This window comes from Bos grunniens, chromosome 14 (assembly GCF_055505025.1).
Source record: "Bos grunniens cultivar Pamir isolate PY7600 chromosome 14, Bosgru_T2T1.0, whole genome shotgun sequence".
Classification (NCBI taxonomy): domain Eukaryota; kingdom Metazoa; phylum Chordata; class Mammalia; order Artiodactyla; family Bovidae; genus Bos; species Bos grunniens.
Window position 1 is genome coordinate 72,893,651 of NC_141178.1, and position 576,716 is coordinate 73,470,366.

The 576,716-nt window shown below is 46.1% G+C and overlaps 2 protein-coding genes, 4 long non-coding RNA genes and 1 pseudogene across 49 annotated transcripts in view; 4 read left to right on the forward strand and 3 right to left on the reverse strand.

Moving 5' to 3' along the window:
* CYRIB (CYFIP related Rac1 interactor B) overlaps positions 1 to 41,159 on the reverse strand; it is a 148,486-nt gene extending 107,327 nt beyond the window's left edge. For 12 of the 33 annotated variants that reach the window (XM_086335548.1, XM_086335561.1, XM_086335523.1 and 9 more), the window contains exons 1-2: positions 40,720 to 40,796; positions 2,159 to 2,211 (exon numbers count right to left, since the gene is read on the reverse strand). Coding sequence is in view for 2 of the 33 variants with exons in the window: in XM_086335521.1 (XP_086191647.1) it covers positions 2,159 to 2,211; positions 40,955 to 41,144 (243 nt within the window). In the remaining 31 variants the exon portion in view is untranslated. Of the gene's footprint in view, positions 1 to 2,023; positions 2,212 to 8,419; positions 8,475 to 10,487; positions 10,575 to 16,610; positions 16,689 to 20,450; positions 20,562 to 40,719; positions 40,797 to 40,954 lie in introns of those variants that run through there. The other 21 variants (XM_086335554.1, XM_086335566.1, XM_086335555.1 and 18 more) reach the window with 16 other exon arrangements.
* A 26,197-nt stretch (positions 41,160 to 67,356) lies between these two features.
* ASAP1 (ArfGAP with SH3 domain, ankyrin repeat and PH domain 1) lies at positions 67,357 to 410,065 on the reverse strand. Of its 11 annotated transcripts, none has more exons than XM_086337357.1 (30): positions 409,929 to 410,065; positions 378,285 to 378,370; positions 333,547 to 333,673; positions 206,882 to 206,954; positions 176,896 to 177,041; positions 150,480 to 150,554; positions 149,945 to 149,994; positions 144,866 to 144,995; positions 143,394 to 143,479; positions 135,743 to 135,818; positions 134,235 to 134,321; positions 127,708 to 127,808; positions 126,685 to 126,754; positions 117,351 to 117,438; positions 115,226 to 115,274; positions 111,936 to 112,099; positions 110,238 to 110,371; positions 108,137 to 108,228; positions 104,657 to 104,843; positions 104,335 to 104,420; positions 102,862 to 102,977; positions 102,482 to 102,549; positions 101,213 to 101,320; positions 99,566 to 99,794; positions 89,929 to 90,099; positions 82,561 to 82,630; positions 80,181 to 80,239; positions 74,254 to 74,735; positions 72,339 to 72,461; positions 67,357 to 70,092 (listed from the first exon to the last, which is right to left on the reverse strand). In XM_086337357.1, exons 2-30 carry the CDS (start codon positions 378,341 to 378,343, stop codon positions 70,018 to 70,020), a joined length of 3,381 nt encoding a protein of 1,126 aa, XP_086193483.1. In that variant the 5' UTR covers positions 378,344 to 378,370; positions 409,929 to 410,065; the 3' UTR covers positions 67,357 to 70,017. The 11 variants fall into 11 exon arrangements, with proteins under 11 accessions (XP_086193483.1, XP_086193484.1, XP_086193490.1 ...); XM_086337358.1 differs by lacking the exon at positions 409,929 to 410,065 and adding an exon at positions 381,263 to 381,639; XM_086337364.1 differs by lacking the exon at positions 333,547 to 333,673.
* On the forward strand, positions 84,137 to 97,310 carry LOC147359674 (uncharacterized). Its single transcript, XR_015141136.1, has 2 exons — positions 84,137 to 84,228; positions 97,084 to 97,310. It is a non-coding gene; the product is annotated as an uncharacterized LOC147359674 (long non-coding RNA).
* Positions 97,486 to 130,452, forward strand: LOC147359675 (uncharacterized). Of its 2 annotated transcripts, none has more exons than XR_015141135.1 (3): positions 97,486 to 97,682; positions 99,173 to 99,299; positions 125,443 to 130,452. It is a non-coding gene; the product is annotated as an uncharacterized LOC147359675 (long non-coding RNA). The 2 variants fall into 2 exon arrangements; XR_015141134.1 differs by lacking the exon at positions 125,443 to 130,452 and adding an exon at positions 100,379 to 101,214.
* On the reverse strand, positions 362,494 to 378,274 carry LOC147359676 (uncharacterized). Its single transcript, XR_015141137.1, has 2 exons — positions 368,349 to 378,274; positions 362,494 to 366,947 (listed from the first exon to the last, which is right to left on the reverse strand). It is a non-coding gene; the product is annotated as an uncharacterized LOC147359676 (long non-coding RNA).
* Positions 410,066 to 443,851: 33,786 nt separating the features above from the next.
* Positions 443,852 to 446,392, forward strand: LOC147359677 (uncharacterized). Its single transcript, XR_015141138.1, has 2 exons — positions 443,852 to 443,941; positions 445,050 to 446,392. It is a non-coding gene; the product is annotated as an uncharacterized LOC147359677 (long non-coding RNA).
* An 80,432-nt stretch (positions 446,393 to 526,824) lies between these two features.
* LOC147359678 (small ribosomal subunit protein eS25 pseudogene) lies at positions 526,825 to 527,229 on the forward strand (annotated as a pseudogene).
* Positions 527,230 to 576,716: the final 49,487 nt, after the last annotated feature.

The window sequence follows — 576,716 nt, forward strand, 5'->3', positions numbered from 1 at the left end:
CCTCTGTCAAACATCAGCCCATTGAGGCATACTACAGTGGAAACTGAGGCTCTGCTGCCCCTTTTTACAATATGTCTGCTCTCAGTAGGATCACAAATTCTTGGAACCTCAGAAGTGGAGGAGATCTGAAGGGACAGCTGATCATTCTGTCTTCTCATGCTGCCTCTCCCCTAGTCCCTGTGCTGAGCCATAAGCAGACCCTCTCCTCCACTCCTCTACGCCTCTCCACCGTATTCCCATCTCTTTATTGCTTAGTGCTTATTCTTAATGATACTCTACAGTGTGGTAACTGCACACACAGACTCTAGGCTACACTAAAAGACAGCCAGGGGTCAAATCCCAGCTCCGTCATTAGCAGCTCTGTGACCTTGGGCAAGTGGTTTAAACTACTGCACCTTCGTTTCTTTGTAAAGCACAGATGATAATGATAACGCCTTCCTTAGATGTTTGTTCTGAGGATTCAATGCGTTAAAACAAGGACACAGAACAGCGGCTGGCACACACTAAGGACTAAGCAGACGTACACTGTTATCACTGTTTTCCAGTTCACTAAGCATCTTTCACGACATCTAGGCTGTCAGTTAACGCTTTTGTTGGATTTTAATTTCAATCACTATTTTTCACTTCTACGTGGCAGCTTTTTAAATCAACTTATTCTTTTTCCACCTTTCATTGCATTTTTGTATCCTTTTTAATCATTTAAAAATATATTGTCTATAGTCTCGGAGAAGGCAATGGCAACCCACTGCAGTACTCTTGCCTGGAAAATCCCATGGACGGAGGAGCCTGGTAGGCTGCAGTCCATGGGGTTGTGAAGAGTCGGACACGACTGAGTGACTTCACTTTCACTTTTCACTTTTATGCATTGGAGAAGGAAATGGCAACCCACTCCAGTGTTCTTGCCTGGAGAATCCCAGGGACGGGGGAGCCTGGTGGGCTGCAGTCTATGGGGTCGCACAGAGTTGGACACGACTGAAGCGACTTAGCAGCAGCAGCAGTTTATAGTCTCTTTTAGACGGTTTTTTTACTTTCAACTCAAAGTCACTCCTTTCCTAAATAGTCCATATGATTTAATTATGCACACATCTTCAGAGTTCTTTCTGCAGGAGTCTGCCAGGTCTGGGTTGTTGAAATAACCCAGTGGAGTGACTGTGTAAACACACAACACAATCCCTACTGTTGTGCTAGAGAGCCCCACAGTAGACAGTAGCCAGTTTTTATACTAATTTCTCAACTCAAGTTCTCACATCTCGTGATAATAACAATATAGATTCCACAACCACATACGGTATAGCCCCAGATTTTTCATTTCTTCCTGGTGACTTTCTCTCCACTCAAAAAAAGCTTCCTCTCTGTTTCTCCTGACAGTGGGGCTTTTCCAGTCCTTTTTCATGAAGACATGTAATGTTTAAAGCTCCTGGAAATTCATGTCTACCTTGGGCCCAAGTCTCATTTCTAGGCCCACTGTGGTCTCAAAACCTTAACTCCTAGACTCTACAGCTGCTTTGTGGATGCAAAAGCCCCATAAGTTATTGTGCCTTCAGCTCATATAACCATTTGGCTTGGATTTCTCTCCATTTTTGACACTTGGGGACTGATGAGCTCCCCTGGATATAGTTATTATTTTTCAGTCAACTCTGAAAGGGACTGTTGGCATCCCCTTTCCAAATTGGGGAACCTATGTTGGAACCTAACCCCCAACATGATGGTATTAGGAAGTGATTAGGTCACGAGGGTAGGGCCTTCATAGATGGGATTAGTACCCATCTATGGTACCTATTAGTACCCATCTATGGGATTAGTAGAAAAGAGACCTCAGAAAGTTCTCTTGCCTCTTCCACATGTGAGGTTATAGCACAAAGAAACAGGAAGTGGGCCTTCACCAGACACTGAATCTGCCAGCATCGTGATCTTGAACTTGCCAACCTCCAGAACTGTGAGAATTAAATTTCTGTTGTTTATATGCAACCCCGTCTATGGTACTCTGCTACAGCAGCCTGAACAGACTCAGACAACTCCTTACCAGTGAAGAGAACTTGGGAAAGTTACTTCTCTGAACCTCAGCTCTCGAGGGCTATTGTGAGGCTCAAGACAATTCAAATGAAGCGCTTAGTTCTGAAGCCAGGTGGCCACAATCAAATCCGGTTCTGTCACTTACCAACTTGGTAACCTTGAACAAATTACTCAAACTCCAGGGCTCAGTTTCTTCTCCTGCAAAACAGAGATATAGCAAGGATTAGGCAAGTCACAAGTCCCCAGCACACAAAAAGCCTCCAGTAAATCCTAATCACTACTGTTTTTTCCTGTACCAAGAATAATAACCCAATATAACATTTCCATCCAGTAGTATTTCAAGCCAAATAATATTTCTCCAAACCATTATATTTTACAGAAGATGTTTCACAAATGTTTTTGTCATTTAACATTCAAAACAGTCTGGTATATGACAAATAAAGAAATGAAGATATTAAAAAAAAAGGAAATGGAGATTCAGAGATATCAAGTTGTAAGAGTTCTTTATATATTCAAGTCAAGTAAACTTGCTGAAGGTTGCACAGCAAATAAAGAGAAACCCCAAATCAAACTCCTCTGATGAAGGGATACAGTTTGGCTGGACTGCACTGTCCCAGGGACATAGAGGGTGGAGCCTGGCGATCCTTTCAGACTCATAATTCTATGATAAAGGATGCTGGGACTCTGGGCTATGTCAGCAAGTCCGGGTCTCAGAAAAACACTCAGCTCAACTTGAATTTGAACTGGTCTCAGTCATTCCACCCCTGACTTGCTTTCTGCTTTAGGTATCTACACCACAGAGAAAGGAAAACAAACGTACATTACACCATCCTTGTCACCCTCAGAACTCTTACAAAAGAGATTCACACAAACTTATGAATCAAAGGGAGTTTTCATAAAACCCAAGGTAAACAATATCCCATTCGAACCCATTCACCAGCATCAAGTGTAAAGATCAGAGCAAGGTCTGCAATGTCTAGACACTCATTATTGCCTGCAACAGAAAGAGAACGCTTTTTTCTGGCTTTCATTTTGATTAAATCTTTAGCTGCCTGAGGTGTTTTCTCTTTGCTTGTCACTGGAGACTGAGACTACCGGAAGCCACTTAACCAGCCTCCCGTATTCACAAAAGATTCGGGGGCCCTGCCTAATTGTCGTGGGGGAACGTTATCAGCCGATCATGTCAACCACTCTGGCTGCGTTGCCAGCAATCCTCTCGTTCACCAGTACAGGTTTCCTTTCTGCTGTCACCTGAATGTGGTTTAAAATTCCCTTTTCAAGAATAATCACAAAACTGCTCAGTGGCCAAAGAAAAGAGCCATTTCATTTAGAACAACATAGGCATACCAAGTTTCCCTGGCGGCTCAGTGTAAAGAACCCGCCTGCCAATGCAGGAGACGCAGGTTCAATCCCTGGGTCGTGAAGATCCCCTAGAGGAGGGCATGGCAACCCACTCCGGTATCCTCACCTGAGAAATCCCATGGACAGAGGAGCCTGGTGGGCTGCAGTCCACTCGGCCGCGAGAGGCAGGTGTGACTTACAGATTGAACAACAAAGCACACTCCCAAGTTAAGGCCTCACAGGTAAGCACAAGGTCCACACTCGTGTGTGTGTTGTGTGTTTGCACTTACACACAGACGCCCAGAAGCACGGTGACAGTCCTCTCGGCTCAATTACATAAAGATTTCATTTTCTTTCTTTCTGATTCTTTGACCAGATTTACAAAGCAGAAAATAAGACAAGCTGTTTACTTGGGAACAATTTTTTAAGGTCCTGGGCAAAAGTCCTAGAAATTAGAAAAAAGTATACTAGAAATTAGAAAAAAGTATACTAACTTGCTCTCACAAAACTCTTTTTCAAGAACATGAAGATGAGGCTGGTCTTGCCATCACTTGGAGACAACCAGGAAAGAGAGTATGTCTCTCCTAGAAAGAAAGTCATCTCAAAACAAGGGTGACTTTCTCTCACTTCCTCTCTGGGGACAGAGAAAAGCTGGACTATGACTCTAGAAACCGGTCTACCACCATATCACTCTGCACACGCCTGATCTCATCTGATCTCAGAAACTGAGCTGAGTCGGGCCTGGTTAGTACTTGGATGGGAGACTCTAGAAATTGGATCTGATCTTTTCCCCTCTTTAGACTTACAGCATGGGCTCCAGTCCGTTCTTGGTCTTTCAGAGCTGTGTGACTTTGGGTAAGTCACTGAACCTTGCTGAGCTTCTGCAGCTGCTCTGTCAAGGGAGGACACTCATTCACTCAAGACCTATCTGCTGAGCTCCTTCAACGTGCCAAGCATGTGGCCATGGGATTAATTCCAATAATTAAACTGTCCCAGCCACAAAGAGCTCTCATGGATTAGTGGAATAAAGACTTCCCTGGCAGTTCAATGGTTAAGATGCTGTGCTTCCAATGAGTACAGGTGCTGGGCAATCACAGAAAAGGGTATTTAATTAATTCCACAGGGGAGGGAAAGTGCTGGGTATAAGGAAGACTTCCCCCAAGGAGGTGTTATCTAAGCTGCGAACAAAAAGACAAGTTAGAATTTGCCCAACCGAGGGGATACAAGCAAAACTGGCAGCATATGGGAAGGATCATAGGCAGGATGGCTGGTTCACAACATCAAGCACAAGAGGCAGGAAGAGAGACATCATGTATGTCGACCTGGACATGCAAGCAGCTGGACTTGCCAGGGCAATTTGCCTGGACTAGGAGGGTCAAGCATTCACAGAATCCCAGCCACCCCAATCACAAGACCCTTGGACCAAATTCCAGGACCTTGACCTAGGGTTTGGAGACGGAAATGGCAACCCAATCCAGTATTCGTGCCCAGGAAATCCCACGGACACAGGAGCCTGGTGGGCTACAGTCCATGGGATGGCAAAGAATCGGACATTACTGAGCGACTAATAACGTTCAAACATGTTCAGAGTCCCTCCCAGTCCTAAGGGCTGACCCTGTGGTCTTCTGAGACCCCAGATCCTCCTCTTGGCCTGACAGCCCTTGCACCAGCACAGCCACGTCCCTGAGTCCACTCAGGGAAATGCCAAGCCTCCCACGTGGGCCCTGTCCTTCCTCTTTCCTTTCCCTTCGGGAGTGACTCGCCAGTGACTCAAGGAGGGAGCTGTCCCCTACTTGTCATTTGTTTCTTTAAAAAAAAAAAAAGCACCCAGGACTCACTCACACAGTCATTTGCCCAACCTCCTTCTCCCACCCAGCCCCTGACCTAGCTGAAGAAATGCTGAATTATCTGTGTAGACTGTCGTCTCCAGGACACTTGAAGCTACCTGAGGGCGGACGCTCGTTTTGGTCATTCTGCTGTCCCCCGCCCCTGGCACTGACCCCTGATTCATGCCAAGCCCTCAAAAATGCATGCAGACATGAATGGGTTTAATGTCTCTGCAAAGGAGCACCCACCCAGAGCTGCCCTCAGATAGCAGCTCTGAGACCAGTGTGGAAAACCCAGAGAGGTGTCAGCTCAACACCCCTCCCCCAGGGCTCCCTAAGCCACTGCAGACGCTCAGCAAAGCCCCATTGGAAAACTAACACCCCCACCACTTGTGATACCAGTGAAGAAACTCAGGTCCGAAAGGATGATATGACTTGCCCAAGGCCTCTTAGCTAACGCAATATAATGTTTTTAAAAGGGGGACATCAGGGACTTTCCTGGTGGTCCTGTGGATAAGACTCTGAACTCCCAATGCCGGGGGCCTGGGTTCTATCCCTGCTCAGGGAACTAGATCCTGCATGCCACTACTGAAGATCCCATATGCCATAACTAAGACCCAGCACAGCCAATTATATAATTTTTTTTTTTTTTAAAGTGGGACAACGGTCTTAAACGGAAGGCTATCTAGTTGCCCCTACCAGAAACGTTGCTTATTTTAGGGGAAAATACTTGGCAGGTCTGACTAAGCAACTTCACTTTCACTTTTCACTTTCATGCATTGGAGAAGGAAATGGCAACCCACTCCACTATTCTTGCCTGGAGAATCCCAGGGACGGGGGAGCCTGGTGGGCTGCTATCTATGGGGTCGCACAGAGTCGGACACGACTGAGGTGACTTAGCAGCAGCAGCAGTGGAATCTGCCCTTACCTGACCACCAATTATATCACACTTTCACAACCCCTGGGATTCTCTAGGCAGGACTAAAGCTCCCACTGAAGCATCGACCTATTTTTGAAGATGACTAAAAAAACTTTTTTAGGGTCTGGGTATGTTCTTGGATTATGGATCACTTTTTAATTCTCTATAATGTGATCTCAGGCTATAACAATTTTTAAAGGAAAGCTGAGCTCCCTGAACACTTTTTAAAAAAATGTTTTGATATTAACTTTACTGTGACAGCAAACATAATTTTTAAGGAGGCCATTTTGACCTATATAACCCTTCCACCAAAAGAATTCCTTATAATTCCTGTGTCCTCTTATTAAAGTTTTTATTCACAGATCGATACTCTGTATCAATGTATGTATTTCATTTAAAGGAACCCAGGTGGCACTAGTGGGAAAGGGTCTGCCTGCCAATGCAGGAGACATAAGAGACGTGGGTTTGATCCTGGATTGGGAAGACCCCCTGGAGGAGGGCATGGCAACTCACTCCACTATTCCTGCCTGGAGAATCCCATGGACAGAGGAGACTAGTGGGCTGCAGTCCATGGGGTCACAAGTGACACGACTGAAGCGACTTAACACGCACGCGCCTTTTAGAGTAGAAGTTACTTAAAACAAAAACCAAACGAACAAACTTATTATGCAAATCACTGGCATGATGTTTCTGAAACCACCACAGAGCAAAACCCAGGTGACAAATGAAGTGCACCTGGAAATTCTGGGTCTGGGACATTGAGGGTAACATTTTCTAGCCTGCTTCATTCAATCATTATTCTGACACTTTCCATATCCCATTTAATACGAAACAGACAAAGGAAAACAGATGTTTGACTTGTATCCACCTGGCACAGCAAACTCCCAAAGTTTGCAATAGCTGCTTATCGCTGAAGAGTTTAAAGCAATATTTTTGTGCCAATGAAATAACATCTCAAATGGCCTAGCACAGTGGTTCTTACTCCGGCTCAACCAAAATTCACCAGGGCAGGAGGAAAATCTTTAAAAATACCGCTGCTGGGTCCCCAGCCTGCACAATTAAAACAGAACCTCTAAGGATGAAACCTTAGCACTATAGTTTTCCCAAGATCCCTAGGTGACTGTACAGCACAAACAGGACTGCAAACCACGGGCTAGGTTAGCTCATCAGTCGAAGAAAGCCCACGGGAAATCTTATCTGCGAGCGATGAAGGCGTTGTAATTAAATAAAACAGCGGATGCAAAAGTACCTGACAGGGCCTGTTACCCAGAAGACACTTAATAAATGTTAATTAAACAAAAAAATAATAATTCAAGTAATTACTCCTTCTCCTCAGTGAATTCACCTTGTAGTTTTATTGGCTTGTTTATCACTTGCTGTTTTCTCTTAGCCTTGATTCATTCCATCCCTATGTTAATAATAATAAAAATATCTATATGTTAACAAAATTATAAACATATACCCCTAATCCTGTTCAATTACAAGAGCTCTGCACTATTTCCAACAACTCTTAATCACTTATTTAATAAAACTTTCCCCTAGAACAGTGGCTAATATGTACTAAATACTCAACAAATGTTATTTATAATAAGTATTGTTATTCAGGATTCATGGTAATCTGCATAACTTAAGCTGAAGTTTTATTTATACTATTCAAAGGACTTAGTGAGAATGTAAAAATATTAGCAAGGCAATATTTTTTTAGCTTTCCTTTTTATACTGGAGAATAGCCAATTAACAATGTTGTGACAGTTTCAGGTGGACAGAAAAGGGACTCAGCCATATATATATACACACGTATCCATTCTCTCCCAAACTCCCCTCCCGTCCAGGCCACCACGTAACACTGAGCAGAGTTCCTGTGCTATACAATAGGACCTTGTTGCTTATCCATTTTAAATATGGCAGTATATGCATATGGATCCCAAACTCCCCAGGGCAATATTTAACAAACTTAAAAAAAATTTTTTTAAGCACATTCATTCTTTTTATAAATTTGTCAAAAAATATTAAATGTGATCACTGCACAGGTAACTAGCTTATCTTGCACATTCAAGGGGCCCGGGTAAAAGCTACTTGTGAGCACTCAGCAGTTTCCACAGTCACTTGGAAAAGCTAACATTGCAATTAGTTCAAAGTGCTCTCTTAATCCAACTTTTCCCTACCACTGCCTCCCTGAGCCTGTATTAGGAAGGCCATTTTTCTATATGTTCACATTACCCCTCAGTTTTAACTAAGAGAACAAAAATCTGTTTAAAAAATATATATATATATATTTCTTAATCAAGATGAGAAAGTTTTATTAAGAACATGTCCAAACCTCCTGTTGCCCTGCTTGGATGAATTAAGCCAGTCGGCATCTGTCTCCTGTTGGGCTAAGCAGAGAAGGCATTCAACAGCCAGACTGGAAGATCTATTGCGTTTGGTCCAGGATCACATTGTTAGCAGGAGACCCTTCCATGGTTTACACCTGAGCATGCCAATGTTTGCTTCCTTTCACCTTCTAACTCCAAACATCTGCCACTGCATGTTGCAAATCCGTACACACGCAAAAGTAATCATGATGTGCGCTTTTCTAGATGTACTGTTGTTGTTCAGTCACTAAATCGTGTCTGATCTTTGCAACCCCATGGACTGCAGCATGCTAGGCTGCCCTGTCCTCCACTATCTCCCGGAGTTTGCTCAAATTCATGTCCATTGAGTCGGTGACGCCATCCAACCATCTCCTCCTTTGTTGTCCCCTTCTCCTCCTGCCCTCAACCTTTTCATCATCAGGAACTTTTCCGATGAGTCAGCTCTTGGCATCAGGTGGTCAAAGTATTGGAGCTTCAGCATCATTTATATGCATATTATACATATAATAATTATTATACATATCATAACAAGTATTACTGGTCTGAATGTTTGTGTCCCCCCTCCGGGCTTCCCTGGTGGCTCAGACGGTAAAGCGTCTGCTGCAATGCGGGAGACCCGGGTTCGACTCCTGGGTCGGAAGATCCCCCGGAGAAGGAAATGGCAATCCACTCCAGCACTCTTGCCTGGAAAATCCCATGGACAGAGGAGCCTGATAGGCTACAGTCCATGGGGTCACAAAGAGTCGGACAGGACTGAGCAACTCTGTCGTGTCCTGTCCAAACTCCCATGTTGGAATCCTAACTCCCCAGTGTGATGGCTTTAGGAGGTCAGGCCTTTGAGAGGTCATGATGGTGGAGCCCTCATGAATGGGATTAGTGCCCTTGTAAGTGAGACCCCTGATAGCTCCCTCACTCATCCCATCACGTGAGCACACGATGAGAAGAGAGCCCTTGCCCAAGCACGCTGGTGCCCGGATCTCAGGTTTTCAGCCTCTGGAACAGTAAGGACTATACGGCTGCTGTTTATAAGTTCCCAGTCTGTAGCATTTTATAATAGTAGCTCTGAGAACCACAACAAAGTCAAAAGTGACCACACAAGCAAGTAATAGCTTGGTTTGCTCAATAAGAATATCATGATTGACTATCACATGCCAGACAACTCCAGAGGCATAGGGAGATGGAGATGAGGACAGAGTTCCCATCTTCAAGGATCTCAGGCTCCAAGGACAGTGTGTGAATTGGCTACTGTGACACAATGTGACTCTGACCAGGGGTGACAAGGAAATACAAAGGATAGGGTCACAGGGGCAACCCTAAATGTTTAGAATCAGAAATTAGAAAATGAAAATAAATAAGCACATAGGAGGTAAATGGTTGTGGATAACAATGTTAAGATAACTACTGCAGCTTTCATCAATTGCACTGCCCTCTCAGCTCCCATCACCTAATCTTGACAATCATATGCCACTTTGGGGACCTCCCTGGTGGTCCAGTGGCTAAGACTCCATGCTTCTAAAGCACGGGGGTGCGTGTTTGACCCCTAGTTAGGGAACTAGATTCCATATGCCACAGCTAAAGATCCTGTGTGCTGCAGCTAAGACCCAGCACAGCTAAATAAATAAACAAATATTAAACATAGGTATATATCTATCCTGTGATAAACCCTAATAGAAAAAGAATATATATATATGTATAAAGAATATATATAATCACTTTGCTGTACAGCAGAAATTAACACAACACTGTAAACCAACTATACTTCAATTAAAAAAATAAATTAAAAAGGAGGTGAAGGAGGAAGAGAAGACTTCCTGGAGCCTGAACAGCCAGACTCAGTACCATCTCAGCAAAACCGCAACCCTGTGGGTCAGCCCTAATCCTACCTTTTTCAAACTGTGCCACCGTTAAAGACATATCACAATTTACTTGAAAGCAGGACATGGGTGAAGGTAGAGAATGTTATTGGGGGTGTCTGGTCTAAATGCCTGGTTTTATAGATGGGAGAATCTGACATGCGGAAGGAAAGGAACTTGCCTGCAGTGAAGACAGCAGGATCACAGCGGAGTCAGAACCAGCTCCCAAGATTTCCGACTCCTAACTACCCAGGGCTGACTACTGAACTTCCACCCACTTCCAAACTCCTTCACCTGATTAACGAACTGCATCCAGGTGTCCGCTCTCAGCTCAGGCGCATGCCCTTTAGGGAAAGGCTTCTGGGGACATCCTACCTGGTACTCCCCTTTCTCAGGGCACTCCTCCCAGATTATGCTGCCACTTCATCAGCTAGCTTCCCCCCACCCTTGACCTTGGAGCAACTCTTTGTTCAAGTCTTGTGTCCTGGACCTGAGCACAAGCAGGAGGTCTACATGGACACAGTGCAGTGAACAAAGTGACCGATGTCTCAGGTTCTTGGGAATTTCCCAGCATTAACCAAGCAAGTCCCAAGTCCCTGAAAATCCCTCGGCAAACCAGGACAGCTGGTCACTCTATTAGTGGACACCAACAAAGTGACATGGGGCTTTCCCAGGTGGCGCTAGAGGTAAAGAGCCTGCCTGCCAATGGAGGAAACGAATATTTGATCCTTGGGTTGGGAAGATCCCCTGGAGGAGGGCATGGCAATCCACTCTAGTATTCTTGCCTGGAGAATCCCACAGACAAAGGAGCCTGGTGGGCTACAGTCCACAGGGTCGCAAAGGGTTGGATACAGGTGAAGCGACTTAGCATGCATGCAACAAAGCGAGATGGCTGGCTCACCATGTCCCCGCCTCTATCCGTCCTCAGCCACTGTGCAAGCCGGGCCCAGAGCCATGTCTCTGCCATGTGGTCACTCTAGCTCAGCACTGATAGAACTTTCTGCACTGCTGGAGATGTTCCTTATCTACACTGTCCAATACAGGAGTACCAGACCCAGGTGACTATGGAGCAGCTGAACTCTGGCTGGTGCAACCGAGTTTTTAATTCTATTTAATTTTTATTAATTTCTATTTAAATAGCCCTGTGTGGCTAGTAGCCACCATATAGAACAGTTTGTCTTTGGTTTTACATAATTGGAACTACGGTCCACCTCTGTGCACGGAATGAGCTTTAGAGTCAGAATGACCATGGTTCGAATCCTGACTCAGTCAGGTGCAAATGTGTCACAACTCCATGGGGAAGCTTGTTTCTCCCTCTGTGATCCTGACAAGTTGACTACGAGACAGTGTTCAGAAAGTGGTTGGTTCCTGGGAGAACTTATGCAAAAGGATTTCTCTGGAAGCCAATGAACCATGTTAAATGTAAAAAATGTAAAATACTATGTAAAAATGCTAGAAAAATATGATTCTGAACCCAATAGAGTGCAAGGGCATCAACTCGACCAGACTTCCAGCATCCCTGGCAGGTTCAAATTCAGATTCCAAACTGCCGGGTTTAGAATTCAACTGTGCTGATTGACAGATTCACAGATTCAACTGTGCTGCTTGACTGGTCCCAGACCTGTGACTGATTGTCACTGAGTCCCACTGGGGCAGCGGGCACTGGGTCCTGGGAGATGCTGAGACTCAGGCCATCTGAGGATGACCCTACATGGTCCAGGGGGCAAGGATCCAGGCCCTGCCCATAGCAGTGAGAAGGCAGCACCCGGAGGAAGCCCAGGTGCCCCACAGGGCTCAGGCACACCCGGGCTGGCCACTTAGTGCCCAGGGGCACAGGACACACGGGGCGCAGCCCGTATGCGGCACATGTAAGGAGAACACCACCCCCATTGCCTCATCCAAGGGCCAGGACACAGTCATGAGCTGGCGACCAGGAGCAGCTGCGAAGCCCTGGAGGTATCTGGTGTCTGGAACCTGTCCCCGGCCCTAATGAATCCACCCCCTCGGCAGGAACAGGCCGCAGGTCCCCGGAGGAGCAGGCTGTGGATCACAATCACCTGGGGAGCTTTTTAGCAACACTGTTCCTTAGATTGGGCACCGGTGTTTGCAGAAAGCTCCCAGATGACTGTGAGTCCCAGTGGCATGGCTGGGACTCGGTGTCTGTCATCTGAGGGCTTGGGAAGGTGGTTCTCATGAGGACTATCTAGGCAGTGCTAGGGGCCTTCCCAGGTGGTTCGGTGGTAAAGAATCTGCCTGCTAAGCAGTAGACATGGGTTCGATCCCTGGGTCGGCAAGATCCCTTGGAGAAGGAAATGGCAACCCACTCCAGTATTCTTGTTTGGAGGAGCCCACGGACAGAGGAGCCTGGTGGGCTACAGACCATGGGGTTGCAAAGAGTCGGACGTGACTGAGCACACATGAGCACGAGGCAGAACTAGGGCTGGGGAGAGAAGTCCCCTTGTTAACAAGTCCCTCCCTCTGGCTGCAGGGACAATAGTCAGATGGTCGGGGGACCCTGACACCACAGCTAGGCCACAAGTTGCTCGCCTCCCTCCTGCCCCAGCTGGCAGAGACCCTTCCGGCTCACCAGGTCTGAGCTGTCCCGTGTCTCGTGTGCGGCCTCGGTGAGGAGGGTCCTCCTTCCCCACTATCCCCAAGCACCCCAAGCAGAAGCCCTAATCTGTACGCCTCTCCATCCTGGTATCCCAGGCTGCACCCAGCACTGAGGAAGCCCACGACAGATGCTATTATTGTGGTTGTTACTCTCATTTCACTGAAAAGGAAACCAGAAGCTAGAGACAGTATGACTCACCCAAGGCCCCATGGTGCTGGGGCAGGGCTGGGACAGGAACTCTGGGTGCCTGGGTTCATTCCCTCTCCGATGCCCCAGGTTAGGGCTCATTGCCTCTGTGTCCACCCTCACCCACACTTTTTCTCCTCCCTCTTACAAGTCAGTATGCAGCCTCTGACCACCAGAATAAATGCTTATTAGAAGCCTCAGGCTCTGATTTATAGGATGCCACTTATCCTCAAAGGTTTCCCTGGTGGCTCAGTGGCAAAGAATCCGCCTGCCAAGGCAGCAGATGTGGGTTCTCCTGGGTCGAGAAGATTCCCCTGGAGAAGGAAATGGCAACCCACTCCAGAATTCTTGCCTGGAGAATCCACCGACAGAGGAGCCTGGGGGGCTACAGTCCATGGCGTCGCAGAGAGTCGGACATGACTTACCTGCTAAACAACAAATTATCCCCCAAACAGTCCATGAAGTCTATGAACACCCCTTGGGCAGTACACAGGGCACTGGTTTTTAGCACAGCCTTGGAGCCTGACATACTCAAATTGCCACTGAGTAGCTGGGTGATCCTGGACACATTTCTTAACCTCTAGGGGCTTGGCTTCTTCAGCTGTAAACAGGGATGATGGTATTTACCACTCAGGTTTGTGGAGAAGCTTACTGAGATCAGTCAAAGGGATAAGACGGGCTCCATGGCCGGCCAGCAGGAAGTACCAACAGCTGGTAGCTATTATTCAGGTGGCAGGCACTACCCTTCTTATCATCTGCTCCACGCTCCATTTCAGACCCACAGAAGCCTCCAAACTATGCACCCTCTCATGTCCCTTCTCTTCGCACAGGCCACCCTGGGCCGGCGGACCCAGCCCACTGCCCCGGGCCTGGCCTGTCCTCTTGGGAGCACCACCCTGGAGGACCAAGTGGCTGGATTCATCACGTCATCCCCACCCCATCCTCCCCGAGTCACCCGGAAAAAAAATAAACGAGAAGTAACTCTTTCTATTCCTCATTCCAGACTTCCTGAATTTAAATCAAATATTTGCATACTCTCCAAAGCCTATAAACCTGAATTGCTCACAGGAAAAAAAAAGAAAACTTAGGTGCAAAGAGAGTAAGTGCAGGTGGTCGTGGCCTCAACGAACCTCACAGGAAAGGGCATTTGATCTGAATAACCACACAGCCCAGCTGAGGGAACGGGGTGAGCAGGAGAAAGCTGCCATTTACAGGGCCATCTTCCTGGCCTCTCTCCGGCGACCTGCACAAAAATCAATGGTGCATTCCCTCTGTGGGCGGTCCATGGAAGCCCTGGGATGGGGGGTGGGAGTGGGGCAGGGGGCGTTGAGTGTGAGGAGGGCTGGGGGAGGCGGGCAAGTGAGCACCAGCTCCCCAGAGCCACCCCGAGAGCACTTACACAGGAAGTGTTGGGCTGCTTCACACCAGCATGGCTGCCCAGTTAAAATCCCGAAGGATTGACACAGGCTGGGAAAGAGGTGCTGTCCAGAGCCCAGCTCCCCGGCTGCCACACCCACCACCCAGAGCCCCCAGACGGGCCTCAGCTAGGAAAAGATGAATGTCAAGCACTGTGGAAACTTCCAGAAAGGACACTGGTGGCTGCCCAATGTTAAACATTCTGAGCATCAACCCTGGGCACAGTTCAGAGGCATGAAGAATTCAAATGACACTCTGAGGGATTCAGAAGAACAAGCCTTCAAAACACGTTTGCTGGAGGAAGAGAAGGAAAGACTGACTCACGGGCAGCGGCACCTGGGACAGGCCACGGACCCACAGCACCTCCCTCCCTCTGGGCCACTCACTCCATACAAGCCCAGGCACCAGAGCCTCAGAAGCCTCCCTGGTCAAACGAAAGGAAAGTCTGCCCTGACCTCCCACCCTAACCTACCCTAACCCTCACCAGGCAAAAGGGAACTTTGGGGCTCCTCCCTGCCCAGCCTCCAGCCCCTCTGGGATGGCATCACTGTCCTCGGGGGTACCCCATGACCCTCCTATCATGTGCCCGAGGGGCTGGCGTGTCACCCACACCACCCATGCTGGCGTGTCAAAGCATGGAGTCTTCCAGAACCAATGCTGCTTCAAGAACAAGCATGTGACCAAAACTGGCCAGTAAGAGTCCTCTCAAGGCTCAAGAATGGTCATGTGACCCTAACTGGCCAATAAGGACGTTCTCGAGCACTTTGACTGAAGTCACCAGGAAAGGGTATCCTTCTCCCATCACACAGGGCTATTCACATGAAAGGTTGAAAGCCTGACTTTACCTCACAGGGAGAGACCCCCCGAGAAACAAGGTGCAAGGAAGGCAAGGCAAAGAAACAGTGGGAGACAAAACCTGGCCAGCGTGATCTGGGCCCGTATCAGCCACCCGACTGTTTCACAATAAATGATCTTTTTCAAAACTAGGCCAGCTTGAGTTTGGTTTCTGTCACTTGGAACCCAGAGCATGGTCTGATACATTTCTCAGTGGGTGCACAAGAAGATGCTGGTTGCTACCAGACCCCGCTTCCTGCCCTGGCTGCCAGTTCATGCGACTCGGTGGCTTACTGATGGCATCTGGGAGGTTGGCTCTGGGCCCCACACCCTCTACTTTACGCAAAGAGGGCATCTCTCTCCCACTGAACCCCCAGACTCTGGTCTCTTGCTCTCCATCTCACAAGCTATGAACACCACCGGTTACCTGTTCTAATACATGGATCTTTCAGTGGCCCTATATGGCTTGAAGATCACGATGCAAGTCCCTCTAACGCATAAAGGGTTATGCTCATAAAGCTGCCATCCCAGGATGTGATGACATGAGTTCTCCAAACGAATCCTCCAGCCCAACCACGTACACCTATGCCGAGATCGCTCTCAACTCCAGGTTCCCAACCCCAAGACAGGAAGTGTCTCCAACCCATGCCAGCTGATTCCAAAAGCTCTTGCAGTACAAGGGTGACCCCTCATGTTCTGTAACCCACATCCTGCCCACTGAGGTCAAAGCCCCCACTCTTCACAGGGGTGAAGGCAATGTTGAAAGAACCTCATCAACACAGCCTCGTCCCCACAGAACAACTAACAGGACTCTCTCAAGAGCTTTCTAACACCCATCAAAGCCATAAAGTGGCTCTGAGTCAAGCCTTTGTCATGTAAATTAAAACTCCCCACCACCTCCCCAAATTTTTGTTGAAAAATCAGCCAGCTGTGTACATTTCATCCAAAGTCACAGGAAAAAAAAATCTACAGATAAAGCTTCTCTTGGCATGGAACACAAACTGACAGCATTTATAATTACAGAGAGTTCACTGCAAGAAAGATTTCAGAGGACGTCCAGTGCAATCTTCCCATTTTACAGAAGTGGAAACTGAGATTCCAAGAAGTGAAATGACAACCCGGGGTCACACAGACAGGAAGCAGAGGGGCCAGGACAAAACACCAGGTCCTCTGCTTTTTTTCCCCTCCAACAGTTTATAAATAATAACCTTACCTCCATGTACTCTGTTACAATACTAATTCATATACACTCACTTAAAACTGTGATCCATGGAGAAGTGCTGTATGTTTTGATATTTTCTGCTCTTTGCATCACATCTCGCTGAGTGTCTCAAAACAGGGTCTCTGTTTCCTGGCAGAGAGGCTGGAGCCCTCCAGGCCTGAGACTTGGTGTGGTTTCTCACCCTCTCCGCTGCCCGTAAACAACGCCAACAGGGTCAACACAGAGAGTAACAGCTGCTGGTTGTGCAATAAGAGGCCACCTCTACTTCCTAATGTGGCCTGGGTGAGGAGGTAGGGGGTGCGCTTTGTAAAAGTGTCTCCCCTCCCCTGGACCCAGCAAATTTGCCTGAGGACATGTTCATCACTCAGTGTGGTTTGTTTTGTTCTCCGTACATCCCGTGCATCTCTAAAGAAAACTCCTCTTGTGGGGTAACAAAGATTTCAGAAACAGCCTGGGGCTCGAATTTCTGGCAGCTCGTTTCACTCACTGTGTGACCTTAGGCAGGTCACTTCACCTCTCTGAGCCTCAGTTGCCTCGTCTTCAAAAAATGGCAGAAACATCATGCACAGAACAGAGTCGGAATCCCTTGAGCTCTACTCGAGGCCGTGGCTACTCGGCAGACCCAGGTCATCACCCTGAATTCCCAGAGCCTTTCTCCTCCTGCTGCCCGTCAACTGCTCAGCACACAGGCCACGATCATCCTCTAACTCAGCCCCGCCAACGCCACAGCATCCGCACCTGCCTCTCGTGCAGGGTCAGGCCCTAGTGTCTGCCTTCCTGCCTGGGGACTAACCACTGCTTGGTCCGAAACCCCCCAAGGTCCTGCTGGCTCCAGGGCCCAAACTCGACAACCTGGTCACCCCAAACTGGCCAAGACGCCCCACTGTCAAGTTTCTCCTCCAAGGCCTGAAAACCTCTCCCAGTCGCCATAAAATTACTCAATTTTTCCCTTGTGGGATCAGATGGAATTTAAAGTAAGTCACTGAAGTCTATACAGCCCTTCCCGCACAGAATATGGAATGCCTGCGAGACTTCCTCCCCATCTCTGCCCCCAAATCAAGCCAGTGTTCTATTCACTGCTGTCACTGAGGAAGCGGGAGGGGTCCACCTGCCCAGCAAGCCCAGACAGAACGATCAGGCTTTCCATCTGGCTCTCATCAATCCGTCCTGCTGTCCCCCACGACAGGGTCAGGGCCTCTCACCCCCCAACTCCCTCCGGGCAGACATCTATCTATAGACGGAACCCTGTGTCTGCCCCCAGTTCCATCCACCGAGTCTGGGGAGTCTAGACAGGTTCCGATGAGGGGAAACAGAACTTCCAAGCAGAAGCTGGAACGGAGTTGGTGGGGAGAGGGGGGCAAGTATGTGCTAATGTGTGGCCAATCTGCTTGGGGTAAAAAAGAAAGGCGTGGATCCACCTGCCAGTGCAGGGGACGCAGGTTCAATCCCTGGTCTGGGAATATCACACATGCTGCAGGGCAACTAAGCCCATGTGCCCCCACCATTTGAGCCCATGCTCTAGAGCCCGGGAGCCACAACTACTGAAGCCCACGTGCCCTAGAGCCAGTGCTCCGCAACAAGAGAAGTCACTGAGATGAGAAGCCCATGCGTGGCAACAGAGCAGCCCCCTCTTGCCACAATTAGAGAAAGTCCGTGTGCAGCAATGAAAACCCAGCACAGCCAAAAATAAACAAACAAAAAAGAAAGGGACCTGCAGCAACCTGGATGGACCTAGCGATTATCATACTAAGTGAAAGAGGCCAGAGAAACACAAATATCACATGATATTGCTTATATATGGACTCTAAAACAGTCGGACACGACTGAAGCGACTTAGCAGCAGCAGCAGCAGCAAACAGTGATACAGAAATAGACCCCCACACACAGAAAACAAACTTATGGTTACCAAAGGGGAAAGCAGGGGAGGAATAAATTAGGTGTTTGAGATTAACATACATACACTGCTATATACAAAATAGATAACCAACAAAGACCTACTATATAGCACAGGGAACTGGATTCAATATTTTGTAATAACCTATAAGGAGAAAGAATCTGAAAACAAATACATATAACTGAACCACTGCTGTATCCTTGAAACTAACAACACTGTAAATCAACTATAATTCAATGTAAAAAATAATAATGATAAAAGAAGAAAGGATATCGAGTTAACCCTTCAATTCACTCAGTGAATTTTCTGCCTGAACTTTCTGCCTCATTGTTTATATTAAAATATAAATATCATCAGGTCTCATCCAATGCCAAATCCCCAAATTTTTACAAATGCCCAAAACAAACCTGGTGATACAAGAATGTAGGATGGATCAAGGATCAGGAATCAGAACCACAACAGACTATTAATAATAATTTCTTGAGTAGTGGGGTTTATACTGGGAGTGGGTGGAGGAGAGTCATCATGAACTGTTGGTGGGAATGAAAAATAGTGAAATCCCTTTGGAAACCTGTTTGTCAGCTTCTCAAAAAGTTAAATATAAAAATCCACACAACCCACCAAATTCCACTCCTAGGCATCTACCCAGGAGAAATGAAAACCCACATTCACAAAGGCTAGCACACGCATGTTCATAGCAGCATTAATCCTAACAGCCCCAAACTGAAAGCAACACACACGTTCATCAGCTGGTGAGTGGAGAAATGATGTGATGTACTGCACGACAGCATATTTTTCTACAATCAAGAGGACTGAAGTACTAGCATCAACAATGTGGATGAACCTCAAAAACTTTATACCCAGTAAAAGAAGCCAGACACAAGACATCATATCTTCCATTTACACCTGCTGTTGTTGTTCACTCACTAAACCATGTCTGACTCTTTGCAACCCCATGGACTGCAGCACGCCAGGCTTTCCTGTCCTTCACTATCTCTTGGAGCTTGCTCAAATTCATGTCCATTGAGTTGGTGGTGCTATCTAACCATCTCATCCTCTGCAGCTCCCTTCTTCTTCTGCCTTCAATCTTTCCCAGCATCAGGGCCTTTTCCATTGAGTCAGTTCTTCCACTTACATAAAGTGTCCCAAAGGCAAGTTTATAGACATTTATACAGAAGTACAGGTACAAAATCCGCCCGCAATGCAGGAGATCCCAGTTCAATTCCTGGGTTGGGAAGATCTGCTGGAGAAGGGATAGGCTACCCGCTCCAGTATTCTTGGGTTTCCCTGGTGGCTCAGACGGTAAAGAATCTGCCTGCAATGTGGGAGACCTGGGTTCAATCCCTGAGTTGGGAAGATCCCCCGGAGAAGGGAACGGCTACCCACTCCAGTATTGTGGCCTGGAGAATTCCACAGACTATACAGTCCATGGGGTCGCAAAGAGTTGGACACAACTGAGTGACTTCCACAGGTACAAAAGTAGATTATTAGTTACCTGGGGTTGAGGACAAAGATTATTTGTAAAGGGACATGAAGGATCTTATCAGGGTGATGAAAGTGTTCTAAAAACTATATTATGGCCATGGCTGCACCTTTCAGTAAAATAACTAAAAAACTCACTGAAATGGGTAGACTTTAGATACATAAAATATACCACGCATTGGTTTCCTATGGCTGCTCTAACAAATTACCACAGATGTAGTAGCTTAAAATACAGACGTACTGTCTTATAATTCTGGAGACCAGAAATCCAGAATGGGCTTCGCCTGGCTGAAATCAGAACCAGGCTTTCTCCAGAAGTTCCAGTGGATTGTTCTCCCTTTCCTGGTGGCTGCGGGTACCCTGTGATTTGTAGCTTCAAACCGGCTTCAAAGCCAGCAGTGTCAGCATCTTCAAATTTCTGATTCTGACCCTCTGTTTCCATCATCAAACCTCCTTCTCCAACCCTCACCCTCCATTTTCCTCTAATAAGTCCCACCTGGATAATCTGGAAAGAGCTTCCCATCTCAAGATCCTTGGTCCCATCAGCAAAGTCCCTTTGTAAGGTAAGTATTCACAGGTCCTGGAGATTAGGACCTGGACATCTCTGATTCTAACACATACCTCAGTAGAGCTGTCACGAAAACAAATAAAAATAGCCCATGCAGGATGTGGCCAGCATGTAGGGCTCGTACAGCATGTAGGGCTCGTACAGGTGACCTTCCTAGAAACCCCACTGCTGAAGAAGCCCTCAAGAGCCCTGTCCTAGGGCAGCTCATAGGAACTGAAAGGGTCCTCACTTTGGCCTCAAATCTAAGAGGGAACGGGACAAGAGAACAATAAAGCCTGGCGAGAAGACCCGGATCATCGGTCAAGTTCTAGATGAACGAGAGGATGAAGAGGGGAGAGTGGCATAAACGCCTGTAGTTTCCACTGAGTTGACCCCCGCCCTGGTCCTCCCCACTCACTGCTGATTCTAAAGAAAAAGTTTCATGTCTGCACAAATGTGAGCGTTTTGGTGTTCTGAAATTTCCATCTCACTGATTATTTTAAGAGAACCTAAATTAAGTTAGTCCCCAGACAATCTCTGATATTGACAAGCATTTAAATCAATACATACGGAGCCATCAGAGTTGCACCCTCAGCAAATACCTGGACCAGACTGTCCTTATCAAGGTAACAGAAGGCAGCGACCAGCATGGACCCTGTGGAAGCACGTGGCAGCCTGATGCCTTCTCTCCCTTCACGCCTTACAGTGGTCACCTCTCTGCCTAGTCTTCATCAAGGTTATGGCCCTTCCCAGCATTTGAAAATGGCTTTTTCTTCCCTGTTTCTTCTACTAGGCTGTGTGCTGCCGTGTGGTTAACACAGTGTGGGCGCACGCGCGCGCACACACACACACACACACGAATGAAAAAACAGGCAAAGAATAAGACGTGTTTAAAGAAACAACAGGCTCAAGAGCTGAAATGAAAACTCCAAAGGATAAACATTTCCTCTCTTTGGTTCTGCACCCCTACGCCCTAGCACAGTGCCTCCTGGCACTCAGCACGTGCTCAGTAAATACCAGCTAAAGGGATGAACGGCCAGGAAGCCCCTGGTCGCCAGGATTAGGGACTCTTGATCTCTGCACTCCTGTGTCTACGAGCACAACGCCTGATACACAGTAGGTGGCCCAGTGTTTATACACCTGACCTGCAGAAGACTGGGTCTTCGAGGAATGGGATCGGGCTGGGTGGTGTCGACACCACAAAAAGGGAGGCAGGAGACAGGGAGCCTCCAGAGCAAGCTCACCCACCTCCCATAATAGGGGTGGGGTGCCCCACTCTGCCTCAGTGGTATCTGTCAGTCAGAGTTACTGGTTACAGACAACAGAAAAGAAAAAAAAAAGGAATTTGATGAGAAAATTAGGGGAAGCTCCCAGAATTCCAGGCAGGCTGGAAAACCAGTCTGGGATAAAGGAGCAGGGGAGACTGGGCCAAGGACATGCCAAGGGATGTCTGCTTAGGGTATTCCTGACTGTGAGGAACCTCTAACTCCCCTGCATCACTGCTGCACTCAACCTGGAATCTAAGCCACACGGCCACTCAGAGGCCACATGCCACAGCCCAAGCAGCTAAATGTGGGAAAAAGAACATCTACTCCACCTTGGTTGCTGCTGGGAGTCAAAGCTCCATTCCCCTGCAAGATTTACATCTTGGGGGTTCCCCCAGACAGGAAGGTGGGAAGGATGCTGAGATATAGAAAATACAGAAAATGCCCATAAGACACAGCAATTCACCGAACTCCTGCAGACCCACGAGGCCTGTCTCACCATAACTGGTCCACAGAGTGGACCCAGGGGCTCCCAGGGTGGAGGAAGTGAGAGAGGCCACTGACTGTCTACCCAGCCTCAGAGCCAAGTGTGAACAAAGGAAGTGTTTCTTCATTTCTCACCACAGAGAGCAAGTGTCAAGCAGAATTTCATGCATCTGCTATTGCAAAACCCCTAACAGAGCAGCACAAGGTCACTTCCAGAAACACCCCTTTCTCTCTACCCCATAAAGACATTCGGCTTCAGCTACATCCTGGGTAACTTCATTGGCATAAACTGAGATTGAGTATGTCAAGGCTGTATACTGTCACCTTGCTTATTTAACTTCTATGCAGAGTACATAATGAGAAACGCTGGGCTGGAAGAAGCACAAGCTGGAATCAAGACTGCTGGGAGAAATACCAATAACCTCAGATATGCAGATGACACCACCCTTATGGCAGAAAGTGAAGAGGAACTAAAAAGCCTCTTGATGAAAGTGAAAGAGGAGAGTGAAAAAGTTGGCTTAAAGCTCAACATTCAGAAAACGAAGATCATGGCATCTGGTCCCATCACTTCATGGGAAATAGATGGGAAACAGTGGAAACAGTGTCAGACTTTATTTTTCTGGGCTCCAAAATCACTGCAGATGGTGACTGCAGCCATGAAATTAAAAGACACTCTTTGGAAGGAAAGTTATGACCAACCTAGATAGCATATTCAAAAGCAGAGACATTATTTTGCCAACAAAGGTCCGTCTAGTCAAGGCTATGGTTTTTCCTGTGGTCATGTATGGATGTGAGAGTTGGACTGTGAAGAAAGCTGAGTGCCGAAGAATTGATGCTTTTGAACTGTGGTGTTGGAGAAGACTCTTGAGAGTCCCTTGGACTGCAAGGAGATCCAACCAGTCCATCCTAAAAGAAATCAGTCCTGGGTGTTCTTTGGAAGGACTGATGCTAAAGCTGAAACTCCAGTACTTTGGCCACCTCATGTGAAGAGTTGACTCATTGGAAAAGACTCTGAAGCTGGGAGGGATTGGGGGCAGGAGGAGAAGGGGACGACAGAGGATGAGATGGCTGGATGGCATCACTGACTCGATGGATGTGAGTTTGAGTAAACTCTGGGAGTTGTTGATGGACAGGGAGGCCTGGCATGCTGTGATTCATGGTGTCGCAAAGAGTCGGACATGACTGAGCAACTGAACTGAACTGAGGTTCATTCATTCATTTGTTTGTTCATTTATTCAGCGAACGGTTTCAAGATCCAGATGTGCCAGGCCTCCTGCTGGGTTCTAGGGTTACAGAGATGAATCAGTTATCATCCTCGGCTTCCAGAAGTTCAGCTGGCTAAAGGAAAGGATAAAAAGCAAGCAAGTTCTGCACTGGGGATGGCAAATGTATGCAGAATTAGTGATCTGAATATAAGCTAAGCTAAAGACATTTTTTTTAGCAATTGCTGGGCATCACTCCATTTATAAACACACACACACACACACACAATGAGCTACTTCCTGAGTCAGCCACTAGCCCTAGGACCTAGCCCAAGAACAAGATCTGTATGTCCAACTTTAGATCCCATTAGGAAGGGCTGCTGGCCACTTAGTTGGCTATAAATGTCCATCCTCGGACAGTCTCCATCCCTGAGTCGCGGGACAAAAGGCAGAGGCTGACACCATTACCCAGATGGCTGTGCTCTAAGGGAGATCCTAGCTCTTGGCGACAGGTGGTCCTCAGGAAGCTGGGAGATAAAGGTTGCCCTAAGTGCCCCTGCTTTACCCTCCACAAACCATAACACCAACACCTGCCCCTTGTTCTACACTTCCTGGTTATAAAACACTGTTACACTTACTTGCTCATCCATCATTCATTCTCCAAATACCTATTATGTGTGAGCTACTCTGCTTAGAGCTAGGAATCTAAAGAGTAAGAAAACACAGCCCCTACCCTTTAGGAGGCCACTTCCTCCAGGAAGCCCTCCCAGATCTCTGGCCAGGTTGTACATCCCTCACCCTAGCTCCCTGTATCACTGCCGCCTCTCTTTCCATTTCAGTTCCCCGGCTTAGATGAAAAAAGGACTCATCTACCTCCGACACCACCGTTTCCCCCCCAGGGCCTCGTATGGTGTCTGACACAGTGGAGGCAGAATAAATGCCTTGAGGAAGCCCCAGTGGGAACAGCTGAGAAGATAGAGGAGAAACTGAAACCCAGGGGGCAGGGCAAGCTGACTCTTTAGGTAAGAGTCTGGCATTATCCTTCCGCCCTTTGGTTTCTAGATCAGGAAGTCTGTCTCAGAGGGCCTGGGTGACTTGCCCAAGATTCCTGTTCATACAACTAGCAGAGCCCTTAATCGCACGCTCTTCATATCAGTTTCCAGACCGACTGGACACCCCAGGCAGCTGCTGGCTCACTTTGTCCCCAGCGGTCACAGTTTCATCTGCCCTCCTGTGACCAGCTTGTTGTTGGCACCTGCAGTACTCTTCACCCTCCCCAGAGCACTGTTCTAAGATACAAGGAGAGAGGAGTCTGTGATTAAAACAAAGAAACGGATTTCTAATGATGGAATGTCGGGTACTCATTTATTCATTACACAAATATTTACTGAACACCCACGGGACGCTCTAGAGGTGAAGAAGCAGGAGTCAACACAGGCAAAAATCGCTGCTGCCCGCTAAGGTGTGATGGTGTTACAGAAAGGTGGTGTCCCTCTGGTGAATAAATGAATGGATCAAAGGTAACCTCAGGTGATCTACTGCAGGTAATGTCAATATGATGCAAGCTGACTCAGAGCACCTGACCTGCTGGGGGACGGGGAGACCACATAATTCTTAATCCCCAGGTATCTCTACTAGCTACTAGGGGATCCCCTGTCTTACTCTTTCAACAGTCACTGTACAAATAGAATGAGCCCTCTTTGCTGGCCATTGCTGGCTTCCTAATTAAAGTCAAGGATGTGTGTTTACTCAAGGTCTATAAACACAGACCCCAAAAAAATGTTTAAGAGAAAGCAGATGAAATGTGGGTAAGGACTAGCTAATAAAATCAGGGGGAAGAATGCTGGGAGTTTTCAACCATGACCGTGATTAAACAAAACTTGCGGGGAGGATGCTCTGAGGGCCAAGGTCCAGAAATGTGTGCAGAGCCTGAGTTTCCAGGGCAAAATGTAAACCATAACTTCCTGCTGAATTAATTGGTCCCCGGTGGGAGAGTCAGACTAAGTTGCTCTGGACCACGCAGCTCTTCCTGCCTCACCCCTCCCCATCTTCTACCACGAGGTTGTCACACAGCTCGACAAGACTGCATTTAAAAGTCCTGTGGACTTGCAGCTTCACTGGGGACTGTGTGTGGGCTCAATCATGTCTGACTCTCTGCGACCCCATGGACTGCAGCTCGCCAGGCTTCTCTGTCCATGGAATTCTCCAGGCAAGAATACTGGAGTGGGTGCCATTTCCTTCTCCAAGGGATATTCCTGACCCAGGGATCGAATCTGCGTCTCTTGCGTCTCCAGCACTGGCAGGAGGATCTTTTATCACCGAGGCACCTTGGAAGCCCCAGTCTCTGTTAGATTAAAAGAGGCACTTAATAAAGCTCTGCAAGGAGATCCAACCAGTCCATTCTAAAGGAAATCAGTCCTGAATATTCATTGGAAGGACGGATGCTGAAGCTGAAGCGCCAATACTTTGGCCACCTCATGCCAAGAGTTGACTCATTGGAAAAGACCCTGACGCTGAGAAGATTGAAGGCAGGAGAAGGGGACAACAGAGGATGAGATGGTTGAATGGCATCACTGCCTCAATGGACATGAGTTTGAGCAAGTTCTGGGAGTTAGTGATGGACAGGGAAGCCGGGCGTGCTGCAGTCTATGGGGTCGCAAAGAGTTGGACAGAACTGAGCAACCGAACTGAATGAAGCTCAGAAGCTGAGACCAAGAGAATGTTCACTGTCATCTGGAGGCTTCAGTCTCATCTAACCACGACACCAGACACTGGCTAAGGTCCCTTCCAATGACAGCTGCCCACAAACCGTTCTCCTCAACCCAGGCAGGAATCAGGGATGTGGAGAAGGACCTCTCCTCTGAAATCTGGGTGCAAGTCTGGCCTGAATTTGAACATGAGTGGCAGAGATGGCCAGGAGCCCAAGGATCCCCCTGGAAAGTCGATGACATCCCAGAGATCAAAGTGGGCACAATAAGGCTGACACCCTGGGCCAGCCCGAATAAAATGCTAATGAACACGTTTCCACAGTTAAAGTCAACAATGGGAGAGTCACCGATGAGGCCCAGAAAACAGTCAATGTCTTTGATTAAGTGCTGATGAAATTCCCCATCACTGCTTTAATCTGGCTCCCCAGGGAGTTTCATTGGCTTTGAGATGTTTTCAAAGAAAACGATCTTGAATATATTAATACATGATTCCCCAAGCTACTAAACAGAAAGATGGGCCCTTCTGCCTCCACCCCTTCCCCAGGGCACACAGCAGTTTCCCAGATGAGTCCTTAGTGTCAGACAATGGCAACTTTGGCTCTTTTTCTATAAAAGATGATCTTTCTCACCAGCATTTACTCTCTGCTGGTCCAGCTCCTCTATCAGAGTCTCCGTTTATCAACGACTTCGTGCATTTGAAGCTGGAGCAAACCTCCTCGGGCTGGGACCAACCTCTCTTAAAGCTAAGGTCCTGATAAATATCAAAGTGCTCTTAGCAAACTGACTTGGTTTCCATACCAGAGCAGAGTCCATCCAGAGTCAGCTCTACACCAACCTGGATTCTCAGCCATTCTGAGTATAAATTCATTGTTTAGTTGCTAAATCTATCTGACACTTTGTGACCTCATGAACTGCAGCCTGCCAGGCTTCCCTGCCCTTCACTATCTTCTGGAGTTTGCTCAAAACTCACATCCACTGAGTCAGTGATGCCATCCAACCATCTCATTCTCTGTTGCCCCCTTTTCCTCTTACCTTCTATCTTTCCCAGCATCAGGATTCTGAGCCACTCTGAGTATAAATGATCAAGAGGAAAACACACTGAAGGATGGCTCCTAAGCTGAGCCAATCCACGCCTTTGCCTATAGCTCCTTGAGTGCTGCTGCCTTTTGCACATGCTGTTCCCTTTGTCTGAAATGCTTTTCCGAGCAGTGGCCTTTAAAATTCAAACTGTCACCTTGTCTACAAAGCCTGGCTCAGACTGTCCAGGCAGTTCAGTTCAGCATGTCCTGAGTGTGCGAGCCCGGTCCTTATATGGCTAGATGCACAGAGAAGAGGAACTTCCCCTCAACTGGCTGTAGACCCTCCCAAGATAGCATCTTCAAATCACCTCTGGCTTGAAACTTTATTTTAAAAGCTTTAATCCGCATTATTTCAGATGTTAAAAAAAAAAAAAGAATAAAACCACCTCTTGTGCCCACCACTCAGCTTAAGGAACAAAATGTGTGTGTGTGTGTGTGTGTGTGCGCGTGCGTGCGTGCATGCGCGCGCACACACTCAGTTGTGTCCGACTCTTTGCAACTCCATGGACTGTAGCCTGCTAGTTCCTCTATGGAATTTCCCAGGCAAGAATACTGGGGTGGGTTGCCATTTCCTCCTTCAGGGGATCTTTCCGACCCAGGGATCAAACTCAAGTCTTCTGCATCTCCTGAACTGGCAGGTGGATTCTTTACCACTAAGCCACCTAGGAAGCCCTAAAGGAGGGATGAGCCCTCAATAAATGCCCTTTTCATTCATTAGGTGTGTCTTCTGACTTCTGAATTCCCTGCTAGCCTGAAGTGCATCTGTGAGGAGGCCACCAACTGGAGCTTAAGAAAAGCCAGGACTAAGACTGAGTTCCAACTCTGGCCCTTCCCAGCTGTGCAGCCCCAGGCAAATCACTCAACCTCTCTGGGCTTCAGTTCTCTGGAAAAAAAAAATGCACTCATTCTACAAACACTCTTGGATTGAGGGCTACAGTGAAGCCTGACCTGCAGACCTCAAAGAGGAAAAGGTCCAGTTCTTGGGCTCGGTGATGCTTAGCGGCCACAACATGAACTCAAAGCACTCCACCGCTATAAGGTACTGTTATTAGACTTTAGCCTTTATTTTCTGTCAATAACAGCCCCTTTCTGACTTCTTTCCCTGCCTTGTTTTTTTTTTTATTTTTAAGGTTCAAGACACGGTGTTTGGTCAATGCGAAGCAGAACAGAGAGCCAGGAGGCTCATCTTTAATTCAGCGCCAACAACACTCAGCTGGGCTCAAACTTGGACGGAGGCTTTTTTCCCCAGTGTATCTACTCACAGAGGCCTGTTCCTCCAGTCAGCTCTCAACTATTCTCCCAGGGAGGGCTCAACCCAGGCTGGGAGGCTTGCGGGGGGCGTGGGGTGTGGACAGGAAAGGGAGATGGGTCGGGAGAGCAGGGCAGACCTAGGACAGACCCCTCCCCGCAGTCCAGAGAGCAGCCAGGGCCTCCTGGGAGGACAGGGTGACAGCACCCCCAGAGTGTGGCCCTCAGGAGAGGGACACAGGGAGGTGGCAGCCTGTCCCACTCCCGGCTTCCTCCTCCTAGAAGGATGCTCCATGACACCTCTGCCACAGAGAAGGGAAGCGGCATGAAGCAGCTGGCAGGGCTGCTCACACAGCAGAGGCAGAGCCCTGCGCCCAGCTGCGGGTTCCCAGTGCCTCCCGCCCTCTCGGCGGCAGACGACACCCACACCCTCAGGGAACAAAAACCTTGGTGTGGCCATGAGCTTCAGCTTTGCCCAAGGATGAAACCTTTTACTAAACCTCAGTTTGTATAGACTCTGGGAGTTGGTGATGGACAGTTGGCGTGCTGCGGTCCATGGGGTCGCAAAGAGTCGGACATGACTGAGTGACTGAACTGAACTGAACACCAGATAGGCCACCCGTTAGAAGCTGAACTACATCTCCTGGCTGATAAGGATTAAATGAGATGACAGGCCCAGGCAGAAACCTCTCCCACCACCGGCTTTTTAGCTGTTCTGTTCTAGTCCTGACTCTCGAAAGGGCGAGGATGAGGAACCAGCGTGACTCAGCTCTGCGGCTCAGGGTTCAGCGAGCAGCAGGAGCTCCTTTCATCTGGACAGAGCAGTACAACTGCCTGATTCACCTTTCGCTTCCTCTGGAAGGTACCGGGCCCAACAGGAGAAGAGAGGAGGAAGGGAGTGGAAAAAACAAGGGCTTTTCTGGACATCAACAAATAGCTGTTGGGCTTCCCTGGTGGCTCAGTGATAATCCGCCTGCCAATACGGGGTACATGGGTTCAATCCCTGATCTGGGAAGATCCCACATGCCGTGGAGCAACCAAGCCCGTGAGCCACAACAAGAGAAGCCACAGTATTGAGAAGACCAAGCACTGTACCCGGAGAGTAGCCCCCGATCGCCGCAAGTAGAGAAAATCCTGCAGCGACGAAGACTCAGCAAACCAATAAATCAAATTATGTAAAAAATAAAAATAAATTGCCATGATTGCCCAGAAAGGTTGATAAAGGAAGGACCCAGCTGGCCACTAGCAAGAAGATACACCTGCCTTCGCAGGATGACACGGCTCCCAGACATCCAGGCAGGGTGGCAGGGCATCCACTGGGTTTTCTCCTGAACGAGCTCTTAGGAACATTCCAGTCTCTGCACGTCAGCAGGTGCATCTCAGGTGCTATTTGACCTCCCCACCCCCGCTCTGACTGAGTGGCACCCCGTAACACACAGGAGAGTAAGCTCGAAGGTGGAATCAAACCCTCCCTCCTGCCCCACTTAATATGATCAGGAACAAGAAATCAGGTTCCTTTTCTTTGCATTTTAAATGTCTGAGGTCTTGAGACGAAGATCAGTTTAGCTGGAGAGAAGCATTTTTCAATCCCATCCCCAGCCATGATCCTGGAAGGGGGGAGGGTCCCTGGGGGAAGAGGGTGACGGGACATTCAAAAGGTCACACCCCTCGACTATTCCTCATTTACTTCTGAGAGGGAGAGGGCAAGGGTGAAGTCAGAAATATGCAAATTCGCTTTTCTACACTTCCTCTGCATTTCACCATTGAAACTTTGAGAAACACCACTTGGGAAAGAGAGAGTTCCACTGGGGGGAGGGAGAAGGGCCTTAAGGCGGTGGGGTCATCTCTGAAGGTCGGAGCCCCCTAGGGCCCAGGACACCCTGTCAGATCAACTCCAGGATGGGGTGCTCAACCACAGACATGGGCTTCCCTGGTGGCTCAGTAGATAAGAACTCACCTGCCAATGCAGGGGACACAGGTTCGATCCCTGCCCCGCGAAGATTCCACATGCCGTGAAGCAACTAAGCCTACAAGCCACAACTACTGAGCCCGAGTGCCTAGAGCCTGTGCTCAGCAACAAGAGAAGCCACCGCAATTAGAAGTCCATGCACCGCAAGTAGAAGAGTACCCCCCTGCTCACTGCAAACAGAGAAAAGGCCTCACAGTAACAAAAAACAAAACACTGATTCAGGCTCCACTAGGCCAGAAGTTGTGTCCTTCCCATCTACTGGGTCTCCCACACTGCAGCTGGACCCCCTAAAACTCTCCAAAGTTAACAGCACTCAAGCCGGCGAGACCCCTAGAATAATTAATTATGAACATATACGTGTAATACGTGGAGTGCCACTGGGTCAGGACATCTACACGTTCTCAATCTATCACAAGGTACAAGGGAAGCGTATCTCATGTTCATTTCATTAGCCATATTCAACTGTACTCAACAGTATATCCAACTATGCTCAAAGGCCCACAAATTTTTTTTAAGAAACTTGAATGAAAGTGTACTTTGCCTCTTTATGTGTATTTATTTTTGGAGATATTATACACTGTGTACAACTGTACACTACTGTTTGCATGATATGTTCACACACACAGATTACTGCACAGCATCACATATACAAAATCACACGTGTGCAAACGATCCTTCGGGGCAAATTCTCCTGAGAGTGTCTCCTAATTCACCACGGAGTTCTGCCTGCTGGGTTGACTCCTGGACTTCATGACTGAGATGTGACTCTTATGTTTTTTTCTCCTTTGGTGCTTTTGAGTCTTGAAGGGTGTGTCTGTCTGATAGGAACTAGCAGAAAATCAGTTTCGGGTTAGAACAGGAAACTGGGCCTCCAAGGCTGGTAAGCACTGGGAAGGCCACGGTGGCTCTGCACCGTGGCCACTTGCCAAGGACAGGCTGTCTGGTCACAAGAACTCCTTGTTGGGCCATGAGCTGGCCATGTGGGGCTTTCACCTCCCTGGTCTGATGGCTCATTCTTTCAGTGAGTGGTGCAGATGACTTCCATGTTCCTGTGCGACTCTGGGCAACTCATATCATCTCTCTGGGCCTTCACGGGCCGTCTGAACAAGTTCCCACCTTGGATGAGAATCAGAGCTTCCTACATGAGGTTACACTGTGTTGAGATAGTGACCTCCTCAGCACTTGGGGCGGGTGGCCCTGGGGTCAGCCACCTCCAGGCAAGAGATGCTTCCTCTTTCACTGCCCAACCCAGGCTTACAAATTCTGTTTTCCTGCATGGGTGGTGGCCTGAAAAAGCCCGAGAAGGATGGGACTAGGTGATCTCCAATGTCCTTTCCATCTTACACCAACTGCCCCACCCCCAGCAGTTAGAATCAGGTGGTATTCAGGCAAAAGATTCTGCTACGTGGGGGTTCCTCTAACTGGGTGACAAGGCATCAGAATTATCTGAGACTGTATGTTTTAAAATGTGGATTCCTGGACTTCCCTGGCGGTACAGTAGATAAGAATCCGACTGCCAATGCAGGCCACGGGTTTGATCCCTCATCTGGGAAGATTCCACATGCCTCGGGGCAACTGAGGCCATGTACCACAACTACTGAGCTCGCGTGCCTAGAGCCTGTGCTCTGCAACAACAGAAGCCACCTCAGCAAGAAGCCCAGGCGCTGCATCTAAGAGTAGCCCTCACTCGCTGCAACTAGAGAAAGCCCACACACAGCAACAAAGACCCAGAACAGCCATAAATAAATAAATAAATAATTTAAAAAAAAAGAAAATGTGGACTCTTGATTCTCCCACCCAGGAAGCTTAAACATACCCAATTTATAGTTAGATAAAAGAAATACTGGGGAAAAGGAAACACAGGCATAGACTATTCTGGCAAATTCACACACTGAAAATGGATGGGAGTGTGGGACTACCATGAGCAAGCAATTCATCCGGTACCCACCTTATTGTCTCAAGTCTACAATGACCCAGGCTCCAAAACCGGGGCTTTCCTTTCCTATTCGACCATCTACCCCAAAGCCTGAACCCACAGCACACTTCCTTCACCCAGATCTTTGTCTTGTGGGGGGTGCATATGGACAGAGGAATGTGCCACACGTCCCAACAGCAAATGCAACAAGAAGTGTGTTAATAGCACAAGTCAATTTCACACTGAAATTTACCAAAAATCTCACTATTCAAATAAGCCCAAGTAATCTATAATTGTAAGAGCAATTTATAAATCCTCAACTTCCTGGGCTGACAAGTTCACAGAAGGTAGCTCTCACCAGTGATGGTTGGCAGGGTGCCTAGCACAAGGCGACATTCCCTTAGAAAACCACCTCTGTCTTCCAGCAACACCAAACAGCATCCAGCCGCAGCAGCCTGCTCCCTAGAAGACAACTCCCTTTGTAGGACTTTCGTCATGCTCGAGGTACACTCAGAAGAAACAGTAGGTGGGGACTTCCCTGGTGGTCCAGTGGTTAAGAATCCCCCTGCCAACGCAGGGGACATAGGTTCAATCCCAGGTCCGGGAAGGTTTCACACGCCGAGCAACAACTAAGGCCGTGTGCCGTGACTGCTGAGCCCATCCACTACAGCGACTGAAGCCTGCTCGCCCTAGAGCCTGTGCCCCACCAGAGAAGCCAGCGCAATGAGAAGCCTGCACACGGGGCAGCCCCCCTCGCTGCAACCAGAGAAAGCCCTCACACAGCAATGAAGACCCAGCACAGCCAAAAATAATAAACAAATAAAACTTTAAAAAACAACAACAGTAGGTGACAGTGAAGCTGGCAGAGATAGTGCTTTGAATTCCAGCTCTGCCTATGATTAACCTCTAAGTGTTCTCTGTTTCCTCCTCTAGAAGGTGGAGATAATATGACCTAACTCGCAAAGTTACTGTGAAGGTAAGAACCACCACCTGCAAAGTATACATTGTCCATGCTCAATAAGGGAGAGCTGTTGTCATCACAAGGGAGACCAAAAGACCCCAAAAGCCCAAAATCACAAACCCCCCCATGTGAATTTACGGGAGCCCTGTCACCCGGGAGGTCCTTGCCTGGGCCATAAATGCCACACCAAGTGTCGGAGACGCTGTCTCGCTCCCCACCTCCCGCGCTCCCCTCCCCGCCCCTGCAATCACCCCACTGCTCCGTCCTCTGATGCCCACCCTCAAACCCAGCTAGAGAGCCTCTCCGATTCCTGAAGGACAGGGTGGGCTTGGAGGGGCTGGGTTCTGATGAGCCCAAGGAAACAATCCAAACCCTGCCTTCTTAAGCTGCTCAGGCCCTTACGGACTTGTGTGGGGTGGCCGGGGGACACAGAGCATTTATTCCCTCCATGGACCCATCCCGGGGCCCAGCACATAGTAGGTACTCACTTAGTGACCCCTGTTGAAGAGCAGGAGGGATCTGCTTTCTCCACAGTGAACTGAACACCCAATAGCTATGAAGGCATGTTCAGAAAAGACTATGAAATACCTCTCAGCTTCGGTTCACGGCCTGCTGGATCTACAGGCACCCGCTGGTTGTCCCTGGGGCCCCTCGGAGCTCAGGGAAGTGCACAGAACTAGGGTTCAGGGGAGCAGGGCAGACATTTTAGGATGTTATTGGCCAAGTTTCACTTCCTTGCTGTCTTCTGTATTTTACTTCACCTCTGGTTTTGAGCAAAGCTGGGGCCAGGCCAGCACACAAGCTGGCAGTGGAGACCTCTGCTGGGCTGCTCGCTCCTCCTCCCTGAGTCCCAGCAGATGGCAGTCCCTGAGGCTGAGACCAGACAGGGGACTTGATTCCTAAGCACCTGTGAGGTGCCAGGCCCTACGCCAGGCAGAGGCAGCCAGGCTCCCACTGAAGAGCCACAGCAAGCTGCACAACTGGCCCTGGGGTGCCGGGGCACGTGAGGCAGTTTGCAGACGACTCCACACTCAGGGAGTCGTGAGTGAACCAAGAGGTACCAGGTCGCGAGGTCCATGGCTCTTTCCCCTTTCAAAGGACACCCCCAAAGGTGCCAACCTCTCGGTTTTGCATTAAGGCACTACAGCAGTTTGAAAGTATCTTACAGAAGTACCTACCCTTGGGACTTCCCTGGCAAGTCCAGTGGCTAAGGCTCCTTGCTTCCAGTGCAGGGGGCAAAGGTTCAATCCCTGGTCAGGGAATAAGATCCCACATGCTGCACAGTACAGCCACAAGATTAAACAAAACAAAAAGAAATACTTGCCCTCCTATCAAATCCATATCCCATGGATACACCAGAAGGTTACGGTCCTGACCTGAAATCAGCACTGGACAAAGCAGTTCCTGCCCAGCTGTGACTACGTCCTTGCAGGGAGGGGGTGTCTTCTTGGAGTCTTTCTATTGATACCAGGCACTAGGCTAGCAGCTTGTCCAGACATCATCATTTAGCCCTCCAAACAACCCTGAGAGGAGGTGTTACCAGCCCAGCTCTGTCCCAGGCGGTTCTGGCTCAGCAAGGTCACACAGCTACTGCGCAGCAGGGCCAGGGCACCTCAGCTCCACAGTCCAGCAGTATTTGCTGAGTGGGCGCTGGGTTTAAATTCCAGAGAACTCCAAGTGGCCAGACAGGGCCCATCCCAGTAGACTACTTGAGCAAGTGAGCCAAGGATGGAGCTTTTCTGCTCTTGCTGCCCTAGCCTCTTCCCATCCTCACCTCCTCTGCAGGACTGTGGCACTGTTCCTCCCCATCCTGGTCTGAGGATGCTGACCGAGGAGGGGAGAGGAGGCCACGTGTCTCTGCCAGGCTGTGCGACTTCAAAGCCTTCACTTTTCCCTTGTTGGATCTTCTTTTCCACTGTGGGTTTAAGGGCTTGCTCCCCTGCCCAAGGAAGGTCAGGAACAGAGATATCTTCCGTGCCGGGGAAGGATGTCCAGCCACCACCCCCCTTGGCCTCAGAGCCCAGCACTAAGGCAGCCCCAAGGTACTCACGGGCAGATGCTCGGGAGCCAGGAGACCTGGGTTCCGGTCCTGCGTTTGCCTCTTGGGCAAGACACTTCCCCCTGCGGATCCCAGTTCCCTCATTGGTTTAATTAATAGTACGGGGCCCCTGCAACTCTGAGCACGCGGTTCCCGCAACTCTGAGCACACGGTTCCCGCTCAGTCCTTCCCAACAGCATCACGTGTGAAGGCTGCCACACTCACCCTGCCTCCCTCTCTTCCCTCCCCGACTCCCTGCTGGGCCACAGAGCACCTCCGGGTGGGAGAAGGAGGGCTCTTCTCCACACTACCTTCAGGTCCCCACCGTCTTCTTATCGTATGACTTGGGGCACGTCTGCTTCCTCCACTAACTAAGCCATCAGCTGCCGGCAGCCTCCAGGGTCACATTCCAATTCGCATTCTCAGTGTTGGTTGGGTCCCAAGTGAATGAGAGGGTAGGGACCTCCAAGCTCTCCCTACTCAAGGCGTGGTCCACAACGCTGAGCATCATGTGGGGAAGTGTCAGAAATGCAGGCTCTCTGCCCATCTGACTCTTCAAGGGAATCCTCAGTGGATTTGGAGGACTCATATACTCCAGTATGGGACGTGCTGCAAGGTTCCCCCCAGCTCCGACATGCCCCTTCCCCACAGCCCTTGATTTCACCACCTAGATGCCTCCAGACGTGTGGGCCTTAGCAGGGATCCCTAAAATGTAGCTCACTAAATGTACCAAGGGTTTCCCTGGTGGGGCCAGGGATAAAGAACCCGCCTGCCGATGCAGAAGAGCCAGGTTCCATCCCTGGGTCGAGAAGGTCCCCTGGAGGAGGAAATGGAAATCCACTCCAGTATTCTTGCCTGGAAAATCTCACAGACAGAAAGGAGCCTGGTGGCCACAATCCATAAGATCACAAAGAGCTGGACACGACTGAGCGACTAAGCACACACACAGTTACCAAAGGACATTCACCTTAGGAGCCAGCAGCTTCACCTTCGAGAAGCCAGCAGCTAACTCACAAGCAGGATCTGAAACGTGCAGCCCCCCAGGGTGACTCCTGCCAGGTGTGACCCACTGGGCCCCTGAGTCTCAAGGAAGCCCAGCGGCTTCAAAATGTTGCAGCCCCTCCCTCAGTTCTGTGTATGAGGCTACCCCCCGGCTCCCCTCCCCCCACAACTCCCAAAAGCAGATGACTGCATGGCAGCCAATATTTAACACAGAGACAAACAGACCAGCAACCCACTGGCCCCCTCGCGGGCCCTGCATCCACGCTCAGAAAATGTCCTTCCTTTATTTTCTACTCTTGACATTTACTCAACTTCAAAAGAAAAGGAATCCTTCCAAAACACACTTTCAGGTTTTATTTTTAATAAACCCTGCGATTCCTCTAATGGCTTCAGATTATCCTAAATATTTATTAAAAAAATCATTCTCAGCATCACTTCTATAAACAAACCTCCTCAGAGACTTCGATTATTTATGAATTTATGAACGCAACGTCTCCTTTCCCTGGGGCAGATGGTAACGTGTAAGCCTTTGAAAAGGAGTTGGGGGTGGAAGGAGGAAAAATCAATGGGACAGAACATCAACTCAATGAGCCCTCAGTTTACTCTCCTTGACCGGCTCTGGTACAAGGATCTCTTCATTCAGGGGAAACACCATCCTGTGGCCAGCCAACAAGTGGTTTGGGAAAGCATGAAGACTTGAATCTAGGAAGAAGCTGTAAGCCAAGGACTTGATCCCCAGTGGGAACTGAAGCCCTGTTAACAGAGGGACATGACGATGGGACTGGGGCCCAGACAGAAAGAGCCCAGGGACGGTGGGAAAGTAATTGATATATACTGAACACCTACTATGCGCTGGGAGACTCCCCAGAGCACTTCTGCATTGATCACCACAACAACCTTTCCAGGCGGCGATTATAATTCCTCATTTGAAAGATGAAGAAGGCCCAGAGAAAGAAGAAGTATCTTGCCCAAGGTCACAGAGCTAGCAAGCAGCAGAACCAGGATGGACAGCAAGACACTCAGGCCTTCAAACCCAAACCCACACTGCCTTTGAAGTAGAAAAGGATGAGAGAGAATAGAGAATGGAGTTAACCTCATGCATCCTTGGTTACAAAGTTACTATCTTCCTTTCAACCTGGTGAGGCCAATCACCCCTTTCAAGACTGTCAAAGACTTAACTCCCAAAGTTCCACAGTGCATCAGAACTTTGCCCATTGAGAATCCAGGGGTATCGAGTCTCAGATGAAATCTGGAAGGAGTGGATGCAAAGGTTATAAGATATGAAATGAGAGTCATAAACACACGGAAAGCTCACTTTATGAGAAAGAGAGAACAAAAGAATTTTTTACCCTCAGGGATGGATAAAAAAGAGGAGTCTTTACTAAGTGCCCCAGAGGAGGAGAAAAAGAATAAAATCCACCCTTCTCCCACCCCTCCCTCAATTTCCTTCTCTCCAGAAGCTCCAATTCAAGTTAAAGAAGAGAGATGGGTCTAGCCTTTGAGATGCTTATGCTCTCTCTAGTGAAGGATCATTACTGCTGCTGTTGATAATAACAATCATTAACAATGATGGCCATTTACTGGGGGCCTGGGCCGAGAGCTTCATGCACACAACTACAAAACCATCCCATTTTACAAATGAGAACACTGAGGCACTGAGCGGGAAAGAAACGTGGTGACGTGCACAGGGGCAGTAAGAGGGGACACTGAGCTATGACTCTGGATCCTGTTTAGGAGGCCAGTGAACTAGATGAGATGGGGCAGAGACGAGGAAAAGGAAGCTCCAAGAAGGTTGTGATTTGTCCAAGGCTTCAAGCCAGCGCCAAGCTAAAGTGGGTCAGTTTTAAAGCTGAATTTTTCACTGACACAACACTGTCTCCACAATGCTCGTTGCAAGATGGTTTTGCTGGAGACAGCCAAGTCCCAGACCGCTGAAGTCACAGGACAGTGGTCTCTTCAGGAGTCCCTCCTGTCACAGGCTCTAGGTCCTGAAGTAAGAACAGAGACTGGGATTCCATGATGGGGAACCAAGACGCACTGGGGAGAAACGGCCAAAGAACAATGTCAAGGTCACCTACAGGCCAGTGCGTTGACCTTAAGGTGGAGAAAGACTGAACTTCCACAAAGAGCGAAGGAGAAACCATCACTCTTTTGTTCATTCTGTCAAAAACAAAAACAAAAAAATACTGGACACCAGCATATGCCAGACAGCCTGCCAGGCACCAGGGGAACCACAAAGGCCCTTCAGGTGGGAGCACGGTCCACGGGAAAGAGAGGGGGAGCTCAGCGGATGGAAGACCGGAGTGATGACCTTGAATCTGTGGCCTCATTGGCTGAGGGTCTCGGGCCAAGTCCTATACTTTTTCTGAGTCGTAAGATGAAAATAAAATCTCTACTTCATAGGTAACTGTGGCCACTCTACTTCTTCAAAATGAACCTGTGTGAGCTTAAACTGTAGCTGGCCACTGCACAGAGGTGCCTGCTCTTGCCTCTTAAAATAACAGCCGCACTCGAGTTCATCTCCTACCCTCCAGAAGTTGGGAAAAAGAAAAAAAAAAGCATAGCTAAGGATCCTAAGAGAGATGCACACAGGCCTGTGGGAACTGAGAAATGAAGAGAAGGAATGGCTGTCAGAGAAAGCAAAATTATCTGAAAATCTCCCAAAGGACATGCAGAAACACATCCTGAATCTTTATCTGAAGGCCACTTCCAAGTACCCCTGTATAAGAACAACCTAGCCTCCTTCAGCACACATGCTTTGCCCCTCCCCATGCCTAAAGTTTAGCAAGCATCCAGATAATGTAAATTACAACCTGCCTCGCCAAGAAAACTCAGGCCAGCTGACCACTTCTGCATGCCCCACCTAGAAGAAAACCCACCACGTTTACAGGAACCCCCAGGCCTGGGAAGTCAGCCCAGCTGTCAGCACTGGCAGCCCGCCCCAGCCAGTCATCTGGCAGTGGCAATCAAAATGATGATTCCTTTTCATTTCCACCAAATGCAATCTTCCAAGAAGAGGAGAGGCTCAGAGTTTAAGTTCCTTTTCATAAGGAGTCAATATTTTCACAGGATAATCCTTCTTGGGTAGGGGGTGGATTACAAATATCCCAGGTGGCAAAACGTGGCTCTCTGGAAACTGTGGAGAGGCTGTTACGGGGCAAGGAGGCCAAAACGTGGAACCACACCTGGCCACTCATTCACTCCTCAAAATTCACATCCACCTATTCCCTGCACGGATATCTATGTGCCCCAGGCCCCCTTTCCAGGCGGTGGGGATGCAAAAATGAAAGGGGACTGACAATGACACTTCCCATCCCTGCGCCCTCGCCAGGCCAAGAAACTCACGCTCACTTGCTGGAGGCCCAACTCAGAGCAACCCGTTTTAGAGACAGGCGCCTAAGACTCAGAGAGGGCAAGCGACTTGCCCAAGGTCACACAGCTAGCAAGTGGCCAAGCAAGGAATTAAACCCAGGTACAAAGTCCTCGTGACACTCCCCGGCGGGGCCTCCTTCCCGCTCAAGCCCTCCCCCACCAGCTCCATTTCTGCGGCAGGGTGAGGATCAAAGCCCGCCCCCCTGGGCTCCAGTAAGGGAAGTCCTCGGTTCCTCTTTCCTCCCCCCCACCCACCCTGCCCCCACCTCCCCGCCACACAGGACGTACAGGTTCGAGACCCACGGTGTGTGTGCGCAGCCCCAGGAAAGCCCTGTAGGCTGCAAGGGCATCCACCCGTTAACTTCCATTAAAAAAAAAAAAAAAATGATTAAAAGATAAAGAGCACAGAAAAAGCCCTCTTTAAACACGGGCGGGTGGTTACCCCAGGAGGAAGTCTTGAAGCCAATGGAGATTTTGTTCACCCCCTCCAGTTCCTCAATTCTAAAAGACTGGCCTTCCAAGCCCACAGTGGAAGTTAGCTGGGAGAGGGGGTGCAAGGCGCCCGGGGTCAGACCCTGCGCCCTCATCTGGCTCTCAGAAGGGGTCCGCCGGGGAGCAGTCACCCCGGGTACCCCCTCCCTCCGGGCGCCGCCGAGCGCTCCCCGCAGCTGGGTGGACCCGGGCGGCGGCCCCGCGGCGTGCGCCCCTCGCGTCCGCCCTCCGCAGCCCACCCGAGGCGCATCCTCCGGGAGCCCCGTCCCCGCCCCGCGCCGAGCCCCCCACCCTCGCGGCGCCCCTACTCCTAACCGCAGGACGCCCGGCGCGGCCCGGATCGCATCCCTTCCCCTCCCCGCAACCATCACGCGCGCGCCCCGCACCCCACGCCCTCCCCGGGGGCAGGTCGGCTCGCAGGGCGCGCGCGGACCAGCCGGGCGGCCCGGGCGGCGGCGCCGGCGGAGCCCGGGACACGTACCTGGCGGCCCGGGCGAGCGGCGAGGGGAGCGCGGGCGCGGGCGCGCAGGAGCCTCGGGCGCCGCCGCCGCCGTTTCCGGGTTGGCGGGTTTCACGTCACCGCCGCAGGTTTGCGAGCGGCCCCCGCCGCGCCGGCACAGCAGCAGCAGCAGCGGCGGCGGCCCCGGCGAGCGCCAGGCGAGAAATAACTATAAAAGGAAGAGACGCGTCGAGGAGGAAGAGGAAACGCCGTTTACCTTCGAGAAGCCGAGCCGCCGGCGCTCGCACAAAAGGAGGACGCCCGCCGACGCCGCCCCGTCCCCGCCGCATCGCTGGGCCGGGCGTCAGCGCGCGCGGCGCCCCGGGACCGCCCCGCGCCGGCCCCCACCCCAAAACCCGGCGGCGGGGGCGGGGGTCCGGGCCGGGGCCCGGGGTGACCTTGGGCATGTCGCGGCAGGCGGCCGAGCGGCCGCGTGGGGGGCGCTGGGGGCCGGGGGTGGGGGGCGCTCGGCGCTATCCCGGCGGCGTAGACGTGGAAACTCCTGCTCCGGGAGGCGCGGGGATGGTCCAAGGTCACAGCCCGTGCGGCAGGGCTCCCGTTCGAACCCTGAGTGCCCCCGACCTGCGGGCCAGCCTGGTTCCTAGCCCAGGGTCTGTTACCCCCTCACCTGTCCGTGGGGAAGGATGCTGGCCTGCCCGGCCCACCTGGCATTGGGGCGGTGAAAGCCGGTGCATTCAATACACTCATTCAGCCCACAAGGCATATTCACTGAGGGCCTACTGTGTGCAGCTAGAAATCCAAGCAGATACCTCCTTGGGGGTGTCCGGCAATATGTATCTGATGTATCTGGTGCATATCTAAGTGCTAGGGAGAAAAATAAAACGGGCCAGGGGCTAGAGAGTGGGCGCCTCTGGTGCTCTCCTAAGAGGCTCTCCAAGGACTTATAGCACAGAAATTCCTAGACAAAATGCTCCTCACTGAAATTCTAGTTTTGGGTAGTATGAGAGACCCTGTCTTTTCCCTCCTCTGTAATGGCATAGAGTGATTTTTCTCCACGTAGCAGGACATGCCTAGGAAATTGAAATGCTTCTCTGCTCCCCCAGCCCTCAAACCCTATCCACGGTCTTGAAATTCAGCCACATTTCCTAGGAATACAGACAATATTCTTTAAAGTCTCTTTCCTCTGACCTCTAGCAGGGCACCAGGAATCACTCCAAAAGCTTCCACTGTCTTTTCCACCTCCGAGCTGTCTTGGATGTGCCGCAGGCAGGGGGGATGTGACCAGTCACCAGATAGTAATAGTGAGAGCTGACTTACCTGATTATCACGTGTTTATTTATGGCACCCCTTCTAAAGCCCTGTGCGGGATCTGGGTCGGAGAGGGTGTGGGGGCTGTGCTGAGATGTTAGGATTTCAGCAGGACTTCCTAGAGGCTCCTGGTCCTGGGGTGAGATGGAGGGCCCTGTGAATTTGCATCTGCAGGAAAGCATGACAGTGTATAGAGGAGACAGGGGCAGGGATGTTTACCCGGCTTGGAAGGGAGGGAACCAAAGAGGACAGCAGGAGGAGATCAGAAATCCCTTCCTAGAAGTTGTGAGAGGCATTAGAAATCCCTGGAAGACTGCCTGAGCACCCGCACTCTCATCCTTACAAGAGGGGAACAGATGCCTCGCCCGAGGTGCTGGAGCGTGGTGTGGGGAGGGGTGGAACCCTGGGTCTTGAACTATGAAAGTGAGAAGCAGCAGGGGAAGGGTTTGGACTTAGACACAGCTGAGCTGAGTTCCGTTTCTTTCTTGGCTGCCTACAAAGTGGGCATCAATTATGCTGAACATTTTGGAAATGCTGAGCAGGTGCCAAAGGCTGTGCCCATCGAATTCTCAAAACAGCCCCATGAGGTAGGTTCATCACACTCAGTGGTTTGCAAGATACTGGAGCTGAGAGAGAGGGAATTTTCTCAAGGTCAGACTAATTGGATAGTGGTGGAGCTGGGCATGAACCCAGATTACTTGGCTCGAAGCCTGCACTTAGCCACTCTGAGCCTCAGTTTGCTCCTCTGTGAAATGGGATTGACCAGAACTACTTCATTAGGGCTGGGGAGGGGGCAGTGGTTAAGTGACATAGTACATGTGTACTATGAACCTAGCAGATTAATAGGATCCAAAACAAAGCTATCACCGTTGTAGCTGTCATCGTAAGAATTGTTAAAGGCATGGGGATAGGAACTTTCCGGCACACTTGGGAACTGCAAAAAGCTCAGCATGATTGTAACATAGACTGTAAATGTGGCCAGGGCAGGGCAAGGGGTGGGGGAGCAATTTGGAAGCTGGGAAGAGTAGTTAAGGGCCTGGGGAGCCGCTGGATCACACTTCCCCTGCGCTCCACTGAATAAAGAGATGCCTGAGATGAGAGATCCAACTTATATGCATGTGTCACTGGATACAGGGAGGCTGAGAGGATGATTCTCGCCTTTGACCTTGGCTCATTCAACCAGGTCCTGAGAGATACGACAAATTCAAGCAAATGGAAACCTGGGGATAATGCCTGGGAAAAGCTCCGGCAACTCACGCTGCAGTGACCTGCTCTGTTTCTCTGGAGTATCACCCTTGACAACGGCAGGTAGAAGCCTCTGTCTGTCTGTCTGGGCTGTAGTAACCAAAAACCACAGACTTCTCAGGGTTTCAGAGGCTGGGAAGTTCAAGATAAAGATGCTGGCAGATTTGGTGTCTCGTGAGGGCCTGGTTCATAGGCGGCCTTCATCACCGTGTCCTCACGTGACAGAAGAGGGGAGGGAGCTCTCTGAGGTCTCTTTTATAAGGACACTAATCCTATTTAGGAAGGTTCTGTTCTCATGACCTAATTACCTCCCAAAGGCCCCCACCTCCCAATGCCATCACATGAGGGGTTAGGTTTCAACGTAGGAATTTTGGAGGGACACAAACATTCAGTCTGTAACACCCAGCATCCTGAAAATAGTGCTGATTTTGGAATCAGGAAGGCCTGACTACCATTTACAGCTGTGTAACCTAGGCAAGTCATTTAACTCGACTCCATTAATTTCCTTGTCTGTAAAATGGGAGTAATGACACTCATTTTCTGTTGTTGAGAAGGTTACATGAGAATGAATTCTGAATGCTCTATAAACTGTAAAACAGCAGGCACATTTTAGTTTCAATCTTTGAGTTCTGTCCTCCCATCGTGTATGCGGTCCACTCATCTTTCAAGCAAAGTATTAATAGCTTGCTCTTTCCATCATGTATGCAAAGACCCCTAAAAATATGCTTCCCCACTGAGCATCTGCTTTTTCCCAAGAGGGAATGCTCTTATGTGTAGACGGTAACAGAAGGTAGAAGTTGGGAGGCACAGGGACTCCGTTTTTGTCCTGCTGGTTAGTATTTTACAATTAACAACTTACTGACCAGAGACATATTAATACATCCTTTGTTACCCTAACGTTATTGACCAGGGTGTTTTGATATTCACTAGAATAACCAACCCCACTCCAGTACTCTTGCCTGGAAAATTCCATAGATGGAGGAGCCTGGTAGGCTGCAGTCCATGGGGTCGCTAAGAGTCGGACACGACTGAGTAACTTCACTTTCAGTTTTCACTTTCATGCGTTGGAGAAGGAAATGGCAACCCACTCCAGTGTTCTTGCCTGGAGAATCCCAGGGACGGGGGAGCCTGGTGGTCTGCCGTCTATGGGGTTGCACAGAGTCTGACACGACTGAAGCGACTTAGCAGCAGCAGAATAACCAATCGAGGGCCACAGGAGTTAGTTTCTGCAACCCGCCCCTCCACCCCAGGTCAGTACTATGTTAAGCAGATTCCCCTTGCCATTTAATACCACTGGGCATTAAAGCAAACTCAGTGACATACTGCTACTGGTTGTGAGGGTCCCCTCACTTGTAGCCACTCAGAACCAACAGACTTAAGGGGGATTCAAAGCCTGAACCCTCTAGAGGCTGCCTTCCTGGAAGGGTGAGAGGGTCACCTGGAAGAGGGCTTGCGGGTGGCTCAGGCTGCCACCTTCAGGCTGGACAATCCCCCTCAGCAGGAGGAGAGAGAGCTGGCCTTCAGAATGTAACAGGGGTTCTACCCCCTGGCATGCAGATCCAGGGCTAGTGAGGGATGGTTTCCAGGGGCCAGGAGAATGGGAGTAACTACTTAATAGGTACGGGGTTTCCTTTAGGGGTAACACATTCTGGGACTAAAATAAGGTGGTAGTTGTGCAAGAGTGAATGTGCTAAATACCACTGAATTGTTCACTTTAAAATGGTTACCTGTATGTTGTATGTCCAAACTGTATCTCAATAAAAAAAATTAAGAATTGAAACAGTATAAGAGTTTTACCTGAATTAAAAAAAAAAAGGATGGGAGGAAAACTTAGTTGGGGGATGGAGAAGGCTAGTGAGCAGCACCTTTAATATATTTTCAATATTTGAACATCGCCACGATAGAGCTGACAAATGGGCCAAGATGTCAGAATCTGGGCAACTGGACGTTGAAACTCCTTGTGAGCCAGCAGTAATTAGTATGGAATAATGAAATCTGGGTATTAATATTTTTATTATTGTTGTTATATGTTAATTTGTGTTTCTAAGTAAAGAGCCTGGCATAGTGGCACAGTGTAAAAGCTCAGGGTATTTTCCCTGCCTTTAGTTCTCACTGGTCACAGGGCCTTGGGCTAAGTACCCAGCCTCTCCTGTTTCTTTGTCCCTTAAAATGGGAAGAGGGCAGCATTTACCCCATAGGGTCGTTGTGGGGACCAGTGGGGAGCACAGGTATAATTTCACCTGGAAGATACTTAATATTGATAAATGGCTCTTACTATATGACATATTCATATTTTCCAGAGCAGGAAGCTATGGAAAAAACAGACCAAAGAATATCACAGGGCGGGGGGATACTTTAGGATGCACTGCCTAGGCTCTACAGTCCTGGAAATGGACAAACCAAAGCACACCTCCAAGACCGATCTCACACGTGCCCCTGCGCAGCACGTGGCAGGCGGCGATGAGTGACTGACGCATGCGCAGCTTGCTCTGCTCCCTCTCCGCCCCTCCCGGAGTCTGTGGACACGCGTGGCTTGTAACTGGTCCGTAGCAAAATGACAATTACCACTAAGCGCAAGACAGCAAAGTGAAAATACTGCAAACTCTCTGGGATCGTGTTGTGAGGGTGCTGGCCAGGGGAAGCTAGCCGTAACACTGCTGCTGCTGCTGCTAAATTGCTTCAGTCGTGTCCGACTCTGTGCGACCCCATAGACGGCAGCCCACCAGGCTCCCCCGTCCCTGGGATTCTCCAGGCAAGAACACTGGAGTGGGTTGCCATTTCCTTCTCCAATGCATGAAAGTGAAAAGTGAAAGGGAAGTCGCTCAGTCACGTCCAACTCTTCACTACCCATGGACTGCAGCCTACCAGGCTCCTCCATCCATGGGATTTTCCAGGAAAGAGTACTGGAGTGGGGTGCCATTGCCTTCTCCAGCCATAACACTGGAAGAGCCTAAAGCCTGGAGAAAGGCTGTGAGTGATTTAAGAGCCAGTACTGTTCAACAGTTACTTACCAGGGAATTGCTGTGTAAATGGGTCAGCTTTCATTATGCAGAAAAACTCAATTACGTGGAGGTGTGATCTTGTATCAGTGAACATATTCCCTGGGAAATCAAATGGCCCTACGTGAGAGGAAACAGAAATCTTCCCCTCTGCTCACACTGAAATAAAACCACTCTCTAGATGACTCATTTCTCAGAGCATAAAACGTCTCTCTACTCTGGTTGACAACCATAGGTGTGAGCACATACACGTGCACACACACGGGCATGTACACCTGAAGGCAAGAGTGTATTTTTGAGTTATTTTTAAGTTATGAAAGTAATAGCTGTTCACTATAGAAAAATAGAGGAAGTATAAGAAATAAAGCAAAACTTATCCATAAACTTGTCCATTCTTTAACATTTTGATGTATTATCTTTCAGTCTTTGAAAAACGCATTTTAATACAGTTGCAATCCCACTATATGCACAATCTTTGTTCACTTCTACGTAAGGCTGTTCATCCCACACAGGTTTAAACAGCAGACCGGGTGGCCACTGTCGCCCTGAATTGCACACAGGCGAGAAGGGAAGGAGCATGTGAGAGAGCAAGCACTGTTTTCCCTTCACTGCCATCTCCTCCAGGGCAGACACTATGTCTTGTTCAGCACTGAGGTCCCAGCCGTTAGGATGGTACCCGAAACATTATGGGTGCTAAATAAAGACACGCTGAATAATGAATGGATGGGTGCCTGGGGGAGATACCTTACCTGACAGGTCCAGCCACTGCCCCCTGCCCACCTGAGCAACAGGGAGTGGTGGGGACTGTGGTGAGGGGGATGTACACCCATCCTTGGGCATTTGCATTCTAGTGTTTACAAAAAAAACCCCTTTGTTCTGTCTGCAGTGGGCAACCTCTCAGAGCAGTGTTCTCCAAGGGCGGTCCTTGGATAATAGCAGCAGTATCACCTGGGAACTGATAAGGAGAAAAGTCTCCACCCCTTCCATTCCTGAGTCACAGACTCAGGAACCTGGGGATGGGGTCCAACATCCAGGGATTTAACAAGCCCTCCAGGTGACTCCACAGTAGCTAATATTTGAGAGCCACGGACTCAGAGTAGTGATTCATGGGCCTGGTGCATATTAGAATCACCCAGGCAACCTGTTTAGCCTCCAGTACCTGAGACCCAGCCTGAGACTCTGATTTAATTGATCTTGGGTGGGGCTCAGACTTCAGAATGTTCTCAGAGGTCTTCAGATGCTTTTAATGTGCAGCCAGGGCTGAGGAGCCTGATCTCAATGGCAGAGAGGCAGCGGGGGCTCTTTTATTCCTCTCAGATTCTTGCGCCTTCTCACCTGGTGTGTTTTCATCATTACTGTGAACTCAGTACTGTGATCAACCACACCGACTTTTTTTTTATTATTATTATGAAATAGTTCATGCATACAAAGCTGCATAGAGATCAATATAACAAATACCATTAGCTCTGTCATATCTTATCATTTGGTCATTGTTGTGGGCTGACTGTGTCCCCTTCAAATTCCTGTGTTGAAAAGTCCTAACCCCCAGGACCTTAGAATGTGACTGCTTGTATGTGTTGCTGCTGCTGCTGCTGCTGCTAAGTCGCTTCAGTCGTGTCCGACTATGTGCGACCCCATAGACGGCAGCCCACCAGGCTCCGCCGTCCCTGGGATTCTCCAGGCAAGAACACTGGAGTGGGTTGCCATTTCCTTCTCCAATGCGTGAAAGTGAAAAGCGACAGTGAAGTCGCTCAGTCTCGACCCCATGGACTGCAGCCTACCAGGCTCCTCCGTCCATGGGATTTTCCAGGCAAGAGTACTGGAGTGGGGTGCCATTGCCTTCTCCGGCATGTATGTGTTAGGGCCTTTAAAAAGGTGAAAGTGAAAAGTGAAAGTTGCTCAGTCATGTCCAACTCTTTGCCACTCCATGGACTACACAGTCCATGGAATTCTCCAGGCCAGAATACTGGAGTGGGTAGCCTTTTCCTTCTCCAGCGGATCTTCCCTACCCAGGGATCGAACCCAGGTCTCCTGCATTGTAGGCAGATTCTTTATCAGCTGAGCCACAAGGGAAACCCAAGAATATTGCAGTGGGTAGCCTATCCCTTTTCCAGTGGGTCTTCCTGACCCAGGAATCAAACTGGAGTCTCCTGTATTGCAGGCAGATTCTTTACCAACTGAGCTATCAGGGAAGCCCTACTACAGTTAAAACGAGGCCATTCGGGCCTAACCCACAATGACTGGAGTCCTTAGAAGAAGAGGGAATTAGGACACAGACACATACAGACGGAAGGAAGTCATCTACAAGCCAAGGGGAGAGACCTCAGATGAAACCACCCCTGCTAACAGCTTGATCTTGAACTGTGAGAAAATAAATTTTTGTTGTTTAACTACCCAGTCTATGGTATTCTGTTATGTGAGCGCTGGGAAACAAATACAGCCATATTTTCTCAGATTTTCTGGGGGGAAAAAAAATGAAACATAACAGATCTGGAGCTCCATCTCGTCGCTCCCTGGTTCCTCGTGTCTCTCCTTCCTCCTCCTCCAGGGGTAATGTGTCCTAACCTTAGTCTTTACCTTTCTCACCGGGCTCTGGAACAATGTTAGGTACAAGGATTCTGGAGCCGGAACAACTGGGTGGGAATATTGGTTCTGCTGTGTGACTTTGACACACGATCACCCTCTCTGGGGCCGAAGGGTCCTCATATGCAAACTGGAAATATGAATAGTCCCATCACCTCTGCATGCTGTTTGGAGGGTTAAATCGACTACTATTAGTGAGTGCTAAAGAATTGATGCCTTCTAATTGTGGTGTTGGAGAAGACTCTTGAACATCCCTTGGACTGCAAGGAGATCAAACCAGTAGATCCTAAAGAAAATCAACCCTGAATATTCATTGGAAGGACTGACTCGGAAGCTGAAGCTCCAATACTTTGGCCACCGGATGCGAAGAGCCGACTCATTTGAAAAGACCCTGAAGCTGGGAAAGATTGAAGGCAGGAGGAGAAGGGGATGACAGAGGATGAGATGGTTGGATGGCATCACCGACTCAATGACTTGAGTTTGGGTAAACTCCAGGAGATAGCGAAGAACAGGGAAGCCTGGCGTGCTGCAGTCCATGGCGTCACAGAGTCAGACAAGACTGAGCGACTGAGCAACGACAACAGGATGGTATCTGGCACATTAAGAGTGACATACACATGCTTGTTAAACAGAGCCACACTTTTACTATACAAACATGTATGCACCTATAAAATATGCATGAAATATTGTTTACACATGTTTTAAACTTACATAAACGGTCTCCTTGTACACATACTCTGTAACTTGGGTTTTTGTTTGAGTTTCAGTGGCACTTTTGGCGATGGCTCCATGTGAATAAAGGCTCTCTTTCACCCCCATTTAAGGGCTGTAGTCTCCCCACTCTCACTGCCTCACCCGGGGAGCTGCCTCTCTCATCCCGGCCTCTTTTCACCCACACACGGGACATTCCCGGCCTCCCCAGGGATGGAGCCCGGCCGCCCTAGTCAAGACCTCGCCTCCACTCTCCCCCTGAGGCCCAGGCTGCCTCTGAGCCAGTCCTCACACCTTCCTGCTCTAGTTTCATTTCCCCTGTGCCTGGGTTTCAGAAACCCAGCACTTCTTCCATTTCAAAGGATTTCCACAGCCAAGATCTCCCGGGAGGGATGTCACTTAACAGCCCTGTGATGAACAGAAGGCAGTGTTGTTCCCTTCCCTTTGCACATGAGGAAACTGAGTCACAGAAAGGTTGAGTGACTTGCAGAAGGTCACACAGGGAGTTAGAGACACAGTTACATCTCAGCCCAGCTCGCCAAACTCCCAGTCTTATGTTCTTTACCAAGTTTGTTAGGAAACCAATTGCACTTAATATTTATAACAATTTGGAGTTTTCTTAGTATTCCCAATTAGAAGATGAGAAAAGTTTTCCAACAGCAGGGTCCCAGAGCCACCTGCATGGGGATTCCCCTGGGGTCCTTGCTAAAAGTACAGATTCCCAGGTTACGTATTCTTGCTTAGTAGGTCTGGGCAGGCCCAGGAACCTGCATTTTTGTGGCCAGTGCCGAGTGGCTCATACTCATTCAAGTTTGGGGAACACTGGAGTCTAGAGGAAGCCTTGTCCTTTCTTTGACCCAACACTCACTGTGGCAGGCAGCTTCCAAACATCTGGGTCGAGTCCCCGGCAGCTGCCAGCTCTGAGGTGGGTGTGTCGACCATGAAGGCCAGGGTGGCGGAGGCCAAAGGCTGTGAAGCAGAGCAAGATGCCAGACCCAGTGCAGGGGCAGAGGGGGCATCTGCAATGCACCTACCCACGTGGGTGCTCAGCCCAGAGCCGGCCACGCGGACCGGGCCCTGGGGGCAGGAGAGCTGCTCCAGAGAGTCCCAGGATCACGGTCATTAGGGGTGTGGTTGCTGGGAGCCCAGTGGCTCCTGTCCATCGGCTGGGTCTCAGCCTGGTGGCAATAGGAAATATTCATGGAGCGTTTACTGCACGCCAGGCACACACCCTGTGCTTCACATACGTGGTCTCACCTTGTGGTAGGCACTGTCGTCATCTCCATTTGTCACAGGAAGAATCTGAGGCTCAGGAGTCTAAATGACTCGCCCAAGGCCACGCAGTACGCAAACGGATGCTTGCATCCGTTCTCTTAACCACAATTCAACATACCTTCAAGTCATTATTTTTTATGTCCCTGTGTTCCTGGCAAAGTGCCTGGGACTGTCAGTGCTAAATAACTGAGTAGAATGAATGAATGAATGAATGAAGCAGATATTATAGTTCACTAGTATAAACTGACTCTAGCAAACCCAAGCTGTACTTCTTTTCTTAAAAGAGCAGGCATTTTAAAAATAAGCTTATACAGTCATTTATCTTTTTTCTTGAAGTTGACTGAGCCAGAAAGAATGTACACATGCGCACACACAGTTAGTGGGAAGCATTCTGGCTATTGAGAATCCAACTCGATTTGCTTTAATAGAGAACCGTTTTAGAGACAGGATCTGGCACGCACTCCTGGAATTCTCTAGGCCTCAGTTTACTCGTCAGGAAAATGGGGGCAATCACAGCCCAGCCCCGGGGATGTGGTGAGGATTCAATGAGGAAACGAAGCTCGGGTGCTTAGTGCTGCGTGGGACCCATGAGGAGCTGACCGAGGATGTTAGTGGTTGTTGCTGTTTCATTATTGCTCTTTGAGGGGGAAACGTGAGCCGGTAAGAATCATTCTTCTGTCACATTCATGCAAAAGGAAAAGCCCCCAAAGGGTTCTAAGAAAGATCTGTAGCAATAGTTGTGGTCATGTACACAAATGAAGACAGGGAGGTAGCAAATGGCACAGAGAATCCTCGAAAGGTGAACGCCACAAGTATTTGTCCCACTGACATTTGCTTTTGACACACATTTCTTTTTAATACATTGTCATCGCTTCCCATGCCCATTTATGATGATAAGTGACCATCAAAGGATTCCTAGAGCGCCAGCTTTGCTGGATGATAGAAGTAGGGCTGTGAAATTGACTAATAAAGAGATCTTACAGTACGTGGTGCTTTCGAGTTTACAGAGGGATTTTACAGCCTTAACTGGAAAAAAAAGAGGAAAAAATATTGTTTCAGACAGTGGACAACAGCCAACAAGGACAGTGATCCCTGAGAGAGGAGAAGAGGGTTGTGCCTGTAGCCTCCGTGCCTCACTTGGGGGTCCTTTCTATCCTTCCAAGTCCAGTGGTTAAGAGTATACCTTCCAAGGTAGGTATTCGGGTTAGATCCCTGGTCGGAGAGCTAAGCCTGTGTGCCACAACTAGAGAGAAGCCCTCGTGCCGCTCCAAAGATCCTGAGGGCTGCAACTAAGACTGGATGCAGCCATAAATGAGTACATCAGTTCAGTTCAGTTCAGTTCAGTCGCTCAGTCGTGTCCGACTCTTTGCAACCCCATGGACTGCAGCACGCCAGGCTTCCCTGTTCTTCACCAACTTCCGGAGTTCACTCAGACTCATGTCCATTGAGTCAGTGATACCATCCAACCATCTCATCCTCTGTCTTCCCTTTCTCCTCCTGCCTTCGATCTTTCCCAGCATCAGGGTCTTTTTAAATGAGTCAGTTCTTTGCATCAAGTGGCCAAAGTATTGGAGTTTCCGCTTCAGCATCAGTCCTTCCAATGAATATTCGGGACTGATTTCCTGTAGGATGGACTGGTTGGATCTCCTTGCAGTCCAAGGGACTCTCAAGAGTCTTCTCCAACACCATAGTTCAAAAGCATCAGTTCTTCGACACTCAGCCTTCAGTCCAAATCTCACATCCACACATGACTACTGGAAAAACCATAGCCTTGACTAGACGGACCTTTGTTGGCAAAGTGATGTCTCTGCTTTTTAATATGCTGTCTAGGTTGGTCATAACTTTTCTTCCAAGAAGCATGTGAGATGAGTGCAATTGTGCAGTAGTTTGAGTGTTCTTTGGCATTGCCTTTCTTTGGGCATAGAATGAAAACTGACTTTTTCCAGTCCTGTGGCCACTGCTGAGTTTTCCAAATTTGCTGGCATATTGAGTGCAGCAGGTTCACAGCATCATCTTTTAGGATTTGAAATAGCTCAACTGGATTCCATCCCCTCCTTACACGCATTTACTCATTACTTATATGAGTAAATACATATATGTAATAAGTAAAGTCCAGCCCCACTGCCACAAGCCCCATTGAGTGTGTCCCTGCGGGAAAGACACCCTGTTCTGCCCTGAATTTTTATGACAACGTGTCTCTGGCATTTATCACTTTTCTACCTTGTGCTAAGGCTGCCTAAGAACACGATGGCCATGGGACTCTGACCTTCCAACACCTGCATCCCAACTCCAAACACTATGGCCTTCACAGGACGTTGTTCACGAAACATTTATGCAAAGAAGATGAATGATTCTTCCTGTGCCATTTATCCTTAAAAGAAAAAGAAAAAAAAAAAAAGCCTTTAGAAGAAAGAGTGAATTTACAATAGCCAAGACATGGAAGCAACATAAATGTCTGTTGGCAGACAAATGGATAAAAATGTGGTACACATACACAGTGGAATATTACTCAGCCATAAAATAGAAAAATGCAATTTGCAGCAACATGGATGGATCTAGAGATGATCGTACTAAGTGAGGTCAGGCAGAGAAAGGTACCATATGATATCACTTACATGTGGGATCTAAAAAATGATACAAACGAACTTACAAAATAGAAACAGACTCAGGGACACAGAAAACAAACTTATGGCTACTGAAGGAGAAAAGGAGGCATGGGAAAATTAAGAGTTTGGGATGAACATATATACACTGCGATACAAAAAACAGATAACCAATAAGGACCTACAATATGGCACAGGGAACTCTACTCAATATATTGCAATAACTTACAGTGGAAAAGAATCTGAAAAAGAATATATATATACTGAACCCCATGAACAGTGTGAAAAGGCAAAATGATAGGATACTGAAAGAGGAACTCCCCAGGTTAGTAGGTGCCCAATATGCTACTGGAGATCAGTGGAGAAATAACTCCAGAAAGAATGAAGGGATGGAGCCAAAGCAAAAACAATACCCAGCTGTGGATGTGACTGGTGATAGAAGCAAGGTCCGATGCTGTAAAGAGCAATATTGCATAGGAACCTGGAATGTCAGGTCCATGAATCAAGGCAAATTGGAAGTGGTCAAACAAGAGATGGCAAGAGTGAATGTCGACATTCTAGGAATCTCAAATGGACTGGAATGGGTGAATTTAACTCAGATGACCATTATATCTACTACTGCAGATAGGAATCCCTCAGAAGAAATGGAGTAGCCATCATGGTCAACAAAAGAGTCCTTAATGCAGTACTTTGATGCAATCTCAAAAACGACAGAATGATCTCTGTTCGTTTCCAAGGCAAACTATTCAATATCACAGTAATCCAAGCCTATGCCCCAACCAGTAACGCTGAAGAAGCTGAAGTTGAACGGTTCTTTGAAGACCTCCAAGACCTTTTAGAACTAACACCCAAAATAGATGTCCTTTTCATTATAGGGGACTGGAATGCAAAAGTAGGAAGTCAAGAAACACCTGGAGTAACAGGCAAATTTGGCCTTGGAATACGGAATGAAGCAGGGCAAAGACTAATAGAGTTTTGCCAAGAAAATGCACTGGTCATAGCAAACACCCTCTTCCAACAACACAAGAGAAGACTCTACACATGGACATCACCAGATGGTCAACACCGAAATCAGATTGATTATGTTCTTTGCAGCCAAAGATGGAGCAGCTCTATACAGTCAGCAAAAACAAGACCAGGAGCTGACTGTGGCTCAGATCATGAACTCCTTATTGCCGAATTCAGACTTGAAGAAAGTAGGGAAAACCACTAGACCATTCAGGTATGACCTAAATCAAATCCCTTATGATTATACAATGGAAGTGAGAAATAGATTTAAGGGCCTAGATCTGGTAGATAGAGTGCCTGATGAACTATGGAATGAGGTTTGTGACATCGTACAGGAGACAGGGATTAAGACCAGCCCCATGGAAAAGAAATGCAAAAAAGCAAAATGGCCTTCTGAGGAGGCCTTACAAATAGCTGTGAAAAGAAGAGAAGGGAAAAGCAAAGGAGAAAAGGAAAGATATAAGCATCTGAATGCAGAGTTCCAAAGAATAGCAAGGAGAGATAAGAAAGCCTTCTTCAGCAATCAATGCAAAGAAATAGAGGAAAACAACAGAATGGGAAAGACTAGAGACGTCTTCAAGAAAATTAGAGATACCAAGGGAACACTTCATGCAAAGATGGGCTCGATAAAGGACAGAAATGGTATGGACCTAACAGAAGCAGAAGATATTAAGAAGAGGTGGCAAGAATACACAGAAGAACTGTACAAAAAAGATCTTCACGACCCAGATAATCACAATGATGTGATCACTGACCTAGAGCCAGACATCCTGGAATGTGAAATCCAGTGGGCTTTAGAAAGCATCACTACGAACAAAGCTAGTGGAGGTGATGGAATTCCAGTTGAGCTATTCCAAATCCTGAAAGATGATGCTGTGAAAGTGCTGCACTCAATATGCCAGCAAATTTGGAAAACTCAGCAGTGGCCACAGGACTGGAAAAGGTCATTTTCATTCCAATCCCAAAGAAAGGCAATGCCAAAGAATGCTCAAACTACCGCACAATTGCACTCATCTCACACACTAGTAAAGTAATGCTCAAAATTCTCCAAGCCAGGCTTCAGCAATACATGAACCATGAACTTCCTGATGTTCAAGCTGATTTTAGAAAGGGCAGAGGAACCAGAGATCAAATTGCCAACATCCGCTGGATCATGGAAAAAGCAAGAGAGTTCCAGAAAAACATCTATTTCTGCTTTATTGACTATACCAAAGCCTTTGACTGTGTGGATCACAATAAACTGTGGAAAATTCTGAAAGAGATGGGAATACCAGACCACCTGACCTGACTCTTGAGAAATCTGTATGCAGGTCAGGAAGCAACAGTTAGAATTGGACATGGAACAACAGACTGGTTCCAAATAGGAAAAGGAGTACGTCAAGGCTGTATATTGTCACCCTGCTTATTTAACTTATATGCAGAGTACATCATGAGAAACGCTGGACTGGAAGAAGCACAAGCTGGAATCAAGATTGCCGGGAGAAATATCAATAACCTCAGATATGCAGATGACACCACCCTTATGGCAGAAAGTGAAGAGGAACTCAAAAGCCTCTTGATGAAAGTGAAAGTGGAGAGTGAAAAAGTTGGCTTAAAGCTCAACATTCCGAAAATGAAGATCATGGCATCTGGTCCCATCACTTCATAGGAAATAGATGGAGAAACAGTGGAAACAGTGTTAGACTTTATTTTTTGGGGCTCCAAAATCACTGCAGATGGTGAATGCAGCCATGAAATTAAAAGATGCTTACTCCTTGGAAGGAAAGTTATGACCAACCTAGATAGCATATTCAAAAGCAGAGACATTACTTTGCCAACAAAGATCTGTCCAGTGAAGGCTATGGTTTTTCCTGTGGTCATGTATGGATGTGAGAGTTGGATTGTGAAGAAAGCTGAGCGCCGAAGAATTGATGCTTTTGAACTGTGGTGTTGGAGAAGACTCTTGAGAGTCCCTTGGACTGCAAGGAGATCCAACCAGTCCATTCTGAAGGAGATCAGTCCTGGGATTTCTTTGGGAGGAATGATGCTAAAGCTGAAACTCCAGTACTTTGGCCACCTCATGCGAAGAGTTGACTCATTGGAAAAGACTCTGATGCTGGGAGGAATTGGGAGCAGGAGGAGAAGGGGATGACAGAGGATGAGATGGCTGGATGGCATCACTGACTCGATGGACGTGAGTCTGAGTGAACTCCTGGAGTTGGTGATGGACAGGGAGGCCTGGCGTGCTGTGATTCATGGGGTCGCAAAGAGTCGGACATGACTGAGAGACTGAACTGAACTGATCTGAAAAAGTATACATGTATACAATTGTATACAACTGAATCACTTTGGGTGATTCATACACCTGAAATGAATACAACATTCTTAGTTTAATTAACAAAGCTACACTTTAATTTAAACAATAAACAAAGTAAAAGTAAGATAAACCCATAATCACCACACTTTCCCTTGATATGATATGATTGTTTTGCTGCTGCTCCTGCTAAGTCGCTACTGTCGTGTCCGACTCTGTGCGACCCCAGAGGCGGCAGCCCACCAGGCTCCCCTGTCCCTGGGATTCTCCAGGCAAGAACACTGGAGTGGGTTTCCCTTTCCTTCTCCAATGCATGAAAGTTGGAAGTGAAAGTGAAGTCGCTCAGTCGGGTCCAACCCATAGGGACCCCACAGACTGCAGCCCACCAGGATCCTCCGTCCGTGGGATTTTCCAGGCAAGAGTACTGGAGTGGGGTGCCATTGCCTTCTCCGATAATTGTTTTACAGCTTAAAAAAGTTAATCTTTGGATACATCACCTGATCAGTACCAAGAAGAACTGCTTTTTTTCCTGCAACGCTTGTTGCTGTTTGTGGTGAGAACAGGGAAAGAACATCAGAGAAATATAGTTCATAAGAGTCACATTCTTGGCACACTGAAGATATTTCAGAAGGACGAGAAAGAGTAAAATGATTCTTTTTAACAGTTAACAGATGGGAAAAATGACATTGTTTTAACCTGAATTCCCTCTTCTTTTGATCTTAAGCCTAAAACAATTTTTTTTTTTTTTTTTTTGCTTGACACAAGATCATTTTAAACCCTGTTCAGGGCCGGCGGAGGGGGTGGTGGGGGTGGTGGATAGGTGGTTCTAATTACCCTGGGATTATCAAGCAACACTACTCATTATCAGATCACCTTATTTCAAATTCTACATGGCACTTAGTATCAGGTATTATTTATTTTCTGTTTCCTCCCACTGAGTGGACGCTTCAGGAAAGTGGGGATCACGTGTATCCTTTTCCCTGTGGTATCATGGTGCCCAGTGGGTGCCCTGTAAGTGTTTCCTGGGGCTGGGGAAGGTCTCCTGTGCTCTGAGGTCTTCCAGGAACAGCTGTTAGCATCCCATTATCAGAAAGAACCTTGCCTTTGTGAATCAGCTCCCTGTTGGTTATGCCCTGAAACATCATGTCTTAAGGGTGTTTGCATGCTCTGCAGCTGTCTTTTGTGGCTACATAGTATTTTATTGGGTGGGCGTCTGCTCTGTCACTCAGTTGTGTCTGATTCGTTGGAAACCCACGGACTGTAGCCCGCCAGGCTCCTCTGTCCATGGGATTTCCCAGGTGAAAATATTGGAGTGGGTTGCCATTTCCTCCTCTAACGAATCTTCCCGACCCAGGGATTGAATCCACGTTTCTTGTGTCTCCTGAACTGGCAGGAGGATTCTTTACCACTGCGCCACCTGGGAAGCCTGTATTTTATTGGGTGGATGTACCATAATTAACCAGAAGTGTACATTAAAAAATTTTTTTTTCTACAGGTGTATTTTTTTTTTAAAGCAGCATAGCATAGATCAGCGGCTCAGTGGTGAAGCATCAGGTACTGACGCTGAAGTTTCAATACTTTGGGCACCTGATGCAAAGAGCTGACTCGTCAGAAAAGACCCTGACACTGGGAAAGATTGAGGGCAGGAGGAGAACGGGGCAACAGAGGATGGGATGGTTGGATGGCATTGCAGACTCAATGGACATGAATTTGAGCAAACTCCAGGAGAAAGTGGAGGACACAGGGGCCTGGCATGCTGCAGTCCATGGGGTGGCAGAGCCCGACACGACTCAGGGACTGAAAAACAACGGCAACAAAGTCCAGCTGGACTCCACTTGGAGAGCAGGCACTTGTGTTTGAATACCCTCTACCAGGCCAGAAGGAAAGATGACCACTTCCTGTAATTCTGATGTCATTCTTCTCTCAGGATAACTTTGGTGGGTTGGGGTCGGGTTTTAGTGGCCCCCTTACTTACAGATGTTGTCTGAGGACTCCCTGTGAGATCAAGGCTGCAGGGAGCATGAAAGGCAGACAGGGGTGATGCCTGTTAGAAGCGTTATGTCTGGTCATCGGGCTGAGTCCTGGGACTGGCTGGAAGAGACTATGGGTATTTGCAATGGAGCAGGGCCCTGGCGGGGGCGAAAAGGGGCTGACAGTGAGAAGGACACTTCTCACTTGGCCAAATGAAGCCTCAGAGGCCGGGCCTGCATCCAGAGAAATGCTCCTTTTTGCTTTAAGAGCCACACGTTATTTTGGTTAAAAAAAAAAAAAGCTGAAATGCGTGATGGTTATTTTTCAAAGGACAGTCCGTGACCACCCACATGAAAGTCACCTAAGTGGATTTGCTAAAGTACAGAACCCTGGGCCCTACCTGCTACACCCGGACCAACCCGCTGACTCAGAATCACAGCGGTTGGGGTGTAGGGTTTTCATTTTTAACACTGAAGTGTGAGACCCACAGGGTAAGCAGACGGGAAGACAGATGGACACAGAGATGGGATAGAGAATAATGGGTGGGTTGGCAGAGGCATGGGGAACGTTGGGTACCTGCTCTGGGCTTGGCTCCCCGAGGACCTCCTGGCCCCATGGGCTTCCTGGGTGCGGGATCTGGGTGTGTTAGAGCCACAAGAATCCTGCCTGGCAGGGAGGGTTCTCCCAGCACAGGTGATGTGTTATCTTGAAATCAGCACTTCCCAGCCTGACTCATACAGGGAGTGACTTTACCATTAAAGGCCAGAGGGGCAGAGATGAGGAACTTATCCAGTTTCATTTTTGTTTTGAAACACAGCTCAACCTGGGGTGGTGTGTCCGTGACCCCTGAGTACGCCTGTCTGTTAAAGGAAGTCCGGTTGCAGAACCATCCGATCTGCCCCCCTGGGATCTGAGACCCTGCCCTTCACGCCGGCCCCTCTGCAGAGAGCAGGCTCTAGAGGCACAAACGCCCAGCTAGGCTCCGCTTTCAGGCATGAGGTGGCGGCTGCTGTGGGGGAGACTGAGAAACCTCTGTGGGGCGAAAAGTCTATTTCCTCTGGAAAGGAGAGCAAAACGGCACTTTCTTTGGTTTCAATTATCGGTCAAGTTCTTACTGGCCCAAGGAGCTGAGAAATACTTGTTTGTCTCCGATTTAATAATAATAAAAGGAAAAGTAGGGACATTAGCCCTTTCGCCCTCCCCACTATACGAAGAGGCGACAGGTTCCAGCTTCCTCTGCTAAGGACAGCTGTGAGCCATCAGGAAGGCTCAGCGGAGAGAGGGGAGAGGGGAGAGGGGAGAGGGGGCTGAGCTGGGGTTTTCGGCATCAACAGCAGGGTGAGAGAGGGAGTTACCATGTACAGAGCCCCTAACTGACACCAGACCAGGTGTAGGTCTTACACTGTATTAAAAATTGTATCAAAGTAAAACGTGCACATCATACAGGAGGGCCTATTCCAAAATGTTTCCAGTTGTCTGCTCTCAGGCCTTCTCCTGAGGGCAGCAGTAGCATCCACATTTCACCGACAAAGCCTCGGGCTCAGAGGGGCCCGCTAACCAGACCACCTTCACTTGGCTACAGGGGTTGGGGGGACAGGCAGCATCAACCCTGGGGCCAGAGAACACACTGACCACATCTGTGCTCCCGGAGGCCACAGAGACGCATACTTTAGCCTGAACAAGTGTATTACTGGAGAAAAACCCAAGGCCACTTCACACATTCAGGGGACTGGCCTGGCTTTTGAAAGGCTTTGGAGTTTGTGATTCCTGAAAGTTCCATCTTCACGAGGACAACATCCAGGTTCAAAGGAGAAGGGAAGGACAGCATGCAGAATTAGAGGAAAATTTTGCAAACCACATATCTGAGAAGAGATAAGAGACTTTAGAGTATATAAAGAACTCCTACAACTCAATGAGAAATAGACACATGATCCAATCTTAACACAGACAAAATTTCTTCTTTTTTCTTTTTTTCCCTATGTTTCGGCTGAGCTGAGCGGCATGTGGGATGTTAGTTCCCGCGCCAGGAATCAAACCTGTGCCCCCTGCAGTGGAAGCACATCATCTTAACCACTAGATCACCAGGGAAGTCCTATTAAAAAGACAAAGATTCTATATGGCCAAAGAAGACATACACGTGGCCAGTTAGCACATGAAATGATGTTCAACATCATTAGTCATCAGGAGGACGCAAATCAAAACCACAATGAGATACCATTCCACACCCACTTGGCTGGCTGTAATAAAAAAGATAGATCATAACAAGTGTTGTCAAGGATGTGGAGAAATTGGAGCCCTCATATACTGCTGGTAGGAATGCAAAACCGTGCGGTTACTTTGGAAACTAGTCTGGCAATTCCTCAGATGGTTACACACAGAGTTACCCTGTGTCCCAGAAATCCAACTCCCAGGTCTAGAGAGACGAAACCTACTAGAGAAATGAAAACATCCGTCCACACAAAAACCTACACGTGAATGTTCATAACAGCATCATTCATAATAGTCAAAGTAGTGGGAACAACCCAACCGTGCAGCAATGGAGAAACAAAATGAAGGCCAGCCACAGAGTAGAGTAGTACAGTGAAAAAGAATGAAATACCAACATATGCTCAACCCGGATAAACCTGGAAACGCAGGATACTGTTTATGACTCAGTTTATATGAAATTTCCAATAGAGACAAATCTCTACAGAGACAGGAAGTAATTTAGTGGCTGTTAGGGGTTGGAGGAAAATGGGAGTGATTACTAACAAGTACGAGGTTTCTTTATGGGTGAGGAAAAGGTTCTAAAATTGTGATGATGGTTGCACAATTCTGAAATGTACACTTAATGAGTGAAATGTATGGTATATGGATTATATTGAAATAAAGTTGTTTTTAAAAAATGCATAGGGTGGTGGGGAGGTAGATGATGGAGTTGCTAGTGTGGGGCCCTCCCCAGCGCTATTTCATCTCTGCATTTTAGCAGACTTTATTAAAAAAAAAAAAAAACTTTTGTTAACTTGGCATTCAGGGACATAAAATTGGTAGCTTGGAATCAGACTTGGTAGAAATATTTACACCATGGGAACTGGCAAATGCTACAAATAAGGGCCTTTATATATATATATATATATATATATATGTATATACGTATGTATGCTACTGCTGCTGCTAAGTCGCTTCAGTCGTGTCTGACTCTGTGCGACCCCATAGACGGCAGCCCACCGGGCTCCCCTGTCCCTGGGATTCTCCAGGCAAGAACACTGGAGTGGGTTGCCATTTCCTTCTCCAATGCATGAAAGTGAAAAGTGAAAGTGAAGTCGCTCAGTTGTGTCCGACTCTTAGCGATCCCATAGACTGCAGCCTACCAAGCTCCTCCGTCCATGGGATTTTCCAGGCAAGAGTACTGGAGTGGGGTGCCATTGCCTTCTCCGATATGTATGTGTGTGTGTGTATATATATATATATATATATATATGTATATATATAAAATGTTTTGACAGCTGTTTATGTATTTTTCAGCATCACACCAAAGACAACACACACCCATAAAAGTGCATGTATCAGAGGCAAATAGCTCAATGAATTTTCACAAACAAAAAAATCTGTATGGCTTGCACCCAGAAGAAGAAAGACTAGTATCTGTACCCCAAAGTCCCTCCCCAGGCAATGCAAGTTCCCTTCCAAGTTTCCCTTTGGGTTGCCATGATTTTGACTTGTAACCACACAGGTGACCTATTTTTGTATGTTATGTAGACTCAAAAGTGGCTTTTTTGCCTCATCATCTGTGACATTTATCCCTATTGTTCTGTATCATTGGTTCACTCTTGTTGCTCTAAACACTGTGTGAAGCTAGTCAACTTACAGAACCATTCTAAGATCCCCTGGAAAAGGAAATGGCAACTCACTCCAGTATTCTTGCCTGGGAAATTCCACGTACAGAGGAGTCTGGCAGGCTACCGTCCATGGGGTTGTAAGAGTCGGACATAACTGAGGGATTAAACCACCGCTCCTGGGAGGGACATGAGGGTAGTTTATAGGTTTTAAGTATTATAAATAGTCCTGCTATGATACTGTGGTCATGTATGGATGTGAGAGTCGGACTGTGAAGAAGGCTGAGTGCCGAAGAATTGATGCTTTTGAACTGTGGTATTGGAGAAGACTCTTGAGAGTCCCTTGGACTGCAAGGAGATCCAACCAGTCCATTCTGAAGGAGATGAGCCCTGGGATTTCTTTGGAGGGAATGATGCTGAAGCTGAAACTCCAGTACTTTGGCCACCTCATGCGAAGAGTTGACTCATTGGAAAAGACTCTGATGCTGGGAGGGATTGGGGGCAGGAGGAGAAGGGGATGACAGAGGATGAGATGGCTGGATGGCATCACTGACTCGATGGATGTGAGTCTGAGTGAACTCAGGGAGTTGGTGATGGACAGGGAGGCCTGGCGTGCTGCGATTCATGGGATTTCGGAGTCGGACACGACTGAGTGACTGAACTGATGAACACTCTAGCATGTTCTTTTGCCTGGCACATGCACAATTTCTACCTGGGAGTCTTGGGGCAAATCTGTTCTGTCCAGCTGTAGTAGACGAGACATTCAGCCAGTTTCACTTTGACTCTGCTCCCATTCTCTGCCTCCTCTGGCTCCCTTCCCTGCCCCTCTCCTTGTAAGCTGCTCACCACCTGCATCCCAGACCTTGGGCACAGACTAGACTCAGTCTCAGTTTTAGGCTGCAGACTGGACTGGGCTGGAAGGGAATGCAAGACAGCCTGGGTGCACTTGCAGGTCATCAGCTCTAGAACTTTCTAAAGCACAGCCGTAGAAAGGGACCCAGAGAGGGAAGCAGTCAACTGCTCTCCGGAGGTGAAGCAGGCCAGGGGAGTCCTGGTGTCTGGACTTCCTAAGTGGTTCCAGCTGAGCAGGAACTAAGCTTGCACATTCAACGTATCCTTGTGCATCTTTGTTCTGCAGCTTAGTACACCATAGAAAGAGGCCCGCTGTCAAGCCTCCTGTTTACTGGGTGGGAGTCGGCATATGCAGTGCAAGTGGGCAGAGCAAATGTGGACGAGCCCCCCCCACCCCAGCTCTGACCCTGGGATGGGAAGTTCTCCCTACCAAATACGACCCCTGTTTTCAACAGTGGGTGCTCTTTTACTTATTTTTGCTGGGAGGTTCCATGGGCCTGCTCATGCAAGGAATACTTGAAGGTCATCAGCTGCATGTCAGTGGGCTTCCCTGGTAGCTTGCTGCTGCTGCTGCTAAGTTGCTTCAGTCGTGTCCGACTCTGTGTGACCCCATGGACTGCAGCCTACCAGGCTTCTCCATCCATGGGATTCTCCAGGCAAGAACACTGGAGTGGGTTGCCATTTCCTTCTCCAACGCATGAAAGTGGAAAGTGAAAGTGAAATCGCTCAGTCATATCTGACTCTTAGCGACCCCATGTACTGCAGCCTACCAGGCTCCTCTATCCATGGGATTTTCCAGGCAACGGTACTGGAATGGGGTGCCATTGCCTTCTCCCCTGGTAGCTTAGACAGTAAAAATTCTGCCTGCATTGCAAGAGACCGGGGTTCTATGCCTGGGTCATGAAGATCCCCTAGAGAAGGGAATGACAACACGCTCCAGTATTCTTGACTGGAGAATCCCATGGACAGAGGAGCCTGACTGGCTATAGCCTACGGGGTCACATGTCAACAATGAGTAGATTTGTGTGGTTTCTCACTCATCTCTGAGGAAGGAGAGGTTCAAAGTCCTTGTTGGGAGGTGAGAGGGCTCTGTATCCCTAGCGATACATGGGGGCCACCTGAGGATGCTGGTTAAATGCTGATTCCTGGGCCCCCTTCAGAGACGTCCAATCTCCAGGGACAGGGCCCAGGAGTCTGATTTAAATGCTGAGGGTCCAGGTGATGCTGGCCCGGATCTCAAACCTGGGCTTGCTGGATTCTCAGGCCTGTGTGCAGATGACATGTTTGCCATTTCTCGTCCTCAAATTGGCTTAGACCTATAAAGCAAAAATTCAAATCCTGTCCGAAGAAGCGTGAAGCCAAGTAGGCGTCTTCCCTGAAGGTTTTGCAGAAGGTCATCGTTTTGGCCTTCCGAGTCTCTGACTAGGGTTTGTTGTGTAGTAAGAGTTTTGCAAAACAGCTGTGTTTATCGGAGCTCTAATTCCTGTTTCCAGGAGCTTAAGTGTTTCGGTGTTTGCACACGGGGCTGCTGTGTTCAGACAAGACACACGCGTACCCACCACTTTCTTCTCGGTCACACGCTGCAGGCACAGACATGTTTGGTGCCAGCCTGACTTCTGCAGAGCAGCTGTCCAAGGAGTAAGACACATCCCCCCCACTGCCACCCTGGGGCCCCTCCTGTCAAGGCCATCACTTCTCTGAGCTGCAAACTTCGTTGCGCTTCCTGGTTTATACTTCCCTGCGGCTGACCTGTCCCGCAAGGCTGGGTGGGCGGGCTCCGACCCCGTCTCTCTTGGGCAAAGGCAGCCAGGGGACAGAAGCAGCGGAGGCAGCACAAGGTCACAGCTGGGAGCTAACTGGGCCCGGACCTCTGGGTTTAGATCTGGCCCCGGCCCACCTCTCAAGCAAACCGATTTTTGGCAAGTTATATCTTCACCTCTGAGCATCAGTCTTCCTAAACTGTAAAATGGGGAGTACAGTTCCTCTTCAGTGGGTCTGGGATGAACATGGTTGTACTGATAAGGTACTGGACCCAGTGCCGTGGCCACAATGCTGGTTTAGCAGTTAGCATGCAGAGGGGCCTCCTGGGAAGCAGAGGGGCACGATTGCTGGGGTGGAGTGTCCCTGCTTGTGCCTTCAACACTGGTCCCTGTTTCAGCTGCTGCAGGTTCACAACACACCATCCCACCAGCCCTTGCCCCAGTTTTTTGCCTCCTCTGCTGCCCCCCACCCCCATGCCCGCCCCCTGCAATCGTCGCAGGCCTACGATGGGCACAGACTTCCTTCCTCCAGGAAAACTACTGGCTTTAAACGACCCCACGTGCTGCAGATTTGGGGAAATCAAAGATTTCCATTTGGGATGGATGAGAACATCTGGGAAGCAAAGGAGAATGGGTTGAATAACCCAATAATTATCATCCCTCCCACCCCAGCCCTGCCACACATACAGCCACATTCTGGGAGGAGGAAGACTCAAAAAACACAGCAGAGGGCACAGGGTCAGGGGAGAGGAGAAAACAGCAGGGCTGGGGAGGGAAGGCGGGGGGAGGCTGGGGCTGAAGCCAGGAAGCCTTGGGCTCACATTGCTGCCATGACTTACTGTGACCTTGGGCAAGTCACTGCAGCCTACAAGCGGATTTCCTCATCTGAACATGGACAGAGGAGGATTTCTGCCTCACAGAGGACAGACTCCACGTATGGGGAACAATGTTCCATCCACCGGTGCTGAAAGGACCCAAGGGAGAGAGCTCAGGGAGCTCGCCTGTTTCCGGGATCTCCGGGCCACTGGGGGCTCACAGAGTACTGGAGGGGCTGCTTTCAACGGGAGCCAGTCCGATGACCTCAGAGGCTGCTCCAGGTTTAAAACAATACATAACCAATGGAATTATCGCAGCATTTTGTAATTAGATGGAAAGTTGGCTGTCCCTTGGCCTAAAATAGCCAGATAACCATGCAAGCCTCTCCCAGATCCATCCTGATGGAAAGTCTCTGGCTTCTGTGGCAAAGGCCATCTTCCCCATCAGCTTGGCTTGTAGGGTTTATCTTGTCGAGGTGAGTGAACAGGCATTGAGAGCTACCAACTTTCATGAAAGGAAACAAAACAGGCGCTGGGACCAACACCATGGTCTTGGTCAGCTGTCCACTGCAGCATTTCTCTGGCTAGAATTTCATGAGGGAGACCGTCTCCCACCTGCTGGAAATCCTGAGGACGGCCCTGGAGCCAGGACTGCTCACCTGGACCCTGAAGTGGTCGGTGAGTAACCATGATGGCTGCTGCAGGGGCCTGCACCTCCCTGAGCTTCCTGGTGGGCTTGCAGCTTCCCCTGGCTTCTTGAGGGCGAGATGAGATGACACAGGTTCAGTGCTTAGACTGGGGTCTGCTCACAGCCCAGCATTATCAGTGCTGACAGCTACACAACAGAAGTGCACACATAGCCCTTGGTCCGAGTAGGGACCAAGAACCTTCAGTGTATCCACATGTAACCTTTGGGGACTTCCCTGGTGGTCCAGTGGCTAGGACTCTGCACTCCAAATGCAGGGGGCTCAGGTTCGAGCCTCGGTCAGGGAACTGGATCCCACAAGCCACAACTACAGATCCTGCCCGCCACAACGAAGATCACAGATCCCATGTGCTGCAAATAAGGCCTGGCGCAGCCAAATAAGTACAGAAATATGTATTTAAGTTATGATAAAAAATGTAACATTCATGATGTTCCAAGATGTGCAGGCTGGGTGTCTGTAGGTGGGGGGTGGGTTGGGGGTAGCGGGGTTGGGGAGGATAAAGAACTGAAATGCTAAAGGTCCATGGTTTGTTAAGCCGAGGAAAGTGATGCACATTCTTTATCTGAAGTGAATCTGAATGTAGAAGTTGCGAGACTTGTGTTATCTGTACCCACTCCCCCCGCAACCCCCCACAAAACATTGCCAAGTCAAGTTCTGATTTCCTCCAGTCAGAAGAGTCGTGAACAACTCACAAAACGGCCTGATGTCAGATGTTTGGGATCAACTGAGAATATGTTTATTTAAAAGCAATTTTAAATATTAAAAAAAGTAGAAATGAACACATACAGTACTGGAAAACAGTCACATTAAATACATGTGAAATGACGAGTGTACTGATGTCTGAGCATAACATCCAGATGGGAATTCAGAATTTAACTTGTGGCGCTGTGGGATCCCTATACAACATGTTGAAGTTCTAGGCAATAAAAAAATAAATAGCAATTGCTGTTCAACAGTAAAATAAGACACACACTATTTGCAGAACATAACGTTCCCCGCTGCGGGGGGGGCAAAGAAGAATTAGCTATTTTTCCCGTAAGGTTCCATACCTTCAAAATACTCTCTATCATGTACAAAATTGCAGATAGCGGCTCACTGAGTTTAAGAACAATACCAGATTCAAACTCAACCAAGGTCGCCAAAGATATTTATTTATATCTATTTTTCCTATGTCCCACAGTAAGCTGGGTTAGAGAAAACTCAGATTCCTGATGGAAAACAAAAACAAAACCAGGAAAAAAACAAACAAGTGTTAAAAAAAAAAAAAAAGCATCTGTGTAAAAGTTGCTCTAAAAGAGGAAAAAAGAAAAGGAATTAATTCCATGTGATTTTAGACATCGTGCTTTCGTGTTCTTTTTTTAAAAAGCCAGTTTATTTTGAGATCAGCTGAAAATACCGTAGGCCACAAAAATGAACGGTGCTTGAATGTAACTTAAGCGTAAGTGAATGAATTGGTACAGTAAATGACTTCGGGAGGTGACTTCCTGTCCTGACACCCGGCTGCTAAACCACCGAGGCTGCCGACACTGTGGGCCACGCACACCAGCACGTCGGCTGGTTCCTCGTATCTGTGTGGAGTTCATGTGTGCCGCGATGCTGAGGAAGCAGTTGCTTAAAATCACTTTCCGATAATAGCTGGTGAGATCTGCTGCAGGTTTGTCATGCAAGGTTTATTGGTTCAGTGATCACATGAGCAGAGCTAAGGTAATGCTCGCCGAGCACTGTGACTCGATTACAGAGGGCTCCCCTAAGGGTCTGGTTGGGAGCTGTGCTTCTGTGAAATGAACATTTCTCACTCGTTGCCAGGATGATCTGCTTAAAAATATTAGCTTCCTGCGCTGCTGCCAACGTAGCCGTTTAAGCAAGCGCACTGCAAGGACGACACGCGGGCCTCGGAATCCGAGAGCAGTCCCACTGACTGGGGAGCGGAGCGGTATTCTCTCCCCACATTCAGGCTGATGTAAAAGACTGAAAAACTGAGGATGGTCTTGATGGTCTGATGAAAGCGGCTGGGATGAGAAAAAAAACTGGGAGGGGCAGGGACCCCTGGCAGAAAAGCATGTTTCACAGTGCAATTCATAGCAGCGTTCAGAAACTTGGTTATGAATCGACTTGAAGATGAAGTGTCTGTTCAACAGAGCTGGGAAACTTATCTATGATTGGAGTTTACTAAAGGAAATGAAGAAAAAAAAAAAAAGAAGGCTGGTTTCAGCACCTGAATTCTACAGCGGGGGTGGGCGGGGGAAAACGGTGGGCAGAACTGATTTCTGAATTAGTCATCTTCTTGAACACTCTTTTGAAAGTTTAAATTTATCCAGAATGAAAACTAAGAAAAGAATTTAAAACGGACATGTTAGAGGTGTTAACATAGTTGAAGGATGCTAATTCATAATGTGATATGTGCATTCATACTCTTGAGGAAGCCAAATGACTGACTAGAAACAAATATTTGTTGCAACCTTATAATTTCTGCTTTAATGGCAATCAAGTTAAAAAAAAATGTACAGTTCAACTTATCCATACTATTCCTTTATAAAAGGCAGATTTCAGGTAAGCTTCTAAATGCATGCATAATGTAGAGGCTAATATTTTCTGGCAGTCCTTGGTTCTTGAAAGTTGAACTTCATCAGATGTGTCTTAAACTTCTGTGAAAATAGTCATGAAGGATATGTTATTTTTGCATAATGAGGTAATATCAGGGGCGGGCACTCATCTTCTTAAGACAGCATAAACCCACGTGTCTAAACCTGCGTGAGGCTGTGGGCACTGTAAAATGCCACCCAACGTTCTGGGTCAGTGGATACTTTGCTGAAGGAATAACACTTACACCGAACTGAGCGCTTTTCTGTAATAAATACCAAAGTCGGTTTTTGTAGCTGTAAACTGTGTACACAGATAACGACAGGCTGGTCTGTCACGGAGCGGAAAGATTCACCTGGAAGACAGTACCCACCTCTTTGCTAATGTTGCATTTTTCAGTAACACAATGGAGAATACTGTCAGGTTAGGAACAGAGAGGCAATGCTGTGCCCTTCAACGGTTGCTGGACACCATTTCTATTTGCAAAGCCAGCAGTTCCTATATTCCTGCTTGTTTGTTTGCTTGGAAAACAGCATAGAGAGAGATGTAAGTGCTAGATGCCAAGGATGGCTTTGGCAAACCAGTAAGGCGCACCGGGTCCCAAGGCTACCCTAATACTGGCGAAGGCAGAGACCATAGGGTATTTACAACACGAGCTCCGTTCCCCTCCTGAGGCGGCCCCTCCGGGAGCTTCCACTCGGCAACAGCAGCTATTTACACGGTGCGCACGGGGTCCCAGGGAGGCAGCAGTCTGGCATGATGGGTGCGGACAGTCTGAAGGCTCTGCTTTTTTGCTAGTCGGACAGGATGTGGACAAAGGACACTGGGAAGACGCCCTTCCTCTCGGGCTGCCCCTCGATGTGCCCAATCTGCAGGGAGAAAGGAGAGGCATCAGGCAGGAGGCGGCCGGTGTGTCCGAACGCCCCCGGAGCTGATGCTGATGCAGGCCCCGGGGAGACATGACGAAGGCGCCACGCACGGCGGAGCCGCCTTCACAGGGGTCGCTTCACCGGCAGGCAGCCCCGGGAGGCAGACGGTCCTGGGGCCCTCACTTTCTACTCGAAGGGACAGGGCCCCCGAGGGGGGGGTGGGCCCGCCACGGTCTCTCCCGGGCTGCAGCCTCAACCACACGCTCAACCAGGCCTCTCGGCTGCCTCTCCCGCTGGGCGACCTCGCAAAGCGTGCTAAGCCTCCCTGTCTGTAAGACAGGGCTGAAAAACCCCTGCTTCTCAGCCTGTGGGGAAACTAAACCAACGATTCTATACATAAAAAGGGCTGCAACGCACCAAGAACTTGCTTTCTGGTTGTGGTGGTGAAGAGGATGCTATGAAAGCCTGAGAGCGATGAGGGCAGATTTTACAGCTGTTTTCTTGTCTGCTGCCTAAACCTGTCAGCCATCATTACCTGCCAAGGCTCCTAATAACCTCAGTTACATGAGGATTAACTGCATCGAAGAGAACCCTATCAGAAAAAAGACCAGCGACACGCACGCTGGCTTCGGATGACCATCACGGAGAAAGATGGGCGGCCTCCTTTGCTCCCCGGGCCTGGGGCCTTGGGTGGGCCTCTGTGCACCGGTTTCCATCTGGACAGAGGGGTTAATAACAAGGCTGGGATGACCCATGTCACTGGGTCTTAGTTGGCATCACACACGTGAGTCCTCAGACATTCCTGTGAGGGAGGGTGACTCGTGCCTCCCTTTTCAGAGGGGGAAACTGAGGCTCACAGGAGGCTGCACCCAGGGCCAGAGGGTGAGTCACGCCGGGATTTCAGCGCCCGTCTCCTTGTCAGGGATCTAACCCACCAGACTTCACGACAGACAGAGAGAGGGAGGGAGGGGGCAGGCCTCTGGTTTGTCAGCCTCAGTGCTCCTGACATTTGGGGCAGGGGGTTCTTTGTGGTGGGGGCTCCCCCAAACATCACAGGATGTTCAGCAGAGGCCAGCAGCACCCACCCTGGCCAGGCCCTGACGATCAGAATGTTTCCAGATGTTGCCACACATGCCTGGAGAGCGAGACTGCCCTGGCTGAACCACTGCTGTGGCCCAAGGAGCATCCTGACGGCTGTGACCGGGATTCTGGAGTCATGGTCTGGGCCCAGGGGAGGAAAGGCGAAGGGCCATGAGTGTGCCCGTGTGTGTGTGTTTCTGGGCATCAGCAGGTCCTGGGCTCAGCGGTGAACCATGGGTCCCTTTCTCGACACAGAGGGCTGGGCCCTCTGGGCAGGATGGGGCTCTAGCTGCCAAGGAAGCAGAATTTCCACGCCCAGGGTGGGGAGTGATCGCCTCGGAGGCGTCTGCCCGCTGCCCCTCTGTCCGGCAGGGCCTGCTGGAGGCTTCCTCCCCCGACAGCTTGGACAGCCGTGGACATGTCGGGTCCCCTGCAGCCACCCAGGACCCAGGCAGCTCCCAGGCTGTGGTGGGGGGACAGGGATGCCTTTCCTTCCTGACACCTGGGCAGCAGGTTTTCATGGAAAAGGAGCTGTCATAGATGGTCTCCTTGAATCCTCCCCTGAAGTCATGTGAGGCAGGGATCCTCCTGATAGAACTTCAGGCTGGACGAAGATGGAGCCTGAGGATGTGTGGTGGGTGTGTGTGTGTGTGGAGGGGTGGGGTGATAGAGCCTGAGGATGTGTGGCGGGGATGTATGTGCACACAAGTATGTACGTGTTTGTGTACGTGTATTTCCTGGAGAAGGAAATGGCAACCCACTTCAGTATTGTTGCCTGGAAAATACCATGGACGGAGGGGCCTGGTAGGCTACAGTCCATGGGGTCGCAAAGAGTCGGACACGACTGAGCGACTTCAATGTCAATGTCAATGTGTACGTGTATGTGTGGTGATGCAGCCTGAGAACATTTGGCAGGTGTGTGTGTGTGTGTGTGTGTGTGGTGGTGGCGGTGGTGTTGAAGGGCGAGGCCTGAGCAGAGCTGGCTGGGCCAGTGTTGAATGAGTTTCAGTTTTGCATCTGCCAGAGAGTACCTGAGGCCCACAGGCTGCAGTGTGATAAGGGTACTCTCCTGAGCTGGTTTCGAAGCTAAGAGGCAGGCCAGGCACTGTGTCCTCGGGGGGCGTGTGCAGGCTGACCACGGACAGCGCCACGCAGCTGGTACGTACCCACCACTCCTGGTCCTCCTCCCCGGTGACCACGATCACCTCGCCCTCCATGAAAGTCAGCTCGTCATCGTTGTCCGCCTGGCAGTCGTAGATGGTCTTCACTCGCCTCACCTTGCTCTTCCCCTTCAAGAAAGCAGCGGGGTTTTAGCTCAAGGGACTTGAGGTTTTAGACTGAAGGGAAAGGAGGACACGATGACCCCGGGCAAGTGGCTTCACCTCGCCGAGCCTCAGTTTCTCCTTGATGAAAGGGGGGAGCGCCCCCAGCCCTGGGTGCTCTCCAGATAGAAGGGCCCCTCCGCCCAAGGCAGCAGGGGGGCCCACTGAGAGTGCGGGGGGCAGGGGGCGGGTAACCATAGATGACTTCCATCTGAGAGCAAACATCACGGGGAAGGGATCAAAATCCAGCTTCACCAGAAACAAGCGATGTGCCCGACCCCGCCCCGCCCCGTGGCAGCCTGCAAAGATGACAGCAGATTCTAAAAATGGTTTGGGGAAACATGATGTAAAGCAGACCAAACACATGCAGCATAAACACATTTCTCAGCCCCTCATGCAAAGCGCCGTGTCAGCACACGCTGCTGAAACAGAGCAGGGGAGCCCGGGGCGGGGGCGGGGGACTCCAGGCAGTTCCCCAAAACGTTTTAGTTTCTGACCCATGTTTAATGGAGCTTTTGGTTGTTAGATTTCCAGTTCTCTGCAAACAGGAAGATGGAAATAGAGAACTGACCTTCCAAAGGATGCTTCTGGCGCCTGGCTTATTAAATAATTAGGAATTAAAAAAAAGCAAGCTGTTACGCTCAAAGTCTAGGGTCAAGTGCTTTTCCTCTTGGTCCGTTGGTTTCTCCCTCACTCTCCCCGATGACCCACTTGCTTCTACAATTCCCCTCCCCGGGCTAAGCCAGAGCTGGTGGGGTCTGAGAAGCCGAGGGCTACGGCCAGTCGAGATCTGAAGTCTTTTCAGCTCTGACTCTGTGAGCAAACTGGAAGACCTATGTGCGACCACTTATAACAGGGAGGGTTAAATGAGATAATAAAACGGTGAAGTGTGCAGCAGCTCAGACTGGAATTGTGTACATCAAGGCCAAGGGTGGTGCTCAGGCTTCTGGAGAGCCCGTGAAGAGCAAGCATCCACCCATGAACATGCTTGTGGCCCCCCACCCGGGAGAGGATCTGTTCCACTATTCTCACCTTTCCTTTAGTGTTGAAGGGACACACTTCCATCACAATGTTGTTTTCTCATGGGAAGATGTGAGCAAGGCTTTTGGTCCCCCTGCTAACTGTGCTCCTTAACCCGGGGTGCTCCCACCCCTGTCAGGGTGCAGCGTGGGCAGGACAGACAGCACATGTGCATCTTCCCAGAGCTTCATTTTTCCAAAAAAAATGATTTTTTTGGGGGGGTGGGGGTGGGGAGGGAAAGGCATGTTTAAAGTAAAAAGGACATATTATAGAGTAGAAGGCATTTTGTGAAAATGAAGGGCTGGGAGACTTCAAACCAAACTCTATGTTGGTTGGTACAAGTCTCTTTGGGCTTTGTGTCCAATTCCTCCAGAAAGGTGCGGAGAAAAGCTGAGGTGTGAGGCCACTTTCCTGGGACCCTGGGAAAGGAAAGGTCTCCTGCTCAAGGACCACAGACAAGGGCGACCACTTGCTGGGCGCTGCTCACACTTCCCTGCATTTCATTGCCCATGAAGCCAGGCAGTGTTCTAGCCCCTTTCTGTGAAGGAGGAGACAGAGGTTCAGGGCCATGAGGAGGTGGCCACGGCCCCGTGGTCACAGGGCAGGCAGGTCCTGATGCCTATCTGCTGGGGTCCACAGCCCAGCCCCAACCCCAAGGCCTTGCGCCCCCCACGACACCTGACACCCGACTCCAGGCTGGCTGGGTGAGCACGTGCCTGGGTTTCTGAGCACCACTCACCGTGTTGATCTTCCTGGGCAGCGGCACGGGTGTCTCTGGCAGGGTGGGCGTGAGGTCGTTGGTGTCCTCAGACGCCTGCTTGGGGACGTTCGGGGACAGGTCCGCCAGGTGTGACTTGGGGGTGAGCTCCAGGGGTGGCTGGGCCTTGGGCGAGGCGTCTCCCGTCTGGGGTTTTGCCAGCAGCTCCCCCAGTTGTGGCTTGGGAGGCAGGTCTTTCACCTGGGGCTTGGGGGGCAAGTCTGCGAGCTGGGGCTTGGGGGGCAGGTCGCCCAGCTGTGGCTTCGGGGGCAGCTCGCCTGGCTTAGGTGGTAAGTCTCCAATGGGGGGTTTGGGAGCCAGTTCCGTGGGCTTCGGGGGCAGGTCCCCGGGTGGCGGCTTCTGCGGTAACTCTGTCAACTGGGACGACTTCTGGAAGATCTCAGGTGGGACGTTGGCTTTGTCGAGGGAGAGATGATGGCTGGTCTCTGTTTTCCTTAGTGCCACTGCGGGAGGCAACCACAGAGAGGGGTCACGGGCAGGACTGACCCTGAGCGAGCGCCCCAGGCGGTCGCAGGCCCAGACCCCACATGAATTGGCCTGCTTTTAAAAAAGGTGAAAGTTGGAAGCCTGGAGGCATCCACCTTACAATGGATGATCTTATGCCTCAGTTACGTAAGAACAGGACATCCAAACTCACTCAGAAGTGAAAAAAACAAAAACAAAACCCCACAACTATACACATAATAGATCCTCTGGAGAAGGGAATGGCAACCTACTTCAGTATTCTTGCCTCGAAAATTCCATGGACAGAGGATCCTGGTGGGCTACAGTCCATGGGGCCGCAAAGAGTTAGATGTGATTGAGTGACAAACACTCACTTTTTCATACACATAATACAGATTATAGAAAACTGAAAGGTGCAGAGTTAAAAGAAGAAGTTTTCTGTAAGTCTACTGCGTAAATTAGCCATTTAAAATATTTTGGTATAATTTCCTTCTGGACTTCTCTATGTATCTTTCATAGATAAAACATCTACTCTTATCTATATACTGATTTAGCAAGAATATTCACCACGTTTATAAACATTGTTCATTAGTACTAAGCATATACTTTTCATGCTGCATCCTATTCCGTTCTATAGCGGTATCATTCTAATTTCTCACGTTTTATATGATGTACACACTGTGTAAGAGGGAAAAAGTTTCTCCTCTTACCACTCCCACCTACCACCCCTTTGAGGTCACCTCCGTTCCTTTTTAGTGATGCCCATCCGTGTATATATGAATTATCTTTAAAAGCCAGGGACTACAACAAATACATTCAATGGGACTACAACACCTACGCTGCCTGCAACTTTGCTTCCCATTTAATATACTTGGGAGAATGTCTATTAACATGGGACTACAATACATACACTGAGAAGGAAACGGCAAGCCACTCAAGTATTCTTGCTTGCTACAGTCCATGGGGTCGCAGAGTCGGATGTGACTGAACGACTCACACTCACTCACTCACATACACACACACACACGACATACATTGTCTACAACTTTGGTTTTTCTGCATTTAAAATGCTTGGGAGAATTTCTATTAATAAGTCACTTCCTCCTCCTTCTCTTTAAAGGTTGTGTAGTACTCCATCGCTTGGAGAGTCTGCGGTCTGAACCTTCGCACAGCTCTAACCAGTGGAACTTAAGACATGTCTCCAAATTGGGCTCCACTACTTGGTTACCAGCTGTGTGACCCTGAGCAGGTTACAAACCCCCTCACCCTCCTCATCTCTAAACCACGAGCTGACATAACGCATATGCCAACAGGACGAGGTAGACTACAAACCCCCTCACCCTCCTCATCTCTAAACCACGAGCTGACATAACACATATGCCAACAGGACGAGGTAGACTCTGGGTGTGGTATCAGAATATTACGGAGCATTAGCACCGCTGCTGAGGCAAGGTTCCTTGAGGCCAGGATTCACCAAGCACACAGTGGGTGCTCAGTGAGGACACAGCTGACTGAAGCACACGGAGGAGCCAAACTAAGAACTGTATTCTAAAGACACAACGCTCAGAGAGAGACTTTTTAAATGTTTTGTTTTTTAAAAAAGAAAAGACAAACCCCAGTGTTGGAAGGTCACAGCTACCCTGCAGCTGCTCCTGCTCAGGGCCTGCCGGGCCACATCCCTTCCTAAGGAACTCAAATTTCAAGGGCACCCTGCTCACGGGCCGGCCGGTGAGCTTCGGCCAACGTGGCACAGTTCAGAGAGTGACAACAGCCCCATCAGATTCCTCTCTTGGAAGTCAAGATATTGGGGTAAACAAAGCCTGAGGCAGGTGGCGATGGGGGAACAGCCGGGGGAATCCCCTGAGGCAGCGGGGCTGAAAAGCCTAGCTCTGAGCCACACTTACGGGGGAACAGAAACCGTGAGGAAGTGCTGGGCCGCCCAAACAGGCACCTCCGGTTCTAGGAATTTATCCAGAAAAGGGATCAAAGCCAGGGCACATGCCTGTGCCAGGGTGTTCAGCATGACACTGTTTATAGTGAAAAGAAAAAAACTGTGAACCGGGTGAATGTGGAAGAGGACAGACTACTTAACACGGCCACGTATCAGATACCGGAGCACTACGCAGCCAGTACGAGTACAATTAATCTCATGGAAAGGGCTCTTGATTCACTGCACGACAAAAACCAGCTTCAGATCAGATCAGATCAGCCGCTCAGTCAGCTTAAATAGTGACATAAAAAAATCATAGGAAAAAGACTGAGAGGGCCGACTAAATTGATTTATCCTGGGTGGCGAGACTTTGGGTGGTTTGTATTTTCTTTATACTTCTTTGCATTTTTAAAATCTAGAATGAATATAGGTTAATTTTATACTACAAAGAAATATGAAAAGAGACGGTCTCCCCTCTAAAGAAGTCTCTCCTCTGACTATTTTATTTCCAAGATGATTTTGTGTTTTCCCCTCTCTAATTCAAAGTCCTTTGTGAGCTTCATTCTTAAAAAAAAAAAAAAATTATTTATTTATTTGGCTGTACCACATCTTAAGTTTCGTCATCTGATCTTAGTTGTGGCATTTAAGATTTTCCCTGACCAAAGATCGATCTTGGGCCCCCTGCGTTAGGAGTGTGAAGCATTAGCCACTGGACTACTAGCGAAGTGCCTGAGCTGCATTCTTAACTCTGATGGACAGACAAGCAAATTTCCCCCCAAAGTTGGACGACAAAGAGTACTCTGCTCGAATGAGGACATCAAGAACAAGAAAGGAGTGAGAATTCCACCCCATCCCTGGGACTTCCTTGGCGGTCCACTGGTTAAGAATCCACACTTCCACTGCAGGGGATGTGGGTTCGATCCCTGGTTGGGGAACTAGAATCCCGCACGCTGCAGGGCACAGTTGAAAAATAAGAAAAAGACCTGGGGGGTTATGGTGCATGCAGGCAAGGTTGGTTGGAAACAAACAGATTCAGCCCTTTGAACAGCAGTGTGGTACAGAGCTTAGGTGCTGAACACTCTGCCCCGGGCTTTGACCGTTCTGTTCCTGAGAAGAGGCTCTAAGGACAAAACTGAGAAGGAGGAGGAAGATGAAGAAAGAGTCCACATGCTCTTGGCTCATGTTTCCAACAAAAGGGGGCGCCAAGCAGAGAATGGCAGCTGCTTGATGACAGAATCCTAAGTGGAAAAACCCAGGATGCAGGACTGGACTTTCACTGTGATGACAGCTCGGGAAGAATGTAAGGGACCAAGGGCTGCGTCACAGCCCAACACTACGGTGACTCTGTTCAGGTGGGAGAGCCCCCTGAAGTTTCTCTACTTCTGCCCTTTAAAACTCATTAAACAAATGGCTCCATGCAGCAGTCAATCCCCAGCTGAGAAGGTTTTCACTAAGCCCTTTAAAAGAAGCCCAAAGAATCCCCCGGTGGCTCAGATGGTAAAGAATCCACCTGCAAAGCAGGAGATCTGGGTTCGATCCCTGGGTCGGGCAGATCCCCTGGAGAAGGGAATGGCAACTCACTCCAGTATTCTTGCCTGGAGAATCCCACGGACAGAGGAGCCTGACACGACTAAGCAACTAACACTTTCAAAGAATTTAAAAATAAGTGATGTTTGGGAAGGAAAATCAGTGAGGTGTGGTCAGTCCATGGGGAAGTGCCAGCAGGTGCTGGGGAGGACGGACGGGCAGGAGAAGGAGCTGCGCCCTGTCCCTCTCAGCATCACGGACGCCCTCTGCCTCTGGCTGAGGAGGCTCAGAAATACACCCGGACTCTGCTTGTTTTCTGGGCGAGACAAGGACACACTGGATGGATGGCGCAGGAGCCACTGATATAACACGGAGCACCCTAGCTCTTCTGCTGGGGAAAAACTGCAGGGCCGGGGTGGGAGAAGGCAGACCAGGGAGGAGGCTGCAGAGTCGAGACAGGAGAGGATGGTCTGGGAGACCACGGTGAGAGTGGAGACACGGGAAGATACAAGCAACGGAGAACCAACAGTGTGTGTGGATGGACGAGGGGCATGGGAGGAAGGGAGGAGCTGGGCTTCTCTCCTAGGTTTAAGATCCAATCCCCTGGACCTGGACAATATCGCCTATAACAGACAGGGATGCTGTGCAAGGAACAGGTTTGGCTGGCGGGGGTGTGTGTGTGTCTGTGTGTACCTAGACAATATTGCCTGTAACAGATAGGGACGCTGTGCAAGGAACAGGTTTGGCTGGAGGGTGTATGTGTGTGTGTGAGTGAAGGGTCTTCAAAATCTTAAGTTGAGAAGCCGTCAGACATCTGAGCAGAGACACGACAGTGGCAGGTGTGTGGGAGTTTAGATTATGGAGGGTCACTTGGACTGCGTACATGGCACAGAGGTGCCGAGCTGGGTACCCCAGGGAATGAGGGCAGATTCAGAAGAGAAGTGACTGCGAATGAGCCAATCTCTGGAGGCTGCGGACACGAGGGGCCTGCACACGAGGGGCCTGCACACGGGGGGAGGGACTGTCAGTGCCGTAAGAACAGGATGGTGTCCACAGGCCAAGTGCGGAGACAGTAACCAGCTGGGCCAAAGGCTACAGACAGGCCGAGCCTGATCACCGCTGACGGCCTCGTGGAGGGGTTTTAAGAGACACATGAATGGATCTCGGCGTGGAGAACTGGTAGCTGCGAACCTGACAGAGAGAGAGGCAGTCAGACGGCGTGTCCCTCTTGACAGAAAAGCACACTGCTGCCTGGGAAGGAGTTTTGCCAAAGCCTGAACTAGGAGCATCTGATTGGGTCTCCTGATCCAACTTCCAGTTGACAGGAAATATTCGAGGACAGAGGAACGTGTTAAATGACCACACGGGGCGCCGATCAGCAGAATCCAGCCTTTGCTAAGTACGGTCTCACCTCGTCCTCACGAAACCTGGTGGAGCAGGTGTCCTGGCCCCGCTGATGGGTGAGGAATCTCAGGCTCAGCGAAGCTTCTGAGTCCCCTGCCCGGGCCTCACAGCTAGTAAGCAGGAGAGCCAGTACCGGTTCTGAAGTCTGTCTCATATTGTTTGCAAGAGAAGAAATGGTATCTGGGGATACTAATGATGAATCTTCTGAAAAAGCATTGCTTTTTTTAAGCAAAAGTTTGGTGTTTGTTAATTACAAAACTTGAGCTTATAAATATTTTTATTCACTGAACAAATATTAAGTATACATCTCTCACATGTCAGCTGCTGCTCAAGGCCATCTGAGATAAAGCAGGGGCCAAAAGAGACAGACAGCCCCGATCCCTTGGAGGGTACAGTGACAGTATAATTACATGTAAATATGAAAGAGAGGATGAGATGGTTAGATAGCATCACCGACTAAATGGACATGAGTTTGAGCAAACTCTGGTAGATATCCAGTGAAGGACAGGGAAGCCTGGTGAGCTGCTGTCTCTGGCGTCGGAAAGAGTCAGAGAACAAACAGGATGAAAAAGAGAAATCTTACCTTTCTGAGGTAGTTTAGGAAGAACTCTTGGGCCAAGTGCAGTCTTTGCAGAACCGGTGCTAATGAATAAATAAGAATCGTTTATGATCTCAGAGCGCTATAAAATCAATAGTGAAATAGTATACAAGGAAATCATAGAAATTCACAGATTTATCTATCTAAAATTGCTTTCAACATTTCCCTAACAAAAGATTATAGTCCACTTTCCCAGATTTGAAGCTTGCCTGCATTTCCCTGAGGATTATCTTTTTATTCCCAAGTCTGCAGAATGGAGTCAAGAGGGAAAGTAACAAAACCACCACCAACCCTCTGAGTGAAAAAGCCTGATCCCTCTCCTTCTTGACACCTTTCCCTGAAGGAACAGCGCTGATGAAAGCGCTGGGCACCCTGCAGGTCCTGGGCCAAGCGCGCTGCTCCGAGGCAGCTCTTCTCATGCGACCCCATGTGTTATGCGTGTCTCCTCCACCTGCAGCACAGGAAACCAGAGCCTGTGCACCTCCAGTGACCTGTGGACGCTCCCAAGGCTGGTCAGTGGCAGAGCTGGACATGCAGGCCCAGCTCCATTGGACTCCAGAGCCCTTACTTTTTCCTTGCACCAGAGCAAACAGCTTGGGTCTCAGGCCTCCAGGCTTTCCCTGAGTTGTTCCTCTTCTTGAACCATTTGTAAATGAGCAGAGGAGAAGAGCCCCGGAAAGCAGGCCCCAGGCACAGAAGCTGCCCCATGTCATCTGGTATCAGGGACTCCCCAACGCCCCTGCCACCACCGAGATGCCAGCACTGCAGGAGACAACTCTCAGTGGGAACCTGCTCTTTCTCTTTAACAAGAGGCTGTGACTGTGCTCAGGGAACCCCAGGGGCCCTGAGGACCCAAACAGCACAGCATCCCAATGCCAAACTCATATCTGCCAAGAGCCCCTTTTATTACCTCGTTTATCCTCTGCTGTCCTCTGATGGCCTAAGAACTGACTCCACCCCTCGTCTATCCTAATTGCATTTAAAAGGACAGGAAAAGCCAAACCAGCCAAGAAGAAAACAAAGAGCTCAATAAAGAAGATGAAATGCACGTGTCTTTCATCCTGGCCCACAAATCACTCCTGGTCTGAGTGGCTCTTTCCTTGGCTCCCTCGAAATTCTAGGGCCTCTGGGCTCCTCGAGGCTAAGGCTGGTGAGATCAAGCCACCAATGAACTAGAAGGGTTTTGCCTTGAACACGTCTGGTGCGTGTTTTGGCCTCAGCATCTTCGCAGGGATGCATGTCTGCCCATCACAGACGTGAGCTCGATGCTTTCCCAGCCTGGGTACTGAGGCCAGATGCTTGGAAGCATCTCACACGGGAGACCTGGGCTGGATGCTGTGTGTGGATCTGGGCTTCTTCGCGTGCTGCGGGGGGTGGCGTGTGCACATGTATGTAAGCGTGCGTGTACATGTGGGGGCTTGATTCCCTGTAAAAACCATTAGTGGGCACTTCCTCCACGTCAGACTCCCTCCCCTGGAAGACCCGCCCTGGACCCGGGGTTGAGAGACCCCCAGGCAGTGTGTGTGGGGGGCGCTGAGCGCGAGGGGCAGGCAGTGTTCACTGTGGCGCCTGAGAACCCCCCGGATTGAGTCCCGGGGCCCCGCGTCCTCATCTGCAAACCTGAGGGCAGCAGCAACTGGGCTGCCTCACGGGCTCGTAGAGACAAAAACAGGGCGGCGGCCTCAACAAACTCTGGAAGGCAACCCCCAAGCACCAGCTGACTCCTCCTGCCTGAGCTTTTGGGTTGGGAAGCGGCTCCCTGTGTCCTCATCTGGGATCCAGTCTCCGGGGAAAACCCTCTGTGCTGGGACCGGGTATACACTGTCCAAAGAAACTCATCCGAAGCATCTCATTTCGGTGAGAGGAGAGGAGAAAGGGACGCCCCTCTGTTAGCCTAGCTTAAAGAAATCTTACAAACAGGAGACTTGGAAAGAGTCCTATTTTTATGTTTGAAAATCTCTAGGCTATTGGATCTCCTCGAGGATTATCTTTTTACTCTCAGGTCTGCAGGATGGAGCTAAAAGAGAAAGTAACAAAACAAAATGACTTCATTAAAAAATTGAAAATAAGAACTCATTCCAGCACAGACTCTGCAATCCTCAGAAAAGTGAGGTCCATTCCCGCCTGGAATCTGGAGATGGAGGTGCTGATCCCCTGAAACACCATCCGCAGACCCTGTCCGGGCCCTAGAACTGTGTGCCGAGGGGGGCCATGCAAAGAGATGGAGGCTTTCCGGTTCCCATCACGGTCAGCATCAGCTGGTGAGCAGATGGCCTTAAGTAGACGGCCCCCAAAGCCCACTTGTATAACTGTCCACGGCGACCCTAAGCGGCCCCTCAGGGGAGTCCACGCAGAGATGGCTCACCTCGACTGCTGGGACAGGCCCTCGAACTTGTTCGTGGTCTTACTGGACGATGACGGACCCACGTCGTTACCTAGGGGAAGACAGGATTAAATGGACCAACAGCTGCAGGTCACAGGGCTGCAAGAGGTCCCACACACAAACGCACTCAAGTTTCATTACTCCTTGGAGATGCCCTGAGAGCCACGTTAATAATAGCAACTGCTGTGTACTCAGCACTGACTACCAGTGAGGTACTGTGCTAAGTACCTCACAGTCATTACATCTATGAGATACATATTATTGTGTGGGTGTGCTCAGTCATGTTCAACTCTCTGCAACCCCATGGACTGTAGCCCACCAGGCTCCTCTGTCCATGGGATTTTTCTGGCAAGAATACTGGAGTGGGTTGCCATTCCTCCTCCAGGGGATGTTCCCAGGGACTGAACTCGTGTCTCCTGCACTGCAGGTGGATTCTTTACCCCCTGAGTCAGTGGGGAAGCCCAGACATAGCATTTGCCTTCCGGTTTACATAAGAAACAAAGAAGTAAAGCAGAGGCCAGGGTCAAGCAGCTGGTAAGGGTCAGAGCTGGGATGCGAAGCCAGGCAGCCCTCCTCCAGGGTCTGCAATGAACCCCTACCCTTGCCCCTCCCAGCCCAGCCCCATAACCTACAGAAGGAGAGGCTGGTTAAGTGCTCACATGGAACCTCCTGGATGGGGCTGTAACACCAGGACATCGACGCATGAAGAATAGGGCCAGGCTTCCAAATACAGATCTGGTTTAATGAGACACTCCTTCTAACCATCAGTCTATTTCCACGAGTCTGCAGCTTAACCCTGAAGGTCTTCCTAAGCAGCCTCTCACGGCATCCTCAGAGCTGAGACTTCCTTTAAGGCAAGCGTTTCTTTTCAGTGTGGTGCTCACATCTCACACTTTCAGACTTAAATGGGTCGTAACAATCAAAATGTCAAAGAAAGTTCTAGACAAGGGGAATATGCTGCTGCATCTGCTCATTCCTGCTCCAGGTAGAAAACACCCCAAATCAGTGGTTCTCACCCTATTATGCATGAGCACGAGACCACCAGGGCTGCAGGAGCCCCCGCTCTGCTCGGGGCCACCCACTCCGCTGTCTCACAGACAAGCCAACACGTCAGGGGCTGGGGTGCGACACCGCAGCTCAAACGGCCGGCATCCTCACTTCACCCTCTCCTCTGGCCACCTTCCAAAGATGCTACGTGTTTTTACGCCTCTGTGACCTTGGCGCCTGTGTTCCCACTCTCTGCAACACCTGTCCCCTCCCACTTGTGGTAAATTCCTCTGCCACCTTAGAAAAGAGTCTCTCGAAAGTCGGACTCAGTCCCTTCATCTCCCGGGCGAGCCTACAACCGTTAATCACAGAGGACGGTCAGGGTGCAGATTCTAGAGCCAGACAAGCCTGGCTCTGGAGTCCAGGTGTAGCCCCTGCCCAGCGGGCATGAGTTCTGATGACACTGCTTTTCCTACCGAGTCTCAGTTCCTGCCTGTACGAAAGAGGCATAACAGTTACTACTCCACTAGACGGCGTGAGCATCACGGGGGAGAAACCACGGAGGGTGGTGCACATCACAGAGGCGATACACGAAGGGGGATCGCTGTTCCGAGCTCTCTGATGCGATGTAATGAAAATGGTGATGATTTACTTCCTCAACAGGTGAGCGCTTTGCTGACAGGGGCTCTGCCTTGTCTGGCTCCGTGGTCCTGCTCTCCAGCCCGGTGTCTGCCCAGAGCCGCCTCCGGGTGCTGCTGAAGGAAACTGCAGCCCACAGAGCCGCTGCCACCACTTCCCTGCCCCCAGTCTGGCTTCTCCCACTCCTTGGGGGTGAGGGTGGGCCTGGGCAAGGCATCTGAGGTTGGGCAGACAGGAATCCTGCCTTTCTCAGAGCCAGGCAAAGGCCACCTGCCATGCCTGGGAAGAGAAATGTGGCTTAGCAAAATTTCCAAAAATAGGAGAGCAAGGTTGGAGGGAGGGGGAGGAGCATGAGCGTGGAAGCAGCTCAATCCTTTTCCTCTCTCTGTGCCATCTGGGAAGGACTGTGCTGCACACACAGATGTGCAGGAAGGGACGGTGGCAGACAAGATGAGGGGCAGACAATTTAAGAAGCTGTGGCCAAGGATGTCCCTGCTGGTTCAGTGGTGAGAATCTGCCTGTTAATGCAGGGGACAATGGGTTCTATCCCTGGGCCGGGAAGATCCCACATGCCTCTGGGCAACTAAGCTTTCGAACCGCAACTACTGAAGCCCTTGCGCCCCACAGCCTGTGCTCTGTGACGAGAGAAGCCACTGCAACGAGGAGACTGCACACCACAACTAGAGAGCAGCCCCCACTCACTGCAACGAGATAAAGCTCACACAGCACAGCCAGAAGTAAACAAACAAGCAACAACAAATTCTGTGGCCGAGACTCGAGGTCCCTTGGTATGGCTCGGCAGCTGTGGGCCAAGAGTGTGGAATGAGAAGAGGCGCTGCCCAGCAGGGCCTGGCACACGGGCTCCAGGAGTCTTCTGGAAGAGTGGACACTTGTATGAGCCTCGGAGTCAGAAATTGGTTCCGATCCCAGCTCTGAAGTTACTGGACCTGTGATCTTAGGCAAGTCACTAGACCTCTGTGCTTCGATCTCATCAGTTAACCCAGGACAATGACAGGCCCTATTTTATAGGACAGTTATCATGCCTTAATTAGGATTGACTGGTTTGATCTCCTTGCTGTCCAAGGGACTCTCCAGTAAATCCTAAAGGAAATTAATCCTGAATATTCATTGGAAGGACTCTGGCCACCTGATGCAAAGAGCCGACTCACTGGAAAAGATTAAGATTGAAGGCAGGAGGAGAAGAGGGTAACAGAGGGGAAGCCCGGTATGCTGCTATTTATGGGGTCGCAAGGAGTCGGACACAACTGAGTGAATGAACAACAAACGATGACTTAATACAATAACGTATGAACAAATGTACAGGACCTGATACCTGGCAAATAATTATACATGGTAGTAGCCATTATTATTTCTAGAACTGCATGTAAAATGGGGTTGGGTGGCAGGGGCAGCTGACTTGAGACGATATTGGGAAATCTAAGAAAAAGAAAGAATCAGGACGTATCTGCCCAAAGGCTCTTTTACAAGTCAATGCTACTTCCAATAAGTAGATGTGGGCGCCTCAGATCAGGCATTTCAAATACTGACTCTATCACCTGGAAGTTCTGGCCTTGAGATAGGAGAAGTGAATCAATTTTTGGTATAGCTTTTCATTCATTATCTATCCATTATCTATTCTCCATTAAAAAAAAAAGGAAGCTTGGGGAGGATGGGGGCCTGGGAAGTAGGGGACAAAAAAGCAAGTGTATAGAACTTTTTAAGTCCTGGAAGGCAAAGACAAGGAATTAATTAAAGTAATTCCCAGAGGTCACTTAGGCAAGAACTGGAGGATCAGAACTCGGGCTTCTGGCAAGTTCACTCAGTTCATGTTACGGTTCCCCGGGTTGTGGCCCTGTAAACACTTCTGTGAATACTGGACAGCGGTCCCAGGGGAGGCTGATCACAGGTAGCAATTACAAGGATCTCAAGTTCAAGAAGAGGTTTAATATTATGGCCACCATCAACTGGATAACTGGCTGCGCTATCTTCTGTGGTCTCGCCTGTAAGAACCTCAGTGTCAAATCCTTGGTCTATTTTCAGCCTCTGCATGTGACCCTGTGCTATATGCCTTTAGTGAAGACACCACACTCCTGGACTTCATTTTACTTTGCTACCTTTATTTTCCCTTTGTCCTCATTTCCTTACTAATTTTTGTGTTAAAATGCGTTGGTCTTTTAGAGAGTAGGTTATAAGCAACTTATTTTATCTCCGAAGGTGAGTTTAACGACAAGCCACCTTAGAAATCAACAGTCCCTGCAAAAACCTGATTCTGCCCACAGGCCTGGCTGTCTTCTGATCAAAATCCTGCCTTCACCATCTCCCCGGTGAAGGCTGAACTCATCACTGTGGCGGGACTGCAGTCACGTGACGTCTGGGCTACCTGGGTACTCTGGATGCTGTGGATCTAGTGGGGAGAGAGCCCAGGGCACCTCCCCAAAGATCAGGGCTCCATGCTGCAGGGACGGGGCGGAACAGCCTGGTGGAAGGTGCCCACCTGCTAGGGCACCTTCTCCCTAACTCCATTCACAGGTAAAGGAACAACTGCTGAGACAGGAGAATGGCCACAGGGATCATCGAACCGTTACGAGCAGAACTTAGCAGAGTACCGAGGGGGTGAGGGCCACGGGCTCTCCCAGCCACAGGGGATCCCCTCTTACCAGCTGAGAGGGCCTGGGCCGCGCACTGAACCTTTCTGAATCTGTGTCCTTACAGTCAAGCTCCCCATGTCCTACTCTGTGAAACTGTGGCAAAGAATCCAATAAGGGCTATTAACTAGCCCCGATTTACAGCTGGAGAAACTGAGGTAGGAAATGAACCAAATATAACTGCTGAAAGCCACAGGGCTACAGGTGGTAGAGACGGATCAGAACACAGGCAGTGTGACACAGGTCCCCACTGGAGCTCCAGAGACAGAAAAAGCTCGTGCCTTCATAAAGCGTTCATACCATGCTAAGAAAGGCAGAGCAGTAAACAGAACCACTCTGTAATAATCCCTACACCAGAAGGGGCAGAGGGTGGGCAGGTGGGGCCTGGCGAGGGCTCAGGGGCTGTGCTACCCACTCCTCATGCCCACCACCCCCTAGCCCTCGGACAGCCCAGAAGCCCTCACCCTCGGGGGCTGGGAGGAGAAGGGGACTTTAGGGGAACATAAGCGCGCTGGTTATTGATGCTTTCCAACTGTGAGATGGTTGGGGTATCACCGACTCAATGGACATGAGTTTGAGTGAACTCCGGGAGATAGCGAAGGACAGGGAAGCCTGGCGTGCTGCAGTCCATGGGGTCACTGAGTCAGACACGACTGAATTACAACAACAACAAAGAGCACTGAAAGATGGGTTCCTGGGGGGAGACTGCGGGCACTGGGAATCTGACACCCCATGTGCTTTATTAACAAGAGTCTGGCCCCTGCCTTCAGCTTCTAGACCACGGCGTCAGCGGGAGACAGGCAGAGATAAAACCTGTGGGGACGACAACATAAAGCATGTGGTGGGCTAGAGTTAAAAGTCGCTTCAGCGTGCCTGGCGAGAGGCCTGTCACTGACCTGAGCCTACATGTGTCTGCAAGAAGGTCTCCCCTATGTGCACACCAACCACCTCAAAGAGCCAGCCCGACAGTCACGGAATGACCACCTGGGGTTGTCTGCGACGTGGACAGTCGTCACTTTTGCACGGACAGGTTCTGCCTTTGTGCCTGGAGGTGGGTGGTAGGCGAGTGGCTCTGGCTGGTGGTGGTGGGTGGGGAGGGCAGACGACTGCTCGTGGCCCAAAGTGTTCAAAGCTCAAAGGCTCCCGCTGACCGTCCAGGACACTGACTCTGTCTCATAAAGGGGGAACCTTGCTTCCTAGTGAAAAATGCCCCTCGTCCCCAACAAAACCACCAAAACCAAACAAGATGAACGGCAGCTGCGAGTCCTGCTGCTCAGTCAGGTGGAAGGAACCTAAGAAAGAGATGATTCTTCAGCTAGAAAACAGAAATGTGGTAAATTTGAACTGCAGACCAATGGAGCAAGGCCTGATAAACTTCACGGAGAAATAAAAGAAAACCTGAAGGAACAACAGGATGGAAGCTTAATGAGATTCGCAAAGAAGGTTAATCAGAGATTCGTGGTAGGAACACTTGCAGGAAACTTGTGACCATCAGTGGGACGCTGTCTGGGGCAAAGTCCTTTTGCACGAACCCTGGGGACTCCCGAAGGCCTTGGGTGGGGTCTCGGTCAGCCTCAGGGACCTGTGTGGAGCTGATGGGTGCCTGGGCTGTGCCCTCCAAGGCTCCCCCGGCTCGTCTCACTGAGAACTGATTACTCAACACTCGCTGCGAAGTCCCCGAGAAGCCTCCCCATGCAGCTGGACGCCCCGGTCCAGCATTTCCACAGCATTTGCTCACAGGGCAGCATGGTGGTGAAGAGCACACTGCACATGCTTTCCCACTCATCTCCAACCTGGAGCGCGTGTGTGCAGAGGCCCAAACCCAGGCATGAAGCGAGCAGAGTGGAAGGCTGAGCAGACAGCCCACCCGCGCTGCGGCACTCCAAGCCACGTGTGGCTCAAGCGTGTGCCAGTCTGCAGATGGCAGCATGGCTGTTCCCCAAAGCTCCCCAAGTTCGAACACCTAATGCCTTTAATGATGGCCTTTCCTGGGGGTTCAGTAGGTAACGAGACCACCTGTAATGCGGGAGACCTGGGTTTGATCCCTGGGTTGGAAAGATCCCCTGAGGAGGAAATGGCAACCCACTCCAGTATTCTTGCCTGGAAAATTCCATGGACAGAGGAGCCTGGTGGGCTACAGCCCATGGGGTCACAAAGAGTTGAACACAACTTGGAGACTAACTCCCAACTCACCAATGCCTTTAAAAGCATTCAGCTGAGTTCCCTATCGGTTGCAATGACAAACAAAAAACAAGCCACAAGGCGGCACGCTGGGAGGGGAAGGGGGGACCTGTAAACCAGCAGAGCCAGGGCCCCAGGGGACCCCTGGCTCTTGACCCAAGTTGGTGGCAGGCTGACATACTAAAAAGGCAGATGGAGCTGGAAACAGCGCTCCTCGTGGATGGAAATGTGCTATCCGCCACCAGCTGTCACAGAGATGGTAAACTGCTGACGGACTCTGGGTGGGTTTCTTTATTCTCCAGCGATTACTGAGCACCTACTGCATTCTGGCTCGATTCTAGGCTCCGTGAACACAGAAGAGAACAAGACAGACAAGGGCCCTGCTCTCATGGAGACCAAAACACCAAACACAAACAAAACATTCTTGTGTCAGCGGAGATCCGGGGCCTGGAGGGAAACAGGGGGATGGGGGCTCCCTTAGAACAGACAGACGAAAGGGAGCCAGGCTTTCAAGCCCACAACAGAGCTGCAGGGAGGAGGCGGCCCCAGGAGGCAAAGAGCCTGGAGGACCCAGAAGTGAAAGCAGATCAGTGAGGCTGAGAGCAGGGGAAAGGGGGCTGGGAGAGACACGAGCCTGACCACAGAGGCCCTGGTGGGTGTCTGGTGCTCAAGAAACGCTCAGCACCTTATCATTATTAAGCTTTCTAAGTGGTGATAGAAATATTTTCCCAAACGTTTCTTGGTCATCAGAGGCTGCGCAATAACGCGTGTCTAAGCCCTGGCCCAGCATGGGTGTGGTCTCCTCCGTCTGCTGAGCGTGCCAAGTGCCCACTGCCCCCCGAGCCCCGTGTGCGGCCCGACCCCGGGCAGCGTGGGCCCTGACTTGAGGATGACTTACCCCAAGGAACTGCGCCTTTGTTTGGGGGCCCGTGAGGTAGTGGGCTGGGAGGGTCAGACAGGGTTCTCTTGTGTCCGGGTGGTGGGGGAGGAGGCCGCTTCTTGGACAGGGTGGAGCTGCCACTAGAGGTCTGGGTGCTTAGAGGGAGTGTTGAAGGTGGGCCAGGTGGACCTGGAAAGGAATCGAATGGGGCAGGAAGGTTAATCCCGGTCTCGCAGACAGAACAGCCCATATGCGGTTACTCCCGAGCACAGAATGGGTTATGACACAGGGAGACGGAAGCAGGAGGCTGGGGACGGCCCAGTCCATCCACCCGGTAACCCACAAAAAGGGTTTTAAAAAATTGCTGGTAAAAAAAATTAAAAAGGAGAATGCGTGCTGTTAAGAAACAAAATGTCAGTCAACATGGAATGCTCCTGGGTTGACAACCTCATTTGGGTGCAATGGGAAAAACACACATTTCACACCAATAAGTGCCCTGGAACCACTGCGAAACCTGTGCTGGGGAAGACACCCAGCACTGCCAGGAGCCTCAACAGAGAGGAGAGCAAAGAGCAGACGCAACCTCCAAGCGGCCTCAGACCAGGGTTTTCTCGGCACTGCAACTCTTTCCTCTAGTCAGCAAACTTTGCCAGAAGTTTTTTTTCTCTTTTCTGATGACTTTTATAAATAAACGCTCTAATGTAAAGGGTTACTTAGAAAGAAGGGAAGTTCAAAAACATTTTTTCCCCCTCCAATTCTGACCTGTTCTAGAAATCACAAAGGTGAAAGTGTTATTCACTCAGTTGTGTCCTCTGCAACCCTGTGGACTGTAGCCCGCCAACTCCTCTGTCCATGGGATTCTCCAGGCAAGAATACTGGAGTGGGTTGCCATTTCTTTCTCCAGGGGATCTTCCTCACCCAGGGATTGAACTCAGGTCTCCTTCACTGCAGGCAGATTCTTTATCATCTGAGCCACCAGGGAAGACCCAGAAATCATAAACCATCTATTATACTGGAAGCCTGAATGCATTATATAAGCTTCATTAATTTCTAAAGGTTTAAAAAAATTTTTTTAAACACCCTAATTTTATTTTTTAAATTGGAGTATAATTGTTTCACAATGTTGTGTTAGTTTCTGCTGTACAACAATATGAATCACCTATATGTATACATATATCCCCTCCCTCTTGAGTCAATACGTTTTTTAAAAGATTCTATTTTCTCTAGAGGTAATGACAGGATAGCAATAATGATACTAATATTACACACACACACACACACACAAACCATTACTACCATTTCTAATGTTTTTAGAAAAAAAAAGGGAGTTTTAAGTATATATGCTATTAAACTTATTTCAAGTGACACTGAAGTGGCTGGTGTGTGCCTGGGGACCTGGGTGACGCTGGGCACCTTGACAAACCTCTCTTCATGATTATTAACAGATATATGATTTAACTAGACAACAGTTTCCGCAAACATTGAAAGAAGAAGAAAAGGAAGAAATGAAAAAAGCTAGGGACACTGCCACCCCAAATGTTTAAGGCAGGAGGGTGGGTACCTGGTGCCCCAGAAAGGCTCCAAAAGAGCCTTCTACATTCTGTGTATTAAAAGAGAAGCTTAATTACTGCTGGCCTCCTTCCTTGGAAAACAAGCTCTGCTGTATCCCATGATCAATTATGGTCAGTACCAACACAGACTTAAACCCCTGTTTCTAAGAGATAGTCTTGTCTTGAAGTAAATACTGCTCAGCTCAGGAAGACAGTCATTTGCTTTAGGATGAGATGGCCCTGGCTGTAGCATTCATTCTCAGTCCTACTGACAGATATGTGATGGAAGCCTGTTACCCCAGAGCAATGCCTAATTATGACACCAGTCACTGCCCTTTCAGAAACGATTTTATTTTTGCAACAATAAAGGCATTGTTACTTTAGCCTTGTGTTTGCATAGGGCTTCTTAGTTTTTGAAATATGTTCCTACATGGTGTTCCCCTCAATTTTCATAACAACTCTGTGAGGCATGTGGGTCAGGTATTGTTCTTGTTGCTAAGTTGTATCTGACTCTTTTGCGACCCCATGGACTGTAGCCCACCAGGCTCCTCTGTCCTTGGGACTCTCCAGGCAAGAATACTGGTGTCGCCATTTCCTTCTCCAGGGGATCTTCCCAATCCCGGGATTGAACTCGCGTTTCCTGCACTGACAAGTGGATTCTTTACCACTGAGCCACCTGGGAAGCCTGGGGTCAGGTATTCCTGGCCCCATTTTGCAGCCAGGAAAGTGGAGCTGGGAATGGTGTGATAAAGGTTAGGTAGCCGAGAGGAGCTGGGCTGGACCATGATGCAGGTCTCTGGGGCTGGCGAGGGCTCGCCCTGTCCTAAAAGCCAGGCCAGCATTTTCTGGGCTTGGCACACGTTGATGCAAACGGCAACAACAAAGCTCGGTACTAGGAAGTGTAACTTTCCTCTTGGAAATAGGAAAATAGATAATAGACAATGGTGAGATTCTCCGGCAGGTTCGTCTTTAGCGCCACCTTGGGACTGCTTGATGTACCGCATCTGAAAGGCCATTCAATGGGTTCCAAATCCTGCCTGGAAACACAGACGGCCAATGGGGCGATGTCTCTGGGCAGAGCGGTCTGTAAACGTGATTTTAGCAGACAGCAAACCAGAGCAGTCCTGCAACCAACCACAAACCAAGCAAAGTCAAGGTTTCTGAATCATCATGTTAAAAATGTAGGGGTTCGTGTTCCCTTCATCACATCAACACAGCCTTGCCTCACTTTCTTCGCGTCAGCTGCCGCAGTCTCTAATTATTCCTTTTCTGCTTACTTGTCACGGCCTCCCTCCCCACCATGCTGCAGGTTCTATCGAGGTCAGGCTTTTCTTTGGCCTGGTAAGCTGAATTTAATAATGCAGTGTCGAATAAATGGATGAATAAACTGCTACTTCTCTTGTTTTAAGGCTAGTGATCCTTAAGGAAGATAGAATGTCTCCCTTAGGGAGACACAGCAGAAACCAGGGGGAGAGGGGACCTAGTGAGAGAAGTTCAAAGAGAAACATTCAGTACTGTAATCTACCTTCACAAAAAATTTTACACACACCCAGACCCACCTACCGTTCTGGAACAGAAGCCACAGAAAGGAAGGTGCCACTGAATCTTCTGACTGGTAGGTCATGAGTTAAAGAAAGGCGAAAAACATTGTATCAGACCCCACAGAAGCACACAAAATTTTTTTAAGTTTTAAAGAGCTCAAAAGATGTCAGAAATGAGTAACTTGTCTTTAGGCACTGAAAATGATGTTTCAAGTGAAATAAACCTGAGGACTGGCTCAGTCAGGAAAGAAGCAATTCTTGCTGGGTAAAGAAAGCTAAAACAGGGACTTCCCCTGGTGGTCCAGTGGCTAAGACTCCACACTCCCAGTGCAGGAGGCCTGGGTTCGATCCCTGGTCAGGGAACTAGATCCCACACGCCACAATTAAGACCCAGTGCAGCCAAATAAATAAATAAAATATATATTAAAAAAGAAAGAAAGCTAAAACAAAAGAGAATAGGAAAGAGTAGACACAGCATCAAACATACTCAAAAGGGAGGCACGATTAACAGGTGGGGAGGGGAGGGACTTGGGCAGCCAAGTTCCTCCCCTGAACTCTGCCGGGGCCTGTGGGAATAGGCAGAAAACACCCTAAACCACAGTGCCCGCTAATATCGGCTATTATGTCAAATTATCCACCAACACTTTTCTTAAAAATATGGGTCTAGGCTTACAAGGTTGCTATAAATAACACTGAGGTTACATTATTAGAAAGTCTTTCTACGAGGAGGCAGGGTGTACCGCAGCTCTTACTGGGGGTTCACGTGGCTGGGCTGTGGTCCTGCATTGCTAACAGCCTCTTGGGTCACTCATCTGTTGGACACTCTTCCCATGCCTTCAACTCGAGCAGCCTCACTGGACACCCCTTGAACTGTGCTGCTGAGAGCATCTCCTGGTCATCAGCTTGGGGAGGCCCCTCACAGAGTGCGACACGTGGCCAAAGCTTGGGAAGCTCACGAGCCTGACGATGCTGTACACATCCTGAGATGCTGTACATCTCAGAAGCTATGATCCCTCCACCTCAGCATCTATGAAGGGTCATCTCCAGTGTAATCTTATCCAGAAGCCTGCTCTAACCCTCCTTTGCCCTGGAGCAACTGTGGCTATGAATATTTCTGCACACACAGGCTGACTGGCACTGCACACTCTCTACCCAGCATTAGACCCGCACTGTCTCCGCATTCCTAGGCTGGAAACGTCTTCAGGGCAAGGGCCACGCTGTCCTTCTCTCTCTCAGCACCCGGCACGTTCTGGGCACAGCCTATGGACATAATTCACGGTATAAGTCGGGAGGATCCTTCTTCAGTGTCCTTGCATCTTTGAAAGGAAAGTGAAAGTCACTCAGTCGTGTCCGACTCTTTGTGAACCCATGGACTATACAGTCCATGGAATTCTCTAGGCCAGAATACTGGAGTGGGTAGCCCTTCCTTTCTCTGAGGGATCTTCCCTACCCAGGGATCGAACCCAGGTCTCCTGCATTGCAGGTGGATTCTTTACCAGCTGAGCCACAAGGGAAGCCCAAGGATACTGGAATGAGTAGCCTATCCCTTCTCCAGGGGATCTTCCCGATCCAGGAATCAAGCTGGGGTTGCTCCTCCATGACAGGCGGATTCTTTACCAACTGAGCTATCAGGGAAGCCCTTGTACCTTTGGTTCTTAATAAAACAGAGGACCCAGAGGCCTCCCATGCTGGGAAACCAAAGGTACACCTCTGATTTCAATTTAAAGAAAAACCCAGAAGATTACTTTAAAAATTAACCTGACAGTTTGGGGCAGAAAACTGTCTGTAGAAGTATAATATATATATTCTAACATGCCATATTAAGTGTTAATGACAGGAGCTAATGACAGAGTTATACAGACAACTCTGGACAACATGAACGAAAAATTTAGCATTTTCTTCTTTTTAAATTTAGCATTGTCTAATGGTTTTCACTGGACATGGAACCACAGACTGGTTCCAAATAGGAAAAGGAGTACGTCAAGGCTGTATATTGTCACCCTGCTTATTTAACTTATTATGCAGAGTACATCATGAGAAACGCTGGGCTGGAAGCAGCACAAGCTGGAATCAGGATTGCCGGGAGAAATATCAATAACCTCAGATATGTAGATGACACCACCCTTATGGGACAAAGTGAAGAAGAACTAAAAAGCCTCTTGATGAAAGTGAAAGAGGAGAGTGAAAAAGTTGGCTTAAAGCTCAACATTCAGAAAACGAAGATCATGGCATCTGGTCCCATCACTTCATGGCAAATAGATGGGGAAACAGTGGAAACAGTGACAGACTTTATATTTTGGGGCTCCAAAATCACGGCAGATGGTGATTGCAGCCATGAAATTAAAAGATGCTTACTCCTTGGAAGGAAAGCTATGACCAACCTAGACAGCATATTAAAAAGCAGAGACATTACTTTGCCAACAAAGGTCCATCTAGTCAAGGCTATGGTTTTTCCAGTAGTCACGTATGGATGTGAGAACTGAACTATAAAGAAAGCTGAGTGTGGAAGAATTGATGCATTTGAACTGTGATGTTAGAGAAGACTCTTGAGAGTCCCCTGGACTGCAAGGAGATCCAACCAGTCCATCCTAAAGGAGATCAGTCCTGAGCGTTCATTGGAAGGACTGATGTTTAAGCTGAAACTCCAATACTTTGGCCACCTGATGCGAAGAGCTGACTCATTTGAAAAGACCCTGATGCTGGGAAAGATTGAGGGCAGGAAGAGAAGGGGACGACAGAGGATGAGATGGTTGGATGGCATCACCGACTCAATAGACATGAGTTTGGGTAAACTCAGGGAGTTGGTGATGGACGGGGAGGCCTGGTGTGCTGCGGTTCATGGGGATGCAAAGAGTTGGACATGACTGAGCGAATGAACTGAACAGTTTTCACAGTACAGAGCCTGAGAGAGAGGAGAGATTACATCACTCAAAACATAGGTAAAGATGTAGTAACTTTACTTAGAGAAGAACTGTGTGTGTACAAGGAAGAAGCTACAGACACCTCCTCGCTCAGAAGGGGAAACAGAGGCAGAGTGTGGTGGAGGGAGCGTGTGGAGAAACCATGGTGGGTCAGCCATGGAGCCGGTGGGGTCCCAACACGGCGGAGTGACGCTGTTAAGGACCCAGCATCATAGAACACATGAGAGCTGTTCACGTGTCCTTCAACCTCCTTCCGGGAATATTAAGAGAAAAGAGCCAAACTCAAGGGGCTCAGGGTTGGCTCCTGAACGCTTACTCATACATACTTCTGGGCAAGACACACAGCAAGGACTTCTTTCCATGCCCTGGCAGTCAGGAGGCTGGCTGGACAGCCTGCGCCAGTGACCACGGCCAAGGGCGGAAGTGACAGAAGTGTTCTTGGCCAGTGCAAGGTGACACATGTGATGCTTTAAAGAAGAGTGAGAGAGACTGAAAAAAAAAAAAACAGGCCCCCAAATCTCCCATCTCACAATGCCCACCCGCAACCAAAACCTAGAAAATTCAACTGGAATGAAGGACATTATTATCCAGTATTAAAATCAAGCCATTCAAGTTGCTATCTTCCAATGAGATTAAAAAAAAAAAAAAATCCCAGGAAACTTAAGAGTCATCAGCATATGAATCATGTCCCTCTGGGGCGGGGCGGGGGTGGGATGGGGGACATCTCCTAGGCTCCCTGACTCACACTCTGAGGGTGGTCGGCTACCTTCAGACCCCGGGGAGGACAGGTCTCCTCCCTGGCCACCCCTCTTTGTTGCCACAGACCTCAAAAGAGAGTCAGAGAAATGGTGTATAAAAGGCTTACACAACTGAGTGTGGGCATAAACATTCTGCAGGCCAACTATCTATCACATTCAGCAGGTCAACTGTCTATCACGGCCCCAGGACATCTGGGTTAGTTTTCTGAGTATCCCCTCCTTGCTCTGGCCACATACTTCTGGGATGTGCTCTCATTGATTCCGCTGTTGTTTATTCATGCAACAAGCGCTGACGGAGCACACCTGTGCGGGGGATGCAGGGATGGCTCACTCACGGCATCCCTGCAGGAGCGGAGGGGAGAGTGGAAGGGAGACTTCTTTCAGCCTTTCTTCAAACCTGCAGCGGCACCCACAGCTGCCCCAATGGCCAGCTCACCCTTCTCGTCCACTGGAGCCCTTCCCAGGACCCAGGACACTTGCAGAACCGAACACCTGCAGCAGGACCAAATAGGCTGCCATGCTACGTACTCAATGCCCACGCCGTGCCAGTCACTTTGCAAATATGACTTCACGCTCTAAGCAAGGACCCCGCCAGAAGCCCAATCCTGATTTTTCAGATGAAGAGCCTGAATCTCGGCAAGGTGAGCTGAATGTCAGAAGGAACCGGGTGGGACAGGGTTAGCACTTGAGAACGCCATGCAAACACAATCGCTTTCCTTCCTACATGTAAGGGCATGTAAACCAAGCTGACCACAGGAAGCATCTCCTGTTTCAAATCCCTTCTGCAAGTCATGGGTGGGCCGGGCTTCTTGTGTCTCACCAGCTCGGAATCTGATGTCCTGCTGTGAACAGCCTGGAAAAACACTTCTGATTTTAGCAGGGAGGGATGTCTACGTTCGAATATTGGATTTTCGGGGGGCAGGGGGGTGAGCAGTCTATCCTCAGCTGAGCCTGGCTGCCGTGCCCATCTCTCAGCACTTGTTTCAGCAGCTGGATCACTAAGTAAGTCTGGTCTTTGTCTTCTGGGCCTTTGGTGAAGAGCTAATGAGAAATTTATTCAAGGTGGCAACAGATACATACTCTGGTATTCAGTCAGTGTATTTTATGGGTTTCTGCATCCCCTTGAGATAAAATTACAGAAAGGGGTACAGGGAGGTGAAGGGGGCCTCCTGGCTCCTAGGACTCTGGTGTCATTTCCTCCTGTAGATCTCTCCAAGATTCTCAATGACCTGGAGGATCTGAGAGGTTATGATCACTTTTTCTTTCGTAAGCACAATTAGGTCCTCTTTAGCATGAAGAGAGGAATGCTGCTCTGAGCAGACTGCTACCCCGATGGCAAACACCGTCACCCAGAAGTGAGCGGCAACACAGCCTTCTTATAGAACACCTGTGCCCTGACCAGCTAGTGATGTAAAAGGTGCGTTCCAGCATAATGCGTGGGACTAAGAACCACGCCAGCGGGTTAATAAGCCTCTGGCTTCCATGTGCTGTTGCTGCTCTGGTCACGGGTTATCTCTGATGGGTACCGTTCATGCCCAAGTCTTATTTTAACTTCCTCCGCTATTTTATAATCTCGGAGGCCATTTGGGGTCTAAGAACACTGCTCCCATTTATAACACTATTTCAATGGAGAATAAGCTCTGAAAAAACACTGTTTTGAATAAAGCTCACATTCCCCAGAAAATAGCCCCAGTGTGACTTCAACAGGCGTGCCATTGTGCCCGGGGAGCCCCTGAACCTGCGTGAGCACAAGCCAAGCACACAGCGCGAATCCTGCACTGGGATTTGCTGGCTGAGGCCAGACCCGAAGCTCCAGCTCTGGGTACCTCTCGGATTTCCCCCGGGTGGTGCTTAGTCGCATCCAACTCCTTGTGATTCCATGGACTGTGGCCTGCCAGGCTCCTCCGTCCACGGGATGTCCCAGGCAAGAATACTGGGGTGCGTTGCTGTTCATTCTCCAGTGGATCTTCCCGACCCAGGGATTGAATCTGGGTCTCCTGCACTGGCGGGTGGATTCTTTTACTACTGAGCCACCTGGGAAGCTCCCCGGCCCTGGGCAGGGTGACTCCTTAATGTGACCACTTCTGCTTCTCAACTTGTCCCCATGTAGGTGGGAATACATGGACTTTCTGGGCAGGGTGTTCTATGGATTAGAGAAACAGGAGTGGGGGTCTGTGGACTGTCACTCCCAGCACAATAACCCTCCTCTGGTAAAGTCCTGCCCCGGTTGGCATCTCACGGTAAAACCACTCCTCATCAGAGAGCACGGGAATGTGGGTTGGGGTCACACAGCACCTGGGTGAGGATCCCAATCACCAAGAACCTCAGAGCAATGACTCAGCCTCCTTGAACCACAGACCCCTGTCTGCCTATTGCCACCAGCTGTCCTTTGCACCTCATTCTGTGAGTGTGGAAAAAGAAGTTCTGGGTTTAGGGCCACTCATAAAGCAAGAGCTTCGTAAGTATTAACTATCACTGTTATTACATTTTAGTGTCAGTAGGAAAGAAACTTCTCAAAGAAGAACGGAAATCCCACCCCGCACTACACAGGAAAGAGCACTGGTTTTGTGACCCTGGATGGAACCTCCACTCCGCCACTTACCAGCTGCACAACCTTGGGTGAGTCACTCTAGCTCTGTTTCCTGTACAATGGGCACAAAAGCACGGACCTCATGGGAGGCTGTGAGGTTCACACAAGATGAGGCATGAGGCATGCCCGTAACACTATTTCTCGGCTGTAATGCAGCAGAGGGCAGGGTCCCTATTTCAAGCTGTGCTGACGTCACAGCCCTGCTGCTCACGCTTACCCCGAGATTCTGACCTCAAAGCTGGGTAGGTTCCCAGCTCTGAGGATGGAGTCACACGGCCCTTCCCAAGGCTCGTACCTTTCGTGGCGTTTCTGGGAGGCAGCGGGGGCGCCTCTGCGATCGGTGACGTGGGTGAGTCTGTGCTTGTGGAGACGAAGATCTGGTTGGTGAAGGCGCCGTAGGAGAGTCGTTGCTTGTCCCTTGGCGTGCTGAAGCCCGGCAGTGAGAGCTTGTCCTGGGGGGAGATGCTGGAGGAGTGGCAGAAGCTCTGCGGTCGGGGGGAGCGCTCCTTCTTGATGGGGCTCGGCTGGCAAGCGAAACAACAGTGCAGGCGGGGGTCAACCGGTAATCAGGGTGCCCGGGGGACGCGGGCAGGGCAGGCTTAGGAGGGGGTGCGGGGACGCGGGCAGGGCAGGCTTGGGAGCAGGTGGGGTTCCCGTGTTCTGCGCATCTGGAGTCAGCCACACGAAAACTTAAAGAGTCGTGACACAGCACAAGCAAAACATCTAGAAAGTTCACGTCTGACTCCTGTCATCACCGGGGTCCCCCTAGGGACATGCCTTTGAGGGGTCACAGTATTCAGAAGCAACTTTTAATTTTGTAGTGGGGGTATACTCGATTAACAACCTTGTGATAGTTTTGAGAAAAGAGCAGAGGGACTCACATATATACATGTATCCATTCTCCCTTAAACTCCCTCCCATCCAGGCTGTCACATAACACTGAGCAGAGTTCCCTGTGCTCTACAGTAGGTTCTTGTTGGTAATCAATTTTAAATACAGCAGCATGTACATGTCCATTCCAAACTCCCTAACTGTCCCTTCCCCCATCCCTCCTTTCTGTTAACAACCATAAATTCGCTAAATCTCACAGATTTAACCTTATCCACAGATACTGCCCCTGTGCAGGACACGTTCCCCAGCGTTTGGATGGTGAGGCCCCGTCTGTAATCTACGCTAACTGTTCGTTCCCACTCAGCAGTTTGATGTCCAAGCTGTCCACTACCCTCCGCCCTTTCCTTCTGCATCCTCTTGGGAGGGAACCTCACTCATGCCTGTGGCCGTAACTGCCAGCTAATGTTGATGACTCATTAACATCAACTTAAAAAATTAATGCTTTTGAACTGTGGTGCTGGAGAAGACTCTTGAGAGTCCCTTGGACTGCAAGGAGATCCAACCAGTCCATCCTAAAGGAGATCAATCCTGAATATTCATTGGAAGGACTGATGCTGAAGCTCCAATACTTTGGCCACCTGATGCGAAGAGCCAACTCATTAGAAAAGACTCTGATGCTGGGAAAGATTGAAGGCAGGAAGAGAAGGGGGTGACAGAGGATGAGATGGTTGGATGGCATCACTGACTTGGTGGGCATGAGTTTGAGCAAGCTCCAGGAGATGGTGAAGGACAGGGAAGCCTGGCATGGTGCAGTCCATGGGGTCCCAAAGAGTTGGATACAACTGAGCAACTGAATGACAAATGCTGATGACTCAGGCCTGCACGCCTAAGCCCAACCTCTCCGATTCCAGACACTTCCAACCCCCGGTAACAGCAACAGCAGCCATGCAACCTCCAGATTTAGAACCTCAGTGGTGCAGAGTCACCTGGTCCCGCACGGGTAAATCAGGTTACGAGGCCAAAATCAGCCTCACAAAGAATGGCTCTTATCTGCACGGGGACAGAACCCGGGAGCAGCGCCTAGGAACCCCGGGGCATCATTTCCACTCACTTTGTCATCCAGGTCGTCATCGCTCTCATCCATCTCCTCCTGTCGAAGATTCCACTCATATTCCACGTGGACGTGTGGATTGAACTTTCCAGATTTAGCTTGGGAAAGCTGAAAATGACAGCAGTTTTAATTTAAAGGCGAGGCACCCTGACATTATATAAACGTCAAGTAGCTTCCACCTCATTCCTGGTTTCAGATTAATCACCAGTAGCTGCGATGTAGGCAAGACTCTGATTATACAAATGGGACAGACTGCCACAGGACAGACCTGAGAGGGATTGCCAAGAATTACAAGCAGAGCCTTTCTAATCTGGATGACTTCTCTTCAAAATGAAAAGTTTTCTTAACATCATGAACATGCGTCTCAAGAATTTACAACTGTAAATTCTTGGCTGGAGGGCAAAACTGGAGTTAGAAAAGTTTGAAAGGTCTGCCTCTAAGGTCAGATGGCCCCAGTTCCACGCAGGGTACACTTTCTCAGTCATAAAATAGGGCAGGGGTGACTCAACTTCCTCAAAGGATTCTTACAAAAAATAAAGAAGGACAACTGCGGGGCCTGGACATTTGGCAGAAACTCCAGGGAGCATCACTTACCTTCCTGTCGTACCCTTTTCTGTGGGTAAGGGACTCAAGCTCTATGTAAAGGCCCAGAGGTCTAAGCAAGAACCAGTGGGGCTGGGGGTGAGTGTGTACATAGAATGGGCAGGGCAGGGCACTGAACACGCTGGGGATCATTATACTTTGCGCTTTACTTGCCCTATTATTTCATTTTATTTTTGGGGACAGCCTGCATAATCTTAGTTCCCCAACCGGGGACTGCACCCGGGCCCCCTGCAGTGGAAGTGTGGCGTCTTGACCGCTGGACTGCTAGGGAAGTCCTCAAATAATTACTTAGTATTAAGCTACAGAGAAAGACTAATGGCCTGGCAAAGAAGAAAAAGCAGCACTTTGGGACAACTTGTAGGTCACCCCAAAAACCCCCAAACAACAAAAATATCCCCAGCACCTCAATCCACACCTCTGGCTGGTAACAAGACCTCTCAGATGCCTTTTAGCTGCTACACTGTAACTGCACGGAAAAGATGTGGATGAAGAATTGATCACTTCACTGTGTTTTAAAATCTAGCCTTAGTGCTGGCCTGAATTTCTTTAGCCTATGTCCCCCACCTCACCTCCTCCTCAAAAAATCTGCTTCTCTAATTCCCAGTCTCGGTTTCTGAGAATGCCCTTTTAAGGCAGAGGGTCTAACCCGTTTCCCACTCTGCTTACCAGGTCTTCACACTGAGTGGCTTTCAGTCTCTTTGCTATGTCCAGGGCGGTCTCTCCAGCCTGATTAACTGAAACAGGGGGAATACATTTGCATGATTATCTAAGATGCATCTTGAAAAGGCAAAGAACAAGACTCAAGAGTACAACGGAATGGGCATGTCTCAGTTGCAGCAGACTGAATGCTCTTACAGTGGTTATTCTTTCTCCCTTTTTAAAAAAATGTATTTTATTTTTTGGCTGCACTGCATAGCATGTGGGATCTTAATTCCCAACCAAGGATGGAAACTTCACCCCCTGCATTGGAAGCATGGAGTTTTAACCGCTGCACCTCCAGTGAAGCCCCTCGCCGTGGCTGTGAAGAGGCACTTGGCCATACTTACCGACGTCCACAGTGGGCTTGCTCCTGAGCAGCAGCTTCAAACACTCTGGTTTACTGTACATACTACAGTAGTGCAGGGCCGTGTTCCCCAGGGCCGTCTGCTTATCCAGGTTCCCACTGAACAATGAAAGCATTCGGAAAACAAATGACTTGCTCTGTAACTTAGAACTACAGATGAACCACTTTTACCCATGCTAACGACTGAGTCAAATTTGAGACCTTCTTCTTAGAGGCAGGGAAGACGATGTTGTTTCCAGCATGACACCTGAATTTATAAGCAGCGTAATGACAACAACAGCCAGCACTTTTGGAGCGCCTACTGTGTTTAGGACAGACACACGTCTCTTACACCTATCAGCTCACTTAATCTTCACAACCATCTTATGGGGTGGGTATATTATCAACTTTATTTTTCAGACAAAAACAGTTACAGAGGATAAAGTCCTCGAGATTACCAAGACACAGATGATGGAGTAGGGATCTGAACATAGGCAGTGTTTCTGGAGCCAATGGTATGAACCACTACACTGAACCACCTCTATGGAAGAGGCTGGGAGTTACAATCTGCCTTGAAGAACAAAGACACCATTCTTTGAATGTGGGTTCAAATCCCCTATTTTGATTACTTTCCTTTGAATGAGCTCCAGTTCCTCTTCCTAATGTGTGGATTACAGAACTACCCAAAAAAGAATTCAAAAAACCCAAACCTCCTGCGCTCAATATTGTTCTCCTTGCTGCTGCTGCTAAGTTGCTTCAGTTGTGTCCGACTCTGTGTGACCCCATAGACGGCAGCCCTCCAGGCTCCTCCATCCCTGGGATTCTCCAGGCAAGAATACTGGAGTGGGTTGCCATTTCCTTCTCCAATGCATGAAAGTGAAAAGTGAAAGTGAAGTCGCTCAGTCATGCCCGACTCTTAGCAACCCCATGGACTACAGCCTACCAGGCTCCTCTATCCATGGGATTTTCCAGGCAAGAGTACTGGAGTGGGGTGCCATTGCCTTCTCTGATTGTTCTCCTTAGTATGTCCTAAATTTGAATTAGCAATTGAGTCAGCCACACATACTGAAGTTACAAACAATAAAAACTCACAGAGCTGTTTTACTTGTGCTATTAAGTCTCTGCTCTTTCAGCCTCCCTTAAGTAGCAGGTTTTGGACACAGAGAAAGGATTTTATAGTTATCTAGGCCAAGGGTTGGCCAACTATAGGCCATGGGCCATATCTGGCCCTCTGCTTGTTTTTGTAAATAAAGTTTTATTAGAACATGGCCATGCTCACTTGTTTACATACTGATCATGGCAGTTTTCACACTATGATGGCAACACTGAATGGCTGTGACAGACACCTCATGGCCTGCAAAGCCTATAAGAGTATCTGGCTCTTTACAGAAAAAAATTGCCGAATCCTGATCCAGGCCACCAAGAGGGCTGTTTATGTCAACTCACAATGCACATTCAGAGAAAACTAAAACTGTACCAGTTTTGTACAAGGAAGTCCACCAAATGGAGAGATGTCTGGTCTGCGGTTCGGACTGCAAGATGAAGGGCTGTCTCCCCAAGCTCCTAAAGGGAAAGAACAAATATAAATAGGGTGATGAGATGTCCTGGTTTGCCTAGACAGGCTTCGTTTATGTCCAGTTGCCCAAAAGTAGTTATTAACAGCAGCCCCTTTCAGTCTCAAATTGTCCTGATTTAAACATGGTCACTTAATGTGTCACCTCACTCTGTGTTGTTATGACGTCCTCTTTTAAACTGGCTTTCCACATCCCTCCTCATCCTGATTTTGGGGAGGCTGTTACCTGTCCGGGTTCCAGCAGCGGTTCCATTAGCTCCACCCCCTCTGCATAGACTTGAATTAGTGCAAGTAAATCCCTGGATTTGATGGCCTCAAGCAATTCGTTCAGTTTAGCTGATGAAGATGAACAGGTCTTCCGTGAAAACCTATGATCTACATACTTTGCAGTGATATATTCCTTCCGTACGGTCCTAAAATAGACCAAAACAAAATGAACTGAGATTTTTTTATTTTTCAAGAGCTAAGAAAAGATTTAAATTTTTTCTGACAAACAGTTCCGCAAAGAGTTATTTTAGTTAAGACACACTTCTCTTCAACATTCCAGCTGACTAGGTTTAAATCAAGTTGACTGCGGCAGAGACAGAATGAAGAAACTGATAGGAAACTGAGGCTCCGCGTGGCTGTCGCTGAAGCCCCTCCCACAGGCCAAGTGCGGAGTTCCAGGGGGACAGATGGTGGTCCTTCCTGCTGTGGACAACATGCCCAGAGCCTAGGTGGGCCTGGCGCAGCATTTCTCCTTCTCATCGGACCTATTCCTCCTCTGCTTCAGTTCAAATGGTTCTGAGCCTGCCTCCCTAGCTGCAGGAGTGAGTCTATGACCTAAGTGCCCAAATGGCCACCTTTGGGGAAAGGGTGATGTTGACATTGGCTCAGAGGAAAGGTCAGACAAGAGTCAGGAGAGTGAGCTAGGGTCCAGGTGATGCTGTCTGACATCCTGGATACAGACGTGCCTGAACTCACCCTTTGAGTTTCCCTATTACATGAGCCCATAAAGTAAAACACAAAGAATGGATCTGGAGTTCCAATCTTAGTCCTACAGCATATCAGCTACGTAACTTTGGTCAAACTACTTAATCTTCAGTTTTTGTTTATTTCATCTGAAAATGAGGATAGTAATTCACCAGTGTATTTTGAATTAAAGAACATACAGTACCTAATAGGTGCTTTCCACTTTCCAAGAGGGCTCTAATTCATGGAGTCTGGCTCCTGAGTCTACATGAGAGATTCAGAGAACCACGAGCTCTCAGAAGGGGAAGGCAGGGCCAATGCTGCCTCTCATGTGAGCAGTAGGAAACAAAAATCCATGCTCTTACAAAATTTATCCTAAAGTAACACCTTCAAGGTTTGGGTCATGTAAACACTTAAAAAATGCTGGTGCGAGCAAGACTGGGCCATGTACAAGCTGAGCATTTACTGTTACCACATTCGTGAAGTAATCCTGGACTGTATTTGGTTGTGGTTGTCTTGTAATCAAACTAGCTTCTGAAAGCCCTGTTTCTCAGTGCAATTTGAGCTCATTAGTGTGGAAAAAAGACATGCAAGCAGTTTTTGTGGTAGGATGATGGTCGGTTAAACCACACGCCCCTCAGATTAGCTTAGGATATTATACATGCCCCCAGCATCCTTGACTTCTCTTCTCTGACACTTAAACCACAACTATGAGTAAACAAGCTATTGTTTAATTGTCTGGTTAGTACCCAGGTGTCCCAAGGACAGGATTTATACCTAGTTTTGTGCTTTTCCAGATCCCCAGCATCTAACATAATACGAGGCGCAGACTAAACATACAGTATGCGTTTGTTGAATTCAAAGAAAAGACAACTGCCAAAAGGCCTTCTGGAAGATTGCATTTCATAATTTCAGACTGAAAAAGCACGTTCATCGAATGTGCACCATGGTAACTTTAGTGCTTTGCAAATTTGGTGCCTGAATAACCAACCACCCGGGAAGGGCTGGCAAAACATTGAGGATGGTGTCTGTGTCTCTGATCCCTTGAGTGGGAATTAAACCTCTTTTCTCCTATTTATCCACAGGATTTAGAATTTTAAAGTTTAAAGTCAACGTAAAGCCTTTTGAATAGGTTTCAAGAGTCACATGACTCAATAATGAGTTAGGGGGTCTCATGACTCAGGGGGTCTCGTGTCCACGCCCACCCCAGAGGAAGGACTTTTATTAGTTTCCTGGGTATTTGCCAGTGTTTCTTTAAGCAGACCCAAGTGAAAATAAATGTATATGTTTATGTGCGTCCTTCATTGTCCAAATCAATTTGGAGTCCAGACAGAATAGCGAGAGTTCAAAACTGAGGGATTAATCATTGTCCAAATCAATTTGGAGTCCAGACAGAATAGCGAGAGTTCAAAACTGAGGGATTAATCAGGAGATGTGCCCACAGTTCGGTTCCTGAGTTTGGAGAGGGATTCTGGGTTGGGGTTTAAGGTGTGCCTATATGCACTTCCTCCCATGCCCTTACCCTTCCCTGCTCCAAAGGCAGCATGCTCTGAAGGCTGCTCTGTACCCTGATGGTTTCACTTGACAGTCATTCTGGAGATGATCCCCGACCAGGACAGGAGAGGCTCCTGTATTCCTTTTTACATTTATAAGGTGTTCCGCTGTGTGGCCACACTACAGACTATGTCTGTGTGTTGTTCAGTCATATCCGGCTGTTTGCGACCCCACGGACTGCAGCACACCAGGCTTCCCTGTCCTTAACTATTTCCTGGAGCTTACTCAAACTCATGTCCATTGCGTCGGTGATGCCATCCAACCATCTCATTCTCTGTTGCCCCGTTCTCCTGCCCTCAGTCTTCCCAGCATCAGGGTCTTTTCCAGTGAGTCAGCTCTTCCCATCAGGTGGCCACAGTATTGGAGCTCCGGCTTCAGTGTCAGTCCTTCCAATGAATATTCAGGGCTGATTTCCTTTAGGATGGACTGATTTGATCTTCCTGCAGTCCAAGGGATTCTTAGGTAGACATCTGCTTTGTTCCTAATCTTTCTCTAATACAGAACGGGAACAACCTCCCAGAAGGGCAGGTGCTGAGTCAGGGTAAATAAATCTACAATTATGATAAACATGTCTAATTTGCCTCTTGTGGCTGGTGTTCCATTTGTACTCCCACCAACAACACACGAGCAGAGATGCCTGTTTTCCCACAGTCTGGCTGAGCGGGCCGTTAAGCACCTGGATTGTTGCCAATCTGATAGGAATCTCGCATTGCTTTAGTTTGTCTCTTATTTACCACAATATGTGATGATTAAGCATTAATTGTCCTTATGAAGATTTATCCTCCACAGAGCAGCTACAATTACTTAGGGAAAGGTGATGGCAAAAATAGTTGGTGCATTCCAGAAATGGGCTTCCCAGGTGGCTCAGTGGTGAAGAACCCGCCTGCCAATGCAGGAGACCTGGGTTCAATCCTGGGTTGCGAAGATTCCCCTGGAGGAGGAAATGGCAACCCACTCCAGTATTCTTGCCTGGAGAATCCCACGGACAAAGGAGCCTGGCGGGCTACAGTCCATGGGGTCACAAAGAGTCGGACACGATTGAAGCCACTGAACAACAATTTCAGAAGTACTGTGCTCTGTTTTTTCCTCATAATGAGTTTTCCTCTGGTGGGGAAGAATGCCATAGCCACGAAGAAGTTTGGGGAAGGGTAGAAGAACAATTATAGAACAGTAAAGAATTCAGTATATTAGAAATACTTACATATCACTTGAAGGGGTGGGTTTTGGTGAGGGACTGGGTAAATTTGCTTCCATAATATCATTAAAACTATTGTTTCCTACATTCTTGGCCAGCTGTAACATAAACAAAATGCAGCAGAGTAAACGCATTACTACTAGTTTAGGAGTTTACTATTACTTGCTTTGGAGATTTCTGAATATATTATTTTCCTTCAATTGATTCAGAATACAGACCATTCATCCACCTGGTCAAGAGATAATTTACTGGGCATATACTACGTGCCAGACAGTGAGCTTCTGAGTGCCGTTCTGGAATATAGAGTGTTCCCTTTCATGGGAGATAATGGACTGGTGGAACCATGGATAAGAAAACTAATGATTTTCACAAACACAATGTGATAAATGTTTAACTAGAATACGATGTGGTCCCACACACAGACACAGAGACACACACACACACACACACACACACAGTCTGAGATTAAACAGCAGGTTCCATATTTGAATCTCATATGAATGAGGTTAAATGCTATTGCTTAAAGCAAAAACTTTTCAATTACCATCATGACTCATTTTTAGATAAAGCAGATTTACTCTTATTAGCCAGAGAAGAGTGTAAGATTCCTTTATATTTGGGGTACAAATTAAGATGCTACAGGTAATTAATGAAGAGGCCTCAGGAAAAATTTTGCTTCTAGGTTCAAGACCATTCCAAGAAAATTTTTCCTGAAGGGCTTTTGGTCATTCAGACAATTTAGGGATCGATGCGAAGAAACATTCATGTGATCAGTCTCTTGGGCTTCCCTGGTGGCTCAGAAGGTAAAGAATCTGCCTGCAATGTAAGATACCCAGGTTTGATCCCTGGGTCAGGAAGGTCCCCTGGAGACGGGAATGGCTACCACTCCAGTATTCTTGCCTGGAGAATTTCCATGGACAGAGGAGTCTGGTGGGCTAAAGTCCATGGTATCACAAAGAGGCGGACACGACTGAGCAACTAACACTTTAACTTTTCACGACGCTTCCAAGAAAATGTGTTCTTCAGGACAAATTTGGTCATTTGGTCACTTGGATAACCTGGGGATAGATGTGAAGAAACATCCAGGCAATCAGGTCTCTGGGGTTTACTGTATTTAAGTGTCTAGGATTTGGACTCTTCCTATTTTGAGTTGTCAAACTGGGTTTCATTCACCCAAGTCAAGGAGAGGGACTGGCACCACTTTCACATTAAAGGATGCTGCAGGCATTAGGTCTGAGTTTCTTCTCTATAATGCTGAAGTGAATAGGGAGCCGTGTATAAGTACCATATTTTCTAAATCAAGGGGCTCATGCAACACAAGACAGACCATTGTTGCTTAATGACTGCTTAGACTTCAGGTTTTCAGGGCCCCAGGCTCCCTCAGGTTCTGCTCAAGAGTCTTTCCTGTCTGAGAAGAAGCCCTGTTTCACTTCAAACCCTCTAAAGATTCTCTCATAGGCACCAGGTTCCAAATAGGCAAGATGGTGCTGATGACCATAAGGCATTATAGGAGACTCTGAATGGGCCTTTTCCCCCTATTATTTGGTGAACTGTGGGACCAATTTAATTTGGACTTGATGAGGGTGTCCTTTCTGTACCATAAAGCTAAGCACCACAACTGCACACAATTTTTTCCCTCCACCTGAAGAAGTTATGGGTTAAGGAGTGGTTGGTTTATGACAGTGGCTAATAGGCCATTCCTAATTCATATGCACTTTTACAAACAGAAAAAAACAGAGAACTCTTTAGCCATTATTTTTAATAATGTAAGCCACTAGATAAAGTGAACACATGAGTCTGACATCTAACTCCCTTTACTGTTATGACAGTGAATCATATAAACACTAATTCTAAAAGAAAAAAAAAAAAGCAACTTTGAAACAGGCTATCCCAGAGGCAAAGAGCTAGTTTTTGCAAGCTAATTATAGAAATGCATGATTCGCCAGTTCTTCAGGAAACAGAAACAGTCAGTGTTACATACCTCAAAATTTACATTTTAAATATCTATGCAAACTCACTGAACTCAGAATTAAATTCTTTGTACTCAGCAGAAACCAAAACACCCAATGCAATATATTAAATGTATTCATGACAGGTCGCTACTTACCAAGAGTTCAGAAGTTCCTAATTTGTCTAGTTCCAAAGACTGGATGCGAGAAATATGAACCCCCATTTCTCTATGGATGCCGGAACATTCTATACAGGTCAAGATACCCAAGTTGGTGGACAGCCAGGTGGGTTCTGTGGAGAGGATTTTGAAGACATGATATCTAATTTAGTGTGCCAATTACAGAGGAAGCTCCAACAGTAGTAAAATTTTTAAAATATATAAGGGAAAGATTTAGATGGAAGGTAGCAGCTATTTTTAAAACTAACAGCTTGTCAGAGAGCAAATTTTCTTTAAGACAAATTTGAAAAATAACTCTTCAATACTGAGCTGAAAACAAAATTCAGTGCCTGGTTTTTGTGAAAATGTGAGGCCTACTATGAAACACCCTGATAAAGGACTTCTCAGTACAGCTCACAAGGGACTGGGTTCTGCGGCCATCGTTAACCCGCACACTTGGTTAACTAGCCTTGACCTGTTATCCTAGGTATGGCTTCTTCGCAAGCACCTCTTGGTGTAAGACAGCTTCTACAGCCCCCAAGTGCCCTAGAACAACGGAACGAATACTTCTGTTACCCAAATCTTGAGGGTTCTCTGTCTGCGGCAAGCTTCTATTTACTGCTCCTCTGCCATCCTGACACTGTGTGAGGCAGCGTCACACACGTGCACAAAAGTAGAAAATCCGAGGCTTGCCTCTGAGGGGCTTATGGCCTGTTGTATAGAAGAGTCCATTTGAACTAGTAAACGATTTAAAAAGTCGGCCATAATGCTTAAGAACGGGTTTGCAGGCGGATGTTCTGAGCCCTACCAGATGTGTGACCTCAGGTTGAGTCACTCAAGTTCTCCAGTCCCTCAGATTTGTCATCTGTGAAATGGGGATAAGATCAGTTATCCTACCCGGAGACCTTCTGTGAGGACTGAGTAAGAAAAGACCAGCAAAACAACTGCCACAATCCTTACTATAATGTAAGCACTGGATACATGTTAGCTAATGTGAATATGCTTTCCAGGTGGTGCTAAAGAACCCACCTACCAATGCAGGAGACCTAAGAGATGTGAGTTTGATCCCTGGGTCAAGAAGATCCCCTGGAGGAGGGCATGGCAACCCACTCCAGTATTCTTCCTTGGAGAATCCCATGGACAAGGAGCCTGGTGGGCTATAGTTCATAGGGTCGCGGAGTTGGACACGACTGAGCGACTAAGCACGCACACAGTGTCAATATGGAAACAACACAGATGCCATCTGAGAACACCCGTGTGATACAGAGGTTGGGGAAGTTTTACAGAACACAAAGGAAGGACAGAGAGGCACCGTGTGCCAGCCAGTTTTGGAGACACCATTCCACTGCTTCCTCGCGGCAGCTGAACTTCGTTCGTCATCCTACTTTTCAGACGACGAAACTGAAGATGAGACTAGCTGGGGACCGGGCATGAGGTGGTCCAGACTGTGAGGAGTGGGCTGGTGATTCGAACCCAGGGTGACGGACTCCACGTCCATAATGCTGATCTAACTGGGCCTTCCAGGACAGGGGGCATCTTGGCAGGTGCTGTTTAGGGAGAACAAGGCGGTGCTGGGGGGGATGTCCCAGATGGAGCGGACAGCACGGGTGACCGCACTTGGAGGTGGGAACCATTCAGGTTGGGAGTATGTGCTGGGTGTGCGAACGACGCGCTCACTTACAGCCCTAGCCAGAATACCTGCCGAGCCGCAGTCGCAGCAGACGTCGTTGCCCGGGAGCCGCTGCACGTCCTCGATGATGGCCTTCGTCAGCTCCTCCAGGCTGCTCTCCCCGGCGCTCTGCTCCCCCCGGAAGGCCATGGTGAGGGCCTCCTCTTTGCTGTTCGTCAGCACCGAGATCCACCTGCCGCCAGAACAGGAGGAAGGAGACGTGAGTGCCTGGCTGGCCGCTGCGTTCTCCTTCCCCTGCAAACAACTCAGATCTTCATCTAGAACTCAAGCAGTAACAGGAGGGAAAATGAAAGAAATTAAACCTGGAAGAAAGAGTCAGAGATTGGAAAACAACAGACAGGAGAAAAGCGCGCAAGGTGAGATGAGATGGTGAACATCAGTGACCAGAGGCTTGTGTGAACACACGTGCTGTGCGTTCAGTCATGTCCGGCTCTCTGCGACCCCATGGACTGTAGCCCGCCAGGCTCCTCTGTCCATGGGATTTTCCAGGCACGAATACTGGAGTGTGTTGCCACTTCCTTCTCCAGGGGATCTTCCTGACCCAGGGATTGAAGACGCATCTCTTGTACCTCCTGTGTTGGCAGGCAGATTCTTCACCACTAATACCACCTGGGAAACCCATGATACCTGTATTTACATGCAGCCAGAATAAAGGGAGGAAGAGGACTCAGCATGGGTTCAACCCAGTGAAAGGATAAGAAAGCACAGGTGAGAAAGGAACAGGAGGCAGGAAAGAGGGCTTAGCAAAAGGCATTGTTTTTGGAAGTCCATATCAGCAGGGGCACTTAAAAGTGACAATGAAGGAATATTTCATTTTCCACGAAAATTCATGTTTACAAAAAAGGTACACTGACATGGAAACATGCTGATGTTTGTTATATGAAAGGAAAAGTGCAAGCTATTAAAATATACATACAGCATGACCATAATATGGACCCAACAAAATAACTCTTCACTACCAGTCTATGCATAAAACAGCCTAAATACACAACAGGGTTGATTAGCAGAGTATGAAATAACCACAAAGTGGACTAGTTACTCAAATACGAAAATTTAAGTTTCCAACTAATTTTTGGATGACACTGGGGAAATGCTCGCAATATAATGCTTTGTGAAATAAACAGGAAAAAAAAAGTTATATAATCTCAAATTTAAATGTATTCGTGAATTGTATATTTTGTGGGGAAAAGGCTAGAAAAAAAATTCACCAAAATGTGAATACTGGATGTCTCTTGAGTGATTTTTCTGTAGGAAAAAGAACCAGATGGAATGCCTTAACTCTTACTTCTCAGTAATTATCCAAATCTGTAAGGAGTTATATTTCTTTCAGGAATGAGAGGGGGAAAAAAGCCAAATTAATACCACTCTCAATAAAGAACACAGAGATCCAGAACTGTGTCTTGAAGGATGTGTGCACTTGAAGCAAAGTCCATCTACAAGAGCTTTGGAAGGAGTGACAGAGCCAGCAGTGACAGTTAAAAACCACAGCGCCTGGTGTAGGTGAACTGCGAGTCACAGCTTTGACTCTAGGTGGTGCTCACCTCACCATGTCCTGAGAAACAGGATTGTGTAGCTCAGCTTTTCCTCTGTGATGCAGAAAACCCAACTGTTCAGACAAAACCAACAGTCCAGGGACGGGGTAGGCAATTACTACCTTGTAAGTTAAAAAATACTTTTTCTATCATGTAGTCTCAAGTTAGAAACTAGAAATTATTCTGTTAAAAACAATGTAAGGATCTGGGTTCCATAGGGCAGGTCCCTGTGCATTTTATTAGCAGTAGTATTGATAATGCTGGAGTCTCTATACTGCTTTCCTTAGGCATTTTGGTATTTTGGCTATCTGATATTACCAGTATCTACTATGTGCCAAGTACTTACAATTTTTGAAATATAATCCTCCAATAAGCCTCTGAGTTAGGGTTTACAATGCTTTAAAGAGACAGAGGCCTAGAGAGATTCAGTGACTTGCCCAGAGCCCTACAGTGGGACTGACGTCAGACTGGGATGAGAAAACAGCTCTGCTGACCCCCTTTTTCAGAGTTCCTCCTGTTATGCCACATTTGCCTCTTTACTTGAGAACTCATGACAAATTAAATAAATAAAAAAGTTTGTCATGATGATCCAAAAATATACATTTAAAGGACAATTCATTTTCTGGAAGAATAAAGCAAATGTGGTAGAATAGCTTCATTTTAAAAGGGTTGAGAATCAAAGCAACTATTTCTGAAAATTCTTCAAAAACCTTTAAAATTGTTTTAAAGTAACCGGCACATAAAAAAGTATTAAAAAGTAAAATAGTGCATAATTGTGTTTTAATACTTTAAAAGCCACTTTGAGTTTATAGGAGTAAAAAAAAAATTGGCACTGTATGAGAGGATTTAGGAAATGGCAACCCACTCTGGTAATCTTGCCTGGGAAATCCCATGGACAGAGGAGCCTGGTGGGCTACAGTTCATGGGGTCACAATGAGTTGGACACAACTCAGCAACTAAACCACCACCACCACCACACATTTCATCTCAAGTCTCAAAATTCTGCAAGCGAGGCCTGTAACCCTCTCAGGGACAAGAAAGCCGGGGTGGGATGACCTTACCAAGATCCAAAAGCCACTAACAGGCAGACTGTGGACTAGAAATCAAGTCTGCCTGACCTCAAACATTCAGCTGCTCTTCAGCTGGACCTGCCTCCTTCCTTGGTGGGCCGATAAAGGATTTCTCTGCTCAGTTCACTGGATGCTTTCACATGAGACAACAGCTCAATGAGGCAGTGGAACTTCCTCTGTGTAACTTGGAGAAAAATGTGTGACTTGAAGGATGCCAGAATCTCCTCCATCAAAATCAAGTCTGCCATCACAACTACTGGAACCCAGAGAGAATCCCAAATGGAGCCACTCCCCCATACATGAATTACTCCAGCGCTGAGTAAAGCCCTCCAAGTGCAGATGGTGGGATTAGAAATGCAGAAGGCGCAGTCCTTGTCCTCAGGAGCTCCAGGTCTCCAGAGGGCTGAGACTGAGCCAGGGGACCCAGAGGGGTGTGAAGAGGCCTGCGGGGAGGGAGCAAAACCTCTCGGGCAGTGAGGCTTGAGCAGAACCTTGAAGGGGACACCTGAGTTGACTGAGCACCCCAGACTAAAAGAAGAGACCCATGGGAAAGCCCAGGGCTGACAGCTAAGCAGGGGAAACCCACCAGGACTGGTTCTTAGTAATAAAAAGAACACTTTTAAGTATACTATACAGAAGAGATAAAGGTGCTTTTTTCAGTTTAAGGCCTGGTGCCGTGATTTCAAAACTACTTACGCTACATAATCCTGCTCATCTTCGGCCTGAAAGTGATACGTCCTGTTATCTGAAATACAAAAAAAGAGAAAAAAAAAAGCAAAATCTTAGAAAGCAGCATGCTTCAGGTATTAATACAGATTTTAAAAGTTCCTGAGGAGCACACACTGAAAGCAGGATTCTGGTATTCTTTTTGCACCTTTTTGTTTCAGCAGTTACACGATTCACTCTGTCAATACTGCTTTTCTGAAGAGAAACAGGAATACAGAAGGTAACTGCAAACACCACCCAATGCCTAAGCATTGCTTTTGAAAAACAAGTGGGAAGGGGGATGGGTCCCACCTGGTCAAGCAGATAATTTTTTCTTTTTCACCACGCCACCCGGCATGTGGGATCTTAGTTCCCCTACCTAGGATCAAACCCGCGCCCCCTGCATTGGAAGTCTGGAGTCTTAACCACTGGACTTCTGGGGAAGTCCCTCAAGTAGATCTTAGAAATCAGAGAGTGCTAGCTGCCATAGTATTAGTATTTCACTTTCCTTTTCCAATTTGCCTTTCACTGGTTTTTCTTTTTAAAGAATTTCTTTTTGTAAGAATTCATAACTCACAGGGCAGCCCTGATGTTCAGACAAGTCCTGCCCGAGGTTGCTCTCTGGTTAAATCAGGCTTCAGGAAGGGAGGGTTCAAGCCCTGCTGGAGGGTCATCCTCCAAGGTGTGACCCACGTAAGGAGGGGGCAGCTGGACCTGGGCAGTGTGGGCAGGGTGTGCATGAAGGAAACTCTTCCTTAGAATATGGGATTTACTCGGATGCTTCCATACACTGAGGTCCAACTACCACTGTCTTATCCGCTTCCCTTTCTAGGCAGTCACTCACTCAGTGACTGCTCCAGGCTAGGCGCCCCCACCTCCTGCGAGAGAGGCGGTGCGTGTGCCCAAGTACACCACACAGGTGCTGGAACCCAAGCGCCCCGGCTGAACCCCAACTTTACTACTGAGGCTTTATGTTAAGTCGCTGGACCTTCCTGAGTCTCAGTCTTTTCTTCTGTGAAACAGGAAAATGACAAGGTTTTTGAGAGGATTACCCATCATGGACATAAAGCACCCAGCACATATTGTGGCTGGAGTCACTCAGTTGTGTCTGACTCTTTGCTACCCTGTGGACTGCAGCACGCCAGGCTTCCCCGTCCGTCATTATTTCCCGGAGTTTACGCAAACTCATGTCCATTGAGTCGGTGATGTCATCCAACCATCGCATCCTCTGTTGCCCCCTTCTCCTGCCCTCGGTCTTTCCCAGCATCGGCTCTCTGCATCAGGTGGCCAAAGTACTAAAGTACCAGGGGCACCCATGAAAGCACAGGGAGCCAGCCTAGAGGAAAACAATCTCCTTTCCCTCCAAAGACTATGAGGACACAGGCTATCAGTTGAGGGGGTAGATGGGCCAAAAGCATGCTCCGACCCATGGAGGACAGAGCACAGGGTCATTGATTTAGGACGTCAGAAGGCAGTTCTTGGCAGCAGGGAAATGACTTCTCCTTTCAGAGAGATTCTGCAGGGGTAAAACTCTGGAGCTGGGCAGACATAGCAGCACGCCTCACTGTCAAGTCCATGTCCGTGCTTCTGTTTTCTTATTTTTTAACTGAAATTTTATTTTCTGACCACATTGCATAGCATGTGGGATCTTAGTTCCCCGACTAGGGAATGAACCTGCACCCCGTGATTTGGAAGTGCAAAGTCTTAACCACTGGACCACCAGGGAAGTCTCCCGTCTGCGCTTCCGTCAGAGTCATCCCGCGACTTTTTAAAAGAGACCTATGTCTGGGCATCACATCAAAGACCGATTCAGCACACATAGGAGAACAAGGGGAACGTGCTCAGGGAAATCCCTCCCAGGGGATAAAGCTCATGGTCAAGAGCTGGCCTGGTTTACTGTACATATCTAGATTCTCCTCCACTGCAGGTCGCTTATGCCTTCCTACCCCAGGTGAGTTCTGTGTAGGGAGACCCAGGCTCCTCCCAGAGCAGTGTGCCCAGCATACACCTCCTCTCAAGGAGCCCTGCTTGGGAAACACATGACTTCCGACCCAAAGAACGGGAATGGACAGGTGGCAGGATCCACAGTAACTGACCCGGGAGAAAAAGGACTCACGTGATATCAGGTCGAAAGACTTCTTGTCCTCGGCATTCGGCTTCACCTGGCAAGTGAGAAGGTTCAGCTTGGCTGGCTGTCTGTTGGACTGGACATGACAGAAAACAGAGAAGTTAAACGCAACACAGCCCGCCACCCCCGCTGGCCCCGTGCCCGTGGGCCAGGTCAGGAGTTCATCATACCTTCGATAAGGTCTAATTCACCCTACTGGAATCTTAATCTCATTAAACAAGAAGGAAAAAAAAAGTTAGGCGGCCTACTCAATGGCTTTTAACTGTGCGTAAGTGTCCCAGTGGTTAATGAGGATGGAACCAAGATAATTCATCTCTCTTTCAATGACCAGTGGGTATAACCCAAGGAACTGTGACTTTCTGGAATCTACACGTACACGAGCGCAGAGTTGACACTTGAATCACTTACTGTGAAACACAGCTGAGTGTAGTTTCTTTATCCACTCACAATGACCCCAGTCACCAGTCACTGCAAATCCCATGTCCCAGGTAGCCACAAATTTTAGTTGCCACACAAAATTCATTTTACTTCTCCCCAAAAGTACAAGGACAGTTACCACCCATGAGACTTTGCTTAACCAACCCCAAAATCTGGAGGAAAATATAATGAAGATTTCCTATCACTTCCTGGCCAGTCTCTTGGTCACGCATATATTAATAATTCACACAGACTCTGGAGCGTCTAGACAGTCATGCTAATGTAGGCTTTGCCTTAAAAGAGTCTTGCCACATGATCACTCTGCTCAGAGCTCCTTCCAGCCCTCCTGCCCGCATCTGTCCGTGGTCACACTCTGGTCAATGATGAATGCCAGTTTCTGGAAGGAGCAGACCAAGGGGTGAAGGGCCTGAGTGCCTGGGCCTGGCTGTGCTTCAGTAGAAGCCTGCAAAAGTCAGGTCTGCAAGCCCACCCCAGCTGAAGGTCATCATGCTGACAACCTCCACGCCAGGAGCATGACCACCCAACCAACTTGAGTCTTTAGGGAAAAGAGGGAGAGGAAGTAGAAAGGGGGCCCCTCAGTGGCGTATTATGATCAAGAATACTTCAGACGCACACTGTGCCTCTCATTCTCAATAATGGCTACCAGACACTTAATTTCCGTTTCAACAACTTCTGAGACCTGCCTCTGTGGTTTCAAGGATATCAGACACAGAAAGGATATTAGATACCCTATGTCCTGAGTTTATCCGTTCCAAAGCAAGCTCTCTGTGGGCAGGAAGTGAGAAGACAACCAGGGATTTCATGTTCTTTGTGGGCACATGTGACTTAGGCATAGAAACCAGAAGTCAAGTCCTGTACAGGGCGGTTTTGCCTAAGAAGAAACAGTGCCCTGTACTACAGACTGACTGCCAAACCCAGAATAGGGAGGCAAGGAGGTTGTGGGTCTGCAAATTTTTCTTAGAACAGATCTGGGGTTTGGGTTGCTAAAGGCCTCAAGTCTCCAAAACCGGCGGCTACAACCACAAACTTTGGCTGGGTCCACCGTAAAAGGAATTGCTAGTCCTCATCCTTTTGCGTGTTGGTAAAATTGCTGGATTTCCCATATGAATGACAAAGACATCTGACAGGCTGAAAAGATAGTGAGCCCAGTTAATGGTGAGACTGCAGACTACCACGTTCCAATGTGGCAGCCACATTCTGAAGGAGGATACAGAAAAGCTTAGGGAAGATCAAGGGATGATTAAAGGAGTGGAAAATGGGGACTTTGAAGCGGGTTTAAAGGCATCATTTGGTTGGAGCAAAGAGGCTGGGGTGTGACTTAACCGTCTGCCGGGACGTGAAGGGTTGTCACTGGGGAAGGTTGGGCAGCTGTTTTCCATTTGTACAGACGGAGGAGAAAGGCCCTCCAATTGTAGAAGGGCTGAGCCAGACACGAGGAAGAACTTCCCAGGCTTACATGATTATGTGTAATAAGGGGTTGCAAGTTTCTTAACCTAAATAGAGAAAGCTCTTCAAAGACATTAAGAATTTTTGAGACACCATTCATATTTGAATGTGGCAGAGGGTTAACTGGATTTCTTTTTCCTTCCCAAATCTTCGTGACTCTACTGTTTATGAACCACCTCACCAGCAGACACAACCAAGCAACACAGACAAAATTTTTAAAAAGGAAAACATACTCAGTTAAGTGTCAACTGATTCTGGAAAATTAAATAGCACCATGCTTTCATTTCAAAGCATGGGCTACCTCAAAGTATGTTATCTGGAAGCTTCTGAGGACGAGGGCTTTGTGCAGTGTACATCATTCCATGACTGACCCACAACTTCAAAGACAAGATGACACGTGATCCTCATTCCCGTGTTAGCCTGTCCAGTCTGCTGAACTGACAGCTGCCATGTCGACATGAACTTCACTTGACAGACAGGTCATGCCTGCAGTGTTCTTCCTCTAAATGCTAGTGGGACAAGTGACCTACCACTCCAAGGGCGAATCTGGAGAGCAGAGAACACAGTTTTTGAGACGTGACCAGTCACGAGCCCAGGAACACCAGGAAGTGGAGTGAGACGCTGAACCAGAGTCTATGGACCAAGGGACCAGAAGGCTTGGAATCATGACAGTCATCACTGGAACGCCAGGTTTGTGTAACTTCCTCAAATTTCAAAGTCCTTTCTAGACCTTTAGCACTAATGTACAGGTTGGAAGGAAAGTTATAACCAACCTAGACAACATATTAAAAAGCAGAGACATTACTTTGCCAACAAAGGTCTGTCTAGTCAAGGCTATGGTTTTTCCTGTGGTCATGTATGGATGTGAGAGTTGGACTGTGAAGAAAGCTGAGCGCTGAAGAATTGATGCTTTTGAACTGTGGTGTTGGAGAAGACTCTTGAGAGTCCCTTGGACTGCAAGGAGATCCAACCAGTCCATTCTAAAGGAGATCAGCCCTGGGTGTTCTTTGGAAGGACTGATGCTAAAGCTGAAACTTCAATACTTTGGCCACCTCATGCGAAGGGTTGACTCATTGGAAAAGACCCTGATGCTGGGAGGGATTAGGGGCAGGAGGAGTAAGGGACGACAGAGGATGAGATGGCTGGATGGCATCACCAACTCAATGGACATGAGTTTGGGTAAACTCCGGGAGTTGGTGATGGACAGGGATGCCTGGCGTGCTGCGATTCATGGGATCGCAAAGAGTCGGACACGACTGAGCGACTGAACTGAACTGACAGCTATACTGATTAGGGAAGGTATAATCTCTCCTGCCAGTTCAGCAGACTAAAATCACAGACTAAATGACCTGCCCTGGGCTACAACGTTGATGAACAGTTTAGGAAATGCTTTCATACTGTTTATGTTACAGGAAAGCAAAAAAAGCCCCAAAAAAGCCAAAAACAGAAAGGACACAAAGGAAATGTATATTTATTGAGTCCTCACCGTTGATGACTCCTACCACGCTTGGAATAAAAGCCCCAGTCTGGGTTAGGACCCCCGTGGGCCACCTTCAGACTCCTTCTGATTTCGGATCCTGCCACTTGGCCTGCGGCTCCCCCTGCTGGCAGCGAGCAGCACTGGCCTCCCCCCTACACCTCTGGGCCGACTCCCTACAGCTCCTCCCACCAGCAAGTCCAGCAAGTCCCCGGAGAGAGGGGTGGTCCTGTCCTGACCTCCCTCCCTGGACTTCCTACTCCTTCACACTCCACTGTACTGCCTTCTGGGCTCTTCTCACTCCCCTTTACTGCTTGTCTTTCTTCCCACAAAGAGCACACATCTTTCTGATTTGTTCACTAAAATGTCTGGCATGCAGCAGGCACTCAATAAATATTTACCAAATGAATGAATGCATTTCTCAGCCTTACGCGTACCTATCTCATGTACCCACCTGCGAGGGGACTATTTTTAGTTTCTTTTACTAACTAAGGTGAAGAAACAGGCACAGAGAGCTTAACTGGCGTCCCTAAAATCTCCTAGTAAACGAGCAGCACAGAGCCTGGCGTTCATCCCTTCCGCTTCCACGGGAAGGAGCACCAGGGAACCAGCCACGTGCCCCCCAGTCCTGCCCCGGCGGCAGCCCGAAGCCACAGTCCACGAGAACACCTCCTCTGAGAAGAGTAAGGGCTAGAAATAAACAGAGCAAAGGCGCCAAATATGAACTTCTATTCTGGTATCTTCTCAGGTCATTTAGATTTTATAATTGATGCAAAGAGAAATTTTAGAACCCTATTTGAAACACCTCTTCACTTAATGCATTTGACAAAATACTGCAGAAGCCTCAAGCCCATCTAAGCACATACAAAGGGCAGGCGGTCTGTGCCACCCAGCAGATACGGGAAACAGACCCGACCAAGGACCGAGGACATGCCCAGCGCCCAGAGCCTGAGCTCAGGAGGGCATTGGGACTTCTGCAAGGTTCCAGGGGCGGCCTGGTCCCTGGGCGAGGACCGAGGGGGAGAGGCGCGGGTGCAGGCCCCTGGGAGTGAGAGGGACAAGGCTAAAGGTGATAAGGAAGTTAACACGGAGGGCACTGCAGCTGGAGCGGAGGACTTGCGCACGTTCCCGGGAGCGTGGCAGTTACACTGATGGGACCCCCTGGCAGAACCGACCAGCCCACCGACATCTAGGGAGATGGCTGGGGGAGGAGTCGAGAGAGTAAGACTGGAGAGCGATGACAGGGCCCGAATCAAAGTGATGGTCTTGGTGCTGATGGCTGGGGACTCAAGTTACTGCTGAAAAGAGACTTTTCATTATTCCCAAAGATCCCTCTATGTAGCAGGTGGCTCTCCCAGGGCCCGCATTTGAACGATGCGGGGGGGGCGGTCCTGCGCCCCTGTAGGCTCTGCTGAACAGCAAATTTAAAAAGCTCCAAGTGCCCCCACCCCAACATCGTTACGATGTCTTTCAAAAATGAAGACTGTTCCAGCTCTGTTCCCTGAAAAACTTTGAGGCTTGTCCTTTTACAGCTTTTACTGTTCCTTAAAAGAACGCATATTTCTGGAAGAAACACTGGGAGACAGAGATAGTACAAAGCAGAAACTGAACATTACTTGTTAACCCTACTTAAACCCAGGGACACTCATGGCTAATACCTGAGTTTAACAAGATATGCGTGTGTGTGAAAAGTCTGTTTTTAGAAAAACATGGGTTGGTTCCATCTGTATATATTGTTTTGCAAACTGCTTTTTCCAGTTAACATTATTCACATAAGTGTTCACTTTTGCATATGTGCACACACACACACGTGGCAAAGCTGCTCGCAGGATTCTGAACATGTTTCCACTCGGTAAGCTCTTGACACATTCCCTGCACAGAAGTGATGAAGACATCACCCCTCTGACATAAACGCTCTGCCACTCTAAACAGAAGATGCCCTTCAGCTAGGAAAGTCATCACAAATGTGTGCAGAAACAGAATGAATCTGCATCTCCTAAAAGAAAACAAACACCACACATTTGTCCGTCACAGCTCGGCATGCACTGCGGTGAAGAGTTTTTGCTGGAAGTGTGAAGTTGTTAGTGCAGGCGTATTTCTGTTAGCAGAAAACAGCTGCTACTGGAATTAGTATCCAGAAATGAAATTATTTCCCCCCATCATTCAGCTGGATTGCTCACTGCACAAACAAGTGAACAAGTATTAATTACTTGGAAAATAAGGCTGACCCAGCCAGGCTCAGGCTGCTGGGTAGAAAGAGGTAAAAATAAAATAATAGAGCTCTCTTCATTTCCTAGGCGAATGCTTACTAACACAGCTGTTTAGATCTTTACACTCATTTCAATTTTTGTTCAATATTTATTTAGACACCTACCATGCCTTAGAGGGACACATATGTTTGGTACACCATCAACAACCACACAAATCCTGGATAAGAAGTTAGGCATGCACTGAACACCTACCACTGAAGAGAGATCTTAACTCCAAAAATTTAGTACATTAAAACTTCTGGCTTTTGCAAAGTATTTTGGTTTTTTTGGGGGCAAGGTAGCGGTTTTCATTTATTGAGCACCTAAACCTTATCTCCTGCATTTGCAGGTGGATTCTTTACCACTGAGTCACTTGGGAAGTTAGAAGGGAATAAGATATCTTAATAAGCAAATTATACAAATTTGACATCAGAGAAAACGGAGGCTCTAAAGCCTTGAGTAACTTATCCAAGGTCCTACAGCTTGTTTCAGGAGTTGGTTCAGTTCAGTTCAGTCGCTCAGTCGTGTCGGACTCTTTGCGACCCCATGAATCGCAGCACGCCAGGCCTCCCTGTCCATCACCAACTCCCGGAGTTCACTCAGACTCAGTCCATCGAGTCAGTGATGCCATCCAGCCATCTCACCCTCTGTCGTCCCCTTCTCCTCCTGCCCCCAGTCCCTCCCAGCATCAGAGTCTTTTCCAGTGAGTCAACTCTTCGCATTAGTGGCCAAAGCACTGGAGTTTCAGCTTCAGCATCAGTCCTTCAGGAGTTGGAGCCCAGGTCTAATCAGCTCCAGGATTTGCCCTTTTATAATTCACAGTGCTGCGTCTGATCTCGTGGGGAGAGGAAAATGGTCTCTTCCTGCAGTGACAACAGGGACAAAGATGTGGAAGTGGGCAGGGTCCAGGCTGGCCTCCACAGAGGCCAATCACACAAACCAGGTTATTGAACACTCTGCAAGGTGGGGAGCAACCTGTTGTGAGCGGGCTTTCAGAGCCTCTGTTGAAGTCCTGAAGCTGAATGTTATCTTCCGGGCTCTGGACAAGATGGAGAACAAGATTCCCTGGAAAATGTCTGTGGGTCTAAAGAGCCCAAGGATAGGGACAGAGAATCAAATTCTTGCTCTAGTGTGATGCCTGGAGGTGCCAGATGTGTTGTCCACTTCTAACAGGAAGAAATGAAATTCCTATGAGAGGACAGGTGCCTCAGATGAGCTTCATCAAGTCCTTCCAGGAAGAAACAGCAGTACAAAGGAATTCCAGTAAGTGAGATTAAACACGAGATGTTAACACATGAGGGAAGAAGATGATCGTAACAGCAATAATGATAGCTGACATTTACTGAGGGCTACTTCCAACTCCCATTGTGTTCTAATTACTTGGAATCAATGAACTCACTTAATCTTTACATATACCTATGAATTGGGCACTACTATGAGGAATTTAGTGTTATTTTGACTCAAATCATGGCAGTCTGGGCCCACAGTGATGGGTGACGTCACCCCAATCAGATTTTTTAAAACTTTTTTTTTTTGGTTACACCACGTGGCATGTGGGATGTTAGTTCCCTGACCAGGGAACCCATGCCCCCTGCATTGGAAGCTCGGAGCCTTAACCACCAGCAAAGATGAGTAATCATTTAAGTTTACCAGACATTTGGCTTCCCTGGTGACTCAGATGGTAAATATAAATCTGCCTGAAATGTGGGAGATGTGGGTTCAATCCCAGGATTGGGAAGATCCCCTGGAGAAGGGAATGGCAACCCATTCCAGTATTCCTGCCTGGAGAATCCCAGAGACATAGCCTGACAGGCTACAGTCCATGGAATCGCAAAGAGTCAGACACGACTGAGTGACACTTACCGTGGTCCAGGTTCTATAAAGCTTTAAATGAATCATCTAACTCTCGTGACACTGAAAGGCAGGTACTGTTAATATCCCAGTTGACAAGTGAGGAGTAAAGTATCTTAACAAAAGCTGGCATCAGAGGAAAGGACTATTATGTAGTAGAAAGAGCACAGGCACTGGGAACTCAGAGGTGAACAGGACACTAGCTTCTTATACTTTTGAAATTAATTTCTCAGGATTATTATGGTCAAGGGGTACTTCACATATAATCCTTATATTTTCTTTCTTCAATATCTTGTTCTATTGTATTATATACTGATAATGCAATGCTTATGCTAAAAAACCAAAGTAAAAGCAAACAATACAAAGATACAGAAATTTATTTATAATAGTCTAGTGGCTTAACATAAACAGTTTTATCCTTAAGCTTTATGCTAACATTTGCCATAGATTTGTCACAATTGGCGTTTTGAAATGAAAACATCTCATGCTGCACTGAACAGATACTAGACACGATCAATATTACTGTGACAGCTGATTCAGAGGTTTTCACTGAATTTGATTCCCCAAGTGCTGCATTACTTTGAATAGTAAACTAAAAAAAAAAATTGTCTTTGAACAGGTATGTGCGAAGCAGTGAAATTGTAGAAGAAATCTCGGGATGTGTGCAGGTATACAGAAAATGGATTTTTTCCAAAACAGTCAGCTGGAGAGACGAACGGTCCCTGGAGCAGAACGCGAGTGTGTGGTCAAGCCAACAGGCCATGGCTCGCCAATCTAAACACATACTTGACCCTCTCCCAAGTCAACCTGGTAAGAAGAACCTGCCAAAGTGACTGGGCCTTTCCAGCATGAGGAATTCCCCTGTCTTAATTAAGGGGTCCCAAACAAAGACCCTGTATTTCCTGACCGAAAAAAGCTGTTTTGTCCACTTTTCAAAAGGTCACTGAATTCCGCATGTTTTCTCAGGAAACTGCTGGCCCTGATTTTCAACCTGTTTCTAAGGAATCAGAGGTGTTTGCAAAGTCTGGAGAAGCCAGCTAAAACTGGCCACAGAGATCTTTCTGTGGGGGCAGGTTATGTGATTACAAAGCGATGTAACTGGCAGTAAAAACAGTGTGGCCTGAAGCCAGTGAAAAGTAGGGACCAGGTTAACACAAACCAGTGGGAGGTGGTCAGAGGTTAGGTGGAGAGGACCCACTTCCCCTGGCCTGCTCCGGGCGCAGGAGAGGTGGACTCACGATTTCCAATGTTTGCAGCAGGGCAGGCTGCCTGTCAACAGATTTCAGTACCTGCAGGGATGTCCGAGGATGAGGTAGCACAAATAGCAACTTCTCTTTGGTACTAGCTGGTAACACAAATACCAACTGCTATTACCTGTGGCCCACACACAGCATGGTGCCTCATTCAATCGCACCAGCACCTCTGGCAGTTAACTGCTTTTCTCCAGGCAAATGGTGAACCTGGCATTCAGAAAACTTTAGGTTTTCCAAATATGTGTGAAGTTACACAGATTTCTGAAAAAAGAGCCAGCTGTTGATATAATTTGGGTAGCATCTAGATGTGTTCAAACTTCAGAACAGCCAATAATATTTTCCCAGAGATGAGATGAAAAAAGTAAGGAACACCCGATTCGGTTTCGAGGGAGCAGAAGGCAAAGTTCTGGTGGAGCAGGAGAACCAGGCAGGACGAAGAAGGACAGACTTCCTTCGTGAAGGAATCTCCTAAACCCTCTGACTGAACCCCACATGTTAAACACACGGGGGCAGAGTTTCAGGCTGGTTACAACATGCGCTTGCTTTCCGGGCCACGTGGCCAGAAGGCATCGCAGACACAAGGGTGGTGAACAAGCAGATACACTTACCGTGGCGTGGGAGATGGTCAGGATCCCGTTCTTGACGGAGCACTTCCTTCTCTGCCACACTTTCCGGATCCTGAGGATGGAGCCAAACACGACCCGATACAGCACCCGCTTCATGCAGCTGTGCGGTGTCATGCTTGACCATCATCACAAAAACCCCCCACCAAACCCCACACAAGCCAGGGTCTGGGCTGCCGTTTATTACCCCAGGGGGAGGGGAACGCAGACTAGCAGGCACACAGGGAGGCACCAGAGCACTGGTTTCTTCCCGCTCTGGCCGCACCTCACAGCATGTGGAACTTCCCTGAGCAGGGACTGAACCTGTGTCCCCTGCAGTGGAAGCACAGAGTCTTAACCACTGGCCGCCAGGGAAGCCCAGAGCACTGCTGTTGATAGTGAAAACGGGAGACGACAACAGAAATCTGATAGCAGGAGAACGGATAAATGATTACAGGCATTTAAAAAGAATAACACAACTACGATATGTGCGGACCTACGCAGATTTCTGAAGCATACTGTTGGTTGAAAAAGCAAGCTGTTTTAAGATACTTTGGGTATCATCTAGAATAGTTAAAATTTCAGACCTATAAAACAGCATTCTACATTTTCTATACATATATGTATAAACGTATTTCCTTATTGTCTGTCTTACATACATATTTATTGTATGTAAGCTCTGTAACGATAAGGACTTTCTTTGGTTCAGAGCTATATCCCCAGTGTCCACAACAGGGCCTGGCATGTAGGACTCCCAGAAGGTATCTGCTGAACTCACAAGGACCCTGCCTTCCTCAAACCACACATTACAAGTCACAGGTGCCATCTGTGGACATAGACCAGTTACCACTACTTCTAAAGACAGCAGGTTAACTCTCAGACTTGCCTGAGGGAAGCATCGTTCGAAGCTGGTGCACGGGAGACTGTAAGTGCGTCTCCCTGCCTGAGAGGCGGGGGCAGGTCCCTAGGTTACTAGCCCCTGGGAGGATGCTGAGCACACAGGGGACCCCGGGCTGGCTGTGGACGTACCCGTCACTCTTCTTCAGCAGGTAGCCCTTCTTCTCGCTGCCGTATTCCTTGTTGCCCTGCAGCTGGTGCATGCTGTAGCCTCCCTGCCGGCTCTGGGAATCCTAGAGAGGAGACGTCATGGATTAGACTCATGCTGGAGACAATTTTCCACTCCTTGACTCTAGTCTGCCACGGAGCCTTGGTCTGTTGGTCTGGAGCTAAGAGAATTGTGGACTTTTGAGAGCTGCCAGGTCCTTGATCATATACTAGCGGAGGAAACTGGGCAGGTGAGCAATTGCCAGACAAGCCTGAGCTGAGGGCTGGGGTCCGGGTCTCCTATTCCTAGTCCGGAAGCCAGCTCTACCTCAGAGACACTGCAGCAGCAAGCTGTTCTAGGACTCAAACCAGTCTACGCTGGCAGCAGAGGCGAGTGCAGAGAGGGCTAGGGGAAGCGAGGTGGGCACCCAGCAAAGCTCATACACCCCGAGAGTTCCTCCTCCGGGCACTCTGCCCCTCCTTCACCTTTTCTGCTAAAACATCCCCAACAAAAAGCACCCCTTCTCAGCGAGGGACAAAGAACTGCAATAAAACTCTTGTTTTGCAACTAACGAGTCCTCTGTAAGAATACACCTATACCCACGCTTTGCATTTAAAAGGATGACTCGGTGGCAGGGAAAAGCGTATGACATGGTGACAGGACAACACAGATGCAGACAAGCTCGGTTTAACATCCACGAGTGCGTCCTCCTCATTTCTAAAGACTGCACTGTGGAAAGGTAAGAAAAGAACCCACAACGCTGAATGGTAGACGGGCACATGGGGCGTTAGACACAGACAGTACGGTCTGACAAAAAGCATCGACTTACTCTCCTAGACTTCGATCAGGAAGGGCAAAAGCAAGAGGGAAAAAAAGGCAGAACATTTGAAAATACAGTTAATTTCATTGATAGTCTTATTGTTTATAGGCTAAGCAGTTTTCACAACACAGAGAGACAACATCACTGCAAAGGTAATTAACATCGGGTATCTCTCACACTTCAGAGTCATGATAAACTTTGCGTGGCAGGATAATAAAACATCTTCATCAAGTTTCATTTCAGGTCACTTGAGAACAGAGGGAAAAGAAAGCTGGATAGAAGAGGAAGTACACGCTTCACCAAGATTGAAGGGCTGACAAACCTCAACATGTTTATGTGTAAAAAAACCCAGTTCTTTACTTACAAAGTCTAAAGAAAACAGCAAGTGGTAGGAAGACCCTTTGTTTTCCTACAATTTATGTGAAGTGAAGAGAATTTAATAAAAATAACAATAAACAGCTCAGAAGCAAGCCCTGAAATGTGATGGAGAAGAGGCAGGAGGCTGAGGCACATTTACTGATGATCGCCCACGGCCTCTCCCTGGCCTTCAAGATCCCCTGGACCAACAGCGTGTGCTTGGCGAGTGCTTGGTGAATGTCAGTAACAGCTGCAGGGAAATCTGTAGGGCTATTGCATACACACCATGAGTTCACTGTTCAAAAGCACGCCCCAGATGCTCCCTAAAATCCAGGTGCCGCAAACGTGCTGATGACGCTGGCTGGGATACAGCCTGTCCTGGAACTGGATGCTCACCCTTGGCCCCCGCTGTCCTGCTCTCTAGTGTGGGTAACTGAGAGCTGACTGCACGCTGTACCGGGCTTAGACTAAAGAGGTTACAAACTCTGCTTGGTTTGTTTATTTTATTTTTTTATTGGACATGCAGCTTGTGGAGTTTAGTTCCCCAACCAGGGATCGAACCTATGCCCCCTCCATTGGGAGCTCAGAGTCTTAACCACTGGACCACCAGGGAAGTCCTTGCTTGTTTTCTTAATCTGAGTCATTTCTTTAACTGGCCAGATTCCCTCCAGCTGAAATGTATCATTGGACAGTTTTAATCATCTGGGGAAGGGTGGAGCCTAGGAATGTTGAAAAATTCCCCTCCAGGTTTACTTTCAACCAGGGTCTACAGCCTTGGACTCAGGAGCTGTGACCGAGGGGCCGAACCTCATACCAAACAGGCAAGAGTCTGCCTCCTCCAGTGCCTCCAGGGACACCCCAATGCAACGGTGGGGACACCCCCAATGCAACGAGGGGGACACCTGGGGTTTTTTTTCAAGGAGGCAGCAGTGTGTCCACAATACCAGTCAAGAAATACAAGGACAGAAGATCAGATCAGATGGTAGAGACTTGAGCTACTGAGACAAAATTCACAGGCTGGGATAAATGAAACCCACAGAATTCCTGCCTTAACCCAGTGAAATCCCAGGGAAATCACGTAACTACGGAACATTACTTAACAGGTATCTTTGCCACATCTACACCTCCCCACAACATTAAAAACAAACTCTAACATCTCCTTGATATAGATTCTTATTAAAAGAATAACTATCTTCCTTGGACCCATTTTCAATGAACTTCTCTTTATCTGCTCACATAATTCCTAGTCTGTCTGAATGCTTTAAAAACTATTCCTCTTTCACCTTAACTGGCCTGCTAACATTTAAGATAAAGGTCCAAGTTTAAAAAAGTAAAAGTACTTTTTAAAAAAAATAAGGATTCAGATGGTGATAATTGATGAAAACTATTGTATTCTGTAAACTTACTACTAAGACATTCCTTACATATATTTTTACTAGCCTAAATTAACTTTAAATTCTGAATAACAAGCAGATTGAGTATTCTTTGCTTTGTATCAGACAAACATGGTTTTAAAGGTGAATAAAGTGGCTGAAGCCTAGGCTTTGACCCCAGAAGTCTGTTTCATTAAACCAAGCAGGAAGGAAGTGATGAGTCAGAAGTAGCATCAACAATCCTAAACTAACTACTGAGTTTTATGACCTAAGAAAGTCACACAAATGATTATGATATTGAGAAATGATGGTTCAGCATAGCACTCCAGATAAACAAAAAGAGGATTCTATCTTTCAAGAAAGTAAATCTTGGAGAATTGTTAACACTTAATAACAAAACAATCTGGAAAAAGGAAAGGCCACCCACTCCAGTATTCTGGCCTGAAGAATTCATGGACACAGGAGCCTGGCAGGCTGCAGTTCATGGGGTCGCAAAGAATCGGACACAACTGAGTGACTCTCACACACACAGTAACTAAACAAAGCACAACTGAAGGCATGAAATAGGCTCTGAATCTTCTAACAGCAGAACGGGAACCAATATGTGCAGAGGAAAGAGAGATGCAAATGAGAAACTCATTCAGGCAAGCGATTTAAAACTAAACTTAAAAAGAAAACCTTGGAGAAATTCCATGATGTGACTGAAGAGATATAAACTATAGAATGATAAACTATGGTGGTACTTTTTTAGTTCAATTTCCCATTCTCTATTAGCAGTACAAATTAGCTTACTTTCTTATTAGAAAACCTTATTAACATATAAGATGCATTACTAAGGAGCAGAATCTTACATCCTCTAAAACTGCAAGCAATTACACCCTCATTGACTTAATGGCTTATAATTGTTTCTGGCATCCAATTTAAAACTAAACCTCTATTTATAGAAGCTTCAAATTTCTAATGTAAGGTATGAATGGAGTGGGCAGAGGAGTTCTTTTGTTTCATCTTACTAAATATTTACTAGTTGTTTTGGGGTGCCAGGCAACGTACCAGACACTGTGAAAGGAGAGATGAGCAAAATACAAAGTTTGCAAAGTAAGATGGGTTACTGAGACAGACTCAAAGAAAAAGGTGGAGTTTGGGGAACAATTTATGAATAGCATCATTAAAAATCAAATATTTTCAACCCTGAAAATAGTATTAAGGCAAACAGTCCTTTTACAAAGTTCAGTTCAGTTCAGTCCAATGCTCAGTCATGTCCGACTATTTGCGACCCCATGAATCGCAGCACGCCAGGCCTCCCTGTCCATCACCAACTCCCGGAGTTCACTCAAACTCACGTCCATCGAGTTGGTGATGCCATCTGGCCATCTCATCCTCTGTCGTCCCCTTCTCCTCCTGCCCCCAATCCCTCCTACCATCAGAGTCTTTTCCAATGAGTCAACTCTTCACATGAGGTGGCCAAAGTACTGGAGTTTCAGCTTTAGCATCATTCCTTCCAAAGAACACCCAGGGCTGATCTCCTTTAGAATGGACTGGTTGGATCTCCTTGCAGTCCAAGGGACTCTCAAGAGTCTTCTCCAACACCACAGTTCAAAAGCATCAATTCTTCGGTGCTCAGCTTTACAAAGTTAGACTATTATAAAAACCTAACTAATTTCCTGAAACATTTGCCAAAAGTCAATAAAGAATTGTGACAAGGAAAAAATGAGTGTACCAAAAATCCACAGATCCTATTTAGAGTTCAAATTCTTGAAGCTTCCTTTAATGGAGTCAGGTTGAAGCCGGTGGGGGTGAGAAGGCTGAATGATCTGATGGGTGACTTTAATTTCTCAAGTCCTTATTTTAGATTACCTTCCACTCTTCCCAAACTGGAGTGTAAGAACTCTCTGGTAGACAGTCTTTTACCAAGTCATTAAAAATCATTACTTTCTAAACATATATTGTGATAGGAGATGATAAACACCATGAGAATGGGACAGCCATGTTACGAAAAGTCAACTTTACTTGTAAAATACTCTGGACATGGTGTTAATGAAAACTTATTTATTAATTTGGGGTGGAATTAAAATAAACCATGTGGATTTCCTCATGCGTATGAGAGGCTTAGATGCAACTATGCTGTTTAACTAGTGTGAGCAGAATAGTCTTTATGCAAAACAAAAAGGGACTGTAATAGTCTTTTTTTCTTTTTTCTCCCAAGAAAGCTTCCAAGCACAGGAAAGAGGTAATCCGTGTGACAAAACAAAGGTAGGAAGTGCTTAAGTATACAACTGCCAGCTGAAAACCGTGTCGTTTTCTCCCCAGACAGAGACCTAGCTCTTACCTCTCCAGTTGGGTATTTCTAGGGCTCTTACGCTGAAAAGTAAGAAGAAGCTACGGGAGACAGCTTCTCCCAGGGCCAGCAATAAGCGTGGTCTGAGGCCTCAGAGCACAGGTGCAGACGCTGCAGAGACTGGATGAGCTGGGTATGAGCCCACACGCCTCCCAGCCCCTTGGTGCCTCCTCCCAGGGATCAGCAGGTGCTCAGAGCAGGGCTACAGGCTCCACTCGCTGCGTGAACACCCAGGATTTATATAAAAACTGGATTTGAGGAGGCAGGAGGGTAGAGGGTGAGAGTCATTCAGTCAAGGGAACCTTCAAGGTTGCTTTAAGATTAGTGGTGCTGGTGCATGCTTGAGGGGGGTTGCTCTGTTCCTGTTTTGGACTCCTTGAACCCCTTTTGGAAACTTTAGGAATTTACAGAGGGTTAGTTTGCAACATTTAAAAAAAAACCGGGGGTGGGGGGGGGTGGGGGGGGTTGGGGGGTGGGGGACGGACACTTCCCCCAGTGGTCCAGTGGTTAAGACTGCCTTTCTCTGCAGGAAGGGTGGGTCCAGTCCTTGGTTGGGGAACTAAGATTCCCACATGATGCACGGTGCAGCCAAAAATTAAACAAACAAAAATCAGCTTGCAATTGTGAGATAATACAGAGAGGAACTGAAACTATAAAAAAGTGCTGTATTTTGTGTGATTTTGATTAAGTATTGCACTTAAACTGAATCCATAGTAATTTTATAACATAAGCACTACGTTCTCCCATGCGGTGAATGGTGCTCACTACTCCATGTGCCCTTCACATGAAGTCCCTTCCCTTCAGTTGCACCCCAGGTCCTCCACAACCATGTCTGGGTTTTTGCCTCAGAAGCAGCATGTCTCACTCCTCCACCCATCCTGCCCCAAGCTGTAGGTGGGCTGCGGACTCCGCCTGAGTCTTTCTGGCTTCTTCTCTTTTCTGGCACGGCCCCTCCCAATCTCTTACAGCCTCCATACTGCTGTAGGTCTGATCGCTGGTCCACACGGCTGACTATTACCTACTAGGCAATGAGCTCCTTGATGGAAGGGACCCAAGTTCAGTGCCTAGAACAGTTGTTGGCACACGGTAAGTATTCATTAAATGCTTGACCAAACAAATGAACAGATAAGACTAGTAATTAAGGATGTGTATTGCATTCATTTAACACTTAACCATTCACTGTATACTGTTTCAGCCCGCAAGGACAACCTCACATTAATTTTTCTAACTGTGGGGACAAAAGCTCTGCATCAAAATAAGTTCTCTATTTTTCTGGTAGAATGAGACAGGTTCCTCTTAGCTGCCTGGAATGGGGGTGTGATCATCAATGCTTACTCTTTAAAGCCTGGGGGGATGCTCTTCTGAAGCACACCTCTTTAAGCCAGGATGGCAAACCTGGTCATGGAACTGGGCACATCGTTTTTTGTTTTTTTTTTACAAGGAGGGAATGGGAACTTAGAGGCTGTTTCTACTGTGTTTTAGATGACAGCTGTATCTTGGGTCTCATCTATCCCCACCACCACCATGACCACCCTGGCAGGAAGCCCTCCCTATGCTTGTTCTGCAGATCAGGATACAAGGCCCCACTCAGAGGTTAGCCCTGCTGGAAACACAGAGACCACCTACTTCTTTCTGATCGAGTTGGAGCGAGGACTTTATTAGGTCTCGGAGTGCGGTCAGCTGTTTCTTTTCTTCGTCCTGGGTCTGTTTGATCTATGAGAGAAAAACATTTCTTCTATCACTCATCTCTCATACATTTATGAGCAGAGTTTAACTCATCCAAATAGATACCACTCATCAAACAATTATACAGTTGATTTCCTTATTAAAGTCCTTCGCATGGTCTCATTTTTGACAGGCATGATTTTCTCTTCTTCTTAAACTACCAGTGAGGTTGGAAATTAGTGAATAATGCAACATGCTTCCTTATTATGTAGTATGTCTAGGCTAGACAATTAACTCAGAAGGACTATTTTAAACAAAGGTAAGAAGTAACACTGAGTCATTTGAGTTTTTCAAAGGGTGGAAATACCATGATGTGACTGAATGGGCCAGAAGACAACCCTCAGAATGACCGGAATCCCAGAGCTAACGCATGGACGAAAGTTTACAAAGTTTACACAAGGGCAAGGGACTGGTGCTGTTTTCCTTTCTTCTTTTCTTTTTCTTTGGTGCTGCTTTTCCTAATTACTTGGAATTTTAACTGCAACCTGAGCCATGTTAGCTTATTCAAGAAAAATCAGAAAAAATTCACAGCTGTGTATTTTTGAAGTTCTATCAGAATATCATTTGTAACACTAAAACCTTATTTGAATACATGCAGTTACACTCCTAAACACATACTTTCTTTTTTAAATTTGAAAGTGAATGTTCATTTCCCTCCCCAAACTTTCTCCTTTTTATTTCGTATTGGGGTACAGCCGATTCACAATGCTGCAGTAATTTCAGGTGAACAGCAAAGGGACTCAGCCATACGTATGCCAGTATCCATTCTCCCCCAAAATCCCCTCCCATCCAGGCTGCCGCATAACACTGGGTAGAGTTCCATGTGCTGTACATTAGGTCCTCGTATATACTTTTAATATTATTCATCGCCAACTGGTTCATGAAGAACAAATTTGAGATTTCTACATAAGCATTTAGTTTTTTTCTCAAAAAAGTTTTCCTCTTGATTTTCTTCTTATAAAGGCAAAACATAGACAGTAGGGGGAAAGAAAGGGGAGGAAATATAAAACAAGCAAGCAAGAAAAAAAATCATAAATATCTGCTTATTCAGAGACAGTCACTTAGCTGCTTTCGTCCCAGGATAAAAATTTCTTTTTGTCTTTCTGCAACTGCTGACGAAAGGGCACTCGTGTGATGATAGCCACTCAGAACCAATGGCCATCCCCCTGCTCCCTGCCCTACCCTGCTCTTCCTATGTCCCAGAAACATACTCTGGAATATCTGACCAGGGATGATGTCTCTGAGTTAAACTGGAGGGGAAAAACAAGTTTATCGGCCTTAGGTTTGTGCTGACACATCACTTCACCCTGTCTTCTTTTCTTTAGCACTCTTAGAATACAGATTACAAACTTACTGTTATTTACCCACAAAAGCAAAGTTAAAGTGTATGCATTTTATAAAGAACTTACATTATACAAATCAGCAGCCAGCTTTTCAATGTACTGTTTCAATTTATCAGCTGTTTTCAAACCATCTTGAAAGAAACTACAATGGAAAACAGAGATTTACCAGCGGTTTTAAAGAAAACAATATGAACCATAGTTACCTGAAAAATCTGAATTTCCATAGGTACACATTTACTCTACCCATATATCTATACAAAACTAATTTCAGTATTTTATAAAGATGTACTGACAAATTATAGGCAGGAAGATTCTTTACTGGCTGAGCTACGAGGGGAGCCCAAGTTACAGGCACCATTTGACCTATGCTAGCAGCTGTCACATGGATACTGCAAGCAACAGCTATAGTCCCAACACTCTCATTCATACGAAGTACATTTCTTCATGGTTGTGCCAAATTTGAATTCAAAAGAGACAGACACATAAACCAGTGGAGTAAATGAAGCTGAACTGGACATTAAGGACAGCAGTAAAGGGCAGAGGACAGTCAGCAAGGGTTCTGTTTCCCAAGATCTCTGTGTCCCAACATATTTGAAACAAAGGCTGTCGAATCAGTGGTACCAATGAATTCGGAACGCTTTCAGTTCATGAAGACTCACCAGCCACATTTCAAGTGCTCAGTCATCACGTGTGGCTGGTGTATACCAGGTGAGACAGGAAAGAATATCAGCACTTCCATCACTTCAGTATGGCAGAAACCAACATAATATCGTAAAGCAATTATCTTTCAATTAAAAATAAATTTAAAGAAAGTTCTACTGGACAGTGCTGCTCCAGGTGAAGAAGAAGCAAACTGAGATCTGAACAGCCTGCAAGGAATGTTATAAAACATACATTTTTTATGGAGAAAGAGGGATGGTTTCAGTTTGAGATGGTACTGATAAAAATGTGAAGTTCTTTACCAGCAGTGAAGGTGGGCTGGAAGGAGGGATAATCCCTACCAGTCAAAAGGCTGAAGACAGACCCAGGCGGTTTATGTGCCTACAGTTAAATTCTTCTGAACATGACTAGACTAAGAAAAGTCCACACAAGGAGGAATGATTTTAATCTACAGTACGATCCAATGTTTGTAAACCAAACAAATCACATACGTAAATCCAGTAAATTTCTGAGTAAGGAGATTACGAGTCCCCTTCCCCTGCCCCAATTTTTTCCCCAATAGCTCCATTTTCTAAATATTTTCTTAAGATCATACATTACTTGGGCAAAATAAAATCAAAGAATCAACACAGCCTAGGAGGACGAGGCTGAGCTAAGTCCCTCTCAGATGATTACTTTTAGGGCCAACTTCTGGTTTTCGGTGGGAAGCGGGGATGCTGGTGGGGGTAGGGGAGCTGCTGGGGGCGGGGGGTGGAGGCCACAGGGGAACAACACAAATGCAGCCCCCGACAGTCCTCGTGACACCGGGTGGCCAGCACTGCGGTCATCAGAGCCCCCTGAGCCCCCGCCCATCCACGATCCACGGGGCCGCCTGCTGGCTGGGGCTCACAGCCGCAACCTCCACCGAGGCCCCGCCTCCCGGTGCCCCTCTTCCCTCTCTCTGACCTGGTTCCCTTTCAGGGGAAACGCCTGGCCTTAGGAGTAAAAAGCATATGGTATTTTGCTCCAAACCTCACCGCATGTATAATAACCTGGGGCGGGTTACTGCCCTTGGCTGACCACGAGCATGCTTAGCTCCACCTGTGGACGCTTTCTGAACTTCAAAGGGCATGGGATGAGCCACACCGATGAGCGTTCTGCTGGCTGGAGGGGGAAACACGAGTGTCAGCTCTGATGACCCATCACTCACCCTGGACGTGGATGCTTTCCCTACAGAAGCGGAAATTGCCGAGTGACATCCCACTTGTCCCTTGGCCAATTTCTCTGTAAGTTACTGAAATAATTTGGAAAATAGGTGATGATGTAATAATAATAATAATGGCAGCTAATGTGTAATTGGGTACTCAGTGCCAATCACTCACCATTATGCATAATTCATGAAATATCCCTTTTTAAAGGTCTCTTTACAATCTAACAAAATAGGTAATTATTATCATTAACCTGTAAGACAGATAAAGAAACAGGCTCAGAGAGGTCAACTGGGTTGTCTAGGGTCATCGAGTCATTAAGTGCCGAGTTTGGATTTAAGTATCCGTTTTCCCATCTCTGGAGCATAGGTAATTAAAGCACAAGGCTGCTCTGGGCCCAAATCTTTGCTCTCCCACTGAATAACAGCATAATCTCCAGAGCCCTGCGCCTTGATGTCCTTATACAGGAAATGAACAGAATGGCATAGACCCTGGAGAGTCCTCATGAGCACCAAGATAAACTGCCAGGTACAGAGAAACAGCTCAATGCATGATGGCCACAGGCCAGCAAAATGGGCTTCTTCATTTTTCTGACCTTAGGGACACAGCAGGACTGGTTCATTTTTTTAAATAAGTAGCTTGAAAGCAATAGGACCACATTTTAAAGATACTGGGTGTGAGAAAAAGGTAAGCTGCCAACTGATGGGTGGAATGACCCCTGCATTTACACTGAGGAGCTAAGACACACCTCCAGAGGCTGGGAGAAAGCACAGAAGTGCCCAACACCGTCACCCATCCATCAGGCAAGACACATCCTCCTTAGAACAGCTCGGAACCTTCTTGATCCTGAGAGTCGCCATGTACTTCACTTCTGTCTTAAGTCACTCTAAGCAGTGACCGGGAAGGAAAATATTTTGTTCTTCCTTTTAACTTAAAAGAAAGAGAGAGCAGAAGGTCTCCCTGATACTCCTTTATCACATGTATTGCTTGGCTTAGGAAGAGGTATTGCTTGGCCAAAAGCTGAAAGATTCACAGAGCATTATTTTCCTAAGTTAGGACTCCCTGGAATAGCAGATAGTACGGTTCTATAAAACAAACTATAAAGCAAAAATTTTCAAAAACCACCCTCTCACAATCCAACCACCAGTCCCTTAGGAAAGCCTGATTTCCAGGCTTCAGGTTTGGCTTAAGTCAGGTATTGATTCCCAGCTGTCTAGGTAATGGGGACATTTTCTCCCAGATTTATTCTGTGTGTCCTGTGGTATTTAAGAAACTTGAAGGCACAGGGGCAGTGTAAGTACTAATTAACTGCAAACACACCTTGACAGTTCAGATCAAAGCGACGGTGGAGAGTGGTAGACTGGATTTGCACACAGAGATTCTTAAAAATACAGACGTCCAATTCCAGGCTTACAAATCAGAACTTCTGCACACTGAAAGCATGCGCTCTGAGTGAGAGGCCTAGGTTCAAGAGTTGGCTCTGCCATCTTCCAACTGTTAAGTTTCAAGAATCTTTGTTTCTGTTTTGTTGGGGGTTTTTTTCCCATTAAAAAAAAGTAAGATAAAATTCATGTAACATAAAATGATACAATCATTTTAAAATGTATAGTTACTGTTGTGCAACCACTACCTAATTCCAGAACATTTCCATCACTCCAAAAAGAACACTGTACCCGTGAACAGTGACCCCCAATTTCTATCTTCCTCTATCCCCTAACAAACAACAATCTGCCTTCTGCCTCAAAGGACTTGCCTTGTCTGGACATTTCACTTAAATGCAATCACATCATATGTAATCTTTTGCATCTGGCTTCTTTCACTTAAAGTAACAATTTTTTAAGAAAATTGAAGTACAGTTGATTTGCAATATTGCTACTTCCATGCATACAGCAAAGCAATGCAGTTATACATACAAAATCTTTTTCAGATCTACTCTGAGTTCCTTAAATGACATGATAGAAAAAAAAAAAAACGACATGATAGAGTTTGCACCCTACTTCTTAAACCTGGGCTGAACTTGTGTCTAACTGCCTAACTGAACACATCACAAGGGAACAGTGCCATAGTGGAAGCTGAGAAGTCAATCTTGCATGTCTCAACTCTTCCTCTTTCAGTAATCTGAACCAATATGAAAACAAACCCAGGCCAAAAGGAGTTGGGCTAAGACAGCCTGTCCTCTCTTGCAATCAGCTAGCTGGGTGTTCCAGTAACACTGCAGCCTCTCTCGGTGTCTCAGCTAAGACTACTTGCTGCTGAAACCCCCTTGGGCACGGATGACCCTCCTGGTGGCTCAGTGAGGCTGCCCTTTTATGTCTGGCTTGGACGTCATCTCTGGAACGTGCTGTCCTGCAGCCCGTCTCCCTGGCTTACTCCGTTGCACTGGCGGCCACACCCCTTTGCCACTGCTGCTTTTAATTATGGTCCTGGCCACTGAGTGTGGTGAGGCATCACACTGGGGTTCTGATTTGCTCTTCTCAAATGACTAATGATAGTGAGCATTTAATCATGGGCTTTCTGGCCATTTGTGTATCTTTTTTGGAGAACTGGATATCTGAATTCTTGGTCTATTTTTAAACTGCGCTTTCTGTTTGTCATTGAGTTGTAACAGTTCTTTATACATTCTGGACACTAGACACTTATCTGATAAACAATTTGCAAATATTTTCTCCCCTTCTGTGGGTTGTCTTCTCACTTTCTTAACAGTATCCTTTCACTCACAAGTTTTTAACTTCAAAATCCATTTTTTTTCTGAGGGTCCATGTGCTTTTTTTCTGTTTTGACACATATTAATTGAGCATCTATTAAATAAATGACTGTGCCTTTGGGCAAGTTACTGATCTTTTCTGAACTACAATTTCCTGATTGCTTTTTATAAATGCTAGCTGTTATTATCTGTAAGATGAAAGATGATAAAGTAATGTGCGTAAGTGCTCTTGAGTCTGCAGACCTTAATGATACTTGCCACTGCTAAGGGGTGGCTAAGCAGTAGAATAATACATTTGTCTTGGAAACAGCATGTTACTGACAATGTTCATGCTGGCAAGTGAGGAGTAATCGGTGTGGGCGAGCTGAAATGAGGGACATGAGTTCTTTTCTGCTCCCTTTATTTTTCCACGGCAGCAGCTGCATGCCTGCCAGGTACAAGCACTACGACGAGAGATTATCAGAGCAAATTCCTTTTGGAGCTCCACCTGACTTTATGTTAAAAAAATCATTTTGAGAACCGGAATCAGGTTCTCAGAATATGCAATTTCTCTTTTTAGGTCTAAGTAGAATGCTTTACAGGTCCACTCTACATCTGTTAAGGGTTTGGGGAGATTGAATCAGGAAGGAGGAAGAAGAGTCCTCGAAAGAAAGCTCCACTGGTCTCTCGCTGTAATGGCATCGGTGAGGCTCCCCCTGGGGTGGCCAGGGTCGGATTACAACATAGCCCAGTTCTACTGCTGGATGGCTTTGAATTGCTCTCCCTGCAGGGAGGTGTTCAGTGTGTAGGGTTTCCTCCCGCTGATCTTTCTCCGCCCTGGGGTAGACGCTTCCACCAGGCTCCAGTGTCCAAATGCCAGCCTTCCTCCAAGTCCAAGTCCCCCCACCGCCTTCAAGGAGCCCTCAGCAGTCTCTGTAGCCAGAAGTCTGTCCTCCTCTTGATTCTCTGTGTTATCAGTCACTTTCCAGCCATGTGATGATTCTTGATGGACCTGACTTACTTCCTGCATCACACAATGAACTCCCAAGGGTGGAAGCCTTGTTACGTCGCTGCATCCTATAACCTAGCAAAGTCCCTGGCTTCTGCTAGGAGACTGATAAATATTTGTGGAAGGAAAAAAATACAAGAATCAAGGGAAGATGCTCTCCTTTTCACCTTTACCAACAAAGGCTAATATATCTGTAGTTTACAAAACATCTTATTTTTGGAAAACTCATGTTTGTTTAAGTTAAATCCTTCTACATGACTTACAGATTTTTGAGATCGAAAGAGATTTCTAAAATCAGGTGAAATCAGACTTGCTGCTCAATTGCTGTAATTGAGAGACAGCGCCAAAGCCTAACCACTGGACTACCAGGGAGCATCTCAAATATTGTGACAGAGAAGACAGAGAGATTCACTGATTTCTGCACAAGTTTCAAAGGAAGATCTGTGTTGAGGAAAACTAAAACTGATGAAAGATGAAAGACTCCCCCTAAACTAAAATCAGGGAGCACCACTACACATTTCAAAGTTTCTTAAGCACCCTGCTGTGGTAAGAAGGCAAGGGTTAGTCTGGGTCTTCAACATGAGGCTTCTGCAGGTCAAATTATCTTACAAACATGGAACTGTGTCCATTTCACTGTATTATTCTTATATCTGAAACTTTCATAGAAGGTAGAATTTACTTTGAAAGGAGGAAAAGAGTAAAATTGAATTTATGTAAATAACAAGTTGATAACAAATCTTCCTGAACAGAAACAATCCTGCATAATAAAAATGATTCTTAATTCCACTTAGAATCACCTGAGCAGCAAACAGGCACAGTGTAGCAGGCATATGTATTTTCTCACTTAATTCTCTCATCTTCCCAAGATCCGAGGTGGGTCTACTGTGAACCTTAACCCCACCTGACCTGATGAGGATACTGCGGTTTAGGGAAGTGCCTGACAAGGATCACATGGTTAACAGAGCCTGGATCTGAAGTCCCCTATCTGCCCCACTCAAGCCTGGTGCTTTTCCCATCATGTTAATGCTGCCTCCCTTGAATGTTTCCATTGAACACAAAGGTTTTCCTAGGTATGATATTATAAAAAAGAATACAAGAGATGACCAAAGGAAATTACAAAATTTAACTTCTTGGAGAGTCAGCATCTCATCTAGTATAATACTAATGACTTTTAGTCCAATTATAGACTACTGTTTATATGTAGTCTACATATAAGTAAGTATGAGAGCTGCCTGGGCCATTTTGGAATGTCCATGCACTATTTCTCTCTAAATTCCACAGATTTAGTACAGACTTGAATAGTAATCGGTACATTTTCAGACAGAAATTCTACCATAAAACCCAAGAAAGCTAACCCAGAAAGTAAAGGAGACATGATGAAGCCAACGTGGTACCACAAGCATAATACAAGGGTGGCCCCACACCACAGGCCACAGCGGGGCCCGTGTGGACAACCGTGTCTCCCCAAAACACAGCAGCAGCTACACAGGAACTCAAGTATGAACACCAAGTACCGCAAGCGTCCAGCGTATTCACTTAATTTAAAAATGAAGTCGCTCAGTCGTGTCCGACTCTTTGCGACCCCATGGACTGTAGCCCACCAGGCTCGTCCGTCCGTGGAATTTTCCAGGCAAGAATACTGGAGTGGGTTGCTATTTCCTTCTCCAGGGGATTTCCCCGACCCCGGGATCAAACCCGGGTCTCCTGCATTGCAGGCAGATGCTTTACTGTCTGAGCCACTAGGGAAGCCCTTAGATTGGATGATGTAAAAAATGAAACAAAAACAGCCCCACGTAGGAATATTGTACAAATGACCCAGTAACAGGTAAGATGCCAAGTTAAGTGGGGGAGGGAGGTTACTAGAAAGGCCTCTTTAGTGACAAAGTGACACAGCCACCGTGCATTTGTCACGACAGCTCCACGGGCTGTCAAGGCCAATGCCAGAATCTGTAAGACGGCATTTAGAGAGGCCGAACAATTGCCCTTAATTCGAGTGACTGATTTACAGAAAACACGGAAGGCGGAAGACAAAACCATTTCTCAGCATCTGGCCATAGAAGGTCACGATAACAACTATGCACAGGGAAAAATGAAGGCCAGAAAAGAAAGAAGAAGCAAGCTGACCACGCGACGGAGCCTTATGTGGGCTGATGATTACGGCTGCAAGAGTCCACTTACTTGCACTGTGCGTGATAATACTTTATCAGGTTCTGCAGCAGATCCACACCCTTTTTGGTCTTGATTTCATTAACTTTAATGAGATACTGTGGAAATAAAACAGAATTGGACATTGGTCATTACAGAGAAGGCTCTCTGGAATGGGTTTGGTTGCCAGATCACTGATTGTGAGTCTGCAGGAGGCGAGGCTGCAGCCAGACAGTGTGAGCTGACTTAGAGAATGCTGATCCAACAGTCACAAGTGTGCAACACAAACTGATTAGCGTGTTAGCATTTTATAAATGCTTAAGATTAGTTTACTAGACAGGCGGAAACCAAACACAGCAAAACATTCTGGAATAATGGATTATCCCACCCCCCACCCCGGTTAGTGGATCTCAAACTCATTGTTCACGTGGACAAAACCTGAAAGACGGACTGAAGGACAAACGGCATTCTCCTTAAGGAAACTGCTGTAAGATACTCAAACATTCAGACCAAAGAGGTAAATTGGAAAGTACTTTAGGTACTAAAAAGGGAAAGGAAAAAAAAATAATAATGCCCTTGGTTGCTGAGTCGCTTCAGTCGTGTCTGACTCTCTGCGGCCCCATGGACCATGACGGCCCGCCAGACTCCTGTGTCCATGGGATTCTCCAGGCAAGAACACAGGAGTGGGTTGCCATCTATGCGCTAAACATGACTGGCTCTGATTTTCACAACTGGCCAAGATTTTCTGTTGATGTTGTTTGCTTCTTGCTCACTTGTTTATGGTGTGAAAATGCTCATGAACAGATAAGCTCCCAGAAGGAGCTGAAGGCTGATGAGGGGGGTCAGAACAGAAATTAAAAAAAAAAAAATTAAGGAAGAAAAACTTGAAACTGAGAAAATTCTATCTACTTTAATATTTTCTGAAAACTGCCAAAAAAAAAAAAATTCCATTACTCAGTATCAGAATGAGTTGGTCTCTAGGTCAAGGAATGCCAGTGTTCAATGGGAACCCAGTTTGAGAACCACTGCTCTACATCTACGGTAACATGCTTTTCATTGCATTTCCCCCCCACGAATTCAGACTTTCCTAAGACTACTTCATTTCAGTTTCCATTCAAACTGGACACAGGGTTAAAAACAAAACAAAACAAAAAACCATGCTGTACAACCTGTACTAGTTAAACTTAATATTCACCAGTGTTACCTCTCACCCCGTTCTTTTTTTTTTTTCCACACTCACTCACAAGCAATATTAAAGTTCTCACCAAAGAATCCCGTTTTGGCTTAAAGAGCCCCCTAGGACCCGGGCTCAAAATATGAGACAACAGTGAGACGGCGGATCCCAAAAGGCTTGGAGAAAAGTGGAGATTAGAGAGTCCTTGAGAAACAGTCCCCTCCTGTGATCATCAAACCACAGCCCGCGCTTAAGCATAAGGACGGCTGACCAGCAGGAAAGGCGAGCGGGAACCGCACCCGAGGTGCAGGGCGCGCTCGGCCGTCCTTACCTCGCACATCTGGAGCTGGAAGAGGCGCCGCTCCTTCTCCATTTCCTCCGCGATCTCGGCGCCGGTGATCTCCGTGCGGATCATCCCGTGCTGCTTGGCGTGCTCCCTCTTCTCCTTCTCAATTTTGGTACTGTAACCGAAGCAGACGCCAGCATTTAAAAACCAGAAACCCACACTCCTGTCCTTAAGGACAGCCACTGACTGTTTCTTCATTACTGGAAGAGGCAGGGACTCTTAAACGGACAGCATCGATCGAAAGTTGAAAATCTTAAGTTCAAAGAAGAGTCAACACATTGTATGGATTTCCGAGGTCACTGCCTACATTTTAACTTTGATCTCACCCTTGAGAGGGTTCATGTAAGTTCTCTTCCATGCTGGCTGGCAGCAAGTCACTGTGACAGTCTACTTTTTCTGCACTAAAGCACTTTACATGATGCAAAAGAAATCAGGAGGTTGGAGGCCTCAGGCATATCTTGATTATTAATAGACTATAAGACTTGAGAGTTATTTCAAGAGTATATAATGGGTCTTTGGAGGCATGCACAAAAGTTAGCCAAAGGTAATATTCAATACTTCTCTAAACATAGGTTGTTTTTCACTCTCTAATGATGTTTTAGTTATTTAACCACCTGTCAATGGATTGTACACAGTCAAGATTTAGGAGAAATCCAAATCTCTTCTTTGGAATGCTGTGAAAATGTTCTTCAGTTGGGAGAGGGCCAGGAGGGAGCCAAGGAAATAAGCACAGAGAAAGCACATTAAACCAAGAGTACCTGAGGGGGATGCTTGGCTACAGCAGATAATATTTTGGTATCGATACCAATGGCCACAGCTCTTTTTCCAAAAATCCATTTAATCTGAAAGCCGACTTCTAATTTTTTTTTTTCTAACTCAGACTTTCTTAATGACTGCTTCATTTCAGTTTTCATTCAACTGGTGGTGGTTTAGTCGCTAAGTCATGTCTGACTCTTGTGACCCAATGGATTGTAGCCTGCCAGGCTCCTCTGTCCCTGGGATTCTCCAGGCAAAAATACTGGAGTGGGTTGCCATTTCCTTCTCTAGGGAATCTTCCCGATTCAGGAATCAAACCTGGGCCTCCTGCACTGCAGGATTCATTCAACTGGACACACGGTTTAAAAAAAAAAAATGCTATATACCTCAACCAGTAAAACTTAATATTCACCAGTATTATCTCTCACCAAAAATTTTTTCCCCACATTCACTCACAAGCGACATTAAAGTTCTCACTAAAGAGAGCCTATCATTTACAGTTGTGAAAGCAAAGACTGACCTAGCCTTTGAGTTTTCTTTTAAATTGCGGTGGTGGGAAATCAAACCCCAAGAAAGCCAATATCTTTGCCAACATACAACACAGTAGAAAAACTGAGCCATCAACTCAATGAAAAACTTACAAACTGGGCTGAGATTCACTGTAATACCCCAGGGTCTGGCATACCTAAGCAACTCTTCCATCATGCACCTCTCCAGGGGATCTTCCCAACCCAGGGTTAGAACCCCAGTCTCCTGCATCGCAGGCAGATTCTTCACCAGCTGAGCCACAAGGGAAGCCCAAGAACACTGGAGTGGGTAGCCTATCCCTTCTCCAGCGGATCTTCCCGACCCAGGAATCAAACCAGGGTCTCATGCATTGCAGGCTGATTCTTTACCAATCGAGCTATCAGGAAAGCCATCAGGGAAGAGGAGGTGTGCTCACAAAATACTGGGCCTACCATGGCAAGGAAATAGGTCTACCCACTAGGGGGAGCCCCAGGGTGAGAGCCGATCTGCTGACATCTCTTTAGTCACTCAGTTGTGTCCGACTCTTGTGACCCCATGGACTGTAGCCCACCAGGGTCCTTTGCCCATGGGATTCCAGGCAAGAGTACTGGAGTGGGTTGCCATTTTCTTCTCCAGGGGATCTTCCCGATCCAGGAATCGAACTCATGTCTCCTGCATTGCAGGCAAATTCTTTACCAACTGAGCTATGAAGGAAGCCCCTCTGCTGACATAGGGGGCCCTGGAAGGATGTCTCCAGGAGGGCAAAGGAACTGACAGAGAATTTAATGATAATTGATATATCATCGCCATAATAATATACATCATGCATTTGCTCAGCAGCAACATTAATAGGTATTGGACATCTGCTGGGACAATAAGAATTCACAATAGATTCATGTACAACTAAGTACATGAATAAATGAGGCAATTGCTTCATTAAGAAAAAGCAAAAAAAAGAGAGTGGGAATTCAATCATAGCATACCTTCAGACTGACAATACATATTTATTTAATACCTGAGCCCTCTGTAAGACATATCAATAAATGGCCAGTCAGCAAACAAAGAGGTGATTCACTGGTGATCACAGAGATGAAAAATAAAAACACAATTAAGATGGACAATCTCAAATACTACTGAAGATGCGGAACAATGAGAACTTCCATACAACGATGGTGTAGTAAAAATGGGGCGACCACTTTGGAAACCTATTTGGGAGTTTTAAAAATGAAATTAAACATTCATTTACCCAGTAACTCAACAATTCCCTCACTAGATATTTATCTAAGACAAATGAATCCACATTTGGACAAACGTATCCACAAAAAGACCAATGCATGAATGTTCAGGGCTTTCCAGGTGGCGCTAGAGGTAAAGAACTGGGCTGTTGATGCAGGAGACGCAGGAGATGTGGGTTCCATCCCTGGGTCAGGAAGATCTACTGGAGAAGGAAATGACAACTCACTCCAGTATTCTTGCCTGGAGAATCCCATGGACAGCCTGAGCACATATGCATGTTCAACAATGCATATTTATACTCATGAAAATGTAATCACTGACAACTGGCTTAAAACACAAATCACTGTATTTATCTTATTGTACGAATGAGGAGGGGGTGGGGTGGAAGAGTGATGGGGATGGTTGCACAAGGGTGAGAAATCCTCACCTATCACGGCAACACAATACAGATGACCCAAGAACGAACAGCAGGAGAAGCCTGAGGGGTGTGGGGAGAACTCAGGAGGCCTGCCCTCCTTGTAAGGACTCAGTTCTAATTCCTTTCTGCTGTGTGCAGACGCCCTTGGGCCTGGCAGTCCTGTGAGCACTCAAGACCCACCTGCACAGGGCAAGACACGCGGGCCCGATGCCATGGCCCACGGCCTTCACTTACCCCGGCTGGCCATTTCAGGAACCCTTCAGTTCTCAGCACCATTTGTCACTGTCACAGCACATCAGAAGCATTCCTTAGGCAGCAAATCCTCAATGATGTGCGTATTATATAAGCAGTTACAGAAGTGGTTTCGGGGAAAACATTTTAATCCTGAATTTGTTTTTCTTTGGCTTGTGTTTTCACTTTACTGTTATTGCTGCCTACAGAAATGCTTTTATTCTCTCATGTTTATAGTTATCTAAGTTTATAGCCAAGACGTTTATTAAATGCTTTTAAATACATTTCTCCTCCCACCCCACCCCACCCCACGGCCTGGTGTTATAAATATCTCAGAGTACTAATAAGAATCACTACGGATGGTGACTGCAGCCTTGAAATTAAAAGACAATTGCTCCTTGGAAGAAAAGCTATGACCAACTTAGACAGTGTATTAAAGACAGAGACATCATTGCCAAGAAAGGTCCATCAAGTCAAAGCTATAGTGTCTCCAGTAGTCATGTCCAGATGTGAGAGTTGGACCATAAAGAAAGCTGAGCACTGAAGAACTGATGCTTTCGAAATGTGGTACTGAAGAAGACTCTTGAGAGTCCCTTGGACAGCAAGGAGATCAAACCAGTCAATCCTAAAGGAAATCAACCCTGAATATTCATTGGAAAGACTGATGCTGAAGCTTAATACTTTGGCCACCTGACGCGAAGAACTGACTCACTGGAAAAGACCCTGATGCTGGGAAAGACTGAGGGCAGAAGGAGAAGGGGCAACAGAGGAGGAGAGGGCTGGATGGCATCACCAACTTGATGGACATGAATTTGAGCAAACTCAGGGACACAGTGAAGGACAAGGAAGCCTGGCGTGTTGCTGTCCATGGGGTCACAAAGAGTTGGACACGACTGAGCGAATGAACAACAAATAATAAGAAAGGGATGTGGAAGAACGACCCATATAGTATGAGGATGAGCCAGGTCCACACTGAGGTCTGACAGGCAGCGTATCCCTGGTCCCATGTGATCACCCCAGCATGCAGGCCTCTGGCTGCAGCCATGCTATGCTATTCAGGGGTCACAGAGACTAGAGAGGAAGCCACACTTACTGGTCTTAGGACCTTCCGAAACCCCTTAGCCTTTCTAAGCTTCAGTTTCCTGATCCACAAACAGGCAGTCCAATGCACACTGAGAGGGGTGCTGTGAGGAGGTCATGCGTGCAAAGCATTTTGCTCAGGCCCTGGTGAACAGACGGACGTTACAGTTGTTTTGTTGCCAAGTCGTGTCTGACTCTTTGCAACCCTGTGGACCGTAGCCCACCAGGCTCCTCTGTCCATGGGATTCTCCAGGCAAGAATACTGGAGTGGGTTGCCATTTCCTTCTCCAGGAGATCTTCTTGACCCAGGGAAAGAACCCATGTCCCCTACATTGGCAGGCAGGATTCTTCACCATGGAGCCACAACACAAACAGTAGCTGTCTTTTTATTTCTGAGTTGCCATGTTATCCAGAAATGGGTAAATGGTCTCTGCTGCTGCTGCTGCTAAGTCGCTTCAGTCGTGTCCGACTCTGTGCGACCCCACAGACGGCAGCCCACCAGGCTCCCCCGTCCCTGGGATTCTCCAGGCAAGAACACTGGAGTGGGCTATAGTTATGCACTAACCATAATGAAAAAAAAACTACCAGCCACGGATGCCAAAATAATCGAGAATGAAAGTACATCTCACTCTAGACGACCAGCATGGGAGGTGAAACCACTTCTAATCAGGTCAGCATACTCAGCCTCACGGCCCTTACAAGGATTGACCTGGCAGGGTTTTTCTCCTGAAGGAATTAGTTCAAGACTCTGTCCTTATTTTAGTTATTCTTTTTCTTAGAACACTTAAAACAGTAACAACAACAAAAAAAGAAACAGTTAAAAAAAACACACTTACAACTTCGTCTCATAATCTTTCCAAGCTTTGTCAAATGGTTTCTTGAGATCCTTAGACAAGAGAAAATAAAATTGAGATTAAACGTGCTTTTGCTTCGAGGTGAATAATTTTCGAATCACATCTTAGCAGAAACAATTTCCGTTACAGGACACTGGAAACTTTACACAGGATGCTTTCAGGCACACCACGTGACTTATTACAGCCAAGAAAGCTAAGAAAGTTGTAGCGCGAGTGTTCCCAGTCAAAACCACGAGGCAGTACCTGGTGGTTCTGAGAGGTGGGTCCACTGGGGTGGAGCCCAGACTCAGCACAGACCACCCCCCGCCCGCCAATCTTCCCGACAGCATCTCATCTTGTTTCTCGGTCGATAAACTCTGTGAGTCAGTGTGTTTCTTCTAATGACCGCCTTCCAACAACACTTTTCATGCTGAAAAGTTCAGAGTGCCTTTCAGACACCAGTGCCACTAGGATCTTCAAAGACAAACCAGATTGATCCTTTGAAGCTGAAGTGAAAATCGAATTTCGGAACACTCACGCCTTTGACTCCCTTCAGGTCTCCTTTCAACAAGGAATCCAAGGTGAAGATCACATTGTGGCTCAGGCCCTGGAGCTGAAAAGCAAAGACGGGAGACGGTTAAAGACGGGAGCGCACAGGGAACCGCAAAGCCAGCTGACGCTCGGTGAGCGCCCTCGCTCCCACTCAGGTACAGACGCGATGAAATGAGGGCAGAGACCTTGATCGCCCTGCTTGCAACTGCATCCTCAGTGTCAGCGCCCAGGTTCTGTAGAAAAAGAAAGCTGTTCAGGAGTTCCTTGGTGGCGCAGTGGGAAGAATCTGTCTTGGAATACAGGACACGGGTTTGCTGCCTGGTCTGGGAAGATTCCCACACTTGCAGAGCAGCTAAGCCTGCTCACTGCAACTACCGAGCCCGTGCTCTAGAGTGCACGAGCCACACTACTGAGCCCACGGGCTGCAACAGCTTAAGCCTCTGCGCCAGAAAAGAGAAGTCACTGCAACGAGAGGCCCGCACAGCACGATGAAGAGTAGCTCCCGCTCAGTGCAACTAGAGAAAGCCCACGTGCAGCAGCAAAGACCCACCACAGCCAAAAAATAAACAGATCTGTGCGTTTAACGGTAGGTAAATTTAATCCCAATTTTAAAGAAATAATGTAGTCTCCTAGCCATCTAATTTACTGAAGTGATGTAAAAGTTGCTCAGTTGTGTCCGACTCTTTGCAACCCCATGTATAGTCCATGGAATTCTCCAGGCCAGAATACTGGAGTGGGGAGCCTCTCCCTTCTCTGGGGATCTTCCCAACCCAAGGATTGAACACAGGTCCCCCGCATTGCAGGCGGATTCTTTACTGGCTGAGTCACAAGGGAAGCCCTAATTTACTACTTTTTAATAATCCACCTGCTGATGCATGGGACACAGGTTGGATCCTTGGCCCAGAAAGATTCCCACATATGCCACAGAGCCACTAAGCCCAGGCAACACAGCTATTGAGCCTGTGCTCGAGAGCCCACCAGCCCCACTACTGAGCCCACGGGCTGCAACAACTTAATTAAACCCCTGCACCTGGAGCCTAGGCTCCACAGCAAGAGAAGCCACCGCAATAAGCCCGCACACCTCAACTGCAGAGTAGCCCCTCCTCGCCGCAACTGGAGAAAGCCCGTGTGCTGCCATGAAGACCCAGCATAACCAAAAATAAATAAATTAAAAAAAAAAAAGCAAACAAAAAAGAAAACTACTTAGCGAGTGCAACCTACAGCTGGAGGAGGGGTTTTCAGTGTTCTGGGGCAGTGGCCTGGGTCTCCTTGATTTTAGGGTGGAGCAGAGAGAAGTCCAGAGAGGAGAGAGGGGGAGGACTGTAACCAGCTGGGGAGCAGGGGGTGGGAAACCAAGGGGAGGACGGTCTAGTGTGCACCCAGTCAGGAGAGCCAGCGCTGACGAGAGTTTATGATACAGTCTGTCTTCAAGGAGACCCAGGCATCTTGGGGAAGCCAGTTTCAGCAGCGTGCAACCAAGACGCCAGGGACCCACAGCCCTGGTTTCACGTGTGGAGGCCATGGCTTCCCTCATTTTAGAGGTCATTTGGTTCACGTTCAAGTGTACTCACTTGTCAGGTCGCCCACCCACCCTTCCATAAATCATTGACCAAGTACCTATTCCATGACACCTGCGATGCCGGGCTGAGACAGGGGTGCCGTGATGTTTAAAACGCCGCCTGCCTCTAGAGAGCTCGCACCTGGGGGGCAGGCACAGTCAGCAGCAGCCAGCCTTACCAGAGGATGATGCCACGTGTTCACCAGCAGCGGAGGGAGAAACCGGTGTGTGAAGGAGCAAGGCTGACGATTACAGGCTCTGTGTGGGACCCTCTTAACCACATCTCTAAGGCGAGGATGTTACAACCTGTTGCGGGTGGCTGCTGTGACGATGCAGTGAGTTCACCCACGGGGAAAGTGCTAGTGTGTTCCCTGATACTTGGGAAAAGCTGAAGATGTGTTTACTTTGGAAATCCTATAGGATGTTAAATACAAATGAGGGTAATGTGGTGCTGAAGCTGAAACGTCAATCCTTTGGCCACTTGTGCGAAGAACTGACTCGTTGGAAAAGACCCTGATGCTGGGAAAGACTGAAGGCAGGAGGAGAAGGAGACAACAGAGAATGAGATGGTTGGATGGCATAACCGACTTGACGGACATGAGTCTGAGCAAGCTCCGGGAGCTGGTGATGGACAGGGAGGCCTGGTGTGCTGCAGTACATGGGGTTGCAAAGAAATGACTGAGCCACTGAACTGAACTGAACTGAAGGCAATGTGGGAGCAGAGGCGGAAGGGCAGGGCGGAGAGGTCTTCTCTCCTGCCTGAACACCTCCCTAGCTTTGGCCTGAAGTTCTCATCCAAGGTTTCCTGCAGCAATAAGTCACTCCGCGTCCTGCCCTCTCTGACCACCAGTGTGACACACGAGGAGTTTCCCACCACTAGAGGGCTTGGACCAGAAACAACCAACTCTCTTTTTTACTTCAAAGACAAAGAGACTCCTACCAAGACCATCTCACCATCAACCATGCAGAGGAACAGCTGGGCTGGCAGGCCAGATGCACAGTCCGGGGGGGATCTGGGGTGCTGGATCTCAGGGCGTGGGGTGAAAACGACCTCAGATATTATAACGGTTTATGGCTTTCCAAAGGGTCACAGTATGTAAACTGAAACAGAATGACAGTATTCGAATTTCATGGGGGAAGCTATTAGGAAAGAAGCAAGCTTCCCTGGTGGTACAGTCTATAAGAACCCGCTGCCAATGCAGGATACACGGTTTGATCCCTGGTCCAGGAGGATTCCACATACTGCAGAGAACCAACCCCTTGTGCTATTAACTACTGAGCCCAACACGCTGCAACTACTGAAGGCCACAACCCCTAGAGCCTGGGCTCGACGCTGCGGTGAGAAGCTGGCACACCGCAACTGGAGAGCAGCCTGCCCCGGGCGCTCTTCACAACTAGAGAAAAGCCCATACAGCAACAAAGACCCAGCACAGACAAGAATAAGTAAGTAACATTATTAAAAAAAAAATAATAATAAAATGCTCCCTGGGATGGAGGCTTGCAGGTAATAATGAAAAAAAAAAAAAGAAAGGTGACAAACACTGGCCTTGGATCTGAGACGGGGAAAAATAAAGATTAAGAGGATTCACTCTCTGTCCTGGACAGAAAGCTAGAATAATATTTTGTCCTGAGTCCTCAACAATCTCATTCCTGGGCCACAAGCGCCCTGCATCCCGCTACCCTGTGGTCTTGGCACTTGGGGTCACGTCCACCTTGTGTGGACGGTGCTAAGTGAGGTAGGGACCTCCATTGATCAAGGCAGAACCTACCTATCCCGTTTGTGAAGGTCCTTGCATTACTTTCTTCTCAGCCTTTACCACCCTAACCATTTATACGCGTATCTGTTTCCTTATGTGTTTTGCTGTGTTCCCAACTTGAATGTGGGCTTCCCTGGTTGCTCAGACGGTAAAGAATCCGCCTGCAATGTGGAAGACCTGGGTTTGATCCCTAGGTTGGGAAGCTCCCCTGCAGGAGGGCATGGCAACCCGCTCCAGTATCCTTACCTGGAGAATTCCCATGAACAGAGGAGCCTGGCAGGGTATAGTCCATGGGGTCACAAAGAGTCAGACATGACTGAGCGACTAAGCACCATTTGAATGCAAACTCTGAGAGTGTGGTCTGCGTGTTCACTGCTATGTTTCCAGAATTTAGAACACTGCCTGGTACCCAGCAGCTACTCACCAAATATTTTCAGAATGAAGGAATCACAAAGTCACTTGTGTACAAGGTTCTTCTCTATAGGAATGTTCAGACTGATGGCAAGTTTAGTATTTATTGGAATTCCCTGGTGGCTCAGACGGTGAAGCATCTACCTACAATGCGGGAGACCCGGCTTCAATCCCTGGGTTGGGAGGATCTCCTGGAGAAGGCAATGGCACCCCACTCCAGTATTCTTGCCTGGGAAATCCCATGGATGGAGGAACCTGGTAGGCCTCAGTCCATGGGGTTGCAAAGAGTCAGACGTGAATGAGTGACTTCACTCACTTCACTTAGTATTTATCAGTAGAGGACCAGTTAATAAATTATGGGAAGTTCTATACAATAGCCATAAAGATGAGAAAGTTTTTTTATGTCTGACTTTGGAAATGCCTCCAAGATAAACTGTTTTGTGATAAAAGCAAAGTTAAAAACAGTATTCGTGGTGTATGAGGATTTGTACAAAAAGAGGGAAGAAAATACAGCTACGCTCAAATCATGTCAGAGAGGGCACAGACTACACTGCTGACGGCCCCTCCCAGGGGCGGGCACGGGTTGGAAGAGAAGCCTTTACTGTGCACCTTCTGCGTCTGGGGGAGGTGAGGAGAGGGATACCCTGGATGGTGCTATTGATCCAAAAAAGGCAAAAATTCTAAAACAGAACATGGAGAGACAGTGATTATCAACCATTTTGAACCATGAGTCCCACATCAAGGCTTTCACCAAGGCCTCTTGTCCTTCGGGAAATAAAAGCAGGAAAAAACAAAAAATATGCAAATGTCCTTGCCGCTTTGGCCTGAAGGCTGTGTTACAAATAACAATGAGAGTCATGAAACTCTGTGGTTTGTACTGAATTTGAGGGCTGTTTGGAAGGAAAAGTCCCTCAGAAGCCAGGTACTGACCACACAACGAACGCCAGCCCCACGCTTCGGCCCGTCATCGTGCTGAGGCACGGGCAAGTGCGGTGGACTGTAGTTTGCAGTGATGGAAACCCCAAGGCTGAAGAATTTCTTTGTGGTTATCTGCACACGTACTCTTGGGGGCTGATAAGAAACCAAGAAGGCAAAAATACCACATATTGTGAATTCAGAATCTTTCCAGTGATGAGCCTACGAAAAGGCCATAGGAAAAAAAAAAATTTAAATGTACACAAACTCTTATTTCCTGGGAAAAAGTTGGTTCATTTACAGAAACTGGCAAAGGAGATTGTGTGAATAGTAACTATTTATTTTTATAAAGATAGGGAGAGAAGTCAAAGAGAGAGCAGAGCAATCTCAAGAGAAGGAAACTTTTAGGACATATTTGGGCAAAACTAAACTTCCTTCCTGGGATTTCCCTGGTGGTCCAATGGTTAAGACTCTGAATTTCCACTGCAAGTGGGTGTGGGTTTGATCCCTGGAAGGGAAACTAAGATCCCACCTGCCACCTGCTGCAGCAAAAAAAAAAAAAAAAAAAAAAATTAAAATAAATAAATACGTTCATGACAGAAATTTAAAAAGAACAATTTCCTTCCTTGGCCATCTCAAACAAGAACACCTACTCTCAGATATTTTAAGGCGTTGCTTCTGTGACAGAGATGGATCAGGTCGCTTCACAGTTGTAGGATTCTGTCATTTTCCTTTTTTTTTTTTTTGCTTATTTCCCAGCTCTTTCAGGAATCCTTTTCATGGCCTTGGCAAACTTTTCATTGCAAACGGATATATAACAAAAGCACCCCATGGGCAACGCAATCAACGTGACACAGTAATAATATGGTGGACAGACTTCTGGTATCACCTTCATAAGCCTCAGGGTTTTAAAAGAAGCCTTTCAAATCCATCATATAACCACTTCCTATTTATTTTACTGAGGTCCTATTGATTACTCCACTCCCATTTACTCCCAACCCATTTCCTTTATCAATAAAGTTGAACTAACATAAGCTCTTTGTGATTCAAGATTACACAAGGTAGAAGGGCAAGTTTTTAAAAGTACATCTTTTCCATTTTATTAAGCGCATAACACACTAAAGCCCCTTTCAGGAGTGATGTTCAGTTGTGGTAAATACTTGTGCTTTCCAAACAAACTGTTGTTTGTTTCCTTCCTTACAAAAGGGCAATTTCCCCTGTGAGCACACATATCGAGCCCACCAAGGAATCCGGGGTAAATCAGACAGGGAGTGGCTGAGGGCTACCATTCTGCACAATGATGCAAAAGTAATTTGTTTAAGCACATAAACTCTGATTAATATTGGCTTTGAGAAAAACATTTTGCCTGCAACTGCTTAAATGCTACCAGACGTTATACAAACTGCCCTTGTAATTCCAGCCACTAGAAAAGGCTTCATGAACGGTTTTCCTGGGTATAAAAACACACACACCTCCATGCCCTTAGTTTTTCTTTATCCCTGTAGAGCTTTGCTAGGAAATGATCTTGTTATCTGTTTGCTGATTACTGCCTATCTTTTCTAGAAGGTATGCTTCCTAAGGGGAGGCGGCTCCTCTGTTTTGTTCACTAACTGATCAGATCCCAACACAGGAGCCGAGCGGCAGCTGTAGGTCTTCAGGCTCCAAGGCAGCTGCTGGCTGGCCGGTGTGGGCCTGGCGATGGGGTGGGGCAGTGACTCAGCAGCACAGCTCTGCAGACGGTACCCCCAGGACACCTACAGCACACCTACAGCACCGACCTGCACATGCGACTCTGTCAACTAACGAGGACGTAATCCACTTGCTTTGTCATCCTGCATTACTTCTAACAACCCCTCTTCACTGCCCACTGGTTTCTCTTTCTCTTTCCCCTCTGCAGATAGAAACAGTTCCTCTGAAAGTAAGGCTAATGCGAATCTGCTGACTTGCTCAGCACATTGGAAAATCCAATTAAAGTAATGAGCCAGCTCCCAGCCGGTCTGCCGAGGTTCCCTGGTATAAATTAGGTCTTCTGGCTCGTGTGTTAACTCCTTCCTGCCCCGCAGAGTGACTCACCACCGTGAAGCTGTTTTACCCTGGTGCCCGGGCATCAGGCCGTCTTCCAGGGCGTTTAAGATCCGGAGGAAAGAATTCTTGGCAGGAGCCGCAAGGCATGAAGCCATGCATCACTCCTGGCCTGTGGCTTTGGGAGACCGCCTGACTTGCTGACTTGGCTCCCTGATTTGAAAATGGGATTCCTGGCGCCTTCCTCTACGAGCCCGAGCCAGTGTGCGGGGACCAGGGCCTGACGCCAACGAAATTCTTGCTTCACTGCAGACACACAGGGTTGCCTGCTTCATTGGCGGCTCCTGAGAACCATGCAAGGTGTGTTCAAACACTCTATTAAGTGGAGGCATCAAACCACAAACCAGGTCTGGCACTAAAGGTAATGAACTGCTTACCTCACTGTCTTCTTAGAGGTATCAGAATGCTTTGAAAACTACGGTATACTATATACGTGAATGAACAGTTGTTATCAGCTATTACTAACCTATTAAGCTAAGGGAACGATTGAGGGCAGAAGGAGAGGAGGATGAAAGAAGAGGACAGGGCTGGATGGCATTACCGATGCCATGAACTTGGGCAAACTCTGGGAGATGGTGAGGGACAGGGAAGCCTGGCATGCTGCTGTCCATGGGGTGGTGAAGAGTTGGACACAACTTGGCGACTGAACAACAACAAAAGCATATTGAAAAGCAGAGACATTACTTTGCCAACAAAGGTCCGTCTAGTCAAGGCTATGGTTTTTCCTGTGGTCATGTATGGATGTGAGAGTTGGACTGTGAAGAAGGCTGAGCGCCAAAGAATTGATGCTTTTGAATTGTGGTGTTGGAGAAGACTCCTGAGAGTCCCTTGGACTGCAAGGAGATCCACCCAGTCCATTCTGAGGGAATCAGCCCTGGGATTTCTTTGGAGGGAACGATGCTAAAGCTGAAACTCCAGTACTTTGGCCACCTCATGCGAAGAGTTGACTCACTGGAAAAGACTGATGCTGGGAGGGATTGGGGGCAGGAGGAGAAGGGGACGACAGAGGATGAGATGGCTGGATGGCATCACTGACTCGATTGACGTGAGTCTTAATGAACTCCGGGAGTTGGTGATGGACAGGGAGGCCTGGCGTGCTGCGATTCATGGGGTTGCAAAGAGTCGAACATGACTGAGTGACTGAACTGAACTGAAGCTTTATTTTATTTGGTTACATATGCATTAAGGGGAAACAGATTCTGCTCAGAGGTCAAGGGGTGAGAGGTAATGATGCTTCTTCATCCACTGCTCAGGGCTTTGCAAGTGCAACCCTCACAGCCACCAGAGTGCCCTGTGCGCACACAGTCAACCGGGGGACGTGCACTTGGCCAGGCTGCACTCGGGCAAGGCATTCAAGGCCACTCCACATGCTGCCAAGGGGGCGTGACATGCAGACACTGCCTGCAATGCATGCAAAATGCCTGGCACAACACAGACTCTTAATATTAAAATGTAACCCCGTTTATTTTCTTAGAATTCTTTACACATGAAAAGCTCAGCAGTAATGGTGGAAAAAAATCTAATGATAGCATTTCAGATCCTGAAATAGGTCTTCTGAGGCTCGAGGAGTGGAGGGGAGACTCCCAAGTGTCCTTCGGATTATACCACTCTTTCCTTTGGTAAGTTTCAGAGTGGTTCCCCTGCTTCATCCTCCTATAAAACTGCAGGATAATGTACCCCGTTATACCCTGCTCTAACCTAGGCAGCCTGAAAGAGTTATTAAAATGACAGATGGCATTGTGTTTAATAGATGTTATCTAAAATTACTGGGGCTTGCCCAGGTGGTGCAGTGGTAAAGAACCTGCCTGCCAGTGCAGGTGACACAAGAGACCCAGGTTCAATCCCTGGGTCGGAAGATCCCCTGGAGGAGGAAATGGCAACCCACTCCAGTATTCTTGCCTGGAGAATTCCATGGACAGAGGAGCCTGGAGTTATTGCTTTAGAGGAGTCTAAAGTTATTGCTTGAGACAACTCTCTTAAGATGAGTCTTGGTCTCACCCAATTAATGAGGAAACAGGCTGAGAGAGGTTAAGCCACCTGCCCAAGGTCAAATGGTAAGTAAAGGGGTCGGTCAGCATATTAATGAAGGTTCTCACTGACTCCAAAGGCTGTTCCCTAGTGCTCTGCCACGCTGTCAGACTGAGATTTTAAAGTGCTTATCAGACCACATCAACCTCTTCCCAGTAGCTGGCTTCACGTGCCCCCTCCCAGTGCAGGTCTGGCCCCCACACATGTCCTAGGCTCCCCCACCAGGTCCCACAAGCCTACGACCACTCCAGGCCTCCTCCGTTTCTTGACCCATCACGTTCTCTCCTCCGGGCACCTGCTGGGCCTTCTGTCGGGACCACTCTTCCCTCTGGCTGCTGGCGAAGCGGGCTTCCAATGTCCAGGCCACTTCCTCAGGGAGGTCCTGACCGGTCTAGTTCTAGACTGATCGCTTCTCCCTAATCTCCCATTACTCTCAACCAGCAGAACAGGTTCTCTTTCAGGAGAGTCTGCATTTTAGAGTCGGTTGTTTGTGTTTTTTCACTTTCTGGAGCAAAGCTTCTTGAGGACAAGGGGCTCTGACTGTTTTGTCAACCACTGTGTTACATCAAGTCCTCAGCACAGACACAATATATATACGCCGAGTAAAATGCTTGTTGACTGAGTAAACGGATGAAAAAATGAGTTTGAACCCAGGCTCCCTGCATTGGGAGCATGGAGTCTTAGCCACTGGGCCACCAGGGAAGTCCCTGGGCAGCTCTGCTTTAGGGAGCTGTAGGCTTCTTATGAAACAAAGGTTCTTAGGCTACCATATTTTACAAAACAGGAAAACATTTTCAAAGTATATAAATAAATGAAGAATGGAGTTATAAAACAGCACTACAGTATGACAGAAATGGTATGGACCTAACAGAAGCAGAAGATATTAAGAAGAGGTGGCAAGAATACACAGAAGAACTGTACAAAAAAGATCTTCACGACCCAGATAATCACAATGATGTGATCACTGACCTAGAGCCAGACATCCTGGAATATGAAGTCAAGTGGGCCTTAGAAAGCATCACTATGAACAAAGCTAGTGGAGGTGATGGAATTCCAGTTGAGCTATTTCAAATCCTGAAAGATGATGCTGTGAAAGTGCTGCACTCAATATGCCAGCAAATTTGGAAAACTCAGCAGTGGCCACAGGACTGGAAAAGGTCAGTTTTCATTCCAATCCCAAAGAAAGGCAATGCCAAAGAATGCTCAAACTACTGCACAACTGCACTCATCTCACACGCTAGTCAAGTAATGCTCAAAATTCTCCAAGCCAGGCTTCAGCAATATGTGAACCGTTAACTTCCTGATGTTCAAGCTGGTTTTAGAAAAGGCAGAGGAGCCAGAGATCAAATTGGCAACATCTGCTGGATCATGGAAAAAGCAAGAGAGTTCCAGGAAAACATCTATTTTTGCTTTATTGACTATGCCAAAGCCTTTGACTGTGTGGATCACAACAAACTGTGGAAAATTCTGAAAGAGATGGGAATACCAGACCACCTGATCTGCCTCTTGAGAAATTTGTATGCAGGTCAGGAAGCGACAGTTAGAACTGGACATGGAACAACAGACTGGTTCCAAATAGGAAAAGGAGTACGTCAAGGCTGTATATTGTCACCCTGTTTATTTTACTTATACACAGAGTACATCATGAGAAACGCTGGACTGGAAGAAACTCAAGCTGGAATCAAGATTGCTGGGAGAAATCTCAATAACCTCAGATATGCAGATGACACCACCCTTATGGCAGAAAGTGAAGAGGAACTCAAAAGCCTCTTGATGAAAGTGAAAGAGGAGAGTGAAAAAGTTGGCTTAAAGCTCAACATTCAGAAAACGAAGATCATGGCATCCAGTCCCATCACTTCATGGGAAATAGATGGGGAAACAGTGGAAACAGTGTCAGACTTTATTTTTCTGGGCTCCAAAATCACTGCAGATGGTGACTGTAGCCATGAAATTAAAAGATGCTTACTTCTTGGAAGGAAAGTTATGACCAACCTAGATAGCATATTGAAAAGCAGAGACATTACTTTGCCAACAAAGGTTCGTCTAGTCAAGGCTATGGTTTTTCCTGTGGTCATGTATGGATGTGAGAGTTGGACTGTGAGGAAGGCTGAGCGCCAAAGAATTGATGCTTTTGAACTGTGGTGTTGGAGAAGACTCTTGAGAGTCCCTTGGACTGCAAGGAGATCCAACCAGTCCATTCTGAAGGAGATCAGCCCTGGGATTTCTTTGGAAGGAATGATGCTAAAGCTGAAACTCCAGTACTTTGGCCACCTGATACGAAGAGTTGACTCATTGGAAAAGACTCTGATGCTGGGAGGGATTGGGGACAGGAGGAGAAGGGGACGATAGAGGATGAGATGGCTGGATGGCATCACTGATTTGATGGACGTGAGTCTCAGTGAACTCCGGGAGATGGTGATGGACAGGGAGGCCTGGCGTCCTGCAATTCATGGGGTCTCAAAGAGTCAGACACGACTGAGGACTGATCTGATCTGATCTGACAGTATGAGCCCAGTATTGTTTAAGTATTGTATGATACGTAAAAGGCAAAAGAAGAAGGGGACGGCAGAGGATGAGATGATTAGATAGCCGCTGACTCAACCGACATGAATCTGAGCAAATTCCAGTAGCGAAGGACAGGGGAGCCTGGAATGCTGCAATTCATGAGGTTGCAAAGAGGTGGACACGACTCTAGCAAATGAACAACAACAATTGTATGATAAGAACTAGTCACAGGAAAACAAGGCGTATGTACAGACAGAAAAAAATGTCAGAAGCTAGCTTGCTAGCTAGTTCCCAACCCCTTAATGGTAGACTGTAAAGTAATTGGTCATTTTTATTTTACTCTTTTTCCCCCTGCATTTTCCAGGTTATCAACAATGAACTGGCTATTACTTTTACATAGGCTGTTATTAAAAAGAAATTTGACACAGAACCACAAGAGGGTGATATAATCACCCAGAAGCGTATTTCTCATTTACCTTACTTATTATTATAAGATAGAAAGCAGGTGGTGTGTATAAAAGTAAAAATAATTAATAAGACAGTGGATTTGGATGAAAAATGTTGCATCTTCTCTATAACACTAGGGAGGGCTTCCCTGATGGGTCACTGGTAAAGAATCTGCCTACAGTGGGTCGCAAAGATCCCCTGGAGAAGGAAATGGCAACCCACTCCAGTATTCTTGCCTGGGAAATCCCACAGGTTACAGTCCACGGGGTTGCAAAGAGCTGAACACGACTTAGCGACTAAACAGTGACAACAACATAACACTAGGGAACCTGGGCTCTCTGCCCAGGACAGCAATTCTTCCTAGTGGTTCCCAACGTGCAGTCCTCGGACCAACAGTGTCAGACCAAGTGGGAACCTGTTAGAAACAAAATCTCCAATCTTATTAATCAGACTCGGGGGCAAGAGGGGACCAACGACCCGCTTTTAAGCAAGCTTTCTTGGGAAGATCAACGCAAGGGCAAGTTTGGGCCCCGCGGCCTTAGCTGTTCAGAGTAGAAGGAAAACCAAAGTTCTGTTAGAGAAGAAAGCCCTACAGCCAGAGAGTGGGAAGCACTCTCCTAAGGCCTAAGGCATAATTCCTATGAAGAAAGAACAGAGGTGAGTGAGAGGTGAGGAGAACCAAATTCCCACTTTAAGCTAAAGGGACTGGGAACGAGCAAGTCTGAATTTAAGCGGAAAGTACAGTTTTACTGAAATTTTTGCAGAGAAAACTGGGTATGTGTAGGAGTGTCAGGGAATAAGAGAACACCTTAACGTAAAATAATGCAATTATATTTTGTCTAATTCAATTTAAGTATATGACGGGTTAGATTTAACACCATTTCCTACATCAACAGTGAAACTGAAAGCACGATTTTCCTTTGTACATGTGGCCCCTTTCCTTTGCATTATGTGATTTCATCTGAGGATAATAACAAGAAAAGGGAGGGGAGGGCAGCTAAGATTTGTAAGATCGAGATACATGAGAAAGCAAAAGAAAAAAGCCTGTATAGGTACGCCTTGGTTTCAAAGAGTCAGGCCGACCCTAAGGGCTTCTTTATTGTGCTTGAGATGATTAATCAGTTAGTTGCTTGAGATGATTAATCAGTTAGTTCGTGGTCACCCTTCAGACCTTTAATTTCATTTCCATGCATGCCACCTATAACCTGCTACGTTTAAACTAGAACAAAACCATAATGAAACTGACATCGAATCACATTTTCCTTGCCTTCCTTGAACATCTTTATCACACATTACGGGACATGTTTTACAACAAACTTTTACTTAGGAAGAACCTTGTCAAGGCAATTTAAGACAGGGCTCACCACGTACTGGGAGGACAAGGCGATGCCACTCAGCAGACAGGTTCTGTCTTCATTTACCTGGTCAGAAAACAGGCATCTGCTGCTCTCTTTGCCTAGACCACCATGCTCTCTCGGCTTGGTCCACATCTCATACGTTTTAAGACTCACTTCATTTGATCTTCAAAGAGTATTTTAGAATTCAAAGAATTTCTCTAACTCAAGGGTCCCCCAAACTCTGGGCCATGGACTGGCACCAGGCCGCACAGCAAGAGGAGAGCCACAGGCTAGCAGGTGAAGCTTCATCTGTGTTTACAGCTGCTCCCCCTGCTCATATTACCACCTGAGCTCCGCCTTCTCTCAGGTCAGCCCGGCTGACGTATTTCAAGGCCACCCTGAAGAAAAAGAACCTTCCTACACATGCCTGTGATGTTAAGCGCTGCTAAGAAACCAAATAAAAGTTTTATCTACTTGTGGGAAGCAAAAAACAGGAAGTTTTAAAAATCTGGTCCTAAACCCATATCCACCTTTCCCTATAGAATGAAGCAGCGCTTTAGTATAAACTACTAAAAGATCCTGTATAAGCAATCTCTTAAACAGAAGATGACAGTCAAGCTTAGCACAGAGGCTGGAACAGAGCGGACACTTAGTAAACGCTGGCTGAGTGGAGGCCATGCTTTTAGAAAGAGTCTTTTATTTCCTTTCTTTTTAAAGATACTGAAGTATTGGTATTTTCTAAATCTCTCGAAATATCAGGTGTATCAACCGACGCTTAGTGTTGTGTGATGTTTCTATTTAAAGAAAAGCACCTCTACAAGCCTGAGAGTAGTTTCACAAAATATTTATTAATTATTTGTGTCTCAGGTCAAGGGTCTCTCTTCTGGGAAGGCTTTCTGGGTCTCCGTGCTTTCTGGATGAATGGGTGAGGGAGGGAGGGAGTGAATAAAGGAATCTGCCTCTGGTGACCTAGCTTAGGAAACAGCAGAGCAGAGATCTGAACTCAGTTGTAACTGACTTCAAAGTCGTGCTACGCCTGCCAGCTCTCTGAACTTCCAATTTCTCAACCCAGCTGGGCAATAAGTCAATAACAGGGCCATTCACTCTGAGTGGAAGACAGAGTCAGCTACTAGTTCCAGACGAAATCAGGAGGCTTGCTTCTTCCTGTTTAAACCTCAAGGTACCACAGGCAGGGGAATTCTCTAAGATAAACAGACAACGCATAAACAAAAGAGGCTTAAAATACTCGAAAACCATTCACTGAAATGGAAGTAAGAAAGAAATTCTCGAAGAGTAGATGTGAAATGGAAAAGAAAACGAAAACCAAGAAACAGGACAGATGAAATGGACCCACTGATCCAGCAGGGGGCCTGGGGACCTGCCTGATCCTAAGATCTCAGGCAGCATTTCTCAGGGCGGGTCCATGCTGCTGCTGCTGCTGCTGCTGCTAAGTCGCTTTAGTCATGTCCAACTCTGTGCGACCCCAGAGATGGCAGCCCACCAGGCTCCCCCGTCCATGGGATTCTCCAGGCAAAAACACTGGAGTGGGTTGCCATTGCCTTCTCTGGGGCGGGTCCATGGGAAGAAGCTAATGCTTCTACAGGACAAGAAAGTCAGTGGTCAAGTAAGTTAGGAAAGCACTGGACCGGTCTCTCTCATTGCACGATGTCTCTAGCCTTTGATGTATACATGTGCCCAGTAAATCTGAAAGGGTATTAATTATGTGGTGCTTCTCAATCTAGAACTCAAGGCATAGGATTCGTGTTTCAAGGAAAACTTAGGGAAAGGTGTTTCACATTCTGATATGCCCATTTCCAGGTAAGACAGAAGCAGAAGCACCGGGCCCAGCCTGGCCACTGAGCACAAGGGCTTATGGGGTGTACACACCTCAAAGCACCCACTTGGCAGGTACCATGGAGCCTAAATCCCAGCCATGCTCCCCTCACCCATCCATCAGGGAGAAGACTGGTGGGGCTGTGCAGCACCTCTGCCCACAGGTCTGGGCTGGACGGGGTGGTCTCATCCGAGGGCCACAGAAAGTGGAGGTGAGGGGTGAATGGAGGCACCATTCAGCAGGAGTCCAAACCAGTTCAAGACAGAACATTTAATGTGAAGCAAGAAGAATGCAGATAGGAGGCCAAGCCTGGGATGGCAATGGGAATCCAGGGAGAAGGCAGAGAGGCAAAGAAGCAGGTACAAGGCAGAGACTGGCAGAATTCTCTGAGCCAAGGAAAGTTATCTGCATTTGCTTTTCACCAAGCAGCTACAGACTGGGGCTAGAGAAGGCGGTCTGGAGGCTTCTGGGACTAACACCATGCAGCCAGAGGGCTGTTGATTATCTCAAAGACAGTGTTTGCCTTACTCTTGCAACATCCGTGCCACTATTTCATTTGCTATTCTTTAAATCCATACTTTTTACTTAAATAGAAGTGCAAATGTTAGTCGCTCAGTTGTGTCCAACCCTTTGCGACCCCATGGAGGTCAGGCTCCTCTGTTCATGGGATTCTCCAGGCAAGAATACTGGAGTGGGTTGCATTCCCTTTCCCAGAGGTTCTTTCCTGACCCAGGGATCAAACCTGGGGTCTCCTGCATTGCAGGCAGATTCTTTTACTACTGAGCCACCAGGGAAGCCTTTACTTAAATAAGTTAAAAGTAAACTTTAAGTTATGTCTGTATCCTGAGAGGCAGGCAGTCCTGGGAACTGCTTAAAAGCACAGAGTGGGGAGCAGACTGCCTGGGTTTGCATGCGGACTCCACTATCCACTCGGCGCTCTGTGACTCGAGTTTCTCAGCCGTTCAGTAAGGATGATTATGGCTGCTACCTGGTGGGGTCCATGTGAGGAGCGAAGTGGGCTCTAGATGAGGCACAACACTCTCACCACATCTGAACAGTACTGCTCACCATATCCTTCGTTTGCTCTTTCTGCTCCCCGATCCCCTGTAAATGGGGCCAGGAGCACAGTTTAAAGCGAAGGACTAATCCATCAGGGAAAGCTGAGACACGGCTCCATGTGAGTCTCCAGGTTCTCTCCTCCTCTGCACAGAGGAGACAGAGCAGCCTCTCTCCGCCCTGGTCTCTGCACTGCTGTTATTGTAGCGCTGAACCCTCGGGAGACATGGGATAGGAGGGGGAAATAACGCCGCTTTGCTGTGTTAAGCGGTGCACATGTGGGAGCTAAGTTTATTACCGCAGCACATCCTTGCCTACCCTAGCTGATACCATGCAAAGTGACTAAAAAACGGTGCCTGGCATGTAGTGCCCACTCTATAAAACCCTGGTTGTCACTACTATTTGTACAGACAAAAAGTTAACCATAAAAAAAAATGAAAACTTTGCCTGCCTGAAAGCTTGGAGGATAAGATCAGATTCATCTTTATTTAAAAGAGATGATCAGAAGCAAAATGTCAGGGACATTGTAAAGCATGGGGCACAAGCAGAGACTCCCTGCTCCACGCTCAGCCCTCTGCTCTGGCAAATGAACCCCCTCTCAACAAATGCCAATTCCACCCACCTCCATCCTCTTTCTTCTTTTCCCCCTTTTCCTTCCTTCTCTCGTAGACCCCCAGCTCTAAAAACGTGTCTTTTGCGGCATCAGAATGCTGTTCTGTGAATCTCTTTCAAGTTAACACTTGACAGCCACATAACCACAAACACACACATTCTAAATGAAAAGTGTTATTCACTGCACGTAGCATTCACAAGATGGAAACCAACACTGTTTCAAATGCATTCTTTGAAATTCTTATCTAAAACATTTTTAATGTAAATCTTGAAAAAAAAAAAGAAAAACATGTTAAATTGGGCCAGAGGATATCAGGATCTCTATATATTGGATATATTTAAGACAAGGTACACCTGTACTGAATGTATAATTCAAATCCTATACACAGAATGGGAGAAGGCAATGGCACCCCACTCCAGTACTCTTGCCTGGAAAATCCCATGAACGGAGGAGCCTGGTAGGCTGCAGTCCATGGGGTTGCTAAGAGTCAGACATGACTGAGAGACTTCCCTTTCACTTTTCACTTTCCTGCATTGGAGAAGGAAATGGCAACCCACTCCAGTGTTCTTGCCTGGAGAATCCCAGGGATGGGGGAGCCTGGTGGGCTGCCGTCTATGGGGTCGCACAGAGTCGGACACGATTGAAGTGACTTAGCAGCAGCAGCATACACAGAATGATGGTTTAGTTATACAGCGAAGTACTATGGAGCCTGTGGAAGTGGATTCTGCCATTTTATTTGTCTGGTCATGGAGAGCTAACAAGCTTTAAAAGAAAGTATGCAAAATGTATGCGTAACACAAGGTTTAAAAAGCCGAAACTTACTCGGTTGGCCAGAAAGTTCATTTGAGTTTTTCCCTAACACCTTATCTGAACAAACTTTCTGGCCAACCCAATATCTGGCACAAAACCTGACCGGACCTGAATGCACGTGGTAGTTAGTCTGGACTTGAATGGAGGTGGGAATTCTCATTTATCCTACTTCATGTAACTGTTCCCCTGAGGAGTCACCAGGGGGCGTTATACAACACCGCATATAGCAAATGCACCCTGCCAACTCTCCTGGAATCTGTAGAAGTCTGAATCTGGAAAAACATCTAGCCCCAAGAGTTCTGGATAAGAGCCCATGGAGCTGTATCTCTCTCTCTCACACACACACACAAATGTGTGTATAAATTATCAGTATCTCTGTGTATAAATCTGTGAAACACTTTCAAAGGACAGACTATAATATTAGTATTCCCAGAAGTTAGAATTATGTAATGATTTTATCTTCTTATTTAGAATTTCCTGTACTTCCCTCATTTTTATAGTAAGCACATACACTTTTATAATAGAAAGCAAAAAGAAAACCTCTCCCCTTTCACTCACCCTCCCCCAAATGTCCTGTCCTGTAATGAAATGTCCTACAATACTAGTCAGTGGTGAGGCATGTCAGGACGTGAGGGGAAGTCTGGCAGATCAAAAGCTTAAGTCTTCCAATTATGGATTACCATTTTGCAAAATGATTTTTGCAAATGATTTTTTTTTTTTTTTTGGCCACACCACATAGCATGTGGGATCTTAGTTCCACAACCAGGGATCAAACCTGTGGCACTTGCAGTGGAAGGGGGGAGTTCAAACCACTGAACCGCAAGGCAATTCCCCAAATGATGAGGTTTCAAAAATGTATTATCCTGGGACTTCCCTGGCAGTCCAGTGGTTAAGACTCCGTGCTTCCAACGCAGGGGGCATGGGTTGGATCCCTGGTCGGGAACTAAGATTCCGTAGGCTGTATGGCATGGCCGAAAACAAAATAAAATAACAATTTTAAAACATATAATTCAGAGCACCCAGAGGCTACCAATTACACTGAGGATACCCAGGCTTTCAGTGCTTTTCCACGTTTTAAAAAACTTGAGAAATAATCCATTTGCTTTGAGTCTAGATGCAATCTGCACATTTCCAACTATTCTCGTTTGAAGGAGAATAAAAGGAAAATTAAAAATTAAAAAAAATCCTTAACCCAAACCACAATGCCCTGCAGTCAGAGATTGCAAACAGGAAATGCTATGCAGCTGGAGAAACCTCTGCTTTGCTTCAGTAGCTCTGAAGCAATAACTGCCCTCTAACTGATAGAAGAGGCTTGGGCTCTTATGCAAGCTCCAGAATTGTCCAGGAGGCACAGACAGTCCTGGCTGGACTGGAATCCTCCTGGGCACCTCCGACAATTTCAAAAGAGCTTCTCCATTTATTTCTATAACTGCTGATACATCGGGGCTCTTGGGATACGGTTTAAATGGTTTGCCTCTGCCCACTGAGAATCTATTTCAATCCACCAATTACTCCTTTCCTGTCCCATTTTTGTGGTTTGGTAATTAAATGGATGCAGGGCTCTGTTGACTCCTTCACTTCTTTGTCAGGATCACAGGATGATGGCCTGACGCTGGGTATAAGCACGTCCAGCACGGTTTAGCAAGTGATGACTTTACAGAAAAAAAGAAAAAGGCACACAAAAAGTCTGAACCTAATTCTGGCACTGTATATTTAATCAAATGAAAAATAAAACCGAGGAACAGCTAAAAGCTCAAGAGCACCCAGTTTTTCTTCTTTTTTTCCTTACAAGCAAGCGTTAGTTATTAATACATTAGCTCAAGGGCATTTGAAGTAGAAGGAATTGAATATGTAAAGACATAGAAGCAAAGAATAGCCAAAGTTCCAGTAACAGCAAAATAATTTGCTGTATCTGGAGCTGACTTAGATTAGGAAAGTTTTGGTTTTTTTCCTTTTTTTGTCACTTCCTCTACATTTTTTTCTTTAAAAAAAGTTATTTTTAACTTGAGGATGCTTGCTTTACAATGTTGTGTTGGCTTCTGCCATACATCAACATGAATCAACCATAAGTACGCCTTTCTGGAAGGCACCGGAAGGATGAGTTCAGAGAGACTAAACTCTTTGAATATTTCCAATAATTTCTAAAAACTGGTACTATCTACAGAGCAGGCTATGAACCAAACCTACAAAAGACACTTCGCAGGAAAGCTCACGCACTTAAAACCTCACCGCAAAGGTATTAAAAACGTCAACAAAACAGATTATGTCCATGGTTCTCTGGCCTCTGACCACCAGGAGGCAGCACTCCCGAGACACAGTCAACAGTGATGAAGGGATTCACTTCCGGGAGGACGTAGCTAATCCCTTCACCTTGTGAGAGCAGGGACCACCTAGAGGTCTTTGACTAGAGGAAAAGCTCGGATGACACAGAAACTGGTTTAGACAATTTACAAGAGTCAGAAGGAAGTAGGAAGTGGTCTATAGGAACAGCGGAGAGGCTAGAGTTTGGTTTTTGGTCTGTGCATTTGCTTTATTCTGAAATTAAAGTTATACAATGAGAGCTATATTATCGAAGATTCTCTCCAAGAATAGCTGTATTATTAAAGACTTTCCCCAACTTTCTCTCCCTGACTAACATCTGTTCATGTACATTTTAATTAATCTTACTAAATTGAAGAAAAATTTAGACTCACAAGAAGTTGCAAAAAGGCCATTTTCCTTTAAGAAAGTCCATGATGAAACAGTAGAAATGCTTGATTTTTTATTACACACCAACAAACTTTGAGTATATCTTTTTAACATTCTGTTTGATGAAACAGGAAGCATAGGATGTAAAGCACTGCCAAGGTGCGCCAAAATACGATGGCGATCTTGAGAAATGCAGTTTTTCACATTGCTAGTTGAACTAGCTGGTTTTGTCAGTTTTCTAGTGGAATACCACTTTTTTCCCATAAAAGAGTGACCGATGAACGGTGGTACTGAAACCTGGGTATTTGGCAAACATTTTTTTAAAATGAATTACCCATCACTACCAGGTAAACAAGCGGCAGCATTTGTTGCTAATGATAAAACTGGAACTTGCAGAGAAAAGTTAGAATTTTGGAAAAACTCTGCCACCACGGACTTGACAGTTTCCAGATCCTTAAAGTTATATGGTTTCAAATTCATACTGCTACTAACCTTCTTAAGGAATCATAATCTTGTTTTGCTGCTGCTGCTGCTAAGTCACTTCAGTGGTGTCCGACTCTGGGCCACCCCATAGACGGCAGCCCACCAGGCTCCCCCGTCCCTGGGATTCTCCAGGCAAGAACACTGGAGTGGGTTGCCATGTCCTTCTCCAATGCATGAAAGGGAAAAGTGCAAGTGAAGTCGTTCAGTCGTGTCTGACTCTTAGCGACTCCGTGGACTGCAGCCCACCAGGCTCCTCCGTCCATGGGATTTTCCAGGCAAGAGTGCTGGGGGTACCATCGCCTCCTCCTTGTTTTGACATAGTATCAAGGAAAAATATTGGTAATTACTTTCAAAGGGTCTTAAAATACTTTTCTCTGTAATTTTGTCTACTCCAACTAAAAAACATATCACAACAAAAGGAATTTATACATTTTTAAAAAATGCCTCAGTTTTAAATTCTAAGATAGTAAACAGGGATAGGAATATTCCACATAAACACAAACTCTTGGGTGGCCTCCATCATTTTTAACATTAGGATCCTAACACCCAAAAGTTTTAGAACTGCTAGCTAAGACTCTTCCAATATAATATATATATAATCCACTAATAAGGGAAGGCCTTCCCTGGTGGCTCAGATGATAAAGAATCGCCTGCAATGTGGGAGACCTGGGTTCAATCCCTGGGTTGGGAAGATCCCCTGGAGAAGGAAAAGGCTACTCACTCCAGTATTTTTGCCTGGAGAATCCCATGGACAGAGGAGCCTGGGGGGCTACTGTCCATGGGGTCGCACAGAGTTGGACACGACTGAGCGACTAAGCACAAGCACAATGAGGGAAACCAGAGGGAGAAGGTAGAGAAGAAAGTATCGATACTTGGCAAGCTGAAGAGAAACAGGAGCTGGATGGCAGCTGGCACAGGGCCCCGCCATGGCGTCAGATGGGCCGTTCGCATGCAGTCTACTGTGCTCGTGCTCAGTCAGTCGCGTCCTAGTCTCTGCAACTCCACGGGCTGCAGCCCACCGGGCTCCTCTGTCCGGGGGGTTCTCCAGGCAAGAACACTGCCGTTTCCTCCTCCAGGCCCGCAGTCTATAGAGGCAGCGCTACAACTGTGATAAGTCACGGAGGCAGCACTGTTGGATCACGGGCACGGGATCCTCAGTCAGGGAACTTAAGCTTAAACCCTAATTCCACTACTTTCCTGGCATATTATTTTCTGAAGATTTGATGCACTTATCTGTAAAGTGGGATATGACCACTCACAATTGCCATTACACTGGGAGCTGCCATGAAGATCAAGTGGTGGTGTAGTCAGTCATGTCTGACTCTTGCAACCCTAAGGACCATAGCCCGCCAGGCTCCTCTGTCCATGGGATTCTCCAGGCAAGAATACTGGAGTGGGTAGCCATTTCCTTCTCCAGGGGGTCTACCCAGCCTGGGAATAGAACCCAGGTCTCCTGCATTGCAGGCAGATTCTTTACCAACTGAGCTACAAGGGAAGCTCAAGAGAGAAGATGTAAACAATAATAATAAAAGCTTGTATGTGTTAAGTGAATTCCATCTGTCAGGTACTGTGCTTGGTAATTTGCCTCCAGGATCTTAATGAAGTCTCATTTCTATCAATAAACAATTAGATACCATCATTTCTTTTTACAGATAAGGAAACTAGCATTAGAGAAAAGTTAAATGATTTGCCTTAGGCTAGAAAACTGGGCTCTGGGACTCCAGGTCTGATTGTGACCAAAACCTACGTTCTTCCCACTGCTTAACTGCACAGCCTCTCGCATCCTATAATCAGAGGTAAGAGATCTTCTTATAAAAACCCTTTTCAAGAATTCCTTGGCAGTCCAGGGGTTGGGACTCATTGGTGCTTTCACTGCTGTTTGATCTCTGGTTGGCAAACTGAGATCCTGAAAGCCATGTACAGTGAAACACAAAACAAACAAACAAAAAAAGCTCTTACCTGGAGGGCAAGAGCCATAAGAAAAGCAAGCTACTTAAACCTGGCTTGGGGCGTGATCCGTATGCGGTCACAGGACCATCAGCTGCAACTGCCATCTACTCTGCAGTCCTCAGACTTCTGCTAGTCTGGCTAATAAAAGCCAGCCTCAGCTCATGTGATGCTGACACCAACATCTGTGCAGCTCCTGAGATTTTCACAATAACATTTCACTTGATCACCCTACCTCCACAATCGCTGCAAGTATGGAGAAACAAAAATTTAAATGGTGACTCAGAGAGTCACCAGCCCTTAGTGAGCTGATGTTTTTCAGAACCAACCCTACACAGAAACTCCCAAACACAATATGCTTGTCATACATGCTGCTTAAAAGGCATTAGCACAACTAATGGAAATTCTATCTAGATCTAGTGTTTGTTAAAAGCAGAATGCTAGACCTGGCCCTAAAATCTACCCTTTTTCCCCCCATAAAAGTAACTATTTAAATATAAATTATGGAAATACTCATTAAAAGCAATCTCTTAATTAGAAAATAACATTTCCCAGGGCTGACCATAGACCTCAGCACAACAGACATTTGGGTATTTGCTGGCTGAACTGAGGATAAATTTAGGAAGTCTAAAAAATGCCAAAGTATCTTCTTTCATCTTACTTTCTACTTTTATTGCTTAAGTTTTCCCGCCTTCACTAACTAGCCTAAGTGAGTAGGATTTTCAGCAATCTCCTGAGAAAAACTGGTTCCGGGGTGCTCCCTCCAAACTCATGAGGGGACTGAAGGTGCTGCAACCAACCCCTCCCTCCCCAAGGGGCTTGGCTTCCCCTGCTCCCCCTGCTCTGGGGCGTGGCCCCATCCATCTTCCCTTTCCTTTAAGACAGAAAAAGGAAAGCAGAAGCTGCTGGCTCTTGTCAGGCTGTACAAACTCCCGGGACTGACTTTATTCAATCAGAACAGTGTTTCCCTAGTAACCGGCTATGGCACACACTGATCCTTCTATCTGCTCCCTCAGTGGAAATGCCACCACCTTCTCCATCTTTTTTTTATTTGGCAGCATGGCAAGGCGTGAAGGATCTCAGTTCCCCAACCAGGCATTGAACCAGGCCATGGCACAGAAAGCCCAGAATCTTAATCACTAAGCTACCAGGGGGGCTTCCCTTGTGGCTCAGCTGGTAAAGAATCTGCCTGCCATGTGGGAGACCTGGGTTCAATCCCAGGGTTGGAAAGATCCCCTGGAGAAGGGAAAGGCTACCCACTCCAGTATTCTGGCCTGAAGAATTCCACGGACTATATAGTCCATGGGGTCACAAAGAGTCAGACACGACTGAGCAACTTTCACTTTTCCTTCAAGCTACCAAGGAGCTAGCTCCCTGCCACCACCACCTTTTTTGGGGAAATGACTTTGTTTTGTTTTAAATGAACTGAATGAAACCTTCCAGAAATTTCTTTTGATTTGTTTCTTAGACTTCTGGAAGGAGGAGGCCTGCAGCGTGGGGTATGTTTAGGGAAAGATGATGCCCAGAGCAGGAGGTGCCAGGCGGTGGGGAAAGGCTGGGAAGGACGATGAATGCAGGGCCAGCATGCAGGGTTCAAGTCTGCTAAAGGCACTGACATAATGCGCCTCAGTTTCCTCACTGGATTCAAGGTATACCCACCACCACTATGTCGTACACTGCTATGTGCGAAATCCACATGAAGCACACTGCTAGGCGCCTCAGAGTGCTCAAAAAGTATCAGTGGCAGGACTTCTCCCATGGTGTAGTTGTTCAGAAACTGCCTGCCAATGCAGGGGTCATGGGTTTGATCCCTGGTTTGGGAAGATCCCACTCGCTGCAGGGCAGCTAAGCCTGCATGCCACAGCTACTGAGCCAGCAAGTCGCGATTACTGAAGCCCATAAGCAGCAATGAAGACCTACTGCGGCCAATACAGAAAATGCACAGATCTTAAACATACATACATATATACACATGTAAATCAGTTGTCTCTGCACAGAGGTAAGCAAACGAAGACAATGACTGAATGGCAACTGATGGCATTAAATCCGCACAGGAATCTCTTCGCTGAAGGAACCTACAGGACAGGGAAGTGTGGAGATGAACCGGCCCAGGAAACGTGGACGTGATGGCTACTGACTTAAACTAAACATATTTCGTCTCCTGGAAACGAAAGGTTAGCAAGATATTCCTGGGGAAACGCCCATCTCAGGGAAAACAGAACTTCCTCCCGAGCCTGGAGCCTTTTACCAGCTATGACCAAAGGGAAATGTCAGAGTCTCGTTTCACTTCCTTTCTTCCCACCACAGCACCTCTGGGCACCACCACCTACAAAATAGCAGGCAAGGAAGAAGAAATGGGAGGCCCTATTTGAATGAGAGATTTAAATGATATATAAGAATTACAGAAATATCATGGGTTTGTCAAATAAACTCTGAAGTTTAGGAACACAAAGGCCTTATAGTCAAAATTATCCTTTCTCCAGTTTCTGAAGACGTATTTCTAGTTTCAACCTTTATTTTCTTTATGATTAGTTGTCACTGTGTAAGACTAATTCAGTGGCATGAAACTATCAATTAAAATTAAGTTGTCAGGATGACAGACACATACATATATTCATCTAGTGGGACAGGAAAAAGAAGAATTTGATTGGTCAAATTATCCAGTTAATTTACTATAGAAAGGTTGTCTTTATTTTACAGTAAAGTGTAATCATCTGTAAGGTAGCCATTTGTACCAAGTTGATTTGTGACAAGAGTCTCATGTAAGACCACAGAGGTCTGTTTGATATGAGTAACTCAGGATCAAGGCATTTTAAGCTTGAGTTCTGGGTCTTTAAAGGAGGCAAAGATGCAATGCTGAGAGCCTGGGAAGATGAAGAGGAGGAAACAGCTCCTCTGTTTCAGGAAGGAGCCAACAAAATTATGATATAGTTTTCCTTTGGCATCTTTCAACCTCCCACTGTCCCACCTCTTGGGACTTAGGAATAGAGGCTTGATTACATTAACTCATACACAGCTGAGGTGGTCATGCTAGACAGAATGAACCTTTCTCGGTATGAACGCAGTGTGAGCGTGAAGGAGGGTGGTGTGCACAGTTTGGGGCCAGCCAGACAGCACCGCCTGGGGGCCTCCCACCCTCACGCTCTGGGCTTCCCTGACGGCTCAGTAAAGAGTCTGCCTGCAACATAGGAGACACAGGTTTGATACCTGGGGTCCAGAAGATCCGATGGAAAAGGAAATGGCAACCTATTCCAGTGTTCTTGCCCGGGGAAACCCCATGGACAGAGGAGCCTGGCCGGCTATAGTCAGTCCATGGGGTTGCAAGAGTGGGACATGACTTGGTGACTAAACAACAAACCTCATACTCATGTCTGTTCCTAGGTCAGCAGCTCCAGTATCTTAGATTTTTAGGGGTTCTTCTTGTCATCATCTACTTCTGAAACCACAGATTCCCTAAACCTTAAAATCTTTTTTCTTGGGAGGATGTTAAAAGGATATGGGGAGTTGGGAGAAGTTAATTATTTGTAAATCAAGGGCTGAAATGCGTGATGGTCTTCACACAAGTGAAGGGTGACATGTATGTTTAACACAGAAATAATCACCATTCTTTCAACAAATTAAAAGGCCAAAGTCACTAACGCTTGTCTAAACAAACACAAAAGCAAACAACAGGAGAATGGGGAAGAGAGTTGAGGTTAACCAGTTTCTCTACGTTCTGTAAGTGGGGCCAGTGGTACAAATTCTAGGCGTTTCCCAAAGGCATTTTCCTTAAATGTGACTCCATATCAAGGACTAAAAAAGCTTTTTATTTTTAGTTTTCTTTTTTCGACCCCAGGATCAAGGGTTGGGGAGACGATTATCACTTTGTTCACTTTATGATCTTACTTTGATCGGGCTGCAATTTTTAAACGTTACTTGTGAAATGGCTTACCAGGTTTTTCAGCAGTGTGGACAGTTCCTTTGTAAGCGTAGAAAACTTGACAAAAGCGGTGCCAAGATCTGGGTTGTCTCGACTTAAAAAATTACTCCCAAACTTATCAAGAACTTGTGCATAGTTTTCTTCATTTTGTACATGGTCTGAAAAGAAGAAGAAAGAGGAGTCTGAGCTGTTATGTGCCACAATGACAAGTTACTCTGAACACTGGCTGATCACCAGACACTCTCAAAAAGAAAGCAAAGAAACTGGATCCATTCTTTACTGAACCTATCTAGAAGGTAGCTGGCAGAGCGCTGAGTGTTCTCACTCTATCAAAGGCAGTTTTCCCTCTTTTGTATCAGAGCACTGAGTTCATTTATACCCCCAATTAATCCAGAGATGCACCATAGGTTAAGGGGTCAAATTACCACCCCATTTTCAAGCAATTAAGAAACTATGATCATCAGGAAACAAGTCAGACCTGATTTTTCTTTCTCATACCCCAGATGCAGTCCCCTGGCCTCTACCTTTAAAAATATAACAAAAATCTGACAACATCTCACCGCTCCCATGACTATAAACCTTATCCAACACCATCCATCATCTCTTGCCTCCATCACTACAACCCTTCCTGCAAAAGCTCCTTGTTGCAGCCTCTGGTCTGTTCCCAGCATGGCACCCAGTGTGATCCTGGGGAGTTGTGCATCTGATCCCGTGAGTCTCATGGCAGACACTGTCTCTCCCCATGTTCTGAGTCCTTTCAGGCTTACAGAAAGGGGTACTGCACATCCCCATACCCTGAAGTAACCCGGCACCGACCGGGGACGTGTGAGCGCAGGTGGTGCCAGCCTCACGTGGCAGCGTTTCAGTTCCCCGTGCTCAGCTCTGCACATCTCTTTCCTTGTGCTGGAGTGCAGGGAAGCATGAATTTATATGGAGGTCCACAGCAGATGCATGGTATTTATAAAAAGAATAAATGAACACAAAACTATCTATCAAAACCATACCTTCAAAGGCTTAATTCAAATGACAGCTCTTTCTCTTTTAAGCCTCCCCTTCCTTGGCAATGATTTTTCCTTGCCCATAATGCTCTGTACCGCTACTGCAGTGTTTTCCACCACGTCACATCATATTTGTGTAACTACTGCTCTTTCCCTGCCCCCAGACCATGAGAGGCAGGGCTTCCCAGTGGCTCACCTCTGCATTGGCACCCAACACACACCACTCATGTGTCAGGGAGCTCAGCTTACGAAGCTAGGGCTCAGTAGAGGGGTGTTGACTCGGATTCGTCGATTACCCTTTCGGGAATTTAAGAAGCACTCACTCCTTAAGTCTCCTGGGTTGTTCAATAATTGAACACTAAATAATTTAAAAATATTTCACTCTCACACTCTCAATAACTGCCTGGGAGCAACAGTGTGTGTCAGCCTGGAATGGTGGATGCCCCAGAAAGAAGTCAAAATACGACCAAGGTAACAAGCATCACAGCATCCAGTGAAATGAAACGAGGCCCGAGCAGCCTTCTAATTGTCACCACATTAGAAATGCATGATGCTTAGGGTGGATGTCAGTATTTCAGGTTGAGATATTAAAAAAGATAAAATGCAGCTCTAGTTACCTCCTGCAAAGCTGCTCTGAGAAACACAAAAGAAAGGCTACACCAGCTGCAGACAAGATGCACACGCCTGGCCTCCTTCGCAAGCTGGAGCTACCCCAGTACCGTCTGTCTGAGGCCAAGGGCCTCATTTCGCCCCCGAGAAGCCCACTCTGTCTGACGTCCTTTCCTGCTCTGGAGGTCAGCAAAAAAGGGGTTCAGATACCTGTTCAACCGCTTTCAAAGGAAGGGTCTCAGAATTAAAACCTAAGGGACAAGCTTTACATGGCAGGCTTTGTGTCTGCTTGAAATTAGAACAGATTTCAAAGGATACATCGAAATCTTTAGATTATACGATACCCAGGTATCTACCAACCAGTTAAGACATAAACTATTTCAGGATGCTTCTTCTCTCCCTCACATGCTACCCAGTTCCAACCTCTTCCTCCCCTTCCTCGCCACAGCCATTATCCTGAATTTGGACTTCAGGGAGGGTTTAGGAAGTTGTATGAGAAGCTCTCAGTTTATGAGGGATGACAGATTCACCAAAAAATAAGATGGACTTGGACAAGGCAGAGAGCGAGGTCACAGGAAGTTGGCTGAGAACGTTCTCTGACCCAAATGCTTTTCACAATATTGTATTTAACCCACACCAGAACTCTGGGAAGAATTATGCTTATCAGGTAGGTGAAATAAAAAATGTGATGAGAGGCAGAAGGTAAGACTGGATAAGTTTAGGCAAGATCATGGGTCCTGTATATTTAACCCACAAATGAATGACTTCAGTTGCTCAGTCGTGTATGATTTTTGTGATCCCATGGACTGCAGCATGCCAGGCTTCCCTGTCCATTACCAGCTCCCGGAGCTTGCTCAAACTCATGTCCATTGAGTCGGTAAGGCCATAAATGATTAACCGTATATCTATCTATCTATTTATATCTATACACAGACACCCACAAGAGTGTTTGTGTATATATAATAATCACATTTATATGTGCATGCGTGCTAAGTTGCTTCAGTGTCCAACTCTTTGTGACTCTATGGACCACAGCCCGCCAGGCTCCTCTGTCCATGGGATTCTCTAGGCAAGAATACTGGAATAGGTTGCCTGCCCTCCTCCAGGGGATATTCCCAGGGGATTGACCCAGGGATCGAACCTGTCTCTCACGTCTTCTGCGTTGGCAGGCAGGTTCTTTACCAGCAGCGCCACCTGGTTTATGTCCCACATTTATAATCTATACACGTGTATATGAAATTTTACACATCTGAAAACAGAACAGCTAATTTAGTGAGCTAAATCTTAGAATACTACTACTAATTCTACTGAGGGTTTAAGTGATAGGAGTTAAATAAAAGGCGCTCAGAACAGTGCCTGGCAGGTGGCACATGCCCCTAAATTATCAGCCACTACTACCTCTATACCCATGATTAATTACAATATCGAGATGTGTTTCATATCAAATAACATAGGAATGTATGTCTCCCATGTTTCAAGTATTTTTTTAATATACTGCATTATAAAGCCAACAGCGACAATTCACCCGAAAGATTATATAACCACACACGTCCCTTTGTACAAAATTAAGGGTTTACCAAGCAGGCTTTCAACAGGCACAGAGGGCAAGGAGGCAGGATCCTGGTGGAGGCAGAAGGGAGGGACAGATTACAGAGTAGAGTAAGCAATTTGAAAGGAATGTAAACTCAGGGGCTTAGGGAAGGAGAGGGAAATGAAGGCCTTGGGCTAGGGGAGCACCGTGTAGGCATGGGTGGGACTTGGGACGCAGAGAATTGGTTCAGGACGTCTGAGAGAGCCGGATGGTCTGTTTTGAGAACTTTACTCAAGTCCCTGATGACTTTTGGAAGCTGGTAAAGTAGGGGTGGGACTTCCCTGGTGGTCCAGTGGCTAAGACTCCCGGGTTCCTGATGCACCGGACTCAGGTTCAATCCCCAGTCGGGGAACTGGATCCCACATGCTACAACTCAGACCCGGCCCAGTCAAACAAATAAATATTAAAAGTAGAGGCTGGGAGAAGCAGGTGAAAACAGAGATAGAATAAAAGGAAAGAAAAAAAAAAACAAGGTGAGCAAGAAATCTGATCCATCTCTTATGGAGACCCATGTTTTTCTAATATTTATAGGGGATTTCTGCCATTCAGGGTATAGTTGCAGAATATAAACAGCAAGCGCTATGTTACTTCTTTCAGTTCTGACGAAAGAGCAAAATAATACAGTTTTAACAACTGAACCAGAAAGGGACACTTAGTTAGGATTTCAACTGCTGGCATTACTTTGGAGAGACGACGAAGATACACTAATCCCCTGATATGTTCCACACAGCTTGAAATCACCTTTGTATATTTACTCGTTGGCTCAGCAGGTAAAGAACCAGCCTGCCAATGCAGGAGACACAGGAGGCGAGGGTTTGATCCCTGGGTCGGGAAGATCCCCTGGAGGAGGAAATACCAACTCACTCCAGTACTCGTCTGAAAAATCCCATGGACAGAGGAGTTGTGAGCTACAGTCCATGGAATGCAAAGGGCTGGACACGACTGAGCACAGTGCACACACACACATTTAAGCACCACCGCAGTATCCAGGCAGTGATTTCTTACTCCAGTTATAACAGTGATAGCTGCCGGTTTGCTGAGCGTCCTGTACGGAGCATTGCTGAGCATGCCGGTCACTGCACTGAGCACTTTACATACATTCCTTCAATCACGCTTATTAACAAGCCTATGAGATAAGTGCTGTTATCATCCTCATTGGGAAGATACTGGAAAAAAAAAAGGCCAAGGCCACACAATGCGTCAGATCAGATCAGATCAGTCGCTCAGTCGTGTCTGACCCTTTGCGACCCCATGGATCGCAGCACGCCAGGCCTCCTTGTCCATCACCAATTCCTGGAGCCCACTGAGACTCACATCCATCGAGTCAGTGATGCCATTCAGCCATCTCATCCTCTGTCATCCCCTTCTCCTCCTGCCCCCAATCCCTCCCAGCATCAGAGTCTTTTCCAATGAGTCCACTCTTCGCATGAGGTGGCCAAAGTACTGGAGTTTCAGCTTTAGCATCATTCCTTCCAAAGAAATCCCAGGGCTGATCTCCTTCAGAATGGACTGGTTGGATCTCCCTGCAGTCCAAGGGACTCTCAAGAGTCTTCTCCAACACCACACAACGCATAAGGGAACTTAAATTAGGGCTTTTTACTCTCAGAGCTGTGAGACACACTCAGGTTCAATTTTCAAGTCTATTACTGACACTTCGTGATGCACTGACCCAGCAACTTCATTTTTTCTAAACCCCATTCCCATGCTATGCAGTGGAAGTGATGACAACGGTACCAACCTCACAGGAGCACTGCAGAGATGGAGTAAGATACTGAGTGGTATACAGCAGACTCGATACATTTCTACCACGACAAGGGCAACAACAGTCATGGGGACAAACAGCAGGCTGCCTGGCCTAGGCTGGGGGCAGGGGCTTCCAACAATATTCGGAAACTGACGTCTGCACTCATGAGTTTACACTCCTAGTGGCTGGCAGTGACAGGTGCCTTGGGAATACATTAAATACAGTATTCTTTAAAATACCTTGTATTTCTCCAAGGAGGCCTTCCCTAGAATTTTCAGAAGCACAGCAATGATTAAACAGGCCTTTCTCGGCGGGGTGTCTGTCTGACTGTCACCCTGTTAGACTTTACCCACCTGGGAAACCCTCCCTGACTGGCCCACCAAGCCTACCTCTGATTCTGTCACTGTCATTTAATAACGACACAGAGAATATTCTAAAACCTATGGCAGTTGTTTTACAGATAAGAAAAGGGAAACTCAGTGGTGAAGCCAGGTGAGGAGCCAGCTTCGTCGGATTCCAGACCCCATCCTTTTCCACCAACTGGCTCAGGAAGGATGGTCACGGCTCTGGGGATACGAGTCACAAATAATTACGTGGAATCTATTATGTGAAAGACTGGATGATGAATACCAAGAAGAAAGGGGGAAAAAGATGGACCTCCTGGCCCATGACAATAATAAAATTATTATAATAACAATAATAATTGTAACAATGAATGATAGCTAATTTTTAAAAAGGTTTATTTATTAGTTTTGGCTGGGCTGGGTCTTCATTGCTGCATGTGAGAAGTCCATCGCAGTGGCTTTCTTGTTGTGGAGCATGGGTTCAGTTGCTCCACAGCATGTAGGACCTTCCCTACAGGCAATCGAATCCGTGTCCCTTGCACCGGCAGGCGGATTCTTAACTACTAGACCACTAGGGAAGTCCCCTTGTAGCTAAATTTTTTAATGACTCACTATACCAGGAACTGTGCTAGATATTTTTCCTGAGAATTTAATGCTCACAAGAACATGCTAATATTACCCCCCTTTCATATATGCAGAAGTTGGCTTAGGGAGGTTAAACAAGTCACATCAGGTGACACAGCTAGTAAGTGGTGATGACACGTGCTGACTGCAGAGCCTGAGTTATTTTTGACTGGGCAGCTTACAAGATCTTAGTTCTCCAACTAGGGACCAAACCCAGGGTCATGGCAGTAAGAGCACTGAATGCAAACCACTAGACCCCAGGGAAGTCCCCCTAGCCTTGTTCTTAACTGACAGGCTTGGCTGAGTGTTGGGGAGCCCCTGATGTTGTTGTTCAGTTACTGAGTCGTGTCCGACTCTTTGCAACTGCAGGGACTACAGGGTACCAGGCTTCCCTGTCCTTCACTATCTCCTGGAGTTTGCCCAAGTTCATGTCCATGGTGATGCCATCTGACCATCTCATCTCAGATTGCCTTCAATCCTTCCCAGCATCAGGGTCTTTTCCAATGAGTTGGCAGTTGGAACCCCTAGTTACTTTCTAATTTGAGCCAGATGTCAAGTGATGGAGGGACTGGAAAATCAAGGTCTTAGTGCGACCTATCTACAACCCTGGTCAGGTGACTAAGGCTCTTGGGGGCTTTAATTTCATCTAGAAAACAGGTCTAATGAAACCTACCCAGCCTACTCCTGGGGGCTGCCTACCAAGAGGTAAAAGATGTCATCATTAATGTGAAAGCTCTTTGGGGGAAAACAATGGCAACAGTAACAACAACAGAGGACATGAGACAACCACAGAGGATTATTTCTGTTTAACGAGTATCAGGTCTGGAAGGCACTCATCATAAACCCCTCCTGAAGAGCAGCCCCAACCTGGACCGCCACAATCTAATGCTCACAGAAGCATCACACCTGGCGGAGGGACACAGTTCTGGGTGGTGCGGTGACCTGGGTGTGAACCTCCCTCTGGTCCTGCCTGGCTGTGTGTGATCCGGGAAAAGGCACCAAAGATTTCTGGGTCTTGACTTCGTATGTGAACTGTGGTGGATGATATCCAGAAAGTACATAGCAACTCTCCATAAAAATATCTTTACTTTTACTACTTCTATTCACCCTGGGATTGAGGGCTGAAGTTCTGATGTGATGGATGTTCAAAGAGAATCCAAATATTATGGCTTTTTTTTTTTTGGAGGGCTCAAAGGTACGTAAGAGGCTCTCCTGGTGGCTCACACGGTAAAGAAGCCACCTGCAATGCAGGAGACCGGGGTTTGATCCCTGAGTTGGGAAGATCCCCTGGAGAAGGGAATGGCAACCCACTCCAGTATTCTTGCCTGGAGAATCCCATGGACAGAGGAGCCTGGCGGGCTACAGTTCGTGGGTCGCTAAGAGTCGGACACGCCTGAGTGACTGACACGACAACAAAGGTAAGACAACCGAGGACCCAAGCCCAGGTCTTCCACTTTACCAGCTGCAGATCTGGGGCAATCTCTGCACCATCTCTGATGACTCTGCTTAACTGCAGTAATACCTACCTAACAGAGTTATTATGTACAATGGATGAAAAGAGTCTATAATGGGCCTCTCTCTGCCTGGTTTACACTGGCTGTTTATGAAACATGGAGATCTTAGTTCCCCCAACTAGGGATCAAACCCAGGGTCATAGCAGTGAGAGCACGGAGTCCTAACTACTAGACCCCAGGGAAGTCCCCCGAGCCTGTGCCCTTAACAGGCTCTAACTGGTGAGAGCCTAATTAATAGGCTTGGCTAAGTGTTGGAGCCCCTGATGCTGCTGTTCAGTTACTGAGTCGCATCCGACTCTTTGCACGGACTGCAGCATGCCAGGCTTCCCTGTCCTTCACCATCTCCTGGAGTTTGCCCCTTCCTCCCTTCAAAGCAAGACTCACTTCCTCAGTTTGCTGTATTCTCTTTCCTGGGAGCCTAGCTTCTCTTCCAAGATCTTTATGCACGTTATCTTCCATGCCAAGAGTCCATAGCAACGTGTGCTTGTCAGTTCATCCTTATGATATTAGAAAAAATCTTCAGGAGGACAGTTTAAGTAGAGGTATTATTGTACTATAGTTATACAACCTAGCCCAAGTTCCCAGTCCACCAAACTTCATCACAGTTCCAGGCCTGGCCTGCCTCTTTCAAGATCAAATGCAACTGTGACCTCCTAAGCAAGCTTGTCATTCCTTCTCAATCTCTTGCAACACCCAGGTTCCTAGCCTTGTATAATCTGTTGTTATGCAACCAGTTCCCAGTGCTGAGACTGACATATAAGTTAGTGCTCAGTGTCTATAATGAATTCTCCTGGAACAAGTCTTCCTTCTTCCTTCAAAAGAAGACTCAGCATGGGCCATGTGCCAGGGGTGAAAAAACAATGAACTATAACTACAATAAAAAAAAAAAGCTATGTAATACATGTCATAAATTATAGTGCTGGCATAGAGGGGGAAGCAATAAATTTTTTTATACTATTCTACACATACCTGGTAGCACAAATCATACTTGCACAAAATTAATTCCATTTGTTTTTAAAATTCCATTTGTTATTAAAAATAATCCATACTATAGAGATGTACGAAGATAAAAAATTATTATTTCTTTCCTCTTCTTCAATCTTCTCCTTGAAACAAGCCAAGTTAATAATCTGTAAACTTTTTTTTACACATAAAAGTATACACACACATATAGATTTTCTCCTCTTTCTTAATTCACTCAAAAAAAAAAATGTGGTATTACATAAGACTCCATGGCTTGCTTTTTCCCTACTGAATAAAGATTGAGAAATTCAATACAATTAAATCTAATTATTTTAATTGTGATAATCTATAATAAACCCTATCATAATTCATATCTATCATGAAAAGACTGTTTTGCCTAAGGGGTGGCAATTTTTTGTAATACTTGTCATGGATATTTTTTTTCCCATTTGTCTTTTCACTTTTCAGTGGTGCCCGTGGCCGTGAACTTTTGAAATTTCATGTAGTCAAATACACTCGTTTCTAAAAAATATTTATTTATTTCGTTGCACCGGGTCTTCATTGCGGCATGTGGGATCTTTAGCTGAGACATGCTAACTCTTAGTTGCAGCACGTGGGATCCAGTTCCTGATCTGGGAACCCTGCGTGGGGAGCACAGTCTTAGCCTCTGGGCCACCAGGGAAGTCCCAAACATATCAGTCTTTACTCAAAAGACTTTAGAGTTTCCTGCGTTGCTTCTACTCCGTAACCCTTCTAATGTTCAGCACTTTTTCCAAACATCTAAGTCTTTAATCCAGTGCAATGTTATTTGTTCATTCAGCAGGAAGAAGGGTTCTAATATTATTTAAATTATGTCCTAAACCTTCTAGTATTTAATTTAGTTTTCTTTTTAATATTTAAACAGTCATCATCAATGGATGCATTCATATGGCACATGCAAGAGTTCTAATTTTATTTCCTTTTTGTTGTATGAAAATATATTACTATTTAACATAGCCGGTTGTAGATACCCATTCAATATCTGATAAATGAACACATGGCAGAACTTGAATGGAGCAGATCAGGCTTCGTAAGAGATGGTACCTGAGCAGCAACCTAAAGAATATATAGTTAACAAACTGATTTAGGGTAAAGTACGCTTCAGGTAAGAGATAACAGCCTACTGCCAAGGCACCATCAAGTACCCAGGGGTTAAAAGAGACTGCCAAGGCATCATCAAGTACCCAGGGGTTAAAAGAGACTAACAGGGGGCCTTGGGTCTCTCTAGAGCTCCTGTCTCTGGTCTAGAACCAGGCATGCTAAATTTAAAAGCACTGCCTTCCACTCCCATTCATTATCACGCGGGCTCAGATCTCTTTTGCCATACCAATCCATGAAGCCAGCAAACCTACCCTGTGACCCCGAAAACAACCTGTTTTAATTTCAGAAGACAGCATGTGACAGGGGGATGAGTTCTGGACTTAAGAGTCTGTATTCTGAGACACAACATCCACTTGATTCTGAGCAGTTATTTCACATCCCTGGGCCTCCGTTTCCCCATCTGTTCCCAGCCCCTGCACTGGTTACGAGGAAAGGCACCATTCTTGGAGACAGAAAAGCCCTGTGTACATTTCGTTTTTTTGGTAAATTGCCTTTCTCCATACCACTTTGGGTGAGTCACCCGCTGCCTTTTCAAGGTCATTTTGAATTTGGATCGGTTCTTTCCACGTTCTAGCCGAGCTTCTGCAGAATCTGCCCGAGCCCCGGGGGTGTTATCTGGAAACGCAGCGTGCAGACTCCAGTTTCCAGAGCGCTGACAAACCCATTAACTCATGGAGCCCCGAGAAAAGATGCCCGCAGACTTCCACAGGGCTATTACTCAGCATTTAAACGGCACTTGAGCATCACTCCATTATAGCAGAAGCAGAAATGTTCTGTCTTCCGGCTCCATTATTCAGGCTTGCTAACTGCCAGATCAAATACACATCTCTCCCTGGTTTGCTGATGGCTCCTGAGGTAATTTTAGATCTGGCCCCTGAAAAACCTAGAAAGGAGACGAGCAAATTCCTCTCCTACTCAAGTCTCCCACAGCAGGAGTGCCCATCACCCAGCAGAGCCAAGTTTTCTCATAAAAAGATGTACTTTAAAAAAATGGCTTAAAAAAATATACATGGTTTCATATTTCACTAAAAACGTCCATCAAGCACCCACACTGAGATACAAAGATTATTTAGGTCATTATGTCTGTGCCTCGGGTGCATCTTGTGGCCTTAGCGGTTCCTAGCTTTAGCTTCCTGGTTAATAAATTATGTGGAATTTCTGCTCTGTGATGACCAAGAGGGATGGGATGGGAGGGGGGTGAGATGGAAGCTCCTCAGGGAGGGGATATATGTATACTTAAGAGTTGATTCAGGCTGTTGTACAGCAGAGACTAAAACATCACTGTTAAGAAATTATACTCCAATTAAAATAAATATATAAAAATTTTAAAAGTTTTTAGAAATTCAGAAGACCCATTTTTGTCAGATTATAAAGGGATCTATGACTTCAGAATTTCAGAACCACAGAGGAAATATTCAGTTCAGTTCAGTCGCTCAGTCATGTCCGTCTCTTTGAGACCTCATGGACTGCAGCACGCCAGGCTTCCCTGTCCATCACCATCTCCCGGAGTTCACTGAGACTCACGTCCATCAAATCGGTGATGCCATCCAGCCATCTCATCCTCTATCGTCCCCTTCTCCTCTTGCCCCCAATCCCTCCCAGCATCAGAGTCTTTTCCAATGAGTCAACTCTTCGTATCAGGTGGCCAAAGTACTGGAGTTTCAGCTTTAGCATCATTCCTTCCAAAGAAATCCCAGGGCTGATCTCCTTCAGAATGGACGGGTTGGATCTCCTTGCAGTCCAAGGGACTCTCAAGAGTCTTCTCCAACACCACAGTTCAAAAGCATCAATTCTTCGGCGCTCAGCCTTCCTCACAGTCCAACTCTCACATCCATACATGACCACAGGAAAAACCATAGCCTTGACTAGACGAACCTTTGTTGGCAAAGTAATGTCTCTGCTTTTCAATATGCTATCTAGGTTGGTCATAACTTTCCTTCCAAGGAGTAAGCATCTTTTAATTTCATGGCTACAGTCACCATCTGCAGTGATTTTGGAGCCCAGAAAAATAAAGTCTGACACTGTTTCCACTGTTTCCCCATCTATTTCCCATGAAGTGGTGGGACCGGATGCCATGATCTTCGTTTTCTGAATGTTGAGCTTTAAGCCAACTTTTTCACTCTCCACTTTCACTTTCATCAAGAGGCTTTTGAGTTCCTCTTCACTTTCTGCCATAAGGGTGGTGTCATCTGCATATCTGAGGTTATTGATATTTCTCCCAGCAATCTTGATTCCAGCTTGTGCTTCATATAGCATTTCTCATGATGTACTCTGCATATAAGTTAAATAAGCTTATATTAAGTTGACAATATACAGCCTTGACGTACTCCTTTTTCTATTTGGAACCAGTCTTTTGTTCCATTTCCAGTTCTAACTGTTGCTTCCTGACCTGCATACAGATTTCTCAAGAGGCAGGTCAGGTGGTCTGGTATTCCCATCTCTTGAAGAATTCTCCACAGTTTATTGTGATCCACACAGTCAAAGGCTTTGGCATAGTCAATAAAGCAGAAATAGATGCTTTTCTGGAACTCTCTTGCTTTTTCCATGATCCAGTGGATGTTGGCAATTTGATCTCTGGTTCCTCTGCCTTTTCCAAAACCAGCTTGAACATCTGGAAGTTCACGGTTCACGTATTGCTGAAGCCTGGCTTGGAGAATTTTGAGCATTACTTGACTGGCATGTGAGATGAGTGCAATTGTGTGGTAGTTTGAGCATTCTTTGGCATTGCCTTTCTTTGGGATTGGAATGAAAACTCACCTTTTCCAGCCCTGTGGCCACTGCTGAGTTTTCCAAATTTGCTGATATATTGAGTATAGCAACTTTCACAGCATCATCTTTTAGGAGTTGAAATAGCTCTACTGGAATTCCATCACCTCCACTAGCTTTGTTTGTTGTGATGCTTCCTAAGGCCCACTTGACTTCACATTCCAGGATGTCTGGCTCTAGGTGAGTGATCACACCGTCGTGATTATCTGGGTCGTGAAGATCTTTTTTTGTACAGTTCTTCTGTGTATTCTTACCACCTCTTCTTAATATCCTCTGCTTCTGTTAGGTCCATACCGTTTCTATCCTTTATTGAGCCCATCTTTGCATGAAATGTTCCCTTGGTATCTCTAATTTTCTTGACGAGACCTCCAGTCTTTCCCATTCTATGGAAATGTTAGCAGAATCTAAAGACAAATCTTCTTGCCCTCAACAAGGACAGAGTCCAGTGCATTCAGGGGAGGACGTCAGCACACACACGAAAGTGGTCAGGAGGGCTAGGCTGGATTCCTTGATTGTTACTTAGTTTACTTTTTGGCTGTGCCGGGTCTTTGTTGTGGTGCAGGCTTTTCTCTAGCTGTGGCGAGCCAGGGCTACTTTCCAGTTGCCGTGTGCAGGCTTCTCCCTGTGCTGGCTTCTTTTGTTGAGGGCATGGGCTCTAGGGCGTGTGGGCTTCAGCAGCTGCAGCTCCCAGGCTCTAGAGCAGAGGCTCAGTAGTTGTGGCACACGGGTTCAGCTGCTCCAAGGCATACAGGATCTTCTCAGGGATCAAACCCGTGTCTCCTGCACTGGCAGGCAAATTCTTTACCAGTGAGCCACCAGGGAAGCCTGGACTCTGGTTTTGGTCACTGGGGAAAGGCATTCCTTTCTGGCCCTCATGGCTCCCCTTAGGGTAGGTACTGCGCATTCTAGGTGGCAAAAGAATCTTCATCTCACTTTATAACCACTTCCCTGGTGGTTCAGTTGGTAAAGAATCCGCCTTCAATGTAAGAGACCCAGGTTTGATCCCTGGGTTGGGAAGACCGCCTAAAGAAGGGCATGGCAACCCACTCCAGTATTCTTGCCTAGAGAATCCCATGGGCAGAGGAGCCTGGCAGGCTACAGTCCATGGGATTGCAAGGAGTTGGACACAACTGAGTGACTAACACTTTCACTTTCAACTCATAAACAGACATGGTAGGGATCATCTTCTCTGTTTCATAGATAATAAAATGAGGTCCTGAGAAATGAAGGGATTTGCTAAGAAATGTGCAGCTACGGCTAGCCCAGGCACATCCCAGCTCTTCTGCACTGGGGTCACCGTTTCCACTAGTCACTGTGCCTGCAGCCCAGCAGCAACACAGCAAAACAGGTCTCTCCATCTCAGAACTCCTGGAACAGACATCACCCTGAGGGCAGACAAGTAGGAAGAGGGCTGTCGAACTGCAGCAGGTACCACCTAACTGTGCTGTTTGGGACTGAGAATACACAAAGCAAAATGGGGTGTGACAAGAAACACGGCTGAGCAGTACTTTCTTCTGTTAGTTAATCCGAATTTCCTACTGCAAATGTTTTAATCCGCATTACACTTCCATATGGGGGGAAAAAATCAAATAGAAAATGTCACTCAAGAAAAAGTCAGCCCCAGGCATTCCAAAGAAGCAGCCCCCTGCAATTCTCCACGCAGAGAACGTGTATGTTAGATGAATTATCTGAGACGTGGAAGAATACCATTCTGCCATCGGTGAACGCAAGCGATATCATCCTCACAAAGTCATCCTCTGACAGCGCCTGAGCGTTCTGTCTCATGGGACTGATTATCAATGAAAGACACTTCAGGATCAATAGCAACTTGCTTGATTTCCATACCCAAACAGAGGATCAGAAAAATCAATGTGGTGTCTCATGGGACTGGTTATCAATGAAAGACACTTCAGGATCAATAGCAACTTGCTTGATTTCCATACTCAAACAGAGAATCAGAAAAATCGATGCGGAGTTATCTTTCCGGGGTAAAGACTCAACTGGAAAGTCCCTCCAGTCCTGGGAACAGACACTTTAGGATTCTTGTCTGCTCCCAAACCACATACGGCACTCAACACACGGCCGACTGCTTTCTGGAGGTTATCGCAGAGCATGGCTGCCTTACGATGGTGTATATCATGAAGAACCATGATAGAGCTGCTTCACATGTGATATGCCAGGTGGTTGGGAGAGCATGTGTGAAAAAAGAGAGAGTGTAAGCACACCAGGGGAAAGTACCATACACAGAAACAAAACCAGAGACCCTGGCTTTCCTCCAGAGAAGTGAAACATCTTCATACAGAAAAAACAATCCGAATTTGATGAGATATAAACCATCCAAGAGCATGATCGAATGCAGTTTGAAACAAGCAGTAAGGTACAGGCAGGCTACAGAATCTTAACTGCAGTGGTCAGCGAGGGTTGTTCAAAGGAGAAAGGTGGTCCTGAAAAAAGAACTACAGACCTAGAGATGGTCCTGCTGAGTGAAGTCAGTCAGACAGAGAAGGAGAGATACCATGTGACATCCCTTACATGCGGAAATGATACTAGTAAACTTATTCACAAAACAGAAACAGAATCACAGAGAATGAACTTAGGGTTACTGGGTAAGGGTGAGAGGTGGGGGAGAACAGGGCAAGGGGATAGTCATGGAGTTTGGGATCCACATGTATGCACAGGTCTATTTAAACTGGATGATCAACAAGGACCTGCGGCAGAGCATAGGGAGCTCTGCTCAGTGTTATGTGGTGGCCTGGATGGGAGGGGAGTTGGGGGGGAATGGACGCATGTATGTGTATGGCTGAGTCCTTTTGCTGTCCACCTGAAACTATCACAACACTGTTAACCGGCTATATTCCAATATAAAACAAAAAGTTAAAAAAAAAATCTACAGATAGCTACTGACCTGAATATTTAAACAGTGAGAAGGGTCAGTGAAAAGGACAGAACATCACAAATGGGGTTATATATCTGTAACTTTAACTGATAGGATTTAATTTAGCAGATGTGAAAGAAGAGAGAGAGAGACAGAGAGAGAGCGAGCGAGCCCCCATTCTACTCAATGAGCGCATGTCCCTGGGGCAGGAAGACATGTCAACCTGCTCTCTACCTGCTGGCAGAGGGCCTCTCTCCCTGGGCTAAGGGTGACTGGCTTAAAGACCATGTGTCTTTAAATACCAGGGCTCCTAAAGGACTGCCAACGCCACGTAAAAACACAGGAGTTCTATTTTAAGTGTACTTTATAGACCATCCAAGCATATTCAAAGCTTGCTTTGACTCCACGGGTTACTTTCCATCCAGGCAGACTTTATTATTTTTTTTTTTTTCTAATTTTATTTTATTTTTAAACTTTACATAATTGTATTAGTTTTGCCAAATATCAAAATGAATCCGCCACAGGTATACATGTGTTCCCCATCCTGAACCCTCCTCCCTCCTCCCTCTCCATACCATCCCTCTGGGTCGTCCCAGTGCACCAGCCCCAAGCATCCAGCATCGTGCATCGAACCTGGACTGGCAACTCGTTTCTTACATGATATTTTACATGTTTCAATGCCATTCTCCCAAATCTTCCCACCCTCTCCCTCTCCCACAGAGTCCATAAGACTGTTCTATACATCGGTGTCTCTTTTGCTGTCTCGTATACAGGGTTATTGTTACCATCTTTCTAAATTCCATATATATGCGTTAGTATACTGTATTTATGTTTTTCCTTCTGGCTTACTTCACTCTGTATAATAGGTTCCAGTTTCATCCACTTCATTAGAACTGATTCAAATGTATTCTTTTTAATGGCTGAGTAATACTCCATTGTGTATATGTACCACAGCTTTCTTATCCATTCATCTGCTGATGGACATCTAGGTTGCTTCCATGTCCTGGCTATTATAAACAGTGCTGCGATGAACATTGGGGTACACGTGTCTCTTTCCCTTCTGGTTTCCTCAGTGTGTATGCCCAGCAGTGGGATTGCTGGATCATAAGGCAGTTCTATTTCCAGTTTTTTAAGGAATCTCTACACTGTTCTCCATAGTGGCTGTACTAGTTTGCATTCCCACCAACAGTGCAAGAGGGTTCCCTTTTCTCCACACCCTCTCCAGCATTTATTATTTGTAGACTTTTGGATCGCAGCCATTCTGACTGGTGTGAAATGGTACCTCATAGTGGTTTTGATTTGCATTTCTCTGATAATGAGTGATGTTGAGCATCTTTTCATGTGTTTGTTAGCCATCTGTATGTCTTCTTTGGAGAAATGTCTATTTAGTTCTTTGGCCCATTTTTTGATTGGGTCGTTTATTTTTCTGGAGTTGAGCTGTAGGAGTTGCTTGTATATTTTTGAGATTAGTTGTTTGTCGGTTGCTTCATTTGCTATTATTTTCTCCCATTCTGAAGGCTGTCTTTTCACCTTGCTAATAGTTTCCTTTGATGTGCAGAAGCTTTTAAGGTTAATTAGGTCCCATTTGTTTATTTTTGCTTTTATTTCCAATATTCTGGGAGGTGGGTCATAGAGGATCCTGCTGTGATCTATGTCGGAGAGTGTTTTGCCTATGTTCTCCTCTAGGAGTTTTATAGTTTCTGGTCTTACGTTTAGATCTTTAATCCATTTTGAGTTTATTTTTGTGTATGGTGTTAGAAAGTGGTCTAGTTTCATTCTTTTACAAGTGGTTGACCAGATTTCCCAGCACCACTTGTTAAAGAGACTGTCTTTAATCCATTGTACATTCTTGCCTCCTTTGTCAAAGATAAGGTGTCCCAGGCAGACTTTAAAATCTAACCTCAAGTCAAGTGTGACTGTAGATAAATATATTTTACTTCACAATAAACTAAGTTTAAGAGAGCAGACATCGCTACTTATCCTGTTCATCCTATTACTCACTCATCTCGCTGGTACTTAACAGTTCTGACTGAACAAATGAAATGCCAACTTTCAACTCCACTAACCTCAGTTGAAGGTATACCTCTCAAGTCACTTGTCATACACTGGCATGTATTTATTATTTATTGATTTAAGTTGAATTGCCTTAAAACATGGAGAAGGCAATGGCACCCCACTCCAGTACTTTTGCCTAGAAAATCCCATGGACGGAGGAGCCTGGTAGGCTGCAATCCAATGGGGTCGCTGGAGTTGGACATGACTGAGCGACTTCATTTTCACTTTTCACCTTCATGCATTGGAGAAGGGGATGGCAACCCACTCCAGTGTTCTTGCCTGGAGAATCCCAGGGACGGGAAGCCTGGTGAGCTGCCGTCTATGGGTCGCACAGAGTTGGACACGACTGAAGCGACTTAGCAGTAGCAGCAGTCTTAAAACATAGTAACTGCCTGTGAGCCAAGAGTGTTCTGGCAATTCTTTCCAGCTTTAAGTTCAATAAGGTCTTAATAAATGAATTAGTCATATATGATAATAAATTAATTAGTCATATACAATAATAAATGAATTAGTCATATATATTAAAAAAATTTTTTTGGCTACACTGTACCTCTGCTGCTGCTGGTGGGGCTTTTCTCTGGCTGTGGCGCAGTGCGCAGGCCTCTCATGGAGGCCTCTCTTGCTGTGGAGCACAGGCTCTAGGCTCATGGGCTTCAGCCGCTGCAGCTCCTGGGCTCTAGAGCCACAGGCTCAATAGCCGTAGCGCACATGCTTAGTGGTTCCACAGCATGTGGGATCCTCCTGGACCGGGACTGAATGTGTCTCTCCTGCACTGGCAGGCGGACTCTCCACCACTGGGCCAGCAGGGAAACCTTCTCATGAATGATTCTAATAATTAAAGGCCTGCAGTTGCTAACTTGACAGAGTAACTTCTGCCAGGCGAATGCTCCTTTCATTAACAATGATACCCGATGGACAATATATAAAAATAACAACAATGGACAAAATATAAAAATAACAACTGTTTGAAGTCACTGGAAAGTACACAAAGACATGAAGAAAGAGGCAGGGATGCCACCCTTTGAGGAAGGGAAATGCTCTGGGAAAGACCATCTGTTTCTGGCTTTTCTCCTGAGGACAGACCTCAGTCTATGCTGGGCAAGGAGAACAGAACTTCTGCAGAAAGTGCATTTTACTGAGATACGGTGTCAGAGGTCAGAGTTCAGGATTGCGTCAGCAGCTGGAAATTGAATGGCGGGGGTGGGGGGGATCTTAGAAAGGAGGAAGTCAGAGAAAGGAGAGCCCGCATGTCTGTGTACACCCTCCCTTCAAATCCTTGGCTGACCCTGCACTGCACATGTATGACTGATACTTTAAGGAGCCCTGTGGAGGACAACATCTGAGAGCTGAGCAGGTTTCAGAGACTTCCTTAGATTGAGTAAGGCATGGAATTCAGGTCCCACAAAGTCAGCAGGGCATGGTCAGCACTGTGGGTGAAGGCCCAGAGGACTGTACCTTTGGAGTACGGACCATGTAGCAGGACAAAGAGCTGCATCCTAGGACCGTGAGCAAAACTAAAACAAACTCACCCTGAAAAAGCTTTTCACAGGGTCAAGGTGATGGCTGTTGTTCAGCTGCTGAGTCATGTCTGAGTTTTTGTGACCCCACGGACTGTAGCACACCAGGGTTCCCTGTCTTTCACTATCTCGAAGAGTTTGCTCAAACTCATGCCTGTTGAGTCAAGGTGATGGTGATCACCAGCAATTCAACTGTGTACTAAAATAAACACACTTCTTAGAAAGGTAACTATCCAGAGTCTCTACAACATGTACTTCACTATGTCTACTTTGCAAACAGAAACTACTGGACATGCAAAGAAACAGAAGCTACGCAGCTAAAGTCAACAGAGAAAAAGTCAAGAGGAGCAGAACCACAGATAACCTAGATGTTGGATTTAGTACGAAATAATTTCAAAAATAAATAGTACAGGACCTCCTTGCTGGTACAGTGGATAAAAATCCACCTGCCAATGCAGGGGACATAGGTTCGACCCCTGGTCAAGGAAGACTGTACATGCCATAGAGCAACTAAGCCTGTGCACCACAGCGACTGAGTCTGTGCTCCAGATGCTGTGCACCACAGCGACTGAGCCTGCGTGCCCAACTGCTGAAGCCCGCGCACACAGCCTGTGCTCCGCAACAAGAGAAGTCGCCACACGCAGATGCCCATGCGCTGCAACAAAGGTTAACCGCCACTCACTGCCACTACAGGAAGCCCAGACGTAGCAATGAAGACCCAGCACAACCAAAAATAAATAAATATTACAAATACACTCAAGAATGTATAGGAAACGTTGGATAAAATGGGTGAAAAGATGAAGAATTACAGAGGAGATAAAAAATTCTAAAGAAGGACTAAATGGAAATTCAAGAACTAAAAATTACAATACTCAAATAAAAAAATTCATTGGGTGAGACTAATAGCAGACCAGATGCTGCAGAAGACAGAAGCAGTCAACTTGAAGACAGGTAAGTAGACATTATCCAAACTGAAGCACAAAAAATATAAAGACTAAAACTGAACAAGCTGAGTCAGTCTGAACAAGCTGACCTGTGGGGACGATATCTAACATAAAAGTAACTGGAGTCTCAGAAAGATAAAAGAATATAAGAATAAACAAACAATTTGAAGAAATACAGGCTAAAAGTTTTCTAGCTTTGATTAGTTTTTTTTTGGCAATTAACTGCAATTATAATAATTATCACTGATTATTATGTCCTGGGCTTCCCTGGTGGCTCACAGGGTAAAGAATCTGCCTGCAAAGCAGGAGACCTGGGTTCAATCCCTGGGTCGGGAAGATCCCCTGGAGAATGGCAACCCACTCCAGTATTCTTGTCTGGAAAATCCTATGGACAGAGGAGCCTGGCAGGACTCCTAGGAGGCTGCTACAGTCCATGGGGTCAAAGAGTTGGATTTGACTGAGCAGCTAACACACACCATGTCCTAGCATCAAGACTAAGTAGTTTATATATATTATTTCCCAATTTTCACAAAATAGGCATTGCTGCCCCATTTTCAGAATAAGAAAACTGAGGACTGAAATGGGGTGGAGGGCGAGGTGAAGGGTCTTGCACACATCGCCACGGTCGCAGATCTAAAATGACAAACTAGGTTTGTCCGGACTTTCCCTCGGCTATTTCAGAAAGCCTCGAGTTGATAAGGATGAAGGCAATCAACACCATCACCACTGGTTCTGAATCATATGTGTTATTCTTTACGACAGTCCAGTGAGGCAGAAATATTATTCCCTTTTACAGAAATGAAGACCCAATTGCTTAAGGTGTTCTCTGTGCACAGGTTTCTCACCACCAATCAGAGGCTAAATCAGTATTTGATCCCAAACCTGTCTGAACTAACCCACCATACATTAATGATGGTGTGCAGGAGGCACGTTTAATCTCTGTAAGAGAATATATGAATATACTGGTCTAAGTGCCCTGTTGTTCATATGCCAGTTAGGCTAATTACAAAGGACACAGTAGTAATAGGAGTGAAATTGGGGAATACTTTGTGGGTAACCCTCAATTCCAGCTCTAGTCTGAAGGAATAAAACTGCTCTCCTTTTTAAGTGACCCATCTAGCACTTCCAAGTTACAGGATTACTGCTTCTTTTTCTTGTCTGCCTGTCTCCACAGGTGAGGCACCCCAGGATGGCGTGCCCATGAGTTCTGCACCCCACTGAATGAATCCTCAGTGTGCTATCCTGGGTCGGCAGTCATTCACCTCTGACAGCTAATAGTCTTGGCGATTCTGCGTCGGCAGCTCCGGGATGATAAAGAAATAAGTTTCAGACTTGTAGCTACTGACAAGCTGTGCGAGTAATTTAAGCCAGGTTTAAATTTAAACTTACTAGCTGTGCCAGTAATTTAAACCAGGTCCCTTCACCCCTAAATCGGGGATGACAGTGTCTTTCATGCAGGACCGTTGAGATGATCAAGCGGCAACAGGCACCTGGCCTGTAGCAGGCACTCAATAAATGGCAGTTGTAATTTATCACTTCTATCAAACTTGGACCATGAAGGTACAGAAACTTTTTTTTTTTAATAGTCACCTTTAACGGAATGTTTTTCTTGTTCATCTCAAGGCTTTTTCAAAAAACCCGAACTACAGGTTATGGAGTAAGTGTTCCCAATTTCATTTAACATGAGTTAATTTCTCATGAAGCATGCTCCCATAAGTTGTAAGCAAACATTATAAAATATTAACTCATTTTAAAGTTGAGACCATTCATTCCAGATCAGCAAAATGGAGGAAGTGCATACACATATACACACATACCCCAGATAGCTTCTGATTTCAAGTAACAAGAGTGTTTGAGCCAATGGCTTGAATACAAAAACCGTCAGTCCCCAAAGAGCCTTGAGCTGTAAGGTTATTTTGGAAAGAGACTTCAATTTTCTAAAGGCAGCTTAAAAAAACTCCTCTGGTTTTATCCCTACATAATTTGAGCAATAATACCCTCTCCCAGATAATTGTACTCCCTTTTAGAAAAGCCTGCTTCCTTGATCATTCTGAAGGAATCCGTTATTTTGCTTTCATTTTTTAAGGAGTAATGATGGGGGGACCTCCCTGGTAAGACACCACACTCCTTAGTAGGGGGCCCGGGTTCGATCCCTGGTCAGGGAACTAGAGCTCACACGCCGTGATTAAAAGATCCCCCGTGCAGCCAAATAAATAAATGACAATAAAATATTGTTTTAAAAGAAGAAGAAGTAATGATGGACTCACAAGAATTCAAAATGCCTTGAAGGCCCAAAGTAATTTGTTTAAACTTTGCTCAAATCACTGCAACTACCACCAAGAGCTATTTGCGGTTTTTCTGTCTAGGGCCTTCTATTCCTGAGGGCCTAGTTTTGTTTATTTATAGGTTTACTTTCATTCAAAAAATTTCTTTAATCAGATTATCGGCCACCAATTTGGAAAACGGCAAAAAGAGAAAATATTCTAAACACAGACGATGTTCGCTGTATACCTCTTGACATTCTTTCCATTAAAATTCTAATCTATTTTTATCTCTATCTATTCTTAAGAAAACTTTCTCCCCACAGAAAACCACAGGATTAAAAATATCATTACAATTAAGACTCTAAACTTAATTATCGACTCTACTTACAATTAACTTCACGCTGTCCCTTTAAATTTGAGAAAATGTTAACTAAAAAAAAATAGCTGAAATGAAGTTGGAAATTACTTGGATATAAAGATTTACTTCCTATCCACTGATGAATTTAGCACTTTAGCTTTAAAATCTTAGATTTCCTCATATATGACCAGCTATTTCTTAAAACAGATAAATTATCAAAATGAAAATCTGGGGTGAACATCACATTTTAATTTTGCTTTAAACAATACAAGTGTTCTTGTAAAACCACTCACTATGCAACTGTAACTGAAAATGAAAGGGGGAATAAAAGAGGAAGCAATAAGAAAGCAAAGTGTTTCCTTTCCTGACTGAAAAAAGCTGGGAACTACTCATGACCATCCAGCTGTATTTCAGAAATAATACTTCCCTATCATATGCTTGTAATCAAATGACATACCACTGTCACTTTTTTATTCACTCAAATACAAGGATTTGAGAAGCCGAATTTTCAGACTAACGACGTCACAGAGACTTCTAGTGGATACCGTGTGTTACTAATAAGCTAAAATGTACTCCAAATATATCTTGGCATGAATTTTAAGGAAGCCACCATATAACAATAAAACACACATTTTGATTTGTGATTCATTATTTTTTAATCACAGAAAAAGACCTAGTAGCAGGAATATCCTGGGTTTTTCCTGCCAAGGAGAAGCGTACATGTGCGTGTGTTTAAATAACACATCTGTTAAAAAAAAAAAAAAATGAACCAGTTCAACTCAACTAAGTCATGTGATAGAAAAACAAATTTGGTACACCCACGCTCACAGTGACCACATGACTCTTCCACTTTATACAAGAACAATGTGCACCACTTTCATCTCCAGCAGCCTGAGATGTAGTACGCGCTTCCTTCTCTAGAGACACACACTGACTTACACTGGACCCACCACGTGCACACACATGCTGGTGCTCGCAGGGGCAGAAATCCTGCGACATCAGCCCCACCCCAACTCTTCTGACCTCAGGGGGCACTCAAAAGACCAAGAGCAGGAGTCAGTCAGAGCTGCGGTCACCTGAAGGTTCAGGGCTAGCAAATGTGCTTCAGTGGTGCTTTTTGGTGGGATAAAAAAAAAAAGCCTCAGGCCTGCTTGAGTGTCCTCACAGCATGGCGGCTGGTTTCCTCCAAAACAAAAGAAGAAGTGGGGGACCTAGGTGGAAGCCATCTCTTTCATGAACTGGCCTTGGAAATCACATGGCATCACTTCTATTACACTCTCTTCAATACAGGAGAGTTCTAAGTCTGGCATATGTTCAAGGCAAAGAGAATCAGACTCTATCTTTTGAAAGGAAAAAAACCCCAAAGAACTGCAACATCCTTCAAAACCTCTACGATGTTCAAGAAAATACTTGCTATTTTAAACATGTATTAGTGGGAGAGAGAGGGAAAGAACACATTCACCAGGTAAAACTTTCTAAATGACAATGTATTTCACAGTTCAATACTGTTAAGACTTCAAAACTTAGAACCAACATAGAAGAATTGAACAGCTTGGCAATTTCCCCCTTGATCCAAGTAGTTTGCAGAATTCAGTTTTTTGTTTTTTAAAATCTCCTCATACACAGCAGGGACAAGTAAGAGAGAGAGAGAGAGACAAATTCCTAAAGCCATTTCAAACTAAACTGCTTACAGGGAGATGATTTGTTTTTCCATTTAAAGGTCTCTTATTAATTTATAATACTGATAAAGCTTACATGCAAAAAATAATAGATACCTCTTAGCGTAAGTCCTCTCACCATTCTCAACCATCTTTCAAATCATTTTGGGGAGGTGGGTGGTTAAGTATTCTCAAACCAGAAATACAGAAATGCTTCTTAAAAGTTCCAAAGAACATCAGATGGGTTTTGTGTCACTTAAGCACTGTGAGAAACCAAGAAAATTATGAAAACACACTGGGAAACAGACACGAGGGCTCAGCCTCTTGTGGCTTCTCTGGAAGAGACCAGAAGCCCTTGGACAGGAACGGCCTGGATTCCACTGAGTATGGCTCATGGGAAGATGTGCAACATCACTGTTTTACTCATCTCGCTGTTTTTTAAGAATTAAATGTCACAGGGCTGCCCACACAAGCTGACAAAAAAAATCCTAAATATGCTGTAATCATTGGTGACTGTAGAAACCCTATCAGGCCCCTGCAGTGGCTGAGATCTGAGTTTATCCCCACATTTCCAGGCCACAGGGATGATGATAACTGCTATTGTGGCCCCTATCTGAGAGGCACCAAAGTCACCCCATGGGTTACACTGCTGTGAGGTTAAATTTGATGGATTCATTCATGAATATTCACGATCAGTGAATATTTAATGGCCACTGACAGAGCATTTCCTGGGGACCCATCCGGCTGATAAGCAGCAATTCATCCCGTGCTTGTTGAGCCCCTGCCAAGTGTCAGGTCGACGACACACATACAGTAGCTGCAAACAGACAAGCTGGAGTCGGCCAGGCTCCCCTCCCAGTCCTTGCCAGTTGTGACCTCCTGGACAAGACAGCATAGCCCTTCACACTTTCCATCATTTATAAAATGGAGATAATAGGAGACCTACCTCAAAGGCTTGATGGGCTTCACTTAGTATGGCATGAGCACCCAGTATATGCCAAGTCCTCCAGAGGTATTCCCCAAGCACCCTCTTCGAATGACATGAGGTTTCCTTTTTGTATCCTGCAAGCTTTCCTTTAGTACTTGCCAGTTTCTAAGTACTTTCCAGCTTGAGGATCTGATATTAACATCTCTCTCTCCCCCACCGGACTGTCAAATTATCATCAAGGCAGACATTCTGTCTGATTTATTCAATATACCCAACATCCCAAACAGCATATAATAGGGGCCCAATAAATATTTGATAAGCTAATAAACTATGTTGGCAAATTCGCAAAATACAAACATGAAAGAAACAATACTGGCCTGCCAACAAGGAGTTCCTAGGCCACCGATGCAGTTCTCAATTCTGGTTGCATTTAGAATCATCTGGGGAGTAATACTGCTGTAAGCCCAATACTTGGCCCCTACTGTGGAATGACTCTTGGAGGGTGGACCTATGGGAATCTCTGTTGTTGTGTTTTAAAAGAGTTGTTCAGGTGATCTTTTTAAAAAATTATTTGTTTTTGGCTGCGCTGGGTCTTTGATGCTGCACAAGGGCTTTCTCCAGTCTTGGCAAGCGTGGGTTACTCCTCAGTTGCAATGTGCCAGCTTCTCATTGAGGTGGCTTCTCTTGTTGCAGAGCATGGCTTCTAGGACATAAGTCATAGCACGTGGACTCAGGAGTTGTGGTGCACGGGCTTAGCTGCTCTGCGGCATGTGGGATCTTCCCGGACCAGGGATGGAACCCGTGTCTCCTGTATTGGCAGGCGGACTCTTTACCACTGAGCCACTAGGGGGAAACCCTTCTTCAGATGATTTTAATGAAAAGGAAGGATTGACACTCATTGGTCTAATGCTTGAAAGACTGAGTGACAGTTACCATACAGTTTGAGGTATGTTCTCCCAGGGATGATGGAGGTGTCTTGTCTCTGCACCATCTAATATTGTAGCTGCTTGTCACACGTGACTACTGAGGACTCAGTGTGGCCACTGACAGTGAGGGCCTGAACTGAATTTTAATTTAAATTGAAAAAGTTATGTGTGACCTGGAGCTCTTCTATTAACCAGGGCAGAAGACATATGACAGCCCGGAATCCAGGTGACAGGACTCAAAGCTCAGTGAGCTGTGGTCCCACCCACAGGACAGCATCACTGGTAAGTGGAAGTGGAGACCAGACTCAGCACTCACTCCACAACCCCACACCTTCCACACACACAGGACAATCTCTCCTACTGCCATGCCCGGGACGGCTGGGACCAAGCTCAAGAGCCGCTGTGTGAGCTGCAGAATGGTGTGGTCATTGTGCAAAACGAGGCGATGTGTCTTGGGTAAGGACTCTTGGAGAGGAAAGAGTTGCAAGGAGCCCCCAGCAAAGAAACGACATGGCAGCACCTCAGAGATGTAAATCAGAAGTCTCCCTTTATGAGTCACAGCGTAAGCCGTTAACATTACGGAGAACTGACATGCATTCTTGAGGTAGACAATGGCTCATTACATTCGTTATAAAATCAGACTGGTTCCACATTACTGGTAGAAAGGCCGAATTAATATAGAGAAGGCATCCATGCTATTGACCTACCTGTCATTTTTCCTCGCCTATTGTGTGTTAGCCAGGCACTACACGGCAGGCAGTATGTTAGGGACCTTAAATATTCCCTCATTTTGCCCGTACAAGACTCTGTAAATTAGATGTTATTTTCTCATTTTATGGTGAGGTAATTTAAAACTCTTCATGGAAGTTAAGTCATTTACTTGACTTTGACAAGCAGGAGTAAAGCTACAATTGAAACTTAGATCTATGTTACACCTAAGATTGTTTTTTTATAAAGTTTGTCTCATATTCTATTATATACTCAACAGATATGAGACTGTCCAACAAACCTCCATTTATTTTCTGTTTTATCAAATCATAGTCAATGCTTCAATGAACCTACTTGTATATAAAGCATAATACACACACATACATGTAGAAAAGTACATATATCCTAAGTGAGCATTTCATGAATTATCAAAAAGTAGATTTAACTATGGATTTGATCGACCAATCCATAGTTTCTTTCTTTTTTTTTTTTTTATTTCTAAGGCTAGAGAAAGGACCTGACATTTTACTCCCCCCGCCCCCACCTCCCCCCCCCGGCCCCCCGCCCCAGAACTCCGATTGCTTTTGAGTATTACTCAGAACAAAGGTGGGGGCAGGGAGGTAATTGTTTGCTCTCTTGCAAGGTCACAAAATTTTTTTTCAAGACTAGTTTTATTTTTCTTGCCAATTAACTAAGAAATAAAACTGTTTGACCCATGGAATTGATTCAGACAGAAAGCCAGATTGCCTGACCCTTCCAGTTTGCAGTTTTCCCAACACATCGACTTTGGCCCTGGGGACAACACCCCTGGGGAGCGGCACATTTTCAAAGCCACCCTCCCAGGGGCCCCAGGCCTGGTGCTCTGAGCTTCCTCTGAGAGCCCCAGCTGGTCCGGGAAAGTGGGGGATATTAAGGCGCGCAGAGGAAGAAGGGCACCGCAAGAGCTGGCGAAGGCCTCCACAGTGCTCCAGGTAGACGGTCGTGTCCTTAGAAGTTGTTTCCTTTCCTTTCTTTCTTTCTTTCTTTTTTTTTTTTTTTTTTTCCTTTTCTTTTCCTAACGCCTCTCTCTCTTCCTTGGGGATTGGCTAATCTGGAACGAAATCGTTCCTCTAGGGATCATTTAGACCCGGGGAGTGGCCCCTCTGGAGCGAGCCTGCCTCCCCGAGCAGCCCTCCTCATCCCTGGAGGGGGGCTGGCTCCCCCAATCCATAGTTTCTTACAGAAAAACCTAAATGACCTTATTGGCCAACCCAAGAATACACTCCAAATCAAGAAACAGAACAATGCCAGCACCTCAGAAGCCCCCTAGGCAACCTGCTAGTTATTTATCCCATCCTCCACCACAGAGCTAATATCTGTAAAGGGCCTACCACCTCATGGGAGTCCATCAGATGCAAGCTAAGAGAGAAGTTACAAATTATGTGTATAATCTAGGCCAAGACTTAAAGTACCACTTGGTCACTACATAACTGGACAAATACCATTTATTTACTTTAATTAGAAGTTAGCGTTTTATTGGACATAAAGAAATTAGAGACAGGTCTCAAAGAACCAGGGTACAAAATCTGTTAATTAGGATTATAGAGTGCCCTAGGCTTGGGGCTTTAAGGGTGACAAGTGACTGATTCTCGGCTCTGATAAGGTGAGGAGGACCAGGAAGTATCTGAGGGCTGAGCTCTGCCTGGTTCCACGTTCCTTTCAGTCCCATGATTTTACCGAAATAAGGAGCATAAATTTAAATAAAATATAAAACGAATAAAATATAAATGTGTCATACTTAACTAAACTCCCAAGAAGTGGCAGACCTTTTACAGATGTGAACTACTTAAATCCCTTCAACAATCCTGTAATAGCACCATCCCTGCTTTATAGAGAAGATGACGGAGGTTCACAAAGTGACCTGGAGGTCACGAGGCCAGTCAGGGTTAGAGCAAGGATGCAAACCCACCTCCACTGGACCTCAGAGCCCTGCCCAGTCCAAACACCCAGCTGCCTTCCCCTCCCAGGTGTTCTCTTCTGTTACAGACAACTGACTTCTTAGAGACATGACCTCCGGGAAAGCCAGCTGATGACTGAAGTAACAATAACAAAAGATGGGAGTCACAGACCTAGAAACTCCTTTCACGTCTCCAAGCCTCTCTCCCCCCCTGGAACCTACTGTTTCATGTGGACACCTACTGTTTATCTTCATTCAGTTTGTTCTTTCTTATCCACTGACAACATACTTTTCTCTACAAGATGACAAAGTCTCTGACCAAGTAAGTAAAGTAAGTTAGTCGCTCAGTTGTGCCCGACTCTTTGCAACCCCATGGACTGCAGCCCACCGGGCTCCCCTGTCCATGAGATTTTACAGGCAAGGATACTAGAGTGGGTAGCCTTTCCTTTCTCCAGGGAATCTTCTGAACCCAGGGATCAAACCCAGTTCTCCTGCACTGCAGGCAGATTCTTTAGCAGCTGAGCCACAAGGGAAGCCCATTTGCTGACACAGGTTACCTGGTCTGCCCTGAGCCACAAGCAAAGCAGGTTGTGGCAGGCTGTGCCCAGGTGTCCACTTAGCCTTGTACCCCACATCCCCTCTAACTCTCACCCCATGTGTGTCACCAATTGGTAGTGGTGGTGGTGTTCAGTCACTAATTCGTGTCTAACTCTTTGTGACCCCATGGATTGTGTAGCCCACCAGGCTCCTCTGCCCATGGGATTTCCCAGGCAAGAATACTGGAGGGGGCTGCCATTTCCCTTTCCAGGGGATCTTCCCAACCCAGGGGTTGAACCCGAATCTCCTGCATTGCAGACAGACTCTTTACCACTGAGCCACCTGGGAAGCCTGTCACCAATATTGATTTTCAAATGTGTACAAGTACGCTTCAGATGGAAAGATCCTCGTTTAACTGAATTACAGCCTGACCAACCACACAAAGAGATTTTATATGTCGCTTGTGGCAATATTACCTATAACGTTACTAAGTTTTTCAATGTATAATAAAACCTACTGCAATTAATGGGCTTCCCAGGTGGCGCTAGTGGTAAAGAACCCGACTGCCAATGCAGGAGACATAAGAGACATGGGTTCTATTCCTGGATCAGGAGGATCCCTGGAGGAGGGCATGGCAACCCACTGCAGTATCCCTGCCTGGAGAATTCCCTGGACAGAGGAGCCTGGTGGGCTACAGTGCATAGGGTTGCAAAGAGTTGGACATGACTGAAGCAACTTAGCATTGCAATTAATGTTTTTTCTTCTTTTTTCTCGGGAAGCAGTAACAGGCTTGGACTGACAGAAGAACTGAATTTCTTTGACTTACTTGGTTTTTCATTTGTAGAAAGTCTTTCATAAACTTAGCACCTAACAAATAATAGAAAAACTTGGGTCTTCTGCATTGCAGGTGGCTCCTTTACCATCTGAGCCATCAGGGAAGTCCAAGACTATATCTATAAATATATAGAATTGGTGCTGCCCGTGTTGGTAAGTACTTACCTTGACCGGAATTATATATTGCTTTTACAGACTTCTTAACTTTCTGTAAGGCTGTTCTATCTTGGTCTAGAGCCTAAAAGAGAAAAATGGGGAGAGAAAATGTTGGAAAACTTGGTAAGTTTAAAAAAGAAAAGAAGAAGAAAAACTCATTCATAGCCGCATTTGTTGTGCTAAGCACTGCAGCAACAGCAAACCTGCACATTTATCTAATGGCAAACGTTTCAGAGCCATGATTTGCCCAGGATTCAAGCAGTTTTGAGATAAGGGCAGTTATTCCATAAGCCTCAACACTGGGTGAAGTGGATAACTTGGTAGTCAGTTGGTAACTGTGCTAAGTTATGCACAGGAAAGAAAACAGAAGACACCTAATAAATCTTGAGATTTGATTCCTTCACTTGGAAAGCTTATAACTTGGGAAGTCAGAAAGTCAAACACGTGACATGTTCCCAGAGGATAAAGCACGTCGTCAAATGGTAACTTCAGCCAGAAAGAAAACATTTAAGGGGGTGTAATAAATAAGAGTGGCCCCGAAGCGCTTCTCAAACTTTTAACTTGAGGATTATTTTCAGTGTTAAAAATTTTTTTGATGACATAATGCTGTTATTTCAAAAATTCCACTTATTAAAAATCACAACATGGAAAATGTTACCATGATGCTGGTAATGCTTACACATGATTTCTTAGGTGATGAATCAACACATCTCCAGCCATCTACCTGTATTACGGAGGGGGTTGGGGGTGGGGTATGCTGGGGGACCGTCACTCCTGATTCTTAATCCAAGTGCTGGATACACAATTGTGTTTCACTTGAAAACTCATCACACTGTGCACGTAGGATGTGCACACTTTCCTATGTGCATATACACTTCAAAAGCAAGTCAGTATAAGATAACACTCACAGCATGCTGACTTAAAGTTATTAGAACAACTTCAAGCCCCTCTCTGCTCTCCCAAGGGTCTAGGATCCATTCACAGGCTAGGAACCCCTGGATGGTTATGTGAAGATGTGAAGGGCAGGAGCAACAGCAGCCATCATCATAAACGCATTTGTATAAAGTTTAAGAACATTACATGTGCACTCATGCCTATTACATCAGCTAAGCCTTAAGACACCAGATGAGTGAACTGAGGCCCACAGAGGATAGGACCTTCCTCACTGCAGGAAGGCGCCAGGTGATGGCAGCGGGCACCTACTATTCCGCTTCTGCAAGACGGGTTTTCCTGCCGCTCTGAACGTGGGGTTCAAGGGGCCCTGCTGCCTTCCTCCGGCTCCTGCTCTCTGGGTGAACATGGTGAATGCCCGCCTCAGTCCCGCCTAGGATTTCTGGGCTTGGGAACAGGGATCGTAACATTCAGCCCCTTTCTGATGATGCATGCCTGGGGGATGCCACGGCTTTTGTGGTGGTAGAATCTGGCCAGACAGGATGATGCTAACAGAGACAAGCACCAGAAACAAGAGGTGGAGGAGGCAGTCCTTGCATGCAGCTGTCCTCAAGGGTGTGCGCCGCTAACCTTCCTGAGGACTGAGGACAGGAGACAGTAAACTCCCTTCAGTCCTCAGCCAGCTGAAGCTGAGACTGTCACTTGCAGCCACGCGTCCTAAACAACACAAGACCTGAAGTTCACCGAGCACTTCCTACACCTGCTGTAAGCCTGGTGGAGAAGACACACCCAGCACGTAAGACTCTCTGAGTCCATCTTCAACAACAAAAAACCAGCATCTGTATTTTTCAGGTAAGGAAATGCGATAGGCCATCACTAAACATTTGTAAGAAGGGAGGAAAATATTAACTTGCCCAAAGTCACAGAGTCAGAAAGTGCTAAAGGTCACATTTCACACAAATGGCTCTTGAACCCCAAATCTAATGGGATACTGGGATAAAAATCAGGCTGCAGGTCAAAGGCTATTTCTGCCACACCCATCACTTACTTCCCACCTCCACAACTTTGTCACAACCACATCCCACCTGTACTCCCTTTTTTTGTATTCTTTTTAAATCAATGTTTTTCTTTAGGTCCATTCCCCCTCCCCTTTTTTCCCCATTCACATCTTTAAAAAAAAAAATGGACACTGTAAAGAGCTAGATCACTCACCATTAACAGAAGATACCCTAAAAATGATGTAGTACCTCTAACTACACAAAATGCTCACCTATTTACTACCTCGAATCATCTCATCTAACACCAGGGACACCACACATCACACTTAGGAAACCGTGTTTTACGACTTAGTTGCAGAGAAGAGACGAAGCCTGAGTTATTTCAAAGATCTGAGATTTGTACTTTAAAAAGGGAAGATAACTAACATTTTAATAAATGTGTAGTCACACAGGGGGCTGAGGTTTACACAGATTATTCCTCTCAATTCTTACAAGAACGCTCTGAGGTAAGTGCTAGTACTGGATTCATTTTATAGATGAGTAAATAGAGGCTTAGAAAGTGGAACTTGCCCAGGTGGCAGAGTAGGGATTTGAATCCAGGTCTTCACGGTAAAACACCACCCCCTAATCACTAACCAGTTCTGTGTTCCAGTGATATCCTTGAGGAACTGAAACTGAAAGCAGTCTCATCTTGAGCAGGGAATGTCCACCAGTTTGCAGAGGCAAATCTGAGTTAAGATAGTTAGGTTGCTGGTAAGAGTGGGAAGGGAAGACATTAATGAAAATAAGTGCAAGTAAGAACTCATTTTAAGAGATGGGATCCAAAGGGTTTATCCTTTGATGAACTGCTTTTGTGGTGAGGATATTTTAAAAAATAATTCTAATAACAGCCATCATTTATTTTTTTAATATATATATTGAGCATGCGTGCTAGGCTGCTTCAGTCGTGTCTGACTCTTTGCAACCCTCAGGACTGTAGCCCACCAGGTTCCTCCAACCATGGGATTTTTCAGGCAAGAATATTGGACTGGAATGCCAAGCTGTCCTCCAGGGGATCTTCCTAACCCAAGGATAGAACCTGAGTCTCCTTTGGCTCCTGCATTGCAGGCAGATTCTTTACCGCTGAGCCACCAGGGAAGTCCTTATATCCATTATTACTGCCATCTTTTTTCCCTGATGAAAACTCCTGCTTTATTTTGGAGAAGTCAAACAGCTTGCCAGGTGTCACATATCAGGTAAGAGAAAACACAGCTTATGCTTTTTCAAACAAGCCACCTAAAAATCCACTGTGGATGGCATGCTCATGTTTCTCCTGATTTTTTAATAACTTTAGAGAAAGAACAAAAGATCTCCTTCTGGAAGAAAATACACTATTGGCTTAGCTCTGGGGAGTGATAACCACTGAAGAATGATTCTACTCATGGAGAAATTAATGAGTGGACTTTAATGTCCACGCACAGAGTTAATGACTCCCAATAAGCAAAGGGCTGGGGAAGACTTCAGCCGTAACATTTTATGAGGCCAGTTATCTGCTTCCTTTCTGCAGGAGGGAAAGTCTCAGAAATTTATGTTGGATTCTTACCAACTTGTCTATAAACTAATAGGATGTAAAGTTCACATACTTACTTTTAAAGGTTATTAATGATATCCACAGCCACCATTGCATCTAGGTGACACTTCTCTTTTTACACTCTCCTATTTGGCCACCAGCAAAAGGCAGCCAAGTAAAATGCACTTTTAAGAGCTCCGTGTTGAAGACAGCCGGGAACGCTGTCCTTCAATCAAACAAGGCTCCCTCCAGAAATAACACATGTCTAAATGTGCTAGAGAGTACCATCCCCTCGGCCACCAGATGAGCAACACTCAGCAGTGACATCTTTTAAAATGTCCTGTGTGTAAAACTAAATAAAGCGGAGAGAAAAGTGGCAGATGAATGGGGCTTCACAACTGTCCTCTCTCTCAACCCATTAAAAGTATGTTAAAATACGTGCCTGTGTTCCAAGTATGTATCTGAAGGTGAACAACTAGAAAAAGTGTATGTGTTTGTGAGAGAAGGAGAGAGGGAGCGGGGAGGAGGATGAATGAACCAAGGCAGGAATCCAGGAGAACAGGCTGATCTCTAATAATGCAATAACACCTTCCCCATTTAAGAATTCCGCAAGACAGCAACTCCGCCTTCTCTGCATTACTGAAGAGCAGGGGCATTAACCTCAAAAAGTACTCTCATCTTTATATGGAGACATCTTATTTCATGCACAGTCCTAACAAATGTGGGCATCTGAACACACAGAGAAGGTAAAGGCTGTTGCAAACTAGCGAGAAGCTGCTGGAGAAACCATACCACAAAAGCTAGCAACCTGAGGGTTCAGAAGGAGTCTACAAACTGGATATGAGAATGAAAAAGAATTCTTTAAGAATCAAGGGGTTATTTGGGGTAGAACATGGAGCCTTTCGTACCCCTCTGGGCCAAGCCGCATCCCTGGGTCACAACAGTGCAAACAACACATGCTCTTGAAGATGCACAGGAATCCAGCCATGCCTGTTCCCCTCCATTTAGGGCATTTGTACCGGCTGATCTGTCTGTCTGGAACGTTCCCCCCTGAGCTCTTCAGGTAAGGGTTCTGTTTACCTAGGCCTCAGGTTAACAGCCCCTCCTGCAACCTCCCTAGTGGTCCAGTGGCTAAGACTGCATGCTCTCAATGCAGGGGACTGGGTTCCATCCCTGGTCAGGGAACTAGATGTCACATGCCCCAACTAAGACCTGGCACAGCCAAATTAAAAAAAAAAAAAAAAAAAAAGCTCCTCCTCTGGGAGACCTTCTATGATCCACCTAAAGCAGCGTATCTGCTCTCCGCCACCATTCACTCTCACACACTTCACACTGGATACTCAACAGTGCTACACACCCCTGAAATGATACTGGTCGTGACCTGTATGGAACTTTTCTCCCTCCACCGGGAGAAGGAAAGCCCTATGGACGTGGGCCCTATGGAACCTCTTCACGGCTGAATTCCCAGATCTGGCGTCCAGCTGAGCAGAAGCTCAAAAACCCTTATGAAACGAAGTTACAAATATGAATCAATGAACCCCTCATTATTCTCAGCTCCCCAAATAGCAATGTACGCAATGCAAGGCTTGCCTTGAAAATGGCTGAATAGAATTTTGAACTGAGAAAACACTGCCCTCTGCAATTCCTCCCCTGATGGTTTTGAACAGCTGACGTCTAAAAGTACGTATGTGTTAAATGTGTGAGTGTATATATGTGTTTGTGTGTGTGTGTATATGCGTGTGTCACACGTACATGTATAAGGAGTATGACCACACCGTACCTCGAGTAGCGGTTTAAAACGACAGGCAGAGGGAAGGCGCCAAGATGGCGGAGGAGTAGGACGGGGAAAACACTTTCTCCCCCACAACTTCATCAAAAGAGCATTTAAACGTCGAGTTAATTCCACAAAACAACTTCTGAATGCCGGCAGAGGACATCAGGCACCCAGAAAAGCAACCCAACTCCTCGAAAGGAGGTAGGAAAAAATATTAAAGACAATAAAAGAGACAAAAGAGGGAGGGACGGAGTTCCGTCCCGGGAAGGGAGTCTTAAAAAGAGAGAAGTTTCCAAACACCAGGAAACCTTCTCACTGCCGAATCCGTGCTGAGCTTTGGAAGCACAGAGGACAACATAACAGGGAGAAAAAATAAATAAACAATTAAAACTCCCAGATTGCGAGCCCTACAGTAACTCCTCCAGCGGAGAAGCAGCGCAGACGCCTGCATCCGCCATTAGCAAGCGGGGGCTGGGCAGGGAGGCGCGGCGCGGGCTGCATCGCTGAGAGTAAGAATCTGGCCTGAATACCCTGAGCACTATCTGAGTGAAATAATTTGGGCTAGCAAACCAGACTGTGGGATATCTACCATGCGAAAAGCCAGCCCTAACCTAAGACACCGCCAGCCCGCGCACGGAACAAAGGACTAAACAGAGGTAGCCGGCTGCAAACCTTCCCCCTCCGGTGACAGGCAGCCAGAGCCGGAAGGGGGCAATCGCAGCCCCAGAGAGACATTATCTATAAAACTGGCTTCTTTGCTAACTAAAACTTATTGGGGGTCTGGACGGTCAACATCTGCCTGAGAAGGTGCGCCGGTTTTACACCCAGATAACCAAGTGGCGGGGAGGCGATAAGTCGCAGCATTGGCGCTCGCCAAACACCTCATCACCTGAGCTGCTCGGACCTGGGAAGAGCACAAAACACAGCCCCAACTGAGTCTGCGCCTCTGAGGACTACCTGAGTGCCTGAACCTGAGCGGCTTGGACCTGGGAGGTGCATGCAACCCAGGGCCAGCCTCGGATTGTTCCCGGCGGAACAACCTAGAGCCTGAGCAGTGTGGGCAGGGAGGCTACACGCGCCGTGAGCGGGGGCAGACCCAGTGTGGCTGAGGCACTGCGAGCGCACGCCAGTGTCATTTGTTTGCAGCATCCCTCCCTCCCTCCCCATAGCGCGACTGAACAAAGAGAAGAAATACAGCTCCACCCACCAGAACACCGACACAAGCTTCCCTAACCAGGAAACCTTGACAAGCCACCTCTACATACCCACATACAGCGAGGAAACGCCACAATAAAGAGAACTCCACAAACTGCCAGAATACAGAAAGGACTCCCAAACTCAGCAATTTAAACAAGATGAAGAGACAGAGGAATACCCAGCAGATAAAGGAACAGGATAAATGCCCACCAAACCAAACAAAAGAGGAAGAGATAGGGAATCTACCTGATAAAGAATTCCAAATAATGATAGTGAAATTGATCCAAAATCTTGAAATTAAAATGGAATCACAGATAAATAGCCTGGAGACAAGGATTGAGAAGATGCAAGAAAGGTTTAACAAGGACCTAGAAGAAATAAAAAAGAGTCAATATATAATGAATAATGCAATAAATGAAATTAAAAACACTCTGGAGGCAACAAATAGTAGAATAACAGAGGCAGAAGATAGGATTAGTGAATTAGAAGATAGAATGGTAGAAATAAATGAATCAGAGAGGATAAAAGAAAAACGAATTAAAAGAAATGAGGACAATCTCAGAGACCTCCAGGACAATATTAAACGCTACAACATTCGAATCATAGGGGTTCCAGAAGAAGAAGACAAAAAGAAAGACCATGAGAAAATACTTGAGGAGATAATAGTTGAAAACTTCCCTAAAATGGGGAAGGAAATAATCACCCAAGTTCAAGAAACCCAGAGAGTCCCAAACAGGATAAACCCAAGGAGAAACACCCCAAGACACATATTAATCAAATTAACAAAGATCAAACACAAAGAACAAATATTAAAAGCAGCAAGGGAAAAACAACAAATAACACACAAGGGAATTCCCATAAGGATAACAGCTGATCTTTCAATAGAAACTCTTCAAGCCAGGAGGGAATGGCAAGACATACTTAAAATGACGAAAGAAAATAACCTACAGCCCAGATTATTGTATCCAGCAAGGATCTCATTCAAGTATGAAGGAGAAATCAAAAGCTTTTCAGACAAGCAAAAGCTGAGAGAATTCTGCACCACCAAACCAGCTCTCCAACAAATACTAAAGGATATTCTCTAGACAGGAAACACAAAAATGGTGTATAAACTCGAACCCAAAACAATAAAGTAAATGGCAACGGGATTATACTTATTAGTAATTACCTTAAACGTAAATGGGTTGAATGCCCCAACCAAAAGACAAAGACTGGCTGAATGGATACAAAAACAAGACCCCTACATATGTTGTCTACAAGAGACCCACCTCAAAACAGGGGACACATACAGACTGAAAGTGAAGGGCTGGAAAAAGATTTTCCATGCAAATTGGGACCAAAAGAAAGCAGGAGTCACAATACTCGTATCAGATAAATTAGACTTTAAAACAAAGGCTGTGAAAAGAGACAAAGAAGGTCACTACATAATGATCAAAGGATCAATCCAAGAAGAAGATATAACAATTATAAATATATATCCACCCAACATGGGAGCACCACAGTATGTAAGACAAATCCTAACAAGTATGAAAGGAGAAATTAACAATAACACAATAATAGTGGGAGACTTTAATACCCCACTCACACTTATGGATAGATCAACTAAACAGAAAATTAACAAGGAAAAAAAAAAAAACATGTATCTATAAAGTTCACTAAAGCAAAGCACAGTAAAATGAGGTATGGCAATAAAAGGCATTAAATTTATCAAAAAAAAAATAAATAAAGTGCTGAAAAATTAAAAAAAAAAAAATAAAACGACAGGCAGAGCTTACACATTTTCAGTTAGTTTGTATCTCAAGATAGTTATTCTGGCAACTGTTAAAAACATTTTATTGGAATACAGTACACCTACGTTAAATGAGCAATGCCAATACGACTGCTAATACTCATTAAGATTTTTCTCTTTCAGAATTACTTTTTAAGTCCAGGGCACCTTCTTTTCAATATACTCAAGTGGGAAAAAATGTGTCTTATTTTAGGTAGATGTGATTTTTGAAAATAAAGCACAAGTCTTTGGTGCTAAGTCTTACGCGTATACTTACAGAGAAAGCAAACAGTGGGTAACAACTGCATAGAATTCTTACAGACATGCCTGGGAAGACATCAATCACACCTCCCACCCTCTAGGGATGCTGAACGTTAAGTAGATTAAAGTACCTGGATGTGGCTGGCACAAAGCCTTGCACGGAGCAGGTGCTCAAAAGCTGCTAGCATCATTACCCTCACCTCTGGAGGTGCTTCCAAGAGAGAAATTTCTGAAACACTTGGAGCGGCGACAGCACAGCGGTTCTGAAACAAGCACTCCCACTAGCAAAGTGGTTTCTTCAATGAAAAGAATTTTTACTCAGTTGGGGGAAAAAAAGGAGTGTTTCCGTTTTATTATTTTAATAGTCCTATTCAGGGAGGTAATTTCAGAAACGCATTTCAACAGATGCATTTGTCCCATGAGCACCACAAGGTAAAAGCTCTTCTTCTGTGCACCTGGCTTAAGAGGGAAATCAAAGGGAGACGATGCTGGCCAGATTTTGGTTCAAAGCCCAGATGCTTCATCCTTCACCTTGCTGAGCAACCCCACTGCCTTTCTGGGAGAAGGGAGATGCCTAATTAATTCTCATCAACTTTCTGAGAATGAAATGGTGATGGAGGCTCGCGTGCAGCCTCCTAGCCAAGTCGATACATTCGTTATCCATCACAAGACCCCACAGCCTAGAATGCACATGTGTAGCTAGCTGTAGTGTGGACCAGGCGTGGGCCCAGAAAGTGAGCCAGCGTGACGATGAAGGGAGAGGACCATGCCATTTCCCCATCAAAGGGCTGGGGCATCTGAGCACAAAGAGGAGGCACGGGCTATGGCAAATGAGAGACAGCCTGCTGGAGAGACCACACCGACAGAAGCCGGGAACCCGAGGGTTCGGAAAGATTATTCAAACTGCACATGAGAACGGAAAAAAAAAAAAAAATTTCTTTAAGAAGCAAGAGGCCACTTGGAGTAGGACACAGAAACTTTTGCACCCCTCTGGGCCGAGGGGCATCCCTGGGTCACAGTGGAGTGCCAACAACAGATGCTCTCAGAGATGCACAGGAATCCAGCCATGCCCATTCCCCCACTCAGGGCATTTGTACCTGCTGATCTGTCTGCCTGGACCTCTCCTCCCTAAGCTCTTCAGGTGAGGGTTCATCTAGGCCTCTGGTTGACAGTCTCAGGTTAATGCAACTGAATCTCTGTTCTGAGGATCAATCCTGGGTTTTTATGTCACTGGCTCACTTGTTCATCCATTAGCTGTGGCTGGCTCAGAGTGGTCCCTCCTCTGGGCCAGGCACTGCCTCTGCCTCTGCTTCCCCAGCTGCACGTCCCCCCTCTTCTACCTGGTACAGCAGAACAACAATAAAAGCCTTCACTAGGACAGGTGGGACGCTTGGGACTGTGTTAGACAAGACATGAAGGAAGTTATTCATAAAGTAGGAATCCTCCCTATCCTGGGATGTTGGCTACACTTTCCAAATTATACTATCCTTTACCTTGAATTTTAGGGGTTTAGTACCTCTGTCTCTTCCTCTACTTGTCAACTGAAAGTGCTCCAATAATACTACTTGTATTTGTTTCTTTCTTTGCACAGAAGGCGATGAGTAAGAACTTGCTCCGTTGAATGAAAGGAAAATACACACGGAAGGAAGAAAGGATGAATCTACTGGTCCAATACTTTGGCCGCCTGATGCGAAGAGCTGACTCACTGGAAATGACCCTGATGCAGGGCAAGATTGACGGCAGGAGGAGAAGGGGACGAGAGAGGATGAGACGGTTGGATGGCATCACTGACTCGAAAGACATGAGTTTGAGCAAGCTCCAGGAGTTGGTGATGACAGGGAGGCCTGGCGTGCTGCAGTCCATGGGGTCACAAAGAGTCAGACACGACCGAGTGACTGAACTGAACTGAACCAAGAGTAAAACCGAAGTCCTCATCACTGTCAGCCAGGCCCTGTGAGGTCCAGGGCCGGTGCCCTCTGACTGTTCCCACACTCTCCACTTGTGTCTAAGTCACATCCGCAGTGTTTCGGAACCCGTAAGCGTGAATCCACCCAAGAGCTTCTGCAACTGCTAACATCTCTGCTGAGATCCTTTTCTCCAAACTCTTCCCCGGATGTAAAGGGGCGTGGCCTGCTCGCTCTCTCCTTTTTTCTTGTGCATTCACCTCAAATGCTGGAAGCACAGCCCCTACTAACCTGAGGAGTGGAAGTTATGGGGGCGCTGAGAGGCACCCTGTGGTTCAGCTACACATCAGCGCAGAAGAGCAGCTCACATGAAAGGAAGAGGGAGAGATGTTATCATTTCTTAGTTTCAAGATTAACATGAGTTGAATGAGGCTGCTACACAAGGGGAAACGATCAACCTAAAATAAAACGTGATTTGCATAATGCAGCTCAAAAAGGGAAAGCTGACAGGTCATCCCCAAAGGTTTTAAGCTCTTTGCTCTATTATAGACTATAAAAGTGTCCTTAAGATTCAGATTCTCCTTTGTTTATACAGATTTCAATCAGAAACTTCTGTCCTCTACTCTACCTGTAGCTGAATGGCTGCACCAAAGGGAATCAGACTCACAGGCAGCAGAGAATTGCGGGTGCTGAGGACTAAGGGTTTGGACCCCACTTCACAGCTCAGATATGCAGCAAAGATCAATGTATCACCTTAAAAGCAAGTTGTTGTTCAGTCACTAAGTCGTGTCCAACTCTTTGCGACCCCATGGACTGCAGCCTGCCAGGCTCCTCTGACCTCCTCTATCTCCTGGAGTTTGCTGTAACTCATGTCTGTTGAGTTGGTGATGCCATATACCTTCAGCAATACCTCCTGATGGATTCTAAGGATTTATGCCATGAAGGAAAACAGCAGCAACCTATCAACTTTCCAGGCCAAAGAAAAGACACTGCATAAAACTGTGGCTCACCAAAGTTCCCTTTCCTGTGTACACATCTTGAGGAAGGAGACTATGCAAGGTCCAGAGCGGGGGCTCAATAAATATGAGTCAGCTGAATCTGCCTCTATCCTGAAAGCATCTAAAAGTAAAGGCATACAGAACAGCACTGGAACTCACAGAATGCTACTTTTCTCAAGTGCTGTTTATTTTAAAAAGCTAAGTGTTTCATACAACCTTGCACTGTCCTAATCAAGACTCTCTTTGCTGAACCACTAAACCGACTCTTGCACTGCTGTGGGGACCAGCGGAGTGAACGACCCCTTTAAGACCCTTAAAGCCATATAATAAGACCCTACCTGACTCGAAGCACTAAGCCCAGTCTTGCTTTGCCCCGTGAGGCTGGGTCTCTACACCTAATGGCTCAATTCCCTCTGGTCCCACACCATGCGGCACTGTTACCACGGGGCCCCCAGTTCCACAGGGTCACCAACATTCCAGCATTCAAGCCCTTGTTGGTGAGTGCAGTCTTTGCCTCTGGTGCGTTATCTGGGCCCTGGAAGAAGCAGGGCCTGGCTGCAGAGCCATCGAGAAACGGATGCTGTGGTGAAGAGCTTGGAGGGCCCAGCCCTTGATGACTTCTGCTGGCTCCATTGGGACCTGCTCAAGCAAGTTGTCCTGAAGTGCCCCTGCCCTCCTCCCACGCTGCCACCACAGGGAGTGTTTCCTTCTTGCCTCCTCGGCCTCTAACAGTCCTTAGAGACGTTTTTCTTTTAAAGAGATTTTTTTTTTTTTTTTTTTACAAAATTACTTATTTATTTCTGGCTGTGTGGTGTCTTTGTTGCTGTGCATGGGCTTTCTCTAGTTGCAGTGAGCGGAGGCCGTTCTCCAGGGCGGTGCGTGGGCTTCTCGCTGCGGTGGCGCCTCTTGCTGGGGAGCATGGGCTCTAGGGTGCTCGGGCTTCAGTAGTTGAGGCAAGCAGGCTCCAGAGCACACGCTCAGTAGTTGTGCTGCACGGGCTTAGTTGCTGCTCGGTGTGTGGGATCTTCCCAGACCAAGGATCAAACCTGTGATCCCTGAGTAGGCAGGTGGATTCTTAACCACTGAGTCACCAGGGAAGTCTTCCTTAGAGGCTTAGATCGGCCCAGTCTCACCTTCCTTCTCCCAACACTGAGGATGAGGTTGATAAAAAAAATAGGAACGTGTTCTTATTTAATCCTCACAGTAACGGATCAGGACGTCTCTGTCGCCCACATTTTACCGAGGAGACTAAAGCGCAGGATCAAGTCAGAGACGCAGTCAAGGTTTGAGCCCGGGTTTTCCCGACCTGCAAGCCCATATTCGTGAGCTTCGTGTTCTCCAAGCTGCCAGCCTGACAAACTGGGTCCAGAGGAAACTTTAAAAGACAAGATCAGCCAAGGGTTCGGTAAGCAGCCCACAAGACAAACAACTTTCGAAACCTTCTCCTTCCCACGTGAGGGACGCTCTTGGGAGAAGCCAAAGAGGAACTGAGATCAACGTTTAGCTTGACAACCTGAAGTCTCTCTTTACAGGGGGGAGGGGACAAAAGCAAAGTGGGAGGAGGTCAGCCTGCAGCTCGATAGTCACCTGGCTGTCCCCACACCCACCTGCCACTTCACGTGGGCCCATCTGCTAACCAAGCACTGTGCTGGGTGTGGTGGTGATGAGTCAGCCACAGAGATGGTTTCCTCGTGGCTTCAGGGGCACCTGGAGGACTGCAGTGCAGCCTTCGTGGACTTCACTGAGAGCCATGCTGGATACTGGGCATGACTTGCACTAAAACTGATCACTGACATGTGTGCCTCCAAGGAGGAAAACAGGTTAAAGAGCAATAACTAATCACAACAGCACATGGAGATGCACAGGCTTGTGAAAGCTTCCAGGTTCACCTTAAAATATCAGAGACTGAAAAACATTACTAAGAGTGACTGGCAGAAAAACCCTCGAAAAGAATTGGTGTGCTTATCCTTGGGGTCAGTGAGGGAATCAGGAGCTTAAGAAGAGGGAGTTTCTCCACCTGGTACTTCTAATCTGCCTCTGGTCTGTGGAGAGGTCACTTTAGTCCCTGCTGAGCAGTGTGAGAGGGACAGAGAGGACTATCCAGAGATCAGGCGCGGCAATCCACAAACACCTACCCCTCTCAACAGCCAACATCCACACTCGACGTGGGAACACCAGGCAAAGACCAGACAGTGCTCTTCTTCAAAGAGGGAGAGAAAGGGAACAGCAAGGTGCAAACCAACGTTCCTCAGAGGAGAGATGCTGCGGTCTAGAAGCGCCAAGGAGGCCAGGTGGCCGGACCACGTGCACACGTGGAGGATAAAGAGATGGACGGGGGCCAGATCACGCGGGGAGGAGAGGCCACGGAAAGAGTTCAGTTTTATTCTGATGGCAAAGGTAAGTCAAGAGTGGGGCTGCTGGGGTTTTACAAGAAAGAAGGTGGCGATTACTCCTGAACTTTGGAAAAATGACTCTGGATGATGTGCTGGGAATGGGAGGGACAGGAGCAAGACTGGAAAGGAAAGAGCCGATCAGCTGGGTCTCACACAGACAGAACTTTTAAGTATTTCTCGTGTGGCTGGATCCACTTCCTCCTCTAGGATCACACTTCATATTTAAAGCTTCCTCCAGAAGTAGCCTTCCCCCACTGACACCCACTTAGGAACTCGCATTTAAGGCTTCCTCTTTTTCTCCTCCCCACTCCACACCCACTCACGACCTCAGTGGAGGGCATCGAGATGCCCAGTTGGACTCAGGAGACCACAAAACCCGGCCAGGCCCACCTCTGCAGCAGTCCTTAAACCCCATCCCCTTGGCGCCAGCCTGACTTCAGGACTGCATCATGTCCGGGGCAGAGGGAGGAGTTATTATAAACTGAATCCGATCATGGCACTCTTGCTTTAAAACTTAGAATAATGAGCAGGCTGAGTCTTTCAATGACTTTGAAATCCCTCTTTGCCTTACTCCAAGGGCTTCCGCAGGCTCCCTTCTGCAGCACGATGACCTGCTCTCTCCGATCTCTCACCCGACATTCCTGGCAGTCCAGGTCCATGGTGCTCAGTCATACGTAGCACTTGTCTGGCCTCTGTTTGACTCTGGAGATGCCAACTCCACTAGCTACAGCTCTTGTCCTCAATAATACTTTTGCCTTTTCTTCTCCATCTTAACATGCTACAAACACAGGCTCAACCTTTATGCTTGAGTTTTATCATCTCTTCTTTGAAACCTGTCCCTTCCTGCTGAGAACGAATCTCTCTGCAGTGCTGTGAGAGCACTTATCATAAGGACTTCTTCCTTACATTTCCATCTCCAACAAATGGAGCTATGAATCTTTCAAGACGCTACACACATACTCATTGCCTTTCCCTACTACAGAGCCAGCTTCCTGCCCTAGGAATGCACGGGACCTGGAGACCAAGATGTTCACAGTGCACAGATGGGACCCCACCCAGACCCAGCTAGGGTTACCTGGCAGCTCACTCTGACCCCACTCTCAGACCTCTCAGGCTCCCTGCTTCCTGACCTGTAAACCTGGAAGGCTCTAATTTTCTGAAAACAAACCATTTTCAAGTCCTAGGGACCATACTGCTTCAACTCTCTTAGCATATTAGGTTTTGTTTTAAAGGAAAAACACCTTAATTTTTTTAACACCTTAATTTTTTAAAAGGGAGCGACCCTAGGAAGGACCTTACATTTAAGGCCTCTATGCGATTAAAAAGACCAACCATGGCTTTGGTCTCAGATTCTAATTCCAGTCATTTCTGTGTCACTTTTTTATATTCTCTGTCCTCCAAGAAATGTTTAGAAAAGTTCATTTTGAATTCTGTATTCAAAGACTCTATCGATCATATAAAATAAACATACTTAGTGCCTATTTAAAAAATAATTTACTTATTTATTGGCTGTGCTGGGTCTTTGTTGCTGTGGGGACTCTCTCGTTGGGGTGAACAGGCTTCTCCTTGCGGTGGCTTCTCTTATGACTTTTTAAAGATGAAGGAACTGATTCAGAGCAAGTGTCCAGGGCCAAAAGTCTGGGAAATGGCAAAACCAGGCTTTCCACCTTGGAAAGTCTAACCCCCAATGTCTGTGTTCTTTCTGCCACATCAGACTGCCTCTCCAGTTAAAAGACATGTTTTATGCTGCTTCTTATGATGCTCGGGTATATCGCACACTAACCTTTCTATAGGTGGCTCAGGGGCCCAGCTTCTGAGAAAAGAAGTTCTAAGGGAGACAAGCTCTAAGCCACTGGTGACGTTCCCAGCTTAGCTGAGTTTAGAACTCTTGTGTCCTCTCCCAAAGAAACCTCAGAGCTGCTGACCGTAGATCCGGCCATTGCTAAAGAATGGTTTTTACAAAGAAAGACTGGCCTGATTTGACAGTGGAGATCAAGAAACCCCAACTCCACGTCTGCACAAAGATGACATTGCAAGTGAAGGACCACTTCTTGTGAACAAACAATGACATGGATTCGAGTGGCATTTCCCAGACTGAGGTCCGTAGAAAACTATTTCTGAGATGCTGGTAAGTATCCTGGGGGAAAAAAGAGGCCGCAAATCTGGAAAACACTGTGTGCTAATTACCATGTGCTAATTAACTATACCTTTCTTTTGGATACCCAAGGCACACAAGAATATCAAAAGCTGGGATATTTTTTTGTGTGGGTCTTATTAGTAAACCCATTTTATTACAAAAATTCACTTCAAAATTTGAAATTATTAACAATGATAATTATACAACACCACAAAACTGTGTGGAGAAAAGCATCCTGGGATAGAGTAGAGCTCTAATGATTAAGTCCAGTAGAACACTGTCCTTTATTAGAAATGTAGCACACAACGCAGTGCTTTGAGCCACGCAGCAGTCTACTCACCAACACGCCACAGGTGTAGCTGATGGCCACAATGGACTGAAACTGAGTTTGAAGACACACCTTTCGGGACTTGCCAGGTCAACCCTGGAGTGGAAGACTGGGACACTTTAAGGAAAATGGTTAACTTTATAACCCAGCAACTCTCCATGAAAATAACTTAATTAAAATCAGAAATTTTTGTGCACACTTAACAGAGTATACTTATTGGGACGTCAATACAGAAAACTCCATATTAAACAACAGCAAAAAAAAAACTAACAAAAGTTAAGCCTCAAAAAATACACTATGTATATGAAGTAAGAGGTCTAAAAACAGATGCTATTAGGGAAAAGCCAAGGAAAAAAAACCAAGATTAAAACCAGACTGAAACAGAAAACCCATGATAAAAGAACTAAGAAGGAAAAACAATCTCAACAACAAGAAGAGGAAAAACCATTGACGTCCGCAGGACATAATTACTATATGGAATTCTTATTTTGCTGCTATTGTGATGCAGAAGACTGAGGACAAAAGACATTAACATAAGAAACTAAAAACAGTAAACCTGTGCAAAGGACTTCAATCACACTGATAACTTAAATTCCAAGTAAAAGTGAAGGGTTTTTCTATCCTTATAAAGATGTTAAAAAAAAAAAAAAGAAACAATAATAGAAACAATGAAAGGATAGCCTTCAGAGAAACAGTCCCAGTTGATAACCAGGACAAAGTGTATTATTCCAAGTCACAAAACTGCTCTTACACTTGACATAGCAACTCCATTCCTAACAATTCCTATCAAAACGACCACCATCCCCTCAAGAACGAATGAAAAGAAGATAGTATAAAACTCATCACCAGGTTTAGAAACTAGAAATAACCTAAGTCTAACAACTGGGAAACGACAAAGTAAAATATGAAACAAAGAGAAGGGCTTATATGGTCACTGAAAAGTATGTCTGTGACAATTAGAAAGAATAAAGGATAAGGTGTACCATTTATTGATGTCTATTGTGTGAGATGTGTAATTCCATTATTTACAATGTAAAATTGCAGATATTATAAAGAAGTGAATTATCTAGAAATATAAAGTTTAGAAAGGTTCATAGAGAGGTTTAAAAGCTTTTGTTACCTTGGACTGCTATGATTAGGAGCTTTCTTTTAAAATAACTTTAGTTGTGCAGTATCATAAGGCTGATGCAGTACTTCAAATTCTCCTAAGCCTTTTAACAGTCTTATAATACATTCAGTGTCTGCTTTTCCGTCAGCAATTGCAAGAGATCCAACAAGATGCTAACTTTGATCGAAAACGAGGGAGAAATAGTACACACTCTCAGTAATTTCCTTGTTGCCTTGAAAACTGTACATTTAAAAAATTAGTAGAATATTGTGTTTCAAGAGCTCCTGTCTGGGGCCGAAAAGAAAACTGTAATCATAGCAATTACCTTGTGAACCTCTAATTTCTGTTGTAGTTCTAAAGTTCGGAGGAGCATACCCACCCACAAGCACCATGGCTCTTTCATCTTGAAGCAATTTCAGTTCCATTCTTAGGAAAATAATAATTATAGGTACAACAAGGTATTTAAAGACCAAAAAAAAAAAAGTCACAAAAACACCATTTTCCATGTTATAACATAATGAGAGTTCATTAAAAGAATTAAAACTTAGACTGCAAAGGAGTTTCCTGAGTCATGTCTTTTCAGGATCCTGATAATTTATCAGGAACCTACCTCATAAAAGAACACGAGTTTTCACTGGTGAACAGATTAAGAACCACGGAGTTACTTAGCCTTTTAAATTCCTACCAGTTCTGAGGTTCTATAATGACCTACTAAACCATGGGCTTGGGTCTTGATCCAATGATTCAAGACGCGCTGGTGCTGATTTAGTCATTTAGACTTTGTTGTTGTTCAGTCGCTCAGTCGTGTCTGACTCTTTGCAACCCCATGGACTGCAGCACCCCAGGATTCCCTGTCCTTCACTATCTCCCAGAGCTTGCTCAAACTCATGTCCATTGAGTCAGTGATGCCATCCAACCATTTCAGCCTCTGTTGTCCCCTTCTCCTCCTGCCTTCAATCTTTCCCAGCATCAGGGTCTTTTAGGCTTAATCACATAATTTTATGTAAAGTGGAGACTGCCGACTAAGTGCTGGGAAACATGGTGGTTAAGAGGACAGAATTTCAAGCCATATGGCCTGGAGTCAAATTCTAGCTCCATTACTTACTGACTATATGATCTAGGCCAGCTACTCAATCCAGGTGTGCCTCAGTTTCCCCACCAGTGATCCACCTTGCAGAGTTACGTGGATTGAGTAACCATGTAGATGAAGTGTTCAGAATGGTGCTTGAAGCAGAAGCAATATCAACAAATGTTAGCTAGAATTTGCAAGTGTGGATACTTGGGTTTATTTTTTCTAAGGTTCCTAAGAGTTATGCAGTTAGCAAGAGTAATTTTTACACTGCTGGTGGTGCTACTACAGAAACTTCCCTGGTGGTGCAGTGGTAAAGAATCTTCCTGTCGATGCAGGAGATATGGTTACAATCCCTGATCCAGATCCCACATGCCAAGGATCGACTAAGCTCGTGTACCACACTACCGAGCCTGTGCTCTAGAGCCAGGGAGCTGCAACAAGAGAAACCACCGCAATGAGAAGCCCGTGTTCTGCAACTGCTTGCTGCCACTTGAGAAAAGCCCGAGCAGCAACGAAGATCCAGCACAGCCAAAAATAAATTTTATTAAAAAAAGGAAAAGGAGGAAAAGAAAAGAGAGAGGCTGATGTAAAACCTTCCACTCAGGCCATTTCTTTAGATCGGTGACCTCCCTACAACGCACACACAAGTGTCCACTTTGGTATGGGGGGAAAAACAGAACTCTTGTACTATTTTATGGTAGATAATTATACAGTATTAGTACAAAAGAGTATGTATAGATGTATATACACATACATGCATATGGCATGCACGCATTAAAAGGTTTTACAAATGAGATGGACAGAAGTTTGGAACCCGCTGCTCTGTTAATGGACATGAAGATTTTACTTCTCTTAAGTAGGAACCGTGTGGCCCAGGGCTGTCTGCTGTCTGCACATGGAGAGAAGACAGCACTGTTCAATGCTTAAAAGGACGTTGCCAGAAATGCCAATGGGTTTCTCACAAGTAGGGTCAACCAATCTAATAGCTTAGAACTTGGAGGGGCAGCAATGGGTACTAGTTTGATTTCAAAATAAAAGAATACCCTTTTATCCAGTTTCTTGTCACTTTTACTGTCTTGCATCTGATTTCTCCAGCTGCCCAAATATTATCACAATCTTTCCTAAGGGAATGAATGAAGGCTCAGGGACAGCCTAGACAGACTAGGGGAATTTTTCTAAACTCATCTGGGTAATAAAAGGAGTCTTAAAACTCAAGTCTCCCAAATCAGAATACAGTGTTAAAAAATGATTCTGTTCACAAGTGTTCTGTATATTTACAAGTGCGTGAAAGTGGATGCTTCTTCCTGGTCTTCTGCTTCCTACCACAAGGCACTCAGGAAAAAGGTTTAGTGGCCAAAAAAAAAAAAAAAAAAATCAGAAAAATCTGCTTTTATTTTTAATGTAATACTGAGTAAATTGGAAATACAAATTCAAAACTTTAATTGTGCAACTGTAAAACACTATTTTCTTTTTTCTTGACTTGTGATCGTTATTCATGATTTATGATTTCTATGTAACTCATCGACATTCCATACAACCTGTATTCTGCTTTTTTCACTTAATACTATACTGCAAATACTGCTTTTTCCTGCACGAGCACAGCCATTACTACTTCGGCATTCCATCACTCTCACATACATCTACATATCGCATATCATCTACACAGTGCTCTTGTTGAAAGCCAACTTACTGGCCGGCTTTTTCACTTTTTGTAAATAAAGGTATTTAAGACTCAACGTTCCAGCATGGCTGTCAAATAATCAAGTTGTTTTTAATAAGGATAATTTTAAGTTGTGTATGTTTTAAACATGCTCATGAAGTACTAGCAGGCACTAATGATATCTTTTAGTATCTGAATAATTCTCATGCCCCCAAGGCACAACACTCAAAAAAGGTCTTTAAGTTTCTGACTTCTAAAAAGCTGTCACATACCAGAAACGTCATAAAGATCTAACTAATCCTCTTGCAAATTACAAATGAGTGCAATTTAGGATAGTGGTTAACTCAAAAAGCACAGGCCTCTTAAAAGGGGGCAGTGGCTAATGCGGAATGCTCCCCATTCTAACCACCCCTCCCGCCAAATAAACCCTTTATTTGAAAGGGTTTAAGTCACCCTTTCAAATAAAGCTCCCTCTGAATGGCCAGTTCGGATGGAAGTCTTATTATAAGGAGAATGTGCACAGATCCCAGGACCCTCTGATTCAATATTCCTTGAGGAAAACAGGGCTGAGGTAACATAATTTGCTCTGAACTATAAACGAATATTATGCTCCACTGGCAGCTGTTTCCATAAAAGTAAATCTTTCTGTTTACGGGAGTTGAAGTTTTCTATAAATCAAACCGTTGATATTAAACCTTATTCCCTCAAAGATGTACACATTAACATTTCAGAGACCCTTTTCTCAACAGGCCTCCAGTCTTGTTGTTACCTTTATCGGAGAGTCCTTTTGTAATGGAAATGACACCCTCCCACACTCACAACCAGCTTATCTGAAATGAAGAAGCATCTATGGAACACTTGGAAAACAACTTCAATCTCCAGGCTATGAATGCATTACTTTGACAAACATCTGGTGGGAACAATATCCCAGAGTTGGGGAATACAGAGACGGTCCCTGACCTCAGGGATCGTGAAGGATTACTCCAATCATGTTTATTAGGTAGCTGGATGTAAAATGTTTTGAACCATGAATGCTTCCCTATAATATAACATTTGGGGATAAGCATGCCACCGCAAAAATGTATTTACCCAGAAGGGAAGTATGTAGTAAATTTTAGAAAATGTTTAAGGAAAAAATATAGCTTGAAGCCAGGAATGAAAAAAAACATTCACTCTCCTTGATAAATACATATTGAAGCTTTTATTAAATCACATTTTGTGGACTGAGTTATCTTGTAAAGGGAGAGGACAAATTTCCCTTGAATGATTCTTTAATATGCTGCTGGGAATAAACTTAAAGGGATACTAATGATTTAAGAAGTGGTTTCCATTTCAAATACCAACACTAAAACACACACACACACACACACAAGAAACTGGAGTGCTAAGGCTCTAAGAAAGCATCAGCTTATCAGTAATTTCATAAAAACGAAGATGTTTTCCAAATGTCTGTGCTGATTGTTCGGGAAAGCAACATGTTCAAAGGCCACTTCTTGGGGAGCCTGAGTGATCCCAGGGCAGTAACTATAATAGGCCCCCTCAAGGAAAGCCCCCCCATCCCTTTTAAATACATTCTGGCTGCGATCGTGACCCTTAGTACAGCGCAGAGTGGCGTTTTACTCTCTAGGTGCTCTAGAGATCCTCCAAATGACTTCACTTCTCGAAACCCAACAAACAGTGTCCTTCTGATCCAACGATGAGGCGTGCCATCAACTCACGACTGGTCCAGCCCAGACCCCCTCACACCACAACATTGACGAACAGCTCAGCTGGCGTCTCACACAGCCCAGCTTTGGGGGAATGGCACTTCAGGATGAATATTTATTTCATTCCATGAGCTTTCGTTTGATGGGTAGACGTGTGGAGAAACGCATGGTTTTAGAGCTTTCACGTAGTTAGAATATGCTTAAATCAGCGAACTATTCACTTAGATCAGCATTTCCCGAAAGTCATGCCTGACTAGTCCAATCAATGCTTTGAGAAAGGGGGGGACTGGTTCAAAACTGGGAAAGGAGTATGTCAAGCCTATATATTGCCATCCTGCTTACTTAACTTATATGCAGAATACATCATGCAAAATGCCAGGCTGGATGAATCACAAGCTGGAATCAAGACTGCTGGGAGAAATATAAAAAACCTCTATGATACCACTCTAATTGCAGAAAGTGAAGAGGAACTAAAGCGGCTCTTGATGAGGGTGAAAGAGGAGAGTGATAAAACCGGCTTGAAGCTCAATGTTCAAAAAACTAACATCATGGCATCCAGCCCCATCATTTCATGGCAAGCAGATGGAAACAATGGGAACAGTGACAGATGTTATTTTTTTAGAATCCAAAATCACTGCAGACAGTGACTGCAGCCATGAAATTAAAAGATACTTGCTCCTTGGAAGGACAGCTATGACAAACCTAGACAGTACATTAAAAAGCAAAGACATCACTGCTGAGAAAAGGTCTATCAAAATTATGGTTTTTTTCCAGTAGTCATGTGCAGATGTGAGAATTGGACCATAAAGATGGCTGAGTGTCAAAGAATTGATGCTTTCAAGCTGTGGTGTTGGAGAAGACTCTTGAGAGTTCCTTGGACTGCAAGGAGCTCAAACCAATCAATCTTAATGGAAATCAACCCGGAATATTTATTGGAAGGACTGATGCTGAAGCTCCAATACTTTGGCCACCTGATGCAAAGAGCCGACTCACTGGGAAAAGACCCTGATGCTGGGGAAGATTTGAAGGCAAAAGGAGAAGGGGGCGGCAGAGGATGAGATGGTTAGGTAGTATCACCAATGTGATGGACATGAATTTGAGCAAACTCCGAGAGATAGTGGAGGACAGAGGAGCCTGATGGGCTATATTCATGGGGTCACAGAGTTGGGCATGACTTCGAGACACAACAACAACAACAGCCAGCAGGTCTGGGAAATGCTTCACACTATTCCTTCTTTTGAAGATCCACAGAGCGTGGATCTATTAAATGTTCATGAGGTTCCTGTTTCTTTAACTTTGGTTAATACAGTATTCCCCAAACTCATTGGCCTCACAAAAACACACTTACTTCCTCCATCCTTTCAGAACTAGTTCTCCACATGATACACTTTGGGCTACACACTCTTGGACCGTAATATTTCAAGAAAAAAAAAAATCTGTTCTAATTTATATCAGAGAAAGCAAATAGGTAGCTCAGAGTCTAAATTCAACTTGCAAAATATCATTTGTAAACTTTTGAATATAGCTTCCACACGTTTTTAAAAGTTCAGTCGCTCAGTCATGTCTGACTCTTTGTGACCCCACGGACTGTAGCACCCCAGGCTTCCCTGTCCATCACCAATTCCTGGAGCTCAAACTCATGTACATCAAGCTGGTGATGCCATAGAATCGGTTTTAAAACCTGGGAGATTTAAGATAAAAATTCCAAAGTCCAACCTTCCCTATAAAATGCCTTGGTGGAGCTGAAGGCACCTTTCCCCAGGAATGCCCATCAGGAGGAGGGCCAGTCTATGGTCTCCAGCTGCCACTGAATCACCAGGTCTGTGCCAGTCACGCAGGCCTGGCCCCGGTTTCACAAGGGGTCCTATGAATCCTACCCGTGTTCTGGGCAATGGCTCCATGATGAAGGCATCAGGGCATGCTTGGGATGCAGGAAGAGAAGGTCACTGCTGACCTGCCCATCCCGCCAGTCCACCTCCCTTACGAAGGTTTGCCGAGGACGATGCCTGTTTATACCCACTGCCTTGGCATAACAAGTAACAGAACCACCCTCACCCTCGTCTCATTCTGGATACAGTACACAGCCAACGGAGCTGTGAAGTCCTCCCAGACACTCACCTCCACCTCCTCAAGTCCCATGGATGCATTTTACCACTTGAGTCTTCCCTTCAGTATTTCCCAATTGCTTCACGTGAGCCTTACAGAAATCAGATAGACATCAGAGCCCAGGTGAGTTGGGTCTGATTCCAAGGCTCTGCCGCTGAATGGCTTTGTTGCGTATAGACAAGTCCTCTAATGCCTCTTGATTAAGACCCGCATCACCCTATTTCAGATTTCACGGGAAGATCAGGGATGCAGCAAGTGCGTGATAAACAGCAGGGGTTCAATAACTAGTACTTTTAGTTCTGAGAATATAACTCCCTGGAATTATGTCATTCAAATCCAATGGTTTTGGGTTCTCATGGTAGATACTATACATAATATATGATTGCTGACTGATCTGATTTCTTCCTCAAAAAAAAAAAAAGCATCAAGAACTGCCATTGTGTCAATTCTCATGTTTCTTTAATTTTGCCAAGTTGGGGTTAACTGATATGGGAACATTTTACTTATTTGTCCCCATCAATTTCAAAAATAAATTCCAGAAGGGCATCTGTCCATTTACTTATGGAAAAATTTTTTTTTAAATGTTTTGAATGCTAGGAGGAAGAAGAAGAAAGAAAAAAATTTTCCCCACAGAGTACGGTTCACAAAATTCATGTCCTGAGTTGATTTAAGAACTAACAATCTGCCTGTAATTTAGAGAAATGAAGTGATGACTCATGCACTAAGATGAACTGGCTTTTTTTTTTTTCTCCTCTATGCCTTGGGATTACTAAATATCAGAGAACTTTCCCTGGGGATTTTTCCCCCAAGTCTTTATTTGTTCCCAAAGAGCTTCAAACATTCTCCTGTTTTCCACTCCTTTTAAATTTGTCTCCTTTCAATCCAGCTAATAACTGAAGCCATTTCTCATGCGTTCTCACCATAGAAAGAAAATCTCACAGTGGACGCTTCAATGTTTAAAATTCACTTTCAACCCTTGCCAGACCTCTTTTGTGAGACAACACGGGGACTGCCCTGGATGCAAGGCCTCCCCTGCCCTCTGGACTTTTCTCTCCGAGTCTGACACTAATATTCAAGAAGTAGATGGGACAAAACAAAACGAAAGAGAGCAGGGCTCAGATCCAGAAAGTGCCTCTTTTGGGCTGGCTATGACTATACAAAAATTTTCAAGCAAAATTAGCATAAATTAGAAGTGCTGTTTTTACAGTCGAACCTAACGAACCATCATTATCTTGTCATGCTCGCTTGCTAATTAGCGATGCCACATTGCCTCACATCACATTTAGTTTCTTACAATGGACAGGGACAGGGAGGCGGGGTGGGACATATCTGCATTACCACGTCTTCTCCTGAGAAACATATGATGGAAGGCTGGATTAGAGATGAATGCAGCAGACGTCACACAGGGCAAGAGTTCCAAGACAAGTGACTTGCATGTATTCGGCTACTTCTTGGGTGAGGCTTAAGAAATATCAAGGCTTTCAAATTAATTTCATTTATCTCTTAGCCATCGGCTCTACTATAAAAAACACCTTAACTAGTGATTCTGCTCTTCTCAAAACATTTTTGGGATAATAAATAATGGATATGTTACAATTCCCTTTTTTTTTTGAAAGGGAAGAAAAAAGGCCAACCAACATCATTCATTTATATGTTGTCCAGTTATAGGAAAAAACCCAAGAATCCATATTTTCCTTTTCAGTCAGTAGGTGTTCCGAATGTTTCTTGTTATTTCTGTGACACTAAAAGGTCTTTACACTCAAGTGTAATGATGACTTAATTACATCAGTAAAATCGGAGAGTGTGTGCCCTCTGCCACAGGAACAGATCCCGTAGTAACAGTCTCTTCCTGCCAATTCACTGACCACTCTTTGTTCCAAATGGGCTGTCCCTCTCGCTAGGCTACTAGGGCAGGGGCGCTGGGGGAGCAGGCGTTAGTCTGCTTCCTGTGCCTTCGCGGCAGTTCATCTCGGTGTGTTAGTCACTCTGCAATCCCATGGACTGTAGCCCGCCAGACTCCTCTATCCAAGGAATTCTCCAGGCAAGAATACTGGAGACAGCTGCCAATTCCTTCTCCAGGGATCTTTGTGACCCAGGGATGGAACCGGTTCTCCTGCATTGCAGGTGGATTCTTTACCATCTGAATCCTAAGGGAGGATTCAGGGCCTGAACCTCAGGGAGGCCTTGAGGTTCAGCTAAACTCTGTGCTAGAAATGTTTCCGCCATTTTTCTCTATTTCTAACAGTCAAAAAAGCTCACCCCATTTCACAGAACTGTAGAGCTCGGACTTAAGAGATTACGTATTTTCTGTACTGCCAAAGTTTTATTTTTTAAATTGAAGGACAGTTAATTTACAATGTTGTGTTAGTTACAAGAGTATAGCAAAGTGATTCAGCTACACATGTATATGTACATATATTCTTTTTTCAGATGCTTTTCCATAATAGGTTATTATATGATAGGGAGTATAATTCCCTGTGCTATTCAGTAGGTTCTGGTTGTTCACCTATTTTATCTAGAGTAGTGTGGGTATGTTTGTCCCAAACTCTTAATTTATCCCCAAACCCACTCTAGTATTTTTGCCTGGAGAATCCCATGCACAGAGGAGCCGGTGGGCTACAGTCCATGGGGTCGCAAAGAGTCAGAGAAGACGGAGCAACTAAGCACAGCACCGCCACATTTTATTTTAAAACAGAGGCAAACCCTGTAATCCTGAGACATTAAACGGCTTGCCCAAGTTCACAGAGGACAGTTTAGTACCAGGAATAAGCCCACGTCTGTCTCCTACTCCTGGGGCTTTTCCCTCTACCAAGGTGCAATTGGAGTTCCAGACTGGCCCTAGGATGGGACTCGTGGTCCTCAGCTGGGAAACCTGGTGGTGTGAGAGCAGTCACTGGGATGACCCCATGGTTGTAGGAAACATGGGCCAAATAGGCCTCTGAGGGGTTCCCCTGGGTCTCTGTGCGCTAAACCCCGCTGTCTCCTCCAACCAGTGGGCTGGACCGTAAGTAGAGGTATGCCAGGGCAACCCCCCACCCCAAACTGGACGAACACGGAGTCTCTCTCCAAGGCACTGAAGATTTGTTGGGGGGGAACAGACTTTTACATTAAGACAAACTATATCGTGGAGCATGAAGGCAAATTTGCTTTTTCCCCGTCAAGATAAAACACAGCACTTCCAGGAAATGTCCAGATCTTGCAGGGTCTCCCACTCCTCAAGGAACCTCAGCAGAAACATACTCCACAATGACTCAATTATATGCATTCAGAAAGTGTAGGAGTAGCAGAGGAATTACTAGTTAGAAGTATCAGAGTGTCATGACTTCCCTGGCGGTCCAGTGGGTAGCACTCTGTGCTTCCACTGCATGGGGCACAGGTTTGCTTGCTGGTCAGGGAACTAAGATGCCACACACCACGTGGCATGGCCCCCCCCCCAAAAAAGTGTGCATGCTTCTACCCTCATCAACCCACTGTGAGGAGGCCGGGCCATGGAAACCAAGGAAGACATTAAAGAATCTGCTAATCCCTCAGATCCTGCACCCTTGCTTATTCCAAGATCTCAGCAGCTCACAACAGAGTCTGGCATTTATAAAATCTCTGTGTGTGTGTATAGGCATAAGTGTGCTCATGACATCATAGCCCATAAATGTAAGGCAACCGCTTTATCTGGTGCTCGAATGAACGGAGTATACTGAAAGGAAAATGTGTGACTGTCGATGTGCTGGCCACAAACAGAATCCTCCTAAGAAATTCTCAAGGGTATTCCTCCCTTTATGCCTCTTTCTCCTAGATAATGATAAACCAGCATAAAATTCAACCCTTCTTCCAGGAGGTAAGCTTGAGAAGGACCAGGAGAAAGGGGCGTAGACGGGCGAGATGCCTGAGAAATCCTGGGATGGGTTCTATGCCAGCAGTGGGGGCTGGAGTAGGTTTGGAGGATCCTGGATGTGTGGAATCCTTAACTGATTGTGTGGGGAAAAACTGCCAAGAAAACCTATACTTTGGTCTGAATCAGAGGCTGGTAAGTCCTCAGGCAGACGTACCTAAGGTGCCCATATATTATAGTTGATGTGGAGTAAGACTCTCTGATACACAATAAAACCTCAGAGGTTCACCTAAACGGTGTTATGTGGAGGTGGCCAGGGGACCTTGGGTGGGGAGATGCTGGAGTGGGCATGATTATAGTCAGGGCATCGCCTTCTCTTCCCCTTTCATATTTTTCCATTCTTTCTTAGTTCCAGGACTATTCATAGTTGACTCCCAGCAACTATCACAATTCTCACTATTGTGTGCACACAGCAAACAACTGCGGAATGAATAAATAAATATGGTTACCAGGCATAGCAGGAAAAGACAAATGCATCTGACAGTAAACGCAAAAACATAAAAGACTGTGTACTCCAAAAATAAAAGTAACTGTTAGATATGGACAATATAAACTTTGCATACTTTTTCATTAACTAACAATCACCATGTGATTAAAACAAAATGCGTGTCATAGACTGTCATGTTCCCAGTGTTGCTTTAAAAGAAAAAAGTCCATGTAGGATCATTGATAGGGTACAGAAGGTTTATTCACTGTCCACTTCAGTAAACATTTGGGATGAAAATTAATACTTTATTAAATATGAAGAAAGTAGTCTTTGAATGTGAGTTGGAATTCTGAGCTTCTTAAATCCTTTCAACTGATATTCAGACTGTAAGAATGCCTCTTTTCCCATGATCCTTGTTGAGATAAAGACAATCACAAAATTTTGAAAATATTTATACAAAAGGCTCCATTGCAATTCCCCCAAATGGCTCTAGGAGAACAGACCTCAAAATACAAGTCTATCTTCAGATGTATTATTAAATACTTCACATTTTTAACTTCTGCAGAATGATAAACAGAGAGGCCTGTTCCATGACCCAAAAAGCCAGGATTTCCTTGAATGACACGTTAATGAAAAATGCAAACCAGTGGGAGTCTTGACTCATTGTACAGAGTCTGTTACATTCCAACCAAAGGCCTGTCTTGTGTCAAGAGGGAAGAAATAGCTCCTGAAACCAAAAGTTATCGTTAACCTTTGCCTTGAGAATATTTCCGTTTTTGTGTAATACGGAAACACAGAAAATGATTCTCAAAAATACTTAACACGTTTATTAACATGGCACTGACTTGGTATATAGTGTCTGATTACATGTGGTGATCACAACAACTACCTTCAAAGAGCCCCAACTCAAAGATCAGGAAAGACACAGCCAGGTTCCATGGCAAGGGACCACACTTTTCTTCTAGCCAGCACTAACTAGGCCAGGGAAGGTAGCTTGACCAAGGGCTTCCCAGGAACTGATGATGTGGCTGGAGAGAAGACAGAGGAGCTGGACTAGTCAGAGCTGACCCCCTAAGGAACTTGCAAAAGGGAAAAGGTGACAGAGGAGAAGCCACGATGGACCGGGCACAGGTTATCTTAATGAAGAAACACAGACTCCAACTAAGCAGCAGGTAACAGAGATACAAGACACAAAAAGCAGGAGCAAGTCCAGACCAGGAGGAGAAGGAAAACACAGACGCAATAAAGGAGACATCACAGAGAGATCAAGAGGTGGTCTGGAACGAACGCTGCCCCCCATCACTACTTCTGAGTGAGTTTAAATGAGCCTCTGCTCTTTCGAGAGCCCAACGGAAATGAAGCTCTTTGTTCTTTCTCTCAGAACAACCCCACCAAGTGAGAAGTATTAACCTCTGTAGGCCACGAAGTTGTTAAACTGCAAGATCAGAGAATCAAGTTCAGCAGTGTTTTGCTCCAGATCCTTGAGTGTATTCCCCAAGCTCTAGGCATCCTGGAAGAATAATTACCCATTTTGAGTGCTAGGAACCAGGCACATAGAGACACTAGGTAAAAATCATCAATCTTTTTTTTTTTTTAAACAGCCTAGGAAAACAGGCATTCGTCATGATCTCACAGGTGAGGAAGCTGAGGTTCAGAGAGGCCAAGCACCTCGTTTGCAGTCACACAGGCCAGAAAGAGCAGTCCCGTGATCCCACTCGTGTTGCAGACACTGACAACTGGGAGATTCTGGGCCTTGTTAAAACTGGTGAGAAGAGGAAAACCAGCCCAGACTGCAAAAAGCAGAGGGCTCTTAGTCATGACGTGACAGGTGTAAAGGTGAACAGATGGACAAACATGCTCAAGGGCTCCCCCAGCCGTGGGGAGAGGAGACGATGAGACAGGAGGGCGACCAGGCTGTGCTGAACCTCAAGGCAAATTGAATCAGGGATGCTGGCCAAGCTGCATGATTAAACAACAGAAGCTCTTACTAAACTGTGAGAGCAAACTGCTGATGCTCCATCTCATAGGCTGGCTCCTTCTACCTTTCACCTGGCAGAAGACGCTGCAGGGTCTACCAAACTCGTGATCACCAGCACCCTGCCAGGGAGACACAGTTCTCAAGCCAGCCAGGCCCTCTCAGCTCCTCAGTGGGCAAAGCAAGGCTGCCTGGGGCCCCCTGCACTGGCTGGTGAAAGACCAGCAAGACGCGGTGAAATGGGCAGAAAACCCCCTTTGATCTCCCTGCCTTTGCAGTGGCTCACTATTCTTTTTTTGGCCAGGGCATGTGGGATTTTAGTTCCTCGACCAGGGGTCAAACCTGTGCCCCCTGCATAGGAGCATGAAGTCCAAACCCCTGGATCACCAGTGAAGTCCCCAGTGTCTCTCTTTGCAGAGCAGGCAAACAATGGTTATCTAAACCACTTTAAAAAAGAACTATAATAACTGTATTCCTGAATTGCTATTCAGCTATTCATGCACACCAGTATTTCCCTTCACGTAGGAACTGATTAAGTGCTTAGTATGTGCTAAGCCATGTATATGCTAAGCCATGTGCTTGGGCCTCCATGTGAGTACAAACGAGAGGGAAAATCCCTGTTGTTTGTCTGAAGCTTATGTAGTACTGTGCACCAACTAGACTTTGACAGAAATGCATACGAAAGGAAATATTCTATTGAAAAGAAAAAAAAAATTATTTTTTTTTTTTTTAAAAGAGAGAAAGGATAGAAACACGCCGGGCAGTGACAATGCCGGAGCAGCAGGAGTGAGCCGTAAGCGACATGAGGTGGACCCTGTGCTCAAAGGGCTCTGGAAGCTCTGGAGGGAGGTCAGGAGGGAGGTCCCGGACAGGGCAGTGTCTCCGGGCTTTGAAGAGTCAGCGTTCTCCAGGCATCAGGGGAAAGATGTTTTAACAAGGAGGGCGAGCAGAGGCAAGGAGAAGTGACATGGACCAGAATCCCTGATGTGCAAGGGGAGTATTAAAAGACGAGGGGCTCTTTCAAAGAATATGACGGCTTCTCTGGTGGCTCAGATGGTAAAGAATCCACTTGCAATGCAGGAGAACCCGGGTTCAATCCCAGGGTCGGGAAGATTTCCTGGAGAAGGGAATGGCAACCCAGTCTGGTATTCTTGCCTGGAGGAGTCCATGGACAGAGGAGCCTGGTGAGCAACAGTCCATAGGGTCCCAAAGAGTCAGACACAACTGAGTGACTAACACACTTCAAGGAATATTGTGATTGGGGCCAAGGAGCTGGCCCTTTCTCAAGGCCACATAAAGCCACAGGCGGTTTTCAGTACGATCTGTGACAGGGTCGAGTCTTGTTTTCTTCAGGGCACCCCAGAGCACCCGGCACCGGGTGACTGACAAGAGACATCCCTAAACATTTCTGGAAGTGAACGATCAAGTAAGGCATCCGAATTTGGGAGGGAGATCCCCTGACTCTCCCCAACGCAAAATAGGAAAGCAAAGGCGGCCTTTTGACAGCCTATAGTAAAAATGAGAAAAAAAAAAGGTGTTATGAACTATAGACAGATGTGAAAAAGTACTAAACAGATCCTCCAAAAATTAAAAAAGAAAAATTTAACAAGGGAATGATTAAACATATACGGGTAAAGAGAATTAGTGAACTGGAAGATACAGAGCTGATGAAATTATCCTAAGAAGGTAGCACACAAAAAAGTATTAATAGGATATTAATTTAAAAAAAGACAATGTATTAGTAGGATATTAAGAGACATGGAAGACAGAATGGGAAGGCCCAATGCTAATCTAATAAAGCTCTAGTAGGAGAGAACAGTGGGAAAGAGTGGAGAGATCAACGTTATATTCTGAAAAGCTCAAAGAACTATGGTTGTTAGCTTTCCGAAACGTCATCTCTTACCAACCACTGCTTAAGCACATCCCGCAGGTACCAAGGACGAGGGGAGCCAGTATTAGGGCACAAAACAAGTACAGCCAGCCACTTGCACATATTCTGTTTGACTAAGTAAGCCCTTGTTAAGCCAGTGGAGAGCACCGAACCTATTGCTAAACCAACGCCTACATTAACCCTAGTATCAGCTCCTAGGGCTACTGGAATTCAATGAGAAAGAGAGTTAATAAGAGCAACAGTGCTGAAGTAATTCATGGACCTTGAAGAATTGGGAAATAAAAGGTATGTTACATGATACTAACAGCTAAGACTTACTGAGTACTTAGTCTATAAAAAACACTGTGCTGAGCACTTTCGATGGAGGACCAGATTAAACTCCCACAATAACCCACCGGGATGGGGATAATTAGATTAATACAACGGTTTACAGATGAGCAAGGCTGAGCGCCCTCCCCAGAGACACACAGCAGCTAAAGGGGAGCTGGAAGTAAAACCCAGACCGTCTAATTCCAGAGTTGGGCGATGAACTGTTCTCACGCCTAGGCAGAACCCCCTCTCCCTTGATAAAAATCTAATCTGCAATTATTAAATGAATAACATGTTGAAGGCACTCACCTACCCCATCCTTACAAAAACAGTGAGGTCAGGGTGGAACCTCCTATGCCCTTTGGATAGGACACATTTCCTTCATAAGAGCAGTGATATTAGCTGCGACCGATACATTTTTTCCTTGGGAAAGCCTTCTCCTAAAGGGTCAGCTAGAGGGGAGGGTGGGAGAGGCCTTCTCTCTAGGGAGAAACTCGGGAAGAAGCTGATGGAATCTTGCTTCCGAAAACCACGACGCATCTTTGTGGCTACATGACAGTTTGACAAAGCAACATGGCAGCGCAAGATCCCAAAGACGGTGCCCATTCCTTCTGCCCAAGGATCTCACTTCTGGGAAGGCTTCCCAAGGAGCTCACTCAATGGGAAAAGTGGCTAACAACTCAAGTGGATCACTGTGTGCACGGTCTCTGCCCAAAGGCAGGCAACCTCTGGAGACTCAACAGCACAGAAATTTTAGTAAATTAAGGAATATCTATATGATGCCATCGATGAAAGACAGGACAAGATGGTTGGATGGCATCACTGACTCAATGGACATGAGTTTGAGCAAACTCTGGGAGATGGTGAAGGACAGGGACGCCCGGCGGTCAGGAAGTCCATGGGGCCCGCAAAGAGTCGGACATAACTGAGCGACTGAACAATGACAACAAATATGACGGTATTATTATGGGGCCCTTAAAATTAGAGAAGGCAACACTCCAGAACAGTATGTGTGCCGTTATAGTTTCATAAGTAAAACAGCAAGATTCAAAGCAGCAACTGTTTAAAGCCAAGTGGTGGGTGTTTAGTCACTAAGTCATGTCTGACTCTTGTGACCCCATGGACTGTAGCCCACCAGGCTCCTCTGTCCACGGGATTTTCCAGGCAAGAACACTGGAGTGGGTTGCCATTCCCTTCTCCACGGGATCTTCCCAACCCAGGGATCGAACCCAGATCTCCTGCATTGCAGGCAGATACTGTTACCGCTGAGCCACCTGGAAAGCCCTTAAAGCAATGTATGAAGCAACAAAGACTGAATAGCAATAACCAAAACCGTTAGGTTAGGGTGGTGGAATGGTGGGTGATCGTTACTCTCCAAATATTTTTTAAATGTGCCATTGTTCCAACGTGTACTATTTTGGGGAGGCATTCAGGTGTCTTGATAATGTTCCAGTTCAATAACCCTTTGCACTCTCCACAAAATTATACTACCGTTCATTAAACTAAAGATTTTCCACTGAGGCACCCCTACTCCCCACGGTTTTGTTAGCTTCCGTTACACAGGACAAGAGCAATATCGGATTAGCGCGTACGATTCAAGAAGCCTGAGGGAGGGGGACAGCAGAGAGGAGGAACGGTCAGAGGCGCTCAAACCACTAACAAAAAAAGCACTGTGGCTCATACATAACACCATTATTGGCCTCCGTGAGGCATTATCGGTCCAATAATACATTTCTGTTTCAGACTTTTTTAAAAAGTGTACTTGAAACCAGAACAGGCCTTGAATTTCAAACACACAGAACTAAAGGAATGCCGCAGAGGGAGAATTAGGGTCAGCTGGACTCGGCCTTTTGTCTGGGATGCATTCTTCAGACTCGGGAAAGAGGCTGAGTTGGGTTTAGCTGTGGATGATTTGAAAGTAAGATCCGAAGTTTGCAGAATTACCCACACAGCAGGAGTTAGAAAGCTCAGTGCAGATTTCTGCGATATGGCTCCCAAATAAACCAGCCATTGTGTGACCCGAGTGTACCTCTAGCTGCAAGGAAGTGGACAACAAACTGTTACCAGGATGTCCTGGGAATACAGGTAGTGACACGTTCCACAGGCTGTTTACACGTGCTCGGAGGGTCAACAGCAGGAAAGAGAGAATGTCAGACACGCCACACTGCAGCTTAGGTAATACGTGCCATCCCCATTACGGCAAGATGTTGGCTTCGTGTAGAATACATAAGTTTTTGACAACTGTGCATGACTGGCTCTCTCCTCCTCGGGCACCAGGGAAACCGACTTCCTCACTGAAGCCAGGTCTCCACCCAGAGGGTGTGTGGCAGCCTCAGGGGCACCATCAGCTAGGTCAACTGTCTTGATACTAGAGGTAGGGGCTGCTGGCTATAAGACCTCTGCATCCATGTTGGGGAAGGGCTAGTTTTAATTGCTACCGTCATCTGGTCTCCAGATTAGGTAAGTAGGCCAAGTGTGAGTTTCAAGTACCTAAGAATCACCATATTTGGCAGGCATTACTGCAAAGTAAAAGAAGCTATCAGACATCTAGAACAAAAGGCCTAAATTAAGTCACTCCGCTATTTGGACCTACGTTTCCCCTCCAATAACAAACTTCTTTTCCCCCCCAAATCTAAGGATCAAACTAAATTCATTTCATAACCCACAAATACATTCTGTTCTGCAGTTTGACTAGCATATTTCTATAAAGTCCCTTGCATTTTCGATGGGCCTGATTCACACATTCACTCTGTCCCATCTTTGGTCTCTAACACAGAATCGACTCTGTATGTAAAAAGGAAGGAAATAAATTCTCTTGTTAAAAATGGTAACTGGGTAACTCATTGTACAAAGTTCTTCTACACTTGGAGCTTTTCATTTTGATGAACGTTTGCTTAATGTGGGTAAAAATATTCTTTCAACTCAAACACAGATGATGACATAAAAATTAAACAGACTGGCCAGATCTTCACCCTCATATTGTTTTGGGAGAAGACAATTTGGTCCTAACCTAACAATCTGAATTTGGTGGGAAAAAAAACACAAAACAACCACTTTTCAAAACATAGAGGTACCTTAGGAAGGTAATTTTTGTCCTACTTGCTAGGGAAGAAAACAACGCTTAAAGAGGGGCTACAGGCTTTTCTCCAGTGTCTCTACCTTTAAAATCCATTTTCCTGGTCTGCTCAGATTAGCTTCTCCTATAATCTTTGCCTAGGAGTCATTTATCTCATGGTTGCAGATGAGTCACCAGCACAGAAAGTGAGTGCTCAACAATGTGCCTGGTCAAACAAATCGCTGTCTCCTCCATAGACACCCAACCCCTGGGCAGCGGTTTGGGAATCACGCTGACCGCCAGGAGGACCTGCTCTTCCTAGTCCCAGCGGCACCCTCGCCGGTCAGCAAAGACGGCTGTGGGCAGCTCATCCTTGCCCTGTGTGAGTAACAAATCTCCCTCATTCCCCGGCTTCTCGTTTGTCCGGTCAGGGTGGGGCTGCTCTGAAGACTTATTCAGGAGGATCCACGGCCAGCATACCCAGTGCTAAGGGGGGGCAATTCACCCGGGATGCAACTTCAGACTCACTCTGCTCTTTTCAAAAAAATAAAAAATAAAAGTTATCACAATGTGCCTGGAAGACACTGTTCTCTTGTATGGCACAGAACTCCAAGGTATTTGTTCTTCTTTGCCAGGAAATTTTACCCTGCAGCATTTTGGTCAAAAGAATACTTAACCACCTCAAGGAGAAGTAAAGGGAACCCAAACCAGTAACATGCCTTCCTCTGCTGTGTGCAGAGCTCAGATGTTATCCACCAACTCCAGATTTTAGCTTCCAACCCACCTACCAACCCACATCTGCGTATTTCTTGCTCGTCCCCTTCTGAATCCTTCATAAATATGATAAGAAGTTTTAAAAATGGAACTAAACAAGCTATACACTATTAGGTTGATCACTCGTTGAGCTAAACTTGCTCATTATCAAGATTTTATGTTCTTAGGGAATGAGCCCCCAGGGTCACATTTTCACGTGATTATATCCACTCCTGAATTACTAAATTAAGGTTATCATTCTCCTGCCTCCTGTTTACAAATCTGTGCTACTTCTGAGTTCCGGGCTTTTCCCACTTTTTTATTTATAAATGCATAAAACCTTTGTAGGAATAAACACTGCATGTCTTTAGATAGGAAGAAGGGGAAAAAGTTAAGAATTACTAAGTTACTAATACGTCAGAGGAGTAAGGGGCTTCCCAGGTGGCACTAGGGATAAAGAACCCACCTGCCAATGCAGGAGACTCAGGAGATGCGGGTTCAATTCCTGGGTCAGGAAGACCCCTGGAGGAGGGCACGGCAACCCACTCCAGTATTCTTGCCTGGAGAATCTCATAGACAGAGGAGCCTGGTGGGTCTATGGGGTCACAAAGACTCAGACACGACTGAAGCAGCTTAGCAGCAGCAGATGAGTTGATCCTTAATTATCCAATTATTTGAGGTCTAACTTTTCATTCTTTCTGTTGTCGTCCATGGCTTGTTTTGATTGGCTCGCAGTAGGTACATGCTTGGGGGTTTTGGAATGGCCGTATTCTCATTAAGTTTATTATGCAACTACTTGATTCATTTCAGAAAAAGACAACAATAAAAACAAAGACTTCTCCTCCCAAGGCACAGATTCAGACCTTCGGTCATACAATGATCCGTGTTAGCCTTAGAGTTGATTCCAGACAGGGATTCATATTCAGCCAAGATCTGTTAAACTCACCACCCTCTTCCTACCCTCAATCCTATGACAAGCGCTCTACATGAACATTCAATCCCTAAATAGTCCTTCCTATGAAGTATTCATGCTCAATTTGTTATACAGTAAAGAAATGGAATTAGAAAAATTAATGTGGTAAAAGTCATCTTAAATTTAAATGTCACTTTTCCACTTGTTTTCTTGGCCTGTTTATTTTTTTCTTCTGTCTCCAGCATTCAGAAACTGCAACTAAATTATGGTGCCCACTTCTATAACAAATCTGCTTGTGCTTCAACAATGCACACATTTTAGAAGGCGCATCGTGAAACCTTTACACCATACCAGAGGGATGTAAAGACAGAACTGAAATAATGGTACTACATCATGCCGTTACTTAAAATCATGTACACAGGGTGGCAGGGTTAGGAAGGGAAGAAAACCTTCCTAGGCCAGAGTTCTAAAAATTGGTTCTCCAAACTGAAACGTTTTAGCACATCTCAGATCTTACTACCTTACACAAAATGAATGATGTCAAGGCAAAAAACAGTAAGTAAGCAAAAGAGATTTGCACAAACGCTAAAGGAACCCCCATACTCCTAAAGGATAAATTAGAAGAGGGGGGACTGAGCAGCTTTTTCTTTGAAAATGTGAAATTTTCAAGTTTTGAGAGATATCAGATGAAAATGCATTTACTGCATGTTCCCGAGGCATGTGTTTGGTCTGTTCCTTTAAATTGTTTTCTACCTGAGGAATATTATCACACACCGCTAGAGCGGACCCAGTTTTGTTTCTTTTGTAAAAACCAGGATACAAAATCCTAGGGCCAGAAAGAAAAACTCATTACAGTGAAGTTTTAAAATGTGCTAGAAGTGAAAAAAAACTCAGAAAGGAGAAACACTATCATTTCTCTTTTTTAGAATATTGTAAGTAACTGATGGCATGTTTTTTCTAGGATCTTTGTTTTGCTGGATCCCTGCATATTAAGTGGAAAGTGAGAAACGCTTTTTTTTTAATATGCTGAGCTCAGTGCTGGTGCCGAGCGACAAGCATGCAAAGAGTCACTTCCAAAATTAAGCTCAAAACAAAGATGGGCTAAAGGAGAAAGATACAATCCTACCACTGACTCACCAGCAGGATCAGTATCTAGTTTCTTGAAAAGAGGGAAGTTCACTTTACTGCTGTAACCTTCATGCATCTATTCAAAATTAATACAGAGGTCTATATTTTAAATCTCTTTCCTTTTTGAAGAAGAGGGGAAACATCAAAAGCGATTTAAAAACCTTGAAATTCAAAGGCACCTGCCTCTCCAGGTTTGGCACCCCAGAAGAAGCAGGGGCAGAGTGGGGGAGAAGAGGGCAGGGGACTTCAGGGGGAGGACTGCCCATGTCCAGAACACTGGTTTAGCAGCCGCATCACCTGGGGAAACCGACTGCAAACGGGAAGCCCGGCTCTTGACACCAGGCGCCTGGACCAAGGAGGAGCAGACAGGACCTGGGAGTGTGCTTCCTCGCCAGCACCCTGGGGACCCTGATGGAGGCTGTCCACGACCGCACCTGGAGAAAACCCTGCAGTCACACCTGAGACAGCAATCTCAGGAGGACGAGAGAGTGGTTTTCACTGGGCTGTGGTGGTCCTCAGGTGTGCTGTTAAAGGTCCCCACGTGATTCCAGTACCCAGCCCGGGTTGAGCAGGAGGCGTGTGGATGAAACCTATTGATCCCGCCTGCTGTGACCACAAAGCTCATTATTCTCACCCCCAAGACTTGCTCAAAATCCCCAGAACCCTGCAGAGGATGAAGGAGTCGGGGGACGCCCCCCAGAGCCTAGGCCTTAGAGTGAAGAGCTCTGAGTTCTAATCTTAGCTCAGCCACTAACTGGCTTTGAGCTCTCCGAGTGTTTCTTACAGGACCACTACTGTATCAAACCCACTTAATATCCTCATCACAGGCTTTGATCTATTTTGGTCCTCAGTTTCCCCATCTGTAAAAGAGGAAATGTTTGCAGTAAGATCCCTTGAGGGTACAAAATTCTGTAATTGGCAATACTGTAAGCATGATCAACTTTTTTTTCTTCTCACGCTAATGAGTGCCTGCCTGTTTGTACCGCTTCCCCTGCGGGAAGAACCACACCAAACGGCAGGGCTCGAGATGATCACAGGATGACAGACTGTGTTACCAGGAGGAGGGTGACCAAGGCAGGGAAGAGGGGCCTGGCTGGTATCTTCTGAGTACTTTCAGAGAGGTCAAGTCTTCACTTATACTATACATGGGAGCATTTTACTCTGGGGGGCAGTCATGCAAAAATGGAGAGGTTATATTCTTTTCATTGCTAGAGAGAAGATAATAGCTGGCTGATAGAGAACTAGGCTGAAGAGTCAGGGAGCCGAGGTTTCTGGTCTGAACCCTTGAACCGCATCCATCACTCAATCTATCCTGGACTGTCACTTACCCAAATATCCTAAATGGAAAAGAGAGAAAGGGACGCTTAATCCCCCAACCTGTGCCCAAGAGTATAATTTGACAGGGCAACGTCTCTTTATTCTACTTTCTAGCATTCATTGTCAGGGATGTACCTTAGGCATTAACACCTGATGAGATATGATTTCATTCAAGTCTGATCAATAAAAGCCCATCTCCTCAGGAATAAGAGGAGTGAATGGCAAGGTATAGTTGGGTCTCGGTATCTGCAGGCTCCACATCCAAGGACACAGGGGTCCGAGAGTGCTACTCGAGCATCTGTGGGTTTGGGGATCCTCGCGGGGGGGCAGGTCTGGGAACCACCACCCCCGGGCCGAGTACTGAGGGGCAACTGCACCTCCTTTCCGCAGCAGAGTACTGGGCACAGAGCAGACATGTGCACTGACGTGACCGGAGGAGCCACGTGCTTCCTCAAGCTTCTTCAGTGCTGCCAGCACAGGGCCTGACTGGTTGGAGCTACCACTCCTGTCAGACTAACCCCCTCCACCCACACTTGCAGGTGGAACTGAAGAATGAGTCTGGCTCACTACCCACAACTTGGGACAGAGACCGCTGGGTGAGGGAGCACAGGCTCATAAGACTACGCACAGCATCACCTCACAGCCCTGCCTGTGACTGTGGAGCCCGTGGGTGAGGCGGGTTTCAGACTCTGTCCACCTCCCCTACCCGGGTCTGTGAAGCAGCAAGGGACATCCATCCTTATCACCTTGAGGCTTTAGAGAGCGCGAAATCAGAGGGCACACAGAGCACTCAGAAGACAAGCAACGGATAGCAGCTCCCTTTTTCCCAAGAGCTCTGAAACCCACCGCCAGGTGGTTTCCAAGGACGGGGTTATCTTCCTGGCTCCAGCAGAAGGAAATAAATGGGTGAACAATGCAGGGCCGTGGAAGGCTTTCTGCAGGTCATCCAGAGCTGCAGAAAACCCACTAACTCACTTATCAAAGATTCCTGGAAGGCAGCAGTAATTGCTTTGGGCGGCTATCCACTTAGGCACATTCAGACTGATGACCGCAGGGTCAATATTGCTCTCTCAGTTACAGCCCCCTGAGAACCTCCTGGCCTGCGAGCGTGCAAAAGCTCTCCTCCTGGCCAGCACAGGAGCTGAAGAGCACTTCCAAACAGGGGAACGCACAGAGCTAAGAGCTTGCTCTGAGAAGTAAAAGGCTTACTAAAGCAGCCTTATCAGAGACCAAAGGGACCTATTTTGTTTGCTCTTTTTGTTCTAACTTTGCAACGGAAAGGGCCCCTGGACACGGTTTATATTCCTCACGAAGACTAGAACAGCAGACCTGAAGAACCAACTAACCAACAAGCCGGAAGTAACAAAAGCCTCACTGCAGAAGTAAATGTCCTGACAATGTCTGGACCTCAGCAGAGCCACCAAGGATACGAGATGCTAAGAGAGTGATCAAGGGAAGAGAGGCGAGCTTCTCTGAAGGAAAGCAAATGAGGAAGACTCAGACCCAGAACCTTCCATGAACCAATGGATGCTCTGCACTGAAAAAAAGATATAGAAAGAACCCCGAGGGCCTGGCTTCCAGGTCTGGTGTTGCTGAGATTAAAAAGGTATGGTGCCCCCAGGCATAACAAACCTCTAGAGCCAGCTCCTCATTTGTTTAAATTTAAAAAAGAAAAAACAACAGGAGAGAGAGGATGAAAGGGTACCAACGTCCAGTTTTAAGATAAGTTCTGGGGATTTAAGGTCCAGCAAGGTGTCTACAGTTGATAACACTGTACTGTCTATTTGAAAGTTTCTAAGAGAGTAGACTTCAAAGGTTCTCACCACACAACTATAATTCTGTGAGATGGTGAATGTACTAACTAACCTTACTGAGGTAAGCCCCTTGCAATACATACATACACAAAATCACTATGCTATCCACCTAAACTTAAATAATGTTATAAGTCAATTCCATCTCAATAAAGCGGAGGACAAAAAAAGTCATAGACAAGAGGGATGTGTGTGGCACATTAGTGCTCCGTTTTAACAATATTTGTGTCAGTTTATAAAGTGATTCCGTGTACATTCCACTTTACTAGCCCATTTTATAAAGGAGGAAGGGGAGCCTCAGTAAGGTTCAATGACTCAACCCCAATCACACTGCTGACGGGTGGCTGGGCTGGGGCTGGAACTCATAACTCTTGATTCAAATTCCAATTTTTTTTTTTTTGTCTTACACCCAATCGTGCCTTACAAAGGCAAGTCTGCTAGGACACCCACGGTCTGAGTAACCAGCAGGTCCCCTGAGGAAGAAGGAGCCGCAGGAGTGGCCAGGTGGGTCCTCCGTGAACAGGAGCCCGGCCGCGGCTCTGAATCTCTGCTGTGAACATCTGACCTAAATTCTCACCAAACAGGGAGAGCTGTGAATTGCAGGCTCAGCCTAAACTGAGAAAAATAAAGAATACGGCACCCAATCATGTGACCTGAAATAGGAAACACACGCACTCACAAAGAAGCTCTGCGGCTGCAGGAGGCAGACCAGTGGAGCGGAGGCACTGGCTGGAGCAGAGAATGCGGAGGGCGGTTCTCCAACGATGCCGGCAGTATCCGTGGCAGGGAGGGAACCTGAGGGCCTGCGGGCCCTGCCTGCTGCCAGGGGAGGCGAGTGCCAGGCGGAGGCGCACCCTCCCAGTTTCTGCAAGGGCACCTCGGCTCTCTCTGGGAGACCCTGCCCTGCATCCTAGGCCCGGCCCTGCCCACATGCGCATCACCTGTGAGTGCTTTTAACCATACACACCTGGGCCCTGGGTCAGACCTTCCAGAATCTGAGAGGGAACAACAGGTGCTCCAGCAGAGGGCCACAGGCCATGAAAGTGAAAGTTGCTCAGTCGTGTCCGACTCTTTGCGACCCCATGAATTATACAGTCCAGAGAATTCTCCAGGCCGGAACACTGGAGTGCGTAGCCGTTCCCTTCTCCCCGAGATCTTCCCAACCCAGGGATCAAACCCATGTCTCCTGCATTGCGGGCAGACTCTTCACCAGCTGAGCCACAAGGGAAGCCCAAGAATACTGGAGTGGGTAGCTATCCCTTCCCCAGGGGATCTTCCTGACCCAAGAATTGAACCGGGGTCTGCTGCATTGCAGGCAGATTCTTTACCAGCTGAGCTAGCAGGGAAGCCCTCCACACAGGCCATAGTGTCTGGAATAAGACTGAGGAGGGGCCTTCTCTGGGGGCTCGGTGGTAAAGAATCCACTTGCCAATGCAGGACACACAGGTGGAATCCCTGGTCCGAGAAGATTCCAGAGGCCCAGGAGCAGCTGAGCCCGGAGTGCCACAACCATTGAGCCTGTGCCCTACAGCCCGGAAGCCCCTGCCCTACAGCCAGCGCCGGCAACGGGAAAGGCCACTGCAGTAACAGGCCTGTGTACCGCAACTGGAGAAAAAGCCCGCTTAGCAATGAAGACCCAGCACAGCTGGAAAAAAAAAACGCTGAGGAGGAGAAAGCAGGGGTGAAACAGGGTTGAGGGCAGGAGGGCCTGAACTTCTGTCTCACCTGGTCTGGCCGTTCACCTCCACAGTACTCCCCTGCGATAACCACTTTGCCACAAGGATGTAAGAAATGAGCGAGACGACTTCCAGAGGCAACAGAAAAACACCAGGGGATTCCTTGGCGGTCCAGTGGTTAGGACATGATGCTTTCACTGCCAGGGTGCGGGCTCGACCCTTGATCAGGGAACTAAGATCCCACAGGCTCAGGTTCCCTGGCGTGGCTCCTCACTGCCCCTCCCCGCAAAAAAACGCCCCCAAATAAAAACAATAACCCACCAATGACCCTAAGCCACGCCAACTCTCCACGTCCAATGAGTTTAAAACAAAAAAGATCCAACAGCTACAGTTGAGTTGAAGTGAAAGAACCAGAAAACTCATTACAATGCAACAAAAACAAGTTCAAAGTATCAATTCCATGTTTGCCACAAGGAAAAAAAATGTTTGGACAACCCCATCTTGTTAGTCCAACAAAAATTAAAAAAAAGATGCAAACAGAAAGTAAGCAGCATGACACTCGGTGTTCTCATGACAGATGTCTGAGATGAGGGTCACAGTGCTCAGAATCCACTAGCCAAGACAGAGAGTCTGGAGGGTGAGCATAAAGGAAGGACAGATACAGAAACAGTTCTGCATCTGTATCTGAAGAGTAAATGCTTCAGCGAACATGGTAAACAGGCAGCCATTAGCCCCACTTTGGGAATGATTTCTGTGAGATTTCTCACAGGAGTTTCTGCATGTGTCTGCTGCCTGAGACAACGAGTGGGCCTGTCGAGCACGGCGGTACCCAGACTGCCCGGAACCAACAGGCAGAGAGAGGGAAGGACAGGTGGGAAGCCCGCCCCGCAGGGCGGAGCTCAGAAAGGCGAGGAAACGCGCTCTTAGCAACAAGAGCGAGAAATCTTGAGCAGACTGCTTCTCGGAGAGGTGCCAAGAGAAGAGAACGCCTGAGTGTGTGGGAAACCCACCCCCCCACACACAATTAAAAGGGCCGTGTTAACACGTGTACATCAGCACCAACGTCCTAAGACTGTGCACGGGTTCCTGACGTCCTCCCAGGGTTTGAAGGAGAGGGTCCTGAGGGAACAAGCACCGTTAAGTAATTACTAGGCAGAGGGACGCATGTCGGGCGCTGCGCTCACACAGGCATCTCCAAGAGTATTTTCTCAGCCCAGGTCTTTAGGACAGATCTAACCACACAGAGCTGTAGTCACATCCCACATTCTAGACATATTTTATTATTTTAGGTGGTGTGGCAGATAGAAGCCACCATTCCTGTGCTAAATGGAAAAGGAAAACAGGGCCCTCGCCAAAAAACAAACTGAATTTTTTTGCTGACATCAACAGTGTCAGGGGAGAAACAAAGAAATAAACCAGAGACTCGTTGGCTTCTGTTTCATCAGAAACACATAAAGACAGTATCTGCCAATGAGAAAATATTCCTCTTTCTCTGCAAGTCTTCCATGCAAATCAATGTTTCTTTTTCCTTCTTTTGTTTTTTCTTTCTTTTTCTTTTCTTGAATACATACCATCGGGTCTTGTAGCTAGGGAGCACACTTATCAGATCAAGACACATGACAGAAGAGATGAGTGATAAAGGACAAAAATATCCCCAACAATTCCTAGGATATTTGATCCATATGTATCAAATATCTGTGTTAAACCACACAGGATGGGAACGCAAGAGAGTCAGCCATTGCTTCTGAGTCCGCCAGCATCCTCTCACTTAGCTCAGTCCCAAGCTGGGTCAGAACCAGAACTCAAACCCACGTCTTTTATTGTTGTTGTTTAGTCACTAAGTTGTGTCCAACTCTTCGCAACCCCGTGGACTGCAGCACACCAGGCTTCCCTGTCCTTCACTATCTCCTGGACCTTGCCCAAACTCATGTCCTTTGAGTCGGTGATGCCATCCAACCATCTCATCCTCTGTTGCCCCCTTCTCCTCTTGCCCTCAGTCTTTCCCAGCATCAGAGTCTTTTCCAACGGGTCGGCTCTTTTCATCAGGCTCTTTTATCTCATAAAGTCTCTTCATAAAAGCCCCCACAATCGGCCTTTGGCATGTTTACAAAAGCCCTTCCTCCTCCATTAGTTGATTCAAAACAACCCTCTGAGACATACAAGACAGGAACCTGCAAACCCTTCTCACAGATGAGACAGCTGAAGTGAGAGGAGTTCTAGAAGGTCACCCAGCTCTTAAGGAGTGGAACAGATACAGGTTTCTGACTCAGTCTACCTGCTTGTCAAGTAAAAACAAAACCCCCAAAACTGCAGCACTTGATCCCCAGTGAGACTGAGAGAGAAAAGAAAGTTAACAGAAGAGCATAAATCCTACACCTTCCTCTGAACTCTGTGGTTGCATTTTTAGCTCAGAAATACATGGGGGAGGCAGAGGAAATTATTCTCTTCTCATGTAAGGTCTGAATCATACACCCAGTGTTAGGGGTTTTGAAGTTACCCACACCTTCTGCCACAAGCCACTTCTCGGAGCCATGGACACAACTGGGGATGTGAGAACCTGGCTGACACTGCACAGAATGTTAACGGCAGGTGTCAGAAATCCACTTCTGCGGAAATATTTAACCATGTTTTTAAGTGGGGGCTGGGGAGCCCCTTCCATGGGAACAAATTTTCAAAGCAGCATGATGTGGTGAAAACAGAGCTGCTTTTGCAACTGCACCTATGGGCTTCTCCAGCCTGGCTGCTTGCCAGTTGTGTGCTCTTGGGCAGGGAACTGACCTCTTGATTTTAGCTCCCTCATCTGTAAAACAAATAGATTTGACCGGATGATTCCTAGATGGTGAAAAGTGAAGTAGCTCAGTCGTGTCTGACTCTTTGCAACCCCGTGGACTGTAGCCTACCAGGCTCTTCCCTCCATGGGATTCTCCAGGCAAGAATATTGGAGTGGGTTGCCATTTCCTTCTCCAGGGGATCTTCCCAACCCAGGGATCCAACCTGGGTCTCCCGCATTGCAGGCAGACGCTTTAACCTCTTAACCACCAGGGAAGCCCTCCTAGATGGTGCTCAACTCTAAAAATATTCTATCATTTCTGTAAGAGAGATCAGATGGAGGAAGATATGAAGTAGGAGAGAGAGAAAGGAAAAAAACAGAAGTGAGAGCAGAGAAAAAAGAGTGTATGGTGGGAAGTGGGGAGCTGATCCCCTGAGCTGTCTGGGGCCTCCTCCCCTAAGAGGGATCCTACTTTGTGTGGAATCCAATGCCCCCGTGAACCAATAACCAACATAAAACCCAAGGCTGAAAAAGAGGAGATGGGAAATAACTTATCAGTGAACATCAACTATGTACCAGATTTAGAAACCTGAGTTTGTGTCTCAGTTCAGTAACTTTCCACCGTTAAAAAACGGCACTTGTGTGTGCCTTGGTCATTAAAAAGACATACAGGGACTTGCCTGGCAGTCCAGGGGTTAGGACTTCGCCGCCTAAGGCAAGCCATGCAGGCTCAATCCCTGGTCCTGGAACTAAGGTCCTACATTCCTCGCCCCTCCCAAAACAACATAAAACAGAAACAATATTGTAACAAATTCAACAGCTTTTAAAATGGTCCACATTAAAAGAAAAAAAAGAGAGAGAGACACAGAGCTGATGCTCTTGCCTTTGTTTTGCTCAGGAGGAAACCAAGAGTCAAAGGGATTGAGGGGCCTTAAAAAAAAATCATCAGGCCAGTGAGTAGCACAGATAAACTTGGAAAAAGCAATGATCTCATCCGTGCCCTCTCGAATTCTCCTTAGTGTTCCCTTTCTACCTTCTGTACTCATCTATGGATGTCAGAAGAATCCAGCAGAGAACTGGTAACTGACCTCCGGCCCAGAGAACAAGATTAGGAAAGTGGTATGCTGTATAATCAATTGTGATTGTACTCCACCCACCCCGAACTGTGGGCATTGTGTGCAAATAGTCTAACTGAGATAGTGGTACTGGCTTCTTTTGACAACTAAGTCTTCACAAGTCAGCACTGCTCCTGGAAGGAGTTTTGGGCATCCAGTCAACCATGATAGACGGGAATCAATCATGCCAGCACTTTCAGTATCTGGACTGAAACTTTTCTCAGAGCATGATCCATGCAATGTAATTCTGTCACACTAATAAACTCGTCCAGCTTTGGGCCAGAGATATTTATCCAAGCCAATAAAAGGCAGCAGAAAAGCGAGAGAAGAGGTATATAAATACTCATCAGAGATTCTGCTTGAATAAAATAACAGAAATGATTCAGTTACTTAAAATTCAGAAGGGTTATTTATTCAGAGCTGGGAAGAGTACCAAAAGTGTATTTAACTTTCTACATTAGAATTCAACGACTTTTCAATTTCCACTGAAATTTAAAAAGAAACGAGGAAATGCAGGTTTGTCGGTCAGTCCCCTGCTGCTGGGTGTTAATAGCATCGTTCCATTTAAAGTCACCCAGTATACATGTGCTCTAACAGCCGCTGGTGTGTCTAAGAATGAGTGAATGAATACTTGCATTTAGAGAATCACTTTTTCCAAGTAACATATGGTGGTGGAGGTTTAGCTGCTAAGTCATGTCCGACTCCTGCGACCCCATGGACTGTAGCCCAACAGGCTTCTTTGTCTATGGCATTTCCCAGGCAAGAATACAGGAGTGGGTTGCCATTTCCTTGCCCAGGGGATCTTCCCAACATAAAACAACACATTACTTTTTTAAATAACAAAAAGGTTTAGACTATGTCTCTGTGTGTATATATATATATATATATATATATACATGAAAATACCTCATTTTTGGTGGCAGTGTTGGTCAGTAGAAGAGAACAGAGGCTTAGGGTCAGACAGTCTGGGTCTGTAAGATTTTGTCTACGTTAATTCATCTTGATGGACTCAATGACCTCATTTGTAAAACCAGAAATGATATGTACCTCAAGAGGTCACGTAAGCAAGCCCACCACTCAATAAAAGGAAGTGACCAGTCTTAGGGATCTACAAGTCAACAGAAACAGCATTTCTCTACTAATTATGGCTTTTCTCTCTGCTTCAAGTTTTTACAAATCTCTTTATGGTCAATCCCATTACTGTTTATGGGTTGGTTCCCGCCCCCCCACCCCCCCATAGAAAGACAGATATATGCTTATTAACTGAATTAAAAAATTTACAACAGGGTTGGGGACTTGTCTGGTTCTTGATTTCTTAATTATGCCAGACCCTTCTGAGAAGAGGGGCTTCTATCTCGGGGTGGAGACTATGGATCTACAACCAATGTACTGGTTTAGTTTTTCAGGCTGGAAGATGTAGCATAAGTTTAAAAATAGAGGTTTTTTTTTTTTTTTTAAGCAACTTGATTTATTCTGTTCTGAGACACAACTGTATGATGACATGTAGGGAACCCAGCAATCAAGATACACAGTCCTGGCAAACATCAACTCATTCTGCATCACACGTGTGTGTTCCACATTTTGCAGTAGAGCTTAACTACAATCCAATCTGATTTGATCACGCCGTCAAAGTATCTGAGACCCTGCAATTACGGTGTTCCAGGGATTCAATAATGTATCTGACAAATAATCATTTCTTTACTTAATTCACCAAATAGGGGAAAAAGGAGAAACACAAACAAAAGGGTATTGTGACTCCGTAATTTTCAGGTATCTTAGTCAAAACTACACACCTCATTTGTATTTGTATATTAATCCTTCCTTTTTGAAAAAAAAAAAAGGCTTATTTTCACTCTATTTGCAAAAACAACGGAATTAAAATCTTTAAAAAATCCCATCGGAAACTGCTTAAGGTCTATCCAGTGCAATGAAACTGGTGTCTTAGGCACGCTTCATGGATATCCATTATCAATCCTGACTTGTGAATGTAATTATAGGAACACTTAATAAGATCCCTATTTGGCAAATTGAAAGGCTAAATACTTCAAGTGTCTTTCCATTTTCTGTAATACAAATGGTTATCAAAGAGAAAAAAGCCTACTCCCAAAAGGGACCACATGAGGACTTACAGAAAGAGGCAAAAAAGACCCATAAACAAGTTGGGAAAAAATGAAACACATTCACATATGCTCCCTTTACCAATTATTTCCTTAGTTGTCTGTCTTGTTTTAGGTGCTAAGAATAGAAAAAATAAGTAAGCACGCTCCCTGACCTCAAGAAGTCCACAGACAGAAAAGGAAGTGCTCAATAAATCCAACAGAGATACATCTAAATTGGACCAGGGAATTTGCTGTGGAAGCTGATGCCACAACCAATGCTTAAAGGCTAGAAAAAAGACACATCCCTTCCCCTCTTTGTCTCTAACTAGGGCTCACCCTCCATGGCTCTTTGCTCTGCCTTGTCCCAGAGGTGCTGAGATGTATTGCATGGAACCTGTGTAGGATCGCATTAGTGTATCGAGGATTTGAGATGCTGCAAAAGCCAGGTAGGGTAGATTAAATAAGAAAAAAATATTCTGCCCTGTGTACATCAACCATGGCATTCAAGCTAAAATATCGAAACCAATTACTGATCTGGTAGAAGAGTTACCCATCAGAGTATGGACCCTCTTGGGGAAATTAGATTTGGTGGGAAAAAAGCCCATGCATCCTACTCTCATGAAAATCACACAAATAACAATTTGAAGAAACAGAGAGGAGAGGGGTAACGATGATACAGGCTAGAAACCAAAGGACCACAAAGACAAATGCGTACCAGAGCCAAGGTAATAATGTTAATGAGAGAAGCAAGTTTGGTTAGTTTTACACGGAGGGGGCATGACTATGGCAAACCAGTAACATTTGCCATTAAAAAAAAAAAAAAAAAGCAGCCACTAATTAAGCAGCTTTAGCTGGCTTTTGCCATATGAGAGAGTTCAGTATTATAGGATTCTCTGGTTTTTCAAAACAAGCCAGAAATCCAATACTTATGTGAAATTTCCCGACACTTAAAAGTTAGCAACTAAGTCAAATTTGGTGGAAACACAAAACATCTGTGGGCTGGACGCGGCAAGAGGGCCACCAGTTCATGAGCTCTGCGGTAACTACAGTCGGTGAGAAGACGACCACACCCAGGCAGGCTGGATGGTAGAGACCTCTGTGCGGAGAACGTGGAGCCTGGGATTAGCTTTAAAGGATGCAGACGCTGGAGAGGAGTTGAGAGGCCGTGTCAAGGCAAGGAGGTGTAGGGACAGTGCTTGAGGACACTGGCCTGCTAAGGACAGACAGTCCTGGGGGCGACCGGGCACAGGAGGAACAGTCGGACGGCAAGGCCCTTAAAACCAGGCCGAGGAATTCAGACCTACTCTGGTGGGCCAAGCAGAATTACTGTCAGTAGCTGCCTCAACAGAAGAGCGTGATAAACTCCCACAAAGACAAAAGGCCTTAAAAAAATGGTGTCACGTCTCAGGAGAAACCCATGTTTGGACAAAAAGCAAAAGTTTTCACGAACACATTAGTGTTAGGAGCTTCAGGTTAGGCAATCAGAGACTCGAGTGATGTAGGAAGTCCCCAGAAACCGCAGAGCACTGGTCTGGACAGCCCCGAGGGATGACTATTTCACTGGCTGTATCGACAGCAACCTCGTGGAGGATCGAGTGTGACCAGGATGGCTCTGTTAGACCCACCTCCATCACATCCTCCCTAATTCCCAGTTCACTGACATGGAAGGCAGAGGGTCTCATGGACAGGATCCCTCCCCAGAAAAAGACTGTAGTGGCCAGTTGTATGTGCAGTGTTTCTTAAGAGTTCTTAAGAGTTTGGGGGCCCTAAAGAATGTCTTTAAAAAAACATGTTTTTTGTTTTTTTTTTCCCTTCAGAACCGTAGTGATCATAATCCAAGATCTCAAAACACTGGAGCAGTGAGAGTAGACGAAGGAAAATTGGGCAAATAAGCATCCCAAAATAGCCAGACCCCCCAAAACTGTATCTATATTGGATTCAACTGATCATACAGTAATTCAGTCCACCGGGCATGAGGCTCAACTGAAGGCCAGAAAGACAGAAACGGGAGCCAGATTTTCAGTAAAGGTGATGGGGAGCCCAAGAAAGATGTTAGGTAAGATGACCTGTATTTTATATTATTGTTGTTGTTCAGTCGCTAAATCGTGTCTGACTCTGCAACCCTATGGGCTGCAGCAGACCAGTCTCTTCTGTCATTCACTATCTCCTGGAGTTTGCTCAAAAATTCAAGTCCACTGAGTTGGTGATGCTGTCTAATCATCTCATCCTCTGTCATCCCCTTCTCCTTTTGCCTTCAATCTTTCACAGGATCAGGGTCTTTTCCAATGAGTCAGCCTTTCGCAGCAGGTGGCTAAAGTTATCTTATGTATTTTAAGAACAGCAATAAACTGGAGGGGACGAGCCAAGGTGTAGCTAGGATCTATGAAGATAAGCGTCACCTCTAGACAAGATGAACGACTTCCTTTGGTTATGTCTGGGAACCAGTGACAATGAACCATGGCGACCCCATGAAGACTGAGAATTAAGTTGTGGTCCTGGGAGGGAAGTAGGGAGGGAGGGAGGGATAATGGAGCAATGTAGTTTATGTATCTCAGCAACCACTGGCCGTGCATGACCGCTCTGCAAGGGATAAGGCATCGTTCCTGGTGTCCCCTCCCCCGATACAGAAGATGTTACCTCCTAGAAGGTACTGAAACTGATCAATCCTTTCTCCTCCCTTTACCCACCTGTCCTGTGCAGGGGGCTGCCCACGAAGACTGGTCCTAATGCCTGTGAAAGAGGAATGGGAAAACCTCCCATCCCACACTCTACTCATGACCCATCAAAGTACAGACCAGTCTCTAACAGTGATGGTCCTAGTGGTTCCTTAACAGCTGAGCCATCCTTGACTATAAGATTTGGAGGGGGTTACTTCAGGGAACACGAGATCGAAAAGAAAAGGAGGGTTTGGCAATCCATACTCACTTTCCGACAGGAAGCAAGATGGGAAAGGATTAGCAGAATAAAAACTAGGACATACCATTAACGACACTGAATAGCCTACCCTCCTCATGCAACTTTCAGAAACACACACAAGGAGACAGAATACTCACAGTTTTGAACCATTAAGTCTTAAAAAACAAAACAAAACAAAATCCTGTTTCAGTGCCACCACTAGCCAGGACAGACTTTCATGAATGAAGAGAATTTTATGTACGCTGGCCCAAACAAAATGATCTTATCATTAGAATCATGTCTGGTGGTCTAAATAAGATGAAGGAAAATGTAATTATAATCATATCTGCCTATTCGAGAGTCACCTTCTAAAAAAAAATTTTTGTTTTAGTTGCTGAATCAGAAACAGTCATCGTGTGTGTAGCAGCGAAAATACCCAGCCAATCGCAACCCTGACATCCGTGGCCAACTAAACAGACACAACAGGTTGGCTTTGTTTTTCTGAAAGTTCTGGGAAGGGGTCCATGATTAGTGTCACTCTGGCATTCAAATACAGTTGGAATAAAGCTGATAGCAGTTTTTGTGTTCCATAGGCAATAGCCAGACTTTCTTTAAAAACATGAAATGTTTATGTGGATCACAGTGGAAGGCTTGCTTCCTTTAGTCTCTGCTGTAACTTTATGATGTTTTTCAGCCGTACAGTGATCCATATATTGACTAGAAATAAACAAAAACAAAACAGGCAGTCAAGGCCTTAGAGGCACAGATGTAATAATGAACTCAATAACTACTGGAAATCAGAAGATAACTGCTTGCTAATGACAGGATTCTGAAAATTCTGCTCTTTGTAGCCACCATTTCTGAGGACCTACTGTGTGCCAAGCACGGACCTGGCAGGCGACGTGTGTTACCTCTCTGAATGCTCATGAGAAATCTGCCGGGTCAATTACCATCTTGATTTTCCAGAGGAGAAAAATAAACTCAGAGAAGCACAGGTCTCACGTATCAAAGGGCAGAGCAAGCTCCTGAAACCAGGACACCCGAGGTACAGCACCCTACCTGTCCTAGGACACTAACCGTGAGCTTTTGTGAAAATGGTTTTGTTCTTTTTTTTCTATAAACTGAGGTACAGTTGAGTGAAAATGGGACAGTAATCAAAAGTTACTACAAAGCGGTTGACAAAGCTATTCTCAATTAACTAAAAACAAAGCTGGCTGAGGTTTCATTTCTCTGATGTCTATCTCATCGTGTGTGTGAGATTCTATTTCTGGTCACAGGCCAAGCCCATCACTTTTGTTTCATATTAAAAAAAAAAAAGTAGCGTTCACAAAATCTGGGAGTCACGGCAGGCAACTCTTTCATGTACTGATGGTGTCTGGAGGCCAGAATTCCTGAGGTTTTAATCCTGCTTGAACAAGACACTTATCGCTGCATGCTGCGTTTCCTTCCTCAGGAAAATGAAGCTTGCTGTGCAGACTTCAGTCAAAGCCCGCAGAGCATGAAGAAGGCTTGCTTGATACACAGTAAGTATGTGCACAGGTCAGCTTCTGGCACCTTCAGGCTCCTATTTACACGTGGACTGAGCAGGTGATCGCATTGACAGCATCAGACTTCCCGAGCTTGAAAACCTGCTGAGAGCTATCTAAGCAAATGCACAAATGAGCAGACAGCCTTAATGGCTGTGTCCTCACTGTCATGAAACAACAGGGAAGCAAAAGTCCGTGCCCTTGGGGAACGTTAACTCTGGCACCAATGAAGGAGCAAGATGAGAGACTGACAGAGGGAAGACACAGCTCAGGAGAGCGTGGGCCTTCAAGCTGAAGGCATGGGTGACAGAGGAGGAAGGGCTGTGGGAAGTGGGGCGGGGAGAGGGTGCAGCGTGAGCCTGGAGGGAGCCCCTGAAGGGCGCTGCTCGGAGAAGGGCCGCGAGTGTGTTCCTGGTGAGGGGACCCCAAGGAACCCAACAGAAACAGAGACGAGTGCAGCCTGAGGGACATCAGAGGCTAATGAGCAGAATTATTTGATTCCAACTGAACAAAGCTCAATTGCATAGGCACTCAGAGGTCAGGGACTGACCCATAGATCTTTCCTTGTCTATTTCTTGCCTGAGGCCTAGTGCTTGGCAGGGAAATACTGGCTGGTGGATGGAAGTATAGAGGGATGGAACGACCAGTTGAAGGATGCTGGGGAATAATCGACAATATGGGGCTGGTGAGGGCACTTCCGATGAGCAGGAGCTTGAACAGACAGAATGAGTGCCAGTGGAGAGGGTGACATAAACCCACTCATTCGGGCATACCCTTTGATGAATCTTATCTAATCCGTCCGTCCACCCATCTGTCTGCATATCTGTCTTTGAGAAGGGAGGCCAAATGATTTGGCGGGGAGGGCTCGCTGGGCTAATTCTCCCACCCCAGGGGAAACAGTTTGATGGAGATATAAACTCTGAGGACCAGAGACTGGAAGCCCAGATCTGTGGGCAAATCTCACCATCCAGAGGGCTCCATTGACGCTAAATGGCTCTCCTGCTAATTAATGCAAATATAGTAAATTTACCTCCTCAACCAAGCTGGAAACTGTTTGAGACATTTTATCAGTGGCTTTTTTTCTGATTAAACTTGGACTTTTCATCTATTTTTAATCTTTCTGGTTGTAGTATCTGACCTCAAGAGCACCATTCCTTACCTTGGTTCCCCAGAACTGACTCCTCAGAAATAATGCCCTTCTTTTGCAACAGCTGCTGTAGAAAAGCACCCCTCATTTATTATTATTTTATTATTTTATAATAATAAATAATAATAAAATATATAATACATAAATAATAAATAAATAATATTAAATAATTAAATAAAAGGGGATGTTTTTAAGAGGACACAGAGCCCCTCTGCCAGGTCTGACCTCCCTGCCCATGCTTAACAGGAAACACTTTGCCTGCAGCTGCAGTCTCCTGTAGCCCTATACTTACCAGCTCAGCCGGCTCTTACAAACTGGGCACCCTGACGTTCTGAAGTCTGCTCTGTGCGTCAAACAAACAGATATGCATTAACCACCTTCATCTAGAGATCCCAGGTTGCCCTTTCAACCCAGGTTTTTTAGGATTTCATGGGACAGCTGAGGAAGCCTTGCTGGAAACAGGAGTTTGCCTGAGTCTGGGCTAGGGGAGGCCCTTGTATAGCCTCATCCTCTACAGGGTGTGTGCCTGATTTCATAAAGAACCCCCTAACTCTTTCCAGACATTCCTCATTCCAATGGTGGTCCTTTCTCCCAGGCTACAAGACTTTTCAATCCCAAACCCCTTGCTGGTCTGTGCCTTGGGACAATTTCCTTGCAGGTGCTTTGAACCACAAAACTTTCATATGCACACACAGGACGCTACTTCTTCCTTTCCTTGTACCAGGAAGACATGATCAATTTTAGTGGAATCAAATACACAGAGCTTCCCAGGTGGCTCAGTGGTAAAGAATCCGCCTGCCAATACAGGAGACACAAGAGACGTGGGTTTGATCCCTAGGTCGGGAAGATCCCCCAAAGGCAGAAATGGCAACCCTCTCCAGTATTCCTGCCTGGAAAATCCCACCGACAGAGGAACCTCGTAGTCTATAGTCCATGGGGCCGCTAAAGAGCTGGATATGATAAAGCGGGTGCGCGCACACACATGAAATACACTATTCTTCCTTTGCTGTGATGCGCTTCTAGGCTGGTGACATCTGGCCTGGGGTCAAGGGAAGACTACAAGGGCTCCCGACACATTCAAGGCATCCTTCTACAGAAGACCTGCACAAGTAGGAGCCACTTATCTTCTAAAACCAGTGAACGCTTTGCAGGCTGAGGAAGAGAAAAGAAGAGTTGCCAAGCTACCATTTCAGGAATCCAGTTATCCTGACTTTTCCCATGGGGCTGGCTTCTGCCGCAACTAAAAATGAACCTCGGGTTCTTGGATATATTCACATACCCTTCCAGCCAAAAAAACGAGGCAGACTGGTATGTAAGTGGAAACATTACAGAGTGCTCTTAGAATGTGAATATCAAATTCTCCTATTGAAAAAACTCAAGAGATGAAACCAGGATTGACACTCAAAGACAAATTCTGGAGGCAGAAATAGACAATTGCTAGTGTATATATTCCAAGTGGATGAATTTCAGAAAAAATAATTTCCTAAGACCTCAGCCAACAGTTTCTGGTTCGTCGGCTCCCTCGTGCCTGCGCCCATCCCCACTGAGGGGCTGACTATCCTCATTAAGAGAAAAGGGCTGCAGACAGTCACCTTCTGCCACTTCCCCTCGATGTCCTCGAGAAAGAAAAACGGAAGACGTGAGATGGTAATGCCCACGGGGCAAAAATGCTGATTAGCTTCCAGTTGCCCTCAGGCTCCCAGGGATTACAGAGATGAGGGGAGGAGGGAGCAGAAAGAGGGGAGAAAGGGGAGGTAAGGCTGACAAATGAGACATAGACAGTGGAGGAATAAATAAATAAATGCTGTGAATCAGTGGCGTGAACAAATGAGTATGTTGCATACACTCTGAAAAAGCAGTCAGAGCCTCCTCCCACCATTTAGTTATTAGGAGGTAAAATTCACCCCGACTTGTATCTTCAGACATGAGTTAATTCATTAGATCCCAAGGCACTATAGTCAGAGTCCCCCAAACGGTGGAAAAGCCTGGTAAATCCTGAACTTCCCAGAATCACTTGTTACATTCCACTGCTTACAAGAGGACCCTGAGAAGACAATGTGCAAGCATTTCACGTAAGTGCAGCTCAAGTCCATGCCTGTTTATTCACTGTAATGGACCAGATCACCCTCAAGCCCAAGTGAATCCCCCTCTCTTCCTTAAAATGCTTTCCCAAAAGCCGCTGAAAAGAAGCCAAACTAAAAATTTGAGTTTTATCTCCCACCCATACACTTCCTGCCCCCAACATGCCAGATGCTCTTAAAAATCCTTAAAAAGCAGAAAATGGGGGTGGGGTGGGGTGGGTGAAAACCGCATCTAGATCATGCATGCACGCATTCATACATTCAACATGTGAAAACTATAATGTTAGTTGCTCAGCCGTGTCCGCCTCTTTGCAACTCTGTGGATTATGGCCTGCCAGGCTTCCAGGATCACAGGATTTCCTAGGTAAGAATACTGGAGTGGACAGCCATGCCCTCCTTCAGGGGATTTTCTTGACCCAGGGGTTGAACCTGGGTCTCCTGAATTGCAAATAGCTTCTTTACCACCTGAGCCACCACGGATGCATGAAGGGCCAAAATAAACCAGGTTCTGGGGCTATAATGGTGAATTGGGACTCTCTTGGTTCCTAAGGAGCTTATACAGGCTATCTGGGTAGATGGGTAATACGACAAGTAGTTAAGATGCAGTGATCCTTTTTGTAACAGAAGCACAAATGAAACATGAATGGTGGTGGTGGTTTAGCTGCTAAGTCATGTCCAATTCATGTAAACCCATGGACTGTACTCTGCCAGGCTCCTCCATCTGGGATTCTCCAGGCAAGAATAGTGGAGTGGGTGGCCATTTCCTTCTCCAGGGGATCTTCCCAACCCAGGGATTGAACCCAGGTTTACCCGCATTGCAGGCAGATTCTTTACCAACTGAACTATGAGGGAAGCCCAGAACGCTAATGGAGGAACCAGCAATCCGTCCCTCCCCGGAGGGAAGGTTCTACAGAGCAGGACCCCCCTGAGCTGGGCTTCACTGAAGAGTTGGAGGTGAATGGTAAGCCAAGGGGAGAGGGAAAGTGTCTTACTGTTCCTGGCTCTAAGCCAGGATAGTCACGAAACTTTCTAGAAGTCGATTCCTACAGAATTCCGTCCCTGGCCCAGATTGTTTCCCACTTAGAACTTTTTCACATTCCTTCTGCGTAAGTGCACTTACACAAAGCCATGGCCCTGATGGAGGATTTCTTGTATCTCACTATTAAAACATTATATGATTTTTAAAAAAAGCAAGGTCTGAACCGGTTGTTTTAAGACCACAGTTCAAATACTGCTAGTGATTTTACTGTGTGACTCTGGGTATGTCACATAACCTCTCTGTGCTTTTGGTTTTATTATCTACAAAGCAGAGATCTGACTATCTCACAAGAAGGCTATGTGATCAGAGAAGAGGATGGATATAAATGGGTTTTTAATGCTAGATACTATTGTTTTCATCAGTAATCCATATTTATGCAGCTCAGTCTGGAATTCTGTTGCTTAAAATACTTGGCAAGTACTAAAAAGTGAGAAAGGTGGCCCTGACTGGCAGTCCTGTGGCTGGCTCAGGTGGTAAAGAAGCTATTTGCAATTCAGGAGACCCAGGTTCAACCCCTGGGTCATTCAACAAACAACACTCTCGTTCCTAGGCTTGCGGTCTATAGAATGGCTCCGTCTTTCCCAAAGTTTGGTCCCCAGACTGCACACAAACACCTGGAGATTTTATTAAACTCCAAACTCTGATTCACTAGGTCTAGAGTGGAGACTCGGGTTCAGCGTTTCTAAGAAGCTCCCCGGTGACGTTGACGCTGCTGGCCCCCAGGTGCTTTAAAAATCAATGTGTGGCTGCCCCACTGGCTAAGAGTGGATTCAGTCACCCAGCTGAAGTAGCTCTTTAATTGCTAGCTCTTTCCCAACTGTGAACACCCATTCCTGTTGTCGTTCAGTTGCTAAGTTGCATCTGACTCTCTGCAAGACCGTGCTGGGCTGCAGCATGCCAGGCTTCCCTGTCCTTCATAACCTCCTGGAGTGGCTCAAAGTCATGTCCATTGAGTCGGTGATGCCACCCAACCATCTCATCCTCTGTCTCCCTTTCTCCCGTTGCCTTCAATCTTTCCCAGGGTCAGGCTCTTTTCCAGTGAGTTGGCTCTTGGCGTCAGGTGGCCAAAGTACCAATTCCTACGCTCCAGTAAACCATCACTTCCTGAAACCAAACAGCCTCATGACACAGTAAATCACCCTCCAGTCACAGAGTGGTGACAAGACATCAGATTCTGCAGCAGCACGAGGTCCAATTCTGACAGCAGAGCCTGTAGTGGTAAGGACCCCACCCCCACCCCAGCACAGTCAGCCACGGAGCTGGGAGGCTTTCCAAGTCAGCTCTGCACTCCGCTCCGCAATGGTCACCACCTGACCACCACTCACCACTGGGTCACTTTCTCTGATTTTTTTTCTTGGTAGAGGAGCATGTATCTCCTGAGACTATAAACTCCCCCGGGATGATAAATGCCCCACCTGGCACAGAGCTGTGCAGTGAGTGAAGCGGGAGTGTCCCTCACCTGGCACAGAGCTGTGCAGTGAGTGAAGCGGGAATGTCCAGCATTTAGTGGACACACACCACATCTGTGCCTTGAGTGGCCCAGGGGCTGAGGAGGGCACAGCAGACAGCTTCGCCCACCCACCCCTGAGACTGGAACCCCCGAGGAAGTGCCAGGTGCCCTCTGATCACGCTGCCCGTCACCATCTCACATCTCGATCCTCATGGTAACCACACGAAGCACGCATGAACACCCACATGCTGCAGGTGAGGACACAGGAGCAGCACAGCACAAGACGCAGTCCACACAAAGAAACGCTGCTGCTAGGCTGTCTGTTCTTCCCTCATCTATAGAGTGTGTGTGCATGCTCAGGGTCAGAGCTTTGCAACCCCGTGCACTGGAGCCCACCAGGCTCCTCTGTCCATGGGATTCTCCAGGCAAGAACACTGGAGTGGGTTGCCATGCCCTCCTCCAGGCGATCTTCCCAACCCAGAGACTGAACCCGAGTGTCTTAAGTCTCCTGCATCCTGCATTGGCAGGCAGATTCTTTAACCACAAGCACCACCTGGGAAGCCCCCAATTACAGAGAGTATCTCCATCCAACGACCAAAACCCAACAGCCTACTGCCCACTGCAAGAGTTCTGTGACCTGGAACTAGTGCCCAGAAAGGCAGCGCCGTTCCTCCTGGGGCCTCTGTCATCTCCTTGACCCACCTGGGCATCCCTCACACAGAGAGAAACATGCAAGAGCTGGACAGAGCTGGGTTTGCATCCCAAGCCCACACCACATGTCAGCTGGGTGGTGCTGCTAACCCTTTCTGCACCTCCACCAGGCAGGTAGCAACTGCAGCTTCCTGCGAAGTTGAAAGGAAGACACGAGACAGTGTGTTTAAAGTGAGCTGAATGTATTTAAAGGCACTGTGGACGTCCACAAAGCCAACGTCTCTTCTCCCGTATGAGGGCCGCCTTCTTGCTGCTTCTAGGGGAACAGTGTTAAGAGTTCCATGTCCTACTTGGCTAATGAGAACAGAGAATTACTTGAACACGACTCAAGTCAGCAAAAGGCCAACTCCAGCTGCCATTGAAAGTCACAGTCCAATTACCGAGGCAAATTACAAGTGACTCTCTGGTTTATCTTGGAGGAGAATAGAAGCCTTTAAAAAGATGATGAGATGCCTTCTTTGTAAAACTAACATATTTGGAAGTCAAAAAGATGATCAAATCCAATTTAAAGGCATGTGGACAGGGCGTAGCATATAACAGACAGGGGAATATTAAAAATGTCCTAAATTTTCTCCCAGATGGATTTAAAGTCCTGAAGGTAACTTTTTTTGTTGTTGCTGCAAATACTGTATCACAATGATTACCCAAGAAGGACTGTGGAAAAAGCAGTGGTTCCCAAATCAGACAGAATTCTGTCTGATTATGTTTTGGGACATACTAGACTTGTGACCCTGGACAAGCTACACAAAAATCCTTAGCGTCACCTCCCTCAGCTAAAATAAATAAATAAACAAAATAACAATATATGCCCTGTAGTCACTGAGAAATTAAAGTGAGATAAAGTCTACAAAGGGCTTCCCAGGTGGCTCAGTGGTAAAGAATCCACCTGCCAATGCAGGAGATGCAAGTCCTATCCCTCAAGAGTAGCAAACGGCAACCCATTCTAATATTCTTGCCTGGGAAATCCCATGGACAGAGGAGCCTGGGCGTCCACGTGGTCACAAAGGAGCCGGACACGACTGAGTAACTAGTTACTGTGACTGATCCCTGGGAGCAGAAAGGCTTTCCTAACAAACCGTAAGCTGGCAGACGTACATGAGGTGCGCTTGATGCTGGGTTATCATTTGTGCTGCCACTGGCTTCAGAAGGTTCCTAAAAATATCCTGAAGCTGTGACCCAAGAAGAATTTTTTTTTTTTAATTTTAAATCAGCCCTTAACTAGGTGTCATGGAGATTTCAGGAACATTTTGGACCAATTCCCAGCTGTGCTACATTTCAAAGTTAAATATATTAAGTTTAAGAGCTGCTGCTGCTGCTGCTAAGTCGCTTCAATCATATCCAACTCTGTGCGACCCCATAGATGGCAGCCCACCAGGCTCCTCCGTCCCTGGGATTCTCCAGGCAAGAACACTGGAGTGGGTTGCCATTTCCTTCTCCAATGCATGGAAATGAAAAGTGAAAGGGAAGTCGCTCAGTCATGTCCGACTCTTCGCGACCCCATGGACTGCAGCCCACCAGACTCCTCCATCCATGGGATTTTCCAGGCAAGAGTACTGGAGTGGGGTGCCACTGCCTTCTCCGAAGTTTAAAAGCTAGGCCCTATCAAAAAAAAAAAAAAAAAGACTTTCTTCCCCCTCCTGTCCCACTTTCACCTCCCAAAGCCCTTCCTCTTAGTTCCCCAAACACCACCAACCAAAGGCCCTGCTGGGGGCTTCCCTGGTGGGGGCTCAGTGGGGAAGAATCCGCCTGCCAGTGCAGGAGACTCGAGTTCGATTCTGGATCTGGGAAGATCGCACGTGCCGTGGAGCAACTAAGCCTGTGCACCGGGACAACTGAGCCTGGGCTCTGAAACAAGAGAAGACACCGCGGCGAGAAGCCGGAACACCGCAACTGGAGACGAGCTCCTACTCCCTGCAACTAGGGAAAAGCCCACACAGCAACGGAGACCCAGCACAACCAAAACCAAATAAATAATAATTATTATTTTTAAAAAGATACTGCTGGATTCTCCTGGAATGAGCAACAGGGCCCCCTGCTGACCTCGCAACCCCAGCCCAGAGGCGTTCCGGTGGTGCGGGGGCCCTCCTCTCTCCTCAGAAGGATCTTCACAACCCAGGGATGCCAGATATAAAAGGTTTTGCACCTGGACGCTCCTCTGCTTAAAAACCAGGTGTCTTGGTTCCCGAGAGGCACCCTCAGCTCTGGGAACACCTCACTCAACACTGTGTCATTCTCACGCTTCCTCCAGGGCGAAATTCTAGCATGAATCCTCTGCATTATTTAAACTTGGTATTTCCACCCTCACTTTCCTCTTTTTTCCTTCTGCCAAGTCTTTGTCACTCTAGCTGAGCAGAAGCTAGGCTGATCACATCCTGCACTACATTTCCTTGTCCTGGCCTCGAATATTAACCACCTGCCATTCTAGGATCCCGCATCTAGGAAGGATTCAAGGCTCTGTACCACCAAGTCCAGTCCTCCTTCTTCTTCCTTTTTAACCTTTCATTGTAATCAGTCATGTGTCTCTTCTGAGCATACAAATACTTAAAAAAAAAAAAAATTTGAGTTAGCTTCCAAAGCAGCAACAACTTGCTCCCACATATGCTCTATCTGCTCCTCTGCTTCGGGCCCTTGTGACTAAGGCTGGAGCCCCCTCCCAGGCCAGGGGTCTTATTTAATCTCCACAGTCACACAGCTTTGAAGGTTAAGTGACACGGTTCAGGGAGGGTGAGAAAGACACCCTCCTCAGGGAGAAGACAGAGCTCAGATCGACCTTCTGGAAGGGTGGAAACAGGAGTCCATCAGGGTAATGACTCGAGGGCAGCTGGTGGTAAACAGGCGTGTGCTGGCTGGATTACAGTTTGGGCAAATGCAGTGAAGACAGGACAGCAATAATCCAGTGTCAACAGAGTCACCACTTACTGAACATCATCTATGTCGCAGGCACGGTGCTGGCTTTCTTCACATCTATTGTATTTTAGAGTCTGTGTTCTCATTAGCTTTAGTGCATGATCAGTCCGACTCTTTGCAACCCCCTCGAATGCAGCCTGCCAGGCTCCTCTGTCCATGGGATTCCCCAGGCAACAATACCGGAGTGGGTTGCCATGCCCTTCTCCAGGGGATCTTCCTGACCCAGGGATCGAACCCCATGACTCCAGTGTCTCCGGCACTCTTTACCACTAGTACCATCGGGGAAGCCCAATTAATTAAATATCACTGTCCCTATTTCACCCAAGAAAAAGCTGCCTAGCGGACAAGTGGCAGAGGTGGGATTCTAGCCAGTCTGACTCCCAAACCTGGGCTATCTGTGACAGAAACGCAGTGGGACCACCTCTCAGCACAACAAAGCCCAAGAGAAGCCCAGGGGCCTGCCACTCTTTGCCGCTCATCAAGTGGCTTCAGAAAGGGGAACCCAGGATCTAAGTTCACTGCTGTCAGAAATGAAGACATCACAGAGTGAAAATGAAAAAGAAAAGCAGGGCTGGAGGATAACATTCACACTGTTCTTTACAGAAGAGCTTGTGGTCTTCAAAGAAGGTGACACCCAAGACCAGCCTTGATTTATCCACCTGTCACACACTGCAGTCCACTCAGCTGAGAGTGAGTGAGAGGAACACTGTCAAAGAGACACATTTCTGCAGTTAAACTGGGGGGACAGCTGTCAGCCCCCCAAATCACCTGACTGGGAGCTAAGACAGCTGGGTTTTAGTCCCAGTTCTATCTAGGAGTTTAAGCAAGTCATTTTTCTTCTCTGGGTGCCACATATTCACAGGTAAACAGGGGGGTGGGATGGGTGGGGGTGGGATGCACTGGACTTCAAGGATTCATTCCACTCTAACATTCTTGGACTCTGAGATTCTAAATAAGTGACAAAGACCTGGTTGATGAGTATCTCTACTGCCTAGGCAACCCGACACTTTAGCTCAAGGATCGAGAGACCAAGAGAAGGGCAGGGAATCTGTAAACAGGCTGCATCCATGAAGATGCTTCCATCAGTAGGAAGCTTATGAGCATCTTTCGACATGTAGAACCCTGATGAAATCACATGGTAACAGGCGGGCAGGACAAGCCCCCTGTTCAGGACCGGACATCATTTTTGTTCCCAGAAGGAAGTCACGGATTAGATATTGCTTGGGGCTCTGTCTCTCCAGCCCTGACCATCCCATTTCACGTTCCTGGTCAGACCACCAACAGCTCTTGTTGGGTCATCGCTAGCAGTCTATAAACACTTGTTACCCTTCATTTTCTTTTCCCCAGTGGCTCAGCGGGAAGTAAAGGATCTTCCTACAATGCAGGAGAGGCAAGAGATGGGGGTTTGACCCCTGAGTTGGGAAGATCTCCTGGAGGAGGAAATGGCAACCCATTCCAGTATTTCTTGCCTGAACAATCCCACGGACGGAGGAGCCTGGAGGACTAGAGTCCAAAGGGTCACAAAGAGTTGAACACGACTGAGTGGACGTGATGATGGCCCTTCGTCTAGCCCTGCCTTCTCCAATCCACTGCCCACACTCTGGTAGGAGTGGTCCCTGTAAAAGGCAGAGAGAGCACGCCAATGCCCTGCTGCCAGCCTAGAGCCTTTCTGCCGCTCTCAGGACAAGCCCCGCTGGCTTCCCATGCTCATTACCACCCTGTCTCCCATCAAGCTCCAGCTGTAACGGGCATGATTTCTCAAAAGCCACTGCCTTCCACCTCTACGCTTCAGGTCCCAGCTGAGGGGTCACTCCTCTGGAAAACCTCCCGTGACCCTCTGTGGACCAGGTGGGTCCTGCTCTGGACTCCAGACCACCTGCCTGCTCCCCATCACGGCACTGACAACATTTCACTGTGAATTCCTGTTTACTCGTTCGCACCCCGCCCCCACCAGACTATCGGTGTTAAGGGGGCAGAAACCACATCTGTCTTGCAATCAGCACCTAGCAGAGTGCCTGGCACACACAGCAAACTTTAGAAACAAACACACAGAAATCTGCTGGTGAAATGAAGGGTTTTGTAATGGTGCGCTGTGGAAGGTGGAGAACAAGGGCAGGCTAAATGGAGAGGAGAGCCTGAAAGCGGGGTAGGGGCCGGCCAGGAGCCCAGGAGGAGACATCTGTGCCTCTGCACGTCTGCCCAGAGGCTAGGGGAGGTTGTGAGTGAGGGCAGCGGCAGTCGCGCACTGCGCTCTGGCAGATGTGCCCAGGCTGCACTCTGCGGAGCCCAGGGACGCTGTCGGTTGTGTTTCCAGCGTTCGGACGTGCCGGCAGTGAGAACATTGTTTCAGGGCTGCATGTCTGCATGGAGGACTGAGGATGTAAGAGTGGGTCACGAGTAAACTCAGCCATGCTAGTCACCGACGGCAGGAGCAAACGTGTCTGCTGCCCTCTCTGCTGTGCGCCAGCTCTGTCTGGCATGACTGCCCCCCTCCCTCTCCTTTTTAGAAGATGCCGATCCAGACAGGACATGGCTAGAAAACAACTGATGGATGGGGTTTGGCTACTATACTATTTAAACAGACACTGCGGGCACTCCTCAGAAATTGTGACAAGATAGAAAGGCAGACTGAATGTGGCACTTCACGAGCGAAGGGCAAATGCAAAATGACTCAGGTTTTAAAGAGATAGTAATCAAGAAGCTGGAAACTGGGGGAACTTCCCAGAGCTGAGCTGAAGAAGCTCAGATGGGCAGGAACAATTGCAGCAGCAACAACGGAGTTCAAAGGAAAACAAGCTCCTATTTTAAAAACACATTTAGAAACATTACATTTCAAGACCAGAAATGATGCACTTCAAAGAAATAAACAGGAGAAAGAGCTTTCATACAAATCTTTGTTGGTGGAACAGAAAACCACCAAAAGACAGGGTGGATTGGGAAATGGGCCACATAAGCAGGAGGTGGAAGTTAATTAAAGGAGGAGTCAGGCAGTCCCTTGAAAAACAATGTAACCAAAACAAAAAATGAAAAACAGACAAGCACATACAGTATCTTGGCAAAATAAAGAGAGAATTCACACACACACACACACAGCCACGTGTCAATACATAATGGCTACAAGTTCTAAACAATTCACACACACACACACATGCACATCACACACACACACACACACACACACATGCATGTCAATACAGAAGGGCTACAGATTCCCAGAAAAATCTGTGATCAGATCCTGCAAATAGGCAAACAACAGATGTGGCTTTGTCCTTAATTAATTGTGGGAACTGAAAATCAAGCCAACTTAGGACATCTAAGTAAATTCATCCCATTGTATGTTTCTCCTTTTAAAGGAAAGGATAAAATTTTCACATTATTCCCTAATCTTCATAATTACTTTTGGTCCAGTTTTTAGAAGTAGGTGATATGAAAACACTGCAGAAGTGCTCAGTTTTAGCAGCACCTTAGCATCACCTGGGAGCTTTAAACTCCTGCCACCTAGCACCTTCCCCTGGAGGTTCGGATTTAACTGGTCCAGGGTGTGGCCTGGGATGTTTAATAGTTCCCAGCACTATTACATGAGAACCACAGTCATAGTATTTCCCAGATTCACATGGCAAGTTCTCAATTTCTGGAACAGATAATCAAGTAGAAGGAATTCAAACTCGACTATTCTATAAGAAAGTCTCTTAATTCCTAAAAAGAAAACGTCTTTTCCTGTCTTACTATCCCCTTTCTCAACAACTGGTTTCCTAAAATCAAAGGCCACCACTGGATCAGCTCCTTTGGCCACGAAAGGGACGAGGAGACAACGTCCAGTCCTTTATGCCCCATCTGGTCCAGGTTTCAGCAGGAGAGCATCTCTCAGAAAGTGATGCTCCACCTCTAAGAAGGGGGCCGCCTGCACTTAAGGGCTGGCAGGGGCCCTCCCTCCTTGCCGTCCTATGTCTGGAAAGCACGTCGTGCTATCGCTAAATCAAAACCCTGTCTGACAAATCTATAACGGGGCTTCTAAGTGGAGAAATTCATTCCCTGTGATGCATCTGAGGAGATGATGCCAAAAAGCCCATTAGTTCAGATGAGGGGACCAGATGAGAGAACCAGCATAAACACAGGACATGACAAGAAAGAACCATTTACATCTTACCCAGACCCTCCTAATGGTAAGTGGCTCGAGTAATTAACGAAGCTACCTTACTCCACCTCCTATAATAACTACGGAGTGACATGTACCAATGCCGGCTCTTGGAGAAGATCCCAGTCTTTCAATATGTATACCAAGCATGGCGCCTTCCTTTATTCCACCCACAAACAAAATACTGTGTTCTGCACAACCACGGCAATTCCAGTGTGACTTTAAGCCACATACCTTGCTGCTCCTTCCCTGTTATCTAAGTAGCACTGTATACACATTTCCATTATTAAATAGAAATGAATGATGAACTGTGTTTTAGAATTGATTCTCTAAGAAACCAAGGACTTCTTTCTATTGTGTTCACTGCTATAGCCTGAGTTCCTATAAAAGTGCCCAGAGCATAGTTGGCACTCGATAGAGAGTTGCTGGATGAAGGAAAAAGCATTTGCTATACTGAGTGGTCACTGAGATTGATGTGAGTCACCCCTCCTGCCCCGCAACTCCAGGGCAGGAGCAGCTTAAAGTGTTTTTTCTTGCTCTGTTTCCCTCTTTATTTGATTAAATCGGTATTACATGTCCATTATGAAAAAATCATCTTTAAACTCCAGCATCCAGAGATAACTAACATGCAACTTGTAGTGCATCTTTCCAAAGTTTTCTTTTTAGATAAAATGAAAAGATTGCTCCTCCCTGTGTTGTTTTATAACCTGCTATTTTCCACTTCACATAGCATGACTATTTTCCCATACCAATAGGTATGCATATGTACTGCTGTTTATTGTATTCTGTTGATGTTGTTGTGTGTGCGTGCGTGCTCAGTTGTGTCTGACTCTTCGTCACTCCATGGACTGTAGCCCACCAGGATCCTTTGTCCATGGAATTTTCCAGGCAAGAGATACTGGAGTGGGTTGCCACTTCCTTCTCCAGGGGATCTTCCCAACCAAGGGATCAAACCTGCGTCTCTTGTGTCTCCTGCACTAGCAGGCGGACTCTTTGCCACTTGCGCCACCTTGGGGAGCTCATTCCATTGACAGGCTTCACTAAACTGACATGTACAAGTCTCTGTTTTTGCCATTCTAAACAAAGCCTGCATATAGGATAAAATTTACCAAGTAGGATGTCTGGGTCAGAGTTGCACGAAGACATCCATGAAGGCAGAGGTTACCCAACACCCAGAGTCTGCTTCTCGGTAAGTATTCAAATACTGACTGATTACTCTCCAAGCTCCAGGAGTTGACATTCCAAAAGGAGAAGAAAGGCATATAAACAAACAAGCCGGCCATGGCGGTCTAAGGTGACGTACAACGCGCATGCACGAAACAAGCCGGCCATGGCGGTCTAAGGTGACGTACAACGCGCATGCACGCACAAACTGACACAGGCACCAAAGACGTGAAAAGCCACGTATACCTTTTCACGTTAATCAGTTCGAAGACCCTATACCAACCTTATTTAAGAAAATTCTCTCAGTTTTGGAGGAAAATTCTCTAAATGATGGAAAACAACGAGGGCTGCTAGAAATGTATAGTTTAGAGAGGGGGTGGGGTGGGATGCGTCTCTGTGTGTTGGGGGTGGGCAGGAGAGGGCTCACTTTCCCCAGACACAGGACATGTACCACTAGGAACGGCCATCTCCCAGGCTGAAAGAGAAATGCTGAAAAATGAACAGACAGCAATCCCAAACAAACGAAAACGCTGGCTTTAAGACCAACACTGCCAGCTGTTCTTCACGCAAACAGGAAGCGCAGATCGGGAGGGCAGGCCTCTACCGGGCACTGAAAAGAACAACCAACTTCTTTATCCAGATCCGCTGCCATCTGCCACAGGGACCAGACCCGCGGCCACAGGAAGAAGCCAGGAGACGGCAGCCAAGCCCGGAGACAGACGCCACCTGGGAGGTGGGGGCGGGGGTCTAATGCCTCATCTCTTTATTCAGCGATGGTTCTCGGGAGAAGACAGGGCTTGGGTCCCGGGACTAGGAAGCGCTGAGTCACTGGAGGACACCATCACTGCGCCTTTATCTTCTGGGGCAACCACATCAAAGGGGAGAAAACCAGGAAGAAAGAAAGGGCCAGACACAACTGCATAGAAACTTCTCGGAGGCCGGAGGCCACCGCGACTTCATCTTTGTTGCTTCTACAACACTGAGTGAAGTGAAAGTGTTAAGTTGCTCAGTCGTGTCCAACTCTTCATGACTTCATGCACTGTAGCCCACCAGGCTCCTCTGTCTATGGGATTCTCCAGGGAAGAATACTAGAGTGGGTTGCCATTCCCTTCTCCCTGGAATCTTCCTGACCCAGGGATTGAACCCAGGTCTCCTGCATTGTAGGCAGATTCTTTACTGTCTGAGCTACCAGGGAAGCCAAAAAGAAAAAAAAAAAAAAACTAATAAAAGTGTCCATGGAATTCTCCAGGCAAGAATACTGGAGTGGGTAGCCATTCCCTTCTCCAGGGGATCTTCATCCAGGGATGCAGCCTGGGTCTCCTGTATCCCAGGCAGATTCTCTACCATCTGAGCCACCAGAGAAGTCCACTGAGAAACCAAGTATGCACTTAGAAGACTTCCACTGAACTGAAGTGAAAAGGTGACAAGAAACTTAAGTCACCAAGGAAACAAAGGAAGAGTATTTGGGTTAAAAACAGAAGAAGCCATACATAATGCAGAAGGAAGATCCCAAAGATACCTAACACGCTGGCGCCAGAGTCAGACTCCGACTGAGTTAGAAGCTGCAGGTCAGAATCCCGGCTTCAGCTCACTCACTGGCAGGATGACCAGAGGCACTAACGTCTCTTAGCTGGTTTTACAGCACATCTGGCTCCTGGGGTTGCTGTAGGCCCGAGATTCTCAAAGTACGGGCTAAAGCAAAACTAAACACGTATGCTGGTTGCAAATCAACTGTATTTCAATAAAATACATTAAAAGAGAGAGAGAGAGGAGGTAAGCTCATCAAGCACACTGTTGGCCTGTTTTTCCTTGTTTTATCCAGTGATACTCCTACCACATTGTAGGCACTTCACAACGGAGTCAGTCACTCATTCTTATAATGAACCCAATAATTAACCATTCCCACTGTATAAGTGAGAAACTAAAGACCAGACAAATTACACTAGCTTTAAGTCACAATTAGCAAGTGAGCCTCGAGTGACATTAAGACTCCACCGTGCAAACGAACTTCACTGTGACCTGTTTCAGAGGTCCCCACGTCACCCTAAGAGAGGAAACGTGGGGGTCAAGTGCCGAGAACTCTGTATCCAGTCGCTCCCCTCCATAGCTATTCCAAAGCATTTTACTGGCTATTTGAGGTCCTCATACTTACATGGGTCTCCTCCATCTATTCATCATTTCTTCCCAGATGACGTTTCTGCAAGACCCTATGCCTACAGCATTAACACTGCCAGGGGAAGCTGTGACTTGTCATGATTTTAAGCAGGACTCTGAGGTCAGAAAAACCTGGTGCCAAGATCCATTCGGCCACCGACGGACTATGAGAACTCCAACAAGGTTAGCCTGGTTAAGCCTGAGGTGTCTCACCTGAGGAACAGCAATGATAACACCAACCTTATGGGGACTTTGGGAGGACTCAGAATTAGGTATAGAAACTGCAGGGAGTCCAGCAAGCAGCAATCACTTCCTGTGTGTTAACTTTCTCTTTTTCCTTTAAGCTTTTATTGTAAGTATTATTTAGCAAGTAATTCACTCAGAGATCTGTTGACTTCTACTAATGCAAGTCACTATAAATCCTAAGCAACTCCTTTCGACCAGTCATTTGGTTAATGGCTTTTTTTTTTTAATGCCCTCTCCCCACATTGACAGTCCCTTTAGCTTTTGATAAATCTTTTTTTCTTTTTTTTTCCCCCAGCCACAAAATCAATTCTGAAGCAAAGAGGAAACCATATCCATTGTCATTAGCACAAAATCCCCAAGGAGTCACGTGATCAACTGGTCAAAGGTCTGAGCTGAGCTGGTCCTACATCTCCTCTTTTTGCCATGTGAGACCAGGGGGTGGCGGCCAGGAGTAACCTCAGGGTATGAGGAGGAGCAAACCCAGCTCTTGGCACAAGATTAAACTAGGAGATGTAAGAATGAAGGGAAGAGGCTGGGAAGCTAGTTCATCCTTATATTTAGGGTACGCTCTCGAAGTAAATCTGATGGCACTCACAACGCACCAACCATTCAGAGTAAGACTTAGTTCTATTTTTCACCTCTGTTTTACCTCTACAGTAGTTATTCTCCTCCAATTAAAAATGTAATTCTTTCAGGGCAGAGACCACTGAGCCAAACAACAGGAGAAACATGGAATTCGCTACATCCAGCCTCCCTTGTCCAGAGCCTCTGCCTGAGCTGCTCCCATGGCCTTGGGCTCTGAGGTCCGGCCAGCTCTTTTCAGGTTGACTACTTCTCACACCAGGGTTGCAGCTCAAACGTCATTTCCTCACAGCATCCCTGAGTGATCTTACTAAGCCCTCCCACACCTGCTCTCTATCAAAGTCACCTGACTTGCTTTCTTTAAGGCTGTGATCACTACCTGAACTTATCTTTCTATCTGTTTGCTTTGTCTGCCTGCCTACAAAACATACTCTGAGAAGACAGGGCTTTTGCTTGTGTTTTTCCACTGCTCTAGTCCCCTGCACCTAGGACAGTTACTATCACATAGCAGTAACTGCTTGCCCGCTTCCCTGGTGGCTCAGACGGTAAAGAATCTGCCTGCCATGCGGGAGACTGGGGTGCAATCCTTTTGTTGGGAAGAGCCTCTAAAGAAGGAAATGGCTACCCACTCCAGAATTCTTGCCTGGGAAACCCCATGGACAGAGGAGCCTGGTGGACTACAGTCACAGTTGGAGACAACTGAACGGCTAACGCTTACCTGCTGCTGCTGCTGCTAAGTCGCTTCAGTCGTGTCTGACTCTGTGCGACCCCATAGATGGCAGCCCACCAGGCTCCCCGGTCCCTGGGATTCTCCAGGCAAGAACACTGGAGTGGGTTGCCATTTCCTTCTCCAACGCATGAAAGTGAAAATTGAAAGGGAAGTTGCTCAGTCATGTCCGACTCTTAGCGATCCCATGGACTGCAGCCTACCAGGCTCCTCTGTCCATGGGATTTTCCAGGCAAGAGTACTGGAGTGGGGTGCCATTGAATATTCCTTGAATAAACAAATATAGTGAATATTCTCAAGAAAAAGTATTTAACTAATTGAAGGTCACAAATTTTATCTGATCCCTTGACAAAAAGTAGACAGTCCCCAAATGGGGGCTGTTGACCAATGCCATGTACAACCCACAGCAATGGCCCAGCACACTTAGGTATAAGCCACGCCAAACAGACCAGAGATGTCTGCTCCTGCCTTCAGTGGTTCAAAGGGGCCTAGAAGTCCTGTGCAAACTCATACAAGTCTTATCTGTCACCTGCCTCTGGCTCTTCTCTTACTTCCTTTTTCTCCCCAGTACCCAACTTTCTCTCCATGAGAAAGAAATACATACACACATGTGTGGGCTTCCAGGTGGCACCAGGGCAGAAGACGTAAGAGATGAGAGTTCGATCCCTTGGTCAGGAAGATCTCCTGGAGGATGGAATGGCAACCCACTCCAGTATTGTTGCCTGGAGAATCCCAGGGACAAAGAAGCCTGGCAGGCTACAGTCCATAGGCTCGCAAAGAGTTGGACACAACTGAAGCGACTTAGCACGCACGCACACATACATATGTGTATACTGTTCGACAACTTAAATGTTTCCCTCTCATTTTTAATCTTTTTTTAAAAGTTAATTAACTGGCTGCACTAGCCCAAAGGCACAAAGGAGTGAGGAAGACGGACATGAAACCTAGTGTTTCTGGCTCTAAAATGCTCACTCCTTTCTACTACAGTAAGCTGCCATTCCAAACACATAAAGTGGATTTTTTAACATCAATATTCAAATACACTTGAGAGAAATAACATTTGCACAGCTTCAGTGAGTAGCTTCCTCTCTCAAAAGCTGTCTCCATTTCCTGACACAGAATTAATTTAGGAAATGTTCACATTTTAAATCTGTAACTCAATTTGCTCCTGGCAATACAGTCTTGAATTTATATAACACTCTCACAAGTTCCATTAATAATTACAGAAATATTTTATACACATATAAAATACCTGGATTTTATATATGTATAAAACTACCCATCTTAATGATAAGTTTTATAAGTCATAGCTTCAAAATTCTACTGCAAACTTAAAATATATTCCCAAGCTAAGATTTTCCCAATTCAAAATGTAAGATATTAGAGTGTATTCTCCAACTGGATTATGAAAAATAGATTCTCAAGTCCATTCTGAACTCAAAAATAATCCATGTTATGATCAAAACGAGAAGTGTGAATATAGGCAAACCCAAAGCATGAAATGAACTATCCAATAAAAAAATGTAAATCAAACAGGCTAAAATCAAGCTGTACATTTATGACACTGTATGTGTCTACATACAAAAATAATTCCACCCTTCAGTGTAAGATACAAATATTCTTTTAAAAATTATTGTAGGACATTAATCAAAAATTCACTGAGTGCAAGATCTTTTAATAAAACAAAACTCCACAGTCAAGTTTATTTGTGAACATTAGCATCAGGAGGAAGAAAACCCCAAACATGGATAATTCAGAAGTCCTTTTTGGAATCTTTTCAGCAACAGATTTAGTTTTTTCAACATGCTCTGTTTTTTGACGGTGTGCTAAAGCTCTGGGATTATCCAGTCGAGGAGCGCCCGCTGTTTAATAAACACAGGGCTTCTTTGGGATACGGTCCTTACTTTGAAGAAGTTCAGTCTTGAGGGGGTAGAGTGGTGGGTACAGAGAGAGACAAGTATCATTTCAGCAGAATACACCCTGATTCACAAGTGCAGGGGTGCTAGGAATGAGACGGCAGTGTCAGCCCAGCCCAGTTCAACAGAGGCGTGGGGGTGGCCAGCGAAGCGTGAGGGGTCGCCTCTCGGCCTGGCCCCTCTTAGTCAGGAGACCTGATCAGGAGCACAATGTGAGAGGGCTGGCAGGAACGAACACGCCCCGGCGAAGCACAGGTGTGTGTGTACCGGCTGCTGGGGATGAGGGGACAGGGGCAGGTCTGTGGGGGACAGGGCTCAGCCAGGAGGGCCTGAGGGCTGCGCTCTCACCAGTGAGCCCCGAGGGGCCACTCTATGTGGACAGGGCCAAGGTCAGCAAGACAGACATTGGGTGCTTGTGGCAATACCAGACACCTCGCCGATGACTTGGAGAAAGGTGGGAAAACTCAAGCCAAACCGACTTTGGCGCTAAATGAAAGAAAAAGAGAAAGTGAAGTCGCTCAGTCGTGTCGACTCCTTAAGAACAGATTTGTGCTCAGTTGCTCAGTCGTGTCTGACTCTTTGCAACCCTATGGACTGTAATCCGCCTGGCTCCTCTGTCCATGGGATTTTTCAGGCAAGAATACTGGAGTGGGTTGCCATTTCCTTCTCCGGGGATCTGCACAACCCATGGATCAAACCCACGTCTCTTGTGTCTCCTACACTGGCAGGTGGATTCTTTACCAGTGCACCACTTGGAAAGACCCCATAAGAACAGATTTAGGTTTCTTTTAAGGCCAGTGAATCTGAAGCACCCCATGGATGCATGGCCAAGTCCACAAAAATAGAAGACGTAACCAACCTCAACTGCCCAGTTTCCATGGTGGAGGGTCCCAATTCTACACCACCTACTGGCTATAATGACCCTTTAAGTTCTTTGCCTCAGATTCCTCATCTGCAGAATGAGGATGATGTCATCTGCCATTGTGGGGTTTTCTAGAAGGGAATGTGGGAATGATTAAATGATAGAATAAATATGAAAGGACCTTATAAAATCTAGTTCTCCACAAATGAAAGGAATAACTTATTGCAGGCTCAGCTGACAGTATTACAGAACATAAAATTATCAAAAGGGAGACGAAGCTTCAATGTATTAATTAAAATGAAGAGGACTGTTTTAATTAAAAAAGACAGATTAGCCCATACAAAGGAACCACTTATTTTTAATAGCATAAAACCACCTCTCAACCTCTCCTTGACCCCAGGAGTCATCAAACAAATTCTAGGCCAGACAGGGGTGAACAGTGTAAACTTCACAGTGATGGATGTGTCACGAACAGAATTAAACCACAAAGCCAATTAAGTCAGGAAAGCAGTGATACAACCAGACAGAGGTTCAGAGGAGCATCTCTGAAAGATTTCATTAGCTAAACCACAAAGTCCTACTGAAAAGCACACCAGCAATCTAGCTAAAAATGGGTCACTTTATTTATAGATTCCATAACCAAATCATATATCCTCAAAAAAAAAAAACCAGCCTCTGAAAACTCTCTTGAATAGGTATGTTAAACAGGGCAGCTCCATACCTACTGAAGGAAATAAGGCAATGATTTATTTAAACTGTAAATAAACAGGCTTCACACAGTGCCAGCAGAGTGTGGAGATTACGCTCTCCGGGGGAACACACCGTACTAGTTTGGGGCTGACACCAAACTCAGCGGGCTCCTGTTTCCTTGAACAGGTTGCTGCTAAAGTCCATCGTGAAGGAGGCAGTTTTGCTAGACTCAGTAGATGCTCCTATTGTGGGGAGGACAGTCATTCTGTGAAAATACTGTCTAGGGCAGACTGTCAGAAACTGTAGGAGGGGAGCGAACTGCAAGCCTGGGAAATGCAGCCTCTTCAACTGTTCAGACAAGTGACAAGTGCGATTTGCTGAAATGCCAGCTGCAGTGAGTGATCTGAGTGGTGGAGGCGGTGGGAGGATGTTTAAATTCTGTTCCCCTTATTTTGCTCTATTTTCAAGTTTTACCAATGGCCATATTTTGTAAAATTAACAAGAAATAGCCACTTAGATGGAGATTTTGCAAAATACAGAAAAAGTAAGACTAAAACAGCAATGGCCAATTCCACCATCCATCTGCTTTATATGTCTCTCTAGTCTTTCAATGAATATGCTTTATTTTTTTCATGTGTTACACCATTATTTTTAAAGGGAGGGCAAAATAAATAAATATATATATATATTATATGTTACTTATAATTACAGAAAGCAAACTAACAGAACATTGTAAGTCAACTACACATCAATAAAAATAAACACAAAAAGCACAATTGTTAGGCCAGATGATCATAAACCATGTTAGACAGTTAAAATTCTATTAGAAACATTCAAAGAAACCAATACTCCAGCTAACAATGGCAATATTTGAAACCATAGTAATTTCAGTCAGTTCAGTCAGTTCAGTCGCTCAGTCATGTCTGACTCTTTGCGACCCCATGAATCGCAGCACGCCAGGCCTCCCTGTCCATCACCAACTCCTGGAGTTCACTCAAACTCACGTCCATCGAGTCGGTGATGCCATCCAGCCACCTCATCCTCTGTCGTCCCCTTCTCCTCCTGCCCCCAATCCCTCCCAGCATCAGAGTCTTTTCCAATGAGTCAACTCTTCGGTAATTTACATGACTAATTAAAAATTGCTGTTAATTATACTAAAAACAAAACAAAACTAAAAGCATGCATGCTCAGTTGTGTCCGACTCTTTCTGACTCCACAGACTGTAGCCCGCCAGGCTCCTCTCTCCATGGGATTTCCTGGGCAAGAATACTGGAGTGGGCTACATTTCCTTCTCCAGGGGATCTTCCCGACCCAGGGATGGAACCCACATCTTCCGCATCTCCTGCATTGGCAGGCGGATTCTTTACAGCTGAGCCACCTGGGAAGCCCTTACTACGTGTACTCCTTCCCTCTATAAGAGGAGATCTGAACTCAGCCTGGAATATGTATGAGCGAGTACATTCTTGCTTATTGACCTCATAAAATTTTAAATGACTGCCACCCACTGTTAAAGATGGAAGGGACGTGTCTATAGGTCCCTGCAGCTCAGCCCCTCACATTGGACTTGATGGCGCCTTTGAAAAGGAGCTTGAACATGACCCAGACCAGAACTAAACTTCATCTCACACACCCGAACAGAATATGACATGGTTAAAAGGAGGAGGCAGAGGAACACACCTGGGATTCTGGCTTAAAAAGAAACACCGCCGTCTGCACCAATTCCCAGGGGCTCTCCTGTCCAAGAACATCCTCTGCATAGAGACATTTGTCCTGGTTGATCACACTGAACACTGTTTTAGTCCAGGAGGTCCCGTGTATACACGCTTAGAGGCCTGAAGGGCAGGTAAAATGGCTTATAAAAGGACCAGTGGGCTCTCACCAGTTCTTTTCACATGTTAATATTTCAAAGAGACCAGCACCCATAAAACACCTGGCCCAAGTCCTGGCACCCAGCAACGCCACCAGTAAGTGGAAGCAGGTATTGATGTATCGATCTGTACCTCAACCTGTATCTTACAGACGAACCCAGCATTTTCTAAAATGACTGTCAGTTGCTCACGTGAGGTTGATACTAGTGATCACGTCAGACCATCTCTTCTGATTGCTTCTTCTCAGCCGTGGTGCTGAAGGTTTCGCTTAACCATGCTGCGGTTCCAGCTACCAACCTGGAGCCACTCAACACCAGATTGAGACAGCAAAACATCACCAGCGTGCAGTATACACTCAGGACGGAATACAATGACTACTTATCATTTCTTACTTTACACTAGTGATCCTTGGGCATCTGTTTAACTTCACTAAGCCTCAGTTTCCTCATCTACAAAATGGGCATAAACGACACGTATGTACTCACTTTAGGACTTCCTTGTAGCTCAGACGGTAAAGAAACTGCCTGCAACACAGGAGACCCAGGTTTGATCCCTAGGTCAGGAAGATCCGCTGGAAAAGGGAATGGCAACCCACTCCAGTATTCTTGCCTGGAGAATTCCATGGACAGAGGACCCTGTTACAGTCCGTGAGGTTGCAAAGAGTCGGACACAGCTAGCGACTAACACTACACTGCTCAATGAAAACACACACAAGTCCAAAACGCTTTGCACAGGGGCAGGCATGAAAACAGCGCCCCCCAAGAAGTGAGGCATTGCTCCAGCACAGGCAGCCTCCTTAACTAACCTTGTTCCCTAGGAATTTACAGCCATGTGCTAGAAAAGCCTGCCAGTGCAGGAAATGCAAGAGATGCGAATTGGATCCCTGGGTAGGGAAGATCCCCTGGAGGAGCCTGGTGGACTACAGTCCATGAGATTGCAAAGAGCTGGACATGACTGAGCACGCAAGTATGCTAGGAAACACAGGTTCGCTAATAGGATGGAGAGAAACCACAGTCATCTGCCGAGCTACCAAGGAACACCCGTGTGAGAGACCGGCGGCCACAGCTTTCGGCACACATGCTGCCGGGGGTGATGCTTTTTCCAGCCAGACGTCACCATGCACATGAGGGCACCCCACTGATCTGACACCTCCGCCCTTCTCCCGCTCCAAGGGGAGGTGAAGCTGAAGGTGCAGGCGTGGTGAGGAACCACCCTCCTTCTGCTCTGCTCCTCCAGCACTGCTGGGAAGATGCATACATCCCCAAGCTGTGTCAGGAAGTCTCCATGCCCACAAGAGAAGCCAGGTCACCGAACACAAGCCTTGCCAGCTATAAAGATGGTCTGTTTGGCCCCCATTCATTTTATTAACAATTTAGCCCAAAATTTTTGTAGGAGAGAACCCACTTACTGGGCCTCCTCCTGTCTCAACAAATGTGTCATCCCTTCCTCGTAGTTCACAAGATTATTGCTCATACTCATTCTGGAAAATCAGAATAAAACCAAATACTCTAGCTGACAGCCATGTTGGCAGTTTTAATTTTTAATCTCTAAACTGAGTATCAGTTATAAGGAAGTCTGGAGCCAAAGATGGAGAATGGATTAAGGAGCAGCATGAGGTACAAACATTCAGTATATAAAACACTTTTCCCTTATATCTTGGTCCGTGTGTGTATGTGCGTGAATATGAGTGTATGTAGGTGTGTGTGCATGTATGTGTGTATGTGTATGTATATATATGTGTGTGTGCATGTGTGTGTATGTGTATGTGTATGAAATAAACAGAGCTCCAGAACATTAGCTCAGAATCAGCCAGTCTAGTTCCCCAACTCAACACATGAGAAAACTGTTTCAGAAACATTAATGTATCAGAGGTCACAGTGAAAAGTGTCAGTCGCTCAGTACCATGGACTGTGGGCCACCAGGCTCCTCTGACCATGGAATTCTCCAGGCAAGAATACCGGAGTGGGTAGCCATTCCCTCCCTTCTCCAGAGATCTTCCTGACCCAGGGATGGAACCTGGGTCTCCTGCACGGTTGGCGGATTCTTTACTGTCTGAGCCACCAGGGTTTCACAGAGCTTTTGTCAAAACAGAAAAGCTTAAACCACAATCTGTTCGATCCACCAGTTTTACGGATGAAGAGACCAAGGCCCAGCAAAGTGGACAGCACAGCAGGAAGTGCAGACTGTGGGTTCTTGAGTCCAGCACATCACTCCGTCTTTCTAGTTCTGTCTTGCTTGAGAAGCGGACACAGTGACACGGCACCTCATCTTGCCAACCGCCCTGATGTATCTTCCTAGACTTTCAGGGACTAGAAGAGAGAGTTAGTCTGTCTTTAGACGTTCTGGGAGGCCAACAACCCTGGAGCTCACTTGCCAAATGGCTCACCCCACCAATGGCAGGCATCAAGTTCAGATGATTAAAGGAGGCTACCCTCTGCTGCTAGACCTCTGGCGCTCCGAGGAAGTACCAGGGCCTTTTTGGTCCCTGTGAAAAAGGGGGTGGCCTTTTCCTTGCCAAGAATAAACAGGTGTTAATTACTGGAGGCACCTTCGGGGTCACTCTGGAGTTGCCACTGCATAGCAGGGCACAATAGGTCAACGTGTGAGCTTGAGGAAGACCCTCCCTCTCTGAGGCCCTCAATTAGATGATCGTTAAAGCTCCTTTCTGAAATGAAAATGCTTTTTTATATTGTGAAAGCAAGGACAGGAACTTGGGTACAATGTGACCTTCATACACCAGTATCTAACTTGAATTCTGCACGGAAACACGCCCTTGTCTTCTGCTTCTGGCTTAGATTGAACAGGTCTGTTTTTACCTTTATTTCAGAAAATATAAAGATACTAAATGAGTTTGGTCTTAGCCACATAGCTGAATATTGCCTCAATTGTGCATGTGTCTGCGTGTGTGATTAGCCAGTAACTCGATCTGTAGGTGCCCAATTTCTGCTACCTCCCACTGCTTCCCCAAAGCACTGTTAGACATACATATCATGGAGATAAATAGTCGGCGGTTCTGGACCAATGCACCTGAAATAAACTCCAAGAAAGTTTATTTCACTCAAAGACAGCAGCTCTCACAAGGCTGGAATACTAATGTGAACCAAAAGAAAGAATAAAGCCTTGGTTAACGAAACAAAATAGCCCAGGCGGCAAAGCTAACACCCCGGGGTGAGAATGGTGCATGAGAGCGGCCAGCATGGAGGCGCCTCACACTCGCCTGCGCTCTGTTCCTCCTGAGAGCTGCTAAACCAAAAGACATATTAGATTAAAAAACTGACGACACCTGAGCCAGCTGGTTGGTCTTAGCATATGCGAGACAGAGACACGGAGAAAGAACAGGGCAAGCATTACACGCCTCTTGATGCAAGTCCACAGCATCACTCCAGAGGACTCTGATCCCACTCCACTCCCCCAAAAAAGGGGGAAAAAAAAAATCAAAATTGAATCTCATTAGCCTGCTAGATCAGTGGAATACATTAAACACCACGGGGATTACAATCAGCAAAACCCCAGCAAAGAATGTGGCGAGTTCTATAGGACAAATGAACAATTGCTTTAACAAATTAATTATTAAGGGAAAAAAGGTGGGTGGGGGAGCCCAACCAAAACGACTGTCTGGCTCTTATTTGAATGCAGATTTAAACAAACCAACATTTGAGACCTCTGCTGCTGCTGCTAAGTCGCTTCAGTCGTGTCTGACTCTGTGCGACCCCATAGACGGCAGCCCACCAGGCTCCCCCGTCCCTGGGATTCTCCAGGCAAGAGTACTGGAGTGGGTTGCCATTTCCTTCTCCAGTGCATGAAAGTGAAAAGTGAAAATGAAATCCCTCAGTCGTGCCCGACTGCTAGCGACCCCATGGACTGCAGCCCGCCAGGCTCCTCCGCCCATGGGATTTTCCAAGCAAGAATACTGGAGTGGGTTGCCATTGCCTTCTCCATTGAGACCTCTGAGGAAAATGTAAACACCGACTGAAGCCCTACTGATACTGAGGCACTACTGTGCTTGCTTGTTTGTTTTGCCACTTGGCATGTGGGATCTTAGTTCCCCAACCAGGGACTGAACCCGGGCCAAGGCGGTGAAAAACGCCGAGTCCTAACCACCGAACCGCCAGCCAATTCCCTACGGTTAATTTTTTCAGTGAGATAATAGTATTGTGGTTATTATTTTTATTATTCTTTTTTAAGAGTGTACTGAACTGCTAACAACAAAAGGCCATGGTTGGGGGAGGCCACGGCAGGAAGGCAGCAATGAAACGAGAGGCCATAAGCTGATCCTTGTTGAAGCTGGATGTTGAGTACAAGGGAACTCATTATCCCCTCTGCCTTTTCTGGGTTTCCTGACATTTTCCAGAATAAAAAGTTTAAGAAAAAAAAATGATAGACATAGGTGCAGATATGCGAGTTCCGTCAAAATTACAAAGGAAATGAAAGGCACAGGCCATCAGTAAGTCTCCCTAACCCCATCCTTTCTCTTTTTTTTAAACATTCAGCTGTTTGCTGTTTCAGGACTTTAGGACTCAATCCTTCTAAATGGTCTGCTGAGCCCTGTGAAGCGACTGTTTCAACGCTAAATAAGCTCCCTGTAAGTTCCGCTTTGCTGATTTCAAAGAGTGGTGCCTCGAGCCTCGGTAGCATCTGGTAAGAAATACAAGTTCCCAGGCCCTATCTCAGACCTCCTGAGATGCACGAACTCTGGGGGGTGAGGCCCACAAGGTGTCCCAACAAGTCTTCTAGGCGATTCTGATGAACAGTCAAGTCTGACCCGACATCAGAGTAACAAACCAGACAACGAGGGGAAGAGGAGGGCTGAGTACCAACCACTTAAGTGCCAAGCTGATGCCCAATCAGTAAAAAAACCCTAGAGCCTACAGGGCATGCTTAAGTAATTCTGGTGGGTCCCCAAATAAAATATAGCCTCTATACCCATCCACTACCACCTTCATCAAAATAAAAAAACTTAAAAAACTGTAAAGGTCTACTTCCTATTGTCACTTTTGGGACCCTCAGTCCAATGAGATCACATGTAAACTTAACCCTCTTTCCAAATCTCATCCTTTTAGAAAGGAAACTGCTGTTTTGCTTTGTAATTACTGATCAGAGAAGAAGGCCGTTTTAAAGCAGTGAAAAGGGAAAGTGTTAGTCACTCTGTTGTGTCTGACTCTCTGCGACCCCATGGACTGTAGCCCACCAGGCTCCTCTGTCCATGGCAAGAATACTGGAGTAGGTTGCCATTCCCTTCTCCAGGGGATCTTCCCAACCCAGGGATCTAAGCTGGGTCTCCTGCTTTGGAGGTGGATTCCTTACCATCTGAGCCACCAGGGAAGCCCTGCCTTCAAGCAAACTGGCTGTAGGTTAACTGCAGAATTACACTTCTTATTAGTGTTAGTCACTCAGTCATGTCCGACTCTTTGCAACCCCATGGACTGTAGCCTGCCAGGCTCCTCCATCCATAGGATTTTCCAGGCAAGAACACGGGAGTGGTGGTATTCTCCAGTGACAGCCAAACTGCCCAATGGTGGAGCTGCAGTTCGAAAATGGGAAACTCTGTTTAGGTGGCAGATGGCAAAATCAACATCCTCACAGAAAACCTGAGGTTTCAATTAAAGAAAAAAAAAAAAAAATCACTGCTTAAAACTACCAACCCCAGAATCTTCAGGCTCATGAATTTTTATCTTGAACAATGTCCTCACACTGAGTAGACTGAACACTTGTGGCTCGATGCTACTGGCTGTAGAATTTGCAAAGGGAAGGACGGGAACCTTCGCATGTGGAGCCACCCCCATCTGCAGTGAATGCTCTGGGTAGAAAAGGCCACTGTTCAGAGAAGAGTCGTGGGCAAGGCTCTTTCACCCTGGTCAGAAAGGTGGGTTTGCTCCCCACACTCAACACACCATACACCCACTCTACCGAGTGGGCAGGGCAGCCAGGCTGCGACATACTTGCCTTTATTTTTAGTTGGAGAATAACCGCTTTACGATGTTGTGTTGCCTTCTGCCATACAACAACGTGAGTCGGCTTTAAGTATTCATGTGTCCCCTCCCTCTCACCCCATCCTACCCCTCGAGGTTGTCACAGAGCAGCCGGGGTGCTCCCTGTGCTACACAGCAGCTTCCCATTAGCTATCGATTTGGCACATGATAACATACATACGCCAAAGCTACTCTCAATTCGCCCCACCCTCTTCTCCCCATGCTGGGTCCACAAGTCTGGTTCTTTATGTCTGTCTCTATTCCTGCCCTGCAAATAGGTTCATCAGTGCCAGTTAGCTTTTATTTATCATCACCTTTTAGGAGGCTCTCACAACACTCTGAAAAGATGAAGAGCAAGGAGAAGAAGGCAGAATGCGTCGCCGGTCCTGGTGCTGAGTTCCTGGTGTGGCCACGCGCTACGCTGGCGCCATTTCACAGATGAGAACAAGAAACTCTGCACAGGTAACAAAAGCATTTCAGAACAGTATGTTTTGACCTTAACCATACAATGGCAAGGTCGAGGCTCAGAGATAGGAAGTGGTGAGCCCAGGATGCAGAGCTGGTACCCACGCCGGGAACCACACACACACAGGCCTGCCCGGTCCCGACGCCTGGGCCAGCTCTCTGCACGACAGCAAGCTGCCGCCCACAGGCACCTGTGAGCCTGGGACCTGCCTAAACCTGCATGGCCCAGCCAGGATGGAGCTGCTAGGTCGTCAACCTGCCCCCACCAGTGTGCAAGGAAGGGGCTGAGCCACAGAAGATACCAAACTTTACCAGTCGGAGACGCGTTTAGATGCGGTCGGGATGTGCAGACAACTGTTTCAGCCACAGCAGATCGACTAACTAGATGCTGCTCAGGCTGAGAATTAGCATTCGCTTGCTTCCTCTGAAGCTGAATGCTTGAAAAGGAAGGTGGATGACCTGGCTTCCAACCTCAGGTCTTCCACAAGTGTCATAATTGGGTGACCTCAGAGCCTAGGTTTTCTGATGGTAAACAACTGACAAGTCATATCTGCTCCATCACAGCTTTCTTTATTATGAGGATCAGAGGAGAAACTGTGTTAAGGAACTTTGTAAACCACAAAGTAGTACAGAAATGGAAAGGATTAATGTGACGTACCAGCTGGGCGGGTAAGACTTTCACCAGGAAGGTACTGGGCAGTCCCTAATGATGCTAATGACAGCGGTCATGCTTGTCTTTGGGATAAAAAACAAGAAACAAAACCAAAAAATGGGCCCACTCCACAGAATGGCTACTCCTTTGGCACACAAGCAAGAGAGATCGTGTGAAGTCAGTCTCAGGCTCCGTTCGGGATCAGAGCTGAGACCTGGGAACAGAAAGGTGAAGCTGGGTCGCATGAGGCAAGAGCTGGGAGCTGCAGGCCATGGCAGGGCCAAGTCTCAAGCCAGGACTCCCCACAAATCCTGTCTATAATGAAGACAGAGCTGCAAACAAGGGGAAGGAAGAAGTCCTATAGGTGAGCAGAGGATGAAGTAGAAGCTCTTCTTCCTCTCTTATGGGAGATGAAGGCCCTCACAGTCAAGGCGAGCCAAGAAAACGGGTTTCCCTGTGCATGGGCAGCCCGCAGCGGAACACCTTCTTTAGCAGGGCACCCACCTCCACCTCCCAAGTTCAATGGGACGAACGTGCCTCCCACCAGCAGGTGGCCTACCTAACTGGAACTTTCAGTGGACCGCCTGTTACTGCATGTGGACACTCAAAAACCTCAGAAACGCAATACAGAGACCACAATGATTTCACTCACACTTTTGCCTATCCAGGCTTCCCTAGTGGCTCAGCTGGTAAAGAATCCACCTGCAATGTGGGAGACTTGGGTTCGATCCCTGGGTTGGGAAGATCCCCTGGAGAAGGAAAAGGCTACCCACTCCTTTATTCTGGCCTGGAGAATTCCATGGACTGTACAGTCCATGGGGTTGCAAAGAGTCAGACACAGCTGAATGACTTTCACTTTCACCTTCTGCCTAGCCACCATTCTCATTCTCCCTAACGTCCACCTGCCAGCTTCCCTTTCTTGGCAATTCAGCTACCATCCGAGCCCGAGACATAAACCCCCCTCACCTGGTCCCTCCTTTTCATTCTTATCTGGTTTAACGCCTCACCTCCCCACTGGCTTTAATCAATCGATTCCAAGTGTCCCTGGGGTCTCTTCCTTGCTGAGCATCAATTCTACATCTTTTCCACGGCTGGAGAGAAGGCACTTCTGCCTTTTCACTTCCCTTCCTTAAGATCTATTCTTCAGGCACACCAGTCCTTTTACAACCATGTTCCCATCCACAAGTCCACCTGTGGCCAGTGTCACACCAGCGCCACCCCATGATCTCCTCTTTGGAGGTTCATGCCCACCATCTCACTCGCCTGAGCTCCAGGACACTAACACTTTAGTAACAACACCCCAACATCACTCTTAGCCATGTCAAGACCCATGAACGTGACGCTCAACCCTGACTTCTTCCCTGCAATGCTACACTCAGCTTCATCTCCCCTTCACCCCAAATCCTGGCTGTGGGACAGACATGGCTGACTCCCATTCTCCTCTTCGCCTTAGCACCAGAAACCCAGTTTTCAGCAGGTATTTTGCCATTGGGAATAAAAGACTTCCATTTCCCAGTCTTTCTTGCAGCCAGCTGCAGCCCATTAAGCTGTACTGGTATGTGGGTTCTGGAAGAGAAATGACTCCGTGGGGTGGAGGGGCAACTTTTCCTTTCTTCTTTAGCATCACATCTCAGAAAGGAGAGCTGGAGCGCCAGCATCTATCGCGAGCCAGGAGGTGGACTTAAGGATGGAAAAAGGTGAGGCAGAGAAAAGGAGACGGCACCATGGGCCTGGCACTCCAGGCTCACGTCCAGACTCCTTACAGGTGGGAGAGAAACTACCATACTTAAGCCTCTCTTGTTTTTGCTTTTTTCCTATTACATACAGCTCAACCAACTCCTTACTATTACAAGCCAATGATCAAATAATGGCAAACAATGAACTAGCTGGGGACAGGGTCTCCAAAATGAAGAGGGGTCCAGAGAGAGTGAAGGTCAATGTTTCCTAGGCTTTTTATCAGTATAGGATGCCCTACTGAACGCTCCTGTCCCCACTATCATGTGCTACGTTATACTACACCTTCAGACTTCATTCATTTTATCTATAATATAACCTTTTTAGAAAGCATCACAAACATGTTAAAAAGAAAAAAATAAATCTCAAAAAAATTTTTTTCAAAAGAATAACAAATGAGAGTTTGTTTTATTCTTCACTCATACCACATCATTACAGGCTTAAGAAGACTCTTGAGGGTCTCTTGGACATCAAGGAGATCAAACCAGTCAACTCTAAAGGAAACAAACCCTGACTGTTCATTGGAAGGATTGATGCTGAAGCTGAAGCTGAAGCTCCAATACTTTGGCCACCTGATGTGAAGAGCCGACTCATTGGAAAAGACCCTGATGCTGGGAAAGATTGAGGGCAGGAGGAGAAGGGGATGTCAGAGGATAAGACGGCTGGATGGCATCACTGAATCAATGGACATGAGCTTGAGCAAACTCCGGGAGATGGTGAAGGACAGGGAAGCTTGGTGTGCTGCAGTCCATGGTGTCGAAGAGTCAGACACAACTTAGTGACTGAACAACCACCACCATATAGTCAAAATGGTCCTGTAAACCCCACTTCTCAGCGAAAATCTGGCAAGAGGGGATGACCCTAGCAGGGGGAAAAATATCTCCAAAGAAAAAGAAAGTGAAAGTGTTAGTCGCTCAGTTGTGTCCAGCTCTTTGCGACCCCATGAACAGGCTCCTCTGTTCATGGGCTTCTCCAGGCAACAATACTGGAGTGGGTTGCCATTTCCTTCTCCAGGGGATCTTCCCGACCCAGGAATCGAACCTGGGTCTCCTGCCTTGTAGGCAGATTCTTTACCATCTGAGCCACCAGGGAAGAGAAAATATCTCCATGATAAACCCAAAAGCCATAATGGACCCTCAGCTTCAGCCAAGAGTCGGGCACGACTCAGCAACTGAACTGAACTGAACTGAGGGTTTCAGCTACTGTAGGAAAAGGGCTCAACTCCGGTTTTCTGCTCCCGAGTTTCTGGGATTCCACCAGGGAGTTAATTCAGAGGAAGGAGTGAAGGGCTTGGACAGATTCTGTGAACCAGAACACCCCCACTCTACCCGAAGGCTTTTCAGTCTCCTCCCCAAACGGAAAAGTCCATCACCTGAGCCTCCACCAGAACCCGCCGGAGTCCTAGCCTGACACCGCCCGTTTCCAGCACTTTACCCGGATGCCAGCTAACCTCCCTGTGAGCTCTGAGGCCTGGGGCTCTGTGGACACCGGCTAACCTCACTGTGAGCTCTGAGGCCTGGGGCTGTGTGGCCCAGCCTGTTTGTGTTACCGGAGCTGAGAGTGCCAGGAGCGCGGCCCAAGTTCAACAAACGGTCACCGATAATGGATAAAAGTAAAGTGACTCGGTGAGCCAGCAGGGAGCTGTCGCCTGCTCCTGAAACCCTAGCCCCCTATCCTGCACACATCGCCCCTGCGTCTCCCACGGAAGCTGCCGACTCGGGTCACAGAGGCAAAGAGACACGCGTGGGATGGGGGGCGGGGTAGAGGGGAGAACCCAGGAAGGGCTGGTGAAGAAACAGTTGCTGCACTATTACTTTTACAGAAGCGGCTAAAAATCAGGAACAGGAAACGGTTTGCAAATGCGTGTGCAGAAAGCACCCTCTGACAGGACGGAAAGGGAGAGCGCTGAGGGGCCCGATGGGATTGTGGAACAGGGAGCACCTGCGGAGACGGGAGGTGGGGATGGGCGGTTAGGATGCTTTCAGGAGAAGTGTGTGGATACCAGGGCGAGCATCTCCCACACCGCCCCTTCCATCCTCACAGCAACACCGGGAGCCCAGCTGAGGGTCGCTGACAGGACAGGAAAACGTTCAGCGTTCCCTCTGACCATGACATACATCCAGGTTAATCCTCCCAACAGCCTGGCAAAGGGGGGCTGTCATCTCCTCTTACAGACACGGCAAGTGGTCTCCCAAGGTCTTAAAACTGACACGTGATCACAAGGGGGAAAATTTTTTTTTGGTAATTATGTAAGGGGGATAATGTTAGCAAACCTTACTGTGGTGATCATTCTGCAATGCACACAGTCTTGAATCAGTATGCTGTATACCTGAGACCAATATAAGGCCACAAGTTATATACCTTCAATTAAAAAAACAAAACAAAACTGGTGAGAGTTGAGGTTCAGCCCATGTTTGTTAAACTTCAAACAAGGACCAAACACAAAAAAAAGAAACCTTTTCTCTCCATCGTGGAAATAAGACATTAAGTCAAACCAACTAGAGGGAGAAAGGTTAATAGAAAAAAGAACAGATGAGCAGGTCAGAACAGGGGGGCCACCCAAGTTTCCTGGTCTCTCTGGGGCAACATAGGCCGGGGAATCGGGAAGGAAACACACCAAGCCATTCTCAAACCTAAAAGGGGAATAAAAAGCTGAGCCTTCCAATGTATCTGAATGGAAATTCTAAGAAAATGAACACAATTTATTAGGACTTAAGAGCAGTTACTCCTACAATCAGCTTGGCTGTCAGTCTTCCGAAGTGGTTTTACAATTTCATTTCCTCTGTAGCAACTGCCATGGTTGCTTGAAGAAGCAACGGCACAGGAGCCCAGGACCCTAGTGAAGGATGCCTAGGCTCCGCCAAGAAAGCCCTGCAGCCAGAAAGAGAGCTGTTTGCTCGTCTAAGTCACTGTCGTGTGGGATCACGTAGCCAGAAGCAGCCCCCAGTTGCTGCTAATTTTAAGAGAACCATTTCTGTCCTAAAAAAAAAAAAAAGAAGGAAGGAAGGAAGGAAAAGTATGTTGAGAAAGATCCCTGGCACTCCCAGAGTATGGTCTTAAGAGAGTGAGTGAAAGTGAAAGTCGCTCAGTCGTGTCCGACTCTTCGCGACCCCATGGAACTCTCCAGGACAGAATACTGGAGTGGGGAGCTGTTCCCTTCTCCAGGGGATCTTCCCAACCCAGGGATCGAACCCACGTCTCCTGCACTGCAGGCAGATTCTTTACCAGCTGAGCCACCAGGGAAGCTCCAAATTTTCCAAAGGGCAGTCGCTTTCCTGTGAAAGTGTATGAGCCTCAGAGTGGAAGGGAGTGAGGACTCACGAGCCACAGAGATAGACAGCTGCGAGAGGCAATGTGACAGAAAAGACAATCAATGAACCGGAAGTTCAAGCCCCACATCAGCCAACTGGGACGGAAACTCTGGGACTCCAGTGTCTACAAGACAAAGAGCGATGAACCCAGTAGGTAGGGGGGAGGGGCTGTTTCTCTCCAACTCTTCCACAAGGTACCCCTGAGCAGAGACAGGGCATGTCCTAAAGCACTTACTCTAAGCACATAATCCTAATAAAGTCTCTATTTTATCACCAAGACTCATGTATGTTTTGCACTCTCCTGTACATCTCCTCCATATTTCCATATACCTCTAATTTAAATATGATGGTTTAAATATAAAATGACCATCGGTCACTTAAATGGCCTGAGTTCACGCATTACCTACCACAACCTGGTCTTTGAGTAAAGCTGATGCTCCCAGAAGCTATACCACGGGTGTCCTGTAACCTCACCCCTCTCCTCCCAGGCCATCACATAAATCCCCAGAGAACACATTTCCTAGTATGAGATGCAAGGTTCTTAATAATCACAGATTTTCCTTCCTGTTATAGTTTTCCACGATAAGATGCAATGATGTATGTGCAAGTGCCGAGTTCACAAGAGACGGTCAAAAGACAGCAGCTACATCTGAACCTGACGGATCTGACTGCTTTATCAAACTAAACCTGCTTGAAAACATGCAGCCGAATGTCCTCACCCGGGAGACCCAAGTCATAAGTTGTACTGAGGACGCTGCTGCTGACACGGTTCTTCGTATGTCTAGAGTTTCTTGTTGAGAAAAATGAGCCATGGAGAAGACAAGAGAAGCAGCAAGTGAAACAGAAAAACAACAATAACAAAAATTCAATAAGACAACTGACAAAGGACAACTTACTAGGTAGGTATGTGCAGTGACAAGTTGCTTAGGACCTGAGAGATTAAAAATTCCTACTCAAGTTTAGCACCAAGAAGTCTTTCTGCAGATGAAGGTTGTGCCATGTGTGGTTAAAAAAAAAAAAAGAAAATGCTGTATCTAGCCACGATTCCTTCTTTGTCTTAGATGCAAATGATTATGGAGTTACTACAATCTGCTGAACTCAGGAGTCTGCTGCCTCCCACAGAAGTTTTCTAGTGAATCTTCTCCCAAACTGCCTTCTTTCAACCTTGCATTCTCATCTTGAGTCTGCCATACCCTTCAGGCTATAGATGACATACCTGTCTTAAATAACTAACTAATATAGATCTGGGGGCAAGGGATTGGACAGGAGAAAGTAAATATTGACCTTTCTAAAAACAATTCCTTTTGTACTTGATGAGGACTCAGCTCAAAATAAATAATGCTATCTGGATTCAGTTCAATAAATATTTATTGAGTGCTTATTATGGTCAAAGCCTTACATTAGGGACTGTGAAGAATGCACAGAACACACAGTCCTTGCCAAGGTGAGTTTACAACCTGCGAGGAGAGATAGGACACACACATAAGTAACTAATGAAGGGCAGGATGTCATCGGGCAAGAAGAGCGATACAAAGACCAGTGTGTAGGGAAAGATCATTTCCAGGCCAGGGAGACTGAGAAAGTTTCAGGGAGGACACAGCACACACCCATAGGACCAGTTCCACCCAGACTTTGTGTTACTGTGGGCGTTTGTGGGGTCCAGCTGGATGAGAAAGACTCAGAGCAGAATGAGCAACGCAAAGAAAGTATCAATGCATCTGCTGCAAAGAAGAGAGCACCCCGGTCATTAAAGACGAGTACCGCACAGAGATACAGGAGCCGGTGTCTCCTGAAGCACCAGAGTCAACTACCCCTAGCGAGGGCCTGGTAAGACCAGATGTTCTTCTGGCTCGTGTGCTTGGAGGGCAGGCCTCCCAAGGCTGAAGCAAACAGAAGCATGAATACCACCCTTTAGACACTTCATTCAGGGATGTGGGTTGAGAAAGAGGGGTGGAGACGCTTGGGGTTTTTAAATACTGGTCAGGAGAATCAAGAGTAACATACTTCTCTTGTTCCACTTTCCAGAAACCAACTAATAAGCCTTTAGAAGCTATAACTAACCTACAAGACATGGGGAAAGGCAGTACTCACTTGTCCTTGCTCTTGCAGATAAATATATGCCTTCTCAAGGCAGAGATTCCTACTTACTAGTCCCTGTACTGCTGGGTAAGAAAGTGAACACATTCCAATGCCTTGTGTAGCAGATCTGAGATTCCTACCTCGTTGCAAATGCCATGTTCAACCTCTCCTCTTTCCCTCTGGCTTCTCCCTCTACCCCTTTCTGACTCCCCAGCTCCAGCCAGGAATTGCCTCTCTCCTCCATGTGCCCTCAGCCATTTGCAGACACCGCCTATGAACTTCATCTCTGTATCAGAAATATGTGGACAGGGACTTTCCTAGTGGGCCAGTGGCTAAGACTCTGCGCTTCCACTGCAGGGGGTGCAGGTTTGATCCCTGCTTGGGGAACTAAGATCCCTCACATATAGATAAGCTTCCCTGGTGACTCAGATAGTCAAGAACCTGCCTGCAGTGCCGGAGACCCAGGTTCAATCCCTGAGTGGGGAAGATCCCCTGGAGAAGGGAATGGCCACCCACTCCAGTATTCTTGCCTGGAGAATTCCACAGACAGAGAAGCCTGGCAGGCTACAGTCCATGCGGTCACAAAGAGTCAGACATGACTCAGCGACTAACACACACATATATATACATATATAATTCTTAAAAAAAAAAAAAAAAGAGAATTATGTGGTCATCCACAGGGAAACACAGCAGATGTGTGCTAATGGGCAGTAGGTGTCTCCCCTCTAGCCTGAGGCCCCTTAAGGGCATGCTCTTGCCTTTATACCCCACAGCCTAACAAACTACCAGGCATGAAGATGACTCACCTGGATAAAACCCCAGAAACACAGGGGATCGGATGCAGGAGAGCTTCTCCCTTCTTGCTTAGAGCTGCCCGTGGTTTCCTTATAAGACTGGACCCCCATTCCCCCAGTGGCAATCCCCCTCCTGCCCTGCAAGCCAGCTCTTTTGGATGCAAACTAACAAAACGCTCTGGCTCCATCTCAGCAGAAGTAGAATCCAGCTTTGTGTAAAGAGCTGGGAGCTTTTAATCAGGAAGACTGGCCTATGAGGGCGGGGCCCTCCCGGTTCTGCAGAGATCATGACTCAGTCCCACTTCTCCTCCAGCTGTCTGTCAACTTCTGTGCTTCCAGAAACGTCAGGCTGGCTTTCCTTTTTCCAGAATGGAAGGTAAGCATCAGAGACTAGCAAGATTTCGGGCTGTGGCAGAAACAAGCAGGATGAAGGATGAAAGGACGAAGTCCATACCCAACTGGAGAGCTGGCTCCATCTGCAGAAAAGTGATTTTTAAAAAGCTAAAGGAAAGACTTCCCTGGTGGTCCAGTGGTTAAGACTTCGCCTTCCAATGCTAGGGGTGCTGGTTCGATCCTGGGCCAGAGAGCTAAGACCCCACATACCTCACATCCCCCAAAATATCACAACAGAAAACAGAAGCAATACAGTAACAAATTCAAGAAAGACTTTAAAAACAAGTCCACATCAAAACCAAAAAAAATCATCTTACAAAATAAAAAGCTGAAGGTCTTTAAAGATTAACCTAAGTCTGACCCCTCTGTCTGAGGAAGAGGAAACGGAGTCAGGGTGAGATGTGACCTGGGGAGTCGCTTGGCTGGAACACGGACCTCAGATAACCAGGGGCACCTGTGCGTGCACCCAGTGACTCCGGGGTGTTCAAGGAGAGTTAATTACATCCTATTTGACTCTACATCAATTTAGGAAGCATAATTCATAGAATCAGTTAAAACACAGGCCTCAGATTTTATGGATACCCAAACAGGGCTATGAAATGGAACTTACAACTTTATCAGTTTTATCCAGATGCACAAAGACTCACAGAACAAATGTTCGCACGGCTAACATCTTAACTGCTCAATATCCTTTTGAAAAAACATAAAGCCCCTGGCTAGTGGCAACTCGCTTCTTTGACTGGTGGCAGGAGAACGTGGGCACCTAAGCAAGAAGCACGAACAGCCTCCAGGACAGTCGGCTAGGTAACCCTGAGTTCTGCAAAAGCCAAGCAAAGGCGACCGAAACCTTGCAAAACACAGGTTAGCAGCTGAGACCACAAACCTCCAAAAGCCTGAGCGTCAGCTGCTGTCACTGGTGGCCCCGCTCTCAGGCCCTTCAGAGGTGAGGGCGTCTTTTCCTCACCCAGGCCTTCCCAGCATCTTAGGGACCAGAATTCCCGACACGCTGGGAATGGGGAGGGAGGGGGAGACCAGCAGCGCAGTGATGAACGTGCAGGCTTTCAACACTTCCTTCTCCAAAAACTCAGACAAGCTTCCAGCTGGCTCTTTCTGGGGGGCCACAACTGGTGGCTTCTTTCTAACCGTGAGGAGAATTTGACACATGAGAGAATTCTTTTCTTTCAAGTATCTGAAGGCAAGCGGAAATGCCTAGACACTGACTCAGGGAACACAGGTGTCCAGTGCTGAGGACACCTTCACATGGCACACGGCGAGGAAAGGCCGGCGAGGCACAACGCCCCCCTCGCGCAGATGCAGGTGGCTTCCCTGGTGGTTCGGGGGCAAAGAACGGCCTGCCGATGCAGGAGACACAAGAGACGTGGGTTTGGTCCTGGGTCGGGAAGATCCCCTGGAGTAGGAAACAGCAACCTACTCCAGTATTCTTGCCTGGGGAATCCCATGGACAGAGGAGCCTGGTGGGCTACACTGTCCATGTGGTCGCAAAGAGTCAGACATGACAACTATGTGACAACTACTAAACAACAACGTGAGCACAGTGAGAGGCACCTGTTCTTGGCCTCAATGCTCTGTAAGCTCAAGCACACCTTGTCTGAATGACCATTCGTTGACTAACTACTGGGCTGAGTATTTGGGGGCAAAGATGAAAGCATAGTCTCTGCTTACAGGTTCATGCTGCGGGGGGGTGAAATTCATAAACAACTACAGACCACAGAGCAAATCGAACTGTTATAACTGCACTAACTACCGCATCCTGATACACCAAGAGCCAGGAAAAGTGCCAGCAGCTACGCCAACGCTTTTCCAGCACCGTCTCACCCACTCCTTACAAAACTGCTGTTGACATCGATATTTCTGTTCTCATATTGTAGGTGACACAACTGAGGCTCAGAGACATTTGACTCCAAATCAGAATTGGTAACAGGGACTTCCCTGCTTACGCTGGAGGTCCAGTGGGTTAAGACTCTGCACTTCCAATTAAGGGGGCAAGGGTTCGAGTCCTGTTCTGGGAACTAAGATCCCACATTTGCTGGCATGGCCAAAAAAAAAAATTTAAATTTTTGAAATAAATAAAATAAAAATTTGAGACAATTAGTAACAGTAACCATGGCTGTTACAGGGCACTAAAAATGTGGAAAACTGTGCTACATGAACACAGCTCACATGGAATTTTCTCATTCCAACCTCACAACAACCCTCTAAGTAGTATCACTGACACCAATTCACCAATGAGGAATGCACAGAATTTCTTTAAGGAGCCCCAGCAAAGCTGGGTTAGGAGCCTAGGGCTTTCTGACTCGATAGCAAGTACCTGTCACCGCTACCCCCACGTCAATGAGGTGGGGCCCTCTGCGGTATCAGAAGGCTCAGGGAGGAGGTGGCATGTGACGCCGATGCCGTGGCTCCCTGCCTACCTCCCGGGGCCCATCCCTTCCTGCTGGGGACTGAGGAATGAACAGAGCCATGGCACGCCCATGCATGATGGAAAACGCAAGGGGCTTGCTTTTACAGGTCTGCCATCGTGACGGGAGGAATCCGGGCCCGCCTGCAAAATCGGAGACCTCGGCTGCCTGCAAGGGCCATGCTTCTTTCCTTCCATTCTTTCATTTTGTAAAACAGTCAACTGCACCAGGGTCCCCTATTTAAGCACAAAGAAGCTGGAACACCTGCAGCCACTTCCCACCCCAAATTAACACAGGTTTGATGCAGAGCACGAATGGACTGGCATGCACGAATGGACTGGCATGCCTGAATGGTGGTCAGCGCGACCCTGCTGAGCTCCTGTGGCTGTCTCCCCCGAAAGAGGCTGGGCCAGCCTACTGGCCCTAATCAAACTACATCAGTGGTGTTCACCTGGGGGCCCGGCAGAGGGTGGAGAAAACACCCAACGAATGTAAATGTTCCAAACCTGAACACGCTCACAACAGTCAGACGGCAAACATGCAGAAGCCGATCCTCCCATGGTAATCCCTATATCTCAAAGCAGGGCGTGAGCTGAATGCACCTCCCTACAGCACGTTATCCAGCCCTGGGACTTGGAACACGATCCCGAGGGAGAGATTCAGAGCAGAAGAGTAGTCTGTTTCTTCACGATCTCTTTCCTTCCCGAGGCACCTGAACTTGAGCCTTTTAGATGGAGGCCCATCAGAGGCACCGTGGCTGATTCTCCCTGACCCCATTGGTCTCTGCACCACCAACGGGAAGCACCATTCGCTGGGAAGACGTGGACGGATGCCCGGCAGGCGGCCCTGAGTAGCTATCTCTGCTCAGATGTAATGAGTAATTCTCCCTGTGCTCTGGTTCCACCAGGATTTGTCCTTGGACTTGAAACCGTAGCACTATTCAAAGAGTTGGTGATGACTATGGCCCTGTGCTTGGTCTGTCTTCTAACAGCTTTGCTTTGCTCAGAAAGTCAATCGTCCCCCCTGCCCCTGGCAGGCTGCTACCCCCTGAACAACGCCAGGGACCTCATGGCTCGGGCTGGGGTCTTCCTCAGTGGCTCCAGGGGCATCTCCCAGCACAGGGGTGTGGCCCACACAGCTGAAGACATCACCTTAATTACATGACTCCCAGGTGACTCTACTGAGATGGTAAAGAAGCCCACTGTGGAAGTTACCTACAATAATGAAAGTAATTTAAATGCCCACCAGCAGAGGGATGGTTGCTCAATCAAGGACATCCACATAACAGAAAACTGTGCAGCCTTTAAATAGCTGGGAAATGTCCAGAATAAGCAAATCCATGAAGAGAGAAAACATATCAGTTGAGGGACTAGCGGGCTTTGGAGGAAAATGGGGAATGACCGTTAATGGGGTTCAGGGCTTTTGTGGGGAATGGTGTGATGTGTTCAGTTGTGTCTGACTCTTTGTGACCCCATGGGCTCTAGCCTGCCAGGCTCCTCTGTCCATGGAATTTGCAGGCAAGAGCAACGGAGTGGGTTGCCATTTCCTACTCTGGGCACAAGGGGTGGGGTGGGGTGGGGCAGTGATACAGATGTTCTAAAATTGATTGTACAACTCTGAAAACGTTAAAAAAAATATTGAACTGTTTATTTTCAATGGAAGCACTATGGTATGTGAATTTCATCTCAATGAAGCTGTCATAAAAAAATTATGGTTTGGGAAACTAACAACGTAGAGAAATGCTCAATATAATGTTAAGGGGAAAAGGTAGGTTTTAAAGTAGATTATTTAATAAGATCCCGCTTTTGCAAAAACTTTAAAACAACACACACACACGTTCACAGGCTTACTGCCGTCTACTAACTCTACTTCTGCCATCACTACTGAAACTGCCTAACATTTAATGAGTGTGCAAACCATGCACCCACCACTGATAAGTTATTTTCCATGCATTTCTCACCTATCGTCACGACAGCCGGGTGAGATTGGTTCTGTGGTAGATGAGGAAATGGTCATGATGTATGGACACAAAAGACTTTGACCAAGTTCATGCAGTTGGTAGGTGGTGGTACAGAGGAGATCCAACGCCAGGAACATCAGACCAAAGACTGGATGTTCTTGACCTCTGTGCCCAACTATACAGTGGCCAACAGTCTTCAGAGTAGTGAAAGCACAGGTGACTTAACCTTGATATTATTCCTGTTATGAAAATTCCACATTAATTTTCAGACTAAGGAAAGACAAGAAATAGATGTAATTTTGACAACAAAAAAGCAAGGGGTTCCTGGACTTCCCTGGCAGTTCAGTGATTAAGACTCCTCACTCCCAATGCAGGAGGTGTGGGTTCAATCCCTGGTCAAGAAATTAAGGTCCTGCATGCCACACGGTGTGACACCCACCCCTCCCAAATAAGTAAGAGGTTCTATGCACCTACTGTCTATAATAGGCCATGGGCACAAATAGCACCTTGACCAGACAATATCATAGCAAATTATTTTCAAGAGGGAGATGTGCAGTGTTAATACAAAAAGCTGTAAAAACACTAGTAATCAGTTAAGGCTCAGTATAGACCACTAACAGTTGCAAGAGGGGAGGCCTCCTACACTAGCTGGGAATTCAGGGCACTAGGTTCCCTGACCAGATTTCTCCTAGTTGGAAAACGGCGTCTGCTTAAACCGTCCCCTTGAGGACCCTGGGGCTCTCTGAGGCCCCCGGTTTCAATTCAGGGTGGTACGTCTTTCCTCACCCCAAGCTCAGGATCGAGGGCAGGAGAGCTCTCTGGGCTGGCACTGCCCCCACTCCCACCCACGTTGCCCCTTCTCTGGGTCACACCACAATCGTTCCCCGAGTCACTTCTGGAAAGACTTCCAGCTCCATCCCTACTTGGCTTCCATCATTCTTCTCAAGACGTGGCCCCCAGCTGCGGTGCAGACGTGGCCGGGAGTCCCCCCATGGAGGACACCCCCGAGCTCCCCACACTCACTTCCTCCTTGCACGGCCGCTACCCTGTCTAGTGCAGAGCTAGGATCCAGGACCTGGGGCTCCTTCCTCCCTCTTCTGAGGGGCGCCTGTGTCCAAAGACACCACCTTACAGACATAGAAAGCAGCTGGGGCGGGTGGCTGCGAAACTGGCGCAGGGCCCCAGTGACACTGGGCCTCAGTTTGGACCCCTGTGCAAACACATTCCTACCTCATTAAATGGGGACCAAAAACTCCAGGTGTTTCCAAAATTTCAAAATTGAGCATCTTTTACATTTTAAGAAGAGCTCTGAAACAGGAACTAAATAGTTAAGCATATAAATGCGCTAATTCTTTCAATAAAAAAACGTCCACCCACCTACGATATGTGTACCTCTCCGCTGAGGCAGCCTCTGATAGCGCCATCCCGAGTTTTCCCCGGAGAAAACCCCCAGGGCAGGGTGAGCAGCCATATTTATTAATCAACTGGGACCACACAGCCCTAGTTTCTCAAACAATTTTTAAGTCAACACACCCAGCAGCCCTAAATCAACACTTCCCTCCTGTCCTGCCCCCACAGTGAGGGGTGTCTGATGCCTCAGCTACTGCCCCGGCTTGCAATGAGAGATGGTTGTAATCTAATTTCCAATTTGTCAAGCAGGACATTTTCACTGCAGCTAGACCCAGCTGGAAATGAATCCCTTCCACACACAGACCCCCAACACAACATAAAACAAAAAGACGGAGAAAGACAGAGCGGGAGATTGATGGCTTCATCTAATCAAATGGAACAGCCATGAAATAAAGCCAATACCATCACTATGGGTGTGCTGCCTGCCTCACCGAAGTCCATTCCACCCTGGGCCTTTGCTCAAAGGGTGTCCTCTGCCTGGAATGCTGTACTCATCTGTCCTTCGTGGTCCAGGTCAGAAGGGACGCTGCAAAGCTGTCTCCAGCTGGAACCAGTTGTGGCTCTGGTTGCACTCCCCGAGCCATGCGACCCAGCTTCACAGCACTGTCCACTACACTTAACTCTGCACCCTCTCCCTAGTCCCCATTCGCCTGCAAACACCTTTGGGGCAGAAATCATATGTCTAATTCATTCTGTTACCCACCCCCCCTCAGCATCCAACACAGAATGGGCACACAGCAGGTGCTCAAACAATGTGAGAAGCATATTAAACTTAGTCTGATGTTGCGGGGGTGGGGAATGCAGCTTCCCAGGTAGCTCAGTGGTAAGGAATCTACCTGCCACTGCAGGAGAATGAGGGTTTGATCAGGAAGATGCCCTGGAGCAGGAAATGACAACCCACTCCAGTATTCTTCCCAGGATAATCCCATGGACAGAGGAGCCTGGTGGGCTATATATAGTCCATGAGGTTGCAAAGAGTTGGACCCAACTGAGCACGCACACAGTCTGATGGGAGGCCTTCCCCAGCAGTTGAGATTTTTTACAGCCATAAGGAATCTGTCTTCTGGGTAAGCTTTACGATGGATCTCTGTCTCCATCCCCATATTAAATGAGTATTTATGCCTGTATGTGAGGTGGGAAAGATTACAGGATTCTAACCAATAAATCTAACAGTGTATTTTTTATCATGTGAGAATCCAGCCTATCTTTATATACAGCCCTTCTTGAGCCTATAAACTGACTCAAATAGAAAATTAAACATGAAGCCATGAAGAATATGTTGAACCCAACTTACTGTTTGTTTGGTTTGGTTTGGGGGGTCATATTTTTGATTGGGTCATATTATTTCAGGACCTCTATCTGGAATTTTTCGTGCAACTCTTGATCAAATGATCTGATTTATTGGAGTTCCCAGTGAAACTTCTTGCTTCTGCTCTGTGCTTTTATGATGCTTTCGCTGACGACACTGCCTGGGCCATCCCGGTCTCCACACCCATCACCACAGCCAGTGACTCCAATGGAAACACTCTCACTCCCTCGTGTCTTGCTGAGAAAGGAAACCCCATTTGCCCATAAACCCATCCACCCCATTTGCACCTTTGAATACTCAATTCCATTTCAAATTAAATAACCACTTTTATACTGGTTTCTGTGATGATGTAATGGTAGCTTAGCTTAAGTTGCTGTTGTTTGTACACCGTCAAAAAATAACAGAGAACTAATTTTACTTCAACACTTTAAAAATTTCATAATTCCAAATCCAAATGGAATTTAACACCAATAGCAATGCTTTTGAAAGTATTCCAGAATGCAAAAGGACTTTTCTTTCTCATATCAAAAAAAAAAAAGTTTTTCTTTCTCTTAAATAGCTGAGAATAGAAAAAAAAGCTTCCCTCTCTAGTTAATTTCATGTCAACTTACTTTCTACTTCCCTTATCACTTCTTTCAAAGTCAAAGGGTGATCTTTACTCACTCCCTCACCAGGAAGGATAAGCCCACCAACTGGCCAGTGGCTGCCCTTAATGTGAAGACAAAATTTTCATTAAAAAAAAAAAATTATATATTTCAGAAAATATTTCTTAAAAATAAAAACCCAACAAATTTATAGTGGCTAGAGAGAAATATCTCTTAAAAAGGGAAAATAAAGTGAAAGTGTCTTCACATTACAGAATGAACTGGAAATAAAAACATATGCAAAGATGCTGTGAGCATAAAACCATTCAACCTTTTATGATAACTTTTGTTAGGAGCTCTAACCAGATCGTGCTCTCAAATATCATGGGGAAATTACAACTATACATCTACAGACTCTCTTTCTATCTACCCCTCATGTCCTAAAAGCTCTCCCCCATCCAAACCCACTGGATCACTTAAAAGGTGATTTAAAAAAGAATTATAACCCCAAATACTAACTTTGATCATCTTCAGGTGATGGAATTACAGGCAACTTTCACATTCTCCTTTCTTTCTACAATAAATAGGCATGGCTCTAACAACAGTAAAGATACGGCAGGACATTCCCCATGCTGAAGCAGAACGGTTTATATCAAATGGTCACAAAAATCAAAAAATCATATTTTTTCTGATTGTCTTGATAAAATGAAGCCCCACTGCAACTTCCTGGTGGCAGGGTTTGTCATACTTTTCCTTCAAGAAGCAAGCCTCTGTTAAAATACATCTAATAGTCTGTGACAGAGTTTATTTATTTATTAGTTTTTAGTTTTTATTTTGACTGTGCAGACTTTTCATTCACGTGGGCAGGCTTTCTCTAGCTGTAGTGCAGAGGCTTCATTGCTCCGTGGCACAGGGGAGTCTTGGTTCCCCAACCCAGACAGCACAGTAAAAAGACAGAGACGTCACTTTGCCAACAAAGGTCTGTATAGTCAGAGCCATGGTTTTTCCAGTAGTCATGTATGGATGTGAAAGTTGGACCAAAAGAAGACTAGGCAAGGAAGAACTGACAGTTTCAAACTGTGGTGCTGGTGAGGACTCTTGAAGAGTCCTTTAGACTGCAAGGAGGTCAAACCAAAGTCAAATCAAACTAAAGGAAATCAACCTTAAATATTCACTGGAAGGAATGATGCTGAAGCTCCAATTCTTTGGCCACCTGATGCAAAGAGCCGACTCATTGGAAACGACCCTGATGCTGGGAAAGACTGAAAGCAAAAGGAGAAGTGAGCAGCAGAGGATGTCCCGGAAGCCATGGGGAGCTACCGAGGCCCCACATGCAAGGAGTTACCCCTGCATTTCCAGGTAACAAAAATCTGGTGTATCAAGTACACTTCTCAGGTAATGGAAAAAGAAAAGCATGTGATGAAATGCTATCATGAAACTGCAGCCCTTCATTCATCTAGTAATTACTGAAGTCTCCTAGAAGCCTCTGCTCCCAAGAGCCCCACCTGCTCTTCACTCAAAACCAGCTAGAGTTCAGGAGACCAGGTACATGGGCTCTTTCACTTTTAAACTAGAAGATGGGGAACCAAGTTCAACCAACAGTGCATGCCATAAAGCAAAGACAGTTATCTTGAGATTATTCCACAGTTCCTCAAAAATCACTCTGACAGCTTACAAATTACTTCCAGTTGTAGAATGTGACCAAAATAAACTTTTATTTAACAGCTTGGGGGGGAAACAAAACACAAAATGAATGAAAGCCCTGTTCTGTTTTGTGCATGGCGACTTCCTGTTCTTTTCTCTCTTTGGGCAGCCCTGTACCGTATCACAGAGTGCTTTTTATACTATGACAGCAACACAGATCTTCTTTCAGACTTGGGGAAAAAGTGGGCATCCTCTCACATGGCAACAGCTCACCATTTACCAAGATAAAATAGCAGGGGGATTGAGAAAAGTCATCTCATTAACAAAGTACTTTTATCATAAACAGACCTTCCCTTTAGATGATACAAATACATCCCCAGACCTTCACACCTCAGACCTGGCAGCACATTAAGCCTCTCTTCATTTCATTGCTACCTTCCCGGGGCCGTGCTCATTCCCCAAATTCTCTGATTGCACTGTTCTGTCACTGACACAAGAAGCCTCAAGATGCCTGATTTATTCCCTCCTCCCTGCAGAGTGAACTAAAGGAGGCTTCCTGCCCTTACTTCCTATTCCACCGTGAGCATCATCTCCTCCAAACTATTAATACTCTCAGCCTGGGTACTGAGAGAGTACCCTTACTCCCTTTCCTCTCATTTGAAGGCCCTGACCATCTTCATCACCAGAATGACCACTGATTGGACACCTATCATGGAGCAGACCCTCCTCCACCAGGCACTGAAAGAGACTCACTCACTTCATTCTCACTATCGTTCAGCAATGTCAGTGCATGAGTTCTGTTTCCACAAATGAAGAAACTAAGGTCCAAAGCAACTGAGGCAGAGAGGGGTGCGATACTGATGAACTGACAACAGCGCGTGCCACAGCCAGGATCCAAACCCATGTCCGCCAGACGCACACCTGCATGGTCACACTCACTTCTGCTGAGAACTGACAGGGTGAACTGCCCTATCCGTGTACATTGGAATATGGAGGGATTGTGACCCACAGCCAGGAACCAACAGTGCCTGGAGAGTACAGAGTCATCCAAGTGGAGAAAGAGATGGCAAGAGCTGGAAGTCAGATTCTGGGCTTGACTCTGCCTCTTGTGGTGATTAAGGGCACAGAGCCCTTCGGCCGAGGCTGTGCTGCCCACCCCCTCCTCCTGGTGACACCCGGGGCTCTCTGGTCAGTGAGAGACGTCAGAGGTCATCTGGGAAATGGGGCTCCTGGGAAAGCCCCGCCAGCAAGTCAGGAGTGAGCACTGTACATGTGAGCCTCAACAAGAGATCAGTAAGCCTGTTATGGCAACTTGTTTTATAACACCGCTGAGTCAGTCCCGTGATTTGCAATAAATTTTCAGGATGTTAAAAAAAAAAAAGCCAACTGCAGGCACCTGCATGATTCAGAAGTCTGATTACTAGGATACGAGGTTTCCACGTGAGATAGGGGAATGGAGGCCCAGGGTGGGGGCAGGCTACATGCCTCAGAGACCACCACGTGCTGCTGAGTCACTGCCTGGCAGGGGTGGGCCCCTGGGATGCACACATGACAAAAAGAAGCCTCAGAAACAGCCCTTTCCAAACAGGCAGGTCTCCCACTCCTGTGACCCAAGATTAATGTTTACTGAAAGGATGAATGATTAGTCGCTCCAAGGAAAAGATTCTTGCCTCACACTTAATCACAGCAGTGGACAAGAAGGTAAAGGTAAACAAAGGTGTGTGCACAGGTGTACGTGTATGTGTTTTCATGTACGTGTGTGTGTGTGGATCAGTGGTTTTCCTCCTTGCTACTCACGGTGTGGCCTCTAGACCAGCCACGGCAGCATCACTTGACAGCTTGTTAGAAATGCAAAATACTGGGCCTTTCCCAACACCAACTAAATGAAAATCAGCATTTTAACAAACTTCCCAGGTAACCTGTATGCACAGGAAACTTTGAGAGACACTGGCCTACATCTAGGAAACACATTCAAAGCAAAATGTATAAAGACAAGGCAATAAACTAAAAGAATGCCTCCAAGGTGTTTCAGTCACTTTAGTCCTGTCTGACTCTTCTCGACCCCATGGACTGTAGACCAACAGGCTCCTCTGTCTATGGGATTCTCCAGGTAGGAATACTGGAGTGGGCTGCCACCCCCTTCTCCAGGGGATCTTCCTGACACAAGGACTGAATCCCTGTCTCCTGTGTCTCTTGCATTGCAAGTGGATTCTTAACTGCTTGAGCCACTAATGCAGCCCCTGCCTCCTATGTACCAAACAGCAAAGAGTGAGGCTGGATGAACGGTGTCCACACTCATCATGTGACGTGACAGAAGGATTCAGAAAAGCTGCAAACTCTTTAGATTTTGAGAGGCGCAAGGTAAAGCCAATCAAGGGGAAACAACCATTTTTGGACAGTCCTCATTTCAATTAGTTACTAAACCAAAAAAAGAACCTATGTGTATCCTGAGTTAGCAATGCTACAGAGGTAGAGAGGCAGAAAGGGAAATTTTATTCTGCACCAGAAACAGACATCAGACACAGGAGAACAGCCGGAACAATGTTAAGGCGAGGACAATTTGAGAGGAACCATTGCTCCATCAAACAGCTCCGGGTAGAGGCAAGCAGCTCCTCCCATCTCCCAATAAGCAAACAGCTGGAGGGCTTCAGCAAGCCCCGAGCCGACAAGTGACTCTCGGGGCTGGCGGCAGAGCCTGCAGGATGCCGGGCACTGAGGATTCTAGTTCAGCCATGGGGACAGAAGGATCTCTCCCCAGTCAAGCTGCTTACTTGTGTTGGCCAAACCAACCTTCAGTGCAACATCAATAATTAAATAGCACTCGACCAAAATTAATAATGCAATAAATGGGCTATTATGGGGAGCTTCCCTCTTACTGTAAGGGGCTTGACAAAAGCCCAGTGGGGAGCTTGAAAAATGTTACCAAAGATGCTAGTATTTTTAAGCAGCTGATGCAGACACAAGATACACAGCTTTTGTGTTTATCAAAGTCCACAATTTGGCACCAGGACAGGAAAAAGTCTACAAAGTTTCTAATAAGAAACCACTGGCTCTTAAAAACAAACAAAAACAGTTATATTCTTCTGGGGCAGCAGGGGAGGGGTGGTTGGGAATCACCCACACAGAAGCCACCAGCAACTAAACATACTGGCAGCAAACTGTAACTGACAAGGCCAGCTCCTGGGAAACGGTTCAGTGGCCAGAGAGCTGCCCCTCCCCTCAAGAGGGACTCCTTGCACTGGGAGGTCAGGGGGCGCCACGGCTGTCTGCTCGCCCTTCTGGCTGCCTTGTCCAGGGGTAATGGAAGGAAAACGAAGTTCGGAGTCAGGAGAAGAGAGTTTAATAAGTTCCAGCTCTACCACTTACACTAAAGCTATCTGACTGCGCAGGGCCTAAAATTTACTCATCAAGTGACAATGACAGGGTTTCCCTGGTGGTTCAGTGGCAAAGAATCCGTCCGCCGGTGCAAAGACACAGGTTCGACTCCTGATCTGGGAAGATCCCACGTGCTATGGAGCAGCTGGGCCCGTGCACCACACTACTGAGCCTGTGTCCTAGAGCCTGGGAGCTGCAATTACTGAGTCCATGCGCCACAACTACTGAAGCCCAAGCGCCCTAGAGCCTGTGATAAACCATAGTGAGAAAGAATATTTTAAAAAAGGATGTGTGTGTGTGTATATACATACGTGTATAACTGAACCACTTTGCTGTCCAGCAGAAACGTTGTAAATCAACTATACTTCAATTAAAAAGAAAAATCTGCTGAAAGAACTCAGAATAAATAAAAAACAAACAGGCACTGAGCACTCAGTATAAATTTAAAGAAGCAAGACAGTCATTATGTAGATTTTCAGTCTAGTTCTAGCCTAGACACAGACAGGCGTGTCAATCAGTAACAAAAATGGAGGGTGCTGGGCCCTTGATGTCTGCCTTGGGCATGGGCTTGGGCGCACTGCAGAGACAGATGCTGACGCATCTCTTATCAGATGGAGGCCTTTCCCTAACGCTGCCCTCCTCCGTGGTCCACACCTCCAACACCTGCCAGAGGAAGGAGAACTTTGGGCCAGGGAAAAAGTAGGGGGACAGTCCCACAGCAAACCACCGAGAGGAAGGAGGAAGGCTCTGAAAGAGCCACCAGTGCCATTTACATCCTACCCCGCAGACAAGGCGAGAGCCGCACAGAATTCTTCCCAAGGATTCTGAAGTTCTGGGATGAAAATAGCCAGAAAAACTGCAGTGCCCGACGCCTCAGGGCTGTGGCGCTGAGTTTCTGGAGGAAAGCGCTAACTCCACAATTCCTCGTTTACTTCCATTCTGAAAGCCACCGTCGCATGGCGGCTGCCAGAGGGCCCCAGCTCCGCTGCACCTGTGCCCTTTTGTTCTCACATTCTTCACGTGTTCGTTGAAATTCCATGGATCGCAAAAGGGACGCTGTGACTCAGAAGAGAAAAGCTGAAACCACCGCATTTACAGAAACACAGGGTCCCTGGGGCAAAGGAAAGGGAGCAGGCTTGGCGGTCTGTACTGGACACACAAGTCACGTCCAGTGTCCCCTCGAGGCAAGAAAAGACCCCAGCGCGGGCTCCCTCAGACTGGGGCACACACCTCCCTCTGAGGTTCTTCCACTTGCTGGCCAGCAACCCATGCCATAACCTGCTATGGAGGGCGGTGGTTCTCCAGATCTGTCCCACCAACCACTTGCCTCTGATTCCCCACTGATAACCTATACAGCACCCTGGCTTTTCAGAAGTTAGGTCTCCAAGGGCAATAAAAATGAATCCACTCCCAAGAGATCCCCTGTTAGAAATGCTAAGTTCTGAATACTAATTAAGCATGCTGGTCCTTCCCAAACAATCAAGTCCTAACATGTCCATGATAATTAACAGAAAATAAATATTATTGCAATGGACTGAGTGTTTGCATGCTCTCAAAATTCAGATGACGAACGCCTAGCCTTCTAATGAGACAGTATTAGGGGGTGGAGCCTTTACTGGGTGGAGCCCTCACAGTGGGTCAAGTGCCTTTACAAAAGAGACCCCTCACCCCGTCTCCACGAGGACACAGCAGAAAGACAGTTGTCCGCAACCGAGAAGAGGGTTCTCACCAGAAGCCGACCATGATGACACCTGACCTCAGATTTCCAGGCTCCATAACTGTGAGAAACAAGCTTCTGTTGTTGATAAGGCAACGTGTCTAGGGTAATTTGTTTTAGCAGCCTGAACTAAGATATATTAATATAATCCTCTCAGGAAATGAGAGCTGGGTGGGCAGGGAGGTGGTAGTGGAGAGCTTTCCTTCCATCTCATGAAAATTAAAAGTACTAAAGGCTGGCGGAATCTTCTGGCTTCTCACGGAGCTGTTTTCTCGCATTTGCTTTGGTTTTGTAACAGTCTTTGAACTTTCTCCTACCCTCAACCTGACATCGCTCCTTGCACCAAGACATTCTGTCTTCTACAGAGAGTAGCCAGGGCCAGCCTTGCTAACAAGACCCTCTGATCCTGTAATCTTCTCTGCACATAAGAGGGTGAGAAACAGCTCCCCACGGGAATGGCGTTTATAACTACCATTTGCATCTAGCACTTACTACGTACCGAAGCAGACCATGAGGTGCCTAATAGCCATTATCTCATCCAGCCTCATAGCAACTCTCTCAAAACCTACTGTGCACATTTAACGGGCGAAAAAAGAGGGGCAAGGCACTGAGGGATAAGACTCTCCAGGGAGTTTATGACGCTTCACTTGCAGCCACTCACTCACCCCATGACAGCCTCATGCCATAAGGCAGCATTAATACCCCAGTGATTCAGGGAGTTTGTGCCAGGGCACAGAGAAGTCAAGTCACTTGCCCAAAACAGCATAGTTAGGAAGGAGCAATAAACAGTGCCTACCTTAATGGTTGCTGTGGGGTTTTGATGAACGGACGCAGTCAGTCGTATCTAACACAGCAAGCACTTAATAAAAACAAGCGGCTACAGTGAAAGCACCCTCATATGGGAAGTATTCCCAAAGAGGAGCCAGCAACAGCAACTGGAGATGGATGTCAGGTGGATAAAGAGGGGCTCTCCTCCAAGAACATTACCCCAAACAGCTGTGGAGTCCACAGCTGCCCCGGCTAACCTGCAGTGTCTCTGCCGACTCAACCTGGCCATGCACAAGGGCGCGGAACTTCTTCGTTCCTGCTATTAAAAGCCTGCAAAGAGCTGTGGTGGAAAACCTACTTGCTCTCCTATCAGTACCCCTCACAGTAAGACAACAGACACCGAAATTCTTTGTAAACTGTCAAGTGCTACACAAATATAAGACGCCGGGAACCTTCCTGGTGGTTAAAGGATCGTGCTGTGGAACAGATGGGGACAGATAATCTAGGTCCTGATAGAGAGCAAGTTTTAAGAATCAGCAAATGCACAGGTCCTCTCAAACAGAGCAGGGGGGCCTTGGCAATGCAACAAGAGTCGGGGGGTGGGAAAGAGGCCGGGGCAGAGGTGGCCGGCGGGGCTGCATAAGATCCAGTTCTGTCTCACCTGACGGCAGTGTGCTATCTGATTAGTTTCTAGAATTTTTAGAGTTGTTTTTCCTTCCTACCCAAACCACCTCAGGGCTCCAACACAAAACAAAATCAATTACTTCAAACATAAAACACAACACGATGAACGGTTAAGTGCTGAAATCAATAAAAGCACTAATTTAAAGAGATCTGTCCGGTTCTGGGCCCTGAAGTGGGCAGTGGCTGCAAACTTAGGGCTGGTGAGAGATCTCAATGACCCGAAAAACGTCGTGGTTGATCTCTGGGATCTCTAAGGCTCCTTCCGCCTCAAAAATGCCAAGATTTCGTGATGTCCCTTGACCTCTTACGAGTCCAAAACCTCCTCCTCATTGTCTGGTCAATCCTATACACGGTACCCTGCCCCCGTCTCTGCCTGCCACAGAGCAAGGGTCACCTTTGCCTAAATTCCTCAAGGCCCCTCAACGCGTAGACATGTGCGTGCGGTCATCTGTTCATTTTCAGCTAGCGTTCATCCTCCTGGTTCCCAGGCTTTGGAGGTTAGGAAGTCAAGAAGACCACGTCCTGTCCTCGAAACAGTAACACGAGGAGAAAAGGCTGAGCTGAGCGGACGGAGAAGGGAATGACCCCAAATAATTCCCTCTTTTCTGAGCATCCCACAGGGTCACGAGATGAGAGTGGCTGCAACGCAAAGGGGGAACTTGCCAGGGAATGAAAAGTAGGAGACACACTGACAGAGCAATTTATTCTGCAAGAGAGTCAAACAGGGCTGGGCCCTCAGGGAGCATCCGCTGCTGCTTCTGAAATAAGCACAAATTATCTCTCCCCAGGGAACCATTTATGCTGATGTGGCGAAAATCCCTCCAGCTCCCTCCTTCCTATAACCTTTCTAGGGGAAACGCATGAGCAGAAATTGAGTATCTGATGAATAATATCTGCCGTATTCATATTCTCCTTCTCAATGTAGAAAATATATATTATATACATGCATTACATAACATATATTTAAACTACAAATTTACAAATTTTCATTCCACATCTATTTTTTTAACAAGCTGTAAAGTGGTGTGACACTGAGAAGCTGAACAGACCTGCTCTGAAGTGCAGTTCTGTCATAAACCAGCTGTGTAACCTGAGAATTTATTGATCTTCTCTTAGCATCTCTTTCTTTCCTATCAAGTGCAGAAACTCATGCAGAGCTGTCTTAAGGATCAGAAACCTGTGAAGAACTTAGCACAGTACTAGGCCCAAAGAAAAGCTTAATAAATGGTGGCTGTTATAAGATTACAGCCACTCCCAAAGGCTGCTTACGTCATGGCTACGGGATGCGGAAACACCTTCAGGAGGTTACCTAGTAAATTCCTAGTTTTTTAAGATGGGGGTGTTATGGAGTGGGTGTTTTGTTTTGCTTTAACCAGGATTTAGTGCAGTGATGCCACATGTCTGTGGGGGTGCTAACAGATCAAATTAAGTCAGTAAGTCATGTGACACAACGCACCATTGCGGGAAGCAACACTAACCCCCCAACCCTAGGCTCCAGAGTATAGCATGCCCACCAACCACAGGGTGCCCGGGAATGCGCAGGACACCCCAGATGGATGCATGACTCTGGGTCACCATGTCGAGCTCCTGTCTCCATTACTCACGCTTGAGAGAGTAAGTGTGGGGAAGCACCCAGTGTCTGAGCCAAGAGGAGGTGTAACCAGGTGGCAGTCGTGGGATCCTGGGTAAGAACTGCAGCACACAGAGGGGAAAGGCAGAGACCTGGGGGCTAGACAGACCTCGGTCTGAACCTGGCTCTTTCCCTTCAGCAGTATAACCTGAGCCAGGGAACTGCCCACTGCCCAGCCTCAGGCTCCTCATTGGAATATCCAAGAATTAACTTCATCATGGATTTGTTGTAAGAATCGAATGATAAAATACACGTTAAGAGCCTGCCACCTCTCTGAGCCAATGGTTCCACGATCTGTAACATGGGGGAGCCGAGAATCCATGTTCTGAGGTTGATGCAAAGATTAAATCATGCAACACGTTTAACCTGACTGCCCAGTCCAATACTGGACATATACCTGGTAACCAGGGTTGAGGCACCAAGGGTTCATCAACAGGCTTTAGGAGATTCTTGGGAGACAGAAAGGGAAACAGGAATAGCATTTATTTATGTAATAATCTGGGCTTCCCAGGTGACACTAGTGGTAAAGAACCCACCTACCAACGCAGCGCAGGTTCGATTCTTGGATTAGGAAGATCCCCTGGAGAGGGATGGGCATGGCAACCCAGTCCAGTATTCCTGCCTGGAGAATCCCAAAGACAGAGGAGCCTGGAGGGCTATATAGTCCATGGGGTTGCAAAGAGTCAGACAGGACTGAGTGACTGAGCACACACGCATGCATGTAATCATTTATTAACAAATAGGAGAAAAGGGGGCAGCGAGAAACCATTTAAGAAACTGAGCCAACTTGGCATTTTTTCCTCAGGGTTCACTGAACTGACATACAGGAAGAGACAGGCAGCTACACGGTACAGTGCGAGGGTATCCCCGTGCCCGACACCTAAAGCTGCCTCTCAGCCACCTCCCGGTGATGCCAGGTTAGGGTGTCACACACTGCGGGGGCGCACACAGCTCCAGGAAAGGCCGGCAGCTGCCTCGTCAGGCTTTTAACACTGAAAGGGATCCTCAGCGAGACTGGCTTCCAGGAGAGTCGGACTTTGGTCCAGCAGACTTTGGTACAGAAGACCCAGGTCCTGAGCCAGGGCAGGGACGGTGCGGGGTGGGGAGGGGGACGTCCTGGGACCCCGAGGGGAAACAAGAAGGATAGAGAAGGGACCACAAACACCAGCTTCCCCTGCTGCCTGCACGCCGGGGCCAAGCCCCTGCAATTCTCTGTGCTCAGTCTTCTCATCTGTAAAATGAAGTTACTACCTCTCAAGTTCCAGATGCTCTGAGGACCCTGGAAGACACCACCAGTGAAGCACCAGCATGGAACCCAGAAGGCCGCACCCAGAGTCAACCCTGACTTGAAGTAGTCTCCACTAAGCGAAAGTCCCACTGCAAAAACATGCCCCAGAAAGCCACTGCCTAGATTCCCTGGGGAAATGGGGTCCCGACACATCCAGAGGCTCGCTCAGACAAGAAGGGGCCTCTCTGAAACCTCTGGCGCTGGGAACAGCCCAGGGACAGTCGTGGTTGGGTTTCCAGGTCAACCTGGAAAACCTTATGGACCCGTCGTGTAACAATTCACGTGACAACGTTATGGGGCTCCCAGCCCAGAGACAACTCAAGGATGTCTAAAATACAACTAAGCTTCTGAAAATAAAAAACCATGTGCCAACTCTCAGAGGGAACAACTGAGTTATTTTCGGCACCTTCTTCCCCTCGGGTTATCCAAAGGCCCAGGTGCCCCATGAGGCCCACGTGACTTTGAGAAGAGGTCCCTCTCTCCAAAACACCCTCCCCTCCTGCCCCTGCAAGCTACCTCTTGGTGAGTTGGAAACAATCCAACTAGCAAATTCACAACCATGCATACTATGAAGTACAACCATGTGTGGCAGTACTTAGGTGTGCAAAAGATACTCACTGATCCAAAGGCGTTTCTCAGCTGGAGAACAGCCTGTGACGCTAACAGGGGAAGTGCGACCGTCCAGGCAACAAGGCAGGAAGGAGGACCACCAGGGCTGGCGAGGAGTCCGACGGACTCCGTGTCTGTCGTCTACACGTCCGCCCTCTTCATAGTGAAAGCGATTTCCTGATTCCTGAAGGCATGAGGCACAGGCCTCCGCAAACATGCCTCCAGGGTAAGTGGGGACTTGGGCAGGAAGGTTCCAGAAGGCAAAGAAGTCACCGAGGGCTGACCGGGAAGAGCTGCCATTTCCTGTGACCCCTAGGACACAGGCTCTCGGCTCACCATCCACTCAGCTCTGCAGACGGCCTGGAAACACCCTCGCTCGCTTCTTCTCCTCTTCAGACTCACAGGCCCCTTCTGGAGCATCAGCACACAGGGCAGACGACAGCACACCCAAAGTCTAACCTTTCCCTCTGCAGAAACTTTTAAGTAAAGGCCTGACTCAAGGCTTGTCTCTGCGAGGAGACAAGCTCGTTCACAGACTGCCCGGGGCTCCGGGGTTGTGCGACAGGGGCATGCTTCTGGTGTGGGGGGGGGGGGGGGGGAGGGGGCGGGAGGAGGGTCTGGCTCCATGACAACCATATCAGGAACTGATGAGCACACCCAGCCTTGGACCCCATCGCTTTCCTCCTAGGACTCTACGAGCACTAGTGCAGACAGCGACAGACGCAGTCACACGTTCACCGCTCTGTCTGTGACCAGCTGTTGCTGTTGCTAAGTTGTGTCTGACTCTGTGTGACCCCATGGACTGCAGCACGCCAGGCTCCCCTGTCCTTTACTATCTCCTGAAGTTCACTCAAACTCTTGCCCATTGAGTCAGTGATGCCATCTAACCATCTCATCCTCTGTTGCCCCCTTCTCCTCCTGTCCTCAACCTTTCCCAATCTTTTCCAACAAGTCGGTTCTTCACATGAGGTGGCCAAAGCTTCAGCTTCAGCATCAGTCCTTCCAATGAGTATTCAGGGTTAATTTCCTTTAGAGCTGACTTCATTTGATCTCCTTGGAGTCCAAGCAGTTGCCTCAGAGGGTTGACTAGTCCTCTTGGGCAACTGCTGAGCCGACTATTTAAAAACACAAAGACCTCAGTTGCGGGGGGTAACTTAAGGGGAGGAGGGAAAGGTCATTAATATAATGATGCACCTCATAAACTGTTACTGAAGACCTCTTGACGATATGGGGAAAGGCTCTCAATGTGTCAAATGAAGATAAGCAGGATGCAGGTGTATCTAAAGAAAAGCCTGAAGGGACAACAGAGGCGATTCCATAACTTCTGGGGTTATGGGTGACTTTTCAATTCTTTTGTGCTCTCCCTAATAGTTCTCTACAAGGGGAGTTTAATTTCTTTTATTTGCAAAAACTACTGGGAACAAAATATGTTAAGAACAGATTGTAGTACATGTTAAATGACACCAGAGAGATAGATGTAACCAACTATCCAGACTCTGGGAAACTCAATGGGACGAACAACTCATTTCTCCCACAGATAAATTAGAGGGGGAAAAAAGAGGGACTACCCACAAAGACATTTTAAATATATGTCAGTCAGATAGAACATATGGATTGCATTTGGATCCTGATTTGAACAAATCATTAACAGAAACAAAAACAGACAGCTGGGGGAATCAGAACACCATTTAATGCTGTATCGAGAAAATGTTCATTTTTTGATACGATCCTTATATTTACTGTGGTTCACTGAAGCTGTTGCTGTTTGTCCATATCTTTTCAAGACACATACTAAAATATTTATGGAAGAAATGAAAGAATATCTGGGACTGCTTAAAAAAAAAAAAAATCAAGGGGGCAGGAGATAGAGATAAAAACAAGGCTGGCCAAAGCAGGTCTGCTGAATCTGGGTGACAGGTACGTGGAGGCTCCTACTGGCCCGCCTACTTGTGCATTTGTGTAAAAGTCACAAACCCAAAACCTAAAACAGAAACATGCCCAAAGTCAAAAGCCATTTGAAGGACGGAGCTACTAAGGAAAAAAGAGACTACAGACGCCATTTGTATGTGCATAGAGGGAGGAATCTAATAATGCAAAGTATTATGAAACTGTCCAATAAAACTGTGCTTAAAGTCAAAGGGTATTATTTACGTTAAAAATCACTTGACAAACATCCCATAGGTCGATCTGTTTAAGATGGTGAGCTATTTGGGGGGGCGCGGCGGGCGGGGAACACAACACGAGACTAGAAGGCAGAACTGACCTTGAGCTTCAGTGCACTACCTCTTCAGTCCTGCGGCCTCTGACGAGTCACTTCAACTTTCTGAGCCCCCGTTTCCTCAACTGCCAAAGAGGAAACAGTGGCTTGTTGCCTTACCAAGTACTGTGGATGAAACGAGATAATGAATGTGAAAGCGCGGTGTGAGCGGTCGTAACGGGGCACAGAACGCTGGTGAGTAAACGTACAGCCACCTGCCTCAAATCAGGACTCACTCTTCACCGTTTGTAAAGGAAAATCAGAGAGGTCAACTCTGTTTGAAAATACCAATCCTCTCGGCAATCCCTCGGATACCACACCACAAACTGCCCTGGAAGATGGATGTAAATTACCTAAATTTAAATGCCTCCCATTCTACTTAAGGAAACAAACCCAGAGTCAGGAAAAGCTTTCTTTTCCAGTGGAGGATGCAGGTCTTGTTTGTTTGCTTCCAGCACTAACCTGTCTTCTGTTTCCTGGCACTGCGCAGCTAAATCACCACAAAGTAAGGCTGGCTGGAGGTGGGGATGGTGTGGGCTACGCAGCCCCGCAGACCTGGGTGTGATTCCAGGCTCCATTTTTTATTAGCTGGGTGGTGTGAGGCTTAGAAATTGCACCTACAGTTGTTTCTGTACTGAGTACAGAGCTGGGACTCAAAGAGTCAGCGTTATCACTGTTCATGAAATTGCTAACCTACTGAAAGACTGCAGGTTGCAGACACCAAGAGGCCAGACCAAAAATTCAGCGTGGCATCCAGGTCGGCCATGTATCTGTGGCAAGACCTCCAGGAAATTTAGCAATTGAGGGTTTTTCCCAATTGCTCTATGCAGCTGGTAGGCATACAACTGAAGTCCAGACAGACGAACAAAAGTACTTAGAAAACTTACCAGATCAGCCCTCAACAATTAAAAATTAAATGTAATTTCATTATATCCTTCATTATTTCATCTAATTTTTGACTGCCTAGTAAGTGGAAAAAAAAAAGGTGGCGGGGAGGAGTAGAAGGGTATCCCTGGCCTCAAGGTACTTATAATCTACTAAAAGGAAATACATGTGTGACCATGAGTAAGTATATAATTCAATTAGCCAACTGGAGGATGAAAATGTGACTTCTGGAGCCATGCAGTTGATACGTAACCTTGTCAGGAAGCTCTTCGTGTTTATACACATGTAATTTTATTTACTTATTTCTGGCTGTGCTGGGTCTTCCTGCTGCTCTAGGGCTACTCTTCGCTGTAGCGCACGGGCTTCTCACTGTAGTGGCCTCTCTTGTGATGGAGCACGGGCTCTAGGGCCCACAGGCTTGCTTCAGTGGTTGAGGTTTCCAGGTTCGAGAGCACAGGCTCAACAGTTGTGGCACATGGACTTGGTTGCATGTGGGATCTTCCCAGACCCGGGATCAAACCCGTGTCTCCTGCATTGACAGGGGGATTCTTTACCACTGAGCCACCAGGAAAGCCCAGGGAGTTATTATTCAACTCTAACCTAAATATCACATGCTTCAGCTGAAGCTTATTTCCTGATGGTTCTATTTTATTAGCATCCCATTCACAATATAAAGCATTTTGTCTTGAGGATAAGTCTGAGGGAGAAGAGCATGGACTGACCTGAATCCTTTCTCAGCCGAGCTCATCATCTGTAAATTGGGGCAGCAGCACCCAGCCCACAGAGCTGTTGGAGGGATTAAGTGACATGATGTGTGTAAGGCAGCCAGCACAGAGCCCAGCATAGAGCAGGTGCTTAATTGTAGTGTTGGCAGATTCGGGATTTGTTCAAACTCTTTCACTCAAAACACGCAAGCCTTGGGACAGTGACAGCACTCTTTGCATTGGCATCAATTTATTTACTGGGAGGCAGCGCCTTCACTTGCATTGCTATGAAAAATATTACTATTATTAAAGCAGCAGCAGCTGCTGGGCCAGCCGTGAACGCTTATTTTGATTTGCACCTCCTGGAAATAAGGAGTATCTAATTTTATGTTAAGCGCTATTAATGTGAATAAGCATCACAGGGAAAAGGAAATGGGTTGCTTTTTTTTTTTTTTTATAAAAAAGTGATTAATGAAACATAAAGGAAGACTCCCGACATTTCAAAACAGCAAAGACACTCGAATTTTAGTTGGTATGTAAACTGGTCAGTGAAGCCACTGGATGGAAGGAAAGCTGTGGTCCTCGTCAGACCTTTAAGTGGTTTGTTATCCGACACTGGGAGGAAGTAGTCAGACCGGGACACTCCCCAGCGGCCCAGCGACTCCCAAAGGTCCTGGGTATGCACGGGAGGTGACTTCTGAGCACCATGTCATCGCTGCGGGTTGAAACGGTGGTGGGGTGTTCCTACTCTGCCCACACCCTGTGTGGAATGTTGGTCTTTCTTGACCACATCAGGAAAGCTACAACTAGGCAGCGCGGTGCCCTGACCACAGCCCTGCAGAGTGTCCCAACTGAATACAGAGCGGAGGGGTCATGGGGAGGCGAGACTTGCAGAAGGAAGAGCAGAGAAACTAACATCCCCAGGGCGCGGTGCAAGGCACGTGGCTGCCTCACTTCCCGCACCGGTTCCCCGGACCACCCTGCGAGGTCCCGACGTCTCCAACCGGCTCTCGCTCCAGTGGAGGGTGATGGGACCAGAAGACGGGATCCCAGTCCCATCCCCCTGTGTGATCCGGTATGGAGAAGATGCTTCCCTAGTCCCTAACCCTGCTCTGAGGACGACCATCACCCCTGCACTCCGTCAGGTAGCCCCACCCTCCCAACAAAGCTGACTGCACTAGCGGTGGTCTCCTGACCCCCGCTGCGCCAATCTGATCCACCCCGACCCCAGGTGTCCCCACCAGGCACAGAGACTTAGCTGGTGAGGGCACTGGAGCCAGGGATGTCCCCTCTCTATCATTTGCTCAGGAGAATATTCTCATTTCCCACCATTCTGGACCCTCATGTTCTATAAAATACCCCTGTGAGTCCTTACAATCAACCCTCACTTTGCCTGGACATGCTGTATTCTGTTTTGTAGGGGGAAGGCGGAGCCTGTTACTTCCAACAAAAGAGCCTAACATGCCTGGGTTTTTCTAGGCCTCCACTTCTTCATCCATGGAAAGCAGGAGCTGAATAGATGGTCTCCAAGAACTTTACCAGGTCTGTCAAAGGTGTGACATAGTAATACAGGACACTGGGGGAACACGGCTGTCCTCCCCCAAGTCCCTGAGCACAATGCTATACAAAGGCAAGGTACCCAGGCTCTACTGATAACAGAACGAGCTTGGAAGAACCTGTATTTTTATCCATCCAAATCACATCTGGAGGGGAAAGAGATGGTCTGCCTGGACTTGGCCAACTCTGCTTTTTGGAATAGTTGCTACATGCAATGCAATCATCTTTAGGGCTTAACCTCCCCGGGACAGGTGGCTCTGACTTTGTTTTCCTAGCTTCTGGGTGGCTAAACTGGGTGCTGTCTTAACAGAGGCACACATATTCCAGTTCTTGGGGGAAGATTATACCATGGCCTTAGCATTAAAATTCAGTTCTTACATAAGTGAACTCTAAGCGCAACGAGACCCTGGGCTGCTCAGAACGAGCTCTGGGTGGGCAGAGCCCACCGTGAACTGTTATTCTGTTAAGACCAGGCAGGGTCAAGGACGTCCAGGTCTGACCTAAGCCCTGCCCCAGAGATCATGAAAATGCATCTTACTGAGGCTGAAAAGAGGTTATGAGGCACCCAGAAATGCAAATTCAAGGATAGATCCTTTCCTTTGAAGGCGCCTGCCTCCAAACCAAAATAGAATTCCTTGTGGTCTCAGTGCTTCAAGCTGTAATCAGGAAAGCAAACAACTGAGCTGCCACGCTCTGTCCTCCTGGGGCCAAGGCAGAAATGCTTCCCCCAGTGCCTCCCCACAAACAACCCAAACCCAATACCTGCATTTATTATGGAACAGAGAAAGCGACTCGTTACTCCAAAGACCCAGTGAAAATCAGAAGGGACAAGTGCCCCAGCTTTGATGCACTGATGGAGGGCACGTGGCAGGAGGAGGTTGGGAGAAGGAAATAAAGAAGCAGTGACCCAAGGAAGCCCGGACAGCGAGGCGGTGCCCGCAGAGCCCGTGAGGCTGGCCTGGGTCCGAGGAGGCAGCGCTGGTCACTGGTCCCCTTACTTCAGAGCAGTGCCGCCAAAGGCTGTGGACATAGTAAAACTGAACGGGCACTGTATTTCAGATCAAGCTGGCTCTGACCATGACCGCCCAGTGGCCGCCTGCACCTCACCATCAGGGTCCTCCGAGGCACACAGCCGGCCCTGTCACTGACCTCACCCATCCTCTGCCGAAAGGGGTCTTGTCCTCTCCTCCTACAGGTTCAAGGGTCCAACCCAATAATACTAAACAGCGAGGATGGTGAGACAGTGAGAACTATCATTCACAGAGTACTCGCCACACCAGGCAGGGCTCCGAGCGCTTCACATACACCAACAGGTTAAAAGGCAGCACATGAAGATGCAAGAAGGTTCAGGGACTCGCCCGACACACACGAGAAGATAACAGGGCTGCAATTAACCCTGGCAAGGGAACTTTGTCCTCCTGTTGAGCCAATGTCACCTGCCGGTCCACAGTGGCGAGAACTCTGCCCGGCTCCCCACCAAGGAATGCCTCTCACCTCCTTGAGCCCCCCCCCACGGGAGGAAGGCTGACTAAGGTGGCAGGGCAGCCCCTGGCGCGCACATTTTACCAGGAGCGGAGTCACCGGATGGGTGTCGCACATGCATTCTCCCCTTTAATACTTCTTTTATTCATCAAACGAGACCGAGGCTGAGCTGCCAAGTGATCCCCATCGAGCCCATCGCTTACTCATGTTTAGATAATACATGCGGGAAAGGCCGAGGCCAAGGTCTGCCTCCAGTCCTCAAATGACTAGGTTACATAAATGGAAACCACCTCTCTGAGGCTCCTTTTGACGCCCAGACACAAACGCAAAGGTCTGCGTAGCGTCTGAACATCCAACACCACAAAGGCAGCTAATGAGAGCTTCCGAGCCCCACATCAAGGAGGGCCGCCGTGGCCTCACTGCGCACGTGATGTGAGACCTGGACTTACCAGCAGACCAGCCAGCAAGATCGAGGCTCCTTAACTCAGGCTCACTTTCCACCTCCTGCCTTAAGCACGTTCTAGGGAAGGGCGCTGGACGAGCCCTAGGCTCACTACCCCTACCCCACCACCCCGTGAATAAACAGCCTCCATAGACTTCTGGGAGAGCAGAGTGCAGAGAGCCTGGACTGGGAGTCTGGAGACGGGAACCCAAATCCTTACCCCATTTCCTTCCCATCTTTAGGCCTCGGTCCTCACCTCTGAAAACAGCAGGACTGAACCAGATCTGTGTGGGTCCTTTTCCTTCATGAGCTTTCTCCCACAGGAATACAGAACTCGAAGGTTCTGCAAGCAAACCAATCATGAGAATGAGAGAACCTTTTGCTTTCCAATTTTAGGAATCTATAACTGGCGATCCAAGTATCTGATCAGCAGGAGATAGCAGTGTGACACCACCGAGTTGACCTATTTTGGCCAAAATCAAAGACGACTGGCATGAGAAAGATGCTGAACCACGCTGTGAGAGGTGGTGTCCATTCATTCTTCTGGGCCACTGGCTACTGGACCCACATCGTGACTTTCACGGGCCCCTCAGAGACCAGGTTCCTGGGCTGGCGAGCACCAGCCTCCATTCTCTCCCAGGCCGTCAGCTCTGATGTCCAGAGTTGCCAGCAGCCGGCCCAAAGGCACGGCTGGGATGGGCAGGAAGCCAGAAGGCAGTCGGCCACGGAGCCCTGCAGCAACTCCACCCAGAGCTGCAGGTTCTTCAACCAGGGCAGCTCACGGGCAAGGACAGGTTGGGCGACAGTCCTGTAAGTCTTCCAGGGTGGAGCTGGAAACCACAGGGCCTTGTCCACTTCCGCTCAGCCCAGGCAGGGTGGCTGGCGCCATCTCTGAGGACCAAAGGCAGAGACTTCGGGAGACGTCCAAGAGGTCTCAGAAGAGAGACACAGAGCTCCCCCTTTTCTTCTCTACCCAAAACTGTCTCCTCCCTGGCACTAGATATCAAGTGAAGATAAGAAAAATAATCCGTAGATTTCTACCAGACAGAACAATAACAACAACAAACCCACAGCAGACAGGAAACACAAAAGAGTGAACTGCAGGTGAAACACAAAGGCTTTCAGATACTGAGATCTTACATTCAGAGCATTCACTACTGTGCAACTTTGGATAAGGCATTTCACCTCTCTGAGCAGTGGTTTGTTGTTTAGCTGCTAAGTCATGTCCGACTCTTTGCAACCCCATGTGCTGTACGCCTGCCAGGACCTTCTGTCCACAGAATTTTCCAGGCAAGAATACTGGAGTGGGTTCCCCTTTCCTTCTCCAGGGGATCTTCCCAACCCAGGGATCTAAGCCGTGCCTCTTGTGTCTCCTGCATTGGCAGGCGTATTCTTTACAGCTGAGCCATCTGGGAAGCCTGCACTGAGGTTTATTCATATGTAAAAGAACAATAAAAATGCTATCAGACAGGGGTTTTATTAGACGGTAAAAATGTTTCTTCATATATGTATTAAAAAGGCAAACAGCATTAGCTTAGACTAGTTCACTAACAGGTTTGAGCACTGTTTTAGAAAGAGCGTCAGTTCTGTTACAGAAAGGAAGTAGCCTTCTCTCTTTGCTTCTGCAGGCAAATGTATTCTTCATTCACTGGCCTTATCTGGTTAAGTCCAGAGAAAACTCACCCCAGGTACCTCTGCACTGAGGGTGGAGCCACAGAGCCCAGAATTCTGCACGGGACAGTGGCTTCAGGAGACTTGCTCACCTTTCGTTATTTCATCTTCAAGAGTTCAGGGACAAAGAAAGCACATTTTCTTGAACTTAAGCAATGCACAGGACCAGTCTTGGTTTTATCTAAACCTTTCCTGAGACTTATTTTTCTTTAAGATCACAACTGATCTTATCTGCCTCCTGAGAAACCTGTATGCAGGTCAAGAAGCAACCAGACATGGAACAACACACTGGTTCCATATTGGGAAAGGAGTACATCAAGGCTGTACATTATCACCCCGCTGGTTTAACTTCTATGCAGAGTACATCATGAGAAACGACGGGTTGGATGAAGCACAAGTTGAAATCAAGATTGCCAGGAGAAGTATCAATAACCTCAGATATGGCACCCCACTCCAGTACTCTTGCCTGGAAAATCCCATGGATGGAGGAGCGTGATAGGCTGCAGTCCATGGGGTCGCTAAGAGTCGGACATGACTGAGCAACTTCACTTTCACTTTTCACTTTCATGCACTGGAGAAGGAAATGGCAACCCACTCCAGTGTTCTTGCCTGGAGAATCCCAGGGCCAGGGGAGCCTGGTGGGCTGCCGTCTATGGGGTCGCACAGAGTTGGACACGACTGAAGCGACTTAGCAGCAGCATGCAAATGATACCATTCTAATGGTTGAAACTGAAGAGGAGCTAAACAGCCTCTTGATGAGGGTGAAAGAGGAGAGTGAAAAAGTTGACGTGAAACTCAACATTAATAAAAACTAAGCAAGATCATGGCATCCAGTCCCATTACTACATGGCAAATAGAAGGGGGGAGAGTGGAAGTGAGGGTTATTTTCTTGGACACCAAAATCACTGCAGACAGTGACTGCAGCTATGAAATTAAAAGATGCTTGCTCCTTGGAAGGAAAGCTATGACAAACCTAAACAGCATATTAAAAAGCAGAGACACCACTTTGCTGATGAAGGTCTGTCTAGTCAAAGCTATGATTATTTTCCAGTAGTCATGTATGGATGTGAAAGTTGGACCAAAAAGAAGGCTGAGTGCTAAAGAGTTGATGTTTTGTGCTGGAGAAGACTCTACAAAGTCCCCTGGACAGCAAGGAGATCAAACCAGTCAGTCCTAAAGGAAATCAATCCTGAACATTCACTGGAGGGGCTGATGTTGAAGCTAAAGCTCCAATACTCTGGCCACCTGATGTGAAGAGCTGACTCACTGGAAAAGACCTTGATGCTGGATATGATTGAGGGCAGGAGAAGAAGAGGACAGCAGAGGATGAGATGGTTAGATTGCATCACTGACTCAACAGACATGAATGTGAGCAAACTCCAGGAGACAGTGAAGAACAGGGGAGCCTGCTGTGCTGCAGTCCACAGGGTTGCAAAGAGTCAGGCATGACTTAGCGACTGAACAACAGCAACCACATGAAGAACTCCTTGGAACCTGAATGTGAAGATAAACCAAACCACCTAGGAACTTACGCACCTGATTCATGGTACCAAAATGAGAACAGACAATAAGAGTGAAGCCTCCTACACTTCTACAAAACACTAACCACTGAAGTATGTCTGTAGACATTTAGAATATCTATTTTAAGTCTTAACTATTTAAGGGCTTCCTAACTCCACTTAGGGGCTACCCAGGGGGCACCAGTGGTGAAGAACCCGCCTGCCAATGCAGGAGAGGCAGGTTCGATCCCTGGACTGGGAAAATTCCCTGGAGGAGGGCGTGGCAGTCCACTCCAGTATTCTTGCCTGGAGAACCCCACGGACAGAGGAGCCTGACGGGAGCCTGACAGAGGAGTCCATAGTGTTGAAAAGAGTCAGACATGACTGAAGCAACTGGGCTGCAGTAGAGTTCATCGTTAACACCACTTACTTACTAGCCATCTGATCTTGGAGACAAATCACTTCATCTCGCTAGGCCTCAGTTTTCTTCCCTATAAAATGGGGCTAACAATTGTTCCTCCTCCATAAAGCCTGTGTAAGGGTGGAGTGTCCTCAGGCATGCCGTGTGCCTTCGAAGTCCTGGTACCAAGCAGCTAGCTGCTTAATGAATGGGCAGAGCATGCCTCCTCCATCATCACCAAAGATAAAAGTGCTGGGCCAACACTACTGAATCAATAACCGAGCTGACCTTCACATATCATACTGGACTCTCCCTTTCAGCCAACACTATGTATGCACCCATCTAAGCCTCTAAATGAAGAGCCTCTTCTTTTGTCTCCCTTGATGGTGCTTGCTCCCTTCCTGGGAAAGCTCAGCCTTCTCCTACTCATTTACTCATAATTTCCAAACGGTCACGAGTAAAATGGCACACGTCAGTGTGCTTTGGTTGCTGAATAAGCAAAACACTGGCTTTTTGCTTGGAAAACACTCACACACCAGCACGAAACCTTGGCAGCCCATCCACTCTTGCCTCTCAAAAGCAGCCACTCATTCTGTGCCAGCCCCGCCATGACTTCCAGAATCATGGGGGACCCTTTGCCCCCAAAGTTGAAGCCTGGAAGTAAATTCTTTTCTTTTTTTTAACCACATATGTCTGACCCAGTTCCTAAAGTGCTCATCAGTGATAGGTTAAAATAAAAGCAGCAACATCTGCAAAGCACAGAACTCTTTGCCAAGAGGACAAACCAAAAGGGAGAGTGTGGGTTAATTTGGGGTTCCAAATTAGGAGATCTAACACAATTTTTTACGTGACATTTAGGCATGCTACTTTGGAATTCAAAGAGCAAAACAGTCCATAAATAAATAGGGAGACAATTGCTAGAACTAGAAAAATATTTTTTAAAAAATTCCAAGCTGCCCAAATTAATTCCTATTCCTGAGTTTCCACATCACCAAAAAAGTACCCAAAATTTCTCTTCCTAAGAATAACCACAAGATAACCCAAACAGCAGTCTTCAAGTTTCCACCTATTTCACTTGTGAAGCCTATGCCAACAAGAATTTGTGGTTTGCCCCAAAACGTTTCCTTATATTTTGAGGGTAATAACCTGAAGCCCCATACTTTTTTGAGAACTGAATGCTGATCCACGTAAGATATTTATAAATGTACCTCCTTCATACATATAAGCTTTAGAGGGGTGGAATTAAAAGTTCAACCATGGTAGTTATCTATCAATTAAGAAACTAAAAGGCATATTGCACATTTAGGCTAAAGGCAATCACTCTGAATCCAACCTCATGGAATTCAGTTCGAGAGTTAAAAGATGGACTTCCCTGGTGGCCCAGTGGTTAAGAATCCGCCTGTCAACACAGGGAACACAGGTTCAATCCCTGGTCCAGGAGGAGCCCACATGCCATGGAGCAACTAAACCCAAGTGTCACAACTGCCGAAGCCTGAGCACTCTAGAGCCCGTGCTCCACAACAAGAGAAGCCACACAATAGAGTAGCCCTCATTCGCCATAAGTAAGAAAGCCTGTTCACAGCCAAAAATAAATAATAATAAAATAAATTTAAAAAAATTTTTTTAAAGAGTTAAACGATGGAGACTGGGGACAACGACTTCTTGGCTAGGACTGTACTAAAGTCAGAAAAAAGTTACAAAATTATTGTGCCACTCTTGATGAAACAATCACTATTGAATTTTTGAGAACCTGAGTATTACCAACGTACTTTAACATGACACTTTTGAACTTCTAGCCTGGTTCCAATTCCTTCTCAAGTTCATAGGTGACCAGGTTGGTAATAGGACTGGGTCTGTTTTTTTACCCAACCTTGCAAAACAGCATGGCCCACCAAAAAATACATCAGCTGCATTTGCTTTTAAATTTAGTAATCTCAAACAAAGATCCAGAGCAGCTGCATATAATTTACAAACACTAACCCTATCCTCCAGTGTGGCCACACAGTATGGACATATACCCCCACAAACAGCAACACCAACTATATACTTACCCTTATCACACCCCACACAAACAGAATACAGTAACATTATCTGCATGTGCAGAAAGGAAAAGTGAACATAATTGACAGCTCCATCAGCAGGCCCTGAAGGACTTATCTAGAAGGAAAATAGCCCCTCAGTCTAAGCAATGTCACATCCTTTAGAAGCATATACAGTAGGGACAGAAAAAGGATGCAAAGTGCTGCCATATCAGCATGTTTCAATTTATCACAATTAAGTGAAGGACAGACTGGTCATAGGGTTGAATGCCTGGCAAGTTCACTTAATCCCAGACACCAAGCATCAGGCTGGTTCAACAGACAAGACCACAGAAACAAAACCACAACAAAGAAGAGAGTCATTTACCTCTGGCTTTCAAACAAACCTAGTTAGACAGTGCTTCTCCAACTGAATTTCAAAATTCAGTTCAATAACCCAACATTAACTTCAGAGAGAATCCAGAAGCAAGCTCAACTGGCATAAAATATTCAGACTCATTTGCAGCATCAGGTCGGCAAAACAGGACCCAGCACTAGCAGAAAGCTCTTCCCTCCTAAAATGTAGGACCCCAGTGCTTCTGAATATACGCATAGTTCTGCGTGTAACCTGGCCCAGAAACAAGCATCACAGCCTGCATCAAAAGTAGTCTGCTCACAGAAGCCCAAGCTTCTTAGTATTACAGAGGAGGAGCCAAGGGGGGAGCTTAGATTAGAAAGAGCTCCCCAAACCTCAAATAAACCAACCACAGAAGAATCCACCCAGGGAAAACGATCTGCCTTCCTAACTTCCTCCAGTGCTATCTTTTTTTGGGTTGAGAAGGGAGTGGCACTTTATGGCACTTACATATGGGGCAGAGTTCCAGGGCAAATATCCCGTTTTTGAGGAGGTTCAGAGGCTTCCCAGCTCCCAGGCTTGCAGATTCCTCCTTATGTACCCACTCGGCCCTATCACTAATGCACCTAAAATTTTAAAGGAAATTGCTAAGCTTTTGACGCTGTCGGAGGCACCCACAAGCTTTCCCTGGAGACCTAGATAAGAGGAGCGATTCTTTCTGCATCTCAGGCCTCCCTTCTTCCTGTCTGGCCAGGTCCTTGGGGCAGCATCGGCCTCGGGGCTCCATTCACAGCTTATGAGTGCCCTGCGGGCAGGTCCTGCTGGCGCAGCAGCCTGACTCTACCAAACCAGCCGCCCAGGGGAGCCGGGTGGGGACCAGTCTGCAGAGATAGCTCTTTCCACCCAGGGCTTGAGGACGAGAGAGGAGGAGGAATCCCGGGGTGGAGGCAGTCCCGGCCAGAGTTCCCTCTCATTCCTCTGGGGTTTTTCCACCAGTCCTAGCCGATGCAGCTCAGCCTGCCTGGCCACGCCGGGCCATGGAGAGGTGCATTAACTGACCATCTCCCAGTCCCTTGCTGGTGACCTTGGCCACGCTGCTTTGCCTCCCTCTGCCCTCAGAGGCCTGACACCATCTACTTGGCGGGTTACGAGAGGGTCAGGGTGATGTGGAAAGCGCCCAGAAGGGCTCAAGCCAGGGAGAGGACTTCCCTCTTTTTAGGGCTGTCCACAGCCTGTTCAATCCTCTCCCCACCTCCAGCCTCGGGGCGGGGAGCTGGGGGTGGGGGGGAGAAACGGAGCTGGGGGCTGCACATCCGATGTCCCCCGTCCATCACCTGGCCGCGGGGTGGGCTGGAGGGGGTCCCGCAGGGGGGTGTGGCTCCCCCAGGCCCCATACATCCCCTTCCTCCCCGGCTCGGAAATCGACGCAATCCAACGGCGAGGCAGCGGCCGCGAGCGGAGGCAGCGAGGTGTCCCGGCGAGCGGGCCGGGGTCCCCGAAGGGCTGCGCGCGGAGGGCACCGGCTCCGACCTACCTCCTCCAGCAGCGTGACGGTGTTCCTGCAGTTGTGCAGCCGCGTAGTGAAGCTGGACGTGGTGGGCGAGTTGTAGTCCTCGGTGGTCTCGGCGATGAACTCGGAGACGGAGATCTGGTCCGGCATCCTGCCGGGGAAGGGGGCGAGACACAAGCGAGGGCGGGGGGTGAGTCACGGCGCAGGCTCCCGGGGCCGCGGGCCGGCCGGCGGCTCATGAACGCCCCCCGCGCGCAGCCCGCCACCCGCCGCCCGGCTTGGCGCGGCTGCGATCCCGGCTGCAGCGGGAGAAAGCTCTGGCGGGCGAGAAAGGAGGCGGCGGCGGCCCCGATCAGCGATCGGCGCGGGGCCCTTCAAACTCCGAGCGGCGCGCGAGGCTGGGGGCTCTCGGCGACCCGCCTCCCTCTGCTCATGCCCGGCCACGGGGGAGGGGACCCGGCGCGGCGCTTCGCGGGGGACGGGGGGGCGCCCGGGGCCGGGCAAGTCGCGGCGGGCCGGCGCTGCCTGCTCACACGCTCTGACAGGCGGCAGCGCGGACACCGACTGACTGAGCACACGCTCCCGCGGGCGGGCGGGCGGCGCTGCCGCGACGGTCACGGGGACAAACAAGGAAGTGCTCTGCGCACGCGCCGTCGACCCCCTCCCTGCGGGGCCCGGCCCCGCCCACGCCGCCCCGCCCCGCCCACGCCACCGACCCCACCCACGCCGGCCCCCAGCCCCGCCCCGGACCTCCCCCGCCCACTCGCCGCCCCCGCCATCTCCGGCCAGATCCCCGCAAGCCCCGCGCGCGGCGCTCTGACTGGGTACCCCCGACAGGCAGCCCGGGCCGCGCGGTTCTCGGGGCGGCGGGTGCCCGCGTCCCCCGGGCCGCCCCCGGAGCGGATACTTGGGCGAGCTCGTTACGCGAGCGTTTCGCAAGAAGGGGGGCTAAAAAAATAAAAAGTTGTGCGCGTTCTTTTTTAGCCCCGTGTGGGAGCAGGAAGCGAAGCCGGAGAGCCGCCTCCGGCTGCGCGGGCCGCGGGCCCGGCGAGAGGGGAGCGCGGCGGCGGCCTCCGGGGCCCGGCTTGTAGCTTGCCCGCCCGCTGGCTCCGGCTCCTCACTCCCTTAGCAGGGCTCTCACGAGCCCCCGAAAGGTTTTGTGCCGTTTGCTGAAGCCGCTAAAGTGCTAAGTGAAGATATTGAAAGGGTTTTCTCTCCCCCTCCCCCCATTTTCTAATCTTTCATTTACACTGGTTTTTGTTGTTGTTGTTTTTAACCCGAAGGACAGAGGAGGGGAAGGGGTGTAAAAGGCATTTCCCGAGGTGCAAATGGTGTACAATGCTAAGTAGATGCCAAATTTCAGCGGAAAAATTACCAACAGATTGCTCATTCCTCGGCCCTGGCAGATGGCTATTTTGCTCAATCTACTTAGCCCAAAGAATCCATTTAATTTCTCACCATTGATTGCGGATCAAATTGGTTTAAAAAAAAAAAAAACTAGGCCCTTAGGAAGCGCCTGACGATTGGCTCCTATAATTGGAGCCAACTGGAGCCGGCTCATAAAGTCCCAAATTCACCAACCTGGGCAGAAGGCTAGCCCCCGGGCCTCCTCTGGGATTGAGTTCTGCGATCTTGTACGGTTATCTGTCCTCTGGTCCTTCCCTAAACCACAACAGAATGCCCACTGGCAGGGAGGGATATTGGACCCGGGAGTGATTGTCAAAGGAGAACTGCATCTTCTCGCTCACCACTGACAACTATTTACTAAGGCCCTGCTCCTGCCGCTGGAGATTCGTAAACAGACAATGCCTCTACTCTTCCATCAACAGTAGTAAGGGAAACAGACAAGCAATATACATGTAATATAAAGTGAAGTACATACAGAGTAAGCAAGTGATGCAGGAGCTATGGTTTGAGGAATGAGCAGAGAAAACCTCCTTGACAAAGTGACATCTAGAGCAGAAGAGAGAATGAAGGGACTTCCCTGGAGGACCAAGACATCCCCGCTCCAGTGCAGGGGACCTGGGTTTCATACCAGGTCAAGGAACTAGATCCGTATGGCGCAAACAAAAGAGTTCCTGGGACACAGCTAAAAAGATGTTGCAGTGGCAACAAAGATCAAAGGTCCTGTGTGCTGTAACTAAGATCTGATGCAGCCAAATAATAAAAAGAAGAAAAGAGAATGAGGGGCTGCCTCTGCAGGTATCCTGGTGGCTATGGGATCTTGGCCTTCAGTTGCCTCCCATGAAGATGAAAGAAGAGGGCGCCAGCCCCATGGTAAATGATAACAGATGAGAAGGTGCTCTGTTCACCCGAGAGCCATTGTACAAGTTCAAGGTGTTTTGTCTGCCTGTGCTGGCTGTCCTGAACGTGCACTGTGTCTCTGGGGAAGCGCTCATTAATGTCAGAAAGGCAAGCATTGCAGCTAACGAAGAGGAAGGCCTTGGTAAGGCAGCATACAGGAATAAAGACTCTGCTCTGGCAAAGTGTTGAGACATCAGCTTTGAGAGGCATCCTAAAAAACAAAGAAACAAACAGGTACATACTTTCTCCTCCTTCTACATTAAAAGTCTGCATTGGGACACACCAAAGTTGAGGTTTTGGGGAAACTGCCAGATGGCATTTAAGACCCACACCCAGAGGGCACTTGTTCACATGCTGTTACTGACAGAATATGAGATACCAGAAAAAACCTTACCTCTTTTCCCTTATACTAACTGGGTCATTCTGCATGGAGCAAATATGGCCACACTAGCTTGTGTTCATTAGTGTGAGGCTCCAAGAGCCTCAAAACCCCATGTTTATCCCCATGCAGCAGCTGAGACTCTAACACCCAGCACTTAGCCTTCCAACCACTCCAAGAAGGCCATCCTCTAGGCTGGAAATCAATTGAGACTCTGATTTTGCATTATTTCCACTTTTCTCTCTCTTCCAAGTTGTCATCAAATACCTGTCATCCCTGCTGGGCTGGTAGCTCCTTCTATCCCATATGTATGGCTTAGAGCAAACACTTGATAAATATGAGCTGTTATTAAAAAGCCTGGAGTCAGTGAATAATTGCCTCAATTCCAGGAGGCCTGGATTCCAGAGCTTTCTCTCCTAATAACTGATGCTGTCAGCTTGGGCCTTAGTGCCCTCACTTGGATAAAATAAAGGGATGCGTATGTCAAAATGACCACAGAGATACTTCCCAGCTGGAGCTGAGTCTGTGACTGCCCTCAGCTCTACAGATGCAAGGAATAAAGATTATTACAACAAGCTAAGCTAACTGCGATGGTAAACAACGGGGATTGCTTTCTTGATGGAATTCACCAGAGTCCAAACTGCTGCCATCAATTGTTGTTTCAGTTTCATTTGAAGATTATGTTATATATCTGCTCCTCCTCCCCGTCTCCCCTAGCCAAGAAAGGAATATGTGAACAATGAGATATTGTGCCCAGGTAAGTATATACCTCCTTAGACTGGTATGCAATTAGAATTTCAAAGGTTCATACCTCCATCCACCATTCCTAGGGTTCATAAGCCATAATCCTTTTAAAATTTGAAACCATGCCCCAGTGCAAACCATCTGCACCTCTCATTTTCCCAAAACACCCTGAAAACCATTCCTGGCTATCTTCTATGTATAGAGTCTGATGCAAGCAAAACTTAAACACTAGATTTCTTTGTGCAGAGCTGCTCAGAAATATTTGTTATTTAATTACTAAGTCGTGTCCAACTCTTTTGCAACCCCATGGACTGTAGGCCACTAGGCTCCTCTGTCCATGGGATTTGCCAGGCAAGAATACTGGAGTGGGTTGCCAATTCTTTCTCCAGGGGATCTTCCCAACCCAGGGATTGAACTCATGTCTCCTGCATTGGCAGGCAGATTCTTTACCACTGAGCCACCAGGGAAGCCCGCTCAGAAATACACATCATCCTTTCTGGAGCCAGGAAAAACACACACACTTACTCGTGCACACCAGTTTTGTCTAAAGCATGCATCATCTCTTTCGTCATCAACATCACCCCCATCCGATGCTGTTCTGCACCCTTGCACTCCTCAAGCCTGTTTGTTACTCTGAGTACTGCTGACAAGATAAGAATGGTCCTTACAGAATGCTTTTCTTCCCCTTGAAAAACGGGGATAAAAATAGTGGTGGCTTATTCTCCCGGTCAGCAAGGGCACTAGTGACCCCACAGGCATCAGGGAATTGGCCGAATTAGATTCCCAGTTGCAGGCTTCACTCATCTATCTGCCTAACAACCAAGGTGGTGCATTTGCAAGATAGCTGACAATGTACCAGGGGTGGGAGAGTGCGGAGGAAGTGTGAGGTCCTTTCTGGGCACAAGAAACCAGGAACTTTCCTGCTGGTGCAGTTATTAAGACACAGAGCTTCCATTGCTGGGGACACGGGTTTGATCCCTGGTCAGGGAACTAAGATCCCACATGCTGAGCACAGCCAAAAAAATAGAAGGGGGAAAAAAGAAACCAAGAAGAGCTATCGGTGCTCTGATTCACATGCCTAGAAAGTGGCCCAGGCTGACAGGATGGAATTAGAGCATTCATCAAAGGCTCCCAGCACCTTCATGGGGCAGGGCCATGGGACAGTGTGGGAAGAGAATATGCTTTGTGTTACTTGGATCTGGGTTTGAATCTCCACTTTGTCACTTATAATAATGCATTGTTGTCTCATCTGTGAAATTAGTATAGTAATAAAATGACTATGTTACAGGTTGTTAAGTGAAATAAATTGAGAAGCTGTGGATAAAGCAGTTGATGCATAGCGAATTATCAACCAATGTCAATTCCCTTTGAACTCCATTTTTATGTCAAGTATGACCATGAATACATCTCTTTTCTTTCCAGGACTCAGATCTCTCCCTAAATTAGTCACCTGGTGGAGGAAAGAAGAGAAGGAAGGGGAAGCTGCACAGTAATTCCCAAAGTCTGGGATCTCAGATTTGGGGATCGTCTTTAGAACTGTGCTTATTCTTGTAAGTATCCCTTGTGAGGTCAGATCCATCAACGATGGATTTTGGAAGTAAAGAAACAGTATCTAGAGTCAAACAGAATGAATACTAATGGGGATCAGAAGACAGCTGAGGCCATAAAAGCCTGGTTTTCATGAAACACAGTTCCTGTTCAGTTCACTTGCTCAGTTGTGTCTTTGCAACTAAACTGCAGCACACCAGGCCTCCCTGTCCATCACCATCTCCCGGAGTTCACTCAAACTCACGTCCATCGAGTCGATGATGCCATCCAGCCGTCTCATCCTCTGTCGTCCCCTTCTCCTCCTGCCCCCAATCTCTCCCAGCATCAGAGTCTTTTCCAATGAGTCAACTCTTCCCATGAGGTGGCCAAAGTACTGGAATTTCAGCTTTAGCATCATTCCTTCCAAAGAATACCCAGGGCTGATCTCCTTTAGAATGGACTGGTTGGATCTCCTTGCAGTCCAAGGGACTCTCAAGAGTCTTCTCCAACACCACAGTTCAAAAGCATCAATTTTTCGGCGCTCAGCCTTCTTCACAGTCCAACTCTCACATCCATATATGACCACTGGAAAAACCATAGCCTTGACTAGATGGTAAAGAAGGATATTCTAACCAAGGCAACTTCTAGAGGGTAGAATAGGCATTTGTTTCATAAGAGCATGAGTTATAGGATGATTCTCATGAGAAAGATTTGGCCTCACATCTCTACCATGTAGCAGCTATTAGATCTCGTTGAAGTAATTCACTTCTCTGAGTCTCAGTTTTCACATCTGCAAATTGGGGGCAATGTTAGTAACTATGTCTTAGTTCTCTGAGGATGTCATAAGCTATGGCATATAAGGTGCTTAGCAGGGTCTGAGGGATCATAAGTAGATGATACTTCTCAGGTATTATGGGAATATTGAAAGCTTGATCTGGAGATAAAAATTCGGATATTCCTTCCCCCCTAAAATTTACTGAAACCTACAATGTACCTAATGCCTTGCCAAGTATTGCATTTTGGACACAAATATCCTTCTTTAAACTTCATGACAACTTCAAAAGGTAGGTATGATTATCTTTTTTTTTTTAATAAAGATTTTTTAATATGGATAATTTTTAAAGTCTTTATTGAATTTCTTACAATACTGCTTATTTATGCTTTGGTTTTTGGCCTTGAGGCATGTAAGATCGCGGCCCCTCTTTTTCCCCTTTTCCTCCCCCACCAGGAATCGAACCTGCATTGGAGAGTTAAGTCTTAACCATTGGACTTCCAGGGAAGTCCCAAGTATGATTATCTTAAACTTACTGGAGAGAAACCCGAGGCTAGTGAGGTGTGCAAGAGTACTTTCTGAGCTTTTGTTCTGAGCCAGGCACTGCCCTGGTTATATAGGCAGTGTCTGAATTCATCCACATAACAGTTCTGATTCATCCACGTAACAGTTCTGATGTGGGAGTATTACAATAATGGAAACCAAGGGACTTCCCTGGCGGTCCAGTGGTTAAGACTCCGTGCTTCCAATGCATCAAACTTGGATTTGATCCCTGGTTGGGGGAACTAAGATCCCACATGCCATAGGGCGTGGCCGGGAAAAAAAAAAAAAAAAAAGACCCGTTAATGGAAACCAAAACACAATGAGATCTCACTGCAAGTTCATGTCCCAGCGCCCAGGAGATGAAATCCTGGGCTTTTTCTATTGCCTGCAAAAATCAAGTTCTCAACAATAATTCACAGAGTACTGCTCCATTAGATGTCCTTCTCATCAATCAAAATAAGTATTGTTTGTTCCTTATTTCACCTGATAACTTACGTATTTGTTTTCTATCATCTTAACAAAGTGCTAGAAGAAAGGAAAGCGGTGGGCGGGGGATGGGGCTGGGGGAACAGGAAGAGGGAAAGATGCGCTGGATTCCACGTGTTTTTACCATCGGGCTCACGTTGCCATATTCGACCTCAGCAGCAGACTGCTTCACTCACGTGCCTTGTATGAGTGCTTCCCAAGTACACTTATATTTTCTCAAGTAAGAAACAAACCAAAAAAAGCCTATTCTAGTCTCCAGTGAACTTAATGTAAATACTCCAAGTAAAAACCACTAGAGTGTTCCCAGTGAGTAAGGAGGAGAACATGGATTGTTTGAAGACAATCAACTACTCTCTATTCTACCCCCAACCCCACTTCCCTGGCTATTTTTTTGGTCAAGGGTAGGAAGAAGAGTCAGGTAGAGTGCTGGGGACCCAGAAGACTCAAAATCCTGGTGGATATATCAACTGAAAGGACTCAGGAATGTATTTCTGTTCTGTCCTGTAAAGGAATACTAATAACATCAACTAGTAAATACTGGGCTTGTTATATGCCCTGCATGATTCTGCACTGCTGCAGGCATACCCTCATTTCATACTCAACAGCCACCACATAGAGCAGGCACTGGTATTATCCGCATTTACCTGGGAGGAACCTGGAGCTTAGAGGTCACCTTGACAAGTAGAGGAGACTGATTGGTCTGATTTCACAGCCCGTGTGATTAGTCTCCTGACGATGGGTCCACAGCCCTTGGGTGCTCTTCTGTTAGAGCCTGTGTGTCATCTTTTTTCCTCCAGGGGAACTTGTTACAAGCCCAACTCAAAGGCAAAGTAATGGCTGGAGTGGAGTTGTTGTTGTTCAGTCGATGAATCGTGTCAGGCTCTTTGAGACCCCCATGGACTGCAGCACGCCAGGCTTCCCTGTCCTTCACTATCTCCCAGAGTTTTCTCAAACTCATGTCCATTGAGTTGGTGATACCATCCAACCATCTCATCCTCTGTCGCCCCCTTCCCCTCCTGCCCTCAAATTTTCCCAGCATCAGGGTCTTTTCCAATGAGTCAGCTCTTCACATCAGGTGGCCAAAGTATTGCAGTTTCAGCATGAATGAATATTCCAATGAATATTCAGGGCTGATTTCCAAGTGGAGAGCACTCCCATTGCCCCATTACTGCAGTTGGAATTAATCTTCACAGGGATATTTACAATACAGCCTCCCTTTATTTACCTATATATACATATAATTTTCAAAGAAGGCAATGGCACCCCACTCCAGTACTCTTGTCTGGAAAATCCCATGGAAGGAGGAGCCTGGAAGACTGCAGTCCATGGGGTTGCTGAGGGTTGGACACGACTGAGCAACTTCACTTTCACTTTTCACTTTCATGCATTGGGGAAGGAAATGGCAACCCACTCCAGTGTTCTTGCCTGGAGAATCCCAGGGACGGGGGAGCCTGGTGGGCTGCCGTCTATGGGGTCGCACAGAGTCAGACACGACTGAAGTGACTTAGCAGCAGCAGCACATATAATTTTATTCATATATATATATAATTCTATTTATCTTTGGCTGTGCTGGGTCTTTGTTGCTACACACAGGCTTTCTCTAGTTACAGAAGCTACTCTCTACTTGTGGCATACAGGCTTAGTTGCTCTGAGGCACCTGGGATCTTCCCAGACCGGGGATCGAACCCATGACCCCTGCACTGGCAGGCAGATTCTTATCCACTGAGCCACTAGGGAATTCCACAATACAGCTTCTCTCTTACTTTGTATGAAGACTGTCGGCACCATTGGGAAGGACCTAAGTACTCCCTTCATGTGGAGAGATGAGAACTTCCCCAGTGACAAACAGCTCTGCCAGTGGCAGGGCGCAGCTCAGAATTTGGTCTTCCTAATCTGCAGCCATGAAATTAAAAGATGCTTACTCCTTGGAAGGAAAGTTATGTCCAACCTGGATAGCATATTCAAAAGCAGAGACATTACTGTGCCAACAAAGGTTCATCTAGTCAAGGCTATGGTTTTTCCAGTGGCCATGCATGGATGTGAGAGTTGGACTGTGAAGAAGGCTGAGTGCTGAAGAATTGATGCTTTTGAACTGTGGTGTTGGAGAAGACTCTTGAGAGTCCCTTGGACTGCAAGGAGATCCAACCAGTCCATTCTGAAGGAGATCATCCCTGGGATTTCTTTGGAAGGAATGATGCTAAAGCTGAAATTCCAGTACTTTGGCCACCTCATGGGAAGAGCTGACTCATTGGAAAAGACTCTGATGCTGAGAGGGATTAGGGGCAGGAGGAGAAGGGGACAACAGAGGATGAGACGGCTGGATGGCATCACTGACTCGATGGACTTGAGTTTGAGTGAACTCTGGGAGATGGTGATGGACAGGGAGGCATGGCGTGCTGTGATTCATGCGGTCGCAAAGAGTCAGACATGACTGAGCGACTGAACTGAACTGAACTGAATGAGTTTCCTGCATGGCAGAACTCCCAGACTCTCCATCCCTTGGGGGAAGGGGGGTGGTACATGGTATCCTTCTTGGTATTACCCATGTCCCTGAAGACCTATGGGAGGGACAAGAGATTCCCAGAGCCCCAGGCTTGGCATTTTATAAGCACCATCTCCTGAAATCTCCCTCAATGGCCTAGTGAGGGGCCATGCTATCTGTTGAGAACTCAGATACGTGCACAATCTCCTTAAGGACTACAGTTAATAAACAGCGAATCGCTATTCACAGCTGGTCTGAATCCAAACCCTGCAGGCTTTTTCTTCCCCACAGAAGGCGCTGCCTCGTACTCGTTCCCTGTGGGCCCCCGATAAGCACGTTTTGGATTGAGCTGGCTCTTTTTTATGAGCTGCTGCTGCTGCTGCTGCTGCTAAGTTGCTTCAGTTGTGTCCGACTCTGTGCGACCCCATAGACGGCAGCCCACCAGGCTCCCCCGTCCCTGGGATTCTCCAGGCAAGAACACTGGAGTGGGTTGCCATTTCCTTCCCCAATGCATGAAAGTGAAAAGTGAAAGTGAAGTTGCTCAGTCGTGTCCGACCCTCAGCGACCCCATGGACTGCAGTCTTCCAGGCTCCTCCTTCCATGGGATTTTCCAGGCAAGAGTACTGGAGTGGGGTGCCATTGCCTTCTCCATTTTTATGAGCTACGTGTTTCCTAATATAAGTAAAACAACATTCAGTGAAGAAAAATGGTGGTGTTATATGGGGTTCCTAAAAACTTGCCACCTATAGGAGCGAGGGATTTTAAACCTTAGTTTGTTTCTGAAAAAGAAATCATCACCTGAAAAAAGAGAAACATTTAGAAAACCTTCAGGTCTCTTTTCTTTTTTTTTCTGATGCATTTGTGTTAGTTCAGTTAGGTGGCTCACACTTACTCATGCCCACTTCTGCGCTATCTCAAGGCTGACAACATGTCTTTTTTTTTATGATCCTTTTTCACAGCACCGTTTTCCAAATATTTCTGTTTCTCCAACAAGACTGAGGTCCTTGAGACTCGAGGGTTTTCCATTTGCTGTTACAGTCTCAGTGACCCAGGTGCTCAAGAGATGCTTCTTGAACAGATGGAAGGAAGAATGAATGGATGAATATTTACGATGGGGGAAGGGTGTGAGAGGAATTGGGAGAGCAGCAACTGGAATGAGGAATCCTGGTTCTTAAGAGTTTCTCCATGTATATTGTCATATGTGAAATAGATGGCCAGTCCAGGTTCGATGCATGAGACAGGGCGCTCAGGGCTGGTGCACTGGGATGACCCTGAGGGATGGGGTGGGGAAGGAGGTGGGAGGGGGGTTCAGGATGGGGGACACATGTACACCCATGGTGGATTCATGTTGATGTATGGCAAAAACCACTACAATATTGTAAAGTAATTAGCCTACAATTAAAATAAATAAAAAGAGTGGATACAAAAAAAAAGTTTCTGACATCATCATAAAGCTACCAGAGTTGGAAAGAATTTCAGGCATAATATAGTTACCAACCCTTTCATTTTTCAGATGAGGAAACAGATTCTTCAGTGGTTAAATGAATTTGCTCAGTATCCCCTGGCAGAATTGTGGGGAATTCTGAGATCCCAGGTATCCTGGTTCCCAAGGGTTGCTCCACTCCTCCACCTTACATTTCAAGGAAGGGATTAAAAGACCTTGCCTTAAGAAAAAATATGTGAAACTGCCATTTAAGAATGGATTATGATGGTCTTTGCGTCACAGTGTCAAGGAATGCCTGTAGACATTTCAGATCAGATCAGATCAGTCGCTCAGTCGTGTCCGACTCTTTGCAACCCCATGAATCGAGGCACGCCAGGCCTCCCTGTCCATCACCAACTCCCCGAGTTCACTCATACTCACGTCCATCGAGTCGATGATGCCATCCAGCCATCTCATCCTCTGTCGTCCCCTTCTCTTCCTGCCCCCAATCCCTCCCAGCATCAGAGTCTTTTCCAATGAGTCAACTCTTCCCATGAGGTGGCCAAAGTATTGGAGTTTCAGCTTTAGCATCATTCCTTCCAAAGAAATCCCAGGGCTGATCTCTTTCAGAATGGACTGGTTGGATCTCCTTGTAGTCCAAGGGACTCTCAAGAGTCTTCTCCAACACCACAGTTCAAAAGCATCAATTCTTCAGTGCTCAGCCTTCTTCACAGTCCAACTCTCACATCCATACATGATCACAGGAAAAACCATAGCCTTGACTAGACGGACCTTTGTTGGCATATTAATGTCTCTGCTTTTGAATATGCTATCTAGGTTGGTCATAACTTTCCTTCCCAGGAGTAAGCATCTTTTAATTTCATGGCTGCAGTCACCATCTGCAGTGATTTTGGAGCCCAGAAAAATAAAGTCTGACACTGTTTCCACTGTTTCCCCATCTATTTCCCATGAAGTGATGGGACCGAATGCCATGATCTTCGTTTTCTGAATGTTGAGCTTTAAGCCAACTTTTTCACTCTCCACATTCACTTTCATCAAGAGGCTTTTTAGTTCCTCTTCACTTTCTGCCATAAGGATGGTGTCATCTGTATATCTGAGGTTATTGATAGAAAGTGCTGCACTCAATATGCCAGCAAATTTGGAAAACTCAGCAGTGGCCACAGGACTAGAAAAGGTCAGTTTTCATTCCAATCCCAAAGAAAGGCAATGCCAAAGAATGTTCAAACTACCGCACAATTGCACTCATCTCACACTCCAGTAAAATAATGCTCAAAATTCTCCAAGCCAGGCTTCAGCAATATGTGAACCGTGAACTTCCTGATGTTCAAGCTGGTTTTAGAAAAGGCAGAGGAACCAGAGATCAAATTGCAACATCCTCTGGATCATGGAAAAAGCAAGAGAGTTCCAGAAAAGCATCTATTTCTGCTTTATTGACTATACCAAAGCCTTTGACTGTGTGGATCACAATAAACTGTGGAAAATTCTTCAAGAGATGGGAATACCAGACCACCTGACCTGCCTCTTGAGAAGCCTGTATGCAGGTCAGGAAGCAACAGTTAGAACTGGACATGGAACAACAGACTGGTTCCAAATAGGAAAAGGAGTTCATCAAGGCTGTATATTGTCACTCTGTTTATTTAACTTCTATGCAGAGTACATCATGAGAAACGCTGGACTGGAAGAAACACAAGCTGTAGACGTTTGCCTACCATTTAAAACTTCTAAAATTCTAACCACATAAAATTTGGCATAAGATTACTTAACTAACACTCCTAATTTTGAGCAAGGAGGCTGTGAGTACAGTCGAAGACTGGAGTGATACCCACCCCCTTTCATCACTGTCTTGCCTCTTTCTCTTCTTTCTTGCTCTCCAAAAACTAAGCTAGAAACTTGACAGCAATCAAGAACCTTCTAAGTCCGCCCCTCCCACCCCTGTGCCCTTCCTTGTGTGTTAGTCGCTGAGTTGTGTCTGACTCTTTGCGACCCTGTGGACTGTAACCCACCAGGCTCCTCTGTCCATGGGATTCTCCAGGCAACAATGCTGGAGTGAGTTACGATTTCCTTTCTTAATCGACCCTTTTTAAAAGGTTAGAAGTCACAAGAGATAAGGAGATGTTTCAGTGACCAGAACACTGGGAGTCAGTGTTGTTTTAGTAAACAACGTTCCCCTTGCCCAACCCAGGGCAGCCCTATAGGATGATCCCAGGGTAAGTGAGGTTTCTCCTCCCAAACCCACTTTACTCTCTGGGACTGACTCATTCCTTGTGGGACATTTTCAGAGATAAGACCATTGTCCCTGAGTCCCCGAGGACATTCCTCAAAGGATGCAGAAGTATTTAGGTTGGAACCCATTGGTTCAATTCCATTTGAAGTTACTGAGCAGCACTAATAATCCTTTCAGAGGTTAAGAATGTGTGAATTGGATTCAGATTGCCTGGGTTCAAATCCCAGCCCTGCCACTTAATAGGGATGGTTAACCATAGGGCTACCTAATCTCAGCTACTTAATGTGGTTTCAAAGGAAGATGTCCTTTAAAAGGTGATCTCTCTCTCTCTTCTAAGGCTGTTGTGAGATATAAATGAGATAATCTATGCAAGATGTATTGGTACACAGTAAATGATATTTGTCTTTGAAACAGGTCCTATGCTAGACTCTTGAGGGGCCAAAAGGACACATAAGATATAGCCCCTGTGCTCACACGTAGGCAGAGATACAGGTCTGCAGCACAACTGCCAAAATGCTCAAAGAACTCAAACAGGAAATACATGTGTCTTTCAGCTATGTGACCCGTGCATGTGGAGTCCAAAAAAAGGTCCTTTCATGTTTCTCTGATTTGCCCAAAACCCGGTTAGAACCACTGTTAGGAGCGGCTTTTCAAAGCTGCCTGTCATCTGAAACACTACTCAAGAAGAAGCATTTGATAAATGACAGCTGTTTGCAACTGTAGCACTGAGAGAGAACATGGCATTGCCAGAGAGGCCAGCCTCCCTTCCTCAGCCAAATCAGCTCATCTCCTTTGGTCTCACTTCCCAGGAACCCAGGGCAGACGCTCTCTGAGGTCCTAGGGCAATAACATCCTACAATTTGATGAATTCTTTTCTTATATCAGTGTTGTAACCAACCCCAAACACCAGCTCTGCCTCAAGATCTACTTGTAAGCCAAGAACAGTCTGGAGGTCATTACTTCTGGTTGGGGGCCTCTGTTATGAGCACCCTATATTATATGAATCTATCACAGTACTCAGTTGTTGCTTTTCAAAAATATGATTTCACCTGCAGTGTACTTGAACCGACCTAACAATGAGCTGTATTATAACAGAATTTTCCTGTAATTTTGTCAAATGTAGGGCATCGCTCTATTTGAAAAAAGAAAATTGCCCACCCACTGCAGAGTTTTCTTCCTAGCACGTGCTATTTGGTTAACGTCTTTCTCAAATGTGAACATTCCAAATCACACTAGGGGCTCTAATTTAAAAAAAAAAAAAAATCCAAAAAACTCTACAATTGCTGGCTAAGCTTCTGACACAAACATCTAGCTTCTGTTTCCTGTATTTTGTGTATTGTTTTTGAAAAATTAGTCTCTTTGCTCAGGTCTTAGAGACTTAGAGGTATTATACAAACTAATTTATAAAATTGCTATGTGTAAGTGGACAGCAGAGAATTCACTGTTGATTAGATGTGGAGATGATTATTTTCAATTATCTTTTGTGAGTCAACTGACTTTTTCCCTGTTCTTTGGATTTGGGAATTAACCTTCATTTAACCCCAAGAAATTTATGCATCTTGAACTCTGCAGTTCCATACAGACCTTGAGGAACACTGCCTATAATTTTTGTCTGCCCTGCACATCCTCATAACTCCGCATGATTCTCCAGACACTGGCATGCTTGTGTTGCCATATTCCCAACCAAAGGGCTGGACCAAGCTGTCCAGAATATCTCAGAGTTCTGAGCATAGCATCGATGTGTATTCTGATAGGCATTACGCTCAAGCAGGGTCAGTCAGGGAGCATATGAAAGTCTGATATGGAAGCTAGAGGCAAGAAAAATGTGCCTTTTCTCCAGGTCTAGCTCAAAGGATTTAGGAAGCCTTTAGTTACTGATGACTATCTTTGCCAGGGCTTCCCAGGTGGCGCTAGTTGTAAAGAATCCACCTGCCAATGCAGGAGACAAGAGATGCAGGTTAGATCCCTGGGTCGGGAAGATCCCCTGGAGGAGGGCATGGCAACCCCCTCCAGTATTCTTGCCTGGAGAATCCCATGGACAGAGGAGCCTGGCAGGCTACAGTTCATAGAGGAGCAAAGAGTCGAACGCAACTGAAGTGACTTAACACACATGCACCTTTGCACACATAAGAGAGCTTGCCTAAGAATGATGCTAACCAAAGATGGCAAGAGATGGAAGGAAGGAGGAGGGGGAGAGAGAAGAACCTGGTGAGATCACTTGAATCAGTGGACCCCAGAATCTCTCCTACGCCTGCTGCCAGTCCTGGACTTTCCAGGTATGTGAGCAGCTACAGTTTTTCCAGTAGTTATGTATGGCTGTGAGAGTTAGACTAGAAAGAAAGCTGAGCCCCAAAGAATTGATACTTTTGAACTGTGGTGATGGAGAAGACTTGAGAGTCCCTTGGACTGCAAGGAGATCCAACCAGTCCATCCTAAAGGAAATCAGTCCTGAATATTCATTGGGAGGACCGATGCTGAAGCTGAAACTCCAATACTTTGGCCACTTGATGTGAAGAACTGACTCATTTGAAAAGACCCTGATTCTGGGAAAGATTGAAGGTGGGAGGAGAAGGGGAAAACAGAGGATGAGATGAGAGGATGGCATCATTGACTCGATGGACATGGGTTTGGGTGGACTCCAGGAGTTGGTGATGGACAGGGAGGCCTGGTGTGCTGCAGTTCATGGGGTCACAAAGAGTCAGACATGACTGAGAGACTGAACTGACCTGAACTGATACTTCTTTTTTTCAGCCTAAGTTGGTCTGAGATGGGTTTCTACCAATAAAACCAAAAGAGCTCTGGTAGTCTTTTCCTGGTTTCCAGTACCACCTTCACAGTTAGTAGATGTGTTACCCTGGGGAAGCTCTTCACTGCCTCAGAGCCTCAGCTTCCTCATCTGTAAAATGGGGATACTGATATCCACTTCAAAAGACTATTAAAAAGAACAAATTAGGTAATACACATGAATCTGCCTGCAATGCAGGAGACTCAGTTCAATCCCTTAGACGGGAAGATCCCTTGGAGAAAGGAAAGACTATCCACTTCAGTATTCTTGGAGCCTTGCAGGCTACCATCCATGGGATCGCAAAGAGCTAGACACGACTGAGTGACTAGCTCTTACTTACTTACATAACAGAATGGGAGAAAATACTTGCAAATCATATATCTGATAAGAGTCTAGTATCCAAAATATATAAAGTCTAAAAAAAATTTTGGCTGCACTGAGTCTTTATTGCATTGCAAGGGCTTTCTTTATTTGCAGCACATGGGCTTAGTTGCCCCACACCATGTGGCATCTTAGATCCCCCACCAGGGTCGAACCTGCATCCCCTGCACTGGAAGACAGATTCTTAACCACTGAAACACCAGGGAAGTTCCCCCAAATATATACACTCTTAAAGTTCAACAGTGAAAAGACAGATAACTAATTTTTAAATGGGCAAAGGACTCAAATGAACATTTCTCCAAAAAAGATATAAAAATGGATAATATACACATGAAAAAGATGCTCAGTATCTCTCGTCATTGGGGAAATGCAAATCAAAACCACAATGAGATACCATTTCACAGCCACTAGGTGTGGCTCTTAAAAAAAAAAAAGCTGGAAGGTAACAAGAGTTGGAGAGGACATGGAGAAATTGGAACCCTCATACACTGTCAGCCATTAAAAGGTGGCTGAGACCGTGAAGAATCTGCTTGCAGTGCGGGAGACCTGAGTTCGACATACATTGTTAGTGGGAACATAAAATATCTTTGGGGAACAACCTGGCAGTTCCTCGAAAGGTTAAACATAGTGTGACCACCACCACCACCACCGTATGACCTGCCAGTCCCAATCTTCAGTATATATCAAAGAGGAATGAAAATGCACGTTCATGCAAAGACTTACATCTGTCACAGCAGCATCAGTCATAATAGTCAAATAGTGGAAACAACCTAAATTTCCAACAGATAACTGGGTAAACAAATTGTGGTACATTCATGCAATGGGATATTACTCAGCCACAAAAAGGGAAGAAAGTACTAATACTCATCCTACCACATGGATTAAACGTGAAAATACATTATGCTAAGTGAAAGACAGAAAGGATCACAATATTGATTTATATTCACAATATGATTCCATTTACACAAAATGTTCAGAACAGGCAAATCCATAGAAATAGAAAGCTTACTAATGGTTGCCAGGGTCTAGGGGAAGGGAAGAAGGAGTAATTCAGTGGATATAAGACTGGGGGAGTGATGAAAATGTTTTGGAGTTAGATCATGGTGAGGGTTATATAACTTTGTGAATACACTAAACCCACTGAATTGGACATTTTAAAAGGGTAAATTTTATGCTATGGCAATTTTTAAGATACTATGTTGATGCAGGAAGAAGGCACAACTTACTCACTTATAATAATAACAACTATAACCATTCAGTACCTACTATGTACAGGGCTTCCCAGGTGGCACAGATGGTAAAGAATCCACTTGCCAATGCAGGAGATACAAGAGATGCGAGTTCAACCCCTGGGTCAGGAAGATCTCCTGGAGGAGGAAATGGCAACCTACTCCAGAATCCTAGCCTGGAAAATTCCATGGACAGAGGAGCCTGGCAGCCTACAGTTCATGGGATTGCAAAGAGTCGGATATGACTGAGCATACACCCACACACATGTACAAGGCGATTTATGCAATGGTTTTGTTTAGACCTAATGACAACTCTAAAAAGTAGCTATTACTCTCCACGTGTTTCATGGGTAGGAAACTCAAAGAAGTGGTGCTGCAGCCAGTAAGTAGAGGAACTAAGGTTCAAACACAAGTCTGTGCGAATTCCAAGTTCAAGCTCTTTCCACTGCGTTCTTTATACAGACAGCACCCTGCTGGATGCAGCAGGGACTACCAGTTTTGTCACCTTATCCAGTCTCCCTTTCTTCAGTAACAGAGCCCCACTTGATTCAGGGGAGAAATATATTCAGCCAAAAGACTCATCTTTCAGCCTCCACTATAGCTGGTATGGTTGGCTGTGTGCCTAAATCTAACCAGTAAGATGTAAGCTGAAGTACTATGTAGGCCTTTGAGGAAATGCTTTGAAAGGAGTTACTTCTGCTAGAGGAGGACCCCTGCTATCCTACCCCTCTTTTTCCATACTGCTGCCTGGAATGCAGATGTGATGACTGACACTCCAGCAGCCATTCTGAATCATGAGATAATATGCTAGGGATGGTTAAACCAGTGAGACAGAATCAGGTTGGGTGCCTGATAATCATGGAGGCACCATCTGTCTTTGGACTATCTCCAGGCTTCTTTTGTCTCGGAGAAAGAGGTGGGGGGACCCTAATTGCTAATATTATTTGTATTTTTATTCACATGCAGCTGAAATATAATCTGAGCTTATATATTGAACCTATGAACACACTTAACCAACTAAGAATGTACAAAAACAGCTAAGCTCAGAAGTGGTCAAATTTGAAACAATCTACCAGAGTCATTTTGTCCTGTATATTAAACTCTATATTAAGAGGCATAGAGATTCTATTGAATTATTCTGAAGACAGGCACCAAGGCCTATTTTGTGGAATTATAGAATCAGTGAAGAGACCAGTCTCAATTTACCAAGTACAGGCATTACATATTATAAGTACTTAAATTCATCTCAGGAATTGCTTTAGAAACACAGCCACAGAGGAGCCAACAGGCTTCCACAGACTGGATTTCTGAAGAAGCAAATTTATTTACACAACCTTTGCACAATTTAGTTAAGAGAGAAGAGACAGAACAGATTCTAAACAGGAAATAAGATGATAAAGATCAAAGACTTCTTTGCTTTAAAATCAATGTTCTGCCTAGTCTTTCCAGAGCATTCATTTAAAATTCTAAAATTATTTTCCCTGCCAGGAAGACAAATGGTAGTGGTCTTTCACAGTTGACAAAGAATCACAGTTTTGTTGTTTATTTGTTTACAAAACACAGATGTGTTTTGTACCAGTCAATGTATTATTTGTAACCCAACAGCAGGTTGGTACAGTATTTTTGGGTCAAGAATGGGTTTTATTTGATTCTCCTTCCTTCTCATTAGGGTTCTTAAGAATTCAAACCACAATGACGCAAGTGCAGATAAAACATTTGGAGGAAGGAAAGATTTTTCCACATGGTTTTTTTCTGTAGCTTAATATATCTGATTTTTTTTACACCCTACCAGCTAGAGCTGGTAACCCACATACTCTTGATGAGGGTAAAAAGTTTTGATTTTATTTTGTTATTTTGTATCATAGGCTATGTGTCTATGTGTGCAAGTAAGAAGAGACAGAATTCAGATTAAAATTTATTGCAATCCTTTCTCCAGATTGGGTGGGTTTTTTTTTTTTTTTTTTTTTTTTACCCTTTTTCCTCTTCTATGAGTATACATGTAGGGATTCCCTGGAGGTCCAGGGGTTTAGGGCTCTGAGCTTCCACTTCCGGGTTTCAGGTTTGATCCCTGGCTTCAGCAATACGTGAACCGTGAACTTCCTGATGTTCAAGCTGGTTTTAGATAAGGCAGAGGAACCAGAGATCAAATTGCCAACATCTGCTGGATCATGGAAAAAGCAAGAGAGTTCCAGAAAAGCATCTATTTCTGCTTTATTGACTATGCCAAAGCCTTTGACTGTGTGGATCACAATAAACTGTGGAAAGTTCTTCAAGAGATGGGAATACCAGACCACCTGACCTGCCTCTTGAGAAGCCTGTATGCAGGTCAGGAAGCAACAGTTAGAACTGGACATGGAACAACAGACTGGTTCCAAATAGGAAAAGAAGTACGTCAAGGCTGTATATTATCACCCTGCTTATTTAACTTAAATGCAGAGTACATCATGAGAAACGCTGGACTGAAAGAAACACAAGCTGGAATTAAGATTGCCGAGAGAAATATCAATAACCTCAGATATGTAGACGACACCACTCTTATGGCAGAAAGTGAAGAGGAACTAAAAAGCCTCTTGATGAAAATGAAAGAGGAGAGTGAAAAAGTTGACTTAAAGCTCAACATTCAGAAAACAAAGATCATGGCACCCAGTCCCATCACTTCATGGGAAATAGACAGGGAAACAGTGGAAACAGTGTCAGACTTTATTTTTTGGGGCTCCAAAATCACGGCAGATGGTGATTGCAGCCATGAAATTAAAAGACGCTTACTCCTTGAAAGGAAAGTTATAACCAACCTAGATAGCATATTCAAAAGCAGAGACATTACTTTGCCAACAAAGGTCCATCTAGTCAAGGCTATGGTTTTTCCTGTGGTCATGTATGGATGTGAGAGTTGGACTGTGAAGAAGGCTGAGCGCTGAAGAATTGATGCTTTTGAACTGTGGTGTTGGAGAAGACTCTTGAGAGTCCCTTGGACTGCAAGGAGATCCAACCAGTCCATCCTAAAGGAGATCAGTCCTGGGTGTTCTTTGGAAGGACTGATACTAAAGCTGAAACTCCAGTATTTGGCCACCTCATGGGAAGAGTTGACTCATTGGAAAAGACTCTGATGCTGGGAGGGATTGGGGGCAGGAGGAGAAGGGGACGACAGAGGATAAGATGGCTGGATGGCATCACCGACTCGATGGACATGAGTTTGAGTGAACTCCGGGAGTTGGTGATGGACAGGGAGGCCTGGCGTACCGAGATTCATGGGGTCGCAAAGAGTCGGACATGACTGAGCGACTGAACTGAACTGAACTGAGGGGAACTAAGATCCTTTAAGCTGAGTAGTGCAGCCAAAAAAAATAAAAATAAAAATAAGAGTGTACATGTATGCATGTGAACACACACACACCATCTCTTCTAGAACACAGGCATCATGAAATAAAGTACACAGATTCCCCAGAGAGCCAAATTCATTTCCACAAAGTCCATGAACCAAAATTCATGCTTTTTCATCACAGGAATACCCCTACCCCCATTCCAAAGCTCTCACTTCACCCTGTGTCTCTCACTTTACACTCAATTCCTACAGGTTTGGTGAGCTGGTTCCTAAGCCCTCAGCAAACTGAAGGCAGCAATTATGCTGGAAAAAGTGAGAAGGGACTACAAAGAAGAAAAAAAAAAAAAACTGTAGAAATTTGCCAGCATTCACCCCCACCAAAAAGAAATTCTAAAGACATGCGCTTGCTAATGAGGGCACACCATTCCGCTCAACCGACGCCAACCTCAATAAGAGGTGATATTCAAAATGATGAACCTTTGCAATCAAGAGTTTTGAGACATGATGCTATAGTCTAGGCAGCATGCCAGGTGCGGGTCTTTTAGGAGGGTTTTCAATCAGACCAGCAAAAATGACATAAAACAAAACGTATTCGGTGCTCAAAGGCTTTGCAGAAAATGCCAGTTCCTCAAGGGAAGTATCACAGCCAATGTGAACACAGATTAGGAGTCAAAAGACGTGAGATCAAATCCTGGCACTGTTGTATACAAGCTTGTAGGACACTGTGCAGAAGACTCAAACTTCCTCATCCCTACAATGGGGTTAAAGACAGCAACATCTGAGGTGGCTGCAAATTTAAATAAGCTCCAAATTACTGGTTTCAGCTACAGGCCTTCTCTGGTGGGCACTTAGGGTCCACAGGTAGAAGAGACGGGGGCCAATGTCAGGGAGGCTTTCTGATTACTGACTAGAATCCAGTCTCAGGGCTCTCATCCCTTGGATTCTGTGGTCCTCAGGCTGTACTGTACCTTCCCTGGTTAACATTCTGTTGGCCCCTATAGGAAGGACCACAGACAGGGAAGCCCTGGAGGATTAACTGGGAAGAATGGCCCCAGGAGGTTCTGACTACAGCTGGAGGTGGGAGCAGGGGGAACAGAGAAGGAAGAAAACAGACGATGCAATTGAAAAAAAAAGGAAAGAAATGAGGTCTCTTCCCTCTGGTTTCACTGGAGAAGATTCTGAAAGGTGTAATTGGAAGAGCGGGCAAGTAGAGTGCTGCCAGCAAAAGGTGGAGAGAAAAGGAAGGGAACACCCATTACTGCCTACCTACCACCCTCAGAGCTATGCCCCCCTTGTATCTCCCTTAATTTTTCCACAACCCCGTGACACGTGATACCCATTTCACAGATAAGGAGATGGAGGCACAGAGAAGTTGAATACTTGGCCCAGGTTCTAAACGCAGGTCTGTGTGACTTCAAAGCCAGTGTTTTTGTTTGCTTTTTTTTTTTAAACATAGGCTGCCTACAGCTTCACCCTTGCTGACATAAGCTGAGAAACAAATAAATAAATGGGGAAGACAGAAATTTTCACTTCATCCAACGTCCTCGGAAAGGGTAAATAACCTGCCCCCTACCCCTGCCTCTCTGTAGTGTGAGATCAGTGTGGCATTTACTTGTTTATTAAATTTTTGAAAAAGGTCTTGTCTTCCACCTTCATATCCAAGTTCAAACAGGGCAAGAGACATGAAAAGTCTTCTGAGAAGCACTGAAAAGAATCAAGTCAGAACACAAGTCAAAACTACAACGAAGTATCACCTCACACCAGTCAGAATGGCCATCATTAAAAACTACACATAATAAATGCTGGAGAAGATGTTGAGAAAAAGGAACCCTCCTACACTGTTAGTTGGAAGGTAAATTGCTGCAGCTACTATGGAAAACAGTATGCTGCTAAGTCACTTCAGTCATGTCCGACTCTGTGCGACCCCACAGACGGCAGCCCACCAGGCTCCCCTGTCCCTGGGATTCTCCAGGCAAGAACACTGGAGTGGGTTGCCATTTCCTTCTCCAATGCGTGAAAGTGAAAAGTGAAAGTGAAGCCGCTCAGTCGTGTCTGACCCTCAGCGACCCCATGGACTGCAGCCTACCAGGCTCCTCCATCCATGAGATTTTCCAGGCAGGAGTACTGGAGTGGAGTGCCATTGCCTTCTCTGATGGAAAACAGTATGGAGGCTCCTTAAAAACTAAAAATAGAGCTACCATATGATCCTGCAATTCCACTCCTGGACATATATCTAGAAAAGATGAAAACTAATTCAAAAAGATATGTGCACCCCAATTCATAGCACCATAATTCACAATAGGCAAGACATGGAAGTAATCTCAGTGTCCATTGACAGAGAAATGGACAAAGAAGATGTGATGGATAGGTAGATGGATAAATAGATGGACAGCTGTATATACAATGGAATATTACTCAGCCATAAAAAAGAGTAAATGAAATCCTGTCACTTACAGCAACATAGATGCACCTAGAAATTATTGTATTAAGTGAAGGAAGTCAGAGAAAAACAAATGTCATATGATATCACTTATATGTAGAATCTAAAAGACAATATGAGTGAACTTATTTATAAAACAGAATCATAGACATAGAAAACAAACTTGGTTACCAAAGGGGAAAGCGGGTGGGGAAGGGATAAATTATGAGTGTGGGATTAACAGATACACACCACACCACAAAATAAACAACAAAAGTTTACTGTGTAGCACAGGGAACTATATTCAATATCTTATAGTAATCCACAATGAAAAAGAATCTAAGTCACATATATAACAAAATCAATGCTGTATACCTGAAACACAATATGGTAAATCAACCCTACTTCAATTTAAAAAAGACTTAAAAAAATCACGTTTCAGAATTGTTACCATCCTCTTCCTCACTGCAAACCTCAGAGATAACACAGATACACAGACACACAAACACACTCACGCGCTCATAATCAACAAGCAGGCACTGTGCAAGGAGTCATGTTTTTTCTTTTTTTGAACTTCTTATTTTGTATTGGGATACAGTCGACTAACAACATTGTGATGGTTTCAGGAGAACAGCAAAGGGACTCAGCCATACATACACGTGTGCGCATTCTCCCCCAAACTCCCATCCAGGCTGCCACATAACACTGAGCAGAGTTCCAGTGTTACACAATGGCGGAAGGGACCTTTTTTAACTAAAGATCATTCATCAGACACACACACACACGTGAAGTGCCGGCAGCCTGCTGGCTTCAGCGTGAGGTGCCCTAGGTGTAAGGAGGAGCCAGGAAGCCCTTCTTGATGGATCAAGAAGCCTACAGTTAACCTGGGGATGAGGGAGGCCCTCCAGGCCCACTCATTACCCATGCCCTGGACCCCTGGGGCCTGATATGCTCTGAACACAACTCGGGGTCCTTGGCCCTCTGGCTTCCAGCTGGGTTCAGCCACTGGGACAGAAGAAGGAGAAGGCGTGGGGAAGCGAGTGTCCCTACCCTCCAGGCTCCTGCCCTTCCGGCTGCCGTCTGAGCGGGGGCCAGGGGGCACACAGCCTCTTCAGCTCCGTGGCCCAGAGATAATCCTCGCTCCCCTCTTCAGACCTTCAGGGGAGCCTGGAGGCCCCACCAGCCTTTATGGTTTCTCTGCCCCTTGCCCACACTTTTCAAACAAGCATTCTATTAAACTCTGCTAGAATTATCCTATTTTGGGTTTACCATCTGCTTCCTGCTGGGAACCTGGACGGACCCAGGGAGGCAGCGTAAACAGAGGACTGTGGTGGAACGCAGCACCCAGAAGACAATACTATCTTTGGGGAAGGGCAAGTGCTCTGGGGTCTGAGGTGCATCCTGGTTCCCCCACTTCCTATCTCTGTTGAACCTGTTTCATCCTCAGCGTCCACCTCTGAAAAATGGGGTTAACACTAGCACCTACCAACTTCATAGGGCGGCAGTGAGGATCGAACGAGACAGTACAAGTAGAGAGAGGAGCTCACTGTCTCGCTCTTCATCACTGCCGACAGATACAGCAGGGATTCTCAGAGTTAACTGCAGAGTCCCGTCAACACAGTAACTGCCCAATATGTAACCACTAAACAGCTGAAGTTCCAAGATAAACAGATACGGGAAACATCAAGAAGCAACAGGGCAATCAGTGGTAAGGAGGGAATCTGGAAGGACTGCCTGGAGGAGGTGATGCAGAGAAGTAAACAGTCAGCTAGTAGGATGGCAGGCAGATGGAACAGCAGACACAAGTATGTGGGGGCCTGACACAGAATCAGATGAGGGGTGGTGCGAACAGCTGAGTGCAGCAACCATGAAGGACACGTGCGGGCAGAGTAAGAGCAGTTAGGTGGGGGTCACCGGAGAAGACTCTGGATGTCATGCCAAGGAGTCGGTTTTTGTCCTCAAAGCAAGTCAGAGTTTCTAAGCTGGCAGTGGCCAACGGGTTGGAAGCTGAGAAGGTTCAATCTGGCGACACCATTGGCCCTGCCCTGGGCATGGCAGGAGCACACAGTAGGTGATCTGCATGCTTGAAGAATGGATGCATAGCAGCGGTTGTGTAAGGCAAGATCTGGAACCTCCCTCCTCCTTCCAATACATATGCAACACACTCCAGGCAAATCGCCAGCCACGGGTCCTCCCAGGGATCTCACTGGCTCCACTGTGGCAGGATGAAAGATATATTTGATCTTTGCCCCTGGTTCCTGGCACAGAGCTCTGAAGGCCCTTGGGATATCCAGAGGGCTAAGATTTATTTATTTTTGGCTGTGCTGGGTCTTCATTGCTGCATGTGGGCTTTCTCCAGTTGTAGCAAGCAAGGGCTACTCTTCATTGCAGTGAGTGGGCTTCTCATTGCGGTGGATTCTCTTGTTGAGGAGCACGGGGTTTGGGGTGCACGGGCTTCAGTAGCTGTGGCGCAAGAGCTTAGTTGCTCCGAAGCACGTGGAATCTTCCCAGACCAGAGACTGAACCCATGTCCCCTGCATTGGCAGGTGGATTCTTATCCACTGTGCCAGTAGGGAAGTCCCTAAGAGTGTCTTTTGTATACTAATGAGATGACTCACAGGTGGGGCAAAACGGCGTCACGACAGTCACCAGAAAGACCTCCACGGAAGGGACAGGGGCTGGGGACAGGGTTCAGTCACCAACGGCCAATGATGATTAAATCAATCATGCCTGTGCAATGAAACAACTTCCAGACTGGGGGCTTCCAGGTAGGTGGGCACATCAGTGTGCCGGGCGAATCTGGGGGAGGCAAGGAAGCTGTCCCCCACACCTCACCCTCTGCATCTCTTCCATTCGACACTTTCTGAGTTACAGCCTGTATAATAAGCTGGTAACAGTGAGTAAAGTGCTTTCCTGAGTTCAGTGAGTCATTTCATGGAATTACAGAACTTGAGGAGGGCTCATGGAAACCTCGGGATGTATGGCGGCTCAATCAAGAATCCGCCGGCCAGTGCAGGGGACACGGGTTCCATCCCTGGTCAGAGAAGAGCACACACGTGGAGCGACTAGGTCCATGTGCCGTAACTACCGAAGCCCACGTGCCTAGAGCCCGTGCTCCAGGACAAAGAAACCACGGCAATGAGAAGCCTGCGCCCTGCAGCAAAGAGTAGCCCCCACTCGCCACAGCTAGAGAAAAGCTCTCACAGCAGTGAAGACCCAGCAGAGACAAAAATAAATTAAAAAATAAAATAAATAAGTAGCCCCTGGGACTTGTGACTGGCATCTGAAGTGAGGGCTGTCCTGTGGGGTCTCTGCTAATTCCAGGTATATAGTGGCAGAATTGAACTGAATTGTTGGACACGCCAGTGGATGATGGAGAACTGGAAAGCTGCCTTCAGTCAGAAGTTGTGCTAGGAAAATAGACACCACTCCCATCGACTCTCTGCTTTGTGGCATGCACGGGACACTTCCCGATGCCCTTTCGGCTGGGAGCCACGCCCGGATCCCACAGCCAGACTGACCACAGTCAGCCCTCATCTGGGCAGCTCCGTTGTCACTGACTCACCTGCTGACTCAACTGTCCCTCTGGGTGTGGCCGATGGAGGCGCTCAGGACCAGCCAGATAGCACGCCCCATGCCTGGCCCCATGTCCTCACTCTTAGCCCTCTGGCTCAGAAGTCCAGGGGCTGGAGGGACTTCCCTGGAGGTCCAGTGGCTAAGACTCTGAGCAGAGGGCCTGGGTTCGATCCCTGGTCAGGGAACTAGATCCCACATGCCGCAACTAAGAGTTCACATGTTGCAACTAAAGATTTCACATGCCGCAACTAAGACCCGATGCAACCAAATAAATATATTCTTTTAATAGAAGGAAGTCCAAGGGCTGGAGAAGACTGGCCAGGAAGCCCGTACCCCTGCCATCTGCACCCCGCCCCCCCTGCTGCACCCAGTGGGGTGCCAGACAGATGGCCCCCTTCTTCCTTCCACTGAGCTCCTGTGTGCTGAGCACCCCACATCTCAGGCTGGGTTCCCTCAGAAGCAGAGCCTGAAACAAGGATTTAAAGAAATGATCCCAGGGAACCAGGACACAAATGGAAAGGAAGCCAACAGAGGTGCATGGAAGAGCAGCCTCCAGCCGAGGGCAATGGGGCTCCAGCTCCAGTAGGGATGCCGGGGAGAGGCTGGTACACACCTCAGATGGTGCGCCCATAGCCAGGGGGCTGAGGCAATTATTCCCAAACTCTTTTCCTTACTTGGCAGGGGGCTTCTCCTGTGGGAGACCCGGGTTCGATCCCTGGTTTGGGAAGATCCCCTGGAGAAGGGCATGGCCACCCACTCCAGTATTCTTGCCTGGAGAATCCCATGGACAGAGGAGCGTGGCAGGTGACAGTCGATGGGGTCGCAAAGAGTCGGATATGACTGAGCGACTGACACTTGGATTGCTCCTGTGAAGTTAACTCCCAGCTTTGCTGGCCTGACCCACACACAGCCTGGGCCGGCAGAGAAACCTCAGGTCCTGGAGCACCCTGGGAACCTGTATGTGCCAGGGGGTCAGGGGACAGGTGCACCAACACCACTCCAGTACCCTCTGCCCGGGGAGGAGACCACCAACTAGAGGAGGTCAGTCCTCAAGTAGGGACGCATGCAAGGCCAGAGGTAGTCACAACCCAGGCAGGTAAAAGCAAGGGCTGAAGTTGCTTCTAGAGCAGTGCTGACCAACAGAGATATAATGGAATGCAACAGGATTGCATGTAGTTTTAAATTTTAGGGGACTTCGCTGGCAGTCCAGTGGTTAGGACTCTGTGTTTCTACCACAGGGGGCCCAAGTTCCATCCCTGGTCAGGGAACTAAGATCCTGAAAGTCAAATGTCACAACCAAAAAAAAAAAAAAGTTTTAAATTTTAGATTCAGTTCAGTTCAGTTCAGTCGCTCAGTCGTGTCCGACTCTTTGCGACCCCATGAATCGCAGCACGCCAGGCCTCCCTGTCCATCACCAACTCCCGGAGTTCACTCAGACTCACGTCCATCAAGTCAGTGATGCCATCCAACCATCTCATCCTGTTGTCCCCTTCTCCTCTTGCCCCCAATCCCTCCCAGCATCAGAGTCTTTTCCAATGAGTCAACTCTTCCCATGAGGTGGCCAAAGTACTGGAATTTCAGCTTTAGCATCATTCCTTCCAAAGAAATCCCAGGGATGATCTCCTTCAGAATAGACTGGTTGGATCTCCTTGCAGTCCAAGGGACTCTCAAGAGTCTTCTCCAACACCACAGTTCAAAAGCATCAATTCTTCGGCGCTCAGCTTTCTTCACAGTCCAACTCTCACATCCATACATGACCACAGGAAAAACCATAGCCTTGACTAGACGGACCTTTGTTGGCAAAGTAATGTCTCTGCTTTTGAATATGCTATCTAGGTTGGTCATAACTTTCCTTCCAAGGAGTAAGCGTCTTTTAATTTCATGGCTGCAATCACCATCTGCCGTGATTTTGGAGCCCCCAGAAATAAAGTCTGACACTGTTTCCCCATCTATTTCCCATGAAGTGATAGGACCAGATGCCATGATCTTCATTTTCTGAATGTTGAGCTTTCAGCCAACTTTTTCACTCTCCACGTTCACTTTCATCAAGAGGCTTTTTAGTTCCTCTTCACTTTCTGCCATAAGGGTGGTGTCATCTGCATATCTGAGGTTATTGATATTTCTCCCGGCAATCTTGATTCCAGCTTGTGTTTCTTCCAATCCAGCGTTTCTCATGATGTACTCTGCATATAAGTTAAATAAACAGGATGACAATATACAGCCTTGACGTACTCCTTTTCCTATTTGGAACCAGTCTGTTGTTCCATGTCCAGTTCTAACTGTCGCTTCCTGACCTGCATACTAATTTCTCAAGAGGCAGGTCAGGTGGTCTGGTATTCCCATCTCTTTCAGGATTTTCCACAGTTTCTTGTGATCCACACAGTCAAAGGCTTTGGCATAGTCAATAAAGCAGAAATAGATGCTTTTCTGGAACTCTCTTGCTTTTTCCATGATCCAGAGGATGTTGGCAATTTGGTCTCTGGTTCCTCTGCCCTTTCTAAAACCAGCTTGAACATCAGGAAGTTCACGGTTCACGTATTGCTGAAGCCTGGCTTGGAGAATTTTGAGCATTACTTTACTAGTGTGTGAGATGAGTGCAATTGGGCGGTAGTTTGAGCATTCTTTGGCATTGCCTTTCTTTGGGATTGGAATGAAAACTGACCTTTTCCAGTCCTGTGGCCAATGCTGAGTTTTCCAAATTTGCTGGCATATTGAGTGCAGCACTTTCACAGCATCATCTTTCAGGATTTGGAATAGCTCAACTGGAATTCCATCACCTCCACTAGCTTTGTTCATAGGGATGCTTTCTAAGGCCCACATGACTTCACATTCCAGGATGTCTGGCTCTAGGTGAGTGATCACACCATCGTGATTATCTGGGTCTTGAAGATCTTTTTTGTACAGTTCTTCTGTGTATTCTTGCCATCTCTTCTTAATATCTTCTGTTTCTGTTAGGTCCACACCATTTCTGTCCTTTATCGAGCCCATCTTTGCATGAAATGTTCCTTTGGTATCTCTGATTTTCTTGAAGAGATCCCTAGTCTTTCCCATTCTGTTGTTTTCCTCTATTTCTTTGCACTGATTGCTGAGGAAGGCTTTCTTATCTCTTCTTGCTCTTCTTTGGAACTCTGCATTCAAATGCTTATATCTTTCCTTTTCTCCTTTGCTTTTCACTTCTCTTCTTTTCACAGCTATTTGTAAGGCCTCCCCAGACAGCCATTTTGCTTTTTTGCATTTCTTTTCCAGGGGGATGGTCTTGATCCCTGTCTCCTGTACAATGTCACGAACCTCATTCCATAGTTCATCAGGCACTCTATCTATCAGATCTAGGCCCTTAAATCTATTTCTCACTTCCACTGTATAATCATAAGAGATTTGATTTAGGTCATACCTGAATAGTCTAGTGGTTTTCCCTACTTTCTTCAATTTAAGTCTGAATTTGGCAATAAGGAGTTCATGATCTGAGCCACAGTCAGCTCCTGGTCTTGTTTTTGCTGACTGTATAGAGCTTCTCCATCTTTGGCTGCAAAGAATATAATCAGTCTGATTTCGATGTTGACCATCTGGTGATGTCCATGTGTAGAGTCTTCTCTTGTGTTGTTGGAAGAGGGTATTTGAAATTCATTTTAATAATGTTACTTAGCCTAATATATCCAAAATATCACCGCAACATGTAAACAATAGAAATTATTAATGATGTAGTTGGCATCCTTTTTTTTTTTTTTTTTTTTCTACAAAGTCTTTGAAAACTGGTATATTTCATACTTCGGGACATCTCAGTTCAGACCAGCCACATTTCCAGTGCTTAGTAGCCTGGACTAGTAGTACACGACTAGTGGCCACCGTACTGGACATCACAGTGTTTGAAGCAAAAATGAAAAGCACCAACTCCAGGCTGGACTACGAGTTGCAACGATGGCTTGCCAAGGCATTGAGGCTAAAATCTGAGCTCCTTATGGGCTTCCCAAGTGAGGCTAGTGGTAAAGAACCCGCCTGCCAAGGTATGAGACATAAGAGATGTGGGTCCGATCCCTGAGCCAGAAAGATCCACTGGAGGAGGAAATGGCAACTCACTTCAGTATTCTGGCCTGGAGACTCCCACGGACAGAGGGGCCTGGTGGGTTACAGTTCATAGGTTTGCAAAGAGTTGAACCCTATTGAGCGACTGAGCACACATGTGCACACACACATACATAGCTGATGAATATGGCCTGGAGTCATCCCAGAAGCAAATCGGGATGTAGCTGGCTGCTGGGAGTGTGCCTGAGGTTCACGTTAAAAAGCCAAAGCAGAACAAAGACTCTAGAACACCTGCTAAGAGAGATGGTTTAAGCTTAAGCTACTGGCTGTCCCCACCTCCAGTGACCTGGTTAGTGGGGTGGCCCTTGCATTCTAGCCTCCCAGTATCCAGCGCTGTCCTTTGGTTTCCATGGTGATGACCCCTCTCCAGGTTTGTGGGTGGTCACGTGACACAGGCCTGTATGGTCCGAATATCCCAACACCTTGTCCACAGTGATTGGGGCAAGGGACCCAGGTTGAACCAATGGACACCAAGCCAGGGATTTTGCTAGCATTTCTCGGAAGACAAGCTTCGGATCTCAGATAGACTGGTAGTTGTCAGGTGCTTCTGAAAGCTGCAATGTGAGAACCTGGTCTGTGGCTCAGGAATCTAACAGTCAATTATCTTTCTGCTGATGAAGAGGCAGCGGCAAGGGAGAGCAGGGCAAGTAGCCCGCAGCCAGTCTTGTTAATGACCTGTCTGCCGTCGCTCTGTAAACCTTTACTTTCGTGGCTCAGTCAGAAACAGTCGCTTGGCAAGCACATTTTTACTTTGGAAGCTATGCTGTTGTTGCCGTGGTTATCGATTCCGAGGAAAACCTGTGTAGTTGTTTATGAGCATCAAACCCCAAATATTTGCAGAGAACCCCTCTCAGGAGCTTTTGGCACTACGATAACCCACACAAAATGTTCTACATCTCAGACTTCTTTTTTTTTTTTAAACAGAGAGAATTGTTCTCTACTCAAATCTGTAAAATGCATTAGCTCATAGTTTCCATTTTAAACCCAAATCAAATCAACTTTAATATGGACTGGGTATCTGAGGCTGCTGTTTCCCCAAAGATTATATTTGTAAGTCCTAACATTTTGGATGGCCCAGCAAGGAGAAACATGAAAACAGAGACTGAGATCCATCAGAAAAGCCCAGGTCCCATCCAACTTTCAATCACCTGTATACACATTCAAGTACCGCTTCGCCTGTGAAAGGATTCTGCAAATAACAGGCCTGGAACTGGTATTTTATGTTCACAATCAGGTTTTTTTTCTTTTGGCCACACCATGCAGCACATGGGATCCTATTAATAGTTCCCCAAGCAGGGATTGAACCTCTATGCCGTGCACTGGGAGCACGGAGTCCCAACCACTGGACCACCAGGGAACTCTCTCATGATCGGCTCAACAGGGACCAGTGGTTTGATTTCAACAATCATATATATTCAGGACTTCCCTGGTGGTACACTAGATGAGAATCCGCTTGCCAATCCAAGGGGTCATGGGTTCAATTCCTGGTCTGGGAAGATCCCATATGCCGAGGGGCAACTAAGCCTGTGAGCCACAACTACTGAGCCCGTATTCTAGAGCCCGTGCTCTGCAACGAGAGAAGCCACCGCACTGAGAAGCCTGCACACTGCAACGAAGAGTAGCCCCTGCTCACCACAACTAGAGAAAACTGATGTGCAGCAACTAAAACCCAGAACGGCCAAAAATTTTAAATAAATTAAACTTAAAAACATTTTTTTAAGTGTGTTTTTAAACAATCATATGTATTTACTGAGCATCTACTATGTACCAGGCTTTATGCCAGGCACTGGGGTAACACTTGTGGATAAGCAGCCATCAGCATCGTGCCTTGTGGTCCAGTGGGGACTGCAGACACGCAGAAGTGAACAAATAGTCCCAGAGTGTTACAGTGCTGGGAAGAAAAGCTACAAGGTGTAACCAGAAGAATAGGGTGGTGAGGAAAGATCTGTCCAAGGAAGTAGCATCCGGGCTGAGACTGCAGGATGAGAAGTCGTCATCCCTTGGAGAAGGAGAAGCTGAGGGCTTGGAGGTGCAGGGAGGGGGGTCCTGCTGGCAGACAGAGAGCATGAGTCTGAGTCCTGAGACTGGACAGCACTTGCTGAGTGTAAACAGAAAGAGGTCGGCAGCTGAAGCCTGCTGAGGGGATGGGGTGAGGGCAGACGAAACACACAGGCTAGGCAGGGGCTGGATCATGCTGGCCATTACAGGCCATGGTAAGGAACCTAGATTTCATTCAAAATAACAGGGGTGGGGAGGGGGGGGCGCAGTGGGACCACAGATGCGTTTTTCTTTTTATAATAATTTTATTTATTTATTTATTTTTGGCTGTGTTGGGTCTTCGTTGCTGCCAGGGCTTCTCTGTAGTTGCAGTGGGTGGGGCTGTTCTCTAGTTGCGGTGCACGGGCTTCTCAGTGCCGTGGCTTCTGTTGCTGCAGAGCGCAGGCTCTAGGGCACACGGCCTGCGGTAGTTGTGGCTCACCGGCTGAGTTGCTCCTTGGTATTTGGGATCTTCCCAGATCAAGGATCAAACCCGTGACTCCTGCATTGGCAGGTGGATTCCTTACCACTGAGCAACCAGGGAAGCCGCACAGATGGGTTTTAAGCAGGGGCATAGTAAGTTCGCATCTGGGAGGTGTGTGGAGAATAAGCCACGTTGGACATCCCAGGTTCGAGGTGCCTGCTAGACCTTCAAATGGAGACTTAAGTCCGGCATCTGGGATACTCAAGTCTGGAAGACAGAGGACAGGCTCAGCTGGAGGCATAATTTGGAAGCAGTCAGCATACAGATGGTCTTCACGAACGCTCTGAGGCTGGCTGGAGTAAGAATGCACCATTGAGAGGCTGGGGAGAATCAGTCATAAGTGTTGGCAAAGACATGGAGAACCAGAAACCCCTGTGCACTCTTGATGCAAAAATAAAATGGGATAGTTGCTGTGGGAAACGGTTTGGTGGCTCCTCAAGAAAACTTACATATAGAATCACCACAGGACCCAGCAAATCCACCTTCGGGTGGAATTTCATCAACCAAAAGACACCAAGCAGGGTCTCAAGACATCTGTGCAGCCACATCCACAGCAGCATTCTTCCTAACAGTCAAAAGACGGAAGCAGTCTAAGCACCCAGCAATGGACGACTGGATAAGCAACATGGGGTTTACACACATGTTAAATACAATGGAATACATGCAGCCTTTAAAAGGAAGGGAATTCTGACACATGGTACAAAACAGATGAAGCTTGAGGACATCACACCAAGTGAAAGAAGCTAGTCACAAAATGATAAACACTGTATGACTTACTTCAGTGGGATACCTAGAGTCAAAGTCACAGAAACAGAAAGTAGAATGCTGGATGCCAGGGGCTGGAGGAAGAATATAAATGGTGTGTGTGTCAGGGGACGGTGGGGTGGGGGCAGCTGCTGTTTACTGGGTACGGTTTCTGTTTTGCAAGATGAAAAGAGTTCTGGAGACAGATGGTGGTGACCGCTGCACAATGATAAGAATACTTAATACCACGGAATGATATACTTAATAATCATCAAGACGGTAAGTTTTATGTTTATGTGTATTTCAGCACAATTAAAAACATTTTAAATACACAAACAATGTTTGAAAAAGCATTCATGGGTACCAACCAGAGGAAATATATCAGCCTCATGGCTTTGGAAAAACTCTGGTTCTCCATCTATGCTGTTGCAAACTGAGGAGAAGGCATCCGGGGGCAGGAGGAAGGAGCTGCAGAAACTCCATCTAGCTGATCATCAAAGCCTCCTGGAGGGGGACTTTCCTGGAAGTCCAGTGGTTAAGACTCCATGCTTCCAGAGTAGGGGGCATAGGTTCAATCCCTGATTGGGGAACTAAGATCCCATATCCCACAAGATGTGTGGTGCAGTCAAAAAAAAAAGAAAAAAAAAAGAACCTCCTTGAGGGTCTGAGTCTATACATTCGGGGGTGGAGTCAAGGGGATCTTTAATATTACAGAGTTCTGAACAGGACCCAGACTCAGGAGCCCCAAGCTAAAGCACTTGTTGTTCAGTCACTAAGTCGTGTCCAACTCTTTCCAACCCCATGGACTGCAGCACGCCAGGCTCCCCTGTCCTTCACTATCTCCCAGAGTTTGCTCAAACTCACATTCATTGAGTCGGTGATGCCATCCAGCCATCTTGTCCTCTGTCACCCCATTCTCCTCCTGCCCTCAATCTTTCCCAGCATCAGGGTCTTTTCTAGTAAGTCGGCTCTTCACATCAGCAGCCGAAGTATTGGAGCTTCAGCTTCAGCATCAGTCCTTTCAGTGAATATTCAGGGTTGATTTCCTGTAGGATTCATCTTATATTATGCTGCTGTTCCCATCTTCTCATCTGGTTTGCAAACTTCTTAAGTGGAGTGACTGTGCCTTACATCTACCGTGAGAATCTAAATCACTTGTGGAATTTTTTTTTTTTTTTTCCAGACTATCGATGCCTGGGACCTACCACACATCAATTAAATCAGCATCTCCAGACATCTTGTGATTTTCCAAAAACTCTCAGAACAGACTCTGATGCATTCTTCTACACTGACACCTCCTGCTCTGTGGCTAACAGTGCTTCAGAGAGAGGCTCAGTTTTTGCTGAGTGACTCACAGAATCAAGTCCTTTGCATAAGACATTCAAAAGGGAAAATCTGCAGTGTTTTACTTGTTACTTATTCTAAATATTTTTCTGTGGCTATTTTTTACATAATTTAGATCACATGATCAATAATAACAATTAGCACCTCATACATGCCAGGTGCCAATCGTTTGTTTCCCATGTATTATCATCCCATTTAATTCTCAATCTTATGTCTAAAGAAGGTACTGTTATTATCTCCATTTTACACATGAGGAAACTGAGGCACAGGGAAATTCAGCCACTTCCTCAAAAATAAAATTTTCTTTTATTTACATGGTATTTACACCATGAGCATTCTCATAACCTTTAAAAAGTGATCATTATCGTCTTCTTAATGGCTATATCACTGTTTTTCATTGTTTTACCCTATTATTTTTTTCTTAATCATTTTGCCCTAATTAACTCATTTCTCACTGTAAGGCAGGTCTTTGTCTTGTTTGCCACTGTTTACCATTTTAATGGCTTCCCTGACGGCTCAGTGGTAAAGAATCCAATTGCCAGTGCAGGAGATGCAGGTTTGATCTCTGGGTTGGAAAGATCTCCTGGAGAAGGAAACGGCAACCTACTCCAGTACTCTTGCCGGGGGAATCCCATGGACAGAGGAGCCTGGCGGGCTACAGTCCATGGGGTCATGAAAGAGTCAGACATTTTAAACTATACTGCAGTGGATATTTTTGTGCTGAAGGTATTTTCTATATTTCACAAAACTTTCCTTAGGAAAGATTATGGAAAGAATTTTCTGACGGTAAATGGCATTAAACACTGAACAAAAGTCTTTATTAAGGCGATTGTGCTGAATGAGCTGGGTCAAGGCCCTCCTCTCCGGAGACGTGTTACATGCCTGACCTAACTCCTACCAGCTCACACCAAACACTTACTGCGGGCCAGGGGCTTGTGAACGCTTTACAGATCTCATCCACCTGGTCCTCACAAGACCCTGGAGGGAGGTACAGTGAAACGCCTGAGGCAGAAAAACGCCAAGAAATGAATCCAGGCTCACAGGACCAGCCAAAGCAAAGCCAGGACAGGAATGCACAGCTCCTACCCCCAGGCTGGGCCTCGCAGGCAAGGCAGGTGCTCAACGACACCCGAGAAACTACAACTAACGAGAGTGACGGGAGTGAACCCTGTCCGTCAACTCGACCACACAGGAGACGTCTCCCTCCCAGGCCAAAAATCCACACTCAGTCACTCAGAGCAACACAGGGTTCCTGCCCTAAAGGTGTAGACCCTTCAGATGCAGAGAGAAAGTAGAAAAAAAGAGGCCAATTACCTGGACCAGGACCCACTCGGAACCCTTGTAGCTGCTTTACAATTCAGGGATCCCCAGCCTGATGCTCTCAGGTAGAGCTGATATAATAACAGTAATAAAAGTGTACACTAAATGTAATGTGCTTGAATCATCCCCAAACCATCCCCCACCCCTGCCACGTGGAAAAACTGTCACCTACAAAACCTGTCCCTGGTCCCAAAAATGTTGGGGACTGCCGCATTGTTATATATATATGTGTGTGTGTTATGGATTGATATTTGCTAATGTCCCAGACCAGTGAACCAATGGATGTGGGTTTATTTGGAAATAGGATCTTTGGAGATGTAACTAAGATGTATTAATAAATTAAAGATGAAGTCATACTGGAGTACAGCGGGCTCTTATTCCCATACGACTGGTGTCCTTGTAAGAGAGAGGAAGAGAGACACAGAGGGAGAGGCGCATGGAACAACCCAGGCAGAGACGGAAGCAAAGCAGCTGCAAGACAACGAACACCAAAGACTGCCAGCCGAGCCCAGAAGCGAGAAAGAGGCAAGGAAGAAGTCTCCCCCATAGGCTTCAATATCCTGCCAATACCTTGGTTTTGGACTTCTGGCCTCCGGAAGTGTGAGACAATAATACATTTCTACTATTTTTGAGCCACCAAGTCTGTGGGACTTTTGTTATGGCAGCCCTAGGAGATAAATACAATATTTTTTAAAACTTATTCATTTATTTATGGCTGCACTGGGTCTTCCCTGCTGCACATGGGCTTTCTCTACTCATGGTGAGCAGGACTACTCTAGTTGCAGTTCTCGTTGAGGTGGCTCTTCTCTTTGCGGAGCACAGGCTCTAGGGCGCACAGGCTCAGTAGTTGTGGCTCACAGGCTCAGTTGCCCTGTGCCATGTGGGATCTTCCCAGACCAGGGGCCGAACCGGTGTCCCCTGCATTGGCAGGCAGATTCTTATCCACTGGACCACCATGGAAGTCCAATGAACACAATTTGCCTGGTCTGTTAACTCCATCAAGACAGAAACTAGGGACTTCTCTGGCAGTCCAGCAGTTAAGATTTCACCGTCCAGGGCTTCCCTGGTGGCTCAGTGGTAAAGAATCCACCTGCCAGTGCACGAGACCTGAGCAACTAAGCCCACGGGCAACAGCTACTGAATCCGTGCTCTAGAGCTGGGGAGCTGCAACTGCGGAAGCCTTATGTACCAGGGCCCGAGCTCCATAACAAGAGAGGCCACTACAGTGAGAAGCCCGCGCACCGCAACTAGAGCAGCCCCCAGAACTAGAGAAAAACTCTCGCAGCAACAAAGACCTAGCACAGCCCAAAATGAAAATTAATACACAAAGTTACTTTTTAAAAATAAAGACGTCACCTTCCAATGCAGAGGGTGTGGGTTTGATCCCTGGTCAGGGAGTTAAGATCCCACGTGCCTCATGGCCAAAAAACCAAAAGCACAAAACAAGCAATACCGTGACAAAGTCAATAAAGACTTTTTAAAGTCTTTTTGATGGTCGACATCAAAGAATCTTTTTTTTAAAAAGCTATACTTTGTTCATCTTGGAACCCCAAACATGGAAACCGTCCCCAGCTAGAAGGTACTCAGAAAGTGTTTGTTGAGGGAGCAAGAGAAAAAATTAATAAAGTATAAACTCAGGAGGAGGAGGAACTAAGTCTTTTATCTCTACGAACACATCAAAGCAAATGAGGTACTCAATAAATGTTTGAAGAATGAATAAGTGTCTTTAAATAAATAAATGATAAGCCCAGGAAGGCTCAGCAATGAGTCCTACTCATCTATTTCCCCAGGACTCGGCATAGAGTGTGGAACACAGCAGCTCCTTAATAAATTTTGGAGGGAAGGAAAGAAAAAAAATGAAGAGAACGATGGGAGCAAAGGAAAGCAGACCAGGATCATAATTTCCCAACTCTGGGTCCAGGTAGGAATTTCCTTCCTGCATGCATCTAACTGAGGAATGGCCAAGGTCATGAAATAAGCAGTTGGATTTTAAACAGCTTCAATTATATAGAAAGGGCTTTCACAGTCCTTTGAATATAATTCACCTCCCCCTCCTTGAATATATTTTTTCTAAACACTTGAATATTGTTATTCTAAAATACATTGCTTTGTCTCTCACATGAACTTGAACATTGTTTTTCTGAAACGCGCTTCCTTTTCTTTCACATCCAGAAATCATAAGGCTTCCCAACCCTTCCAACAATGTCAGAAATGCACCTCTGAGTTGAGAGGTCAGCGCTTCTGCGTTCAGCTCTGAGGACACATTTCCCGTCTCTGTGCTGGATTCAGCCTGACCCCTGCCCTGCGGCCAAAAAGGGACATCAGCTGGGCTCAGGGAAATTCAATTCAGGCTGACAGCCCTTGGCCTGAGGAGGACAGGGTGTCTGCCTCGACCTATGCAAAGGCAAAGGCGGGGAGGGAGAGACACAGAGGTTTCTCCTGGGCTTGGCTTGGAAGGGTCTAATGTTAGGTCAGTTCATTTCTACACGTGGAGAAAAATCCTGAAAATAAGGCCAAGTGATTCCCACTGCCGGCTCAGAATTCAATTACATGGTCATTTGCTACTCCGCCCTCCTGGTGCTATTTGGGGTGAAGAACAGGAACATCTTGTTCTTTATTCCTCTGGACTTGACTTTTCCCAGGGATGACAACTGCTCAGATGTGGAGCATGATTTTATTCATTCATTCCTTCATTTATTTTTTTTTAATTATTTATGTATTTGGGTACACTGGGTCTCAGCTGCGGCCAGTAGGATGTAGTTTCCTGACCAGGGATGGACCCCAGACCCCCTGTATTGGAAGTGCGCAGTTTTAGTCACTGGATCCCCAGGGAAGTTTCACTTCATTTATTTTTTATTCTATATGAATATTCATAATATATAAGAGGCCCTTGGACTCATGTCCCAGTACATATAGAGAAACTCTGCATGTGTGCATGCTAAGTCGCTTCAGTCATCTCTGAATGAATCATCTTTGTGACCCTGTGGGCTGTAGGCCACCAGGCTCCTCTGTCCACGGGATTCTCCAGGTAAGAATACTGGAGTTGGTAGCCGTGCCCTCCTATAGGGGATTTTTCCGACCCAGAGATCGAACCTACAGCTCCTGCACTGCAGGTAGATTTTTTTTTACCACTGAGTCACTGGGGAAGCCCACAGAGAATCTCTGCTCCTGGGCATTTTCCCTCTGTATACTGAACTCCACAGCTCCAGCACTTGTCTGCTCCATGAGATGCCATGTGTAGGTCAACGACTGTCACAGTGACAAACAAGGAAAAGAAAGGCTGACCCCTTCTCAGAGCCAGTTAGCAGGAAAGGCAAAGAACTGCTTGATGTGTTTTGATGTAGCCCCGACTTGGTCAGCTTAAGCACGGACATGGGGACTTTCCACCCTATCAAAGCAGTCAGTTGAGATGGAGATCACTGTTATTTTATCAGACACAGGACTGTGTGGTTGGATTAGTTTATGTGACCTTCCTGTGGCCCCAAGGCATCCCACGCTGAGCCTAAGCCAGTGGCTGTCCATCTGAATGATTTTTTAAAAATATTTATTTATTTAGGCTGCGCCAGTGCTTAGCTGTGGCACGCAGGATCTAGCTCCCGGACTAGGGATGGAACCTGGGCCCCTGCACTGGGAGCACGGAGTCTTAGCTACTGGACCACCAGGGAAGTTCCAATCTGTGTGATGTTCATCTTTCCTTTTCCTCTAGACAGAAAGCCCCATGAGCATAGGGCTGAGTTATACTGCTGCTTACACTGAGCACAGTTCCTGGCACCTAAGTAATAAGAATCTATATATGTTATATGAAGGAGCCAACAAACAAATAAATGAAAAGAAGTAACGGTGTTGAGCTTTACGTTATTGTTAAAAAAGAGCGGTGGTTTGGAATCAGGTGGGGTATTGCTTCACTCACGGTCTACCACTTATCTGCTCCATGAGATGTAGATTGAAATATACAACAAATGCATAAAATGGTCTATGTCATAAAAGTACCAGTCGAAGAATTTTGACACCCATGTAATCAGCACCCAGAGCACTCGCAGAATCTCAGAAGCTGCCTCATGCTCCCTACAGGTCACTCACTCTTCACCGACCCCCTCAAAGGTGAACCCTATCCTGCAAGATGCATGCATCTGCCATGGTATTATCCTCCCTGACTCTTATCTTCACACTGGGAATGTGAGTAATACTTACCATGCCATGAGTATAACATTTCATATATGTATGTGCAATACTTGGCAGCAACAGTCACTGTTTTAATAGTAGTAATAGTAGTAGTAACAGGACCAGTGACAGCAGATGTGATAGGAGAAGCCGTAGTTGCAAGAATAGAAGCAGCAGCAACGGTAACAACAGACATAGCAATAGTGGTAACAGAGGTAGTATTATTAAGAGTAGAAGCAGCAGTAATAGTAACAGCCAACACTCGTACAACACATGATGTTCTAGATACTGGTCCAAGTGCTGTACCTTAACTCATCTACTGCTCAAAGCAATCCTTATAAACACAGATAAAATATGATTTTACAGATAAAGAAACTGAACTTAGAGGCACAGAAGATAAATACAGATAAAAGCACAGCAGTTAAGGAGCTTTCCCAAGGTCTCAGAGAATGTCCTAAATCCAGGATTTTAATACCAGCAGTCTGGCCACAGAGTCTATCTTCTCAATAGCACTCTTTTTAATAAATACTTGCATAGCAAAGAAAGATCTGTCCTCTAATATCTGTTCTCTTCCTTTGGTCTCATAATAATCTTCAATTTTGGTAAGCAGGTAGTCTTGCAGAAGAAAGATCACATTTCCCAGCCTTCCTTTCAGTTAAGTATAGCTGAAGGACTAAATTCTGGCCAACAGAATATAAGTAGAAGCAGTAGGTGTGATACCCAGAAGCATCCTTAAAAGAAGAGGCCTGCCTGCCCACTTCAGTATTCTTACCTGGGAAATCCCATGGACAGAGGAGTCTGGCAGGCTGCAATCCATGGGGTCGCAAGACATGACTTAGAGACTAAACACCAACATGGGTTTGTCAGTTTCTGTTATGTGAGTACTCTAAGAAGCTAAATAATTAAAAAGCATTATTTGTGATTAAAAAAAAAAAAAAAAAAAGGCCTGCCTTTCTCCTTCCCTTCTTCCTGTTGGTAGATGTTATGGCTGGCACAGAAGCAGTCAAAATGGGCCATGAGGTGACCTTGGGGGGAATGGAGGCCCCCCAATGGTGGCAGAAAAACAAGAAAGGAAAAGTCTGGGCCTTTCACAGGTTGCTGTAGCAGCCCTGTAACTGAGCTTTTAGGTAAGAAATAAATATACTTCTATTTTCTATTTAAGCCAATGTTCTTTCAGATTTTACGTCATTCATAACAAAAACTAATCTTAAATAACGCACTCTTATAACAATTATAATTAATACTGAAACTGAAGAAGACTCTGCAGGATGTTCCCAGGGACAGACACACACACACACACACACACACACACAACCATGTTCCCTACCACTTGTTTCTATAAAGGCTTTAGCCTCCAAGGCCTTCCCCAAGATTCAAAGAGCAAATTTAATCAGGAAAATGGGAATATGCACAAAGAAAGCAGTGAAGTAAGACAAAATAATAATAATCTAGCCATAAGACAAAGTCAAGATCTTTAGTTCCTCCTCAAGGGCTACAGGTAACATCCTGAGCCACATCTTTGAGTTGTTTTGCAGATACTGAAACCCTCACCAGGTGGAAGACGTTAACTGCATGCTGACCACTAACATGTGTACCCCAGACTGGGGCTGGAAGCAAAAGGTTGATAGATGAGATTCCCAAAACACCACCCTGTTACCTCACCAGCAGCCAATCAGAGAACTACGCACAAACTGATCACACACCCCATGACCCTCTCCCTCACGAGTTCAGATCTCAAGCCCATTCTCCTTGCTTGGTGCCCTGCAATAAAAGCTGGACTTCCCTTCGCCACAACCTGGTGTCAACAGATTAACTTTGCCGTGTGTTGGGTGAGCAGACTCAGGTTTGATTTGGTAATTAAATCACCTAAACAGATACCTACAAAACTAATGTCACTTTCGTGTTGGATTCTTGATTTATAAAACAAAACAGAATAAAACATCATTCTATAATAGTCAAACTATGAAAATCAGCAGGCAAAGTCTCATTTATCCTAGAAGATGGTAACAGCAGTCCCCATTACTTCGTGTCTGGGTCACATGAAAGCCTCTTAAGTTGGCCTCCCTGCCTCCAGCCTCTAACTTCTCCTCCACACTCAGGGCACTCTTGTCTAATTATCCTTAAATATGACTTCCATCTTAAAAACTGGAATAATTACAATGCTCTATGCCCTTACGTTATATGAGATACTTTCTTGTAGACCTTTTTTCCTAATCTCACAAAAACCCGAAACATACATATTATTACCCAGATTTCATAGATAAGAAAAAAGAACAGAGAAAGTTCGTGACTTGCCTAAGATCACAGCAAGATGGGGGCAGAGCAAGGATTCAACCACCTGTCCAACACCCATAGTCTTTCCACCACTAGGCTGATTTCTGGGATACGCCAATCATAGCAGGTGGACCCCATGTTGATCCACCCTGGCAACCTGAAGATTCTTGGACTCTTTCAGTTTTCTCTGCTTATTCTTCATGGCTCTTCACAGACTGTCTAGTCCAATTTTTTTTATCATCCACCAACACAAACCTCCACCCACTGAAGTCAGACGCCTTAAGATTCTACCATGTGCCTCTATGCCAGGTCCCAGTAGACCCAGCTGAAAAACAGGGCAAATCATACCTCTACAAGAGGCACACTGCAAGAGGAAAAAGACAAGAGACTTGGAATCAGGAAAATTGGTTTCAAATCCAACCAGAAAGGATATGGTATACATACACAATGGAATATTCAGTTTGGTTCAGTCGCTCAGTCATGTCCGACTCTTTGAGACCCCATGAACTGCAGCACGCCAGGCCTCCCTGTCCATCACCAACTCCCAGAGCTCACTCAAACTCAGGTCCATCGAGTCGGTGATGCCATCCAGCCATCTCATCCTCTGTCGTCCCCTTCTCCTCCTGCCCCCAATCCCTCCCAGCATCAGAGTCTTTTCCAATGAGTCATTAGAAAGAAAGAAAGAAAGTGAAGTCGCTCAGTCGTGTCCGACTCTTTGCAACCCCATGGACTGTAGCCCACCAGGCTCCTCCCTCCATGAGATTCTCTAGGCAAGAATACTGGAGTGGGGTGCCATTTTCCTTCTCCAGGGGATCTTCCCGACCCAGGGATCGAACCCGGGTCTCCCGCATTCCAGGCAGATGCTTTAACCTCTGAGCCTCGGCCATAAAAAGGAACGAAATTGAGTCATCAGCTCAGATGTCAATGGACCTAGAGTCTGTCATACAGAGTAAAGTCAATCAGAAAGAGGAAAAATATCATATATTAACACATATATGTGGAATCTAGAAAAATGGACTTATTTCCGGGACAGAGAAGAGACATGTGGACACGGAAAGGAGGGAGTGGGGGGTCAGAGGCGGGGCGAGGAGCTGGGGACAAACTGAGAGCAGCACTGGCAGATATGCGTTACAATATGCAAAACAGAGAGCTAGTGGGACCTGCTGCACGGCACCGAGAGCTCAGCTCAGTGCTCCGCGATGACCTAGCAGGGTTGGAGGGAGTGCCGAGAGGGAGGGGATACACGTATACATAGAAGTGATTCACTTCGTTGTACAACAGAAACTAACACAACATTGTAAAGCAATTATACTCCAATTAAAAAAGAAAAATCCAGTCAGGCAAGTTGTCTCTCTGTGAAGTGAATGTGGTAAACCCTTCTTGGTAGGATTATCAGGTGGACTGAATGAAATAGTATCTTTAAAGAGCCACTCGGCTACACCAGCACTTATTACTGTTGACAGTGCTGTTCTGTTATCATTCCTGACTTCATTCAGGTGCCACACCACCTTTCCCACTGCACACAGGAGACACATCAAAAAGCCTGCAGTTCTACAAATGCCAAAGATCTGGTCGCCACTAACATCCACGCTCGTGGTGTCTCTTGCAGCTTCCAGGGCTTGAGTCTGGTCAAATTCTGCATTTCAACCTCCCAAAAGCATCCCTCCACATTTCCCAGGCTGGGCTCTTTGGACCACTCACCGATTCCATAGCGAATCTCTTGATGAAAAACTGGAGAGCCTGGAGGCTGAAGATCTCATGTCTCAGCCGTCACATCAGAAAATTACCTGGATGAGGGGGACGAGAACAAAGGAGACAAGAGTCATACAGCAGGGCTTAGACAGAAGACACTGTCTCAGACCAACACGTGATTTCATCTGGAGGCCAGCACCCTTGTTAGGAATATTCCCACTCCACAGTGGCCATCCAGGAATGGGAAGGAAGACAGCTGGGAAACCACTGTTTCAGCAATCCACTTTGGGGCTGACATCTCCATCAGTAAATGTGCGCAAGTGCTCTGGAATCCTTCTTGCATTCTATTTCTAGCTCTACGTTGGAGAGCAATTTACAAGTCATTAACATCTCCAGACCTGGGCTCCGAAACATGAAATTAAATTGTGCTGACAGGTACAGCAGACAGACAGACAGACAGCCACAGCTGTGTGCCCATGGGGAAGTAGAAAAGTTCCCCCAGCCAAGGCAATCAACCCCAAGAAGAAGGTAGATATATACACGAATCTCTATATTTCAGGACAACCCCTCTGAACCGGAGACAGGATTTTAATTAATTCATGCATACCAAAGCTTAATTAATTGCTGAGTGCACAGAGCACAGGAAGTCTGGGATTAAAAGTGTTACATAAGGGAACAGCTTCAATATTTTTGGAATGGAGGGGAAACAGAGGTGGGGGGTGTGAAAACAAGAGAAGTCAAAGGACCTGCTTGATTCTTCTCCAGTGATCCCTAGTTCAGAGTGGTAACTTCATCTGGGGCCAGAAACCCAGGGACACACTGGAAGCAGCATCTCCATTACTCCTATATCCAACCCAGCCCTAAGTCACGTGTCTCTTCCTAGGTATATTCTCGGCCTGTGCCTCTCCGTCTCCACCCGCACAGCCCTGGACCAGACTCCATCATTCTCAACCTGGGCGACTACACCTACAACTACCTACAACTCGTCTCCCCTCGTCACCATTTCTCCTTCTGAAATCTGATCCCCTACACTAAAGCCAGGACAATCTTTTCCTTTTTATGTTTTACTGTGCAGAATTTTATACAGACAGAACAGTAGAGATCCCCACTGCCCAGCCCCAATCACCATCGACGTATAATCAATCCTACTCCATCCACACTCTAACCCCTCCGCTCTCCACACTGTTATTTAGAAGCAAGCTCTAGACATCTTATTTCAGTCATTAACATTACAGCATGTTTGCTATATAAGGTCTTTTACAAAAATATAACAGCAATACCTTTACCACACCTAAAAAGATGATAATTCCTTGATACCACCCAATAGTCTCATAAATGTTTAATATGTTTTTTAACAACAACAGCAAAAAATCCCAGATCCGAATACAACTGGCTAATACCAGGAGCACTAGTGGTAAAGAACCTCCTTGCTAATGCAGGAGACTCTGGAGAAGCAGATTTGATCCCTGGGTAGGGAAGATCCCCTGGAGGAGGGCATGGCAACCCACTCCATTATTCTTGCCTGGAGAATCCCACGGGCAGAGGAGCCTGGTGGGCTACAGGCCATAGGCTTGCAAAGAGTTGGACACGACTGAAGCAACTTAACACAATATTCAAAATAATTTAAAACACAAATCTGATCATGTCATCTCTTCATCTACAGCTTAACATTCTTCAATGGCTTCTCAGTGCTTCCAGATAAAAATCAATCGACAGGAACTCCCCTGGTGGTCCAGTGGTTAAGAATCTGTACTTCCACTGCAGGGAGCATGGGTTCTATACCTGGTTGGGAAACTAAGATCCCACATGACATGTGGTACAGCCAAAATTGTTTTAAAATAAATAAAAGCAAAAAGAGCTCCCTAAAATAATTAAAAATATATATATATATATCATTTAACATACTCAGACTTCTACCCACCTCCTCCCTGACCTCACCTTGTCCACCCAGGCAGCTGGCGCACTGCTGTAACCACCCAACCTTCTTTCAAATCCTACAACTTGCCACAGTCCTCCAACCTCAGGTCTTTTGTGCCTGCTGTTCCCTCTGCCTGTAAGGCTTCCTCATTGACTATGCCTAGTTAACTCCTGTACTTCTTTAAATCTTACTTCCTCAGGCAAACTCTTCCTACTCCTCTAGATTAGATCACAGAATTTATCTCAGTTATTAACTCTACGTTATTCACATGAGAACTGATTAACATCTGCTTTGATAGCAAGTCATGTGAGTACACAAAGATAATGTTTGGATTTTCTGGTTGTATCACCAGACCACACAGTGGTGTCCAGCACAGTATTAACAAATATTTGTTGGATAAATGATCAAACCACGTTCTTCAACTCTAGATGCCAACGGTGATTGACTTCCTGAACTTTGAGTCATACATTTAAATTAGATGGGAATTGATAGTCTTATCCTAAAATTGATATGGAAAAGCAACAAACTCAGGAAAGCCAAAACCATCTGGAGGACTCACATTTCCCAATTTCAAAGTGTCCTACAGGACTCCCCTGGTGGTCCAGTGGTTAAGAATCCCCCTGCCAACGCAGGGGACATGGGTTTGATCCCTGGTCCAGGAAGATTACACGTGCTGTAGGGCAAATAAACCCGCGAGCCACAACTACTGAGCTCACAAGAGTCTGTATTCTGCAACAAGAGAATCCACCGCAATGAGAAGCCCAAGCACCAAAACAGAGAGTGGACCCCGCTATGAAACTAGAAAAAGTCCATGTGCATCAACAAAGACCTAGCACAGTCCAAAATAAGGAATTAAATAAAACCTACTACAAAGCGGCAAAGCGGGAATAATTAAGGCAGTGAGGTACAGGCATAGCATAAACATATACTGCCCTCCAGAATCACAGGGCATGATCTTCCATAACATTCACCTCCCGACCACAACTTAACATGCTATATGTACATGAAAAACAAGACCCTGTACTGGCATAAATGATCAGAGCCTCTCCCAGCCCACCTCTTGTCTTACCTTTCCTTTGCTTTCCTTGCTCCACTCAAGCAAACAATTAAGGCAGTGTCTAGGCTGGATCATTTCTCCTATTCTTCACTCTCAATCTGAATTTCAATTATACATCCCTGCCCTTCAGCATGTGACTCTGCAGTCCTTCCCACCGTGGTGGTTGGTGGTTCTTGTTGTTCTTTCTCACTGGATTCTAGACTGGCCCGCTGATGACTCATTTACAACAGAATTCGGACGGAAGCGACAATGTACTGCTCCCAAGTCTATCCCTTCTCTCTGCGATGCGCCACGAGGGGAGGTGGTTTCACTAGTCCTTTTCAACTGCTGCCTTTCAGTCTTGACCCTGCAGGGAACCCAATCTGAAGTCCAGCCTGAGCTAGCCAAGCCCAGCCTAGATCAGCTAGATCACAACCGACCCACAGACCCACGAGTGTGAAAATAAACACTGGCTGTCAAGCAAGTCACTGCAATTCTGAGGTTTTTGTTATTCAGCAAAACCTGACTGATACACATGGGAACACTAATTCATGGACACCAGTGAATATCAATATGACTGGAAAAAAAAGACAGCCTTGCACACAGATAGCACAGGTGTGATAACAATCAGCAAAGCCACCTCTTGAAGAAAACACACCTGCTTGGTGCCAATTTGACCCTGACAACAATCCTGCTGGGCAGACATCAGACCAGCTTTACAGACGGAAACACAGAGGCTCAGAGATATGCAACAGTATGTCCAGGACAGTGTGTTGGCAGAACTGGGATTCCAACCCAGGTTGTTGTCTGACTCACAAAGTCTAATCAGACTTTTTCTCCTTAAAAGAACTCAAAGATGCTCAGAGACCACTGTCACATGAGTCGCTGGTCCACCAATCCACCTCTGTCCTTGTCCCACTTTCTTGAATGTGTCTTCACAAAGGGCTGCAGGGACAGAGTGAAGGGTCACTGGAATTAAACTTAAATGCCTTGAGTCCCAAGCCAGCTAGGCCCCAAAACAGAGCCTTGTCCTGGTCAGTGAGCTTCTTTGGCTGTCGGGTCCCTTGTTTGTGAAATGAGGTCACTCTCCTAGCCTGGTTCAGCAGTAAAGAATCCACCTGCAATGCAGAAGGAGACACAAGAGATGTGGGTTTGATACCTGGGTCAGGAAGATCCCCTGGAGGACGGCATACTCCAGTATTCTTGCCTGCAGAATGCCCTGGACAAAGGAGCCTGGTGGGCTACAGTCCATAGGGTCGCAAAGAGTCAGACACGACTGAAGCGCCTTAGCACTCACATGCATCCTGGCCTGACCTACGTCACTAGACTGGCATGAACCCCCAGAGAGATGGTATGTGAAACTGCTTTGACACCAAAGTCAGTTCCCATCCTGCTTCCTCGACTCTGAGCTCACTCGAATTAGGTTAGCATCTACGTATAGGTCAGTGTCACACTCACGCTGCTCTGAAACCATTTATGCTTTGAGACTGATTGTTTCTTCAAACAGAGATTATTTCTTTCCAGTTATAAAGTAATCCAAGTCCATCATGAAAAATAATAAGGCATGAAAATAAAATATTTCAGTATCCCAACACCTAGAGAGAAAGAATATTTTTAAGGCTGTTTCCTTTCTGGGACTGGTTTTTGTAAGTCAAATAACTAGGGAAATATCAGCAACTTTAAAAAAAAATCCATATTCATTCATTCAAGGAATATTTGTTTTGGACCTACCACTCTTTGGCAGGGAAGACAAAGCCAAAAATAAAAAAATTCATAATCTCAAGGAACTAACATTCATTCATTTTTTTTTTTTTGGCCACAATGAACAGCTTGCAAGATCTTAGTTCCATAACCAGGGACTGAACTTGGGCCATGGCAGGGAAAGTGCTGAGTCCTAATCCCTGACCTGCTGGAGAATCCCTACCCCCTCTTTTATTTTTCATCTAATCACAAATACTTTTTTTTTTTTTTTTTCACAAATACTTTTTGATCCAGAATTCTGACTCCATTCAAAGACTGGTGCTCACTTTTTTTTCTTTTCTGTTTTTATTGACATTCTTTTTTTTTTTTAACTCCACAAATAAATGGAGCACCAACTATATGCTGGGCACTTGCTAGTAATAATAATAATGGCAATTTCCTTGCTAGACCTTGTACTCTAACAGTTTGGTTTATAACTAAAAGTTGGCCCCTTAGAACAAGCACATCTGGATTAGAACTCAGATTGTGCCTCTGTTATTTATTCTTTCATACTTCAGTTTCTTCATCTTTAAAACTGGGATAATTGAAGTTCAAGCACCAAGCCAAACAGTAACTGGTAGTAGCGGTAGTAATAGTATCATCTTGTTTAATTCACACAACCATCCTACAAGAATCTGAAACTCACAGGTTAGGGAACTTTACATGAGGTCAGGTGCTTACTACTTCCGCACCTGCAGCCCAAGTCCACTGGGGACCCCATGAGAGATGAGAACACACCTCAAAATTGCCTCCCAGGGGTAAGGAAGCTGAGATATTTATGCATAAACTCCATGCCTCCCTGGCCGAGTACAGCCAGGGAATGGCCTCAGAGAGAGATGCAAGCCGTTCCATGGAACAGGCACTGTCTGCAAGACCTTCCAGGGTGCGCTCAAGGACACAGGCTGGGAACACACAGCATCCGTAAGTAGATGCTCGATACATACGCATCAGAGAAGTGAATGAACATGTGTTATCAACCCCCTTGCTCTTCTCCATAACCTCTCATTTCCCCCTGCCACCAGTGAAGAAAGATTTAGAGCAAGTACCTGCCAGAGTGAACCAGAATTCATTACCATCAAGCATCTTAATTTTTATCCACCCACATTTCTGCTTTTTCCATTGAAATTCTATTTTGTGTCCCACAGTATGTCATTCCAGACAGCGATTACTGCACGCCAGGCAGAAACAGGGACATAAGTCATTGGGCACCTCAGCCCTTCTTTACTGCCAATCTCCAAATAGGTGTTGAGTTTTATTCAACAGAAGTGACTTCACCGATGAGGAGATTCATATCCTTTTACGGAGGATGTTGTGAACTGGAGTTGCCTGCAGCTGACTACAGTTTGGACAGTTTTCTTTGTTCCCATAACATCCAGCAAACACTTTTCCTATTTACTGATGAGACTCTTTCCTGTTTGGTAGAAATCATAGTTAGAAAACCAGGAACAGAAAGGAAATAGCCTGAGTACATATTTCTACCAATCTTCCTCTTATCTACTGGAAGCCTAGCTTGTCTATCCCCACTCAAAATGCCTTCTCCTTCAAGCAGCTTTCTCCAGAAAAGGGAACCCTCCTACACTGTTGGTGGGCATGCAAATTGGTACAGTCACTATGGAGAACACTGAGGAGGTTCCTTAAAAAACTAAAAATAGAGCTACTGTCTGAACCAGCACTCCCACTCCTGGGCATATACCTGGGGAAAACCATAGTTCAAAAAGATACGTGCACCCCAATGTTCAAAGCAGCACTGTTTACAATAGCCAGGACATGGAAGCAGCCTAAATGTCCATCAACAGAGGAATGGATAAAGAAGATGTGGTACATATATACAATGGAATATTACTCAGCCATAAAAAAGAAAGAAAGAATGCTATCTGCAGAACACGGATGGACCTAGAGATTGTCATACTGAGAGAAGTCAGTCAGACAGAGCAAGGCAACTATCATATGATATCAGTTGTAGTGGAATCTAAAAAAACAAAAGGGTAAAATGAACTTATCCACAAAACAGAAACAGAATCACAGATGTAGAAAACAAACTTATGGTTACCAGGGCTTAACAGGGTAGGGAGGGGTAAACTGAGAGATTGGGATGGACATATACACAAGACTATAAATAAGACAGATAACTAAGAACCGAAGGTATAGCACAGGGAAATCTACTGAGTACACTGTCTGGCTGGATTATAAACTCATGATGACTGTGTTCATGTCTTAGACCATGTTTCTGGGTGGGCTGCACACTAGGCCACAGTCAGGAGGCCAGGTTGGGTAGTCTGAGACCGCAGTCAAGTGGGTGCCGGGGGACAGGGATACAGAGGACAGAATAAACTCTCACAAGTGACCTAATCTGGGTGTGAACAAAATGTAGGACCTGCCTCACAAACAATGAGCAAGTGCCTACTGCATGCCATGTCCCATTGGCAAGAGCTTCCTGTAAATGACAGTCACCTGTTGGAAAATCCCTCCATTCAATTACTGAAAAAATGTTTGTTAAGCTAAGTGCCAAGGATGTAATAATGGTCAGCAAAGGTGGCACAGTGGTAAAGAATCCGCCTACCAATGCAGGAGACAAAAGAGATGAGGGTACGATCCCTAAGTCGGGACGATCTCCTGAAGGAGGAAATGCCAACCCACTCCAGTATTCTTGCCTGGAAAAGTCCATGGACAGAGGAGCCTAGTGGGCTATAAAGTCCATGGGGTTGCAAAAGAGTTGGGCATGACTGAGCAACTGAGCACGCGCGTGCACACACACACACACACACGCGCGCACACACACACACAGCAAAATAGACCCAGGCTCTGCTTAGAGCCCGTGGTTAAGAGAATCAGACCTTAACCAAACTACCTCCTGGGCAATGAGAAAAAGTGCTGGGTGCCATAGGACCCTATGCACTGCAGGTGAATAATAACTTCTCAGAATCTTAAAATGTTGCCATCCTGAGAACTGTGTGAACCTTAACATACGTGAATGCCAGGGAAACAAGCTCAGGGAGCTGAGAAGAGAACCACCGAGTAAGCTTCAGAACTGTGTGCAGAAGGCCTCATTCACCACAGTGCCTGCTCCCCACACAACGCAGAAGCAGGTCCAACTCAGTCTGTGCCACCTCAAAATTTACACATTTCCTGGGGTCCCCTGGGAAGAACTGCAAGCGCGGTGTGTGAAGTCTGCGGGTGCCTAGGGTCTGTTGTGCTACCAACTGTTTTAACAGTATGATGCAGGTCCCTGCAAACAATTGCGTGTTTACCATCAGCAAGCACACTGAGCGCAGAGCCATCTGTGTGGCTGCCCCCCGGGCTCGCTGCGTAGGAGAAGGAGCAGCAGGCAGCCCTGTGCTGGGGGAATTTCCCAAGCGCTGGAAAGAGGACAGTCTTTGGAGTAGGAAAGCTTCCATTGCAGCACTGATTCTCCCCGCTAACTGCTGTGCGACCCCAGGCCATGAGCTTCACTTCAGTGAGACTGTGTCTTCTTCTGGAAAATGCGGATGGGAGAAGACACTGATGGTGCCCTTCACACTGCGAGGGTGCCCACAAGTCCATGAATGTCCAAGTGCATCCTACGGCAAGCAGCACTGGGACCTCCTGCCGGAGAATGTGCTCTCAGTAGAAAAAGCTGGACACTGGGAAAGACTGAAGGCAGGAAGAGAAGGGGACGACAGAGGATGAGATGGTTGGATGGCAATTCCAACTCGATGGACGTGAGTTTGAGCAAACTTCAGGAGATGCTGAAGGACATGGAAGCCCGGCATGCTGCAATCCACAGGGTCACAAAGAGTCAGACATGACTGAGCAACTGGACAAGTGCCAGAGAACTACTACTCTTTAGATGTGGCCATCACACAAAGATGTAAGCAGATGTATGATGGATAAACTCCCCTCCAGTGACAACCCACAAGTAGAAAGGACGTCAGCAGCCCAGGGTCCCGACTTGCTGGCTTCTCAGCAAGGCCAGTGCCGTAGACGTGGCTCCTGCAGCTGGTCATCCTGCTGCAGGGGACAGTCAGGGGGGCCACGACCAAGGCCTGGGCTCCGTCCTGCCCAAGGAAAAGGGAATTGGGATGGAAAGGACTTTGCGTGGAAAGGTATTCATCCCCCTGCAGGAAGCCCCCACTGCCCAGTGCCCACAGGGCACCATGAAGGGCTTGCGTGGGCACCAGGCACTCTCCCACCTTCGCTTGTGCTCACGCTTCACCAGTTTCCCGCAGTGAGAAGCACAGCTGCGAAATGAGCCCCATCTTCGAGAGGAGACAACAGCTTTGACAGGTTAAATAATAACTGAAAAAATAATAACAACAGCTAGCATAATGCAGGAGACGTGGGTTCAATCCCTGGGTCAGGAAGATCTCCTGGAGGTGGAAAAGGCAATCAACTCCAGTATTCTTGCCTGGGAAATCCCATGGGCAGAGAAGGCTGGAGGGCTACAGTCCATAGGATCACAAAGAGTTCGACACAACTGCACACACAAGAAAGGGAAAAAAGACTGGATACATTTTTTTATTATTATTTTATGTGGTTAAAAAAAAACACATGACATAGAATTTACCACTTTAGCCATCTTCAAGTATATAGTTCAGCAGTGTTAAGTATATTCACATTGCTATAACAGCAGATCTCCAGAACCATCTCATTCTATAAAAATGAAACTACACGATTTATCAATAACTCCGCATACCCCCTCCCTCCAGCCCTGGGCAACCACCATTCTACTTTCTATTTCTATGAATCTGACTACTGTAGATACCTCACGTGAGTGGAACCATACAGCATTTGTCTTTTTGAGACTGGTTTATTTCACTTAGCATGACGTCCTCAAGATTCATCCATGTCACAGCATGTATCAGAATTTTCTTCCTTTTTAAGGTTCGATAATATTCCATTATATGTACATATGACATTTTGTTTATCCATTCAGCTATTGATGGCTGAATAAGGGTGAATAAGGCTGCCGTGAATATGGATGTTCAAGCATCTCTTTGGGACCTCAATTCTTTTGGATATATATATATACACCCAGAGGTGGATCTGCTGGGTCATACAGTAATTCTAGTTTTAATTTTTGAAGAACTGCCACGCTGTTTTCCACAGAGACTGCACCATCTTACAAACCCACCAACAGTGCACAAGGGTTCCAATTTCTAGGACTAGATACACAGTTGAAGAGTAAATGAGTGGTACTTTTAATAAATGAATAATATGCGTGTGTGCTCAGTCACTCAGTCATGTCCGACTCCTTGTGACCGCATGGACTGGAGCCTGCCAGGCTCCTCTGTCCATGAGATTTCCCAGGTGAGAATACTGGAATGGGGTGTCATTTCCTTCTCCAGGGCATCTTCCTGACCCAGGGATCAAGCCTGTGCCTCCTGCATTAGCAGGTGAATTCTTCACCACTGGAAAACCAAATGAATAATAGACATAGCATAATAACACAATACCTTTAAAAAAATCTTTCAGCAGTGCCGCACGGCACGTGGCATCTTAGTTCCCTGACCAGGGATCAAACCCACACCCACTGCATTAGCAGCACGTAATCTTAACCACTGGACCCCAGGGAAGTCCCAATAATACAATGAAGTGAAGTGAAGTTAAAGTCGCTCAGTCATGGCTGACTCTTTGCACCCCATGGACTATACAGTCCATGGAATCCTCCAGGCCAGAATACTGGAGTGGGTAGCCTTTCTAGGGGATCTTCCCGACCCAGGGATCGAACCCAAGTCTCCTGCATTGCAGGTGGATTCTTAACCATCTGAGCCACAAGGGAAGCCCTCAATAATACAATACTTTTCTAAAATTTATTCACTTATTTTACTTCTGGCTGTGCTGCATCTTCACTGCTACACAGGCTTTTCTCTAGCTTCATTGAGCGGGGGCTACACCCCTGGGCTCCAGAGCACAGGCTCAATAGTTGTGGTACACGGGTTGAGACATTCTGTGGCATGTGGGATTTTCCCGGATTAGGAATTGAACTTGTGTCTCCTGTATTGGCAAACAGATTCTTTAGCACTGAGCCACCAGGGAAGCCTAACACAATACTGCAGGTACATACTGGAAACCTCCCAATCCAAAGGCTAACATTGCTCCCATGATTATGTTCAATATGAGAAGTTCCTCTGGGACAGGAACCATGACTTAAATTCTCCTCTAAATCTCTGATCTTGACCCCCAAAGCCATTGTCCAGGGGCTGACACGCAGCAGGCATATGGCGGCTGCTGCTGCTAAGTCGCTTCAGTCCAACTCTGTGCAACCCTATAGACGGCAGCCCACCAGGCTCCTCCATCCCTGGGATTCTCCAGGCAAGAACACTGGAGTGGGTTGCCATTTCCTTCTCCAATGCATGAAAGTGAAAAGTGAAAGTGAAGTTGCTCAGTTGTGTCCGACTTCTAGCAACACCATGGACTGCAGCCTACCAGGCTCCTCCATCCATGGGATTTTCCAGGCAAGAGTACTGGAGTGGGGTGCCATTGCCTTCCCCTAGGCATATGGCAGTATTTGCTGAATGGTGACAGAGGGGCAGATTCAATCAAGGAATGCTTCCAGGAAGGAGATGGCATTGCAAGAGACAAAGGACAGTCTGGCAGAGAAAAGGATGAGCAGGGGTGACTGCAAAGAGAGGCCTGGCTGATTGATTTCATCTCATTCTTGAAGGCAGATGTGATTTGTGTCTAAGACTCAGTAATGCTGTCAAGACAGGATAACACAATATGCTTCATAGGTGCTCAGTGACACCTGTTGACCGAACACATGGTCAGAATAAGAGTGAAATAATCAGGAGAAGCATCAGAAAGACTTCTGTATGAGCTGCCAGAATGAGAAACTAGGGGTTCCCTTAAACTACAGGGAAGTATTCATGTGACCAACACCAGCTTTCCCTGCCACTCCACCACCTCCAGTCGAACAGGAAGCCCGAGAAGAAACTACCTCCCAGCCCAACCCTGAGGAAGCCTCGTGACCAAGAAAACCCCAATCCTCAAACTTCCGTCTGGAAATCCATCTTAGGAATTTTACTGCCTGTAAACCTAGAAGGATCAGCCAATGTCTCTAAGACTTCATTTCAAAATGAAGTTTCTCCAGAGTCAAGACTCTTTCCTTCTCCTGAGGATGTAAGTCTTCTCTATTTCATAGCTATTTGCCTCTGAGGTATGGCAAGTGACATAGCAGGATGCTGCATCTGGATGCAACTGACTCACGGCAGGCTTGAGTCCACTCCCCGCGCCCCTGAGGTCCCCACCAGTGGAGTCACCGAATCCAGGATGCCTGCCAGACTGGAAGGCCCTGGGAAAATCACCCAGGCAGGCACAACAGAGCTGTGAGCAAAGAGTCCCACCTCTACCATTACTCTCCCAGAGAAGACTTCGGGGAAACCAGGAGACCCTGTGGCTAGCACAGTGTCTGGCTTAGTCAATGTTCACTGAATGAATGAATGACCACCTAAACAAACACCCTCACACCAAGACTTGGAAGCACACTCTAATTTCCCACCAGAGTACAGCTGCCAACCGGTCAACATCAGCTAAAAGTGTCATGGAGTCCTGCAAGCCTCCTGCTTTGTCTCTGTCTCAAACATAACTCAGCTTCTCTGGTGGCTCAGTGGTAAAGACTCTGCCTGATGATGCAGAAGACGTGGGTTCGATCCCTGGGTCGGGGAAGATCCCCTAGAGAACGAAAAGGCACTCCAATATTCTTGAAAGAAGATCAAACTAGTCAATCCTAAAGGAAATCCTGAATATTCATAGGAAGGCCTGATGCTGAAGCTTCAATACTTTGTCCACCTGATGTGAAGAGCCAACTCATTGAAAAAGATCCTGATGCTGGGAAAGATTGAAGGCAATAGGCGAAGGGGGTGGCAGAGGATGAGATGGTTAGATAGCATCACTGACTCAGTGGACATGAATTTGAACAAACTCCAGGAGACAGGGAAGGACAGGGAAGCCTGACATGCTACAATCCATGGAGTTGCAAAGAGTCAGAAATGACTTAGCAACTGAACAATACAATTCTTGCCTCCAGTATTCTTGCCTGGGAAATCCCATGGACAGCAGAGTCTGGCTGGGGCTACTGGCCATGGGGTCGCAAAAGAGTCAGACATGACTTTAGGGACTAAACAACAATAAACGTAGGTCACCCTTAAGCATCATCTTCTGGGGCCTTGTGTGAACTCAACTTCTCTTAGAATCAAGGCTCCTCACCTTCCCCAACTCCCTTAAATGACAAAGAACCATGAGGACCTGAGTCTGAGGCAGGAATATTTGCAGCCCAAAGTAGCTGGGGATTTGGGCCCTTCTACCTGCTTTGGAGATAAAACCCTCTAATGGAAAGTCCATTGGCTCCTCAAAGCCTCAGAAGCAAAATGAGAAGGATAAGGCCCAGGTCTCAAAACAATTGTGTTTCCCAGGAACCAGGGAGACGGAACAGAAAGAATATCAGACGTTTCTCACTCTGGCGACATGGCAGCTGAGTGGACATGGGCACCCTTCCCCCTTGTCACACCGAAAATCTTGAGTGAGTGTGACTCCAATGGTTTAAAAGTTATAACCAACAAGGAGAGAGAGAAGAAAAGGGACGACAGGCCATGAATGAAGGCCATACTCCAGGACACATCCATGCCCAGCTGCACACACGCACACACACACACAGACACACACACAGACACACAGACACACACACACACACAGACACACACACACACACACACACACACGCTGGCCTGCAACCGAGGAATGCGTGCAGGCTGACCTGTGCGGGCACAACAGGCCGCAGGGCGGACCCAGATACCATCCGGGGCCTCACAAAGGACTCGGTGTGCTGGGCCACAGGACGTTCCAGCAGCAGCCTGTTTCCTCTGTGGAAGCGGTCCTCCTGGCCCACTCTGATACAAGAGATGGGCGGAAGGATCAGTTCCCCCTCACAGCACCGGGATTGTTGTGGAAAGCAGGCCTCTGAATCATGTAAGCCTGGAGGGCCCACGTGTGCAGAAGCCACACCTAGACTGATTTCTTGAGACAGAAAACTCAACACCTACTGGCTTTAAAAAAAAAAAGGGAAGTGGGAGATGCTGGGCTGACCAAACTGAGAAGTCCAGGAATGGCTGTAACTTCAGGCATGGCTAGATCCAGGGGCTCACGTGTGGTCAGGGCAAGGCTGGTCTCCATCTGCTGGTTCTGCCTTCCTGGAAGGGTGATGGGGGGTATTTCAGGCAGCTCTGCCCCCAGGGGGCCACTGGCCTTCAGGTCTATGTGCAGTCAGAGCTCAGCAACCCCTGCGGAAGGCCAGATCTCTTTCCCCATGGTTCTAATAAAAGTCTCAGGGTTGACTCTGACTGTGTATGCAGGCCTGAACTCGGCCCTGTGGCTAGGGGCTGGAAGACTCCACGGGCTGGGTGTTGCTCACAGGTCCATACAGGTGAAGGGCTGGGTCATGTCCACAGGACCCACATAGACTAAGGGGACGTAGGTACTCATCTGAAGGAAAGTAGGGGAGAGAGAGAGAGAAAGATAAAGAAGGAAAGAAGGAGGATAAAGAAAACAGGTGGCTCAGTGGCAGAGCCAATGCAGGGCACACGGGTTCGATCCCTGGTCAGGGAACTAAGACCCCAGACGCTGTGGGCCAACCAAGCCCGTGCACCAACTACTGAGCCTGCGCTCCACGGTCCGGGAGCCTCAACTACTGAGCCCACTTGCTGCAACTACCGAAGCCCGAGTGCTCCAGAGCCCGTGCTCCGCAGCAAGAGAAGTCCACACACCAAAACTAGAGAGTGGGCCCCGCTGGCCACAACTAGAGAAAAGCCCACGAGACAAAAAAGACCCAGAGTAGCCAAAAATAAATAAATGAAATGTAAAAAAAAAAAAAAAAAAAACAAACATGGTATAAGCCACAAATAATTTCTATTATTAAGGAATAAAACAGCAATCAACCTCAGCTTTAAATAAAACAAGAAGAATAGCAGCCGACCGAGCTTTTGTGTCTTGTCTTCTGTAATAGCTTTGATGAGATATAATTCACATACCATACAATATAGCGATTTAAAGGACACTCTTCCACGGTCTGAAACATAACTCACAGAGTTGTGGGACCATCACCCTAGTCGATTTTAGAATATTTCTGTTGCCCCCAAAAGAAACCTCACTCATCAGCAGTTACTCCCCTCCAATTCCACCTCCACCCACTCCTGGCAAAAGAACAGTGTAACTATCTGTTTCTATAGATTTGCCTATTCTGGCGATTTCATATACACAGAATCATACAAAAGGTGGTGGTGGGGGGGGGGTGGTTTGGCTTTTTGCTTTAATACTTTCATTTACTTATTGGCTGTGATAGGTCCTCATTGCTGCTCGAGTTTTTCCGCTAGTTGCAATGAGTGGGAGCAGCTCCCTAGTTGCAGTGTGCGGGCTCCTCATTGCAGTGCCCTCTCTTATTGCTGAGCGCAGGCTCGAGGACACACATGGGCTTCAGCAGCTGCTGCAGGTGGGCTCAACAGTTGCAGCTCCCAGGCTCTAGAGCACAGGCTCAACAGTTGTGGTACCTGAGCTTAGTTGCCCCAGGGCAAGTGGGATGTTCCTGGACCAGGGATGGAACCCATGTCTCTGGCATTGGCAGGTGGTTTCTTTACCACTGAGCACCAGGGAAGCCCAGTGGGTGGATTTTAAGAATTCTGTCTTTTGTCCTAAAATCTGCAAAAAAAAATCCATTTCCTGGACTCCTAGTTGAACTGAGTCTGGACTTACTCCCTGGAATCACTGTTAAGGATGTGGACCAGAGGAGGGATGACCGGGCCTGGGAGACCCTGAAGCCTGAGGTGGTTGGTATGACTGGAGATGACTCAGCAGCCAGGGCGTAAACCCTCCTGGAAGCCTGGTCCAAGCTTCTGGTCTCGCCCCTGGCACGGTATGGGGTGGAGTGGGAAAATCATGGGCTCCAGCTTATCAGATGTTCCAAAGAATCCCCAGGTAAGGGCACCATGGGGCTCCACCCAGCACCCTTCCTCATTCCTGACTTCATTCGGGATCCCCCTTCTCCCAGGAGATTCGTGTTCCTGCAGCTCCCAGGAACGGGCTCTGCTGGTTCAAAACTTTCCTGGTCACTGTAAAATGACTTTGCTGCAATAAAAATTAATTAAAGAAAAATAACACCTTTCAAACAAAAATAAAACAAAATGTGGACTCTATAAAACCTTAAAAAGAACACCTTCCCAGTACTTTGCCAGTGAGTATTCTAAAAGGCACGTGACCCAACTTGGATCAAGGAGACCTAGAGTCGGAGGCTCTTTCTCCATCTCCTAGAAGAGGTTTTGGAAATGGTGTTTCCTCCCTTCTTCTGGATGTTATAATAAAGATGTTCGAGGTGGAGGCAGCCCGTCTCATTACCAGCCTCAAGGAGAAGTCAATGCAAGATGAAGGATGGATCTGAAGACCTACAGGAAAACGAAGTGGGGCCTCCTGGAACAGACACTAATTCTGTGCTACATGTCCCTCATGCTCCACCATCCCCTTTCCCAAGTCCCAGATTGGCCTTTAGGGACTAATAATGCAAGGCCCTCTTCCCTCTGCTGCAGGATGGTTTTGGCCAACAGGGAGCCCTCAGCAGGAGACAGGAGGGAAGGGAGAGTGAGGAATCCACTCCCCCTTCTGCCCCTCTCTGGACCCACCACTGCTCCCTCTCTGGGGGCCACTGTGAACTGGCTGCCACCTTCAACCCAAGTCTGAGCTCTGGTCAGAAACCCTCCTCATGCCCTCTCTATCTTCAGGTCCCAGCATCTGTTCCCTCCCCACCCCTCAAACTGGGCATGACACAGGAGCCCCAGGGCCACATGACCTGGGCACCACACTATTCCTGGAGCTTCCCTGCACCTGCCCACACCTTCCTAAAGATCCCTTCACATGACCCACAAGCACAGCAAAGATGCTCAAAGGCAACAGTCATTACAAAATGCAAATCAGGGACTTCTGGTGGTCCAGTGGGTGAGAATCTGCCTTCCAATGCAGGGGACACAAGCTCAATCCCTGATCGGTGAACTAGGATCCCACATACCATGCCATGGGGCAACAGCACCCACAAGCCACAACTAGAGAGAAGCCCACAGACAGCAGTGAAGGTCCTGCGTGTCACAACTAAGACCCGATGCAGCTAAGTAAATAAATAATAAAACATTTTCTTAAAAAAAAAAAGGGAAAGAAAATGCAAATCAAACCACAGTGACACACCATGTGATACCCACTAGATCAGCTATCATACCAAAAAACATAAATAACAAGTCTTGGCAAGGATGTGGAGAAATGGAACCCTCTTATATTGCTAGGAGGATGTAAAATGATTCAGCCACTTTGGAAAAGCTTGGCAGGTCCTCAATAAATTTAAATACAGAGTTAACAGATGCCTCATCAATCCCATTCTAGGTATATTCCCCAGAGTTGAAACAAGGTTTTCAAACAAACATTTACAGGTGAATGTTCAGAGAGGCACTACTCACAATAGTCGTAAATTTTAAATAACCCAAATGTCTATCAACTGATGAATAGACAAATAAAATGTGGCTGGTTCATACACTGGAATATTGTTCAGTCATAAAAAGGAATGAAGTACTGATACATGCTTTGCCATGGATGAACTTCAAAATCATTATGCTAAGAAAAAAAAGCAGAAACATTACTTTGCTGACAAAGGTCTGTATAGTCAAAGCTATGGTTTTTCCACTAGTCACATATGGATGTGACAGTTGGACCACAAAGAAAGCTGAGCACTGAAGAATTGATGCTTTTGAATTGTGGTGTTGGAGAAGACTCTTGAGAGTCCCTTGGACTGCAAGGAGATCCAACCAGTCAATCCTAAAAGGAAATCAGTCCTGAATATTCATTGGAAGGACTGATACGGAAGGTGAAGCTCCATATTTTGGCCACCTGATGCGAAGAAGTGACTTATGAAAAAAGACCCTGATGCTGGCAAAGACTGAAGGCAGGAGGAGAAAGGGATGACAGAAGATGAGATGGTTGGATGGCATCACTGACTCAATGGACATGAGTTTGAGCAAGCACTGGGAAATGGCAATGGACAGGGAAGCCTGGCATGCTGCAGTCCATGGGGTCGCAAAGAGTCAGACATGACTAAGCAACTGAACTGAACTGAAGATAAAAATTTATTTATTTATTTTTTTTGGAAGATAAAAATTTAGACACATTATGCTAAGGGAAAAAAGCCAGACACAAAGGGTCACATATTGTACAATTCCACTTACCCTACCCTCACCACATATAAGGAACCAGCTCACTCCACCATGAGCAAGTGAGTAGGGGAAATTATTGCCTGTTCTAGCTCCCCGCTGCTGCAGTGAAAGTGAAAGTCACTCAGTCAACTCTTAACGACCCCATGGACTATATACAGTTCATGGAATTCTCCAGGCCAGAATAAATAAAGAAATAATAATAAATAAATACTAAATAAAGCCTTGCCTGAATTTCTTGTCTGGTCTCTTATCAATTTCTATTTATTAAGAAAGCCAAGAACCCTGGTATCACTAAGATCAGTGATCTCTGATGTTACTATGGCAAAAGATTATGACTTACTGAAGTCTCAGGTGATGGTTAGAGCTTTTTAGCAATAATGTATTTTTTAGTTAAGATATCTACATTGGCTTCTTTTAGACATAACGCCATTGCACCCTTAATAGACTATAGTGTAAACATACATTTTATTTGAACTGGGAAACCAAACAAATTGCATGACTTGATTTACAGCAATATTCACTCTATGGTAGTGAATCAAAGTTACTCAGTCATGTTCAGCTCTTTGTGATCCCATGGACTATACAGTCCATGGAATTCTGTAGGCCAGAATACTGGAGTAGGTAGCCTATCCCTTTTCCAGGGGATCTTCACAACCCAGAAATCCAACTGGGGTCTCCTGCATTGCAGGTGGATTCTTTACCACCTATGGCAGTGGCCTGGAACCAAACCAGCAACATCCCTGAGGATAAGATAAGGTGAGAATGAGGGCTGACCCCCCAGGTCAAAGCAGCTGAAAAGACCAGGCTGCCTGCTTCTTCATCTGACTGCTCAGGCAACGGAGCCAGGGACTGGAGCTGTTGACCTACTTAGTAGGAGTAGGTCATCTCCTACTAAGCAGGAGGTGACCCCGACGTGAAGTCTTGAGGAGACTCCCCTGGCAGCAGCTTGGAAGACAGATGAAGCGAAGGGCAGAGAGTTGGGAAAGGGCTGGATGGCTCAGTGAAGGTGCCGCAGAAACCTGGCCTGAGGCAGAAACTGTGGGGACACACGGAAGGGCTGGACTGGAGATGTGGGGACAGACTTCTGCAGAATCTGTTTGGCTTGGAGGAGGCGTAAGAAGGAAAGGGAGTGAGCCATGGGCAGTAAGAGCCACTTCCCTCTTCTCAAGGCTCAGATCTAGGGAAGCCGGGACACCAGGAAACCACATCACAGCTCCCCTTCCCCTTCCACATAAACGAAAACCGAAGAGCTGAAGTTGTGGGAGGGGAAAGAAGGGGGAAGAGAGGCACAGACTTGCTTCTTTCTCGCCCGTGCGCCACTGAAGCCCAGCACTGAGCATCCAGGGATGCAGAGACCAGAAGGACCAGGAGTCCGGCGAGGCTGTGGTCTTGAGAGAGACAAACATGACTCGGCCTGGTAAACAAGCCAGAAGGCTCGGTGTCCTCAATGGCTCTCCCTCTGCCCTCCCCCAATCCATCCCCAAGCCAGCCGGTGCGACTGCCTAGTATCTTCCCTCTCCACCTCCCGGGCCACTCACCGCCAGACTCCTACAAGAGCATCCTGAATAGCCTGCCCGCCTCCAGTCCTAGGCCTCACCCACCCGGTCCATTCGGTCCAAGGTACCCAGAGTTAGCTTCCCAAAAGAGCAAGGGTCACCTCACTGCCCCGCCGTAAGCTTTCAATGGCTCCTCAACAGCCTCCAAGATAAAGCCCCAGCTTTTGGATGCGGCTCCTGGCCCCTGCAGGCTCAGGGCATCCCTCCGCACACAGCGGATTCACCAAGGCCGAGTCACTCGGTTCCCAGCACAAACCATGCTGTTTGCACCATCCACCCCTCGCTGAAGTGGCTCCCTATGCCTGGAACTTCCTTCTCTTCCCGTCCCTCTTTTTCTGGCTAATTTTTGTTCATTATTTAAGATTCAGCTCAAGGGTTCCACCCTGGAGCCAAGTCTTCTTGACCCTCTGTGCAGGGTGGGGTCAGGCGTCCCCTTCGTAAGTACTCTGCTGCTGCTGCCAAGTCGCTTCAGTCGGTTCCGACTCTTTGAGACCCCAGAGACGGCAGCCCACCAGGCTCCCCCATCCCTGGGATTCTCCAGGCAAGAGTACTGGAGTGGGTTGCCATTTCCTTCTCCAATGCATGAAAGTGAAAAGAGAAAGTGAAGTCGCTCAGTCGTGTCTGACCCTCAGCGACCCCATGGACTGCAGCCTTCCAGGCTCCTCCGTCCATGGGATTTTCCAGGCAGGAGTACTGGAGTGGGGTGCCATTGCCTACTCAGTGATACCTTATTTCCCCTGGGACCACACAAACCACGCTGGCTCACATTACTGCACACGTCTGCCCCCAGTCATGAAGGACAATGCCACTGTACACCACCACAGCTGGCACACAGTAGGCACCTACTAAAGACTGAGAGTGGGGATAGGCAGGGACAATGGGAGGGGCAACAAATCTTATGGGTGCTCAATGACTAAAATGATGAATCACAACAGGAAGGATCAGGAAAGGCTTCACAGAGAAGGGACACTTGAGCCATCTTTAAAGAGCTGTATATTTGGTAGGTGAAAAAATAGCAAGACTGCCAAGGTATAAACATGTACAAGTTGGTGGTGATTTCAAATAGGGTGCTGGGCTAAGCACAGGGTTATTAGAGGAGGGTATAGCAGACCCAGAGTCACTCAAATGATATGTGACATGGCCAGACCCTTGTGTTAAGATTGGGTGTAGGGGCTAACAGAAAACTCAGCTCAAAAACAGTCTCAAGGTAAGGTGTTCAGCGTCTTGTTCCTCCCATCTTTCTGTTCAGACACACTCAACATGTTCTCCCTAAGCAAGGCCCCCTCATGGCCCCAAGATGGCTGCCATAGTGCGAAGTATCACAGGTCAGCCCTACTACATCCCATAGCAGAGGTCCCATGGTGTAGTCAAAGCCATAGTTTTTCCCGTGGTCATGTATGGATGTGAGAGTTGGACCATAAAGAAAACCGAGCACCAAAGAATTGATGCTTTTGAACTGTGGTGCTAGAGAAGACTCTTGAGAGTCCCTTAGACTGCAAGGAGATCAAACCAGTCGGTCCTAAAGGAAATCAACCCTGAATATTCATTGGGAGGACTGATGCTGAAGCTGAAGCTCCAATACTTCAGCCACTTGATTCAAAAATTGGAGAAGACCTTGATGCTGGGAAATATTGAGGGCAGAAGGAAAAGCGGGCGACAGAGGATGAGATGGTTGGATGGTATCACTGACTCAGTGGACATGAGTTTGTGTAAACTCCGGGAGATAGTGAAAGACAGGGAAGCCTGGCCTGCTGCAGTCCATGCAATCACAGAGTTGGACATGACTCAGCAACTGAACAACAATAGCAGGAGACAGGCTGTTTCTAAATGCCTCCATTTAAGATGGGAAAAACCTTTCTCCATCCCCCCCGAAAATTCGCCTGTATATTTCACAGCTAGAGTTGTGTCATGTGCCCATGCCTAAACCAATCACTGCCAAGGGGGACAAGCCCACAGAGGTTCACCACTGGGGCTGGGACTGATCTCTCTCAATGTCCCTGGAAGGTTGGGCTCCTGAAGATCAGTGTTCTGTCAGCAAAGCAAAAGGGCAAAGATGGATAAATAGCCAACAGCGTCTTCTATAACTTCTTACCTGCCTGCCCCCGAAGTACACCACTAAACCGAGTGCAACCTGCAAACATCCGGCACCTCCACCCTTCAGTGGTTCTATTTTAGGTCTGAGGAAGTAACTGTCCTAGGAGAGGAAACTGGCTCAGAGCTGTGACGGGAAGGTCTATAATCACTGCAGTCTGCTCTTCTGGATCCAGAGTTCTGTGACAGTCGGGGTAGGAAATAGCAGGGATGCCTGCGTTCCAGATAGAGACCCCGGATGCTGTGGTATTTTACCTGAGAGTTTTGCCTGTCTCCTTGAACAAATATTTGAACAAATATTTTCCTTAGGCCTCTCTTTCCTTAGGGACAAAGAGGCCTGGCATGCTGCAGTCCATGGGGTCGCAAAGAGTCAGACACGATTGCGTGACTGAGCAACAGGCCTCAACAATAAAAAAAAATAACCAGCACAGAGGCTTCCCTCGTGGCTCAGTGGTAAAGAATCCACCTGCCAATGCAGGAGTCACAGGTTCGATCCCTGGTCCAGGAAGGTCCCACATGCTGTGGAGCAACTAAACCCGTGTGCCACAACTACTGAGCCCACGTGGGGCAACTACTGACGCCCTCACACCTAGAGCCTGTGCTCAGCGACAAGAGGAGCCACTGCAAAGAGAAGCCCACGAGCCGCGGCTAGAGAGTTGCCCCCTGCTTGCCACTATGGAAAAGCCGACACAGCAATGAAGACCCAGAACAGCCAAAAAGAAATAAATAAAAAGTAATTGATTAATTAAAAATACCCAGCACATTCCTATCAGAAGGACTGTGATCCAGCTACTCTCAGCCTTGGAGACCCTTCCTCACTCCCTCCACACACTAAGAGCCCACCCACCCTGGCTCATAAATTCTTAGAGCATGTTTTCCCCAAAGGTTCCCCTTTCTGCCCCACTGGGGCACTCTCCCTTCCCTGCACACTCATGGCCATCCATGCCTATGTAGCTTTGCTGTGGTGAGGACGAACATCAGTTCAAAACTGCAAACGGTTCTACATCCTTCTCTTCTAATCAGCTATAAGATGCTCTAGACCATGGACCCTGAGTTTTCACCTTTGTCTCCCAGATGCCTAGCACACAGCAGGATATGCAGTAAAAGTGTGTGCAGGGAAGAATCTCTAAACTGAATTGGTCCTTACTTTATTCCTTCCCTTGTTGATCTTGCAAATGAGAACTCATTTTTCCTTCCCCTGCTGATCCTGCAAATGGAACCCACTCACTTTTGTTTAGAACCGATTATGTGTCTGGCACCACTTCATGTATATTAATATATGGCTTGGTTTAACACCTTTTTTTAAAAAAACCTGCAAGCTTTTTCAAAATTTACAGAAGAGGACACTGACGGTCAGAAAAGCTAAGAGAAAAGTGAAAGGCAGACTCTCCCAAGGCCACATGAGGAATTAGGGCATGGAATTCAAGTTCAAGTCTTCAGAGGCAATGGTCGAGTGTGGGCAGTGAACACGGACAGCCTCGCTTAAAATCTTGCCACTTGTAAGGTGTATGACCTTGGGGAAATTAGTCCCTGTGTGTCTGTTTCCTCCCACATAAAATGAGGAGAAAAAGAGTACCTGTTTCACAGGGTTATTACAAGCATTAAACGAACTCATAGGAAAGCTGCTTAAAGCAATGTTTGACGTGTATTAATGTACGATAAGGGCTTTCCAGATGGCACTAGTGATAAAGAATCTGCCTGCCAATGCAGGAGACATAAGAGACAAGGGTTTGATCCCTGGGTTGGGAAGATCCCTTGGAGGAGGAAATGGCAACCGACTCCAGTATTCTTGCCTGGGAAACCCCATGGACAGAGGTGCCTGGCGGGCTACAGTCCATAGGGTAAATATTAGCTGCTGTTATTGATTCCAAGTCCAGTGGTTTTCCCATTGTATCATGACAAATGCTACTACTTACATCTACCAAAGCAACCCAGGCATGAGAGTGACCTGACCAAAGGACAGAACCCACAGAGATCTTGAGCTCCATTATCCAGAGGACTATCTCAGAAAACAGCACGAAGGCAACACAATGTACAAATTCCACCCGGCAAGGGCTCCCAGCTGCAGCTCAGCCCTCATTTATGGGATCTGGGGGGGACCTCCCAGGGGAAAGAGACAGGAGCCATTCAGCCACCCCAGTGCCCAACTACTGCCCATACACCAGGGAATAGCCCCTTAGTCTCACAAGCTTTGAGGACCCGAAATGCCTGCAGCTCTTCCCTTGAAAACCCAGTGCGCACGGTGGTGAGGAGACAAGGTGGAGGCAGGCGGGGAGGGGAGTCTTCAAAACAAGGTGCAGCTGGAGGACACAGGGCCCCTTCCACCTTGAGGACAAGAAAGCCCCCATACCCTCTGAGGCTCCCTCCTCCCACATTCGTGACCTCATGCAACCCGGCAAGGAGTCGGGGTCAGGACAGAATTATTACCACCTTTTGACAGGGGTAAGGAAGGGCGCTTCCAAGAAGGTAAGTGACTGCTTGTAACAGTCACATCACAGTCAATATCTAGTCAATTTCCAGACTAGAACTCTGGACTTCTGAGCCTCAATTCATTGCTCCTTTCCATTAGTCTGTCGCCCACATCAGTTATTTGTCTTTTTCGATACATACAATTCCTTTCTCTTTCCCTCTTTCCTTAAATACCTGTTGTCTTCTCCGCACTGGGAGTTACAAAGATGAACAAGACATTTTAAGGCCCAGCTCATTCCTGCCTCCCCAAACCATTCCTCTGCAGGGTGAACATGCAGAAAGTGTTCAAAGTGCTTGCTGCTCTGAATCACATCTTTGCTACTGGTCTGATAAGGATTCTGGTTTTCTTTTCTGGAAATGGCAGTTTTTACATTTTTGTAAATGTTCTTTCTTTTCCTCATTTGCAAAAGAAGACTCAGTGTATTAAGCTGGCTGGTCTCTGCTTGGTGCCTGCAGGACAGGACAGCTGAGAATCCTCCATAAGGCCACAACCCCACAGAGATCCCAGCCTCCTTTGAAAGTGGACCAAAACGATTCCTCTCTCCAGTGCAGAGAAATGACAAGAAAGCGCATTCTGCCTCTGGGTCTGGATGGGGGAGAAAAAGGCTTCTGTGCAAACTCTGAAGCCCTAAGTATGAACGCAGAGCTCAAAGATACTGGGGTTAAAAACACGGACTGGGGTTAAAAGTCTCGGGCTCAGCAGTTACCACAGCAGCATTTCCAGGACCTAGGAAACCCTCAGAGCCTCGGCTGAAACACAAAACCAGCTCTGTAAATCCTCTTCTGCTACCCAGAAAAGGCAGGGTATGAACCACCATGCCCTTCAAATCGGAAGATGCAGGAAATGGGAAAATAGGCTCCTCCAGAATTAAACAACAGGGCAGTCTGAAAAAGAATATCAGTACGTTTTAAAGTAAAGATATGAAATAAGAATGAAGAATTCTCATGGAAGAATAAGACCCAAGGATTCAAAGCCAATGGATTGGAAAGAGAACCAGAGGGAATTTCCAGAAGTAAAATGGAGAGTCGTCAAATAGAAACTCAATGATGAGAAAATGGAAGAAACATGGCGACGCAGAAGCCAAGGCACTCGATTCCGCCTCCCTGCCCAGTGCCTGCCCTTGGCCTGTGCCCAGCACGAGGGGGCAAGAGGAGTGAGCCAGAGCCCCCACCCGCGCCCCTCCAGATGCTCAGTCTGAAGGGGAGGCAACCACACCAGCAAGCGCATTTCCATACGGGACGGCTGTGATGATGCTTGCATTTCTGCATGCCTCGTGCGGGATGCTTTTCCTCCATGATTTCGGTTCAGTACAGAAAAGTGTGAGGACGCCGGGAAGGTGGGGTCCATAGCAGACCCCAGCATCTTCTGGCTTCCTCTGGGCCATCCTGAATCAAGATCACAATCACCATGGAATGTTGCTGCTGCTGCTGCTAAGTCGCTTCAGTAGTGTCTGACTCTGTGCAACCCCATAGACGGCAGCCCACCAGGCTCCCCAATCCCTGGGATTCGTGTTGAGCCCTGTTCTATTTCCCCCCTTCAGTCTGCAAAAATCCTATTTGGAAATGTCAATACGAATAGTACAAGAACACACATGCCCTTTACCTACCTTCATTGGTGGTTAATATTTTACTCCCCTTACTTTTTTTCCCTTTTTTTTTTCCCTCTGATGTAATTTTTATGTATTCAGAAAATACATATAATTATTTTCTGAACCATTCGAGGGCAAGTTGCCTATATAATGGTCTTTTACTGGGGTGCCTTTCTGCATTTCTGATGGACTAGGTGGTTGGAATTAGCAGATGAAAACTGGTAGACACAGAATGGATAAACAATAAAGTCCTACTGTATAGCACAGGGAATGATATTTAATATCCTGTGATAAACCAAAATGGAAAAGAATATGAAAAAAGATATATATATATGTATAACTGAGTCAGAAATTAACATAACGTTTTAAAGCAACTGTATTTCAATAAGAAAAATGATTTGTATTTTAACTTTTTAACAATTAAAAGAAGACTGTAGCTGTAAGAGGGACAAATGGTTTATTCTGTTTTATTAATTTTTATTACAGTACAGTTGCTTTAAAATGTTAAGATTCTACTGCATAAGAAAATGAATCAGCGACACTTATAAATATATATCCCCTCCCTTTTAGGTTTCCCTCTCATTTAGATATCCCTCCCACTCGAAAGGATAATTATTTCATTACAAAACTACAATGAAACAGGCACCCAGTATCATCCCATAGGCAAGAGTTTTATAAAGGCAGATGCCTTGCTGGAAAAACACATGATGAGTCTTGATGAGGGAAAGACGAGCCATTCCCCAGAAACCACAAACAGGCTGGACCCTCTCCTTCTTGTCCTGCCCACGGATGCCTGGCATGGGCCTGGTTCTCGGGAAGCCTCGCGACATCTGGGGGACGCACTGACAGTCACGCTTCTTTACTCCAAGTCTAACCAGACTTCCACCTGGTATCCCTCCGTTGGAGAGACACTGCTTGCTCATTTCTGTTTTTCTAACGCTGTGCACTTTTTGCATTTCCTGACTTAGACCGGTAAAGGAAGGGGAAATGCCAAAAATACTACAAGACCAGCTAGTTGGTGGCACTTCCAAAGGGATGGGGGTCGGCAGGGGAAGAGCAGGCAGTGAGGGACCTCAGTCTCCCTGCACTTGGCATGGCGCTGGCTGGCAGAGCTGATGGGGCTCCCCTGGCACGAAGGTCTCTGGACACTGTTTCTGGGGAGTAGCTGGAACAAGAGCCCATTTCCTTCCAAATAACGGGGAAGATGTTCGCAATCTGGTCTTAATCAGCCCCTCACAGCAACGTGGCTACACGTCCCATCATGGTGCGTTTCCTTTACTCTCGGAAGATGCGGTCGCCTGCCACAGGCCACGAGGAGGCCAGGCCTTGGGATGCTTTTCCCCCTTTCGGTTCAGATATATTTGTCCTGATCAAACCACACGCCCTCTCCTGACTTGTCTTAAAGCCAATGGCCTGCTTTGGGAACAGGAATGGCTGAGGCTGGGGACAGTAACCATAGCTCAGGAACCGAGGTTTTATCTGTACAAAAGGCAACCATGTTGGGGTTCCTGCCGTCCCAGGAGATCAACCCCAGGCAATTTTAAAGAGAGGACCAAGCCCCCTCAGTCTCCACTCCTTCGTGGATGCGGGGTAGGGTGGCTGGGGGAGGGTGTTCATAGGTTGGTCAGTTTAACTGATTCATGAGGTGGGATAAAAAAAAAGTGAGTGTCCTGAGTTGCAAGTGAACAATCTGGCCTGCAGCCTGAAGGATGTGCAGCGAAATGAATCCTCAACTCCGACTCCCCACGTAAAGCCGGGCATCGACAAGACCTTGAATGGAGGAATGAATAAATCTCAGCAAGACAGTGAAACACTTGGAAGGGCGGTGAGGATACAAGTAGAGACTGACTTCCATACAGGTACCTCTATCTCAAGGAAGATGTCCCTGGCTTCCCCTCCCTCACTGGGTTAGGGGCCTTGCCCCACAGCCCCCATAACATCTTCCCCTACCAGCCTGCGAAGATGTCCACGTCCAAATCCCCAGGAATTGTGAATGTGTTGGGCTACACATGTCACCCGGCAACAGGGAACTAAGGCTAAAGATGGAAATAAGGTCACTAATCAGTTGACCTTAAAATAGGGAGATTATTCTAGGGCTTCTCAGGTGGCTCAGGGGTAAAGAATCTGCCTGCAATGCAGGAGACCTGGGTTTGACCCCTGGGTGGGGAAAATCCCCTGGAGGAGGAAATGGCAACCCATTCCAGTATTCTTGCTTGGAGAATTCTATGGACAGAGGAGCATGGTGGGCTTCAGTCCTTGGGGTTGCAAAGAGTCAGACACAACTAAGCAACTAACACTTTCATTCTAGATTATACAGGAGGGCTGCTGTAATCAAAAGGGTCCTCAAAAGTGGAAAAGAAGAGAGAACCAGAGATGGCAGCATGAGAAGGACTAGGACCAACATTGCTGGCTTTGAAGCTGGAGGAAAGGGTCAGGAGCCAAGGGATGCAGGAAGCCTCTAGAAACTGGAAAAGACGAGGGAACAGATCATTCTCTAGAGCCTCCAGAAAAAAAAGAGTTCTGCCCACAACTTGACATCAGACCCATTTCAGGCTTCTGAACTCCAGCACTAAAGGAGAACAAACTGGTGGTGTTTTAAGCCACCAAGTTTGTGGCAATTTGTTATGGCAGCAAGAAGAAACTAATACACTATTTATCATTATATAACACATACACACGCATACACTAACATGGGCTTCTCTGGTGGCTCAGATGGTGAAGAATCTGCCTGCAATTTTATTTACATGCCTATCTCTCTGCTTCTGCTCTTCGCCCCCTGTGATCCACTCTTATAAAAGTAATCTCCTTAAAATGTCAATCAGACCCCACTCCTGAGCCTATATTCATCAGTTCCTCTTTGTACTTGGTAGGGGTGATTATCCCCAGCATGATGCCCCTGCCTCCCTCTGAAACCTCACCCTCACCCCCGAGCATCCTCCCTGTCGCTCCCTTACACTCTGTCCTGTTCATCGCCCCACTTTCCTCACTTCTGGGATCACATTGAGCTCTTTCGTGCAGAGAACCCTGCATACTCTGAGCTCCCTGTGTGGAATGCCCCCTCTCCAGCAACCTCTCCGCCCAGGCCAGTTTCTTCTCGATTCTTCAGACTCTGAGAGGTCTTTCCCTGGCAAAACTAGGGCCATCCCTACTCCCCATCCCTCTTCACTTCAGTCATCATTTTGATCCCTGGTGTTTCTTTAATAACAAGCGCTAGCATCTTTCATTCATTAGAAATTACCTTCTCCTTTGTTCTGGAATGTGAGCCCCAGGAGGGCGAGGCTAGGTCTATCTTATTCATCACTGTATTGTCAGGACTTCACCCAGTGCTTAGCATGAAGCACTCAGTACAGCCTTGCTGAAAGGACTAATTAAAAGAGAAAGCACAAGGCTGACCCTGAGAGATGAGGCTGGAAATAGAAGGCCTTGAACACAGGATCCTATCCATCTCTGCGCTCCTGGCACCTCCCACAGGGGAGCCACTTAGCAAATGTGCACAAAATGAATGAAAGAATGACTCAGGTTCCAGATGAATCTGAAAAGTGATGTCCTTTCTGGGCAAGGTTCCCAAAGAAGCAGCTCCCTTTCCTCCTTGGGACTTCTTAGGAGGGGGCAGACCCAGGGCACAGTGCAAAGGCTCAATAAATGCTAGAGACACTGTCACCATCGCTGACATGGGGCCTCAGTCACACAGCCCACAGAAGACTTGCTCTCCAGCCCACGCGGACAGAGTGGCTGGGAGAGAAGCGGGAAGGAGATACACAGGAGGGAAAAACGAGAACGGGGACATGGGATCCAGTCCAAGACACTGAGAACTTGGAGGGAAAATACAGTAACGATGAGCTTCCAGGTAACACAGGCTCCTGCCTTTCCTCTAGACCTGCGGTCCCCAACCCTTTTGGCACCAGGGACTGGTTTTATGGAAGATAATCTTTCCATGGATCAGAGCGGGGGGTGGAGTTCAGAATGATTCAAGCACAATACGGATGGTCTGGGGTCCTATGAGAATCTAATGTTGCTACTGATCTGACAGGCAGAACTCAGGTGGTCATGCGAGCAAGGCCGAGCAGCTGTTAACACAGGTGTAAAACCTCTACCCTGAAACTCACCTCCTGCTGTGGGGCCTGGCTTCTAACAGGCTACGGACAGGTACATGGCCTGGGAAGGTACAAACACAGCTGCTCTAGACTTTAGCCTCCTGGGCGCAGTGTGGAGAGGCCCGCCGCCGGGAGGTGCATCCTCAAGAAGGGCGAGGGAGGGTCCTATTTGAATGTACACATTCACATGGGGGCCTGCAAGACTGTGATTGCGTTTGCAAAATCTGGCTCACTGTGGCTGGTGAGGAGTGGGGAGGTGGAGAGAATTTCAGTTTCCTTCACCAAATGGCAAGCTTTCGAAAAAGTCCTTTCTCTCCAACATCATCGCCTACTAAAAATGAAAAACCAGCCCTTTGGAGCTCTCATAGGGAGAAAAATAGATGGGCTGCCGAGCTCACAAGATACAGGGGGGCTGGAAGTCAAGCCTAGAGAACATCACAGAGTATATTATGTGCTAAGACACTGCCCTTTTCTGGACCTGGGAGTTTCTACTTCATACAAAAGAACAAAATAGAGAAAAGTCATCCCCCATAGAAGAAGCCACCCATTTTATATTTCAAACCCAATTTCTGGGGGAAAAAAAAAAATCCATTTGGTGACTGAAGCTCCAAATCCATTTAGTGACTGAATAGTACGGGTTAGGGAATTTCTTCTCTTACTCTTATCTCAAAATAAGCAGTTTGAGGTAACTGCATATCTCAGAAATAGCAGCAATAACAGATAAGACAAAACAAGAGAAGGCACTAAAAATGATGAAAGTTACAATGCCAAGAAGACATGTTTCATGGCTGACACAGGCCAGAAACTGACGGTGTAAGGAGCACTGGTCAGGGAGTCTGAGCCCTGGCCATGTGACTTTCCATAAGTCCCAGTCACCTCTTCTGGCTGCAGGAATAATTAGAAGGGGCAGCAACAACTGCTCTCAAACGTCCTGTTTCTTCCTAAACTGTTGAGATTTGCCGCTTCCAGAAGATCTGCATCTAAGATCTATCTGTTATAAGGTGAATCTCCAACTGCAAAACGGGAAAGCCCTGGGCTGCACTCTGATGGAGAGACAAAACTGGCCTCAACACTGAACTATGTTTTACAATCCCGAACATTACTCAGCAATCCGTGCCCGGCTGTCATTCCAGGATCCAATGTGCCAAGACAACCTGACCGAGTCTATGCGGAAAAAGCGGGAGAAAGTTCTTGCTCTCTCTGATTAGTGCGGGTAAAGCTGAGGTCATGCTGAGGATGGTCTGAAGTTGGCCCTCCATCCGCCTGCGCTAGTGGAAAAATTAATTATTGAAGGAAACCGCTTTAGGAATGCCCGGGAAGAACACTCGGGATGTATGAAACCGCAGAATACCAGACGCCAGAGAGTTTTTGTTTTTTGTTTGTTTGAAACTTCACGTCGCTCTCAGAAAATGCAGCAGGTCTCCAAATGGTACAAGGAGAAAAACACAAGCCACTTTCCTGGCTTCCCGGGAACAAACCCCAAGCCCCGAATGGATTTTTTTTAATTTTTCTCTTTAGTTTCGTTCGCTGTAAGCCAAATGGTCTAGGGCCTGCCTGGCAGCGCCGAGTCCCGGCCGGGGGCCGGGGGCCGGGCCGGTGGCTCCAGAAACGGCGGGGAACTTTCCTCCGCCGCGCCCGAGACAATGCCGCGGTCGGCCGGGAGGGCGCCCGATCGGCGGGGCCTGGACCCCTCTCCGGGAGGGCGCGCCAAACCCCCACGGGTGGTCCCACCCTCCCCACCCCCGCGCCTCGGGGGGCGCAGACCCTCAGCCCCCGAGACGGCCGAGCCCGGCCCTGCGAAGCCCACAGCCAGTACCCCAGCGCGAATGGAGCCAGGACCCGCCCGGCGTCCCCGTGCCGGCGCCTCTCTGCGCGGGAGCCGAGCAAGGAGGCGCCGACGAGACCCCCGTGCGGCCCCGCCGAGCCCGCCCGAGGGCCCCGCAACTCACCGGGACCGGGCGGGCCGCTGGGCATTATTCCATCGCGGGTTCGGCGGCGGCTCCCTGGCGGCGGCGCAGACGCCCGCGCCCCGGCTCCCTTCGGCCGCCCGATCGCGGCTCTCGCAGCGGAAAGCGGGAGGCGGCGGCAGCGGCGGCGGGAGCAGCCGGCGGGGCGGGAGGCGCGGGCCGGGGGCTGCCCGAGCGCAGAGAGCCCGCCCGCGGCGGCGGCGACGGCAGCGAGGCGCGGGAGCCGAGCGCGGCGCAGGAAGGGGCGGGCGACCATGTGCCGAGGGGAGGAGGCCGCAGCGACGCGCGCGGCTCGGACGATCCCGCTCGGCGGCGGAGAGCGCGGGCTCCAGGAAATCCAAACACTTCGACAGGAAATCGGAATCCTGACTAAGCATTCCCGGTCCCGGGGCCGCCCCGCGCCGGGGGCTCCCGCCTCGCTTAACCCTTGGCCCGCCGGCACGCAGGAGGGAAGTCAGGGGGCCGGTGGCTACCCGGAGCGCCGCGGCTGGACACCCGGCGGCGGACCAGCGGGGTCTCCGACCCCCCGCCTCCGGCGTGCGAGCAGGGCCAGTGTCGGGCCTCCTGCCTCTTCGGCCCCACACTCGCGCTGGCCTGCCTCCTCCCTGCTCAGATGTAGAAGGGATCGGATTTGTCCTGATAAAACCTTGGCCTTGGGAGGTGCCTTTCTAAGTCCCCCAACACCAGGAAAGGACCTTGGCCCCTCTCCCATCCTGCAGAGAATGAACTTGAAATCTCCTGGCCGGTTCCCCTATTTTTCATAAAATAAATGACTTTACCTGACTACCACCCTCCCACCCCTTTCACTGCGTCCGCGTTGCTAATTTCCACATGTTTGGCCCAGTGCCAGGAGGACAGGACCTTTCCAGGTCAGGATAGTATACCAATGGTATGGACAGTCATAGTATGAACTTTGGACTCTGACCCGGGTTGGAATCCACCCTTTGCCTTTTTTCTAACTGGGTTACCTCGGGTAAGTCGCTTAACTTCACTGAGCCTCCGATTACTGAAATGTGAAGTGAGGTGGTCATACTGCCCTCATAGGTTTGATTTGGAAACCAAATGTTTAGACCGGGCTGACACATTGTAAATGCTTGAATAAATGATAACCATGATTGTCTTTACTACAACAAGAGACATCAGAGAGGGGAGGGTTTTAATTGATGGAGTGTGTGCTGTGCGTTATCTATACCTACTTAAAAAGCCTCCAAACTTTATTTCCATCCTTATCACCTAGTGATTTTTTTTCTTTGCAGCATTTCAGAAACTGCTGTCTGCAGAGGAAAAGGTTAGCAGCTATGGCAGAATCCCTTCTGGTGAAATCTGAAACTCCGTAAACGCTACAGAATTTGGTATTTTGCTCTTAACCTGAGACTCAGGACACTGTGGGGGTTTGTTAAAAAGTCTGGAGAGGTATTAGGAAGTTTGAGAAAACCAAAGTAAATCTCCATGCAGTCGGGCCTGGACTAGGTGGGCCAGTGGGAGTGATTCATTGTGGTTTCCCACGGAAATGCCACATTTGGGGTTTTTCTACCTGGAGGATGCAACTTGGTGGTTTTGCTGTAACTGTTTCAAATTCCTTTGAAACCCAATCTGACTTTGAAGAGGGAACAACATACCCGTGAGTGAAAACCAAACTTGAAATGAGTCTGCCAGGGACTGGAAGTTGGATATCAGCTCCTGAACCCTGGTAAGGACCAGACATCAGTTTTAGACCCATTTTGTCTCTTTTCTGCAACTCCTTTATCAGTGGCCAGAAGCAGTGGGACAAGCTCCTGGTTTGGCCCTGGGAGTTCAGGGTCCTGCCCCTGGCCCTTTGCACCTGCTTTTTCTTTTTCTTCTGCCTGGAAGAATCTCTGTTCGTGGCACTCAGCTCATAGTTCAGAAGTCAAGTCCTCAAAGGGAGCTTTCCCCAACCATTGGATCTACTTGACTTTGACAATCACCTCTCCCACCCCTACCTCTCCTGCACATCACATGCCCTGTTTCGTTGCTTTATAGCCCTTGAAAAAGTGAACGTGTTAGTCGCTCAGTCATGGATAACTTTTTGCAACCTCATGTACCATAGCCCACCAGGCTTCTCAGTCCATGGAGTTCTCCAGGTGTGAACATTGGAGTGGGTAGCCATTCCCTTCTCCAGGTGACCTTCCCAACCCAGGGATCTAACCCAGATCTCCTGCATTGCAGGCAGATTCCTTACCCTCTGAGCCACCAGGAGACTTTCAAATGGGAAAGCCCAGTGTAATGGAAGAAGTGTCAGACACCTCTATTAATGGTTCAGGAAAGTTAAAACTCTAAGTAATTAAGACTGTCGGACAAGTTAACTGCAATCTCATTGATGCTGCGGCTGCTGCTGCTAAGTCACTTCAGTCGTGTCCAACTCTGTGTGACCCCATAGACGGCAGTCCTAGTTAACTGCACCCTCCTTTGTGCTCCTGTAGCACTTCCATTCATTTAAAGAATGTATCACTTTCTACACTTGCTCAGTGAGTTGCCTCCCAAGTTAGAAGGCAAACTCTGAGTTGTAGGGAAAGGAAAGGAGCCTGCATTTATTGACCACATACTTTGGGCAGGACCCTGGGCAAGGTGAATTTGAATTCATTAAAGCCATCACTAGTTAAGGGCTTCCCCTGTGGCTCAGTGGTAAAGAATCTGCCTGCCAATACAGGAACCACGGGTTTGATCTAGGAAGATTCCACATGCCTCAGAGTAACTAAGTGGGGCTACTGAGCCCGCATGCCCTAAAGCCCTTGCTGCCAAAACAAGAGAAGTTACCGCAATGAGAAGCCCACGCACCACAGTTAGAGACTAGCCTCAGCTCGCTGAAAACTAGAGAAGAAAGCCCATGCAGCACAGCCAACTAAAAAAAAAAAAAAAAAATCACCAGTTAAGTGCTCAAAAATCTTCTGGGCAATAGATTTGCAAAGATGCACTGTTCCTGCCCTCCAAGTAAATTCTCCTTAGAAAGCAGAGAAATGATTATTCTTATAGAGACATGCTCAGGGTGTCACAGGGAAGTCTTCCTGAATCAGTAGGGAGTGGGTATCTTAGTTCAGGCTTCTATAACAGAATATCATAAACTCAGTGACTTATAAGCCCACCTTTATTTCTCACAGTTCTAGAGGTTGAGAAGTCTGATGCTGACAGATTCTGTGTCTGGTGAGACCCCTCATCCTGGTTCACAGATGACCATCTTCTTACTGGGGCAAGGGGTCTCTCTGCTATTTCTATTATAAGGTCACTAATCCCATTCATGAGAACCCCACCTGCTCTCATGACCTAATCATTCCCTAAAGGCCCCACCTCCAAATAGCATCACACTGGTGGTTAGGGTTTCTCAACATATGAATTTTGGAGGGGGTTAGAAACCACTTCCAAGAAGTGGGTTCTCGTAAACTAACTTTCTAGGAAGAGGTGGAACTAATCTAGGTAGATAAGGGAACACAGGCCTGGGAGCCAGAGCAAAAAGCACAGAGCTGGTGATGCTCAGTTCTCAGTCCCTTGGACTCCGCTGTGAGTTCACCCGCAACTGCATTTTGTTGCCTCTCTCCCCCTCTCTGCCTGGGCTTTTCTCCAAGGCTGCAGAATCTTGCCCAGACCAGAAGTGCCTAACAGCCCTGGGGCAGCCTCCAACCAATCAGTGGATAAATGTCCCCATCTTCTATCTCTAAGGGGGACAGTCCTCAAGTGCTTTCAACAGAGGACTCCCAGTAGAGTTGAGTCCCACTGCCCCCAGGCATAACTTTCATCAATTCACTATGCCTTTTGTCTCTTCCAGCCTTACTCTTGGAGAAGGCAATGGCACCCCACTCCAGTGCTCTTGCCTGGAAAATCCCATGGATGGAGGAGCCTGGTGGGCTGCAGGCCATGAGGTCGCTAAGAGTCGTACATGACTGAGCGACTTCACTTTCACTTTTCACTTTTCACTTTCATGCACTGGAGAAGGAAATGGCAACCCACTCCAGTGTTCTTGCCTGGAGAATCCCAGGGACGGGGGACCCTGGTGGGCTGCCGTCTATGGGGTCCCACAGAGTCGGACGTGACTGAAGCGACTTAGCAGCAGCCTTACTCTCTCACTCCCTCATTTGTTCTGCTTGGAATAATCACCTTCCAAATAAACTTGTTGTTCAGTCACTAAGTTGTGTCCAACTCTTTGCCACTGACCCCGTGGACCGCAGCACACCAGGCTTCCCAGTCCTTTACTGTCTCCCGGAGTTTGCTCAAACTCATGTCCATTGAGTCGATGATGCCTTCCAGCCCTTTCATCGTTTGCTATCCCCTTCTCCTCCTGCCCTCAATCTTTCCCAACATCAGGGTCTTTTCCAATGAGTTAGCTCTTTGTATCAGGTGGCCACAGTATTGGAGCTAGCTGCACCCAGTTCCTTGTCTCAAGATTTCTGTCTGTGTCTGAGCAAAGACTGAGCCTGAGTGTGAGCATGTAATACATCTGGTAGCTCTACAAGGTTCTGCATGGTCTGAGGAAACTGCATGTTTGGTCATGGAAAGCAATGAGACTTGAAAGCTTTGCACCATTTTACCGTTGAGGAAACTGAGGCACAGAAATGTTGACTAGCTGGCCCAAGGTCAAACACTTGGTTCACAGAGGAGTTTTGGAGTCCAGGCTTTAACTACCATCCTCTACTTTCTTGCCTGGTGGTTAGAACTATGGGTGCAAGCTGCAGATGAATTCACCCATGGGGAATATGTAGAGTGAGAAGGCACTGGGATCAAGATTGAGCCCTGACGGACACCGTGGGCTGCAGAGGACGGGAGACCCACAAAGCAGACTGAGGCTGGGAGGGAAGGAGTGGTCCAGGAACAGAAATGGAAGGAATACCTGAGGTCAAGGGAAGAAATTGCTTCTAAAAGAAAGCAATGGCCAACCCTCTCAAATATCACAGATCAGATCAGATCAGATCAGTCGCTCAGTTGTGTCCAACTCTTTGTGACCCCATGAATCGCAGCACTCCAGGCCTCCCTGTCCATCACCAACTCCCGGAGTTCACTCAGACTCACGTCCATCGAGTCAGTGATGCCATCCAAAGAAGGAAAGCAAGTGCCTATTTCATTTGACAGTTAGAAGGCTGGTATCTTTTGCCAGAACTGCCTCAATGGAGTAGAGGGATTGGAAGCCAGATTGCAGTGGGTTGAAGAGTGAGTGGGAGACAGCAAGTATAGACGATTCTTTTCAGAAACATGGCAGTCTAGCTCGTGGGAGGCAAGGGTGGAGGATTCTTTAAGGAGAGTGGGTGAGTGAGCATCTGTGCTTGGTGGGAAGGTCCCAGGAAGGAGGGAGAGGTTGAAGGGGAAGGGCAGGGTCCCTCATGGAACAGGTCCTGAGGGTAAGCGGGTGGGAGGTGGGAGGGGATGAGCCCTGGACCCCAGGGACCACCTCGCCCACTGGAGTAGACGGCCAGAGGGAAGGGAACAGATTGCTCAGATTCCATCAGGAACTTCTCCTGGATTCCCAGGCTAGGACTTGGGTGGGCTCACACAGGTAATTCCACATGACATTCCTGCTCTGGGCGAAATGAATGCATCTCCATGTAGATGAATAAAAAGTGACTTCAGTCTCACAACTGGAAAAGAAATAGCATAAGAAGCTATTTTGGCCCAAAGTAGGTTAGTGAGGATGGAAAGGAGATGGAGCGAGGGAGGAGCTTTGGAGAGCCGGAAGAGACACAGCTTGGTGACTGATGGTTGGATGGTGGAGGGGGGGGCAGGGGGGCAGTGGTGAGAACGGCAAGGTGGGGACAATGATGCTCACCTGTGAGGAGGAGGAGGGTGGTATTTTTAACCGTGATAAAGAGCAGGGGAGGGAAGGTTTTGAGGAGGAAGATAATGAGTTCCTGTTTGTGCTTGGTGCTGGGAAGGCTGAGTGGGTGGTGCTAAGAGTTTGGTTTTGCTGGGCTGGGAGGTGGTGGGTAGGGGGGTGGGCTTGACGGTGGTGGGAAGCGAGGAGGAGGAGGAGGAGGGCGCTGCACAGTTGGTGAGTTGGGGAGGAAGCTCCTAAAAAGTTAACCCTCTTTATGAGCTTCTCCCAGTCTTGCTTCCTAGTCATAAAGCAGGGTTTCTCATCCTTGGTGCTATCAACACGTTGGACCCAACAGTTCTTTGCTGCGGGAGCTTCTCATGCATTATAGGGTGTTTAGCAGCACCCACCAAATGCGTAGCATCCTTTCAGCTCTGACGACCAAAAATGCCTCCAGACATTGCAAGATGTCCCTGGAGGGTGGACAACATTGCCCCTCATTGAGAACCGCTGCTCTTGTCCTCAGTTAACTTAAAACTCATTCTTTAAAAAGTTGCAACTTTGGATTATCTTTTACAGCAGAAGCCACTATTCCCAGCTGCAAAGTCAGATTGTCTGGGTTCAAATCCTGGTCTCAAGACCCTACTGGTTTCATTGTTGTTGTTGTTTAATGTTTTATTTTATTTTTCCTCTGTAGAATGAGTTTTTTGAGAGATTGAAAGGAAATAATCCAAGTAAAGCACTTGGCTTACTCGGTCACATGCTATTATTAGTAATGCTCGCAGTGGGGTGTAGGCATGGGGAGACCTCTACTGAGCATTTGGAAATCTGGGCTTGGAGAAATGGACATCACAGATGGATTGGGTTGGCCCAAAAGTTCATTCGGGTTTTTTCATAACATGTTAGGGAAATACCCACACACACTTTTTGACCAACCCCATATCACAGATAAGAGGTCAGTCTTGAAGCCATGGACAGCTATCAAATGGCCTGGAGAGACTGATAGGAAGAAGAAGGGAGTGGAAAGCCAAAACCCCGACTGAGCAGCTGGAGGATAAGGCATCTGTACTTCACATTTGGGTGGTCAGAAATGTAGACAGGGAAGAGGTGTGAGTTTTTCAGCCAGCCGGCGTTAAGCAACTGCCCTGAACTTTGGGTGATGAGAGGCATGACAGCTGATTACTGTACTTGGGGAGGATGGCAGTGATGTTGATGTGCCCATCGAGTGCTCATATGTCAGGTGCTATGCAGATATTAAGGCTCATTTAGTGCTCTCAGCCCTTGAAGCTCTCAGTCCTTCATTGGAAGGACTGCTGCTGAAGCTGAAGCTCCAAGACTTTGGCCATGTGAAGTGAAGAGCCGACTCAACTAGAAAAAACTCTGATGCTGGGAAAGGTTGAAGGCAGGAGGAGAAGGGGATGACAGAGGACGAGATGCTTGGATGACATCACCAACTCAATGAAGATGAGTTTGAGCAAACTCTGGAAGATAGTGAAGGACAGGGAAGCCTGGCATGCTGTAGTCCATGGGGTTGCAAAGAGTTGGACACAACTTAGTAACTGAACAACAACAATGCTCACAGGTACCACTTATTATCCCCATTTTCCAGTTGAAGAAACTGACATATAGAGAAGGAGGTGAAGGAAGGTGAATTTATCAGAAAGGTAGGAGGGGAGGAGAAAGGGCCTCTCAAGTGCAGAAAACCACGGGAGCCAAAGCAGAGCTCCACGAACCCCGTGCATCCATCAGTGTCAGGAAACCGAGTGTGAGGCAGGTGCAACGGGCTGGAGGGCAAGACACAGGGGGCCCTCACGGTGGTGAATGGTCAGCGCTGCCATGTCCAGCCACACTGGAGCCCAAGGCAAAAGGGAAAAAAAAAATCAGCCTTTACTGACCTTGTCTTTATGTAACATTTTGAAATGTTGTTCATCTTGGAATTTTTACATTAATTTTTTTAAAGGATTGCAAAAAAAAAAAAAAAAGGATTGCATTAAAATATTTTTTATCTTGATTACTGAATTTGTTGGCACCTGTCCAGATGGACTGAACAGAATGCCAGAGTCTTCCAGGCTCCTTGACCTTGCTGCTTACAAGTCAAATTCCAACCTGTGTCACTCCCCTGTTCCTGAGGCAGGAGGAAGCAAGAGTCTTAATTTCAGCCAATGGGGAGGAGGTCATTCTACAGGAAACTAAATGATTTTGGAAAAGGAAATGGACACTATGCACCAAAATCTAACAAATATCCCTTACAAGAGGTTCCCTTTTGGGCAAGCTGGAGATCCTTGGTGTGAGAAGAAAACATTCATTCTAGGGTGTGGGGATGTGCAGAGAGGAGGTAAGGAAAGAATGGAAATTGACATGCTGAATCAAGTGCTTAAGAACTGCACTGGGGCTTCCCAGGTGGCACTAGTGGTAAAGAACCACCTGCCAATGCAGGAGACATAAGAGACGTGGGTTCGATCCCTGGGTTGGGAAGATCCCCTGGAGGAGGACATGGCAACCTTCACCAGTATTACTGCCTGGAGAATCCCATGGACAGACAAGCCTGGTGGTCTACAATCCATAGGGTCACAAAGAGTCGGACACAACTGAAGCGATTGAACATACAGCCCAAGAACTGCATTGCAGGGACTTCCCAGGTCCAGTGGTTAAGGCTCTGCACTTCCAATGCAGAGGGCTTGGGTTCAGTCCCTGTTAGGGGAACTAACATCCCACATGCTGCTCAGCTCAACCAAAAAACTCCCCAAATAAACAGTTTAAATAATTTAAAAAAAATTTTTTTTTTTAAAGAACTGCACTGCAGTTAGTAGCCTGGGTTTAAATTCTGGCTCACCTACTAGCAGAGTGATTTTGCTACTTGCTTCAAGTGTTAAGCCTCAGTTTCCTGGATATAAAATGGGGATAATAAAAGTACCCATATCATAAAGTTATTAAGAAGATTAAATGGATTAAACCACACCAAATTCTTGCACATGATAAATATTCAGTGTTTTTTCCTTTTTTAATATTGTGATATCAGTGTCTTAAAAATTATTATTTTTCAAGCTCCAGAGTAATGAAAGAAAGAGACAGAATATTAACATGAAGCTTAGAGGGACTCCAGGGAGGATTTTTGTTCATTTCTTTGTTTTTCCAGCTGGGAGAGCTCTTGCAGAGAGCAGAAGAGAGGAACAGACAGAAGCATGTGGTGAGCAGTAAGTCCCCTCCCCGAGCTGGGAATAGCTGTTAAACCTTCTCAAGTTGGACTCACCAATTTGCAGAAAGGTTAATGGCTGGAGTACAGTTGCATATGTCTGGCCAGCAGCATCAGAGATAGAATCCAGGTTTCCTGATGCCCAGCGAGCTATTTCTCCTGAAAACCTGTCCCCTGTACTGTATCTAGTCTTTGTCAGTCCTGGAGCCACCCCTTGATTCCAGGGTCACAAGAATGTGAGATGTGAAGAGGTCTTCTTCATCATACAGCTAACAAAACTCTTTGCCGAAGCGGAACGTGAAAGGGTCCGGTAAGATGAACACCTGAGGGCACTCCCTCCGGAGATGCTGAACATCGGGGGAAATGCTTTCTGTCCTTAGATGATTAATTTTGAAATCTTCGTTTCCAGTTATAATGGAGCTTTATGACAAAAGTTTCAGACAAATAGGTCATTGCCACAATCTCTTAAGGAAGAAAGGAATGTTCTCTTCTGTTTTGAGTGAAGGTAATAAGGGCTTCAGAGCTTCAGGGTGGTTCAGTGGTATAGAATCCTCCTGCCAATGCAGGAGAATTGGGTTTGATCCCTGGGTTGGGAAGATCCCCTGGAGGAGGAAATGGCAACCCACTCTCCTATTCTTGCCAGGATGATCCCATGGACAGAGGAGCCTGGCAGGCTGCAGGCAGTCCATTGTTTTGCAAAGAGTTAGACTTGACTTAGCGAATAAGCAACAACAATATGGGCTTCACCCTCTCCTCCACCTGAGAATCCCAGGTGCCCCAGAGCAAACCTTCCTTGACCTTTTGGGGTGGGGTTGACTTCTCTCTATATGCCCACAGCATATGGAGATCAATGTTGAAGGAGAGTTTACTGCAGTGAACCTCACCGCTCCCCTGTAGACCTAGGGCAGCGGTGCTCTTACTCGCCTCTACACTCCCAACACCATCCATAGTGTGTGCTCAACCCATGTCTCATGAATGACTGCTTGAATACTTTACGAAACATTGCCGCTCATCAGCTATGTGAGAAAACCCACTCACTTCCTAAGTAAGTAAAATCAGTCAAGAAGATTTCCCAGCAGGCTTCTCAAGCTGGTAGAATACATTGTCCAGGTTGAAGCAGCTATGTGTGTTAATAGTAGTAACTGTGATTTTTTTGTTGTTCAGTCACTCAGTTGTGTCTGACTCTTTGCAACCCCCATGGACTGCAGCACTCCAGGATTCCCTGTTCTTCACTATCTCCTGGAATTTGCTCCAACTCATGTCCATTGAGTTGATAATGCCATCCAACCACTTCATCTTCTATTGCCCCCTTCTCTACCTGTCCTGAATCTTTCCCAGCATCAGGGTTTTTTCCAATGATGATTAATGGTGATGATAATAACCAATAATCGTTAAAATATATTGAATGATTACTGGATGCCTGGCACTGTTCTCATGATTCTAATGGTGCTTTCCAATGATTATCTCAGTCTCAAAATAAACAGGCAGTATAAGGCTGAGAAACCGAGACTTGGAGAAGTTGCACAGAGAGGATCTGTCTTTGGAATGATTCACTAATTAGACTTGTGCTCTCTGCTCTGACTGCTCTGCTCTCTGCTTAGACTTGTGCTCTTTGAGCTCCACCAGATCAAAATAGGGCATGGAGTTTGCAGACTCCAAATCTATGGAGTTTATGGTGTATCTGAGCTGCAGATTTATGCTATAAAATAACAGGTCCCTCTAGTCAGTTCCTACTGTTTTAGAAAAGGCAGAAAAATCCTCCCTCATTGGTTTTGTAAATAGTCCTTAATTGAACTCAGCATTGGTATCATTACCACCAAGTTCTGTAATTAAACAGCCTGGAGATGCTTTGCTAGGTTGCTGCTACAGAGATATTTACATATCTGTGTTATAACTCTAGGCGAGACTTTCAGCATGTAAATTGCTCATCCAGCCACAATTGTAGCTGCTGGGGAACTGCCTGGGGCCACTTTAGGGGAATGAGAAAGCTAGAGGATTCCCCCAAAGCCAGTTGTTGCCAGCCCAGAATAATAACACTAACAATTAAGAACTAACATTTGTACAGTACTTTAAAAATTACAAGACACATTCTTATTCAGTGACTTGCCTAGTTTTTAATTCCTGGGATAGTGGGAGGAGAAGACTGCTATGAGGGTTATTTTAAAGAAGACCCCCCCCACCCCGCCAATAGCACACTGTTTCATTCCACAAATATTTAGTGAGCACTTACTATGTGCTAGGAACTATACTAGGTGCTGAAATGTAATGATAAACAAAACGGACATTGTCCCTGGACTCATGAAGCTTATAGTCTAATAGGGAAGAAAGACCATGATCAAATATTATAAACATATATATGTAAAGTTACAGTGATTGCAGTGCTACCAGAGAGGCAAAAAGTACAATGTGAGCTTAAAATGAAGATATTTAACCTAATCAAGATGAGGGTAAATTTTGCCAAGCTGTGATGGGTAGGAGTCAGTGAGACAAGAAAGAGGAAAGTGTGTTCTAAACAGAGGGAACAGCATGTATAAAGGCCCCAGGGCCCAGGAGAGTGTATCAGTTAGCTTCTGCTGCATTATAAAACACCCCCGAAGCTTAGTGGCTTAAAAACCATCATTTAGCTCATAATGAGCTAAATAATTCTGTGGGTTGGCAACATGGCTAGAATCAGGTAGGCTGTTTTCCTCTGATCTCGGTTGGGTTCACTCATTCCTTGTGGTCAACTTCCAGGTCAATGAATGGCTCATCTCTATTTTATATAGTTGTTCCTTCTCTAGCAGGTGAGGCCAGGTTTGTTAACAGAGCAGCAGGGTTCTGCAAGAAGCTTCAAGAACTCTTATGGCCTAGGTTAAGAACTCACACAACCTTATTTCTGCCACATTCTATTGGCCAAAGGATCTTCAAATATGATTAATAGGATATAGGATCTTAGAAATGGAAAGAGAGTCCAGGGCAGGTAACAAAAAGTAGCTGTGTACCAAAAATCATTTGAATGAATGGAGGGATGAACACAATATGATCATCATCAGCATCTCTAGTCCTTGGAATATTGTACTCATGGTCTGGAACTAGTTTCTCTGCCTTGGGTTTTTTTTTTTTTTTTTTTTACCTTCTTGTTCCTGCCCCCTCCACAGTGAGGTCAGAGGGTTTTAGCTAAAATGTAAACTTGAATTTATAACCTCAGTGTTTGCCCAGTGCCTGCCAACATGATTGGTACATTAAAATCACCAGGAGGGGCTGTTCAAAAGAGACTCATACCCTCCACTCTAGATTCCCTGAATCAGAATTCTGGGGCTTGGAACCTAGGATCACTATTTTTTAAAAGCTATCCCAAGGAGTTAAATGCAACCAGTCCAGCTTTCAGGAGCCGCTGGCTACAAGGTTGTCCAGATTCAAAGCTTCTTTAGCCATATTGATCTCATCAGCTCAGACACTGCCTTCTTTTAAAAACATTTTCTCCCTTCCCTTCCCATAATCCCTGGAACCAATGTCTTCCTTCATGGTGTGCCCATGATATCTGATACAGGCTTTGTATTGCCTGCAATGCAGGAAGACCCTACTTCGATTCCTAGGTCGGGAAGATCTGCTGAAGAAGGGATCAGCTACCCACTCCAGTATTCTTGGGCTTCCCTTGTGGCTCAGATGTATCATACTACTATTATTCAAAAACTGTAATTAAAATTGGTTAACATATCTGCCAACTTTCCCCCTCCCCAGCCTTTCCCCCCAACTCCCATGGATCCTGTGAGGTCCCTGAAAGTCGTCATCATTGTATTAACTAACTTCAGTGCCTACCAGAGGGCCTGGTACAAAATCGATCCAATTTGGGATCAATTGATCCAATCCAGGTGATCCAAGTGTACATTGATGGCTGAATGAATAAATGAAACATGGTTGGTACATATATCATGTGTGCTTAGTCACTCAGTCGTGTCTGACTCTTTGCAACACCATGGACTGTAGCCCGCCAAGCTCCTCTGTCGATGGGATTCTCCAGGCAAGAATATTGGAGTGGGTTGCCATTTCCTTCTCCAGGGGATCTTCCTGACAGGGATCAAACCCAGGTCTCCTGCATTGCAGGCTGGTTCTTTACCATCTGAGTCACCAGGAAAGCCCTTGTACATATATTGTTTAGGTGTAAAAAGAAAGGAAATTCTAATATATGCTACACAACATGGGAGAACCTTGGACATTCTAAGTGAAATAAGACGTGACGTGAAAACAAATGCTGTATAATTCCACTTACAGAAGTACCTAGAGGAGCCAAGTTCACAGAGACAGAGAGTCAAATGGGGGTTGCCAGGGACTGGGAGAGCGGGTAATGGGGAATTATTGTTTAATGGGCCCAGAGTCTCCAGTGTACAAGACAGAAAGAGTTCTGGAGATGGATGATGTTGAGATGGATGGGGATTGTACAACAAAGTGAATATACTTAATACCACTGAAATGTACACTTTAATATGGCACCGTATTTAAGATGGTAAATCGTGTGTCATGTATATTTTATTCATACCATGATTAAAAATTAAAAGAGTTGAACCAATGAAAGTATGGACGGTCACCAGGCATCTGTTGAATGCTTGTGGAATCAGAGCATTTCCTGACATGATGACTTTGCCAGAGACCAGCTCATGGCCTCTATTATAACTTGGAGTCTTTAAGATAATGGTTCTGCACATATTCCATAAAGCCACTGATGGGTGACGGCCAGCTGAGGCGCCGCCAACCCTGCTAGCTCCCCGTCTATCTCCGCCTGGCTCCTGAGGCTTGGCCCCGCTCCCATTTTTCTTCTCCATTCCTGCCTGTGGTCTGGGTACTGCTCTCTCTCACAGACTTGGAATCGGGGTGTCTCTGCCCCTGTGGCTGTCTCTGTCCCCAGCTCCCACAGCTAACAGACCCCGCCCCAGATGGACCTGAAGGACTCCACTCCCAAATCAGGCCAGCCTCCTTGGAAGAAGGAATCAGATCAAAAGTTCTTCCTTAAATACAGCCAAGGTCTCCGTCCTTAGAGCTTTTCTTCCTGTGATTCGATTCTACCTTCTGGAACGATACAGGACAAGCCCGACTCTTTTCACAATCCAACAGCTCTTTAAACACTCAAACATAGTATTCCCAAATATTCCCAATTTTTCGAACAACAGATTTCTTTTTTTTGGCTGTACCTTGGGGCATGTGGGATCTTAGTTCCCCAACCAGGGACAAAACCCAGCACCCCCTGCATTGGAAGCATGGAGTCTTAACCACTGGACCATTAGGAAAGTCTACAAATAACAGATTTCTAGATCGTTCCCTCCACTCCTTTGCTTTTGTCTGACCCCATGGCTGTTTATTCACATCCTTTTAAAATAGGGCTCTTAGAAGTACATAAATTCTCCAGGTGGCACCTGATCAGTGCAGAAGAGAACAGGATTATTATTTCTAGGATGTGGACCCAAATTTGGAGAATCCTGAAATGAATCCAAATATCCATTATGTTTTTTAACTCAGCTATAAACCCAAAGTCAGCCTGTTTAACCACACACTTCCTACGTGGCCCAAACCTCAATCAAATTATTGCCTGACATGTCTACATGCACTACACATGGAGCGGCCATTGAGCTATTTCAACAGTTGTAATATTATTTCGTGTGTTTGGTTTAAAAGTTCATCAATTTGCACCCAGAAATGAATTCTCTAGCCCTCACCCCATTTACATTTACAGTCAGCTCTCAGATTTCACGGGCTGGTTGTCTTCACTTGTCCAAGCAAATCTCACCTCTTTCTCCTCAGAATCTGATGCAGTTATTTTTGGGTGATTTTCAAGGGGGTCTCACGTGGGCTCTGAACAGACCTCTCAGCTTCATCTCCTCCAAGCTCTCTGTGGTTGTCTTCTGCCCTTGAAGCCCTCCCACTTGGCACAAAACAGGCACCCAGACTGATATCTCCCAGAGGCCCCAGTGCTGCAAACTTGAGCCACCTTCATCTCCGCATGGCTTTCGCAAGGTCCCCTCTGCAGGGGTGTCCACAAGGAGTGCCTATGAGGGAACTCCTGTCCCCTCACTTTCCATCAGTCACCCCAAATCCAAACCCCAAACACAGGATGTAAACTGCAAATAGAAGCATCTTTAGAATTCTTTGCCATTCTGGTCTCCAACCCACACACTAAGCAAAAACAGTGTGATCACTGTGCAAACACAGCTCTGAAACCCTAGAGACAGTCTAACACTTTCCCTGGGTCCCCAGTCCCCTTTCTGTTCAGATGATAAAATTGAGATCTGACAGGGAAGGTTATTTTAGCAGAGAGACAGTGTTAAAATGCTAAAGCTAGGAATAAATCCTGATCCCCCAAGACTTCCCCACCTCAGGAAATCATACTCTCCCCATCCAAAAAAATTTCCCAACAAAGTTAAGTACCTCCACGATATTTATCTGGAATTTTCAAGATATTTCTTTAAATGTGATTCAGAAGGTATGTTTTGTGTTAAATCCAATAGGTCGTTCAATCCATGGCCCTCTCTTCACCTCAATACTTTACTGTTGTTTCCCATTGGATACAACTAGGTATCAGTTGGGAAAAGATTGATGAAATCCAGGAGTGATATTGCTAGAAAACACAAAGACTTTCTTTTTTAAAACTGTAAGTTGAACAAGTTTTTCCTTGAGGGCAAATACTAAAAAAAGATAAAGCAGGTGAATCTCACATTTTTCTGAGATAGTGAGCTAAGGTTCCTCTCCTGTTGGATTTGCTATTTTCTCTGACTGTGGCTCTGAGCCAGGCTTCTCCTTAGACTGGAAAAATCATTGCTGTCATCTGTGCCTAACTGAACTCAAGTGTAGAATGGGCTTCTGTGGTACCTCTAATGACCTCTGCGTGGAAAATAGTACCAGGAAGTCAGGTGACAGCATTGTCCCATCTGTCTCTCCCACCCTCTGTTGATTCATGTATTCATCAAGGACTTATTGAGATTCATTCATTCAACAAATGTTTACTAAGCAACCAGCTATATGCAGGCACTGTTCTTGGTGCTTAGACTATCTCAGTGAACCAAAGAAATAAACAGAAGAGACAAAAGTCTCTGTCCTTGTGAAGCTTACAAAGGGAAAAATAAGTGTAGAAAATTAGTAAATTACATAATATATTATAGGTAATGAGGTCCATGGAGCAAAAAAATAAAAAATAAAAAACCAACAAGCCAGAGGAAGGGAGATCAGAAGGAGTGGCATGGGGTGGAACCAAGGCTGACATCTGTGTGTGTGTGTGTGTGTGTATAAAATATAGACAACAAATGGACAGAGGAGCCTAGCAGGCTGTAGTCCACAGGGTTGCACAATCGAACATGACTGAAGCAACTTAGCAGGCACGCATGCATACACAACAAAATGTACCATTTTAGTAATTTTTAAGTGTACATTCACTGGAATTTAAGTATATTCATATTGTTGTGCAGCCATCACCATCATCCATCTCCAGAACTTTCCATCCCAACAAACTGGAACTCTATACCCATTAAAAACTGAAAAGTGAAAGTGTTAGTTGCTCAATCATGTCCAACTCTTTGTGACTCCATGGACTGTAGCCTGCCAGGCTCCTCTGTCCATGGAATTCTCCAGGCAAGAATACTGGAGTGGGTAGCCATTCCCCCCTCCAAGGGATCTTCCTGACCCTGGGATCGAACCTGGGATCCACCTGCATTGCAGGTGGATTCTTTCCTGTCTGAGCCTCTAGGGAAGGCCATAAAACTCCCCATTTTCTCACCATCTTCAGCCCCTGAGAACCACCATTCTACTTTCTATCTCTAAAATTTACTCCTAGTGACTAATATAAGTGGAATCACATGGAAATTGTTCCTTTGTGACTGACTTATTTCACTTAGCAAAATGTCTTTAAAGTTCATCCATACTGTAGCATGTGTCAAAATTTCATTTCTTTTTAAAGCTGAATAATACTCCATTGTGTGCATATGCCACATTTTGTTTATCCATTCATCTGTCAGCGGACGTTTGGACTGTTTCCACCTTTGGTTATTGTGAGTCATGCTGCTATGAACACGGGTACAAATATCTGGGTGAGTCCCTGTTGTCAATTCTTTTGTGTATATACCCAGAAATGGAATTGCTGGATCATATGGTAATTATACATTTAATCTTTTGAGGACGAACCATACTCTTTTCCACAGCAACTGCACCTTTTTATATTCCCATCAGCAGTGCACCAGATTCCAATTTATCCATATTCTCACCATGACTTACTGTTTTCTGTTTTGTTGTTTATAATAGCTATCCTAATGGGTGTGAAGTGATATTGAGGCTATGATTTGTACTTCCCTAATGTTTATAGATGATGAGCATATTTTCTTTTTTTTTAACCATTTATCATTATTATTATTATTTTACTTTACAATATTGTATTTGTTTTGCCATACATCAACATGGATCCGCCATGGGTGTACACGTATTCCCCATCCTGAATCCCTCTCCCACCTCCCTCCCTGTACCATCCCTCTGGGTCATCCCAGTGCACCAGCCCCAAGCTTCCTGTATCCTGCATCAAAACTGGACGGGTGATTCGTTTCTTACATGATATTATACATGTTTCAATGCCATTCTCCCAAATCATCCCACCCTCTCCCTCTCCCACAGAGTCCAAAAGACTGTTCTATACGTCTGTGTCTCTTTTGCTCTCTCGAATACAGGGCTATTGTTACCGTCTTTCTAAATTCCATATATATGCGTTAGTATACTGTATTGGTGTTTTTCTTTCTGGCTTACTTCACACTGTATAATAGCTCCAGTTTCATCCACCTCATTAGAACTGATTCAAATGTATTCTTTTTAATTGGTGAGTAATACTCCATTGTGTATATGTACCACAGCTTTCTTATCCATTCATCTGCTGATGGACATCTAGGTTGCTTCCATGTCCTGGCTATTATAAACAGTGCTGCGATGAACATTGGGGTACACATGGTTCTTTCAATTCTGGTTTCCTTGGTGTGTATGCCCAGCAGTGGGATTGCTGGGTCATAAGGCAGTTCTATTTCCAGTTTTTTAAGGAATCTCCACACTGTTCTCCATTGTGGCTGTACTAGTTTGCATTCCCACCAACAGTGTAAGACGGTTCCCTTTTCTCCACACCCTCTCCAGCCTTTACTGCTTATAGACTTTTGGATCACAGCCATTCTGACTGGTGTCAAATGGTACCTCATTGTGGTTTTGATTTGCATTTCTCTGATAATGAGTGATGTTGAGCATCTTTTCATGTGTTTGTTAGCCATCTGTATGTCTTCTTTGGAGAAATGTCTATTTAGTTCTTTGGCCCATTTTTTGACTGGGTCGCTTATTTTTCTGGAATTGAGCTGCAGGAATTGCTTGTATATTTTTGATAATAGTTGTTTGTCAGTTGCTTCATTTGCTATTATTTTCTCCCATTCTGAAGGCTATCTTTTCACCTTGCTTATAGTTTCCTTTGTTGTGCAGAAGCTTTTAATTTTAATTAGGACCCATTTGTTTATTTTTGCTTTCATTTCCAGTATTCTGGGAGGTGGGTCATAGAGGATCCTGCTGTGATTTATGTCGGAGAGTGTTTTGCCTATGTTCTCCTCTAGGAGTTTGATAGTTTCTGGTCTTACATTTAGGTCTTTAATCCATTTTGAGTTTATTTTCGTGTATGGTGTTACAAAGTGTTCTAGTTTCCTTCTTTTACAAGTGGTTGACCAGTTTTCCCAGCACCACTTGTTAAGGAGATTGTCTTTCCTCCATTGTAAATTCTTGCCTCCTTTGTCAAAGATAAGTTGTCCATAGGTGTGTGGATTTATCTTTAGGCTTTCTATTTTGTTTCATTGATCTATATTTCTGTCTTTGTGCCAGTACCATACTGTCTTAATGACTGTGGCTTTGTAGTAGAGCCTGAAGTCAAGCAGGTTGATTCCTCCAGTTCCATTCTTCTTTCTCAAGATTGCTTTGGCTATTCAAGGTTTTTTGTATTTCCATACAAATTGTGAAATTATTTGTTCTAGCTCTGTGAAAAATACCGTTGGTAACTTGATAGGGATTGCATTGAATCTATAGATTGCTTTGGGTAGTATACTTATTTTCACTATATGGATTCTTCCAATCCATGAACATGGTATATTTCTCCATCTATTAGTGTCCTCTTTTGATTTCTTTCACCAGTGTTTTATAATTTTCTATATATAGGTCTTTAATTTCTTTAGGTAGATATATTCCTAAGCATTTTATTCTTTTCATTGCAATGGTGAATGGAATTGTTTCCTTAATTTCTCTTTCTATTTTCTCATTATTAGTGTATAGGAATGCAAGGGATTTCTGTGTGTTGATTTTATATTCTCACGTGGATGTTGGCCATCTATCAGTTCAGTTCAGTTCAGTTGCTCAGTCGTGTCCGACTCTTTGCAACCCCATGAATCGCAGCACGCCAGGCTTCCCTGTCCATCACCAACTCCCGGAGTTCACTGAGACTCACATCCATCGAGTCAGTGATGCCATCCAGCCATCTCATCCTCTGTCATCCCCTTCTCCTTCTGCCCCCAATCCCTCCCAGCATCAGAGTCTTTTCCAGTGAGTCAACTCTTCGCATGAGGTGGCCAAAGTACTGGAGTTTCAGTTTTAGCATCATTCCCTCCAAAGAAATCCCAGGGCTGATCTCCTTCAGAACGGACTGGTTGGATCTCCTTGCAGTCCAAGGGACTCTCAAGAGTCTTCTCCAACACCACAGTTCAAAAGCATCAATTCTTCGGCACTCAGCCTTCTTCACAGTCCATCTCTCACATCCATACATGACCACAGGAAAAACCATAGCCTTGACTAGACGGACCTTTGTTGGCAAAGTAATGTCTCTGCTTTTGAATATGCTATCTAGGTTAGACATAACTTTCCTTCCAAGGAGTAAGCGTCTTTTAATTTCATGGCTGCAGTCACCATCTGCAGTGATTTTGGAGCCCCCCCAAACTAAAGTCTGACACTGTTTCCACTGTTTCCCCATCTATTTCCCATGAAGTGATGGGACCGGATGCCATGATCTTCATCTTCTGAATGTTGAGCTTTAAGCCAACTTTTTCACTCTCCACGTTCACTTTCATCAAGAGGCTTTTTAGTTCCTCTTCACTGTCTGCCATAAGGGTGGTGTCATCTGCATATCTGAGGTTATTGATATTTCTCCCAGCAATCTTGATTCCAGCTTGTGCTTCTTCCAGCCCAGCGTTTCTCATGATGTATTCTGCATATAAGTTAAATAAGCAGGGTTACACTATACAGCCTTGACGTACTCCTTTTCCTATTTGGAACCAGTTTGTTGTTCCAAGTCCAGTTCTAACTGTGGCCATCTATAGATCTTCTTTAAAAGTGTCACTTCTTTGGAGGAATGTTTGCCAAGTCCTTTGCCCATTTTTGAATTGGGCTTCTATTGTTTTTGGTGGTGGTGACAAGTTTTAGGAGATTTTTGTATATTATCAATTAATCCCTTATCAAATATGTTTTTTGCAAATATTTTCTCCCATTCTGTGGGATGCTGCCATTTCAAATAAGAGTAGTCAGGTTGAGCTTCATAGAGCATGTGCCTGGCTGGCAGTCCACCCCAAACCGTCCCTGGGCTGGACTGTCCTTAGGTCTAAAGGGCAAATAGTGTTAGCAGATCTTTATGGTCAGAAGTCTAAAGCCCTGATCTGCCATCTGTTTTATCAGTCATCCAGATGATATTCTTATTTCCCTCTCTCTGTGTACCTCATTTCTCTACTGGTTCTATATTCCACAGAGAAGAAAGAGGTTATTATTTCCTGACTCCCTAAGATCTCAGCAGCTGGTCTCAGTCATGAATGGGGAATAGATAAAGGCTTCTCTTGCTTCTTCTTCCCTGGTACTGCCCACCTCATTTTTGTTTTTTTCCTCCAAGCAGCATGCACAATCTTCTCCAACCAGGGATCGAACCTGTGTCCCCTACGTTGAGAGCACAGTCTTAACCACTGGACCACCAGGGAAGTCCTCACCTTGCTTCTGATTATCCACATATGCTTCATCAAACTGATGGTTAACCAAACCGGAGTCCAGAAATGGAAGAGAAGAAACATTTCCCCTCTTGCCTAAGACAGGCTGGGCATTGTGCTGGGTACATTAATGATCTCATTCGTATCCTCATAATAAGTACATTTCATTATTCAGAAAACAGAAGCTCAGAGGTGAAGCTACTTGCTCCAGGCCAGAGGGCTGCCTGTTCCAAAACATATGTGTCTTCCTTTATGACAATGGAAATTCCTTTACAAAAGGCCTTTCCTGCATTCTGATAAGGTGGCTTTGGAACCACAGTGGGAAGGGCAAGGGAGAAGGGTAACTTTTCAGGGCTCCAAGCCTGCCTCTGCCCTTCAGCCCGAGCTTCCTCTGCAGGGGGCACAGTTTCGATCCCTGGTTAGGGGAGCTAAGATCCTGCATACTGTGTGGTGCGGCCAAAAAAATATTTAAAATTATTTTTTTAAAGTGCCAGCAGAGGAGGGAACAAGATGGAGGAGGAGTAGGTGGACGTGGAGTACATCTCTCTCCATGGATACATCAGGAATACACCTTTAGACACAGAAGTGCATGCAGAACACCAGCTGAGAGTCGACAGGAGTGCCTGGCCAGAGGAAAAGAATATAGAGACCCACACAAATCTTGGTAGGAGGAAGGAACTCAGGGGGAAACAGGAGTGTTAGTAGGACTGGACCTGCCCTCGGTGGGTGGGGGAACTGAAGCAGGGGTCTGATCCCCACATCAGAGCAATTGTCTGAATCAGAGGAGAAACATTTAAGGCTGAGAGTGTAACAGCTGATCTGTGGCAGCCTAAGTGGAATGAGAATCAGACCTTGCTGCAGCCATACATACCCCAGATGGGGACTCAGGTCCCTGGGAAGGTGCAAGAGGTGGAATTTAGGGATTGTGGAGCAATCCCAGGGTGAGGACTGCTGTTGACTGCAGAGAGACAGATCAAGGGGATGTGAGGGAGGAGACTGTGGTGGGAAATGCTTGTAGAAGAAAGCTGGGCAGCCATGGAAGCAAGGCGATACTGCTGAATCACCCTTAGTGGGTGGAGCCATGAGCATAGGTCTCTCCCCACACTGCCAGCATCCACAGCTGAACAATAGAGAGGCTGGCCTACCAAACGCCTGTCGCACTAAACTACAGAGCAGGACCCCACCCAGGGTGCCCCTTTAAGTGCCTGATGTGCTGATCTACAGAGTAGGACCCCAGCCAGGGTGGTCCTTGTATGTGCCTGACACGCTGAACAAGAGAGAAGGACCCCAGGCAAGGGAGCCCTCTAAGTGCGTGAACAGGAGGAGCTTTGGAGAAAGACTGGCCAAAGAAGCCTTCTGATCGCCAGCTACAAGAGGTTCAGAAAAAGACTCTGATAGGGCCATAACTCGTGCAGTGGAGACAGTTCATGTCCCTGCACAGTTGGCACCACCAGGGTCCCCACAAGCCAAGCAGCTGCACCACCTTCATGCTCAACTCTCACTGGGGCAGAGCTGCCACAGGCAAAAAGTCTTATGTCTATGCACACAGGGTCATTTCAGTAGTGTCTGACTCTGCGACCCTGTAGACTGTGGCCTGCCAGGCTTCTCTGTCAGGGAGGGGGTGGTCTCCAGACAAGAATATTGGAGTGTATTGGCCAATACTAGTTGCCATACCCTTCTAGAGCACTATATTTCTGGCTGCCCTAGCTGCCAACTCCCCTGAGTACCTGGTGCTACCAGAACCCCTGCGACCTAAGCAGCAGCACCACCTCTGAGACACCTGGCCCTCACAGGGGCAAACCCAAGTCCTCCAGGGCAGCCTCAGGAGCAAACCCCAGTGGACAATCAGAGGTGGAAATAAAACCACAATTGAAACCCAGGGGCAGTGTGGCTAAGAAAGAAGATTCAAAACCTTCCCACCAGCTGTACAAACTGCAGATTAAATTCACACAATCAACTAGGCAGACTCTTTGTCAGTGGAATATATAAAAGGCCATTGAGAGCTCCCACAAAAGAAAATGCACTAGTTTTGATAGCTGTGTATATTGGAGGCAGGAACACATAGGAGCAGGACCGGATTAGAATCTGAACTGCTCCCACAGCAGGTCCAGAGATCAGCACAGTGTTGGAGGGCATCCTAGGGAGGTGGACAGTGACTCCCAGCAGGGGAAAGGACTCTGACAGCAGTGACTCAAGAAAAACATTTACTATACTTATGTTTTGACTTGTTCTGTAGATTCTTTCGGATTTTTTTCCCTCCCCCCACCACCCCCCGTTGTAGTTGCTGATTTTATCAGCACTATGAAATCCAATTAAGCTTTTGAGTTGTTTTTTTTTTCTCAGTCACATTTTTTGTTGTTGTTATAAACCTCTGCCTTTACATTGGGCTTTTGCAGTTCTGTGGAGTTTTCCTTTTTTTCTTTCTTCTTTTTTTAATTTTAATTTTAAAAACCTATTATTATTATTTCTACATTTATTCTTTTGTTTGCTTTTACCACTGTTCTTTTCCCCTTGCAGTTAATCTTTAATGTATATAAGTCTTCTTCATCTGCCTCTATTTAATTTTGCATATCTATTCTTTTTTCTTTTTTTCTTTCTTTCCTTTCCTCTTAACATATTTGTTAGTTTTATTTTCATTGCTTTATTCTCCACATGGCACCTTGCTTTAGTTTTGTTTTCCAGTTTGTGCTTTAGTTAGTTTTCTTCTGGTAGATATAATTTTTGGTTTCCTTCGTTCCCTGGGTCAATCTATTGTACTTTATTTTTGTTGGACTGTTTTGATTTTGATTATGGGTGTATATGTATATGTGTAAATTCAATACCCTTTTAATTCTTGTTATAAACCTCTGCCTCTACATTGGGCTTTTGCAGTTCTGTGGAGTTTTCCTCTTTTTTTCCTTTTTCTTTCTTCTTCCATTTTTTTTCCTTTTCTTGTTTTTATGATTTTAATTCTTAATTTTTTAAACCTATTATATTTTTTCTACATTTATTCCTTTGTTTGCCTTTTCTACTGTTCTTTTCCATTTGTAGTTAATCTTTAATGTATATGAATCTTCATCTATCTCTATTTAACTTTGCATATGTATTCTTTCTTTCCTTTCCTCTCAACATATTTGTTAGTTTTTTTTTCATTGCTTTATTACCCATGTGGCACCTTGCTTTAGTTTTGTTTTCCAGTTTGTGCTTTAGTTAATTTTGTCCTTAACTGATAAATATTAATTTTTGTTTTCTTTTGTTCACCAGGTCAATCTACTGTACTTTATTTTTGTTGGGCTATTTTGACTTTGCTCATGGGTGTATATGTATGTGTGTATATTCAATTATTTTAATTATTATTTGCCTGATTTTGCATCTGCCATTTGTCTGGGGTTCGCCTTTGGTTTCTTGGTTTTGGATATTTGTTTTAATCTCACTTAATGCCATAAAAAACCATGTGTGGAATCTTTGTTCCTGACCAGTAATCAAGCCCTGAGCCCGGAGGGGGAGCACTGACACCAAGACCCTAGACTACCAGAGAACTAACCCTCAGTTCAGTTCAGTTCAGTCGCTCAGTTGTGTCTGACTCTTTGCGACCCCATGAATCGCAGCATGCCAGGCCTCCCTGTCCATCACCATCTCCCAGAGTTCACTCAAACTCACATCCATTGAGTCGGTGCTGCCATCCAGCCATCTCATCCTCTGTCGTCCCCTTCTCCTCCTGCCCCCAGTCCTTCCCAGCATCAGAGTCTTTTCCAATGAGTCCACTTTTCACATGAGGTGGCTAAAGTACTGGAGTTTCAGCTTTAGCATCATTCCTTCTGAAGAACACCCAGGGCTGATCTCCTTTAGAATGGACTGGTTGGATCTCCTTGCAGTCCAAGGGACTCTCAAGAGTCTTCTCCAACACCACAGTTCAAAAGCATCAATTCTTCCAGGCTCACCTTTCTTCACAGTCCAACTCTCACATCCATACATGACCACAGGAAAAACCATAGCCTTGACTAGACGGACCTTTGTTGGCAAAGTAACGTCTTTGCTTTTGAATATGCTATCTAGGTTGGTCATAACTTTTCTTCCAAGGAGTAAGCATCTTTTAATTTCAGAAGAAACATCAGAAGACGTCTTTTAATTTGGCAGAAACCAAAAGGAAGAAAGAATTCAACCTTGAAACCTGAGAAAAGGAGACCTCAAACACAATACATTTTAAAAAGTAATGAAAAGGCAGAGAAATACTACACAAATGAAGGAACAAACTAGAAACACAGAAGTCCAAGTAAATGAAGAGGAAGTAGGCAAGCTACCCGAAAAAGAATTCAGAATAATGATAGTAAAGATGATCAAAAACCTTGACAACAAAATGGAGAAAATGCAAGAATCAATTAACAAAGACCTAAAAGAATTAAAGAATAAACATACTGAGACAAACAACACAATTACTGAAATTAAAAATACTCTAGACTTCCCTGGTGGCTCAGAAGGTAAAGTGTCTGTCTACAATGTGGGAGACGTGGGTTTGATCCCTGGGTCGGGAAGTTCCCTGGAGAAGGAAAAGGCAACCTACTCCAGTACTCTTGCCTAGAAAATCCTATGGACAGAGGAGCCTGGTGTCCATGGGGTCTCAAAGAGTCAAACATGACTGAGCAACTTCACTCAGAAGGAATCAGTAGCAGAATATTTGAAGCAGAATGAATCAATGAGATGGAAGATAAAATGGTGGAGATAACTTCTGAAGAGCAGAATAAAATAAAAAGAATTTATTTATTTTTTGATAAAAAAAGTGAGGATAGTCTCAGAGACCTCTGGGACAATATAAAACACACCAACATTTGAATTATAGGGATCCCAGAAGAAGAGAAAAAGATAGGATATGAGAAAATTTTTGAAGAGATTATAGTTGAAAATTCCCTCAACATGGAAAAGGAAATAGTCAATCAAGTCCAAGAGACACAAAAGTCCCATACAGGATAAACCCAAGAAGAAACACACCAAGTCACATACTAATCAAACTAACAAAGACTAAACACAAAGAAAGAATATTAAAAGCAGCAAGGGAGAAGCAACAAGTAACATACAAGGCAATCCCCATATGCTTAGCAGCTGATCTTTCAGCAGAAACTCTGCAGGCCAGAAGGGAATGGCAGGATATATTTAAAGTACTGAAAGGGAAAAATCTACAACCAAGTTTACTGTAGCTAGCAAGGATCTCATTCAAAATTGATGGAGAAATAAAAATCTTTTCAGACAAGCAAAAGTTAAGAGAATTCAGTACCACCAAACCATGTTAAAAGGATGTATATAGTCAAGAAAAGAAAAGAAAGAAAAGAAGAAAGTGAAGTTGCTCAGTCGTGCCCAACTCTTTGCGACCCCATGGACAGTAGCCTGCACCAAGCTCCTCCGTCCATGGGATTTTCAAGGCAAGAGTACTAGAGTGGGTTGCCATTTCCTTCTCCAGGGAATCTTCCCAACCCAGGGATTGAACCCAGGTCTCTCACATTGTAGACAGATGCTTTACCTTCTGAGCCACCAGGGAAGTCCATAGTCAAGAAATACAAGGGGAAAAAAAAAAGATCTATAAAATCAACCCCAAACATCTAAGAAAATGGCAACAGGAACATATATACCAATAATTACTTTAAACATAAATGGATTAAATGCTCCAACCAAAAGACACAGACTGGCTGAATGGATACAAAAACAACAAGACCCATATATATGCTGTCTACAAGAAACCCACTTCAGACCTCAAGACACATACAGACTGAAAGTGAGAGCATGGAAAAATATATTCCATACAAATGGGAAGCAAAAGAAAGCTGGAGTAGCAATCTTCATATTCAGACAAAATAGACCTTAAAGATTACAAGAGGTAAGGAAGGACACTACATAATGATCAAGGGATCAATCCAAGAGGAAGATGTAACAATTGTAAATATCTATGCACCTAACATAGGAGCACCTCAATACATAAGACAAACACTAACAGACGTAAAAGGAGAAATTGACAGTAAAACAATAATAGTAGGAGACTTTAACACCTTGTTCATGCCAATGGACAGATCATCAAAACAGAAAATTAATAAGGAAACACAAGTCTTAAATGATACATTAGATGAGATGGATTTCATTGATATCTTCAGGACATTCCATCCAATTGCAGAAGAATATACCTTTTTCTCAACTGCATGTGGAACATTCTCCAGGATAGACCACGTCTTGGGTCACAAATCAAACCTCAGTAAATTTAAGAAAATTGAAATTGTATCAAGCATCTTGTCTGACCACAATGCTATGAGACTAGATATCAATTATAAGGAAAAAGCCATAAGAACCACAAAAATATGGAGATTAAACAACACATTTCTAAATAACCAACAGGTTACTGAAGAAATCAAAAGGGAAATCAAAAAATTTCTTGAAACAAATGACAATGAAAACCCAACAACTCAAAACCTGTGTTATGCAGTAAAAGCAGTTCTAAGAGGGAAGTTTATAGCAATACAATCCTACCTCAAGAAACAATAAAAGCATTGAATAGACAACCTAACTACACCTAAAATGATTGGAAAAAGAAGAACAAAAAAACCCCCAAAATTAGTAGAAGGAAAGAAATAATAAAGATCCGAGCAGAAATAAATGAAAAAGAAATGAAAGAAACATTAGTAAAGATTAATAAAACTAAAAGCTGGTTCTTTGAGAAGATAAACAAAATTGACAAACCTTTAGCCAGACTCATCTAGAAAAAAAAAAGAGAAGAATCAAATCAAGAAAATTAGAAATGAAAATGGAGAGGTTACAACAGATGATGTAGAAATACAAAGGATTATAAGAGACTATTATGAACAACTATATGGCAATAAAATGGATAACCGGGAAAAAATGGACAGATTCTTATGGAAGTTTAATCTTCCAAGACTGAATCAGGAAGAAATAGAAATTATGAACAACCCAAATACAAGCACTGAAATTGAAGCTGTGATTTAAAATCTCCCAAAAAACGAAAGCCCAGGATCAGATGGCTTCGCAGGAGAATTCTATCAAACATTTAAAGAACAGCTAATGCCTATCCTTCTAAAACTGTTTCAAAAAATTGCAGAGGAAGGAACACTTCCAAATTCATTCTCTGAGGCCACCATCACCCTGATACCAAAACCAGAAAAAGACAGCACAAAAAAAGAAAACTATCTTGTTTTCAAAGATGACGTAAAAGCCAATATCACAGATGAACATAGATGCAAAAATCCTCAACAAAATTTTGCAAACAGAATTCAGCAACACATCAAAAAGCTCATACACCATGATCAAGTTGGGTTTATTCCAGGAATGAAAGGATTCTTCAATATACACAAATCAATGTGATACATCATACTAACAAATTGAAAGATAAAAGTCATATGATAATCTCAATAGATGCAGAAAAAGCCTTTGACAAAATTCAGCACCCATTTATGATTAAAACTCTTCAAAAAATGGGCATAGAAGAAATCTCAATATAGTACAGGTGATATATGATAAGCCTACAGCAAACATTATTCTCAATGGTGAAAAACTGAAAGCATTCCCCCTAAAATCAGGAACAAGACAAGGGTTTCCACTTTCTCCACTATTATTCAACATAGTTCCAGAAGTCCTAGCTACAGCAATCAGAGAAGAAAAAGAAATTAAAGGAATCCAGATCGGAAAAGAAGAAGTAAAGCTCTCACTGTTTGGAGATGACATGATACTGTATATAGAAAACCCTAAAGATAGTAGTATCAGAAAATTACTAGAGCTAATCAGTGAACTTAGTAAAATTGCAGGATACAAAATCAATACACAGGAATCACTTGTGTTTCTATATACCAACAATGAAAAATCAGAAAGAGAAATTAACAAGTTGATCCCATTCACCATTGCAACAAAAAGAATTAAATATCTAGGAATAAACTTACCTAAGGAGACAAAAGAACTGTACACAGAAAATTATTAGACACTAATCAAAGAAATTAAAGATGACATAAACAGATGGAGAGATGTTCCATGTTCCTGGGTAGAAAGAATCAATATTGTGAAAATGACTATACTACCAAATGCAATCTACAATTTCAATGAGATCCCTATCAAATCACCAATGACATTTTTCACAGAACTAGAATAAAAAATTTTACAACTAATATGGAAACACAAAAGACCCAGAATAGCCCAAAGCAATCTTGAGAAAGAAGAATGGACCTGGAGGAATCAACCTTTCTGACTTCATATTATACTACAAAGCTACAGTCATCAAGACAGTATGGTACTGGCACAAAAACAGAACTGTAGACCAATGGAACAAGATAGAAAGCCTGGAAATAAACTCATGCACCTATGGTTACCTTTTTTTTTTTATGGTTACCTTATTTTTGACAAAGGAGGCAAGAATATACAATGGGGCAAAGACAACTTCTTCAATAAATGGTTCTGGGAAAACTGGACAGCCACATGTAAAAGAATGAAATGAGAACACTTCCTACACCATACACAAAGATAAACTCAGAATGGATTAAAGACCTAAATGTAGGACCAGAAACTATAAAACTCTTAGAGGGAAACATAGGCAGCACACTTGATGACATAAATCAAAGCAAGATCCTCTATGACCCACCTCCTGGAGTAATGGAAATAAAAACAAAAATAAGCAAGTGGGACCTGATTAAGCTTAAAAGCTTTTGCACAGCAAAGGAAACTATAAGCAAAGTGAAAAGACAACCCTTAGATGGGAGAAAATAATAGCAAATGAAACAACTGACAAAGGATTAATTTCCAAAATATACAAGAAGTTCATACAACTCAATGCCAGACAAACAAATAACCCAATCAAAAAGTGGGAAAAAGACCTAAACAAACATTTCTCCAAAGAAGACATACAGATGGCTAACAAACACATGAAAAGATGCTCAACATCGCTCATTATTAGAGAAATGCAAATCAAAACTACAATGAGATATCACCTCACACCAGTCAGAATGGCCATCATCAGAAAGTCTACAAGCAATAAATGCTAGAGAGGGTGTGGAGAAAAGGGAACACTCTTGCCCTGTTGGTGGGGATGTAAATTGATACCTCCACTATCGAAGATGGTATGGGGATTCCTTAAAACACTAGGGATAAAACCACCATATGACCCAGAAATCCCACTCCTAGGCATAGGAGTGGTTTCCTGAGGAAACCAAAATTGAAAAAGACACATATATCCCATTGTTCGATGCAGCACTATTTACAATAGCTAGAACATGGAAGCAACCAAATATCCATTGACAGATGAATGGATAAGGAAGTTTTGGTACATATACACAATGGAATATTATTCAGCCATAAAAAGGAATGCATTTGAGTGAGTTCTGATGAGGTGGTTGAACCTATAACCTACTATACAGAGTGAAGTGAGCCAGAAAGAGAAAGATAAATATCATATTCTAACACATACATATGGAATCTAGAAGAATGGTACTAAGGAACTTATTTACAGGGCAGCAGTGGAGAAAGAGACATGGAGAATAGACTTATGGACATGGGTAGAGGGGAGGAGAGGGTGAGATGTATGGAAAGAGTCACATGGAAACTTACATTACCATATGTGAAATAGATAGTCAGTGGGAATTTGCTCTATGGCTCAGGAAACTCAAACAGGGGCTCTGTATCAACCTAGACAGGTGGGATGGGGAGGGAGATGGGAGGGAGGTTCAAAAGGGAGGGGATATATGTATACCTATGGCTGATTCATGTTGATGTTTGACAGAAAACAACAAAATTCTATAAAGCAATTATCCTTCAATAAAAAATAAATTAAAGAAAAAAAGTGCCAGCAGATCATGTATCTGGTGATGTGCTTTGAAACACACACAAAATCCATCAATGAATATCTACTATGGTGAAGTCTATACCAACTTCATGACAATTCAGAACACCCAAAACAAGTCAGTTCACGTGTCCATGAAAAGACAGATCTAGGCGTCATTCATCATAGCCCCAAACTAGAAATAACCCAAATGTACCTACCAAGCAGAATAGATGAAACAACATAGAAAAATCATTCAACAGAGTGTTTACTATAAAAAACAAACCAAACCAAAAAAAAAAAAAAAAACCTCCCAAGAACTATTACTGCAAGAAACCACATGGAGACATCTGAGATAAAGAGATGGAGCAAAAAAAAAAAAAAATAACCTCAAACACAAAGGAGTAGATACTGCATGTTTCCACCCATGAGAAGCTCTAAAACAGGCACAACTAATCTACAGTAATATTGTAGAAGTCACGAAAGTGATTTCCTTTTAGAGGAAACGATGGGTGATTTGGAAGGGCACACGAGGAAGCCTTCTGAGTTGTTAGAAACGTTCTGTGTGTTTAACAAGATGGTGATTACATGGGTGTAGACATACAAGGGACATGCGTGTTAAAGATTGTGCATTTGGGCATATGGGGAATCTAGAAAAATAGTGTAGATGAACTTATTTGCAAGGCAGAAATACAGACACAGATTAGAGAACAAACATATGTATACCAAGAAGGGAAGGGGGGATGAATGGGGAGGTTGGGATTGACATATACACACTGCTGTGTATAAAATATATAACTGATGAGAGCATACTATATAGCACAGGGAACTCAGTGCTCTGCAGTGACCTCAATGGGAAGGAAATCCACAAAAGAGGGGGTATATGTATGCATATGGGCTTCCCCGATAGCTCAGTTGGTAAAGAATCCACCTGCAATACAGGAGACCCCGGTTTGATTTGTGGGTTGGAAAGATCTGCTGGAGAAGGGATAGGCTACCCACTCCAGTATTCTTGGGCTTCCCTTGTGGCTCAGTCGGTATAGAATCCACTTGCAACGTGGGAGACCTGGGTTCCATCCCTGGATTGGGAAGATCCTCTGGAAAAGGGAAAGGCTACCCACTCCAGTATTCTGGCTTGGAGAATTCCATGGACTGTATACTCCATGGGGTTGCAAAGAGTAGGACGTGACTGAGCAACTTTCACTTTCTCTTTTCATGTATACATATAGCTGATACACTTTGCTGTACAGCAGAAATTATCACAGCATTGTAAAGCAACTGGCACTCCAATTTTTAAAAAGTATATATGAGGAAAAAAAATTTTTTAATTTTGCATTTAGGGACTTCCCTGGTGGTCCAGTGGTTAAGACTTTGTGCTTCCACTACAGGGGGCACAGGAATTCAATCCCGGGTTGGAGAACTAAGATCCCACATGCCATGTGGCACACCACATCCCCCACCCCCACCATAAATAAATTTTTTAGAATTGTGCCTTTAACTCTAAGTTGTATTTCAGTTCAAAAGAAAACAAACTGCAGTAGCCCAAGGAGTATCCAGGGTTGGCAGTGCTGACAGATTCACTCTAATTAGGTGACGGCCGTGACAGGCTCTTGGCTGTGTTCTCAGCGGCCCAGCCTCCCTTGGTCCCTGCCTCTGGCCAGGTTCCCTCGCCTGCCTGTGTCTCCTAGAACAGTCTGCTCTCCTGCCAGTAAAGCCTTTTGCCTTCATGTTAGCCCGAGTCTTTCACTTTGTTGGCAGCCTGAGTCCTTTCCTAGCATGTAACCTGGGTCTGGAAAAGAGGAACCAATAAAATGCTAAATAGGATTGTATTTTGTCAATTGTAAGGAGCCAAGTTACAGGAAAGACATTACTATTATTATTTTTTTTTAAAGCAAAGGAAATTGGTTTCTGAAATGCTCAGTTAGTTTGAAATCTGAGAATCATTTAAAACCATGCTTTACAAGGCTGCCTAATTGCAAAAGCTATAAACTCTCCTGGGAAAACAACCATTAAAAAAAGCATGACATTTCAGAACATAATACCAGCCAAGACGCACTAGCTCATGATGGTTATTGTAGCCCAATTGTTGTTTTCATTTAATGGGACACTTAAAAATACAATTAGGGGGCTTCCCTGGTGGCTCAGTGGTAAAGAATCTGCCTGCCAATGCAGGAGACACTGGTTTGATCCCTGATCCGGGAAGATCCCACATGCCTTGAAGCAACTAAGCCTGTACGCCACATCTATTGAGACTGTCCTCTAGAGTCTGGGAGCCACACTCCTGAGCCTGGGTGCTGCAGCTACTGAAGCCCAGGTGCCCTGTAGCCTGCGCTCTGCAACAAGAGAAGCCACGGCAATGAGAAGCCCGTGCACCAAGTCTAGAGAGCAGTCTCTGCTTGCCATATCTAGAGAAAGTCCATGAGCAATGAAAGACCCAGCACAGCCAAAAATAAATAAATTAATTTATACATAAAAAATACAGTTAGATCTGTAGACTCTGGCAGAATCAAAGCACATAATGAAATGAAGAGAGCAGGTATTTGGAAGATAATGTTATGTAAGGAAATAATTTTGGTGAACTTTATTTGAATGAGGATGATTCACAATTCTATAATTAGATATTTCAGTTTAAACATGAAATACAGTAAATTATTCAAACAGCAAACAAAGCCTCTCTCCCTGGTATTTCTCAATGAGAGATTTAATGAGACCCTGACATTGGGGTTTCATCTTCAGACCATTGGTGATTAGTTGATAGCCTGATGCTTGCAAACACTTCCTCCTCTTCGTTTGGGACATGAACTCGAGATTCCAGTTCTCCGTATCTGCTCATGCTTCCTGAGGTCTGGGTTTCCTAGAGGGCTTCTGTCCCATGGTGGCCCTTGAACTGGGAGGTTCCTGAGTGGTTGCATCTGCAGTTCACTGTGGGCACTGCTCACAGAATTGCTGGAATTATATGGGAAGAGCCTTTGGCTTCAGGACCAACTAGCTTCCATGTCAGAAACTCAGACTGAAGCTTTGTCGCTACAATTGGATGATTTAGCTCAAAGACATGGCCTCTTGTTAGTCACACCTCTGTTTTATCCCCTTATGTTGAGTGTGGGCTGGACTTAGTGACTGGCTTCCGAGGAACAGAAGTCATGGGATGTCCCTGCCATGGTTAAATTGCAAATTGTGACTTCTCTCTCTCTCTCTCTCTCTCTCTCTGGATTGCTCCAGTGAAGCCAGCTGCCGTATTATGGAGAGGCCCATGGAACAAGAAACTGAGGCAAGCTTCCTTCAGTGACCAGCAAGGAGGTAAGACGCTCATCTCAACAGCCTCCAGGGAATTGAATCCTGTCAACAGGCTCCTGTATGAGCTTGGAGGCAGATCCGTCCCAGGTGAAACTTGCAATGACAGGTTGATTGCCTCCCTGTGGGCGGTTCCTCTCCCCCCTCTCCCCCAGCCCCCAGTCTCCCTTATCTCTCTCCTCCTCCCCTTCCTCTTTCTTCTCCTCCATCTCATTTAGTCTCGTCATGTTTCATGTGGGCTTCCCTGGTGGCTCAGACAGTAAAGAATCCTCCTGCAAAGCAGGAGATGAAAGTTGGATTCCTGGGTGGGAAAGACCCCCTGGAAAAGGGAATGGCAACCCACTCCAGTATTCTTGCCTGGAGAATTCCACAGACAGAGGATCCTGGTGGGCGCCGTCCATGAGGTTGCAAAGAGTCAGACATGACTGAGTGACTAACACGTTTGGTCCACACACTTACCATGTTTCACGTAGATCAGTGATTTGCCACTTTTGTGTTTAAAGTGTTCTGTTTTCAAATAAACTAATCTGTGGGTGCAGCTCTTTGAAACTCAGCTCTCTTTAGATGTGGAGAAAAGGGAGAAGAAGGTAATAAACAACCCCCAAAAGCAAACTACCTATTATCCTGGGTGGCAACTATGAAGAAAGATAAATCAGGGAAGTGAGGATAAGACATGTTGAGAAGCATTATTGTTAAAACAGGAAGGTTAGGGAAAGCCTTAGAGAAAAAGTGACATTTGGGAAAAGACCTGGTTGTACAGGGTCTTGTAGGCCTCTGTAAGACCCTGACTTGCTGAAGGAGAAGAGATCCTGATCGCTGGAATGGGGACATGCTTCTGTTCTGGCAAAGCTTTGGCAAGCTACATTGCCTCAGTTCAGTTCAGTTCAGTTGCTCAGTTGTGTCCAACTCTTTGCAACTCCATGAACCGCAGCATGCCAGGCCTCCCTGTCCATCACCAACTCCCGGAGTTTACCCAAACTAGTGTCCATTGAGTCGGTGATGCCATCCATCTCATCCTCTGCTGTCCCTTCTCCTCCTGCCTCTGTAAGATCAGTTTCTTCATCTGAATAATAATGATTTTATGGGCTGAACTGTGTACCTCCTACATTCACAGGTTGAAGCCCTAAGCCACAGAACCTCAGAATGTGACTGTATTTGGAGACAGGGTCTTTGAAGAGGTGATTAATTTAAAGTATGGCCTTAATCCAATCTGGTGCCCTTATGAGAAGAGATTAGCATACAAGCACACACAGAGGCAAGACCCAGAGGATGTGAAGACCCAGAGTATAGTCATCTCTAAGCCAAGGAAAGTGGCCTCAGATGAAACCACCCTGCGGACACCTGATTTCAGATTTCTAGCCTCCAGTATTGTGAAGAAATAAATTTCCGTGTTATCAAATCTATAGTACTTTGTTGTGGCAGCCCTAGCAGATGGATTCATTGTTATATACCTCAAGAGCTGTGTGCTTTAAAAGAGATAACATATGCAGAAGAACATTTACTCATTTATTCTGTCCACAAAAATTTATTGAGTGCCTACTAAATGGCGCTGATGGCATCTAACACATAGAAACACAAATGCACATTGATGATTATCATGATTATTAAAACAAACAGGTTGGCAGGTGAATTTTTGTCATATCTACCTATTTTTCTTTCCAAAATGGTAACTACAGCATCTCATCCTTGGCCCAATTCATTCGGGAACATGGGGGTGATACACTTTCATGCATAATTAGGTCTCATTTCCCTCTGTTGGGCTTCCCAGATGGCTCAGTGATAAAGAATCCACCTGCCAATTTAGGTGACAAAGGAGACAAGTGTTTGATCCCTAGTTTGGGAAGATCCCCCAAAGGAGAAAACAGCAACCCACTGCAATATTCTTGCCTGGGAAATCCCATCCACAGGGGAGCCTAGCGGGCTACAGTCCATGGGGCCACAGAGAGTCAGACACAATTCAGCAGCTGAGCTTGCACACACATGGAGAGAGACATGCCACCTCTACTGATCAGTGAAGAAAAGAACCCTCTACATACCAGGACTGAAGTGTCTTCCCTAGAGGAGTCATCTGAATTCATTTGTCTTCCAATTCAACCAAATCAAATTTAGTGCCTACTAGGCACTCGACACAGTGTTGGAACTAGAGTGTAAAAGCGAATTAGACAGACTTTGCCCTTAAGGAGTTTGCTGTCTGGTGGGTGAGACACTCAAACAAACAGTGATGATACTCCCTGACAAGGGTTATCAAAGAGGCAGACAGAAATTGCTGTAGGAAAATGGCAAAGACAAAATGATTCTGTTTGGGTATGTGTGTTATGGGCCGGTGTCTGTGAATTAAGGCTATGAATGTTCCCAAGACACCACTGATTGTCTCTAATTTAATGACAGCTTTGGGTACACAATCTGAAGTACTACAACATTAAATGGTCACATCGATTATTAGATGCATTATGGAAACATTAACATTTGGAAAATAAGGCTGTTTGAACTCCCTTTCTGCTAAACCCAGGATCCCCTACAGCTGGGTGGAGAGTCTGAAAGTCTGTCCTCAGCCTAGAGGGAGCAGGGCTAGCTTAGGGGCCCAGTTCAGACCCGAGAGATCTAATGTAGGAGGGATCCACCAGCCAGGCACTAAGATATCAAAAGCCAATGCTGGAGATGGAAGATGATGGAGGAAAGAATTATTCCATCACTCTTCCCAAGAAGAATATAGCGCAGGGTTGCCAGAAATGTTTTAACAAGATGATTATGCGGGATGAGCTCCCAAAAGCTGCTCAGATTGCTAACTTCCCTCCGAGGAGCTCTGCCTGGGTTAGTGGAGGGGAGGTGTTCTGGTTTGCAAAGCCGGACCTGCCTGTCAGATTGCTGTGATCACAGAGGACAGGCTGGGGTGGCCACCAGCAAGCTTTCTTAACCATCCCGCCCCTTTCCTTTAAATAAATGCTGAATGAATATCTGTGGAAGGGGCATGAAGTGGTTTGCCTGCCTCAGGCCCCCTCTTGTTTCTATCCATCTCTGCCTAAAAGGCAGCATTCAAAAGCAACAGCCAATGCAGGCTGTGTGGAAGAAGCCGCGTTAGCCCAGAGGCTAGTGGAAACTGGGGGGAGAGAATGCAGACGTCACCAGAGCAGAGCAGGCCAGTTCGGAATGGAGGGGTGGGGGCAGGGTGGGAGGCTGGAGATGCCCCCAGACTCTGGAGCTCTGGGGGCACAGAGGTTACAGGGCTCCGGAGATGTCCCAGGGGTGGGAAGGAGCTATTCAGGGTGCTGAGGCTATTAGACCACATCTATCTTCCTGCATTAAAAAAAAATGTATTATTATTGTTTTTTGGCCATGCTGCATGGCTTGTGGGAACTTAGAGACCGAAGCTGTGTCCCCTGCAGTGGACTGCCAGATAAGTCCCTCTGTGGCTTCTTTATTTAAAAACATTTATTTAATTTTTAAAATTCTTTTCCTCTGTGGCTTCTTAATTACTAGCTGGTGGATCATCTGTTCTTTACCACCAGCTACCTCCCTCTCACTGCCATTACCAGGTGTGTGTGTGTGTGTGTGTTTGAGAGTAGAGGAACTGGTGATGACAATGGGTGGAGAAGGGAGCAAAACATGGGCCAGAAAGATCGCCCTGGTTCACAGCAACCTGGAGACGAGTCTGAGAGGCCCTGGGAATCTTGGGTGATGGACACTGTTGATCTTTGTGGCCAAGAACACAGCAGTGTGGATCCCATGGGCCTATCTGAATCTTCACTCTGGCTCTGACCCTATGTGATCTGGACAAGTTACTTAATCTCTCTGAAGTTTCAGTCTGTGATATCTGTGATGTCTGTCTCACAGGGCTGTTCAAAGAACTAAATGAGACCGTGTATTGTAAGGGGTATAGCACTGTGCCTGGCATATAGCTCATGCTTAGAGAATAGTGGGTTTTCCAGGTGGCGCTAGTGGTAAAGAACCTGTTTGCCAATGTAGGAGACGTGAAAGATGAGGCTTCAGTCCCTGGGTTGGGAAGATGCCTGCAGGAGGGCATGGCAACCCACTCCAGTACTCTTGCCTGGAGAATCCCATGGACAGAGGAGCCTGGTGGGCTACAAACTATGGGGTCACAAAAGAATCAGACACAACTGAGCGATTAAACAACAGCACACAGTACTATCTGAGTTAGACTCTGCACACCCGCCCAGATAAAGGATTGTCTTTCAAAGAATGAAGGCCCCAAAGTTTAGGGGAATGGCAGGTCTGAAACCCTAAAGCCTCTTCCAGTTGGTGGGGGTGAGAAGGTCTGTGATAAGGAGCCGCAGCTTTGGCCCAGACCTTGTGCCAGCATTTCTAAGAATTGCCCAATACATTTCTGTGTTTCTCTAGTTTCAGATGCCTATCTCCTGATTGTTCAGACAACTGTCATTGTCAGAGTCCAGAGAAGCCGAAGATGGCCAGGCTGGGGAGGCTAAGAAGGACTTCTTAGGTGAAATGTGATTTGAGTTGGGCCCTGTGACCGGGGAGCATTTGGATTCATGGGCTAGGGAGGGGTAAGGGACTTGACTTAGCCTCGCTTTGGTCTACTATAAAATGGGCATTGTTATATTATTAATATTTTACCAATTTTGCCTAAGGATTTAATGAGACTGCTGCTACTGCTGCTAAGTCACTTCAGTCGTGTCCAACTCTGTGTGACCCCATAGACGGCAGCCCTCCAGGCTCCCCCATCCCTTGGGATTCTCCAGGCAAGAACATTGGAGTGGGTTGCCATTTCCTTCTCCAATGCATGAAAGTGAAAAGTGAAAGTGAAGTTGCTCAGACATGTCTGACTCTTAGCGACCCCATGGACTGCAGCCTACCAGGCTCCTCCATTCATGGGATTTTCCAGGCAGGAGTACTGGAATGGGGTGCCATTGCCCTCTCCGAAGGATTTAATGAGACAGTATGCTGCTACTCTCTGTCATTAGGTAGGCAATAGTAGCTCCATTTTATAGTTGAGCAGACTGAAGGCTGGCACATAGCAGGTACTCAGTAAATAGTAGTAAGTCATAGCTGTCATCATTCCAGGCATTGGGATAAAATGAAAGGATGAAGATAAGATAAAACACATGGATGGAGGAGGTTCTGACTAGCTTGTTTGTAGCTGCCTCCCTAGCCCCCAGAACAGCTCTGCACATTAAAGATCCTCAGTGTAGGTTTACTCAATTAATGAAGTCCCAACTCCTCCACTCATCACTTCAGGGACTTCTTAACCTCTCTGTGTCCCAGTTTCCTCATCTGTAAAATGCCTCACTGAATTATTGATGGTAATAGAATAGAGCCTGATTCAATAAATGCTCCCTGTTTTTATTATCCCTCCCTGTTTTTATTATTTGTGGGAAGTGTCTGATTGGAAAACTTTACATCTGCTCTGTTACATGTTCATGAACTTGGGAAATGTTTTACTATCACACGTTAGAACACCCCTCCCTCTGAAGACCATGGCCTGAGAGTTGTCATATTGACCTCTTACAGGGAAGAAGGGGATGGGGGCTGGAAAGGGCTGGTGGCTAGGGTGGACCGTGGGCACTGTGTGTAACGGTTAGGGACCCTGGTTTTGTATGCTGTACTGATTGCTGTGTGACCTTGGGCACGTTATTTGACTTCTCTGAGCCTCAGTCGTGCAGCTGCAAAATGAGGATTACTATAGCATCCACTTTGGGGCCTTGGCACAGAGTACTCATGATATAGTAGTGAAAAATGCTTGGGAGGCAACAGAAGACAAGCCCTGTGCTGAACTTACTTTTAAATAAAGGCTTTCCCTCGACAAGGCCCCCGGGGGACGGCAATCACTGACAAAGGTGATTTAATTTTATGGTTGGCAGGGGAAGATGGTAGTGACCTGCAGTCATTGTTACGCTGAATTCTTCAAGACAGAGGTAAGAGATTTTGGAAAGAGATCCCTTTAACATTCCTGCTTAACCTTCCTACAAGTTGCTTTCCTGTTGGATTTGTTTACTGCCAAGATTTTTTTTTTTCCAAACTGCCTCCATGGAAAAAGGCTGACAAGATCTCCCAACAAGAAACAAATTGTTCTGCTTGCAACCCATCCAGGGATATGTTCAAGCCTTGGATGTGTGACAAGGATACTGTTGGCTTTGGCAGAGAAGGCCCTGATTGGGGACAGGTGAGGTGCAATTATGAGGCATCTGACTTCAGCAATTCAGCTCAGCCAGCCTTCTCTTGGCATCTCTGCAATGCGCTAAGCACTGGGCATGTAGAGACTGACGATGACATGGTCCCTGCTCCCAGGGAGCTCACAGTCGATGGGGACTTCCCTGGCGGTCCAGTGGTTAGAACTCCGTGCTTCTACGCAGGGGGCGCAGGTTCAATCCCTGGTTGGGGAGCTAAGATCCCACATGTGGCACAGTGCAGCCAAAAAACAAAAAAAATAAAGTCACAATAAGAATAATAATTTATTTTTCTTTTAGCTGTGCTGTGTCTTTGTCGTTGCGAGGGCTTTTCTGTAGTTTGGCAAGCGGGGGCTTCTCTCTAGTTGTGGTGTGTGGCCTTCTCATCGCAGTGGCTTCTCTTGTTGCAGAGCACAGGCTCTAGGGCTCATGGTCTCAGTAATTTTAGCCCCCCAGCTCTAGAGCACAGGCTCAATGGTTGTGGCACATGGTCTTAGCTGCTCCGCAGCATGTGGGATCTTCCCGACCCCGGGACTGAACCATGTCTCCTGCAGTGGCAGACAGATTCTTTACTACTGAGCCACCAGGGAAGCCCCTAAAATAATTTTTTAAATGCTTTTAAAATAAGGAGCTTACAGTCTGGTGGGGGGAAGGTACAGATACACTTCAAAGCCAGGAAGAACATAACGCACACAAGGACATTGGGGTAGGACCCCTTGGGTGACCACGGAGGCCAAGGAGACAGGCCGGCTTCCTCTGGTTGGGAGGGAATATTCCACCCTCTTCCTAGAAACTACAGAGCTCCACAGACCTCCCAGATTCACCTCACTGATCAGTGCGTTTCTCCCTTTCTCTGGACTTTCAGACCTCAACCTCACTCCAACTTGGCTCTGAGAAATGCCAGCCATGCCTAGCATGATGATGTATTATTGAGGTCTTTAAAGATACAGGTTCATTCATTCAGAGGACACTTATGAGGCAGGCACATGGTGGATGGACCCAGAGAGGAAGAGAGATGTAGAGGAGGATATTGCATGAACCCAGGGGGAGCTGATGAGGACCTGAACCAAGAAGATAGTGCTGCTGATGGAGATGAGAGAGGATTCAAGAGACGTGGGGTGGGGGAGGACTCCATAGGACCTGATGTGGATGAGTGCAGAGCAGTGCAGAAGTTGGGGTCTAGTCTGTGCTGAGGTTGGACTGTGCTGTCGTCAGTGTTCCCTGCCATTTAGTCCATGAGAATGGCTTCCCAGGAGATGGACAGTGTTTCTGCAGGACTGCCTGGATTCTATCAATAAAACACGCTTTTAAAGTGCTTTAGAGGCTGATTTTAGATGGTCACCTACGTGGAATTAAATGACCTTAAAACACAAGGTGAGAAAGATATAATTCCCACCTCCGCCCCACCCCATCCCCCACCGGCACGGCATTCCTTCTTGTAATAAGATGGAGAAAGATTCAGTTCAGGGTTAGTAGTTAAAACGCCTTTAGGATTTTCCCTAATCTTCCTCTTGAATAACGCATTAAGAGAATATTAGGCAAAGAGCTCTGATTGGGCAATGATATTTAGCTGAAATTCGATAACAATGTGTTTTGTCTTCACTACAGTCCTTTTTTGGAGCTACTTTTTATTTATGGAAAACACTTTCCATTTTGGGGATCAAGTTCTCTTTTCCAATACATTTATTTAAATTTTAAAAGTGAGTCAGTGTAAAGGAAAAACCTTGAGCAGATCTGGCCACAACTGCGCAGGTGTTCATTGACTCAAAGGTTGAAGGAACACACCCCCAGTCCCTCCTCCCTTGCTGCTGTGATAAAGACAGTGCCTGGAGAGATGGTTCAAAAGGGACGAGAATGGAGCACAGTATTAGCAATAGCACCACTGGGTACCAAAGGCAGATCATTCCAGCCTTATATCAAGGGATTAGATGAACAATTATTCCTGTTGTACTTGGTCTACTTTAGAAATGATCATTTTATTTTTCACTCAAATAAGCTCATGTTTCCATGTTCTCTTATTTACTTGGGGAGAATAACCTAGTCACATCAGTTTACAAATAAAGGCGAGCAGGAGAGCAGGAAGATGGGGAGAAGCACAGGTGTGATTTATTGGGACGTGGGGATTCGCTGTACTTGTATAATATTTTCCTTCTTACCAGCAACGTCACACATACCATCTGTTTGGAGCCTCTCAGCAAATGTGAGTTTGTTACTGAGGAGATGAGTAGAAACAGCTGAGACTGGGCAAATGACTTATGATCAGTAACAGCAGTGGGCACCGTGGATCAGGAACTGCCTGAGCACCACGTGGTGTGTTAACATCTCCTCCCTATGAGGCAGGGACCTATCTCTGTCACCGTCTCTAATTTACAGAGGAGGAAAGGACTTGGTCAAGGTTGCACATCTAGCAAGTCAAGATCCAGTATCTGAACCCAGGAAGTCTGGAGAAAGAGTCCATGCACTGAACGACTCTGCACCCCCAGGCGGCAATTGAAACTTAACCGGTGTCCTATATCCTGTGGGGCTTCCCAGATGGCTCAGTGGTAAAAGAATCTGCCTGCCAATGCAGGAGACACAAGAGATGTGGATTCAGTCCCTGAGTCAGGAAGATCCCCTGGAGGAGGAAACGGCAACCTGCTCCAGTGTTCTTGCCTGGGAAATCCCATGGGCAGAGAAGCCTGGTGGGCTACAATCCATGGAGTCACAAAGAATCAGACATGACTAAGCAAAGGGGCATGCATACACATTGGCTATATCCTGTGTTCTACTGACATTTATTGAGCATCTCCTGTGTTCCAGGCACTGAGCTTGGCACAAGGACTATTCAGATAACTGAGGCTCAGAGCCTACCTCTGGGAACTCAGAGTCTGAAGGAGGAGGCAGACAAACACAGACAACTCCATGTGACAAATTGCTGTGATGAAGGCAAGAACAAGATCTAGAGGAACCACAAAGGAGGGACTGATTGATCACTCAGGAAAGTTCTCGCTGAGCTGGGGTGGTTGGAGTTTACTGGTGAAGTCTCCTGGTGGATAAATGAGGGAAGTGGTGGTGTGCGGAGGGCATGTCCAGGCAGAATAAGCCACGTGTACACACGGTTGCAAAGCAAGATGAAAGTTTGGGGAACTGTGAGGGTCAGAAGAGTGGAAAGTGAGACTTCAGAGTGGTTGCCAGCAGGAGATTTGTTTGCAACATCTGGTAAAACCCAAACATCTCCCAAACCCATCCACCACTAGGTAAAAACGGGTGAGACCTCTGTGTTCCTATGGAAGCATCGTGGAACACTCCAGCAAAATACAGACCAGCTAAGACAACCTGGAGGCTGGTGGTGGAAACCTGGAAACAAAGTCACAGTCCTTAAAGCCCCTTAAACTCAAGTTCCCTTCAGCCCTGAAAAAAATCACCTCTCTGCATAGATTTCTTACAGACACCCCACAACAACATCTGTCATTTTTCCATTCCCCTAATAAGATGGTTGCATTTTGTTTTCACCTTCTCACTCCAGTACTGTTGCCTTGAAAATCCCATGGATGGAGGAACCTGGGGTCACAAAGAGTCAGACACGACTGAGTGACTTCAGTTTCTCTGCTCTTAATCACTCTCCTTTGAAGAGGGTTGGTGCAAAACAACGTGGCTGCAGCCATTCAATTATGCTGAATATAGGGGAGAAAATAACCCCCAGAACCACCTGCCAGCATAGCCCTGTGTTTCCTCAATTCTCTCTCCCCAGCAACACTCATCTTTGGAACTCATGTTCTCATACACTCATGGTCATCTAGGACAGAGTGATAAGCATGGTGCTTGGCGTGCAGGGACACGGAATTCCAAGTTTTCTTATGTATCGGTGATGACCGTCAACATCACTCAGTGCAGGTGGGGAACTGACGGAGCACCGGCAATATACAAGGATCTTTGCTGAGCGCTGGGAGCAGGCAGGAGACACCAAGATGAATTAAGTACAGGGTCAGATCAAGAAGCCTAAAGTCTGGAAAGGGAGGGAGAAACTATAAATCATGGCAGCACAGGCAGATGGTGCCCAGGACCTTAAGAGAGGCAGGGAAGGTGGTTTTGCTGTTCAAAGGAAGAAGATTGTTTCCAGTTCAGGGAATCATCAGAGGCTTCTGGAGGGTTCCAGCTACCCGGAGCCTCTCGGTTGGTCATTTACTCAGCAAACGTGTGCTTGCTCTGGGGATGTGAATACTGCCAGGTGCCAGAGACACTTAATGCTGGATAAGGAAATAAGGCTGCCCTGGTTGCTTGTGTTACAGTAGTGGGTATGTGTGTGCATGCATGCTCAGTCATGTCCAACTCCTTTGGGACTCTGTGAACTGTAGCTTGCCAGGCTCCTCTGTCCATGGGATTTTTCCTGACAAGAATACTGAAGTGGCTTGCCATTTCTTTCTCTGACCCAAGGATTGAACCTGCATCTTCTTCATTGCAGACGGCTTCTTTACTACTGAGTCACCTGGGAAGCCCATTCTACTAGTGTGAAGGGGGACAGATAAAAAGACAACTCAACCTATCAGTAGTGAATGAGGAAAATTTGAATAAAATGAGTGCTACAAAGAAAGTCAAACAGATGGATACACTAGATCATGCTTGTAACAGATGGGGCCACTTTATATTGTGTGATCAGGACAGGCCTGAAGGTTCAGAAAGAGTCAACGTTGCAAGGATTTGGAGGAACAGAGGTTGCTACCGAGGAAACTGTAAGTGCAAAGGCCCCGAGGCAGGGATGAGTGCTGGGTATGACTGGAGGGCAGAGAAGGTAGATGGGCGGAGATGAGGTTGGAGAGGCAAGCTGACTACCAGTAGGAATGTGGGTTTTACTGCAAGTGCGATGGGAAACTGGGGAAGGGCTTAGTCAGGGGATGGGCCGCTTAGTTTTGTGAAGATGAGAGGGATCTCTTTCTAGGCAGGGTGTATGTGGTAGTCATTTAGTCATGTCCAGCTCTTTGCAACCCCGTGGACTGTAGCCCACCAGGCTCCTCTGTCCATGGAATTCTCCGGGCAAGAATACTGGAATGGGTTGCCATGCGCTTTAGTGGATCTTCCCAACTCAGGGATCGAGCCCCAGTCTCCCGCATTGTAGGAAGATTTCTTACTGTTTGAACTACTTGGAAAGCCCTCTAGGCGGGGGGACAATCACAACTGGGAACTGTGAAGAGGCCATTTTAGAGAAACACTGGGAGCCAGATCAAGGAGACTCTTGAATGACTGCGGTTTGGCCTTTGGTCCTGAGAAATAGAACCGTAAAGGAATCGGTTTTTTAGATTCTGCAGATCCTGTGTCAGGCTTGAACCCATGTCCCCTGCACTGCAAGGCAGGTTCTTGACCTAGACCAGAGTGGGGAAGATGGTCCATTGGGGAAGACCCTTGGGTGAATTCTTAAATTTCTTTGTGCCTTAGCTTTATTTGTAAATGGGGGTTATACTTGTGCCTACCTTATGGAATTATTGTGCAAATTCCATGGATTAAAATGTGCAAAGCACTAAGAACATTCATTAGAACAGACGAAGCAGTCAGTAAATATTTGCTATTATTATTACAAGAAATAGGCAAATTTTGATGGTGATAGAGGAAAACTTCCACTTTTTCATGAAACACACCAGAAACCAGCTAGCATTATGGACAGAACACAAAAGGCAATACCGCAGTCGCCACTGCAAAGTAAAGCTATTTGCTCAATTCAGGACAACGCCCCCAAAGAAACCATGCAGGCTGTATTGCAGGACAAAAATGCACAACCTAAAAGTTGAGAGTTATTTTTCATCCAGACTTGATCCTGGGACACAGACTCTCAGATAGCTGAGGGACTACCTGGAGGTAAGGGAGGAGCCAGGATAGATAGGAGTTTTTGCAACAAAAACTAGGTGGTCAGAACATTGAAAGATTACTGTTAATTAAAGAAAACCAGACGTCTCAATGTAATGATTTTAGCACTTTGTATGTATGGGAAGATGGAAGAGTCAGGGTTCATTGAAATCATTCCTTTGATGTGCATCTTAGCGATCTTGGGACAGAACGCTCTTTTTCTCCATCCTGAGTCCCCTCAGGGTGCGCAGTCGAGTGGCTGCAGTGGCTGATGACTTGATGACTTGCAACAGTCATCAACAAACAGACAGCATCCTTTGTTTACTGATATGGCAGGAGACGCTATTCTTTTTTAAATTTATTTATTTGGCTATGTTGGGGTCTTAGCTGCAGCACGTGGAGTCTTTGCTGAGTCCTGTGATCTCTTCTGTGCCGCGCATGGACTCTCTTAGCTGTGGAGCACGGGCTCCAGAGTTGAAGGGCTCAGTAGTGGTGGTGTCCAGGCTTAGTTACCCCAGGGTATGTTGGGTCTCAGTTTCCTGACCAGGGAACCAACCTGAGTCCCATGTATTGCAAGGCAGACTCTTAACCACTGGACTACCAGGGAAGTGACATCTTGAGCCACACTCCCCATGCTTTAACCAGGGGCTTAATCTTGCATTGGCTGAAGTTTCACCCGAGGGGGCACTAACTCCACCGTACTCCAGTGTGGTGCCCCTGTGGATAGGAACCCCGAGTGAGTGGATCCACACACAGATCTAACAGGGTCAGAGAGGAGGCAAGAGGCACGTGGCCTGGGTTGGAGGGAACTGGAATTGGAACATGTCTTCAAGGAAAAGTTGTCCGGAATATGGGGGCCACCTCTCTGCAGTTATTGTTCCTCCAGAGTACTAGCTCCTCAAACCCTGTTTACCTTGGTCGCCCTGCACTGCAATTTTTTTGCCTCCCAAGTGCCATGACCCTGGTGAAAACTCATCGGCTGTGTTATACTGAGTCTGTCAGATCCACCGGGCTTAAAAATCAGCAGATGCTTACAATTAATCTTTGACAAAAGGGGCAAGAACACACAATGGGGAAGACAGTCTCTTAAGCAAATGGTGCTGGAAAAGTTGGACAGACAGGTGTAAATCAATGAAGCTAGAATACAGCCTCACAGCATACACAAAAATAAACTCAAAATAGCTTAAAGACTTAAATATAAAAAGAAAAGACACCATAAAACTTCTAGAAGAAAACATTGGCAAAACATTTTCTGACATAAATTGTACCAATGTTTGCTGTGGTCAGAATCCTATGGCAATAGAAGTAAAAGCGAAAATAAACAAATGGGATATAATCAAACTTAAAAGCTTTTGCATAGCAAAGGAAACCATCAGTTCAGTTCAGTTCAGTTGCTCAGTCGTGTCCGACTCTTTGCGACCCCATGAATTGCAGCACACCAGGCCTCCCTGTCCATCACCAACTTGAGGCATTCACTCAAACTCACGTCCATCGAGTCAGTGATGCCATCCAGCCATCTCATCCTCTGTCGTCCCCTTTTCCTCCTGCCCCCAATCCTTCCCAGCATCAGTCTTTTCCAGTGAGTCAACTCTTTGCATGAGGTGGCCAAACTATTAGAGTTTCAGCTTTAGCATCATTCCTTCCAAAGAAATCCCAGGGCTGATCTCCTTTAGAATGGACTGGTTGGATCTCCTTGCAGTCCAAGGGACTCTTAAGAGTCTTCTCCAACACCACAGTTCAAAAGCATCAATTCTTTGGCGCTCAGCTTTCTTCACATTCCAACTCTCACATCCATACATGACTACTGGAAAAATCATAGCCTTGACTAGACGGACCTTTGTTGGCAAAGTAATATCTCTGCTTTTCAATATGCTATCTAGGTTGGTCATAACTTTCCTTCCATGGAGTAAGCGTCTTTTAATTTCATGGCTGCAATCACCATCTGCCGTGATTTTGGAGCCCCCCAAAATAAAGTCTGACACTGTTTCCACTATTTCCCCATCTATTTCCCATGAAGTGATGGGACCAGATGCCATGATCTTCGTTTTCTGAATGTTGAGCTTTAAGCCAACTTTTTCACTCTTCACTTTCACTTTCATCAAGAGGCTTTTGAGTTCCTCTTCACTTTCTGCCATAAGGGTGGTGTCATCTGCATATCTGAAGTGATTGAGATTTCTCCCAGCAGTCTTGATTCCAGCTTGTGCTTCTTCCAGCCCAGTGTTTCTCATGAGGTATTCTGCATATAAGTTAAATAAGCAGGGTGACAATATACAGCCTTGACGGACTCCTTTTCCTATTTGGAACCAGTCTGTTGTTCCATGTCCAGTTCTAACTGTTGCTTCCTGATGTGCATACAGATTTCTCAAGAGGCAGGTCAGGTGGTCTGGTATTCCCATCTCTTGAAGAATTTTCCACAGTTTATTGTGATCCACACAGTCAAAGGCTTTGGCATAGTCAATAAAGCAGAAATAGATGTTTTTCTGGAACTCTCTTGCTTTTTCCATGATCCAGTGGATGTTGGCAATTTGATCTCTGGTTCCTCTGCCTTTTCTAAAACCAGCTTGAACATCAGGAACTTCACGGTTCACGTATTGCTGAAGCCTGGCTTAGAGAATTTTGAGCATTACTTTACTAGCGTGTTAGATGAGTGCAATTGTGCGGTAGTTTGAGCATTCTTTGGCATTGCCTTTCTTTGGAATTGGAATAAAAACTGACCTTTTCCAGTCCTGTGGCCAATGCTGAGTTTTTCAAGTTTGTTGGCATATTGCATGCAACACTTTAACAGCATCATCTTTCAGGATTTGAAATAACTCAGCTGGAATTCCATCACCTCCACTAGCTTTGTTCGTACTGATGCTTTCTAAGGCCCACTTGACTTCACATTCCAGGATGTCTGGCTCTAGGTCAGTGATCACACCATTGTGATTATCTGGGTCATGAAGATCTTTTTTGTACAGTTCTTCTGTGTATTCTTGCTACCTCTTTTTAATACCTTCTGCTTCTGTTAGATCCATACCATTTCTGTCCTTTATTGAGCCCATCTTTGCATGAAATGTTCCCTTAGTATCTCTAATTTTCTTGAAGAGATCTCTAGTCTTTCCCATTCTGTTGTTTTCCTCTATTTCTTTGCATTGATCACTGAGGAAGGCTTTCTTATCTCTTCTTGCTATTCTTTGGAACTCTGCATTCAGATGCTTATATCTTTCCTTTTCTCCTTTGCTTTTCACTTCTCTTCTTTTCACAGCTATTTGTAAGGCCTCCCCAGACAGCCATTTTGCTTTTTTGCATTTCTTTTCCATGGGGATGGTCTTGATCCCTGTCTCCTGTACAATGTCACAAACCTCCATCCATAGTTCATCAGGCACTCTATCTATCAGATCTAGTCCCTTAAATCTACTTCTCACTTCCACTGTATAATCATAAGGGATTTGATTTAGGTCATACCTGAATGGTCTAGAGGTTTTCCCTACTTTCTTCAATTTAAGTCTGAATTTGGCAATAAGGAGTTCATGATCTGAGCCACAGTCAGCTCCCGGTCTTGTTTTTGTGGACTGTATAGAGCTTCTCCATCTTTGGCTGCAAAGAATATAATCAATCTGATTTCAGTGTTGACCATCTGGTGATGTCTATGTGTAGAGTCTTCTCTTGTGTTGTTGGAAGAGGGTGTTTGTTATGACCAGTGTGTTCTCTTGGCAAAACTCTATTAGCCTTTGCCCTGCTTCATTCAGTATTCCAAGTCCAAATTTGCTTGTTACTCCAGGTATTTCTTGACTTTCTACTTTTGCATTCCAGTCCCCTATAATGAAAAGGACATCTTTTTTGGGTGTTAGTTCTAAAAGGTCTTGTAGGTCTTCATAGAACCATTCAACTTCAGCTTCTTCAGTGTTACTGGTTGGGGCATAGACTTGGATTACTGTGATATTGAATGGTTTGCCTTGGAAACGAACAGAGATCATTCTGTCGTTTTTAAGATTGCATCCAAGTACTGCATTTCGGACTCTTTTGTTGACCATGATGGCTACTCCATTTCTTCTAAGGGATTCCTGCCCACAGTAGTAGATATAATGGTCATCTGAGTTAAATTCACCCATTATAGTCCATTTTAGTTCCCTGATTCCTAGAATGTTGACATTCACTCTTGCCATCTCCTGTTTGACCACTTCCAATTTGCCTTGATTCATGGACCTAACATTCCAGGTTCCTATGCAATATTGCTCTTTACACCATTGGACCTTGCTTCTATCACCAGTCACATCCACAGCTGGGTATTCTTTCTGCTTTGGCTCCATCCCTTCATTCTTTCTGGAGTTATTTCTCCACTGATCTCCAGTAGCATATTGGGCCCCTACTGACCTGGGGAGTTCCTCTTTCAGTATCCTTTCATTTTGCCTTTTCATACTGTCCATGGGGTTCTCAAGGCAAGAATACTGAAGTGGTTTGCCATTCCCTTCTCCAGTGGACCACACTCTGTCAGATCTCTCCACCATGACCCGCCCGTCTTGGGTTGCCCCACGGGCATGGCTTAGTTTCATTGAGTTAGACAAGGCTGAGGTCCTAGTGTGATTAGATTGACTAGTTTTCTGTGAGTATGGTTTCAATGTGTCTGCCCTGTGATGCCCTCTTGCAACACCTACCATCTTATTTGGGTTTCTCTTACCTTGGACGTGGGGTATCTCTTCACGGCTGCTCCAGCAAAGCACAGCTGCTGCTCCTTACCTTGGACGAGGGGAAACCATAGACAAAACTAAAAGACAACCTATAGACTGGAAGAAAATATTTGCAAATTATGTGACTGACAAGCAGCTAATTTCCAAAATGTACAAGCAGCTCCCAGAATTCAATAAGAAAACAAACAACCCAGTTGAAAAATGGGCAGAAGATCTAAGTAGATATTTCTCCAAAGAAGGCATATGCTTTGTTGTTCGGTCGTGTTCGACTCTTTGTGACCCCATGGACTATAGCCTGCCAGGCTCCTCTGTCCATGAGGATTCTCCAGGCAAGAATACTGGAGTGGATTGCCATGCCCTCCTCCAGCGGATCTTTCCAACCCAGGGATCTAACCCAGGTCTCCCACATTGCAGGCAGATTCTTTACCATCTGAGCTACCAAGGAAGCCCAAAGAAGGCATACAGATGGCAAATAGGCACATGAAAAGATGCTCATCATCACTAAATACTAGAGAAATGCAAATCAAAATAATGAGGTATCACCTCATATTAATCAGAACAGCCATCATTAAAAAGTCTACAAATAAAAAATACTGGAGAGGGTGTGGAGAAAAGGGAACCCTCTTACAGTGTTGGTGAGAATGTAAACTGGTGCAGCCATTATGAAAAACAGTATGGAAGTTGTCTCCGTTAATTCTCAAGAATTTGGGTAATTTTTGTATCACTTTTGTATCTCCAGCACCTGGACTAATGCTTAGCCCTTGAGTAAGCTCTTAGGAAGCACTTGTTGCATATATAAAACTCTATGTTGTCGTTATTATTCCCATTTTACAGATGAGAAAATAGAGGCTCAAATGAGTAAATGACTTGCCTAGCACCATTAGGTTGTAAATGGCAGCACTAGTATTTGAAGCAAGAATCCAGTGCCCCTGCCACACTGAGGGGAAGACAGTGACCCTGTGCACCTGAGGGCCCAGCAGTGCAGGCAGGAGAAGCGAGAAGGGCATCAACCAGCTGATGGTGTTGACCTGGGCAGGGGGTCTCCTGAAAGAGGTGAGCGCTGCTTCTGAGGTTGGAGCTTTGGGAACACTGTCACAGGTGTGAGTCCTGCCTCTGCCAGGTGGGTGTGTAGGCCTAGTAGTCTAGCTCCGCCAAAAGAAGAGACATCTGTTCTAGGCCTTTTATGTGGGGTTTTTGTCCTCTGGCTCTTGAGGCCTTGGCTCCCAGAGCAGGGATTGTGGAAAATTCCTCCTGTATCCAAAGGGCAAGCAGGTACCTGCAGGAGCAGAGGGATCATAGCCAATCGCAAGAAAGCCGCCAGATGCAGGCAGAGCTGCTTTGGGTTGGACTGGCTCCCCAGGGCGTCACCCCTGCGGGCCACCTGGCCCAGTCTCCTTGCCCAGAACAGCGCGGAGGCCTGTGAGATGGGAAACCCTTTTGGTTTCAGTGGATGCAGGAAAGTGCGTCACTGCAAAGCGGGCTCCCAGGGGAGGGGAGGAACCTTTTCCTAAAGGAAGGACTTTTCAATACCCTGCTGCTCTGGTCTCCATGGAAATGGCAGCCAGACCCAAACAAGAAGTCGGCTTCCTTGGGGAAGGGAGGGCCAAATTCCCACCATCAAAGTCTCGACTATGAACTACTTTATCTCCACCAGATGCCACGGTACTGGGATCCCATTTAGGTGAGGGCAGTAACTAGGAAAGTGGGCTGTGACCTCGCTGAGCCCAGAGCAGACCAATGGGGATGGTCTAGGAACAGGATTCAGGGTATCCGGGTTGGAAGATGCTTCAGAGATCATCCAGGACCCAGGAGAGGTGTGACTTGCCCAAAATCACACGTTAAGTAGTATAGATGAGGACTAAAGTCCCTTCCACACATCATCTCAGTGACTTCTCACAAGGTCGAAAGGCACATACCACTGCCCCCTGTTTACAGACAGGGTGATGAGTCTTAGAGGGCCTGAGTATGCCAGTCAAGGTCACCAAGCTGCTAAGTAAACAAGCTGGTAAGTCCACCTAGGGCAGTAGACCCCAGGGACATAACTGCTACTGTTTTCCTTCATAGATCTGGGTCGTCTGTCTCCCTCTGGGCGTCCGCTCACCGGCCTCCCTTTCTATGCCTGGGGCGGGGGTCCTCATCCATGTGCCAAGTATCTGTCAGCTTCTGACGTTCAAGTGCACATTAGATGCCGTTTTGTTGAAGAACGTGACAGCCAGTGAGAAGCCTTAGGCCTTTTTCGAAATGGCTGTCCAGATTAATAAAATAATTATTTTGTGATTGCCCAAGGAATACCAATGCTCTTTACGAAAAGCCGAGAAAGTATGAGTAAGGAAAAAGAAGGTAGGAAAAAAAAAAAAAAACAACTCATATGTTTCCCTGCTGTTTCTTCTGGAAATTGTCCATTTATCCACTGATGATCTTAATGATTTTCTCATCAGTTTGCTTAAGAACCATATTCTCACAGTTGTGGCCAACATCTCTTTTTTTCCCCTTTCCAATTTGTTGTTTCTCAGTGCACTTTGAAAAACGTTTGTGGAAGTTGGAAGTGGTTGCCTGGACTGGGACCTCGCCCTGCAGAGACCCATTTCTGGTGTGGGAGCCACCTGACTGGCAGGGACATTGACATTGACCATAGCAAGTGTTCTCTCAGGGCTGTCAAAGCTCTTCTTGATCAGCTTGACCTGGAGAAAGCAGTCTCACCCTCGGAGACCCCCGTGAGCCAGTCAGCAATGCCGTTGCCATTTATTATCCTTTCCTGAGACAGGCAGAGCTGTGCTTGGGGGCTGAGAGCCAAGACTACAGAACCTGGAGGTTCATTCTGGTCCTGGGAATCTGTTGTGTAAGCCCTGGATGGAGTTGAAAGGAAATGGTCCTGCAACGTCTCTCTCCATGCATATGACTCCATCTGGTTCCAATGGCCGGAGAGCTGCAGTCGTTGTGATGAGGATGATTTGTGTGGCTGGAGGGCTACCAGCTGCCTAAATTCCTCACAGTTGCCTTGCTGATTTCATGCTCACCATAGGGAGTAGGCCGAATAGGTAGGGAGGAGTTTACCTTGCAGATGAGGAAGACTGAGGCTCAGCCGGACAGCACCAGGGCTGGGACTAAAGTCTGAGTTCCACTGAGCTTTCGTGATGAGGTATGAAATCCTGGGGGGCCTTTTGGGCGTGGGGACGGGGGCGATCTGAGAGCTCAGAAGAGGAGAGAGAGGAGACAGAGGCATCTCTGTGGGTCCCCAGGCTGGAGACACGGACTCCACCTACTTTGCTCATTTTCTGCATCACTTCTGCTGCTGCTGCTACTAAGTCACTTCAGTCGTGTCCAACTCTGTGCGACCCCATAGACAGCAGCCCACCAGGCTCCACCTTCCCTGGGATTCCCCAGGCAAGAACACTGGAGTGGGTTGCCATTTCCTTCTTCAATGCATGAAAGTGAAAAGTGAAAGTGAAGTCGCTCAGTAAGTGTCTGACTGTTCGTGACCCCATGGACTGCAGCCTACCAGGCTCCTCCGTCCATGGGATTTTCCAGGCAAGAGTACTGGAGTGGGGTGCCATTGCCTTCTCCTGCTCCCCTTCTGTTCCCTAGGGCCACCCTTCCCTGAGTCCCAGCTGTAAAAACAATGGTGCAGACACAGGACGACGCGGGGGAGTGGGGACACACGTATCACATGCTTAACCACCAAACCTCAGAAGCAGGCCCACTAGCTAGAACACGACAAGTTCATGATCTCTGTCACTAGCAGACAGCGGTCACAAGGCACAGCTGACGCGACCAGAAAGCAGAAAGAGATCAGGAAACATTAAAAAGGAGGCTGATGTGACTGTATACTTACAACACCCAGGGTATTCTACTAAAGAACGCTGCTAGCGATAGAATTTGGTAAGATGTCTGGGTAACAGAGTTGGTATCTTCCAAAATAAGAAACAGACAGAAAAGCATAATGGAAGAAAGAAGCCCATTTAGCTACAAAGAGATTGCATATCCAGGAAAGTAGTTATTAGGTTACGTGTAAGATGTCAGTGAATAAAATTTGAAGATGCTACTAAGAAATATATATAAACATGAATAAATGGAAAAACACATCCATAAGAAAGGAAGCTGGATATAGACATTGGGCAACTGTCTGTAAATCAATGTTTAAATTTAACATTAACCCCAGTTGAAAAATACGTTTGTTTTTTTTTTTCTCGAATTAAACATGTTAAAGTTTATATGGAAAAAGAAACAGATGAGAATCATCAAATTCTGAAAAATAAAAGGTAGTCTAGTCCTGAAAGACATTTAAAGATATTAATATTATAATTCTAAAATAAATCAAGCAGTTTGGTAATGGTGCATGAATAGACCAATAAAACAGTGTGAAAAGTACAGAAATAAATTCAAGTATTCATAGAAATTTAGTTTATGATTAAAAGGACATTTTAAATCAGTGGGAGAAAAGGAGATTATTCAATAAATGGTGTCATGTTTAGACAAATGGTAGCCATCAAAAACAAAGTTTAGATCCCTTCTTAGATTCCTATACCCAAATAAATTCCAGATGGAGCAAAGATTTAAACGGAAAACAACTCACCATAAAAGTATTAAAAGAAAACATGGAGATTTTATTTAAATAATATCCAAATGGGGAAGGACTTTGCCTTTTTAAACAGGACACAAAATCCAGAATCCATATAAGAAAAAAAGATTGGCATATATGATATCACCAAATTACAAATTTCTGCCTTGCAAAAAATGACTATGAACTCAAAAGATAAGCAACACATTTGGTTGGAAAAAAAAAGTTTTCAACGTGTGAGACTCAGACAGCTCATTTCCTTAAGGCCCGTGTAAATGCCCACAGATGAAAAAGGAAAGGACTAACAATCCGAAAGGAAAACCAAAGGACGTGTGCAGGAAGTGCTAAGTTCACGGAGAAATGGGTAACGGTGGCCTTTAATCGCAAGAAAGGGGCTTACTCTCATTGCGGAAAAAAATGTAAACTAAAACTCCTATGAGAGACCCTATACACCTATTATATTAATCTGGCAAAAAAAAGAAGATTGTTTGCTCACACATTAAGGATAAGGAACAAGCCCTCTGTTTTTGCAGCGTTGTGGGGGCGGGGGTGGTATAATATAGATAACTTCTTTGTGGGACCGTTTAGAGACTTCTCTCTAAATGAAAAAGGCCCTCAGTCCTGACCTAGCAAAATCACGTCCCAGAGCTTATCCTACACAGACATGCACACATTCACTTAGTGACATATGTGTAAGGATATTATTAGTATGAAAGGACTGGAGATAACTGCAGCGTATATCAACAGAGGGCCAGTTAAAGAAGTACCATGTGCTCTTATAGTGAAATACTCTGCAGCCTTTAAAAGCTGTGTGACAACTTTAAAATGGTATGGAAAAGTGAAAGTGTTAGCTGCTCAGTCATGTCCCACTCTTTGCGACCCCATGGACTGCAGCCCGCCAGACTCCTCTGTCCATGGGATTCTCCAGACAAAAATACTGGGGTGGGTTGCCAAGTCCTCCTCCACGGGATCTTCCTGACCCAAGGATCAAACCTGAACTATACTTTACATCACAAACTGGTTTATTCTTTCATTCACTGGTTGTTTGTTCATACATTTTTCTTTTAACAAATATTTATTAATATTAACTACTACATTTTCAGACACTGAAATAGGCATTGAAAGAACAGTAATGAGTGAAACAGATTAAAAAAATTTCTGCCATCATGTTTACAACTATATATAAAAACACAAACTGTTTAATGTGGAAACAAACAAAACTCTCATGACAGAAGGCAAATGAGTGGTTGGCAGGGCTGATGATGGGGGAAGAGACTGAATTTAGAGAAACACAGGGGTCCTTTCTGGGGTGGTAGAAATGCCATATTTCTTGATTGTGACTCGATTACACAACAATGCATTTGTTAAAACACATCAAATTTTACACTTAATAAGAGTAAATTTTAGGAGCTTCCCTGGTGGCTCAATGGTAAGAGAATCCACCTGCCAGTGCAGGAGACACGGGTTTGATTCCTGGTCGGGGAAGATCCCACATGCAACAGAGCAAATAAGCCCTGTTTGCTTCACAAACACTCCTGGGAGACTTCCCTGGAGGTCCACTGGTTAAGACTCCACGGTTCCAATGTGTGTTCAATCCCTGGTCGGTGAACTAAGACCCTACATTTAGCCACTCAGTGGGGCTAAAAAAAAAAAAAAAAAAGATGATCAGAGAGCTAGGAAGAGAATGGGGAGTGTGAGAACTATTCTATAGTGACTGCAAATGGAAATCCTGCTAACATCATCTTGAGATGAGGACAGTTTAATTTCCAAGTTTAATTGGAGGTAGCATTACCCTAACAATGGAGCAGCTTTCTATTGCTCTTCCCTTGTTTTACATACTTACGTAAATTACACAGTTCCCCATCTGCTGTTTTGGTAGGAATAGCCACATAAAGACGTTCCAACATATATACACACGTATATTTGTAGGCGCATATATTAAGCCAATTAAATAATATTTATTGAGTCTTGTACTTGTGCAAAACACAGTACATCCCAGGTGTGGGGGTTTGCCAGGATGATTGCCATATGCTAGATCCTGAGATCCAGCAGTGAGCAGAAATGGAGGGTCCCCAAACAGGTGTGTCCCCTTAATGCTGCTGCTGCTGCTGCTGCTAAGTCGCTTCAGTCGTGTCCGACTCTGTGCGACCCCATAGACGGCAGCCCACCAGGCTCCCCTGTCCCTGGGATTCTCCAGGCAAGAACACTGGAGTGGGTTGCCATTTCCTTCTCCAATGCATGAAAGTGAAAAGTGAAAGTGAAGTCGTTCAGTCATGTCCGAATCTTTGCGACCCCATGGACTGCAGCCCACCAGGCTTCTCCGTCCATGGGATTTTCCAGGCAAGAGTACTGGAGTGTGGTGCCATTGCCTTCTCCGAATGCAGGACTTAGAAAAGCTTTTATCCAACGGAGCTTTACACCTGGTAGGTGATCTACCTGGATCAGATCGTGGAGCAGAGAAAACCACCTTCCCTGAACACCTCCTGTCAAGGGATAAATAAACAAGCTCTTGTCTTGTTTAAGTCACTCATATTTGGCCTCTGCAAAGTATTAATCAGTCCTCTAATTAGTCCTTACAGACCACTGCAGAGAAAGGTGACAGTTTGAAGGATGTCCTCATTAAGTTCCACGGGATGGAGTCTTGGTTTTGCAACTGTTTACTGTGTTTGTTTAATCTCATGCCTGAGTTCTGTTCGTGACCCTCTCCCTGCCTTTGCAGGGTGTTCCAGACACACAGATGGCACATGCAAGAGGCGAGAGAGGGTGTCACTGCCTGGGAAGATAAAAAGGTTCACATCCTGGCAACCCCCTTGCTTGGCATGTGCCGCATTTCCACAAAACTTTTCCACACCCCCTCCAGTCAAAGGATACTTTTGCTCCCAACTTCCACTCATCCTTCAGGTCCCTTCCTCAGGGAAGCCCTTGCTGATCACCTCTGGGGCCACCAGTCTCTCCTTTCATCCTCCAGTGAACCGTGTTTGTTTCCTTCTTGCTTCGTTTCTGATTCTCTGTGTTTCTGGTGTCACTCACCACATATTCCCAGCACATAATGGTGGCACGTACCAGGGCTACAACAATCATTATTGCTGAAGAATTAAAATGAGAATTGAGTTAATAGGTTGAACTTTTTATATTCAACATCGTTTGCTCTGTTGCATATTTCCTCTTTTTGTTTTGCAATGATTTGACAGTATTAATTTACAAATAATGGCTTCTCTTCGCAGACACACTGGGTCCGAGAGTCTCATTTGTTATCTGGGGGATCTGGTTCATAGGATTTCCCTGGTGGCTCAGACAGTAAAGAATCTGCCTGCAGTGCAGGAGACCCAGGTTCCGTCCCTGGTTCAGGAAGATTCCGTGGAGAAGGAAATGGCAACCCACTCCAGTATTCTTGCCTGGAGAATCCCTTGGACAGAGGAGCCTGGCGGGCTATAGTCCGCGGGGTCGAAAAGCCGGACATGACTGAGTGACTAACAGTTTCTGGTTCATATCCATCTTACAGAGACCATTTTGCTCACTTGTGGCTCTTCAAGCACCTGGCGCTCGATGGCAGTAAAGGGTTACACAAATATTCCCAGCACGGCCTATCGTGTAGATGAGAATCACACCAACACAATCAACAGGGATGCAGAGGAAGATGGAAAGTGCTGAGAGCAGCAGAATAAAATTGAGGACCTGGTCAAAAGCTTTATTTACTGAGCTCTCATCTAGACCCAGGGGTGTGGGAATGAACAAGACAGAGGAGACCCCTGCCTTTACAGATTTTATTTCCTGGCAGCAAAAGACACGTTCTAATCAGGGAGATGAATGAGCAAACAGTAGTGCCAAATGTGTCAAATTATGAGAAGAAAATAGAGTGGTCTGATAGAGAGACTCAGGGAGTGATTGGGGAAGCTACTGTTGAGGATGGTCAGGGAAAGCTTCCTGGAGGAGGTGACATTTGTGCCGAGCTGTGAAGGATGAGAAGGATGAGGACTCACTGCAGAAGAGTCTGGGGAGGACAATTCCAGGCAGAAGAAACAGCCAAGTGCAAAGGACCAGAGATTGAAAAGAGCCAGCTGGTGACTTGGAGAAGACAACCTGAGACTCAGTTTTCCCGTCTGTAAAATGGTGACAGTGATACCTACCAACAGCAGGGAGTGTGGTTATTATTGTCAAGATATGATTATTCTTCAGCTCAGGAGTAGTTTCAACAAAGCAGATGCTTTCAGCTAGTCTGGGAAACAGATTAGTTAATTATATGTTGTGATTTTCAGTGGAGGATACAGTTTAGACCCTAGAATTGGTAAGGCACTGGTCTCTTACATACACATACACACACACACACGCACGCACACACACACACACACACACACACACACACCGTACTCATATGGGATTTTGGCTGTGACTGTAGGATTTCAGCTCCTCATCTTCAGTGCAGCGAGATACAGATTTTGGCATTTCAGGCTTCAGGCAAGCTTTCGGCTCCCTTTCCCCACAGTCTGTGGGAGGAGCCAGCTGTCAGCGGCACAGAAGGAGGGGGGCGAGGCTGTGGGTGGGGACCAAGCCGCTTGATTAGCATAGTCTGCTCCGCGAGGGAAGCCTCCTCCGAGTTCCTCTGCGCAGTTCCTCGGGGGAGACAAGGGAACATTTTGCAGCCAAGACTGGGTTCTTTAAGGTAGCACAGATACCAAGCCAAGGAATCGTGTGGGAGGTTGAGAGCATCACTTGTGGAGTGAGGCGAAACAGGTGTTTCTGGGGGAAACTAGAAGCAGAGGAAAGCATGCCGGCAGAATTTAGAGGGCTTTTTTGTGTTCAGGTGCTAGAACAGTGTATGGCATTGGTTCTTTAAAAAGTCTTCTACATCTCAGTTCATAGCAACACCATCCTTCCAGCTGCTCCGACCAAAACTCTGTGGTCCTCATTGGCTTTTGTCGTGGTTTCACGTCCCACACCCCATCCGTCAGGAAATCTAGTCGGTTGGACCTTCAGAATACATCCAGAACCCGACCAGACCACTCCCCTCTGCACTGCATAGCCTCTCACCAGGGTTAGTTAAAGGCTGTCCTTGAAGGTCCCCTGTTTCTGCCCTGTTTCTCTATAGTCTGATCTCAATACATGGCCAGAGAGACCCACTAAGAGCTATATAAGGTGGGGTGACCCCCCTGGACCTGTGAACTAAGCTTCAGGACCCCTTCACTTGCAACAGCCTAAGGCAGAGTTCTGGGAGGGACCCAAGCAACATCCTCAATGCTAGGTATTTTTTTAAAAAAATCTTATTTATTTAGGCTGTGCTGGGTCCTTGTTGCTATGTGGCTTTTCTCTAGTTGTGGCGAGCAGGGCTATTATAATTGCGGTGCACTGGCCTCCTTGCAGTGGCTTCCCTTGTTGCAGAGCACAGTTTCTAGGGCGTGTGGGCTTCAGTGGTTGTGGCACACATGCTTAGTTGCCCTTGGCATGAGGGATCTTTCCGGACCAGGGATCGAACTGGTATTCCTTGCATTGATAGGCAGATACTTTACCACTGAGACCCCAGGGAAGCCCTTGGTATGTTTTTGTAACATCTGTAAAAGCAAGCTTTCGACAGTAGTTAGCTAAGATTGCTGTCTCTTTCCAATTTGATTGCCTTCCCTGGCATTTTCCTCCTGATGGATAATATTGGAGTGGCTGGGAGAATCTGGAGAAACTCACAAAGACTTGGGCATCTATGAGCTGGGCATGCATTTTGTTTGCTGGGGTATATTTATGTGGTTCACAGTAACTTCCAAATATATGCCTCAGTGTAGGCATGACTTTATGAAGACTCGTTACATCCCTGAGCCAAAATAGAGGCTGAACGGTGACAGGAGCATGTCCCAGGTGCCCAGCCCCGTCGTATGCGGGCATTACATGCTCGCCTGGTTTCCTGTAGGTGCTGTAACGAAGGACCACAATATTGGTGGCTTAAAAAACAGAAATGTATTCTCTCATTATTTTGGAGGCAAAGAAGTTTGAAATCAGTATTATTGGGCCAAAGTCAAGGTCTCAGCAGGGTCAAACTTCTTTTGGAGGCTCTAGGGGAGAATCCGAATTGCTGGCAAAGGTCCATCTAGTCAAAGCTATGGTTTTTCCAGTAGTCATGTATGGATGTGAGAGTTGGACTATAAAGAAAGCTGAGCACCGAGGAACTGATGCTTTTGAACTGTGGTGTTGGAGAAGACTCTTGAGAGTCCCTTGGACTGCAAGGAGATCCAACCAGTCCATCCTAAAGGAGATCAGTCCTGAATATTCATTGGAAGGACTGATGCTGAACCTGAAACTAATACTTTGTTCACCTGATGCGAAGAACTGATTCATTGGAAAAGACCCTGATGCTGAGAAAGATTGAAGGTGAGAGGAGAAGGGGACAACAGAGGATGGGATGGTTGGATGGCATCACCGACTGGATGGACATGAGTAAAGTCCGGGAGTTGGTGATGGACAGGGAAGCACCGCGTGCTGCAGTCCATGGGTTGCAAAGAGTCGGACACGACTGAGCGACTGAGCTGACTGAGGGGAGAATCTGTTTCTTCTTTGAGCTGCTAGTGGTTGCTGGCATTCTTTGGCTTGTGGCTGCTTAACTCCAGTCTCTGCCTCCTGGTCACATTGCCTCCCCCTCTTATGGGTGAGCCTAATCTCTCTCTGCTTCTCTCTCATGAAAATACTTGTCATAGTGTGCAGGGCTCACCCAGATAATCCAGGAAAATCTCATCTCAGGATCCTTAATCACAGTCTGGTCCAATGAGATGCAGACAGATCATTGTTGTGCCTCATGGAAAATACTGTGTGTGTGTGTTTTCTAGAAAATAGTAAGGAGTGAAGATTCACAATCGAGAACTTCTTTGGCCATTTTGGCTCCCGAGGAGAGCCAACTGGAGATAAAGGCAACACACAGAAAGAAGGGCCTGGAAAGGCAGAGAGAAATGGAGCTAGAATCCTCATGACATGTTATCATGTTATGAGCTCCTGGATCACAGAGAGCCTGAAACTCCTCTCCCTTACCTCTGGTCTTTTCAGTTATGAAACCCAATAATTTCTTCTTTCTTTCAAGTTTGAATTGGGTGTCCTGTTCCTTACATCAAAAAAATTCTCATTGATATTCTCTTTAAGTTTCAATGTCTCATCTAAAAAAGGAGGCTAAAATACTCTACAGAATATGATAAAATTTTAAACAAGGTGACATATGTAACAGGTGTATGTTGGTTCCCAGTACATAGAAATTTTCCTTGTGAATGATGTCTGTTAATATTTAACAATTTATTATCATAAGTGAAGAACTAATAGAACTTATATAATAAGGCTGAGTATATTTGAATTATTGGAGGAGGAAGTGGCAACCCACTCCAGTATTCTTGCCTGGAGAATCAATCCCATGGACAGAGAAGCCTGGTGGATTACAGCCCACCGGGTCGCAAAAGAGTTGGACATGACTGAGCGACTTAGCACATATCTGGGATATGCATATTGATATCATAGAACTTCACTAGAATCCAGTTTCTCTGCTCAATCCTGAAACTCCACTGTGAGAACTCCCTGAAGCCTTTGGCATCCTGGGTGTGGTCACCTCCTTGGATGTCCCATCACTGCCCTCGGATTGAGCTGAAACCTGTCTCCACGGTTTCCACCCACTTCCTGGTTCCACTTGTTTTGGGAGTGGATCAGGGAGCAGGAGTCTAATGCTCTGTTTTACACTGTTTTTGGTTCTCCAGCAGATTCACCTTTGGAAATCTTGTGTATTTTCAATCTTCTCTGTTACATCCCCTGTCTCTGCAGGCCTTAAGGATCACACTGATTTGGGTGGGAGTCACGGGACACGTACATACAACACTGGAAGGAGTTACTTGTGCACGCTTCCGCATGCGTGCTGACATGCAGCCGTGTGTGGGATCAGGTTCCTCCCGCCTGTGCTGAGTTCCAGGAACAGTTGGCTTGCTCTCACACACTGCACACGTGTGCTGTGTACAACTTCTAGGCACTGGAATTACATCAGGAGATGTTTTCCTAATTCTTTCTTTTGGCGTCTTTGAATGAGACCCCCAGGGCAAAACTCTCCTGAGCAGACCCTCCAATGGACGACTCCTCTCAGAACATGGTGGCATGGCATGGAGCAGAGGGCGTGTGTCCAGAGGAGAGTGGCTGGTGTGTGCTTGCACACATCCGTGATGAGTCCTGGGCTGCAGGATTACCTGTTGGTGTGACAGACACAGTACTGAGTGGAAGGCAAATACAACTTGGGTGGGCAGGAGGCAGGGGCTTCCCTGGTGGCTCAGATGGTAAAGAATCTGCCTGCAATGCATGAGACCCGGGTTCCGACCTCTGGGTTGGCAAGATCCCCTGGAGAAAGGAATGGAAACCCACTCCAGTATTCTTGCCTGGACAGAGGGGTTTGGTGGACTACAGTCCACGGGGTCACAAAGAGCTGGACATGACTGAGTGACTAACACTTCTTATACAGATGGCAGAGTGTGGTCTGGGGGTTCGTGTGATGGGGAACCCAGCAAAGAGGTGGCCTTATTAGAACAAATGAGCATGTGACCACTGTGGGTGCTCGGGAGGCTTAACCATAAGATTTCATTTGTACTGTGCGCTGGCTCCCTGGGGTGGTCATAATGAATAACCACAAACTTGGTGGCTTAAGACCACAGATACTTATTCTCTTAGCTCTGGAAGCTAAAAGTCTGAAAATGAAGGTGTCAGCAGGGTCGCACTCCCACTGAGCACTCTGGGCAGGAGAATTCCTCTTCTCTTCCCAGCTTCAGCTGTTTGCTGGCGATCCTCAGTGTTCCTTGGCTGGGGGCAGCATCACTCCAGCCTCTGCCCCCTTGGTCATGTGGCATTCTTCTCCATCCCAGAGTCCAGATTTCTTTCTTCTTAGAAGGACCCCAGTCCTTGTATGAGGGGCCACTCTAATCTAGTATGAACTCCTATGAAACTTGATTACATGTACAAAGACCTTATTTCCGGGACTTCCCTGGCATTACAGTGGTTAAGACTTCACCTTCCAATGCAGGGGGAGCTGACTGCCCTGGAGGTAACCGTCAGAGGGTTTGGAGAAGTGGATGATGAAAGAAGGGTAGAATGGGGTACACAGTTGCTGTAAGGGGTAAATCACATGTTATAGACCAGGGATTAACAAACTCTTCCTGCTCAGTGCCAGATGGTAAATATTTCAGGCTTGGCAGGGCTTGTATAATCCATTACAACTATTCCTCATGTAATATTCAAATCAGTGAGGGAGGCTGTGTTTCAATAAAACTTTATCAACCCTGAAATTTGAATTTCATATGATTTTCACATGTCACAAATACTGTTTTCTTTTCCTCCCCCCTCTCCTTTCCATTTTTGAAAAATGCAAAAGCCATCCCTTAATCTGGAGGCTGTTCAAAACCAGGAGGCAGGCTGGATGTGCTGACCCCCATTCCTGGGATAGACTCCAGCTGCTGCTTGTTTGCTGATCCGTTCAAGGATATGAGAGAATGAGGTCAGAGCTCAAAACTTTCTATTTCAAACAGTGATGAGAGCAAAAGGGGACAAAGATAGCATCATGATTTCTGAGACAGGCGTTCTATCTAGTGAATCTCCTGAAGTTCTAGCATTCACGATTGCCCCATAAACACGAAAAGGACAAGACAAAGAGTTCTGCCTCAGCAACCCTGGGCCAGGTGTATAGACAAAAACACCCCTTCCGGGGCTGCTTTGCTCAGCAGCCAAGTTCCCGGTACCTCCTCAGTATCCACCTGCAGCACCTGGTGAAGGCACGATGCAGCCTCTACCTGGGACAAGAATGGGGCACCCTCCTTATTAGAAGCGCTGACTGAAACCACCCACCCTGGCCAGAGTCCACAGTAACCACTTGGATGAGTTATCTTACAACAGGAGGTCCTGGTAAGGAACATGGAGCTAACATGCTATCACCAAGGGGAAGAATTTGGGAAAGGTCAAAAGGAGAGAAGAGACTCCAGTCCATATGTCCTACCACCTCCCAGAATCCTTCTGGCTGGAATCCATCTTGGTTGAGCAATGTGTGTTCCAGAAGGACCTTGGGTCAGAATGATTGGCCAGAGACAGCCCGGAAATCAGCGTCTTCACCATAAATCCCGGGACAACTGGCAGAGCAGTTCTCCTGGTCCCTTAGCCTGCCCCTGCTGTCTGCTCAGGCGCCCCTTCCCAGTAAAGTCTCTCGCTTTGTCAGCATGTGTGTCTCCTCAGACAATTAATTTCTGAGTGTTAGACAAGAGTCCACTCTCGGACCCTGGAAAGAGTCCCCCTTCCTGCAACTCTTCATGTCATCAGTTCTCAGAAGATGGCCTGGGAAGGTGCTAGAACCCAGTCCTACATGCCCACGACCTAGAAGGAGTGATGGTGGCAGCAGCTGTTGAGAAGCTGAGGGAAGGCGGGACCTAGTGCCGTTTAGGTAGATGAGAGAGGCCTGCGGTGTGGCCTTGTGAGTGGGTGGGTGTGGAGGGTGTGGGTAAGAGTCTTCCTGCTCTTAAGCAGGTAAGCAGGAAGAGAGAATCTTTCTTTTCATTTTCCAGATCCATGCAAATCACCATCTTTTCTGGAGTGACTGCCTGGATAGTGGACACTTTGCGAGGCCCTCTGTTGAGAGGAGGGAGAGAAAAGCTAGCTCCTGCCTTCACATTCCATCTTGAGCATTAACTAGCTGTGTGACCTTGGGCAAGTTGCTGAACCTCTCTGAGCTTCTGTTTCCTAATGTTTTAAACCATAGATACCCTTTGACGGTAGGCTTGTTGAGGGGATTTAGATGGATGATGTCACATGCCTTGCACATCACAGGTTTCTGTGAATGGTGGTTAATGCACTAGTATGTCACACACTCCCAAGTTCAGGCACAGCTTTTGCTGAATGTCTCTGAAAATCTGTCCTCAAGGAAAAAATCTTTTGCTACCAAATATCCGAGTTAAATCTCTCCCTCCTTCTTAGCCTCCAGTCACCGGGGAAGGTTAAATTTGTAAATTCTCTTTGAGATTCAAAATCCACCCAGAGGTCTTTGGGTCTCCCTCCCCTACCCCATCCCTTCCTGGGGCAGACATGGGGAACTGATCAGCCATTCAAAGGCGGGACCTGCACATTTTCAACAATTGAGACGCAAAAGTGGGGGTAGGGAAAAAGAAATTAAATCCAGCAATTAAGTTCTAATTGCGCAATTACTTCACTTTCTGGCTCCATGCCAGGATTGGGAGTCTTGCTCTTCCAAATGGTGTTTTTGTGCACACTCAAGGAAGGGGAGGTGAGGAAGAGGGGGTAAAGGAGGTGCTATCTAGGGCCAGGGAAACAAAGGCTTTTATAAGTTAAGGCATCTTTTCAATAACCTGATGTTGTCATTGTTCTGAATGACAGGGTGTGAGGTGGGGTGGGGAAACTGGGAGCCTTTGTAAGAACTAAAAATCTCTGGGCTTTTCTTTAAGTAGTTGTTTTCTAGTGAGAGCCTGGGGGTACATACACTTCTACTCACATCTGGGGTGGGGGTCCTCTCTGTAGGCTGGCAGTTTCAGAGCCTTGTGGTTGACGCCAGGGCAAGGAACCATGGCACTGCTGAGGCCAGGCCATCCTGCAAGGCTTCTAAGAGCCAGGAGGGGCTTGTAACAGTCAGCCCATCCAGGAGATCCGTATTTGTGCTCTGAGAAGATATGGAGGAAAGAGAATCTGCTGCTTCAATCAGGGGATTCCATGTGCTGCTTCTTTGCTTCTCGTTCATTCACTCACTCCTTCATGCATTTACTCAGCTGCACATTCTCACTCGCTAATTCTTCAACTATTTATGGGACATCTAATTTGCACAAGGCACTCTGCTTGGCATGATGGGAGAAACAAAAAAGGTTTAAGATGGGTCCTTGCCTGCAAGGACTGCCTGACTTACACTGACTTACTGATAAGACCTTGGGGAGGGCAGCATTTTAACCTCTTAGTACCAAGTGCTAAGTCACTTCAGTCGTGTCCGACTCTGTGTGACCCCATAGACGGCAGCCCACCAGGCTCCCCCGTCCCTGGGATTCTCCAGGCAAGAACACTGGAGTGGGTTGCCATTTCCTTCTCCAATGCATGAAAGTGAAAAGTGAAAGTGAAGTCACTCAGTCGTGTTCAACTCTTAGCAACCCCATGGACTGCAGCCCACCAGGCTCCTCCGTCCATGGGATTCTCCAGGCAAGAGTACTGGAGTGGGGTGTCATTGCCTTCTCCGTTAGTACCAAGTGCTCGTCTGCAAAATGAAAATGGTAGTGAAGTATACCTTGGATAGCCTGTATAAGACAGTAAGACATGTATAAGATGATCTGGTATTTATTGAGTACCTGATGCCCTGGAGAAGGAAATGGCAACCCATTCCAGTGTTCTTGCCTGGAGAATTCCATGGACAAAGGAGCCTGGTGGGCTATGGTCCACAGGGTCACAAAGAGTCAGACAAGACTGAGCAACTAACACTACACCACTGTCTCAGGCAGCTCAGGCTGCTGTAACAGAATTGCACAGACTGGGTGGTTAAACAGCAGAAACATTTCTTACAGTTCTGGAGGCTGGGAAGCCCAAGATCAAGGTGCCGGCTGATTCCGTTTCTGGTGAAGGCACTCCTGACTTGCAGAAGTCTGCCTTTTTGTTGTGTCCTTGCGTGGCGGAATGAGAGAGTGGGCAAGCTCTCTGGTGTCTGGACTAACAAGGGTACTAATCCTATCCTGGGGGCCCCACCCTCATGACCTCATCTAACCCTAATCCCTCTCTCAAAGGCCCCACCTCCAAATACCATCACACTGGGGGTTAGGGCTTCAACAGAGGAATTTGGAGGGGACAGACATTCAGTCCGCAGCACCTGCTATGTGCCCAGGGGTTATCGCTGGCGCTTTACACAGGCTATTGTTACCCCTGTAATGTCTCTCTGAGGTACAGATCACTACCATTTTCATTTTGTGGATGAGGCACTTGATACTCAGGAGGCACTAAAATGCTTCCCTCCACAAGGTCCTACGGTAAGACAGTCTGCGAGCTCTGGAACTGAATCCCAGCTGGGTTTTGATTCAGAAGCTTGTGACCTATAGGTGACCTCAACGTAGAAGGTGATATGTGTCCCAAGGGAGATGAAGCCACACCAGGAATGATGAAAAGAGACACAGGAACATGGCTGTCACTGCTCTCTCCCTCCTCTGCACTGAAGAGACCACAAGCTAAACGGGGGAAGTGAAGAGGACCCATCACTGAGTGAGGATGATGAACTTGGCCCCTCTGGCAGGACCCCTGAACCCCAGCCAAGCAGCTGGCAAGGCAACCATGGGGTGTCCCAGGCTGGCACCAGCTGGGCCCCTGCCACGTCATATTGGGTGCCAAAATCACACTCCAGGGGGTTGCCAAAGAAGAATTGCTTGGGAGAGAAATTGTGTATTATAGGTTGCAGCCAACACAAAAAGCTCAGGAACCCCAGCTATAAAATAAATCAAAAGCAGGCGTGAGAACCGCCTGCATGGTTCAGAGGAAACTCCCAGATCAGAGTCACAGAAGGGAAGTGGAGGGGGAAGATGGACATCTCAATGCCTCCCTCCACCCGTCCCCTCCCCCTTCATCTGGCCTCCCGCTGCGTTTGCAGTCTTATCTGCTACCCCCCCCCCCCGCCCCCCGCACGTCCAGATGTATCTGATGTTCAGCCACGGAGCTGCCGCCCCATCCCCCACCTCGCCCTCCAGACTCTCTTGCTCTGCTGGTCCACCTGGTAAGCTCATTCTTCCAGGGTTTGCTCAAGAGCCACCTATCTCTTTCCTCAACTGCATCCCGCCCCAAGACAATTGATTGCTTCCCTTCCTAGGACCAGCCCCAGGGAACTGCAGTCAAGACCATGGGCTGAGCCAGACCTGGTGTGATCCCCAGCTCTGCCACTTATTCTGTGACCTTGGACCAAGGGCCTCAGTTCTCTGAGCCTCAGTCTCCTCATCAGTGCTCTGGAGCCAATACTGAGGCCTGTCTCATGGCTGTTTTTATCTCAGATGAATACTTCTGTGTACCAAGAGCTGTGCTAAGTACCAAGGACACAGTTGCAAACATCTGAGGCTTTGATGCAGTTATTTACATAAAGAACTTAGCCCTTTCCCTGGAACGTAGTAAGAATTCAATCAATTTTTATAAGAGTGGTCCTGCAGGATTTCGTATGGACCTCTGCTCTAAGATTCACTGCACTGTCTTGGCTTTCTTTCTGTACGTGGCTTATGCACAGGCTATGAGCATGCTCATGTGGGTACAGTGTCATTTTTGGCTTTTTATACCCAGTGTCTGCCCAGTTCCTGACCTGCTATAAGCTTACCATTATGTTTTATTGCCAGAAGTATGATGGAAGAGAGGGCTTCCCTGGTAGCTCAGAAGGTAAAAGAATCTGCCTGCAATGCTGGAGCCCCCCTGGAGAAGAAAATGGCCACCCACTCCAATATTCTTGCCTGGGAAAAATCCCAGGGACAGAAGAGCCTGGCTGGCTACAGTCCATGGGGTCACAAAGAGTTGGACACAACTGAGTAACTAGCACTCAATCACTCATGCTGGAAGATGGAGACCTAGCAGCTATCAGCTCTTTGGCTATAGAAATGAGGGATGCTAAACTTTCCATGAGGTTTGTCCCGGTGCCAAAAGGGTTTTTTTGTTTGTTTGTTTGGTTGGTTTTTTTAATTTTAGAAGTACTGGGACTGGAGTGAATTTTCAGGTCCTCTATTTTCCCTTTCTCCTGCTCCAGCTTTCTGAGATGGAGCACGTGAGGATCAAACCAGAACTGGGGTTTTCAGTTCCCTGCCCCAAGTGAAGCTCCAAGTGAGAGAGAGAAGAAAGAAACAGGGATAGGGTGGTGAGGGAAGGGGTGAGGAGGTGTGGGAGGGGAGAAAGGGAGGCGCTGGAAGGGGACAAGAAGGGAGGAAGATGACGATGCCCTGTGGTACCCAGGAAGCACAGGCGCCTCCAGGGGCAGAGCTCACTGGGCAGGTGATCCAAAGGGCTTCTGTCCACTCTCCGCTGTTGCCTGGTAAAGTCCCTCCTTGCCTCTCCTGGGGATGTTGGGACATCAACTCACATCAACTCACTCGGCTCCCTGATCTCACATGGCAGTGAGCCATGGAGTGAAGTGAGATCTTAATTCCCTGCCCAGGAATTGAACCTGGGGCTGGATCATCAAAAAAGCAAGAGAGTTCCAGAAAAACATCTATTTCTGCTTTATTGACTATGCCAAAGCCTTTGACTGTGTGGATCACAATAAACTGTGGGAAATTCTGAAAGAGATGGGAATACCAGACCACCTGACCTGCCTCTTGAGAAACCCATATGCAGGTCAGGAAGCAACAGTTAGAACTGGACATGGAACAACAGACTGGTTCCAAATAGGAAAAGGAGTCCGTCAAGGCTGTATATTGTCACCCTGCTTATTTAACTTATATGCAGAGTGCATCATGAGAAACGCTGGTCTGGAAGACACACAAGCTGGAATCAAGATTGCCGGGAGAAATACCAATAACCTCAGATATGCAGATGACACCACCCTTGTGGTAGAAAGTGAAGAGGAACTAAAAAGCCTCTTGATGAAAGTGAAAGAGGAGAGTGAAAAAGTTGGCTTAAAGCTCAACATTCAGAAAACGAAGATCATGGCATCCGGTCCCATCACTTCATGGGAAATAGATGGGGAAACAGTGGAAACAGTGTCAGACTTTATTTTTCTGGGCTCCAAAATCACTGCAGATGGTGACTACAGCCATGAAATTAAAAGACGCTTACTCCTTGGGAGGAAGGTTATGACCAACCTAGACAGCATATTAAAAAGCAAAGACATTACTTTGCCAACGAAGGTCCATATAGTCAAGGCTATGATTTTTCCAGTGGTCATGTATGGATGTGAAAGTTGGATTGTGAAGAAAGCTGAGCCTGGAAGAATTGATGCTTTTGAACTATGGTGTTGGAGAAGACTCTTGAGAGTCCCTTGGACTGCAAGGATATCCAACCAGTCCATTCTAAAGGAGGTCAGTCCTGGGCGTTCATTGGACGGACTGATGCTTAAGGTGAAACTCCAATACTTTGGCCACCTCATGCAAAGAGTTGACTCATTGGAAAAGACCCTGAAGCTGGGAGGGATTAGGGGCAGGAGCAGAAGGGGACAACAGAGGATGAGATGGCTGGATGGCATCACCGACTCAATGGACATGAGTTTGGGTAAACTCTTGGAGTTGTTGGTGGACAGGGAGGCCTGGCGTGCTGCAATTCATGGGGTCGCAAAGAGTTGGACACGACTGATCGACTTAATTGAACTGAGCCTAATGAGATTCCCTGGTGACTCAGCTGATAAAGAATCTGCCTGCACGCAGGAGACCCGGGTTCAATCCCTGGGTCAGGAAGATCCCCTGGAGAAGGGAAGGGAAGCTAATCCAGTATTTTTGCCTAGAGAACTTCATGGACAGAGGAGCCTGGCAGGCTATAGTCCATGGGGTTGCAAAGAGTAGGACGTGACTGAACAGTTAACACTTTCTTTCACTTTCAGCCTGGATGAGAACCAGGAATCCTAGCCCACCAGACCGGCAAGGATGGGAGGCTCGAAGCTATTTTGCCTCCTGGATCTTTGCCCCCAGTGAAAAATGCATTTATCACGGAGGCAGAAACTATAAATGCAGGTACAAAGTTATCATTAAAGAAGTAGCTAACAACAATTGGGAGAGCACACAAAGAAACTGGTTAAGATAGAAGCAAGATTCACACCCAGAGAGAAAGTGTGGGCATCCGCCTTAGTGAGGAGGAAAGAGGCAGTTAAGTCATTTCTATAGGTCAGTTCTTCTGGGTCTTTGTTTATCTTTAGCCAATTATCTGGTTTCTTTTTCCACACCTGACCTACCCTGGGACCCTCCCTCTCCCTGAGAGGCATGCACCTCTCAGCCAAGATGGATATCAAAGAGAAGGTGTCTGTGAGGAACAAGGCTCATTATGGCCTGGCATTATCCCCTGACTTTTGACCCACAAGGAGCCTTTCTGCTCATGTGTAGTGTCTCCCTAGTGCCAAAAAGCATGGCGGGGTGGAGTGGGGTGGGGAGTGGAGACCCCTTAATCCTTTACCCAAACAAGGTTTTTTTCCCCTCTTTGTCCTTGCTATGACTATTACCTTAAGGTGTTTACAAGAGACAAAGACTGGCTACTTACCCTATGTTGTTACTTCCAGTTCAGAGGGCAAACATGAAGCTGACTGTAAATATCTTAATTGGAGCCCACCTAACTCTTGTCTCAGGAAATGGAAACAGGAGGCTAGTTGTAAATGTCTAACCTGCAACCCATCTATCTCCTATGTCATCTTCACCTCCAAGCTCTCCTCCACTCTGTAGTCCATGGATATATATTAATAGATCATAGCTCTTTCTATGATAATCTAATAGCATCATTCCCCCTCTAAAGAGGTCATCAAGGCCCCCCAGCCCCCTTTGAATAAACCTGAGCTCCTTGGAATTTATGTAAGACTTTCTGGGCTCTGACTCTGGCCATCTTTTCTCTCTATTGCCACCCCAACCCCAACCCTACCAACCCAGCCTTGGACCCCGTGTTCCTGCCATTCTGATCTTCCTGTAGCTCCTTGAATGCATTACTTAGCTCTCCCTTCCCTTCTTGGCAGACATCTACTCACGTGTCAAAACTCTGTCCCAACATCACAGTCCCCTTGAATTCTTTCCTCACTCCCACCTGCATCCCTGGTCCCCTCTGTAATTATCCACTGGAACCAGTACAAACTCCCTGCATGGTGCTGGCAATACTTGAATGCTCTTCACCACGGCAGCTAACCCTTGCTAGTGTCGACAGGGTGCCAGCATTGAACTCGGGGCTTTACATCAGGATTTAACCGAGGCCTCAAAACCATCCAAGAGGTAGGTGCTGTTATTACCATATCCGTTTTGAGGTGGGGCAACTAAGGATCAGAAATGGTGATCCACTTGCTAAAGATCACAAAGCTAGTGAATTCGTAGTATACATTTGAACCCAGGTCTGTCTAATTACAAAGTCCATGCTTTTAACCACTGTTCTCTGGAGTAGAGGATTCCAGACGGTGCTCTTTTTCGTTGAGGATAAAACTTCTCTGTTCTTGAATCCCCAGGACAATGTCTAGCACCTAAGAAAATGTAACAAAAATTAGCTGAAGGACTTCCCTGGCGGTCCAGCTGTTAAGATTCTGTACTTTCACTTCTGGGGGGCATCGGTTTGGGGAACTAAGACCCCATATGCAAGATATGTGGCATGGCCACAAAAAGAAGAAAAATTAGTTGGATGAGTTGGTGATTATTATGCCTGTTTTACAGATGAGGAAACTGAAGCTCAGAATTAGTAAAAATTTTGCCCAAGGTCACCCCACTGGCAAGTCATTGATCTGGATCTGGGCCCAGGATTGCTTGGGTCCAGGTGCTGTTCATTTCACCACCTTATACTGCCCACGAGGGGTCTCTCCCTCATTCAGGAAAACTCTTAATTGGAATTTAAAAACAACATCATCAGCAGTTACAGTAATAACCATCACCACAATCTCTGAGAAATGTATTCTTAGCCCTGTGCACACACTTATCCTTCTGCTCTGCTTTTGCCTCTGCTGAAATTGACCATCAACTGGACAGAACCGAAGTGTCAGTTTTGCCACTGGCATAAAATGGCATGTTTGTTCTTTTTTTTTTTAATTGTTATTGAGGTGGGAGGGGGGTTCAGAATGGGGAACATGTGTACACCCATGGCGGACTCATGTTGATGTATGGCAAAACCAATACAATATTGTAAAGTAATTAGCCTCCAATTAAAATAAATAAATTTATATTAAAAAATTGTTATTGGAGTATAGCTGATTTACAATGTTGTGTTAGTTTCTGTTATACAGCAAAGTGTACACACACACATACACACACACACATATATATACACTGTTTTTTAGATTCTTTTCCTATATAGGTCATTATAGAGTATTGAGTGGAGTTCCCTGTGCTATATAGTAGGTCCTTATTTGTTATTTATTCTGTATGTAGCTCAAACTACCACACAATTGCACTCATCTCACATGATAGTAAAGTAATGCTCAAAATTCTCCAAGCCAGGCTTCAGCCACACATGAACTATGAACTTCCAGATGTTCAAGCTGGTTTTGGAAAAGGCAGAGGAACCAGAGATCAAATTGCCAACATCCGCTGGATCATCGAAAAAGCAAGAGAGTTCCAGAAAAACATCTATTTTTGCTTTATTGACTATGCCAAAGCCTTTGACTGTGTGGATCAAAATAAACTGTGGGAAATTCTGAAAGAGATGGGAATACCAGACCACCTGACCTGCCTCTTGAGAAACCTGTATGCAGGTCAGGAAGCAACAGTTAGAACTGGACATGGAACAACAGACTGGTTCCAAAAGGAAAAGGAGTACGTCAAGGCTGTGTATTGTCACCCTGCTTATTTAACTTATATGCAGAGTACATCATGAGAAACGCTGGGCTAGAGGAAGCAGAAGCTGGAATCAAGATTGCTGGGAGAAATATCAATAACCTCAGATACACAGATGACACCACCCTTATGACAGAAACTGAAGAGGAACTAAACAGCCTCTTGATGAAAGTGAAAGAGGAGAGTGAAAAAGTTGGCTTAAAGCTCAACATTCAGAAAATGAAGATCATGGCATCTGGTCCCATCACTTCATGGCAAATAGATGGGGAAACAGTGTAAACAGTGGCTGACTTTATTTTTCTGGGCTTCAAAATCACTGTGGATGGTGATTGCAGCCATGAAATTAAAAGGCACTTGCTCCTTGGAAGGAAAGTTATGACCAACCTAGACAGCATATTCAAAAGCAGAGGCATTACTTTGCCAACAAAGGTCTGTCTAGTCAAGGCTATGGTTTTTCCAGTGGTCATGTATGGATGTGAGAGTTGGAGTGTGAAGAAAGCTGAGCACCGAAGAATTGATGCTTTTAAACTGTGGTGTTGGAGAAGACTCTTGAGAGTCCCTTGGACTGCAAGGAGATCCAACCAGTCCATCCTAAAGGAGATCAGTCCTGGGTGTTCATTGGAAGGACTGATGTTGAAGCTGAAACTCCAATGCTTTGGCCACCTGATTCAGAGAGCTGACTCATTTGAAAAGACCCTGATGATGGGAAAGATTGAGGGCAGGAGGAGAAGGGGACAACAGAGGAGAAGGGGACGAAATAGGATGAGATGGTTGGATGGCATCACTGACACAGTGGACATGGCTTTGGGTGGACTCTGGGAGTTGGTGATGGACAGGGAGGCCTGGCGTGCTGTGGTTCATGGGGTTGCAAAGAGTCGGACACGACTGAGTGATTGAACTGAACTGAACTTTATGTAGTAGTGCATAAATGTCAATCCCAATCTCCCACTTTATCCACCCTACTCCCCAACCAGGGAGCCATGTTGAAAGGAGAAACACTGGGCCAGTTGTTGCCTTAGTGACGGGCCTTGCTTCTCCTAAGGCACTATGGAGAGTGACAATTCAAGAGGACACTGCCATTGCTTTGAATGCATCAAAGCACTTTATGGAGACAAAACTTGACATGGGTGGGTAAGGAGTGACAGCACATGGGTCTTTTGTGGCCAGTGAGCTACCTGGACAGTAGGAAGAGGGGATGATTAGGAGACAAATAATTAGCAATCTCTAATTATGTATCATGCGGTCTGCCCTGGTGGCTCAGAGGTTAAAAGCATCTGCCTGCAATGTGGGAGACCTGGGTTTGATCCCTGGGTCCAGAAGATCCCCTGGAGAAGGAAATGGCCACCCACTCCAGTATTCTTGCCTAGAGAATCCCATGGATGGAGGAACATGGTGGGCTACAGAAATCTGTAAAAACACAATAACAATAAAGAAACAGAGAAAAGAAGAGAAAGAAAATGCCCATTGATGTCCATCCAGTTAGACAGACTTTGCTGGGATGACCTTCTGGGTAGGTGGTAATAACTCAGGGGCGAGGAAGCCTTGGTCGCTTCCTCTCCCTCAATTAAATGAAAGCAAAGTAAATAAATACACCCACCCAACTACTCACTAATTCCTGAACTTCCCTTTCCCTGAAACATAGTCTATCTTTTCACTATTCGTTTATTTTTTAAACTAGTGTTGCTTAAAAAAAAAAAATTAATACGTGTTCCTTGTAAAAAAATTAAAATAGCACAGAGGGATTCAAGGAAAAAAAAGTCTCCTTCCTAGCCCAGATCCTTGTTTATTAATCCCAACATTCTTCCTTAAAGAGTCTTTGGAGGGAGCCTGGCCCTGGTGACACTTTGATTTCAGACTTTTAGCCTATAGAACTGTGAAAGAATAAATTTCTTTCTTTCTTTCTTTTTTTTTTTTTAGTTATGATTGGAATTTTTATTTTTTTTTTTTCTTTCTTTTTTTTTTTTTTACTAAATTTTATTTTATTTAACTTTACAATATTTATTGGTTTTGCCATATATCAAAATGAATCTGCCACAGGTATACATGTGTTCCCCATCCTGAACCCTCCTTTCTATTGGCTTAAGAATAGAAACTTGAGACTCAGGTCCTAAGTACCTGAGTTGTGGTAATTTGTTATAGAACCCTCAGAAACCAGTTCAAGAATTGAATATATTAACATTGATAAAGGACTTAGCACAGTGCCTGGCCTTAACAAGTATTACATGTGTTTGCTAAGCTATTTTTAATTTTATTTTAAAAATTTATTATCATTAAAAATTTTTCTTTTTTTCCTGACCAAACTACACGGCAGGTGGGATCTGAGTTCCTCAACCAAGGAACTCAGGATCAAACCCGGGCTCCCTGCATAGAAAGGGTGGAGTCTTAACCACTGGCCTGCCAAGGGAGTCCTATTATTATCATTTTTAATTGATGTATAGTTGATTTACAATGTTGTATAAATGAGTTATTGTTTAAAAACCTCATGGCAATTCCCTAAAGCACGTGTTATTTTTATTCCCATCTAACAGGATAAAACTGAGGTTTTAGCTCAAGCATGTAAATGAATAAAGTCAGCTCGCAGTTCAGTATCTCCTTTTCCTCATTTATTTGGGCTATATAATTTTTTAATAGATTTTTTTTGGACACGTACACACTGCTTCATTTAATTTTGGCTATGCTGGATCTTCCTGATGCACACCTGGGTTTCTCTAGTTGTGGGGGGGGTGGGGTGGGGGGCGTCTACTCTCCAGTCGCAGTGCACAGGCTCTAGGGTCCCCAGGCTTCAGTAGCTGCAACACAGGGACTCAGCAGCTGTGGCCCACAGGGTTTGTTGCTCAGGGATACCAGCGATTGCACCTGTGTCCCCTGCATTGGCAGACGGATTCTTATCCAGGTCCTTGTGGCACCAGGGACGTCCTGGGCTATATAATTTTTAAATGTCTCAGTCAAACATTTTCTGACACCCTTTATATATGGGTGGGGAAGTGACTGAAAGTCTGTGTTTTGTTCAGGATGGGCCAGGCTTATGCTGCTGATCCAGTATCTCAGTCTGGGTCTCATACCATGTCTGGCCACTCTCCAGAGCAGCCATCCTGCAGTGATGCTCTGATCCAGGCTGCCCCACCCAGGCGTGCCACCATCTCAACCCACGCTTTCCAATGCGGGCAGGGGGTAGGTAGGGGGGGCGGTAGGGGCGCAGGGTAGGGTGGGAGGAGAGCAAGATGCAGCTATCATTTCTACTCACAGCCCATTGGCCTGAGCTGGTCACACGGGCAGCCGCTTAAACCGCAAAGGCTGCTGGGAACTGTAGTCTTTCCACAGTTCCGTGTCTTGGAAGTGGAAAAGGAGCTAGGACTGGGAGGGTGTTTGGCTTTGGCTCGGCCACAGCCTCCAGGCGTTCAAGCCTTATTTTCTGAGGTAATTTTGCTTATATAAGTCACCATTGTGAACTTGCTTTTCACACTTGGTTTTTGCTTTTCTTTTTTAATCGTGTTCCTTCCTCTTTCCTTCTCCCTACACCCCTGCTTCTGGTTTGGAAAGTCAGAATCACTTTACCCTTGGGTTTCCCCGGATGTGAGACTGGAGGGCTGAGAAGTCCAGGAGATGAAAGGTTCTGCCTCCCGATGCAACCAAAGGAATTGCTTTTTTGAAATTACAGCTAGACCACAGTCTTGCAGAGATGAATGCTGTGAACTGTCGTAAGGGGTGGATAATTAAGGGTCCTGATTATGGGTGGACACCTATTGCCTCAGAGAGATAAATTAAGGAAACCTTGTGTACACAAGTAGCAGATTACCCTTTTTATGCCTCTAAGCAAGTGCAGTCGCATTGGTGTTTCAGGGAACGTGGCAGCGGAAGTATTTTCCCAGGGGCTGGTCCTTCATGGGTGCTGCGGTGGCGCTGGACAGTCCTGGAGCCTTTCCATGGAGCTTGGAACGTGCTGGTCAAGCATTTATTAGCCCTTGCTGTGTGCACAATGAAATAGGATGAAAGAGAAAACTACATTTACCGGAGTGCCTTTTATGGGCTGTGAATAAACACCCCAAGCTGTCTTGCTCCCATTGAGGACCATAGACTGAAGGAGAAGACCAGGTTTCTTGCTTGCCAGACCCATATTCCACATTCTCAACCCTGTTGGCCATCTTAGGTCTTGTGGCGGGGGGGAGGGGGGGGGTAGGTTTGGAAAAGACCTGTCTCCATGACATGCAAGAGAATGTGCTTGATACAATTGTTTATTAAGTAGAACAATTTCTGATCAGGAAAACCAGAGAAATTTGAGGGCAGGGATTCTGTTATTTAATTGAACATTTGAAAACTGAGCCCATAGTAGCTATTGAGTGTGTTTTTCGAGTGCAGGTATTTTCTTTTTTTTTCTTCTTCAGAATTATTTATTGAACATCTATGTTACAGGCACTGTTCTAGGTTTTGGGGATGAAAAGCTGAATGTGATGAAGAACTGCACCATCACATCCCCTTGGTCCACCTCTAATTTCAGCTGTATGTGTGGTGGACAGTCTCTTGCAAGTTTAGGCTTGCCTCAGACTGCCAGTGTCTTTCCTATGGCTCCAACTGTGGGGTTTTCTGTTTTGTTTTGTTTTTTCCAATGCTGTGGGAGCTTCTTTGTCCCCATGAACAAAAGCAGCCAAAAGTATTAACACCCATGGGAGCTGCCCTCAACAGTGAGGTGGGAGCTGGTGGATAAAGTCTGTAGCTTCCTGTTTCTCAGGAGGTGGTTCTGGGAGGCCTTCTTGTAATTTTTCACGAAGTCCCTGTGAAGTAGAGTCTTTGCTACCAAGCCACCTCTATAATGCACGCTTATATTGACTTATTTTTCTTTATGCTTCTCCCCAGCCCCTTGCTTTTGCTTCCTGGTATCACGTTCTAGAAAAAAAAATAGGCTTGCCACCCTGATCTTAGCTCTGCTTTTGGGGGAACCAAGCCCTGAAGGAGCCTACATTCTAGGGCAGTGCTGTCCAAAAGAAATACAATGTGAGCCACATGCATAATCAAAACACTTCTAGTGGCCACATCAATAAAGGTAAAGAGAACTAGGTGAAGTTGATTCTAATAGCCTATTATATTTAATCCAATATACTAGCAATACATTTCAATATGTAACAATATAAAAATTATATTTATTAATGAGATACTGTGCATTCTTTTTTTCTGTAGTAAATCTTTAAAATTCCATGTGTAATTTACACTTATGGTACATTTCAATTTGAATGCTAAAGTTTCACTGGAAATCCATGATCTGTATTTTGGTTTCATAAAATTTATAGTTGAAAAGTATTTCCCTTACGCAAGTTTTTCTAAATACACAAAGTTTTCCAATAACTAAATCAAGTTTCCATTTCTAAATTGAAGTTGACTGAAATAAAATATTCAGATCCTCAGTAGTACTAACCCCATTTTAAATGCTCAGTGGCTACATGTGGCTACTATATAGACAGGCAATAAACAAAATAAATGAGTAACACATGATTTAGTGATAAGTGCTAGGGAGAAAAATAAATTCTGGGAAGGGTGATTACTAGTATTGGAGTGATGGTTACCATCTTTAGTTAGGGTTGTCAGACTTAGCAAATAAAAATACAGGACATATGATTAGATTAGCATTTCAGATAATATTATTTTATTATTATTTTTAATTGAAGTATAGTTGATTTAAACTATTATATTATTTTCAGGTGTACAACATATTGATTCAATATTTTTATAAATTATAATCCATTTAAAGTAAAGTATTATAAAGTAATGGCTCTATTGCCCATGCTTTACAATACGTCCTTGTAGCTTATTTATTTTATACATGGTGGTTCATACCTTTTTAATTCCCTACTCCTATATTGCTTCTCCCCCTCTCGTGTCCTCACTGGTAGCCACTAGTTTGTTCTCTGTATCTGAGTTTGTTTCTGTTTTTTATACTCACTAGTTTTATTTCTTTAGATTCCACATGTAAGTGATAACATATAGTATTTGTCCTTCTCTATCTGACTTACTTCGCTAAGTGTAAATACCCTCCAGACTCATCCATGTTGCTGTAAATGGCAAAATAACATTCTTTTTTATGGCTGAGTGATATTCCATTACACACACACACACACACACACACACACACACACCACATCTTTTTTTAAAAACAAGTTTTACTTAATTTTTTGGCCATACTCTGCAGTAGAGGGGATCTTAGCTCTCCCACCAGGGATCGAACCCATGACCCCTGCCTTGGAAGGCAGAATCTTAATCACTGGACCACCAGGGAAGTCCCTACCACATCTTCTTTATCTGTTCATCTAGCAACAGAACATTTTAAAGTGTAAGTCTGCCCTGGCAAAAATGTCCCAAATGTTGCAGAGGCATTCTTTTACTAACAAGTTATTCCTTATTTATCTGAGATGCACATTTAACTGGGTGTGTCTAAATAGGTGGCCAGCAGAGACTTCACTGAGAAGGTCTCTTTGAATGTAGACCTGGGGGAGGTGAGGGTGTGAGTCACATGGGTATCTGGGAGAGCAGGTGGAAGGGACAAATGCAAGGGTCTTCAGTGTGAACATTTTTGGTTGAGCAGAGGATTGACTTGATGTCATTTGTACTTGAACAGGATCTCAGAGCTGCCACATTGGGGATGGATTGAAGGGGCCAACAGCACAAGCTGTTGCACTAATCCAGGCTAGAAGTGATGGTGGCTTGGACCAGAAGGGGCTGGATTCTGGATGTATTTTGAAGGCAGAGTTGGGTGCGTTTACTGATTGGATAGAAATGAGAGAGGTAAGTCCAGGACTCCAAGATATTTACCCTCCACCTAAGGATGGAGTTTTTATGCACAGAGATAGGGAGCATGGTTGAACATTAGGGGAGAGGCAGAGCTCAACAGTCTGTTTTGGATGCAGTAAGTTTGGAGATGCCTATTAGAAACTCAAGTAGAGATACTGAGTGGGAGTATACATGAGACATCTGGCTGGAGTTAAGTTGGGAGACAGAATTCAAAGCCATGAGCCTTGGTGAGATCTACAGGGTGTGAGTCTGAGTCAGAAAGAGGAAAGATCCATGGGCTGCACCCTGGGTCCCTTCAAAAGTATTCTAGTCTTTTCAGTAAACCCAAGAGTTGGGGCCTGTGAGCATTTCCACTTTCATGGATGGAGGATTTGAGGCTTGTAGAAGGCAAGAAATGTGCTGAAGCCTGGGGCCGAGCTGGATGAACTTTCCTATTAGTCTGTTTCCTTCTTTCCCCATCCCTTCTCTGCATACATGAGTGAGAAGGAGATTTTTATTTTTAAATAATATTCATTTATTTGGCTTCACCGGGTCTTTGTTGCGGCATGTGAACTCATACTTGTGATATGTGGGATCTCATTCCCTGACCAGCGATTGAACCCAGGCCCCCTGCATTGGGAGCATGAAATCTTCACCACTGGACCACCAGAGAAGTCCCTTTAAATGATTTTTAGATTGTTTAAATTATTTAAATGGATAGAATGTGAAAGCCTTCATTTTAATAATTTTATTTTAAAAAAGATTTTAACTGGAGAATAATTGCTTTACAGTATTGTGTTAGTTTCTGCTGTACAACTATATAAATCAGCTGTGAATGTGTAAATATATATATATCCCCTCCCTCTTGAGCCTCCCTCCCACCCACCTCTCCCCCATACTAATTTGAAAGTGTCTCATTTAGGGGTATTTAGTCCATTCACAGTGTTAGGCGACCATCTTCACTCTAGAGTCCCAGAATACTTCCATCAGCCTAAAAGGAAGCCCTGAATCCCCAGTCACTCCCGCTCCCCACTCCCCTGGCAACCACTAACCTGGTTCCTGTCTCTATGGACTTGCCTGTTCAAGGTCTTTCCTACAAATGAAATCACTCACTGTGTGTTTTTTGGTGTGTGTCATGCGTGTATCAGTACTTCTTGCCTGTTTATGGACAAACAGCGTTCCATTGCATGGATATGCCATTTTGTTTCTCCATCACGCTGTGGTGGACATTTGGGTGGTTGCCACAGCCAGAATGACTTATCAGAGGATGTTATTGTCTTCTCAGCTCCCCACAGCTCCTGATCATACTTGTGACCAAATCCACATCTGGCCTCTGCTTGCCTCCCCCTGCCTGCCCCCCTCCCGATCCCTGCCGCCCCCATCAGGGCAGCACTGGCCCCTGGGAAGCTCCTTGTGCACACCAGAAGCCCCTTCTGCACCTTCATGCTTGCTTGGTTTACAATCTTCCCCAGATATTCCCCTGCTCCAATTTCTACTAAAATGCATGTCCCCACCTACCATGTATTATAAAACTCTCCCTCCAGTTCTTTATTCTGCTTTATCTCTTCAGAGCATCTATCACAACCTGGTATTATGTTACCATCGATTTTAGGTATCATTGGGGATGGATTCCAGGATAAGTTGCAGACACTGAAATCCACAAGATTCTGAAGTCCCATCGTTCGCCCTCTGAATTGGTAGATTTGGCATCAGCAGATACAGAAGGCCAACTTTATTTATTGAGAAAAAATCCATGTATAAGTGCCCTGTGCAGTTCAAGCCCATGTTGTTTGAGGGTCAACTGGATATATAAATACATATGTATTTATATAGTTATAGTAATTATTATATTGTTTCTTCCTCCATTGAATATCTTTTTCACTAGAATAGAAGCTTTTGTTCCACATTCTGCACCACTGTGCCCTGAGGACTTAGAATAGATATTTCTTGCATGAATACTGCCAAGGTCTGAGGTTTGCTCATTTGCTGACCCCATTTTTCATTGGAGGTCCTGGGATGGAAAACGTGCCTGGGGCCTGGACACTTAGATTCCTTGTGGAGGCCTGGCCCTGAAAAGGAGGAACAGCAGAAAGAGCTTCTTCCCATCCCATCGAAGGAATTTGTAAACTAGCTACACACAAGCAACATGCAAGTAGAGAAAAATTCAAAGCTGGAGGGGGACTGACTCGGGTGGGAGGGGTGATGCAACAGAGGTTCCCATCCAGGCCGCAGTGCTCCTGGTCCAGGAAGCTAACGAGCTGGGCTGAGGCTATATTTCGGTCACTTGCCAGCTGTGTGGCCTAGAAGAAGACATTAACCCTCTCTGAGCTACCGGTTGCTTTGAGTCCCAAAGAGACAATGGGTGTGCAAATAATTTGTTCATAGTAAGCAGATCACCGCTAGTTATTTTTATTGTTTTTTATCTTAGTTTCTTCTTGATGCTGAATGGCAGAGTTTGGGTTCTTTGGGTGCAAGCAACAGAAACAGAACTCTGGCTTCCTTAATTTAAAAAGTGTTTTATGGCAAGGATACTGAGGAGTTCTCAGAAGTGGCGAAAAGCTGCAGAACCAGTCTCTCAAAGGATACAGACTATCTCAGCTCCAGGGATTTGGGTAACAGTTGGGACCATGAAACAGAGCTTCCCTGATGGCTCAGACTGTAAAGAATCTGCCTGCAATGCAGGAGGCAGGGGTTCGATCCCTGGGTTGGGAAGAACCCCTGGAGAAGGGAATGGCAAACCGCAAAAGGCTTGTTGCAGGAATCCACTCCGCCTCTATTCATGGAAGAGAGCTTCTGACTGGCTCGGCTTGGGCTCAGTGGCCACCTCTTGGGCTGGGTGAGGAAGATCTCCTTGATTGACAGGTCCACCAAGGTGGGGAGAGGTAGGGACATTTCCTCAAATGGAAACATTTTACCAGGAAAAGGAGCCATAGGTGTTGGGTAGGGAAAACAAGAGACACTGATTAAAATAACCAGAGCACAGCATTTCCTGCGTACTTGGTCTAGTGCAAGGCTGCATGGGGAGCTGAATCAAAACAAGCCTTGATGCTGAGAGTTTTTGATTTTTATTGCAGGTGGAGGGAGCCAGCCTGGGGTTTTCTGGACTTGGATATTCTTTAATCCTACAGTGTTTGGGGTCTGCCTGTGTGCTTAAAACTCCCTCTTTGCAGTTCACACAATTAATTAAGCAAGTCTGGCCTTGTATGGTTTAGGGTGAAAACAAGCTGTCAGCGACCCCGCTGCCCCGCATACCCAGTTCCTTCAGAGAGTGAGGAGTCTCTGTGGAGCTGGCTGGCTGCTGCCCACTCTCTTGTTCTTTCCCGCTCAGGAGCAGAGCAGCCCGATGTCAGAAGCCGGTTCTGAGTCATCGTCTGTGATCTCACCTTGGGACAATAGTGAACAGTTGGTGTCTTTTCTTGTTTTGGGGCGCATCCTGAGATGAAAGCGAAAGGAAGGGACGTAGGTGCATTCCCGTTTCCTTTGGGCTTTACAGATCCTTTGCCCAGATATCACTTTAAAAAGTAACTTTTATGGTTAGGAAATGAATCCAGTCTCATTATGGAGAACTTAAAAAAAAAACTCAAAGAAGAAAAGAAATCAAGTATTACCCTTTGTGCCATCACAGGCCTACCAAGCAGAGTCATCATTTGGGGCCCATCTTTCATCATTCCGTTTCAATGCACATGTATGCTGAGGCATATATAACATATGACCTTTTTTTCTAATTAATTGCCATATGGTGATTTTTCTAATTTATAGATATCAATGTTTATTATTATTATTACTATTATTAATAACCTCTGATGGCTACAGAGTCCATCGCCATTGGACCCCACTGCTTTCTCAGTTTGATTGAACAAAGGAAGAGAGGGTGCTGCTAGTTTGCATCATCAGGATGGGAAGTGAAAACTGAGGCCCAGCAGCTGATGGTTAAGAGCTTGACCTCCGCAGTAACCATGGCTAACATTTATAAAGTGCTTCCTCTGCCAGGTACTATTTTAAGCACTTTTTTAAATACTAAGTCATCTACTCCCAGCGAGAGAGGAAGCATGATGAAGAGGAAAAACCACCTCTATGTTTCTCCATTACTTTCACGCTCACGACACTTTTGACACCAGATGTGTGGGTTTTCCACCCCCAGCAATTCTCTGACGCCAGCCGGGTGCCCTCAAGTTCAGTGCAGTTCTAACCGGAGTTAGCACAGACTCTCTGTGGGTCGACGTGCTGTGTGAGTGGTTTTGGTGAGCGTGCCTTAAAGTTGCAGTTTTTAAAGAGGAATTTGAATTGAAATGTGGCTGTGGACACATGTCTTAGGTCCCTTTACAGGCAAGCTTCTTGGGAGTCTTTCTCTTCTCATCCCCCACTTCCTCCAAAACCCACCACCCTTGTGTTTCTCAGCCCCATCGCTGCTCTTGAAGCCTTACCAGCGACTTCCTTTTGATTAGACCCAGAGCCCCTTTTCTGGTCCTGGTTTCTCGACTTAGCAGAATTCACTACTGTTGACTATCCATTATTAAAATCAAAGCAAAATTAATTGTGGCAAAATACACATAACAAAATATACCATATTAACCATTTACAAGTGTATAATTCAGTAGTGTCACATATATTCGCATTGTTGGTTAACGAGTCTCCAGAGCTTTCTTCATCTTCCAAAACTGAAACTCTATACCCATGAAACAACTCCTCGTTCTCATCCTCCACCAGCCCAGGCAGCCATCATTCTGCTTTTGATCTCTCTAGAATTTGACTGCTACTCTAGCAACCTCATATAAGTGGAATCATGTAATGGTCATCTTTTTGTGACTGGCTTATTTCACTGAGCATAATATCCTCAAGGATCATCTATGTAGCAGCCTGTGTCAGAATTTCCTTCCTTTGTAACACTAAATATTATTCCTATGTGTGTATACATTGGATTTTGTTTATCCCTCTGTCCATTGATGGATTATGCTTGGGTTGCTTCCTCTTTTTGGCTATTGTGAATGCCGCTACTATGGACATGGGTGCATAGATATCTCTGAGCACTGCCTTCTTTTGAAATGTGGTTTCTTGCCCTTAGAGACAAGGTGGTGGAGTAGAAGGACTTGAGCTCACATCCTCTCCTCAATACATCAAAAATCACAACTAACTTCTGAGCAACCATTGACTAAATAGACTGGAACCTGCTGAAAAAGATACTCCACATCCAAAGACATAGAAGCCACAGTGAAACAGTAGGAGGGGTGCTTTTGCGATATAATCAAATCCCATACCCACCAGGTACGTGACCCACAAACTAGAAAATAATTTTATTGCAGAAGTTCTCCCACAGGAGTGAGAGTTCTGAGCCCCACATCAGGCTCTTCAGCCTGAGGGTTTGGCATTGGGAGGAGGAGCCCCAGAGCATTTAATTTTGAAGGCCAGAACGGCTTGAGTGCAGGAGCTACAGAGGAAACAGAGACTCCACTCTTGGAGGCACACACAAGGTTTTGTGTGCGCTGGGACCTAGTGACTCCATAGGACCTGGGCCAGACATACCTGCAGACCTTGGAGGGTCTTCTGGGGAGGTGGGGATCAGTTGTGGCTCACTGTGGGGGCAAGGACATTGCTGGTGGAGGCCCCAGAGAATATTCATTGGTGTGAGCTCTTCCAGAGGTTGCCATCTTAGCATTCAGACCTGGTCTCACCCAATAGTCTGCAGCCTCCAGCGCTGGAATGCCTCAGACCAGACAGCCAGCACGGTGGGAACACAGGCCCACCCATCAGCAGAACAGCTGCCTAAAGTTGTCCTGAGTGCATAGCCGCCTCTAAACGTACCCCATGACACGGCTCTGCCCACCACTGGGGTAAGACTCAGCTCCACCCACCAGTGGGCAGGCACCAGTCTCTCCACCAGGAAGTCTGCACAAACCCTGGACCAACCTCACCCACCAGGGGACAGACACTAGAAGCAAGAGCGACCGCACACCTGCAGCCTGACAAACAGAGACCACAAACACGGAAAGTTAGACAAGACGAGACAGCAGAGAAATGTGTTCCAGACGAAGGAACAAGATAAACTCCCAGAAGAACACCTAGGTGAAGTGGAGATAGGCAATCTGCCTGAAAAAGAATTCAGAGTAATGATGATAAAGAGGATACAAGATCTTGGAAAAAGAATGGAGGCACAGGTGGAGAAGATACAAGGAATATTTAACAAAGAACTGGAAGACTTAAAGAATGAACATAGAGAGATGAACAATACAATAATTGAAGTGAAAAATGAGTTCAGTTCAGTCGCTCAGTCGTGTCCGACTCTGCGACCCCATGAATCGCAGCACGCCAGACCTCCCTGTCCATCACCAACTCCCGGAGTTCACTCAGACTCACATCCATCGAGTCAGTGATGCCATCCAGCCATCTCATCCTCTGTTGTCCCCTTCTCCTCCTGCCCCCAATCCCTCCCAGCATCAGAGTCTTTTCCAATGAGTCAACTCTTCTCATGAGGTGGCCAAAGTACTGGAGTTTCAGCTTTAGCATCATTCCCTCCAAAGAAATCCCAGGGCTGATCTCCTTCAGAATGGACTGGTTGGATCTCCTTGCAGTCCAAGGGACTCTCAAGATTCTTCTCCAACACTACAGTTCAAAAGCATCAATTCTTCGGCACTCAGCTTTCTTCACAGTCCAACTCTCACATCCATACATGACCACTGGAAAAACCATAGCCTTGACTAGACGGACCTTTGTTGGAAAAGTAATGTCTCTGCTTTTGAATATGCTATCTAGGTTGGTCATAACTTTTCTTCCAAGGAGTAAGCGTCTTTTAATTTCATGGCTGCAGTCACCATCTGCCATGATTTTGGAGCCCCCCCAAAATAAATGTTGAGCTTTAAGCCAAAGTAAATGAGATAGAGGAACGAATAAGTGAGCTGGAAGACATAGTGGTAGAAATCATTGCTCCAGATAGAATAATGAAATGTGATTTTGTCTGTTTCTTTTTGGCTTCTGCCTCTTTGTCTTTTCATCCTGTTTTTTCCAATGAATTTGGTATCATTATTACCCTCTTTTGGGCTTCCCCGGTAGCTCAGACAGTAAAGAATCCACCTGCCAATGCAGAAGATACAAGAGATGTGTGTTCTCTCCTGGGTCAGGAAGATCCCCTGGAGAAGGGAGTAGCAACCTACTCCAATATTCTTGTCTGGAAAACCCAGTGGGCAGAGGAGCCTGCTAGGCTACAGTCCATGGGGTTGTGAAGAGTCAGACACGACTGAGTGACTAATACTTCCACTTCCATTACCCTCTTTTACATACGAGGAAACTGAGGCACAGCTTGATTAGGTCTCTTGCTCCGAGTCACATAGCTTGAAAGTAGGAGCCAGGACATACAACTCAATGTCAAAAAACCCCCTGATTTTAAAAATGGCCAGAAGCCTGGAACAGACATCTTTTCCAAAGAAATGCAGATGACCAACAGGCACATGTAAAGATGCTCAGCATCACTAATCATCAGGCAAATACAAATCAAAACAACAATGAGATATTGCCTCACACTTGTCAGAATGGCCATCATCAAAAAGAAGACAAATAACAAATGCTGGAGAGGGTGTGGAGTAAAGGGAACGCTCATACTCTGTTGGTCAGAATATAAATTAGTGCAGTCACTATGGAAAACAGTATGGAGGTTTCTCAAAAAACTAAAAGTAGAGCTACCGTATGACCCAGCAATTTCACTGTTGGGTATATATCTGAAAAAAAAAAACCAAAATCACTATAATTTGAAAAGATATGTGCACCCCCTATATATAAAGCGGAGTACTGCTGCTGCTAAGTCGCTTCAGTTGTGTCCGACTCTGTACGACCCCATAGACGGCAGCCCACCAGGCTCCTCCATCCCTGGGATTCTCCAGGCAAGAACACTGGAGTGGGTTGCCATTTCCTTCTCCAATGCATGAAAGTGAAAAGTGAAAGTGAAGTCGCTCAGTTGTGTCCGGCCCTCAGTGACCCCATGGACTGCAGCCTTCCAGGCTCCTCCGTCCATGGGATTTACCAGGCAAGAGTACTGGAGTGGGGTGCCATTGCCTTCTCCAAAACGGAGTACTACTCAGCCATAAAAAAGAACGAAATTTTGTCATTTGCAGCAACATGATTGAACTTGGAGGGCATTATGCTAGATGAAATAAATCAGACATAGAAAGACAAATACTGTATGATAGCACACGAGGAATCTGAAAAATACAATGAACTAGTGAACATAACAGAAAAGAAGCAGATTCACAGATACAGAGGACATAATGGTCATTATGTCATTACCAGTGGGGAAAGGGAAGGAGTGAGGGGGCGATATAGAGGTAGGCGAGTAAGAGGTGCAAACTATGATGTATCAAATAAGCTACGGAGTTGTGTGAAAATTGTATAAATCTTAATTATGTTGCATTGGTTCATGGTGCTTTTCAGGTCTACTCTATCCTTCACTTTTCTGTATATTCATTCTATTAATTTTTGAGAGTTTGGTATTGAAACTCCAACTAAATATATTAATTTATCTACTTAAAAAATAATTTTTATATATAGTAGAACTATAGGTAACTTTGCTCTGTATTTTCCAAGTCCGTAAATGTGTTATCATACTTTCATAATTTAAAAAAATAAGAAAGAGAAAAAAATAAAATAAGCTACAAGGATATATTGTACAACAGAAGGAACCTAGCCAATATTTTATAACTGTAAATGAGCATAATCTTTAAATATTGTCAGTCACAATATTGTACACCTGTAAGTTACATAAAATCGTATATCAAATATACTTCAACTGAAAAAACCTCTTAAACTCTTTATAAGAAGCAGGTGGGAGCTGGGATTTAAAGTCAGGCAGTCAGTCTACAGAGCTCCTGTTCTTACGATTAAGTTCTCTATTTTCTCATAATCTGTATCTCCTACCCGGTTCTCTCTCTGAATTGCTGTTGTTTAAGCCACTCAATCTATGGTATTTTGTTATGGCAGCCAGAGCTGACTAATACACATGGGTATGTCCAGGTGGCTTATTAATAACTTGGGGTGTGTTCCGAATAGTTGAGCATCAATTCTGATTCGTTGGCTCCAAGCTCTTCCAGGTATAAAATATTTTGAATATTACCCCTGCATGTAATTATATGCTAACTCCCCTTACTCACCCCACCCCTGTGACAATGATCTCTTTGAGGGCAAAAACTGTTTCTTTCTCATCTGTGTTTCCCAAGGCTCCAGTAAATGTTCATTGAATGACTGAATCCATCTTATTTTTCCTCCACAAACAAAAAGATCATTCTCTGGAAGGATATAAAGCCCTGGTATCCCTTTGTGATTTAATATCCCTGTCCTCATCCTTGCCTTGATTTTCTGGGTATGTTTCTTGGGATGATTCTGGGTAGGGCTCGCCCTAGGCAGAGGGTCCTTCCCCACCTTGAAAAAATGACCTGAGGAGCTGAAAAGTCACAGAATCTGGATGAAGGAAACTCAGATGTTATCACGCATGCAGGTGCCTGTGCTGTGTGCATTGTAATCAACTTCTGTGTAACGGTGAGAGATCTAGAAGCTTTAGAAGCTAGTGAAAGTGTTAGAGGCTCAGTCGTGTCCGACTCTTTGCAACCCCATGGACTGTATATCCCACCAGGCTCCTCTGTCCATGGAGTTCTTCAGGCAAGAATACTGGAGCGGGTTGCCATTTCCTTCTCCAGAGGATCTTCCCAACCCACGGATCGAACCCGTGTCTCTTATGTGTCCTGCATTGGCAGGTGAGTTCTTTACCACTAGCGCTACCAGGGAAGCCCATAGATGGTAGAAAAACATTTAAATATCAAAGAAAACCTTATTCTTCTAGAGAAGTGGGGTAGAGTAATAGAAGGAATACAGACTAGCATCAGAAAATCTGAGTTTGGGTCCAGGCTCCACTACTTAGAAGTGTGAGTCAGTTATTGCTGCTGCTGCTGCTACTGCTGCTAAAGTCGCTTCAGTTGTGTCCGACTCTGTGCGACCCCATAGATGGCAGCCTGCCAGGCTCCGCCATCCCTGGGATTCTCTAAGCAAGAACACTGGAGTGGGTTGCCATTTCCTTCTCCAATGCATGAAAGTGAAAAGTGAAAGTGAAGTCGCTCAGTCGTGTCTGACTCTTAGCGACCCCATGGACTGCAGCCCACCAGGCTCCTCCATCCATGGGATTTTCCAGGCAAGAGTACTGGAGTGGGGTGCCATTGCCTTCTCCGGAGTTAGTTATTACTTACTAGCTAAAATGAATTGTTTACATGAGCGTTGACTTTTTGTGTTGTGTGTTCTGTGGGTTTTGACAAATGTGTAATGACTTGTATTGACCAACACAGTATCACACAGAATAATTACTCTGCCCTAAAAACCACCGATTCTCCACCTGTTCATCCCCATCTCTCCTGCAAACCCCTGACAATCTCTGATCTTTGTGCATACACTTTGAACAAATTTATTTATTTATTTATTTTTGGTTGCACTGGGTCTTCATTGCTGTGTGAGGGCTTTTGGTAGCTACAGCAAATGGGGGCTACTTTCCAGTGGAGGTGCAAGGGCACCTCATTGTGACGGGTTCTCCTGTTGCAGAGCACGGGCTCTGGAGCAAGGGCTCAGTGGTTGTGGTGCAGGGGCTTAGGTGCTCCAAGGCATGTGGGATCTTCCTGAACCAGGGATCACACCCACATCCTTCGCACTGGCAGGCAGATTCTTAACCACTCGACCACCAGCACAGTCCCATGCGTACACTTTTAAGTGTACAACGTCCCTGCCAACTAGCAAATGCATTGTTTTGGATGCTGGAAATCTGACTTTTTGCTTTTAAGCCTCCCACCCTGGGTGAGAATGCAAAGTAAGGTCAGGAGAGTTTGTTCTTGTCTCAGGGCCATTCATTGCTTGGCCTCCTCATTATAAGGCTATAGTAGAATGACAAGTTGACCCTGCAGGGTTGTGTTAAGGATTACATATGTGAAAACTAGAAACCTCTCCAGATGTTAACCATCACTGCCGTCTCTAGTTTTGATTTGGGGTAACTCCATCAGAGAGAAGTTAGTATTTATTTTAATATGCAAAAGGGTTTGCTAAGCAAATGTAGGGACTGCAGGGGAATATTTAACTCAGAGAATGAGCTTTTGAAAAACAGTTAGCAGCTGCCATTTGTGAATTAATGTGCCACCCAACTGCGCTATTCCCCCAGGCTTAGTCCTTACCTCCTTTTCTCCTCCTGCTCTGTCATCAGCAAATGCATTTATCTTTCATGGCTTCTCCCATTTTTTGTTGGATAAATTCCAAATCTGTTTGTAATACTATCCTGTCACCTGAGTCCTGGTCAGTATCTTTGACTGTTTCTTGGAGCGTTCCACTCAATGTCCCAACTTCACATCAAATTCAGAAAGGTAAGCTCCTTTGAGGATGTAGAGAAATGGTAACACTGGTGTGTTTTTGATGGGAATGTAGAATATTGCAGCTACTATGGCAAAGAGTGGGAGAAGGCAATGGCACCCCACTCCAGTACTCTTGCCTGGAAAATCCCATGGACGGAGGAGCCTGGTAGGCTGCAGTCCATGGGGTCGCTGAGGGTCGGACACGACTGAGTGACTTCACTTTCACTTTTCACTTCCATGCATTGGAGAGGGAAATGGCAACCCACTCTAGTGGGGTTTTTTGCCTGGAGAATCCCAGGGATGGGGGAGCCTGGTGGGCTGCCGTCTATGGGGTCGCACAGAGTCGGACATGACTGAAGTGACTTAGCTTAGCTTAGCTTAGCTATGGCAAAGAATGTGACAGTTCCTCAAAGAATTAAAAATAGAGTTACCATATGATGCAGCAATTCCACATCTGGGCATACATCCACAAGAGTTGAAAGAGGGTCTTGAAGAGATATTTGCACAACCATATTCATTGCAGGGTTATTAACAATAGTCAAAAGGTGGAAGCAATTCAAATGTCCATTGGCTGATGAAGGATAAATAAATTGTAGTGTATGCGTACAACATAATATCATTCAGCCTTATGAAGGAAAGAAGGGACTTCCTTGGCAGTCCAGTGGTTAAGACTCTGTGCTTCCACTGAAGGGGGTGAGGTCTCACTCCCTGGTTGGGGAACTAAGATGCCACATGTTGCATGTGCGGCAACCCCCACCGCTCCCCCCCCAAAAAAACCAAACCCAAAGCAAAACCCAACCAGCCAATCAAAACCCTGGCTTCTGATCTCAGCAGCTCAAAAGAGACACACCCTAGCTTAGGGAGACGGGTGGAGTGGAGTGCTTACCTGGGACCTGGTGTTGCATTGCTGAGATTTAATGCCAGCTCCATGGAAGCTTGGCCAAGTTCCTTAAACTTCTCTATGTCTGTTTCCTTGTCTGTAAAGTATATATAATATACATATTTCACAAAGTTGTTGTATTAAATGAGTTAATCCACATACAGGGTTTAGAAGAATGGTTGGTATGTAGTAGGTGTTCACTAAATGTCAGCTATGTGGCCCCTCTCCTCCTGGAAGCATGTGCCTTCTCTTCTCTACCTGCCTGAGTTGTCCACGTCTTATAAGTCCCAGATGGAAATTTCTCTTCTTATTAAAACCTTTTCCGACCATCCTCTTCTTGAAACAGTCATAGTATTTTGACTATGTACATAGTACTGCTGCTGCTGCTGCTAAGTCACTTCAGTCGTGTCCGACTCTGTGTAACCCCATTGATGGCAGCCCACCAGGCTCCCCCGTCCCTGGGATTCTCCAGGCAAGAACACTGGAGTGGGTTGCCATTTCCTTCTCCAGTGCATGAAAGTGAAAAGTGAAAGTGCAGTCACTCAGTCATGTCCGACTCTTCACGACCCCATGGACTGCCAACCAGGAGCCAACCAGGCTCCTCCATCCATGGGATTTCCAGGCAAGAGTACTGGAGTGGGGTGCCATCGCCTTCTCCGTGTACAAAGTACATTGACTATTAAATGTAGCACTCATTTAATACTAACTTGTATTGTATATTACAAATAGTTATGCTACATGTATATAACCAAAATGCTTTTGAAAGCCATTGGAAAGAGATACGAAATGATTAAAATAGTGAGATCTATGAGGAGTTGGGGATGGGGGAAATGACTGCTTATGTTCTACAGGGTGGATGCTGGCCTCCCCTGAAAGCAGAGCCTGCTAAAAGGCAGCTTGTTTATTTGGGAAGTGGTTTCACCAGTGGACTCCCCTGGTGGCTTAGACAGTAAACGCGTCTGCCTACAATGCCGGAGACCTGGTTTCAATCCCTGGGTGGGGAAGATCCCCTGGAGAAGGAAATGGCAACCCATTCCAGTATTCTTGCCTGGAAAATCCCATGGACGGAGGAGCCTTGTAAGCTACAGTCCATGGGGTCGTGAAGAGTCGGACACGACGGAGCAACTTCACTTTCACAGAGTAGGAGTGAGGGAGTATGGAGAATGAAGGAGGAAAAGCTGATTTAAGAGCATTGTGATGGTTAGTTTTACTAATCAACTTGGCTAGGCTATAATGCCCAATTGCTTGTTCAAACACCAGTCTAGATGTTGCTGTAAAAGTATTCTTTAGATGTGATTATCATTTAAATCAGTAAAACAGATTACCCTCCATGTGAGTGGGCCTCATGCAATCAGTTGAAGACCTTAAGAATAAGGTCTTAAGAATAAAGACTGAAGTTTTCCAAAGCAGGAGCAACTCTGCCTCCAGAATGCAACACAGAACCCTTGGCTGGGTTTCAGTCTGTGAATTTCAGACTCAAGACTGCAATGTCAGCTCTTATCTCAATCTCTACCCTGCTGGCTTGCTCTTTAGATTTTGGACTTGCCAGCCCCTACAACTGCAGGAGCCAATTCCTTAAGTGAAACCTCCTTTTGTATATATTCTGTTGGTTCTGTTTCTCTAGGGAACCCTGACTAATACAGGCATGCTGTTGAAGTCACTGCTGTAGGCAACTCTGGCTCATCATCAGAAAGCCTCTCACATTTGTCTGCTGAGAATTTACCCCAGAAGTATTGACATTTATCCCTGGCTTTAGCCCCCAGGTTGAGGCTGCACCTGGGAGTGTTGCCTCCTTGGCATTCTGAGCTGTTGTGCAAGTTTGATGAGAAGGTTCCCATTGGTGTTTATTCGCATCAGAGAAGCTCTGGGGACCAATGCTTTGGGCTGCAGCAGAGCCCTCATGAAACCATCCAGCACAGCCTTCCTCACAAAGTGGTGGAGATGACTACTAGCCATTCCAAACTTATAGTTTCCAGTGAGATAAACTCATTGGGAATAGATTGTTGACTTTCTGGTAACTTGGGCCTGGATCCCAGAATTGCCTCTTCTTGTCCAACCAGTCCATTCTAAAGGAGATCAGCCATGGGTGTTCTTTGGAAGGAATGATACTAAAGCTGAAACTCCAGTACTTTGGCCACCTCATGCAAAGAGTTGACTCATTGGAAAAGACTCTGATGCTGGGAGGGATTGGGGGCAGGAGGAGAAGGGGACGACAGAGGATGAGATGGCTGGATGGCATCACCGACTTGATGGACGTGAGTTTGAGTGAACTCCGGGAGTTGGTGATGGACAGGGAGGCCTGGCGTACTGTGATTCATGGGGTCACAAAGAGTCAGACATGACTGAGCGACTGAACTGAACTGAACTGTCCATGTTTGGGTCTTATACCCACCCTGAATAATCCCTTTGGCCAGGGAATTAAAATTATCTGATAGACAGGTGTAGATCAGATGTCTCCCTGGATCCAGGGACTGAAGGCTGGGGGAAGTAGTTTCCCAAGGAAGTGATGAGCAGGCAAAAATCATGTCTTATACATATATAATTTTATTCATTTATTTTTTATTTTTGGTTGCACTGGTTCTTTGTTAGTCCATCCTTCCTGATCTACTCATGTAAGGAGGAGAATATCATTAATGATATTTCTTACCTTAGTAAGCTGTTCCTTCTTCCTGTGTGGTTTGCTTGTGCCATTGGGTATACTTGACAGATGGAGGCAGATACAGTGCCATTATTATTTAGTCTCAAAATGCTTTCCTCTATGGATTTGTTTAAAAGTTGTCTATTTTAGGAGTATTAAAATCTGCATTTATTAACTGTTTATATGCACCAGGTCCTGTGCTAAGTGCTTTCAGCATTACCTCACTTAACTTTCACAACATCTTCCAAATGGTCTCATTATGTTCCTTTGAGAAAACTGACATTTAGAGGAATAAGTCGAGCCAAGATTCACCTCTATTTTTGCCACTACATTAAAAAAAAAAATCTGGGTGACCCTCATATGGTTTATATGTGACCTTTTAAAATGAAAACTTTTATTCATAATTTAGGGAAAATATATGAAATAAGCATTATATGCCCCACGTCCAAGGTAAGAGAAACCCAAGTAAGACAATAGGTGTTGCGAGAGGGCATCAGAGGGCAGACACACTGAAACCATGATCACAGAAAACTAGCCAATCTGATCACATGGACCACAGCCTTGTCTAACTCAATGAAACCAAGCCATGCCACGTGGGGCCACCCAAAACAGATGGGTCATAGTGGAGAGGTCTGACAGAATGTGGTCCACTGGAGAAGGGAATGGCAAACCACTTCAGTACTCTTGCCTTGAGAACCCCATGAACAGTATGAAAAGGGAAAATGATAGGATACTGAAAGAGGAACTCCGCAGGTCGGTAGGTGCCCAGTATGCTACTTGAGATCAGGGGAGAAATAACTCCAGAAAGAATGAAGGGATGGAGTCAAAGCAAAAACAATACCCAGATGTGGATATGACTGATGATGGAAGCAAGGTCTGATGCTGTAAAGAGCAATACTGCATAGGAACCTGGAATGTTAGGTCCATGAATCAAGGCAAATTGGAAGTGGTCAAACAGGAGATGGCAAGAGTGAACGTCGACATTCTAGGAATCAGCAAACTAAAATGGACTGGAATGGGTGAATTTAACTCAGATGACCATTATATCTACTACTGTGGGCAGGAATCCCTTAGAAGAAATGGAGTAGCCATCGTGGTCAACAAAAGAGTCTGAAATGCAGTACTTGGATGCAATCTCAAAAATGACAGAATGATCTCTGTTCATTTGCAAGGCAAACCATTCAATATCACAGTAATCCAAGTCTATGCCCCAACCAGTAATGCTGAAGAAGCTGAAGTTGAATGGTTCTATGAAGACCTATAAGACCTTTTAGAACTAACACCCAAAAAAGATGTCCTTTTCATTATAGGGGACTGGAATGCAAAAGTAGGAAGTCCGGAAACACCTGGAGTAACAGGCAAATTTGGCCTTGGAGTACAGAATGAAGCAGGGCAAAGGCTAATATAGTTTTGCCAAGAAAATGCACTGCTCATAGCAAACACCCTCTTCCAACAACACAAGAGAAGACTCTACACATGGACATCACCAGATGGTCAACACTGAAATCAGATTGATTATATTCTTTGCAGCCAAAGGTGGAGAAGTCTTATACAGTCAGCAAAAACAAGACCAGGAGCTGACTATGGCTCAGATTATGAACTCCTTATTGCCAAATTCAGACTTAAATTGAAGAAAGTAGGGAAAACCTCTAGACCATTCAGGTATGACCTAAATCAAATCCCTTATGATTATACAGTGGAAGTGAGAAATAGATTTAAGGAACTAGATCTGATAGATAGAGTGCCTGATGAACTATGGATGGAGGTTTGTGACATTGTACAGGAGACAGGGATCAAGACCATCCCCATGGAAAAGAAATGCAAAAAAGCAAAATGGCTGTCTGGGGAGGCCTTACAAATAGCTGTGAAAAGAAGAGAAGCGAAAAGCAAAGGAGAAAAGGAAAGATATAAGCATCTGAATGCAGAGTTCCAAAAGAATAGCAAGGAGAGAGAAGAAAGACTTCCTCAGCGATCAATGCAAAGAAATAGAGGAAAACAACAGAATGGGGAAGACTAGAGATCTTTTCAAGAAAATGAGAGATACCAAGGGAACATTTCATGCAATGATGGGCTTGATAAAGGACAGAAATGATATGGACCTAACAGAAGCAGAAGATAATAAGAAGAGGTAGCCAGAATATACAGAAGAACTGTACAAAAAAGATCTTCACAACCCAGGGAATCATGATGGTGTGATCACTCACCTAGAGCCAGACATCCTGGAATGTGAAGTCAAGTGGGCCTTAGAAAGCATCAGTACGAACAAAGCTAGTGGAGGTGATGGAATTCCAGTTGAGCTACTTCAAATCCTGAAAGATGATGCTGTGAAAGTGCTGCACTCAATATGCCAGCAAATTTGGAAAACTCAGCAGTGGCCACAGGACTGGAAAAGGTCAGTTTTCATTCCAATCCCAAAGAAAGGCAATGCCAAAGAATGCTCAAATTACCACACAATTGCAATCATCTCACATGCTAGTAAAGTAATGCTCAAAATTCTCCAAGCCAGGCTTTCAGTAGTACGTGAACCGTGAACTTCCAGATGTTCAAACTGGTTTTAGAAAAGGCCAGAGGTCAAATTGCCAACATCCGCTGGATCATGGAAAAAGAGAGTTCCAGAAAAACATCTATTTCTGCTTTATTGACTATGCCAAAGCCTTTGACTATGTGAATCACAATAAACTGTGGAAAATTCTGAAAGAGATGGGAATACCAGACCACCTGACCTGCCTCTTGAGAAACCTGTATGCAGGTCAGGAAACAACAGTTAGAACTGGACATGGAACAACAGACTGGTTCCAAATAGGAAAAGGAGTACGTCAAGGCTGTATATTATCACCCTGCTTATTTAACTTATATGCAGAGTACAACATGAGAAACGCTGGACTGGAAGAAGCACAAACTGAAATCAAGATTGCCAGGAGAAATATCAATAACCTCAGATATGCAGATGACACCACCCTTATGGCAGAAAGTGAAGAGGAAGTAAAAAGCCTCTTGATGAGAATGAAAGAGGAGAGTGAAAAAGTTGGCTTAAAGCTCAACATACAGAAAACGAAGATCATGGCATCCGGTCCCATCACTTCATGGCAAATAGATGGGGAAACAGTGGTAACAGTGTCAGACTTTATTTTTCTGGGCTCCAAAATCACTGCAGATGGTGACTGCAGCCATGAAATTAAAAGACGCTTACTCTTTGGAAGGAAAGTTATGTCCAACCTAGATAGCATATTCAAAAGCAGAGACATTACTTTGCCAACAAAGGTCCATCTAGTCAAGGCTATGGTTTTTCCAGTGGTCATGTATGGATGTGAGAGTTGGAGTGTGAAGAAAGCTGAGCACCGAAGAATTGATGCTTTTGAACTGTGGTGTTGGAGAAGACTCTTGAGAGTCCCTTGGACTGCAAGGAGATCCAACCAGTCTGTTCTAAAGGAGATCAGTCCTGGGTGTTCATTGGAAGGACTGATGCTGAAGCTGAAACTCCAATACTTTGGCCACCTCATTCGAAGAGTTGACTCATTGGAAAAGACTCTGATGCTGGGAGGGATTGGGGGCAGGAGCAGAAGGGGATGACAGAGGATGAGATGGCTGGATTGCATCACTGACTCGATGGACATGAGTTTGGGTAAACTCCAAGAGTTGGTGATGGACAGGGAGGCCTGGCGTGCTGAGATTCATGGGGTCATAAAGAGTCGAAAACAACTGAGCGACTGAACTGAACTGAACTGAACCTTACATGTAACAGTTTGTGTTGTTAGAACTTAAATCTAGGTCCTTCAGACTTCAAGCACTACAGATTTTCCTTTTTGAATTTATTTTCAAACAATATGAAAGAGTAAATAGTGTAAAATTTTATGCCCACCCACCCCATCCCCTAGCCACCCAGCAGGCCCATCTCTGAACAGCCATCATCATTTTTATTGGTTTCCTTTTAAAGTTTATGCAAATATAAGAATTATTAATGTATAATATTTTCTTCCCTTTTACTAAAAGCTAATATGTTTAATTAATATATTTATTAAAGTGTTTATTGAAGTATAGTTGATTTATAATGTTGTGTTAATTTCTTCTGTATAGCAATGTGACTCAATTATACTTATCCATATATCCACTCTTTTTTAGATTCTTTTCCCATATAGGCCATTACAGAGTACTGAGTAGAGTTCCCTGTGCTATACCATAGGTCCTTATTATGTATCTACTTTATATATTGTTGATTTAGTCGTTCAGTCACGTCTGACTCTTTTGTGACCCTATGCACTGTAGCCCCGCCAGGCTCCTCTGTCCATGGGATTTCTCAGGCAAGAATACTGGGCGGGGGGTGGGGGTTGCCATTTCCTTGTCCAGGGAATCTTCCGGACCCAGGGATCGTGCCTGTGGCTCCTGCATTGGCAGGTGGGTCTTTACCACTGAGCCACCTGGGAAGCCCACTTTATGTACAGTAGTGTGTATATATCAGTCCAATCTCCCCATGTATCCCTCCCCTTGCCCTTAGCCTTGGTAACCATAAGTTCGTTTTCTAAATCTGTGGAAACTATTTTTGTTTTGTAGATAAGTTCTTTTGTACCTTATTTTTTAATACTGAAAGCTAATATATGTTACATGCTATTATGCATTTTTCTCTTCTCCAGGAATTTCTCACCTTAACGACATAAATTCTCTCCAGAGTTATTCATAGAGTGTCCTCATTTTTTCCCCTCATGTTTGCATAGTATTCCATCATATTGATGATTTTCCCAGTCCTCTATTGTGGATATTGAGAATTGTTGTATCTTTTGTTACTCCAATACATTGATTATATTTGTATATACCTCATTTTATACACATGCAAGTACATCTGTAGGATAAAGTGGGATTGCTAAATTATAGGCTATATGCGTTTGTAATTTGACAGATGCTGTTGAACCATCTTCCACGAGGCTTATACCAATAAGACATTCCACCAGCAAGCTTCAGAGTGTCTCTTTCTACTCAGCCTCATCAGCTGAACAGCTTGTCAACTTCAGGGTTTTCCTTATCTGATAGATTTTTTTTAAGTGGTATCTAACTGCAGTTTCAATATGCATTTTTCTTCTTATGCCTGAGATTGAGCATCTTTTCATGTGTTTAAGGTTCAATCCCTTTTCCCATGCCAGTTCTCTTAGCCATGACACCAGGCTGCCTCCCATTACCTTGACCCCCCTACACCAGGCTTCCTTAGGGGAATGAGGGTGATGTGGTAGGCAGAGCTCTGGACCAGTTTGAGGGTTCGGATCCTCATTCTGAAAAGTCTCCAGAATGAAAAGACTCTTAGGCACTAACACGGTGGCTCTTCCAGCTGTGCAGCTGGGGATGTCTAGATCCACCATCCAGGAGACCCAGTCTCTGCAATCTGCCACTGAATCTTTGTGTCTTTCTGCTTGAATACTTCCTGATAGGGAGCCCAGCTTCCTCGCAGGCACTCTATTTTGTTACTGGATAGCTTCAGTGGGAAGATCCCCTGGAGAAGGAAATGGCAACCCACTCCAGTGTTCTTGTCAGGGAAATCCCATGGACAGAGGAGCGTGGCAGGCTGTAGTCCATGGGGTCACAAAGAGTCAGACACGACTGAGCGACTAACACTTTAGTAACTTTAGTAGCTTCTATCGGGGAACTTCATTCCCTGTAGAAAATCAGGGATTGAAGTCCATTTTCAAACTAGGAATTCCAAACTGGAATCTTCTTAGTCTTTCTTCTGGAGACTTCCAGAAAGAGTTTGACCCCTTCTTTCCCCTGGAAGTGTGACCTTGAGCATATCATTGGACCTCTCTGGGCTTCAGTTTCTCTACCTGTGAGAGGACAAGTTTTGCTTCCTATTGGCCACTGTTCCTCTGTGGCATTAGCCCCACTCACGTAGAATTAATTCATAACAGAGTGGGCAGATTTATTGGAAAATCCAAAGTCAGTGTAGACTTCCAGGTTGGTGTGACTCAGTGGCTCAGGGATGGGCCTGAGACTCAGTTTCTTCCAGGCTATCTGCTTTACCTTCTGCAGAGCTTCAGCTTCAAAGCAGAGGGCAGATGCTGTCGCTGAAGAGTGAAGATGCTTTTTTCCCAGAAGCTCAAGGAATCTCTGCCTGCCCCTCATTGAACAGCACTGGTCCATCAACAACATCCCATCTCTGCACTGGTACCTGGGGCCAGGGAATGGAATGCCTGATTGGAGCTGGCACAGCAGCAGCTTTTCTGTAGTAAAGGGGCTGTGAGAGGGAGGAATGGCCATCCATTTGAAAGCAGAGATTTCTATAAAATGAAAAAAAATTATTTATTTATTTGGCTGTGCCAGGTCTTAGGTGTGGCATATGGGATCTTTAGTTGCAGCATGTGGGATCTAGTTCTCTGACCAGGGCTTGAACCCATGCCCCCTGCATCAGGAGCACAGTCTTAGCCACTGGACCCCCAGGAAAGTTTCAAGAGGTTTCTTAACAAAAGAAGCAGTGAATGCGGGCGAGGCACCCGTACGGTGCACTTTAGGGGTGTATGGTTCCCTTTCTGGTTCTAACACTTTGTGATTCTGGATGGATGAAATCCTAGATGTGATTCTGATCAAAGAGGATAATTACTTAATGCGTTTGTGCCTCTGCTTGTCTTTTCTTCCCACATCTGCTGGGCTTCCCCTCGGTGCTGAGGTGGACTGCTTGCATTTGCTCTATAAAACTCTTGCTCAAAAAACCTGCAGACCAGCTTACTCATGAGGTAACAAGACACATCGTTGTTTGTTTAACAAGAGAACATGTCCTGAAGATAGAAAAGACATTGAATTTCTTGCCGAAAGAAGAGAACTTCCTGTAAAGGCTCAGATTTGCAGTGCTGTCTGTTTGCTATTGAACGTTTCCACTTTTCAGTAGGTGGCCTTAAGGTGTGGGGAGGGGATCTGTGCTGTGCCCTCAGTAACTGCCACTGTTTATGGGAGCATACTTACTTTACCTCTCTAAGCCTCAGTTTCCTGATCTATAGAATGGGGCAGAAACTCCTCCACAGTTATAAATTCATTATTATATTGCCAGCACTTATAGCACAGTTTGTGGTACACAGAGTGCATTTGATAGGTTAAATACTTGTTAAGTAAATGAATTTTTTTTTGCATGGTTGTTATGTGGATTAAAATGGGACAATATAATAAGTATATATCAGTACACAGTAGTTCTCAGAGCAGTGTCCGACATACAGAAGGCACCAGCAGATGGTCGCCCTTGTTTCTACCATTATTATTTATTATTACCATTATTACTTGCTATTAGCATTATTATCCATTATTATACTTATAATTACCATTGTGAGGAATAGCTTGTGGGAGGGCTGATGGAATCGTCCTTCGTCATGAAAACTGCTCTTCCTGGCCCCTTGGGTGAATCTGTTCCTTTTCCGTTTGTCCTGCTGCCAAGGGACCAACCAGTGATTTCTCATCCGCACATGGGAAATCCCTGGCCTTGGAGCCTGAGCTTGCAGGCAGGGCCATAAAATGATCAGAAATCACAGTGGACTCATGCCCACCCTCCCTTCTCCAACTATGCTACCACCTCTCAGAATGCACGGGCTCCTCTGGGTCTGACTCACTTTAAATTCATTTCAAATTGGTTGGGGGTTTTCCAACTAATCTGAGCCACCTGCTTAGTCTGACCCAAATCCCTCCAGCTGAATCTAAGTTCAACCAAGAGAGAGACGCTTTTTGCCCCAGAGAGGGAAACAGCGTCAGGGAGAGGCGCGTGCTCCTGCCATGTCGCCTACCTTCTTAAGATCAGAGCAAGAGCTTATCATTTTCTTCAAGCTAGTTGCTTTCCACTTCTTTCTTGTTTCTTTTTTTCCTTTTCTTTTGGCTTCTTAAAATCAAACCCAACTTGTCACCCAGGTGCTGGGCCCAGACAGAACCAGTTTCAGGAGGAAAGAAAAGGCCACAGAGTTCCGCAAAGCTAATTGCTTTCAGGCGGGCTGGCCTGCTCATTTGTTCTCTCCACAGAGTCCTAACTGGGGCTCATTTTGGAAGCTGGCTGCAGCAAGGGAGAAGATGGGAGTGTTGGAGGAAAGGAGGGAGGGAAAGAGAGGGTGATCAGAGAGAGGAGAAAGGGAAAAATGAAGAAGGCGCCTGGTGTGGTCTCATGTAACCTGCTCCACGCCACTGAGAATTCTTGTTTCCCCCATTTCTTGCAGATGAAAGGAGCTTGCCCTAGTCTCCTAGCTAGGATGGGGTGGGGCCTCCAGCCCGGTTCTGCACATCTTCAAAACTCTTGGATGAACTCTAGTCCTGTGTCAATCCCCATGGAAAGGCTTTCATGGTCAAATAATTTTGGAAACTGTGGAATATTATCCTGCTGGCAATTCAGAGTTTGCATTAAGCAATTAGGACCCCTGAAGTGAAAGTGTTAGTGCTTAGTCATGTCTGACTCTTTGTGACCCCGAGGACTGTAACCCACCAGTCTCCTCTGTCCATGGGATTCTCCAGGCAAGAATACTGGAGTGGGTTGCCATTTCCTTCTCTAGGAGATCTTTCCGATCTGGGGATTAAAGCTGTTATGTAAATAGATAATAATAGTGCAATGTGTTCAGCTGTTTGTTAGAAGTATAGAATACTGTGGAAATTATAAGAACAGAGAAATCCGTGATCTGGGTATTTGCAAGATGGGAATAGAAGCTGGAAAGAAGTTTCAATAATAATAAAAATAGATACAAGGTCCTTTCACCTCTAGTGTCCCATTTGATCTTCAGAAAACTACTATCTGTTAGGTATGAATATTCTTCCCATTTTGCAGATGAGAAAACTGAGGTCTGAAGAAAAAGAAGCAAAACTGGTATGTGAGTCTAGAGCTTCTGATTCCAGTGTCTGTTATTCCTTTTTCACAGCCTACCCTCTCTGGGTATGTTTTTCTGGCTTGTTTTTCCTATGATCAGACAGACGTCGGCACCCACAGCCTGAATGCTTTGAGGATGTGGTTCACTCTCCCTGGCGCATCCCTGAGGAGCTAACAACCAATTAGCCATTTCATCCCATCCCTTTTCTCACCCCTGCCTGTCTCTCCTCTCAGTTTTTTCTTTAATAAAGTGGAAACAGTAATAGCAATAAAATCTCCCTCAGAGGGCTCAGAACTTAGGGAGAAAATGTGTATGACCTGGGATGGAAATTATAAAATACTACTCCAATATGGAAGATCATTGTAATTATCTCTGCTGGCACACACTCGCAAAAAACAGGCAACAATAACCAATAATAGCTACTGTGCTTTGGTAGGTTACTACGTGCCTGCTGCTCTGTCAAGCACCCTATCTACAATACCTAATTTAGTTCTCCCAGCAATCCAGCAAGGGAGGAGCCCTTGTCCTCACATTACGCATAAGGAAACCCAGACTTGGTCAGGTGAAGTCATGCAATCTGGATTTGAATCCAATGAGATATTAAAATCTGCTTTCCAGAAATCCAGGTTAAGTCAGGAGAAAAGCCTTCTGGTTCCTCCCACTGCATGCTCCCTGCCCGCCTGCCCGCCCCCACCTCTGCTATGAGCCTCCCCTCTTACCATTATTAGCCTTTGCCTGACTGTATCTGTCTTACACACCCAGGCCCCTGCTTTGCCCTTGTGCTACCAGCAGGAACACGGAACAGACCTGAGGTCGGGAGGAGGGACTTTGGTTCTTCTGGGTTCTGGGGAGCAGCTCAGAGGCTGGCCTGCCTGCCATCCCTTTTGGCTTGTGTGCCAGCCCCTCAACCTGGAGAGTGAATGCGGTCCGAGGGCCCAAGCTGAGGACGGAAAAAGACAAAGGATGCGTGGGTGGCAGCTTCCCTGGGTACGTGGCGACCAGGCATGTTTGGGGCTGGCTCGTCCCAGTCTTGAGGAGCCCAGGTGCCTGCCACTAGAGCCACCACCAGGGTCCATGTCGTGACTGTCTGTGGCTGTGTCTGAAAGCCCTAGAGACACCCTCAGAGATATTTGGAATATTTGGTTGCTCTTCAGTTGCTTCTGTTTTCTTGGAAAGCTTAGGCTGCCTGACAAGATGTGACCTGTCCATGAATGTGTACATGTACGTGTGTGCTCAGTTGCTCCGCGTGTCTGACTCTTTGCGACCCCATGGACTGTGGCCCACCAGGCTCCTCTGCCCTCGGGATTTTCCAGGCAGGAATACTGGAGTGGGTTGCCATTTCCTTGTCCAGGGACTCTTCCCCATCCAGGGATAGAACCTGTGTCCCCTTCACCTCCTGCATTGGCAGGTGGGAATATTATTTGTCAGTAAAAAGAAAGGGCTTACTGGTCCATGTTACAACATGGGTGAACCTTGAAAACATGCTGAGTGAAAGAAGCCAGTCGCACATGGCCGCGTACTGTGATTCCGTTTATATGAGATGTCCACAACAGGTGAGTCTTCCACAGACACAGAGGGTAGATTAGTAGTTGCCTGGGACTGGGTGAGATGGGGGCTTGAGGTATGGCCTTTATTTTGGGGAGTTGAAAAAATATTCCTCCATTTACTGTAATGGTTATTACGCAACTCTGTGAATATACCAAACATATTGAGTTGTATACTCTTAAGTGGGTGAACTGTATGGTATGTGAATCGTGTCTCAATAAAGGTGTTATAAAAATACAGAATGCAAGAGAGAGGTGTTGGTGGCTTGGCCGCAGAAAGTTCTTGTGCCTTGGAGCCGTTTTTGGATTAACCACCTTTCCCCAGGCTGTCCATATTTAGTTCCTCAAACCTTGTAACAGGTCGGCCTCTAACGCTGTTCTGCCTTCCTTCCTGTTTTCACAGGCTCCTCCTTAGCTCTGGGCTTCCTGGTGGCTCAGATGGTAAAGAATCTGCCAGCAATGCAGGAGACCTGGGTTTGATCCCTGGGCTGGGAAGATCCCCTGGAGGAGGAACTGACAGCCTGCTCCAGTATTCTTGCCCGAGAAATCCCATGGACAGAAGAGCCTGGTGGGCTACAGTCCGTGGGGTCGCAAAGAGTCGGACACAACTGAGTGGCTAAACACTTTCACTTCCTTGTTTCGAGCCTCTTATCTCTGTCTTTCTGTGCCCCTGGGGTTCTCAGACTCCTGTGCCGACAGTCTCCTCTGCCCAGACTTGCAGGGTTGGCTGACGTGCTCAAGATCTGCCATCTGGGTCTGTCCCTTATTTTGTTCTTGCCCCGTCTACCGGGTCCTGGCGACCTTGCCTTGCTCCCCACATCTCCATCCTGGAGCCAAAGTCCTGACAAAGGTGATACATCTCCATCTTGGCTCTGCCCCTGAACAGATCTAGCCCCGCTGTGACGCCTGACATGATCACAGCCACAGAGCTGATAAGGGGCAGAGTTGAAAGGTCATACCAAATGCCTTTGATGGCTCCCCACTGCTCACAGGATGGAGGCCAGAATCCTTAACAAAGCCCTCCACAAGCTGGTCCCTGTTCCCCTCATTTCTCACTGCTCTACCCACCAGACGCTGTGCTCTGCGAACTCCTCTTTGTTTCTCAAAAGTACCACGTTCTCTCTTGCTGCTGGGCCATCCCATGTGCTTTCCTCTTTGCTGAGACTGTTCTTCTTGACATCTGTCGGGCTTTTCAGCAAATCTTAGATCTTGACCTAGGCATTGCTCATTCTAGGAAATCCTCTCTCCCACACCCTCCAGGGCTGTCTCAGGTGTATACATCCTTTATCTCATTAATTATCATCCTCAGCTCTTAAGTTATTATCCCTTTATTTGTTTCTGCCACTAGATTGCAAGGGTGTGGAACTTGTTTTACTCATTGTGCTAGTTACTAATACCTGAGACAATAGATGCTTGCTTAATACAGGAGTGGAAAATGAAAACTGTGTCCAACACAGTATCCTAATGACTGCAGATGATGTAACTTGACTAGGATATCCGTATTACTCAGTTCAGTTCAGTCGCTCAGTTGTGTCCGACTCTTCGCGACCCCATGAATCGCAGCATGCCAGGCCTCCCTGTCCGTCACCAACTCCTGGAGTTCACTCAGACTCACGTCCATCGAGTCAGTGATGCCATCCAGCCATCTCATCCTCTGTCGTCCCCTTCTCCTCCTGCCCCCAATCCCTCCCAGCATCAGAGTCTTTTCCAATGAGTCAACTCTTCTCACGAGGTAGCCAAAGTACTGGAGTTTCAGCTTCAGCATCATTCCCTCCAAAGAAATCCCAGGGCTGATCTCTTTCAGAATGGACTGGTTGGATCTCCTTGCAGTCCAAGGGACTCTCAAGAGTCTTCTCCAACACCACAGTTCAAAAGCATCAATTCTTCGGCACTCAGCCTTCTTCACAGTCCAACTCTCACATCCATACATGACCACAGGAAAAACCATAGCCTTGACTAGACGAACCTTTGTTGGCAAAGTAATGTCTCTGCTTTTGAATATCTGTATTACTAGAAGATAGAATTTCCTCACTGTGGTTGGTCCTCCTTATAACCGGACTTTACAGGGAGATCCCAGCGACAATGTTACAATGTTATTTACTAATGTTAAACATTACAAGACTTCCCTGGTGGTCAGCAGTGGTTAGGAATCCACCCCTGGTTGGGGAGCTAAGACCCAACATGCTGTGTGGCATGGCCCTCCCCCCCTCAATTTTTTTTAAATACTGAAGAAATTTTTACAACATATTATTGCTCTTTTAAATTTTTATCCCTAGAAGAATGTTGATCTTTGGAGTGAGACAGAAATAGTTTCCAGTGCAGGCTACTCTCCATCCTGACTGTAATGATGATCCTCTTTGAGTCTCAAGTTCTGGGAAATGGGAATAATATTTTCTGCTCACAGGCTTAATTTGAGGAGAGAATGAAATAATGTAATAAAAGGACTTAGTATAAGACCTGGCACAAAATAAGTATTTTCTAAATGTTAGCCATTATTAATGGCACCCCACTCCAGTACTCTTGCCTGGAAAATCCCATGGGCAGTGGAGCCTGGTAGGCTGCAGTCCATGGGGTCGTGAAGAGTCGGACACGGCTGAGCGACTTCACTTTGACTTTTCACTTTCATGCATTGGAGAAGGAAATGGCAACCCAGTCCGGTGTTCTTGCCTGGAGAATCCCAGGGACGGGGGAGCCTGGTGGCCTGCCGTCTGTGGGGTCGCACAGAGTCGGACACGACTGAAGCGACTTAGCAGCAGCAGCCATTATTAGCATTACCACGAGGATAGTAAAAACTGCCTTGATTGGCAATGAGATGCTTGACAGATGGAAGCTGTATTAATATTACTATTATGATGAAGGAATGCTTGTGGTTTTATTCTGATGACTCTGGGAGGGGTTGGCTAGAAGCTGCTCTCTGAGGATTCAGGGAAGCGGGAGCTGTTGCTGGGAAGGTTCTTTCTTGGGTTTTCTGCTGGGAGACATTAAAGTGGACAGTTCTGGTTGGACTCAGCCTGGGAGAGCATTGAAATTGTGCATGTCTGCTCAGTTGCTCAGCCGTGTCCAGCTCTTTGCAACCCCACAGACTGTAGCCCACCAGGCTCCTCTGTTCATGGGGTTATCCCAGCAAGAATACTAGAGTGGGTTGACTTCCTACTCCAGGGGATCTTCACGACCCATGATTGAAGCCACGTCTCCTGAGTCTCCTGCATTGGCAGGTGGGTTCTTTATACTGATGTGCCACCTAGGAGAGGCAGAGCGTTGAAAGGGAGCCCTTTAAAGGTTAGGAACATTCTTGGGGCAGCTCGCTTCTTTTGGGCAAAGCGCAGCATGGTGCTCTGCAGAAACCCTTATGCAGGAGCTTGGGGATCTTTTCTTCTGGAAGCTCAAAGGGATGCAAAGACCGCCCAGGACAGCATTTGGAGTTGCAAGGGATGGAGTGAGAGTGTTTAAAAGAAACCTTTGTACTTGGAAAACACCATGTCTGTGAAGTTCTATTGAGACCTTGCAGACAAACCTTGATGACAAGCATTCGAACTGCCAGGCGGCTCAGCTGCTGAGCTGATGGCGTTTTGGCTCTGGCCTGAGACTTTTAGGGGCTGCTCTATGTACAACATGCTTCTTGGACTGAGTCTGCCCTCTCTCCCTTCCAAAGGCTAGCCTTTAGGGGTGTTTTTCTTCCCATTTAAGAACTGGGCTGTGAGCTAGGGTACAGAAGCCCAGGGGTTTGGGTGTTGGGAGCAGTAAGTCTGTTGGCAATCTGGTTTCTGCCCCTGCCTTCTGATTAAGGGTACAGTGCCTTTCATGCTGAGGCCAGTGGCTTATGACTTCTTGGAGGTGTGGTGAGACTTTTGAAGCTTAGAGTGTCCGAAGAGGGTGGATTTGGGGGCCTGGGCAGAGCCGAGCTGGAACGTTGTCTTTTACCCTGATGACTGAACAACAACAACTTTATTTTGTAGTTGTTGTATGTATTTCAAGTACACAGTCTGAAAATCCTGCCAGACAATTTTATCATTTTTGCTTTTAACTATCATACATATTTTAAAGAACCTAAGAAGAGAAAAACAGACATATAAGTAATGTGTCATTTTTCTCTGGCTGTCATTTTTCAAGACTTTTCTTTGGGCAGTTTATGATGTACCTGGATGTGGAAATCATGGATTTGAAAGCATTTTTTGTTTGGCACAAGATATATATAAGAAGGACTCTGTGCATTGAGGGTACAAGTTTTATGAATCCACATAAAACATCAAAAACTCAATTGAGTGTAATATCAAGTATCTTCTAAGAGTTATATTCCTAAGAATACAAAAGAATGAAAAATTCCATCCAATCTCAAAGTTTTAGAAATTACATTTCTTAGGCTATCATTTGGGCAGCCATAAAAAAATATCTGGGTCACTTTTTTAAAAAGGTTTTTTTGATGTGGACCATTTCTAAAGTCTGTTGAATTTGTTACAGTATTGTAACAAATTCTGTTCTACATTTTGGTTTTTGGCCACAAGGCACATGGGATCTGAGCTCACCAAATGGGATTGAACCCACAACCCCTGCATTGGAAGGCGAAGTCTCAACCACTGGACAGCCAGGGCAGTCCCTCTGAGTCACTTTTAAACAACAGATGTTTATTTCGTACAGTTCTAGTGGTTGGAAGTCCAAGATCAGGGTTCCAGCATTGTTGGGTGAGGGTTGCAGACTTCTTGTTATATCTTTACATGGTGGAAGGGGTGAGGGAGTCCTCCGGCTTCTCTTAATAAGAGCACTAATCCCAGCCATCAGGGACTTGCCCTCATGACCTAATCATCTCCCAAAGGTCTGCCTCCTAATACACTGGCCTGCCCTGTCACGTTGGGCATTAGGCATTCAGCTTATGGATTTGGGGGGTACACAAATATTCAGATCAAAACAATCACTGATTAAAAAAAATCTTAGTCTGTAGGAAGAAAGACATCTGTACATTGGGGAGGTTATGTACTATAGTGGAGCCTCATACTTTTGTAGTAAAAGAATTAGGTAATGGTGACTCAGATGGTAAAGAATCTGCCTGCAATGCAGGAGACATGGGTTCAGTCCCTGGGTCAGGGTGATCCTCTGGAGAAGGGAATGGCAACCCACTCCAGCATTCTTGCCTGGAAAATTCCATGGACAGAGGAGCCTGGTGGGCTACAATCCATGGGGTCATGAAGTTGGACACAGATGAGCGACTAACACACACACACACACACACACACACACACACACAGTGATCCCCCCAAGAATGTGGGCTAACTGATTGCTCTCCTGCTGAAGTTATGGAAGAAATGATATATTAACACTTATGGAGATTCCCTGGTGATTTAGTAGCTAGGACTCTGTGCTCTCACAGTTGAGGATATGGGTTCAAACACTGGGGGACTAAGATCTCATATGCTGTGCGGTGCAGCCAAAAAAAGAAGAAGAAATGATACTAACATTTATAAAGAAGGTCACAAGCAAGAATCTCGGCAGCTTGCTCTGTTCCACATCTCTATTAGTAGGTGAAGTCAACTGCAACAACGAAACAGGCCTCAAGCGGCCTGGGGCCCTTCCAAGTGTCAGGATGATTATGAGGGCTACAATTCAAAGGACTATGGGGCTGCAAACCAGATGACACCATCAGGGGACAGCTTGTGATGGCTCCAACCCTTGGAGGACGTATTACTGACTTTGTCCAAGACACATGTCTATTCCAATTCCTTTTCATCCTGAGCGTGAGCAGCCAAGACCACAGTGGACTCAATACCAACCCAGGCCTCCAGCCAGGAGATGATGTACATGAAGGACTTCTGAATAAGGAACTGGCTCACAAGTGAATGCTCACAGCAGAAATTAACACAATGTGGTAGATCAACTGTATTTCAATAAAGTAAAATTTAAATAAAGATAGTTATGGGACTTCCCTGGTGGCCCAGTGGTTAAGAATCTGCCTGCCAGTGCAGGGTGACATGGGTTTGATCCCTGGTCCAGGAACTGAGATCCCACATGCCTCGGAGCAACTAAGCCCATGGGTCACATTTACTGAGCCCACACTCTAGAGCCTGTGCTCTGATGAGAAGCCTGTGCATCGCCACTTGAGAGTAGCCCCTGCTTGCCACAACTAGAGAAAGCCCACACAGCAATGAAGAGCCCTTGTGCCACAAGGAAGACCCAGTGCAGCCAAAAATAAATAAAAGATCATCACCTCTCATCCTCTTTGCCATGTTTTAAGCAAGTCATAAGGGAGGAGATTGTACAAGAACTCAAGGGGGAGGGGATTGTCACCTTAGGGCATATTTACCATACCGGGTTATGAGATGATAAAGAGCTGGCTCATTGGAAAAGACCCTGATGCCAGGAAAGATTGATGGCAGGAGGAGAAGGGGGCGACAGAGGATCAGATGGTTGGATGGCATCACTGATTCAATGGGCATGAGTTTAAGCAAACTCTGGGAGATAGTGAAGGACAGGAAGTGGGGCATGCTGCCGTTCATGGGGTTGCAAACAGTTGGACACGACTGAGCAACTGAACAACAACAAACCTGAATTTCTCTATGACTCCATGGTTTACTGGATGTGTATCTTTCAGTGAGCCATTTCACTTTGCTTGATATTTCATTTCATCTTTGAATTGGAGCTAATCATTTGCTCCCTGCTCATGTCACACTGTCAACAAACTGTGACAAACCGTGACAAACTGTCAACAAGCTGTGGAAAATTCTGAAAGAGATGGGAATACCAGCCCACCTGACCTGCCTCCTGAGAAATCTGTATGCAGGTCAGGAAGCAACAGTTAGAACTGGACATGGAACAACAGACTGGTTCCAAATAGGAAAAGGAGTACATCAAGGCTGTATATTGTCACCCTGCTTATTTAACTTACATGCAGAGTGCATCATGAGAAATGCTGGGCTGGATGAAGCACAAGCTTGAATCAAGAATGCTGGGAGAAATATCAATAACCTCAGATATGCAGATGACACCGCCGTTATGGCAGAAAGTGAAGAACTAAAGAGCCTCTTGATGAAAATGAAAGAGGAGAGTGAAAAAGTTGGCTTAAAACTCAACATTCAGAAAACTAAGATCATGGCATCCAGTCCCATCACTTCATGGCAAATAGATGGGGAAACAATGGAAACAGTGAGAGATTTTATTTTTCTGGGCTCCAAAATCACTGTAGATGGCGATTGCAGCCATGAAATTAAAAGATGCTTGCTCCTTGGAAGAAAAGCTATGACCAACCTAGACAGCATATTAAAAAGCAGGGACATTACCTTGCCAACAAAGGTCTGTCTGGTCAAAGCTATGGTTTTCCAGTAGTCATGTATGGATGTGAGAGTTGGACTATAAAGAAAGCTGATGCTTTTGAACTGTGGTGTGGGAGAAGACTCTTGAGAGTGCCTTGGACTGCAAGGAGATCCAACCAGTCCATCCTAAAGAAGATCAGTCCTGGGTGTTCATTGGAAGGACTGACATTGAAGCTGAAACTCCAATACTTTGGCCACCTGATGTGAAGAACTGACTCATGCGAAAAGACCCTGATGCTGGGAAAGATTGAAGGTGGGAGGAGAAGGGGATGACAGCTGATGAGATGGTTGGATGGCATCACTGAGGTGAGGGACATGAGTTTGAGTAGGCTCTGGGAGTTGGTGATGGACAGGGAGGCCTGGCATGTTGCAGTCCAGGTTGGAAAGAGTCGGACACAACTGAGCGACTGAACTGACATGTCACACTTTCTGGGAAGATTAAATGAGATAATGTTCAGAAGCTGTAGCTATGAGATTATGATGTATTAATGAACATAAATGGATTACCCAGATGAAGCTTTTATTAGAACTAGTTATCTTCCTTGGAAGTGAACAAATGTTGGGTTGCATACATTTCTGATCTCTCTGTTGTCAGGGGCTTAAATACACTTGGATAACAAAAGAGTATGTATAATTTTATAGAGACATTTATAGTTTAATCAATTATGCTAATGGGAAATGTATATGCGAAAGTCTTGACAACTAAGAGACTCTTGAGAGTACTTTTTCAGAATTATTTAAGACATCATAAATATAGATTATATGACTTTTGCATAATATCCTGCCAGCCACAGATGCCTGCCAAATAAATGCAGGGCTGGAGTCATGCGATGAATTATGAGTCAAAAGAGCAAACTTCTGAATCTGGCGCTACCAGAGCCGCAGAACGTGTCTGTGACCCTGGGAAAGTAAGTTGACTACACGAGTGAATTGACTTCAGTTTCCTCATTTGTGAAAATGAGGAGGGTGAGTTCCAGAACCTCCGAGATGCCTTCCAGCTCAAAGATGCTCAGAACCAAAATGGCGATACCCTTTCCTGATTCAACATATTTTTAGGTTTTGGTTATAGGAAGCAGATCCAACTATCACATATCTCTCTTGTGAGTATCTGTCTGTTTACCCTGCAATTTTTTTTAAATCCAGGATAAATTTTATCCCAGTAGTTAATTGACAAAGAGGATAACAGGGACTCTAGAAAGCCTGAGTGTCAAGATAATGCGCATGCTTGTCAGTCCGTGTAAGCTGCCCAGGGTCTGTGACTTTTAGCTAAAATCCATTTAGGAGAAATCTCCCATCAAGTATTTTTTTTTAATAATTTATTTATTTTTGGCTGCGCTGGGTCCTCCTCTAGTTGCAGTGAGTGGGGGCTGCTCCTTTTTGCAGCGTGCGGGCTTCTCGTTATGGTGGCTTCTCTTGAAGTGGAGCATGGCTTTGGGCGTGCGGGCTTCAGTAGATGTAGCATGCAGGCTTCGTAGTTGTGGCCTGTGGGCTCTGGAGCTCGGGCTCAGTGTTTGTGGTACACCGGCTTGGTTGCTCTGTGTCATGTGGAATTTTCCCGGACCAAGGATCAAAATGGCGTCTTTTACATTGTTAGGCAGGTTTTTACCCACTGAGCCACCAGGGAAGTCACCCATCAAGTATTAATGTCGTATTCTTTGATACCTCAGGGGGCGGGGCGGAAAAAGAGTCCCACCAACGTAACCTATTTACTTTCTTAAAGGGCTGCATTTATGGAATTCCTCCTTTCACCAAAGTGTAGAAATACCTGCTGGTGTTTACACTGCAACTTGAATTGGAGGTTGAGTGTATATGGTGGGTGTTCTGGGGTGTTGCCTCATCTCCCTTTGGGACCAATGCATTCATTGCTCCAGGGGGTGCTGATATTGTCTGCTGATGGCTCACAGCTGGGTTCCTCCCCCCGCATTACCCTCAGCTGAAGAGAGCTGCTCAAACCTATTCCCCCTCCCTGGGGTGGGGCAACTCATTCCCAGTGACTGGTCGTTGCAAGTGTTGTAAAGTAGGAGCATAGAGGCCTGGCTCCATGGCCTCCACTTGGGGTAGCTCTCATGGTCTTTCCTGACTGCAGATTTCCCCATGAGGTTGGCTGAGAACTCTGGAAACAACATTGGCCTTTTGTCCCATGTGTTGTCATCACTGTCTCCATGGGTATTGATCCTGAATTGCTTTACCCACTAGACTAAGGTTTCCCCAAGTAGAAGGTATGTACCTCAGGTAATGTACACAGTAACCTACTGGAGACCAAAGGAGAAATTAGAACTTCTATTTATATGTTTATATCTGGAGAATGGGAGTTGCCAAAGTAGATTGGTGCTTTTTCACTTTTAGCATCCTGGGACCTTTTGCTATGAATATGTGCCCAGGTAAATAACTCTAGTTGTGTCTAACTCTTTGTGACCCTGTGAACTGCAGCACAATAGACCTCTTTGTCCCTCACCGTCTCCTAGAGTTTGCCCAAGTTCATGTCCATTGAATGGGTGATGCCATCCAGCCATCTCATCCTATGTCACCCTCTTTTCCTTTTGCCTTAAATATTCCCCCACATCAGGGTCTTTTCCAATGAGTAGGCTCTTTGCATCTGGTGGCCAAAGTATTGGAGCTCCAGCTTCAGAATCAGTCCTTCCAATGAATATTCAGGATTGATTTCCTTTAGGATTGACTGGTTTGGTTTCCTTAACTGGCTCTATAGATTATATTAAACTAGAATGAGAATCTCTCCAATGTTTCATAGTGTGACAGTGACATGGTGGTTCACCAGTCATCTGATGGGAAATCATGAACAGTCAAAAGCAAAGAAGAGTTTTGTGTTTTTCCTTTATGAAAAGCAAGTGTTCTGTGTTTACTGATGTTCCTGGGATAACATGTCTGTCAGCAGCATACTGCTCATCCAATATTAAAAAGCAAAAACCAAAAGCTGTTCAGTCTACCCTTTGATTAAAAGGGGGAAATTTGCCTTTTTGTCCAGCATCTTAGTGAGGTGGCATTGGTTGCAGATCTTATCCTAGCTTCGCTATGCCGCCCAAGAATGACAAGAAGAAAGATGCTGAAAAGTCGGCCAAGAAAGACAAATATCCAGTAAGCAAATCTGGGGGCAAGGCCAAAATGAAGAAGTGGTCCAAAGGCAGAGTTCGGGGCAAACTCAATAATCTAGTGTTGTTTAACAAAGCAACATATTACAAACTCTGTAAAGAGGTTCCCAACTATAAGCTTATACCTCCAGCTGTCATCTCTGAGAGACTGGAGATCCATGGTTCCCTGGCTAGGGCAGCCCTTCAGGAACTCCTTAGTAAAGGATTTATTAACTAGTTTCAAAGCACGGAGCTTAAGTAATTTACACCAGACACACCAAGGGTGGAGATGCATGAACAGGTCCCACCAGCTGTACATTTTGAAAAATAAAACTTTATTAAATAAAAAGGGAGAAGATTTAACAATGATTGAGAAAATAACTCCCATTTTCAAAAGAACTCATGCTCTGGGGGGAAATATTTTGAAAATGGTATTTAGAGACAATGCCATCAGTACTTGATATTTTTGGTCACTGTGTATAAAGTGTGATACTTATTTTTAAAAACCCTTTATCTATGTACTTACGCTTAGAAACAATATTTCATAATCTGTTTAATAATCTTAAATATAAAGAGGTTTGGTGGTGGTGTTGATTTAGTCACTAAGTTGTGTACGACTCTTTGCAACCCCATGGACTGTAGCCTGCCAGGCTCCTCTATCCATAGGATTTCCAAGGCAAGAATACTAAAGTGGGGTGCCATTTCCTTCTCTAGAAAAGGATCTTCCCAACCCAGGGATCTAACCCAGGTCTCCTGCACTGCAGGTGGATTCTTTACTGCTGAACCACATGGACTTTTAAATCAATTTTTGCCCTCAAATATAAAATGATGATATTAATAGAACATCTTCTAGTTAGTTTGCTGCAGGAACCACTGGTTGATCAAGAAAGATGAAATTTTACTAGTCAAATTTTACTAGCTCAAAAATCTTTGCAAAATGGGAGGCAGAATTGAAAACGAATATCATAATGTAGCCAGCATAGAAAACATTGTAGTCCATTAATTGGACTAATGAGTCTTCAGGAGCTATCCTGGTTAGCTGTAAGGATTATTGAAACCAAGTATTGAAATCTTTGAACTTAAAACCAATATGTGCCACGCTACAAAACGGAAGCAGCATTTTAAAAGCAAGAAAGTATGTTCAATCACATTCCTCTAACTAAAAATGCATCATTATTATTATTCCTTATTTTGGTGAGATTGAAATCTTTGTATCATTAATAAGAAGTGAAAGTGAAAGTGAAGTTGCTCAGTCGTGTCCGAAACTTTGCGACCCTGTGGACTGTAGCCTACTAGGTTTCTCTGTCCATGGGGTTCTCCGGGCAAGAATACTGGAGTGGGCTGCCATTTCCTTTTCCAGGGAATCTTCCCGAGCCACCAGGGAAGCCCTAATAAGAAGTAAAGCTAACTTATTCATAACTTATATACTTATATATAATAGAAATAAAAATACATGTATTGAAGCTGCCTGTTCAAACATACATATTTTTTCCTGTACACAAACAAGAAAATTTGGAATCTGCTGTGCCCTACTAAGGGATTCCCAGATGGCTCAGAGGGTAAAGAATCTACTTGCCAATGCAGGAGACTCAAGAGACTGGGTTTAATCCCTGGGTTGGTAAGATTCCCTGGAGCAGGAAATGGCAACCCACTCCAGTATTCTTGCCTGGGGAACCCCATGGGCAGAGGAGCCTGGTGGTCTATAGTCCATGGAGTCACAAAGAGTCACACATGACTGAGCACACACACAAAAAAAATGCTCTACTAAGAGCTTCCCAAATCTTTTTCAATATTCTATCTTCAATGCTTAACAAATAGTAGATGTCACTGAAATGATTAATTAGATAGAGTGGCAGGTTAAAGCAACTGATGGATGAACTGGATGGATAGATGGACATAGAGGAAGGGACACATTGATAGATGGCAGCGCTGTGCTAGTTAGTAGCAAAGGACACAAAAGCAATGTCAGTCCTGGCACATCTGCCCATGCCAGCTTACCATCCAGCCCGGGAGACAAGCATGCTCGCAGGCGATAGTCCAGCAAAAGCACAAGGTACTTGGTGATTAAAGGCCAAGTTAGGTAGAACCACATAGATGCATTAAGTTATGGTGTTTCATTCCATGAACCTGGAGCAAGCAGATCAGGGTTGAAGGCTGTCCTCTTCCACTCTCCAACTCTATATACCAACGACTGCATAGCCCTGTGAGCGTTAGTGGCACTAATCAACCCCCCATTTTGAGAAAGTAACTTTCTTACTTAAGAAATATTTTCTAGTTGCAGCTTTCATCAGTTCCGTTTTTTGGTGTGAGAGTTTTCCTTCTAAAACTATAATTACAGCTTCAAGTCTGGGAATGCCTACAGAGGACCCCTGTAAATTCTTATGGAGACATTGTAACAAAAGGAAGGAAAAAGGCCAAAAACAAAAAAACCCCAAACAACCCCCACCCCACAAATCCTCCTTAACTTAATTACTAACATCTTCATAGATTGAGCTATCTAGGAAACCCAAAGGGAACATGGACATTTCCTCAGGGATTCCCAACTTCACCGGATGTCATCTTTTATGGAGCAGGGATTGCTTAAGGCTGGGGAGATTATGGTGATTAAACAAGCCATTAGGATAAAAAAACAACTTTTATAAGAGCAAGGAAAGGATTTAACATTTTTGTGTCAGGCATCGTTCAGACAGTCATGTAGCATATATTCATTGGCACTTGGGTACTAGGCTTAGTCCTGTGTTGCTGATACAAATATAATTATGAAACGTAGAGATCAAGAAGGAACCAAACTGAAAATTCCAAAACTGAAAAATTCAACAAATAAAATTAAGAACTACATGGAAGGAATTTGGACAACTAAAGAGAGAAAGAAATGCTTCCCTGGTAGGTCAGCTGGTAAAGAATCTGCCTGCAATGCAGGAGACCCTGGTTTGATTCCTGGGTCAGAAAGTTCCCCTGGGGAAGAGATAGGCTACCCACTCCAGTATTTTGGGGCTTCCCTGGTAGCTCAGACAGTAAGAGAAATAGTAAACTTGAAGGTACCTCAGAATAAAATATTGAATGAAACAAGGGGAAGCAAAGGATGAAAAGATTAAGATTAAGAGCTATACATCAAACTGTGTGAAGGCTTCATTTATAATAAATTACAGCCTAAATAGAACCAAAGAATGGGGAGTGATATTTGAAGAAAAAATGACAGATATTTCAAAATTTATGAGACATCAAACCACAAAATCAAGAAGCCCTACAAAATGTAAAGAGGATAGCTATAAAGAAAAATATACCTAGATATCTTGTATTAATGCTGATAACAATAAAATCAAAGATTAAATCAAAGGAAGCTAGACAAAACAGAAACACTGGATGCTAGACACTAAGGAACAATAGTTTTAAAGTGCTGAAAATATAAAAATCAATCTTCCAACCAAAGTACTATACCCATGAAAAATAGCTTGTAACGATGGAGGCAAAATAGAGACATTTTCAGAAAAATTGAGAGAATGTAATACTCATACTAAAATATGAAAGAGTATTCTTCAGATAGATAGAAGGAAAATTACCCCTACTATGATTAATTAAAATTATACACACACACATACATATTTAAAATAAACCATAACAGGGACTTCCCTGGTGGTCCATTGGTTGACAGTCTGTCTGCCAGCTCAGAGGGACTAAGATCCCACATGCTGCATGTCAGCTAAGCCCATTCACCGCAACTACTAAGCCTATGCTCTTGAGCCCGTGTTCCACAGTAAGAGAAGCCACTGCACAGAGAACCCTGAACATCGCAACTAGACAGTAACTCTGGTCACTGCAACCTGAGAAAGTCCATGTGCCACAGCAGAGACCCAGCACAGCCATAAATAAATAATAAAATCAAATACACAGTAGCAATGGCTCATAAGTTAGGAAGATGTTACAGTGTTCTAAGGATTTTGCATTGGCTAGGAAATGGGTAATATTAGAGTTAGATAAATCAAGGGTGCATATTGTGATCACTAGAATAACTACTGAAATACCTATAAAATGGTATATAATGTCCATGCAAATACATGAAGATATGAAGGATATGAGATAATAAAAAAATTCTATCAATCTTGATGAAGTCAAGAGAGAAATAAAAAGAATAAAATAGGTAAATGAATAGAATGTACTTAGTAAGATGGTAATTAAAACCCAAAGCATCAGTAATCACATTAAATGTTAATAGAATAAATGTCCTGTAAAAAACATAGATTGTTAGAATGGATTTTCAAAAATTCTGGCATATGAGTCACACCTAAAACATAAGACAGAAAAACAATTATAACAAAAGAATGGTAAATGAGAAGAAAGGTGGTATGTCATATATATATATATATATATACATATATATCACACCAAACAAGCTTAAGGGCCAAGAATCGCAAGATACAAAAAAGGACACTTTGCAATAAAAATAGGTTCTTTTTGCCAGGAAGATATAACAGTTCTAAATTTCTGTATGCTTAATAAGATAGTCTCAAATAAATAAAAAGTTAAATTTGATGGACCTGCAAGGAAAAATACATGAATTTGCTGCCAGAGTGAGAGACTTCAACATATTTCTCAGTAACTAATAATAAATAGAAAAATTATAATATTTTCTGTAGAGAGAATATGAAGACAACTCAGTCTTTTCTCTAATGTGGTTGATTGAAATTTGATTTTTTAACTGATGATATTTCAGGAAGATTTCTTTCAACTTTGCAACCCACTCTTGGTAATGTCAGAGTTGGGAAGATCTCTATCAAACTTCTTTCATGTATGAGTTATAAAATTAGGAAGGATTTCCACACACTTGCTTTTGCACCTCATTTTTTCTCCACTACCCTGTATTTTTTTTGCCAGACTCTATGGAAACCAGTCATATTTGATAAGCAATGGCTGACCCTGGGTATTATTTGCATCCTGACTCTAGGTGGGTTGCCATAGTAGGCAGGAAGAGTATTTCTGTAAGTCATTCCTTTCTGCCTGAGATAACAATAATGTCACTGTACATGGAAGTGATTAGAGCCACACAAACATATCCCACTAAACTTACACTGGATAAATCTACCTCTTTTTAAAAAAAATTTATTTATTTTAATTGGAGGCTAATTACTTTACAACATTGTAATGGTTTTTGCCATACATTGACATGAATCAGCCATGAGTGTACATGTGTTCCCTATTCTGAACCCCCCTCCCACCTCCCTCCCCATCCCATCCCTGAGGGTCATCCCAGTGCACCATCCCTGAGCACCCTGTCTCGTGCATCAACCCTGGACTGGTGATCTATTTCACATATGACAATATACATGTTTCAATGCTATTCTTTCAAATCATCCCACCCTCGCCTTCTCCCAGAGTCCAAAAGTCTATTCTTTACATCTGTGTCTCTTTTGCTAACTTGCATATAGGGTCATTGTTACCATCTTCCTAAATTCCATATATATGTGTTAATATACTGTATTGGTATTTTTCTTTCTGACTTACTTCACTTTGTATAATAGGTTCCAGTTTCATCCACCTCATTAGAACTGATTCAAATGCATTCTTTTCAATAGCTGAGTAATATTCCATTGTGTATATGTACCACAGCTTTCTTATCCATTCATCTGCTGATGGACATCTAGGTTGCTTTCATGTCCTGGCTATTGTAGACAGTGCTGCGATGAATATTGGGGTACATGTGTCTCTTTCAATTCTGGTTTCCTCAGTGTGTATGCCCAGCAGTGGGATTGCTGGGTTTTATGGCAGTTCTATTTCCAGTTTTTTAAGGAATCTCCACACTGTTCTCCATAGTGGCTGTACTAGTTGGAATTCCAACCAACAGTATAAGAGGGTTCCCTTTTCTCTGTACCCTCTCTAGCATTTATTGTTTGTAGACTTTTTGATAGCAGCCATTCTGACCGGCATGGGATGGTACCTCATTGTGGTTTTGATTTGCATTTCTCTGATAATGAGTGATGCTGAGCATCTTTTCATATGTTTGTTAGCCATCTGTATGTCTTCTTTGGAGAAATGTCTATTTAGTTCTTTGGCCCATTTTTTGATTGGGTCATTTATTTTTCTGGAATTGAGCTGCAGGAGCTGCTTGTATATTTTTGAGATTAAGTCTTTGTCAGTTGCTTCATTTGCTATTATTTTATCTCATTCTGAAGGCTGTCTTTTCACCTTGATTATAGTTTCCTTTGTTGTGCAAAAGCTTTTAAGTTTAATTAGGTCCCATTTTTAAAAATTTTTTCTTTTATTTCCATTACTCTGGGAGGTGGGTCATAGAGGATTCTGCTGTGATTTATGTCAGAGAGTGTTTTGCCTATATTCTCCCCTAGGAGTTTTATAGTTTCTGGTCTTACATTTAGATCTTTAATCCATTTTGAGTTTATTTTTGTGTATGGTGTTAGAAGGTGTTCCAGTTTCATTCTTTTACAAGCAGTTGACCAGTTTTCCCAGCACCACTTGTTAAAGAGATTGTCTTTTATCCATTGTATATTCTTGCCTCCTTTGTCAAAGATAAGTTGTCCATAGGTGCAAGGATTTATCTCTGGGCTTTCTATTTTTTTCCATTGATCTATTTTTCTGTCTTTGTGCCAGTACCATACTGTCTTGATGACTGTAGCTTTGTAGTATAATCTAAAGTCAGGCAGGTTGATTCCTCCAGTTCCATTCTTCTTTCTCAAGATTGCTTTGGCTATTCGAGGTTTTTTTTGTGTTTCCATACAAATTGTGAACTCATTTGTTCTAGCTCTGTGAAAAATACCGTTGGTAGCTTGATAGGGATTGCACTGAATCTATAGATTGCTTTGGGTAGTATACTCATTTTCACTATATTGATTCTTCCGATCCATGAACATGGTATATTTCTCCATCTAATAAATCTACTTCTTAACTTGAATTCCCCAAATGATGCAACTACTCACACATCAATCAACATGAAGGAAAGTATGACAGAGAGAAGGCTAGAGTATAAACAGACAGTTCAGTTCAGTTCAGTTCAGTCACTCAGTCATGTCCGACTCTTTCCAACCCCATGAATTGCAGCACGCCAGGCCTCCCTGTCCATCACCAACTCCTGGAGTTCACTCAGACTCACATCCATTGGGTCAGTGATGCCATCCAGCCATCTCATCCTCTGTCATCCCCTTTCCCTCCTGCCCCCAATCCCTCCCAGTATCAGAGTCTTTTCCAATGAGTCAACTCTTCACATGAGGTAGCCAAAGTATTGGAGTTTCAGCTTTAGCATCATTCCTTCCAAAGAAATCCCAGGGCTGATCTCCTTCAGGATGGACTGATTGGATCTCCTTGCAGTCCAAGGAACTCTCAAGAGTCTTCTCCAACACCACAGTTCAAAAGCATCAGTTCTTCTGTGCTCAGCCTTCTTCACAGTCCAACTCTTACATCCATACATGACCACTGGAAAAACCATAGCCTTGACTAGACGAACCTTTGTTGGCAAAGTAATGTCTCTGCTTTTGAATATGCTATCTAGGTTGGTCATAACTTTCCTTCCAAGGAGTAAGCGTCTTTTAATTTCATGGCTGCAGTCACCATCTGTAGTGATTTTGGAGCCCCCAAAAATAAAGTCTGACACTGTTTCCCCATCTACTTCCCATGAAATGATGGGACCAGATGCCATGATCTTCATTTTCTGAATGTTGAGCTTTAAGCCAACGTTTTCACTCTCTACTTTCACTTTCATCAAGAGGCTTTTTAGTTCCTCTTCACTTTCTGCGATAAGGGTGGTGTCAGACAGTGGCCCCAATCAATTATGGGTAAAACATCTTACTTGGTACACTTCATAGAAGCCCATGACTATATAGATCCTTGGGCTTCCCAGGTGGTGCTAGTGGTAAAGAATATGCCTGCCACTGCAGGAGACACAAGAAATATGGGTTTGATTCTAGGTTAGGAAGATCCCCTGAAGTAGGAAATGGCACCCCACTCCAGCATTCTTACTTGGAAAATTCCCTGAGCAGAGGAGCCTGTCAGGCTATAGTCTGTGGTGTCACAAAGAGTTGGACATGACTGAGCACACACATACACATATACACATAGATCCTGAAGGTTTGCTTGATTAGTTCATAGTAAATCTGCCCTTGCCTGGCAACTGGTAGGAAGCTCAATAAATGTTTGTTGAATGAATGAAATGGGTTTCCCTTGTGGCTCAGCTGGTAAAGAATCCACTGCAACATGGGAGGCCTGGGTTTGATCCCTGGGTTGGGAAGATCCCCTGGAGAAGGAAACCGCTACCCACTCCAGTATTCTGGCCTAGAGAATTCCATGGACTGTATAGTCCACGGGATTGCAATGAGTCGGACATGACTGAGTGACTAACTTGTGTGATTCTTAAACCAACTGGAACAGATGCTCACCATAAACAACCAGTACGCCATCCCGATAAGAACCAGCTGACCATCGGGTCCTTCTCCCCAGTGACTGTTTCAGTGGAATCTTGATGTAGAGTTACTTCGGCCCAAGAAACTCAGTAATGGTTTATCCCTCATATGTATTTAAACAGTCTGGATTCAACTTGGGGCCACATCACAGAGCATGACTTGAGTTTGAACAAGTTGCATGAATCCAAATTTAGCCCCTCCAAAATTACTATCTTGGTCTTGAACAAAGCATAAAATTTGGGACAGTTAATTTAGCACTGCCAGGATTTAATGATTTAAAGTCAGATTCTCACCGGTGGTCAAAACATAGAAAACTCAGCTACCTCACTGTTAAGTTTTTTTGTATTCTCTTCCCTTTAAATCTTTGGGTCAGTCTTGCACCTTGAATAGATCTTTTACCCATCTGTGGTTTTAAACAACACACACTGGTCATTTGAAAAATACTGTCTCCATGAGTTATACAGATCTCCCAATTATTGACATTTTTTATAATATAATATCAAAGCATCACATCCATGATTATTCCCAGCATTAGGAAGTTGTTTGAAATTCTAATTTTCACTTTGAAAACTGAATTTTATAATAGACAACAAATGTTGTTTTTCTTGAAGTGACTTGCTCACTTCATTTATGTTATTTTTTAGCTTTATTGAGATATAACTGGCAAATAAAATTATAACATATTAAGTGTACAAGGTAATGACTTGATATATGAATAGAGGGTGGAAATGTTCCCACCATCCACTTAGTTAATAGGCACATCATCTCACACATTAACCTTTTTTTGTGTATGTGTGAGAATACACTTTCTACTCTCTTAGCAAATTTCAATTATATGATACAGTGTTACCATCTATAGTCACCATGCTTTACATTAGATCCTCAGACCTTATTCATTCCATAGCTGAAAGTTTGTACCCTTTCACCAACCTCTATTTCCCCTACCTTCCAACCCTAGTAAACCTTTTTTTTTCCTGCTCTGTTTCTAAAAATTTGACTTAAAAAAAATCCACATGTAAGTGATAGCATGCATTATTTGTCTTTCTCTGTCTGGCTTATTTCACTTAAGATAGTACCATGTTGATGCAAATGGCAGAATTCCCTTTTTGAAGGCTGAATAATATTCCAGTGTATGTGTGTGTGTGTGTGTGTGTGTACACACCTGCCTTCCACAAGTCTAAGATATTTTCTTATGTTTTCATTAAGAAGATTTACAGTGTAGGTTTCACATCTAGGTCTATGATTCATTTTTAATTGATGTTTTTTTATGGTATAAGACAGAGATCAAGGTTTATTTTTTACATGTGTATATTCAGTTATTCTACCACCATTTACTAAAAAGGCTTTCTTTTCCCCTTTGACTTGTACTGGTATCTTTGTCAAAACACACATCATCATATATATACATATATATGATGTATATATGTATGGTGATATATATATATATGTGTATATATACCCATTTCTAGACTCCATTCATTTCCATTGATTTCTTTGTCTACTTGTAATTAACCATTATTTAATTACTACAGCTTTATAGTAAAGTTTGAAATATGTTAATGAACATCCTCCAGCTTTGTTCTTCTTAAAATTATTTTAGCTATTCTAGGTTATTTCCATTTCCGTATATATCTTAGGTCAGTTTACTAATATTTACAGAGAAAGTCTTTCAAGATTTTGACTGGAATGTCATATAATCTATGGATCGATTTAGGGATCTATAATTAATTTAACAAAATTAAATACTTGGGTCTTTTAATACAGTATGTCTTTCTTTTTAAAATCTCTTTGTTACCTTCTTTCATTTATCTTAGCAATGTTTCATAGTTTTCAGTTTAGCAGTCTTCACATGTGTTATTAATTTATTTCTAGATATTTGTCATATTTTTTTAGTTTATCAGTGTTTTCTTATTGTTATAACTAGTACACTCATTTTTCATTAACTTCTACATCCTAAATATAAGCAGAACCCAAATGCAATATGGTTTTAACATGCTATGCAATTCATTGTAGGTGACTTTATAATTTACTTAAAGAATCTCTTACTGTTGGGAATTTTGGTTATTTAGAGAAGGAATGGCTACCCACTCCAGTATTCTTGCCTGGAGAATTCCATGGATGGAGGAGCTTGGCAGGCTACAGTCTATGGGGTTGCAAAGAGTTAGACTTGACTGAGAGACTAACACACAAATTCTATTCGCTGTTAAGTAAAACTGAGCATGGAGTATATTGAACAAGATACTGTTCTCAGCATTTTGTATTAGCTTATTTAACCCTCAGAAAAGCCAGTTTGTTAATCTCTGATTCTCTCTTTAGGATAAATCCCTAGACATGAAATTGATAGAGAAAAGGGTGTACATGTTTGCAAAGCTTTGGCAGACAAATAGAAACTTCATGCCAGGTAATTTCAGAGCAGCCAGACTAACAGTGTTGTACAGTCCACACCTTGGCATCCAGTGTGTAAGCTTCAAAACCCAGCCCACGGGGAGCACTACAATAAATCTTTGTCTAAGGGATAAAAGGATGAAAGAATGTTTAGATGAGCCACAGAAGCCAGAGGTCAGCTCAATTGGTGTGAACTTCTCTGGATTTGAGCCAGCTCTGTGTTTGTTCACCTGTCTTAATAAACTTCAAGTGAAAACCACAACCATCAAGAGAATCCATGTTGGTTAAATAATCACAAGCAGTTAATTACCTTCATCATTAGAGAAAGGGGTGATGACTTCATTATAGATTCATATCAGAGTCTCCCCTCATTTATCTGATTTCATACTCATATCCACACTGGTTTTGAAACCCTGGATCAAACTTCATTTTTCCTCAAGATGTATCCAAGACGCCAGCATGCAGCACAAAGAACATTAAGGTTCTGAAAATCTCCTGGCTTTTGACATTACAGCATCACTTTGATTTGATGGGCCCAGGAAGGTCTTGGCTGTTAACAGTGTCCCAGAACCCATGAGCCGAATAACTGGACAGACCACAGAATAGGGAAAGAAGGTCTTGGGAATCAATTACCCAAGAGTCTTTCAAATTTCTGCACATCTTGTGAACAGAGTCACAGAGGGCTCATTTTGCAGTTGTATTTCCAAAGATGTTGGTAAAGCAAATAGCCCTGGGGCACAGAGCTGGTGTCTGTCTCTGGAGCAGAAAACAGGTTTGTTTGCTGACATTTCATGTCTGTCTCCAGGGCCAATATTAGGCAGGTTTGCTTATAGCCTCTTTAAAAGATCTGACTTTCTTCAGGTCATGATTCCTCTCCTGTAACACAACCCACTATGTTTGCAAGAGTTGCCTGCCCTTCCCTGCATTGTCTGGTGGGAACTGGGCATTGGAGTCAGTACCAGTGATGAATATTGTGGCTACTATGAGTTATAAGCTGTCTTTGGTCTCTGACCAGGAGTTTTCTGTCTTCTGCCAACATCCATGAATTTTGGTAGGGTAACTCGTTAGATTTCAAGTATGTTAAAATTCCAGACCCCTCACAGTTATTTTTTTTTAATTTTATTGAAGTATAGTTGATTTATAATGTTGATTTAATTTCTATTGTACAGCAAAGTGATTCAGTCACACATACATATATATATATGTATATATACATTCTTTTTCATATTCTTTTCTATTTTCACTTATCAAAGGATATTGAATGTAGTTCCCTGTGCTATACAAGAGAATATATATATTCTCTTGTATATATATAAGAGAATCAGCTAGCTTTGTTTTTTTTTTAAGACTTATTTATTTTATTTTATTTTATTTTTTGGCTGTGGTAGGTCTTTGTTGCTGCATGCTGACTTTCTCTAGTTGCAGTGAGTGGGGGCTACTCTTCATCGTGGTGTGTGGGCTTCTCATTGCAGTGGTTTCTCTTGTTGTGGAGCATGGACTCTAAATGTTCAGGCTTAAGTAGTTGCAGCTCTTGGGCTCTATTGTCAGGCTCAGTAGTTGTAGCACACGGGTTTAATTGTTCCATGGCATGTGGGATCTTCCCAGACCACAGATAGAACTGGTGTCCCTTGCATTGTGAGGTGGATTCCTAACTGCTGAGCCACCAGGGAAGCTGTATAGTAGAATCTTGTTCATCCATTCTACATATAATAGTTTGCATTTGCTAATCCCGAACTCCCAATACATCCTTCCTGAATGCTATCTGCCACCCCACCACCTTGGTAACCACAAGTCTGTTTCCGATGTCTGTAGACCTTGCACAGTTCTTATTGCAAGGTGGGAGTCCAGAGCTGAGGGCTGGGCTGAATTCAGAATTGCTGCTGCTGTTGCTGCTGCTGCTAAATCACTTCAGTCATGTCCGACTCTGTGTGACCCCATAGACGGCAGCCCGCCCACCAGGCTCCCTCGTCCCTGAGATTCTCCAGGCAAGAACACTGGAGTGGGTTGCCATTTCCTTCTCCAATGCATGAAAGTGAAAAGTGAGAGTGAAGTCGCTCAGTCATGTCCAACTCTTAGCGACCCCATGGACTGCAGCCCACCAGACTCCTCCATCCATGAGATTTTCCAGGCGAGAGTACTAGAGTGGGTTACCACTGCCTTCTCTGTGAGAATTTCTAGTGAAGGTCAAAACAATGACACAACCTTCAGGGCTGAGTAACTTCCTGCCATTTTCCTCAGCATACAGGCACTGGGATAAACTTCAGCTTCAAACTAGTGGTCATTGCTGAGTCCTGCTATAAGGGCCAGAGGGAGACAAACGTGCATGTTAGTCACTCAGTCCTGTCTGACTCTTTGCGACCACATGGACTGTAGCCTGCAAGGCTCCTCCATCTACGGGATTCTCCAGGCAAAAATACTGGAGTGGGTTGCCATTCCCTTCTCCAGGAGATCTTCCTGACCCAGGGATTGAACTCACATCTTCTGCATTACAAGCAGATTCTTTACCAACTGAGCCACCAGGGAAGCCCTAAGGAAACAAAGGAAGAATAAAATGGAGGTAGGGGCTGCCAGACAAAAGTTAAAGACTCAATTCAGTCAGTTCTTATTGCTGGTTAACAACCTGTATTAAAACCAAAACAGTACGGTGGGGGAAATATGGTGATGGAGAGTGACAGATAAACTGTGGTACTGTTTCTCTACTCAGCTAGTCTTCACTGCATCCTCACTACGCGAAGATCAGTAAAGGCCTATTGTGCATGCTTGTTCAGGGCTACAGCAAGGGTCAGAGGATTCGATATATGATAAAGGGCTAAAGTCAAGAGGTCTGTATAATTAAAGCTATGGTTTTTCCCATAGTCATGTACAGATGTGAGAGTTGGGCCATAAAGAAGGCTGCTGCTGCTGCTGCTGCTAAGTCACTTCAGTCGTGTTCGACTCTGTGCGACCCCATAGACGGAAGCCCACCAGGCTCCCCCGTCCCTGGGATTCTCCAGGCAAGAACACTGGAGTGGGTTGCCATTTCCTTCTCCAATGCATGAAAGTGAAAAGTGAAAGTTAAGTCGCTCAGTCATATCCAACTCTTAGTGACCCCATGGACTGCAGCCTACCAGGCTTCTCCGTCCATGGGATTTTCCAGGCAAGAGTACTGGAGTGGGGTGCCACTGCCTTCTCCAAAGAAGGCTGAGTACTGAAGAATCAACACTTTTGAATTGTGGTGTTGGAGACTCTTGAGAGTCCCTTGGACTGGAGATCAAACCAGTCAATCCTAAAATAACTCAATCCTGAATATTCATTAGAAGGACTGATGCTGAAACTGAAGCTCCAATACTTTGGCCACCTGATGTGAAGAGCTGACTCATTGGAAAAGACCCTGATGCTGGGAAAGATTGAAGGCAGGAGAAGAAGGGGATGACAGAGGACAAGATGGTTAGATGGCATCACTGACTTGATAGACATGAGTTTGAGCAAGCTCTGGGAGATGGTGAAGGACAGGGAAGCCTGGTGTGTTGTAGTCCATGGGGTCACAGAGAGTCAAACAGGACTGAGCTACTGAACACCAACAAAGTCAAGAGGTGACGAAGTGAGGATGTTATTCTCTCACGCTGTCTGGTTCTCTGTTAATTAAGATAATTAAATCTAGGACTAGGCTAAAAATAATCATAGCCACCATTTGTAGGATACATTATTGTAAGCACTTTACAGTTATTATCACTTAATTCTCACAGCAAGCCCATGAGGAGGGTAATATTATTATCCTCATGTTAGGAATGAGAAATATAAGCCTGTGGGGCTCAGAACACAAAAAGAAGATGTAATTCAGTGGTGAGGTGCTGAGATAGAACCATGGAAGGACTCTGAAGAGCCTTTCCCTACTCCTACTACCTTTTTTGGGTGTCACCTTCCCAACCTCACTATCCCGACTCCATCCACTATGCACCAATAGAAAAGAGGTCGGCCACTCTTCAAAGAGCTCTTCCTGGTTCTATGCTGAATGACTCCTCACCTTTGGAGCCCTGATCGGGAAGTGGGCTTCCCTCTTCTGCTCACCTGTCTCTCCCTGTATCCTTTGAGGCTCCAAAGGCCAGAGACTGCATCTCCATAAGCAAAAGTTCAAGGAAAGCCAGAAGGAATGACAAAGCTAAGAGTAGAAGGTGAGAAAAGAATGGTTAGGGAGTGACTCCCCTGGTGGTACAGTGGTTAAGACTCCACGCTTCCACTTGCAGGGGGCCTGGGTTCGATCCCTGGACTGGGAACTAGAATAGATCCCACATGCCAAAACTGAAGGATCCCACATGGAGCAATGAAGATCCTATGTGGCTGCAGCTAAGACATAGTGCAGCCAGATAAGTAAATACTAAAGGGGAGAGAGTGGTCAGGGAAGGGCAGGGGCTCGATTCAAAAGCAGGGATGACAAAGTCAGCCAGTGGGAAAGGAGGTTCAGTGGCCAGGCCAGCATGAACAGAAGAGGCAGACGTCTGCTCCCAACCTCCCCCCTTGGAAATGGAGTTGAAGAAAGTAGCGAGTAAGCAGTGGGGGAAGAAGGCCTTTCCTCTTTCCCTGGCTTCCTGGAAGGGGGAGGAATGAAGCCGGTGGGCCCCCAGGGAGTCAAGTCCTGCTGTCATCAGAGCCCATCTGGAGCATGGAGGTCAGTTGTGCAACATGGGTGATGGGGCCACCCTGGGGCAGGGTCAGATGAAGGGTCTCCCAGCTCTGTAATTTGAGGGGCTGGGCACAGATCTGAGGAGAGAGAGGAGATGGAGAATAGGACCTTAAGAAGACCTGTCTTGAGGAACAGTGAGAAGATTAGTTTTTTGTGTCTTCTAGGAGAAGATGGAGAAGGCAATGGCACCCCACTCCAGTACTCTTGCCTGGACAAACTGAACACCCTCTATGGTGTTCAGCCTTGACGAACTGAACACCCCCTATGGTGTTCAGCCTTGACGAACTGAACACCCCCTATGGTGTTCAGCCTTGATGAACTGAACACCCCCTATGGTGTTCAGCCTTGACGAACTGAACACCAAGGCTGAACACCATAGGGGATGGTAACTCCCTCCCAAAGATGATGCCAGGAATGCTCTGAGGGATACTGACTGAAATTTCCCTTTCTGTATTTCTCCTCCTGCTGCTGCTGCTGCTAAGTCGCTTCAGTCGTGTCCGACTCTGTGCGACCCCATAGACGGCAGCCCACCAGGCTCCCCTGTCCCTGGGATTCTCCAGGCAAGAACACTGGAGTGGGTTGCCATTTCCTTCTCCAATGCATGGAAGTGAAAAGTGAAAGTGAAGTCGCTCAGTCGTGTCCGAGTCTTAGCGACCCCATGGACTGCAGCTGACCAGGCTCCTCCATCCATGGGATTTTCCAGGCAAGAATACTGGAGTGGAGTGTCACCCTGTTTATTTAACTCATACGCAGAGTACATCATGAGAAGCGCTGGGCTGGAAGAAGCACAAGCTGGAATCAAGATTGCCAGGAGAAATATCAATAACCTCAGATATGCAGATGACACCACCCTTATGGCAGAAAGTGAAGAGGAACTAAAAAGCCTCTTGATGAAAGTGAAAGTGGAGAGTGAAAAAGTTGGCTTAAAGCTCAACATTCAGAAAACAAAGATCATGGCATCCGGTCCCACCACTTCATGGCAAATAGATGGGGAAACAGTGGAAACAGTGTCAGACTTTATTTTTCTGGGCTCCAAAGTCACTACAGATGGTGACTGCAGCCATGAAATTAAAAGACGCTTACTCCTTGGAAGGAAAGTTATGACCAACCTAGATAGCATATTCAAAAGCAGAGACATTACTTTGCCAACAAAAGTTCGTCTAGTCAAGGCTATGGTTTTTCCTGTGGTCATGTATGGATGTGAGAGTTGGACTGTGAAGAAGGCTGAGTGCCGAAGAATTGATGCTTTTGAACTGTGGTGTTGGAGAAGACTCTTGAGAGTCCCTTGGACTGCAAGGAGATCCAACCAGTCCATTCTGAAGGAGATCAGCCCTGGGATTTCTTTGGAAGGAATGATGCTAAAGCTGAAACTCCAGTACTTTGGCCACCTCATGTGAAGAGTTGACTCATTGGAAAAGACTCTGATGCTGGGAGGGCTTAGGGGCAGGAGGAGAAGGGGACGACAGCGGATGAGATGGCTGGATGGCATCACTGACTCGATGCACGTGAGTCTGGGTGAACTCCGGGAGTTGGTGATGGACAGGGAGGCCTGTCGTGCTGCGATTCATGGGGTCGCAAAGAGTCGGACACGACTGAGCGACTGATCTGATGGTGTTCAGAGAATGAGGGATGATCAACATCAGCTGCGGAGGCAACTGGTTTGTATCCACATCGATACAAGTTCACATCCAGGCTGCAGCATTTCCTTTCTTTTTAAAAACTGAAGTATAGTTGATTTACAATGTTGTGTTAGTTTCTGGTGTACAGCAAAGTGACTCAGTTATGCATATATATATATAGGGCTTTCCCAATGGGTCAATGGGCAAAGAACCCACCTGAAATGTAAGAGACATAGGAGACAGGAGTTTGATCACTGGGTTGGGAAAAAACTCCTGGAGGAGGAAATGGCAAGCCACTCCAGTCTGCTTGCTTGAAAAACCCAAGTACAGAAGAGCCTGGTGGGCTACAGCCCAGAGTGTTGCAAAGAGTTGGATATGACTGAGCGACTAAGGACATACGCACACACATATCTAAGCACAAACATATTCTTTTTTGTATTCTATTCCATTGTGGTTTAATATGACTTATTATGGCTTATTACAGGGTGCTGAATATGGTTCCCTGTGCTAAACAACAGTAGGACCTTGTTGTTTATCCATTCTCTATATACAATATTTTGCATCTGCTAGTCCCAAACTCTCAATCCAACTTTCCCCTGCCCCCACTCCCCTTGACAGTCACAAGTCTCTTTTCTATGCCTGTGAATCTTTTTCTGTTTGGTGGATAAGTTCATCTGCAACATTTACAAACTGTGATTTTGGACTAATGTCTTGAGTTCTTTGAGTGTCTATTTCCTCCTGTTTTAAAAGAGAGAACATCTGTATTGCAAGTTTTTTTTTTTTTTAGAATTAGAGACCATGTAATAAAACCGAGTATTTCAAGATAGATTTTATAGGAACTTCCCTGGAAGTCCAGTGGTTAACAGTCCCTGCTTCCACTGCAAGGGGGCAGGTTCAATCCCTGGTCAGGGAACCAAGATCCCACATGCTGTGAGGTGTGGCCAATAAAAACCAAAAAAACAAAAACAAAAACATGTTTTTTATAAATGATGGCTCTAATTAACCCTAATGATACATAAAGGATCTTAGCATCAGGTGGGTTCAGGTGAGAAGATGGGAACCAGATAGTCTTTAATGTCTTTTCCAATATTCCAAGGACATGAATTGAACTTCTGATGTGACCCTGGACAGTTTGCACTGCCAACCATGCCTCGTCATGTTCATCTAACACTTGATGATGATTTTCCATATGTTTATGTCCCTTGTCATCCCACAAAGAAAAAGATATGCTGAAGGGAGGAGAAAATATAAATAAATGACTGTGACCCTGAAGTGATGGTTCTAAGGGTGACAGGTGCTGGGAGAACACTGATGCAAACACCCATCTTGGACCAGGCCAGGCGTCCAGTTGGCAGAAACTGTCTCCTCTCCCACGTCAGTGCCTGGTGCCAGTTGGCTGCGTGTTGGTGACAGAGAAAGCTCCATTTGGCTCCCTTTCAGACAAGTTGAATGAACATCATTAGAGAAATGTAAAAGGGGTGATGGGCGACTTGGATGAAGTCACAGAAAGAGCGCTGATCAAATTTGCCTCTGACTCGAAGCTGGGAGAGCGAGGTGAAATGCTGGGTGACATAATCAAGATTCTGAAAGATCTAGGCAGGAAGGAACAATGAATTGAAATTAACTGGGTCAAATTTAATAGGAAAAATCAGGGTCCTGCATCTAGATTATAAAAAGAATCAAGTTTTTGCAAACACACTGACAAAGACAGAATCTAAGATGGAAAAGATTGACTAATTGGCTCCAACAAACTATAAAACACGTGATGCCAAAAACACTATAAACAAGATGAAAAGGCACACAGTAAACTGGGAAAAATAATGACAACATATATGATCGTGGAAGCGAGTTGATATGTTTAAGAGATCTTTCAAATCGTTAAGGAGAAGAAAAATGCTCCACTCGAAAGATGAAGAATGAATGTAAACAGGCAGTTAAGAAAATAAGAAATCAAAATGGTCAGAGAGCATGTGAAAAAATGTTTACCCACAGTATTTAAAAATGCAAATAAAAATAAAAGTGGAATACTTTTTTTGCACCTACCAGATTAACAATGATTCAAAGGACCAGTGATAGATAGTGTCAGGGGGCCTCAGGAGAAGCACACAGGCTCAGCCAAGGCAGTGGAGTATAAATCAGGACAGACTTAATGGAGGCCAGATTAGTAGTATGTATAAAAAGTCTGAAAAATATCCAAATACCTTGCCCTGGGACTCCACTTTAAAGAATTTATCCTAAGAAGAGAAAAGTCAGGGAGGAAGTCAAAGATGTATACCAGGGCATAAGAGCTTCCCAGGTGGCTCAGTGGTAAAGAATCTGCCTGCCAATGGAGGAGATTCAGGTTTGATTCCTGGGTCAGGAAGATCCCCTGGAGGAGGAAATAAATGGCAACCCACTCCAGTATTCTTGCCTGGGAAATCCTGTGGGCTGAGAAGTCTGGCGGGCTACAGTCCATGGGGTCACAAAAGAGTAGGACAAGACTTAGCAACAACAATTCACAACAACATGATTTAGAAGAGAAGAAAGTTCATAACAATCCAATGTTCAACCATGGGGTATTTATAAATCAAAATGATGAAATCCTTGTAACTGTTGGGAATCACTGATGGGAGGGAACATTCCCAGTGTGTTGCTATGGCGCACAGGGAGATGGAATCCTTAGGTCCAAGGGTCCAAAAAGGGCTTGCTCCCACGTTAGCTCCTTCAGGGTATGTGTCTCCTTTGGAGAGCCAAAGACACATCCTTCTCAGCTGGCCCACCTCCAGTGACTGTTTGGAGCAGGGGTATAAACCGCATTTCCACCCAGCACAGAACATCATGGTACCCCATTTATGCTCCAGAGCCCCCCATGAGGTTGGCCCCAGTTGTGTCAAGGCTGCTGTTAGGAGATGCATACACACTTGGTGGCTCAGTCATGTCTGACTCTCTGTGACCCCATAGCCCACCAGGCTCCTCTGTCCATGGGATTTTTCAGGCAAGAAAGTGGAGTGGGTTGCCATTTCCTCCTCCAGGGGATCTTCCTGACCCAGGGGTCAAACCTGCCTCTCCTGCTTTGGCAGGGGGATTCTTCATCACTGCACTACCAGGGAAACCTGCTGTTGGGAAATAATTCTCCATAAATATTTTCATATTTTCTGCTTAGTCTAAGATTTTTCAGCAAAGAGTGCTGGCAAAATTGGTTAAAGATGACTTTTAACCAAGAATTGCTAACGTGCCCTGCAAGTTAGAGATAGTGTGTTGCTCCAATGTGATCTAGAGTTTGAGCTTCCTAAAGCCATGTTCTTACATTCTAGGGTAAAAAGCTTGGAGATGCTTTCCTTTCTCCTGCAGTGATATATATCTGTATTCTAGAGTAAAGATCTCCTTTTCTGCAGAGGAGAGGATGGGCAGATGGGCTGGCCACCCTATATAAGCTCTAGTTTCATAATTTTGGAGTTGCAACCTATGGTTCCGTCCTGATGAATGCACTGAGTAATGTCTGGCCCTCATTGCTCTGTCCTGTGGGGACTGGGGTGTGGGAAACTGGTGCTAATACGCTCTGTGACTGTAAGCAGTCTTTCTCAGGCCCATAAGAAGATGCTCTTCACCGCTGATTATTAGAGAAATGCCAATCAAACTACAGTGAGGGACCACCTCTTACCAGTCAGAATGAGTGTCATCAGAAATTCCACAAGTAATAAATGCTGGAAAGGGTATAGAGAAAAGAGAACCTACACTGTTGGTGGGAATGTCAGTTGGTGCAGCTACTACAGAGGACAGCATGGAAGTGCCTAAAAACACTAAAATTAGAGCTACCGAATGATCCAGCAATCCCACTCCTGGGCATATATGTGGAAAAAGCAAAAACTCTAATTTGAAAAGATTCATATACTCCTACGTTCATAGTAGCTCTGTTTACAGTAGCTAATACATGGATGCAATGTAAGTGCCTATCCACAGATGATGGATAAAGTGTGATATATATATACACACACACACACACACACATATATGCACACACTCACAATAGAATATTACTTAGCTGCAAAAAAAAGAATGAAATAATGCCATTTACAGCAACATGGATGGACCCAGAGAATGTCATACTGAGCAAAATAAGTCGGACAGAGAAAGACACACATACAATATCACTCATATGTGGAACCTAAAATATAGTACAAAATAATTTATCTACAAAACAGAAACAGGTTCATAGACATAGAAAATAAACTTATAGTTACCAAAGGGGAAGAAGGGGTAGGGATAAATGGGGAGTATAGGACTAATAGATGCACATGACTATATATAAAATAAATAAGCCACAAGGATTCACTGTATAGCACAGAGAACTATACTCGATATCTTAAACTATAATGGAAAAGAATTGAATAAAAAAAAATATATATAATAGAATCACTTTGCTGTACCCCTAAAACTAACGGAATATTGTAAATCCACTGTACTTCCATTTTTTAAAAAAGCAGTCTGTTCTCTCAACCAGACATTCCATGTTTCCTGCTAGAATCTCTCTCTATACATCTGCGTTCTACGTCAATATCCATCTACTAATATATGCATTCATGTTTGTATGTTGTGTGTGTATATATATATATAAACTTAGCACCTGTATTAAAGTTTGCCCTCCTCTGCTTCCTATCCCCGCACCCCCCCCCACCACACCTGCGGATCCTTGATAAACATCCTCCCCACCCGCCAAAGCTGTCTCAGTATTCCCTTCTTTTATGTGAGGCTGTGTGGAAAAAGCGACAGGATGAAGCCACAGAGTATAAGCGATGACTTTCTCCTGGCGGTGAAAATATGAATATTTGTATTTCTGTGCTTTTCTATGCTGAGTTTCCTGCTTTGAACATATATTACTTAAAAAAACAATGTTCCTGAAGTGTAGTTAATTTACAGTGGTGTGTTAATTACTGCTGTACGGCAAAGTGATTCAGTTGTACATACACATTCTTTTCCATTATGGCTTGTCACGGGATATTGATTACAGTTCCCTGTACTGAGCACGTATTACCTTTAATTACAGGGCCTGCCGGAAGGCTCTCTCCATAAGCCATGTTTAGCAGGAAGCGAAGGTTGCGGGGGACCGAGAGATAAAAGCTAACACTTACAGACTGCTGACTAGGTGGCTGGTGCTGTTTTAAGAATTCACGTTTAATTTCTCCTTATATCCTCCATTCAGTCTTTTGGGGAAGGTGTTGTGATCTTTTTCTCATCGATGGAGGAAACTGAGACTTGGGAAGGATAAATCACGTGCTCACGGTGGGGGGAGTCCAGGTGTGAACACAGGCGGCTCTGTGCTTCTGATCCTCAACCTGTCCGTGTCTTCGCTGTATTCTCAGTTACAAGTTAGGTCCGGTCAGCCTTGAACGTCTTCTCTTCATCCAAACTCCAGGCTCCTGGTTTCACGTCCAAGGCCCTGGGGACCTGCCCCTGCCTCCATCGACAGCGCCCTTTCGCATCACTTCTCCCATGCTCTGCGCCTGTCCTTCGGTTCCCGATGCCGTTTTTCACCCTCGAAGCCTCCGCCCTCACCTTTCCCGTCTCCGCGGAGGGAGCAGTCCCTCAGCTCGGAGTGTGGCTGACGGCCTCCCCCAGACCCCGTTTCCCTTCTGGAGCCGGCTGCCCGGCCGCTCTCAGCGTTCCTCTTCCTTGCTGTCCCGCCACTGTCATCCTCCCAGTTTTGTTCGCCTGTGGCTCTTGGCACCTGGTGAAGACTCCTCTGCTCTCTTGTCGCACGTGCGCTCTCGAGTCCTAGCTCTTCCTTTCCTGATAATGCCCCGCTGAGCCAGCATAAAGGAAACACCGTTCGCCACCTTGGGTTTCTCTTTCCTCCCGCTGTGTCTCCTCTTCGGCTCACTCAAAACCCTTGACTTCTGACCCTTCATGTCAGCAGATGTGTGGAGGCTTTCCCCCACACCAAGCAATTCACCAGCTGTCTGTTCTACAGTTCTGCTCAGCAATCTACCCAGAGCTAGTGTCAGAGCCCACAGGTGAGGGGTCCGGTCCTACAGGACCCGGCCCCCTTCAGATGCCACTAACAAGCCCAGGTTATCACCTGTGCTTCTGACCAACCGACTATCGATCAGAGATTCCAATCAGATTCCTCGGATGTGATTCATATGCTAGAGAGGCTCACAGTGCTCAGGGAAACACATTCACCAGTTCTTTAAAGGATGTGATGAAGGATACAGATGAGCAGCCAGATGAAGAGCAGCGTAGGTAGGCTGTGGTCTGGGAGGGTCCTGAGTACAGGATCTTCTGTCCTCATGGAGTTGGGGTGCGTCACCCTCCCAATGTGGAAGTAATCAACCTTCTGGAAACTCTCCAAACCCCAATGCTTTGGGATTTTATGGAGGTGTTCTCACAAAGGCATGATCAATCATTAACCCCACCTTCAGCCCTTCCCTCTCTGGAGGATGGGGGTGATGTGGGGCCGAAACTTCCAAGCTCCTAATCAAGGCTTGGTCTTTCTGATGACCAGCTTGCATCGCACCCAGAGTCACCTCATCAGGACAGAAGATGCTCCCAGCGTTCTTATCACTTAGGAAATGACAAGGAGCTCTGTGCCAGGAACCAGGGGGCAGAGACCAGTATCTATTCTTTATTTTTTCACAGCAAGCTATTTAATTTTCTGTGCCTCAGTTTCCTTGGCTTTCCGGGTGACTCAGTGGGTAAAGAATCCTCCTGCAATGCAGGAGACACAGGAGATGTGGGTTCAATCCTGGGGTTGGGAAGATCCCTTGGAGAACAGCATGGCATCCCATTCCAGTCTTCTTGCCTGGAGAACTCCATGGACAGAGGAGCCTGGTGGGCTACAGTCCATAGGGTCACAAAGAGTCAGACAGGACTGAAGCAATTGAGCACACATGCACACACACACGCAGGCCTCAGTTTCCATGCACCTGTAAATGATTTGTTCAGGACACTGCCTGGCACATTCTAAGATGCCCATCCATCTGTAAAGTCCGTGGCAGCGGGGACTGATCTCACGACCATGCATCAAGCTTCTAACACAGCACTTGGTGCTCACAGGTGTTTAATAAATATTTCTGGAATGAAAGAGGAATGCAGAGGCTTGATGCTCATTCATGCTTACTGAGAGCTAATGCTTCATCCTTTCGCTTGTTCAGGCAGGACCGTGCTGGGCGAAAACATTCTCTTGTTCGGAGTTTTGTGTTTCTCCAGAGAAGAGCACTGATGCAGTAAACCACCAAGGGTCTGGCCACTCCCTTTGTGGAGCGTGAGTCTCACATATGAACTTGAGCTCAGCTCGCAGTGAGCTGTCCAAGTGCATTTTCCCCCCGTTAGACTTAAATCTTTGAGGTGAGGTGGATTTGGAAAACCCTTGCATACAATTTAGGGCCTCATCATTCAAATAGGACCACCCACTCCCCATCCTCTTGCCAAAGTCAATACTTAATTCCAAAAGAGCATCAGGAACTTTGGTTTTATTTCCCAACTTCATTTTTCACGAGTGACACAGTCTTTCAGTTAAAGTACCTCTCTCACTTAGTTGTTCCCCCCAGCCATTTCCCCCTTTTAACCGTGATTTGCTTGAATTCAGAAACTGCTCCGCAAAGTGGGTGCTCCTAAATGCCTGCTAATAAATGAATTAATAGGTTAAAAGTCACTGAGCTGCTGCTGCTGCTGCTGCTAAGTCGCTTCAGTCATGTCCGACTCTTAGTGACCCCATGGACTGCAGCCCATCAGGCTCATCTATTCATGGGATTTTCCAGGCAAGAGTGCTGGAGTGGGATGCCATTGCCTTCTCCAAAAGTCACTGAGAGTAGGACCGTATTTCTCTCATTCTTGAATCCTCAGCACTCCTAGCTCAGTACAGGCATGTAGCAGCTGCTCAAGGAATTCACACAGTCAGCCATTCATCAGTCATTCCTAAGTGCACAGTAGGTCCAGGCAGTGTCCTGGGGCTATGGACAAGGTGATGAACCCCACATGCATTTACTCTGCCCTGGCAGAGTAAGAAAACTTGAATGGTTGAGTGAATGAGGAAGTGCATTGCTTTGCTGAAGTGACTGTCTTAGTTTGCAAAGCAGCAAACACCACACTCAATTCTGGTATCTCCTTGGAGCACGGCTTCTCCCAACATAAAGCCAGGGTACCAGCGGGGACTGACGGGTAGGCACAGAGCTGGATGGTTAAGCAGAAGGAGCTACAAGAAACAGACAGAGATCGAAAAGGAGCTGGGAGGGTCTGGTGTTTGCAGAGAATACAAAACAAGAACAGAAAAATCAAGAAGAATCAAAAAATTAATAGCATGGTCATGTTCACGGAGAAGCTCATTAGGGTCAGGACAAAGGGCAGGATGCCAAGATCTCATGAGGGGGAGCTGTCCGGGTGAATCCAAGACAAAGTCTGGTTGGCCACAGCCGGTGGTTTTGAACAGGCTCTCCAGCTGTGGTTGCCATCCGTTCACAATGAGACCCCATCTCTTAAAGTGGCAGTGTCCCCATTCTTCTATATGACTCTCCTTCTCCGAACTCATACTTTTCTCACCGGGAATTCCCAGATTCAAGATGTTCAGATCAGGAGCATGGGAAAGTCCTTTCCTTGGTTACCAGCTAACAGGTGAAATGTGTGGACCCTGTTGAGTCTTCCAGTTTCTGGAAACACTTGGCTGTTACCCTCACCCCAGCTGACATGCACAATGGCTGAAATAATGAAAGAAGTCTAGGTTAATGGGTCAGGAGCCAATGTCCTCGTCACCAAGGCCTGTCCCATGAATGCTCCCTTCTTGACACCCAGCAGCCCAGCCCTTTACTAGGACCCTTAGAGATGGTGCTGGACATGGCATGACTTTCTTCAGTGACCTTCCATTCTATTTGGTTGGTGGCCATTTGATATCTATTGCTAAATATTTTGAACAGCCTCCCACCTCCAAGGCAATCACATCAATTGCCTTACTTTACCGGTGATTGCTTTTGTGTCTCTCATCCAAATCCTTTTTCCAAACTGCAACCGAGTAATCTTTCTGAAATGTGAATCTCACTCCTTTGCTTAAAATACTTTGAAGTTTTTGCACTGGTGGTGGTGGTTTAATCACTTAGGCATGTCTGACACTTTGTAGCCCCATGGACTGCAGCCCACCAGGCTCCTCAGTCTGTGGAATTTTCCAGGCAAGAGTATTGGAGTAGGTTGCCATTTCCTATTCCAGGGGATCTTCCCAACCCAGGGATCAAACCTGCGTCTTGCATCTCCTGCATTGGCAGGTGGATTCTTTACCACTAGTGCCACCTAGGAAATCATCCAGACTCTTCAACCCGTCCTGCAAGACTCTTTCTGACCCAGCACTAATTGTCCTGTCTTACCTAAGACCACTGCCCCCTTCCACCTGCTACTTTATCCACAGTCAACTTCTTCCAGTTCTTCAGAGGCTCCACGGTCTCTCTCCTCTAGCTCTTAGCTCAGTCCTGGAAATTCCTGCTCCGACTGACCCTGAGCAGAGTCCCTGACCGACTCTGCTCCATTCCAGAAGCCTCAGCAATACTGAGGTGCTGTGTCCTTTGTGAGTCCTTGTGCTGCAGGATAGAAACCTTACAGAGACACTTATCACCTTCCATTCATTACATGTGTCACGTCTGTCCTCGATACTCTGTGCTCCGTGAGGACAAAGCCATGCTTCTCAGGTCCACCACTGCATTTCTACCATCTAACCGTAGTTCTAAAAATGCAGTGTAGATGAATATCTGCCACGTAAATGTTTCTCCTACTGAAACGTGAGCTCCTTGGGGTCCTGGATCTTCTAGAAGTGTCCAGCCTCTCCCCTATTGCGTGAAATATAAGTCTCTTGCATTGGCAGGCAGGTTCTTTACCACTAGCGCCACCTGGGAAGCCCCAATTAAGTGCTTCAGTTCAGTTCAGTCACTCAGTCGTGTCCGACTCTTTGCGACCCCATGAACTGCAGCACGCCAGGCCTCCCTGTCCATCACCAACTCCCGGAGTTTACTCAAACTCAGGTCCATCGAGTCGGTGATGCCATCCAGCCATCTCATCCTCTGTCGTCCCCTTCTCCTCCTGCCCCCAAGCCCTCCCAGCATCAGAGTCTTTTCCAATGAGTCAACTCGTCGTATGAGGTGGCCAAAGTACTGGAGTTTCAGCTTCAGCATCAGTCCTTCCAAAAGACACCCAGGGCTGATCTCCTTTAGAATGGACTGGTTGGATCTCCTTGCAGTGCAAGGGACTCTCAAGAGTCTTCTCCAACACCACAGTTCAAAAGCATCAATCCTTTGGTGCTCAGCTTTCTTCACAGTCCAACTCTCACATCCATACATGACCACAGGAAAAACCGTAGCCTTGACTAGACGGACCTTTGTTGGCAAAGTAATGTCTCTGCTTTTGAATATGCTATCTAGGTTGGTCATAACTTTCCTTCCAAGGAGTAAGCGTCTTTTAATTTCATGGCTGCAATCACCATCTGCCGTGATTTTGGAGCCCCCCAAAATAGTCTGACACTGTTTTCACTGTTTCCCCAGCTATTTCCCAAGAAGTGATGGGACCAGATGCCATGATCTTAGTTTTCTGAATGTTGAGCTTTAAGCCAACTTTTTCACTTTCCTCTTTCACTTTCATCAAGAGGTTTTTTAGTTCCTCTTCACTTTCTGCCATAAGGGTGGTGTCATCTGCATATCTGAGGTTATTGATATTTCTCCCTGCAATCTTGATTCCAGCTTGTGCTTCTTCCAGCCCAGTGTTTCTCATGATGTACTTTGCATATAAGTTAAATAAGCAGGGTGACAATATACAGCCTTGACGTACTCCTTTTCCTATTTGGAACCAGTCTGTTGTTCCATGTCCAGTTCTAACTGTTGCTTCATGACCTGCATACAGATTTCTCAAGAGGCAGGTCAGGTGGTCTGGTCTTCCCATTCTCTTTCAGAATTTTCCACAGTCTATTATGATTCACACAGTCAAAGGCTTTGGCATAGTCAATAAAGCAGAAATAGATGTTTTCCGAAGCTTTATTGCACCTTGGAACAGAAATAGACTGGATGCAAGAGAAGCGGGTTAATTCTTGAGAATTAACGAGAAGAGAAGGTTTCTGCGCCTTCTCTCTGTGATTTTGGGCAAGTCCTCAGAGTTCTCAACATTCTCACCTGCAAAGTAGGAGGCTAACAGCTTTGCAGAGTGAATAAAAAGGAGAATTAACACTCCTTGTGACTCTCATCTGTGCCAAAGAGTGTCCTTGGTGCTGTATGTATTTGATCTGATTGAGATAGTTCATAGGATGTCATTTTCCTGCTACAGAAATTCTGAGAGGAAGAACGACTTGCCCAAGATCACACAGAGAGAAAATATTGACCCAGGATTTCAATCAGTCTCCCCCTGACTCCAAAGCACATGTTCTTTTCCTCATCCTGAGGGTTTGAGATTCTCTCTCAGCCCAGGGCCTGGCACATGGCAGATATGTAATAATTGGTCATTAGAGATGGTTTAGGTCTCTCCTTGGACACAGATTCTAAACAAGAGGATCTTACTGGATCCCAGCTAGTCCTGTGATCTCATCATGTGGAAACAGGAGAATATGAGAGTCATGGCAAGCATGCTTCCTCTCAAGCCATTTCCCAATTCCCATCAGGTTATTTGCTTATTCCTCCAAGTACAAGGAGCCCAGTTCCCTTGCACAGGACAAGCACACCAGGGACAGGCCCCACCAGGGAGGAGATGTCTGTGCCTTTTCTTTTCTTTAAAAATATTTACATATTTGACTGTGCCCAGTCTGAGTTGCGGCATGCAAAGTCTCAGTGCAGCATGTGGGATCTAGTTCCCTGACCGGGGATCGAACCTGGGCCTCCTGCATTGGGAGCTCAGAGTCTTAGCCCCTGGGCCACTAGGGAGGTCCCTTATGTGCCTCATATTTAAACTTGGTGATCACCGAGTCTCTCTTAGCAGCAGGGAGGGGTGGGGCGTACATTCGCTACTCATTTACATAGTTAAACTATAATAACCGCCATCCACTGAGATCCTGTGCCAAATGCTGGGCTGAAACTGTCCTCACAGCACCCCTTCAACAGGCTGCGACTACAGTTACAGGGACAGAGCTGGAGAGAGTCTCCTGGCTGACAATGAAGTAAGAGCTTAAATAACTTGCTAGCTCAAAGTCCCTCAGATTGTCAGGGGTGATGCTTAGATTTGGACCCAGTTCTGTCTGCTTCAAAGCTCTTTGCACATTTTCATGAGTTTGGCGTTGAACTACAGTGCAATTACTCATTACCCAGGAGGTGTTGGGGAGCCAGAATGTTAAAGAGCAATTCTTTTCCTTTATGGAAAAGGAAACTTGCTAGAACCTCTGAGTTTAGGGCACAATTTGGGTCCTTGCAAAAAGCAGATGGATCAATCAGAAAACTCCTTCTTCCTTCCCCCAACCCAAGATCCCCTTTAATCCTTGGGTGCCCTTGTCATTTCCCCAAAGTACTGTAGTGGGAAGATTTTTATTTCTATGTTTTTTTATTGTTTACTTTTGGCTGTGCTGGGTCTTCGTTGCTGTACTCGGGCTTTCTCTGGTTGTGGCTAGCTGGGGTTACTCTCTAGTTGTGGGCTGCAGCCTTCTCATTGCAGTGACTTCACTTGTTGCAGAGAATGGGCTCTAGAGTGAGCAGGCTCAGTAGTTGTGGCTCTCAGGTGTAGCTGCTCCATGGCAGATAGAATCTTCCGAGACCAGGGATTGAACCCGTGTCCCTTGCATTCGCCACAGATTCTTACTCACTGGACCACCAGGAAAGTCCAACTGAAAAGTGGAAGTCCAAGTGGAAAGATTTTGATCCAGAGGCTCATACTTGGGGTTTGATTCTTCAGCCCTGCATTTCACTGGCTGTCTGACTCTGGGCAGACATATCAACTCTCTGAGCCTTGGTCTTCTCCTTAGAGGATTAAAGGACATAATGATTAAATGAGAAGTGGTTGGACCTCAGTGAAAGTTCAGTAATGGATAGAAATCAGGTCCAAAAAATCTAGGCTTAGAATCTGGGCAGTAGTTGTCAAATGGACAAAGTTGTTACTTGGGTTTTGTCCTACATCCAGTTTCTTTCTTTTCTTCCCTAAAAGAAAGCCACAAGCAAATACAAGGAGCAGAGAAGCAGAGCAGACCTCAGCTCTCCCTACAGGAATGCCTTGTGAGGTTATTAGCTCAGCCACTTTCCATTAACACAAATAAATCGCTCAGAAACATCTGGGCCACATTCGTCAGGAGTCCAGCTTGGAGCTGGCACTTCACTTTCAAACCCAAAGTCATCTTGAACCTCCTTTGATGCCCCTGAGGAAACAGAAGGGTTCCAGAGCCCGCCACATCCCCCTTGGCCCTATCTCTTTTTTAAGATGATTTCAGAGGCCCTTCCTTTCCTGACAATCCATTCTCACAACCCCAAAGCCTTCCTCCATCCCCTGCGGAGGAGGACTGGGGCATGTGGCTGATGAAGACTAAGGGACAGTTGTGGTGACCTTTCCAGTTCCCCCGCTGGCCTCCTGAGGCCCCTGCCAGAGAGACGTGGGCAGGAAGGAGCATCTCCAGCGTACATCAGTCCCCCAGGGGACCTGCTGGGATTAGCTGAGTCACTGTCTCAGAAGTGAAAACTTCTGAAAAGCTCAAAGAGGATAACAGCCAAGCGAAATTCAGGTGGGCTGGTAGAGAAAACCCTCTCCTGGCTGCAGGCAGCCCCCTTTCTGGCAGACTCTCAGGCCTGTGGGGTGCTGACTTGGGCTGGTGGTAGGGGCTGGAGCCTTAGGGTGCCATGGGGCCAGGCAGCAAGGCTACATTTCTAGCTTCAAAGGCTTGGGATCAGGATTGCCGAAACCTCTACCAAGGGAGGCTTCACGCTGTTTACCACCATCTTTCTCTGCTCTCAGCTCCCTAGCAGTTCTCACAGTTCATAACAATATTCATCAGCTGAGACAGTGACTCAGCTAATCCCAGCAGGTCCCCTGGGGGACTGATGTACGCTGGAGATGCTCCTTCCTGCCCACGTCTCTCTGGCAGGGGCCTCGGGAGGCCAGTGGGGGAAGTGGAAAGGTCACCACGACTGTCCCTTAGTCTTCATCAGCCACACGCCCCAATCCTCCTCCGCAGGGGATGGAGGAAGGCTTTGGGGTTGTGAGAATGGATTGTCAGGAAAGGAAGGGCCTCTGAAATCATCTTAAATGAGGTTCTAGATTAAAGATCAGAGAACTGAAGCTCATAGGCAGGGGAAGTGTTTTGTCCAAGGCCACGTGTCCGAGACTCAAAACCAGTTCTTTCGACTTTTTAGGCTTAGTATCTCATAACTCACAGGAAAGAATGGTAAAGAGATGTAAGAAATGGCTACTGGGCTTGTGCATCTATAGACTCAACTCAGGTGTTTGAAAATATCTATTCTTCTGCTTATGTTTGATCGGATATGGTGTCTGATCAATCCAATGGGTGGGAAAAAAAAATAAAAAGAGAAGCACAGTAGATGTTTTAGTACTTGTACAAGCATGTGGGCATGTGTGGGACTCACACCAGGTTAACTGATGACTACCTCGGGCTCTTTCCCCAAAGAGGGAGGAGCCTGGGCAGACCTGGGAGGTTGCGGGGAGGTTATTGAAGAGGGGCAGTGCTTGGGGCAGGGACAAAAGTCGGAGCCTAGAGGTCAATTAAGTGACTACATTCTGTTTTGGTTTTGCTGTGAAATGACGGATTTTACCTTTATTCTGGAAAGCTGCATCAGACCTGTCAAGTCCCATCATTCCAAATGTGTACTTAAGAGCACCAGCTCACAGCTGAACAGAATTAATTACCTCTCCCCAAGACATTTTCAACAGTTTGCAAACTGTTTTCTGCCTCAAACCCTTCCGCCCTCAAAGTCATCTTCTGCCTCGCTCTGCCGATTTCACACTGGCTGCCCTAGAGCACACTTCCTGTTCTATCACTTCTGTGCAATGGTTCCCGGAAGCCTAGGGAATCCAGTCTGGGTGGATATGTCTTTCTTGTTTCTGTAGCTTATGCTTCCCAACTCCCTGCCCACAGCCTCCTGGCAGAAGACAAGAATGATTGTTAAAGCTGTATGCTCACAGCTGAGTCAGTGGGAGCACCATGAGATTGAGTGAGGAGCACCCAAGGTCCCCTCCCTCCCCCATAACTAGCTCCTCTCATGATTCCCAGACCTGTGTCTCCTCCCCAAGTTCTCTATAAAGAGACAGACTTCATCAGATTCAAAAGCTGACCATGCCACCTGCACTGACCCTTCTCCCTGCTCTCAGACCCTTTCTCTTCTACCCCGAGGAACTCACCCCAGCCTTGCCTGACCTGAAGGCCCCTACTACCACCTATCCTGCCCCTCCTTCCCCTCCTGGTCCTCTTGGGCTCCCCAAGGTCAAAGGTTGCAACATGATGATCTAGTTAACTTATCCACATTGAAGATATTTAGCACAGGCAATGACCTACTTATCCGAGCCTGTAATTTACCTGAAAGCACCATCCCAGGCTAGAAGGAGGATACAGCAGTTGGAGGGCTGATGGTGGCTAGTGTCATCATCTAGGGAAGATGGGACCTTGCATTGTCTTTAAGTAAGATGTGATGGATCACCAACCCTTGCTATCCATTCTTGCTTGAAGGAGGTGATGGGCTATCATGAAAAAAAGTACTGAACTGAGAGCTGATTGACTTGGGTTCTAGGCTTGATTCTGCCACTTGCCTAGTGGTGACCTTGGGGAAGTCATTTGTCTCTTCTCCTCTTCAGAGTCCCTGTGTCTTAAAGTAGAGATGGCCAAGAGGTCCCTTAATGTTCCTTCTGGGTATGACTTCCTATGAGTCTATGGCAGACCCAGGCTCATCAGACCAACATCATGGGTGAGCTGAGATTCCATATCAAGGGAAGCTTCTGGTTGGTTCTTGAGCATCCCTGTGGTATCACCTTCTCCAGGGTCAGTAGCTGCCCTGTGACCCAGCAAAGAGCTCAGCCTCCCTCCCTTCATCCTGGCCGCATCAAAGAGACAGGAGCCAAAAATAAGTCATCTATTCCTCATAGATGATAGCAGGATCAAGTGATACAGGACTGTTGAGCCTATTGGGTCCTGATGCTGGGGCTTGGGCCCATGCAGGCACATGGCCAGCAGGCTGGCTGAACTCTGAGAGTTCTTTTCAAAACTGAAATGTAAGCTGCCTCAGACCAGAGCACGGTAGGTGGTCTCCATTCTTGAATTCTAAATGACTGAAGGTAACTGTTTTTCTTGGCCCCCTTATGATCCAGCATAATGTTATTGTGATTGGAAGCGTGATGGAGAAGGGATTTTTTTCCCCCTTTCTAATCTCCAGGAACCCTGAGAGGGTTGGGTTTGTAAATCTTAGTACTTTCAGCATCCCAGGGATGATGTGTGATGCTGTGGAGGGCAGAGAGGATTGACCCCTCTGGGTTCTGGGCTGAGTTCTCGGCCTCTGACTCCTGGTGTGACGTTGGGCAAATCATTTGCATTTTATGAGCCATGTCTTTCTTACCTGTAACAGGATGAGTTTGAGCTGGTGCTTCTCTCTGGCACCTCCAGGTCCAACATTCTGGGCCTTGGTGATTCCACAATAAAAGGTATTCGTGGAATCAACCCAGAGGATCAAATCTCCTAGTACCATTGACTGGTCCTGGGGGCTCCTTGCAATTTGGTCTCCAATTGTCTTTCCATCATCATCTCCAGTCATCTCTCCATCTACCCCTCTCATCCCACCCCATTCTCTTCAACATGGCTTCTTCTTTCATACATTTAAAAGCTGGCACCTGCAGTTGTGTCTACTCAGACTTCTATTTTAAGTCTTCTCCAATCTGTGAAACCTTTTCATCCTTCCAGCCTGGTTTCCATGTCACCTTCTCTGTGAAGTCTTCCTAATCTCCCTCTGGCTGATGGATTGATGACTGTACTCTCAGTGTTCCCAGAACTCCCAGGGAGATACGTCTACTATAACAGCATTCATGTAAAGTTCTGTGTGCAAATTAGACCCTACTGTGAGCTTCATTGTCCCCGCCTCCAACCCCTGCCACAAATTTGTACATTGAAGTACACTACCCCACTACCTTAGAATAGAACTGTGTTTCAAAATAGGGTCTTTAGAGAGGTAATTAAAGTAAAATGAAGTCATTAAGGTGGACCCTAATCCTGTATGCAAACTGTTGAAAGGTCTTGGACACAAGCAGCTACAGAGAGAAGACCATGGGAAGACATGGGTGAAGACAGCTGTCTACAAGCCAAGGAGAGGAACCTGGAACAGATTGCTCCCTTCCAGCCCTCAGAAGGCACCAAGCTTTTTATATGTTTATATATAAACCTCAGCATAGTCAGTAAGGGATCCCCCTGCAATGCAGGAGACCACAGTTCAATCCCTGGGTCAGGAAGATCCTCTGGAGAAGGAAATGACAACCTGCTCCAGTATTCTTGCCTGGGAAATCCCATGGACAGAGGAGCCTGGCGGGCTAAAGTCCATGGGGTTGCAAAGAGTCATGGGGTTGCATGACTTAGTGACTAAACTCCCAGCAGATATTTTCTAGTCCCCACTTGGTTTCTGCCCTCTACTCCTCACTCTCTCCTTCTGCTCCTGCATGCCAGCAGCACTGTGCCTGTCTCCATTTTCTTTTATTTAATTTTTAAACTATCTTGGCCCAGTTTATTTATTTACTTATTTATATGTTTTAACTTTTCTTTTTTTGGCCACTTGGCATCTGGGATTATAGTTCCTGGATCAGGGATCAAACCTGCGCCCCTTGCAGTGAAACATGGAGCCTTAACCACTGGACCGTCAAGGAAAGTCCCTCCATTTTAAGCCAGAGACCCTAAAAGCTGCTCCCCTTCTATTCTGTCCCTGCTCTGGCTCTGTCTTTATCCTCAAACATGAAGCTTTCCATTAAACCCCAAACAGAAACTTGGATATTTCCCCACAGTCAGGTCCAAGACATCTCCTGGGGCCCTTGGGTTGTTGACATTATTCCTTTTTAGCAACAGCCCTGCCTGGTTGACTTTAGAATTGATAGCACCTTTAAAACTACATAGGAGAGCCATGCCAGCCCACTCCCCATCCCAGGAGGCATGCAGGCAGTGAGATAACCCAGGATTCTTTATGGTTCCCACCTCATAAATTGCAACTCACTTGGGCCAGCGGCTAGGAAGTGAGTCTGAATGCTGATTTACAGAACAGTTGTCAAACACGGGCTGCTCGCTCATTGCCAAGGCCAAGAAAAGACCCAATCCCTGGGTGCCTTTTCCATCTTTCTCCCAGTGACAGCTCCTGCCCCAACATCAAAGGCTTGTTTCCTCTGTGGGGCCAGCAAAAACTTATCTATGCCTTTTCAGGCATGAGTCATCTGTCCGTTTATGATTGTCCTCTGGATCTCTTTTGGGAACGTGGTAATTACAGAATCTGAGATCATGGCCGTCCTTGGCATGTTCACTCCACCATCTGGTCCCCAAGATGTTCCCAAGTTACCTTTGTACCCCGCAGGCCTCTGTGAATTCACCTGAGCATCCCATAGATGCCTCCTCCCTGGCCCCCGCTGTGTCTTGGTCATTATCTCTGTCATTATCTCCTGGGATAAGCTGTTCTGTCCAGTGGCACTGAGATCATTGCGTTGGGCACCATTCCAGAAACAATGGTCATAGTAATATTTTTAGAGGAGGTTACATGATAATTGTGGAAACGGCACACAGCATTCAACAATCAGTCTTGGGATTTCAACTCTGGCTATGCCAATGATCAGCCAGACCACTGACCTAAATGTCCAGTGCCTCAGTTTCCCCATGAGCCTAATGAGCAGAGAATAATAGCCATTAAATGAAATAGCCCGTGTAATGTGCTCAGAGCAATTCATGGCATTGGCTAGATCCCTCAAACCCAGTCCATTTATTTCCCACTTCCCTTGAGCTTTTATTATAGCATCATGTTTGGAGAGAATTAAGATGCAGGTGAGATTGCTGTCTTGAGGAACCAAGGGGCAGTATTTCTCCAGCAGTCACCTCTGAAGGAGAGTCAACCTGGGAAGCAGCACGTGAAACACATACTAAGTGACACAGCCTCTGGAGTCATTTACTTCTTTTGTGTCCGTGGTGTGGGCTGGGGGTGCTGATACGGTTTCCTCTGTGTGGCTCCCTCCTTAGGTGGGACCACAGCCTTCTGTCCATACCTGGTGGACAGCTCCCAGTACCGTCAGAACCATGGAGGGTGGGGATTAAGCAGCTCCAGCCACATGGTAGTAGGGAAAAGAGCATTGGCTGTGGGGTCTCTCAGGCCTGGGCTGACTCCTCTGTGACGTCCTGTACTAGCTCTTTAGCCTTGGAAAGCCATCTCTCATTGAGCCTCAGTTTCCTCACCTACAAATGGAGGATAACAATATCTATTGTCTCCCAGATGACTCAGGTTAAAAGAAAAGGAAAATCCCGAATTGCTTAGTAATACTGGAGACATTGTATCACATAACTGAAAAAAAAAAAAAAAATCCAGAGATAGGACTTCAGGCATAGTTTGATCAGGGGCCTGACTCTACTCCTCTGCCATAATCTTAGCTCTAGTGCTGTCCTTATTCTGTGTGTTGGCTTTATCTTTAGACTGGCTTCATTCATGTAGCAAAATGCCTGTATGTTGCTCGTTTCCCATAATCAGAAAGTCTTAGCTTGGGTCAGACTATCTTTGGTAACATGACCACTGCCGGACCAACCACTGTGGCACTGGGAGCATCTTCAGTCCACTCTGAAGATGGATTAAGTACTCCTCAAATCACCTGCTAGCCAGGGAGAGATGAAATAATGTTGGGAAGACAACTGCCACGCTAACCAGAGTGGAATTTTGAGCACTAAGGAGCTGCTGAGATACTACTACGCCAGTTTTAGAGAATGATTCTGTGCTGGGCAGGCAGTATCTCATTTACTCCTCACACCCACCCAGCATCATGACATGACCAGCATCCTTGGACCAGCTTCTCTTCCAAACACTTCTGACTGCTCTGCATCTCAGATTTCCCATCACTGTCGTCCTCCTACCAACCGTGACACTATCAATGATTTAAATGGTGGCTGAATAATGACCCCCTAAAATATTCACGTTCTAATCCCAGAACCTGGGGATGTTCACTTACACAGCAAAGGAACTCTGCAGATGGGATAAAGGTTGAAGATCTTGAAATGGGGGGATTATCCTGTATTATCTGAGTGGACCCTAAATGTAAACACAATGGTCCTCATATGATGGATGCAGAGGTAGACTTAACCATGGAGGAAGAGACTGTGACGATGTGAGCAGCGATTGGATTGATGTGCTTTGTATGAAAGGAAGGGGCCACAGCCAAGAAACACTGGCCCAACTGGAGGCTGAAAAGACAAGGAAACCAATTCTCCCCTCAGAGCCTCTGGAAGAAACAAGCCTTGCTGATGTCTTTAACTTTAGCTCAGTGAAAATGATTTCATACTTCTGAATTCCAGGACTGTAAAGATAATAAAGTTTTGTTGTTTCAAGCCACTAAGTGTGTGGCAACTTGTCACAGTGGCCATAGGATGCTAATGCAAAATATAATTACATGAGCTGTCGGGTATGGAGCCAGGCACTCATCTAAGTAGTATTACTTCATTTAATTCTCACAATCCTGGCAGGTGGTGAGTATTATTATCATTCCCATTTTATAGCTGGGAAAACTCAACCAAAATGACATTATAGACTTTGCTAAAACATTCTACTCAGAAGTGAGGGGGATGTTCCTGGTATTCCAGTGGCTAAGACTCTGGCTCCCAACGCAGGGGGCCTGGGTTCGATCCCTGGTTGGGGAACTATCGAGCATGTCTCAACTAAAGATCCAGAATGCCACAACGAAAATGGAACATCCCATGTGCCACAACTAAGTCCCAGCTCAGCCAAAAAAAAAAAAAAGACGTGATGGCTTACGCCTGACACTTAGGTGTCAGAAGTGGCACGGTTTCCCGCTGCTCTCCACTGTCTCCCATGGGCTCAGCACAGGTAGCTTCGCCCTGCTCCACTCCCTCCCTCTTGCCAACTGTTCACCTGCCCTGTACTTATTCAGTAGATCAGCTTCCCATTGTTCTTAATTGATTCCCACCCCTGGCTGCCAGGCTCCTCTCCTGCCTCATAGCAAAACAAATTACCTGGCCCCTCCCTGTCTTCTTCCATCTCAGTAACTAGCCAACATTTTCTCTCCCTGATCCCAACCATCTGCCATTGAAAACAGGCACCAAAATCTGGTGATTCTTTTGGCTGGAAGTTTTATTGGCCTGGGGCTATGTTTTTAAAATTTTGAGTAGTATAATCAGGCAGGGGTAAGGCAGAGCAAGCAACCTGGAACCTGTTGTATTTCACAACCACTACAGGAAGCAAGTTCTCTTACTATCCGCATTTTACAGATGGTGACACTGAGGCCAAGAGATTCCTGGAAAGAAATTTAACCAGTAAGGGATGGAAGCTGGATCCAAACCTAGGCAGTGTGCCTTCAGAACTTGTGATCTTATCCATCACTTCCCTTTTCAGCTGCTCAGCAGTCAAGTGAAAGTGAAAGTTGTTCCTTGCTCAGTTGTGTCTGATTCTTTGGGACCCCATGGACTGTAGCCTACCAGCCTTCTCGATGGAATTCTCCAGGCAAGAATACTGGAGTAGGTCACTGTTCCCTTCTCCAGGAGATCTTCCCAACCCAGGGATCAAACCCAGGTCTCCTGCAACGCAGGCAGATTTTTACCCTCTGAGCCACCAGGTAAATCCCCTGGCCTAAAGGCAAAGTAAAGACTAATATTCTTTCTAAGAGTGCAGAGAAGGCCATCTGAACACAAGGCCTCAAAGCACACATATGTGACATATAGCAAGCACATATAGTAGCTTTTGGAACTCTGAACATGATAACTTATCTATAAAATGGAGGGAAAAATAACTACCTGATCAAATTATTATGAAGATTTATCAGATGAAGACACCACATACAGATTTCAGATCATGGTACCAGGCAGAGACTAAGTCCTCAATATTAGCTATTTTATTTTACACATATCTGGTTAAACATGATATGTCATGTTTGTTATAGGCATGCATATATGGTTATATATATTAGTGTTTATACTCACATGAATTTTTCTGCCTATCATCACATCACTTACAAATGGCTGCACAAATTTTCAAGGTGGGATGGTTTGGTTTCAACATCTTTGAAATTCATTTTGGGGGGCTCTGAGAATAAGAGTTGATACATTGGAAAAGACCCTGATGCTGGGAGGGATTGGGGGCAGGAGGAGAAGGAGACGACAGAGGATGAGATGGCTGGATGGCATCACAGACTTGATGGACATGAGTTTGAGAGAACTCCGGGAGTTGGTGATGGACAGAGAGGCCTGGCGTGCTGTGATTCATGGGGTCGCAAAGAGTCGGACACAACTGAGTGACTGAACTGAACTGAGAATAGATACACCAAAGAGCTAGGTGAAATTGTGGCACAGTGACAGGCCTTCCTGGATGCTGGTTTTGCCAACACAGGTCCATAAAGTCAAAGCTATAGTTTTTCCAGTAGTCATGAGAGTTGGACCATAAAGAAGGCTGAGCACTGTGCTGCTGGAGAAGACTCTTGAGAGTCCCTTGGAATGCAAGGAGATCCAACCAGTCAATCCTAAAGGGAATCAACCCTGAGTATTTGTTGGAGGGACTGATACTGAAGCTGAAGCTCCAATCCTTTGGCTACCTGATGTGAAGAGCCAACTCATGGGAAAAGACCCTGATGCTGGGAAAGATTGAGGGCAGGAGGAGAAGAGGGCAACAGATGAGATGATTAGATAGCATCACTGACTCAATGGACATGAGTTTGAGCAAACTCTGGGAGATAGTGAAGGACAGGGAAGCCTGATGTGCTGGAGCCCATGGGGTCACAAAGTTGGACATGACTGAGTGACTGAACAACAAAGAAAGGTGAGGGCAAAGAAAAATATCAAATATGAGAAATATGTCAAACAGGAGCTCAAGCCCAGAGCTATGGGGCAGATCCTCTAACTGGAGGTGTTGTTGTGTAATAGAAATGCTTCTTCTCTGATGGCTCTGAGCTCCGGGGCAAGGATCAGCAGAGGTTAACTGAGGGAACCATGTGCTCCAAGTAGTACCTGGTACCCATCTTGTGAATAACATAGACTCAGGAGAGGAGGCTGAAAGTGCTTTACCTGGAGTCATGGATGAGTCAGGAAGGTCTTATGGAGAAGATGGAGGGCCGTTTTGCCTTAAAGATAACGTAGTGGAGTTGAGTGATGGTGATCAGTGAAATGGAAAAGTCAGTCTCTGGGGGTTGGGATTGGGGTTGGGGTTGGGGATGAGGTCAGAGTAGACACTGGGCTGGGAATCAACAGACCAGGAGTTTGGGAGGCAGAACACGTCAGATGTAAGGAAGTGGTGAGCCCTACCCTGTGCCCCCCCACCCCCTCCAATGCTCGACTGCCCACTGTGTGGGAGCAGTCCCCGTCATGTTTTGTTGAGAAAACCACGGATTCCTTCTTGCAAACAGGACTGACAGATGCTGGGCGTGGAACTGCTTAATGAGTTTGAGTTTTGAATTTCATCCAAGGCTTTGACACTGTACTACCCAAAGCAGACAGCTCTTTGAATTCATTATGTGTTGGTTGAATGCCAATATTTTCCCCACCAAAGACTCCTTCAAATACTTTCCCACAGTAAACTGCATGTTTCAGAAGATCTTCCAATGCAGTGCATTTATTGAATTATTATTTTTGTTGTTTTTATTTGAAGTGAGTAGCTCACTAGGTGGAGCAGATAGAATTCTGGACAAAAGCAAATGGACTCTTTTAATCAGAAAACATAGGCTATCCTTGCCAATCTTTTAGAAATGGTAAAAATAGCTTAAGTATTTTATTACTTCCTTCATGATCCCTAAATTGGGAAACATTAATAAAGAAAAGCAGACACAGAGTTTAATCTTTGTTATTTCTATCTATTGACGCAGATGGATATATACATTATGTGGGTATAAAGAAATGGAGAAAGATATCTGTGATGGTTAGCTATGTCCACTTGGCTCTAGGACCCAGAGATTTAACCAAACCTAGTCTGGGTGTTTCTATGAAGGTATTTTGTACATCTGGTTAGCATCTCCAATCCGTTGACTTTAAATCAAGGAAGTTCCCCCTGAACTGTGGGTGAGTCTCATCCAACCTGTCGAAGACTGTAAGAGTGAAAACTGAGATTTCCCTGAGAAGGAGAACTTCTGCCTACAGATTATAGCATCAACTTTTGCTTGAGTTTCCAGCCTGCTGGCCTGTGTCTTATGCACATTTTAAGATCCATGAGGTCCATATGTATTTTGGACTCATGAGGCAATTAAGTTTTCTTTCTCTCTCTCTCCCCACCCCCCCCCCCCACACACACACAATCAGTTCTCTTTCTCTGCACAGTGCTGACTGGGACAATGGTCCTGACCAATAAACAAAGTCGGGCTCATTTAGAACAGTGGTACACATGCTCATCTATATGCTAATGTTCAAACATCTTATAATGAGCATGAAATACAGGTTCTTGGCAGGGAGTAGGGGGTAGTAGAGTGAGCCGCTGGGTCATTGCAGGGTAGTTGCAGGACTGTGTGCAACCAACCTCATCATTAGACCTAATTTTAAAAAATCCTGTGTGTCTCATTTATCTGTTACATAGCCAAGTATTTATTGAGTGCTTACTATGGGGTTCATGTAAATACTTGGATTTATTCCATCTTGTGGGCTTCCCTGATGGCTCAGAGTTAAAGAATCCACCTGCCAATGCAGGAGATGTGGGTTTGGTTCCTGGATCAGGAAGATCCCCTGGAGAAGGAAATGGCAACCCACTCCAGTATTCTTGCCTGGGAAATCCCATGGACAGAGGAGCCTGGCAGGCTACAGTCCATGGGGTCGTGAAAGAGTGGGGCATGACTTAATGACTAAACAACAATGACAGCAAACTCCATCTTGCAGACAGAATGAAGGACTCCCTGGGAGTCTGTATCCCATACATCACGGCGCTGTGACCAAGATAGCAGGCTATGCTGCTCACGTCCCATTACTCAATGAGATGCAGAGCCTTTGTGCTCTCATTCTGCTTTGCAAACAAACATTTTGTCCTACCCAGACACCAGCAAGCCTGTCTGCATCCACCTAAGGACAAGATAGACTACCAAGGAGACTTCCAAAAATGCTGACCAGGGAAACAGCATGTGTGCTATTTCAAAAATAATAATAAATCATTGGTTGATTGAAAATGTAATATTCAGAATAATAGAATAGCTAGAAATTTGACCAAGCATGAACAAGCCAAAGGCTCCTAATGCACTGTGAATTAATCATCAATCCATTTATTGGTGGAAGACAACCTCAACACATACATCAAAGGAAGGGCAGAATGGTCTCAGAAAGCTTAGCTAATCAGAATAAGTAAATCCATTTCAAGGTGACATTCAATTTTATGGGGGGAAAATTACATTCTCCTGGGTGCTTGGGATCCCAGGGTATTTCTAGTTCAGTATCTATACAAAGGAGGCATGCAAACCCATGGTTCGCTAAATGAAATTGAAACTTTGGTTAAAGTTCTCAACTGCTGTGCAAATTTACTTCTTTGTTCTTGACTGTCTTCCAGATAGAGCCTTCTTTGAGATCATGAAGGGCATGGAATAGGCAAATTCACCATGAACATATTTACCTTCTGGAGACTTCCCTGATGGTACAGTGGTTTAGACTCCATGCTTCCAATGCAGCAGATGTGGGTTCGATCCCTGGCCAGGGAAATAGGATTCCACATGTCACACACACAAAAAAAAATTAAAAAAAAAATACAGCTCCCAGAAGATCTGTTCAATGATTCACTCACCAAACATATAAACAAGGACTTCCCTGGTGGTTCAGTGATTAGGGCTCTGCTTCCACTGCAGGCGGCATGAGTTTGATCCCTGGTTGAGGAACCAAGGTCCTGCATGCCACATGGCCAATAAATAAAATACCATAAAAAAAAAAAAATTCACGGTCTCCTGAGAGCACGAGCCTTGAAAGGCATCCTGATGTAATCCAGACTTTCTTGAATGTTTATTGAATATTCTCTAGATGTCTATCATGCACCTTCAGGTGTAAGCACCACTGTAGTAAATGCTGGGGTTATAAAGTTAAACTGGGGGACTTCCCTCAAAGTCTGGTGAGTTAAGACTCCACGCTTCCACTGCAGGGGGTGGGAGTTCGATCCCTGCTAAGGGAACTAGGATCCCTCATGCCTCACAGGGTTGTCAACAATTTTGTTCTGAATTCAACTGGGGGAGATCTCTAGTCTTGACGAAAAGACAGAAAAGGAAGTATTTCACATAGTCATGGAAGCAAGAACTCGAGGGACCATTTGTGCTCTGAGGGCGGAAAGTCAAAGAGAGAGGGAGAAATAGTAACTGTTAATTCCAGTTCCGCCCATTAAAGGGATTTGCAGTGATGCTTGTCAGTGCTTCAGTTGGAGTGGTGAAGGAGCTGGATGTATTTCTGTGGTGGAGCTTGTCTCACGGAAACATGAGGACAAAAGAAGAGAAATCACTCCAAAAGTGAGGATCTGAGTAGACCTAAGAGAAGGCAAGGGGGCTCCCCTAGTGATTTGGTGGTAACGAATCCTCCTGCTATGCTGGAGACCCAGGTTGGATCCCTGGGTCAGGAAGATCCCCTGGAGGAGGTCATGGCAACCCACTCCAGTATTCTTGCCTGTAGAATTCCATGGACAGAGGAGCCTGGTGGGTTATATAGTCCATGGGGTCGCAAAGAATTGGACAGGACTGAGTGGCAAACACACTTTAAGAGCAGGCAAGAGTCAAGCACTCTTCAGGACTCCCCGTCTTCTGTCTCTCTCCTTTTCCTGTCTCAGCTCTGGGCTGTCTGTGCAGGAGCCTCATTCTCTCCTCAGCTGCCACAACTCCATGCAGCTGGGCAAGATGGCTGCCAGCAGTTCTAGGAAAGCATCATTCCAGCCCTGTAGCTCCTCCTCAAAGGAAAAATTGGTGCCGTGATCAGAAAACCAGAGAAAGATATTGGAAGGTGAACAACAATAACAACAAATCAAATAAAAACAAATCTCTGCCTCATTAGAGAACCAGACTTATTGAGATGTAAAGATATTAAGATGCTTGACTCTTGGTTTCTCTTCAGTAGTCCTTGAAGTCAGGCTTCCTAACATTTTCCCAACTTCATGGAACAGATAGAGTTCTGAGGTTAACTGACTAAGCTGCCCCCAGAAGGAAGTGAGTGGTTCCAGACCTCCAGGTCCCTTCCCTGCTGTTGAAGAGCCAAGAGGACCAATATCTTGACCCAAACTATTACCCACTAGTCAGGATGTTACTTTTTGCCTTTACGACTTTAAAGAAGGAAAACACTGGGCCAGTAATGGTCATTTGTTCCTTAACTCCAACATCATGATGTAGAGACAGTTGAAAGGCATCGAAGAACAGGGGAAGGGTAACACCTTGGAGGACAGAGGCTTCCTACTGGTTCAGGGCAAGAGGCAAGAGACTTGCTTCTTACAGTGGTGGTATTTGGAAACCAAGGGCAAATACTAGGCTGGATTCTTGAGCAAACACTCTGGGAAAAGCCAGAGGAACATGGTCCATGTTCCATGACCAAAGCACCTTGAAGTGAGGGGCAGGTAGGTGAAGGTAGGCAACTTGGCAAGATGAGATTAACTACCAGTGTGTCCTGGAAACAGAAGGCAGCAGTCCAATTATTATCAGCAGCAGAAATTTCTGTCTGAACCTAGACTTTAATATGTGTTTAAAAATATGTCCTAGGGGCAAGCTGAATGTATTGGAAAGGCTGTAAATAGAGTGGATGCATGGCAGATTTTTGTAAAAATAAATTAAACACTATAGACAAGTTATTTTACTTTTAATTCAGTTCAGTTCAGTTCAGTCCAGTCTCTCAGTCGTTTCTGACTCTTTGTGACCCCGTGGACTGCAGAACGCCAGGCCTCTCTGTCCATCACCAATTCCCCGAACTTACTCAAACTCATGTCCATTGAGTCGGTGATGCCATGCAACCATCTCATCCTCTGTCATTCCCTTCTCCTCCTGCTTTCAATCTTTCCTAGCATCAGGGTCTTTTCCAATGAGTCAGTTCTTCACATCAGGTGGCCAAAGTATTGGAGTTTCAGCTTCAGCATCAGTCCCACTGAATATTCAGGACTGATTTCCTTTAGGATTACTGGTTGGATCTCCTTACAGTCCAAGGGACTCTCAAGAGTCTTCTCCAACACCACAGTTCAAAAGCATCAATTCTTCAGTGCTCAGCTTTCTTTATGGTCCAACTCTCACATCTGTACGTGACTACTGGAAAAACCATAGCTTTGACTAGATGGACTTTTGTTGGCAAAGTAATGTCTCTGCTTTTTAATATGCTATCTAGGTTAGTCATAGCTTTTCTTCCAAGAAGCAAGTGTCTTTTAATTTCATGGCTGCAGTCACCATTTGAAGTAATTTTGGAGCCCCCCAAAATAAAGTCTGTTACTGTTTCCATTGTTTTCCCACCTTTTGCCATGAAGTGATGGGACCGGATGCCATAATCTTAGTTTTCCAAATGTTGAGTTTTAAGCCAGATTTTTTACTCTCTTCTTTCACTTTCATCAAGAGGCTCTTCTTTGCTTTCTGCCATAAGGGGGGGTTTCATCTGCCTATCTGAGGTTATTGTTATTTCTCCCAGCAATCTTGATTCCAAGCTTGTGCTTCATCCAGCCCAGTGCTTCTCATGATGTACTCTGCATATAAGTTAAATAAGCAGGGTGACAATATACAGCCTTGACGTACTCTTCCCGATTTGGAACCAGTCTGTTGTTCCATGTCCAGTTCTAACTGTTGCTTCCTGACCTGCATACAGATTTCTCAAAAGGCAGGTCAGGTGGTCTGGTATTCCTATCTCTTTAAGAATTTTCCACAGTTTGTTGTGACCCATACAATGTTGCTTTTGAATTGATGCTTTTGAACTGTGGTGTTGGAGAAGACTCTTGAGAGTCCCTTGGACTGCAAGGAGATCCAACCAGTCAATCCTAAAGGAAATCAGTCCTGAATATTCAGTGGAAGGACTGATGCTGAAGCTGAAGCTCCAATACTTTGGCCACCTGATGTGAAGAACTGACTCATTTGAAAAGACCCTGATGCTGGAAAGATTGAAGGTGGGAGGAGAAGGGAACTACAGAGGATGAGATGGTTGCATTGGCATCACTGACTTGATGGACATGAATTTGAGTAAGCTCTGGGAGTTGATAAAGGACAGGGAAACCTGGCATTCTGCAGTCCATGGGGTCACAAAGAGTCGGACATGACTGAGTGACTGAAATGAACTGAACCGAACTGAACACAGTCAAAGGCTTTGGCATAGTCAATAAAGCAGAAGTAGATGTTTTTCTGGAACTCTCTTGCTTTTTTGATGATCCAACGGATGTTGGCAATTTGATCTCTGGTTCCTCTACCTTTTCTAAATCCAGCTTCAACACCTGGAAATTCACAGTTCATGTACTGTTGAAGCCTGGCTTGGAGAATTTTGAGCATTACTTTGCTAGCGTGTGAGATGAGTGTAATTGCGTGGTAGTTTGAACATTCTTTGGCATTGCCTTTCTTTGGAGTTGGAAAGAAAACTGACCTTTTCCAGTCGTGTGGCCACTGCTGAGTTTTCCAAATTTGCTGGCATATTGAGTGCAATGCATTTACAGCATCATCTTTTAGGATTTGAAATAGCTCAACTGGAATTCCATCACCTCTACTAGCTTTGTTCATGGTGATGCTTCCTAAGGGCCACTTGCCTTCGCATTCCAAGATGCCTGGCTCTAGGTCAGTGATCACATCATTGAGGTTATCTAGATCATGGAGCTCTTTATTGTATAGATCTGTGTATTGTTGCCACCTCTTCTTAATATCTTCTGCTTCTGTTAGGTCCATACCATTTCCATCCTTTATTGTGCCCATCGTTGCATGAAATGTTCCCTTGGTATCTCTAATTTTCTTGAAGAGATCTCAACTTCCCCATCCTATTGTTTTCCTCTATTTCTTTGCTTTGATCGCTGAGGAAGGCTTTCTTATCTGTCCATGCTATTCTTTGGAACTCTGCATGCAAATTTTCCTTTATAAACCTCTTTTCTTCTGCCCTCTCCTCTTCTCTTTTAACTCCCTGTCTCTTCTCTCTGCTCTTCTCTTCTGTTCTCTCCTTTTCTCTTCCCTTCTCCTCTTCTCTCCTCTCTTCTCTTCTTTCTCTCTCTCTCACACACAAAGTTAATGCATGCTGTATTTCCATCCCTACAGTGGAGATTCTGGGGGTGCTGGCTAAGACTCACTAAAAAAGTATATCCAGATAGAAGATAACACGAGCTAGAAAGAATCTTAGTAATTGCCTACACCAGTCCTTTCAATTTACAGAGAAGAAAACCAGGGCCCAGGAAGGAAGATAACCTGCCCACTTCCCTAACCTGAGAGGCAGAGCTGGTCTCTAAGATTTCCAGATCAGTGCATGCACTGCTTTTTTTTTTTTTTCTGGGTGTGTGATTCTTTCCATGTCTAGAAAGTGGAAGCAGGATGTGAACCAGAGCCTGTCCATTGTGGAAGAAGGAGACATGCTTGGGATCAAATCCTAACTCCACTAGCTGTGTGAACCTTGGGCAAGCTACTTTAGTTCTCTGAGCTGAATTTCCCATAATATAAGAGATGAACTTATAGTATTGTTGTGAGGATTGAATTAGTTCAAGTAAAATCTAACATTATGTTAATAGAATGATAGTATACAAAAAATAAATCTCAATTATGAATATAGAGGCAAGAATTTGAAATAGATTTTTAGGGAATAGAATCTAGAATGTGTCAAAAGAAGACTACACGATGATCAAGCCTGGTATATTGTAGGAATGAAAGGGTGGGTCAGTGTTAGGAAACAACACATAATCCTTTACATCAAAAATTAGAGTAAAAAAAAGATCATATCAGTAGATACTGAAAATGGCATTTTGCAAATGAGATAAGAATTACATTTCTATCGCTTCTCGGCCTTTTGGCTAAGATCAAGTGTAGAATTACATTTCTAGTACAGTGCTCGACATGCAGGTTTTCAAGCGATGGTAGCTTTTGTCAAGAATCATGGAATCATGATTAATCAGCACCAGCTGGGTTATACAAAGACTTTGATCTTTATGAAGATAGCAGTTATTTCTTGGAGTATTTCCTGAGCTGGATTTCAAATATAAGCCAATCTACTTACCATGTTGAGGAAATAAACATGCTGATTTTATTAGGTTCGTCTGATCCCCACACCACCTGGTCTTCAAGCCCAAAGCTATTTTTAATCTCTGTAGGACAGTGTTCCTCCATCTTTAAAGTAGAAATGATAATGTATCTCCATTATAGGTTTGTGGGAATCAAATGAGACAGTCAGTGCACAGACTGGGCAGATTGCCTCCATGAGGCAATCAGTAAAATGTGCCCATGTCCCCTGAGAGTGGCCTTTAGTTTCAGCCTAATTTCCCTAAATAGTCATGTGAATGCCTGGGTGGCAGATCTCTAATTCAGGTGAAAATGAAAAGGCAGGCAAGCTTCTTTGGTGGAAATTACTGTGACCTACACTATCTACAGCTCTGGTGAGAGTGTCAGGTCAAATCCAAGGCGAAAGACATTTATGGGCATCTTGAGAGGAATCATCCCAGGAGAAGAAATACTGAAAGTGGAATATGTTGAAAGAGAGTTTCAGGGAAACAGCAAGAAAAGACTTTGGCTTGGGTTAGTATTGTGGGAAAGACTTAAGAAGTTATTTAAAAATCATGTCTCCTCCAGAGTGTATAACCTCAGTACTTTTCCAAGAAATGGTTAGTTTCTTATTTATTTAAAAAATTTGGAATATTTTAATACTTACAGAAAAGTAGCAAGAACAGTGTAAAGAATGCCCACATTGCTTCATCCCAGGAATCCATGCATGTTTCATCAAATGCCTTGTAGCAAAGGAATCCAGTTTAGAATCATGGTCACCTTTAGTCACACGTGTCTTTTGCCTCCTTCAAGGTGGAACAGTTCCTCAAATTCACCTTGACATTCATGACTGCAACATGTGCTTTTCTCTTTAAATATGACATTTAAAAATTGCAATTTACAGCAGTGATAATTCCATTAGTAATAAAACTTATTAGTAATGAGGTAGATGCTGGCCAAGTGCAAAATCCGTTGTAAAGTTTGACAGTGGAAAATGTACTCGCAGTATCTAGTGTTTTCTTATGATTCCTTGATTCCTTTTGGAGGATGACATTTATTTTTTAAAAGAAAACCCACTTTTTAAACACTACAGAATGTTTATTTTGTAAAATGTCCTTTAATTTGTGTTTGTCTGAAGTATCCTGACGATTGTATTCAGGCTATGCCTTTTTGGCAGGAATTTCACAGAAGTGACTCTCTGATCTTCTTGCTGCATCTCATCAAATGACATGCAGTGCTGTGTTTAACCATTACTGATGGTGTTAACTTTGATCACTCCATCAAGGTACTGGGCTTTTCCACTGTAAAGTTACCCTTTCCACTCATGTAGTTAATAAGCATTTTTGCGAGGGGATGTTTCAAGACTAATATCTTCTTCCTCATTCAGTTTCACCTGCCTTACTATTAGCCCATATTGATGGTTCTTGCCTGAATTAATTTTTACCGTGTGTGTGTGAGCTCAGTCATGCCCAACCCTTTGCCACCCCATGGACTGCCACCAGGCTCCTCTGTCTATAGAGTTTTCCAGGCGAGTTGCCATTTCCTTCTCCAGGGATCTTCCCGGCCCAGGAATTGAACCCGTACCTCTTACGTCTCC

Bases quoted from the DNA above. Each gene is read 5' to 3' on its own strand.
- ASAP1 (XM_086337357.1), bottom strand. From the start codon at position 378,343: ATGAGATCTTCAGCCTCCAGGCTCTCCAGTTTTTCATCAAGAGATTCG. The intron at 90,100-99,565 runs GTACGAGCCTTG...ATTCCTTTCCAG, and splicing joins TCCCAGAAACGCCACGAAAG to GTCCACCTGGCCCACCTTCA. The intron at 70,093-72,338 runs GTACGTACCAGC...TTCTCCCTGCAG, and splicing joins AGGAGGACCAGGAGTGGTGG to ATTGGGCACATCGAGGGGCA.